A 569,022-nucleotide genomic window follows, 5' to 3' on the forward strand; every position below is an offset into this window, starting at 1 on the left:
AAATCAATTCTATCAGTTCCCTGTACTATGAAACTTAAGACACAGCAATAACCATTAATTACATGCTATTTATCAGGAAAGAAATTCAGCACTAAGATGTACCAATCCTGATAGAAAAACATGTAAAGAACAGAAATGAAAAAAGAAATGACAGGCTTCTTAGCTAGTGTTTTCAGATTATTTTTTTTATTACAACACATTACCAAAATAATATATTGGACTAGATTTAAAGTTACTTCTGCTAACATAAGTTCATTCTATATTTTTATAATGTAGATAGTATCCAAGATTGCTTTCAGTGGTAATATAAAGTCAAGTGTTTTGATGAAAATGAAAGTTTATTTATTTGTTGAGAAATAACTCACATGGGAATAGTTGCTTTGAGGACACTTCGAGTCCAGAATGCCTTAAAAGTGCCCTGGTACTTATCAGCACAGCCTTCAGTTCAAAAAATTCCACCACTGTAAAATAAAAACATACAACTGAATCACAAGCAGTTGAAATTCATTTTTTTTCCCATTATGGCAGTAAATAAAGGATGAGGAAATACCTTTAGTTTGCAATAATAACATTTCACATTAGGAAGACAGCACATAAATAAGCAGCACTTTCTAGGAAGCAGATTAAACATGCAACTTTAAAACAGTGTTCCAGTGGCTATAAATAAGTCCCGAAACACCTAATTTAGAAAGCATTTGACTAGAGGTGGAAGGGTCAATACACACACACAAAACTAGGACAGATCTTGCCCTCAAGTTCTCACTTGCAAATCCCTGTGAAAGCACTGGAAAGTTTGTGGAAATATCTGAAAGGCACATTTGGCCCAGTTTAAAAGCTCTATTAAAGTAGTATTTTAACACATTGTCCTAGTTAAGTCTTGTCTTTATGGTCCTTTTCACATTGCTTCACCAAGGGTTCAATTGTAGCTTACTCAGAAATCACAGAAATGAGGTTAGGCTAGTAGGAATATTTGACCTTTTGTTTAATTTCAAGGAAACTTTGACTCCCTGACCCTAACCGTAACCCTACCCCAATGCTGCGAAAAAGACTTATGCCAGAAGCTCATGGATCTAAGGTAAGTTTTGTGGTTCTGAATGCTCATAAAGAGGGAAGCATGAACAGATGTAAAATGTGTAATACTGATCCTTATCTTGGTGTCAGGGAGAAAATTCTATCAGTTCCCAGTACTGTGAAACTTCTCCCTGACACTAGACTGTATAGATAGCCAATAGTATCTGATGACATAAGCATTGTTATACATTTGTGTAATACTGATAAATGTCACTGTAGCTGTTTTCCTGTGGTACAAGGAGGAAGTCAGGTAACCTCTAACTTCCCGTGCTCTGTATCCTCAAAGCCTCTGTTTTGGCCTGGCACTGCCAAAGATGCACAGCAGTGTACCTGTCAATATTACTAGATCTGCTTTCTGGAAATGCAGAGGCAGAGTATCACTTTAGGGCATTTGGGAGTCAGGTAGCAAAGAAACTTGATTTCCTCAAAGAGGTGGATTTTGCTAAGCATCCACCGTTAGATTTCAGACCTATCTTCGCAGGGACTGTGGATACGGGTCCAGAGACATCTACTAAGAGAAGAGGGGCCAGGTGAGATATTCTCTGCTCAAAACCAAGCCTTGTCCTGAAAGAAAAATTTGGACCATGGACTCTGGAGCCAGATGGGGGTTCATATCCTTGCTCTTTCACTTACCAGCTCTGAGACCTCAGATACTTTGTTTAACCTCCTTGGGCTTCAGGTACTTCATCCCTACAAATGGACACAATAACAGGATTTTGTGATAATTTAGGAGTTCTGTCATCTTGAGCATTGTTTTTCTCAGCTTAGCTCTCATTATTTTATATTAAATATTATCACTTAGATTTCTCTTAGCCCAGTCCCCCCACCCCCCACTGAAAGGGGGTCCATTTGGGAGAAAGGATGTGTAGAAGTAGATGTTGTTTGATAAAAACAAAGAGCTACTTCAGTAAATACTCTGTGAGCTTCCCTGCCTCTGCTTTATCTTGATAACTAACATTATTTCATAAAAGGGAGAGAGAGGCCTTCTCCCCATTATGCACCACGACCAGTGGTATTGAGCTATTCACAGCAGAAGAGAAGGTGGGCCTGGGGTACTGGGCAATGGGGGTGGGGTGCTGGGGCTGCAGTAGAGAAATAAAACCAGATGCCGCGCTGTAACCGCTGTATCTGGGTCCTGAGCCCTGTTGAGACACTCCAGAGAGGTTATCTGAAACATGGTCAAGAATTAGGGGAAGGTCTTAATAAGTTGCCAGAAATGTATCAAATCACCAAACATTTCTCTGTTTGTCTCTTACCCACCAGACATTGTTGGCAATTGTAGACACAGAAATGAAGATGATGTTCCTGACTTCAGGTTCCCTTTTGGTTCTTCCATGGGTCCAGGCATTTTTTAGGTAACATGAAGAATTCAGAGGCAGTACAGGCTCACGGACTGTGACTGCACAGGGGACCCATGGTTTCGGAGCATCAGAAGAAAAGATGCAAGTAGGCATAGCCTGGAAGGGGTGAATTTCAGGTAGACGGTGCCACCCAGTACAAGAAAATGAACTTTTAATTTCACATTTACATTTGCACCTCTTAAGTATAATTCTCTAAAAATATTGATGGCATGAACAAAATGAAGTCCTGCTTTAAAATGGAACCTATCACTATGTATTGCTTAAGGATAGAACTACTACCATTTCAGATATGTCTTAATATTAATACTGACAAGAAACACATCTCTCGCAAGAAGCAGGATTGCATTCCCTGGTACGGGTAAGTATAAGGAAGTGGGACACGAACCAATTCCCAACGAAAGGCAAAGCTGAGGTGCGCTCTGAACCGACGCTGCACACGTGTCTGCCGGTCCCGGCCCCTCCCCCGAGCCCCGCCCCAGCGCGATCTTGCGGGGTCCTCCAACACTCGCGAGAGCCCTCTCGGCTTCCACGTTTGCCACGTTCCAAAGGACAGGGAATGCCTGGAAAGTCGCAAGCGTCTTGCGCTTACTGGCGGCTGCGTTGTGCCAGAACAGCCCCAAGTCTGCAGGGGGCGGGGAAGCGCAGCGGGAGTCCACCCCTTCATAGGTCCCTTGTGATAGGTTCCGCTCCCCATCACTCAGTCTTGCTGGGCGGGAGGGAGGCGGGGCTAGGCTGGGAAGGGGCGTGGCCTAAAGGGCCGGGGAGTCGCACTCTGGCCTCTGGAGGGAGTCGCTGGGTTCGGCGCTGTAGAGCGCCGGGCACGCGCAGCCCGCACGCGATCAAAAGTCTTCCAGTGCGCAGCGGGAGGTGCTGAGGCACAGGGGCTGCTATAGGAACCGCGCCGCGCACCCGCCACAGCGCCCGCCACCGTCAGCGGCCCCCGCAACCCCTGGTTCCCCACGCACTGTTCCAGAGGTGCGCGCGATGGCTCCGCGTAAGAATGCTAAGGGCGGCGGCGGCAACAGCAGCAGCAGCAACAGCAGCAGCGGCAGCAGCAATAGTGGCTCGAGCAGCAGCAGCGGCAGCAGCAGCAGCCCCGGGGCCCGGAGAGGTGAGAGGCGCCTGCGGCGGGGATGTGGGACTGGCTGTAGGGGTGCGGTCCGGGCTGCGGGCGTTGCGGTCCTCTCTCCAGGTTCCTCTGTGAGTCTCTTCCATCCTCTGTGTTCCTCCTCCTGTTGGCGCGGGCAGAGGCCGAGCTTGGTGGGCCTGCCGGGCAGACTGGAGGGGCCCAATGATCAGGGTCTGCGGCCTTGGGTTGGTGGTGCGGGGGAGCCCCTTCTTGACTGATCCCTGCTGATCCCTCACCTGCAGGGCGCAGCCGAGATGGCGGTTATTGATCGAGACTTTCTTGGCTTTCCATGGGACTGAAGATGGGAGTGAAAGAAACAATTTACCTTTGCCTTGCATATATTGGGGAGTTTGGAAATGAGCCAAAGTCAGAGAAAATAAATTCCTGCCAAATCAACCTCTTCTAAGAGCAACTCAAAGGATAATCTATGGGGGGTGTATGTGGGGGGAGTGATTTGATTATTCTTGGCAATTATTTTAAATATTTTTGCCTTAATGTAGCTTTCTTAACATGCCTTGTAGTTACTTTTAAACTATTATGGAATACCATAAAATACTGGGCGAGCTTCTCTACTTTTGCCATTGTGTGTGTGTGTGTGTGTGTGTTTAAATCTTACCGTTCTACACTATGTGCTTACCCACCAGTGAGAGAGTAGATGTTTTAAATCTGTTTCATCTCATATTTCAGTGGTTCTCAGTTTCAATTATACTTCCTTTAACTCCTCACATATTGAAACTGCAATACACATGTGTATTGGCTGTGAGCTGTAAACTTTTTGAAAATGATCTTTTGAAATGATTTAGAGTAGACTCTGTTTCCTGAGGTCTACATGTAACGTATTCATATTTATCAAGAAAATAAATCAGATAACCATATCCCTACTTCAAAGAGCTCTTTGTTTATAGCACTTATTACTATCTGAAATTATCATATTTATTTTCTTGTGTATTGTCTTCCTATTTTACTCCCTCCTCTTGTTTATTTCTATTCACAACTCCTAGAATGTTCCTGGCCCTTAATAGGTGCTCAATAAATATTTGATCAGTGAATGAATGAATACATTTAAATGGTACAATTAAAGTCATTGTGCACATTTACATTCTGAGAACTAGTATTTGTGTTGGCAATGGAAAAAGACAGTTTGACATTCAAAGCAATCATATCGACTTACCTTTGACATAAGAAAAACTTTGTATACTTTTGTCACTTGTCCTCCAGTGCCAGTCAGTGACTTGTAGGCCAAAGAGTAAATGAGCTGGCTCAGGCGGCTCTGGCTACTCTTTTCCAAGGTAATAAGAAATGAGAAGAGACATTGTGTATCTTATGCACCAGCAGAGAAAGCTGGTGAACAAGACTTGGACATTAATTGTTTTCAGAAGTTTTTCTGTAGCTATTTACAAAGGAAGCATATCTTTATTGCATTTTTAAAAAGTCATTTTCAGTCATGAGTCGAGAGGACTGATTGCACCCGAGGAGGTCACTTTACACAGCCTGTTACTGGTAAGAATTACTATTGGGAAATCTGTATGTGTTGTGTTTCCACTGCCACTGAACTGAACCAATAACTGAACCAGTTTTAACAGGCAGTTCATACATTTAGGAAATGTTGTGACCTAAATGAATGTATTCTGATTTTCATTTTCAGGCATCGTAGGGCGACCTCTGCCCATATTTGAAGACCTACCGCCTTTTAAGCATCTTACATATTGATTCCATAATTGTCACAAAACAGACATAGTAAATGAAGGAGAATTATTAAAAAGTACCAGTATTACATAAACACAATACAAATAAAAAAGCCTCAAAGCGTTTAAAGGTTGGGTATTGGAGTCTTGCATGTTACATAATGAGTAGTCTTTTTCTGCACGCATTATTTTTTTCAGTAAATATTGCGTTCTGGTCATGTGCCAGGTAGAAGGCCCTGGCGATGGGAATGAGGATTCTTTCAGTCGAAAAGTTACATAGCAGTGCTGACAGTGTGATTTGATTTATATTGTTCTTGTAGCATGGTATACCCAAAAGATAAAGCCAACTTCCCTTTCGTTGTTCTGTTTTTTGGGTCGCTGAAGTATAGACGTTTGATGCCCAAGCCTTTCCCATCTGCTGGAGAAATCATAGAAGCCAAAGACATATTAGCAGTGGGCCTCCTGTGAGGCCCATTTGGTTCTCCCTCTAATCTTAGAGATGAGGAGATTAATGTCCAGAGAAGTTGTCTAGTTCATTAAAAATTGTGATGTTCTTGAAAACCCAGCTAGTTAATGGGAGATCCAAGACTAGAACTCAGGCTTTCTATTGTTCATTTATTATACCACAATGCTTGCATTATAGATCGTCTAATTTGTAAAATTTTATGAGAGTCTTGGAGTTGAGGTAGATTATTTTTTAAGTTGCCTTCTGGGTCCCTCTATGGCACAGTCCAACTAGTTATTTAGGAAAAGTGTGCTTTTGTCATTTTATCAATTAAACTTCCTGGGGCTAAAATTATGTTTGAAACGTACATTTGAAAAGCGTAGTTTGAGAAGGGCAAGTGCTCAGATAGTGAGTTTTTTCTTTTTTAATGTTTTTGCACTGAGAGACTGAAGCTGATGATGACATTGGTCACATTTAACATTTTTATTGTGTAATTGTTGTCTGAAAGTATGGGGTAAAGAGGACCCAGTCTTTTGAAGCATGTGCTTTAGGGGAAAGGTGGGCATGTTGAGAAGCAGTATCTGGAAACTGAAACTCTGGGGATTTATGTAACACTTAGATTTTTAAAGCAAGTGTCTGCTTTTCATTTTGCTTAACTGAAATTGAAAACTACTAAAATGTCTAGTTTCCTATAAAGCTCAATTTTACCATTTGCAGTTTTATTCCTTAAAATATAAAAGAGACATGAGTAAACTGGACCTTTAACTTGCATATAAAAATTTGACTTGTATAGCCAATTGGGGCCAGAAGAAACCACCTTCAGATTTACTGATTTGAAAATCTCTGGTTAAGAAGGATCATGATGTCCTTTGTGCATATTTTGTAGTACACAGACACTGGTGTGTATAATGTTTTTGTTTATTTAGCTTTTCCCTTCTGATTATCATTCCATCTTTACCTGTAGCTTCTAATATGCTACAGGGATGTAGCATTTGTTATATTTTATCTAATAGTATCATGCTGCTCCACCACCCTTTACCAGTAGGTGTCACTGTAGAACACTATTTCCTCCAATCTGAAGCCTCAGATTATATAACACCAATTAGTTTTTTGAAATTTAATTAGTCCTGTACATACTCAGAACTGTCGATGGACAACTACTTCAAAACTCTTAGCCACTGCTCTCAAAGTCTTCAACAGCAGACTTTGAAATTTAATAGTAACAGTTTGTGCCTGGCAGCCTTGCTTATTTAGGCTTCTCTTTTGTAGAATTAAATGTTTTCATACACTACCTGCAAAATTTATGCATTTGCAGATTCATTTGTTGGATATTGATCATTTAGAAATGCTTTTGTTTTTTACTTTTAGTATCTCTTAGGCTACTAAGTAACTAACGAATATGATGCACTGCTGATTGCTTTCTGGCCTCCTTGAATGAACAGGCCTGGGCGAAATTCCATTTTCTTTCCCCACCTTCAGGGCCAGTTGCTTAATCCTCCGTTCGCCATTCTAGGGTGAAAAGATAGGAAGGCCACAATTATTCCACAACAAGAATGTGCACTATTTTGTGTTCAGTTGGAGCGGCACTCTGTCCACCCAGCTAGGTCCCATGAAACCAAGTACTAACCAAGGTTCCGAGCGAATTTGTGAACACATTTAAAAAAGACCAAACATATTAACCTGTACTGGGCTTAGGAAATAGAAGGAAAGAGCTATATTTTAACCTTGTTTTAAAAGTATGCATCTCTCAGAGATTACTAGAAAATGAGAGGTTTTCATTTTCTACTGATTACCAGTAGAGTAACTTTGATGGAGGCTTATGTGGGCTCTCCTCCTAGTTTTGAATTAGCATGGCATTTAAACCCACAGCTCTCTGGTCTCAGTAGAATAAACTTTTTTTATTTCTTGAGAAAGGCAGTGTAATTTGGGAGACAGTGTTGACCTGGATTCATATCCAAGAACCATGTGACAAGTCATTAAAACCTCTCTAATGTCAGTCTCCTTAAACAGAAGAATTATTCTCTCCTTTCCTTTCAGAGTTATGACAGCTCTAAAACCAATTTTATATGCTTCTCTGTCTTTAGATGTTTTCCTTAAGGTATTTTTAATCTAAGAGAGTACAAAAGTTTGAAGACTATAAGGATAATAGAGCTGAGCAGGCCATTCATTGCATGCTTGGAATTTTTAGATAATTGTAAAAAGAAAAAGTCATGTTTTATTATAGTATTCTGTAGCATCTGTGTTTTAAGTAAAATGGATGTTCTGGAGGTCATTTCTGATACTGTGGCTTTTGATACAACTTGAAACATTTCTGTTTCGTTCTGGGGGTGTGTAAGTATCCCATCAACCTTCAAGTTGCTGATTTATTCTCTAATCCCTTTGAGGTCTGTAACATTATTTTACTACAGCTCAGATACATTTTAGTCTTCTGATGGTCTTCCAGAACACTGATTTAATATCATGAAAATATGCAACTTAGTTTGTGTCTTGGATACTTCTACATCTTCTAAGTGGTTTGTCCTCATTCTGTACCACCGATTTTCAACCTTTTTCATCTCATAGCACACATAAGCTAATTACTAAAATTCTGTGGCACACCAAAAAAATATATTTTTCTGCCGATCTGACCAAACATAGGTATAATTTTGATTCATTCACACCAATGCCTATTGTTGTGTTGGCTGTTGCCTTTTTTTTTTTTTAATTTAACAATCTAAGGGAAAAGAGGTCAGTGCCTTTGACTAAATAGTGAGGTATTGAATGTTTTAAAAATTCTTGGAGCACACTAGTGTGCCACAGCACACAGGTTGAAAATCGCTGTTCTATATCAAGATGTAAAACACACAAACAAGCAAACCCATTTTTAAATTTGACTTCCCTTAACAAAAACCTGTATGTACATAGAACCTATCTACAGCATAGCCCTATCTCTGGGGAAAGCCTAGGCCACCTGTAGGGATACTTGGGGTTACCAGGGCTCCCTCATGTTTCAGTGCCTGCTGTCCAGAGTCTGCTTGGCACTGTGCACGTGCATGTCCTATCTGTCTGGGGGTACGCAAGTCTGGGGTTTGGTCCTACAGTTCGGGCTGTTTTTCTTAGACAGCTGGAGATGAGGTGGTTCATTTCTTCCTTCTCTTCTTCTCTGTGCACCTCTATAGATGGATATTCTGGAGCCCAGTGCTTTAACTTTTTTAACTTTCTCACTCTGCTGGTAGTACTGAGAGCCAGATGGTATTTTCTTGTGAGTCATTATTATTTTTTTTAAATTTTTATTTACTTTATTTTTCTGAAATGAGAGTGCTTTAGGCATTTGGTCTGCATTTGGTACTTGTTTTTAAGGGATGTATCTTTGTTGCCTTTAGCGGATATGGTTATCTTTTAATGGCAAACCACTGAAGTTAATTTAGTTCTGATCAGGTAATTTGCTGTAGGTAACCTGTTAGACTCAAAGGAAATTTTGAGCTCACATGGTGAATAAATCTTTTAAAAAATAGTTACATAAGATCTTTTGAGGGATCCGGGCTGTTCCTTGCCCCCACTGTGAGCCCCACAGGTGACCTGCCTGGCCATTCTGGCTGCAGCATGACTGTCGCCATCGATCACATACGCTCTCGTGCTGTTTCATAGTTAATGCATCAGACAGGGCCCGGGATAGTGGAGGGTGTGTCCAGTTGGAACAGAGTGGAAGCCCCTGTTGCTGGACTGGGAGAAATGCCAGCACTTCTCTTCCTCCTGTTTGCCTACAGATTTAACCCACGCTGTATGGAAACCAGCCAGCATCAGTGTTAATTTTAAAGTGAGAATATTGTTTGATAAAATAACTTTAGTCCATAACCAGTATTGTGTAACTGCCTTTTCTCATATTGTAAAGAAGTTTGGCAGCCTTTTCTGCCATCCATTTGCAGACTCACTGCTCTTTCTTGTTCTATTCTGTCTCCAGTTCTGTTTCTTGTTTATTATACTGCTAATATACATGATTTCTGCCCTTTCACCCCCTGTTTTAAATTTCAATTTCCCCTGGAATGGTATGATGGAAAGCCTTTTTGATCTTAGGTTCACATGTCAATTTTATTTAGGAGCAGTAAGATTTTTGTCTTACACAAAAATAAAAATCTGTGTTGTAAATGGGGTTTTTTTTTTGAAAGAATAACATTAATTTTACCTTCCCATATTTTGAATCAAATCAGTTTGAATAAGATATTTGTCACTGGGTTTTAGAAATTATTCCATGCCTTTTTGCAGTGAGTCACCTCTCTGACTTCTAGAATGCTAATATTTCTATGTGCTTCTCTTTAAAACTCTATTTAAAATAGTACATACTTAGGATCTAGAAATAGGCGTAAGAGTGGTACAATGAATACCCACCCATATCCACCATACAGGTGAAGAAATAAAATGTTCCAAATTCTTGGTTTCTTCTCTCCTGTGTTCTCTCTTCCCAGCCACTTATACATTTTTTATAATCATTCTCATGCCTTTCTTTCTAATATATTAGAAACACAAGTAATATTATATAATGTTATGCGGCACTTTATATATTTTCTACTTGTTCATGTAAAATCTACCATTAAAAGCAATACATGTGACAACTGCTTAGGAAACATCCCTGTGTATAGAAATACATGTATACTTGTTTAGCACATGTTGGCGGTTTTGTGAACTGGCCCACCCTTGGCATAGGAGTTTGACCCCACTTGTTTGAGTTCTACCGAAGTCCGGCTCTCCACTCCCATGCGGGGCGGGCAAAAAGTAGGTTTACAGTTGTAAGGGACAAAACACAGTTTATTCTTGAATTATTACGTATTAATTATTGCATTATTTATTTGTATTATGTAAATCTACTTCTGCCCACCCCTGTGTATGTAGTTCTTCTCTGCAGGAACGTGCCGTTTTGTGTGTAGCCAGCCTGTTGTGAAAGAACACGGGACTTCTTTCCCCCCCAGACTGCTGCCCTGAACGCGCGTACTGGTCCGCCTCCTGCGGTGGCTCTGGAGTGTGATTGAGGATTGGAGTCGTTGGCTCACAGCAAACACACATACTGAACTTTACTAGATACTACGAAGTTTTTAACCCCAAAGTGGTTGTGTCACTTTTCACTCCCGCCCACAATGACTGGAGCTCCCTTTGTGCTGCAACTAGGGGAGCTTTACTCTTTGCAAGTTTAGTAGGCGTGAAGTAGTACATGGTGGTTTAAACTTGAACTTTCCTGGTCCCCTTTGAACTTACTAGTGAGAATAGCCATTCACGGTTTCTTTCCTGTGGATTGCCTCTTCGTATATTTTGCTTATTTTTCTTTTTCTCTTTTGTATTTTTATTTTTTATTTGTAGACTTTCTTTCCGTATCCTTAGCCTTTTGAGTATTTTTGTGGCAAAGGGCTTTTCCTGTCTGATTGTTCACATTGTCATATTCTTTTTTTCTTTTTCTTTTTTTTTATCACATTGTCATATTCTGTGGTATATTTTGTTGAACAAAAACTGTTAGATTTTTCACGTACAAATATATTTTACACTCTCGTCCACAATGCTCAGTAAGTTGTGTTTCATCTGTACGAACATCTGGTGGTGTCAGTCGTCTTAGTTTTAGCCATTCTGCTGTAGGGTTTGTGGCTTCTCGTTATAGTTTAAAATTCTGTGACTGATGCCATGTACTTTTTCTCGTGCTTATTGGCCATATACATTATCTTCCTGTGTGAAAATGCTGTTTAGCTCTTTTATCCATCTTTGTTGGCTTTTTGTCTCTGTGTTATTTTTCTACACTTTTCATATGTCCTGGTTAGAAGTTCTTTGCAGATAAGTATTGCAAATATGTCTTCCAATCTATGACTAACCTTTTCATTTTCTTAATCGTATCTTTGGAAGTGCAAATATTTTTAATGTTGATGTTTATTTTGTGTTTTATATTTCTTTAGGGTTGGGGGAATTCCTTTGTATTTCTAGGTTGAGAATTTTGTCAGATGTTTTTTCTCCAATCAGAATGGTCATGTGGCTTTTCATCTTTATATTGTTAATATGGTAAATTGTATTAATTGATGCTTTGAATGTTAAATCACCTTGCAGTCCTAACATAAGCCTTACTTGGTCATGATGAATTATCTTTTTTATACAGTGCTTTATTTGATAATATTTTTATTTTAATATTTTATTTATTTGTAGAGACAGGGGAAAGGAGGGAGAGAGGGAAACATCAGTGTGTGGTTGCCTCTCGCACCCCTCTACTGGGGACCTAGCCTGCAACCCAGGTATGTGCCCTGACTGGGAATCAAACCAGCAACCCTTTGGTTCACAGGCCGGCACTTGGTTCACTGAGCCACACCAGCCAGGGCATATTCACTAATATTTTGTCAGCAGTTTTGCATCTGTGTTCATGAGGGATGTGGCTGCATAATTTTCTTTCTCTCTTCCTCCCCTTCTCCTCCTCCCTTTTTCCTTCTCCCTTCTTCCCTCGAGGCCCTTCCTTCCCCGTGATGATTAGTACTCAGCTTTCTGTGCATGTGTGTATTATAATTTATAATAACAGACGTCCTAAGTTAAACTCACTCCTATTTCTGGGAAAAATTCAGCCATGTGATATTACATAATTCTCAATATTATTGGATTAGTTTTGTTACTATATTCATAAGTAAAATTGACCTGTAATTTTCTTTGCTGGTTTTGTTATCAAGGTTCTATTAGCCACATAAATGAATTTAGGAAGACTTCCTCTTTATTTATTTATTTATTTTGCTGTAGCTTTATAAGATTAGTTATTTGGCATAACTCATTTGAGCCTTTTTGTCATTTGCCCCCGTTACAGAGGACACGGGGTCAGGAGGAGGGGAAACTGCTTCACAGTTTAAACATTTATATGACCATTTAAGTCTTCTCTGTCTTCTTGGGTCAGGTTGGCTAAGTTACATTTTTGTTTCTTCTTAGGCACATTACGTTTATTGAGGATGTAGTATTTGTTTCTGCCTTTGAATTTTCAAACTTGCTGCCAAAAGTTGTTTATGGTTTTAGCTGTAACTCTTGAAAACAGAATATAGCTATTACCTTGCAATACAGTAAAATTGTTTTAAAAATCACTAAGTATAGCTTCTTTACATCATAGCTAGCTTTTAGACACAAAAAAATGTTTTCAGAGTTTATTGAAACGATGTCTTTGTAAACTAGACTGGCTACCCTAACATCTGTGGGACTGTAAGCCCTCTAATACCAGTGATCAGGCTGGGTTGACTGGGTTGGGGGACCTCTTTCCTCCTCGTGTGGTTGTGACTAACACGGGGTGCATCGCTTTGTTCAGAGTGGAACTTACCCTCTTCATGAATACAGCACAGTTCTTGCTTTCTGGAACTTTCAGATTTATTCGATCATTTTGTGGGTTTCAGCTACATGGTCTATGTAGACGTGATCAGTAGATAAGTACCCTGGGGGCCGAGGGTGCCTGACACAGATTAGACACAGTTCTGATGGGCTCTGGCTCATGTGACAGGTGCTAGAAGGTTATGTGCCAGACATAGCCTAGTGTTTCACCTACGCTTTTGCTCTGTAAGATTGTAGAGCTAGGATGTTTTTAAGGTGAAATAATGTATAATGAAGTTGCAAAGCTGATAAGCAACTTGAAGTTATTTCATTTAATTTTTCCAGAGGTAAGACAGTATTCGTGTTAGTAAGTCCCAAGCCAAGTTTTAGACTTCTCTTGTGATCAGGAAGATGATTGCATAAGAATAGCGTGCGATTGAGTAAGACAGAGCACAGTTCACCAGCTTAAATGAGTACTGACTTGGAGTAAACATAAAAGTGTGTACATTCCAGACCTTTTCCCTCAGCGGGTCCTTCAGCAAAGCCTTGCAGTCTGTCTTTGTGTTCTCAGCTGATGTTTACCATGATTTCACCACCAGTGATTTACATCTTCAACTGCCTGAGCTCAGTGCCTTACTGCTTCCCATTCAGTTTTGACCGATGACATCTTCCCATTGGGAGAAGAAATCAGAGAACGTCCTTCAGGAGTTGCTCCTCTCTCGTGTGCTGGGTGGGGATTGGCCTGTGAGTTGAATGACGCTGGGAGATAACTGACTTGAGGCTGATTTCCCCCCTAGTGGGCAGACGGGGTCTAGGACCTAGAGTGGTGGCTAAAGCCAATGAAATTGAGAATCCTGAAGAGATACTGCTCTCATTTGGACGTGAAAAGTTCGCAACAGTCGAGCTGGTGAGGTGTATCTTTAATGGGTAGTTCGGTAAAGCCCCTCCTCTTTCTTTAGCCTGAAGAGGCCCCAGTAGGGTGGAGATGAGTCAGTACCACAGTGAGAATAGAAAGTGTTGGCATTCACAGCTGTTACGGACCTTTGGGTCTCCACCTACCTAAGAGAAAAACAAAGGCTAGGAAAGAAATCCTGAGCCTCTCCGGGTATTATTCTAAGTGAACATCACTTTGTCAGGGACTGTGAGCCCTACTCTCCTTCTCCCCAAGAACTCTTCTCCACCCCCTCACACCCCTTTCTTTAGTCTTTCTCACGTAATCTAAAACAAAACAAAAAACACAAAAAGCTCTTCCTACTCCGCCTACCCTACCCAGCAAAATATTACAAAATTAATATGAGCTCATTTTCTTTTCTCTTTTACTTCAGGTCTTTCTGGCCGGAGTCAACAGAGACTACCTCGACCCTAATTCCGCTGGGCTCTTGTTCTTCTACTTTCTCTGCTCCCTAAAGGATAGTCTTCCCAGGATTCTTTGCTTGGCCTTGCTTTGATCCCACGCTACACACTCTTCATAATTATTAACTATTGATGGCTCCCAATTCTAAAGTGCTCCTGAGCTACGGGACTTACGAATAACACTAATGACAGGAAAAACATGAACCACCGCTTATCGAGTGCTAACTATATGTCAGAGATTGTGTACATTTTTATATTTTTACATTTCATTCTCATAGTAATTATCTAAATTCTCTTTTCGTAGATGAAGAAATGGAAGTTTAATTTGTCAAAGCTCATGGATTTCGGGACATTCAGAAAAGAGTGTAGATCCCAGTTTCAACTGTAAAGGTACTTCAGTTGAGCATTTCAGAGTCTCGTCACTGGCCCTGTTTCACCCTCTGTCATACTATTTTTATAAAGTGGAAATTCGATCATGTCCACTTCCGTATCTGAATACCCAGGTACTCAAGATAGATTGTAAATCCATCAGCGTGCTGTAGGAGGCCCTTTACGATCTTCCTCCTTTTACCCTCGTTAGCCATTCCCTGCCCCCCTCTCTCTCTCTTCCCCACCTCTCTCCCTCTCTCTCTCTCTGTTTGTATTAATTGAGCCACATTAAATTACTTTCTGTGGTCTCCATATTTGCACGTGCTGTTTCTTTTTCAGAACAGCTTCTCACTTTCCTTTTCCCTGAGTGACTCCTGTGTATCCTTCAAGATTTAGCTGCTTCATCAGCTCTTTGCTCCTCTCCCTTCCTTATCTTCCTGTAAACTGTTTTGTTTTCTCCCCCACCCCCACTGTGGGCCCCTATATATAGCACCCTCTGCGTATTGCTATTTTAGCATCCTTATTCATTTACAGGTCCCATCGTGATATTAGACAACAAAATATCATCAGACTGAACTAGGGTTGGGACAGTTCCTCCTTATGTTTGATACAGTAAGCACCATGTTTTGTTTTCTTTTTGTCTCTAGTGCTTAAATGATTATCTGGACTTAGTAGGTACTCAGTAAATGTTGGAATGAACAAATATGGTTCAAAAGTCTTCCCTCTAGTAGACCAGAAGGGCAGTGAGGGTAGGCGCTATGGTTTTGTGTATTCCGGACTTTGCATGTAATAAGTACTCAAAAGGTACGTGTTGCATGTGGACTTTTTAGGTTTATATTATGAGCACAGATCAGAAAGTCTTATTGATGTGTATAAGTGTCCAAGCTAAAGAAGCAAACAGTAAAATTGTTAGGAATGTGTATACTTCGTTGGTGTAGAATTTTTAAGTAGATCGAGCCCTTTAATAGATACTGGTTAGGCACTGTGCTAGTAATTTCAACACGGTAGCTTTCGGAGGTACACCTATTCTGAAGCCATGAGAGGCATTCCTCATAATCTCATTCATAGTTCATTCTGCTTGGGAAGAACTTTGGGTGGAAACAGACATTTTATTCTGTATTTTGTGAAATTGGAAATACCCTGCTTGCTTTGCAAGATTTCAATTTTCCTCTTACTTTATTATTAAATAGGACTCACAAATAGGCTAAACTTGATTATGTGAGTACTGTAATACTACTAAAATATTCTTCCTTATTTTTGGTTTTGGCTTTTAAAATTCCTTTATAAGAATGGTGAGTATTTCCTTTTTGACTTAAGACCTAAGATTGACCAATTTTGATAGAAAAATAGAAAACTGTGAAGTGAACAGTGGTAACCTTTATGAAGAAGAGTTTGGAGCAGATTATACCTTAAATGCTGTAGCTTTAACATACAAGACTTTGATTCTTCCCAAATGATTATTTAAATCCGTATTGTCCTATATACCCTTTTATCCTAATAGAACCAAAGTGAAATTTGTTTTTCTCCCCCCCCCCTGCCCCCGACTGTAACGCAGGTGGCCTTCCTTGCTCATTGCTGTAGCAAAGGGTAGGGATTTTAAGAGTGTGGAATGAATGAATATTCAGGTGTATGTGAAAAACTGGGGAAGCCATTTAAAATTTACCACCTTGTGATTTTTATTACTAGCTTATAGAGCTGAACGCCTTTTGTTTTGCTGACCTGACTTGTATGTTGACTGGAAGTGTTCTATTTAGGGCAATACTTCTATCAGGATGGCACTGAAAATGTTTAACCCCAGATACGGGAGAGGGCCTGCCTGGTCAGCGCCTGTAAAGCATGCCTGCTGCCCGAACTTGAGCTTCTCTATCACTTGCATAAAGCTGTGCGACTCCAGCATTTTTAGGTATTCAGATCTTCTGGGTCATACTCCTAGTCTGCTTTAGAAGCTGACCAGGTTATTCCAGAACATAGTCAAGCCACCAGCATTTGAAATGGTGTCAAACGCGGGGCAGTGGTGTGCTTGGTGACTTTCATTCTGGGTGACCTCATCCAGGGGAAAGAGGGAGTGCAGTCACTGAGGCTGGTGCTGAGGAGAGGTTGTGGAGGGCGTTTAGAGCGAAACGAGGCAGTGAGGAGGGTTGGGGCCATCTCTGAACGTGTGGTGACAATAACCATTACTTTGGTTTTGAAGTGGGGTGGGATTGGGAGGAAAAGGACACAGACTTGGGGTGTGGGAGGGGGCAACCAAGTCTATGAAGCTGATGAAGTTCTATCAGTACCTCTGCTGTCCATTCCTGTCCCTCATCCAGAACCAGCTCAACCTCCACCCCTGTGTGGTTTGGTTTGTTTTTAAAATACTCCATGTATGTTAAGATTTGCTTTATAATTTTGGTGTTCCACCCCCCAGATATGTATGTTTTAGATTTTTATGGGAATACCATGTGCATGTCCAGTGAGGTTAATGAGGGCTTACTGTGTTCCAGGCCTAGTGCCCAACGGGGAGGGAATACAGCACTAACGTCTAGCACCAGCCTCTGGGGGCATTGGTGTTCCGTGGCCTGCAGAGCAGTAAGCGTTTGTGGAATGAGTGAGGTGTGTATGATCAAGGAGTAGGGAGGCAAAGATTAACTGAGGAGGAGCTGAGGTTTTCCAAGACTCAAAACTACAGCCCCAGTGAAAGTTTCTTAATCTTTGGGAAAGCAAGAAAGTTAGAAGAGGTGGCAAAGACACTGGAGGGACAAATGGCCCAGTTTTATTAAAGGAAAGAAAGGTAGACTCAGGGCAATTGTAAACCGATGTCTCATTACAATACTAGTCAAATTCTAGAATTAAAAATTATTTTTTCATACTTAGAGAAGACATTACAGGAATGTAAGGAATGCAAGTTTATTTAAAAAGCAAAAACTATGCATTTAGAGAAGCTTTCTAGACTAAGTGATCAGGATACAGCATCATTTTTCCTTACTTCAAGGTATTTAGAAACCATCTCTGAAAGTCCCCTGTGCTTAGGATGGTAAAATGTTGGTCACATGATCTGGTTTGAATCACTGTTAACTGCAGAACTCTGCCCACAGAGTGCTGATTTAATGACGTGAGGTCAGCTGCAAGAGAGGCCTGCCCAGTTGTGCTTATTAAATGTGTGGGTGGCACGAGGCTATGAGGGAAAAGTGGGGCCAGAGGGAAAGACCCATGGTGCACAAGAATGGCCTGGCTGGGAAGGTGGACTTGAACAGGGTTAGCACTTTGCAAAAGGAACTCACTGTTAAAGATAAGCTGCGAGAGGCTTGAAGTAGTAGATCTATTTTTTTTCAGAAGGCCTAGCATTTTGTTTGTTTGGTTTTTTAAGTGCTTGTAGTCTCAGAGGGAGTTGCCTGCATGATGTAGCTATTAGTGACCAGAGTGAGGGAGGTGGAAATCCCCCTGTGTTGGGTGGGCTGCATCTGAAATTGTGGTCTCAGTGTAGGGGCTGTGTGTTAGGGGGCAGTGAGGGAGGCTGCTCAGAGTGAGTGAGCTTTCAAATGAGGCCCGTGGGTTGAGGGTGTGTTAAGCATAATGTGAGGGAGTCGTGAAAACCTGGGGATAGCTGGTCTGGACTGAATAGTCCTCCTAGGAGACATTTCCTTCTCCAAGTGTTTGAATGGCTTCCCAGTGGTAGAGGAGTTAGGTTTATTTAAAAACTGAGGTGAAAATCAGGGCATTCCATGGAAAATGTCCACCAGGCAGATGGAAATATGAAGTCTGTACAGGAAGTATCCAGCCATGTACTATGAAAAATAGAGACATTTATTGAAGACAAAACAATATACAAGAAACACTGTACACAGGACAGTGATACCTCAGTCCCCTTCAAAGTAGGCACCTTGGGCCCTCACACAGTTCTCCCAATTGTCATCAGTTGCCCCATCGTATTTTCCTGAATCTCATCAATGGTCTGAAACTTCTTCCCTTTCAAAGGTGATTTTAGTTTGGGGAAAAGCCAGAAGATGCACGGCACAAAATCTGGGATGCAGGGGGGCTGAGTGACCTGAGTGATTTGATGTTTCTCCAAAAACTCTGCAACAGATGTGATGCATGAGTGGGCGTGTTGTCGTGATGAAGCTGCCAATCATCAGTCGCCCACAGCTGCAGCCTTCTGAATCATCTGAATAGTTTCCAGGGAGGGATGTTCAAGCTTAACACAAAATTTGATGCAGATTCATTGCTCTACTAACTCAGTCATTTCTAATGTGACGGCCACACAGTACACATGCTCACTCAATGGTGTCTGCCCCCTCCACTGACTAGTACAGTGAAGTCGTCATTGTTCACACTTGTGCATTCCAGTCCACTCTCCTTGGCTGCCAGGTTACATTGATGTTGCACGAATTGTTCTTGTTATATTAACAATGGCTGGACTTTTTCTGGACAGACCTTGTAGTGTGTGAAGCTGTGTGAAGGAGACATCGAGGGGAGACAGTTTTCCATTTGGATTTTAATAAGTTTGAGTCCAGGGGCTGAATTGGTGTTTTTCTTTTCATTACTGTTAGGTTTAGGACTTGTTTCTTCACTTCTATTTTTTTTAAGCCCATTGAATTTTATTTTTACTTTTACATTTTTCCAATTTTTTGCTTTGAGACTTTCAAACCTACATAAGAGTGAAAAGACTTGTCCATTGAGAGATTTGTGGGTACGGTTCACGTGGATTTACTCACTGTCAACAGTTTGCTGCATTCGCCCTCTTTTTGTGTGTATCCACCTGTCTCTCTCTCTGGAACTCTGCCGAAGTAAGTTGTCGTCATCATGACAGGTTAACTCACTCGACTACTTTTCCGTGTGTGTCGTAAGGACAAGGACGTCCTCCTACATGACCACGATAGAGTCCCCAACCCAGGAAATTTAACACTGGTACTACCCAAATGCACTCCGTATTCAGTTTCTTTGGTTGTCTCTAGAAGCATCCTTAATTCTTAAAGCTTTACATTTTTTATTTTATTTTTCTACTTACCTAGAAGACACTCATGAATTAAACTGGAAGCTTTTAATATTTTAGATTCTTGACCCTTACCCTCTAGAGTATCCAATTCTTTAAAGTGAGCCTGAAAATCTATTTTATCCAAACTTTTTAATTTGAAAAAAAATCAGACCCTCAATATAGTTATAAGGAAGATTATTTGATTCACCAGTTATTAATGTTTTGATACGTTTGCCTTCTATTTGTCTCTCTAGGCACACACACTTATTTTTTTTTATTTATTCATTTTGCTGCTGAATCACTTGAAAGTTAAATCATGATACTTTACCGTTGAATTCTTCAGGATGGTTTTCCTAAGAACAAGGATGTGCTCCAACATAACCACAACGTAATTACCATGCTCAGGAAATTTAACACTGCTAAACTAGTCTTACCTAATATTAAGTCCATGTTCAATTTTCCTAATTTATTCTAATAATGTCTTTTAAACTGATCTTCCAACCCACCGTTGCATTTTTGATGTCTCTCTTACAATAAGGATTTTTTTATTCAATTAGATTTCCCCTCACAAAGTCTCACAGGTAAACTATATACCTTTCCTCTAAAATATGTATGTTGCTTTTTGTGATTTTTCTAAAGATTTGATGAGGCAGATAGGGTGAAAATCATTGTAAAAAGGAGGGTTTTTTTTATTTCTCCTCATTACAACAGTCTAGTAATTTAAATTTGTGAGTCATGAAAAGTTGGACAGAAACATACATGTAAAAATACAAATGAACTACTTCTTGAAAGAAGTCGGGTTCAAGAGTTGGCAGGGCTCTTGTGTGGCAGAGGCAATATGTTCCATCCAGTTGAATTTGAGGGGAAAATAACTGGCTTAGAAATTTTTGTGAGTTCTCACAACTAATGAAAATATCCCTTAAAATGGTTTTTCCTTTTGGTTTTACTCTCTGTGACACCTGCACTAACACACTTAGTTGACATGCGGGCCTTGGATTTCATGATCTTCTTTTTCACTGCACAGTGTTGAGCCAGTAATGGGCTTCTGGTAGTGATTGTGCTTCAGAGATCAACGAGTGTGCAAGTGCTGAAGGAGATGTCACGTTTCAGAATGTGAGGCATGGAAACCCTGTTACGTTTAAGTAACATTTTCCAACCTGGTGATATATTTTAAAATATATGAAATTAATACATAAACATCATCAAAATTAAAAACGTGTACCCATCAAAAGATGCTTTAAGAAAATGAATAGGAAGGGCATTGTCTGGGAGAAAGTTTATAACAGGTGCATCTGTTAAAGAACAGGTGTCTAGGAAATACAAAGAACTGCAATTCAATTGAAGCAATAGAAATAGGTGCATGTGATGTGCAAAAAATTTGAATAGACAGTTCACAAAAGAATATTAAAAAATGATCAATAAACACTTGAACAAAAGTGCTCACATATTGGTCCTCAGAGGAATGTAAGTTAAACCACAGTGAGCTACAATTGCATACTCACCAGAGTGGCTAAAATTAAAAAGATTGACACCACCAAGTGTTGACAGGATTACAGAACAAAAGAACTCTCCGACATTCCTGGTGGGTATGTAAAACGGTAGAACCACTTTGGGAAAAAGATCTGGCAGTTTCTTGTAATATTAAAGATACATGTGCCCTACGACCTAGCAATTTCAACCCTAGGTATTTACCCAAGAGAAATGCAAGCACATATTTTTAATATGCCAGCAATACTCTTGTAGAAGAATATTTTGAGTAGCTTTATTTATAATAATCTAAAATGAGAAAGAGTCCAGCTTTTACTAACAGGAAAGTGAATACACTCTGATATGCTTGGTATATTCATACAATGGAATACTACACAGCAACAGGAAAGAACGAACTCCTACTATTCATAACTTACATGGCTTTCAGGAACAGAAAGCTGAGGGAGACAAGCCTCGCAAACAAGCACATATTGTGTGATGCCATTTTTAGGAAATTGCAAGAACAGGCAGAACTTACCTACAGTGAAATCAAATCAGAACCTTGGGGCAGCCTTAGGGATGTGGGTTGTATGCTGTATATGTTTGTGAAAACTCAGGGAATATATACCTTAAAATTAGAGAATTTCATTTCATGTAAATTGTAAATAAAAACCGATAAGGAAAAGTAAGGTGTAGTTTATGATATAGAAGCCGAAGTACTTAGGGGGAGTACACTAATGTCCACAATTTATTTTGAAATGTGTTATATATATATAATGGATTATTGGATGGAAGAGAGGAATGAATAGAAGGCCATAAGCATTATAATAAAATGTTAATGGTAGAATGTAAGTGATAGTATGCAGGTGTTCTCTGTAAAATTCTTTCAGCTTTGTTGTGTGTTCAGAAATTTTTATAATAAAAAGGTGCTTGTTCGAATCATATGAAATAGCCATTTTTTGTTGGCCCAAATGGTCAAATGCGGACAGTTCTTTATGGTTCGGCCTAATGTCTGCAGCCACATTTTGAAGCTGTTTTACTTAGCAGTCTATGTGCCAGGGTATTAATATGAAGCTTCATTTTCCTCTGGTCATTGTGCTTAGTTGGACTAGATGAACCTCTGGGTGGCAGAGACTCCTGACCGTCTCTGGTATGGATTCTTCACATCCTAGTCACCTTCCATTTCTACGAGTCTGTCTGGTTTAACTCTGATCTCATGGCCCTTGCAGAATGTCTTGTGCCCTGTTAGAAGCAAGGCAGGAAGGAGGGCCTGCGCAGGGAAGGGGTGGTTGTGCTCTCTCTGCATGGGCGCTTTGGGACAGTGTCCACCTTGCTTCTGCTAGACTCTAGCTTGTCTGGGGTGCTGGGGCAAGGGAGAGGTCAAGAGGGAAAGGCCACTGCCACCTCACAGGCCCGTCAGGGTCTCCTCTGCTGGTTGATAACTGTCCATGGTTGCCTGCAAATGACAGGCGCCCACAGGCTTCCTCTGTGAGTTCTCTGCAGGCCTGATAAGGACCACGCCTTCCAACCCTCCTGGGCATCTACTCCTGCGGAAGACCCTACTCTCTAGTTCCTGGGAGTCCCTTGCCTGGCAGTTAACCATTCTGAGTAAGATGCTGGCAAGATGGTACAAACCCAAGTGCTCTACTGCTGCCCACTCTGGTTCGTGGGAAGCTGACATCTCACCAGGAGTGCATGCCCCTTGGTAGTGGTCACCCATTCTCTGCAGCCATCCCTCCCCAGTTCTCTTAGCTGCTGCTCAGCAGCATGGCTGACCTCTAGCCTTCCGTTCCTGCAGAGATCGGGGTCCATAACAGCCTGCCCCCAAACCTCATCGTAAGTTATATTAGTCCAGTGGCCAAAGGCTCCAGACCAACAAGAGTCACTCCTATCAGGCAGGACATTCCAGGGACCTAGAGATCACCTCCAAGAAGATAAGGGCAAAAGCCACACCTCTCTTTGGGTAAAGTTAATTCTTCACTACACAGTTGGCAGTTGCAGCCATTCCTGCTTTTTACTTATTTCAGCTATTCAGCTTCATTATTATTCATTGATTTAGTAAAAGGTGGTTGTGTATTGTGTACATTAATGCCATTTACACAATACATCCAAAATGTATTGTGCAAATGGCATTAACTTGTTTAGTGGCCTGTAGCTCTGTAAGATGCATATGTTTTGTAATTTACGCTTGGATTTTCTGTATAATTTGTGCTAGCACTTTCATACCCCACTCCCTGCTCTGCCCCTCCCCATTTGCACTTACAGTGCATTGTGAAGGCTGCTTTCTTTTGCCTGAAAGTGGGAACTGATGGGGGTGGAAGGCGTGCATCTTTTGCTCTCTCAGTGGCTTAAGGTCCAGAATCCTTCAGGGGCACGGCTGCAAATCAGTCATGGTCCTACAGAAGGGCTTTGTGACCTCGCTTGTCGCAGTGGAGTCAGAGTTACAGGTAGGGCTAGGCTTTTTTGTTATGGATTTTGGATTTAAAAATAGAACATTTTTGTTTTAACAACTCACCACCTCAGAGTTTCTGGTTGGACCTTATAACTCACCTTATACTTTTGCCACTCCCAGTTCAGCGGGAGACTCTCTCATTTTGAACATCACATTGGTAACCGTTACCCACACAGATGCATGATTGGCTAGCCAAGAAATGGTTTTGCTTTTGAGACTGTTTTCCCTCTTTTGAATGCTCTATAGAGAGAAATCCTTAAGTTTAAAGAACTAACTCATTAGGTCTGGCGTGAGAAACTAGCTGTTGGAGGTAGCCGCCATTTGTATTGTTCAGCATTGTACCAGTGGAGCTTTGGTACGTGGCGGATTCACACGGTGGACCCGTGTTCTGGATCCAGCTGTTCTCGCCCGCAGTGAGTCAGTGGTGATTCAAACGTAGGTGCTGCTGCGGTGGTTCCTCAACTTGGGCTTCCAAAGAACGATAAAGTTTCCCAACAAATCCTGATATGGGTAAGTATGGCTCATATTACTTACACTGATGTAACTGGAAGTGACTTCCTCAATTTTATTTTACTAAATTCTGAAGTGCTTGGGGACCACTGGGTTTCATTCTTGATATTTTGTCTTGAGTATTTATTTGTAGGTGTTTTCCTGCTATGAATTAATTTTAGGATAATTAAGTTCATGAAGATGAGGCACCCTGAAGTGACCTGGCATTCGTTGGACTAAACTTTGCTCCCTTATTTCAGGGGCATTAGCAGGAAGAGGTTACTCCTATAATATCAAGGATTTGAGAGGGAATTTACTTATTTAGCAAATGTTAGTTGGGTTTCTACCAGATGCAAGGCAAGTGTGCAATAGTGAACAAGCAGACTCAGTCCCTGGCTTTATGAAACTTGCATTGTGGAGGTACAAAGAGATTACAAATGAATTATCAATGAAATAACACTATAAGGAAGTATTATGAAGAGCATGTTTTGATATGTTCTCACGGGAGTATGAGAAGCCTTCCTTAAAGAGGTAGGGTTTAAGCAGAGTGAGCAGGAGATAGCTGTGTGTTGGGGGCGGGGGTAGAGCAATGTGTTGACACCCCAGGAAGAGGGACCAGCCTGTGCAGAGATCCTGAGACAGGAAAGAGCATGGTGAATTTTTGGATTTGTGTGTGTGTGTGTGTGTGCATGTCTGGAATATACACAACTAGGGGAAGTGACACCAAATAAACGCCAGCATGGTAGGCTGGGGTCACATCAAGCAGAGTCTTATCGGCCACAGTGAAGATTTTTATTTTATCCTGAGAATAGTGTGAAGCTATTAAGAGATTTTTAAAAAACAGCACAGTAGTATAATCAGATATAAAAAATATTCTGGCTGCTATGTGGAGCGGTAAAGGTTATGTTAAGGTACTGTCGTACCCTGGAGAGAGGACGATAACTTGGGTTTGGATGATCACAATAGACTGGCAGAATCATAGCTGCTTCGAGGCAGGGTTTCCCCTTCTTCATATCGGGGCACACACGAGTGCTTGTTAAAAACACCGTACTGGGGCAAACACACAGGGATGTCCCAGGTGCTGAGGGGAGTTCACACGTTGGCATAGTGGTGACCCATTTGCAACAGCCTAGTGGAGAAACTCTGACCCGAGAGATGGGCATTTGAGTCCCAGGTTTTTGGCTTAAGCCGTTGTCTTGATGGAAGTGTTTCTGAGATTTAGAAACTGGGGAGACGAGGGGAAGGATCGTGGGTTAGTTTGCATATAAATAAGCTGAGTTTGAGCTTTCCTCCAGTCATTCACGTGGGGTTTTGAGGAGACAGGTATGTGGGTTTGGTGTTCAAAGGGCATAGGAATATAAGCCGTATAAGCTGTATAGGAGGCGCCTGAAGTCAGCCAGGGAGGTGGCATAGGACCAAGGCTTATGGAATTTCCATATTTCAAAATTAACTCAGGGAGAATGAGCCGGCATAGGAGACTGAAAATTAGACAGTCCTGAAAGGTGGACGACATGTGATGATTCCGAAGTAATGAAAGTCAAGGGGAGAGGATGTTTTAGAAGGAGGGAGAATTCTCCTGAGAGGGCAAGTAAGGCAAGGACTGAAATTTTCTGTTGGGTTTAATGGCATGGAAGGTATCGATGTGACATTCGAGCTGCTGCTACCCTGGAGCCCTGTGCAGAAGCCAGATTGCAACCTACAGGTTGTAAGGAGTGAGCGGGCAGTTAGAAAATAAAAGCAGGGACTTACCAGCGTTGTGGAGAATTTCGTCTGTGTTGGGAAGAAGAAAGACAAAGCATGGGGTTGAGGGAAGACTAGGAAGGCCAGTGGTCTAGGGGAGTGAAAAAGTGAAGAGTGTAAGGAAGCCAAGGAGGGAAGGTGGGTGGGTTAATTAGGAGGGAAGCAGAAAGTGAATGCAGGTGAGGTAGCCTTCTGTGCTTGGCAGTGCACAGTCAAGACACAGATGATGGTTTTGTTTCCTGTGCGGAGTAAGAGGCCATGGCATTTTTGGAGCGTGAGAAGATAGAGTATTTAGCAGCAAAGATTGCTGGTAGTCCCTGGGGGCAGGTCGCGGTCGTCTGCCTGTGTCCTGTGCCTGGTTGCCGAGTGTGCCCAGCTGTCCTTAGGTTCACTGACAGGGCGATCTTTGTGTTCCTCCAGGAGGCAGTTATGGCAGCGAAAAGATGAAGGAGCCAAAGAGCTAAAAGTTAGGGAGTGACCTCAGCAATGAACTGTGGACTCTTAGGCTGCGTTAGAGGTGCATGTAGAGAGGTAGTGTTCCCTAGATGCGCGTGGTGCAAGCCTGAGCTTTACTGGACGTCTGCAGGGCTACTTCTGTAATAGTGGCTATTTAATGTTATGTTTAGAATGGCAAAACTTGCTTCTTGGAGACTATATGTAGGTGAAAAGTTTGTAGTTTGTGTTTTAAAGAACTGTGGTTTTTGGTATCTCATAATATCCTACAGTCCTTATATTGACACAAAACAAGCTGAGCTTTTTTTGCCAAGTTGCAGAATCCATCAGGGTGATTGTGCCAGGGGAGAGTTACATAGATACTTCAGTCAGAATAAAGATGTGATTGGGAGGTTGAATTAGGTGGGGTTTGTAGCAAGATCCATGGCAAGAATATCCAAATGGGTGTTGGATATAGCGTGGAGGGGCACAAGGTTAGTGGGGCTGAAACATGAAGAAAAGAAGACCTGTCATCGTGGCCACACAGACATTGAAGTCACGTGGTTATGGGTGGACTTGAGGTGGAGAAGACTTTGCTGAGGGGCGGGGTCACTGGAGGTGGTAGTTGACAGTGATGAGGCACGGTTGGGGGTGGTATAATTGGATGGCACGGGCCTCAGGGAAACAGGTGGGGTTTTTTTTTTTTCTTTTTTAAGTGCTATGGAAAAGGTCTGGGAATTAGTAGAAGAACTCCTTTCTCCTCCTCTAGACCCTGAGAATTAGGGATGGCTGTGCAGTAGTGCAGTGATTCTCCTTATGTGTGGTCCCTAGACCAGCAGCATCCCATCACCGGGGAACTCATTAAAAATGCAGATTCTCGGCTCCTACTCCACACCTACAGAATCGGAAACTCTGGCGATGGGCCAAGCAGTCCGTGTTTTGACAAGCCGTCCAGGTGACTGATGTGCTCGAAAGCCTGAGAACCACTGCTGTCAGAGGGCTGAGGAGAGGGGACCAGTCAGTGCTGACCCGTGAGAAGTCTCATGGATTTTCTCCTGGTGGGTTTTGGAGGAAGGTAGAGCCCAGGACTCAGTGGACATAGGTCTTGGCTCTCCTGCTCCCTAGTGGAGTCAGGGTGGTAATAAGAGTCTCTGAGCGCATATTAGAAGTTTGGTCTTTGCTTGGACCTAGGAGTTGCTATTAGTCCCAACAATATAGGTAAGTAGTATTACTTTAACTGTCTTTGCTAGGGTTTTAAAAACATGATTTGCTCTATGGACATTGAAATATTTTTAAGCTTCATAAACATTTCCCACCATAAAAAAAGGACTTGCCATTATAAGAGGTAATTACTTAGAATTCAGAATATCTTTTCCCTTAAGAAATGTTGTGGTAGATTAAATGTTATTTCAGAGACACCCTAACCAGCCTGTGAAGGATGATAGGTATGCCACTGTTGTGGAACTGAGGGGCGATGACATCTTATCGAAATGACTGTAAAACTGTGGCAGAAGATGAAAGGAAAGGTTAACTGTAGGATGTGTGAATATGTGTGATAAAGGCTCGTTGGGGAGCAACAATCGCAGCTGTGTTGAGGAGACTCAGGGCTGAGGTGTCCCCAAATTTGGTAGCTGTGGTCTTGTCTCAGATCAGCATTTGGCCACAGACCTGTCATTTAGAATGCTGCTGGCCTTGCACAGGCCTGGGAAGGGGGAGGAGAAACGAGCCTCATGTGAAGGGCAGCGAATTGCAGGTGAGGAGAACGGTGCGCTCGTCCTGACTGAGTTAACGCAAATGTGTTGCGTGGATGACTTCAACAAATTTTGCATGCCTGGTTGGGCCATGACATGTTTTATAGGCCAGGAAATTGAGGCCCAAAAGTTTGATGACTTTCCCCAAATCGAAGTTAAGGGAGAAGCTAGGAACTGACTCTAGATCTTTTGAGTCTGAAATGAGTCACCTGCCATGTGAATGTAGTGTCTTGGTTTCCAGTGGGAACAAGGAAGGGTCTTTGTCACCCTCACTCAACTCTCTGAAAACAACAGAACTAAAGAAAGCTTTCGGAGTATTTGCCTAATGAATTTGTATGGTGGTGGGTCATCTTAAGCCCCTGTCAAAAAATGATTTATTTGCTTTCAACATTTTAGCAAGCACTAACTTTTAGTGGGAGATATCCTTGAGGAAAGGAACAGTGCGGGGGTGGGGTGGGGATAGCTGTTGGTTGGAGGACAACTAAGATTCTCGTCAGTTTTGCGTGGTTGGCCCTGGTGCCTGTTCACTCCGTCCCAGCTCCGGGCCATCAGGTACTGGTGCCATAGTTTGCTGACTCTTCAAAACATATAAAGGTTTAATTTGCACGTGAAACATTCAATCTTACTGAAAAAAATTAAAGACTCAAACAACTTTGGAAGGCTGCTGCCTTGCTCTGGATACTATTTGTGCTAAACTAATTTAGTATACGAACCAGAACTCTGATGAATTCTGTGAAATGCTAATCTTAAATCAGTGAATAAATAGTACTAAAATTGGGCTGGTTTTATTTCCCAGTAGAGAATATTTGGAGACTGGGGTTGGAAGAAAGTAGAACAAAACCTGAGTGCAGTTTCTGGTTCCTTCCCTGGGATGGTTTCCTAGATCACCTCCCTTACTGCTAAGGAGTGGTTCCTTCTTTCCCCATGCCCTCCCTCCCAGCCTTCCTGCCAATGTCTCTTCTTCCTTCACTTCCTCTCTGCTCTCTCTCCTTTCTTCGCTAGTGAAGTAATTTTTTATTGTTGCTTTACTTTGCTGTTGGAGGAATTAGTCTTGGGATGGTAATGCCTGTGAATTTTAGAGCATTAATTAATTTCTTACCATGTAGGGTTCTGTTTCATTGAAACAAATGGTCTTTCAGTGTGGGCATTTGATTAGGCCTTGAAGGGCCAAATCAACCTGTTTCTGGGCTCGGAGCCACATTTTACAGCAAGACTTGTTTCAGTTTTGAATGACTTAGTACTTAGGCTAAAGAACAATCTATTCTGTTTCATTATTTCTGGCATGCTTGATTTTTTTTAAATTTTTTTTAGGGTTTGGAGTAGGGAGATAGGACCAACTGAGAAAGGAATCCCGTAAGTGGGAGAAAGGCTGTTGGATTACAAGGAGTGCATTTCAGCCTGAGTGGTTAGCAGTATTTGGCCATGAGGAAGAAGCCTCTAAAAATAACTGGTGAGCAGAGGTGGTAGTCAGGTCCAATTTCAGTTCTAGAGGCCTTGCCCGTGGAGCGTGGTCTGCCTAGTGCTTTAGCAGGGAAGGGCATGCGGTGTGCCTGATCCTGCTGATGGAGCTTTGATTTTTGTCTTCCCTGTATATTACCCATGGATTGAAAAAAACCAAAATGGCTGAAGGTAAAGGTGTATGTTTATCGTTTGGGTTAAAAGTGGTTTGGGATCCCACTGACAGTTTTTCATTTTATTGTCAGTTGTATGCTGTTAAAATATTTTTGTGTAAGTGCTTTTGACTGCATCTTCTACATGTTATATTTGGAAGTCCTGGACTTTCCACAGTAATTTAATTTTTTATGGAATGTCTTTATCTGAATATGTTTTGGTGTCTTAACTTAAAATATCTTTTAGTATATTGTACTACCAGAGACCACATTTTACAAGCTTCAGAAAAATGTCAAAGTAGTTTATCTTGGTCTAAGGATTACAGTGAATTTTAAGCTTGTGTGTATTCACTCATGTAAAATTATAGGAAATTAAAGGAATGTATACATCCTGCCTTGTAATAATGAGCACATTTAGTTGGCTCAAGCAGTCTTAGCATAAATGGAAACTGACCTAATTTTTGTGAAGCAGAGGATAAATGCAAAGAAAAGACACTAGGGTTTTATTTTTTTTTTAATTAAATCATTAACCTTCGAATGTTCTTTAATGGTGTGTTGAATCTATGTTTATGTATGTTTGTTTTTGCTTTACGTTGTATGTTTTGTCTTTCCGTTTAGTTGAAAGAAAGTTGTGTTGGCTCATTTGTTGAAAATTTATTTAAGAAAATAAATAGACGTATTAAAACTGCTTCCAACTCTCAGCTGCCTAAGTGGCCACTGGTAGGATTCTATTATTAGTAGAGAGAATATGAGTATCTGTACCTTGAACACTGTTTTGGATAAATGGTTAGAATGGGTCTTTTGACTAGTGTGCCTCATGTAGCCATGAAGAAGAATAGAGCTGTATCTGACATTAGTTCTTTTAGAAAACATTTTCTCCTCCTCCGTGGATTACATAATCCATACTTATGACCCACTTTAACAGTTCTTGTCTCCCAAAGGGTGACATTTTGTAACATGGAAAAGAGATCAGTTTGATGAATTACTTGACAGTTTTAATTTTTTAAACGCTTTAAATGTGTTGAATTCATGAAAAATACGAAACTACCTGCATAATGCTAGCAAACTTATAAATGGTTGATTTGTAATTCAGTTAATAGTAAGAAGTCCAGAAAAGCAATTGACTGCTGTTCAGGTGCTGGGGTACCTCTTCTACTTGCACTTCCTCAACCGAACGAATAGAATCACCTGTTGTCCCTAACCCACTCTTCCTTTTGGAGAGAGACACGTTTCATTGCTTACCATGGTAATGTTCTGTGTTTGGTAGTACGTGAGAACATTTTCTGATTGGGAAGTCATGTACTTTTTTTGATGGGTCAACATGGAAAAAAATGAATCACATTGTTTCTGCCATATTCTTAACCCCCATTTACAAAAAAAAAAAAACCCACAAACTTTTTCACTAATCCCTGGGACTACGTGTTGAATATGGACCCAGCAAATGACATAAAGACCCTTAGATTTGTCCTGGTCTTAGAAAATAGGGACAGCTACTCGATGTTCTTCCAGAATACTGTTAGATCAAAGGCTGGTTTCATGGTTGCTTATGGAGTTCTAAACTGTCTTGAAGGGTTTATCTTACGATGCTTTTTTCAGTTTCATTGGGCAGAAACTGATCTGCCCTTTGGGACTAGGCACACTATATTTACAAAGTGGCATAGGAAGACTGTATTATTTGATGTCACTTAGAAAGTCCCTCTCAAAAAAATGTCTTAGAAATATTTCTTTCTATTATTTGCTGTTTTGTTTCTTTATGGAATTAATAATAACAGTAATAAGATTAATAATGATAGAGTAAAACCTCAATTATTTGACATTATAAAGGGGTGGATAAAATATTGCTAATAATTTCATATTCTAGCTAAACAACATTAACCCTTTTAAAGTGATAAATCTGTTTAATAAAAATGTATTGAATGAACATCTAAGATTTATTATATATTTCTTATATTTTGAAACAGTTTAAAATAATGTTTTAATGACAAAATCAATATGAAGGTCATTATTACCTTGTACCAAATATTATTTTAAGACTGTTCAGCATTTGCCTGCAGGCATCAATCATAAATGACCTCCTGCCACTGTCCCTTCAAGTTCCTGTGTCCACTCTTGCTGCGGTAGTCATGCCTTTTGTAGGCCTTCCCTCCGTCAGCAGCTTGTTGCATTAACTCATTTTTTAGTTTGTCTTTCAAATCTGCTCTTCAGTTTTGTGCTGTGAGCTAGGACACTGGGTTGAAGTTGTCAGAATCGTGTTTAAAACCAATGTAAACAGACTTTAGGGAAAGGCGTGTCCTTTACTGTATATGCCTTTCTCCTCCCTCCCCCTCCCAATGCCGTCTCTCTGTTTGGGTGCATGCATTTATATAATTAGTTTTAAAAACCTTTTTCCACCTCTTACTTATATTTGGTGTTACAGGTCAAACACTTTGGTGAGTATTTCTGAATTCACTTGGATAAATGATACTTTCCTTTTTAGAATCTCAGAAACTTTCCTCCATCATTTCTGCCTCGAGAAAGACGTAGAAGCCCTGCTGGGTAGTTCCGTTGGTTGAGCAGCGATTTTCAACATTTTTCATCTCGTGGCACACATAAACTAATTACCCAAATTCTGCAGCACACCAAAACATATATTCTATTTTTTGCCAATCTGACAAAAACCAAAGGTCTAATTTTGATTCGTTCACACCAGACAGCTTTGTTGTGTTGGCTGTTGTCATTTTTTAATTTGGTACCCTAAGGGAAAAGAGGTCAGTGCCCCTGACTAAATGGTCAGGTATTTCCATGTTTTAAAATTCTTGGCAGCACACGGGTGTGCCTGCTACAGCACACGGGTTGAAAATCACTGGGTTAGAGTGTCTTTCCAACAGGCCAGGAAAGGGATAGAAATGGAGAAAGAATTGAACTTTGAAATCAAATTATTATTTGTTTTAAAAGCTTACTTTATTAGTAAATAATCTCTTTTCTTCTTGAAGGTGCTTTTTAAAAAATTTTATTTATTAAATGTTTTATTAAAGTGTAGGGACATACAATAAATACTATATGAGTTTCAGGAGTATAATGTAGTTATTCAACATTTATATAGCTTGCAAAGTGACATAGCAGTAAATATTGTCACCGTACAAAGTTATTATACTATTCTATATTCTTTATGCTGCACATTACATCCCTGTGACATATTTATTTTATAACCGGAAGTGTGTACCTGTTATTTCCCTCCACCTTGTCCACCCATTCCCCCACCTCTGTGAATAACGTCATCTTGAGTGTACTTTGATGTAGGTATACATTTTGAAAACTTAATTATTGAATAAAAATTGTATAATGTATAACACATATGCTGAACAAATATGCTAAGTGAATGAATAAAAGGATGAACTATATCTTGCCTTATTATTTTCTAGTTACTTGGGAACGAGACGAGACACTGCTGTCAATTACAGAATGTCCGAGAGGAGATAGACAGGAACCCAGTTTTCTTGCAATGTTACATTCACTTTAAATAGAACATTTACATTTTCTCTTTTTTTAAAAAGAAAGATTTTATTTATTCATTTTTAGAGAGAGGGGAAGAGAAGAAGAAAGAGAGGGAGAGAAATATCAATGTGTGCTTGCCTCTCATGTGCCCCGTACTCTGGGGACCTGGCCTGCAACCCAGGCATGTGCCCCGACTGGGAATTCAACTGGTGACCCTTTGGTTCACAGGCTGGCGCCCAATCCAGTGAGCTACACCAGTCAAGAGAACATTAAAGTTTCTTAGAGGCAATAAGTAGTCAAGGGAGGAACATTGTTAGTCATTATTATTATAGTTTCATATTTGGGAGTAAATGAATGATTCGGAAGGCAATATTCTTATTATAGTAAGTATTCTATACCAATGGGTGTGTATACATATACCTATATGTTACATAAAAATAAGGTTTTCTTATACAGTGTTTAAAAAGTCTTTATGTATGTAGATATTCAATAAATTAAGTACAATCACTGTTACTGTATCTCTGGTGCTCCTCTGCCCCCACAGAAACTCCTCACTTTTTCCTTCTTTGAAAATTTAGTGGGTGCTTTATTTTATATTCTCTTATAATTTCTGTGCTTAAGACACATAAAAAAACTAAAAAAATCATCATTTTCCCTCACTGACATTGCAGAAATTTCCACCTGGTCTCTCCCCTTCTGTGGTGATGTTCAGGTAATGAAACGGTGAAGTGTGTTTTAAGTGGATTTAATATGCAGCTTCTGCCCAGCAAGTAGTTTTTGATGTATACATTATGTTTTTATATAACCAGCTTTTAGGAGACTTGTAATAGATTATATTAGAGAGAAATAGATGGCTGTATGTTTCCTGGTAAGTATACTTTTGTGAATTTACCATATCATTATTTATAAATCTGGCCCTTTTTGATAGGGGTGCTAATATTTAAAGAACATTAGAAAAGAAAATTGAGTTTTTCTTTAACAATGAAATTTGTCTTAGTCATAATTTTATATACTTAAGTATAGATCTATAGATAAAGATGTGTATGTTTGGGTGTGTCTACATGCACACACATACACTTACACTTTTCGATTGATTTAGTTTTTATGGCACCTTTCGAAAAGTTGATTTGTTGGTTGGTTTAAAAAATGTGTATATCTTTTAAACAAGGAGAATTTTAAGTTTATTCTTTCATCCAGAAGAATTGGCAGTGGAGCCACTGGAAAATTACTACCAGAGTTGGAACTGGATCAGGTGTCATTTCGAAAGCAGGTTGTAGATTAGAGCTCGTCCGGTTCGGGAAATTGTGTGTCTGGCCCACTCGTGTGCGGATCGAGGAACTCGGGTGGGTCCAGGGACGTCAGGGTTTATTCCTAGCTCTACCTGACTTGTGCTGGTGACTTTGGGCGAATCGTTTAATCTTTTCTCTGTAGCCAAACAGAGATGATTTTTCCTGTCCTTGTCCCCAGCGATTCTCCACCAGGCACTGCCCTTGTGGAGGACGGTTGGTGATGTTTGAGAGAGTCCTTGCCATAATCTTTGGGAGCTCTTGCCTTTGGGACCAGCAGACACTAGGGAAGCCAGCTGCTCTGCAGTGTAAGAAACAAAGAATTGTCCTGTATCAACCTCCAGAAATGCCCTCTAGAGAGAGAGACTCTGGCAGGACGGTCGTGAGGATCACAAGCAGCCAAGCACCGGAAGCGGCTGAAGGGATGGCACGTGAAAGTAGAAGGCGGTGCCCGGCTTTTCTACCTGCTCGATTAACTTCTCCTTTTCACACGGGGCAATTTAGGATGTGACATACCCTTCTGATTAAATGCTAATATTTGTATCATCCTTATTATATTCTTTGAAAAGAGAAACTTGAATATTATCATCTTCCCTTTTTTAAGGACAGTGTTCACCATTTCACATTACTGTCACTTGACTTTCATCATTTTTGTTTATTTTGGCTGCAAGATGAATAGTTCCCGAAGAATGTAAGGTATATTAAACATGTCACATGTGATAAATGTCACTTTGGGGGGGTCGGCAGTTTACAGAACTGTTTCCTCATTGACAACATGGAGACCAGTTGTGAATGAGCCTCTTCCTGTTTGCCCCCGGGCCAGGGGGTCCCCTGCAGGAGGAGGGCTGCCTTGTCGTCCTGTTTTACTTCTCTTCCTCGCCCATCACTAGTCCTCGAAGTTGTTCCTTTCCTGCTGCCGCCCCTCCTTGGCCAAGAATGTAGAGTGGTTTGGGGGAGATATTTTCTGTGATCGTTAACAGGGTTTTTAAGATTTTACAGAAGCTGAAACGGAACAGAGAAAAGGATTTGGCTACATTTCTCTATGATTCATTAAATTATCGATGAATGCTCTGAACTTCGAAGGAGGTAGTATTTAGGTAGTTCGGGCAAGGAGTGTAGAAGGCAGGAACATACATATTATATCAAACTTTATTTTTGAAAAGTTATTAGCCCATCAATAGTTTACTTTTTTCATTACCTAGAAGCTAGGGTTTTATGTATGTTGTATTGAGTCTAAGCAGAATCTTTCATTTTCTAAATTTTTATTTTGTGTAAAATGTTTGAGAATTGAAGTGATAACTAGTTTGAAATGACTTACCATTGCAAGTACTATCACATCACTGCAGCAATAATTCAGTGAAGAGAGGTGTTTGGTAAAGTACTTACACAGTGACACTGTGCCTCGTTTCTTTCTAAACAGACACAAAGCATGGAGGACACAAGAATGGGAAGAAAGGAGTACTTTCTGGAAGTTCATTTTTCACGTGGTTCATGGTCATCGCGTTGCTGGGAGTCTGGACCTCAGTAGCTGTCGTCTGGTTTGATCTTGTTGATTACGAGGAAGTTTTAGGTAAGAATTTGGATATCGTTTCTTACGTGAATTTATAAGAGCATAAGTGACATCCCCTAGTAATCTTAAAGATGTATCAGTATCTCTTTCGCACTGTTAATCTCTGCAGCCTTTCAGTGCTTCTCCAGAGTGGGGAAAGGGATGTTACCAGCATTACCTTGGAGACCGGCTTTTCGATTTCTTTGAACATTCTCCATAGTAAAAAAAAGGTTTGGGGGGTTATGTTGTACATATATCACACAGAAAAGTTTTATCAAATAGTACGTACTCTCACTGCAGGCAGTACTCCAGAATTTGTTTGTCATATTACAAATTTAGAAATTACTGGTATGAACCACTGAATTTTTTTGAGGATCCATTAATGGATCATAAACATACAATTCACAAGCCTTGGCCTTAGAGAGCCTTTCAAAGCAACCCTCCGTGTCTTCCATGGAACTGGTGTGTGTGTTGGGGGTGGGGGGGGTGTATGGGTGTGTGGGTGTGTGGGTGTGCGCGCGCTCAGTATGCTGTTGCGAGGAAGCTGCCCCGTTATTTCTGACAGCCAGCCTCCTTTCCTCTCCTTTTGCCTTTTCTCGCCTCATAACCACTGCAGTTGTTCATGATTATTTGCATTAATTCTTTGTCATTTTTGGAGTCATACTCTTTTTTTAATCTAACCAAGTCTTTTTAAAAAAATTTTGCATGAAATTCCCATAACAAAATTTAATATAGTGAATATTTGAACGTCAACAGTTCACTCGCCGATTTTTAATATATTCATAATTTTGTGCTACCATCATTGTTATATTATTCTGTAGTGTTTCTGTCGCCCCTTCCCTCCAAAACACCCAGTTCCCCACTCCTTTCCTCTCCCTGCAAACACGATAAATAAATAACCTAGGTCTGAGGATTTGCCTGTTCTGGGCATTTCTTATAAATGGAATCATACAGTATGGTCTCCTGTGTCTGCCTGTTGCACTTAGCATAATATTTTCACGACTTAACAATTACTCCATTTTATGGCTGAATAACATTTCACTATATGGAGATACTATTTTACTTTTCCATTCATCAGGGACGGACGTTAGGGTGGTTTCCACTTTCTGGCCATTGAGAATAAATGGCCTTCCTCTTTCATAGCTCAGGGAAAGATGTGGGCCCCGTCCCTGAGCGAAGTGCACACTTCTCCATGTGTACGCTGTTGCACAGAGAAACCTCTCCCTTCCATAGACGCGAGTGTCCTGCTTTACTTACTGGATTGTAGCCATCTTTCTGGGGTGGGGGAAAGGCAAAGAATAGCAAAGTACAGTTACGTGTAATCTGCCATTCATTGAAGTTTCTCATTTTTATTATTTTACGTATTTCTGGGTAAATTGATAGACTAACAGAGAAAGTATTTTAGCATAGAGACAAACCTCTGTGTAATATGTGATTTTGCCAACTTACGTGATGCTAGGGGAAGTCTGTTACAAAACAAGAGGTTTCAAATATTTGTACGTTTAAGCACAAGTAACAATTTTCGTGTTTTTACATGCATGCAGCCAAAGCAAAGGACTTCCGTTATAACTTATCAGAGGTACTTCAAGGTAGGCTATTGGAGATGCATTTTAAGTTCACTGGCGTTAGTCTCTAAAATCTTACCCTTATTCTGCTACTTCAGTTACCACCCGTGTCAGAGAATGTAAGTGGTAGGACCAGTTTCCCTTTTTAAGTCTGTCAGATATTGTATTTTTCCTGTTTCTAATGTTGTTGGGGCTCGGTGCTGCATATAGCCTCGACCTGAAGATTCGTGTGCTTTTCATTTTCTCTGCAAAGAAATAATAACTCTCCATTCTTATTCTTGTCATGTTTAGCGTGTGTGTTTTCTAAATCAGAGCTCTACACAGTACGTTTTCCTTAGTACAGCAAGGGCTCTGGGAGGGTAAAGGTAGGTCATGGCTACTCTACTCCAAACGTTCCGTTTGCTCTTATGCAATGTTTTAATATACTTTTTATTGAAGAAAAGGCAACATGCTGCCAACTGGCTTTTTAGTGCTAATGCTGTATTTGTGAATGTTGTTTAAAATACTGCTGTACATTTATTACATCTCTTCCCAGCCATTGTCCAGTGGTGAATTATCAATCATGTTGATTTTAGGATTTTTTAAGAAGAATTGAACATATTTGACTCATTTCAAATGCTAAATATAACATTGCTCCCAGATGATAAAGCTTCATTAAAGCCTTAAGATACAGATTTACTATTCTAGATGAGGAAAGGCTCTGGTAGTATTGTCTTCTCAGGTTATCTATTTAAGCCTTATTTTTTTTTCTTATTAGTGGATGGCATTGCCCACCTACTACTAAGGATACCTGTAAGCTTTCCGTTGTGATTTCAGGAAGCCAGTTTTACTTACTTTCTTTTCAGAAGTCTTTTTTTAAAGATTGATTCATGATGTTTCTGTTGTAAATCATTATAGTAAAATATAAAATTAATTGCTCTCTTAATTTTTAGTACTTGTACTTGATCCAAGTAAAATATAAAGTAAATAATTACATTATTTATACATTATTATATAAAATAATATAATACATTATTAATACATTATAAAGTAATACATTATTACATTATTAATACATTAGTAATGCATTATAATACATTATAAAGTAATGTATTGTTTTATTAATAACATTAATAAAGTTAATTAGTAACATTATTAATACATTATAAAGTAATACATTATTACTTCATACAAAATATAAAGTAAATAATATACAAAGTAAATAATATAATATATATATTTACTGTAAAATATACAGTAAATATAAAATTAATTGCTCTCTTAATTTTTAGTACTTGTACACGATCCAGTTATTTATATTTAGTCTTTATTTGAGGCTTCGTATTTATTCCTTTTGTTTTGAATATTGATGGTGGAACTTTCATACTTTAGGAACATTGTTCCACGTGATTGTTAGAATTGTATCAATATTATTTCTTATATATGTTGAAAAGTTTACCTAAATTTTTGTAGCAGTATAATTTTTTTTTAAATCTGAAATGACTCAGGGTGTTGTTAAATGTTTAAGGAAAATATTATCTCAGTTATATTTCTTAGATTTGTTAGGGGAACATTTCCTGAATGTCTAAGTGAATTGCCTATCATTTGTAGGTAAGATACTCATTTAGCACGCTTTTTCGGGATTCAAGAGCAAAGAATTGTGTTGATTGGTGACATTTATGGGGTAAGTGGTGATGCCTTATTAAGTTTGCTTTTCCTTTTGTCCCATCTCCATCTTTCCTCCCCTCCTGTAGGAAAACTAGGAGTCTATGATGCCGATGGTGACGGAGATTTTGATGTGGATGATGCCAAAGTTTTATTAGGCAAGTAGATGTTTTACTTTCTGTTAGTGTTGGTAAAATGCTGGAAACACAAGAGTATTTTTCCCCTGGTGATATCCATGTCAATTGTACACATTTTATGAGAGATGTTTTCCCACTTACATATTTTATTCTTGTTGATATGTTAAATGACTTAATTATTTTTCCATGGACTCACATCTCAGTTTACTTTTATAAGTGGATAGCATATAGCTTTTAGCATATCTTCTCAATAAGGATAATAACTTGATACCTTTTTCAGATTTAAAGCACTTTATATTCTGAACTTAACGTTTGAACATAGAGGTAATATATTAGTCTATTTTAAAATATGGTAATCACAGCATTCTTTAGCCTCATTTGACAATCCACTTCCATTTGAAAATGTAAATTTTTAAAAGGTTACATAAGTTTATTTTGAAATAAAAAAGTGATAGTAAACATCTTAAAATGTGCTGTGCATATTTTAAAGGTAACGTTAAAACTATGAACTCTTAGTTTTTGGTCAGGTTTATTTTGGAAGTCTCCAGCCCTTCTCTTTATCTGTCTTCATCATTGAGATGTGTCTTCTAATAAGTATGTGATATTCCCTCATTTGTTTTAAAATATTGTTTTACTAGAAAGGGGGGCACTGGTTTTAATATGCACATTTTCTGTAATCTGGCCTGGAGAGAGATGTGTTTCTGCTTATTAAACCACATCATTTCCTTTGCTTTAGTGTGTAGCATAGTTTGTATTAAAACTTTTGTACCAAAGTCTTTAGAAGAATAATGAATATGGTATGGATACACTACACTTAACTTAATAAAATAATGTCACAAGGAGATTCTTCCTCTACCCACAATTTTGTGTATACTTTATGGACATGAAAAAAATGGGGGGATATCACATCTGTAACCAGTGAAACTGTTTTCAGTAGATTTATCTTAACCTTCCTATAAAACATGAAGTTCTAAATACGAAAAAAGGGTTTAGTTGTGATTACATGTAATATAGCTTCTTAAATTTATGTTTTACTATTGCTCAGTGGGAATTACATTTACTACTTAACAGTGGTAGCTCACTCTCTATGAAATTTCTTTTTCTGTCTTAACCTTAATGAAATTTTTTATGCAATTCTATTATTACATAGCTAAATTTAAGTTTGTATAAATATAGTGAATCTTGGAGGACTATAATCCTCCCTAAGCAAACCAAATAAAATTATGTGGAATTTAATATCAGAATAATGCTAGTTTGCCTATAAATGGTTTATTACTTCATTTTATTACTTTACTTTAAAGGATGGATTCTGAATAGTGAAGCTTTTTAATTTTATAAATAACTTCATGTGGGCCAAAGTTCCTCATTTTTAGAAATATTACTTATATTTCTGTGTTATTGGCTTTAAATCAATTATTTGGTCTGTCAGATAGGAAATGTCAACTATTAAAATTAAATATTTTTTTAAAAAATAAAACACTAATTCATATAGCAAGCTTATATTAATAACTTGATTTTTAGTGTTACATTTAGATTTCAAGAGTTGGTTCCCTTTAAGGTTTTAGTCAATCATTCACAGGCTAACTAATTGTAACTTAGAACATTGCCATTTGCAGGTAGGTAGACACAGATGGCGTGGGCGAATCATAACTTGTTTTTTTATATAAGCAGTATATATTTGGAGGTGTCTTTAAATTTAGTGAATCTCAGTTCATTTTGACAATTTGACTACTCAGTGCACGAAGGCTCAGATAAACAGTTTCACCGTATCACAGTTTCACAGTTGGCGTGTGGCTTCAGTAAAGATGAAACACACAGGTGAGCTGTTCGGCTCCCTTACGTCCTATGCTATGGTGTTTGAATTCTCTGCATGAAATGCAGTCTTGAGCAGAATTGAATTTTATGACTGAAGTTCTTTCTTAGTTTATGAGGTTATTGTAGTTTAGTTGTGTCTCTATTACTGGCAGGTAATTGCAAATAAAGCCTGGTGAAATTCTTGGGGTGCAGACATTAACGGGCCCTGTATGTTCAGGGAGAGGTTATGGAGGAGCAAAGTCAGTGAGCATATACCCAAAAAGAAGCTCAACTTCCTGAGTGCATTCTCATTGGAGGGACAGCTCAAGGGTAAGGGTTTTAGACTTAAGGCAGAGGATGTCCAGAAAGTAGGAAGTTGGAGATTAGGGGAGAGCTTGGCATGGTAGGGGTGGTAATAGTTGAGATTGTTAAACTTTAATAGTTTTGACATTTCTTTTATAAGTATTTCTGCATTCTTAAATCTGCAAACATTTAAATCGTATCAATGTGAGGAAATGTACACATTCATGTTTGCATTTCTTTCACATTTTAAGGTTTGGTTTCTCTTGCGAAGTAGAAAGAAATAATGAAATGTGTATGAGTAAATCAAGATCAATAGCTATCATTCATTTTAGTATTTCCTTGTTTCTGGTCATGACCCTTAACATATACTTTGAAAATATTCTAAGGCTGGTCTAGTTTACATAGCTTCCTATTTCTGTGGCCAAATTTTCTAAAATAAAGTATCCTTGATTTTGGTTTGGATAATTGAAAAGTACATTGTTTGAAAATGTGTTCTCTGACAACTTGTTTACCAAATAAAACTGATAGCAAATTGATTCCAGGACTAAATGTTAAGAGTAACATATTCTTAGAGTAACACCACTACATGACTGACCTCTGCTCCGGGGCCAGTACCTAGCTGGTACCACACAGGTGTGGCTGCAGAATGAAAAGGACACCTTGGTAAACACTTATAGACTGGAAGGGATGCAGGAGGAGCTGGGGAGAGGGAAGGACTGGATGTTGCCCACTCAAAGGCACTCATACCCTGCTCTTTGGTTTGGGCCTGCTCTTAGAGGTTAAGGAATTGTATACCCAGAACTTTTTCAGTACTCTTGGCTTAACAATCACAGGGAAGTTGCATTATTGGATAAAATAGTTTTGTTTAAATACTTTTGCATATTTATTGGTCATACAGTTTAGCCTATCATAGTAAAGAGTGCTCAAGTTTTATATTTTCTATTTTTAACTTGGAAGTGCTTCTGTTGGAAAATTGGAAAGAAAAAATGTTTGTTGTAAATACACAGCTGCAGTGTTTTAAGGTGGGAGGAAGAAACACTGGAGTTTCCACAGAGACCTGCGTGGGAATACAGATCTCTGTTCATAGCAACTGTCGATGGTTGACTTCAGTAAAAAAACATCCTGGGTTTGTCAAAGATAATTTAAACACCGACTGCAATGGGGGGGCCTCCGCTTCCCCAAATAAATGAAACATGGCATGGTGTAGCTCGTCTGTGGGTTAAAGTGGGGGAAATTCACTAAAATGTTTAATATTTATATTCTTTATCTTACTGTTATTATCTCTTACCTGTCAATCTTCATTGCTGGTAGTTATGCTACATGGAGAAATTCTGTGTTGGCAAAGCCTGAAATACTAAACTAGGTGGTTATAATTTCACCTGTAACATCACAGATGTTGACATTTTTTTACAGCCAGAACCCTACACCCCTTTTCTCCTCTCCTCAAAATTAAAGGCCTTCCTCTCTAGAGATTGGCAGTATTGGTGACTTTGGAGTTGAGAGACCTTTCCTCTCCAATGCCAGTTCTTCACAGGCAAAGGAAATAACAAACAACAACAACAAAACCCAGATGATAAAAACAATATTACTGTGCTTTCTTTCCATCACGGGGGCCTGTTTTGGGACTAAGACTTACAAACAACAGGAATCTGGGGTCTTTGCAGTAGAAGCTCATTTCTCGGGCTAATGGGGACAAAACTTTGGAAAGTTCTTATTGCAAATGACTGGCTAAGGCCCCAATCACATTTCATATTGGTAGGCAGAGTGAATTATTATTGATAACTGACTTTTATTATTGGCCAACATTAAAAGGCTGTGTGTCAGTAGCCAGAAAATTATAGAGCTAACATATTGTTAAAGTATGAGTTAATTATCTGAGTTAGACACAATTTGAGTGCATTTAAACTCATCTGTGGGGGCCGTGAAGAGTAATCCAGTAATTTCAGAGTTCCTCAAGTTAACTCTAGGCCCTAAGGGGAAAAGCTGGAGGAAATGCACCTTTCTGTTTTCGAGAAACATGCATGGAGCTCTGTAAATGTTCAACTCGCTAGTACCTGCTGGGTAACTGAGCAGACCTGGTGGCTCAGAGGATCTGCCTCTTTACCCACACGCTGCTGTGATTCGGGCTTCCCGCTGACGGCGGTCAGTCCATGTTGGCTGGTGCGGTTTTGTGTTTTCAGCTCTACATTCTCTGATGAGAGAAACACAAACCTGGGCAGGGGCTGGGAGGAACGGTGAGGACTGGTTAAGTCGTGCCTTTCCTGTAGTTCATATGACTGCGAGTTGATTGTAAGGTGTGCATCTTAATCGATTCCCTTATTTTCCAAAATACCTTTTCTGTAAACCTCTGTGACCGCGATGCACATCCTTTTTGAGATCACTCTTCCTCTGCTGCTTTTTCCACCTAACTGCTCTCCTTGTTTTCTCTTTCTCTCTTCCTTTATTCTTATGTAGGCCTGACCAAAGATGGCAGTAATGAAAATATTGATTCTCTTGAGGAAGTCCTTAATATTTTAGCCGAGGAAAGTTCAGATTGGTTTTATGGTTTCCTCTCATTTCTCTATGATATAATGACTCCCTTTGAAATGCTAGAAGAAGAGGAAGAAGAAAGCGAAACCGCAGATGGTGTTGATGGTACGTCACAGAATGAAGGGGTTCAGGGAAAGACTTGTGTCATTTTGGATTTACATAACCAGTAACTTTGATTCAGGGACTGAAGTCACTGGCTGACGAAAACCCGAAGCAGTCTCCTTTTTCTTTCTTTCCTTTGCTCACCCAGGGCTTAACGCGCAGTGGGGCAGCCGTGATCAAACAATAGAAAGCAACCATGTGATCTTTTCCCGAAGTACAGCTCCTAGCTAGTCCCTTGCTCGGCTCCCCCACTTCTAGTGAAGAAAGTGGCGTTCCTCATTCCCGTAGTTGTCTACGAAGTGCATTACAATGATGTTCTTGGTGGTATAATTGGTTTCTGTATCATTCTGTTTCAACTTATGTATTCACTGAACTAAATCTAGAAACTTAATAGCGAATTGTTTTGTGATTAACCTTTGATGCTTGTCTTTCTAACACACTATTAAGATGACTATAATAGACTTGATTATCAGCATATTTCTAGCATGGTTCATAAATAAATGCTTCTCTTTTGCTCTTTAACATGACTGATGTGTAAAACAATCGTTCTTAAGACACCTGATTTTTAAAATTGTAATTTGTTTAACTGATTTGTCACATAGGTTAATGCCAACTTCAGTGTAAACTTCTGTATTAATGGTGCTTTTACTCCATGTTTTTGCCTTAGCGTAGTTAAGTTACTGTATTCAGAGAGTAGTGTGTCCGAATATTTCTGTCTATGGAGGCAAAATCATTTTTAATTTCATTTCCAAATATGCATCCAGAGAAGGTTATTTGTATATTTTTTAAAAAGGCATATTATACAAGAAGGAAAATGTGAATATGTATCTTAAATAATGTTGTACATATTAAAATTATTCATCCTAAGTAAGTCTTTTTCCATTTTTTTGTATTATCTTATTAACTAGCTATCAACTTTGGCTTAGGTATAATAGGAATTTTAGATTCATAAATTAAATTTATTAAAGTGGTAATGCTTTTGAGTGGAATGCTTTTTGCCATTAGAATGCCTTAAAGACATCTTTGAATCTCTTAACTTAAAGTTAGCTTGGTTGAATAATACTGAAAGCAATTGTATTAGCCATATATAACATGCGTTTTGTAAAATTAGAGTTTATCCATTTCCTCCCTCAAACAAAGCTCTTCACAGCTTGAAAGCAAAAAGATCTAAGACCTTTGGTCTCTTCTACTCTTTCAGGGAGTGGTGTTTCATGTTTTATTTTTATTTATTTATTTTTTAAAAACGAAGATTTAATCTGCCACGTTCTTACATTTACACTTTTGAGACATGTAACCATTACATTGTGTTTGTTTCATGTTTTTAAATCTCCGACATATTAAAACTTAACTTTGGTTCTTCCTAGAGCTTAAAATTTAAAAAAAGTTGGCATTTTAATGATTTTATTTAACTATAATAATTTCTGCTTTTCAAATGTTCATTTTTTTCATATTTAATAAAAGTTCTTTCAGTAGGTGGATTTTTCACCCATTTTCTCAGGTTAGTTTCTTTGTTAGTGATCATTCTTGTAGGCTGTCGAAATGATAGCCTGAGAGCAGGTCTCCAGTCAGAGTACGGGAAGCACACTGGCCGCCTCCTCCGCTCTCCACGTGCACATGGCAAGGAACACTGTCCCATGTGCTAGTCTTATTTTTTTTTTCTTAAAAAAAAGGCAATTTTTCGCAGTTACTTTTGGAAGTGAATACACCAGTCGTATGTTGACAGTGCTGTTCTAAAGCTTAAGTGGCCATTAAAGCTCTAGTTTGTCTTTCCTAATTATTCAGGGAATATCTTTCATTCTGTTAATGTTTCTGACAGTTGAAAGCTTTTGATTTTACAGTGTTAATATTCAGGAACAAATGGGTATCATTTGGTAATGTTCTTTCTGAAAGTTGATGTAGTTTTTGCCCAAACTTAATGCATCTTCTCTTTGAATTTAAGTACTATGAAATAGCAAAGTTCATTAGGTTTCAATTCAAAAGCATTCTTAGGCCACACAGTTAATGAAATTCACTTAGCTAAATGCCTGAGACGTATTTTTTAAGGCACTCTTACTTCTTAATGCTTCATTACTACTAACCTCTAGAAGATGTTTGATTAGATTATAAGAAGTAAATAATTAAATTTGTGTGTTTAAAGTGTTTGGAATCACTAATCTCTCAACAGGCTCTTTTTCTCGTGATACTAACACACATTTTATGTGCAGAAATTAATTATGCATTATTTTCGTAAGTGAAAAATAAGGGTGTAAGATCATAATTTGCCATTTATTCAGTACCCCCTTTAATCAGCCCTTTGGAAAAGACTCACAGGCAGGTGAATCCCAGGTAGCTCCTGAACCCCTGACTTCTGTGACTCCTTCAACTTGTGTGTACGGCTTGTTTTGGTGAGAGAAAATAGTTGTTTGCAAACTGGTATAGAGTATGTTGAAGCTGAACAAAATTACCTCACTTAAATTTTAGTTATTATATATGTTATAATTCTGAATGTTCTAAGGATTTATTGTGTTATGTTCTGTCTCATATTTTTCTAGCTTAAACTGAGAAATTTACTTTCAAAGGCAAAACTGTGTTCTGTACATTTGAATATTTACTTATAGTTATAGAATTTAGAGGTGCGCTGTAGTTCCTCTGCTTTCCATTCTGAACAACCACGGACTTTGAGGAGCATGCTCGGCGTGCAGATGCCGTATGTCTCCTCACAGCTGCCCTTCTTGCGTCTTCCCACGCTTGGCTGTTTGTCCAGCGGAAAGGCACTGAGTTTTCTGAAGTTCGGTGCAAAAACAAGGAATTGGCACTCTGGGGGTTTATTTTCTGCACATTAGCTGTTTTCAGCCGGATTTTTCCTGGGACCTCAGGGGTTGGGTGTAAGTCGGTTGGAAAAGCATCTTCTATGTGCTGATCTTACTTATTCCATTTCTGAGGCCTCGCTGCCATCTGGCTGCCCGTGAGACTCAGGCAGTGCCAGGGACCTGGTGGGGTGCTGGGGGAGCCAGCCTTTTCATCTTGTGCTCCGTCCTTTATTCTGGAAACTGCTGAAACCGGAAAAGTCAGCGTCTATGCTGCCTGTCACTGCCAGAACCAGTAAGTAGAGACAAGGATTGAATCTTTATGGGCGCTTTATTAAGCTGGCTGGTGATCTGAGAAGATGGCAGGTTATAAGGACTGTCTTACCTCTCATCACAAACTGACCTTTTATATAAGGAGAAGAAAAGTGTGGGTAAGGGGTTTGGAATTCACAGAAAAGGTTAATCAGGTAAAAGCTGCAGGCCTGCAGTTTTCCTAGCATCCTTTCTTTATCTGTGTCTAAGGTCCAATTGCTTGTGGGTCTCCTGGAGTCAGGGGGGTCATACTTCCAGTTCCTGGAACAATAGCTTTTCATATACATTAATTACTAAGCTTATTTAAAGCTAAAAAATTTTCAACTCTTGAGCTCCCCTATCACTACCTTCCTGTCTTATAGAGCTATATCCAAACATGTAAGAAAAACTTTTTTCCTGCTTGAATTCTGGTTTGTTTTTCTTCATAGTTAGCTAGACTGAGCAAAATGTTCCCTTGTCTATCCTGATGTTTATAACTTTGGAGAATTAGCAGGAGCAGATATAGGCATAGACAATTATTCTTAATTTGTCTATGATTGATACTCAGTGATCCTTCCTAGATAAGCTTCTGGTCTAGAAAACAAAGCAAGACATTTCTGTCATTTGGGCGATGGAGTTTTCTTTGATCACGGTATGTATTTGGAACACTTGAATGAAATTCATCATCACAAGTTGATTGATGAAACAGTACACCGAATTCTCTGCCTTGGTTGTTTGTTGAGATAACCACATGGTACAGAGGAATAGGTATTAAAGAGTTAGGAACCAGGTCCTAAGTCTCACTGAATCTCTCTTCAAAGCTGAGCCTAACAGACGATGGAGTCCTGGTGAGTGGGAACCTCAGGAGTCACCTATTGCGTACTGGGACACTGAGGCATTTCCTTTGTTTTTTAAGCCATCTTAAATTAGTGAAACAATTATTGGACGTATTTTTTGAAGATAAACGACATTTTGAACTTCATACAATAAACTAACTTATGTCAACAGAGGTCTTAGGTGACCTTCCCCAGATATTTCATTTGTAATTTGAATCTACATTTTATCTTTAGTCGAACTCTAGCTGTAATCTCACCCTAAATCTAGTCTTTCAGTTCTGTTATGTTCTAACCCTCCCTCCCCTATTTATCGTAGAAACCTGGAAGGGTTAGAGCTTCGTTTTCCCCCCACAGTGTCTGTGACAACATAGTTACGCTGTCTATTTAAAAATGTAAAGACTTGTAGTGTGTCCTGACGTGCATTGTACCAAAACTGGACATTCCTTGTAGAGCAACAGTCTGCCTAGTTCACAGAACCTCCTCTTCGGTGGCTGGCCCTCTTATTGCTATCTCTAGTCAATGTTGAAATAACTTATGATGTTTCACTGTGAAAGGCAATAAGATAAGAAACTGGGGCTCACAGGTCTCACCAGGGACTACGGGAGAGACTGAAATGTCCTAAGTATAAAGTGAAACCCAGCCTACCCATTCTGTGGCCAACTCTGAAAATCTGCAGTAACTACTTGGGCTTTTGTAATGGAGCCAGTCTTCTAAAATTATGTCTGTTGCATGAGGTGGGACCCCAGGTCCAAGCATTGGCTTAATGATTGGGCATTTTAATTTTACCCAGAGCATTTCATTTTGAAAATGTGGGGGAATATGTGGCCCTGAGGCAGTCGTCAAAATAACGTTATTACCTTTAGGCGACTCCCTCGTGTTCTAGAGAAAGCATATTAGACCAGGTGTTTTCAAATTTCTGTATGAGAATTCCCGAGTAGTCAACACAGCCATTAGCGATCGTCACTAAGAAACCGTCGGAATAAACACACAGACAAAAAGGAAGTAAGCAACACGGCGATTGTTTAGTTTTTGCTATTCTCTTTGACTCTAACCACATCCTAACGCTTCTTTGATGACTGCTTGCAATTGGAATGTATTCTGTCAATAAAATAACTTATCTAAATGGATTGCAGAATACCAAATATGCTTCCTTGTCAGTCTCTAATTGACATAATTTTCTCCATATTACTTGGAAACTATTTTTAAGGAGTTATTGCACTATCATGAATTTTATTCTTTGATGGAATTGTTCCCTTTTTTCCTTCCTGGAAAAAATAGGTGTGCACTGGATTTTTGACACTAAAGAGATTCCACATCAGCCATAGTTACAAACGCTAAGAAATTAATTCTGTCTACAATTAGGAATTCTATGAAAGCAAAGTCTTACATACATGCCTTGTGCTTTTCTCTGGGGCCCCTTCTCTGCTTCCCCAAACTTGTAATTTTTTCCCCTCTACATGCTGTCTTCCCTCACCCCTGCCCCACTCACCCCTCCTCCACCAATGGGCTTCACACTGTTGTTGGAAAAAGAACCATTCTAGGGGTCCCTGAATCGGACTTCTGTGAGGTGCTCCCTGCCGTGACAGTTGCTCTCTTCAGTAGGAATTCCCAACTGTTCAGCTCTTGCGTCTTCCTTCCTCTGTGGAGGTCATTTTGCTTTCTGCTTTTCTAAGGTAGTCACCCCTGGCTTGGGTTCCATTATTTTTCCTTCTTTACCCTGTATAACATTTAATTACTTTTATTTTTTGAATCATTGTTTCCCCCCTCACTGGTGTTTTTTTTCAGAGGTGGCGTCTTCTGGTTTCCAAAGCCAACGTTTTCCCTTGTGTCTGCACCTCCTTCTTCTGGCCTCAGCATTTTTCCTCTTTCTCATTAACTCAGTTTCTTTTGGCTCTAGGCAAACCTGTGTTTTCCTCTAGCCTTCAGTGCGTACAAACACCAATGTAATTCTTCAAAACCCTATTCCTTTCGTGCCCCCTGAGAATCTTAGGAAAATACACATATGATCGGTTTTCTTCTAAGAAGGTGAGAGCAGCCCTCGTCAGCACCCCGGGTTTTCGCTCACCTCTGTTTTCCCATCACTGTAACAAGCCTGCTGCCTTTTGTACTGTCATCTGGAGAACCCAATGGGACATGTAATGATTAACATAATTCAGTGGTGTCCTCATTCTAGACCTTTGTCCATGCCTTCCTTCCTAACACTGTTCCTTTACTTTTGAGAACTGCATTTTCTTTTCTCTCTTTTCTCCCCAACTTAGGGGCTTCTCTGTCAAGTTCCAGTTCTCCAGGTGCTGTGCTTTCTTTCATGTCTCTACCGTTTCCTTCAGAGACTGAATATGATCGTTGTCGCTTAAATCGTTAGCTCGGTGTTGGTCATGTCAAAAGTACTGAAAAATTACTGACTGTACTCTTTCAGTTTAGGAAATTAGTTGAAATTGGTACTTTGGAATTTTACATGTCAACACATTGCACGTTGTTCATTTGTTCCACTTTAAGGATTCATACCCAAACTGCAAAAGTTTTAAGTACTTCTTATTTTTCCTGTTTCAAGAATCTGATGCTGATCTGATATTTTAGCTTATTAATAAAAAGGTTAACGTTAGTCTTTTCACCAGTATAGCTCTTTTGATGATAGTGGGGGTAGAGGGTAGATTGTATGATTTTCAACGCTCTGCTTTTTAACAGAAAAATCCAGGGCTGCATTTCAAGAACCTGTAGGAGTCAGGAGACATTAGCATCACTAACAGTGCATTTTAGTGATGTATGCTGACTTAGTTTGCACTTTGAAGAATGCCCATATATTTAAAAGTTGGCATTGTAAATGGGAAAAATAATTGTCATCACACACTGGTTGTGATTGGGTATGTATATTAAGTAATTGACAGGTATAGGAAGCCACGTGGAACAGTTAAGTGAAATAAGTGAGTCATAGAAAGACAAGAACCATATGATTTCACCCAAATGTGGAATCTAAGGGACAAAATGGACTAACGAGCAACATAGGACAGACGTAGATAGAGAGCAGGATGACAGCTAAGGCGGGGAAGGTGAGAATGGGGGTTGAGCAAAAGGGAAAAAGGACTCATGGACATGGACAACAGTGTGGTGATTGCAGGGGTAGGGGGAGATATAAGGGGACTAAATGGTAATGGAAAAAAATACAATAAAAATTAAAAAGAATGCACTTATTAAAAAAGAAAATAAAAATATAGTCAGTGATAAGACATACTAATACTTTCTTTTCCCCCCAGAATGATAATGGGGATAGTTCAACCAAAATAAATTCCCATTCTCAAATAGACAATGTCATTTGATGGAAACTGGAAGTGGGAGTGTGATTGTGGTTTGGAGGAACAGAGGGAGTGATTGCTGCAGCTTCCAGCAGGAATAAGTGTAAAAGGGCTTGGGGGGACTTCTGTGACCTTTGCCCTAGAGTGACAGACTGTGCACGTTGCTGCCTCGCAGGAGATAAACTCTAATCCCCATACATACTCCCACCCTGAGGTGCCCAGGACAGCGATTTTCATCCAGTGTGCTGCAGGAATTTACTTGTGCTACGAGATGAAAAAGGTTGAAAATCGCTGGCCTAGGAGAAGGATTGTCAACTTGGAATGCCCCTTGGGGAAGTTTGCTGATACATGAGTATAACAAAGCAGTTTTGTGAGCAGGGGGACGGCAGCTGGCTGGGGTGCTAAGTACAACTTGTGTGGGGTAAGAGTGTACCGAGAGGCATGTGGTAGTGACATTTGCTAGAGGGTTCAAAGTAAACCCACTATCGTTACCTTCACTTGCAGAGAGAGGAAACAGAAAGCTCACAAAGTTTTTAGATGAAGGGTAAAAATCTTAATATATACCTACCCAACAGTGTATTTCTTACCTGTGCAATTTTTAAATAAAATTTGAAAGTATGTGGGAAAAAGCAGTGATTATGCAATAGTTAAATTCTGTTCAATGTGCCATCCTTTGGGGGGAGATGGTAATGATGATCGGGGAGGGAAGTGAAGTCCACAGGTCTTCAGTCTTGGCTCTTGTAATTGAACGTCTGAGTCAACAAGCCGAAGTCCTCTGACTGCCAGCCATCAGAGCACTGAGGGAAACACCGTTTCCTGTGGTAATTACACATTTCTAAAGCCACCAATTCTTCACTTCTAAGGCACCTTGTGAGGTTGCCTACTGATTTTGCCGTGTATAATGCACTCCCATGTGTAATGGGCACCCATGTTTTAGTACTAATTCCCATGTATGATTCGCATTATGCATGGGAAATAGTACTACCCATGTATAATGTGCAATCTTATATTTTTCCTGCAAAAATTTGCACAAAAAAATGCACATTTTACAGGGCAAGTACGGTAAATCATAGGCTGATTATAATGCACTTTTCTGTTCAGTGAAGGTATGGTTCTAAAATGATGTGATATATGTTGAAGGAGTGTATTTTTTAAAATAATGAATTTAACTTAATTTGTTTAACAGACACATCAATTTTAACTATTATATAGAGACTTATTTTTTAATTACCTTAATATTTCATTTATAACCTATTTTCATCTTGTAAATATCAACAGAAGGACCTGGTGGGGTAGCCAAGAGAAAAACTAAGGCCAAAGGTATTTTCTGTTTTTGAAATGAGCCTTGAGTAAATCAAGTTAATGCCTGAAAATGCATGACATTTTCCAGATATGTTATGTAGACGCAGCTACTAATGCTAAACATTATTGCTTTTTGGTTTTGGGTGCACCTTGGGTCATGAGTAGTTTTATAAAGATCTCATTAAAATTTTTTCTGCCTCAAGCCTATAATACTAATTTTCTTTTCATATCACCAAACTTTGTAAGTCTTTTTATTAAGAACATATATAGCCGTATCACAATATTGTTATATTATATATAAATTTACATATACAAATCCTACCCTCCAACTTAGAATCTTAGTTTGAATTTTTTAAATTACTGTTGGAAAAAAAGATGAATTCATCAGTAATTGATTTCATTTCTCCAAAAGCTCTGACGAAGCCTTCTTAGGGCACGATGAAAGCTAGCATGAGCAAACTTAACAGCTTCCAGTAAAATAAGAACTTAGATGTATAATCTCTAGTACAGTATTATGATGGTATCGAATTTGCCATATTTAATATTTGAATTGTTTAAAGTGATTATACCTGTGACCCATTCTGTGTAGGCTCACTGTTCCTTGTTACAGCCCATTTTATATCCTGGGTTTTCTTTTTCACATATAAATATGTATGTCCTCCACAGGGAGGGGCTTTGGGAAATGCATGGTGTTTAAAAAAAATTAATTTGTAGTATCCATTTGTGCTTAACTGCTTGCCATATTTGTAGTTTGTCTTTATGTTTTTGGTGAAACATTAACAAGAGAGGCTTTTACTATGTGAGTTGCAGGGTTTTGTGATTTGTAGTTTAATTTTAGATTAGGAAATTTTAATGTTTTAACTTTGTGTCTTACCTGAATCATATCTGGGAAGAAAACAGAATATTCACCAGTTCAGTCTTACATAAGTTATTTCTAAATAATGGCCAATAAAGTGCAATTTTGCTTGTCGATCTAGAGAGGCACATCAGACATTAAAGATTTAATATTTTAAAAACCATGTGCAGAATAAGACCTGACAGTGTGGCCCAGGCTTCCTGCTCTTTCAGTGTTGTTCTCTAGTTGCTCTGTGAATAGCACTGAAGTAGAACAAGGATTTGGGTGGTTTATTCTTTGTGAATGCTACTTTGCATTTTTACAAGATTTTAATAGGTTTTTTCAGGAAGAATTGAATAACATTTTGTGCTGTGTAGGTTTTGCATGATTTTGGTGTGCAAAAACATTTTCCATATTTTGATAAAGAAATATTTTGCTTCTCGTAATTTCCTAATGAGAGAGCAAGAAGGTGAAATTCACACCTTTAGCTAGCAGCGCTGTTAAACATTATATAAAGCAAGTTGAAAGCAGTGTCTTACATGAGATTTGGAATTGCCTGTATATTCCATTGAATTGCTTTCTTCCCTGTGAGCGTGGACAACATATATATGTTGGCTTGAGTGGTTCTACATAAAATAACAGGAAACATATTTAAAGGAATACTGATTTCATAATGTTGAATGTGAGCAGAAAAGAACTTCTACTTATTTTAGATACTATAGATAGTGAGTTTAAATTTTTATACTCAATGGATATTGTATTTTTCTTTTTTTCAAGGATTAAAAGCACAAATATTTTAAGGACGTAATTTTTTGTTAGAGGTAAAATTTTTTAAATTATCTTTGTGTAAATACTTGCAAGTTATGGGAAATTTGTTCTTATGTTGTTGGTGTTCCTTTAATTATGTTGTTACAGTTGTGAAATGTGAGTTGTTAAGTAAAGTGCTGACTTTATGGATGCACTCATTTGAATAATATTGCATGTTAATGTTGTTTTAAAACAAATTATACCATATTTTAAGCTGGAAAAATATGTTGCCAAGGTTCTAGAATTTCTTTTATAACCAATACTTAATAGAGGTTAGCATCTGTTTTTAATCAACTTGAAGTGGTATAATAAAGTCACTTTTTGAAGGATCATTTTATGTGTGGGGAGAGATTTAAAAACAGACAATGCTTTTGCACTAAACTTCTGTCCTATGAATTAAGAGGTTCTTTCAATAAACATTTTTTCCTTTGATTGGATAACTGGAATGTTAAAGAACTCACTAAAGAAGAGCTGAAGAAGGAAAAGGAGAAGCCTGAGTCAAGGAAGGAAAGTAAGAATGAAGAGAGAAAAAAGGGGAAGAAAGAAAAAGAGGATGACCGGAAGGATAAGAAAATTGCTGTTTCCGATTTATCCAGAAAAGAGTCCCCAAAGAGTAAAAAGGACAGAGAGAAGGAGAAAGTGGGACTAGATAAAGGTTCTAAAGCCAAGGAAAATAGGAAAAAATCAACAAATATAAAGGATATTTCTGGTAAAACGACATCCAGAGACAAAGAAGACAGAAAGGATGGCAGAAGCTCTACCAGACAGGCACATTTAGCAAAGGGAAGTAACCAGAAAAGAAAGAACTAAAGCTCTAGCATCGTGGTCCCAGGAAATGGTAATGGTCCTCATCGAGTTTTGCTGCTAAAGGGCGTAGGAAATGTAGCGTTGCTCTGGTTGGGGAAGATGTGCAAGTTAGCCATTGAATGTCTTTATTGGTGCTCAGCAGGTAAAGTCTCAAAGTTTCAGTACACTGTCTAATGCTTCTGAATTTAAAAGAGGAAGCTTAAAAGATATGTAATAAAAAGTGATGTAATAATGTTCTATTTTTATTAATTTATTGTTCATGTATCCAGGTAAATGTATATGTATAATATGCATTGTAATGAACTTACTAATATATTGAATACCTTTATTGGAGCTGAATAGGAATATTAAGATTTTAAATAGTATTTATATGCAGAGTGACATAACTTTCAAGTATGATAAACACTCAGGTAGGTAGGAAGTTACCATCTTTTTTCATTTGCCCTTGGTTTTCTTCCTGCCTTTTCCTTCCTGCTTCCCTCTTTCCCACCCCCTTCTTTTCTCTTTCCAGGTCACCTCCTCAAGTTTAGGTGACATCCCTGCATTCCTCCCTCCCCAGGCCCTCTGGCCACCCACACCCTTGTGTTTCAGGGGCTGCCCTTTCCTCAGGCTCTTCCCAGATTAATTCAGCTTTGCCTTCTCCTCCCATCTCTCCCATTGAATCGTTTCCCTTTACCTGCTTCTCCATCTCCCCAAGCCACCTCACTCCTTAGCCCTCCCCAGCTACCTCTCCCTTTTCCGCCAGTCCTGCCCCATCTCCTGCCACCCAATAAACACTGTGTGCCAGATACACGGTCCTGAGAATGCTGGATACAGTCATAAAGAAAAGAATTTCACTCTAAATGAAATAAATTTACAGTTTTATAACACTTTTGTGTATATCTTTACAGACTCAGAATAGTTATAGAAAGGCTTTAATTATTCAAAATTGTGTATGCTTTCATTTCATAGCACCTGTTTTGTCAGTTATTTTGGTGAAACGCCATTACAGTTTTTGTATTTGATTGTATCGTAACTGTTTACCATTTCTAAGGAATTGCAAATTTGAGATCTAACTAGAGGTCAGAAATTAGTTAAGAGAACATTTAATAAAAAGAAATTTCAGTTTGAATACATTTCTGTGAATGGTTTGTACTCCTCTCTGCATGAGTTCTTAAACCTCTAACTGTGACCGCTGGTAAGATTTAGTTACTGAATTAAGGGCACCCTGGGTTTAACAATTGAAAGTGCTGCCATGAAGATTTTATTTTTTAAAAAAATTTACTTTTTTTCTACGAAGAGCTTAAAAACAGGTGTTTTGACCTAATTAAAGATACTTCATGTCAGAAATGTATAAGCATTAAGTGCAGATGTTTCTAAAAGTATTGTACATCTGTTTTTATATGCCAGCAGCTTTTACTGCTTAAAACCAAACACAAACATTTAATTGACAAAAATTTCCACTGACATAATAGATTTACACATCAAGGGGGAAATCCTAGAGATTATTCCATTTAATATCTGTACCTAATTCAACCCCATTGTTCTATTTAAAAATTGAGGCTCAGAGAAATTGTATGTGGTAACTTGGGGTTTTGTGTGTTGATGAGAGAGGATTTTGTTGTTTTTATAGCTTACAGGAACACAGTAAACCAAAAGGGGGATGGTGTGGTTTATGTGTTTGGCAAATGCACGGGCACTGACGTCATGTTAATAGATGCTGAGTACAGGCCTCTAATCGGAGCTGTGTTTCTCCCCGGCTCTCCTCAAATCTTGGTCTGCTGATTTCTGCTTGACTTTGTTCTGTGTGAGGTGCTGCCTCATGAAGAAGGTGGCCTGCAGCGAGCCCCTGACACACCTTTATAGGTTAGCAGTCGTAGTGCAAAGGGGCAGTTTTCTGGCATGGCTGTGGAAGAAAAGTCCCTGGGAGAATTAGCCACTGGCCTGGTTGAGCCTGGTGACCATCTGTGACCATTGTCCCAACTGTATTGTCACAGCCACACACCATTGTCAGAGCAACACTGTGTAGTTGGGGTTGGGTTAGTTTTCCCAGGTTGGCTCCTAAGCACAAAGCTTTGGGTGGGGGTTGAGCGTGTCCCACCAAACCACGTGAGATGTTTCCTCCGGGAGAGGGAGCTTCTGGGAGAAGAAGGAGGCCCCGATTGAGACCTGGGCAAAAACGGAAGCAAAGCAGGTATTCAACGCACATAAATGTTAAAAGATTTAAAAGACATGTTCTGACACTAGACTGTGCTGCTACGATGGATTGATTTTCAAGTGTAGGTACTAAATTTTAAGTGTCAATTTCTCTATAGATGATGTTTCTCCTTGCAGAAGGGTAGAGAATTATAATTGCATTTACTGAGGGTATTATAATAATTTTTTTCTTGGTGTTTGAAGGACAGTGGCCATGGACAACAGTACATAAAGGCTAAATTCTAAGAAAATTAGTGAAGAAAAATTTTAGAGTAACCTCTAATCAACACAAACAATATAAACATTATCTATTGCTATTTAGTAAATGAAGCACTTGGAAATACTAGTTCTGTCGAGTTTTCCTTTGAATTGAGGAGCTCAAGAATTGAAGTGGAATGTCCCTACTAAAACACTTAAAAATATTTCAAGAGCTCCTGTGAACTTTTTTCTCTTCCCTTTTCTTCAGTAAATAAAGGTTTTCACCAAATTGTGTTGAAGTCAAGGCCACGCCTGAGCCGCAATGGCTGTAGGTACCTGACTGCACAACTAAAACTCTCACCGTGAGATAAGCTTTCAGTCACGCCCAGGGGGCTAAAGTGACGCTCGCGTTCTCCGTTCTGCTCACCCTTTAGTTCGGTGCATAGTTGTTTCTGTATTCTGCTGCTTCGTGTTGTTACCTTAGGGTAACTAAAACAGAAAGGCCGCCCTTTTAAAATAAGTCAGCCATAAACTGGGGAAAAAATGTTGTAATATGAAGTCATTGGGAGTCACAAGTCCTGAAAAGTGAAAATTAAATATACTAAGAATGTAAGCTTATCTTTTATATCACTAACATTTTTTTATTTAAATTACACTCTGAGATGACATTAAGAATTCTAAAAAGTGACATTACTGGTGTAATTTTTCTTACACTTTGTCTGATATTGTTTCTTTCTCGTGTGAGTAGCATAGTCCTGTAAAGACCAATTTTACAAAATAGTTGACAGCCTGTCAGTTTTTCCAAGAATCTTTTTTATTCTTTAATATTCAAATTACTGTTTTGAAGCACTTTAGCATCATTAATTTTTTCATTTGTTGTGATATGCAACCCCTGTGTTTCATTGGCTAATCATGGCTTCTTGTGTGAATTTTACTAAATTCTAACTTGACTGGTTGTAATCGTGTTCTTGAAATATTTTTTTACAGGACTCTCAGTTTTACTTTATAGGTGATTTGCACTGTGCAGACAGCGCTCTCAACATTTCACAGTGAGGGAGAAAGTGGTGAAGGAGCAACATAAATGAGTCTGCATGGATGCTTGAGCTAACCCAGGGAATTGATTCTGTGATTGGTTCAGAGAGAGAGATTTTATAGTGTTATGGCCACTCTGTAACTTCAGAGGTTCTCATGATCACTTGAATAATAGGACTCCTTCAGTTTCCACTAAACAAGAAAGGTATTAAACAAGTACCATTTTTAATTTTAAAGGTTTTAACTGTAATGTCATATTCCATGAAATGGGTCTGGTGACTTAGACCAGGGTCCCTAACCTCCAGTCTCAGACAGGTGCCATTCGAGGCCTGTTAGGAATCAGGCCGAACAGCAGGGGGCGAGCTTGAATATAATGTATGTAATGCTCCTGTGTCATCTGGAAACCATCCTACCTCCCCACAGCACCCTGTTCCATGGGAAAATTGTCTTCCACGAAACCGATCCCTGGTGCCAAAAAGGTTGGGGACCGCTGACTTAGACTCTGTGTCTGTTGGCTGTGGTTCTTTTCTCCTGTGTCCTCCAGTATTCCTTTTCCTATTAATGTCCATTGGTAACAATTGTCCAAATCGATTACTTGGATTATTTCACTATAAAATCGATTACTTGGCTTGTTACTTGCATCTTGGAAGTGCCGGTTTTCCTCTTGTGTGAACTGAAGATACCTTTCCCTCACGGTGGATGTTGGAACCGGCTAGTATCGCATGCAGAGCAGCTGACACATTGTCGGCGCTCACGTTTCCCTTTCCTTTGGTGGAATAATAGTAGTAATTCTGCTAAAGTGTTTCAGTCGGTCCTTAAAAATTTGGAAGGACTGGGCTGTGATTTCTACTCCTACTTTTGTCAACAGGTTGTGAGACAAATAAGTCCTTTATCCTTTGTAACTAGTACCTCTTTGTGAAATGGGTAGACTGGAACCTGGGTTGTTCTGCTGGGATAATTGAGAGGGGAAGTAACAGGGATTATAAATGCTGCATATGTGTAAAGCTGTACGAATGCTTTGGGATTTAAAGGGTACAGCTGCAACGTGAAGACACAGGATAGGAAATGTAAAGGCTAGAAAAGTTATGAAATAACTGTACTCCTAAGTTAAGAAATTTAATAACCAGCCTAATTATGAAAAACTTATTTATAAATTTGCTTTGTACTTGGACTACATTTTTCTGCAGAAGCAATTCTATGGGTTTTAGAGGTTTCCTACTCCAGTCCACAAAAACTCTGTAAATTTCTAATACCCAGGTCTGCAAGTCTCAGTGTTTCTATAGAGAAAGGCATTCATCATTCTTTCTCAAGGTATTAGGAACATACTTAGTTAACCTTGTAAGTTTATTTATTATTCATATTTCTTTTGATTACATGTGAATCCATGCAAATTAGCTTATGTGGACAAAAAAAATGAAACAAAAACCATTGATTGGCTTTCATAATTGTGAAGCCCAAGGAGTAGCTGTGGGGGTTGTTTTTTTTTTTCCTTTAGCTGTGCTGGATCTAGGTGCTCAAACATCTCTGGGCCCTCTGAGTGTTGGCTTCCTTGGCAGGCAGCCTGTCCCAGGTTGAGTTACATGTGCTGATATTCAGCTCTCAGCCTTACAGAGTGGGCGACGGTGTAACAAAGCTGTGATCGGCAAGGCCATGGTCATGTGAGCGCCCAGTCTTGAAACTGTGGGGCGAAGGAAAACCAGGTCCATAGCGGAAAATTAGTGTGTTCTTACCTGGAGAAGGGGGAGAGGTGCGGGCCAGGCAGTGCAATGGATATTTATGCCCTGTATTTCATCTAATGCCCTGTACTAATTGCAGGTGGTTTGTGGAGTTTTTCTCCTCCTCTTCTCCTCACCCCATGTCTATTACTGCCACTGGGCAAATACAAGGAGTTCAACGGGATGGGCCTCAATGGGTATTTCATAGTTAAAGCCATCCCAGCCCTTGGCCAGGAGTAGTTTTAGACAATTGAAGGAATATAAGGGAATATTGTCATGTGGTAAGTACTACCATTTAATTATCAAGTAAATCAGGTTTACTTTATTGTTAAGCTCTTTCCATTATTCTTTGGTTTTATTTTAAGAGAGAGTTTTTGTTCTTAGGAAACTAAAAGGGTGAGTATTATATAGCAGACTCACCTTTTGGGGGGCCATCTGAAAAAACCCTCAGTAACACTCTTCAGTCTCACGCCCTACCTCCTCCACTGGCCTAAGGATAAACCTCGTGAACTAGACGTTTATTACCAGTTTGGTTATCATTTTTTACACAGAAATCAATTTCTGCAAAAGCTACAATTTTGTAAGCCCTGCAGTGCAGAAAGCCATCTGTTTGTTCTCATTTTATACCTCATTTAATTTCACTTTATAAATGTATTATATGTACATTATAGGGGTCTGTCCGTCATTTATTTCTTCCTCACCTCAAACCTTCTCTTATATTGTAAAAGATTAGAGGAAGTCATATATTTTAAGTGTCCGTGTTATTTTTGATAATTATATAAAGTCATGCTGTGTCATCCCTATTTTCCATTCATTGATTCATTCAGTATTCTGAGCATCCGCAGCTGACCAGGGGCTGTGCCAGCCACTGGGGATACAGGGGTCCAAGTGGCGCTCATCCCTGCAGGGCGATGCTGTGAAATACATAGGGGCTTGAGGAAGAAACTAATGAAACAAGCTATTGCTAGTACAGCCGCCTATTCCCCTCTGCCTGGACTGTGCTGCTACCACTGTGTGGTGGGTCACCGGCTGCCTGCCTTGCAGGATCCAGCTGAGCCATTCCAACTGCACTCCTCGCACTTCCTCCGATCCTGTCTTAGGTGGTTGGACTGCGTGCCTGCCAGTTTTCATTCATGCGTGCCCACCACTTCGCTTCATTCCTGGGCTTAGCTTGCTACCAGACTGTGACTGATGTTCAGTCTCTATCACAGTAACTGGCAATAATAGGCATTTACTGTATGTTTATTGAATGATGAGTATATAAAATTATATTACAAAGCTGAAAAGTGTGTTTTATTTCAAAAAAAGAAAAACCCAGAATTTTCTTCAGTAGTTGTTTCAACCGCCTTGGCAGTCGCGGGTAGCTGTGCTGATGTTGCTGCGTGTATGTGCGCAGAGAGGGGGTAAGTTTGTTTCTTTAGGAGAAATACAGGAAAACTTAAATTGGTGAAAAAAATTATGTGTTTGCTGGGTTTAAGTTGCTTAGTTCTTAAAATCCTTCTAAGGAGATGGGGCTATTTTATCTGCTTTCCATTCCCGTGGGGACCAAAGTTGTGGCACTGGTGGTGTGCTGCAGGTGGGACTCGAGTGGCATTTGAAGGCAGCCCTCGTAGTCCGTGTGCCCGAGCTCCTTACACATCATCTTGTGTTGTAAAATGTGAACCTGAGTCCGCCCCATTCCAGTCTTCGGGGCGTCCTTTCATTGGTCTTAAAAGCAGCTTCTAAAAGAGCCTTTTTGAAGTGTTCGATTCGTTTGAGATTTATATCATCCTTCTTCTGAAATCTGTCCATCTTGAGTTGTGTGAAGATGCTTTGAATCTGGGATTCTTACTGTGTATCACGGGGCAGCTCTTAGTGCCTGGCTGGCTGCTGTCGGGAGACCTGCTGACTTCCGTACTTGCAGATGATGCAAGCCAGGAGCGGCGACAGGATTAGCACGGGCAATTGGTGTGCATTCCTTTCTGGTTTACTGATTTCTTAGGATATTTCTCCAGTTTCATGGACAGAGTAGGGTTATTCTTGGGGTGTATTGATTTAAACTCTTAGACTCCTTGTATTTAAAGCAGTAGCAGACCTGAGCATCTCCCCTTCACAAATAACAGCAGCTCGAGTAACCTGGGTAGGTAACGTCAACATTTTTACCAATCTGCACACCACCGATGAGTAAACCAAAGATTGACAAAGTTTAAAAATGTCTTAGCTTTTTCTAGGCTTAAGTATATGAAATCATATAAAGCATTACTATTATAATTCCCAGATTTTGTTGAGAAAGTATTTTGTATATAATTCTTACAAAAGCGAATCCTTCATTTTCACTCAGACTGAAGTCCTGCAAGATCCCTTTGTCCAGGGCCTTTCTGGTTCTCACGCCCCCACACCCTCAGCCCTCCCTCACTGCAGCTGCACAAGCCACCTGGGTCTCTGACTCCCAGGACCCTCCCCGATGAGGAATTTTGAACCCGCTGTTCCAAAGCCTTGCCTGGTGCACTCTTCCCCAGGGTAACTCAAGCAGTGACGTCCCTATTCAAATCTTACCAGTAATCTGTTCAAATCCTATCAATGAGTCCTTTCCTTATCAGTCTAGTGCCTCTCCCTAAGGGCCTGCAGCCTGCTCACTCTTTCTCACTGGGGCTTCCCATCCCAGGTACTCTTCCTGTCTTGGGTTTCATTGTATTGTTCCCTGTCTGTGGGAGGTAAGGGTTTTGTGTTTGTTTTCTGTGGAATAGTGCCTTGCCTTACTTAGCAGGTGCTAAATATTTATTGAGTGAATGAATGCAATATGCAAAATATAGTATTTTAAACTATGCCATATATATGGTGCAGGCACATATATATGCGTGCGATTCCTGGTGCAGGCACATGCTTGGGTTGCAGGTTTGGTCCTGGGTTGGGGCACATGCGAGAGGCAACCAATCAATGTTTCTCTCTCACATCAATGTTTCTTTCCCTATCATTTTCCCTCCATTCCCATGTCTCTAAAAAATGAATACAATATTTAAAATCATGTAGGGGCTGTGCGGTTGACTCACAATATTTGTTCAACTCTAGATAATTACTGTCAGGCAATTGTGGCCATCCTATTCCTCGCCAGTTTAGGAATAGAAGTGGGTTCTGGTTTTGCCGATTAAAACTGAAAGGGAAGACTGCTGGCGGCTTCTCGGAGAGATTTCCTCAAGCCTAAGAAAGAAGGAGAACATGCGGAAAGCAAGACATCCTTTGCTTCTGGACATTGTCTTGTGTAAAAGGACGCAGCCAGTGCTGAGCAAGCCAGTCTGCCTCGCACTTCTCCACCTGAGTAATAAAGCTCCTTCCTGCTCCAGCCCATGTGAGCTGGCGTTCTGTAGCATGCAGTCCTAGCAATATCAAAACTGATACATTCGTTTCATGATGTGCTGTTGAGAGTCTCAGTGCTCCACCCCTGCCATTTGTACCTCAATAAATCGAATTGGAAAAAACTTGTCTTCGATTGTGAATTGACTTCATATGTATTTAGTTTTCTTGTTTAATGTTTGCTTACTTTTTGCCTCAAATCTTATATGAGACATCATGGGTTTACCCCTGTTCTCTGAAGAGCTTTTTATTCATGGACTGACATGGACTTGGGTAGCAAAAAAAATAAATACAGGTAAATAAGTGAATCTGGAAACACTAGGGTGAATTCTTCCATATGGGCTGTTGAGGCAGTAAGATTTAGTCTAGAATGTGTGTGTGTTACATTTAAGGAAGTGAAGTGTGTAGGTTTAGGAAAGGAGATGTGTTAATACGATGCTCAGCTTTTTTGATGTTTATAAAAATGTTTGCTTTTTGGTGCTGATTTCACCTCTGCAAAACAGTATGATCAGGTATCAGTAAATTTAGTTCATCTGCCACTTTGGACAGAAAGGAAAACTGTTCTGTATTTTCTCTTGTTATATGCTTTCTTCTTCCTGTCATTTTTCACATTTTACAATTTCAATTTCAGAGGCAAATAACTCCCAATTGATTTAGAGAAAGCCTACTTGAGGGGCATTTTATGTCTCAATATTGATGTGCTAGTACTTTTCAAACATTTTCACCAAAAACATGTTTTTTCCAATGAAACTTTCCTCAAAACCATGAAGGGGGATTTATGGCTGTTCATATTTTTGGTGGGAAAATTTTATTGCTTATTGAACTTTTGGAGCACAATTTGAAAACCTACTATATGTGAGATTAGTGAGGAATCACCCTGTAATTTTTCATTCAAACTGAGCTACTTTTGAGGATAAAATGGTTACACCAAATGAATCTCTTTGGCAAATAGTGGTAGGGAAATCTGTACGAATCCCCATTCCCACCTTCACAGCCACTCTAGTGCTGCTGAAGAGCCTGGCCCTGCAGAGGGTTTCTGTAGCCCTGTGAGTAGTCACACCACTGGCCGGCCTCAGCCCTTCGGAAGGTGTTTACTGAGCACCTGCTATGTGCCAAGTGTTTTCCGAGGTGCCGAAAGCAATGATAAGTTACATGATTCCACAGATTCTTGAGGTTTATGCTCTTTACTCAGCAGAACTTGGCAAGGAGTACTTCCGTAGTTGTAACATTTGAAAGATATAAGAACGATGAAGTAGAAAACTGCCCGGGAGCTGCCAGCCCAGCATTTGGCATTTAAAATATGATGTATTTTAATAGGCCTTCATGTCCACCCACCCCCTCCCCAAGCCCTGAAAATGAACTGCAGTTAACATCTGTGGATATTTGTGTATCTTCCCTTTGGAGCCTATTTTATAGTGAGAGGTCACTTTAATTTTAGGGATAAAATACAGCTGTACGCTTTGGCGTTTGTTTTACTGGTGTTCCGTTTTTTTTATGTGAGTAGTGTTGAAAACAACCACAGGAAATAAAATGATGAGGTGTGGTCCTGTGTATCTCTGACAGTCTTTAGGATTTGGGAAGGAAAGTGAGACATGTTTTATGAGTGAGGGAATAATGAAGATGTAAAAAGAAAAGGGAATGATAAGGAAAAATACAAAGAATCAAAAAAGAAGAGTAAAAGACATTGAAATGAGAATTTTCTATACTACAATAGTATATGCACATTAAGAGGTTGTAAAGGTGTTTGCAATTAGAAAAATGCCTCTCGGTTCTGTCTTGGCCCTTCCACTCCAGGCTATGGACACGCACAACATACTCCCTTCAGTAACTGCTGTTGGTGCGTGGCCCCCCGCGGGCCAGCGAGGAGCCCAGGATTTGGTACACGGGATCCACAGACTCCTGAACCAGCCAGTTTAGCCTTCTGACTAGTTGTACTTGATGGAGGATATATTTTATTGTTCCACCTATAAAGTATCAAAAAACTAATTCAGTAGAACATATTTTTGACTCGTGTTGACTTTATAATCAGCTTTCAAGTTAAATTACCCTAAAGTTTTATTTTCCTTAAGACATAAAAAAAGAACCTTTTTAACCTGTATCTTTCAGCTCTTATGGAATAATACGATTGCTTGTGTTGCCTTTAGAAAATTATAAATAGTGATGTATGATTTGTTCTCACTTTTAACTATAATTTTCATGAAGAATGAATAATATATAAATCAAAACTAGTGTGCTCATAAATAACAGTAGAAATTCAAGTATATTTTAGTTGTCTTTGCTGAATTCAGAATTCAAGACTTAGAAATTCAAGACTTTAACCATTAATGAACACAGCTTGAACTCATACTGAGCTGCTTTTGGCAACTTCAGACATAACTGTGTTTTAGAGATTTGTGAACATTTAAACAACGGTATTGTTTACATGAAAGGTTAACTTAGGTAAAGAGAAGTTAAAGGCCCAGGTGAAGCTAAAGAACCAACTATTTTCCTACTTCAATTTTTAAACTTAACAGTGTTTTCATGTAGTATAAATTCTTATGAACTTTGAATTCCTTGCACTATTGATAAAGTGTTTAAAAATATTTGTCCTGGTCTAAGATGTCAAAAAAGACAAAAATATATAAGTTAACTTTGTGAATAAAAATGCAGGCCTTAAAGAAAGATCTCCTTCAAAGCCAACGGTGGGACCAGAAGAGCCTGAGACACACGCTTGGCGGAAGGAACAGGCTCCTGAGGGGTCAGGTAAGCTGCTCTGTAGTTACGGCTGGGTGCGGCGGACTGGCAGCTGTTCCACTTTCCAGGGCCATGTTGTACCCATAATTTGTTGGCATTACTTACAGAATTGTAAATCCTTTTGCTTCTCTTCTGGAATTTTATGGTAAACGTAATTCTTTTCTAGTAAAAATTTACACAGGACAATTTTAATTCTGAGATCAAGAATCAAAACCACAGTCCTGGCCAGGGTGGCTCCATTGGTTGGAGCATTGTCCTGTGAACTGAAAGGTCACGAGTTCAATTCCCGGTCAGGGCACAGGCCTAGGTAGGTAGGTTAGTCCCTGGTCAGGGTGGTGGAGAAGCAACCTATCAATGTTTCTGTCTCTCAACATCGATGTTTCTCTTCCTCTTCTTTTCCCTCCCTTCCTCTCTGCAAAACCAGTAAGCATGTCCTTGAGTGAGGATCCAAAAAAAAAAAGAAGAAGGCACACACAGATGGTAGCTAAGTGCCTGAGATCACACAATTAGGAACAACATAAACTGTGTTTCTTGACTCCAGTTCCAGGACTGCTGTACCTTATCACCTTGAAGGGGAAGTTAGGTTGTACTCAGTCTGTCATCATTTCTCAGGTTATTCAATAGAGTAGGTCGTCTGAGTTCCCAGTCTTTCTCCTTTCTACATCAGAAGGCTTCCCTGACCTCCAGGTATTTGTGAAGCCTGTGTTACATATTCATGAATTGGTTCCTAGATCAATTCAAGTATCTTTTTAGTCACCCAAGGGCCTGTGACCCATGGAATGACAACTCCTGAAATCCCTTAACAAGTTGACAAATGAATTTGAATCCATTACTATTACGTCCTATTTGTGCTGAGATATCTATTACAAAGTACTATTTAATTTCTGTACATTTTTTTTTTATTTAGATGTCAAATATCAGTATTTGGTTTTATTTCGCCATCTAGTGGAAATATTATGTATGACACCACATATTTACTAGCTAGCAACTTAACTTCTGGGTCCAATGGGTACTTTGGCTGATTTTATCATTTTGATGAATAATACTTGATTTTCCTTCCTTTCTTTTAAGACCAGTATGTTGATTTGATTTTTAAATGTGTTCAAGTCATAATCTGGGAGATACCTACTCTCTCCCTCCCATTCCGGTAGAACTGCTACAGCATACCATGGCAAGAGTGATTTTTTAAAGACATAATTTAAACGTGTTCAGATTTAGCATTTTAGATTTCACTTTGTGCTAAATAAGTTTATAATTAAAATTTTTTCAGAGCTAGTAGCTACTCTGTCATGTGCCATTCACTTTGACCCTTTTTAAATTTTTTTGTTAATATTAGTCTGTGCATATTACTGATAACTTTTGCTCCTAAATCTATGAGTTTATTATCACCTCATATCCTTTTGAACTTCTTAAATGTTAAGCCAAATATTAGTTTAAATGTTGCCTTTTTAACCTTTCTCTTACCTGACTTAGCTTCTCCGTCTTCTCTAGCTACCACTCGTTCCTTAAACATAGGTACACACCTCTCATTCAAACACAGTAAAATAATCCCCCCTTTTGATCCCTACAGTCTTCGCTCTCTGCTTTCCAGTCCCCCTCCTTGCTGTACTAGCCAGACTTCTGAAAGAAGAATCTGGGGTTGCTTTTTTGCTTTGTTTTCCAATCTTTCACTCACCTCAGTCTGGCCTCTGCCTGTCCTCCAGGGACAAGGAGGGGCATCACGGAATCAGTGGACAGATGACACAGCCTGCTGCACCCCCAAGTTCGGGTGCTGAAGCAGAGGCGTCTGGAGAGGCATGTGAGGGCTGGATGGTGGAGGTCTCGTATTCTGTTCCGGAGAGCTTGGATTTTCATAGCTACCAGCAAAGGAAGCCATGAAAAGGTTAAGCAAAGGAGCAGAGTGCCACCCGCCACTCCTCCTTACTCCACGATGTTCCCTGTGAAGGGCTGTAAAACTGGGGATGCAGTTAGAGCCCTGGGAGAGATGATGAGGGAAGCATAGAGATTGGCAGGCTCTTCTGTGATTATAAGAGACACTATATTTAAAAATGGTTTGTGAAATATAAACATCTATACAAAGAAGGCACTTTTTGTGTGCTTCAGAAATGGTGTTGTAGTGGGACTAGCAAAATAGAGTCAAACTTTTACCTATATGAAGTTCTAATAAACTTAACTGTTTTTGCCATTGAAAATTAGCTGATGTCACTGGAGCTGCTTCTATTTACTGAACATAGATGATATTTGTTAGTACGTTTATAGCAGTGTCAGTGAATCGCAGCTTCTGGTTTGTTGTATGATGTTGCAATATACTTGGTAATCCGGTAAGCACCACAATGCTGTGGGCTTCCCCAAAGCTGAAAGGACGGCCACTTACGATGTAAGGTCTACTCACAGTTCCTGGCAGTTTCTGGGAGTGGTCAGCCCCCGAGACCATCCCAGTCCTCACACCAGCGGGGGCCTGTCTCCTGTCTGGGAGACACACGCATTAATGCCTCCTGCGTTGACTGTGCACACTGATGGATACTGACCTTGCCGTACACATTTTGATCTGTATTTCCCAGCACTTTTCCTTCTGAAAGCTTTGCCCTTCCCGCTTTCTTTATCAGTGTGAATTTTGTTAATTACAAAATGAAATAATTTTGCTCTGAGTAAGGTATTTTTTAAAGAAAAATCTGAAACCAAATTAGACTTCCTATTTTAAAATCTTATGAAGTCTTTTAAAATTTATCTCTGCTGTCAAAGTAAAATCAATTTTAAATATCTGCCATATTTACCAACATAGGGGAGAAAGTGGTCAGCCAATATGAAAAGTGTGCGTAGTTGATTAGCCAGATGTATTTATTTGGCTGTGTGTACATGGACTCCATATTTCAGGTTCTACACTGATGTCTAGAGCTGTCCGACTTAGTTGTGTTTTGTAATTATTTTAGGGCCTCAGCATATCGAAGATGAAATACAAGATGATATTCATTCCCCTCTCCATGAAAGAGTATACACAGAACATGGTATGAATTCAAATCTGTTTTTAATGCATTACTAACATAATGAAATGATTAAATGACTTGGACATTATTTTAAAATTTAAATAATAGAGTGTTTTAAAGTTATTGAAAAATAGTTTTGGTATTTTTTCAATAATTTGATACCACTGAAGTTGCTTTACCCCACCTTACTGTTAATGAACTTCTTGCTTACATCTAATAAAGAAATGGTAGGAATACGTGAGATTAGACAACTGGAGACCAATGGCACGTCACGACCAGATGGCGAGAACAGGGAGGGAGGAAATAGGACACAACCAGCACGCTGTTAGGGGCTGTTGAGTGCGACCACTGACGGTCACATTTCCCTGCCCGCTTGGTGGGACGCAGCTTTGAATTAGGTGGGTCGTGTTACCAGAGAGGAAATAAACACCATCTACTTAGAGACTAGAAAACACTTCCCCAGCGCTTACATCTAAAAACTTTCTAATGTGAACTTCTGCACAGAGAATATGAAATCATACTCTAGAAACCAATGTTTTAGGATTTTGTAAGACTGGCTCTTGAGGCATCCCTCGATCAAAGCAGAGAGTATACCCCCAAAATGTAGCTCACAAAGAGATTTTGAAGAGGGCAGAACACGTGACATCCTGATAATTCCAACGATTTGTTGCGAGGTAAAGGTAGTCCAAAAAAAAATTGTTTCTTAACAACAAACAATTCTCCTCATTTAAATCGAGCTTTAGCAGGCCTAGTAAACTGTCCTTTTCAGTCAGACGTTGGGGGGTTAAGGGTGAAGCACCCCATCTGGCTCCCTCGGTGCTGACTGGGAGAGCAGCCTTTGCCGAGCGGAAGGTCTCTGCCATTGGCTGCCAGGACTCCGGGAGCCTGTGTCCTTTCCTTACTGGTTTCGCCTCAGCTAGGGAAGCGCACCTGCACGAGCATCTGCCTCTCCTGCTGCTTGCTTTAGACTAGGACGATGCAGGCAAAGTAAGTGATTTTGACAGTGGGGTAAGGGCTGAGATGATGAAACACAGGATGTCGCGTGGGGCTTGCTCACATTGTGAGGTTAGCTCAGCTTCCTGAGGAAACGATGTTTGGATTTAGAGCTGAACGTGGTGTATAGTGCTTCACCAGGCTCATGCGAGCAGGTATTTTAAGCAAAGCACGTACGTGAAGAAAGTCCACAGGCTAAAGCGGATCACAGAGTAGTTTAGAGTGGCTGGCACATGGGGGATGTAGGTGGAGAGCGACGAGGGGGAGGGTATTTTTGCTTGATTCTAAGACATTGGAACCACGAGAGGGGGTTGAGTGTTGTGCACTCTGTCCGCAGCAGGAAGAATGGGTGGGAGGGACGTCACAGGGGAGGTTGTACTGGTGGCCCAAAGGTGGGAAGGGAGAAAGTGGAAAGGCTCGGTAGACATTTAGGTGGGCAGATGTAGGAATTAAGACAGAAGAGGGGGAAATCAAGTCTAGCCCCTGTGTTTTGGACACAAACTTTCATCTTGGATCTGTTCTCCTCATGACAAGACTTTCTCCTTAGAAGGTCGCAGAGGCCGTGGCTTTAAATGTTACTTGTATCACTTTTGAATATACGTCTGAAGCCCTGATCTCTCATCTAAGCTCCTGGTTTATGCCGATGCATGCTTATCTCCATTTGCATGGTTTCTGCGTATCTTAGATTTAAATCGCACCTGAAGCTGAATTCCTGATTCCTCCCCATCTCACAGCTCTCCCCCTGCTCCCTCCTAATATATATTTGCTCTTATTTCAGTCTTACATTTTAGTTAGTGGTCCCCTTATCCACTCAGTTGCTTCGGCTAAAAACCTGGGAATCTTCCTTGATTTCTATCTGCTCTTCCCCCCTCACATGAGCAGGTCCTGGCAACTTTGCTTCCAGCATGTGTCTGGGCTCTGCAGCGTGTCAGCCATCACCGTCGCCTCTTGCCATGACCACTGTGGTGTATCCAGCTGGGTCCTTGTTTCCACCCGTGCTCCTCTGCGTTCGATGTGGCCTGGCCCACTGTGCTCCTCTGGGCCTGGTCTCTCTCCCCTCAGTCACTTTCTCTAGCCCAGCTGGCCTTCCCTTCCTGGTAGTTGCAAACCTATCCCTGCCCTGGGGCCTTTGCGCTTGTTACGTCTTGTGCTGGGGTGTGTGTGTGTGAAAGGGAGAGAGAGAGATCCAGTCTTCCTATCTTAGCAGACCAGATGTGGCCTCCCGGCCCACTGTCTCTGAAGTGGACGCTCTCCCCCATCACTCTGTTTCATGGTCGGGGTCGAGTCCTGCAGCTGCTGTCGATCAGCTGCGTGGCCTTAAAGGTCTCTCAAGTTCGTCCCTCTTCAAAGTGGGGTGTTGTGGCTGCAGGGGGCTCGGCAATGCCCTGAGTCCGGTGAGCCCCGAGGACGCTGTTCTTTGACATCAGACTGCCACTGACAGGGCGGTGGAGACTCAGGGATCGTGGACGAGGTTTGGCTGGGAGAGGTAAATCTGCCTATGGAAAAACCGTCAAATTATACCGGATAAAATGAGAGAAAGGGACAGGAGTATGGTAGCAGGATAGAGAGTCGTAAACTTACTGACAGGAGTGAGAATCGGTGACGATACCCTGCACAACAAAACCTGAAAGGAGGGGAAACAGCACAGCAGGCTCTGACGAGAAGACAGAACACACATAAATAGCATTGGCGTACATGGGCCTCCATGGTTCAGTTACTCCTGAGCATCACCCCTCAGAAAAGTAACAAAGGGAACCTTGCCATCTTGGGGTAGGTTCTGTAGCATTAGAAGTAGTAATATTGTTATTACTGTGATGAGCCTGGTGTTAGAAGTTATAGCAACAGTACAACAACAAAAATAACAATAACACCTAAATGCTTGGGGGCCAGGCATCATTCTAAGTGCTTTAATCCTTACAACAATGCTATGAGTGGGTGCTCTTAATTCCTTTTTATGAAAGGGAAATTTTAGGCACCAAGGAGTTGAGGAACTTGCTCAGGGTCACACAGCTGGTGTGGAAGAACCTACATCTGGGCCCATACATTCCAGGCCCCACACCCCTAACCACCGTACCACACTGCACAGCTAAGTCTGGTTCACTTGAGCTCTTTGGTGAGAGTGTTACATACAGGACATACTCTGCTTGGAGCCATGTCAGGGTACTCTGGGGAGAATTCTTTACACCACAGCGACAATCTACCGTGTTGCACTAGAATAACGCAGCATTTCCAACATCTACACAAAAGAACAATTCAGTATACGACAAAAATCTTAGAAAAAGACATGGGCATCTTTGTAAAACTTAAAGACTGTAACATAGGAACATTTAGAAACAAAGTATAATCCAGGAGACCCAATACAGATGATCTAGCATACGGTTTAGGCAGGTGGCTGCCCTTTGCAATACAATGTTAATACAGAGTTATTTAAGGTTGTTACATGGAATTTTATGTGAATTCTCAACGAAGGGTCACCGAGTAACCTTCTCTTTGATCTAATTGAAGAGGAAAATGCATTAACATTTATGAGTTCACTTATTCATTCAGTGTTTATTGAGCACTTCTTATGGTGGGCATGCCCCTAGGTACTGGGCATACGTAGTGACCAAAATATATGAGGTTCTTCACCTTATTGGGTTCATGGTCTAGTGAGAGAAGGCCTACCCACCCCAGCAGGTGGACCAGCACTTGGCCAGAGTGAGAACAGAGCTTCAGGGTGGGCACCAGCATGTGCAGCATCTATTGGCTGCTGTTGAGCCCCTGCAATACCCCTGTGTCTCTGTTCATTGTCATTTTCAAGGAGAAGACTTACAACAGGAGGATGGACTGGCAAGAGCACAGCAACCAGAAGATGACGATTTCCTTGTAGGAAGTGATACCGATGATAGATTTGAATCCCTGGAAACTGGAACATTTCAGGAAGGTAGAACATTTTTTTTTTTGCTTTCAGAATAAAATACAATAGGCAATTTGTAATTAAAATTATTTAAGTTTTTCTTAAACATCTTTAAAGCCAATATTTAATTTTTAAGTACAGTTTTTTTAAGTAATAACTAAAAATTTCATTTAAAATACCTTTCCCCTAAAATAAATAGATATCCCAATTTTGATTGAAAGCATTTTTAGGGAAACTGAGACTATATAAACTTCTTATAGAAAGTAAGTAAAATAAATACATTAGCCCATTACTTTATTGTTCTCTCCTTTCTAGAGAGCCGTGGGTTATAAAAAATTCAAACAACTGATGAAATATTTTGCTCGAGAACCTGTCACAGGCTCTTGTTCTGACATAAACTCTGTAACTACAGAGGATGGAACACAATTCTTAGCTTTTATACTAAGGATTGGCAAACTTTTTCTGTAAACAGCCAGAAGGTCCATAGTTTGGTCTTTGCAGACCACGTGGCCTCTGTCATAACCGTCCAGCTCTGCTGCCACAGTGCAGACGCGGCCCTGGATGATTCCCGAGTGGGTGTTTATGGCTGTGTTGCAGTAGAAGTTTATCTCAAAATCAGGAGGCAGGATTGATCTGGGCTACAGGCCATAGTTAGTTGACATTGATTCTATTTCAATATTTTATTTTATTTATTTATGTTTAGAGAGGGGAAAGGAGGGAGGAAGAGAGGGAGAGAGACATCCATTGCTTGCCTCTCGCACGCCCCCAACCATGGGCCTGGCTCTCCACCCAGGCACATGCCCTGACTGGGAATCAAACTGGTAGCCTTTTGGGTTTGCAGGAGGGCACTCAACCCACTGAGCCACACCAGTCAGAGCTATTTTTTTTTTTTTAATTTTTAAGTTAAATGTACTGTGGTGACATTCATTAATAAATTTATGGATTTCAAGTGTACAGTTCTATAATACATCATCTGTATATTGCATTCGCATCACCAGCCAAAGTCCAATCTTCTTCTGTCACCACATATATGAGCCCCTTTACCCTTTACTACCCCCCCATCTCCCATCCTTCTGGTACCCGCCATACTGTTGGCTGGGTCCCACATGAGTGAAATCATATGGTTCTTGACTTTTTCCGTCTGACTTATTTTGCTTAGTCTCAAGATCCTTCCGTGTTGTTACGGATGACGTATTTTATCTTTTCTTTCGGCTGAGTAGTATGTAGGTACCGAATCTTTTTTATGCAGTCATCTATCAGAGGCCACCGTGAACAAGGCTGCCGCAGACACGGGGGTCCTCTGGTCCTCTGTGTATCAGTCGAGTAGTCTATGTTGGATCATTTGCAGCAGACAGGTTATAGTTAACTGCTGACACAGAGAAAAGCTATTTCTTCGTGATAAAAGCTCTTTATATATTTTGTGCTCTCTCTGGTTTACTATGAGACTACCAGGATTATTAGAAGCCCTGTTAAATAAGCACTAATGCTTTCTCCTTGTGATCTCTCTCTTTTGTTAAAGTAGTCCTTTAAGACCTTGATGAGTTCTTAAAAGATTTTAAGCCACAAGTTTTGTACTCTGATTAATTTATGTCATTTTATTTAAATTATGCCTATATAAATGATACAATTTTATATTTAAAATGAATACTAATGACACATTCTTTTTAAGAGGCATGTTTCATTTTTAAAGAGTCATAAAACGAGCCTGTGCGGAAGCTGGGGACGGTTGATGGCACTGCCACAAATTGAGCATATCACACAACACGTCCCACCCTGCAGCCGTCAGTCCACGGTAGAGTTGCCCCAGGACCTGGGCAGCCACACAGTGCCACACACCACAGAGGATCTAGACCAGAGGTCCCTGGCAGGGCTCAAGGATTAGCTAAGTCTAAGCCAAGTTCAGAGAAATAAACAGAGCTATGAGAAACAGGCAGTAGGTCAACCCACAGTGCCCATAATGGTTAGAAGGTCCAGAATCATAGGGTCATGGGTCCAGAGAGGGAACTTCTTATGAACAAGTCCACTAAGATGACCAATAGCCCTGCAAATAGTTTCAATCCTGGGCACAATGAAGATCACCTAGAGAGCTTTTAAAAGAATACGTATGACCCACCCAAGACAAAGTGAGTGGGAATGTTTAGGGAGTGAAGCCCCAAAGTGGGTAACTATAAAGGTGTCGCAGATGATACTACAGTGTGGCCAGCCTTGGGTAGAAGTGTGGGGAGGCTGTTTATTTTTCATGTGTCTCACCTGACATCCTCCCCAGCTGCGTATTCCCGTCCGCAGGCAGGACACTTTTGTCCTGGAGAGTAGAACGCCACAGTGGAATCTGAGGTAGATTAGAAACAAGCCCCTTTTCTGGGTCCAGCCTTTGTCACCGTTACTCTGCCTCAATCACCTTCTCTCTAGCCCAGGCTGTGGTGTCCGTCAGCCTCGAGGGGGTGTCGAGTGGATCAAAGAGAATGTGTGACTCATTTCTAAATGTAGTTCTAGTGAATATACATATACAGTATGTATACATGCCACTTTATGAAATAGCAATATTGATTTAATGTTGTTTTTTTTCTAGAAACTAAAGATAGTTACCATGTAGAAGAGACAGGTGAGATTTCAATTTAATATTCTTTTTTGATTAGGATGGGCCTTTTGCTATAAAAGAGCATTGAGACAGAAAACATTGCCTATGATCCTTTATTAATAATACATTTTATTTAATGTGTCAGATATATAATATATACTTAATGATTATGTTTTTATGTAATATATCATAGTTATGTATATGTGCATATATATCTATATCTTTGTATAGTTTTTGTGATTTTGAAGTCTCCTTCCTGAGGATAAATTCCGAGTAGTGGGATTACTAGGTCAGAAGATACAGTAGAATTTCATGATCTGTAGTCTTACATTACGAAGTCAGTGAAAGGTCAGAATTATGTACTGTTCCATGCCATGTGTCCCCAGAAGGTATGGCTGCACCAAGGACAGACACATCATCTTTCAGGAGTGAGCCTGTGTTGTTGTCCAGTTCCTTCCAGTGTTGGAGCAGGTCCTCCTTTCTGTGCTGGAGGACCACGTGATACTGATGGCTGGCATTTAGCGCCCATACCATTTCAACAATGTGTATCTGCAAACACTAAACGTATACTGCAGCCTGGGAGTACCCGGGTAGGGAGTCCAAGTGAGGGGCTGGCACACGGGTGTGTTCTGGCTCAGGCTCCGTGGCAAGCTCTTGCTGCGCTGAGGGGAGGAGGGCTCCCTGCGCTGCTGTCTCTGTCTGTCTGTCTCTCTCTGTCTTTGGGGAATTTAATACAGGATGTTTTCTGTTCTTGTGTCAATCCATCCTATTTTGTTTTCTGAATATAGTTGAATTGGCATAAGCTCAGTAAGCATATAGCTTCACTATTTTGTGGTACGGACTGTCTGCTCATCTTTGCATTAGGCATTTAGCACAGGTAGTACGTGTTTGCTCCATGAGTGAAGGTGAGTTTGACCATCAGCAGGATTCAATTTTACATGTCCATCATTACTAGAAATTGTATTGTGCCTATTTCGAATATCAAATGTAATTCTTCTTCTTTCATATATATTTGTAGTTTTCTAATTATTTCCTAATTTATAGCTTCACAGGCCTATAATGAGGATATGGAAGATATGATGTATAAACAGGAAAATTCAGGTTTGTAATGTGTTTTTATTCGAGGCTATAGCCAAGACCATTTTATCCCTGGGTTAATGGTTGATTCTGATTCAATGGAGTGCTTTTATAATACTCAAAATCATTTGCGGTTACTCGGGTAGTTATGGAAATTTCAGGATATAGTTGAGTATTACATGGGGGAATAAGGAAAAAAGGAGCTGTGTTTCTCAGGCCCCATTGGGATGTCAGTCTGCAAAGACCAGACCGGAAAGGACACTTGGAAATAAATGAATGAAGCAGACGGATGGGGTGGAGTCCGACTGGGTGCAGATCCTGGTCTTGGTCCTTCCTGTCTTTTGACTAAGACAGCAAATTATGGAACTTTATTTATCTTAAATTTTATTAAGTAATAATGATAATATCTATCTTACACAGTTGTAAAGTTTAGGATTTATTTTGCAAATAATTTCAGAATGATGTCCAGTAATGTTTGGTTTTTCTTGGTTGACAAAGGGATATATTTTTTTCTTTTTTTTTTAGATTCCACTGAACCAATAATAGATGATGATGAAAGAATATACCATGATGCAGGTATTAGATGCATATTTTCACTAGATTTTAAACATTATTAAAGATTTACAGTTGTAATGCTTTGTTAACATGGTGATTTTTATTTTAAGGGAGACCAAGAAGTAATTTTAACACCTAATATAAAACTTTGTAGAAAAATTTTACTACTAAAAAAATATGAGGCTTTCATATCTCACCTCATCTACCACTGGCTCTGCAGAAAACAGAATATTAATTCCTAACTCTGCTTTTGCATATCTTGCTTTATGCCAGTTTGAGGAATTTGCATGAAGATAATTTTCCTACCCTTTCCTCTAGTTGTTTTTGGGCAGAGACATTATTCATTGACTGTGCAAACATTAATATTTAAAGAAATAGAATTCTGTATTTGAGATTGTGTTTTTTAGCTAAGTAATTACACACAATGACTCAACTAATACTTACTTTGATTTTACTCTTTTTTCTGCAGATGATGTCACATACCAAGACCATGACCAACAAGGTGTGGGATGCGTCTTAAACTTAAGCCACCTACTTGTTTTAAAATATTCTCACAGTTTGACTGTATTTTATACAGAAAAACATTTTAAGCTGCAAAACCATAACTTAAAACATCCAAATGAATTGTAGTTTTCAAGGACTTTACTGGTGGATATTGTTTACCTATTTCACTGGTTTGCCATTGTCTAAATAATTTCTTAAACTCATTGCAAGCTGCCTTAGGAAGCAGTTAAAAATTATTCGGGGAAACTTACCTCATTACTTTATAGTCATTGTGGTCCTTTGACTAAAATATATCCTGTGCTCGGAAAGCTATTTTAGTCAGACTTCAACCCCTCTAGCTGCTTCTGCAAACTAATCCCACTCTGCAGTGAGATGACTGGTCTGCTGGCGTGAGAAAGGTGCCGAAGAATTTCACTGCAGGCGTACAGGCCGTGCAGAGAAAATAGTTCTGGCAAATTTGTGCCATGAGTAGTGTCAGATTCCCATTTAGGCAATTGTAGCTCCTTTTGTTGCAGGAGCACTTCTTGTGATGTTTTATGAAGCTTTGTGGGACAGATGATATCTTTGCTACTTCCCAGATGAGAAAAATAAGGTTCAGAAAGTGTGAATAATATGCATAAGTTCATATGACTAAGTGTTCATAGAGCTAGTGGTGTATCCTTTCTATTCCAGTATCTTCAAGGATAACTGTAGAAGGAAAGGTTAGTCAGTATAACTCTGCATGTGAAGCAAGAAGGATGAAGAAATATATAGTTCTTGCGTCAAATATGGAGAACTTTTCTATGTGCTGGGTAGTTCTAGGGCATGGCATTCATACATGAATAATAAAGAGTCCCTACTTCCAGAAATTTGTAGGCTTACGATACTTGGTAAATCTTTTTTTTTAAAGGTTTTATTTATTTATTTTTAGAGAGAAGGGAAGGGAGGGAGAAAGAGAGGGAGAGAAACATCAATGTGTGGTTGCCTCTCACATGTCCCCCACTGGGGACCTGGCCCGAAACCCAGGCATGTGCCCTGGCTGGGAATCAAACTGGTGACCCTTTGGTTCGCAGCCTGCAGTTAATCCACTGAGCTACACTAGCCAGGGCAATACTTGGTAAGTCTTGATTGGAGAAAATTCAGAATGGCTTGTGTAGACCTGATAAACTACTTTATTAAGTGTGTGTATTTAAGATTTTAGACTCTATCAAAGATCACCCACCCACAGTGGCTGTGTCTATTAAAATGCAAATGATAACATTGGAAGAATCCTGGATTCTATCTTCAGGGACTAGTTTTTTTTTTTATGGGAAATGAAATAACTTGGCAACTATGATTACATTTATATTTTCTTTTCAATTTTGAATTTGAAGAAGAAAATAGGAATTTGGAAATTAAAAGTTGCATGCAGAGGTAGGATTTGAAATCCTTTTCTAATTTCTGCCAGTCATTTTAGTATTTTTCTGAATATGATGGAAAGAACTTGCTTGGAATGTAATTTACAGATTAGGTCTAGAGAACTTTAAAATTAAATGAAAAAAGTGTGAAATTACATAACATGCTCAAAAGATGTTCTAAAAATAAATGTATTTCCAAAGGCAGAATATCATAATAAATATAATTTAAAATGTTAACAAAGAATAATAAATATTACCTAAGTGATCAAGATTTGGTGAGATACTTTGGATTACCTTGCTATAGAACATGAACTTTTTCAAACAAAATAGATCTAATAGAGCACAGGATTATTCACTATGTGTTTAAAAAAAAAAAAACCTGTGTAGAATTCAGAAACCAAACAAGGGAAACCGAGTGAGACTGCAAGTAGGGTGGAAACAAAACTACTTTTAGTGGGAAACAGAATACATTCTCTATTAAATTCCCCCAACTCCAGAACCTGCAAAGCCAGCAGCTTACTAAAGCTATAAAGGGAACCAGCTTTTCACATTAAAATTACTGCAGAAAGCATCAAGCCTACATTAGATACACCTGAAAAGTGATGGTACAGTCTTACCAGCTAGTGGACTTATTATTGTACGCTTCATATGTATTAAGAACCTTATATCCAAAACATAGGACACAGGAACAGCGCTACTAAGGAACACGTGCATGGTTCCTATTCCCACGGACCTTATGTTTTACCAAGGGATAGAAATACACAAACAGTTTCAGTTTAGTGTTTAGTTGCAATGTGCTGAGGGCTGGTGAGAACGAGTACAGTGTGTAACAAGAGTACTCAGTAGAGACCCTGCCTAGTTTGTGGACCAGGGAACGCTTCGCTCCCCTGAAGTTGAGCTGCAGATGAGTACAGTTGACAAGGAAAGGGGAAAGGTGGCTCGAACATAGTAGGCAGGCTCTGAGGTGGAACGATGTGTGTGAAGTGCAGAGGATAACAAGAGAGACATGGGCTGAGGTTGAGAGACAGTCCTGGTCCAGACGATGCCCAGAGGTAGGTCAGAGATGTTTATTGTCACCGTAGGGTACTGTTTAAGGTACTGCAAAATCGGATCTGTGTTTTGTCAAGATTGGTCAGTCTGATGTGTAGTACATCGGGGAGAGACAAGAGTAGCTATGGGGTGACCATTTAGGATGGTTACTGCAGTTATCCAAAAATGATCTTGCCCTGAATCACATCTCTGCCCAATGAGGAGTCAAAGAAGGTGAGTTTCTAGAAAGAGATGCTCAGCAGTGTCCTGTGCTGCTGAGGACCGGCTCAAGGTGAGCACCAGAAACGTGCATTTGGTCCAGTACTATAGAGGCCTCACATGACCTTGGCAAGAACTGTTTTGAATGGACAGGAATTGGACAGAGATGAAAGTGGTTGAAACAAGGGTGGTTGGTGGTGAAAGTGAAGGGAAGTGGGCAAAGCTGAGAAATAGTGGAAGATAATGGTGATAGGACTTGATGTGTGGGTGTAGCTGTGGAGAGAGAACAGGGTGTCAAGAACCACTTCCGCTGTTCTGCGCTGTGCATTTGATGGATAATGGTGCTTTTTTCCTAAGTCAGGAGAGTGGAAATGAAGAACTGGAAGCCAGATGGGCCAGTCCATACATGTTGAGACATCCCAGGGGAGGTACCTAATAAGCCGATAGATGACGTTTCGATCTCAGAAGGAAGTCCAATTTGCGGCTGTGAGTTTGAGAATCATGAGCACGTATGTGGTCATTGAAGCCAAAGTCCGAGATCACTGAGGAGAGAGAAGAGAGTGGCTGGACTTTGATGAAAGCCAACATTTAATGCCTGCTAAGAAAAGGGTGAAATGATAGAGAAGATTGAGAAGGAGAAACGAAGGAATAAAAGGAGAATATGGTCACACTGAAGTCCAAGTGCAATAGTGTTTGAAAAGGAAGGGGCTGTAAGAGATCTAATATGGTGAGGGTGGAAAGAGCACTCTAGATTCAGTAAGGGGCCCTTCTATTCAGACACAGACTCGTAGACACAGAGGAGAGGGGGCTAGGGGGTGGGTGAAAAAGGTGAAGGGGAACAAGAGGTACAAACTTACGTTATAAGGCATGAGGATACAATGCACGACATAGAGAATATGGTCAATTGTGTGGTAATAACTTTGTATGGAGGCACATGGTTATTGGATTTAACATGGTGATCACTTTGTAAGGTTTATAAATGAAGAATCATTATGTGGTTCATCTGAAACTCATATAACATTGTATGTCAGATGTACTTTTAAAAAAATAATATGCTCGCTGGTCTTAGAGGAGCCTTTTTCGGATGCGGTCGGGCTGGAAGACAGATCAGAGTGGGTTGGCAAGAGGAAGTGAGGAGATGAGGCAGGAAATGTAAATGACTCTTTTTTTATTGTTGACACTATTACAGAAGTCCTCCATTTCCCCCCTTTTGCCCCCCTCCACCTAGTCCCCCTCCCCCTGCCTTCACCACATTGTTGTCTCTGTTCATGGGCTGTGCATACATGCACATGTGTTCTGTGGCAAATCTCTCCCAGTCCCCCACCCCCTCCCCTCTGAGATCTGTCAGTCTGTTCCATGTACCCATGCCTCCAGCTTTAAAGAAATTAGGCTAAAATGGAGGAAAGAAAGAAGGCCAGGAGAAGCAGGCTCAAGAAAGGGCTTTCTTTTTAAATTGGTAGAGACTTTAGCATGTTTAAGTACACGGCTCAGGATGGCAGAGTGAGCATATATTCACTGCTCCTTCCTCTTAAAGCCACCAAAAGGACAGAAAATTATATATTAAAAATTGTCCCTTTCTCCATCCACCCCAGCACTGAAAATGTCACAAAAATAGTAGGCGCTCATCCTGGCTAGTGTGGTTCAGTGAATTGAGTGCCAGCCTATGAAATGAAAAGTCACAGGTTCGATTCCCAGTCAGGGCACGTACCTGGGTTGCAGGCCAGGTTTCCAGTTGGGGGTGTGTGAGAGGCAACTGATCAATGTATCTCTCTCACATCAATGTTTCTCTCCCTTTTTCTCTCTCCCTTCCCCTCTCTAAAAAAAAGGGTGGGGGGGAGGTGCTCAATAAATTTTTTTACTAAATGGACAAAAAAAGAATAAATTGATAATCATGTTGGGAAAATAAGAAAGTTTGCTCTTAGTGTACAAGAAAATTTGAGGAATTTTGGAAAATGGAAGAAGTAGGGGTCAGGTTAACTGAGAAAGCTGTGACCCAACTGGGGATGAGGGAGGACTGCTGTAGAAACAAGAGCCTTCTCTGCAATAGTGCAGAGAATGTTGAGCCCTGCGCACGTAAATACGAGGGGCGGTGGGTGATGGGCGGCGGTTAGCGTCATGGATTAAGGTCATTCTAAGAGGCTGGTGCCAGGATTGTCTGCCCCAAGTGAGAGATCTGAGAATTATTCCCTAAACCAAGTAGAGAATCTGTGTAGTGAACACATGGGCCCAGAGTGCAAGCAGGTTAGGGTCTTGGGCAACTCAGAACCTTCACCGCAGACATGAAGAAAATAAGGAAACTCAGTGCCACCCAGGATTTGGGGAAGAACCTTAATTTTCCCCGTTTTACAGGAAGGAAGCATATGTAATTGCCCGTCTCCTACAGTTAAACAGTGGCTGACCGGGAATTTGAATCTGGGCTTATGTCGCTGGAGACCAGACCCTTCCCCACCCTGCCACTTCCCAGTGCCTGAGCCCCAGAGCTCAAGGATGAATTAGACATTGTCTCCGCTCTGGAACTGTCTGGCCAATGTTGTGTTAATTTGAGAGTTATGCAGCACTAAAAGCCTTTTTCTTCTGTGTATGTTTTAGTATATGAACCATCTGAAAGTGAAGGGATAGAAAGTTCAGGTAAGCTTTCCTCTGAGCAGGTGTTCCCTCCTGCAGGGAAGCCTCCTTGTATTTGTTAAAACTCGTGTAAGTCGTGGAACTAAGGTAGATGTAGTAAGAAACTAAGACATTTTCATTTCACCAAGAAAGTAATTGGATATTGTTCATATATTTATTCCCTACTTATATTGGAAGGTTGATGTCAACAGGGATAACATCAGCCTCTGTGACGTATTCTTTAAGATAGTTTGGGAATTAAAATTGATACGTGAGTATAAACCCTTGCAAGTCCCTCTGTAAGCAACCCTAGTCTAAAAGGAGCCAATTTTAGGTATCTGAGTGGATATAAGTCCATTCAGGGATCTAATGGATTTGAGTTAATATAAGTTGTGTTTGAGCTTTTTCTTCTTCTTCTTCTTTTTTAGATAATGCTGTAGAAGATTCAAACATAATTTTAGAAGGTAAGTTTTTATAGAAATATACTTTTCATGTTAAAAATATATTCATGTATTCAACAAGTATTTACTGAGCATTTAGTCTTAAATCTCTGTACAGTGCTTGGGGGTCAGGCCAGCGGTGGCTAAGCTGCAGTGAGGAGACCCCTTCAAATTGTAGGAGAAGTGGTTAGCCATGGGCAGAGATGGGTTGAAAGTTGGGTCCTCTATGTTTTTCAGGCGTTTTGATAGGCCAGTAGAGGACACAGCAGAGGCTGTCAGGGGGGTTCCTTCTGTTGGACAGTGGGGCTCCAGACGTGTGCCTTCAGCCCCACCCTCAGTTCCCGTGCTCCTGCAGCACCTGCGTGGACCGCGAGGGGGTGCTCGTTAGCGCTACCTGCCCGCCAGCCTTCTCTTTCCCAGTCTTCCCCTGCCTTGGCTGGTTGCACCAATATATACCTGGATCCCCAAATGAGAAATGTTGAGAGTCATCCCTGAGCCTTCCTCACCCTGTTTCTATAGCTGATCCCAAGTCCCGTTGACCAGGCTACCTCAGCACCTCTCAGATCTGTTCTTTTCTCTGTGACTCTGGTGATCTAAGTCAGCCTCCCATCATCTTCCAAGACAAGGGCAGTAACCTTCTGGCCAGTCTTCTTAACTCATACACTTCCCCTTTAAATCCATCCTTTGTGGTGTCATCAGAATAATGTCTTCAGAAATGCAGATCTTCCCGTATCAGTCCTGTGCGTAAACCCTTCTATTCTTCCCCGTCTGTTCCAGTAGGGCTACTTTCTGTTGCAGGTAACAGAAAACCAAATTTGAATTGGCTTGAGATGACAGGGAATAGATCAGTCAGGGCCTTGGAGGACCTCATAAGGAACCTGGATTATATTCTAAGTACAGTGAGGATCTGTGGGAACAATGAGATATGGTATCATGTGCTTTATATTTTGAATACAAAGTTCTAGTTAGAGAATGGATTGGATGGAGCAAGAATCAAAGCAGAGACCACCCTGTTGGGAAGTTTGGGGGTACTAATCTGGGGCAGTGATCTTTGTGCCCTGGAGTGAAATTACGGCAGTAGAGATGGAGGGGAGAGTGTTGAACTTGTGATCCACTTTCATATTAGAACTGATGGGACTTTCTGATGGTTGTGAAGTAACAGGGAATGAAGGCAGCCTTTGGTTTGGTTTGAATAACTGTCGAATTCTGGGACCATTTTCTGAGAAGAAAACTAGGATGTAGGAGGAACTAGTTTAGGGAAGAAAATCAAAGTCTCCATAGTCGATATTTTAAGTTTGGGAACTATGAGAGATCCCCAGATAGAAGTGCCAAGTAGGGAGTTGGATGTGCCCATCCGAACAAGATGGGGGAGATCTGAGAATGTTCGGGAGCCACCATCGTGAGGATGGTACTAACTTTATGGAAATGGTTCAGATCATTTTGGAAGCGAGTGCAGGGAGAGAGGACGAGCAATCCCAGGCTGAGCTCTAAGGAATCCCCACATTGTGAGGCTTGGTGGAGCATGAATAGCCATGAGGCCGGAGGAGCTCCAGTAGAGAAGAACATGGGAGAGCAGAAGGACCGAAATCGATTTGAGTAAATCAGTGGGAATGAACGCCGTACTGAAGTGGGTTTAAAACATCCTGGAGCAAAAACAAAGTATTGTGTATCAATGGGTAACTCTTTTGGGTTGTGCTGATATGATTATTTGTTATTTCCTTTACAAAATCCTCTTGTTAAACATCATTACCAAAATCAGTTTCTGATATGTGTGCTAAATGTATGTTTATTCAGGATAAACATAGGTGGGAATTGATCTTGCAGTGATAATGAGGCTTTCTTAGTGATGGAAATAGCAATGTGAGCGATACCTTTGATGCATGTGGTTTTTTCAAATGTATCTAAAATGACAAAAGTAAAAGAAATTCTGAGCAAAAAATACTGGTAAAGTTGATAAAGTGCTAATATGTCTCTAAATGATTAAGAATGAAATAAATAGGCAAACCAATTAACAAGCCTGTCACAACACAGAAAACTGGTAAACACAGGTGGTGCCACCCTAAAGGACGGAAATACACCACAATAATAATCCATGGCGATATGTGAGATTTTTTTTGGTTTTTTACTTTTGCGTAAACTATTTCCAATTCTTCTATTGCGAGCATATATCATGTAATTAGAAGCAAATTAATGCCAGAAAAAAATGATTAAAATAAATGCATGAATATTTTGAGTTTTAGAAAATGCTATTAGAAATTCCTCCTTTAAACCAAAGTCTTTACAAATCTTCAGGAGTAAAAGGAAAGCTGCCCTAATCTTATCTCGAGATTAAGGTAACGTCCAGTGGGTATTAGAGATAAAGATATTAATATATGATGTACGGTAGTTTTATAGAGCGAATTTAGATCAATATATCATTATACGGCTGGGTAGGGAGATTTATTTGTTTAATTCTATTTCAATTTAATTTCTTTGTGTTTCTATTCACATTAAAATTAGGGTTATGAATTTTAAAAATTTGATGAAGAAACAGGAAACTTTAGATGTGTTTTCTTCAACTTTCCTATCAATGCAAAATTGGTGAAAACCTAGGTTTTAGTTCATTTCTCTGTTGCCTGGCAGTGGGTTTTGAGGTTAGTCAGTTAGGCAGATAATTTTGTAAAGTCTGTTGTACAGAACCCGTGAAAAATGTACATTTTGCGAAGTTTGTGTCTGATTCTTCTCTGTTGTAGTGGTGTAAGAACTTAATGTTTTTACAATGACTGCAATTGAATTTTGGAAAAGTCTGTAAAAATACTCACTGTAACTTAAGCACCAGCCATCTGTATGTTAAAAACAGTCAGCAATATATAATGATTGTAACTTTACTATATGTTTCAGAAGTGCACGCACCCCCAGCAGAGGAGCAGCAGGAAATACCACCAGGTATGACCTTTTGTTAGATGTATCATTTTTTTCCTTTTATGTTGAATTTAAAATATGCTTGCTGTTGCTATTCATACTAGCTGAATGAAATAAGTCTATGAAAAGTCAAATTCATAGAGAGAAGCATTAATTACACCTAAATTTAAAAGGAAACTTTTCTGTAATTTGATCGGGTCAGCCAAAGTCCAAGGTAATGGAAAATATGTGTCAGAGTTTGAGCTAGAATTTGAGGGGTATTAATGATGAAAGTTCCATGTGATTGTTGCCATTTCACATGGCAGCAGTAGTTGTTGTTTTCTGGGGTTTATTTTTTCCTTGACTGACAGGCTACTTGGTGGATGAGATGAAATCAGAATTGCCTCAAGATAAAAGTTTAATAGTACATAAATTTGTGACATCACTGCTCTTCCTCTCCTTGCCCCACCTTCCTCGTGCCCTAGGGCTCTCCAGGTGCCTGAGACTTGTCTGGGCCCCAGCCCCCCAGTCTTTCCTTTCAGCCCCTGTTAACCCATTCCTCTCCTTTCCCCACATGCCCCTCTCTTCATCAGTGAAGAATGCGAAGAGCACTTCAACCAAGGACTGTGCTTCTTCCTAGTGCATTTTAGAGGTGACATTAACTGTACCTGCCATCAGAAAGGAGCATCTAAACCTCCTGTTCTCATAGTGGGAACAAATGTTTTATTAAGAGAGGATTTTCCAACACTTTTTTCCCGAAGTGTATTTCTTCTTGTTTCTGTGTTTTATTTCCATTTTTTGGCTTTTCGTGTCATTCATTCCTTTTTTACTCATGTTTCTCACATTATGCTTCATGTGAATTTTGTAGCAATGATATGCATTACTGATGATTTTGGTAGACATAATTGTGCCTGAAAAACTTTATTGAGTACTGAATTTCAAGGGAAAAAAAACTTGTAGTCAAAGAATATTTTTAGTTGTATCCAGCTCCTATTTTCTTATTGAATGATTGGGTATTTTAAGGTTTGATAGTTGTCATCCCATGTATTGAATTGGCCAAAAAGTTCATTTAGTTTTTTCCATAAAATAAAAAACACAGTTTTCATTTCACCAATCACTTTGTGAGTTTGGATATTCTGAGTTTGTCGGCTATCTCCCGTGTGGCATAACACTGGTTTTTCTCAGTGAATGTCTCAATTTGACCGCTGTCCCCTTCAACTGGTTTACTGACCGTGGAGCACCGTCCAGCGAGAATCTCCAGCACAGAACTTCCCAAACCACTTCTGACATGTTCGATCAGTCACAGCACCTCCTCCACACACTGCACAGATCGTTTTTGCATTTCAGTTGTGTTTTTACCTTTCTTGAAATTATAGAGCATAATGTGCCAAAAATGTTGCATATTTTCTTCCATCTTCAATATTAAAATGCCTACACAAAAATTCACCAATTTTGATGTTTTTCTAAATGCACACTGATATGACAACTATCACAATACCATCTAACAAAATTGTTCGGAATAAAATTAAACACAAGTGCTACTAGAGCCATTTTATGGAAAAAGCAAACGAACTTTCTGGCCAACCCAATACATTTATAATAATATGCACAGATACTTAAGAGAACTGAGTTCTTAGCATTGTAATATGAATGAGAAAGAAATCCATGGAGAAATTAATGCTTTACATGATGACTACTGGGCTTATATATATTTGGCGTTCAGGAACGATGCACAGAGCAAGGAAGGAGCATGTTTCGGTCCTCCTCTTGTGGTTCAGTCAGTACTGTTGAGTGGCGGGTCAGAGTGCCTTGTTCTGTCTTGAGGAGGCAGAGCAGATTACGGAATTTGCATTTTGATTACTACCAATTCCTTCGAAGAAAATTGGTTTATAAATATTCCTAAAATAATGAGTTTTCTAGAACATTGACTTTTTTCCAGTTACAGTTTATATTTTTTAAAATAGTGACCTAACTTTAGTGAAGATATAAAAGGTAATAGGTTTCTGACCAAAAAGTTCTGTGCTTTTATTTCTATGTTGTATAGACAGAATTTCCTTGGAACATATCTGTAAAATACCAAGTAGTTGGGGTACTGGACCAAAGTGGTTTTCAGATGAGATATTTAACTGCCAAAGCACATAAAAATGAAGATTTGATTAATATGCATGCTTTCTGACACATAATAAGCTGTCAGCAAATGGTGGCTATGGTTATTGTTTAGTAATTAATTAGCCTGATCTTTCAGGTGGATTAAGAGAAGCCAGATTCTGAAAGATGTGCTCAAGAAGTTGTAGCCTGTAATTTGATGTCATAAAATTTCGATTGACCCTCTGCACAGTGGTGGTTCGACCTTGCCGGAGAGAACGGAAGGCCAAGAGCCAGCAGTAGTTATTTTTAATGATTGCACTTGGTTTGCTTATTTCTGTTATCTCCTCAATCTGAACTTCGTATTAAATTTTTTATTATTCAATCTTAAAAAATAATGACGGTCATAAATCTGTGTTCATGCTCTCTTTGTAGAATAGGCTGACTGCTTTTGTAATAATGTTTAATTATGTATGTGATGGCAGAAACTTTGGGCACATTAATTGTAGGGCCTGTCACCTTGCTGGCTTTCAGTCTTCAAAGTTCTTATATTTAGTGAAACACTCAAATTGTGGATCTCTGAAAAATGTTGGATATTAGTTCCCTGTTTCCTGGCCACAGAATTTAATGGATCATTACTTTGCCTTCCCTGATCATTCTAAGAGTAGGTTACACAGTCTTTTTTTTTTTTAATTCTAGCAACTTTTTTAAAGATTTTATTTTGTTAAAGATTTTTTATTTATTTATTTTTATGGAGAGGGGAAGGGAAGGAGAAAGAGAAGAAGAGAAACATCAATGTGTGGTTGCCTCTCGTGTACTCTAAACTGGGGACTTGGCCCACAACCAAGGCATGTACTCTGACTGGGAATCGAACCAGCGACCCTTTGGTTCATGGGCCCATGCTCAATCCACTGAGCTACACCAGCCAGGGCAGTTACAAAGTCTTAATGATTCTTATTAACTTCATCATAATATATTTACTGGTGTGACAATGCATAGAGCAGGAACCGTCTGACTTACTGTGGTATCCAGCAACATACGAGCGGAGGATGAATGCTAACCTAACATTCATTAAGCATCATCTAGGAGCTCTTCTAAGCATATTACATAAATTACTCACTTAATACTTCCAGTAGCCCAAGAGGTAGGTGGACATGCTGTTATTCCCATTTTACAGATGAGGAAATTCATGCATAGCAAGGCAGAGTAACTTGCCTCCGGTCAGTGAGCTGACAAGTGGGAGAACTGAGGTGGATCTTTATATTCTAACTCGAGTTCACACTCTCAGCTGCTACGGTCTAGAGGATTTTAAGTAAATAAAAGTATAAGAGCTGATGAGTTTTTTTTAATTATATTTTATTGATTATACTATTGCAGTTGTCCTGATTTTTCTCCCTTAGTGTCCCTTCACCCCACATGCCCCACTCCCTCAGGCAATCCTATCACCATTGTTCAAGTCCATGGGTCATGTGTATAAGTTCTTTGGCTAATCTGTTTCCTATACTGTACTTTACATTCCCATGGCTATGCTTTAACTACCAATTTGTACTTCTTAATCCCCTCACCTCTTCACCCATTCCCCCACACCCTCCTCTCATTTGGTAACCTTCAAACCACTCTTCTGTATCCATGATTCTGTCTCTGTTCTTCTTGTTTCTTAGTTTGTTCTTTTAGGTTCAATTGTTGATAGATATGTATTTTTGCCACTTTATTCACAGATTTGATTTTCTTTTTCTTAAATGAGTCCCTTTAACATTTCACATAATAATAATTTAGAGATGATGAACTCCTTTAGTTTTTTCTTGTCTGGGAAGCTCTTTATCTGCCCTTCCTTTCTAAATAATAGTTTTGCTGGATAGAGTAATCTTGCCTGTAGGTCCCTGCTTTTCATGACTTTGAATACTTCTTGCCAGTCCTTTCTAACCTGCAAAGTTTCTTTTGAAAAATTAACTGACAGTCTTATGGGAACTCCCTTGTAGATAACTGCTTTTCTCTTGCTGCTTTTAAGATTCTCTCTTTATCTTTAACCTATAGTATTTTAATTATGATGTGTCTTAGAGTGGGCCTGTTTGCATCCATCTTGCTTGGGACTCTCTATGCTTCCTGGAAATGCATGTCTATTTCCTTCACCAAATTAGGGAAGTTTTCTCTCATTATTTTTTCAAATAGATTTCCAGTTCCTTGTTCTTTCTCTTCTTCTGGCACTCCTGTGATTTGAATGTTGGACTTCAATTGAAATTATACCTGAGGCTGCTTATACTATCATCATTTTTTTGGATTCTTTTATCTTGTTGTTGTTCTGATTGTTTTTTCCTTCCATATGTTCCAAATCATTGATTTGATTCTGGGCTTCATCCACTCTACTATTGTTTTCCTGTTAATTGTTCTTTATTTAAATTAGTGTATGCTTCGTTTCTGACTGGTTCTTTTTTTTATGCTCTGAGGTCCTCACCAAGTTCCTTGAGCATCCTTATAACCAGCGTTTTGAACTCTGCATCTAATAAATGGCTTATGTCCATTTTGTTTAGCTCTTTTTCTGGGGTTTTGATCTACTCTTTCATTTGGGCCATATTTCTTTGACTCCTCATTTTGGCAGCCTCCCTGTGTTTGTTTCTATGTATTAGGTAGAGCTGCTTTGACTCTGTGTCTTGGTAGTGTGGTCTAATGTAGTAGGTATCCTATAAAGTCGAGTGGCACAGCCTCCCCTATCTCCTAAGCTGGGTACTCGAGGTGTACGCTTGTGGTCTGAGTACATGCTCCTCCTGCAGTTGATCCTTGGTTGCTGTTGGCAGATCACTGGGAGGGATTTACCCAGGCCAGTCAGCTACAAGGATTGGCTGTGACCACTTACTACCAATCTCTGCCCTCCATGGATGATCAGCTGTGCAAGGACAGGGTGGTGGTGCTCTGACATGGTCTGTAGCAGTCCAGTGGGTGCACTGGCCCTAGGGTTTCCCAAATGGTGCAAAGTCAGCCCCGACCTGTGTTTTGCCTGGGGCCATCATGCGTGAGCTATAAAGCAATCTGAGATGGCTGCTACTTGTGTTGGGCTTGGAGATTCCCAAGTGAAGCCAAGCTGTGAATCTAGGCTGGCTGCTGCTAGTGCCAGGCCTTGGGCTCACTGAGGCCCACTGTTGCTTGTTTGAGGGGATTTATGAAGTTGTGCAACATGAGCCAAGACCAGTCATTCATATGGAAAAGCAGCTTGGGTGGGCCTGTAAGTTGGGTTGGACGGAGTCTCTGGAATCTCCAAGGCCAGGCAAACAGTTTTAGCCAATTGATGGAGTCTCAGACATGGCACTCACTTACCGGCTCTGAGTGGGGAGAGTTTAGAAAAGAGACAATGGCCTCTGCTCACCTTGATGCCAGACACCTCAGTTCCTCCTTGCATACCACTGGTGCCTTTCAAGCTGCTACCCCCGTGCTGGAGCTCAGAGGCAGTGAGTCTGAGTAGGTGAGTCCATGTGTGGGTTCTTTAATAGGAACTGCTTGGTGCTCCAGAAGTCTCTTCCACTGAATCCCCACTGGTTTTTGTAGCCAGAAGTTGTGGGGACTTATCCTCCTGGCACTGGAACCCTGGGCTGGGGGGCCTGTTGTGCTGCAGGGACTCCTTGCTCACAAAATATCCCTCCTGAATTTTTATCCACCATGCATAGTGTAAACCCAGCTCATTCCACATCTGCACTCCTCCTACTCGTCTGGATGGATGTGGTTTCTTCAATTCCGTAGTTGTGAGACTTCCATTCAACTCGATTTCTGATGGTTCTGAGTGATGGTTGTTCTATATTTTAGTTGTAATTTTGTTGTGGTTGTGTGAAGAGGTGAGCTATGTCTGCCTATGCCTCCATCTTAACTGAAAGTCCGAGCTGATGAGTTTTGAGGGTTATTTTGGTCTGATGTGCAACAAAACTAAAGGCGTGTTGTGGCATTTTTGTCTCTATATATTAGTATATGTTAGGACTCAGACATGTTGAAGATCAATTATGATTCACTGTAGAAAAGTAAGTTTGTCCAATAGTTTAAATTTTGCTATCTCTTGTTTATATTTGTAAATGTTTAAGTGCCTTGACGGCAAGGATGTAAAAGGTCAGTCCTAAGAATTAATCATTCTAATGTTAAAAATCAATTATTTGAAAAGCCAACTTTTAAAAATTGATTTTGAAATCCCTGCTACTTGTTGGATTTTCACCTTTCTCTTCAAACACATATTTTTACTTGAAATTATACAGCATATTTCTAGCAATATGACAGCTTGAACATATGTAACCCAAATTGAATGATTTATTAAGGAATCACTGGGGAAATGTATCAGAGTAAAGTTTCCTGCCAAATAATACTTCATGATCATTTGACTAACTGGTTACATCAAGACGTTTCTGTCATTCAATGCCAGGAAAAAAGGTTAATTTTATGTTTTGTGATTTTGATCATGTTATTCACAGTGGAGGTCTGTGAGCATCATTGTTTCCTGGTGGTTCTGCTGCTGCTGTCTCTCTGAAAAATGGAGATGACCAATCCATTTGTTACATTTGAAATTCGTCACCTGTCTAGTGCTCCAGCAGTGGCGAGGGTTTTGCTCCAGGGCATTGTTCCAGAACATTTACTCTCCTGTCAGCCACATCGTCTAACACTGACCAGTAAGGCCCATAACAAGCCTTAGGGTGGCAGCCAGAGTGGTTTTAGCTTGTATAAAAAGTGCCTAATGTGCATGTTATTGTTACTGAGTTGATCATTCATTAATTCAAGAAATACAAATGGAGCAACTGCTATGGTACAGGCCCTGCACTGGGCAGTAAAGATGCATGATCAACAGTATAGTCCATGCTTCATAGTGGTTCACAGTCCTGCAGACACGCAGCTGAGTAAAAACAACCAACCAGTCCTATGTCATTAACTTCTCGGAGTCGAACACAGTGCAGCGCACAGAGGGAGGGACACCCAACCCAGCATTTTGGGGTGAGGGGGTGAGGTAGCGCCTCCCATGTGCTGTGATAGAGCTGAGTTTTGAGGTGCTGATAGAAGTGATGGGCTGGGGGGGGGGATGGACAGGGAAAGAAGAACCTGCAGAACTAAGACCAGATGGTGTGCCACATAAGGTGAAGGAAGACACGGTGGAAAACCAGGCAGGCGTCACTGCTTGGAGGGTTTCACATATGATTAAAGCTTTGAAGATGGGTCTAAAAGTGACAGGAAGCTACTGAAAAATTGCAGGCAAAGGAGTCATGTGATCAAATCTAGATTTAGAAAGAGCTGTCCTGAAAGGAGACTAGTAAGGGGCAGGTGCATTGATCTAGAAACATGGTAGAAGCAATGGAGAGGGCGGTTGATTTCATAGAAGTCAGAGTTGGAAGTAATTTGACAGGATAGGGGGCTGATTGATGGGTAAGAGTGGAGGATGACTCCTGTGTTTCTGACTTGAATGGACGCACAGTGGAACCCCGATGGAGACAGAGAAGGCAGGAAGAAACGGTCATAGAGAGATGACTAGCCCGGTTTGGGGGATCTTGAGGGATGCAACTCGGTGAACCACTTGTGGGTGGACTCGCCTTTAAATATTTAGGAACATATTTTTGAGTTCAAAATTATACCTGAGCTTTTTATTTGCTTTTCTTTTTAGTCCTCGTTATACTTTGAACAATTTCCCATAGCCTCAAGGTATTTTTAAGTGCATGGGTTACAGAAATGCTTATTTTTCTCACAGTCTATCTAAGGGATATACTTTAAGAGAACCTAAAGTCAAACTCACTTTTAAAACTTTTCCCATTGTGTAATTTACACAGACAAGTGCACAAATGTTGATGAACTTCTCTGATAAACTTGTATATGTATAAACATCCTTGAGCCCAGTACTCAGGATGCTTCTAGCGCCCCAGAAGTCTCTCCGCCTTCCCCCCACTCAGTAACCCCCACCACAGGTAACTGCTGTTCTCACCTCTACCATTATAGATCGGTGTGCCTACTTTTGAATTTCATTCAATAGAGCCATAAGTAAACTCACACAACTATATATATACACATACTTTTTTTGTGACTAGTTTCTATCACTCAACATCCTCTCTTTGAGTTTCACCCACTTTGTTATGTAAAATAATTTTGGTTTTATTCATTGCTAAACACTATAAATATACTACATTTTTAAAAAATCGATTCTATGTTGATGGCTGTGGTGAATGTCTCCAGTTTTTGGCTATTTTGAAGAAAGCTGCTCTGAATATTCTTGTGCATATCTTTTGGTGGACATAACACTCATCTCATTGGCTATATAAAAGTCTACATATAATTCCTAGTTACTTCCCATTAGCACCAAATTGTTCTGCTCAGACCAAAATTTCTGGTTACACATAATATGCACATACACATACTATGTGGATAGATGGATGGGTGTTTGGATAGACGAGGAAGGAGGAATTACAACCCAGCTTCAAAAAGTGAATCAACAAGTGGCCGGGCCTTTGTGCATACAGCTCATTTTCTACTCTAATCACAACCTAAATTTAATGCTGTGGGAGTAAAACGATTCCAGTACTGAAGTCTGGAACGAGAAAGTATTTGTAAAAAGTTGGACAGGAATGAATTTTAGTGTATACTTTTTAAATTTTGTGTATACTTCTTTTTACCAACCATTTATATTGTCAATTATATTTAAAATTGACATAAAATTATTAAAGCAATATATTGAAACTGCAGCATACAGTATCCAGTTGCTCCTTGAAATTCCCTTCTGTATTTGTTTTTCAAATACCATACTAGATTTTTTTTTAACACAGTGGAATCATTGCTGGAAGAAAGAAATTAATGCTTGTATTTCTCAAAAGGTTGAAACTCTTAAATTCAGTTTTAATTCTCAGATGCTCTAAAGAGCCTTAGATTTTCATCAACAGCTTTGCAAGTTATCGGCGGAACTTCGCTAGATAGTTCATCATTCTGTTATCAAGTGGCCCCTTAAAAAAAAAACCCACAAAAGTAAAAAAAGCATTACTTCTGTTGGTGTGTCTTTAAAAGTCAAAAGCAAGTGAAGCAGTTTCACAGTCTGTGTCTAGCTGGTCCTTTAATTTAGCTCTCCCCTTATTTTTGCAGATACTTAAAGCTTCAGACAGACTGCCCCCACTACCCCAGGAGGACCAGCCTAACCAAACGCTCCAAAAGACGGCTGTGGTAGATCTTGTGAAGTAATTACTGAGCAGACCAAGATCTTTGGGAGTGAACACTACAGCTGTTCTGAGTGAATCGTAGTCCACTGGCATTTTAGTGTATTTTTTTATAAAAACAAAAGTTACATGTAATGTTACATTCCTGCATGTCCTTTCTTGGTAGCAGTAGTGACTCCATTATATTTCTTTTCTTGGTTTTTTTTTGTGACACATCTTTTAGTCTTACCGGTATTAATGTGTGTTTTGCAGGCAACATTTAATAATTATATTGATGATGTAGCAGCAGTTGTCTGGGCAGGGTTTTGATATATATTGTTGGGAATTAACACTAACTGTGCTGTACTGATGTGCAAACTGTGTTAAACGGGGTTTAAATCTGGTAGGGCTGCCTCGCCTTAGCACCCTGAAAAACACTAATAGAGGTCCTCAGTGGCTGTGAAGCTTTGAGTTGTATATATCTGCACTGGTATCCTTAAAACATAAAATCTACATTAGCTTCAAGTATTCAGGGTAAAACTCAGAAATTGATACTCTTATAGCTTTTAGCTCATTAGATAGGAAAAATTAATATTTCAGTGGAAGGTTTAAATTATCATGATTGATTTATTTTTCAAAATGAGGGGGAACATAAATTCCTTGTTAGGGCCTCGAGGAAAGGAATGACCTGTTCCATCGCGCCGAATTGCTTTTTGGCGCCTCGTATCGATCATATAATAGTGGTCCAGTCAAGACTTGCGGAAATTTTAGAAACTGTGTACAAATGCCTGGTCATAACTTAAAGGTTGTCCTGCTTTGGCTAATTAAATAATGCCCTCGCGGCACTAAGGACCGCGGTGCCCTCACTCAGGAAAGTCAGTACTTGCCTCCAGCTGGGCTCATTCAGCACCTGTGGGCAGCGCTCACAGAGCCCATGCCTGCTGCTTTTTCACAGTGCACGAGCCTTTTTCCTGCTACACTGAACTTCCTTCTATTTTTAATGTGGTTTATTTGTGACTCAGAGTTGCTGTGATGAAATATTCATCTGAGAAAAGAAGGTTGCTACAGTAGCCTTTTGAAAGGACCATGAGCTATGTAAAAAGCCATAGAAATGGGTTCATTTATGTGTCAGGGGATAGCTCTTGATTATGTTAACATTGTTTTTAAGATAAGGTGATTTTTTTTCTGCTTTTAGTGTTAAAATCAAGGAGATTTAATTTTTTTGTCATTACAGATCATAGTTATAATGTAGGACGTTATGCATGCTGACCCAATGTGTAACAAAACCCCATGTAATAAGTGAGTAAGAAAAGCAATAACTTTCTAAAGCTGTGACATGGGTAATACAGAGTTGCTGCTCACATTCTAATAAAGCTCTTAATTCATATTGTGAATTATATAGAACACTACTTTTTATAAAGCCATAATCTTTGAGGGGGGGACTTAGGAGTGACAAAACAGATAAATGATGAAAATAAATTCTACTGAATTTTTGTATGTAATCATCTCTAGAACTCTGGAATAGAAGATTCCTCATGCTGTGGTCAACTTCAAATACTTTTTAACTCTGACTTGAGGAGCCTTGTCATTACAAAGATGTGCCACGTGGGGCAACATCAGTGGATTTTCTAAAAACACTGCAAACGTCTTCTGTTGAGTGTTACCTGAATGCAATAAAGTGCAGAAGAATTCTCCTCTACATTGTCCTTATTCTGAAGTGTACTATTTTTATTTGCTACATAATAAAACCGGTTCATTTTATACTTACTCGTATTTTAGAATATTATGTCATTTTTGATGACTACAATCACAAAGGAGTACTTTCAACCTCTTTCTTAATTTATTTCTAATAGGTAACATTTATTTTGTTTAACATTTATTATTGTGCCACATTCCTAGGGACAGGGTTACAATGAAATAGTCCCTGTATTAGTAAGTCCCTGTATTTTTAATTTTTTGTTCAAGAGACTTGAAACTAAGGGTAAGCAGCCCTGGCTGGTGTAGCTCAGTGGATTGAGTGCTGGCCTGAAAACCAAAGGGTCACTGGTTTGATTCCCAGTCAGGGCACATGCCTAGGTTGCAGGCCAGGTCCCCAGTGGGGGGTGCATGAGAGGCAACCACACATTAATGTTTCTCTTGCTCTCTTTCTCTCTCCCTTTCCTTCTGTCTAAAAGTAAATAAAATCTTTAAAAAAAAAAAAGAAAGAAAGAAACTAAGGGTGAGCAGACTCACTTTCACTGACTACACTTACCTCTGCTAAGTGCTTCTTGTTAGGGAGTTGAGTTTTCCCAGCAGATGAGTGTTAGCTCTGCTTGCAGACAAGGAAACTGAGGGTCAGAGAGGCCAAAACACCTGCCAGCCTGAGGCCATTCAGGGTATTCTAGAGCGAACACGTGGGCACCAGGTAACGCTCACTGGGGGCTGTGCGGGCATTGCTGATACCACTGGAAAGAGAGCTCCTTGAGATTTTGGACACTTCTTCAATCCTGTATCCCTGATGGCTATGACAGTGCCTCCTATTAAATAATGTGCCTCCTAACTTAATGACAAGAGGTTATAGTTAATAAGATCAAGATCGGTTGATCAAGATCGGTTTTTTTGTTGTTATTGTTTTGTTTTTAATGTTCTGGGTACCCCCTTGTAGTACTGGCCCAAAAGTGTATAGCAGTCAAATTTATAAAACCCGCTCTTTGCCAAAGTCAAGACCTGCATTTCTCTAGTATTTATTTCTCTCTCAAGAAAGGTACAGAAGGGCACAGTGGGAAGATCATATGCTTTGAAGTGATGTAAACTGCTGACCTTGACACTCTACTTTCTCAGCCCCTGCTTCCTCCTTTGCACAGACAGGGAAATAAGACCTTTCCCCATAGGGGTCTGGGACAAGAGACATGTAAGACGTGCTTAGCACTAAGCCTGGCACACTGGCTTTCGAAGCTGGTTCCCATCCTCTCCCCTAAGGTCTCAAAGGAGAATGATGCTTGACCTGTAAAAATCTCTTCCTTACATCAGAAGCCTGCGTCATATTTACTTCTCACCTCCAAATCATGAAACATTTTACATGAATGAATGTGGGAAACTGGGGACCAAAAAATCGAGTGATCTGGGATTGCCTCCCTGCTCCCGGCCTGGACTGCACCCACACCTGTCTGCTGTCTCATGTGATTTTTATGCCTCCCAAACTACCCCATCATCACGGCAACACATACACACATACACATGTTCCTAGAAATACCCCCAAACCGGATAGGTACCTACTGGGACTATAATCGACTGGTCTGCCTTGACAGTTCACTAGATGCTATTCGGGATTAAACAATAAGCCGGATGAGAGGTTATAAATGCAGAGTTTGGTTAGAAACACATAGGCAGGTTATGGTGCTGCTGGCATCCCTGTGGGATGGATATCCGTTGGCGGGTCCAGGTTCTTGATGGGTTGCACTGTGCTTGGTAACCCCGCTTCTGGGAAAGTTACTACCTTTGATTAATTTAGTGAAAGGCTGGTGCCGATGGGCTGTCAGGCCAGCCTCGGCTCCTCAGCAGGTGAGCTACACCCAGCACACCTGGGCTCGGTGCAGGCCCCCAGGGGCTCCCCCGTTCTGTGCGAAGTGCTTACAGGAATGCGACCAGTGCCCTCAGTAGGGTCACGTGCCGCAGTGCTTTATAGCACACGGCGCCTGCTATAAAGTAGTCTTAGGCTTTAGGAGACAGAATACTGAGTAAGCTTGCACGAGGGCTTCTACCTACCCCAGGTAGCCTCTGTACTCACAGGGTGCTGAGAGGTGGTGGAGATAACCCACACCAACTCTCTTTTAACTAAGAAACAATGGCCCCAAACCTAGCTACTGCTTGGTGACTTTTATAATTAATTCAAAGGAGGCCTAATCTTAATATTTTATAACAAATTTCGTGTGTAAAGAATTCAGGACTTTTGGAAAATTGAAATGTTTGCCCGGAAGTATTTTTTTAAATGTTATCAATTTGAATTCATTTAAGTCTGGTCCCACATTTTGAGACGGTGAATGATGACTTCGTAGTACTCATTTTGCTTTGTCTTTACTTTTCAGAAACAGATAGGAAAACAGATGATCCCGAACAAAAAGAAAAAGGTGAGAATATCAAATAAACAACCTTTCAAATACATATCCGTAAACAACGCGATGACTTTATTTTATATCACTAGCTACAATAAATTGCCACTGGACTCATTCTTTCAGAGATTCCATCAGCAAACATTTATTGATATTCTACACAAACATTTAGAGCCAGGGCTCTGGAGAGAGACTGCCTGGCTTTGGATGCTAGTTTTGCTGTTCACGCTATATGCGTCCTTGAGAATTACATAACCTCTGTGCCTCAGTTTCCTCTTCTGTAATATACGAATGATAATAGTGTCAACTTCAGAAACCATAAGGCTACCATTTCCTAGTAGTAATTAAGTGAAAATACATGTAAAGTACTTAAAGCAGTGTCTAGCACAGACAAAGCGCTTAGAAAATGTTGTTATTTATTGTGTCCTATGTTGGCAACTGCGCTAGATATAACGGCCCGAAGATTACTAGCGCTCATTTTCTTTGTTCAAGGAACCCCAGACTGTTGGAAAGAAAGGCACAACCCCATATAGGAGGGGGTTTATTACAAAGGCATTCTAATAACTTCAATAACCCAGTACAATTTTAATTCAACTCCCATAAAGATTCCTAAACTTAGAATGAGGAGCTGTTTTTAAAGTTAAAAAGTTATATGGATGATCATGGAATAGTGGGTGTACTTTTCGTATGAATAGAATGATAAAATCCTCAGTACCTAAGCATTATTACAATTTCAGGAATGCCTTTAATTCGTGGTGACAAAGGCAGTGTCTACGTTGAAAAGATAAAGGACACGTAATGTAGACGATCAAACCCGCTCGTTGTGTAAATAACACTTTAGTGAGCATGTGGGGTTGCTGGCCTCCAGCCATAAATTCTTAGTCCTTAGGCTGGGAACTAGGCATCTAGCTCGTGGGTTTTATTATTTTCTGACTGGTTGTTTTCAATTTTTTATCAAAGTTGTGTAGAGATATAATTTTAAAAGTTATGACTTAAAAGCAGGAGTCGTGCACCCTGTACTCTCTGAGCATGAGTCCCGTTCCCAGCTTTCTTCAGCCATTTCTTCTAGTACTTCCCTGTGCGTGTCTAAGTAGCTCGTTTCTGCATTTTCTCCTCACCGTGGAAACTGTCGGTTGACTTCTGTGTATAGATGCTCTCCGTGCCGCCTTACCTTCCCTGTCCCCAATCTTCTGCTATATTTGTGCTGTACTCTGTTAGATAGTGATAAGCACTAGGAAACAAACAAGGCAGGGAGGGGGGTATCCGCAGCTTTGCTATTACCCATCACTGCTGCTATTCCGGACGCTTCCTTCACTTGGCCTGCTGGATACCACGCACTCCTGGCTTTTCTCTGACTCTGAACTCTGCTTTTTCTTATCTTCCCTGGTTGGATACTCCTTGACGACCGAACATCGGAGTGTCCCAGGACCCAGCCTAACCCAGCCCTCAGAGTGTCTATTTACACACCCTCTCAATGATCTCAACTAATCTCATGGCTTCACATATCTCAGTCTGTCAAAGGTTTCCACATTTACCTGCAGCTTGGGTCTCTTCCCCAAACTCCAGACTAGAATATCCAGCTGTCTACCTGACGCCCTCAATCGGACGTCTGATCACCATTTCAGACTTACTTGTAAAACTGAGCTCCTGACCCCCTTCAACCCACTCCTCCCACGAATCTTCTTTTTTGTGCCTCCCTGTCCTTCCATCAGCCAGTCCTGTCAGGTCTCTGCAGAACACACGCAGAATCCAGCTACTTCCACCACCTGCACCCTCTACCACTCAGGTTCCAGCCACCACCTTCTCTTGTCTGGCTTATTTCAGTTGCCTCCTAACTGGTCTTCCTGCTTCCACCTTGGTCTCTATAATCTTTCTCAGTACTGTAGCCTCAGTGACACTTTGAAAAGCTAAGTTGCAAGATGTGGCTCAGGTGCCGCCAGCATCTTCATGTCTTCTGAGAGTGAAAACAAAGTTCTCTGCACTGGTTTACAAGGCTGCACCCAGTCTGTCCTCTCCTCCTTTTCTACGGGTTCCTCCCCACCCTCATGTCCTCGGGCTTTCTCCTTTGCTGACTTGACTGCAGCTACACTGGCTTCCCTGGGGCACAAAGGCCTCGGGCCTTTGCACTGGCCATTCCTTCCAGCCAGCGGGTTTCGCCCCGACACCCGCCGGCTTGCTGCGTTAACCTTTGCTCACCTGTTGGCCTTCATCTCATTGCAGATCGCAGCCCCCTTACACTCTGGCCTGTTTCCTTGCCTTGTGTTCTCCATGGCAGCTACCACCATGTGATAGCATTTGATAGTTTAATTCTTTTGTGTTTATATTCTGAACTTTCCACTGGAATCAAGTTTCAGTGAAAACATTTTTGTCTGCTTTGCTCTCTGTTGTATCCTGTGCCCGGCGTACAGTAGACACTCAGTAAATATTTGTTGAATGAATGTCTATTATTTCTTAATTACTAAGAATGAATATGAACAGATATTAAAGGCTCTATAAAACCCGAACCATAGGCATAGAAACCAGACCCAGATAGCACTCCTAGCACGGAGATCTGTGAGAGACCCAAAACTTCAGCAGCGCTGGGATAAGACTCTGCCGTAGCATCTGTAAGGAAAACAGCAATTATATCATTGCTTCTGTGATTTAATGTGTCTAAGCTCAGCAGACACGTGAAATCGTCAGCTTATCTCGTTGGAACACAGAACTAACAAGGTGAAGAAACCCTGTATTTAAAAGCACTTTAACCCTCAGGGTTTGTTTGTTGTTTTTGGTTTTTGTCTACAACTGAGGATAATGATTCTTATGCCTCATAGGGTATACTTCATTGCAGAAGAGTAAAATGAGAATAATATCTGTAAATAATAAATGCAATCTGCTAGTATCATCAGTACCCTAACCTCAGTCTGCTATTATTATTATCCCAATATCTGGACTTGGGATTGCTTTTTATTAGTAATTAAATTGGTTGACTTGGCGACCTAACATAGATATGCCGATTTTAAAATTGTGTTAAAACAGAACTTTTAAAAGATCCACATATACTGTCATAGTCAATTATAAAAGCAAAAGACAATTTAAAGGTAAAAGACAGGTTTTGAAATTGAATAAATGTATCTTTACAAAAACCTCACTGAAATGACCCCCATCACTCAGTCACCTTGGACCAATAAACACCTTCTCACTTGGCCTCAGGCAGAGACCACGGACGCTGTAAACCTAGGCTGCGCTTGGGGGCTGCCTGTGCCCCTGTCGCACTCTAACCCCAGACTCCAGCCCAGCGCGTAACAAGGAAGCGGCAGCAAATGAACCCTCTTTGTCCCTTTCTTCTTGCCTTCCTGTCCTACATTGGTTAGGGAAATAAATACTTTTCAGGAAAATCTGGTTTTCTTTACAGCCCCTATTTTTACCCTTCTCCCCATTCTGTCTTCAGGAGTTGAGTAACATACCAGACTACAAATCCCCACATTCCTGTTACAGTTAAATTCAGTTACAGGTAATTTCTTAAAAGCACACATTTCATTGGTAAGTGGGAGAGTTTACTTCTTACCCACGTAAATAACCCAGGACCGGTTCAGTGGCTTGCCAGGAACGCAACTCCTCTGTTGCCGTTCTGCCACTCTTGGTTTCTAGCCTCGTATTCCAATAGGGTGGTTCAGACGCTGGTCATTATAGCCACATCCAGGTAATAGGAAGGCTTCTTAGAAGAACTATGTTTAACTGTCAGAATTTTGTTAAAGCTAAAATTCAGGTTCTGGTTCTGAAGAAGAAGGGAATATCAGATGTTACAAGGAAGCAGCTATCTGCAGTCTTAAGCCTGGTATATTTTATGCCTTGTTAAGAAAATACACTCTACCACCATATTTTAGGAGGATGGCTACGGTTCTATGCTAGAAAGTTTGGTAGGTCATCAGGATATATTTACTAAAAAACTATCAATTTCTCATTCAAAAAAATTGCTGACTTATTTATCCACTTAAATATTTGCAGGCCCACTGCATGCCTGGCACTAGGCCTGTGGACACAGCGGAGCTAAGACGGACAAGGTTCCTGCCTTCAGGGCGCTCACATTTCCCTAGGGAGTCCGGCAACCGCACAAACTGAGTTAGTGACCGTGCTCTGACAGAAACAAGGCGGAGGGTGCGAGGCAGAGGGGAGGTGGGGGGAGAAGGTCTCTGAGGAGGACAGTGATGCCATCAAGGAGGCTGTGAGAAAGCTCGGCTGAGAGCACTCTGAGCGGAGGAACGTGTGTGCACAGGCTCCCAGGTGGGCACCCGGAATAAGCCCAAGGGTGCGTGCAATGCAGTCAGAGAAGTCAAGGACCGCAGCAGGGGCTCTGGACGTTTCTCTCCATGCCGTGGTATGCCCTACCCAGCCCACTCAAGTGTCTGTGCAGATTGGGGCTTTGTCATTCGCACACTGGCTGGTTTGCACTGGGTGAACTTGTGGGCATCAGTCACTGCAGATGGCGAACAGGTGGGAACCCCGTCCTCGACGGCGGCTCTCAGCCAAATTGTGAGCCAGTGGCTGCTCCGTTTCATCCTGGGGGCCGTGCCTCCCTGCACCCTGCCCTGCGTACTCCGCACAGCTTTGTCCTCCAGGGGTTCTGATCTTAAAGGGAGTTTTCCAGTGCAGTGCAGCTGGGCTCCCTTGGCCATTTCTTCTTCTTCCTGGAAAGAGTGGAGGGAATGAGTGCAGAGAGGGAGGGATCGGATTGGTTCATCCCTCTCCGTCACAGTCCCTATCAGTACCAACCACAGAATCTGTGTAACTGAAGTATTTTATTGAGTGTGAAATGCAGGAATACGTGCTACTCCGAAAACCCTCTGAAAACCCTGAACTCTGTGAAAACCCTGATCGAGCAAAGTGTCAGCTTTGGGAAGTCCATTTATTTTTTTTACTCAAATTTAGTTGATGCTCTTAACTGATAGGGAAGAGAGAAGGGGAAATATTTCATCTTTGGAATATGTAGTGAAAAAAATTGAATGTGTTCTGTCAATTATACCTCAACTTAAAAAAATGGAATGTGTTTTAATAGTCAGATTTTAATTTCATAATGTAGAAATGGAGATTTTTAATGGTAGTTATAAATTTGTATCAGCATATATTAGTAGGTTGCCTGATTTTCTACTTGTTGTATCTTTCCTCAAGTATATTGAGGAAATACTGACGAGAGTGGGAAAGTTTGATTTTACTTAGATTGAATAATTATAGGATTCCCTTCTTTTAGAGAATTAGATTTAATTTATTTTGATAGAATCATGGGTTTGGGGTAGCGTTTATCCCAAAATAGACCCTCATTTGGTGATTTCAGATCCTCAAATCAAGTTAGATGATTTGTGTCTGTTTCAGATAAAATTGCTATATCAGTTTCCCCCACTGGATGTCATCTCCTCCCACAGATTCTCTGTCTCATGACCGTTAAACATGAGCGTGAACTACAAAGTAATGCAATTCAGAAGTGGCTCATTAGATGTTGCGATTAAACAATTATTTGTATTCGTTCATTTTCTCAGTAACAAGCCGGGGACCTACTTTGTGCCAGGCTCTGTTTTAGGCACCGGGACCCCGAGAGTAAACACAAAGCCCCAGTTCTTGTGGTACTTGTGTTTGCATGTGTGTCCGTGTGCTTAGATATATGAGTAGAACATAATAGTCAGAATATAAAGATGAGAATGTGAGAGGCAGTGATAACTGTGGGAGGGAATAGAAAACCAGGGAAAGCGTGCGGAGAATGACAGTGGGCAGCGACGTTGCTCTGCAGATGGGGAGGCCTCTTGGCCAGTGACGTTTGAAGATGCGAGGGAGCTGTGGGCCACCCGAGGGAGGAGAACTCCTTGGTGGAATGGGACGCTCGTAGTCCCTAAAGTGAGATGCTCTTTGCCTGTGTGAGGAGTGGCAAGAAGTGAGTGAAGGGTGAGGCGAGTGTGCGAGATCACAAGGGTTGCAAGGTTTGAATCACAAAGGCCTTTGAAGAAGGGCTTTAGATATTGAGTGAGACTGGAAGCCACTGGGAGATTCTGAGCTGAAGACTAATATAATCTGCCTTATGTTTTAAAAGGCTGGTTCTGGCTCTAGGGGTGCAAGATTGGAACCTAGTAGACCACTCAGGACGACTGCAGTGTTCTGGGGAGAGGCAATGGCAGCCCGGTGTAGGGTGTGGGAGAGGTAGTGAGGGGCGGTGCAATCTGCACACACTCACAGGCAAAGTCAGTAGGGCCGGCCAAAGGATAGGGTACGGGGTAGGAGAGAGAGGAGTCAAAATGGTTCTGTGCCACTTAAAAGGTGTGCTTTAACAAATTCATTGAATAGGAAAGTATGCAATATGTTACTGATTTCATGTATATCAAATGTCAGTTAGTAGTTGAGGATTTGTGAGCTTTAAAAAAATTCTGAGGAGCAACAGAGTACTCATGTCTGAGAAAAGGAAATGTGTTTTGGCCTGTGTGTGTGTGCGTGTGTGTGTGTGTGTTTTGGATCAGGGACTTTTCCTGAAATTTTCCTTTGATGTAGACTAATATTTAATATTCCATCATATTCATTACAAATGGGGATATGCTTAAACAGTATATTTTTGTGAATGTCTTCAGGAAGGCATTTAAAGACTTCCTGGTTAGTGTTTGTATCTGTGTCCTTCCGAAAGTAACAATCAGCCTTCACAAACACCAGATGGCACCAGAAAATAAGTAACACTTAACACTGTAAATTTTTTACAGAAATCACGTTTGTAATGCAGTTTAAAGAAAAGGCTGAGATGGCTCCGTTACAGCCAGTGAATAATCTTGGTGCAACTAGTTTCTCATGTGAATACTTCTCCGTTTTCTGTGAGCGTGAGGAAAACAGAGATAGAACCAACAAGAGCAATAATCAAGCCTAATGAAAATGTTTTTTTATTAGAAAAACATTTTTTCTATGATGTTTCTCCTGGAATTTTTACAACTGCGTATAACATATTTGAGCAAAAGTAGAGATGTTGCCTGAGAACTTGAACTTGACTCCTTAGTACAGCATCACGAGTGAAGCATCTCATGGTCTCATCCAGCTTCTGGCTTCCCTCAGTCCAAAGAGCTCTTCCTGGCCTCCCACTTCACGTTCTCCTGGGAAACTCCTGTCCCTCAGAACTGAGCTTAGAGCTGACCTCTGCCGGGAGCCCTGCGCTGACCGCGCCCCCGTCACTCGACCAGAAGGTGTGCTTCTCCTCTTTGCTCCCAAGACACCCTGTGCTTATAGATTTTTAGCACCTGTTTTGAGTTTTCCCTTAATTTTAGACAACAAACTTCTTAAGGGTGGGAACCACGACTCCTCCACCCCCTCCCGCAGTATAAGTCAAGGTTCTCCAGAGAAACAGAACCAATACGGTGTGTGTGTGTGTCTAGAAAGAGGGAAGTAGCAGGGGAGATGGGGAGACACAGAGACACAGAGAGACTTATTTTAAAGAATCGGCCCATGAGATTACAGAGGCTAGCAAATCCGAAATCTGCAGAGTAGGCGGGCATGCTGGAGACCCTGGGAAGGGTTGGTGTTGCAGCTGAGGCCAAAGGCGGTTTGGAGATGAAATTCCCTCTTCGTTATGGGAGCAGGGGTGGGTGTCCTTTTCTTTAGGCCTTTAACTGGTTGGTTGTAGCCCACCTACACACGGGAAAAACGTGCTTTATTCAAAGTCAATGGATTAAATGTTAATCTCATCTAAAAACACCTTCACAACAACATCCAGACATGTTTGACCAAATACCTGGGTGCTGTGGCCCAGCTAAGTTGTCACAAAAGTTGATAATCATCACATTCCTCCAGTGGCACTAAACCATAACGTAGCAGGAGCTGAATAAATAGTTGTAGTATGGAAAAATGGGATAACTCCCTTTTCCTTTACTTGTCTCTTCCCCTGATGATGGTTATACGAGATGTAATTGGTTGGCAGGTAGAGTTTACAAGCAGAAATAGCAAAGTATGAATGAACTTTAAGTGTCCCCAGTGTACTACATTTCAAGTTATTTTCACATACATCTTCATTTCACAAAAAAATCTTGTGCATCATGTATTTTTCAGCCATTATTTCTTCACATATTTTTTCTTCCTTCTCGCTACTGCTTCTGATACCCCAATTCCTTGTTGGACTGCGTGTTACTATTCACAGGTTCCTGCAACGTCATTCATTTTTTTTCATTTTCCTTTGGATTGCGTAATTTCTGTTGCTCTATCTTCAAGTTCAGTGATTTTTTTTGCCATTTTATACCTGCCATTGAGCCCATGTAGTAAAACTTTCATTCCAGGTACAGTTATTTTCAGCTGTAGATTTCCAGTTGCTTCTTTGTAGTATCTATTTTGCTGTTGAGGTTCAATATCTGTTCAATGCTTAGCATTGTTTTTCTCTAATTCTTTGTACTCATTTATAAGCCCTGATGGGAAGAGTTTTTCTAATAAACCCAGCATCTGGGCCCACTCGGAGGCCCACGATATTGACTCCTTTTTTACGGAGTGTGGGTCAGGATGTTCCTGTTATTGTCATGTCGAGTCATTTTTGGTCAAAAGCTGAATTGTATATAGAGTTTGTTGTAGCATCTCTGATGCTAGTTTTGCTTCGTTTCCGAGGATTCTTGTCTAGGAGACAGTTCACTTGTCTGAAACTGGAAAATGTGTTTCCTCTGCAGTGGGGAGTAGTCCTGCCTGTGCTCAGGTTGGCTGCCTTCTAACTGCTGGTTTTATTTGTTTGTTTTCCTTAGTTCTGGCTCTGTTGTCTACGTGGCTTGATGGTCTGCCATAGATCTGGGCAGGTTTCACACTCAGATTTTGGGGCTTGCTTCTGGGATTTCCCATCTAAATTTTTGGTTGCTTTGCCTGCCTCAGCCTCCGTCGTCTTCTACCTCAAGCCAGTATTGTCTGCTACCCAGACTGTGTATGTGTTGAGAAGAGAGCAAACTTGCAGAGTTCACTAAAGCAGTTCTGCTTTTCGAAGGTAGATCTCTATAGTAGTTAGCCTCCAGGAAGGCCCCAGGGATTCTTGCCTTCCAGCATCCATGCCTCTGTGTAGTACTGTCTCATTGCATAGGGCTGACCTGTGTCACTTATAGGACATTACAGAAATGACGGAATGTGATTTCAAGGTTAGGTCACCAAAGATGTTGCAGCCTCTATCTCGTCTGCCTTTGGGTTACACGCGCTATGGAGCCACCTGCCATGCCATGAGCGTGCACAGGCAGCACTGGGGCAGTTCTCTGTAGCAAGGAACTCGTGTAAGGTGACAAATGCTTATGGTTGTCGTGAGCTACTAAGTTGGGGGTAGTTTGTTTGGCAGGCACACACAATTGACTCTTGAACAACATGGGGGTTAGCGACGACAACCCCCCCCCCCCCCCCCGCACAGCTGAAAATCTACATTTAACTTTTAACTTCCCACTTAGTTGTCCTTTGGTGTCTTCAGGGCATTGGTGCCAAGATCCTCATGGAGACCAAAGCCCACGGATGCTCAAATTCCCTATATTAAATGGCATAGAACCATGCATACAGTCAGCCCTCTGCAGCCGCACATTCCCAATGGTGGATTAAAGACAGTACAGGAATTTGTTTTAAAACTCCATGTGTAAGTGGACCTGTGCAGGTCAGACCTGTGATGTTCAAGGGTCAACTGTATAAACCAGTCCATCCTCCCTGAGTCTCTGCCTGCTTTCTTACCAGGCTCCTGGGGCCTCCCTGTGAAGATAGAAAGTTATCAGTCAGCCAAGGATTCGGGCAGAATTTACTCTAAGATTTTGGGTCTCAGCCCTTCTGGGCTCTCCTGCTTCCAGGATTTCCCCTTTAAATTTCCCTTCGCTTCGTTGCTCTGAGTGCTGTCCTTTTCAGAGGGGAGGACACAGTTCTCACTGCCTGACTTGAGGTATTTGGGGAGCACTGCCAGATAAGAAAACCCCCACTCACCATTCTTTTTTTTAAGTCTACAGCTGAGGATTTTTTTTTCATTACTGATTTTAGAGAGAGAGAAACATTGATCAGTTGTCTCCCATTCGCACCCCAACCAGGGATCAAACCCTCAACCTAGGCACATGCCCTGACTGGAAATCGAACCTTCAATTTTTTGGTATATGGGACGATGCTCCAACCAATTGAGCCACCTGACCAGGCCAAAGTCACCAGTCTTATCCAGTGTAGAAACAAAATAGTCTCTCAAAAATAAACTCTTCTATTTATGTCTTTTTGGTTTTCAGTGCTTTCATTTATATTACTGATTTTAATCTCTTGGTTTTCATATTGCAAAAATATTTTCCCAATTCTTTATCTGTGAACTTCATGTCTAATGCCTTACAGATGCACGATTATTGGATAAGTGAGTCTATGAAGGAACACAGAGAGAACGGTGTTCTCTGGTTTGTTATAGAACTTTGGACAGGTCCAACAATACCTGCTTGCTTTCATGCACTTTTCTGCTATAAAATAATCAATGTGTACAAAGACATTGACCAACTTTGGTTCGGATGGCTTGGGAACTTGGGAACTGTGACAGTCCTTCTCTCCTGTGTTTATCTTGTTGAGATAACAAGTGTAACATCTGGCTGTGAAGACACCCGTCATCAAGCGTCAGTTACTTCATCTCGAGGATCATTTCCATTGATGCACATGAGTTCAGTCCAGTCATCACTGCCTTGAACTTAATTACTTTACAGTCAGCAAATGTAGGACCTCTTTCTTTTAGCTGCCCATTGGAGGTGCCTTGGTTCACTGTTCTTAGGCCAAGGGTGTCAAACTCATTTTCACCAGGGGCCACAGCAGCCTCGCGGTTGCCTTCAAAGGGCAGAATGTAATTTCATCTCCTTAACAGGTAAGGAGTAGTTACATTTATACAGTCCTAAAATTATTTCAGCCCTTTGAAGGCAACTGCAAGGCCGATGTGGCCCCAGGGGAAAATGAGTTTGACAGCCCTGTTTTAGGCAGCCCCTAAAACACTATCCATTCCTCATTACTAGCACCAATAGCCCACGTAGGTGTAGATGCAGCCCAGGCTGGTGGGTCAGTTCAGTCCACACACTTCAGCTTTGTAATTTCCCCATAGTGCAGAAGTGCAATGTAGCAATAACACACTTCAATCAACTCAGGGAAGAGCTTGGAGAAAAGTAGTCTCCCTCCCACCCATGCAGCTGTGAAAAGAGGTTATGAGATAACTGCTGTTAAAGATTTATTATAGTCATTACATTCAACAGCTACAGTCGTGTTCGTGGTTCCTAAAATACACCAGCAGTTATTGTCTGATTACTTCCACCGATAAGTTAATTATAGGAGAATTCCGACTCTTACACAAGTCTGATTTACAGAGAAGTTTAATTACGGCAATTTTCGTGATTTAAATAAGCTCAGCATATATTTATTACCAGTCTCAGCAAGTGTAGTAGAAGTTTTTAGCTGTGTTGAAATACACACTTTATTTTTTTTTTCATTTCGTGATCTTAACCATACTGTACTACAAGTAATAATTCGGGACACCTGTTTCCACTGGGGTGACTACCCAGTCAAACACACCACAGGACAATAATAGCAAATTCCTCGCTGTCATTAAAATCCCATTCTAATGCTTCCCGTTGAGCACTCAACATTTTACAAAGCTAATTTCTGTAATGATTGTGACAACATGAGCAGGGTGGTAAAATAGGTTTCTTTTTAGGGGGGAGCGATATAGTGTGTTTTAAAATTATTGTTAGAATCTAAATTATTTTTTTTAATTCATGGGGAATATGGCCCTGTCTTCTAATCAGAATAATCCACTCTACTGTGTGTTAACACATTATTTATATACTGAAACAATTTAAAGATTTATATATTAGCCACATATGCCCAAGATCACTTAGAATTAAGGTTTCAGAAAAAAGGCTGTAAAAAGATAGTACTGTCATAATTGAATATATTCATTTATTGAAACAAGACTTCAGACTGGAGAGCACATCAGTTTGAAAAACGCATTACTGAAAATTACCCCAGTTTGAGTACAGAGCTCTTCCCCACAGCATTTTTCATTTTTCTGATACGATGGTAGATTGTGGGAGCATTTACAGCAGTAATTCTTGCCACATTTTTATATGTTTTTCACCTAAAAATCAAGTGTATATTGACCATAGAAAGTATTAGTAATAGTGAAAATAAATCAAATCCTCTGTGTTTCAGTTTGGGCGTTTTTCTTACATTCTGCTCAGGAAGCCAGTCAACCACCTACCCTTGACTTCGTGGACTAGCAGCCGTGCTTTCCCCTTTGCTGGAGTGCTTCCTTCTCCCCTCACCCACTCAGGTCCCGCAGCTGGTACCGAGCCTGGTCAGCAGTGGCCGAGGACAGGCTGGGAGCAGCTGGAGCCGGAGGTGACACAGACACTCAGGGATGGGACAGGAAATGAGGCACAAGCAGGAGGTGGGGTCTGGGAGGCCAGACAGCAGGCAACAGGTAAATACATCTTGGAAGCAGGGAGAAGCCACTCTCACAAGGGTTCAGGAACAGCCCCAGGGGAAGCTGGGAGCAGGAGGACAGTTGCAGACAGAAGTGTTTCCACAGAGAGGAGTGGCACTGCCTTCACCAGAGGCACTGGCAGGCCCTGCCCCATCGCTGGCTCTGCCGTGATGACAATGCTTAGGAGCTGGTCCAGGTGACGGCAGCGAGCATGAGGTCAGTGCCGCGATATCAGCAACGCTCACGGTGCATCAGCAGCCTCAATTCTCTTATTTAACTTTACATTTTCCTTTCTGCCTGCCCTCTAGAACATATGAGGCTAATCTATGGATAATTAACCACTATCGAAGTCTGTGATGTACCCAAATACTGCTAGATTCCAGTTAGGCGCCAGAGTATCATGCGGCATTTTGCAACCCTGCCTCCACATCAGAATCACTCGTGGGGTATTTCAGAAACTGTCCCAGGTCCAACAATTCTGATTTTATAGCTAAGGGGCACAGTAACTCTAAGGTGCAGTCACTGTTGAGAAATGCAAGGTCAGGCGTGCTGCTTACCTGGTCAATCTGGTCTGTGTACCAGGATCGTCTTAACCAAAAATTCTTCACTGAGTCCACCTGGTTCAGATACCATTCCTTAATGATATTTGAATCCCATTTGAAGGGACTGTTTAACTTAATACAATATAAAAGATTATTTAAGAGGAGCTGAAGCTACAAGGTCTGCCCAGAAAAGTCCAGCCATGGTAAATATAAGGAGAATGGTTCGCGTGAGTTTGATGTAACCTCGAAGCCAAGCAGAGTGGACTGGAATGTACATGCCTGTACAGTGACGACTTCACTGTACTAGTCAGGGGGGTAGTACACGCCACTGAGTGAGCATGTGTGCTGTGTGGCTAGCACATTCAAAATGACTGAGCAAGTAGAATAAGGAATCTGCATCCAATTTTGCGTTAAGCTTAAATATTCCTCCATGGAAACTATTCAGATGATCAGGAGGCTGCAGCTATGGGCAACTGGTGATTGGCAGCTTCATCACACACCTGCTCATGCGTCTCATGCAGAATTTTTTGGCAATACGTCAAATCACCCAGGTGACTCAGCCCCACTATAGCCCAGATGTGGCTCCTGTGACATCTGGCTTTTCCCAAAACTAAAAATCACCTTTGAAAGGGAAGAGATTTCAGACTATTGATGAGATTTGGGAAAATATGATGGGGAGGCTGATGGCGATTGGGAGAACTATGTGAGGTCCCAAGGTGCCTACTTTGGAGGGGACTAAGGTGTTATTATCCTATGTACAATGTTTCTTGTATCTTCTTCCATAAATGTCTCTGCTTCTCATATTACATGGCTGGATACCTTCTGGACAGACCTCGTCATATACTATGGAAAGAACCCTTATAAGTTAATTAGACAGCTCTATTAAATACATGAGCCACAGATAGTCAGAAGAGCTAGCTGCACAGCAAATCTGATGACCACTGACCACCTCCTCATCTCAGTGGTATGATACTGAGCTGGGCTAGGGAGGGGCCCAGGTCTGAATCTGGCTGTGGACCCTTTCCTCTTTCATTGTGCATGTCTCTCATCTGCAGATTCTTCTCTGACTTCACACAGGTTCATTCCCTTGCTAAACCTTGCAAATTTTAATTAGGACAAAGAGGATAAGGGTCACGAATATTCAGTTGCCATCTATACATGCTCAAACTTCAGGTGTTGAAGAACATGACTTTTGTCAATGATATTTTCATAGGTCTAGCTTTTTCTGTTACCATTAGATATTATTACATTGATGCCAGCAAATGCAGGAAGCAAGGTCAGCCTCTTGCAGCCCTGCACACATCCTTCTGGGATGGACTGGCTGCCACTCTGCCACTGACTACGACAGATCCACTTTCGGGCTGACTACAACATAAGGAGATGGAGGTTATAAGCAAAAGGCTGTGGGAGCATGGAGGAGAGAGAACTCAGTGCTGAGGGAGATGCCCAGCAGGGACGGCATTAGAGCTTGGTCCTTAAACAGTGAACAAGGGTGGTACCCAGGGAATTCTCCTTGCGTCTACCTGTGAATTCCAAGGCTTTATTTTTAATGATGGGATAATGGGTTGATACTGAAGACTCCAAGATGAGTACTCCTAGGGTATCATGGGAATGCTCTCTACAAAACAGCTTAAATTGACTAGAGTCCTCTCAAAACTCTTGACACAACCACTCTTGGGGGAAATTGTTAGAATTTGTTGTTTTCTAATATCCAGTGAATTTTACACTTTCTCTCCTTTGATTCTTCAGTATAAAGATGGTATCTTCTATTTCTTCCTTTCCTGTTTCATGTAATAGATTTAATTGGAGCCTACTTCTAGGATTCTCTCTCTCTCTCTCTCTCTCTCTCTCTCTCTATATATATATATATATATATATATATATATAATATGTATGTATATCTATATATAATTTATATATACTTATAAATTATATAAATATATAAAAATTTATATGGAACCTTCAGGGCTGGTTAGCTACCAACTCTACCAACTGTGCTCAAGTTGTGCAAAACATACTTTAAACTTGAAATAAAGGTGAATGAAACCCGGGTATAGAGCACGATGCCTCTAATTGATGTCCTATACATAAAAGCCAAGATTTGATAAAGGTGTGTTTCAGTAATAACTGATTTTTATGCTTCATTGAAATTTGGCTTCTGTCTCCCAAGGATCGCTGACTTCGCTGTCCATTTATACAACCATATTAGCGGTGTTATGAGTAATGTCATTCCGCTAGTCATAGGGTGGAAGCAGCATTAATTGCAAATTACAGCTTCAACATAAAACCAATGAACTTGGGTGAGATTTTTATCTCTGTGCCTTGCCACTTTGATTCATACCACATCTTGCTTTTTAACCGCTGCTGTGAAGCCCACGTGCGTTTCTCGGCAGTGATTTTTCGTGGCATTTGCAGACATCGCGAGAGCCGAGCAGTAGAGGGCCCAGCAGGGCCTGCGTTGGTGTGCCATTAATTGCATGCCTCTGTGAGTGGTGAGGAAGGTGCCAGAGGCAGATTGTCTTCTGCCCCCTGGGAAGTTTGGTAATAGCTCGACAATGCATTTCCTGGAGTATTTCTTTGTGATTATAAAACAGGAGTGGGGGGACTTGTTAGAAAAAAAGTGAGGAATATTTTTAAATTGCTTTTTAAATGAATGGTATCAAACTTAATGCATTGGCACTTGCTCTTGGTCAGTCAGTTTAGAACAAGTTTTCTGCTTTGTTTTTAGATGAAAGTAAGTGGCTGAATGGAGTGTTTGGAGGTTGAGGCCCTAGTCACGTTTGGAGATAGGAGTATTGGTCAGTCTGGGTCTTGCCTTTAAAGTAGCTGCTTTTTTTCTTTCCATTCACAAACATTTTCCTCGTAGGCATTTAAATTCTTCTTACTTGATCAACACTTGAGAATTGTTGTGTGTAGTGAAAGTGTTACAGAACAGACAGGGGTGGTGGTGAACAATACACTATTACAGAAAGGATCCCCCCTTTCTCTCTCTGGGGTTCCCCCCCTGCGCACACACACATCTCCTAGATTCGCAATGCCCGCCACCAGAGGAAAAATGTCTCTCAATGCCAGAGACTGGTGAAAATGAAAGAAATTATTTATTTAAAAGTTGTACAGACTTAGAGTAATGACTTAATGTCTTCATTAAAATACTAAAGTCCTTTAGAATATCCATAGACGCACACAGTCCTTCCTTCTCCCCCTGCCCAGTCCAGGGTACCATATCTCAGGAAAAGAAGAAGTCCATGATGCAGGCTCCTGGCACCATCAGCTGTGTCACCGCCTTGGGGTCCCTACTCTGCCAAAGCCATGTGATCCTCTCCCTGGTATGCCTGCCATGCCTGGGCTTAAATTCCAGTGCCAGTCTTCCTCTGTAGCCCCATTTCCCACTCCTCCTACAATCAGTTACACCTGCCAGCATTCCCATATTCTTCCAGCTTTACTGGGCTGCCATAGTAAGTCTAGGCAGGTGTGGCCCCATGGGATGAGCCAGGTTTCTCCAAGCTCTCATGCAGGCGCTGTAACCAGGGGGAGTTACCTCCCAGTTACATCTTGGGTTGAAGTCACTCCCATCTCCCTGGCTCAAAGCATGGCCACAGCTATTCAACATATCCATGAAACCAGTTAAAGGTTATAGGTGTATGAAATGACGGTGCCAAAGGTTAGCTGCACAGCTGTTGCTGTAGAAAACAGCTCTGAATGGCCATGTGTCCCTTCCCCCAGCTCAGACTTGTAGGGGCGAGGACATCCTCTATATGTTTGTCTAATATTTCCTGGACACCTTGAGTTCTGGACCCCATTACAAATCCCTATTTGGGGTCCCCCTCTTGGCTGAACCCTGTTACAAAAGGGGTCCTTTACCAAGAGTTTTAGTGTCACCTCTGCCAAATCTTCTTTGCCATTTCATCTGGAGCATCTTATTTGCTACTTGATCTTGCATAAGTGTCTTAGCCTCCTGGTGTTTTGCTTTTATCATGTGTGACATGTGGAGATGGAGTTTTTGTGTCAGTCTGTCACTGTGTCATTCTATACAGATATGGGCAATAATAATCATTACTTTTCCTCCTATTATCATCTTGTGTAAAATGTATGCAAACCCCAAATCCTGATGCTGTTTAATACTATTAGTTGTATAAATTTCTTTTCTAAGAGGATGAATTTGATAAACTTAACCTAATGACTGCCCAATATATTTAATGTCCTAAGTGCAAGAAAATACTGATTCTCCAGGGATGTTCCCCTAGAAAGAGTTTGCATGTGAGAAATGAAGACCTATAAGCTGAATAAGGCGTGAGAGAACGGGAGAGCTGTTTGAGGAATACTAGTAGTGGCATCTCATTGAAGAGTAAGTTGTGCCTCACTTCTACCTTGGGTGTCAAAGCTTTATTAACACTGGGTTTGAAAACAGCTAACAAAAACATAGCTAAATGCTTAAGGGATTTATTATAAAACTCAACAGCGCCATTAATTTTCATGGATGCTTTAAATTGCTGGGGTAAAATAACATATTCAGCAAGGAAACAAGTTCCTGCTTCCTCCCATGAGTCTGTTTGATTGTGCTATTGGTATCTCATTCTTTAATTAAACTTGTCCAAAGATAGGATCAGCTAAAGTGTTTACTGTATAAATAGTTTTCATCCCCAGTGTGCAAGTTTGAAACCCTGGTAAAAAGAGTTTGCCATCTGTTAAAACCCAAAACATGTGGCATGCTGTTGCATAAAAATAAGCTGCACGTTATTCATGGAAAGAATCACAACATGTGTCATATCTTTTGGGCTGACGACAATCTGTGCCGTGGTAGAGTGTCACCACCTTCTCTCGAAGGGACAGTATGATCAGTAGTGCATTGTTAGAAGACATGGTCATCTAGAAACCTAATGAAAATACATGTGCTCTTATTCTAGTGAGAATAGATTTATCTGAATGTAAGTTTTACTGATGAAAAATGTCAGTCATTTTGATATTTTCAAATTTATTTCTAGCTATTTTATGTCTTTTTTTTCCCCCGTAAAAAGTTAGTCATTGCATTTAGCCAGGAATGTAGCCGTGTGCCTGCGCTGCCGTTCCCTCCGCCCTGGGGCAGCCTCTCCTCTGCCTCTTGCAGTCACTCCCTGCTTCCACTCTTTGCCTCTCCACGTGTGCCTGCTCACAACAGGACGAACTCCCCAAATCCCGGGGGATGGCCCTGGCCCGGCAGGCACCTCAGTTGACTGGAGCATTGTCCTGGGCACCAACAAGTTTCCAGGCCACATACCTAGGTTGCAGGTTTGGTCAGCGGTTGGGGCACATATGGGAGGCAACTGATCAATGTTTCTCTCACATTGATGTTTCTCTTCCTCTCTCTCTAAAAATTGATTTAAAAAAACATATCCTCAGGTGAGGATTAAAACAATTTTTTTTTAAAACACAGGTATGTACAGTCACTCATTAAAACCATCAGTTAAACCATGTTGCCTGTGGAACAAAGTCTAAATGTTCCAGAATATTCTTCAAGAAACCGCAAGCCTCTTAAGTAGACCTGACTCTTGCTACCTGACCCAGAATCCCATGAAACTGCACCTGACTTCTCCCCGATCCCCCTTTCATGTTTGCACCTCATACTTTCCTTTCCCTGGGTGATTTTTTGTGCCTCTGCCTCCTTCCACACTAGATCTGTGCTTCAAGACTCAGCTCAAACACCAGATTCTTCCTTAATTTTTACTTTCTTGTTCCAGTTAGAAGTAATGCCTTGCTTCTTGTGTTCACAAAGCTTTTTATAATTCTTTCTTTACCTGATAATGTTCAAGCTTCTATTCTAATCATTAATTCCCTCCTACCACCCCCCCACTACTTTCTAACATCTAACTTATTTGAGGATAAAGATTTGTCTCAGTCCCTTTGAGCTGCTATAGCCATAACCTGGGTGGCTATTTTTCACATTCTGAGGCTGGGGAGTCCAAAATCAAAGTGCCTGCAGATTTGGTATCTACTGAGGTATCTGGTTCATGGACGGGGACTTCTTACTCTGTCCTCACGTGGTAGAAAAGACTAGGAAGCTCTTGGGAATGAATCTCTTTTATAAAGCAGTAATTCTCTTCATGAGGACTCTGTCCTCATGACCTTATTATCTCCTAATGTAATCACCTTGGGAGTGAGGATTTCAACATATAAAATTTGAGGGAACGCAGACATTCAATCTACAGCAGGATTGTATTCTATTCATCTTTGTATCCCCTACACTAAGCAGCATGATACCCTGTGAGGCACTCCATAACTGCTTGTCAATGTTTTGAAAACTGATACACACATTCCTCTAGAGAACTGATGATAACCAAATTAACACAGTTGAGATGAACAGATCAGAGTAGATTGTCAGAATCTAGGTTGGATTTTTTTCTATAGAACTATGGGATAGTAGTTTCAGATGTCCTAAAATATTTTTAGCTTCTTCTATTCAATATTTCTTACTGGACAATTAATGTCTGACAAGATGCTTTGGGAAGTTCTCATTTATGTAAGGCAAAACCAACTGCAATCTTTGGACCTTGCTTGGATTCCATTTCAGAACAAGAACTCTAAAGAGATAAATTCATAAGGCGAGGAAATGTAACCACTGACTATCCAGTGAAAGTACCCAATTATGACATTCAGGAATTATTGTTAATTTCTTTTTAGATATGATGGTAGCATTGTGGTTATGTTTTTATTATAACAGCTGAACTGAAATATAGTTGACATATGATAAACTTTACCTAAAACCTACAATTTGATAAGTTTTGACATACGCACATGTGAAACCCACACCACAAGCAAAATGAGGACCATATGGAGTGACACCGGAAGTTTCCTTGTGCCCCTCTGACTCTCTACTGCCTGCTCACCCTGCAAGCCCCTCCTGTCTTCTAAGGGCCCTCCCGATCCATTAGTTTGCATTTCCTACAAGTTTATGTAAGTACCATCCTATAGTACGCACCCTTTTTTGTGTCTTCCTTTACTCAACAAGGACTTTGATATTCATCTGTGTTGTTGTAGGTGGTCATAGTTAAGTCCTTTACGTTAGTGAACAGTACCCATTTTATTGAATTGTCTTATTATTTTACTGATTGTTTTAGGGTTTATAGTATACATTCTTATCACATTCTACCTTTAAGTGATATTATACTACTTCACATATACTATATAGAACCTTACAATAATATATTACTACACTTCCTGTCCACATTGGCTGTTTTTGCATTTTACTGTTACTTTTTTCTTTGTTAAAACATATATTTTATTGATTATACTTTAAAGTTTTCCCATTTTCCCCCCTTTATCCCCCTCCACCCTGCACCCCTCCTCCCACCTGTATTCCCCCCACTTAGTTCATGTCCATGGGTCATACATATAAGTTCTTTGGTTTCTCCATTTCCCATACTATTCTTAACCTCCCCCTGTCTATTTTGTACCTACAATTTCTGTTTCTTATTCCCTGTACCTTTTCCCCCATGTCCTCCACCCCCTCCCCACTGATAACCCTCCATGTGATCTCCATTTCTGTGATTCTGTTCCTATTCTAGCTGTTTGCTTAGTTTGTTTTTGTTTTTGTTTTTTTAGGTTTGGTTGTTGATATTTGTGAGTTTGTTTTCATTTTACTGTTCATATATTTGATCTTTTTCTTAGATAAGTTCCTTTAACATTTCATATAATAAGGGCCTGTGAATGATAAACTCCTTTAACTTGACCTTATCTGGGGAGCACTTTATCTGCCCTTCCATTCTAAGTGATAGCTTTTCTGGGTAGAATAATCTTGGATGTAGGTCTTTGTCTTTCACACCTTCAAATACTTCTTTCCAGCCCCTTCTTGCCTGCAAGGTATTTCTTTTGAGAAATCAGCTGATAGTCTAGTGGGAACTCCTTTGTAGGTAACTGTCTCCTTTACTCTTGCTTCTTTTAAAATTCTCTCCTTATCTTTAATCTTGGGTAATGTAATTATGATGTGCCTTGGTGTGCACTTCCTTGGGTCCAACTTCTTTGGGGCTCTCTGAGCTTCCTGGACTTCCTGAAAGTCTCTTTCCTTTGCCATATTGGGGAAGTTCTCCTTCATTATTTTTTTCACATAAGTTTTCAATTTCTTGCTCTTCCTCTTCTCCTTCTGGCATCTCTATGATTCGGATGTTTGAACATTTAAAGTTGTCCCTGAGGTTCCTAAGTCCCTCCTCATTTTTTTGCATTCTTGTTTCTTCATTCTGTTCTGGTCCAATGTTTATTTCTTCCTTCTGGTCCAAACCATTGATTAGAGTCCTGGTTTCCTTCTTTTCATTGTTGGTTCCCTGTACATTTCTCTTTATTTCACTTTTCATATCCTTCACTTTTTCCTCTATTTTGTGACCATATTCATCCAATTCTGTGAGCTACCTGATTACCAGTGTTTTGAACTATGCATCTGATAGGTTGGCTATCTCTTCATCACTTAGTTGTACTTTTTCTGGAGGTTTGATATGTTCTTTCATTTGGGCCATTTTTTTTTTTTTTTGTCTTGGAAGGCCTGTTTGGTAGTAAGGGGTCTGTTAACAGACCCATCTTCATATTTGTCTGCAATGAAAAGCTAGTCATTTAAACATGTATTTTCTATTGGTTAAAATATCAGCAATAGTTTATCTGTTACTTCCATTCTGCCATTGCTCAAGTGCACTCAACTATTTCTCATTCCCCAAAGCGCCAGATCTTCACGGTTGGATTACATGTTGAGAGTTCGTGGTCATCTCATCACGTCTACCGTCACTCCTGCAAATTCTGCCACATCAGGTTTCCATTTATGACACAGGGAGAAACTTGGGGGTTTTCCTCATTGCCATGATCAAATTACATTTAAAATTTCCACTTGGGTTTGCTGAAATCTTAGATAATGTCTAAAAACACCATATAACTTGTTTTGAAAGATATAATCAACAAAATCAGCCAACATCAATGCTGACAGTTGCAATTAAACATAGATTCTTGTTGACGTCTGAACACTCACATTTTAAAAAATAAGGTATCATTAAGAACTAAGCTTACAGCTATCTAAATTATTGATTCCTATAGCGTGTACTAATCTTCAGATACATATGAGATGTTGCAGAGCAAAATTACCCCTCCCCCCATGGTTCTTATTAGATTGATGCTTACTATTTTGTTTCACGTTCCCCTGGTGATTCCTTTTTCTTTTAAATTTTATTCTTTTATTGTTAGAAGGAAAGGGAAGGGGAAAGAGAGGGAGAGAAACATCAATCCGTTGCCTCTTGCACACGCCTGCAATGGGGGACCTGGCCTGAAGCCCAGGCATGTGCCCTGACTGGAAATCAAACCAGCGCTCTTTCACTTTGCAGAATGATGCTCAGCCAACTGAGCCATGCCGATCAGGGCCCACTGGTGATCCTGATGTACAGCAGGCTTGGAAATTATTGTTTTATCTGACATTAGTGGGAAATCAGTATTTCCTAGAAACCTACTTAAACATGACTTTACCTTTAAACATTATTTAAAGGAAATTAACAGAATTTGGTAGATACTTTTCTAAAGTACTTTTTATGCGTCTTCATCCACCTTCTTAAGCTGTACGTTGTACATAGTTTAACTTTCCTTGGTGATCGGAGGCGGCAATGTCCATTTTCATGAGCGTTGGTTGTGCAGTGATACCTTTCCAGGCTGTTGGGGTGCACGGCACTGCTGACCTTACGCCGCTTGGCCCGCGTTGCAGTGCTGTTTGAGCGGGGTTCCTTTCCAGTGGGTTCTTCTCTCTTTGGTCTCTCAGCTTTCACTTCTTGCTGGTCAGTATATTTCTGATTGAAGCAACCCTCACTCCCTCTTTCTAATTTGTCACCTGTAATAAGTTAAGGGCTAGAGAACCAGAAGACCAAGCTCGGTAGAATTGTATCTAAAATAAACTTTGGGGAAGGTGGCTGTTCTCTCCTGGAACAGTGCACATGGAGATGAAACTCACAACGTTGAAGCAGCTGTTGGTAAGTAAGCCTGTGGGCTGAACCAGTTTGATTATGTATAGAAAACATATCACTTAGCATCTCTGAAATTTCTAATTTAACATATGTGGGCACATCTGTGAAAGGATTATTACTCTTGAAGGGGAGTGATGTATAATTTATTGAAATAAGCCTATGGGGACACAGTGGACTACATTTAATAAACTGGAATACTTGCTGGCTGCACTGAACGCTCCCAGCTGAATCCCCCGTTAGTTCCTTAGAGGGGGCAGATGAAAACAATTGCCCTTTATATAATGTGTACTGTGTTGTATTAGTTAGTGTCTCTCAACTGAAAAATATTTATGCTAACTGTTCAGATGAAGCTTTGAATATTGAACTCCTCCTGGTGTGTAGTTGATATTTAATTCTGAGGAGAGCAGAAACCCATTATTGCTTAACTGTAGGAGGCAAAGGCAGAGCACACAAATCCTTCTTCCCACCAATCTGCAGTCCCGGCTGGCAGGTAGGAGGATCTCCCCAGAGCTGCCCAGGTTTACCTCTTCTCTCACTACTACACTTGTACACGGTAGATAGCATTAGAGGAAGTAGCCTCAGGAGGGGTTCTTTTGGGATCAAACATTAATTTCCCCTTCTCACAGCGATAATACAGAGGCTCCTGCCAGCAGAACTCCCATGGCCGTCTGCTGATTGGGTTTCTCAGTAGCAAATGACATGACTCTTTCTCCGTACGCTAGCAGATTTATTTCAGACCCCAGCGTGAAGCATAGCAACAGAATACCTTTCACAATCCCCACTGTTAAGTGAAAGAGAAAAGAACTGAGGGCTTCTACCCGCGTCCCCTGCCTATGTCTCGGAGGAGCCCTGGAAAATGAGGGCTTGCCTTCCCTTCACCCAGCAGATAGAATTTCATCAGAAATCCTAGTACTGGGCTCTTGAAGTCCTGAGTGGTTTTGCACTATTGTGTCCTTCTTTTTTTTTTAATCATTTGTCTTATAGATTTCTGCACTGCTAGACGAATTTAGAGATTTTTTTCTAATATTGAAACCTATCATTGATTTTTAGAAGAAAAGCAAAATTAACTTCCAATTCTAATACCAGAAGATTAAAATATGTAGTGGGGTCTGTCTCGGGTAAACTCTTAAGTAGCGTGAATAGTATTGCAATAAAACGTTACATGATTATTTCAGCTTCAGGCTGCGTCTCAGAAATAGAGCACATTTTTCTTTCTTTTATTTTTTAATCCTCACCTGAGGACATTTTTTCATTGTTTTGAGAGAGAGAGAAGGAGGAACATCAATGCAACAGAAAAACATCGATTGATCGCCTTTCATAGGCTCCCCAACCAGGGATCGAACCTGCAACCTAGGTATGTGCCCTGACCAGGAATCAAACTCGTGACCTTTCAGGTCATGGGATGATGCTCCAACCACCTGAGCCACAATTGCCAGGGCAGAGCACATTGTTCTTCAGCATCATATTTTGGTTTTACTTTTTCTTCCCATAAATCTATTTGCTTTTTAGATTATTTTTCATCAAATTCCACTTTTGGGTACTGATAACAAAAAGCAGTCTTTCATATTTTATGTGGTTCTACTTGAAAACAGACAGCAGGGTTCGGGGAGCAAAGGAAGTATAGTGTTACTCTTTAGCTCCTTAGTCCTTTGTTGACTCTGGAAATACAAATTGGCAAGAGGTATAGTGGGGCAAAGTTGTTATTGCCCAAACTCTCAGCCAGGGAAATACTTGACTGTAAAGCAAATCTGATATCTTAAAAATAATAGTAATTCCTCAAATATTTGCTAATAAGGTGTGTCATTCCCATCTCCTATTTAATTAAAGAGCAGAGTTTTCAAGTAAGTAAAACTAAGGTATTATAGATTCAAATTTATATATTTTATGCTCCCTTGTGGCTGGTAGGTGGGGGTCGGACATTATCCCATTTCACAGACGTGAGATTCGGCAGGTCACCTGAGAGGGGCAGAACTGAGGCTCGTGCCCTGGCCCCCAGACTCCATACGCTCTGATCGCCCTGCCAAACCTGGTGTCTCCAGGCAATGGGTAAACACTGGGTTTCCTTCAAAATGAAGGAAAATTACTCTGGTCATTTAACTACCTTTACCTTTTCAGACAAGTAGTACAAAGTACAGCTCCTTCCTTTACAAAATAGAATACTTACACTAAAACTTAGTTCCACGCTGTCATCACTGTCAAAGCCCTTGGGGACACTCTGGGTTCTTAACTTCTGAGCCAGATGCCAGAGATGCTTCGCAGTGTTCGAAAGCACAGACATCGGAGTGAAGACAGCCCCAGGCTCCAGCCGCGGCTCCGACTGTCCACAGGTCTCGCAGTCTGAGTGAGGTACACACGTCTAGCGGAGTAAGTGACCAATAAACGTCGGCTGCGATTATCAGCAAGTAATTTGATGAGGCATTAAACAGTAATGCAGAGCATACTGGAGATGTAAGCTTCTTTGCAGGTAAGTAACAGGAAATGAAAATCAAGACCAGGGACCAATCTGTGAAAGGCAGTAAAGCTGATTCAAGGAAACACAACTGAGAAAGAGCTTAAGACACGTTATCTTCCTTGAATAAATATAGCATTTCAGGTGGGTTTTAAGTTGGTGGGAAATATTCTCATTCCCTCTCTCTCTCCCTCTCCCTCTCCCCTTCCTTCCTCTCCCCCACCCCCTCCCATCCTTTCACTCTAAAGGCAATGAAAAAACTGTCCTCAGGTGAAGATAAAAAAATAAAATAAAATAAAAACATTTACGTATATAACACCAAACTCTAGCATCCAGAAGGAGATGAATTGTAGCCTTTCACTTACAGGAAAAATAACCAGTGCTGAAAGTACAAGTTTCCATTTGTGGCTGAATTACAAAGTAAATATTCTTTCCTCTGCCTGGAGTGCCACCTGTACCTGGGTATACCCAAATTTTCAGTTGCCCCAGGAAGCTTTCTCTCCCCTCCCAAAAAGATCAGCACCACTTCTGGTCCACCTTTCATACACATCCCTCTGAAGGTCATTATCCATTTACATCTCTCTCCCAGGTAGACTGCAGCCTCCTTGAGGACGGTCCCACTGCATTCCCAGCACCCAGCACAGTTATTGGAACACGGTGGCCATTTAACAAATTGTTGAATGAATGAATGCATGAATGAATGAGTCAGTGAACAAGGTTGGGGTGCTCTCCATGGAGTATAGTCACCCACACACTGAAGAATGGTGATATTTTGGTGTAGTTCAAGAGTAGTAAAAAAAATGTTTTTTAAAGTAGGGTGCTTGGGGGCCTGAATGAATGACAAGGAAGAGGAGCAATCAGGAGTAGGACATTAAATAAGAAAAATATATAGACGCCACTGAGGGCCTAGTTAAGTTTGGAAGAGCAAGTTTTTTTTTTTTCTTTTTTCTTTTTTTTTGTGCAGCGTGGAGCCTCTTAAGCATGGTTGAGTTTGAATTACCTCCCAATCGGTATGTGGTAGGGGAAGGTGCTAAAAACCAGATTGAATTTTATTTTTTAAAGTATGATGTTGTTATGCCCAAATGCTTTTCATGCTGTTATAATGAGTCTTTACTGAGAATCATGTCGCTTGTCTCCTCATTTTTGTTAAGTCATTACTGAGGTATAATTTACACATAGGAAGGCCAAACTGCATGTGTGCCAGTGGGCGGGGGTGACTTCTGACGTGTGCATAGACACCCAGGAAGTTTATCCACCACAGTGCAGACACAGTACTTTGTGACCCCAAAATTCTCTCGTACCTCTCTGTGGTCCTTCCCCCATCCCCAGCCTCTGAGACCACTTATCCATTTCCCTACAGTTTTTCCTTTTCCAAAATGCTGTATAAAGGGAATCACATAGTCAGTAGCCTTTTGAATGTGGCCTCACCTAATGTAACACATGTGAGGTGTAGCCACGTTGCTGCAGGTGTTCGAATTCTAGCTTAGTATTTCATTTTACTGCTGTACCGCGCATCGTCCATCCATTCTCACCCATTGATGGACAGCTGGGTTTTTCCTACTCTGGGCTGTCAGGAGCAGCGCCGCAGTGAGTAGGCATGCGTGAGTCTTGGTGTGGACGCATGTTTTCGTTTCTCCCGGTAGGTAACTGGAAGCAGGATTGCTTGAATGGCATTCTAAGGAATTATGCTTTCGTTTGGTATGTCTGGGGTGGGGGGTGCGGGGGGGTGTCCATGGGTGTATTTTAAGCAGCAGGAATAAATGGACAGATTATTTCACAAAGGTCCTCGGGACAGTGTAGAGCATGGGACAGACTGGTTGGGGAATTGTTGCTTTTCCATCCATTCGCGGCAAACACTGCCGTTCCCATCACTCTTCAGTGGAGTTGGTCTAGGACACAGTAATGCAAAGACTCTGGTTTTATTGGTGGACCACTCCTCCCCACGCACCACGATGCGAAATTTGTCTTCTTCCATGGAATAAGTGGAAATGAAACGGCTCACCATTAATTTGTAGGTACTCTAAGGATGTATGATTAGTCCTTTTCTCGTGCCTTTAATTACTCTTTTATCTTCCTTCTTGTCCTTTTTATTTACTCTTAATGCTTCGATCATGGCATGGCAAGGGAAACAAAGGTTTCAAGTGCATCTGGCCACTTTTTTCTCCTTTTTTGTGGTTTTGGAAAAGGTTGAAGTACTTGTAATGGTAGTACTTTAAAAAGACAAAAGTTAATATAGCACAGACAGCTTCCTCCTAAACCATTTTTTAAAGTCCACATTCAACAAAATTAACAATCCATCCCAATACCTTCTGGGTGTACTTTGAAAGATTATTGACATGATTTAAATCTACTGAGAATTAGAAGCATAGCATTTCTTAGTTCGAAGAGACCTTGAGAGAACCAGCCCAAATCACTCATTTGTACAAGAGAAGCCTGAGGCCCAGAGAGCTGGGGAACCTGCAGTCGTCTGGGCGGCGGGACCGCGGGCCTCCCAGAACCGGAGGGAAGCGATCTGTGTTGTTTACCGTTGGGAAATTTGCCTCTGTCTACATGAAAATAGAAATAGTCATGGCAGGACAAAACTTGCGTGTTGAGAGAGCAGCAGCAGTTAGGATTGATTAAATAGGAACATACATGAAAAAATGGAGCAGAGTAATTTCTTCGTAACAGGTGCTGTGAGATCTTTAATATTTTGTCTGTTTTTGTGATGATATTGAAATATTTTGACACAAAGATCCAGTCTGGCTGTTTTGCAAGCATATTATTTTAGTGTTGACTATTTTGGATGCCCTGAGCTGCCAACAGTCTTTTTTGTCTTATAAATAAATCTCCCGTTAATTTTAACTGTATAACATGGGACATGTATTTGGGAAAACCGATGATGCTAGCCTTAAAAGCCTCTACTCAGATGCATGCCTGGGACCCGCTGGCATTTTGCTGACAGACACTTCGGCAGAACCAAAATGAGCAATTGAGAGACAAGGCCAGTGCTGAGATGATGAGATAACTCCCACTACTGCAAATCCACAGCTCAGTCAAAAGTCAATTCAATTTCCATGTCCTCAGCATGTATGCTAACATATAAGACACAGTTGGAAATGCTGGTTATCCACTATTTTTTCAGCCTCTGCTTTCGGCATTCATATGTTTTCAACAATAGAGGGCCTGAGGTTCAGGAATGGGAGAAGAGGAAGGTGGAATAAACAAAAGAGCACAGCAACTTTAGAAATTCACAAGTAATGAAATGAACGGAAGCTGATCAGGGTGTCAGTTTTATTACTGGTGAGAGCTGATTTAAAGGCTAGGGTGGGCCCGAGATGAGCAGGGATAATAGGTTTCTTCATTTTGAGCCCCAGAAAAATTGACGTGCCCACAGCCCACTCCAGGCAGCCGGGAACAGCTCTAGTTCTCCTGAGGGGGGTAGAGGGACCATCCCTGTAGGATGCTCAGTGCAAGGTGTTTGCTCCTGGGACAATGAAGAGCGGTGGGACTCAGCCACACAAGGTCGTCCCTTCCCCCAAATCAATAATTATGTAAGTCACACCACCTCCCTGTGGGGAGATGCTGGGGCTAAGAGTTTCCAGGAAACCTTCCTGGAAATAAGTATCCTCTTCCTCTTGGGTAAATGAAAGTGGGGAGCTGTCAAGGGGCTGACTCTTTTGGAACTTCAGTCTGTGGAGTTAAATTTTCTGTGTCTGGGAAGTAGAGAGTATAAAAGGAAGGAGACATATGTTAAAGCACAAACTTTGGAGACTGGCAGCCTGACACAGTAAATGCTAAAAAAAAAAAAAATAGTAATACATTCAATCTTCATTTAGATAATTCCACATACTCCTCCCATCTCTGATCTACTGAACTTGAGATATCTGTGCCAGAAATTATAGGCACTTGGATTTATGATTTTTGTAAAGGAGGAGAAAATTAACTAGTTAATTTGTTGCTCGGTTTGGAAATTAAGCAGTTAAACCCCTGTAGAGTGCTGGAGACTGACCCGGAAGAGCACAAGACCCCAGGGGGCAGCGGAGGGTGGGAGCCACAGAGGAGACCAGTAGGAAATGGAGAGGCCAGAGACTGAGGAGGAAACTAGGCTGGCGGGCCACACGGAAGTCAAGGAGGAGAGGGATCGTTTCAGGAAGGAGGGAGGAGTCAATGTGTCAGATGCTGCAGAAGACCCAGTTGGGTAGGATAGGAAATGAACCTGTAGAGAAGGCCATGACCATTATTACCCCTCAGGTATGGAGCACTTACTCTATGCTGGGCACTGTGCTATTTGCTCATGTACAATATCAACCTAATTCTCAAACTACTACCCGCATTTTATAGATTAGGGAAGTGAGAGCCACAAGACTTTAGTACAGGTTTGACTTAGGTCACATAGCTGGAATGTGACATAGGTGGGACTCAGATTCCTGCCATCTGACTCTTGTCTACTGAGCTCCCCTTTCTTCGGGAAGACTTGCTTTTGCTCACGCATGGGGGGAGCAGTGAGGGTTGCGAGGGAGGCAGGCATGAGGGGAGGCAAAAAGAGGTGAGCAAGTGGAAGAGGGTAGGCTGAGGTTTGTCTGACTTAGTTGGTTGGTGTGCTTTAAGACAGCAAGGCTGCAGCATGAACCAATGATGACAGGGGCTCAGAAGAGAGCTGGAGAGTGGAAACATTCAGAGGAGACATAGAAGACAGTAGGCAGGTGTGAGAGTGGAGGGGGGTAACCTAAGGAAGGAGAGCCCTCTCCTCCTTTGTAACAGGATAGAGCAGACGTGATTGAATTTGTAAGTTTAATATCAGAACATCAAGGAAGTTTTCTTCTGACTATTCTCATTTCCCTCTATCCCACTCCTCCCCGTTCTCCACCACCTGTCCCCTTCTCTTTCTGGAACATCCAGCTTCCCCATCAGATTTTTGTTTTTGTCACTCTCCTGTGACCTCAGACAGGATTATTTCCTCTGGGCTTCCAGGGAGCCCTCGATATCTATTCCATCAGGACCCACCCCCTCACCTGCTGGCTGTGACTTCATGCTAAGGAAGCATGAATAAATTCAGTTTGCTCTAAGGCATGGAGCCACTCTGCAGGAGCTCATGGTTTGGAAAGGGAGAAAAAGAAGTATACAAATGATTGTAATAAAAGTCACGTGCAAGAAGGAAGGGTGCTGTGAGCTTTATTTCGGGATGGGGTGGAGGGGGAAGAGAGAGAGAGACTACTTGCATGAGTGATAGGTTGAGAAACTGTAAGGAGTGTGGTGGTGAAGGACAGGCATATTTTCACCTGACAACCATAAGGAACAGGCCATTTAACATGGGGGAGGTAGCCTCAGAAATGGCACAGAGCTTATTTGGGGTACATAGGATGGTCCACTTGGGTTGAAGGGTACACTGTAGCCAGAGTGATGGGTCCATGATGCAGTGGAAGGGCTTGAGTGCTGGACCAAGAAACTCTGTTTACTTGACTCCATTGAGAGTAGCTTCCTCTTTTTACATTTACCTGATCAGAAACATTATAGACATATCCAAAAAGTGTTTTAAGTGGTCTTTTGGACTTAGCCAAAAAGTTTTTCATAAGAGTTTAGAAGTCATACCTACCATTTTCATTCCAGAAACTAGGTATACCAACATGCACACAGTCCACAAACACCACCTTTGGGCCCGTAAGGAAGAACCACGTGACTGACTCTGTGGTACTGGGGACGGGAAGCTGAACAGCAGTGAGCTTGCTCTTGCAGTTGTAGGATCGGGCCCAACACTAGGTTTCTCGCTACTTGTAAATCACTATTCTTAATAACTATTTTAAGACAAAAATAAAAAAATAAAAACCTCTTTTTTCTTTCAGTTAAGAAAAAGAAGCCTAAACTATTAAATAAATTTGATAAGACTATTAAAGCTGAACTTGATGCTGCAGAAAAACTCCGTAAAAGGGTAGGTTGATGTTTTTGTTCTGTGCAGAAACACGCAATGGTTTAGTTGTTACATAAGCTCAGGCATTACTCTTGATTTCTTAAAAAAAAAAAAAAAATGTAAAGAGCAACAACCTTTGAGTAGAGTGGGTTTTTTTTCCCCAGAGACATCAGCATACCATGTGAAATGAATCAATTGAAAAGAAAAATTTCAGCTGTAATGGCCAAAGAGAAATAGAGCTTACCTTCAGGGCAGCTGACTTGGGAGTCAGCCCACTTCCTTCACATTCTAGCACGCGGCTTTGGGCAAATCTAACATGTGTCTTTGTGCAAATCACTTGGCCATTCTGAGCCTTGGAAAAAATGAGAATAATAATAATCATGCTCCCTATTTTGTTTTTGCAAAAATCAAATGATTTTAGGGGAATCAACTACCATATAAGTGGAGGTTTTAGTTTTACAGCACCTCCTCCCAAAAGAAAAAAGTGGGTAAGTCCAGTACTCTTAGGGTAGTTACTGTTAGGTGAAATGGCATCAGGGTTACATTCTTCTCACTTGAGGTTAACCTCGGGCACCTCCAGTGTTCGGGGTGGCTTTTATATTTTGCTCTGTCCTCCATTTAGAATCTCACTTGCATTTGTTTCTAGATATTACAGTTTTGAAAACAATGAATTGACACTAGCTTGAAGTTGTTCTCCTAACTTGGTCGTATTCATCGAGTTACTGGGTCAAGTATTTATTATAATGTATTTAATGACATCTTCACTTAATCATCTTGTTCTTCAGGGAAATCTCTCTTTCTCTACTCTGTACTTGAATTTATACTCGGTGTAATGCTCTGTAATATGCTCTTTTTATCAGTAGACTTTGGCTGCAAAAACAGGGACCTTGGGACAGTAAGTAAATAAGCAACAATATAAAAAATAAAAACACCCAAGTTAGAAACTGATGTGGAACAAGAATGTGCTTCTCACACATTTGTTGGGGATGTGTGTGTGTACCAGCAAGCATGAAGCCTTCTGTATGGGCATAAGCCAGGGCCTTGCTTACCCTTGTTACCAGCCAATAAAAACGTAGTAGCTCCAAAGAATATCGCAGCAAAGTTGTTGTTCAGTAAATGAGCCCCATGGAATGAATGATTTCTCAATCCTTCTTGTTCAACTTTATAAAATGAAGCCATCTACTGTTTTTAGGACATTTGCATTTTTTAACAGAAGTGAAGCAGGAATCTTTTTTCTGTTTACCTTATTCGTCATTCTCCACTTCCTCTACACTAAATGTCATGTATGCAAATGGGGAATGTCTATTAATAAGTGACTTTTGGGATAACGAACAAAGAGCTTTACAGAAGGATTTTTATGTTGTTATAATGAATGATAAAGTAGGGCTCAGTTTCCAAGGGGCAAATGGGTCAGTGAATGTAAACAAGCTGGAACAATCAATGGGGTATTCTCTGGTGTTGGCTTATTTTGGAGAACTGATAACGCTTTCCTCAAGGAGCACCCTGTATCTATAACAGGGTACACGAAGGAGGAAGAGGTAGCCACATAGGCAATTCTTGCTTCTGAAACACCCGGAATCCAAATTACTGACTGAATCATCTGCATAATTAAGTCTTTCGGGGTTGTTTTGTAGCAAATGATTCCAGTGGCTGCACTTGGAAGAGTGGAGGCCCGGCCAAGGCAAGGCCCAGCAGAGGAGGGCCTGTCTCCACTCACGTCCTAGCTGTAAATCCTGTGCCATGTGGAAGTGTGAGGTCACTTTATTTTTCCTTCAAAAATGTGTAATCAGAACATATTTCAATAATCTGTTTTTAGAAAATAATGTTTATTGTTTAAAACTTCTCACCCCCAGAAAAAACATTTCACATTATTTGCTGAAATATTTGTTTATTTGTTGGGATCATTTATTATCATTATTATTGTATTACAAGTGAAATAAAAAAGGAGAGAGAGAAGAACATTTGAAGCCAGAGTAAGGCCAGCCCAAGGAAGTTCACACCACAGGCTGTAAACAGTGCTAGAAATGAAATAAACTGCAGGAAGAACAAGAGGAGTAGCATTACGCTGCAAGATGAATCGTCTTCATCAGAGTAGCCGTCCTGCACCAGGTCCCCCGAGGGGCATCCCGCTGCAGGTCTTTGCAAAGAGTTTGATGATGGGCTGACTGCACAGCCTCTTCCCTAGTGTCACACCCAGAGTCTACATCTGTATGTCTTCTTGTCCCTGCATTCCACCAGCCTCGTGCCAAAACAGTGGGCCCCAGTACCTGTCTCTCCAATAAACCGACTTGGTCTTAAGATAAAATATAAAGTGTGTTGAAGAACAGACGATTTTCAGGAAATTTGTACAAGCATTGTATCTTGCAATTGAGTTTTTAAATAAGATTTTTATAATAGTGTTAGGAGCTATATTCTCTAGTAAGAACCTAGGGAAGGGAAATTTTTTCAGACTTGAGAGCAAACACATTTGCTTTGACAAATAGTACCTTCTTAAGGAGGCCACATAGCCTCTGTCTTAATGGGATCCAAAGGATGCCTAGGACAGGGCCAAAATATTCTATTATTTTTATAACCTTGATGGCCAACTAAAGAAATGTCAAGCAGAAACAAAATACTTTAGCAAATTTGTTATGAATATTGTTATTCCTATATTTTAAATCTGGTGATGGTGCATTTAGCATGCATTTCACAAATAGAGCCTCAACATTTGCCTTTTAAGTTTCATAAGGCTAAAAATGGTCCCCTAAAAAATATCCATCTCCTAGTGTCTATTAAGAACCTGCAAATGGTACTGCATGTAGAGAAAGGGTCTTTGCAGATATGATTAAGTTAAGGATCTTGAAATGGCAAGACAGGTGCAGTTATCCAGTTGGGCCCTAAATGCAATCACATGTTTTCTTAATAAGAAAGAGGCAGAGGGAAATTTGATACGGACAGAACAGAAGACACACACAGAGAGGAGACAGCAAGTTGAAGACAAAAGTGGACACTGGGGAGATGCACCCACAAGTCAAGAGATGGTGTCAGGAGGCCAGGAACAGATTCTCCCCTGGAGCCTCTGGAGGAAGCATGGCCCTGCCCTCAGCCCGACTTCTGCCCAGTGGCACTGATTTGGACGTCTGTTCTCCAGACCTGTGAGAGAGTAACTTTCTGTGGTTTGAAGCCACCGGGTTTGTGCTAAGTTGTTACAGCAGCCATAACTTATACTGGGCAGTGGGGTGCTGCTGTAGCAAATACTTGAAAATGTGCAAGTGGCTTTGGAGTTGGGTAAGGAGTAGAGGCTGGAAGAATTTTGAGATGCACGGTAGCCAAAGTCTGGATTATCTCAAGCAGACTGTTGGTAGAAATATGGACGTGAAAGCTGCTTCTGGTGAGGGCTCAGAGGAAGTGAGGGGCACAGTAGACAAAGCTCCTATTCTCAGAGAGAATACATCTATCATTACAAACAAAATATATTAATCTGAGTCCAGATATAGACATTAAATGCACTCTGACAAGGGCCCAGAGGGAAATGAGGACCATGTTATTGAAAACTAGAGGAAAGGCAGTCCTTGTCCCATGGTGGCAGAAAACTTAGCTGAATTGTATCCTACAGTCATGTGGAAGCAAAACTTCTAAGAGATGAACTTGGATATTTAACTGAGGAGGTTTTTTCAAACAGTGTATTGAAGGTGTGGCCTAGTTTCTTTCTGTTGCTTATAATAAAATATGAAAGGAAACAGATAATTAAGGAAATAAACAACAGAACATGATAATTTGGGAATTTCTCAGTCTATCCATATTTCTAAAGATGATAAAATGAGGAAATGCACTGTTAGAAAAGCATACTTTGGAGAGAAAGTCAAAGGTGGAGCTGGACATCCTTTGCCTGAAGAAATTAGGTGTGTGACTCCTGGATCCCCTCAAGCATCTCAGCAGAAGCCAAGAATAGAGATGGGATTATCCTGGGAGGGTCTGTGACTCTCCTCTGATGGTGTGAATTCCTGACACATACGCAAGAGACCTACCAGGTTTTTGAGAATATTACACCAGCAGAAGCACTGCCACCTTAAACTGAAAAAGAAAGGACATACTGAAAAAAGGCTGACAGACTCCCAAAATTTGATACGGACAGAACAGAAGACACACACAGAGAGGCAAAAAACAAGCTAGTGACCCTAATCAACTGCAAACCCATGCTACCCTTTCAATAGAAAGGAAAGATAACTCCATAAGCAGAGCCTAGGACCAAGAGGCCAGAGATAAGGAAGCCAGGGCAGAGGACTCGGAGGGCAGAGCCCCAAGCCACAGACCTGGAAACCTTATGGAATTTGCCTTGCCATATTTTGAAATTGCTTGGAGTCAGTGATACCTTGATTTCTTCTATTTTCTCCCTTTTGGAATGCAAATGTCTACAAACGTTATCCCAAGCTAAAACACGTTATCTCATCACGTGTTTTAAAAGCAGACAAATTGTTTTCTAGTTTCACAGAGCCACAGATGGAGAAGAATTTTACCCCAGGATGGATTATAAGTAGAGTCTCACCCATCCCTGCTTTGGATGAATTAGGTGATGAGACTTGGAACTTTGGAGTTACTGAGATTTAGATGAGATTTCAAATCTGAGCTGCTAATGTAGTATTGGAGACTTTGGGGAATACTGGGATGGGTAATTCTGCTGTGAGACAGATGTGAATCACTGGGGTCCAGAGGGCAGAGTCTGGTAGGCTGAAAAATGGCATCCCCAAAAGATAATCATGTTCTAATCCCTGGACCTGTGCATATTAGCTTATTTGGTAAAAGGGCTTTGGCTTGTAATTAAGGATCTTATGAAGGAGCTATTTTCCTGGATTACCCTGGTAAGTCCTGTAATAGTCCGGTTTTCCAGAGAAACAGAACCAATAGGGCATATAATATTTGCAGACCAAGAAGTCTCACACCCTGCCATCTGCAAACCGGAGAACCAGGTTTGAGTTCGAAGAACTGAGAATCAGGACACCGATGCCATAGGTCTCAATCTGAGAATCAGGAGCGCCCGTGTCTAAGGATAGGAGATGGACGTGTCAACTCAAGCAAAGAGAGCCAATTCTCCTTTCTCTGCTTCTTTGTTCTATTCAGGACCTCTCCAGATTGGATGATGCCTACCCCAGTGATAAGAATGGTCTTCTTTATTTCCTCTGTTGATTCAAATGCTAATCTCTTCTTCAGAAATCCTCACAGACACACTTAGAAACAATGTTTTAGCAGCTACCTGGGCATCCCTTAGCCCAGTCTAGTTTGACACACAAAAACTTAATCATCATAGGCCCCCAATTCGTCCTTTCAATAAAGAGGCAGGTGGAAATTTGATACAGACAGAAGAGAAGAAACATACACAGGGGAGAAGGTTCTGTGAAAAAGGAGGAAGAGACTAGGATGATGTGGCCACGTGCCCAGGAATGCCAACAGCCCTCGGAAGCTGAAAGAGGCAAGCAACAGATTCTCCCCCAGAGCCTTCAGAGGAAGCGCAGCCCTGCTGAGACCTTGATTTCAGTCCAGTGGGACTGAGTTTGGACTCCTGTGCCACAGAATTGTGAGAGAACTAATTTCCGTTGCTGTAGGCTACCAAGTTTGTGGGAATTTGTTATAGCAGTCACAGGAAGCTAATACAGGGTAGTTAGAAGAAAGTCACATAGAAAAAGATATTTAATATAAATCCTGCATTCCTTAAAATTATTTACAGAAGAAACAAAAGTAATGGTTTTAAAAATGAACTCTTATCCAAAATATACAAAGAACTCTTAAAATTCCACAATAAGAAAACATGAGCTAAAGACCTTAACAGACACCTGACCAAAGAAGATATACAGATGACAAATAAGCGTAAGGCACTCCAAGTCACATGTTGTTGGGGAAATGCAAATTAAAACAGCGAGATGCCATGACACGCCTGTTCGGAGGGACAAAGTCTGATCACTGGCAGCCCCAAATGCCGGCAAGGGCGTGAATCACGAACTGTCGTTTATTGTTGTGGGAAGAGAGAATAGTGCAGCCTCTGTGGAAGAGGGTTGTGGTTTCTTACAAAACTAAATATACTCTTACACGATCTAGAAATGCTGTTCTTTGATAATTACCCAATGGAGTTGAAAATTTAATCACAAAAACCTGCACACGGATGTTTGTAGCAGCTTAATTCATAATTGCCAAAACTCGGAAGCAACCAAATGCCCTTTCATAGGTGAATGGCTAAATTAACTGTGTTATGACAGTCAAGTATTACTCGGCACTGAAAAAACAAAGAAAGTGATACTAAGCCATGAAAAGATATGAAGGAGCCTTAAATGCATATTATTAACCAAAAGATGCTAATCTGAAAAGGATTCCTACTGTACGATTCTAATTGTGTAACATTCTAGAAAAAGCAAAACTATGGGGACAGTAAAAAGGTCAGTAGTTTCCAAGGGTGACTGCTGGGACTTGCGGTGGGAGAGAAGGACGAATGGGCAAAGCATAGAAAAATTTTAGGGCCGTGAAACTAATCTGTGAGACAGTATAATGGTGGATACAGACAGGATGCATTTATCTGAACCTATAGAACGGACAACACCAAGTATGAACCCTAAGGGAAATCATGGGCTTTGGGCGATGATGAGGTATCAACGTAACCTCATTGATTGTAACAAACACACCACTCTGGTGCGGGACGTTGATTATGGGGGAGTCTCTGCTTGTGGTGGGCCAGGGGGTATATGTGAAATCTCTACACTTGCCTCTCAGTTTTGTTATGAGCCTAACACTGCTTTAAATGATTAATATCGCGAGAGGGACAGCATATTTTCAATAGTGACACAATTATTTCTGACACTAAATATAACTCAGAGATGTGTTCCTGGCTTGGTTTCTCTCTACACCCAAGTCCTCATTTACTGCGCATTGTCAACCTGCCTGTCTGTAAGGTAACAGACATACTAGGGGTGAGCCCCGGTATCTTGTGTTGGCCCACACCCCGCCCCACACAACACAGTACTAACAATAATAACAGCAACAACAACAGGTAACATTCGATGCTTTCTGTGTCTCTGCAGTATCTACAAGCTCTTCGTGTATGTTTGCAGATTTGGCCTTTATAGCAGCTCCACCAGGTAGTCCAGGGCCCTCATTATCCCCATTTTACAGATGAGGCACCTAAGGCAGAGTCATCAGTAAATTGTCATAGGTCACACACCTTCTAAGTGGTGGAGCCCAGCCTCTCACCAGTCAGCCTGGCTTCAGAGCCTGCACTCGGAACCGCGGCGCTGTGCATGTATTTTTTCACCAGCACCCCCCCCCCCCCCGCCCGCCATCGATGGCCTTCCTGAGAGGGTAAAGACACCCCTGCTTCCACGGTATCTAGGTGAAGGAGTGATTTTCTGGAACTGTAACATGGAGGTCGCCCGACTCCTCCCTGTTGAGTCAAGTCTTTTGGAACTAGGCATAAGGAACCGTTGGTAGGCTGCGCTTTGCTTCGCACAGCCACGCTGGGAGGTAAACTTCGTTGTACGAAAACTCACTCAATGAGGGGAAAACATGGAAATCGCAGTGAGCTTGCGTTTCCCCGTGGAATGAATGGATTTACCAATTTATAGGGAACTGAGGGTCTGGGGAAGTCGAACTCAGAAAATCTGTCTCTGACCCATGGCTGCAAATATCCTTGACCGGCTGCCATCCATTGGAAACCAGGTCACACGTCTGACCCTGTGGAATGGCGCTGATGGAGTGAGGAGGGGAGAGGGTTCCTCCGCCCTGTGCCAAGACCCTCCCCAGGTGTACCTGTTGCACGTCCTCCGCTCCTTTCCATGCAGTGGTGGTCAGAGACCTATCAGAGGTGCTCGGCCCATCTTCTCAAGAGCCCGTGTGAGCTCTGGGAGGGGTCACATGACACTGAGGCAGTGAGGCGCTCCAGGCAGCCGGAGGAGTCAAATCAGCCCTGACATCCAATGGGTAACAGGAGCCATGGCCACGTGGCCCTCGCATCTGCATGCTTATTCCCTGTCATTTTAAGGTGCTTCAGACTTCTCATCACAGGCCTCAAGACATCCCAGCAGTATTTTTCCCCAACTTGAAACCTAAATATGTTCTTTAAGAATGTGTGTAAGAATTATACACTTAGAGGGAAAATGCAGCTTCTTTAACAAAGACTCGTATTACATCATTTGTCAGGTGTCTGTCTTTTAAAAGATAAAGTATACTTACCTTCACTTCTAGATTTGTTTCCATAGTACAGTTAATTTTTTTAAATCTTAGATAAAACTCTCTTTAAACTCAGAATGGGATCTAGAAAATTTTGACAGAATTACTTGGTGAACATTTAATACTACCTTGAATATCATTATGCATTTAAATTTATTGTTTTATGAAATTACCTCTTCCTAACAGGGAAAAACTGAGGAAGCAAAGACTGTATTTGAAGAACTAATTCGTAAATACCCTCAGAGTCCACGGGCGAGATATGGGAAGGCACAGGTATTCTAGAATACTTCTACTTCGATAACTGTTTTTGATGTCCTCGTGTTCTGTGAAATTGGATTGCTCATTCCCACTATTTATTTGCATTTTCTTTTTTTTCTTTATCACTTTTATACAGCATCAATTCTCATGCGTATACATAAACTCAAGCAATAAATACTGTTTTAAATAAGACAATTAATTATGCCTATTGTGTAAAGCTGAATTTAGAAACCTTTTTCTTACCATCCCCCTCCTCCACCAAAATGGCATCTCTTTGGTTCTGAAAAGAAAATAAAGATTAATACTTCAGTCATTGATGTTCCATCATCGCCTCATCCCATTCCTTTTAGATGCACAATATAATCTTCACGTTAGGCCCCTGAGAGCTTTAAGAACCTCAGTTCGAGAGGTCACAAGTGACCTTAGGAAAGACTTTAAAACTATAAAGTGCAATGTTCTTGTGTTCCCTGTAGTTTCTTTCAGCGACTTCTTTCTCCCCAGCTACCTTCTCCCTAAGCCCCTCCCACTGTCTCCATTTCTGTCTGACTTTCTCCATCTTCCAGCCCCTCATTTCGTGAAGCTTGTCCACATCCATCTGTAGCTGCATAACCCTACTGTGTGCACATCCGGTTGTAGGCCCCGGGGCTGACATGAACACTCCAGAGGTCTCTGTCCTCTTAGAGCTTGTGTTCCGGTGGAAGGCATTTTAAAAGTTCCTCACTCCAAAATTATTTAGTGAAAACCCACAACATGCCAGGCCCTATTTAGGCACCGCAGATGGAGCTACCAACAAAACACGGAGTTTTCGTTACAATGGCAAAGATACTGCATAAGACAAATAAGTAAACTATGTTTTCCTCCTGGTGATAAGTGCTACGGAGAACCGACATAAAGCAGAGAGCAGCATAGCATGTGTGAGGGAGGTGACAGGCTCTGCTGAAGAGGTGACATTTGAGCAAAGCCTTGAAAGTCTTCACAAATAAATGTATGTTCAAAGGATATTACAGTGTTAAAATAAATATTAAACCCCCTTACTCAATAATACATGCCATAAAGAAAAGAAGGTAATGGAATAAAGAGCATACCCGTTAAGATTTGGGGCTGCAGGTAATGTGACAGAGCAGGTGGCACGTCAGAAAAGGTGGTCAGGCCCTTGTCAGTGTGGCTCAGTTGGTTAGGAGTGTTGTGCTGGACACCAAACGGTTACAAACTCGATTGCCAGTCAGGGCACATTCCTGGGTTTTGAGTTCAGTCCCTGGTCAGGGCGCATATGGGAGGCAACCAATCGGTGTTTCTCTCTCACATCAATGTTTCTGTCTCTGTTCCTCTCTCTGAAATCAATAAGCATTTTCGAAAAATTTTAAAAAAGAAAAGGTGATCAGAAAAGGCCTGTCTAGGGAGGTGACAAGTGGCTGAGACATGACAAGGTTGTGAAAGGAGCTGACCAAGCAGAAGGGGCAGCAGGAGCAAAGGCCGGAATGCAGGGAAGCGATCTGGCATAATAAGCTCCAGGACAGAAAGAAGGGCTGCTCAGGGACACAGGAGTAGAAGCGAGGCCAGGGCCTCGCAGGTGGCATGTGCTGTGCACTGGGAAGCCATTGGAGAGTTTGTGCCTGGGTGTGACTGTCTAGTTTGTTTTTTTCCCTACAGTGTGGCTTGTTTGCTGGATGGAGAATGGAATATGGAAGCAAAACCAGAAGCAAGAATGGGAGACTAATGGCACGTGCACTTGAGATGCCGTGGCTCAGACCATGGTCATGGCCATAGAGATGGGAACTGGGCAGAGGGCAGAACTGAAAGGACTTGATGAGGGATTGATTAGCTGTAAGGTCAGAGAAAGATAGAGAGGAGTCCAGGGTGACTCCTGAGTTTCTGGTTTGGCCAAGTGAGGAGAGGATAGTGCCAGTTTCTGACCAGGAAGATTGGAGGGGGACGGGTTTAGAAAGGTACAAAATTAAGGGTTTGATTTTGGTCCTGTTAAGTTTGAATGTCTGCCATGAGACATTCAAGTGGACATGTCAAGTAGAACATTGGATTTATGGAGTCTGGAACTCGGAGTGAATCCAGGGCAGATAAACAATTGTGTCAGGCAGGAAAGCTCCTGCACAGTGGCCTGAGATAGAGTCTCGGCCCCACTGGGAAACAATAGATGCAGAGCTACAAAAATACTCCAGACCGTGGGGAAGCTAACAAGATCCCTCTGGAGGGAGTCAGGGCAGTGACTTCCGTCTGTCAGTCACACAGGGCCTCACCCATTATAGGCAAACAAGTCTATTTGTCTCTGAACTAAAGGTGACGACCACTCAAGATCCAGATGCTCAAATTCTTCCTACCTCCCCATTAAAAATGTGCTAATTAAATTGTAATGAATTAATGTTGTGAAAAATGATTGCAAATTCCTGTTACAGGCCAGGTTTAGCACACAGCGGCTATATCAGTTTTGTAAGTTAATTTGGTCAGCAATCCTGCAAAATTGCTAAATTGTGTTGCTATTAAGCCAGAGAGGATGTGTTTCCAAAATACCATGCTTGCAGAAGTAAGTGACGCTCTTTGTCACAAGCACTGACAGTCGTCTGGTTAAGGAGAGCATATTAACTAGAGAGAGTGATTGATGCAAATCTTAATTAAGTTATGGCAGAAATGTTCCGTGCTTTAGAATTTTTCTTTACATGTGTGTGGTATTAATTATGGGTACCAAAATCCATATAAATGCACTCGCTTTTGCATATGGTGATTGCTGTATTTATATTCACCTGTAACAGGAGGAATTTGACATTGAGGCCTCAGGCATTAGCTTTTTATCTCTAAACTATTATACTAGAAGGTGTTACTAGTAGTTAAGTTATTGTGGCATAAAGTAAAATTTAGGGATGGTAAATTAAATTTTAATAGAATAATTTAAAGGAAATTTAAAATTCATAAGAGTTGTGAAAATGAAAATTCAACAGAAGGTAGATTTAATAAGAGGAATAAATGATGACTTTTTAATTCTTTGTTAGCAGATTAAATACTGGTAATTAGAATATACCAACACATTTTTTTAATTCAGCAATATTGAGTTAAATACAAATCATTATATCAATCATTTCTAAAGTAGCAGTCTTATTCTTTGGATTACTATGAAAATCAATTTCGACCAATTTCTCTGAACATCAGACACAAAATCTTATCTTATAAATTCAATTGATGTTATGATCTTAACATGAGCCATTAATGCCCCTGAGGCAGCAAATGGCACATCCTCAAGGACAGTTGGGTGGGTTGAGTCAAGGAAAGGCTTTGTGATGTTAACGTCCTGGAACCAATCTTCAGCTCCAATTATTTTATCTACAGATGCTGAACCGATAAAAATCAATCTGTATGATTTGATTTTCTAAGCAAAGCCTATCATGTTCATTCAGGAGATTTTAAAGAATTAGGTGCCATTTGAATACTGATATTTTCCCAAGTCTGGAAGTTGTTAACTGTTCATAGTTATTAAAATGAAGGACCTTGAGTGTGTGTGGGGGGGAAGGGAACAAGGCATATGGATTATATGATTTCTTTGCTCTTTTCAAACTGAGTTGAGATATTCCTCTCTCTGTAAAGATGGATTATCTGGGTAGGCATTTGTCCCTGCATTAACCTTGAAGAGACCCTCCAGTTCCAGGACCTACTGGTAGCTTGAGGCTACCGAACGGCAAGTATGAACTAGAACTAGGTGGTCTCCAAAGGCTCTGTTAGGTCTAGGCTCTGGCATTTTGTGAAGTCATGTATAAGCCATCATGTTTTGGAAGAGTTAATTAGCCAAACTCACAACAAACTGATGCCTTAAAAATAATTCTTTTTTAAAAGCCAGCATATGCATATATGGAAACCTATGCGGTCAGGATGACCAGTATGGGTCGTTCACACTGGACTTCCTCTCCTGGTAGATAGTGGTCTCCTGGTGGTCTCCTATTCTGGAGACCGTTTATAGCTTTGAACAGATAATTGTATTCCCTGAGGCTTTTTTCTATCAAGCAAGAGTGATACCCTTTTCTCATCTGGAGATTTTTTGTCCTGTCAATGTTTCCTTTTCAGAAATCTGTCTACTGCTCCCCATCTCCACTGCTTCGGTTCTAGCCCTTGTCTTCTCGGGAAACTTATTCTAATCAGTGCATATTAGCAAGTTACTTTTTTACATGTTATTTTCTGAAGAGCTTCCCATTGCTATTTTATCAATTTGTGCTGATTCTTAGGAAGAGATGAATCATTTTCTTACCACATCCTGAAATTGTGGAGTTACACTTTATTTTGCAGCATCTATACACTAACTACAACACACACTTTATTTTAACAAGGTAAACGTACTAAATGAGATATTCTGAGAAAAAAAATTTATATATGCTACTTTTAGCATTTAACTAAATATAGTCTTCAAATTTAGTCTACAAAATCTGATGAGCTTCTGATGATCATGTTATGCATTTTCCTCTCTCTTCCTCTCTAGTGTTTCACTCCCCATGCTCAATTTCCTGCTACGAATCTTGCTTAGTTCACTAAGAAAAAACAAGTATTCACAGAGAATTTCCGCGATTCCACTGCTGCACTAACAAGCTACCCACAATTGCTCCCGTGTGCTCTGCTTCCCCTCCTTTTAGCATGGATGACCTGTTCCGGTCCCCTATCCTATCCCCTCTCACCTGCTGAGGGAAATCATTCTAATTTTTACGCCCCACTCTGAACCACCAGGTTTTCCTTCTCTACTGAGTCTTTCACATGAATTTAGAAACATGCTATATTTCCATTGGGTTTTTTTAATGTTTTAAAAGATTTTATAAATTTTAGGGAGAGGGGAAATGAGGGAGAAAGAGAGGGAGGGAAACATCAATGTGTGGTTGCCTCTGGCGCACCCCCTGTGGGGGGGTTGGGAGGACCTGGCCCGCAACCAAGGCATGTGCCCTGACTGGGAATCGAGCCAGCGATCCTTTGGTTCATAGGCCTGCACTCAATCCACTGAGCTACACCAGCTAGGGCAATATTTCCTTTTTTTTTTTTTTTTAAGAAGAAGAAGAAGAAAAAGAACTCTCCCTTGTCCCCACATTGCCCTCTACTTACTGGCCCATTTCTGTTTCCGTTTACATCAGAGCTCATCGAAAGAACTGTCTGCACCTCCTTCCCTCCTGTTTCTCTTGAACCTACTTCATTCCGAGTCCCAAGTAGTCCCACGGTAATGGTCTTGCCAGGAACAACAGAGGCTACACACTGTCCACTTCAGCATCTTGTCCACCCCGACAGCCACTTCTACCAAAATTGCTCACTCCCTCTCAATGCTTTTGTCATCTGGCCTCCAGGACACCACTTTTTTTGTTGTTTTGTTCTCTTTTCTCCTCCCTCCTTCTCTGTCCTTTTTGCTCATCCTCTACTATCTTCTGATCTCTAGTGACCTCGAAACCTTGCAGTTCCTTAGAGTTCTGGTCTTGGACCTCTTCATTTCTCTGTCTATACTCAGAACTGCTTTGAGCTTCTTAGCTTTAAAAACCATCTCTGTCTTAGCAATTCTCCAATGTATTTCTCTTACTCTCCCCTCCCTCCTCAACCTCAGACTCATGTATGCTTCTTGCTGCCCAGTATCTCCACTTGGGTACCTACTAAGCATCGGGGTTTAATATGTGCAGAACTGAATTCCTGATTCCATATGCCTGCAGACCTGCTTCTGCTCTGTCTTCCCATTCTCAGGGAATGACAAGTACCTCTGGTAATTGCTCAAGCCCAAAATCTTCATTCATCCTAGGCTTCTCTCCTTTTCTCTCATGCCCTACATTCAGACCATCTGTTGGCTCTGACCTGCAAAATACATTTATAATCTAACCACTTCCTGCCACCTCCATTTCTACCACCCTAGTCAAAGCCCTCACCTCTTGTCTGGAACCCTGCTAGAGCATCCTAACTGGGCTCTCTGCTTCTCCCCCACTCACCCCAACTGTTCTCCATATTGCTGCCAGCATGACCCATGGCACGTACCTGAGATCACGTCGACATCCTGGTGTCTGTCCATCTCACATACAGTTAGTGTAGTAGAGCTGGAAATAGCTTACCAGGTTCTTCATTACCTGGCACCTTACCCGCATCATGTCCTCCCTGCTCCGCTCCACCGCCAGCCTTTTCTCTATTCCTCACTTCCACCTCATAGCCTTTGCTCTGGCTGTTTTCTCTGCCTGGGACATTCTTCCCTCCGTATCCTCATGCTCCGCTCCCTGACTTCCAGACCCTCCCTGGTCGTTCTGATTAAAGGAACATCTTCTCTACGACCCCACTTCCAACAGTGCTAAGCCTGCCCTTTTTTTTAATCCACAGCATTTATGACCATCAGACACATGATACTCTTACTTGTGTATTGTCTTTCTTTCCTCTCCAGAATGAAGTGAAATGGGCAAAGGGCTTTGTCTGCTTTGTTCAGTTTGTCTGCCACATGTGTAGAACAGAGTCTGGCTCTCAAAATTATTAGTTGTTGAATGAATGAATGAACACAGGAATAAGCTGATGGAAGAACAGGAATGGTGGACTGGAGTCCAGTCTATATAATGTTAATGTATAACATAATATAAATCACCATCAACCCCTAGCATAGGGGTTAAACTCATTTTCACTGGGGGCCACATCAGCCTTGCGGTTGCCTTCAAAGGGCCAAATGTAATTTTAGGACTGTATAAATGTAACTACTCCTTAACAGTTAAGCGAGAGCTCAGTGCTGCTGCTGGGTAGAAACAAGGTGCCGGGCTGGATAAAACAAGGTGGAGGGCCGGATTCGGCCTGCAGGCCTTGTGTTTGCCACCTGTGCCCTAGCATATATTAGTCTTGCTTTTATGATATTCTTTCTTATCTGTAGCTTAATAGCTAACCTTCCTCCATATTATCAAAATAGCATGTTGTATTGCTTTTCTTCGTATATTTTTTTAGTCTCTTGATAAAGAGAAAACTTTAATTTGTCTTGAATTATTTTTAAACCCTGTACAAAAGTAAACTTTTCACGAATATCTTGGGTGACTGCACATACAGCTTGTCCTGGGACATTTATTCAGTGTGGGACTCCCTCTAGTGTGAAGACGATTTGGCTGAGAAGAAAAGGAGCAATGACATGCTTCGCAGGGCCATCGAGACCTACCAAGAGGTGGCCAGCCTGCCTGACGTTCCCGCAGACCTGGTGAGGCTGAGTTTGAAGCGGCGGTCAGACAGACAACAGTTTCTAGGTAAGAGGGAGTAAGAAAAGTTAAATCAAGGCACGTGCCACGCTTCACCGTGAAGAGCCTGAAGGCTACGTGTACTCTTAGAAGGGTCTAGTTACATGGAAGGAAACCTGAGTTCTGTAACTAATTTCAGGTAATTTACCTGACTGTTTCTTAGACTAACATAGCAATCCTAACCTTGATAATCACAAAGATGCCGATGATATTTTTACCCCCTTCCCCTCCTCACCTCACCCCACCCATTTTAAAGCTGAGGTAAATGGGATGCTGAGGGGCTGGATAATTTGCCCAAGGAGTTATAGCTAATCAACTAATAGGTCTAGAATCAAAAACTTTTCCTATCATGCCAAATTCTTTTCTGTCTTAACTAGAACAACCTGATCCATGGAGGTTAAACTGATCAGTGGGGCGATATTTATAGAGGAATATTAAGAGGTCGAGGCCCTCTAAAATGTTACTTGTAAGGTTTGACCCCATACCAAGGAAAATAATAGGGAAGATTTTTAATGACTAAGTGCTTTGAAAAGAGCAGCATAAAGTATATCCTCTGAGTGACCCATGTTCCCAGAGCCAAAGGCAGTGCGACCAGCTGTAGCTCACCTCCATTATAACCAGGCTGTGATTCTGTCCCTCACGAGTTGTCTTCTGTAAACTGGGAAGGAAGAATAAGCCAGTGCTAAGGTGGGTGCGAGGCTGGCTGGGTAAGTTACATGAATGATTCATCCATGGCATTGGATAGGCTCATATAAGCAATATTCAAGGCCAACTGACCCTTTTATCAGTGTTGTGAGGAATGGAATTAAAGGTAGTATGTCGCTTTGGTAGGTGACCAAAATCTCTGCTAGGAGGTGGCCCAAGTGATGTTTGAAAAACAGAAGAAATGGTCAATTAAACTTAGAATCTTAAGGGTCAGTTCGGGGGAAGAAGAGCGTGCCCCACATACAGGATGGAAAAGGCGAGGCTGGGACTCAAGGGCAGGCACTTGTCTTGGGGGCCAAGTCAATACTACTGAGCTGTCCTCTTGCCTCACGCTCAGCTGGCTGTGCTTAGCACTAGTTACTGCTTCTGTCCTTCAGTTTTTGATATTTTGTTCATCATATGTATTTACATTAACTTAAAAAAAATTTAAATTTATTTTAAAGAGAGAGGAAGGGAGAGAGAGAGAAACATAGATCTGTTGGTCCACCCGTTTATGTATTCATTGGATGATTCTTGTATGTGCCCTGACTGGGGACCAAACTCGCAACCTTGGCCTATCAGCATGACTGAGCTAGCCAGCCAGGGAAATTTTTACATTAATTTTGATATTTAAAAAGAATACATAAAAATCACTCACCTCGATGGCTGAATTTTGGGCACCCTCTTGAACTTTGCACTGAGTGCCTCGCTTCCTTACTTACTCCCAGCCTGGGGGGGGAAGACTGCCTATGACCAAATCTAACCCTTTTCCACAGCAGTCTTTCACTTTAATCCTTTCCTCTGCGTGAGAATGGGGCAAGTTCAGGAGAGGAGGCCGTGGGAGGAGGGAACTGTTTGCAGAAGACGTCAGTGAAGGGGACACAGCGATGAAGCACGTGCACAGTGGGACAGGGTCCAAGATGCAGCGGGCGGGGTTGGGGGGCAGGGTGAGGTGGGGGCAGAGATGGGAGCAGGAGAGGTTTCCACGAGGAGCTTTGTAGTGGTTCACAGGGAAAGTTTAGAAGCAGAAAAAAAGTGTGAGATTACTCTGGGCAGATGGGAGAATGAAGGCTCCTTAGTCAGATTTGTCAGTAGAGGAATGAATAGCTGAACAAACCTGGCCCAGATTGGCCAGTAATGGGGAGCCAGCCGTGGGACAGATTGGTGATATTTTGTGCCCAATAATTTACCTGTTTGTGGGGCTATAGCTGTTGGTCCTAAAATGTTCTTGGTTAATATTCAGTTTGTGGACAAGAGAGCCCTTTAAGCAATTAATTTTGTCATGTATACTAATCTTATCCTGTACATTTTCTCATATTCAATTTGTCTTACCTACTTTGGTGACGAGTAGTGACAACTGACCCCAGAAATTTTAATTTTCCATCAGATAGCTTTAAAAATTAGTTGAAGGTAGTGTCTCCATGGCTCCTGCGAGCATAGTATCCCATCGTCCACCAGAGGGTCCCATAACACTGGATGATGTCTCCTTAGCTACGTGAAGAGGTTCTTACCGGGAGATGAGGGCACTCTTAGTGTAAACAGTGTCAGCAGGGTACTTCAGTGCCTCTTCAAGCTTCACACAGGGTTCTAGACCCCCGAAATCAGTTAGGTTTTTAATTTGTCGGTTCTCTAGTCATAATTTTTTTCTATTCATAATTTTAAAGCTAATCATAATAAGCCAAAAATATCTCAGTACCTCTTTTTTTTTTCCAAGGAATTGGTAACTGAAACTTTCTTAAGACTGAATTTAACATAAAAAAGTAAAAGTTAACAAATTTAGAAAATAAGACCGTCTTTAAAGTGTTTATAATCAGTGTTATATTTAGCGTCTGTTTATAGGAGTTATTGCCACCATCGCAACTGCACGATGAAATCCTAATGGGTGCTTAGCCAGCCGTGTATAGGGTGCGGTTCCAGCTGGTCTTCAGGTTCTGTTGAATAGTCTGTCTTGATTTAAGTCTCACTATAAAAGAGAGCGTAATCTGTTTTTATTTCCGTCATTTCTATTGGATTCTCTTTTTCTTCTCTTCCCACCAAATCAGGTCACATGAGAGGTTCTCTTGTTACACTGCAGAAATTAGTTCAATTATTTCCTGATGATACTTCCTTAAAGAATGACCTCGGAGTGGGGTATCTCTTGATAGGAGATAATGATAATGCCAAGAAGGTGTATGAAAAGGTGAGCAAGCAGCGATCTTCTATTAACTACATCAAATTATATTGAACATGAAGTTATAATGTTATTTGTATATTGCATTTCATGCACCCTATCTCTCTCTTTATATTAAATTAAATGGCATGTACTTCTGGACTTCTTAATATTGTTTTCATATCACTATTTTTCCCTTGATCCAAGATTTTAAATTTTAGTTGACACTTGGTACATCAAAACTTTCAACCTATAATCGCACTACTTTTAAAACTTAATCTTTTCTCAGTCCACAAACAGCCTTTCTAGAAGTGTTCTCTATGATAGGAAGAGAAAACTCAAGTTTTCCCTGAATATAAAACACAATCCTTTCCTTTTTCCACTGGAAGTCTCCTCTGCAGAGAGACAACAGAACTTGAGTCTTTCGGGCATAGGGAGTATGTGACTCACCTCTCCGAGGGCCCTGACTCTGATCTTCTGCTACAGTGCCTTTCAAAGGACTTCTGCCTTGCAGTGGACATTTTAATAAGTAACCTCCAGGTCACAAGTAACTATAAAATCTAGAAAACCACAACTTCTTCAAGCAATGAGGGAATTCATTTGGTGTGAAGTAAACAGGGTACCAAACAAACTCTGAAGCTTGAGAAAGTGAATGCCTCTGTAACAGAAAGATGAACGCATTTATTTGTCATTCTTTAATTTGGCCTTTACGTCTGTGCTTTTCCAGTTGGTACTCTTTACACCAAAATGCTGCTCCTCAGGGAGAGCCAGTATGATTCCTTCTGTTTTTGAAAATGCTGTCAAGTACAGTGTAGGGATTTCATACCCAGTCTAGGGACTGGTCTGCTTATTAAGGGATGCTTTCCTCCTTTTATTGCTATAGATGCTTCACTGAAAATCACTGAATTTTGGAGCAGTTGTCTCTTCACCCTTGTCATAATTTTTATCTTTTCTGAGGGAACAGAACCAAAACCTTTGCTTTTTATAGCATGTTGAATATCTACGCAAAGTGGATTCATCCTGCAGTGTGGAAAATCTGTGCCATCCACTAACATGCCTGTTCCAGATCACAGAACATGTCCACGTGGGGCACTGTATTTGCTAATGGCCAAAACCTAACACTGAGCGCCCTGTCTAGCAAAGTTTGGGTAAGGGACACATCATATATCTCAAAGATTCAGGATTGTATGAATATAAGAATTGTTTGACTCTATTTGATATTCCCATTAATCTTCAGAGGCCACACAGATTGAACTGTAGAATTAATTCCTCCCTCCTTCCCTTCCTTCTTTCCAAAAATCATGACCAAGGCTGACTGAGAGCACCAAGTACAGGTGAGGTTAGGGCAGGATTTGAAAACATACTAGTTTCTCTCACCCACTGTGGATTTGACCTTCCTCACCTTCTCAAAATCTTCCTTGAATATATTCACTCTTTTTACCTGTTACTAAATCTCAGATGCTGAAACATTTTTCTTCATCTTGAAAAATAAAGTTTCCCTGCTGTTGTTTATACATTTGAAATCATAATCCCATCTAAATAAGCACAACAGGATGCAGAGAGTCTAAAATACAGTCATGTAATACCATCGAGTGGGGTTCTCTTTAAAGAAGCATTAATAGACTGAAAATATTTGTGGGGTTTGCCTTCTATTTCCTCCTCTCGCTTCAGAGTTAATAAGCTGTGGCTAATGGATTCTCTTTCCTTAACCACAGTTTATCCTGACATGTTATGGCTCAGTCAAAGATCATTTCCAGAAAACTGATACTGTAATTTTATAGTTTTTCATGTTGATTTTTATCTTTGAGTAAATTTATAAAAATTATTGATCGTTCCCTTTCTGGATTTTTGCTGCACTTAGTTTCAACAAAGACCAACTTTAAAGTGGTTAGAGGTAGGTCGCTCACCTCCGCAGCTCTTGGAGTCACTCCCGCATTGGTTAGTAACCCTGCCAGTTACACAAGGTCAACTCCTCTTACTCCTCACACGCATCCATTCTGTCAGCCAACAGCTATGTATTGAAACCCATCTCATAGTTTGGCAAATGGTTGCTAAAGGTCCAAGCACAGTGTGTCCTCAGGGAGTCTACGATCCGGTGCCAACTCACTAATTTCTCTTAATTTTACCTCCTGAGTATCTTTCAGATCCCCTCCATTTTTAACTCAGGCACTCAGCAGCTATTGCCTACCAGGCAGATTTATCCTGTACAGGGCTGTGACCTCCAACCTTCAACACAAATCACAAATCCAACCATCTCATTCTCGGCTTTAACTCTTCAGTGGCTCCCATTGCCCACAGCTGTGGTCTCCAGGCTTTAACTCTTCAGTGGCTCCCATTGCCCACAGCTGTGGTCTCCAGGCTTTAACTCTTCAGTGGCTCCCATTGCCCACAGCTGTGGTCTCCAGTCATATTTGAATGTGTGACCTTCCAGTAAAAAGTGTTCAAGCAAATACCTCTGAAATGTATGTTCGTGTATAGATTACGTATACATGTGTGTGTGCTAATCATGTATGGTGGATGTTGTAGAAGGTACACACTCCAAAAGAAGTTTTAAGAGGAAATAATATTTCAGATTCTTTTTAAATTTCATTCAACTACCAAAAAATTGTTCATTCTCCCTGAAAAATACAATATTTTAGTAATATCAATTAATAAGCAATACTACTCATGATTACACGATCTTTTAAATTCTTTAAAAGTGGGTCATGCAAAGAGTTTGTGCTGGGACTAGAAAGGCCAGCTATGCCGGGTTTTTGGTTTTTCTCTGGCGCTCGCACGGGCACACGTAAGTGTAAAGAGAGAATGAACCTGTTATATTGTTAGTATTAACATCAATCTGGGTTTCTTAGAAGTCTTATGCAGACACTTGTCCTTTTCAGAGGTTTTGTTGATTACAGCTGGATAATACACCCTGCACACCCGTGATGCACCCACACGTGAGCTGCGACAAGCACAGCAGGCGATCAGAACGAAGCAAGCAGAGAGGGCAGCGCCTGGCTGCCTGATCGCTCCCCCTCCCCTTCCCTTCCCACCGCATGGGTACCCATGGGGTGGGGACTGTCTGCGCACACAGGGGAGGAGAGCCCTGGAGCCTGTTGCATGGTAGCTGCTGTATTTCAGAGACATGCAAACAGAAGCTTTTTCATTTTCTACTCCCCAGTGGGTCATCTTGCACCTGAAACTAAATAGGAGCCTTTGTGATTTGCCTCCTGCCCTCTTCAATCTCATTCCCTTCTGCTGTTCCTGGCCCACTGTCCCCTTTTACCCACTTTCTCCTCTGCCTTGAATGCCTCTGCCTGCTCTGTCTCCCCTGCTTCCTTTCCCTGGTGAACTCCCATTCACTCCTTAATACCTTTCAGACCTTGCCCTGTCACACCCACCCCAGAGCGAGCTCGGTGTCCCTCCTCTGTACTCCCTGCATGCCTCATTCCTATCCCTAGAGTTACACTTACCGCATCGCATTACCATTGTCTGCCTCCGGGTCCTTCTCCCTCCCTCGACTGAGAGCTCACTGAGAAAAGCGAGTATATCTTATTTATCTGTGTATGTCTGGATCCTGGAAGAGGTCTGTGTGTGCTAATCACTGAAGATGGTGGCTGTGTGTCTACAGGAGGCAGCAATGTCATCTGTGTAGCTGCAATAATTAATAACCCCTTCAGAGTTATGCGACCAGAAACACGATCAGCCTCAGTTCAGTTCCCTCCCAGAGGTATTGGTTGAGCCCCTCCCTGCTCAGCACCCAGCTTGGTAACAGGTGCTGTGGAAGGTGCAGAAGCAGCGGCGTTTGTGCTTTCAGGGATCTAGTGAGGGAAGAAACCCCACGTGCACCCATCCGTCAGTCAGCGCAGATTTCCTGACCACCTGCCACGTGCCAGGCACCATCCACACGCTGAGGATCAGCAGTGAGTGCAACAGGCACGATCCCTGCAGCACTTAATTCCTAGTGGGGAAAATAATAAGTCAAATGGAAATGAGTGCCATGAATAAAAAGGAATCACGATAAAGAAGTTAGAAAGTGACCGGTGATGAGGAGGGTGGTGTCTGTTTTACATCCGGTGCTTGGCTGTAGGCCTTACTGAGATGGTGACCTTCAATCAAGGGCTTCCTCAAGGTCAGGGAGTGAGACATTTGGATAGCTAGGAGAAGACTGGGGCCAAAGAGCACCGCAGGTGCAAAGGCCCTGAGACAAGCGTGCCTTTGGCTTGTATTGCAGCAGTAAGGAGTGCAGGGTGCCTCAGATTAGCTGGTGAGAGGCCAGAGAAGGAGAGAACTCCATCTTACTCTGAGAGAAGTGGAACCCCTTTGGGTTTTGAACAGAGTGGGGATGACATCTGACCTAGGATTAGTGAGTCCATTTAGGGCCCCATGTGGAGAATGGGTGACAGGAGAGCAGGGCTGGGAGTTCAGGGAGGGGAGAAATGACTGACTTGGACCAGGTTGGCAGCAGTGAAGGTGACAAGGGGTATGACTCTGAATGTATTTTAAAGGTAGCATTGGCCAGATTTGCCAGTGGATGGCCTGCGGGACGGGATACAAGCTGCAAGATGCGCAGGTGTCTGTGGTGCACTCTGCGGGCTCACAAAGGGCATGGGGACCCTCTCCTGCACACTCACCCCTCCTGTGCAAGGATTCCATCATGGCTGTACCCCTTTTCTATTAGACTCAAGGAAAAAGAGAAGCTGCAGGATATTCACTCAACCCAAACCTTCTTCATCTTTTGCTTTTGTTCTGTAAATCAGTTTGTCTAAGCAGTTTCACAAGTGGAATGTTATTGTTTTAATTTCTCACTGCTAATATTTAATTTAGAGGCATTTTGAATAATTTATCTGTAATCATAATAAATGCATATGAAAATAAAGCATGGTTTGTTTTAAATGTTTACTTGGGTTTTATCACAGCTTATTGGATTTGCTCACCACTTTATCCTCAGTCCTTAAAATGGTCCAGACCTTCAAGAAATTTATGTGGAACCAATGGATCATGATATATTACAAATGGAAATCTAAATTTCCTGTTAATTGAGGCAAAGTATGAAGCATGTATGTAAAGAAATGTGTAATCATTCAGAGTTGACTTTAAGATAGGAATTTTAAAGTAATTTTTCTTGATTACTGAAAAAATATTGAAGTCATAACAATCGACAGATGCTTTGCTGATTTGCATTGTTGAAGTAATGCTTTAACAGTCATTGCCTTTTTATATTTATTTCTCCACTCTTGAAGTACTAATGTGTAAATGTGAAAACATTGAGTCGAGAGGAAATGGGGCCATTTATGCCTAATATATTGCAATGAAATGAAACACAAGTGTTTCAAGCTGTAACATCATAATTCAAGTACAGCAAAGCTAATTGAAGTTTGTTTTGACAGTCGTTTGTAGAATTTGTAGTCAGTCACAATAGCGCTTTGTTTTCTTTGACTTCAGGTTCTGAATGTGACACCTAATGATGGCTTTGCGAAAGTACATTATGGCTTCATCCTGAAGGCACAGAACAAGATTGCAGAAAGCATTCCCTATTTGAAGGTAACTGTCCCTGCCCTGCTGTTTCTTCACCTTTCGATTGTTTTGAATCCCTTGGACACCTGGACTATGCCTTGTGGATTGGCTGGCACGCACCGCTGAGTCTTTTCATGGTGAAAATGTGCATCCTCTGGCCATGACATTCGTAGGCCGGTGTGGACCTCCACCGTGATTGGGAGTGACCGTGACGTTCGTAGGCCGGTGTGGACCTCCACTGTGATTGGGAGTGACCGTGACATTCGTAGGCCGGTGTGGACCTCCACCGTGACTGAGAGTGTCAAATGTAGAAATACCAACTGTATGAGAGGAGAGTCTTTGGAAAAGACTTTATGAAGAAATTCCTAAAACTGCAGTTGTTATTAGTTTTTATTGAAGCATCAAAGGTAGACCAAAATAATTAACATAATATTTGAAAATATGGGCAATGAATTAAATGTCCCTTTCACAATTGAATTATACACTAAAACCAGTTTGAATAGGGCTCATGAACCTATACAAAGTGAGGTAAAGAAGGCAGACTGACTGGGTGAAACCCTAAAAGCCTGATAGCTCAAAATATTCAGCTGGAAATATGCTGTCATTTTTCTCACATATCCAGCTGAATCCTTGTCTCCTAACTGGAATCACATTTGGTCTAGCGCAGGGCTGTCCAGCAGAACCTTTTGCACGGCAGGAGTGTTCTTGTACTCTCCCCTGGGGTAGCCACCAGCCACAGGTGCTGTTGAGCACCTGAAATGTGGCTTGTGTGACTGAAGAATTGAACTTTTATTTTTAATTCTAACTAATTTTAAGTTAAATAATAGTCAGTGGCTATCGCATTGGACCAGCAGCTGATGGAATGCCTGTGAACTGTTTTTTAAGTAGCAGTATATTAAACTTTTATGATCTCATTCCTTCATACCACTTAAACTGATGCCAAATAACAGCCCACTGCAAATAGCTTGCATGTTATATTTGGCCAACATAATTCTATTAAAAACAATTTTAACTGCTTGTCTCTGTTGAGAATCTGAACACTTTATGTAAACATGCAGATTTCTGGTTTCTCGTGAAGGGTCCTATGTGGCCCACACCCCCAGGAGTCCGGGATGGAGCGTTTGCAATGGTGTCCCCTGGAGGGGCGTGCACCCCACAGTCTGTCTGGGCTGTCACTGGGCCTCTGCACACTTTCCCATCCTGGGCCACCACCTTGTGGGCATGTGCGTCTCTCTGATTTAAAGTGCTCCCCTCGGGTTTGCTTTGACACAATGAGGGCCTAATAGGACTCTCCTACTTCGGAGACGGGGAGACGGAGGGCAGGGTGGTCAGTTAAGCAATGAGGATCTGTATTCGAGTGCCTGTCAGTCAGGAACCCGGACCGCCACCCTCCTCCCCTCCTGAGTGACGCTTTCCTCTTTCTTGCAGCTACTTTTCAACACTGTACCAGTAAGATTTCTTCCCAGGAAAATGAGCTTCTTGTGAAAAAGCCTCAAGGAGGCAGATTTACTGCTTGATATTTAAATATTTTTACCTTTGTCCTTCTTTTACTTTTTAAAATTTATTCTCTTCCTTTAATATTTTCTCTCTCTCTTTTTTACATAAATTTTAATTTAGTACTTATGTGGGAGATTGGGATAGATAGCAGCTAAGTGTTTTAAAACAGGATTTGTTTAATAACAATTACATTTTCAAAGGTTCCATTAGCTTTAATCATATCATATGTTTTATAAAATGTTTTATTAAAAGGTAAGAGCACATACATTTGGAGAGGGAAAAAATATTACTTGCAGTTGGGTCTCTATCACTTCAGACACATATGTGCAACTAAACGTTTCGATTCCGGTATTTTTAAAAAGAGCGACAGGTGTTCAGATTTGTAGAATAAAATAAATAAATGTGATAGATACCCACCCAGAGAAATTCTTTGAGATACTGAAATATAGTCACACTCACAGAGACAATTCACAAAGCATCATGATAATTTTATGATCAATTAATGATGAATATATTGTTAAATTTAACTGTTATTACCTCCTTCTTTATTATACTCACATTATAATATTGACCAGTATTCTAACTGCCAAATTTAATAGTAAGAGGAACTTGTCTGGTTCTTAGATTTCCGTATGGTCTATAACGAGTAAGTGAATCAGTGAATTAAACGCGGTATTCAATTCTTTCACAAATGCCAACACTGTCTTTTCTGCAGGAAGGAATAGAATCTGGGGACCCTGGCACTGATGATGGGCGATTCTACTTTCACCTGGGGGACGCCTTGCAGAGGGTCGGGAGCAAGGAGGTAATGTGTTCGTGAACTTTCTGATTTAAAAGAGGATAGAGCGGGGGCAAATTATTTCTAAGAGAAAGTTACAGTTGAAAAAATACTTTGAACATAAATTTTTGAAGGTGGTGACTTAAACTTTTTTGAAACAACCCAACAGCTCTTACTTAATCCCATATAGAATTTTTGGGATTTGGCTTTGACAGTTTCTGAAAGGAAGTATATGCGGAATCATAAGAGCAATCTCTAAATCAGTGTGTCTGTGTGTGTGTGTGTGTGTGTGTGATAGACATTACCTTCAACATATTTTTAAAGTATGAAATAAAGCGATATCTTTGAAACTGGTTAAATATTTTAACAGGTTACTTAGATTTATTTTTATTTTGGAGCTTAAAAGATAATTATTTTAGAGGGAAGTCTTTATTCAGCTGATTCCTAAGCACACTGAACCCCATGGTTAATTGTGTAAATTACCTCTGAAATATTTAGTATCAAGTTTAAGATGAACACCTGTAGCAATAATAATAACAGGTACTGACACAGAAAACGCAGTAGCTAAAACAAGTTACGTATTTCCTCTGTGGTTGTTACATTTTCCGAGTACAATGTCAGCTTCTTTAAACATGATATTTGATCATTAATCATGACATATATGGCAAATTCCCGAACAATCACGGTCAACCTGCCACGATTTACACGACATCGCTGGACAGCAAAGCTGCCACCATGGGACCCTGCACATGGCTCTAGGCCGGGCTCCGCTGAGCGTCAGGGATAAAAGGGTGAAGTGAGTCTCTGAATCTTTGTAACTCTTGTACTCCGTAGATGTAACCAAGCGATATCTGAGTATAACACAGAATCAGGCTTCTAAGATTAATAACATGGGACCATTTGGACAATCAAAGGGTCACTGCAGCAAGGGGTTTCGTGATGGGGTAATTGCCAGCTAGAGACACGAACCTCTCTGGGATAACAGAGGTTGAATAGCTGACACTTTTCTTTATACATTTCTATGTACCTGCACCTTTTCCGCTCTACCCTACCAGTCAGTCAATTGAAATAGAATGAGGTATGAGAGGGGAAGAGGAAAAAAGAGAGAGGAAATTGCTGATTAGTAATCATTTTTTGTGTTCCTTCGTTCTTTTAGATGTAGATGCCCGATCCCTCCTTTGAATGAGAGGGATAAGAAAGGTTTTGCTGCAGTATCTAACACTGGATAAACGTCCGTGTCTCATTTCCGTAAATGTAATTGTCACTAATTAATTTTTCTTTGAACATCTCAGGGTCCAGGACAAAGACAGATAAAAGAAATCTATGATTTCTTCTCACATCTTAGATGAAAACAGCCCTTACTTCAAGGGCAAAGAATTCAGCACCAAACAGTTGTTAAGGGCTCAGGGTTTGAACGTAGGAGACTATTGTTCTATTAGCTTGCTTACTTATTAATATGCACAGAACACACAGTTCTTGAATTTAAAAAGTGCACAAGGATTCGTCCGCACAGTAGAATAAAAACAAGCCTGTGGAAACCCCGTTAGCATATTCTTCGTGCTCGTGCTCGTATTGAATCTGTGAATTGACTGCTGTGCTCTGAGTTTGCATATCAAGAAGCAACCATCTTTCATGGGCTCAGTGCATGGAGCTTTGCTCCGGGCACCAAAAGAGAAGCAAACCCACAGCCTCTGTGTTGCAGAGGCTGACAATAAAATTGTTTTTGAAGAAGGTTTTTCTAAAGGCTTTCTAATGGACAGGAAGAGGGAGGAAGACAAACCCTGGTAGCCCTAGCAATTCAGCCTCAGCTATTCCCAATATTTCCATAACTCCCAGATCCACATGCTAGCCTTGTCTCCCCAAATCTAAATTTGTGTGCTTGCTGCTTGCTTAGTGTCACCACACAATGTCACAAAGACAGCTTGCTTTTCTTCCTCTAAACCATTCTTCCTCCCGGGTTCCTCCTCTCATTTGATGACATTAACAACTTCGCAGCTCTAGCACCTCCTCCTCGGAGAGGCTCCCATCTAGACAGGGCCAGGGTCCGAGAAGCCCACCTGTTGGAGTCCTTGGCACCCTTGTCACCATCCCTCTTGCTCAGTCCAGTGCTGTCGAGTGTTGCCTTCCACGTCAGTGCTGGCTGTGAGAACCTGGCTGTTGTTTCCTGCTTTTGTCTTAACCTTCTTCCAGGCCATCGTACGTTCAAACAGGTGCAAAATAAAAATATATTCCTCTTTCTAAGTGATGGCATTCACGGTCCTCCACAGGCCAGCTGCAGCCAACTGTTTGCACCACAAGTGTGCCTCCAGGCCCCACTGTGCACCGCGCTCCAGGCATAAGGGACTCTGGCTGAGGTGGGGCCTGAGTTGGAATCATTCGACACACTATTTCTGTGTGGTGTGTGTGTGGAACCATGCAGGGCAATAATCTGAAGTATAGAAAACGTGTTTAAGAAGGTGCTCCCAGGCACTCTATTTTAGGGTTCTTGATTAGCGGTGTAAAAGGGAAATAATAACGGAGATGTTTTCAGAGGATTCTAAGTTGATTATTGATTTCCTGGCAACTCTTATTGAAAAGTAGTTCAGATATTAAAGAAAGGTGGGGGCAACCTGGCTGAATTCTTTGGGTCCTCTGTGTAACTGAAGATGATTTTACCTTCATTGAAGATATCATTGAAGATGACTTTTATAAAGTTCCTCATATATTACTGTCATGGTGCACTTCTCTAAAAGTTAAATGGGAGAGGGGCACACAACTCAGGGCCCAGGAGGGCTGGCTTTGAGTGTCAGGAGAGAGCTTAGGGAGAGTTTAGATGTGACGTTGTCAGTGAAGCGAGGGGCCCAGGCATCTAGCGCAGCGACTGTTAAGGCCAGGACTGCAATTTAAGATTTCTAGCTCCTCAGCTGGAGCTTACAATAATTTTTTTTCACTATTCTAACAATATACTTAGTTAATAAAATGAATTGCTGATGATTCAGAAATTAATAGACCTTAAAAGTTTTGAAAAATCACCTGTTGTAATTAAAATCATTGTTCACTTTAACACTGAAAGATATAGGAAATAAAATCCTAAGTTTACATTGGACTAAATTAATGAAAATGGTCCAATGAATTCCAATAGTAAAATGTTATTTTTTTTTAAAGTCAGATAATTAGCTGTTTTAAGTTTCTGGTTTTTTAAGTTTCTCCTTTATGGCTACAATTTACATGTATTTCAAGGAAAGCATAAAAATGGTCAGCACGTACATTCTTCACTTGACCTATTATTGAGAAAGATAATTAAATACGAATATCACTTGTGATGGTTTTGGATTTCTTTAAAAATACAAAGATGTAAGGATTGTGGAACAAGTTGCCAGGTTATAGTCAGAGATTTTAGGCTTTTTAAACCTCAGTTTCAACATTTGTAAATTGGAGATGTTTGCAGTTATGGGAAAGACCAAATGCCGGTTATGTGTGAAAGCAAACACTAGACTGAAGTGAGTTACCGAAAACGTGAAGTGGTACTGCCGTCACGGTCGATTTTTCTAAAGAAGGAAATTTTGAAGTATGAATATTAAAAGATTTTTAAAAGTTACTATAGTTTACATTTAAAGTAATCTTATATCCGGAGTTTTATGAAGATACTCTTCTTAATATGCTTGGTATTAAATGGCTGTCCTTAATTGATCAAAGTGTGTATTTGAAATCGCTCTTCCAAAGTAACCATTAGATCAGACTCCCACTAACGGAGGGGGACTGCTGAGTGTCTCACTCGCATTGCCTTCTGTCCTGAGGACAGCGGAGCGTGCGCCCTGCGGGAAGCGTGGGGAGGGCCGCTGGGAGAGCATATGGCTGGGGCGTCATTGGAGGAGACATATGGAGCCGCTCCTCTGCAGCAGCTGTCCCCGAAAAGCCTGGTCTCGGAGGCAAGTCGTGTCACGTTACAGCCAGCCTGAAGCCACAAATGGTGCCCCTTATGGCAGGGGAGGAAAAGAAACAAAACCCTCCTCTGAAAAAAAATCTAATATGGTCTATCGCTCTATTAATGCCAACTGAGAATAATATTTCCTTTTGTGTACTTAATGGAATAGAGAGAGAGGATGTGCCCTCTGTTCCCGGGAGGTGGCTTCCTCAGTGAGGGTGCAGAAGAACCTCCTTGTGGAAAGGAGGCGCTCTCGATGGTACCGTTCCAAGTCAGTAAATGTGAATATCTTAGAAGACGTTATCGAAATCATTTCCCTTTCTTTTAAAGGTAACATAAAAATGGAATTGGAGAAATGGAAGCTAGAATACATATAGTCTCCTTTAGTGTCTATAATTATTTATTACTCAACAAATAATCCCAGACCCTGCTGGACACTCCGAGGGAGACGGAGAGCCTGCAGCGTGAATCCTTTATTAAGAGACTTCACAGCCTAAGACTGAAAATAAAATGCACACTTTCATGTGTGATAATAGGTCACAACCAGAAAGCCAATCAAATGACAGTACTCTCACAGTGTAACAGACTTGGGCCTGACTAGCAAGCTCTTTATTTAAATGTCACAAAGAAATACTTTATTTGTAGTGACTTGAATTTTAAAATGAATTAAAAAAACCTCATTGCAGTTCATTTTTCTGTTATGTCAGGCGTATACGTGGTACGAGCTCGGGCACAAGAGGGGACACTTCGCATCTGTTTGGCAGCGCTCACTCTACAATGTGAAGGGACTGAAAGCCCAGCCCTGGTGGACCCCCAGAGAGACGGGCTACACGGAGTTAGTGAAGGTGAGTGTGAACTTAGCCTTCATCCTCACCAAACCACTGTCTGTTTCCTCCTCAAAGTCAGGGAGGAGACAGATTTTATATCCAGTGACATTAGCCGGAAGTTTGGTTGAGATGATGACGAAAGGAATTTTTCTTAAAGAGCAGTTCTCACTTATTTTGGCTAAAGTACTCCTTCACACTCCTAGAAATTACTGCACACCCCTCGGGGTTTGTGTGGGTGTGCAGGGGTTTGTGTGGGTGTGCAGGTTATGTCTCTCAATAGAACTGTCAGAAATTGAAACTGAAGAAATGTAATAGTTATTCGTGAATTCTTTAAAGTTAAAATAAGTCCATTACATGTTAATATAAATAATTTATCAAAAAATAACTATATCTTCTAAACAAAAAAATGTAGCGAGAAGATTGGAATTGCTTTTGTATTTTTACAAATCCCTTTGACATCTGGCTGAACAGAAGACAGGGATTCTCACGTCTGCTTCACACACACAACCGTTAGGGCGCCGAAATCATCTCCTTGACACGTCAGATGGGCGTCAGTGGTCCGGCCGAGGATCCCACTGCCATCTGTACGTTACTCATGTAAGAAACAACATTCCGGTTTTTAAACAGCTGACACTACATCTTGAGTATGTGTTTTCCAGCACTGCCAAGCAGTTCTCCAGTTCTCAGTGGACACTGACTGCGTGTCCGACAACTTTAACTCAGTTCTGACGCCATCTCCCTGGAGATAACATCATGTTCCTCAGTCCCACAAGACAGCCCCCCTATTAGGTTGTCACCTGTGTTTCTGACCAACTGGCTGTAAATCAGAGGTTCCCACAAGCCCTTCATTGGACTCAATTAGCATGCTAGCATGGCTCACAGAACTCAGAAAGTGACTTAGGTTTACTAGTTTTTTTATGAAGGATGTTATGAAGGACACTGATGAACAGGCAGATGAAGAGGTACACAGGGCAGGTCTCAAAGGGTCTGCGTGCAGGAGCTTCTGTCCCCACGGAATGGGGCATGACTTCCTCTTGGTATTTGGATTCCTTCCCCCAATCCAGTAGCTCATCACATCTTGTCATTCAAGAGTGGTGGGTGGGTGGGCTTGAAAGTTCTAGCCCTCTAATCATTTGGTCTTTTTGGTGACCAGACCCATCCTGACACTACCTAGGGGCCCATCCTAAGTCACCTCATCAACATAAATTTAGGTGTGTTCCAGGAGCTTCTAATGAATGACAAAGAAACTCCTACCATTCAGGAAATTCCAAGGGTTACAGGAGCTCTGTGCCAGGAACCTTGGGAGGAAGACCAAATATACATGCTATTATTTTAACATAGCACCCCCCCAGTAGATGGGTCCCTTTTAACAAAAGGGTTATAACAGTTAATAGACATTGGTGCCTTTTGGAGTCCCATTCATTCATTAATGACTAGTCCATCATCATATCATATGAAAATATCTCTTAGGGCAAGGCCATTCAAGTTCGCAGGTCTCCGCAGATCTGGTGGGAGTGGTCTCAGCAATGGGTGGCTTCTCCCTTTCAGACATCTGGTACAGTTGGGCTAAGAGACAATATGTTCTCTTGTCCTGAGCCTCTTTTGAGGTGTGGACATATACTGGATTTCCCTCATTAAATAACCCGTTTGTCCATTCCCTTACCCTCAGCTGCTATTCCTGCTTCTCTTCATTTATACTGAAACTTTTCCACCTTTGGAAAGAACATTAGGTTTAGGACTGTGTTGATCTGGATTTCAGGCAGCAGTACTGGTCTAGCAAGTGCCTCCCCCTCTGTCCACCTCCATGCAGATAAGGTCAGGTGAGCCAAGGGCAGAACTAGTGGGCTATTCTGCCCCCAGGCAATAGAGCTGCATTCACTGCAATGAGGTGAGGAGGGAGAAAGAAGCATGAGGGACAGAGCTTGGCAATTTTGGAATCCGGGTGATGGATATACGGGGGTTACTTATACTGTTCTCTCAATCGTTAGATAAATGTTTTACATTTCTTCAAATTTTTGTTTTTTAAAGAATATCTTGAATAAAATATGCTATAAGTCTTATAAGATTTTACTGACTAATTTGGTCTACTTGGGAAAAAGAAAAGGTCCCATGTGGTCTCTGTGTACTTACACTGAATGTATCTTACCTGACCATGTTTATTCTGTGTTTCATGGTAAACGCACACCTTATAACCATCGTAAACAAATCGTAATCCAGTGTAGAGTAGGCTGCCATTGGTTAGCCTTTGGATGCTATATAAATCGGAAGCTATGGTGTGGTGGCAGTGGGTGCAGATGGATTTAAAGAGGTTCTCTACCCAAAGCGGAAATAGTGTAGGAAAAATATCTCCCTTGATAAATGCACCACATTCAACATTGTCAGTGATTCTTTTCTCTGTAAAACTCCATCCTGTCTCAAATTGTATCACACTGAGCCCTTCTGATTCTCTCTCCACCAGCTAATCTTTTTCTCTTGATCTCTTTGTAAGTACATTTCACCTCTGTAGCTTTTGGGAGACTTTCAAGTAACAGAAATGCAGCTTGAATCTGGCTGAAACCACAAGGACTTTGACTGACTCACGTTCAGGAAGCCTAGCAGCCGGGCAGACTACAGGGGCAGAGGCACCGGAGTGGGGGGCCGGGATTTTCCTGTCTTCGCACTCCCTCTTTGGTCAGCTTTGTCCTTGTGGGGGCTTTCTACAAAGTGACTGCCAGCAGAAACTAGAATGGGGGGTTGGAGAGAATTTGGGGTCTTCGTAACAATGTCCAGCCACCACACCAGCCCTAAATGCCTTCTAGAAACCTCTGAGCAGACCCGGTCCTATTGGTCATAACCATGTCACATGGGAACTCAGTTACCACAGGGTCTGAGAAACCAAGTAGCTGGCAACAGGCTGAGGCAACAGCATCCAGCAGGAGAAAGAATGCCCCTCTCCATCAAGCAGGGAACAAAAATCTTTCCTTCTGTCTGACTGAGCCAATTTAAGTCACATTTCCCCTTTGGATGAATTACTGGCAAGGGGCTATGAGATTTTCTTTAAAACGACAGATCAACCCAAGGAGCCAGGAAACAATCATATTCCTCTACTTTCAGTGCGTGATCTGCACGAGGGTGAGCATCTGAACTAAATCAGGGCTCTGTTAGGAAGGAGGAAGAGACAATGGATGCTTAGAAGGCAACCTGGTTGCTCAGTACCCTCTCTGACTGTGGACAGGCTCTCAGACCCAAACATTGTTCTCTGTTCTCCCTTTCTTGTGATTCATTTCTAAGAAATCTTTTCTGCCCTGGTTCAAATGCTGTTAAAATTTCTACCAAAGCTATGCTTCCCAAATAGGCTTCTCACTTTTTTTATTCTATCTCCAACTGAGTAGCAACATTAACATTCAATGTGCAAATTAACTCGCTGTCTAAGCCCCTGATATACTCCTTTCCATCTTTATGGTTTTGATCAGGGATTCGGCCTTACCCCGAATTCCAGGTTTATGACTCTGACCTCCTCTCTTACCACCGCACTGTACTGTCTTTAATTCAGCCAAAATCCCTCTTCCCACCAGAGGATACTTGCTTCCCCAGGATAGTTTCTTCTCCTTTACCCCTTCCCTTTTCCTTCTCTCCTGTCCCCTTCACATCTGACTCCTATTTAGCCCTCACACGGTAGAAAAGTTATTTCTTTCAGGAGGATAACTTAGAGGCCGTTCCTTACATGTGTCCAAAAGCGCCTTGTGCATCCTTTTTAAACACTAACACACTGTACCCCCACAGCCCCTTTAGTTCTCAGGAGCCCCACGAGGTCATGTGCGCTATGAGGGCGTCCGTCTAGCCTAGGACTAGTACAGGACTCTCTGACGCGTGCGGGGCGCTCACAAATGAGGTCTGTTGTATGCATTTCTATAAACTTCATTTTCTTGAGTTGTTTCATAGGTGTGTCAGAAATCCCAGGAATATAAAAATCTTATTACTTAGCCTTTCTTACATACAAGCAGTTGGCCCAGTTGGCATCCTTCCTGGCCTTCCCTGAATGTGGGGGGAATTCTCTCTTTGCTTATACTGCCCTTGGAGAGAAAGGACTGTAGAAGGAAGAGATCCCCTCTCCCTGCCATTTCAGGAGCAGGAGACAAGGGCATTCTCTTCTAGAAATTGCTGCTGCCTAATAGGGAAGATATGTACAATGTTCAGAGTTCCTGGTGGAAACTTCAAGCATATAATTGCTTATAAAATATTGGGGGATGGGGCAGGATTTTGGAATGGCAAAAAGAATATTTTATAAATCTTGTCCTTCATTCCCCACCAACAATGTACTAGTGTTCCCTTTTCTCTGCATCCTCTCCAACATTTGTTTGTTGATTTGTTTATGTTGGCCCCTCTGACTGGTGTGAGATGGTACCTCATTGCGGTTTTAATTTGCATCTCTCTGATGGCTAGTGATGCTGAGCATCTTTTCATATGTCTCTGGGCCCTCTGTATGTCTTCCTTGGAGAAGTGTCTGTTCAAATCCTTTGCCCATTTTTTAATTGGGTTGTTTGTCTTCCTGGAGTGGAGTTGTGTGAGTTCTTTATATATTCTGGAGATCAAACCCTTGTCCTAGGTATCATTGGCAAATATGTTTTCCCATACTGTTGGTTCTCTTTGTAATTTGGTGCTATTTTCTTTAGCCATGCAGAAACTTTTTATTTTGATGAGGTCCCATTTGTTTATTCTTTCCTTTATGTCCCTTGCTTTAGGGGACATGTGTGTGAGGATGTTGCTGCGTGGAATGTCTGAGATTTTCCTGTCAATGTTTTCCTCTAGGAATTTTAAGGTGTTATGACTTATATTTAAGTTTTTTATCTGCCTTGAATTTATTTTTGTGTATGGTGTAAGTTGGTGATCGAGTTTCATTTTTTTGCACGTAGTTGTCCAGATCTCCCAACACCATTTGTTGAAGAGGCTATTTTTGGTCCATTTTATGCTCCTGCCTCCTTTGTCAAATATTAATTGACCATAAAGACTTGGGTTTATTTCTGGGCTCTCTGTTCTGTTCCATTAGTCTATGTGCCTGTTTTTATGCCAGTACCAGGATGCAGACAAGTGTCTGCATCCTGGAAAACAGTATGGAATTTCCTAAGAAAACTAAAAATGGAACTGCCCTTTGACCCAGCAATTCTGCTGCTGGGATTATACCCTAAGAACCCTGAAACACCAATCCAAAAGAACTAATGCACCCCAATGTGTATAGCAGCACAATTTACAATAGCCAAGTACTGGAAGCAACCTAAGTGCCCATCAGCAAATGAGTAGATCAAAAAACTATGGTGCATCTACACAATGGAATTCTACACAGCAGAGAGAAAGAAGGAGCTTATACCCTTTGCAACAGCATGGATGGAACTGGAGAGCATTATGCTAAGGGAAATAAGCCAGACGTTGAGGGACAAATACCATATGATCTCACCTTTAACTGGAACCTAATGAACAAAAGAAAAAAGCAAACAAATATAACCAGAGACATTGAAGTTAAGAACAATCTAACAATAGCCAGAGGGGGGTGGGGAGGGCACAGTGGGGAGAGGGGATTACAGGAACTACTATAAAGGACACATGGACAAAACCAAGGGGGAGGGAGGAGGATTTGGCTGGGGTGGGGTGGAGGGATGGAGAGAAACTGCAGATAACTGTAATTGAATAACAATAAAAATTGTTTTTTAAATCTGAGCCTTCATAAAAGCAATCAAAATGCTGAGAAAAATGGTCAAAATCAACTTTTTCAGAACTCGTACATTATCTAAAGATGAATACCCACCTGAGAAACATTATTCAGGAGAGTCTGCTGAGCCTCAATGAGAACAGCAGGATTCGTCAGATAGTAACTTGACTTACTCCCATCCACTGCTCCCCAGCTCCAACGCAGCCGGCAGGCTGGCATCCTCAGAGCACTAGCTGTGAAGACCAGCCCTGCAGGCGCCCATCGGAGCAGACCAGGCAGCACCGCACTGAGTTCTGAGTCCCATATGCAGAGCCCTGTTGGCGTTCGATCTGTCTTGGGGCTGCTTGGAAAGCCCCACGCTCAGGACATTGTTGTTCTGTGACCTCACTCAGAAGGAAAGCTTTGCCCCAGTCTGTTAGATAAAATAGTCAGTGGTAGTTTTTGTTTGTTTTTAAAAATACCACAGCTGCCCAAGACGGCTGTACCAATTGGGGCTAACAAAAACCTGGAAAAAAAAACCTTTAATAGAGAAGGTGGTGAGATCTATAGAACACTCCCCTCGGCACAAGCGGAACACATGTCTTCTCAGGTGCGCATGAAACTTTCTTCAGGACATACCGTATGCTGGGCCAAGAAACAAGGCTCAAAACAACCTAAAAGTATTGAAATACTGTAAAATGAAGCTTGTTCTCTAACCACAGGGGAGTGAAATCATAAATCATTAACCAAAAGAAAGTTGAGAAATTCACAAAGGTGTGAAAATTGAACAACAGGATCTTAAGTAACCAGTGAGTCAAAAATGAAATTACAAGAGAAATTAGAAAGTACTTTGAGATGAATGGAACAAAAATACTTACACAGCAGAACTTACAGGATGCAGCTACAGTAGTTCTTAGAAATGTATACCTGTTAATGCCTACATTTTAAAAAAAGAGAATGATTATAAAACGATCTAATGGTTCACTTCAAGAAGATAACATAGTAGAGCAAAACAAACCCAAAGCAAGCAGAATAAAGATTACAGTGGCTATAAATGAAAGAGTTAATAGAAAAACAATGAAGAAAATCAATAAAACCAAAATTTGGTTCTTTAAAAATTATTTGACAAACTGTTAGCCATACTGACTAATAATAAAAAAAAAAAAGAGTGAAGACTCAAATTGCTAAAATCAGGAATGATAGAAGAGATAGCACTATGAAATTTACAAAACTTAAAAGATTATAAGGGAATAGTATGGACAACTACATGCTAGTAAATTAGATAACGTAGGTGAAATGGATGAACTATTAGAAAGCCACAAGCTACTGAAACTGACTCATAAAGGAATAGAAAATCTAACTACAGTTATAACAAATAAAGAGATTAAATGTTAGTTCGAAAGCTTCTCTAGAAAATACACCCAGGCTCAGATTTTTTTCATTGGTAAATGGTATCAAATATTAAATAACAATTAATGTCAGTTCTTCACAAACTTCCAAAAAATAAAAAAGGAGGGAAAATTTGCCAACTCATTTCATGAGCTGGTGTCATCTTAATACCAAAACCTGACAAAGATATAACAGAAAAAGAAAACTGTAGACCAATAGCTCTTAAAAATATGGACACAAAAATCTTCAACAAAATATGAGCATACTGAATCCAGCAACATATAAAATGGATTATATATCATGAGCTAGTAGGACTTTCTGGGGAATGCAAATGCAAATCAATATAATAAACCATATTATTAGGATTAAGAATTAAAAGTGCATGGTCATTTCATTAGACTGAAAAGGCATTTAACAAAATTCAAAGCTCTTTTGTGATTAAAAATATGTATACAACACTAGAAATTTAAAAACAGCATCTACAAAAACCTATAGATACCATCATACTTAATGATAAAAGATTAAAAGGAAGAAGTAAAATTATCTATATCTGCAGATGACATTATTTTGTATATAGAAAATCCTAAGGAATTCTCCAAAAAATCTATTAGAACTAATAATGAAGTTTGTCAAGGCTGCAGGATACAATCTAAGTGTATAAAAATCAATTGCTTTTCTTTACATTAGCAAACAAACACTCCCACAATGAAATTAAGAAAACAATTTCATTTGCAATAGCATCAAAAAATAATAAGATACTATATTATTTTGGTAGGACTGCCATAACAAAATACCACATGTACTAGGTAGCTTAAATAATAAAAATTTATTGTTACATAGCTCTGGAGGCTGGAAGTCCAAGATCAAGGTGCTGGCTGTGTGGTTCCTTTTGAGAACCCCTAGGGAATCTGCCCATCCCTCTTTCCTAGCTGCTGGTGGTTTTCTGGCAATTATTGGAGTTTGTGCCTTAGAGATCATTTTCACATGGCATTCTCCCTGTGTGTGTGTGTCTGTCTCCGAATTTTCCTTTTTTATAAGGATACTAGTCATATTGAATTAGGACCCACCCCAATGTCCTAATTGTAAATTGATTACTTCTGTAAACACCCTATCTCCAAATAAGGTCACATGCTCTGGTACTGGGGTGAGGACTTCAACACATAAATTGGGTGAGGGTACAATTTGGCCTATAACATATACTTAAGAATAAATTTTAGAAAGTGTTATTGGAGGAAACTTTAAAACATCTAAATAAATACAAACACTTACCATGTTTATGCATCAGAAAACTTAGTATTGTTAAGATAGCAATACTCTCCAAATTGACCTAAAGTTTCAAAACAATTTCTATTAAAATAACACGCAGCAGGTTTTTTGTTTGTTTTTTTAACAAAATTTGACAAACTGATCCTAAAATTTCCATGACACAAGGGACCCAAAACAGTCCAAACATTTTGAAAAAGAACCAAGTTGGAGGACTCACACTTTGCAATTTCAAAACTTATTGCAAAGCGACAGTAACAAGGCAGTATGAATAGGCATAGATCAGTGGAAAATAATAGAAAGTCCAGAAATAAGCCCCTACGTTTATGATCAATTAACTTTTGACGAAGGTGCTAAGAGGATGCAATGGGGAAAGAATTGTCTTTTCACAGATGGCGCTGGGACAGCTGAGTATCCACATGAAAAATAATGAAATTACCTCGTACTATAAAAATAAAAGAAGAACTCAAGAGGGAAGTAGACCTGAATGGAAGACATAAACTATAAAATGCTTACAAGAAAACATAGAAGTAACTCATCTTAACACAGAGTTAGGTAGTTTGTTTGTTTTTTAATATGTCCAAGGGACAAAAGACAAGAGAGATAAATTGAATTTCATCCAAACTTAAATTTTTGATCTTCAAGGGACCTGATCAATAAAGTAAAAATAAAACCCACAGAATGAGAGGTAATATTTGCAAGTCGTATATCTGACAGAAGACTTGTATCTAGAATATAAAAAGAACTCTGATAACTCAATTATGTAGAGACAAATAACCCAATTTAAAAATGGGAGAAGGATTGGAGTAGACATTTATTCAAAGAAGATATATGAAGGGCCAAGAAGCGCATAAAAAGATGCTCAACATCATTCATCATTAGGGGAATGCAAATCAGACCCAGTGCAGTACCACTTAATACCCACCGGGATGGCTGTAACAAAAAAGGTGAACATTAGTAAGTGTTGCCAAGTATGTCGAGCAATTGGAAGCCTCAACCATTGCTGGTGGGAATGTAAAGTGGTACAGCCACTTTGGGAAATAGTTTGACAGTTAAACATAGTTACCACATGGCCCAGCAATTCTACTTGTAGGTGTATATTCAAGAGAAATGAAAACTTATGTTCTTATAAAAACGGGTCCAGAAATGTTCATAGTAGAAATATTCATAAAAGCAAAAAAAGTGGGAAGAACCAGATGCCTATCTAAATGATGAATGAAGTGAATGAATAAAATGTGGTATGTCTACACCATGGCAATTCAGAAACTGAAGTGCTGAGACATGGTACACATGGGCGAGCCTTGAAAATATGCTCAGTAAAAGAAGCCATACCCAAAAGCCACGTGTTACATAACTCTGTTTGTATGAACTGTCCAGGTGAGGCAAGTTCATTGAGACAGAAGTAGATTGATGATCGCCAGGGACCAAGCAGATGGGGTGAGGAGGGGTGATCGCTAACGTGTAAGGAGTTACTTTTCATTGTGATGAAAATGTTCTAAAATTAAATGGTGTTGATGGTTGGACAATTCTGTGAGTGTACTAAAAACCAATGAAGTATAAAAGTTACTTGAGTAAATTTTATGGCTTGTAAAGTATATCTCAATAAATCTGTTAAAAATGGAAAACTGATATATAGAGGTATAGCTATATGGCTATAGATATATCATAGTTCAGGCATGTTAGAAATAACCAGGTTCCTGGAGATTGGTGAAGTTCTAATCATTAGTAAGGCGATATAGTGAAGCGTAGGCTCCACAGCCACGTGGCTGGGTGTCAGGTTTTGGTCCATCCCTTCCTGGCTGCGTCACATTGAGCAATGCGCCTTTGTGCTTCAATTTCATGATCCACAAAGTACCTATGGAGATAGTACTTGTTCCATGCTTGTTCATTTAATAAGTAGGAAGTGCTCAATAAATATTAGTTATTGTTATAATGACTTGTAGTTTTAATTTATTATTACCTCGTTTTAATAAGAAAGTATTTTCTAGTTTCTAAAAAATATTTTTGGAAACCCAATTGGGAAGTATTATATAGTATTCAAGTAACAAAACAGTTATTTATTACACACCTCCTGTTTGCAGTCCATGTGCTGAGAAGTTTTGTGTGTAATACTAATCTTTACAGGTCTGCAAGGTAGGCATTACTGTGCCCACTGATACATTAGTACAGTAAGGATTAGCGAAATTAATAAATATGCCCAAGGTCCCATAGTTAATGTGACAGGACTCGGATTCGAACCGTCGTCTCTGTGCCCTCAAAGTCCACACCCTCACTAGTATCCCACTATGTCCGCCCTCAGAATTACTGAGTTAATAACATCTGCCCTTATGTCTCAGGTTCTTCTCCTTCTTCAGAATTCTATTTCCATGGCTTGTTTGTTTCAGCCCTGCCTGTCATAAGCTCTGCTTTATTGAAAAAGAAAAGCAAGGCTTGGAAGTTAATCGCAGGGTTCTCAGCAGCATAGAATCTGACAGTGTGGGACACCGTGTGTTCAGAACTCAGTGCTTTGTGATTGTAAAGTTAGCTTTACTTTGCTAACTACCTTTACTTGCAGAAATGTTAATGTTGTATCTGCTTGTGCCTTTTTTTGAAAAGTCACTTTAAGGTGATCAACCACTGGTCAGTAATGACTATGACAAGAGAGGGCCTGCTGTGTTAGACACCCAGAGCCCATGACCATTTAGTTGACAAACACATGCACATGAAGATTTTCCTCCATTTTCAAATGACGTATTCGAATGTTATGAATCACATGGATCATCAGTCAGGCATTAACATCTTAAAGAGGAATTCTAAATATGGTAGCTGCAGTGTTTGGCCAAAATCCTTTTAGGATTATTACCCAGACTCTGCCTTTTATGTGACAATTAACTACCATGGATAGTACATTTTCATTTAAATTATCCTCATTGTGAGTTCCAGGGAGATGTAGAGTGCAATTTTCTTGAAGGCATGAGATAATGTTCAGTAAAATTCATCATCTGTGTTTTTCCCCTTTGTCGAATTGTCATCGTTCCCCCTTGTGTAGTTTGCAGTTTGGTGACTCTGCACTGGGGGTATTAAAAGGCTATGCAACTCAATGGAAAAAATTAAGAGAAAAATATTCGAGTTGGGTTTTCTCTTTTAGGCCTATTCTCATTAAAATTGAATAGGTTGTTGCCCAAATCACAAAGATCAAAGCCCTAAGCGCCTTCAGGGTATTTAACATAGAAATTGAGACAAAAAATGGATTAAAGTCTTTACTAGGATACAAATAGAAGAGAGAAATCTGTTCTAGAGAGAGAAAGGTCACCATACCTTAAGAATTTTGCTTTTCCTTTTTTGAGATTATTTTTTAATTTTTTTTTATTCTATTGTAGTTGTCCCATTTTTCCCCTTTGCCTTCCTCTGCCCAGCCCACCCCCAACTCCCACAGTCAATTCCCACACTGTTGTCCATGTCCGTGGATCATTCATAAATGTTCTTTGTCTAGACCCTTCCTCTTCTTTCCACCATTACTGCCCTCCCCCTTCCCCTCTAACAAAATAAACTAACAAACAAAATAGAACCACAGACACGAGATATCAGACAGACTGAAAGCGACCAGAGATTATTTTTTGATCCACTGAATTCCAAGGTGAAATTAGATGCAAACATGCATGCACAGAAAGTACTGTGGTAACATTGAAAATGCAACAGCAAAGAGCAATTAAAAAAACATTATTTAAAACATCCCTTTTGTATTTGTTTTTCCTGCTACGTCTTTTTTCCACTCGTCACTGGGTAAAAGGAAAACTCTTGCATCTTCTGAGTGTCTCAGAGCACCTGCTCTGATATAAACAAATCGTGTCAGAGATTAGTTTTCCTTTCCTCATATTTTAGTTTTATCACAGATGAGGGAGTGCCCAGTAATATCTTGCCAATGGTGTGACACAGTACTTGAGAATGATTGATTAGAATGATATGCTCTCTGTCATTTTCCTTCAGATTGGCTTTTATTAATTAAGAAATACATTGTGGCAGTTTCGCTGTGGCATGGCACATGCCAGGGGCCGCCACTAGTACCACCTGGCTGGCCTTGGGCAGGGAGGGGCTAAATTTCATTAGAAACTAGTGAAAATCTTCAGCTAGAAGATAGCTTGAGAGCCCATGGACCTTGGAGAAAGAACACATTACTTAGGCTCTATACAGATTCAGAGACTTCTGGCCAAGATGGAGGCTAAGGTAAACACACTTTGCCTCCAGGCACAACTACAGCAAAAATTACAGCTAAACTACAGAACAAACATTGCCCAGATTTGTCAGAAAATCAAACTGTATGGAAGTCCGACAACCAAGGATTAAAGAAGCCACATTCATCCAGATGGGTGCCTTTTGTACAGTAGGCCATGCTACTAAGACAGGCAGCCAAAGCAGCTCTATGGAATATATAGAAACAAACACAGGGAGGCTGCCAAATTGAGGAGACAAAGAAATATGGCCACAATGAAAGAACAGAACAAAACTCCAGGGAAAGAACTAAATGAAATGGAGATAAGGAACCTATCAGATGCAGAGATTCAAAACACTGGTTATCAGGATGCTCAAAGAAATCATTGGGTACTGCAAAAGCATAAAAAAGACCCAGGCAGAAAGGTTGCATTAAGTGAAATAAAGAAAAATCCACAGGGAACCAACAGTGGAGGGGATGAAGCTGAGATTCAAATCAACAATTTGGAACATAAGGAAGAAAAAAGCATTTCATCAGAATAGCAAGAAGAAAAAAGAACTCAAAAAAGCAAGAATAGAATAAGGACTCTTTGGGACATCTCCACACGCACCAACATCCAAATCATAGGGGTGCCAGAAGAAGAAGAAGTGGAAGAGCAAGAAATTGAAAACTTATTTGAAAAAATAATGAAAGAAAACTTTCCTAATTTGGTGAAGGAAATAAACATTCAAGCCCAGGAAGCACAGAGAGCCCCAAACAAGTTAGACCCAAAGAGGACCACACCAAGACACATCATAATTAAAATGCCAAAAGTTAAAATAAAAGAATCTTAAAAGCAGCAAGAGAAAAGCAGAGAGTTACCTACAAAGGAGTTCCCATAAGGCTGTCAGCTGATTTCTCCAAAGATATTTTGCAAGCTAGAAGAGACTGGCAAGAAGTATTCAAAGTGATGAAAAACAAGGACTTACAACCTAGATCACTCTATCCGGCAAAGCTATCATTTAGAATGGAAGGGCAAATAATGTTCTTCCCAGACAAGATAAAACTAAAGGAGTTCATCATCACCAAGCCATTATTACATGAATTATTAAAGGGACTTACATAAGAAAAAGAAGATCAAAACTATGGATCAACAACTATGGCAACAAATGCATAACTGTCGACAACTGAATCTAAAAATACTCTAAGCAAGCAAGCAGAACAGGAACAGAATCGTACACATGGAAATCTTCTGGAGGGTTATCAGTGGGGAGGGGGAAGGAGGAGAATGGGGGACAGGTACCAGGATAAAGAAGCATAATTGGTAGGTATAATATAGGGGGATGTTAAGAACAGTATAGGAAATGGAGTAGCCAAAGAACTTATATACATGACCCATAGACAGAAACTAAGAGAGGGAATTGCTGCAGGGAATGGGGGGTACCGGGCAGAGAGGAGCAAAGGGGGAAAAATTGGGGCAACTGTAATAGCAAAATCAATAAAATAAATTTAAAAAAAAATCCATTGTGTATGAATAACGACACCTGGACAAAAAATAAAAAAGAAGATACACATTAATAAATTAATAGTTCAACATTTCTGTGTGATTAAATATTTGAATGTTTTCTCTGAACTGCTTTTGAAATGAAATGGATTGAGAAAGAAGCAAAAATTAAGCGGTACAATAAGAGGATTAGCAATTTTATAGAAAAGTGGTAAATATAAGGAAGTGCTAGAAGCTGTTCTTTAAGGTTAGCATAATAGTTTAATCCTATATTTGCAAAGCAAACTGTAAATGGTTTGGATTCCAATGATATTGTCACTGAAAATGGCCAAAATAACCCAAGGAGTTGTGAGAACTGAGGGAATCTGATGGTTCTGTGATTTAAAGGTGAACGCTTTTAAAGGTGGTGTGTAATTAGAAGCAGATTGGTGTTGTTTTCAGCTCTGACAGCTTGGGCAAGTCATTTCACCCATGAAAGCCTCATTTTTTTTTTATCTCTAAGTATAAAATAATCACTACCGTTTTGCAATCCTTCAAGCTTTTGGTAAGGCTCAAAAGCAAAACAAAAATATAACAAAAACCCACCATCACATGTGTTCCTGCGTGTTTAAACATGAGCCCTTAATAAGACTCAATACTCTGTGAAGGTTAAATGACAGGGCCACATATGATGCCAGTTATTGCAGTAGCAAAAGGTAGAATATTTTGGTCTTTGAATTATTTCAAACTAAAAGGTGGTTTTCTTTCTCAATGTGAAGTTAATAAGTTTTTAGTATTTGTGAATGTGAAAAAAAAAGTGCCTAAAAATTAGCTTTATCCATGGCTCTCTTTGGGAACTCACAGTACAGGGTTTGATATTTTCGAATAATTGCAAACTGGACCGGTAGGTTGGTCCTGCGTTTGCAGTTCCCCATGTTTGATTGAGTAGGTCAGGATCTATGGCTTTCTATACATACACACAGACTGATGCCTTAACTGTACATGTGCACGTATACATTACAGATAATTTGCCTATGTGTTCATCAGTGATTTATTTCATGTATACCCAGAAAGTGTTGTCCTGACAGACTTTTAGCCCCTTGAGGTTAGGGACTTTGGGGGTCTTGCACAGAGCTCTGTAGCTCCCTGAGGATATAGCTGGCTGGGGCCCCTGAGTCTGGGCTGTGGTCTGAGGACTGTCGGTCCTTTGCTCTCTGAGCCGAGCAGCTCAGGCTGGATGTTTCTCCTGACCGCCTGGACTATCTTTTCTCCTTTCTGCTAGAAAAAGAAACCCCGTTCTCCAGACTCTTGTCTTGCCCCAGTGTTAGGTGCCTTATTATATTTTTCCTTCAGAAGGATGATGGGAGACTGAATAACAAATGGACAATGGCCAAACCATACATAAAAATAGAACCTTGACCCACAACCTGCACTGAACGGCTGGGGAAACCAACCCCTCATCTCCAGTAAATACCCCAGCAGCCAGCTTGCTGGGAGTCAGATTTGCAGGAAGCCACTTTGCTCTCTGGCGACGATCTGGGAAGCTAAGCAATAACTTATGTGTCCCTGAATTGGCCAGGACTTGATTAGTAACTGACAGCTTCCATAATTTTTTTTTAATTTTTTTTATTCTTGTTTTTTAATATATTTATTGATTATGCTATTACAGTTGTCTCATTCCCCCCCCCACTCCACTCCATCCTGCCCACCCCCCTCCCTCCCACATTCCCCCCCTATAGTTCATGTCCATAGGTCATACTTATAAGTTCTTTGGCTTCTACATTTCCTACACTATTTTTACCCTCCCCCTGTCTATTTTCCACCTATCATCTATGCTAGTTATTCTCTGTACCTTCCCCCCCTCTCCCCCTCCCATTCCCTTAATGACAACCCTCATGTTCTAGTTGTTTGCCTAGTTTGCTCTCGTTTTTGTTTTATGTGTGGTCGTTAATAACTATGAGTTTGCTGTCATAATTTTTGTTCCTGCTCCCAACATAGGACCAACCAGAGAAAGCCCAGTCTGCTTATTACATGAGATGCCGCTTCTGGTAAGCACACTCGCAGCTGCCCTTGCCTCCACCTCCGAACATGGGTGCTTCGGAAGCGTTTCTCTATAAAGCTTTTCTTTTTGTCTGCCAAAACACAGGTGATGGTGGCTGACTCCCTTGCTCTGGCAAGCTCTGAATAAATAGCCTTTGCTTTTCCATTTGGTTGCTCTTTGTTTATTTCCATAGTAAGATATGTCAGATGTTTTTCTTTACCAACTTAAAAAGCAGGAAATCTGATTAAAGTACATTAGGACCAGCAAGAGATTGCTCCTTTAATGCTACTAATCTCCTAAGAGATGTTACTAAAATTATTACAAAGAGAGTTTGCTGTGAGGGCCTTAGACTCACTATTGTATTTGCTCTGATCTCCTAACTTCAGCTCAGTACTCGGGGGACACCCCCCAACCCCAGGTATCCTTTCTAAGGCAGAGCATACTGCTACCCTGTCTTATCATCATAGTGTAAACTATAGGCATGTTTTGGCTAAGATTTAAGTAAGCCGATTTTATCTCTAAAAAAATCAGATATAATTCCTAAAATAATGAACTATAACAAGCACATTCTTAGACAAGTAAGTAAAATGTGGTATAGTTGTACTAAGGCGCCATTGTTATCAATTCCTTCCAACTTCAGTTTAATGCATAAACTTCATCTAGAATAGTCTTTGACCTCATGCATTTTCTTAATTTAGAGTGAGAACTTTCCAAGGTACATACACATCTCTGGGACTTTTGAAATGCCAATATCTGTGTTTTCTTAATGCCCTAACCCAATCTTGTGTATGTTGATCTGAGTTCTAAGATTAATATACCTGTCTTTTGTGCACATGTTAAAAAAGCATAGCTCTTTCTGCCTTTTTCCTCGACTATATGTTATTTTGTGCCTATAAAATTCTTCTTTCTTATTCCTGTGTTGATGTGAATTTATTTCTTACCCCCTTCCATCAGCTGCTTGCTTTCTTTGTGGGAGCTAGTTCTAAACTGAATCAGCATAAGTGTTAGAGGCTGAAAGTGTCCCCCCAAATTCATATGTGGAAGCCCTTGTCCCCCCAGTTCCTCAGAATGTAACTCTATTTGGAGAAAGGGCCTTGGAAGAGATGTTTAAGTTAAAACAAGGCTGTTCCCGTGGGCCCTAAAGCAGCCTGACTAGTGTCCTTGTAAGAAGAGGAAATTGGACACACAGAAGGGCGTGTGAGCACATAGTGAGACGATGGCCATCTGCGAGTCAAGGACAGAGGGTCAAAGGAAACCAGACCCGCCAACACCTTGATCTTGGACTTCCAGCCTCCAGAACCATGAGACCATAAATGTCTGTGGTTGGAGCCACCCAGTCTGTGGGATTTTGTTCTAGCAAACTCATACCATTCACTAGTGAATGACCTTAGCAACTCCCCTTACTTTGCAATCTGCAGTGCCTACTACCTGCCTCAGCAAAAATGTTTCTCTGAAAGGTCCTATTTTCCTACACAGGAGAATATATTTAAAACTCAGTTAGATGAATTTTGTTTGATTAGGACAAAATTAACATGATTGTATGTCACGCTTCAAGCATCATTATTGATTTTGTCCTCATCTGGGCACATCATGGAATTGGGTGTGTATCAGCCAAGTGGTGTGAGCAAAATGGATAGGCCAGGAGGTGAAAAGAAATTAGGTTGATAAATTAGTATATGGATTAGTGGAGTTGGATTTAAAATGTGAAATAAATAGAAGGCTGAGAATACATTTTCTCTCAACTGCCCACATCATATGAAACTTTTGAAGACATATTTGAAGGACTAGTAAAGGGTTTGCAGGCTAGTAAGATATTGTTTCTTTCTAAACTTTACTAGAAGGTTGGAGTATATATTACAAGGGCCTTCTAGTGAAAGAGAAAAGAAGATAAACAGTCAAAAATAATCAGCTGTCAGGAATGTATGGAAAATATGAGTGAAGGATTAAGCAGAACTGAACATGTTCATTTAATATCTTCCACATGAAACCTCACTTAAATGACAATAAAAGAATAAAAATGGTATAAACCTACAAATAAAATAAAACAGGATGCAGGCAATAACAAATGAGCAATGTCGACATGTTTTTTTGAAAAGTGAAAGAGAGAAGTATCTGACTTGTCAGATCCAAGAGAACTGAAACCAAAGTAACTGCAGAGGGGCCCCTGAAGAGTAGGGGTGTAAGGCCCGTGTTACTACAGCAACTGAAGGAAGTGAATGGCCTCAAAGAATACACCTGGCAACACAGCGGGTCCTCCAATAACATGGTTTCATGCAGCTGTAATGTTGATGAGGCAAAAAATAGGTTCCGAACTAGAGCCACTTCCGTGTGGGGTTTGCACGTTCTCCCCAGGCCTGTGTGGCCTTTCTCCAGGTCTTCCCGTTTCCTCCCACATCCAAAGATGTGCATGTGAGGTGAATGGGCTTGTCTCCATTGTCCCCGTGTGAGTGAGTGAGGGTGTCAGTGGCCCTACAGTGGAAGAGCCTCCTGTCCAGGGTGGGTCCCAGTTTGCGCCCTTAGCTGCCATGACAGGCTCCAGCCACTGCAACCCCGACTTGGAATCAGTGGGATGGAAAATCATTTCCTACTTGTTTTTGTTCATCTATCTTAAATATATGTATAGCCCATCTTTGTTTCAGTGTTTGTTATTAGAAGTGTTTGGGGTCTTTATTAAGAAGTGTGGTGATGTTTCTGTGACTACAAATATCCCTTAAGAACTTAACTCTTGTTATCATCAATTATTAGCCTAGGGTCCAATTGGTTTCCATATACATTGTTTCCTTTAAAGTCGCAGTTTCCAAGAACCACGGACAATGTTAATTGAGGACTTACTGTGCTGACAGTTTAGGGCACACAGTGAATGCAAGGGCTTGGTGATGCACCCAACAGTGAGGCCTGTCGGTCATGGGCCCAGCCCTTCACACAGAGCCTCCAATCACGGTCTCACTTTTATAGGATAGCAACCAAGGACCATCAACCATTGGACAGACCCTTCAACATGAGAAAAGATAAAGAACAAAACAAAAATAAGGCTGTAGTTTGGGGAGCAACAGAAAATGAGGGGAACAAAATGCAAATAATATCTCTTAAGATGCTGAGAGCAATAAGAGAAGCAAGTGTATCCATGAAAAAAAGAATAGGATATTATACAAAAAAAAAAAAATCCAGGCAGGGATCTCAGAAATTAAAAAAGTGATTTTGAGAAATAAAAACTGAATAGATCGAACAGCAGTATTGGAAGCTCAGTCAAGGTACTCTCTCAGAAGGAAAAACAAAAAGATGAAGATAGAAAATAGAAAATTTAGGAAAATTATAGGCTCGGTTTAACATGTCCAACATTCAAACAAAAAAAGTTCCAAAAAGAACATGGGGTGGGAGGAGGGATCGACAAGAAATTATTATAGAAATAATACTAGATGGTCTAGAATTGAAAAAGGTGAATTTCCGTATTGAAGGGACTGCTGAGTTCCCAACATTTACACTAAGCCATAAAACTTCAGGGAACCAGAAATAAAAATATCTTAAAATATTCATCATTATCATCATAGCTATACTTACATACAGCGCACTTACTTTTATTACATTTAGTCTCAGAGACTCTTAAGGGAAGTAGTAGCATCATACCCTGTTTATAGGCGAGGTACCTAAGGGAGTGAGTGGTTAAGGAACAGCTCTTAAGCTCCAGAATCAGATTTTAAATCCAGGCTGTCTGGCTCCAGATTTTACTACACCCCTAAACACTACACTATACTGACTTTTACAAAACCTCTAGAGAGACCAAAAAAGGGGGGGGGGGCGGGGGGAGCGTGACAAATGTATCAGATTTCCCAACTGCAACACTGAAGTTATAATGCAATGGAGCAATGCTTTCAAAATTCTAAAAAGAAATTATTTACTACCTAGAATTCTGTACATGGCCAGGCCTTCAATCAAGTGTATGAATAGCTTCAGAAATTTTTAGAAATCCAATTTTATCTGCGGTGCATTCTTTCTCAGAAACAACTAGAATTCAATAGCTAGGGAGCCCGACTCCAGCAGAGGCCAAGGACAGCTGTCCAGCAAGCGCAGGCAGCAACCTGTTCAGACGAAACAAGCAGATGGCTGCTGGAGGGCCCTCTGCAGAAAAGGAGAGAAAGAAAAGTAATAGCGTACGTGATGTTTTTGGCACAGGGGAGAACAGTACCGAGATTTTCTAGCACCCCTTCTGTGCCGAAAGGATGAAACAATGGTAAGTGCGTTAGAAAATTAAGGCAAAGAAAAGGGGGAAGGATTTAAATTTTTAAAAAAGTGCTGCATGTGAAACGAAGTGCAATATTACAACTCAAGTAGGAATGATGCCTCATTGTCTTGATATTATAAAACCTGAATGTGGATTTACCCGGATGCAAGAACGGTGTGTGACTTTGTATTGCACGAGGAAGACAGGGGAAAAGAAGACATGTTGCTAACTTCCTAAAGGACATAGCTGGGGTTGAACTCGGGGCTGGGGAAGAGCTGAGTAAGAGACTGCTGCTTCCATTATAAGACCTGTAGTAATATTTGACTTTTTAAAAATAGGTATTTTTTTGTGGTGGAGGGGAAGGACTTCTGGTGAGAACCAGAAAGCCTACGAGGAAAAAAAGTGTGTGTTTTAATCGAATGAAAATAGTTAAATAAGAATTAGTTTGGCTTATTTTACTTCTCTAAAGACTTTTGACAAGAAATCAGTTTTAGGAGAAGGCTTTAAAAATAGCCTCCAATATAATTTAATGGTGAAGAGAAACATGCACCATTCAAGTCGGATGAGCAGAATATTGGCAAAGTGAGGAGGGATCCCTGAACTGGAGGGAGGGTTTGGATGGAAGAGCTGGAGCGTATTGTGGGACTAATGAGGCTCGAGACTAGGAAATCCATCTGTAGATGCCCGGAGTGCCAGATACAGCTGAGGTTCAACTCAACACGCGAGTGCTGCTGCTGGCTTTATGAAGCCGTGTGGCACTGTGAAAACAATCCAAGCTCCGTTTTCTGAAGCCTGCATACTCACCAGAAGAAATGTGATTTAGGAGCTGGTGTTTTCTGGGCCACCAACTCAAATGCCAACCCTATCAGTTTCTCTTTGCCGTTTCATGAAATGGATGAATGTAGAGTCAAGGAAGTAATGGTTCATATGAGACTCTTAAAAATATAGCCGTTGCTGACCCTATGTGAGCCTTCAAGTTCCTGTTGGAATTTCCTAAATAATGGAATTATTTGTCACCTCAGAAAAGTGAATAATATTACAAGAGAGAAAATTCATAACCTCTTATTCTCTCTCTCGCTCTCTTGCACACACCCCCCCCACATATAATTAGGTTTGATGTTTAATCCCCTATAACTATGTGAATTTTATAACAATGTGGTTTCTTGGTTTGTGTTTAAAAGTGCCATTTCCAGGTCCCATCTCAGATTTCTCCCTAATGCCCGTGTTTCCAGAGTTGAAAATCATCCCTTCGTGCGGTGGTTTTCAGCCTTTTTCACCTCGTAGCACACATAAACTAATTACTAAATTCTGTAACATATAAAAAAATACATTTTTGCTGATCTGACAAAAAAAATAGGTATAGTTTCGATTTGTTCGCACCAGATCGCTGTTGTTGTGTTGGCTGTTGCCATTAGTTTGTTTGACAGTCTGAGAGAAAAGAGGTCAGTGCCCTGCCTGAACAGTCCGGCACTGGACCTGTAAGCACTCTCGTGGAGCACCAGTAGGGAATTGCTCTGCAAGTGCTGTCGAACTTTGGTAGAACAAATGTCTGCAGTGACCACGGAGGAGCTCATGACTGCTGTTATCTCCGTGTGTTCCTTACTTCTTCCCATTTAATCGGTGTGCTGTTTGGTTGGCTCAGCTGTCCCCAGCCGTCAGGAATGTGAGCTCTCTCAGGCATGCACAGCGCCCAGAGGAGAGCGCTGTGTTCTGCCAGGACCACTGGCACAAGGACCCGAGCCTAACCGGTGCCAGTGAGTCACCGCACCGCAGCCGTGGGAGCCATCAGTCACGCTCCTGCTCCAGAGGGGAGCAGGGGGCCCAGGGCACACCACAGCCTCCCCTCCCCCCTCCCACGGGTGCCTTAGGAGCAATCCGGGGGAGGGGCCGCAGAGCACTTTCTGGCCAGGAGACTGTGGGATGTTAGGCTCATTGGGCACTCCAGGGGTTATTCCATCATCCCCGAAGCGAAAAAGTTTCCACTAGATTAACAATATGGATCCTTCCAGTTGTAAAAGTCTATGACAAAGTATTGAACCGGAAAGAGAAAAGGATGAGAAAGAGAAAAGGCTATTTTATAATGAAAATAACCTAGAAATCTGTGCAGTGCTTGGTTAGTATTAAACACATTCGTGACCTTATAGCGTGGACATCAAACTCATTTTCACCGGGGGCCACAGCAGCCTCGCGGTTGCCTTCAAAGGGCCGAATGTAATTTCAGCTCCTTAACAGTTAAGGACTAGTTACAATTATACAGCCCTAAAATTATTTCAGCCCTTTGAAGGCAACTGCGAGGCTGCTGTGGCCCCCGGTGAAAATGAGTTTGACACCCCTGCCTTATAGCAAAGGTGTTTCAAGTTGGGGCCTGGGGAGACCCTTCTGCTGCAGTTCGCTCCTCTGAGTCTGGCTGCGGCCTTCGTGTGCTGTGTAACAACCCATAGAAAACACTTTTTAAAAATCATTACCGCTCATGGGAAGGGACTTCAGCAACCCTTCCCTGGGAGGAACAGAGAGGAGGGGACAGGGGACAGGAATGACAACATTTCACATGTAAAAAAAAGCTGCTTGCTCTTAAATAAAATTTTAACATTTTTACTCAGTGATGCAATTACTTTAACCTTTTCCCCGAGGGCTTTGTGCCCTATTTTAGTAACAAAAGATCATCTCCTCCTAAAGATGCCTCTAAAATTCACTTTCAAAAGAAGTGAAAGAAACTTCTCAAATACCGAGAGAGGGAGGGAAGGAAGAGCCTGCCTGTGAGGTGCCAATAGCCTCATTTGGAAAGTAATTATATGTGTTAGAGAGGTAATTCTCCGCTCATCTGTGTGACAGCTTAACAAGAGCCTAACAGATTTACCTGGCAACTTGAACAGATTACACTAGCTGCAGGCAGTGCTGCTGGGTTGTGTGTTTTACAGAAGATGTGAATGTCGGGGGCACCTTTTTTCCCTTCCCATGATCCCGGCATTCCCGAGAAAACCACCGTATTCTCTCCCTCTGAGGACCTGCCAAAGTGAGGGCTTTCGAGTACCTATTTATTGAAACTAAATCTTCGACTTGCTGTTTACGAATTGCTTGTTTGGGATGAAGGAGTGCTATGATTATTTTGGGACGGGTGACCAGCATAAAGCAGGGCCATGGCGGCAGCCGCCGTAGGTCGGACACAACTCGGTGGGGGGGTTTCACGGGAATAGAAGTAGAACATCAGTAACTTTGGTGCGACCACTATGGTAAACAGTATGGAGGTTTCTCAGAAATATTCAAAACAGAACTGCCGTATGCCCCCACAATCCCGCTTTTGGGTACATGCCCAAAGGAAATGAAAATAGGACATCGAAGAGCTATCTGCACCCCATGTTCACTGCGACATCATTCACAACAGCCAAGATGCGGGCACAACCTGAGTGTTCAGCAGCGGATGAACGGGTTAAGATATGTGACATATTTATGAGAAAGGAGAAAATACTGCCATTTGGAATAACAGATGAGTGGGCCTAGAGGGCCTTACACCAAGTGAAATAAGCCAGAGAAAAACAAACACCGCGTGGTATCACTTACATGCGAATCTTAAAAAAAAAAAAAAAGTCGAACTCATAGAAACAGAGTAGAAAAGTGGTTGCCAGGGAGTGGGGGTTGGGGGAAACAGGGACAGGATGTGAGAGGTACAAACCTTCAGCTAAATTCTGAAAATCGAATGTAAAACATGGTGACTGGAGTTGATAACACTGTATTGAATAATTGAAATTTGCTAAAAACAGTGTGTAAATATGGGAGGTGATGGGTGTATTAACCACATGGAGGGAATGCCTTTCACAGTGTACATCAAATCACCACAATATACACTTTAGATATTTTGCAATTTTATATGTCAATTATAGCTCAATAAAGCTGAAATTTCAAAAAGAAATAGACTCAAAGAAATGAGGGGAAAATAAGAAGAAAATCAATATCCAATCTTAAAATCTATCTCTTGCCCTAGAATATTTTAATGAAATTGTGTTTTCACACAATATAAGAAATGTTCCCTCAGGTTGGCCGAAGTTGAAACCGCATCTTCATACGGACCTCAGGGTGTCTGTCTTCCATGGAGCCCTCTGTATATGCTGTCTTCCTGGCACCTTAACTGATTTTCTGGGCGTGTACTTCCTTTTTTGCTGTTAATTTTATAATCTGTTAAATGCTCCAGTGGACACTTTTCTGATGTCTTTGAAATTTAGTTAATATTTCCCGTGTTGAATGGCATCAGTGTGAGGACCTGTGTTGAAAGGGGAAATTAAGTCCATGGTTCGTATTTCAGTCTGGAAGCTGGAGCGTCACGTGGCGCTTGTCGTAGTGCACTGATAATGTAGTATGCTCAACAAATCGGTACTCTCGCTAATTCGTGGTCTTTACAACAAAAACTAAAAAACCTTTAGGCAAATCGAAACCAAATTATGGAGGGGATGATTCTCTGAGGTTCCTAGGAATTATTGAAGTTTTTATGCTGCAAAAGCATTTAGTTCTGAAAAACATTTGTTTGGTTTTTTGCCTGTTTTTGCATCCTTGACAAGAAGTCTCAGAGGATGTTGAAATCAGCAGTCCAGATGAGAGCCAAGCTTCATTACTTGACAACTCAGACAAACGAAGAGCTGGGAGTCGCTATAAGATGTTCTACCTGGCATATTTCCAGTCCAGTAAAACCAGAATCTTCCCTCTAGTCCTTAGAAAGAAACTGGAAGTTGATCCGCGATGAAGGTGTTGCTGTGATGGATAAAACCAAAGGCCTCTTCCTGCCTGAAGATGAAAACCTGAGGGAGAAGGGAGACTGGAGCCAGTTCACCCTGTGGCAGCAAGGTGAGCTCCTGACTTCTAGATTGTTCTCCGCAGCTTGACATTTATCAGAAGTAGACCCTAGTCTGGTGACACTTCCCAGAGCTGGGGTTCCCCAATTTACAGGAAACTGCCCAGAAAAAATCGTGATTATCAAATTCCATTCATTGTTTTTCAAAACCACATGTGAACACTTATTCGTGTGTGTTCTTGTAAACAGATGTGTGCATGTGTGTGTATACTCACACATGTATTTGCATCAACATATGTAAGTGTTTTGATTTTCCTGATCTTTTCTGTTAAATACGTTACAAAGAGTAACTCTACTGTGTTGGCCTAACTGCAAAGTCTACCGTGTGCTCACTGGTGCCTTAGAACGGAGCTTCCCTGAGCCTCATTACTCCTGTGAAGTAGAGGTAATCCTGCGGGACCAAACGATAGCATCACGGGTAAGAGTTGTTAGAGACGAGAAGACACCAGAGTGACAGGACAATCGCTGGGACCGGGGCTCTTCAAGACTAGGTAGCAGCTCCTAGTCACCCTCACGTTCCCGGAGCAACAAAGGCTCATAGGGTTCCAATGTGTGTGTGTGTTCAGTGAATTAGTATATCAATCTACCTTTCGAATGAACAGCATTGAATCTTATCTTTAAATCTCTTTCCCCTTCTCTTCTTGAAAATTCAAGTCAGCCTGGGTTAACAATAGCTGTACGAAAGTAAATCCACTTTGAGGACTAAACAGCAGGCGTTGTACAGCTTTAGCACACAAAGTAAATTGAGAGGAGGATAAGCAGTTGGTTTATAGTAAAGGATAAATGAGCACAGTCATTTATCACAGTTATGCTTCCAGAAGTCTTTACACATAAGAGAAAGAACTACTTCAGTGATATTTTCAAGGAAACTTCCCTCAGAACAGAGAGCAGATGATTTCAGGTGATTCTGTCAGCGTTTTGCCAACAAGATTTTTTAAAATGGAGCAGTAAGGTCGAAATGTGAATAACGTGCTGGTTTTATCCACTGACATATCACTAAAGTGAGTCAATTGTATAGGCCTGAAGCATTGACCAGTTCGTCTAATGCCTCAGTTCCATGAACATTCTTGTGCTTCATGGAAGTTGTCGGGCTTTCTAGAACAATGCTTCAGAACAGCATGCATCCTGGCAGTACTTTCTGAAGCCAGTCTCTGCTAAAAACAGGTGCCTGGTACCGTTGAAACATGCAAAGCAGAGGGTATATAAAAACATTAAGCAAGAAAGAAAATAAATGATGAGACATTTCAGTTGGAGGCAACATTCTGACTGAGTTGATGTGTATTTTTTAAAAATTTTTAATTGTGGCACATAACCTAAAATTTACCATCTTAATCTTATACACTTGTAAGTGTATATTTGGTAGTACCAAAGATAGCCATATTGTGTGCAACCGGTCTTTGAAACTTTATCTTGCAAGACTGAAACTCCGTACTTACTAACAACTGCTCATTCTCCCTCCCCCCTCCCCGGCTCTTGGGGACCACAGTTCCACTGTCTGTTTCTATGAATTTGGCCACTTTAGGGACTTCATGTAAGTAGAATCATGCAGTATTGGTTGTTTTACTAATTTTCACATTTTGATTGTACCTATTCTCCATGAATAATTTTTTCCTTTCTCATTTTCTATAATTAACGTGTATCACTTTTGAAATAATAATTGAAAAGTCCGACTCAAAGCGTGGACTTAGTGGTAAGACAGCTCCACGTTTTTAAGTCTAGAAGGGCAATGGATTTAAAAGAATCATCAAAATTGATGCAGATACCAGCAATTAACAATCACTTTTTTAAAAGAGGGTCCTTCTCAGCATTCCATGAATTATTAAGAGTTATTTCTTGTAATATTTTTTGCTTTCATGGTATTGTTAAATCCTTTTTCCAGTTTAATGGAATTTGCATATTTTTGTTCTCAAGTTTGACAGAGTGATCTACTATGTTATTAAAAACCTCATAAAGTCCTCACTTTATCTAATTTCTGATTTTATATTTTTGTTCCCCCTGTTCCTTTTTAAGCTGCTTATTATTCTTCTTTTAAACTTTTCAATTGGAACACCTTAATAAATTTATTTCATTCTTTCTTTTTCATTAATAAAAGAAATAATTTTTATTATTTCTTTTAAAATTATAATAATTTTTCAGTCCACTTAAGACTGTGGACTGATATCTGGATACAGTGTGGATACATTCCAGAAGCTCTAATGTATGCTATTGTCACTTATGTTCTTTCAGAGAAAACAAAGACTGCGTTTCTATTTTGATTTCCATTTTCATCCAAAATAATTAGAAGTGTGTGTGTGCGTGTGTGTTGGAAGCATGTGTTTTTCACTGGGTTGCAATTAATTAAGTAGAAATTAATTTCTGGTTTTATTTTATCATGAAAGAATATAAGTCACATAGTTCCTCTTCTAAGAAGTTTTATTAAGACTCTTTGTGAGAGAAAAAAAAAAGGTTCTTTGTGGCCTTTTATTTGTGGTTCTGAGCTTCTGGGAGGAATCCAGTAATCACTTTCTGGAAACAAATTTATAGTTTAAAGGGTTTTGAAGGCAGTTAATATCACAGCTTGCACAGAAGCAGGGTGGAATTTTTGAAGGCAGGCGCCCTCTCAGGCCGCGGCTCGGAGGCACAAGGAAGAATCCTTGTGTGGCAGGCGGGGAAGGTGTGGGAGAGGAAGGGCAGTTGTTTCAGCCGCACTGAGGGCTCAGATCCAGACAAAGAAACAGATGAATATTCGACTCAGTTGTCTAGTCTGGTTAGAAAAGGGCTCTAGTGCTGGAGGCCGTGAAGCTGTGGCTGGAAGTTGTGTTTCCATCCAAGTGGTAAGTGCGCGTCACCGTAGATCTCCAAGTCGTATAGTCAGGACTGAAGTAGATTTGTTCCCATTTCTTTAAGTGATCACTTTTTAAGAGTTGGGAAAAAAAGGCAGGATCAATAATATAAATAAAGTTTTTTCCCATAGATACATTTTTAAATTGCTATGTGAATGTTATGGAACATCTGTTTTGATCAAATTTGTTAATCGTCACCCACAGTGAACACTCAGATACGCAGTTGGCAGACATGCTACCCGTGTGCACTCATTTTTCCTTCCAGAGTCTGTAGAAGATGGTGCTGACGGGTCCCAGTACCCTTTCTGCTTGAGCTCAAGTTGAACTTCTGAATCCTTCCCAGCGCAGTGTTCTAAGTAGCCACTATCAATTGATCGGAGTTGTCAGGCAAGATGAACCCGTTGTCATCCTGCCAGCGGAGCCTTGAACCAACGAAACATACAGCCCAAGGCCTTTAAAAATCCCAACTCCATGAATCTCTTATAAAACGTATTCACATATAAACGAAAAACTGATTTGATTCTTTCAGATCGGCATGGGCAGTTAGATCTCTTTCTAGGGCCACTTTCCCAAAGAGCCAAAGCTTATCACATGAAAGTTACTTTCAATTTGGGGAGAAATAATAAAACAACAGCAGCAAAACTACACTGAGTTCACCTGCTGGACAGTTTCCTCCTCAGCTGAGCAGTTTGCTGCACACAGCTGCCTTCCAACTCCTCGTGCTGTGAAATGTTAAATTGTGCTTTAAAGCACAGGCTTTGGCGACCGGCAGTCCCGGGCTGGAGGGCTCGCGGCACCCTTGTTTGCTGTGTGATGGCGTGTTCTAGCGTTTCTGAGCCTCAGCTTGCTCATTTGGAAAAAGGCAATGAAAATAGCGCCTCAAGGATGGGGTTGTTGTGAGGATCAATAGCTCTCATGAAAGGTATGACGCACAGTTATTCAAAAAGTAACAGTGATACTATTTGCATTATATAGTAATCATATGTTATATAGTAATAACAGTAGTGGAGAGGCAGTCTTAGGTCATAGTTAAAACGTGGACCCTGGGTCCAGCTGGGCTGGAATTTCTGCTCTGCCACTTACTGTGCGGTGGTCCCTCTTCCGCAGAATGCAACACTAACAGCGCCTCCCTCACCAGGCGGTGCGCACATCGAATGAATCATTGTAAGCATGGGGAGTGGTGCCCGGTGCCTGGTGAGCACCACGGAACTGTTGCTGCATTCCGCCCTCGTGATCTCACGTGAATAGTGAAAACAATCCATGGCAATCACAGATGCCAAGCTTCTGCTAAAGAGCTGTCCTCCCCACCCCCACAGAGAATCTGGTGACAGACTGGAAAAGATTTATGTGGCTAGAGGTGCTCTCTGATCCAGTCCTGACCTACTGGCAGTTCTAAAGACACATTCATTACGTTACCATTCATTACCTATCATTCAGGTGACACACCTGTTCTCCAAGTAACATGTGCTCAGCCTGCTCCATTGTGCCCATCGGAAGCCCAGCTACCTCTGGTTGCTCCATAAGCTACCAGGCTTCACTTAAGCGCTGCCTGAACAGCTCAGAACCCAGAACTGGGGAGTCTTGCCAGTCTGTCCCCAGATCCTACATGTGGGAAGGCAAGGAAAGCTAGGGCTTAAAAATGCTTCGTGATGACTTATAAGGGACTCTATTTATTCAAATTGGCATTTTTATTCAACTCATTGAGGGCACTCCATGAGTCACTAAAAAGAGCAACTAACAAGTTACTCCATTAAGAGGTGAAAATAGTACTTAGAAGAAGCTAATATAGATATAGAAACTGTTTTCTAAAGTGTAGAGGTTCGTTTGATTAAGGAGAATACCTTACATTGCATTTCTTATAATTCATTCTCAGTATATTGTTATCTGGAACACAACTAACATTCAATAAATGAAATTAAACTCAGCTTTAGACATAGTATTCCTTTGTAGGAATCTTAAATAGGGTTTTAAAATGTTTCTAACTTTTAAAAATTCTAATGTTTTATTCCTTCACGAGACCAAGAGAAACTGTGTGCATTCCTGAGCACATCTCCCCTAAGGAACAGCAATTTTTGTAGATGACGAAGAAATTTGCATAGTCTAGGATGCCTAGACTATGTCCCGAAATCTGTTTCTCACACAGTAACTCATAGAAAACATCATCTCTCAGAGACCTCCTCATGTCATCATTTAAATTCTATTCTTTATCCACATATAAAGGATGATCTGTACAATATAAAAATACATTAAACTCCAATTTAAAATATTATATCAGTAACTCTTTGCTATAGTTCTGGAAATGCAGTTTTAGGTTAGAAACATAAGCTATTTTTCTTTGGTAGCAAGTGTATTAGTTTACTGTGGCTACTGTAACAAACTACCACAAACTTGGTAGCTTAAAACAACGCAAATTTACTATCTTTAGCGTCCTGCAGGTCAGCAGTCTACAGTGAGTCTCACTGAGCTAGAATCAAAATGTCGTCAGGACCGCTTTCTTTCTGGAGCCTCCAGCTTGTGGAGTCTGCTCACAGTCCTTGGCTTGTAGTCCCGTCCCATCCTCAGAGTCAGCCATGGCCGGTCAAGTCTTTCTCACTCTGTGTCACTCAGATCCCGACTCTTCTGCCTCTCTCTTCCATGTTTAAGGACCCTGTGATTACACTGGGCCCTTTTAGTTCATTTAGGATAATCTTTATATTTCAAGGTTTGCTGATTAGAAATCTCAATGCCACCTGCAAACTTTATTTCCCCTTTCTGTGTAGCATAACATATGCAAAGGTCCCTGAGCTTACAGCGTGGACATCCCTGGGAGGGAGCCATTATTTGCCTGCCACAGTGGAGACAATAAGTATTCAACCCATGCCTTGCCCTCAGACAGCTGGAGTCAAACAGTCCACCAGGGAGTGGCGGATTCTAGTCTTAGTTCTGCAAGTCATTATCTGTGGGAGCAAAACATATTGTCCTCTTGTGTGTATGCGAGTGTCCCCAGTCCTACAGCGAGGGTAGCACTGTAGATCACATTAGTGAAACAGGACGAGTTAATGCTTTACTGTAGTTTGTTTCTAACAATGCTTTTATCACTTATTGTTCTAGGGAGAAAGAATGAGAATGCCTGTAAAGGAGCTCCTAAAACCTGTTCTTTACTAGATAAATTCCCAGAGACAACAGGATGCAGAAGAGGACAGGTACCCGGAGTGTTTTCAGGGCTGGGAAGAACACAATTGCTTACTAGCCAGAAGGGAATGCTGATGATTACAAAGAAGTGTTTATTTCCTTTGGCCCAGCTAGTGCCTCCTTTCCACTCTTTTAATGAAACAATTTAATGTGGTTGATGTCAGCGTTGAGGGTGAAAAATGTTCGGTGTGTATAGCTTTGTGGAAAATGGGAGTACTTATTTTTAGTTCCTTCACAAAGAAACAAGAGGAGAGTATTAATTTTGAGTCTTACAAAGGCTCTAATCCAAAATGACAGTAATTTCGTACTGTCACTTTAATTTAGCAATTCCCCCCACACCTTGATAAATGGAAGAACAGTGTGTTATATTTTCTGCACAGATCAAATATTCCGTCATGCATCCAGGAACTCACGTGTGGCCGCACACGGGGCCCACGAACTGCAGGCTCCGAATGCACCTGGGCTTGGTGATTCCCAAGGAAGGCTGCAAGATCAGATGTGCCAACGAGACCAAGTATGTTTGCTCCCACTCTCGTCTCTCTTATGCATCACCTCTGACAATGGATGCTCGTTACAACAAAGCTATGTTCATTTGGGTGGTTTCTCTTCCTTTGTAACTGATATAGACTGGGGTGGGTGTTATTAATCCAAACTCTTTGATCTTTGTTGCTTCTTTGTCCTTCCTATTGGTCTGGAGATACTCCCCCGTTCCAGGGCTGCCTTCCGCAATGATCTCTCCCCAGGGCATTCACACCTGGTAATGAGCTTTCTTGCTTCTCTTTCTAAATGAGCAGATTTGAGTCAGCTGACTTGTACTGAGCCCCACACATACCACGCATTGTGCATATTGCATTACCACTCGAGTTACTCAACAGCCCAAAGAGTCCCCCTTCCCGAAGAAAACGCCCCGGTGATATTGATGTTCTGTTCTAGAGGAGTCAGCATGGTGCCGTGGAAGAGGCTGGCTGCCTTGTTCAGATCCCAGCCCTGCCACGTAATTCTGTGTAACCTTGGCCCTTTACTTACTTACTTAATCCCCTCAAGCCTCAGCCATCTTGCTTATGAAACTGGCAATGGTACTATCTGCTTTGCAGGGCTGTTGTACGGATTAAATAAAAGAACACTGGCAAGGCATTTAGCCCAGATCCTAGCATGAGCAGGGATGTGAGTGTCAGGGCCACGTCCCCCCATGCCTTTTCCTATCCTAATCTTATTGCTCCCTTCACCTGGCATTCCCATCCAAAATAAACCTATTCCTATAATCCAGTTTAGTTTCACAAGAAGAAACCTCTCCTCTGACTGCTTCAAGTGTGCACAGTATATGTTCTCAGTAGTTCTGTTCTTTATCTTCCATTACTTTTTATTAATTAGTGTATATTAGCCTAATCTTTATAAGTGGGCAGTCAGCTCCTGGAGAGCAGAAACTAAGTTGTTGGGCTTCTTACGCATTTCTTGTGGTCCTGAACAGAGGACTGATGGGGGTTGCAGCTGGTGGCAGATACCTCCCTGCCTGGGCATGGCGAGGCAGCATGGAGTGCTGTGGAAGACTCAGAGAGGAACCAAATGGGGGCCTTCCCCTGCCGGGCGTGTCCAATGGGGAGATAACACAAGCTTGAATGTCACGAGTCATAAGAGAGGCACAGACAAAAATGCTACAGATGGGTCAATGGGCAGGTTGCTCATTTGCTGCTGATGTTTGGGAATCTTGGCAGTGGTGACTGTTAAAGAGAGGAAGGATTTGGATATTGAAAGCTTGGAGAAAGAGGCATTTCAGGCTGAAAGAATAGCATCAGTAAAGGCACAGAAGCCAAAAATTACAGGCCACACAGGAGGAACACTGAGTGGCTTCAGCAGTCAAGAGTATAGGATGCTGTTAGAAGGTAAACTGATGTACATTAAAATTTTCAAGAGTTTATTTGAGCAAACATCAATTCAAATCAGACAGCATCAAACCAGAGATGGTCAGGAGTACTCCACTAATAGACCCTAGGGAAACAGTTTTTACAGGGAAGACACTGAAACAAAGGAAAGAAATTATTTGACTGGTTATAACACTGTGGTTGCCTTATCTGGGAAAGCCTGGTTGGCTGTTCGTGACTGGTTGTTCTTAAATTGTACTTTCTCGGATTCAAGTGCCCTGGCTCGGGCTTAGGTTTTGCTTTGCTTCTATAGGCTGCCAGCATGCTGGAGCCCCCTCAGCCTAATGGGCTCCTTGTTTAAATTGTTTAACAGTACATATAGAAAAAGGTTGGAACGTGAAAGAATGGATTAGAAGCGAAATCCTGGTGGTCTCTGATACCAAATGAATGGGATCAGTCCTTAGTTAGGAAGTGAATCTGGAAGCCATGGGTGGGCTCTGTTATATGTGGGGGGATGGGAAGAACAGTTAACAGACTGTCATAGTGGCTCACAGGGAGAGCTAGAATTGGGGTGCTGGAAAGAAAGGGAAAGTAGAAAGCAGGTGCAGAAGACTTTATCAAGATTGACTAAAGTGAATCCAAGTGTTTGTGGTACAAGGGTGGAGGAGGCCCAAGATGACTTGGCAGTTTCCATTTCAGTCTGTGGGAGGGTGTTGATACTTTAGCCCATAGCGAGAACTTGGGAGGCACAAGCCAAGTTCAGGGGAATGGATAGTGAATTCAGTGTTCGTGTATATTTTATTTAAGTTGCTGATGGGAACCACTAGAAATATCCAGCAGTCGGCAGGATATAGAGGCCTAGAGCGCAGGAGAGAAGTCAAGTCTAGACATAAAGGTTTGAGACACAGACTTAGCCGGAAGTTCTAGAGGAAGCTTGAGAATTCATGAACGCATTTACATTTAGAAGACTGAAAGAGAAAGGGGCACCAAGAAGGAGGTGGGGCAGCAGAGGGCAGAGTTGGGAGGATGAGGAGGAGGAATCACAGATGGGCAGACAGAGAGGTTTCTTCCGAGGTGGAACGGACCTTGTGGAGCCTTTGGGAGCTCAGTGTGGGTCTGCACAGTCTCTCTGCCAAGGGGAACAGGACTTAGGGACATGGCAGGGGACCCAGGGAATACACAGAGGAAGTAGGGTGATGCTGGGGGAGACACAGATTGACAAGGCCAACTCCTTGGAGATCAGATATGAGCCATGGGCAGTGAGGATGGGAAAAGGCACCAGGTCTCATTCCCAAGTACCACCTTAAGGTCGTAAACTTGTTTGCTCTCTCTGCCTCTGTCTGTTCTTCCCTTCCTTCTGCCCTCTCTTTATTTGTTTATCTTAAAATCTGTCTGTAATGTCTACAGATGCTTGGGGGGAAATACTAGACAAAAATCCAATTAGGAACAGACAGGGACAAGATAATGTGTGGAATTGATCCTGGTCACAAGAGGCCTGAGGTGGAGAGAAGCCCGAGTTGAAGAATGGGTGTGGCACCCTAGCAGGGGAGCAGGAGAACAGAGCGGGAAGTCTCGACAAGAATTCAGAGAAGGTTCAAAATGCAGAAGTGACTCTGGGAGACCTGCCCAGCATCACAGCAAATACCGGTGGCCATGCCTGACAAAGGAAACAACCACCAGCCCCTCCCCTCACCTGCCAGAGGTAGGGAAGAATTTTAAGCCCAGTCTTGCAACTAACTTGGAGGGTGATTGTGAGTGAGAATATTAGCTTGGCAGCCCCTCAGTTTCCACTGTGCTAAAGTGCAACCCAGTAAGTACCTGCTGATAATAATTTGCAGATGTTGTATTTGGCACAGTGGTTATTAAAAAGTATTTGCCACCCACCTACCTGTGCAGGGCCAGGGAGGCAACTTTCTACAGGATGAAATGCTTCCTGTTCTCATGTCCTTGGAGAGCTGATGAGCATCAGTGCCTTTTGGCCTATTCATGATTGCCGCTCAACATCCTCCTCTGTTAGGGTAGACGGGGAGCCCCGGGGGGTCTCCCCCATTGTCCAGGATGGTGCAGGGGGAGGTTCCTGCACTGAGGGTGCCAATGGCTGGAGAGATGAATGGAGAGGGCCCCAGCAGCCAAAAGCTAGCAGGGTGATTGGATAGAGAAAGAAAGCCGTCCTCTTTCTACCCCTGTAAGAACCTCGGGTTTTAGCAGGGAAAGGAGATGGTCTGTGAGATGGGAGTCTGCCATTTACCAGGTTGGCACTTGAAGAAACCTCCTTTCCTTTTGCACCAGTACCTGTCTCTCGAGTTTGGTTTTTGCCACCACAAGCAGCCAAACCCACCTTCTTCAGTTTCACCCCCGTGTCTTTCTTGTTGCCCTTAGTCTATGTTGTGTTAGATTCTCATCCTTCATAATCCTTAATTCAAGTGTGGTTGGGTCAGGCTAAGTACTTGATTACAAAAATAGTGTTTTTCAAAAGAGAAATGTGTTAATTAAACTGGAGTACTGTGGAGTGCCTGTAGTGAAAATAGCTGGATAGCTGAAGAGTAGACAGTTTGTGAGCTCTGAGGACAGAAAGACTGTCATACAAAATCTGGAAGTTCCAGTTGTTATTGTATCAGTGTGGAAAGAGAAGCACATATATCAAGGAATCGGGCTTCCCTGTGCTGGGCGACAGGAAACCGTTTGTCAGAGCTTCTCAACTTCCAAGAGTAGGCAGGTTACTTGCGGCAATTCGTGCCTGGTCGGTCTCAGGTACTGATAACCACACTGCCATTTCTCCAGCACTGTGTGATTCCTGCTTGCGTACACATTTAATTATCCCATCACTGCAAAACTTAGCACCGTCTTTTTATCTGAAGATGAGCTCACGGGTATGCACCCTTTTGCCACTATAAGCAAAATGATCTTTTAAAATTAACAAATGCTTTCTGATTACAAAACTGATGCATGTTCCTTGTACATAATTTGTAAAATACAGAGAAGCACCATCATAAAGATAAACACTGATCTCAATACTTAATTAAGATCTTTAACTTTATTATAACTGGAAAGATCCTTTTTCCAAGTAAGTTCCCATTCACAGGTTCCATATGGGCACACCTGTTCTTTTGGTAGGGGGTGGTCCAACATTTAACCCACTATAATATCAGAACCAAGGTTTGGTCTCAGTCAGTCTGGCTTGAAAGTCTGTGCTCCAAGCTTCAACCCTATAGCCTCACTATACAGCAGGGGTGTCAAACTCATTTTCACCGGGGGCCACATCAGTCTCATGGTTGCCTGCAAAGGGCCAAATGCAACTTTAGGACTGTATAAATGTAACTACTCCTTAACAGTTAAGCAAGAGCTCGGCGCTGCCACCGGGTAGAAACAAGGTGCTGGGCTGGGTGAAACAAGGTGGAGGGCTGGATTTGGCCCGTGGGCCTTATATTTGCCACCTGTGCTATACAGAGAATCTGGGGCTTTTTGTATTTCATGGTTGTTGCTGTTGTTGTTTACAAAATTAGGATCATGCTGTATCTATACGATGATCACCGTGACCACCAGCTTTCATTTGCAGACAACAGGGTATCAGGTAGAGAAAGCAGCTGGGAGTCCCCGTTTTTAGGCCATTTGTGTCATTCCAGACAGCCCGGGCTTTGCGGTCTGTAAGATGAGCTTCTGAGCACTCTTGACCCAGACCTGAATGAACTCATCCAGCAGATAAACGTGCCACCTGCGGGTGGGAATTGTTGCTCTCACGCATCGGCCAAGTTGCACGAGCTCTGGATGATCCCAGAAAGGAATTCTTTCCTCCAAGTTTCCAGGAGGGCCTCCCGGACCTTCCACGACTGGGTCACGGGAAAAACGAGTGACCATGGAGTTCTCCGGGGAGACTAGGCATCATTGCCTGCAAACTGCCGGCCTGGAATGTTGGACAGGCCGGTATGGCGCCAGGGAAGCGTGCGTTGTCCTGAGTGTCAGCCACAGGCTGGAGAAACGAAGTGGCGGTTAGTCACTTCACTCCCCTCTATATTGCTGTAGAGATAATGGCCTCTTCCCATATACATCAAGTATTTTATAACATCTTTTTTATTAACCTCTCAATTTTCCTATTAGGAAGATTGTGTAGAAGGCATGCTAGAATATTAACAATAGAAGAGAGACTTAATTTTTTAAACCCACCATGAATCATTCCTACATACTTGTCTTGTTCCCATGAAGTGTCCGAGGAGATAATCACATTACAGGTGCTGTGAAATAACCAAATCATATGAACAACTATTTTAGCCCCTTTCACTTGTTTTCTAGTTTCCCTGAAGTCATAATTTGTTTCACAAAACATATCCATCTTCCATCTGTAAGTCCACCATTCAAGTTTGCTCGTCTGGGATTAGAGGACAAAAAATGGCACTTTTAGCTGGCTGTGTTTCTAGAAGGTTTGTTATTGAAGGTTAACATTTGTCCTCTTCTTCTTTCCTTTGAACAACTGGGTGAATTAAAACCACCAATCAAGTTTTAACCCCCGTTCTGGTTAGCATGGTACGTTTATGGCCACTTACAGGCTTAGGCACAGATCTACACCTCCACGGGGAGTGGCAGTTCCCACATTCACAATGAATTGCGTCCAAACGTTTGTTCATTGAACTGATTGTTGAGAGGCTGGGAAGGTGGAATCCATTTTCCGATGGCGACATTAAATGATGTGGAGGTCCCTGAGCCAGCCCCCGAAAGCTTTTAACCCATGATCTTTATTAACAGGGCTCTGGAAACAGTGACTATTTATAATACTGTTTCTATGGAGAAAATGCATCCTGAGGGTTTACTTCAGATTTCAACATTATGTATCTTCATAAAAGCAAATTAAGTGCATAGAAGTCACAAGACCTGGGTTTAAATCCTGACTTCACTTCTAACTAAGTGCAAGCTTAGACAAGTTGCACAACTCCTCGAAGCCTCTATTTCCTCATCTGTAGAATGAGAAGAACAAGAGTATATCTCTGTGCGGTTTTGGTATTAAACCGTGTTTATAAAGTCCTGTGGAGTACATGCACTCAGTATATTTGGGTCTTTATTGTCCTGCTGTCTGACTGCAGCAGACAAGGGACTTTTGTCCTGTACATTCCAGGGAGTGAGACCCCTCTCTCCTACAACACTGAAGGTGGTTCCTGTAACCTGGAGAGGGCACTCTGATGGGGATGAGGGGGGTGGGGGGTGCTTTAAGGAGGTGGGAAGCTGAGCATGGGCGAGGCCAGGGCTGGTGAAGGAATAGCACCAGTACAGATGGGGACTGTGATTTGATAGGCCTGAAGCTGGGTGGGAAGCTGGGGGAAGAGGGATGCAGGAGCACAGCTGAAAGCAATCCTCCATTTCTCCTTCTTCTTCCCATTCCCCACCCTGGAACCGGGTGAGGGGGAAGGGGGCAGTGCATCCCATCTCTGTGGCCTCATGAGGTTTTCTCCCCTTCCCTTTCTTTGTCCTCCTTTTCTGGCTTTTATAGCTCTGTTACAAAGCCCTCTGCTTCTGGGTGACTTGGGACCAAGAGAGGGAAGGCAAAAGCTACAGAGAGAGGCAGCAGGGGGTTGGACTGCAGGGCGACGCTGGATCCCAGGCCCGCTCGGAGAGGAGGCAGGTCCTGTGGCAGCCTGGCTGGAACGGGAGATGCCCTGGCAGTGCATATCTACGGAGCCTGATCAAAGAGTCTTTGTGAAGTTAGCCATCTTTTATTGAAATTAATATCTTGACATTAAACAAAATAGCAACTACTATACCCATTTCTCTGAGGGAAGCTTATTAAATATGTCCTGTGAAATGTAATATGAAGACTGAAATCCTAACCAACAGCTTGGCTCAGCTCAGAGAATTAAGAGAACTTCGTTACTGAAAGCAGCCTAAGGGGTCATCTTGTCCATCTCTGTCACTGCACAAATGGGGAAACTGAGGCCCCGGGGTGAAGTACTTTCTCACAGTCACGTGGCTAGTTAGCAGCAGTCAGAACAAAAACACAGGTTTCCTAGCTTCCAAGAAAATGCTTTGTCCAGAGAGACAGGTAGGTAGGTAGGTGGATAAATAGGAAGAAAGTGTGTGTGTGTGTTTCTGTATGTATTTACGGGGAGCAAGGAGCGAGAGAGGAGGAAGTGGTGATAACGCAGCCCCATACTTCAGTTCTACTATGCGCCAGAATTCCCACTGGAGTCAGACTGAGGAATTTCAAGAGCTCAGAATTAATAAGAGCTGTGTTATGTATCCTTATTGCTGAACTCTTTGACCCGTTTTTGTATTCCACTCAGCCTGTTTAAAAACCGCACAGGCCACCGCAGCATAGCATCTACAGGCACTTCCCTGGCACCGTGATCTGGAGCTAAAGGCTTGGGCTACAGTGAAGCAACTCGAGTGACTTTCTGCTTCTTTCCCAGATCACAGTATCCTAGCAGCCATCTCTCTCCTGGAAAATTAGAATCATGTCATTTGCCTACTTGCAAACCTTTTAGCAGGGATCACTGAGATGATAAGATCTATAAAGTTTTTAGGTGAAAGCCTCTATAAGCACCTAGTATCACTCCTTAGCATTATTAATATTGATGATAATTCTATGACAGACTTATACTTACTATGTGCTGCCACCATTATATCATTATCATGAACTCTAATTATAATACTTTGAGAAATTGAGGAGTTATTTTATATTGCTTTGTCTTGTGGCTGCATATTCTCATATCTTTTTGCAACCAGGAAGAGGTGGTCTTCTCATAAGGATAAGAAATTCTAGAAGTAAGCCCAGGCAGCTGTCCAGGAAGGACATGCAGTGCCCCACCTGACCCTGTTGTGCTGACCCCTCCAAGAAAGAGCGCGCACGCACCTTCGGGAAGACTCCTTTCAAAGGCTGCTCTGAACCTTTTCTCCAGGGCACTCTTCCCATATCAACATTTGAGAGTAACTTAATCGTGTTTGGTGGAGCTTTGCTCACAAAGCAAGTGGCCTCAAAAGTATTTCTTTGCCTTGCAATGAGAGTCCTTGGTTTTCCTCAGAAGAGATCCAGGGGCCTTTGACATCCTTACGTTCTGTCTCTTTCCCAGCAGCTGATGTGTGTCATTACCTCCAACTCATTTCGGTCTGCCCGCCACTCGGGCAGGGTTTCATTGTCCTTCCTCGCCCCTCGTTGGTTGATTAGGAGTACAGTTTAGTCACCTAGTTCTGGTGGACGATTGGAAGACAGCACTTTTAAGCGTGCAGAAGGAATCCACATTTAAGAAATCTATATTAAGTAATTGAGTGTCTGCTGTTTTGAGGACAATGTGCGAAAGAAAATGGAGGGGCGAATAGAAGTCTACGAGGACATACTTCCCCATGAGGTTTATGGCCCTGAAGGCATCCAACCTTTGGAATACCTCCCAGACTTCTTGTTTTAAAAAATCGTTTGAGCAATGGTTTATACTCATCTATATTTGACTTAAAATATCTGAAAGCCACAAACCAGTGGTAACTTAAGTTTCCCCTTTATGGGTACTGGTGTTTCATAAATGAACCAGTGTGTTCCAGCCTCAAAACTTTTTCTAAGTTTACAAGGAATTTAAGTTAATGAATGCAGTTTTCAAGATTTTTCTCCCATAAAGCATTCCTAAATCTTTGACTTTCTTGGACCTATCAGAATCTAGTGAAAAATGTCTTGTTGTGCAACCTAGAATTTTCTGTTTTGTTATTTTAATTACTGGCACTTCTAGTATTTTAAGTACGTTTCAGATTCTCTGCCATCCAAAAAAACAAGAAATACTGAGATTCACTTTGTGTAAATCACAAAGTATATTTCGGAGATTGTCTTCAATGTTTTTAATATCTCACCCCCTTAGAAGAGTTCGGTTTTCTCAAATGCAGGCTAATTCATAAAAATAACCAAGGTAATATTTGGTAGCATTATACCACTGCCCAACATTATCACCTCTATCTTTTGTCTTTTCCCTATTTTTCAATATTTTCTCTCCTCCTATGTTTTGTAATTGCTACCATTAATTGAGTATATATTATGTGCCCACCATACGCTAACCCTCACATCAACTATGCAGCTGAAGATAGAAAGACTCAAATATGCCAAGTAACTCATCCTGGGTCACGCAGTAGGTAATGGGAGGACCAAGAGGTGTAACTCTGCTTCTCCTCAAAATCCGTGACTTTCCATCATGCGGTGGTTTCGCTCCCCTTTCTCCCCCACCATACACTACCCTTTCCTTTCCCTTTTTTCTTACATAATTGTAGTAAAATACACATGACATAAAATTTATCATCTTAACCATGTTTAATGTACAGTTTTGTGGCATTAAGTATACTCATTTAGTGCTATCATCACCACCATCCATCAACGTAACTCTTTTCATCTTGCAAAACTGAAGCTCTGTACTGTCTGAACAAGAGCTCGACATCATTCTGCTTTCCGTCTGATGAGCTGACTACTGTAGCTACGTCATATGTGTGGAACACACAATGTTTGTCCTTCAGTGACTGGTTCGTTGCACTTGGCATAATACCCTTACAGTTCACTCCGTTGTAGCCTGGGTCAGACTTCTTTCTTAGGGCTGGGTAGTATCCCACTATCTGTGTACGAGCGTATCTCACTCGTCTGTCCACACATCCGTCACTGGACACTTGGGTGGCTCCACCTTTCACCGTGAATAATGGTGCCATGAACATCAGTGTCCTGCTCCCCTTGAGTAACTTCCCCCGCCTCGTCTTCTGCCTCATTGTAGCTTGTCCGTGACAGCCAATGATGTTACTCAGTCCCACTGATAAAACCTAGAAAATGACCGTCAAACTGTGTAAGCTGTGGATCATTTCACTTCTTTTTTTCTTGTCATTTTCTTCTTTTTTTTTTACCTCTGCCTTTCTTTTCTAGTTTGGTTTTGCACGGTAATGAAGAGATAGTTGGTCATTTATTTGAGTCTCTATATTTCTCCTGAGTCTGTACATAGGGATGGGCAAAATTAGGCTTACATTTGTGAATAATGCGAAACATGGTTTATTCTTGTATTATTTATTAGTTATTGTATTATTTCCATACGAACAACTGTAAACCTACTGTTGCCCATCCCGGTATTTCTGTCTTTTGTTACAGTTAGATGGAATTCCAACAGGACTCTTTGAACCTTCAGAGGAATTGGGTCAAAGAACCAAGGGACATGTGTTTTATTGAATGCAAGACATTAGGCGAGGGGTGTGTAAGGGCGCACGAGGGGTGTGTGAGGGCGCACGAGGGGTGCGTGTGTTGGAGGTGGGGGTGGGGGTGGGGTCAGCAGGAGTAGAGAATCGGTTCCCAACTTCAAGGAACTTTTAACTTGCGAGTGTTTGCTACTTTATTAGTGTAAATTTGGAACTCTTATTGTCAGATTCTTTATTTAATATGTCTGGGATGAATTTGCCTCCCACCACTCCCACCCCACCCTGTTGCCCTAGGACATTTGACAATGACTGGAGACATTTTGATCGTCAGGGTTGGTGAGGGAGTACTATTAGCACACAGTGGGCGGAACCCAGAGATGCTCACGGGGCATAGGACGGGCCCCCAGAACAAAGAAATATCTGGCCCCAAATGTCAATTCTGCCAAGGTCGAGATACCCTGCAGTACGTAATATTACTTAATTTAATGTTGATTAATCACCTAGTAATAAACATGAAAAGACACAGATCATTTTTCTAAGGAAAAATTCCTTATGAGAATGTAATAACTTCTAATCAAGCTAGCATTTTCCCTGCTATCATTTTAATTACTTGCTAATCCAGAATATAAAATTTTAACTTCTTCAGTGGAATTTTAATATCTAAAGAAAATTTTCTAGTAGAAATGTTTTATTTTACAAACATAACTTAGCATGTAATATATTGGCAATTGATACGTTTTTGGAAAAGAAGAGAACATTGGCATGGTTAATAAACTTTGACTGGATTTGAAAGGCACTGTGGAATTGCTCCCTGCACATTCTTCCCTTCACTGCTCTGTTTAGACTCCAGTACATTTAGATGTTAGCCCCTGTACAGATAACTTAGGACATAGTACTCTTGGCCCTAAAAGGATGTTTTGATGGAAAATACTCCATGGATAACCCAGTTGCTTCACAGATGTCATTAGAAATATGTACTATTTGCCTTTCCACAAAATGAACTTTTTAATAAAATGGAACTTTAACAAATGGAATGGCTTGAAAGGAGAATCATTTGGAGATGCACAGACACCCTGCCAGGTATCCAACGGGGCACAGAAAAGCTGGACAGCTGGTCACTGTGTGTGGGTCTGAACTCATCCCTGAACCACCAGGGAGGATTCCATGGTGTCATAGACCAGGATGCTGGCCTGGGCATGGGTCGATGGGGCATGGGTTGGAATGCTTGCCCAACTAAACAAGCCTCGCCTAGGGTTGGAACAAGAGCAAGTGTGTTCTTATCACCAGTCTCCTACACTTTATACACCTTCAGTGCTGAGAGATGAAATTGATGTTCATGGTAAGAATCCTGAAAGTCCTTCTTAATCGCCAAAAAAGAATAATCCTGGCTCGGCGGCGCAGTTATCTGGTCACATGGCAGAGATTGTCATGACCGTGCCTTCCTGCCAGAGACGGGAACTGATCCTCGAACATCAGAATCACAGGAATCCATGTTTTCTGTTCCAGATCGTGGGAGGAAGGCAAGGTGCTCATCTTTGACGACTCCTTCGAGCACGAGGTGTGGCAGGATGCCACGTCTCTCCGGCTGATTTTCATCGTGGATGTGTGGCACCCAGAGCTGACACCCCAGCAGAGACGCACCCTTCCTGCAATTTAGCATGCTGTGTGCGCTTGGGACACACTGGAGAGAGGCTGCCTCTCCGGCTGCATCTCCTTGGGTGTGGAGATAGAAGTTCGCTCACCAACGCCCTTAAATGTCCTTGTTTTGCAGCCTGAGAATCTCTAAACCTCCTTCTAGGGTTAGAAGACACTAAAGGGAATATTTGCCTTGTGGCAATCTACATAAGAAACACCCTGATGTATTTCGTCCCCTGAGAGCACCGATCTGGTGCCTGTATTTCAGGTGAATACCCGATAGCTTCTACCTTGCCAGCCAAAGATATTTTTTTCTATTTAGAATGGGCTAAATCAGTGTACAGTGAGAATACATGTAGAAACTGTGAATGGATTGCTTTAGCTTGTAATTTTTCTACGCAGTTATATTTTTCTAGGGTAGCTAAGTGATTTTTTGTCATCACATACCACTACTTTCTTGTTGACTTCAATGACAAGCTGTGTAAAATGCTTTACTTCTAGCTGTTTAATGGTAACTTGCCTGGTGAACTCAGACTTCCCTTTTTTAATTATTTTTAGACAAAGACACTCATGAAGTAAGCAGTTTTATTTTCCTAATACAAAGGAAAAAGCTGTAATTATGCCAATGTCTATGAACTGTACAGCTCCCCGCCCACCGAGTCTATTTGCTTGTTTATCTCCCCTGAGAGCCAGTGTCTTCATTTCTCTCCTCCCCGTGGGAACGGTGGTCACACTGTCAAAGTGTCACTTCTTGCTAAGAGGAAGCTTTCACACTGAAAGGGGACATGGGATCATTTTATATCGAGTTATAAAAATGCCATGTGTAAATGTTTTTAATGCCAAGTGTTAGGGCTTAACAAAAAAAAAGTAAAATTTCTCCAAGTAAGAAATTTTCTCTCAGGATCAGGTAGAGAGGTGGCTGCTAGGGCCCTGGCTGCGGGCCTGGTGGCAGTCCAGGAGACGGGGCTGGGGCCCAGAGTGCCCTTGCTGTTGTAGGTCCGTGTGGGTGAGGGTCCGTGACAGGATTCCCATCACATGTTTGCCAAAATGTGAAGCAAGGCAGTGGAAGACTGAGAATGCCAGGGTCTCTGTCCGGAGTGTGGAGATTGTTCTGCTCTCTGAAAGAGCCTAGGAGCCTTCCAGCTCCCTTGCTTGAAAAACTTCTGCCATTTAAACATCACGTTGAAATAGCAATTGTTATCCATAACTTAGCTTTAATGTTACCCACAGCATCAAAATAGCTGTTGAGAATGGTCTTGCCTACTCATTCCAAAGATGACCAAGTCATTCATTTGGTAGATTATTAATGCATTAAATTTGTTTTTAAAATCAAAGCTAACTAGGAATGTTAGCTATGAGAATGTAATAATTTCAATGCACTTAAGCCAATATGAAAAAAATGCTGGAAAAATGATACCTAGGTTACCAAGTATCATTTATAGATTAAAGAAAAAAAACACTTGTGATTTCCTTTCCATCCAAGGACAAAAGAGGATGCTTTCTTATCTCATTTAAAAAACAGTCCTTTAAAATTGAAATGGACTTTTTTGCTTGTCCTTAAAGCCCATTAGCTTCTAGAAGAGTTTGCAAAGTATTTTTTGTGTTCCCTTCTGTTTTGCCAATATTCAAAAAACTCACTCAAATAGATGAAGAAGTATGTGAGGAAAATAGCAAAATTAATTACCAAAGTCCAGAAGAAAAGGCAAACTCCTGAAAAACCAAAAGGTATTTTTGTCCTTCAGTATTTATTGAACAGAGGAAATGACTGACAAAGGACGATACAATCAGTGCTCGTGTGGTAACATTCATGTCACTTACACAGTTTGGTTCTTGTATGTATATTGCACACACAAAGAAATTCAAAGTATAAGTTGTCAATGTTGAACCATCATCTTACAGTCATGTAATGAGATCATGGAATAAAGTAAAAACTAGCTCTTCACTTAGTAATTATATTATGGTATTTAAAATCAGGTCACTACAGGATCCTAAATATTGCCAATTGAAAAGCCTGAATTGTCGTTACTGTTGCAAAGGGTTGGCAATAATTGCATTTTAGGTACTTGGATTCCACAACTCCCTTATAAACCAAGTAATAAAATGGATTTTCTAATTCACTTTAATTCTTCATCTTTCGTCCCTATGTCGTGGTATATAAGAAAAGTGTTTCAGTCACCACATCTGGTAGAATTATTTCAATATTAATTTGAAATGTCTGTACAAAATGAATTAGTTTCATTAATACTGTGATGCAACTGGCTCAGAAATATTTTTAATTCTATTGCAATTTTATTTCAAGGGAGAAATACAAAAATTACTCCTGTTAATTGTTATCTACCAGTAGAAAAAAAAATTTAAACACTAGGTCCATTGAGAAAGAGATGTAATAAATGGGTAAGAATAGTAATAATATCCATTGAGGGTGACTTATGGCCAGTTGAATCACCTCTTTCTTTTGAATTTTGAATTTTTTAGCTAATAAATTAATCCTCCCCAATCCTTAATATGTAAAATCCTATTTTACTGCCCATTATCAACTAAAATATTTTTATTTGGCATTGAGCACCAGCTGGTCATACTCAAGAATGGCCGAGCCGTGCACGTGGCCAGGAGAATAAGAGATATCTGAAAACACACAGCTGGTTTGGGGAAACATGGCACAATTAAGAATATCATGTCCTGTGATATCTTTTAATTTTCTCTAATTTCCTTTGAATGGACAGTTGGGGGCTCATTTCTAAGGAGAATAAACAAAGAAATACAATGATCTTTGGCATTTCATCCTGCATTCCTAGTCTTCTCTTATTTTCAGCACTTGCATATTTAGCTATCCTTAAGGGTCTTCCTCCAAGACTGAATACCTACCCGCTCAGCAACAGCCAGGCCCTTTCTCTCTGTGTTTGTTTATCTGGTTGTGGTGGGGGGAGGGGGGTTAAATGCTTTAGTAGCGCTTTTCTTAGCTGCAGTGACCCAAGTGAGGCAACGTGAGTGGATTGACCAATCACTGACATATTTCCAATGAGACCCCGCCCTCCCACCCCCGTGTCTGCAGGCACGCGTTGCCTGTGGAAGTCACATTGCTAAGATGAAATAGTCATTTCACATTTTGTGCCTTTTTTTAAAGTCTGCTCATGATAATCAGCTGGTAGCCTGACAAAAGATGTGATGTCAAAATCATTTTTGCAGGATATCAAAATAAGCAAACTCTGAAAATAGCCAGACCTCGGAAAACATGCTCTTAGGCTGAACAAGTTGATGCTGGTGATGAGGTCAAAGAAAATAATTCAATAAGAATGGAAATTACTGGAGATACTATTGTCTCAGGGCTTTTACACTACATTAAACTTGACAACTGTGTCTGCACAGTTTTATTCTGATGTATCTACTTGGAAATGCACTTAATCTTAAATTGCAGAAACTGAAGGTCTCTGTGCAATGCCTCAGAAAAGTCCTTGTTCGGATGCAGTGTGCATCGAATTTAGTTTTTCTCTTTTCGATTCATTTAATACCATAAATGTGGGGGAGAGAGGGATCTTGTTTACATAACTGCCTTGCTTCATCCTCCATTCAATACCCTTACTGAAAAAGAAAAACGTCTCTCAAGTCTTTGTTCAACTTTGGCTGCTCCAGCCAAGGGCTGGTGACAGTCCTTACTGGGTGGCAGGAGTGGAGAGCCTTGTGTCAAGCCGAATGCACATGTCCATGTGGGTCAGTTGCGCCTGTGCCTCCTGGGTGGCTGATACCACTGATGGTTGGCATTATGCGGGAACATGGAGTGACTCAGGGATCAGTCCAGAGCCAGAAGTGGCTGAGTGTTCTCATTCTCTCCCTTCTCCTCATGCTTCAGGGTCCCAGCTTCTACCACAGACTGAGATCTAATAATATGAGAAGGAAGGAAAAAGATATAATTACAAAAAATGCATGATGGCAACAATTTGGGCATTCAGATTTTATGTTTCCCTTATTAATCAAGACATTCAAAATAACTATTTAATCCCCCCCTTTTGTAGCTCTGTTTTCCTTGCTTTTGTGTCTTCCGTACCACATTTTTACGGGGAGGAGCATCTTGGCATTCTTCTTTGCAGAAAACTCAACTATTGGTAAAAAGAACATGTATTCTAGACGCTGCCCCAGCATCTAAACATTCTACGGATCTTAAGGTGTATACAGTGAAATGAATTTTGTTTGATTTTAATGTTTTTAAATACTTTTGAGAGCCTTTGTTTCTCAAAGTCATGGGAAACTGCCACGCATGATGAAACTGTCATGCTTTGGAGTCACATGGTAAATACAGACTCTACTCCTTACTGGCTGAGGGATTTTTTAACTCTGGACCTTTATTCTCTTACCTGTAAAACAGAACTGTGACCTACCTCCCACCGTTGATAAGGACTCCGCTAATCTACATAATGCATTTGACATGTAATTGTAGTTAAAATTTATGGAGGACACTATTATCACCATTATGGCAATTACAGTAGTGATCTTTAGTTTCTGTATGTCCTTTCATATTGGAGCATTAGCCATTTCTTTCCTGGATTTATAACATGGATTGAAACTTAAAATTATTTTCCAGCTTATAGAGAGAGAGTTATAAGAGCTACCCACAGAGTAAACATTCAGTAAATGTTCACATACTAAAAAGAAAATCAGTCAAAGCATTAAGAGAATGGTTGAGCTACATTGTTCAAACAAGCAAAATTTACAAATGTGTGCACTAAATGGTTCATTCCGTGGCCTGAGTTGCCCAAACCCTCCGCATTCCAAGGGTCTTAGGAGAGACTCTGCCTTCCTCCTCTAAACCCTTGGGGTGTCCTGCCTGGTAAGAGCGTCCTACTGTACCTGAGACTTTGGGCCATGACAAGGAGTATGCTCACAATACAATTTACACTGAATGCCCATTTTTGCATGCCTGGGCGTTGGGTCACACTGCTTCAGTTCGACCTCTTGTGATGGGAAGGAGCAGGAGGAAGAGCTGAAGACTGAGTAGCTAAGGTCAATCACACACACACTGTATGCCTGTGTGACTGACCTCCTCGACCCCAATAGAAGCCCGGGGCACAAGGCACAAGGCGAGGTTCCCTAGTTGGTGACACTTTGCACGTGTCACACATCATTGCCAAGAGAATTAACCTCTATTCACGTGACTCCACTGAAGGACAACTGGAAGCTTGGAACTGGTCCAGTGCACCTCGACTCCACCCAATGCACCTTTTTCTTCTAATGATTCTAATCAGTATTTTTCTTTTTTGCTGTAACAAACTTAAACTGTGAGTATAACAGCTTTTCTGGGTCCTGTGAGTCCTTCTGGAAAATTATCAAGCCTGAGGGTGGTCTTAAGGACCCCCAAACACAAGCTGTAATTACACTAGTGTATGCACCTGGCATTGTTGTAAGTTCCTTACATGAATTAATTTGTTTTCATAACCCTAAAGAATGGCACTATTGTCCCCATTTTATAGGTGGGGGGAAAAAAACAAGGAACAAAAACAAAGAAAACAAGTTGCATAGGAAAAGCAACAAAAATACAGAGTGGAGAACAGGACAGGTTTACCACGGTCACACTACTCCTGGGTACACCTAAGGCTGCAGAGCTGTTTATCTAAAATGTTTAGTGTTTCTTCCACCTCACTGTACAAATAATTCTCTGCCTAAGATTCTTATCTCCACTCGGGATATGTATGCGCTGTAGAAAGCATAAAATCAAGAACCCAAGAAGCAAATTAATACAGTTGTCTCAAAAGAGTGGGTTTCTACTCTAAATATCAATGCAGTCAAACAGTTCAACTGTAAGTGTGAAGACTACCCTTTGAAAAGGAAATGGATTCATGTTTCCCTGGGACAGGAAGAGGAAGTCCCAGGTAGCCCAGCTCTTTCACACATTTTCTGTGCGTTCTCTCTTTGCATGAGTTAAAGCCCTGATGTGCACGGGGGTGGGGAGGGTGCTAGCAGATTACATATGGAGCAGAAAAGCCAAAAATTCAGGAGACATGAGAACACACCCAAATTAGCGGGAAGAAAACCAGAGAAGCACCCTGCCTACTCAGGTCAATTCTCTCCAGCACCTCGGACAGCTGCCTCAGTGCTTTGCCCTACAGGTCCTGGTGAAAATAGGCGATATGGATGACCATTCCATTTTACAGACCTTATATGGCTTTTCTCTTCTTTCATGCTAGGTGGCTTTATTTTACAACATGACAAGTGAGTCACAGCCCCAGAGTTAAAAGGGACTTTTATGTAGAGTAACCCAATAGGAATTATTCAGTGAGGGGCCATTCAGCCTCTTGAATATACCCAACTTGAGAACCACACTCCCCCAGCACCTAAAGGGGCAACTCTGCTATAAGTTCTTCCTTACATTGAACTAAAACCTGTCCTTTTGCAACTTCTATATGCTGTTTCTGGTTCTGTCTGCTGGAGCCATCAGGTCCACATAACATACTAAGTATTCATTGCCCTCCAGCCCTCTCATCACCCTCGCCAAGGCTAAACAGATTCCTCTTGTGCCAAGGTTTCTAAAACTCCCCACTCCAGCACCCTCCTGCATCTCTTTATCAACTGGTTGCCCACAGGGTATCATCTCAAAACAAAGTAAAATTATTGCTTCCTTTTTCCCCCTTTTTGTATGCTTCTGTTGCAGCATAGAACATGCACCTAGAATTGCATTAGTCTTTCTGGCACTCATACAACACAGCTGAGAGAAAATTTAGATACATTCACACATGCTGCTGTTAAACCATTTCTCTCCCATCTTGAAGGTGCTTGTTTGAATATTAAATGTCATCTTTTTAAAAAGATTTTATTTATTTATTTTTAGAGAAAGGGGAAGGGAGGGAGAAAGAGAGGGAGAGAAACATCAATGTGTGGTTGCCTCTCACGTTTCCTGGCTGGGAATCGAACTGGCAACCCTTTAGTTCACAGGCTGGCACTCCATCCACTGAGCCACATCAGCCAGGGCAAATTTCATTTTTTTAAAATTGGCTCGTATTTGCACCCTATCTGCCTCCTTTTGAATCTTGAAATTTGTTATCTGTCCACATTATTATCTGTGATTTTAATGAATATTGGATTTGTTTCCAAACTTTCCCTGCTCCTATTTGGGGAGCCACTATGAAAAAAAAATCTCAAATACTAAATCTTCAAACAGTCATTTACACTCACTCATGATAGCAAATGTTTGTGAATGTTTCCTGCTATATGCCAGGGACTGTGAGCAAATGTTGAGAAACCTTCATTCTTTCGTGAAAATATTGCTTTAGTTACCCAGCCCTAGACCCATGAACAGATGCAGGATTACTCTGATAGTACCCAGAGGAGAGGGATTTGGAGTGGGGGGAGGCATTAGCTCTAGAAGGAAAGGAAGGGAGAGAAAAGCTATCATTCACACAAAGACATCATTCACAGTCTTTGTTTAGGTGGCTCTCGCCCTCACCTCCACCTGGGGTCAGATTGGACTATGTGATTTCTCTCAGTACCTGTACTGGAAGTAGCACAGAATGCAGGTGTTCTTATCTCAGCCAATAAACGGTGTGTCTTGCGTGAGTGGTGGGTCACAACTGAACAATGAGGAGCTGGGCATGCAGAACCAAACCTAAGTTTCTCGTCTACATTTTCCCTGATGGAGAAGATAACGTGGCCTCTGCTTTCCACGGGACATAACTCCATTTGCCTGATCACACAATGGTCATTCGATATGAGTAATACTATATTATGAAGGATTTGAAGTCCATTGGAAAAATATAAAGCAAATGTTCTTTTAAAAAGAAAAAATAGTACAAATAAGTGAAACCGAGAGAAACACCCAAGATTTTAAAACTCTTGCCCTCAGCCCATTTAGCTGAGTCAAAGTGATTGCTGGGAAGACTGCTCCACTGTGCACTGATAAAAATGTCTCCACCGCTTGTAAACAGTGTGCTCAGGAATTGTGCATTTAGTGTATTCACCCTGCAGGAGCCACCTGCCTCACCACTACCTGGTCCAGATCACTCCGGGTGGTAATCTCTCCATTCAGGGGCTTTGCCTTCTCATAAGAAGCTTAACACTTCAGCTAAAGTAAACATTTCAGTCTTTTCTCTTGGGTCCTCTTTCCAGCACTGAAAGCCAGCTTAACCCCAAGGGCAGGCAAGGGAGGGATTTGAACTATTTCAGCCATCATTATCTCAGTGGCGTAGCAAACTACCCTAACAAAGGCTGCATTCTAGCCTTGATAGCCACGTTTTTTTTTAACTTTTTATTGTTATTCAATTACAGTTGTGTGCCTTTTCTCCCCATTCCTCCACCCCACCCCAGCCAAACCCCCCTCCCTCCCCCACCTCCACCCTCCCCCTTGATTTTGTCCATGTGTCCTTTATAGTAGTTTTGTTTTCCTACTGTATTCTCTCTTTCTTCCTCCTTGTCCTCCCCGTCCCCACCCGCATTCCTCCCTCCTTGTTTTTCTCTCTCCCTTTCTACCTTCTCCCTTCCTCTTTTCCCCTCTAAAATTTGCAACTTTCCCCACTTCATATCATCAAAGACCTATAGCCATGGTTTAATCTTTACTGATTCCAAAGATAAGCAAATTCCAGGAAGAGTTCATTCACAAATTGAGCTACCAAGCATGAATCAGCTCAAAGCCTCATTGTAAAATTTGTAAGAGGGAATTGTGTGTACTGATGCACCATTGAACCTGACACTAACTGCAAGACTAACACTTCAAAATAAAGACTGATATTTTTAAAATTCAAAATAAGTGATGAGACTGTTCCACCTGAAAGCTAACCTTGTTACCTTATATCTTACAATTTTTAGAGTTCACAGATATTCTCACCTGATTAGTAAGTATGTAGCTTCCAGCGCAACATATTTATAGTTGTTTTCAAATGTTTGAAGCAACATGGGTTTCTTTCTATCATAATACCTTCAGTAATGTCCTTGATAAGGAGTCTTAAGGAATATTTTAAAGACATGTACAGATTCTTCTGTTCAGCTGCCATACTGCTCATAATCAAAAATCACCCTTATAGGCAATATGCTTATGCTCAACGGGAATGATCAATGTTTACTGAACACAATAAATAAATTAATTTATAAAAAAAAACCATAAGTCTAAGTATTTTTCTTGTAAAGCAGCAAACCTTTTCACTATCAAAGTGAAAAAAATGAAAAATAAACCTCCCTCTAATTTGACAACACAATATCCTACTATTTATTGAAATATAAAGAAAACATACAGGAAAAATAAGTATTCTGTTCCTTTTTCAGTGAACTATTTTTAAAGTGAGCCGAACGTTCAACTCAGTTCTTGCCTATATGTACCATAACTCAAATTTAAATGTATAATGTGTTTATATTGAACTCTGATGGGCTTTGGCATGGACTGCACTTCTTATCACAAGGAAGAAAATTCCAACAGAAAGCAAGTGCGCTTTTGGAAAAGATAAAACCAGGTTGCTTCTGTGAAATCGGGCTCACAGGTAAATAGGACAAGAGCAGCCCTGTCCAACACGGGGCCCTAGCACGTGTGACCACGGAAGACTTGCCATCAGGTCCGTCTGCACTGAGGTGGGAAATAAAGCTAATGTGTTCACTGGGTTTCAAAGGCAGTATGAGAAAAAGAATGCAAAGCATCTCATTAAGAGTTTTTAAAATTATACGTGGAAACTATAATTCTTGTATACGTTATTAAATTAATTTCACCTGTTTTTCTTTACTTTGGTGATGTGGCTACAGGACAACTTAAAACTACCTACATGGCTCACGTGGTGCTCCTATCGGCCCGCATTGGTCTGGAACCTTATTTATTCTATCAAGCTTGTCGCTGAACCAGAGTAATATATTAATCCTCACTTACAAATTCATGGTCATCTTACAGAGCCCCAGCAACACTCTTCACTGTTATTGCTAATTTTGATTGTTCTAAGCCTTTTCACGTATTGATTTTTAACCCTCACACTGGCCCAATAAGGACTCGTGTGACACAAGAGTGACACAGTGAGTGACACTTGTTGCCTGAATTCTAATGAGAAAGAAACTTCCTTAGTTGAGGCTGCTAATTCATTATCACTTAGATGGAGGTGAACATGTACATTTTTAATCTGTAAATGAGTAAGTAATAGGAGGAAACTTTAGGAAGAAATTTCAAATATCTGAAGAAACGTTCTTTCTAGACATAGACGACGGCTGACGTGAACTTCATATTACGAGTCCAGATCGTTGTGTTTGCTGTTCGTCACAAGGGCCCTCTGAGAGGTAAACTGGGGGGAGTGGGCTGGGCGAGGGCCTAAGTCTGAGGGCCTCTTCTTGTCACCGCCCATGTCCGCAGCTCGCGGTGGGACTCTGCAAATCGTCCCACTCAGTTTCTGACACCATGTTCTTCAACTGCAAAAGGGTGACCCTGGTGAGCTGATACGTTTACCCCCGAGATTTTCGGGACCGTACCAGACCAGGTTACCATCACCTTTGTTCTTGGAAACAGACTTCAGTTTTCAAAGTCCTGCAATTCAGACTTTAAGCTACTTGGCCCAAATAGTGTACCTCTCTACCTCAGCACTGGGTTTTACCTCCTTCTGAAAAAAAGCATAGAAATACCAAAAATGAGAAAAGATGGTGAGACATAGAATGCCTTCCTGATGTTAGCATGTGCCCAATATATTTAGTTTCACAGCCAAAAAGATTTACCTTTTAAAAGTATCTTTCACTTCCATAAATTTCTAAGTGTTGAATTCAAAGCTGCCAGGTGCTACTTAACGCTTTTTCTGTGTCATTGTTAAAGTGTTTTAGATTCTTTCAAGTATCCTATTGCTACAAATGGTCCCTTGTCAAGTCACAATTTCCCGCTGCAGTAAGTAGCTCCCCTCTGACATGTAGCCACCAAGGGTGTTCCGTGTGCACAAAAATTCCAACCAGCAATCAGTAGATCTTGTCGCAGCTGAAATCAGTTTAAGACTAGTTTGGAAAAAAAGATTTCAAGTTTATTTGGGTTTTTCTAGAATTGTTACCTCCCATCACCATGGCTGATTATAATCAGAATCATCATGATCATCCTCATCACCACCATCATCATCACTGAAAACAGTCGCCATTTACTAAGTACTTGCTGCCTGTCAGGTTCTGCACTAAGTATTTGGCCCTCATTGTCCTTGTTTAATCCTCACCAGACTCTCCTGAGGCTGGTAATGTTTTTTTTATAAAGATTTTATTTGTTTATTTTTAGACAGAAAAGAAGGGAAGGAGAAAGAGAGGGAGAGAAACACTGATGTATGGTTGCCTCCCACACACCCCCCAGTGGGGACCTGGCCCACAACCCAAGCATGTGCCCTGACTGGGAATCAAACTAGCAACCCTTTGGTTTTCAGGCCAGTGCTCAATCCATTGAGCCACGCCAGCCAGGGCTGAGGCTGGTGTTGTTAATTCCATTTTGCAGATCAGGAAACTGAGCCTTAGAGAAGTAAATTAATTTACATAAGTTTCCACAGCTAGTTGTGGAACTAGAATCTAAACCCAACAATGACTCTAGAATCCACGTTCTTAAACACTATGCTATTCTGTATAAGAAATATCTACAACTTGGTAAGACACCAAAGGATGGAATACACACACACACACACACACACACATCAGGAGTTGTTAATATTCAAGTTCTCAGAGAAGCATTTCTACTATTGTTATTGATGAATCCAATGGTTAACATAATCATGTATTATTTATTAAAACTTTAAGCATAGTGAACGAAATCAGAAGAGAAAAAGCAGAACTTCATTCAGAAAAAAAAATGTTCTAAGAATTACAGGTTATAAAATCATATGTTTACCTATAATGACCAGTAGGGTATTTAATAATGCTTCAAGATCCTTTCTTTTAAATGTATAGCCTTCACCCAAATTCCTGGGAACACCTCTGCAGAACTGTGGTCAGCCAACATGGCAAGTTGATTGGTGTGGAGAAAAGGAGCAGATTAGACCTAACTGAGAGCAGAGCTCATCCGCCAGGAGACAAAGCAGTCCAGGACCTTGAATGGGAGGAAGAAGGAATCAGGGAGGGAGCCAAAAAAGGCCATGGTGGAAACTGGCAGCTGCAACCGGGCATTTTGTTTAATTCATTTACACAGACGTTTATTGCTCTTTATGAAACTGTGTATCCCTATTATACTAATTGACAGCTTTGCATCTGTAAAATAGAGAATATTACCATATTCTCCACCAGGCTATGAGAGAGATAAGATATACTAAAGCACTTAGAGTTCTCTGAAGGAGAATTGACTGAATTTGAAAGGGTTTATCATTTTCCCAGCATCTCCTGACTATGAACATGAACAGCTGACACTCTGCCTTGCCTGGTAACAGAGACAGCCCATGTCTGCCCACTTGCAGAAAACCAAAGAAAAGACTGCACACTTGGAAAATACATACGGAGCAGGAGATTAATTGCATTACAAAAGGATTCTTGATTTTACTGAGCAATTTACCAAAAAATTCCTTTAAGTAGAGTGGTCCTAGTGAAACCAAAGTGTGAGCGAACTTAAGGTCCTAACTAGTGTACGTCGTGCGCAAATCCTTCGTCAGAGCTCAGGGCATCAGAGGGAGGTCGGCAGACCTCTCATGGCCCAATCTATACCTGAACTGACAACGACCCTTGGAGTCACTCCATAGCCTCCATGTGTGGAGGTCTGCAAAGTTCTGGGAAACGGAACGCAGTGCTGTTTACTTTGCTGTGGATTCAGGAGTTCCGATATGGTCAGAAGGAATGTGCAAAATCATACGTTTTTCGCTTGCAGGTATTTCTGGAGAACTTCCCCCCTTACCAATCAGAACTTAAAATAGGGACACAGCAAATGGCTGCAGGTGCTTGCACCTCCTGTTTTGAATGGAGTCACATGTCACTGGAGTTAGACTGGCACAAAGAGCTGTCAGCCAGTTTCAGAGCATCCTAATTGTGCCTAATTATTCTCCTCCCCTTGAAGCTGGTGCTGTGCAGCTTGAGCGGAGGGACCTTGGTAGAACTAGAATGTGACATTCTGAAGCAGGTGGAAAAGTACCAGAAGCTGCCAACAGCTGAGACAATGAAGATGACTCATTCCCGTGGAGTTAGGAAAGGAGGGCTAGTGTTCTTGACAAAAACTACCTTTCATGGGCCTATTTTTTGAGTCAAATGACAGTATGTTAGTGGATCTAAATTACATGTTAATGGATCTTCCTTGATGTTATTAGTTTAGCCTGAATATCAATTTTTTTCTGAGTGTCCATCTCTACTCAGATGGGGTTTAGGAACAGCCCATTGTAAGGACAGTGTGATGAGGAAGTTGCTTGTTACCTGAGTCTTAGAGACAGGGTTAGAATGGGGGCTGGTAGGACTGGGAACAGACTTCATCCATGACAGCTGAGCAAAGGCAAACACCCAAGAACGTTCTCTATAAACCGCTGTGTAAAGGAGGGAAGGAAGGGAAGGTGTGAAGGAAGGAGGAAGAAAGGGAGGGAGGTAGACACAAACAGTGTAAGAATAAATATGATGCACAAGAAAGAACGTCTGACCTGGAATAAGGAGAACCGGGTTTACATGTTGCCACCTGCTTTTTGTGGGTAGATCATTTAACCTCTGTGTACCTTAGCCACTTTATCTGTAACATGGGAATTATGATCTGTTTTACCTAATTTAAATCTATTTTAAATTATCTATTTTAAAATTGTTTTTAATTCTCAAAACCTGAAAAACTCAGTTTTTAAGAACCATCAGAACAAGTCTAGGAAACAACTGTTTCAGAGCTGGGGGAGGGGAGGGGCTGACAGTGACAATGAACAGGGAAGCAAATGGAAAGTTCTGGAAAGTAGGAAGTGCTAGGAAGCAAATGAATCAGGACAACATGACAGGAAGCAGATTCCTCCTGCTTTAGTGAGGGTGCACCTCCACTGAGATGAAGGATTACTATTATTCAATTTAGATCTTTGTTTTACTTTGGTTCCATTTAAAGATATAGCTGATTTTCAAGACACACACACACACACACACACAACTCCTTATTCCACAATAATGCATCCAGATCTGTATTTAGTGGGTAGAATCAACAAGATTGGGGGGGGGTTATGAATTCAGTTTTGAACACAGTTAACCTGAGGGCTAACGTAGGCAGCTGCATATATAGTTCTAAAGCTCAGAAGAGAATTCTGGAACTGTCATAAACTAGGAACTCAAATGCATAAAAAAATATGAGCCACAGGAGGGAGAGCTCCAGGGTGAGTGTTAGAAGTGATAGGAGGTGTCCGGGATGCGGGGTCCCTGAAGACAAGGGGATAGAGGGAGAGTTTCAGGAAGGATGAAGTGTCACCTCTTTGGACCTTCTCCCCAGTAACCACCTCCTCCAGAGTTCTAATCTTGGGGAATGGTAATATTCTCCATCCAACGACATGTGCCAGAGACCGCCAGTGACTCCTGAAACCTCTTTTCTTTATTCCTTACAACCACATGATCACGAGGTCTTGCTGATTTCAGTCACCACGTATTTTCAAGTCTGTCTTCTCCGCACCGTCACTCTCACCCCTCCAGGCCTTCCTGCGAGACAGTGTGAGCTTCTTAATAACGCATATATTCATGTGACTCCCCTGCCTAAAACCTTCCTATGAGTTTCCTTTGCAGATAGGATAAAATTCAGTATCTTTATCAGTATCTATGTGGTCCTGCACACCTTCCCAGCCATTAATCTCCTTGCTTTCTGCTCTGCTCTCCTACCTCTTGGTAAAACATGCAACTCCCTGGAACTGGTCCTGCCCCTCCGAATGCAGGGTGTTTGCTCCCACTTCTCTTTCTTTTACCTGGAAAATTCTTTTTCTCATCCTTCAGGCCTCAGCTTATGTGCAGCTTCCTCGGAAGAGCCCTTCCTGCCCATCACCTCCCAGACTAGATCAGGACCCCCAATATACACCCTCGTGACATGCCGTAATGTCCAAATCACTTGTCATGGTGATTGTGAAAGAGCTGCTGCACAGCAATGCATTTAAAGTCCATCTCTCTTAGTAAACTATGGACCAGCAAGCAGGAGCAGCATCCAGCCTGCAGACCACTCCAGCCTCCGCAGCTAGCGCTTGCACTCACCTCATTTAATCCTCACAGCACAAGAACGAGGCAGATCTATGGCTACTTCCCGTTAGAAAGAGAAAGCTACTCAGGTCATACCACAACTAATTTGCATCCAGACTCTGATTGCAGATCCTGGTCTCTTAAAAATACTCTCTATCCTATACCTTGGTGCCCAGTAGGAACTGAATACATATTGATTTGTTAAATAAATAAATGAATATAATTTTCAAATACATAAGTATTATAGATGTTAATTATTAATGGAAATTCAGAAATTGGAAGAAACAATAAGGTTAAGGAGTCAGTTATTGATAGCCCCAAAGACCATTTCAAAGTCTAGTCAAACTAATTACAAAGACCGTGTTACTGTCATTCCATTCTGGATGGTTGACAATGACCTCCTCATCACTCTACAGAGTACCCTGTTCCAACAGCAGTCACCGTCATACAGTTTCTTCCTTCCTGCCTTTCTTCCTATCTCCCTTCTCCTTCCTTTCTCTCCCCTTCTCTGCCTCCCCTCTTCCTTCTTCAGAAAATGTGCATTAAGTCTCTGCTATATACTAGGAACGATGTGAGGTACAGGATGTATATTGGTGAGTAAAACAGCATAGCCCCTGCCCTCAGAGAGTATGTAATCTATAGAAGGGTGATTTAATACATAAGTAGAACCCACAAATATACAATTATGAAATTAAAAAGGAAACAGAATTCAGTAGTAGAGAATAGCAGAGTGGGGAGGAAGGGGCTCAGCAGGATGGAGAGGGAGTGAATGGTGAAGCCACCATCTGATGAATAAGGAGTTGGCCACAAGTGAGGCCAAGAGCATCCCAGAGCAGCGAAGACACCTGGCACCGTGAGGGTGTGGGTGGAAGCCAGTGTGGCCAGGGCGTGCACTACAGTGGAGCAGCCTTCATCTGATGCAGCAGACCAGAGGGAAGTCTTTGGTGGGTGTTAGGCAAAGGAGAGGCATCATTACGATTTTTAAAGATTGCACACAAGACCATATGGATAACAGTTTAGATTAGATGGATGGAGAGAAAGGAGCATACTATCAAAGACCAATAGAGACTATGTGTTACCCAAGGCAAAAAGGGACAGGCTGAGACCAGGGAGGGGTGGTGAAGGGGAGGCCGGCTTGACAGACAAGAAGGAAGAGAGGCAAAGGGGTCTATGGCACTAACGCCTCTTTCTGCTCGGCTTCGCTTTCTGTGCCCTGTACCTACCCTGCCTGGCCACAGCCTGGGTGCAGGGCTCCAAAGAAACAAAAGTCCTGATGCTGGGCCTATGCATAAAATAAGGCAGAAAAGGGAAATGGCCAATGTAAATCTTACTTCTAGCCAGGAATTCAAGGCATCTCCCTTCAAGCCACAAAGCCTAATTATTCCCTGCTTCTCTGTTAGGAGGTTGAGAATTTTCATTGTTTGGAGAAGCTTCCATTGGGAAAGAAATCAAAATTCTACAAAATGGAAATCCTTAAGTACGACATTTGGGAAGAAAGTACTATTTATCAAGCTGTTCTACTTTAGTGCTCTACTTTCTCACCCTTCTGTCATTCAACTCTAATAGTGACCCCTGGGGTTATATCCATTTAATAATTGAGGAAACCCAGATTGGCAAAGTTGAGTGACTTGCCTAAGGTCACAGAACTAAAAAAATCAGCAGAAGAGAATGACGAGGACCCATGTTGAGTAAAACTGGAAAATTAAGGCAGAGAGAGGAAAAGTGTAACCAGTGTGTCAACGTCGCGAAGCATCAGCAGGCAGGCAGGGATTAGGACGTGGTGCCTGGCACCTCCAAAGCCTGTCCTGAAAAGCAGGGGAGCAAAGTGCAGCAGGGCCCCCGGGCCAATCACCACCGTGACAGGAACACGGGAGTTTCCAGTGAGATGCTGGAAACTCCACAGCGCTCCCTTACGGCCTTCACACAGAAACTCAAACACCACAGTGTGGACACAGTGAGCCCGAATGCTCTCTACCGCAAGGTTTGTCTAAGTCCAAAGAGAAACTGTAATTGTGCATACAGACAGCACCCCGGGTCTCAGAATGACACTGCAAAGAGATTTTTATCATATACCATGATCACTTAAGCTTGTAAGAGAGACTCACTGCTGGCTGGATGTTGGGCATACACAGCATCAGCTTTATTGGAATCCAGCAAAATGTTTGTTTACTAACAGCAACATGCTTGCGAGGAAGAAATGTTCTTTGTTTTTCTTGCCTGTACTCCGTCTCCCTTCCCAAGTACTTGCATCTGAACGTGGTGCTTGGGCAAACAAGAATCTCTTCTCAGAATGTGCACTGTGAGTAATCAAACTGTTTGAATATGAAACCGCACCCAGCCAGTTCACTCACGCGTGTTCATTTCCCGCTAATCCAACCCAACTTCCGCTTTGCCAGGCACTCAGAACACTTTATCTCAGAATTTGTCATGTCATTCTTGAAAAAGAAGAGAAAACATTTTTCTACTTCCATTCATTTTCTTATTGACCAAATTCATTGCACCGATGGCCTTTCCCTCTAACACCGTGTGGCTGTGTATGTAGGATGTGCTTGCAAGGAGAGGGCCCCTTCATGGCTGCCACAGAAGACAAAGCTGCATCTCAGTCAGATACACAAGCAACGATGAGGCTAAGCAGCTATTTTTTGATATTGTTATTTAAGAAATGTTAACAAATTCCTGTTAGGATCCGTGAAATACAACAGTATCCGATAATCTGCATAAAACACTGGGCATTTAGGACTTACCCAAGAGGTCTTTGCTTCTAGAAGCAATGACGTCTCAGTCTCTAGCTGCCTGAGTGGGAATAACACCCCAAAATAAAGAAGTTCCGATCTTTTTCACTAGAAATCTGTCACAAGACAATTAGAGACCAGCAGAGACTGTGGGTCTTTCATTAAGAAGTGAGCATTAGGTAATTTTATTGAATGTAATGTCCATATGGGACATCTGTTCCCAGGCCACACAGTAAAACAGGCCTTTTTTTGCTTAGAAGACAAGGGTCCTCCTGTTCCCACACTGTCCCTCTCATTCTTTTCTCATGGATTGTATTTCATGATGATGTATTGCTTCTGCCAGAAATGAGTAGTTATCCAGCAAATGCATACATTCGCCCCATAAAAAGAGGGCTACATGCAGAAAGATCACCAAGGTCATGGTCAATTCTATTGACAGCAAAAAATAGCTGAACTCACTTGAACTACCCAGGCAGGGACAGAGAGGGAGCAACATGGCCTAAAATGTCTTTCTGGCTCAGAAATCTGAAATTGATCCGGGCTTTTCCCTATGTTCTCCCCACCTCCCACCCCCAAAAATCAGATAGCTAACAATGCCTTTATAACACCTTCTCACCTCTCAGATACGAGGTCTGGGAGGGGTATTTAGGGAATACAAGGATGAAGGCATTTAGTCAAGAGGACCAAAAGAAACCCTATCATGGTACAGCTGGACAAGACCCCGAAGCATCGGCCCCCTCGCTCACTGACTCCCTAGGGTAGTGGGCGTGACCGACAAGGGTGGATCTGAAAGTCAGGGCCGTACTTTACTAGAGGCAGTAGAGATGCAGGATGGGTTTTTCAGGCCTTTTTCTCCCAAATAATTTTCTGGATCTCTGATAAGTGCTAAATGTTAAATGCTAAATAAGTGCTAAAACCAACAAAACTTGGGGACAAACACCTTTAAATATAAATACAAGAGTACACGAAAGTAGGTTTAGAGCTGTTCGCATGGGAAATAATACAAAATTAATAAATAACAGTACAAGAATGACCTGAGTTTCACTGCACTCGCAGAGGGAAGCCTGCTTCTGCCCGCCCCTGTGTGGAATGCAGGGAACAGAACCGGTGCTATGTCACGTCAGCTGGGCAAGTCCAGGGGTTCAGAGCCAAAATGGAATGCGTGTGCTCTTCTGCATGAGTGGTAGAATACTGACACTTTTACTGAGGTGTTTTACTGACACTGGTCTTTCGATTCCATGCAAGACAGGGACCTGTGATCTCAGCATGGAGGAGATGTGCACTAAATATTTGTTGAACGGATAAGGCCTGGGTGGGCAAAACCATTGATCCCTGTCAGGGATTCTGCACGTTAAACAGCTCTCTGTGTGTCTTCAAAGGCGCTCTGGGTCTGCTTTTCCTCGGAATGATTCCATTTGGCCCGGGTGGTGAGGCCGTATCACAGCTGGGTGTAGTGATAACTCCCTTCAGCTCACTTGCTGCACAAGGAAAGAAAAAATGTGCTTTTGTGCTGTTGTAATTTCCGGGCTTCTAGAAGGAGCCATGGCTCCACTATCATCGGGCTTGCAGTTTCTCTTTTAGTGCTTAGCTCTGAATGCTTATTTGGAAAATTAATAGAAGGAATAACTGGACTGCTGGAGATGATGAACAGGGGTTAGGACTATAGGTAATGTCCGCTCACAGGAAGTAGAAGCATTGTTCCAGAGGACAGACCCAGGTCACCGGGCTCAGAATAAGGAGGTACTTCCTAGAGCCATGCCACAGGGAACACGCAGCCGCATAAGGTGCCTTCCTGTGTCTGGACAATGCAAACTGCAGCTGGCCAACAGCCTGTGCTACAGAACTGACAACTGTATCAGGTGGGAAACAGAAGAAGTGACCTTTAAGGTCTCTTCCAATTCTGTTTTCAATTTTCCCATGTCCCTATAGATTCTGAGGGATCCAAAGATGCCGTGAATGGTGCTTCCTCTGTCCCTGTAATTTTCATGGTCACTGCAGATTCCGTCAGTGAGGCACCTGATGGCAGACACAGCCCACCAGCAGCGGTTGTCCCTCCTTGTCACTGTGGTACCAGTCATCTCACTGTCCATCCTGCTGATGCCTCAAATACCTGAGCAAAGGCTCAAAGATGTTGCAGCAAAGGCAGCAAGAGTAAGCAGGACACCTTGGTGGCCCCAGTAATGTTATGAGATGTGTATGCAACGTGACATCCCTCTCATGCCTCTGCACCTCCAAAACCCATGTCAGCTACGACTTCCTCCACGAGGACTTCTCGGAGATCTTGCTGGTTGAAATTAGTGAATCCTTCCTCAGAATGCCGAAAAGCTGCTTACACTGCCTTTAAAGCGCAATACCTGTCCCGTTCTGTAGTGTCCTGCAGTTATTTGTGTGCAGGTCTTATCTCCTCTCCTAGGATCCTATGGGCTCCATGGATCCGTGACAGCCTTGGGAAAGCCAGGGCAAATCAACTCCCTGTCTGAGTGCTAACACTTTGGCTGAAGCAATTGGATAAATGCACCAAGAATGGGTTTTGGAGATAGCATCTTTCATTAAACATTAACTATTACGTGGCAAGCATGCATAGCATACCTGCTGTGTGTTGGACACTAGGCTAGACTCTTGGGAAGAGGTTAAGATGAAATAAGAATTAGATAAAGATTTTACCCTCTCACCATAATAATGAAAGCCGTCACCTCCACTGACCCTCATCATCAACTCAGGGGTGAAACTTGGAGTCAGGATGTGTCTGGTCAAAGAGATGTAAGTCTGTGACTGGTCACTTGAAGAGTGGCAAATCCCTATTTTATACCACTTCACTTTGGAAGCTCAGACATATATAAGGGTATGATAGCCTTCTTTAAGACTCTAGAGATCAGGCAGGGACAGGTTGTGTGAGGTGTCATTGTCCCTGCCCATGACGGGCTGGGAGGGGTTTGGAACTAGAGCTGAGGCTAGACTGTGTGAGGAAAGGCGGGCAGTGTGCCTTATGTTACAGAGGACACGAACACGAGCATGGAGCCAGCCTGCGTTGGCCAGAATCCCGGCTGGGCCATTCACTCGCTGTGTGACCTTGGGTAGTTACCTAACCTCTCTGTGTCTGTTTCCTCATTTGTAAAATGGGAATAATGATACTGTCTTTCTCATGTAGTTGTGGTGAGGACTTAAAGACTTAATGATGCAGGTAAAGTGCCCAAAACAGTGTTAGTGGAGTGAGGGGAGTTGTTATGATTGTCCTTACTGAGCATCCCCCTGACTGAGAGTAAGTCAGGACCCAGGTCAGACAATTCCACTCATACCAGCAAGGTCAGTCCCTTCACTGTAGAGACACAAAACCAACCTCTCGGCCAATGAATGCATTTTCACAGGCTACCAGTCCCAGAAGAGAGAGACTTTCCAGGCATTTGAGTATAATATTCCCAACAGAGCAGGAAATGCAGAGATCCTCTTCCTGGAGATACTTTCTTGGTTTGGGACATCCACATAAGCCCACTTATCTGTAGGAGACCCCATCAGTGACACCCTCCTTCCCCAAACATCTGCAGAATTCTGCCCGTCTTCCACTGCTTCTACATCAGCTCTGACCCTCCGCTGCCCACGGAGCCCCTGCATCCGCCCTCTGACAGCTAGTCATCTCCATTTCCCTGCTGATTCCGTGAGCTTTATACAACTCAGACATTGGTATGTCATTTCTCTGCTTACTAACTATGACTGGTAGGGAAATCCAAATGAAAACAAAAATGACATAGAGTTGTCCCACCAAACGGATTATGATTAACCTAAACATTAGATAATATCAAGTACTTTTCAAGGGTTTGGGGAAGGAGAGTCTCACACACTCCTAGTGGGAGTGTCGATCAGTATGGTTGCTTTGGAGAACCTCGAGGCAGTGTGGACTAAAGTTAAAAATGCACACACCCGCTGCCCCAGCAACTTCCGGGCTCCAAGTCTACCCAGAGGTACTTTCCTGTGAGAATGAAGAGGCATGTCAAGGCCATTCAGTGAGCCTTGTGTGGAATAGAGAAAAAGATTTAAAGCCTAAATGCCCATCAGAAAGAAATGGCTAATCTCACTTATTCATGCTCTGAAGTGCTGTGCAGTACTGAAAGCATAAGCTAGGTCTAGATTTACTAACAGGAAAATGTTATATAATGAGAGGCGGTGGGAGGGAGTCTATCCACCCAAAATTTGTATGTTGAGGTCCTGACCCCCAGGACCTCAAACTGTCTATGTTGGGATACAAAATCTTTAAACAGGTAATTAAGGCCAAGTGAGGTGGGCTCTAATGCAATGTGATTGGTGTCCATACGAGAACAAGGACGAGCATGTAAAGACACAAGGAGAACAGGGTCACCTACAAGCCAAGGGGAGAGGCCTCAGAAGACACCAACCCTGCCAACACCTTGATCTTGGACTTCTGGCCTCCAGAACCATGAGAAAACAAATTTCCGTTGTTTAAGAAACCTAGTCTGTGGCACTGTGGCACTGCAGCCCTAGCCAGCGAAGACACTGTACTGTATAGAAAACCGAATGGAAGGGTCTGCCCCAGCCCGATAACAGCAGTTACCTATGGAGAGAGATTCGGATTAAGGATAGTAGTTGAAGGAGAATTTAGCCTTAAAAATAAGGTTTTACTTTTTATAGTAGGAAAGCACTCATATATTATTCGTATATCAACTTTTTAAAAACCCTCTTCCATGGCACAGTATACAATGTACTTCACCATCTGGATGCAACAATCTCTGGAAATTTAGACGTGTCCACCATCATCCCCCAACCCCTGCACACCTATCCGCCCCACTAGAACGTCCCATCTCTCTAATGCCTCTACACCTATGACTGTCTTCCTCTGCCTGGAAGGTCTTTCCCCCTTTTTTTAAACCTGGGCTGGTGATTTTCCTCCTTCAGAGCTCAGCTCAAATGTCACCACTTTATAAATAGGTTCCTGGAAGTCTTACTAGGCAGGTCTTCCCCAGGGCCACTTCTCCATTCTTTCGATGTCTTATTCTTATGTGTACTCCCAGTGTCTGATCAATGTCTACAGCCAACTAAATGCTCAATAAATGGTTCCAAATACACGGATGCAGGGACATTTGCTAGCAGGTTGCTTTTCCATCCGCTCTGTCTCAAAGGTCCAACATCTCAGTCTGTGTGTATTAATAACAGCCTCCTTAGACACTCAGGCTGTAATCACTGCATGAGTTAGGTCCTAGCCTTTCAAAGATTTGTTTTCATACAATGGAACAACAATATTTCTGTGGCATCCAAGCCCCATTTGCTTCCATTGCAGATGGAATCATAAGAATGTATTGCCATTTATTTTTTTTTAAGTTCTGTGCCCATGAAGGTTTTCAGTTACTGAACCCACAATAGGCCCAAATCAAAAATGCCTGTTGACCTCTGACAGGGAGCCTCTGATAAACCAGGCCTTACCTCTTCATCGGCTTGGGCGAGCACCCCCTCTCCAGGTTGGACGACGTGTGTTTCACATGCATCGCGTTGTAGGAAGTGTGAGTATAGTCATTTTCGTCGCTGTAGTCAGGACCGAGTAATGTCCGCGCCCAAGTTCCCATGTCATAGGGAGGAAGGGTTCCTCCAAATTCCGAGGGCAAAAATTCAGGGTGTATTAGCTGGTGAAGGCTATTTAAATTGTTCCCATGCAGGAAAATCTGGAAAGAAAAATAATTAGCCATTAAAAAATCCAAAACATATGACCGAGTGTTTAAGCTCATACACAAATGAGCAATGACAAATTGGATGTGCTGCTGTTGATTATGGTGTTTAAGGAGGCATTCAGTTTTGTGTCTATGGCTTCGGCTTTATGAAATGTTAATTTGTTGCTCAGAAAAGGGCCTGATTTAATAGTCCTTGAAAATGAAGTTCATGAACAAATTGGGTATTATTTGGCCATGGCCTGAAATTTACAGAGACAGTCATCCCTAATTATCCTTGCTGAGGGAAAGAGTAGTGAAGCAGACCATCCACGCCCCCACCATGCTTCTTTGCACCTCTGCATTGCTCTCTTCTCTCCCCTGGAGCATTCTCCGCCCTCTGTACCTCCTCAACGCTCCCCATTATTCCCAGGCCCACCACAAGCCGCAGCTTCTTCTTAAGTCTGGCCCAGCGACACCTGCCTACTCTGGTTCTCCAACTTCCTTCCCCCAATTAACTCCTTATTAGCTGATGACTTCTATTTTTCGGTGATTTGTTCATTTATGTCTTGCTGGACAAAAGGAAGAGAAAGATGCACAGAAAAAAAAAGATGGTGTTTTCTTACTCCTCTAATATGCTCCCAGCTCCCAGGGTCATGTGGGCACAAGGTGAAAGTTCTCAATTCTTAGTCAGTGAAATTGGCAACTGCGGCCTGGGAGTTTATCGTGGAATGTTACTGCGGCTATTTCCCGTTCATGTCCGGACTGAGGGCTCATCACCAAATGGGTCTGCAGCTTCTACACATGTAATGGGTGGTGATGGGCATTGGTCAAGCAGGGAAGAAAACGCCCCCAAATTATAAGTATTTCCATACAAATGCACAAAGTGGATAGATAAGCCACAGGGTGATAATTACCACTGCCTGAAATTTAGGAATTGACTCCTGAAAGTGTATTTAATGTACGCCTGTGTAATGACATTAGTTTCCACACTTCTCCATGTTGCAGGCTCAAGACACATAAGTATAGGACCATCACACATGTACACACCCCCCAGTTAATCATTATGAAATGTACGTGTGATTTTTAAAATATGTAAATACAGTATCATAACATACCATACAAGTACTATATTGTACCATATTAACAGTATACTATATTAGAGTATACTGCATTAGCATATGATAAACACGTATTACCTTGTTCTATTGTATTGGTTTTAACTTAAGATGTAATGGCATTATTTAAAGAAGAAAGGGACAAGAAGCTAAGTGCTAAAATTCTTCAGAAGAATGCTATAGCACTACAGAAAACTGTACATTTTCTGACATTGGATTGGGTATGACCAAATTTTAATAAGAGTTCTTTTGAAGAAATTCACATGTTCTGGCTTTTGAAAAACACCTCACAGGAGGAACTGCAGTATGTGAAATGTTGGACCTAAATACCAGCCTACTGTTAAGAGCAAACATTTGTACCCACCCACCCAACACCTCTGGTTCTTGAAGGACAAGGGGAGCTTTGGAAACTGGCCCTTTCCTGGGGTTTCCATGGGATGGAGAAGCTCAACGGGTAGGACATTGGATGTTCCACCTGTATAATTCTGTTCTGCACCCAGAGCTCCCGAAACTCCCTTCTATGGCACAGCACCAAATGTTGATTGCTTAGTGGGAGGAATTCTTACTGGCTCCTTCCTGAGTAGAAGATGAAGCCAGTGGGAAGCCTGAAGCTGTATTAGAAACAGTCTAGAGCACATCTCTGTCCTCAGCACTGTCCTGAGCCCCAGACAGATTGCAAAATGTCCCAGAATGTCTCTGCCTCTTGAGGCTGATTTGTTCTAATTCCCAATTCCACATTTGTTTAGTGACAGCAGAATGACCCCTCTTGTACCCTATTGCAGTGTTTCCTAAGGACCTGGAAGCATCTGCGTTCTAGGAGTTAGGAACCCTGAAAAGTGTGTGTGGGGGGGGGGGCGGTGCTGCGGAGTTCCCTCACATCATCATTCTCCCCATAATACTCGGAGTCCTTCCCTAGCATGGGGGCCTGGGTAGAGGGGCACATGCAAGATGCTGTAAGAATGCCCCTGGCCAGGTTCCCAAGAAAGTAGCTAATATCAGAAAGCTTGAAAGAAAAGGGAGCTAAATGGTAAAACGAAAGCACAGCCACTGTGTCTCTCCTACATGTGTGGCATTCTTCTACCTGTTTTCATGTGCCGTCACATTTAATTACCCCAGCAGCTCTGTAGTGTGGGCATTAGTATCCCCATTTCATAAATGAGGAAATAGATTCAGAGCAGTCAGTGAACGTTCAGTTTCTCAACTAATCAGAAAGCCATAAACAAGGCCAGCTTCCCCAATGTCATCAGCTGATACAATCAAGATTTTAAAAGCCTTCTTCATTATTATTTCTAATGAAGAATATTTCCCCAACCTCAAAGATGATATAGATTTGGCAGCTATGACCCAAGTGTCCCGGGGAAAAAATCAACTATAAATATTCTTCATCATGATATTACATTTGCAGGACAAAATGCTGGCTATTACAATATTCCAAGAACAGGAAGCTGTTTGACCTCATCGCTCCCACAATCATTGGCAGTAAAATGGGCATCTGGTGTTTGCATGCCTTCATAGTTTCCTTCGGTTTGTCGCTGGGACTCTGAAAATAACCCAGTTCTACTAAATTATTGATTGAATCCAGGCCATTTGCAAACTCCAGCTGAGGCTCAAACGCTCAGGGACTGTAGAAAAGCAGAAAAACCACAGAGAAAAATGAGGAGAGAAGGAGAGAGTGAGAGATTGAGGGGGAGGGCACCGTAACTACCCCCCTCATCCCACATTCCTAGCAGGCATTGGGCACTTCTTTTCCTTACCCGCTTCCTGGTCTTGTCCTTAAGAAATGGCTTGATGAGCGTGTACAAGGCATGAATGTACCAGGGCTGGTTGACAAAGTGGACTCCTCCGAAGCGGGCAGGAAAGCTGTCCTGGGTTGGAAAGAGAAGCACATGCCAGTTAACAGGAGCTCCGGACTGGGCTGGGCCAGCAAGGCTGCAGTCACCAGAACAACCTGTGTCTTCCCTCTGAAGCCCTAGCTGAGGGCGGGGAAAGACAGAAAACCCACCGATTCCTATCTGTTGAGGTTTTCTCTATTCTCCTTGCCCCCACCCCCACCCCGTTGGCTCCACGACTTAAAAATCCCGCACAGGTGCCAGGACAGTCTTTTCCAAGTCGCAATTATGTCACCGCGCATGTGGCAGGAGCGATTACAGCATGGATGGGAGGGGGTCAGGCTTCTCGGTGGCATTAGGGAACCCAGGCTTCAGCTCCCAGGAGCCCTAACCACAAGATCTCCCTTTTTAACCTTCCTCTGCTTGCCTGCTCCAACCCTCCCCACGGATTACCATGACAATGGCTGTACTTCCTAGGTGAGTGCGGGCTCTGTAGAAAGGGGTTGGAAAAGAATTTCAAAGGATCTCTGGAACCTACAGTTACCCATACTAGCACCTTCTCATAGGTAACAGAATTGGGACCTCACTTCATCCTGCAACCTACACAGTGGAACCCAGAGAAAAGATACTTGTTGATTGATGGGCTAGTTAATTCTCCTAATGGAGGTCCTCTTTTTCTGCAGATCAACACTTTTGTAAGTACCAAGAAATAAGAGCATATTGAAAATGGTTCCAATTTTGGAATCCAGATTAGGGCACAAATTTGAGAAGTTGCTCTCTGTGCTAATTAGATTCATGGAATAAGGGACCTTGCTCATCAAGTCTGAGCTAGTCCCACCATACCAAGTCCTGAGGTCCTGACGAGGGGCCTCCCCAGACAGCATCACGCTCATCTTGGTTAATAGAATTTTAAAAAGAAGGAACAGCTAATGCCATTTGAATTGCCAAGTAGGTTGGCAATCAATTTCATTGCAACAAATAATTTTGTAAACTGTCAGCAAGATGAGAGGAAAGCCGAAGGTCCTGGCTGTCTGAGCTCACAGGTCCACCATCTAGCTGCTTCCTGCAGGTGTCTGAAATGCCTCACTGGGGTCGTTTTTAGTAACGTGGAAAGGGGGTTATTAACTTGTTTTCGGAACCCTCTGAGTCTACAGGATCTTTCAGCATCTTTCACACCAAGACCTGGTTTTCAGTAAGAACTGTACTTAAGGGTTGAAACTTGAAAAACTTAAAAGGAATTTTGCCTCTATCTAGACATTTTACAGAGTACAAAGAAATTAAATATTTTGAAGTCCACACAAGACAATTTCAATAAAGGTCTTTGTTTTGGAGGGTATTTATTTATTTTTGTTTCTTTTATTTAAAAAAAAAAACCTAATGAAACCACCAAGTAAGGGTAAAGAAACCGTTTATACTAATTTGTACATTTGTCAGAATCTCTCACTATTTCAAATATGAATTGAGAAATACAAAAGTTCTTAATAAGGTAGTCTTTTCTCTTTTGGGGGCAATTTGGGATCTAAAAATTCTTTGGTTCAAAAAAAAAAAGCCATTCCTCAAAGTTTTTCCTTCATAGTAAGTGCTGAGCTTTCGTCTTATACAATTTGGTCCTTTGGAACTTGTGATACAGAGGTATGACTCATTATACCCCACACTACACATGGGTTCTGAGGAGCTGTGGAAGAGGAACAAGAAGAAAGGGTTTATCTACAATTCCTGGGTTTTACTGTCTTTTTTAATAGGTCCAGTAAGATTTTTATTTCTGCTAAGAGTCTATTGTATTATACATTTCTAGGTTAGTAAAGTGGAAGAAAACTCTGTAAGTAATACCTGAGAGGCAATAGACAAAAATCTCCAAGAAAATATTAACCTTTTAAAAATATCTAGAGGCCCTTGGTTTTAGTTTATGGAACATCAGTCATCAGAGACATCAGAACTGTCTGCTCTTGGTGTCGGAGGAGGTGAAAAGATAAAACACAGGCCTGAGAGCCTGTCAGTTCTCTCTAGGTTGCCCTTGGCTTCGAGTCCGCCAGCTCGAAGACCCACTGGGTTTTTAGTGATCTCCTTCAGGTCAACCAGCAGTCGCGTGCAGATAAATTCATGGAAAATCTTATTCCTTAGACTTCTAGGTTTGGGCCAGAGTAGAAACAGGATCACTTTCCTTCGAGTTTTATCTATAAAACCCAAATGAAAGGCCTTCTGTGCAATAAAGGCAATGTGCAAATATTCTGGGTATTCTCAAGTGAGTCTGACCATATTATTAATAATAATGATGCTTGTGTGTATATATGTGTGTGTTATGCACAGAGAAAGGTGAGGGAGGGAAAATGAGCAAACACAATCCCTATGCCCATCCTTGTTGGTCATGTAGCCCAGTCTCATTAGCAAGCTGCAGTAAAGGGGACATTGTCTGTCACACAATGTCTCTCAGGACCCCAAGAGGTTCCCGCACCCCCAGGGAGGTGCCTTTCTTAGGGGCTGGAGCAGACCTAGCTCCGGATGCTAAGCCTTGATTCAATGGCAGTACAACGCTTTGTTGTTCTGTGTTCTTAGCAACTAAAGAGTATGCACCGAAAACACAACCTCAGTTCCACGAAATAGTATTAATATTTGCATATTTCATGCATTTACCAATAAAAATATAGTATCATTTCAAATTATGAGCATTCAAAGTATAAAATATGTCTTTCCCCCTAGTTTAAATTACTTTTATTTATTTCCTTGGTACAAAAATAACCCACTCTAAAAAAAAGTAGATAAAAAATGTTATTTGAAAAAATCAGTATTTATACCAAGAACTTGGAAGACCTCAAACTGAATGAAACAACTAATGGAGATCTACGTCAAATGACAGAGATGTTAGAATTACTTGACAAAGATTTTAAATTAACAAGCAATTATAAACACACATGAAAAAAGTAGAAAAATCTCAGCAAAGAAACAGATACTCTTAGCAAAGAAATATAAAATATAAAGAAATGTGCAATACAATTTCAACCAAAAAGTACTATTAAAACAACAAAAAAGTTCAGCAGATGGGCTCAACAGTAGGGTGGAAAGGACAGAGGAAAAAGTCAGTGAACTGAAAGATACAATAGAAGTTATCCTATGTGAGCAAAGAGAAAATATGCCTGAAAACAACGAGCAGAGTCTTGGGGACCTGTTGGGCTTACAACAAAGATCCAACATTTGTGACATCAGGGGCCTGGGAAGAGAGGAGAAAGAGGGCATGACTGGAAGTTACCAAGAAATAATGTCTTTAAACTCCCAAAATATAGCAAGAGACTTAAACCTACAGTTTGGAACAGCTACATAAACACCAAAGAGTAAAACCTCGAGTAAACTGATGCCAAGACACATCATAACTATATAATTAAAAACTAAAGACAAAACATTGATGCAGCCAGAGGAGAAAAAATTATCTTGTAATGACCGTGGATTTCTCATCAGAAACCATGGAGGCTAGGTGGAAGTGGCACAATATTTTGTAGGTGCTGAAAAAAAGAACTATCAATCTAGATGCTATATCCAACAAAAATATCCTTTGGGAATGAGCAGTTGAAGAAATTCTCAGGTGAAGGGAAATCAAGCAAATCTATTGGCAGCAGACCTACCCTGAAAGAACGGCTTGAGGAGTTCTCTTCAACAGGAAGAAAATGATCAATAGAATCTTGGGTCATTGGGAAGGAAGGAAGAACACAGCAACCAAAAATATAGGTAAATGTGATAGGTTTTTCTTCTCAAGCTTTCTAATTGAAATAAAAGTCACGACACTGCCTGGTGTGGTTCCAAATGTATGTAAGGGGAATATTTCAGACAGTCATATGAACTGGGGAGAGAAAAGAAAGTAAAGGGAGATAAGGTTTTTAGACTTGAACTCCTAAAATTTTGATGTCAATAGATTGATTAGTTATAAATGTATAATGCAATACTTACAGCATTGCTAAAGAAGCTATACAAAGATTTATACTCGATAACACCACAGATAAATAAAAATAGAATACTAGGAAGTAGTATAAGTAACCTGGTGGAAGGTAGGACGGAGAAAATGGAACTACAAAACAGAGAGAACAAATACAAAAGAAAATGCAAAATGGCAGACTTGAGCCCTAACCGATTAATAACTATTTTAAATTGGTCTGAATAAACCCATTAAAAGACAGAGAATGATAGAGTGGGTTAGAAAACAGGATCCACTATACATGCTGTCTAAAAGAAACTCACTTCAGATATAACTATAGCAGCTGCAATATGTATGAAACAAAAACTGGTAGAAATAAAAGAAGAAATAGATTAACCCACAATTATTACTGGTGAGGTAAACATCCCTCTCTCGACAACAGATGGACTTATGAACAGAAATTTAGCCAGGAGATAAAGAACTCACCGGCACCATTCGTGAACATCATTTCATTGGTATGTATAAAACACTCCCCCCAGCACCGGAACACACTTTCTTTTTAATTACCTGTAAAACATGTATCAAGATAGAGCATATCTGGGCCATAAAACAAACCTCAGCAATTTTAAAAGAAGCAAAGTTGTACACAATATGTTCGCTGTTCATTATGGAATAAACTGGAAATCAATACTGCAAACATAATGGGAAAGTTTCCAAATGCTTGGAAACTACAGAACCCACCTTTCAATAATTCATGAATGGGTCAGAGAAGTCTTGAGGGAAATTTTCAAAATACATGGAATTGAATGAAAGTGAAACATCAAAATTTGGGGTACACAGTTAAAGCAGTGCTGACAGGGGTATTTACAGCCCTAAACACAAATATAAAAAGAGAGGAAAACTCTTGAATCAATAATTAAAGCTCCCACCTCAAGAATGTAGAAAGAGAAGAGCAAAATATATCAAATCAAGAAGAAAGAAAATAATAAAGAGCAGAAATCAACACAGTTAAAAATAGAAAAACAGTCAAGAAAATCAATGAAACAAACAGCTGATTCTTTTAAAAGGTCAGTAAACTTTTAACAAGACTTACAAAGAAGCAAAGAGATGTCACGAATTACCAAGATTTGGAAGAAAACAGCAGATATTGCTACAGACTTTCCAGACATCAACAATAATCAGGGAATACTTCAAACCATTCCACTCACCCACACACGTGTATTTTTGGCAACTGAGAAGAAAAGGATCAATTCCTCACAAAACACAAACTCACTCAATATGAAATACCTAATTTGAATAGCACTGAACTATTAAAAAGATTAAATTTGTAATTTATAAAGTAATTAAATATAAATCTCCAGGCTCAGATAATTTCACTAAACTTTTAAAGAGTTAACACAAATTCTACACAGTCTCTTCCAGAAAACAGAATAGAAGGGAACACTCCCAATGTATCTATGAAGCTAGTATTGCCCTCATACCAAAGCAAAACACAGTTCCAAAAATAAAATTGCAGAACAACAATATCCTTTATGAATATAGATGCAAAAATCCCTAACAAAATATTACCAAGTAGAATTCAGCACTGTTTTTTAATATATTTTATTGGTTATGCTGTTACACTTGTCCCATTCTTTTCTTCCCTTTATTCCTCTCCACCCTGTACCCCCCTCCCATCAGCATTCCCCTATCTTAGTTCATGTCCATGGGTTGAGCATTTAAATTCTTTGGCTTCTCCATTTCCCATACTATTCTTAACCTCCCCCTGTCTATTTTGTATCTACCATTTATGCTTCTTATTCCCTGTACCTTTTCCCCCTCTCTCCACCCGCCCCCTCTGCACTGATAACCCTCCATGTGATCTCCATTTCTGTGATTCTGTTACTGTTCTAGTTGTTTGCTTAGTTTGCTTATTATTTTTTTAGGTTCAGTTGTTGATAGTTGTGTCTGTTGTCATTTTACTGTTCATATATTTGATCATCTTCTTTTTCTTAGATAAGTCCCTTTAATGTTTCATATAATAAGGGCTTGGTAATAATGAACTCCTTTAACTTGACCTTATCTGGGAAGCATTTTATCTCCCTTCCATTCTAAATGATAGTTTTGCTGGATAGAGTAATCTTGGATGTAGGTCCTTGCCTTTCATGACCTCGAATATTTCCCTCCTGCCCCTTCTTGACTGCAAGGTTTCTTTTGAGATATCACCTCATGGTCTTATGGGAATGCCTTTGTAAGTAACTGTCTACTTTTCTCTTGCTGCTTTTAAGATTCTCTCCTTATCTTTAATCTTGGGTAATGTCATTATGATGTGCCTCGGTGTGTGCTTCTTTGGGTCCACTTCTTTGAGACTCTCTGAGCTTCGTGGACTTCCTGGAAGTCTATCTCCTTTGCCAGATTGGGGAAGTTTTCCTTCATTATTTTTTTCAAATAAGTTTTCAATTTCTTGCTCTTCCTCTTCTCCTTCTGGCACCCCTATGATTCAGATGGTGGAACATTTAAAGATGTCCTGGAGGTTCCTAAGCCTCTCCTCATTTTTTTCTGAATTCTTGTTCCTTCATTCTGTTCTGGTTGAATGTTTATTTCTTCGGTCTGCTCCAAACTGTTGATTTGGGTCTTGGTTTCACTCCCTTCACTCTTGGTTCCCTGTATATTTTCCTTTATTTCACTTTGCATTGTCTTCACTCTATTTTCCTACCATACTCAACAAATTGTAAGGACCCTGATTACCAGTGTTTTGAACTCTGCATCTGATAGGTTGGCTATCTCTTCATCACTTAGTTCTATTTTTGGAGCTTTGATCTGTTCTTTCATTTGGGCCATATTTTTATTTCTCAGCATGTCTGTTATGTAGTAAGGGGTAGAGCCTTAACTACTGGGGGGGCAACCCATGTCACTGTGTTGTGGCACTGTATGTGGGGGAGGGGTCCCAGAGGGAACAATGCCACTTGCTCAGCTCTCAGCTAGCTTTCATTCACTTCCTCCTCTACCCACAAGCAAATTGGGCCCTTCTGGTGCTGATTCCCTGGTGGGTGGGTTTGTGTACATTCTAGGACCCTATGGGTCTCTCCAATGAACTCTCCTATGAGGCTGAAAGTTTCTTCCACCAACTCAACCTCCACAAGTTTTTATAGTCAGAGGTTTTGAGGCTTTATTTCCCCATACTGGAACCCTGGGTTGTGTGGTCTGTTTCGCTACCACGTTTTTCCTCCCAGTTTATCCACATGCAAATGTGGGACCACCTGGTTTGGCAGCTACCACCTTGCCTGCTCAGGTCCTCTCCACCCCAGCTTCCCATCTCTGCCCCTCCTACCAGTCTGGATGAGTGTTTCTTCTTTAATCCTTGGTTGTCAGACTTCTATACAGTTCTGGTTATTTTTTGTTTTTAAATTTGTTGTTGTCCTTCTTTTGGTTGTGTGAGGAGGAAGGTATATCTATCTACTCCTCCATCTTGGCCGGAAGTCTTAGAATTCAGCACTTTGTTAAAATAATTATACAGAATGATCAAGTGGGGTTTATTTCAGGGATGCAAGACTAGCTGAATATTTTTAAATGAATTAAACTAATGTATTAACCACACTTTCTAGTTTCTGTATGTGAAGTGTTGGTATCCAGGGCCTTGCTGACTAGAAAGGGACTACACCTCCCAGAGTTAGCTAATTACTGGAGATATTCAGTAACTAGTCTTGGGAGCAGTCCTTTCATACGCAAGCTAACCAAGCTAGCACACAGATCCCCAGCTGCCTTATCTATTGGGCTCTTACACTCTGCCCCAATCACCCTTCTTAGGGCCAGGTACTAGCCAGCTAGAGACAGGCCCTATACCCAGAAGCCCACTGATAGTTAAACCAGTCAATCCTAGACTGGCTGAGCCTCCTTTCCCTGCCTGGCCCATTCCTTCCCATGAAAACCACAACGAAGCCTCTTGCCCCAGTTTTCTCTCCGTGTCTTCTGCCTCCTGACTAATCCTGGAGCTTACCTGTGTGCCCCCCTGCTGTGTGGTGTGCCATGTCTAGGGATCTGAGAACAGAACAAATTTCTTCTTTCATGACAGTCATTTCCATCTTTGTGTGTCTTACTGTACCTAGTTAAATTCCGTGTGCTTTTACAGCAGCAATCCATCATATTAACAGGCCAAAGAGGAAAAACCACATGAGCAGCAACTGATGCAGAAACAGTATTTGATAAAATTCAACAACCATTTCTGGTTTAAAAAGCTCTTGGAAAAATAAGTCTGCATTTGCAGATAATATGATCATCAACACAGAAAATCCCTAAGAGTTTATTAAAAAAAAAAAAAACTCCTATAACTAAAAAGTGACTTCATCAACATTGCAGGATAAAAAGAGAAACATACAAAGAATCTATTGTATTTCTATATACTGACAATAAGCATGAAGACATCAAAGTTAAAAACATATCACCATTTACAATTGCTTAAAAAATTAAATATTTAAGTATAAATCTAACAAGACATATCTAGCATTTGTATGCTGAAAACTACACAATGCCAATGAAAGAAATCAAAGATTTAAATAAATTGAGAGACATATTATATTGTGACTTGGAAGACAACATACTAAATATGTCAATTCTCTTCACATTGACAGATAGGTTTGATGCAGTACCTATCAAAAACTACATAAGATTATTTTGTAGACATTGCTAGGATTATCCTAAAATTTACATGAAAAGCATAGATCCTAGGATAATTAAAACAATTTTGAAAAGGAGAATCAAATGGAAGGAATCATTCTATCCAATTTTAAGCCTCAGCTATCACAGTCAAGACTGGGTGGTATTAGAGGGAAAGATGCATGGGTCAGTGAAGTGAAGTAGAGAACTCAGAAATAAGACAACACAGATATGCTCAAATGATTTTTGACTAAGGTGCAAAGCATTTCTGGGGAGGAAAAAAACGCTTTGCAATAAATAGTGCTGGAAAAATTGCTCATTCCCAGGTCAAAAAATGAAACTGACAAACTATATACCTCATGCAAAATTAACTCAAAATGGATCATGGACTTAAATGTAAAAAAGAGAACTATAAAAATTTTAGAAAAAATGTAGGAGACAACCTTTAGCATGCCATATGAAGCAAAGACATTTTAGACTTGATTCCAAAAGCATAATCTAGAAAATAAAAAATAATAAATTGATGTTGTCAAAATTTAAAACTTTTACTCTGTGAAGCACTTGAAAAGAGAAACTACAGACTGGGAGAAAATATAGCAGATTTTTTTGCAAGAGCCTAAAATTGGAAGTAACCTACATATCTTTTAATGAGTGAAGGGTTAAACAAATTGGTGCATTTATACCATGGAATACCACTCAACAATTAAAAGGAACAATCACCGACATACACAACAATCTGAATCTCTGGAGAATTTGGCCAAGTGAAAAAAATCAACCTTAAAAAGTTACTTATATGATTACATTTATCATATGATATTCTTGAAATGACAAAATTATAAAAGCAACCTATTAGTGGTTGCTAGGAGTTAAGGGTTGGGTAGGGGCTGATGGAAGTGGGCGTGGCTATAAAAGGTTATAGTGAGTGAGCCTTGTGATGAGAATGTTCTGTATCTGAGTGTATTAATATCAGTACCCCGATTGTGATATTCTGTAGTTTCCCAAGATGTTATCAATGTGGGAAACTAAGCAAAGGCTGTATGTAATCTCTCTATTGTTTCTCAAATTGCATGTGAATCTACAATCATCTTAAAATTTAAAAATAGAATTATTGTGACTATTTCAACACTCCCCAAAATGAAGTAGCCATTTTATTAAGTATAGTAGAAGCATTTCTAAGGATGATATTTTGTGCCTCCCATGGAATGTTAAACAAAAAACACCCAGGTAAATCGTAAGGCACAAGGTACCTTGCAGGGCCTCCTAAGCGGCTCTTCTCTGTTTTCTTTGGGAGTGCTGGACACCATTAAGTGACTCTTGCAGTCCATTAGAAATTGCTCCTTTAGTTAACGGGCACTTTGTTTGCACTTCATTGTCACACAGCACTATTTAAGCATCCCTCGGCTGCCTTTTCTTGTGTTTGATCTGGATTTAGGAGCAACACGATAGAGGCAAAACTATTTCCTCTTTCTTTGACAATCAGGTACAGATGTTACTAGTGGCAGTTGGCCGAGTTTCCTGCTGAATAATGTAGCGTTTCCTACGATGTGTGATGCCTGCCGGCTAACGCACTTCACAGCAGTTCAAAACACACCTGCCCTCAAAATTGCATTGCCCTGTGAAGCTGGAGGAGCTTGGCTCCCATTGGCTGCCCTCTCTCACTCTTTTCCTTTCTCACCTCTTCTGCTCTGCTGTGGAAGTCAGAACAGGACAACTCAAACTCACAAATGCTGCAAACTTCCCACATCTATTGAGATGCCTCTGAAAGCCAAATGCAAAGATGAAAATGGAGAGGATGAGCACCTGAGCTCCTTTTAGATGCTCTGCCTCTCTCTGGTTAGTAGCTCTGAGTGGCTTTCAGAGCCTACAGAAATCATCCATTTATTTGTGTGTCTGTAGGTATGCAGGTCCACAGGTGGCATAAAGACACAAGCATGAAGTTTGGTTTTATCTGTTCAGTTCATGCATGTCTTACTAAAGGCACCCATTTCCCACATCAAAGCAGACAGATAAACACATTTTGAGCAGCATAGATGGGCTTGGCGGATGCATGGGAGCCTTCTAAAAATGCTATATTTCATGGTGATGGGTATCTATCATCTTATGTGGTAGTCATTAGTGTGAAAGTCACATATCCAGCTATTCGTAAGGGAAAGGAGAGCTCACGCTATAGCCGTCACAGTCCAAATACTTCACGCCTATCAGTAGCAAGCATGAGAGAGCAGAGAATGTGTTTATTAGGAAGGCAGTTGGGCAAAAGCTCCAACTGATCATGGGCTATAGCTTTTCTTCAAATATATGCTCCTTAAAGGTATTGTTGACTTCCAAGAAGCTGCACCAACCCAACGATCTCTTGAGAATAGGAAGGGCTTGGGGTTTTTTTACGCAGGTTCAAATCAGGGCATGCTAGAAGACAAGGATGTATCCGCAGATCCCAGAACAATTATAACCGTTTGGCAATGCCCTTAGCCGTAGTAAGTGAGACTGGCCTTCTGTCACACTGGCCAGGGCCAGCAGAGGAGGCGCAAAACCCTTCTGGGCTGCAACTTAAACAGCATTCCGGATGATCTCGTTTATATTTAATTCTGTTGCGCAGATCAATGAGCAGTCTCTGAGCTCCTTTTAGAGTGAAACGCAGGAATACAGGACTGTATGAGATGAGCTCCTTGTCTTCAATCAGTGCCCTGTCCAATGACTATAAGAGAAACGACAATGCTTTGTTTGAGAAAAGGACACAGAATTTGAAGTTTAGGTGGTAGTTCCTTGGAGCAAAGTGAATAAACAATGTAGATAACCAGAGGTCAAGGTCAGGACAAGGCTGGATGTCTGCAAAGGCCAAAGAAAAAAGCCTTATGTAAAAGACCTAACACAAGATTTGGTGATGAATAAGTACATATGACTCTGTTTGAGAGTCCTAAGAGTTTATTTGCCACACTTAAGTGTATTATTCCTACACTTAGTCCTAAGTGTAGGAATCCCTACACTTAGCTCAGCACCACTATTTTCTAAGAATGAGCTTCAGGTGATCTCTATTTTTAAAGATAACAATAAAAGGCAACAGAAAACATGACTATAGATTTGACAAATATATTGATTACACTGGTTTCTGCCTTGTACCTGGTAGGACAGCCTTGAGTAACAGGAAAACCAAGGCAATCTCTCTCTCTCTCTCTCTCTCTCTCTCTCTTTTTCCCTCCCTACTTAATAGATCTCCAAATGGGAGACCTGCCTTCTTCCTTGGCTCTGGCAGTCTCATTGCTGGCCGGGTGAGATGACCAAGAAGGTGACCATCCTCAAGGAGGGGACTGCTGCTGGGCAGAGAGAAAGGGTGGCAGGCAGATTCATCCAACCAGGTCTCCGTCTGCAGAGCTGAGCCCAGGAATGGGAACTTAATTTGCCATAAAAATCAATTCCAGCTTCTCTAACCACAGTGACTTGAAAAAAAGGTTTATATTTGACTATCAAATAACAAACGCATGTCGTCAGTATACAATGCTTCATCTTCAATTTTCCCTCAGGGCCCCTAAGTGGTAAACAAATGATTGTTGCTCCTTAATCACAAGCCAATTCGTGGCAAATCTCAGAGTGCTGGAATCGCTGACTTGCACAGAAAATCAGTGCCAGAAGATGCACAATGCTTCATATGGCTCGACCTGCCTCTTAGTGCTTAAATTCACAAAGTCACAGTGTCTCCCAGAGAAAGAAGCATGTTGGAAGAACACAGAAGTCATTCACAGCGAACCTTTTGGCAAATGTGAAGCTTTTAACCACACAAATATTTTTTGGTCTGTAACTAAATTTGTAATAATCAATTGTAATAAATATAACAGATATAATATAGTTTCTAACAAACTGCAATCGGGAAAGGTACTTTACTAGCTAAGAATTGGCTACTTATTATCTACTAGGAACTTTTACATGTTATCTCATATAGCATCATGGCAATATCATGTAGGTAGTATGTATACATACATTATCTGTATTATCCCAATTTTACAGATAAGGAAACACAGCCTTTTTTAAAGTAGCTAAAAACATGGTCAAGTTCACATATCAAGTAAGAGACTAAATGAATTTGGAGCCAGACCTGCCAGTTCTGATAGTCAAGCTCTTATCTCCTCTCCTGTGTTATCACCCGGTGATAGGCTTATTTAAACTCTATGCATCGGCAAAATTTGGGCTGTCAACCATCTTCACGTGGGTTTTTAGGATGCGCGTGCTTACTGATTCAGATAAAATAATAAAGCATTTCATAAGAATAAATCTCAAATTCAAATTAAAGTGTCCTCATCTTGTTTTAGCTGCACATGCCTTCTATAAATTTCATAAGAGGACCATCATCACAGTTTGAAATTGTCATTTAAAGAGAGTTAAAGATGTTATTAGAATAGAATAAACAAGTATTCTTAAGAAGCATTCTGGAAGTTTTAAAGATGAACCTGAATATCTGCATATAATTTTCCACCTTATTGAGGAACATCGTTCTCTTGATAGCATGGATATGCATTTTAACTTGGCTCTATTCTGCAGGAGATTTGAGTCATCTGGAAATTTCCTTGTACTCTTAGCACATTTCATTTTCTAATCACTAAATATAACCCACTTCTGTACATCAAAAACTAGCCATGACCTATCTCCACAATGAACAGGCTTAGACAAAGTCACACGGTTTATTTGTGGCACTGCTCCTCCGCCCTTGTGCAGGAGTCGGTGGAACTCCCCAGCACTCTCCCCTTCTCCTCTCCCCAGGATCATGGCCAAACTAAGTTTCCAGTCCCCTTGTTTCGGGGGTTGGGGGGAGACAATGACTAAGTTGTGGAGAATGAGATGCCGGTGGAAGGTCCACCGACCAAACCTATGCAATTCCTACATCTTTTTCTCTCTTCTCCACATGGCTGGAAGTGAAGGATTCTGAAACCCCAGAGGATGGGGGAGCCCAACAATGGAACGAGTCCCAACCTGTTGGAGGAGAGCCACCTGTTGGAGGAGAGATCCATGGCCAGAAGAGCTGCCTGACTCAGCACAGAAGCACAGGATTTTGTGGGAGTGAGAAATCAATGCTCATTCTGTTAGTAAAACCAAGCACAGCATAGCTTTTCCTGTCCTTATGAGCTCGAACACTGACAATAAAGGGTAGGCGACATCTGGGCTGCGGAAATGACTCGGGAATTATCAACTTGTAGGTGATATTTAAATCTCTGCCCTTTGCGAGGTCTCCCAGGAAGTGAGTGAAGACAGAGCAGAGACACGAGAACCAGGACTGAGCCCTCAGCGCTGTCAGACTTAAGGGGAAGAAGTATGAGAAGAATACAGATGTCTGAAGGATGGGCAGTCAGGCATTTTTGCAATATCTCAGCATTTCCACAGCTAGCAGAGATCCTGAGCAGCTGAATGAGACGAGGGCTGCGAAATGTCCCTTGAACTTGGGCCAATGTGAAGGTCCCTGCTTTTAAGGAGCTTACCTTCTTATTGGAAGAGATAATAATCAAAGTTTAAAAAAAAAAAAAAAAAAACCAGGCTAGGTAAAAGATGCTACATTGGAAATAAGCCGGGAAGAAGGTTACGGAATGTTGAGGAAGGGGCTTGAATTTTAAAAGCTTGGTCAGGGAAGGCCTCTGAGAGAAGGTGACCTCCACAAAAAGACAGAAGGCGGTAGGGGAAGCCAGCCACGCGGCTGCCTGGGGCTAGTGTTCCAGCCACAGGAGCTCCCTCTATGTCTGAAGGGATAGACTAAACTACCAATTCCCAAGTAAGTACAGCAGAACACTCATTCTGGAGGGTCTCCCCATGCAAAAAGAGGATTCCAAGTTAAAACCGCATACTCGCAGTCCCTTGGGCAGCAAAGGGACACATGTCTCTATTTAATGATTGTCTTTAAAAAAGTCCAGTAGCAAAGAAACCAACTAAACTCTGTTTGCTCTATTGTTTCCCACATGGGTTGGGGGTTTTTTTTGTTTGTTTTTTTGTTTGGGGTTTTTTTGCACTTTTTATTGTTGTTCAAGTACATTTGTCTCCATTTTCCCGCCACCACTTTCCCCAGCCCCACCCACCCCCACCTCGCACCCTCAATCCTCCCCCTCTTTGGCTTTGTCCATGGGTCCTTCATACATGTCCCTTGTTTCCCACATGTTTTAAACCGTAGGACATTTTGGGGAGTTTATCTATTAACCAAGACCAATATTCTAAAAAATTGACAAGGGAAAATTTTGGACTCACTTGCCTGTCCGTCAGTCAGCAAGCAATACATTTCAGGTATCAGGCCTCTCAGACTTGAGTTGGCAGTGTGACAGTTTACATATGGTCAGATATGACTTTAAACAAATCTATTACGAAACATATAGTTACAGGGAGTCAGCATGTGATTTCAAGGGATTACTTTGTCCTTTTAAGAACTACATTTTAGTCATTTGGAAATCTGTTATTCGTATTTTATCCAGCTTGCCCTTGGTCTTTAGGTCTTTAGAAAGAGTGGCGCCCACTGATTTCCTGCTCCAGCCAGCAGGAACAGGGGACAGAGTCTCCTCCTGAGCAATCGGCCTATTTTTCCACTCCAGTTCTTTGTTCTCCTGTCTTGGGAAACAACAGCACCATCCATCAGAGCTTAAATGACACCTGCGTCTGAGGTTAGCACAGAGCATAATCTCTCCTTTAAGTGGGAACACGTTGAGCCCTGATTCGGTGTCCTCTTGAGAACAGGACACTGGCAGGAGACAAGCCCGTAGAGATGGCTGGCAGGTCACTGCCACCTGGGACCCAGGAGAGCCAGGCTGGACCTAAACAAAACCCTTATTGAGTCCAAGAGTCAGTTCACATACACGGGGAATGCGGCTTTTTACCACCTAAATATGGGCTTGCCGCTTTGGGGGTAGAAAAAAGAAAACACATGCCTTGTACGTGGAAGGCAAGTAACTGCCCTCGGGGGGAATTTTACTTTCCCTTCTTTCTTGAAAAACTGCCTCATACCCCACTTCTTGCTCCTCTGTCTCCGCGCAGCACGGGCCTCTGTTGCCCTGTAAACAATCCACTGTCCAGAGACAATCCTCGTAAATCAGGCCAAACTACTCCAAGGCTGCCGTGAAATTTAACATTTGATTTAAGCATCTCTGGAGATCTGATATATTCATATATTTATGTCTCATAAAGTCATCTGCCAAAGAGCTTTGACAGGCATGTGGACTTTACAACAGGCTTTCTGCACATGTCTGTGTACAGCGCTGGCCTGAGTGGTGAACGCACAGTCAGCTCCTCAACAGCTATTGACTGTGGGTTGCAAATAGCTGAGGGATGTTTTTATGAAAAGAGCCGCTTATCTCGGTAGCTTTTTAAAAAATGATAGAAATGATCCCAGAGAAAACAGCTCGCCAAAGAGGAGTTGTTCATTTTGAAATTTTGTTTGTGCTTTTAGCTCATCTGTGAGAATCTTTGGGAACTTAAGGGCCAAGTGAGAGAAGATTATTGCTAATGAGATTAGATATTTTCTATTAGAGAAAATTTACCACCAACGTGGTAATATGCCTTGGGGAAAGTGGTTTTCCTGGTTTTTTTATCAGCAACAGAAATTCTTGTAAGTGTTTTACATCAGCAAAAACACTATGGTTATTGAAAGCTACAGCATTAAGGTAGTCTATTCAGATTACAGCCTTTCAGAATGTGCTGATGTCTTCGGGAAAATGCTTTTAGATGTAATAGTTCCATAAACGCCCATAAACACATACACCTACAGGGTAACACCATCAGGGGGGATCTCAGTCAGCTCCAAGGGGAAGAGTGTGTTGTTTTGTGTCAGCACAATTAGAACCTGCCCTAGCCCCTGTCCTCCGTGCCATTCACACTAAAGAAGTGAGGAACCCACTCCGTGAGGGAGGAGACTCTCAAAAGGTATGTGACATTTCCAGGGATCTTATTCGGCATGTTACATTGTTATCTTGCTACCCTACTTCATTTTGTGTTCACATTTTATCCATTAGCTAGAGTTCTGTAACTGACTATTAACTCAGGATAAAAGTTATTTGGCCCTCTCTCTCCTCTTCCCTCCCCCCGTCTCTACACACACACCAGAGACTACACGTGCCATTGATATATATCTATTGTTTAGATTTTCCTCTTCCTTGTTTATGAATGAGGCCTCCCAAATTTAGGAGAAAATGCATTCACATTTACAAAATAAAATAATTCAAAAGCAGCCTTTTTAGTATACGAGTTAGCTGTGGCTTTGGGGGCATTAACTGAGGGGTGACAGCCAGTATCCACCCCCTTCCGGAACTGGCAAGTCCCTCATTAAAGAATTAGCCCTTTGCACAGAGCTTTAGCTCCTGATAAAATAAAGACACCGCTGTCAGGGTAACGCCCCAGTGATTTTTCTCTCATATTTCCTGGCAGCAGATTTGGAGCTGTGGCCTGTTTGAATTGGGCGGGGGTGGCTGGCAGTGGGAGAGGAGCGCTGGTAACTAGGTATCTGCCTTTGCAGGGCTAAGAAGGAGGCCTGCCATGCAAGACAGAAAAGCACGGACTGCAAGCTCTCACCAGTTCCGTCCCTCTAATGGTTCACCAAAAGGGACACACTTATGGGCACCTATGGGAATGCAGCATTGCGTTTCAGGAGCAGTGTGGGCAATGGACACTTTGTATCCATGCTACACAGGCTGCAACTTTGGTTACTTCATCTCTCTGGGCCTGGTTAGTTCCTAGTGAAATCCTGCAGGTGCTTGTGAGGCTTCAACGGATTGTCATGTGTAACCTCAGAGCCTGGCAACTGGAATACTCCCTGCACGTGCCTCTTTTAAGCCTTTACTCACATTTCCCCATCTCTGTGGAAGCTTGTCTGGGCCCACCCACGTGACCAGGCCATTTCTGTCTCCCATGCATATCCTTATTCCCCTCCTTCCTCCCCCTCCATTTGTCAGTGATCTCACGCAGATTGTGTGTCTCCTGGTCCATCACTACCCCTCCTCTGCTCTTGGGGGCAGGGCCGGCTCAGACCCTGCCCCCACCCCATCTCCCAGGCTCCCTTTCAGCCAGTGGGAGCTACTGAAAGGAAATCTGAGGTGAGTGGGGTGGGGAAGCACTTTCCCTCTGTGCTTCTATCTTGGGTGGTCCCTTCTCTGAGATTCTTGCTCCCTCAGCACAGGCCCACCTGGGTTTGGTCCCTGGATCCCAGTAACCCTTTGCCTCTCAGCCTCAGGTAGGTCTGGCTTCCTATTCTTTCTACGCTCTAGTTTACCTCGTCATTCCCCTTTGGCTACTCAGATTTTCCATCACCTGTGTGGTGTGGCCAATTCCTTGTAATAAGTGACTCCACTTTTTAATACCTACAACTGTTTCTGGTGGGACCCTGACTTATACACGGACGCTGTGTTACTAACAATGAAGTTCACCCTCTGGTTTGGAAACTCACACTATGGAATTTCAAAGCAATGGACCCTTAGTTTCCTCAGGAAACTGGACCTGCACTTTCACAGGCCAGGCTGGCTTAAGGAGCCTGAGGAACATAGCTCTGCACACGGGCACAGAGGACATGTGCGGTTGGTCCAGCTGGGGCTTTGTTTACCCCGCCATCCACTGAGGGGAGACTCCTGCAGGGATGACCAGCGAGACCCTTGATGGCCGGGGGCAGCCTGTCCCAGCAGGGCTGAGAGCTGAGAAGCCTTTCCCGAGACACGTGATCTATATTCTACATCGGGTGAGGGGTGGGGTGACCCACCGAGTTTAGGGTGAATGTTCATACTCAGCTTTTGTGCGCTTGCTGCTATTTGCATCACATCGTCCAGTGGCACGTTGGGGTAAGGAAGACCCTTTCCAGCCCCTGCAGGTTCTCCTGCTTCCTAATTTCGCTGCTAGCTACTGCCTTTTAAGGGACTTATCCGCAGGACATACATTGACTGAGAGCCTGCCGTGTGCCAGGCCCTGGGTAAAATTCCATTCTGCCCATGAGGAGTCACAGTCTAAGGAGGCAGACAGAAAGTGATGCCCCATTACACCATGGAGTAAAGGTACTGATAGGAAAGAGGGTACAGGTGAGTGTAGAGAAGCGGTTCTGCTTTCAAACACCTGGCACACAGTCAGGCACATAGTAGGTGCTCAAACACAAGGCCCACCCAGTAATAGCGGGTGCTGGGGCTGGAGACCAAGTACAGGAACCCAGTTGACAGGGGCCATAGACTCCACTGAACACTATCATCAGGTGCGAGTGAGTAGGAAAGGCCATTCAACCTGTAGCTTTCTACCTGACACCTGAACCAAGTCCATTGATTGTCGTGTATTCATGGCATGAGGACACACTCCCATGTGACGGGGCTGGGGTGGGACAGGGGCACACTGTTCTCTAGTCTGAGGGCACCCTCATTCTATTTAGGAAGATAAGACAAATAAAGGGTACAGTTAGCAAATAATGTAAGTCCATATACAGTGAAGCACAAAACCCTGAGCCGGAAGTGGCAATGTGGTGTGGGGATTGTCTGTCAGGTAAACTTGCCCTAATCAAAGAATCTATGCAACAGAAACAAATGTCCAAAAGGATGTTTGGACTGTACCGAAGTGGCACTATGACCCCCTGGCAGGAGAGGGTGGGTATCAGAATGATGGGCTGGTGGTTATGGGCTATACGCTGTGTGGATTCCCCTGAAATGGAGTAGAGCAGAGGTGGAATGTACAATGGGAGCAAAACAAACTTTTACTTACACACCTGATTGGAGTCAGGTTCTCACTCTTAATAAACTTGCCAAAGAGTATTCACAGCTCAATAGGGCCAAAGACACAAAATGGTATTCTAACAACCCACAAACAAAGTGGGTGTCGTATCTGATCCAACAGCAGTCAAGCACAGAAATGAAATCTACTTTGTGTGCCCTGAGCTCATCTCAAAAAAGAACCACATCCAACATGTAGAACTATCTACTCTCTCCCATCCTAATATCCCAGACACTATTCAGTAAATATTTGTAGAGCAAATGAAATAGAGAATCGCATGAGAGCAATAAACCGCCACGCCAAAAAGTCCACTGCCTGTTCCATTACACACACTATAAACTCAGCTTTTGAGGTGATTTTTCTAACTGAATGGTAGGTACACAGGGCTAGAGGGCAGGGTGCCGGTGAGTGACTGCTAATGGATACAGAGTTTCTATTTGGGGTGATACAAGTGTTCTGAGATTAGACAGTGCTGATGGTTCTGTAAATACAGCACAACCCACTGAATTGTGCACTTTTTAAAAAGGGGGGAATTCCCCCATGGCCATGTGGATACGTTGGTTGGAACATCACCCCATACACCCCAAAATCATGGCTTTAATTCCTGGTCAAGGCACATACCGAGGTTGTGGGTTCAATACCCAGTTGGGGTGCGAGGCAACAGATCAATATTTCTCTCTCTTTTTCTCTCTCTCTTGCACCCCCCACTGCCTAAAATCAATAAATATTTCCTGAGGTGAGAATTAAAAAATTAACAAATAAATAAAGGGGTAAATGATGTGGTATAGGAATTATATTTCAATAAAAGGGTTATTTTCATAAAAATCTTGATGAGACACATTACAACTCAAGGATCCAAACACAGCTTATTGTGTACAGTGTAATGGAGTAGTTTTATTCTTGAAAACAAGGGGAAATATATTACAAGCAAGGGGAAATATATTACAAGCCAATGAAAATCATGACCTTAAGTAGAGAAACCATCATTGTGTTGAAATATGAAAGCACTTTACACAGAAGACCTGCACACAATTCAGCACGAGCTCAGTAATTTAGAGCTGAAAATACTTTGTGCACCAGAAAATTGGTAGGTGGGCTATTGGTGCATTTGGTCATTTGTCCAACTAATGTTTATGCTGAAATCTGAGGTGCAGTATTTTCTAGAATCCTGAAATTCTAGGTCTCATCACTGGCTGAGTCACTGAGCACTAAAAAGTTCTGAAATTCTCTAAGACCAACGGAGTGCACCACACGCTGAGCTATACGGATTCATCTCCAACTACAGCAAGACTCTAAGACTCTCTCAGATAGAATTTGGGAGGAAAAGGTACATAGCTAGAGTAGAATTGGGTTCATCTGGACCACAAATCCTGATGCTTCTGTGAACAGAAAAGTGAGAGTTCTTGGATACGGGGACTTCCCTTTACCAGTGACGTCCCAGAACTACAATCAGTTCTCTGCCTCTCTGGCATCCACTCTAAGCTTCAACAGACTACAGCTGATAAGCAGTCAGTTCCTGGAACCCTGAACATTCCAGGATGGGTGGGTGCCACCAGGTTATCGGACACTTGAAATGCCTCCTTTCCAAACCGAGGTGTGCTGTCAGTATAAAACACCACATTTTGAAGACTTGGTACAAAAAAGTCTAAAACACCTCTTTAGTCTTTATAAACCCTTTATTACCTGTTCAAATGGCAATATTTTGGATATACTAGGTGAAATACAGATCCCCTCCCCAATGCAGCTATCCCTTCCCTTAGGATCAACAACAAAGGAACTCAGGCAGAGACGAAGAATGAAATCAAAAGGGGCAAAGATAGAGGCATGGTAAGACTCTGCTTACTCGATTTTTATAACTGCTGTCACAACTGGTGGCAAATAATGAGAATCAGGTCAGAGATGCTCATCCAGAAGCTGACTGAACCCTTCTGTCGTCCTGAAATTCTAACACCGTTATCTAACCATCACCAGATTGCGTAGCTGGGCACCTTCCACAGGCTGACCATCACCAGATTGCGTAGCTGGGCACCTTCCACAGGCTGTTGTAACCTCTGCCACTGAACACAGCACAGTTTGGTGAGTTGAATCAGATGTACAGGGAAGAGACGAACAGTTACTTTCAAACTACAGTGGAATAACACGGGTTCCACTGTGTAAGTCCACTTATACGTGAAATTTTTTCAATAAATACTATAAAGGTATTTTTTCTTCCTTATGATTTTCTTAACATTTTCTTTAGCTTACCTTATTGCAAAAATACAGTATATAATACTCATAACATAAAAAAATGCATTAGTTGACTTTATTTTATTGGGAGGGTTTCTGGTCAACAGCAGGCTGTACATTGTTACATTTTGGGATGTCCAAGGCTATATGCAGATTTTTGACTGCATGCAGGGGAGGGGGCCTTGCCCCTGGCTCCTGTGGTGTTCAAGGGTCAACTGTGTGATCTTACTACCCATGTGGTCAATGGGCCCCTGGCAAGGAGAAAGCGACGCGTGCATTGGCAATGCATGAAATTAGGTGCATAGTCCCCCAGATACATTCTATGGGTGTTGCCTTTACGTGAATAGTCCCACTTGAAAAAAACCCAAATCTTCCAGAGTAACTCATAGGTGCTTCTCGCTCTTGGCCGTCGATCACCTAACAAGACCCACTGTGTCTGGGTGGAGGCTTTGGGGACACAAAGATGAAGTACTCAGTTGCCTCCCTCAAGAGCGACCTGGTTTGGTGGGGAAAAGATACAAGAAAACAAATAACTAAAGTAACGTCATACATACTACAACTGTGAAATTCGATTACCAATGGATGTAGGGGAACACACACAGCTTTATAAATAATTAAAGGCAAGTCTACATACACTACTGTGTAGTTAACAAGCTTTTACTGCTGCATGACCATCAATAGTCTGTGAATTATAACTTATTTATGGAAGTTAGTTCAAGCTACCTTGCTGCCTATATGTTTGTGGTTGATTCTTTGCTGCTGGAGATGTAGAACAAACAAATTAAAAATTAGTCTCTTGTTTTCGTATTCTATGCCAAAGAGCAGCCATTTGTCAAGGAAAATTGTATGCTTTGCCCACAACTGCTGGTACATTGGAGGCTTTGCTCGGCAGGGAGTGTGAGACATTTGCGACGTCCAAGCCTTCACTGAGAGCTACTAGTGATGATAATAACGGCAGACAATTTTGGAAAACAAATGATTACAGCTGACAACTTGTAGGAAAAAACAGGAGCTAATTAATGAGCTTGCTAATTAGTCCTCTCCATTGTGATAGTTAAACAGGTATGTCATTCTGCATATAGTAGTGCCAGGTGGCTTTACACAGGGGTGTGTGTGTGTGTGTGTGCACGCACAACTAAGGAGAAGCAGCATAGACAAAGATGGCTTGTGCTCTGGAGCCTCACATATAATCTTATACAATACTGATAAGTGTTTCCAAGTCTCTGTAGATTACTCTTGATTTGTAAGCTGGACACCTTTCTTACACACAGAAAATGAGGGCTCTCATATTGGGAAATTAACCATGCCAACCGTGTGATTTTGCTCAAGTTACGTTTCTGTCTCAGTTCAGTCTACTCTTTCTCACCTGAGAGATACTTTGGCCAAACATGGTTTGCTATTAGTGGTAGAAGGGGAACATTTCTGGTTATTTTTGGGAAATGTAGCTGTATAGTCAGTAAAATTACTTGGAGTGCCTCTAGTAGCTATTAGGTAATTAATTCTATCAAGAAGCAAGAGGAAAAGGGGGCAGAGTTAAATTCTCCCTGCATAGCACTTTAAGGGAATCTAGACTAATCATTCTTAAAAGGAAAAATATCTATTAAATTTAATTACCGTATTTTTCAGACTATAAGACGCACTTCCCCCCCCAAATTGGAAGAAATACTGGGGTGCGTCTTATACTCCGAATGTAGCTTACCTGGCTTGCTGGGGCTAGGGGTGGGGAGTAGGCAGCAGTGGAGTGGGTTTTTTTTTTCCTATTTTCCTCCCCTAAAACCTAGGTACATCTTACGGTCTGGTACGTTTTATAGTCCGAAAAATACGGTATGCAAGAAAAATTACCATTGCCCATTGCATTGTCAGATATTAGGTATTGCTTGGGGATATGTGTTTTGGTGACTAACAAATAGACAGCCTGGTAAGATTAAAATAAAATTTTGTCATTGCCGGGGGCAGCTGGACAGAGGAAGTGACAGGGAACTGTTGTTATAGTTTTAAACTATTAAAATGAAAAGGAAGCAAGCACTAGCCGACATGTTTGGTGAAATGACATCTCTGAGCTGCCTCCTTGACTGATCTCCTGTCTCCCTCTCCCCCCCCCCCAATTTTATACAAGTCCTAGCTCCCACTTAGGGCTGAACTCAGCTTCCACCTCAATTGTTCGTACCAGTGTTTACTTGAAAACCTGGTCTGTTCCCAGGGGAAACTTAAACTAGGTGTGCGCATGACATCCACGTGAAGAATGGGCTGCAGCAGGGGCAAGAAGACACTGGAGGCAAAGAACCACCAAAGAGCCACTAATGCAGGCCTGGATTCAGCTGTGGCAGGAGCGGTGGTAATAAAAGGAAGAGGACAAGTTCAAAAATTAGTTAGAAGAGAGCACTGAAATGACTGTGTGGGGAGGGGGACAGGGTCAGAGGCAGCATGACACTGAAGATACCCTTCGGGTTTCCAGTGCTGTGCTATGGACTGAACCTTTGTTGAAGCCTAATCCCCAGTGGGATGGAACTCAGGTGTGGCCTTAGGAAGGTGACTAGGTCATGAGGGTGGAGCCCTCGTGAATGGGACTGGTGCCCTTATAAGAAGAGACACGAGAGAGAAGCTGCTCTCTTCCTCCAGTATGTGAGGACACAGCAAGAAGGGACATCTGCAAACCGGGAGGAAAGCTCTCTCCAGTCATCGAATTGCCGGCACCTTGGCCTTGGCCTTTCTAGCCTGCGAAACAGTAAGAAATAAATGTTTGTTGTCTAAAAAATATGTATATATTTCATGATACACTAAGAACCTGTATAAAATCTATGTGAGCAGTACACATATGTCATTTTGTATAATTTGGAGCATAAATATCTTCCCAATTATTCCATACAGATTTACAATTGCACCCTTATTTTTGACATATCTCTGGTCAGATTTAGGACACACTACCCATTGGCAGTCACTCCCCTATTGAAAAATATTTTAAGCACAATTATATAACATCCCACAGATCACACTTTGGATGATATTTATAATTAGGTGAGAAAGGCAAGCAGGTGTCCCTACAGGGACACATCCCTATAGAATATTTCTATGCTTGGCCTGCCCTAGAAAAGATGTAAAAGTCCTCACGAATTTGTCTTCAGAAAGCTAACCGAACGTGTTCTTTCTATGAATTAGATCATTTTTATATGGCCTGGCTTCAAGGATGTTTTAATTTTTAGTTAAAACATTTAGTGTTTTAATATTAAATTACACATCATTAGTAATCTCTGCTAAAGCTAAAGCAGTCAGACCCTTACTCATCTGAGTTAAAGGATTACACAAGCTGATAAAGAAATAAGTGCCCAGTCCAGATGCCACAGCAGGGGGTGGGGGTGAGGTGGGGGCAGCGGGAAGCCTGCCAGTGGGGAGGTGGCTTCATCTGATGATGGGGCCAGGGTGGGAGGAGACAGAACAGTTCAGGGCACGTTTGTTCACTGGAGAAAGGCTTTGGTTCTCACTTTCCCCTTAAGAAGAATCAGTGGGTACTGAGGGCAGCTGCAGGCAGTTCACTGCCTAAGAGAGCTCACTCCTGGTCACGATGTGTGGCCAGCTGTCTGGAGGGAGCATTCTTTCCTGGGAGGATGGCCATCTGGGACGGCACGAGGAGGACAGGCTGAGAAGTGGTTGCGGCTGCTTCTACCTCTGTCTTTTTCGACTTCTGCCCCCTGTTAATAAGCCTCTCTCCTTTCCTTAAATGCTTTTAAATGTTTCGACTAACTTGTGAGAGTAGACTGCAGAAGACTTGCGATAAGCAGGTTTCCTTTGCGTTTACTTAGTCTTCCAGAGCACAAACAGCTCATTGTTTTAAAGATGCTTTTCAGTTATGATGAAACCATCTTTCAGTAAAGATGGTTTTAAAGATGCTTTTCAGTTATGAAGATTTGCTATATGATTGTCCCTGGTTTTTTTTTACCATATTCCAGCTAACCCTCTTCAAAGTTATAGACGGCTCCTCACTGGAACTTCAGCAGTTTGAAAACTAGGTCCTGGGTATAAATTAGGCTCTAAAAAGAAAACAGTTCAACATCAGAGGCTAAGAGAGGGGAAAATCTTAGCTAAGGAGCATTTTTAGCCATACCAAAATACATCGATTTATTTTCTCTTCTTCATAGCACTGGATCTGATCTTTAGTCACATGTTCGTTTGTTCTGTTTTTTTTTCTCTTAGGTCTCCCAGTCCCCGACTCAGTGATCACATTTGCTTTGCGCTTTGCAAATTCAGCACCCAGGTCAAACTCTGGCTCACTGAAGAGGCTTAGCAGGTAATCTTTTTCATGGATGTTAAACAGAATGAATTTCTTGGTGACATAACTATGTATTTACAGCTCTTCAGCAATGACACCCAGCTGTGGCCTATTGAGGGGGTGGGTCCAGGTGTCCTTTCCAGGTATTTTCAATATTTCAAAGAGTTTATCTCACAACAGAATTTTCATCTCAAAACAAAACAGCTACCTCAAACAAGCAAATACCACCTTGCATTTGATGCTAGTTTTAGTTTCTATTTTTCTTAATACTCAGTTGCATACTTTTTTGAGTATTAAATATAAAATAAATAAATTATTGATAAACACAGTTCCTAAAATAATAACAATGTTTTTTAAAAAGTTTTTTAACCTATTTTGGGTGTTTACCAGGTGCCAGACCTTCTGCCATATGCTTTTGTGCATATATAAATTAAATATCGTAACAGTCTTATGAAGAGCAATATTATTAGTTTCATTTTCAGGATGAGAAAATTGAGGCTCAGAGGGGTTAATGAGTTTACCACAGGACCTATAACCGACATACTTCGGAGCAGGATTTGAATCCAGGCTGTCTAACTCCAGTGTTCCTGTGTCGAATAAATTAAAGGGAGGAAAGTTACTGAAAGATATTATGCTCATCAGACGTGAAGGTCTCAGTCGTGTATAAATCACAGGTGGGTTATTTACCTGTTATCTTATTGAGCCAGGCTTCACATGCATATTTAGCATGACTAATAAGCAAATAGCAAATGTAAAGGGGTTAGAAAATATTCTTAAAAACTCTAGAAGTCCATTTCAGGATGTTTGGACATTATATCTTTCACTGGTGGTTCAGAGATAGGCACTTCAGTTCCCATGCAGAGTTCAGAAGCATCTAGCATCAGGACATTATGCCAGAAAGGCTTGAGAGCTTATAGAGATACAAAGAAAGATGATGAATATAACTGAGGCATCCAGCGTGTGAGTCAGCTGCTTGCAGCAGCAGTATTCCCCGAGGAAGCTCTGAAGAATTATGTTAAACTGTATTAATGTAAGAGGGTAAAAGAGAAGCCTGATTTTTAATTCAGCTTTGGAGTTCCCTTGGCTGGTGGAACAATTACAGGTCCCTTGCCATCAGCCTTCAGCGTGTCAGCAGTTTTTGTCATTGCTTATTCAAGTGCATCCCCAGGTGTCCTAGAGAAAATTCCCTATTTCCCCTCATTACTTTCTACGTTATTTTCACTACAATATTGGCTAAAGAAATGGTCCTTATTTGTAGTCTTGTTTATAGCTTTGTTTGTTCCTTTTTAAATTCATGATCTATTCATTAATTCTATGTCTCTCCCACCGTATCCCATGTTTATTGGGATACGGTCCTGGGGACAAACAGGGACCAGATGGCCCTGGCTCTCTTTTCCCCCAGCCCCTGGGCCCTCATTCTGCCCCCACAGACACAGTCTCCACCAGGCCATGCGTGTGGGGCAACGCTGCCTTCTATGCAACAGTTACTGACTTCATTTGTGCTCAGTAAATTTACCTATTCCTTTGCCCAGCAGATCTCTTATGGGTGTTAGGGAGAACGCTGATTGATCTAACAAACCAAATGCCTAGAGTCTAAGCCTTGGAGAGTCTGACTACAGTGTACTAAGCTCTTTCACGTCTTCCTCAGAACAGCAGTATATTCAGTGGGGGTAAAGCCTAGTTGCAGAATAATATATATTATAAATAAATATATGCTTACAAACAGAATTCATGTTTATTTATGTTTGTATGAGCAAGGAGGAGGGGTGGAAGGACCTATACACTGGGTTGTGTGCACAGCCTGTATCAGAGGAAGGGAGTTGGTGGGGGGCGGGGGGCAGAGAAAATCACCTTTGCCTTTCTAGAGTTATGTTTTGTCAGCACCTGGTTCATTAGGTAAAATTAGCATGCCTTCTTTTGATAGTTTAAAATGTATCAAATAAAATTTTACACTTAAAAAACAAATAGAAAAAATAAACAATCCTATGAGGTTGGGACTATCAGTCCTTATTTTTATGGGTGAATAAACTGAATCTGGGAGGAACCAAGGTTGTCCTCGGGTCATGGGGACAGAAATGGGAAGAGCCAAGCTGCAACCTAAATCTTCTGTTTGGGAGGACAGCGTGACTTTGCCCACAGCACCTGCTTCTTTGCCATAGAACAAACACATCACAACTTGTCAAGCTTTGGGACAGGGTACAAAAGCAAAATAAAAGTCTCAGGTGCTGAGGGATAAGACATTTTGACTAAAAGGATTAATAGTAGACCAGTTGCCTGTGGACGTGATGTCTGACACCAGGCTGACTACACAAAATTCTCCAAGTTTTATTCAAGTCCTGAGACCCTCTAACAGTCCCCAACTATTGTCAAATGGCTCTCGGATCGGGTTTCCCAATCTCTGGCAGAAGGAAGAAGGTTAAGGGTGACTTAATTGTAGGTATGAACAACTGTGTGAGTTGTGAGAACTTAGTTAGGAAAGCTCGGGATGTTTTTTTACTTGCTTCTCTGTTTTGAGTATAGTTTTTAATATTTGATGCCAGTGAAAATTAATTTACATACTAAGAGATCCTCGGCTCTCCCATGGAAGAGTCTCGGAAAAGAGGAGAGATACTCTAGTGGTGACATCCCATGGTGATCAAAAAAGTAAGTGCACCTGCATTGAGTAGGCAGATAACCGGAAGAATTCTGTCACTTTGAGGCAGGCTTCACCCAAAACCAGAAAGTTCAACAGACACAGCCAAACTTAAACCAAGAATTTTACATCATTCAGTTTCTCCTTGGCATCATATTCAAAGAAACAAAAGTCTGGTAGAAAAAAATATACAATCTAAACAATTCAGATATATGGAATGTTTCTCAAAACATACAAGTGCATAGATAGGCTCACACACAATGGCTGAGAGGGAGAGCGGGGGACACTTTCTTAATGGACAGCAGCACTTTTTGATTTTATGTTTAAATGTTTCTCATTTTCCATCCCATCCATGTCCAACAGAAACTCCCAAACAAGGTTTCTTTCCTCTCTCCAGTCCCCAGTCTCCCTCCAACAGTCCCCCTGCCTGGCCCTTCAGCTGCTCTGGTCTCCACAGGCCAGCTGTGCCTCCAGATCTTTCCCTCCTTCCCCGGCCCTGTGTAACAACTCCTCACAAATAACTTTCTGCCCCACAGTCGGGGAACAGCTTCCACTTTGGTTGTTATTCTCTTACAATCAGCCCCATCCTGCCTGGACCAAATGTCCTCACCACCAACCTCAAACTCCCCTGAATTCTGACTGATTGAATTTCCCACCTCATAAGACTGAATTTCACCTCGCCATCCCGTGTATGGAACACCAGTCTGGTAGATCACAGTGAACAGTGAAGGAAAGGGGGACTGCTTCAACTGGACCTACATACATCACAGAATGTTTCCGGGACTGAGTTGCCCCTTTCTAGTCTTGCATTCCGAGGGGGAGCTGTGTCCATTGGTTACTTGTTTGTGCCCCACTCTTTTGATGGAGATTGATGCAGGGGTAAGAACGCAACCTAATATATTTTATATAAATATTTTATATTTTGCAAGATAGCAAAAATAAAAATCAAGACCTTGAACTCAACTAACAGATCACCTTGGGATAAACCAATGCAAATTTTAGTATTTTTTTCTACCTATTTTTTTATAATATTTATTCTATGCATTCGAGTACCCACCTCTCCATCTATCTATTTGCCTGTCATCATCATACATCTATATGTCCCAGTAAAGCTTTTTAGGAAACCAGTGTTAAAATTTAGAAGAAAATAAAGATAACGGACCAATATCACTACTTAAAATGAATTTATAACTCTCAAATTTTATATCTGGGGATAGCTCCAGAATAATAGTTACTAATCCTAGAAACTATGCCAAATAAGAAGATTGTTATTTCTTATTTTCTTCCGTTACAGACTCTTGTTATCCAAGGGCACATCGCCACCTCTGCAGGGTTGCCGGGGTTCCTCCTGGCTCTAGCACAAGTGTTGTTGGAGAAACTGCTCTCAGCCCACATGCCACACTGAAGCCGCCTCCTGTGTATGCTTTAGTGAGTGGTGCAGGGGATTCATGAAGCTCTGGTTTGTGTTGGTCAGGGTCTAGCTTCGCAGGTCTCCAAACTTTTTGATAGTGTACACTTAGGTCTTTGACTGCATGGGTGAAATCCATGAAGAGAGAAAAGACATTTTTCTTGCTGTAACTCAGTGCATCTTGTACACCACCTGGAGACTACTAGTCTGTCTCATACTTACATAAAACATGTGTTTCTTCGCTTTAGGAAGGAGGATAGGTGCTCCCTTATCGGAAATACTCGGCGTTTCTGGAGAGCAAAAGCCTGGAGCCCATACCGGCACCAGGGAAGACACTGTGAGAGCCGCTCATCCTCTCAGTTTCCTGAAATCCTGCTGCCATCCCTCCTCATCGTAGTTGCCCAGGGATTTTTGATGAGCAGAAGGGGGAAATCTATTGACTCACTGATTATTTTGGTGCCTTTGAATGAAGTCCTATACCTTGAGATGACTTAGCCATCGCCATTGGAAAGACAAGAATCGCCTAGCATCCATTATTTCTCGTTATAGATTTTACCCTTTTTTTTCCTAGAAAAAGTTGATGACACAAATGTATGATTGCCAAACAAAGAGGGAGGCTGAGAGTGGTGCAGCCCTAAATCCTGTGCTTCCAGAACGGGCGCCCCAGCTGCACACCTGGGCTACCGCTGGGGAGGCCACCCCTCTTTTCGCTCCTGCCTCAGGAAAGTGTTAATAGACAAAAATGAAAACTGTGAAAAATGGGCCTGATATGAGGTGACAAAGCCTGTGACTGCCTAGAAATGCAGAAGGAAATGCTTTGGGAGAAAAGGTCTTACAACAAAGAAGAGGCAAGGGCCCTGAGGATAATTAGGCCAAAAGCCTCGGGCCTTCTCCCAGAGCCGCAGTTGAGTCTCCTGTTCTCTCCGAGCCGAACTTCTGCCTCCCTCTGTGTCTTGCAGTGTGGGGTACAGAGAATAAGCTGAACCCTGTGAATCTGTAAAACGTGTTAATAAATTGCCTGAGAAGCAGGTGGCTGGTCCCGGCAGAGGTAGTTGTGTGCGGACAGCTGTGTTTGGTACCTCATCCCCTGGCCTGAGGGAAGAAGCTACTGCCCGAGAGGGCCGGCGAGGGTTCAGGTACTGCGCAGAGGGGCTCAGGTCAGTGCTGACTGTCAGCACCACGGTAACTGTGTTTCTCTTTCCCTTCCTCAGCAGGTTTCTCTTCCTCTCACAGCTTTTCTCAGTGGGTACGGGCCGGTCCCCGCAAGAACAGAGGTAAGAGCAGGCTCCTTGTACCAACCTGGAAGCCTTCGACCCCACCCCAGCCCCCGGAGGAGGCCATGTCTCCATCTCTTGGAAAACACCCCTGAGACCTGTCATCTTTGTTAAAGGTGTCTCATTCCGTGTCCCCACTTTGTGTCACAAAAATGTCTCTGTTCCAATTCAAGTAGAGAAAAAAGAAAAGAATGCAAAATAGGAAAAAACATTTTCCGATAATGTCAAATAAAGCTTGAGTGTCCTGTGTTTGTCCTTCATCTTTTATAACCTATTTATTGTTCAATAAACAGATCTCACTTCAGTCATGGAGCCTTGCCTGCCTAATGGCCTAAACTCCCGAGTTATACATTACTTTCTTAGGGCTTCATAGCATCTTTATTTCCATACTTTTCTTTGCTTCTATGTCCATCACTCTCAAAAGTTGTGATCTGCCTTGAGGCAGGGACCCAGATTTATTTCTTTTTCTTCTCCCTTCTCATTTTTATTTTATTTTATGTTATTATCTTTTTTTTTGATGGCCTAGCACAGTGCTCAGTGTGTATTGATGGATAGGCCCCTGGAGCTAATGTATTAATCAGTTGTTGGGAACCAGAAAGGAAGTTTCCCAAGAGTTCCGTGGCCAGAATGGCCGTTAGTTAATGTTGCTGGAATCACTAATACTTCCCTTCTAGCGTACACTTGTGATCCAGGAGACATTCTGTATAGAGCTATGACTAACCCAAAGCACTTCTATTGCAATACTAATGGAGTATATCCTTTGCATTTTGTGAATAGTACTGCAGCGTGTGATTTGCCCCATAGGATAAGTCTTTGACCAGGAGTTTCAAACAGAACCCAAATGAGGTGGAGGTACAGACCCCGGGCTGAGCGAAGCCCGGTCTGAGTGACACGCTGCTCCTCCAGACTCACCAGGCACTGAGTTCAAGGGCCTGGGCAAAGTGACAAACTGTTTGCCATGGCCTTAAAGGATCGTTCTCGCAGAGATTAAATTCAAATGTTAATTCCAAAAAGGCACAAAAGCTTCTAAATATCAATCAGAAAGGCAAAAAATTGAGGAGGAACATATAGATACTTGTTATCAGTGTGGAAAGTAATTAAAAGATAATAAAAACTGGCAATTTAGAGACGTCTATGGTGATCCCGACAGGTAGGTCCAGGGAATTCATACCACTTCTTAGCTCCTTTGTTGACATGCAGGACCCTCTACAAAGTAACTGAAACCCAGGTCTTCACTTTAGTTCTCACTGCCTGCCTTTAGGTGCAGCCCCATCTTAACCAAAGGGGCTCCCTGCTCTTCCTTGGGCACACGGCCCTCCCTGCCCTGCATTACACAACCTCCGGACTGCGATCGAGGAGAAGCAGGTGCTCCTTCTCTGGTTGTCGCCAAGGTGGATGCCGCCAGATAAGTGGCAGCCCAGTTACTTGGGCTTTGCACAAATAACTCGGACTCATGATAATACCACAGCACGCATCTCAGCCCCGTCCCAACAGTAATCTGTTCTTTTTTTAAATATATTTATTGATTATGCTATTACAATTGTCCCATTTCCCCCCCTTCACTCCCCTCCACCCTGCACACCCCTTCTCACCCACATTCCCCCCCTGTATTTCATGTCCATGGGTCCTACATATGAGTTCTTTGGCTTCTACATCTCCTATACTATTCTTACCCTCCCCCTGTCTATTTTCTACCTATCATTTATGCTACTTATTCTCTGTACCTTTCTCCCCCTCTCTCCCCCTCCCACTCCCCTGTTGACAACCCTCCATGTGATCTCCATTTCTGTGGTTCTGTTCCTGTTCTAGTTGTTTGCTTAGTTTGCTTTTGTTTTTTTAGATTACTGTATCCAGCAAAGCTATCATTTAGAATGGAAGGGCAGATAAAGTGCTTCTCAGATAAGGACAAGTTAAAGGAGTTCATCATCACCAAGCCCTTATTATATGAAATGTTAAAGGGATTTATCTAAGAAAAAGAAGATAAAAAATATGAGCAGTAAAAATGACACCAAACTCCTAGTTATTAACAACCACACCTAAAACAAAAACAAAAGTAATCCATTCTTATAACCAGTGTAGGTACCAATTCAGAGCTTCTGTTATAATTCAACTTTATTTCTGGGGTCTGAGTCAAATCCCTCTTCTCACGACGCCTAGTGGAGACCCCCTGCCACATGTGGTCAGTTGGCTTTACCAGATTTTCATGGTCATTTGTTTTTCATCTTTCTTTGACTTGGTCCTTTCTGCGTGGTTCAACTGCTTTCAGTGCATGTCTCGGAGTATTTCAATTACACATTTAACTTCTTAATTTGAAATAATTTAAACCATGTGTGTCCCTCTAATTATTGGCTTGTATTTCACATACCCCACCGAACAATCACTCTCTCTGAGGACGGAACGTTGTCTTTCGCATCGTTTTATCCCCAGGCCCCTCCACTCCGTGAGCGCACACCGAGTGTCAGTGAATGGACGCCTGCCAACAAGTGCGAGGCCTGGGTGATGCAGAGTGGCTGCCATTCAGGCAACCGAGAGCCTGTACGGCCAGCCCTTGCCTTCAGGGGGCTCAGAGCGTGCTCTTCATCCACCATTCCCTCCAGTGCCTTCCACGGGGCTACGCAAACATTGGTTGAAGTGCATGAAAACATGTGGCGTTCTTTTTCTTTGACAAAAATAGAAGCACTAACATAGCTGCACGTCCCAGCTGTGATTAGAGAAGGCTTCTTTTCATTCCTCCCTGAAAAGGGCTGTAATTCCATGGGAAGTGGCAAGATTTGGAAGAGAAAGGGAGAGTGGATACAAATGAGTGTGTGGGAGAGTCAGTGACAGTGGGGGAGAGTGCAAGGGCATGAGGGGTGAGACTGTGTGAGTGCAGGTGTGACTGAAGCAGTGCGAGTGTGAGAGGAGAATGTGTGAGCAATTGCATGGTGAGTGTGACTGCGAGAGTGGGTGTGTGGTGAGAAGTGTGACAGGAAGCATGAGTGTGTCGAGTGAGAGTGATGGGCACCAGTAGGTGGAGGTGGGGTTTCCCAAGGGAGGAAGATGAAATCCTGAAGAAATGGTGTGCAGTGGGACCCTGGCAGGAAGAAGACAGCGTTCCTAAGTGGGTTGTGGGCAGGTGTCAGGACAGGGAGGTGGCAGCTACCATGCATTGCTGGCTGTCAGAGCACCTCCGCCACCTCGCCCTCTGGCCCTGCCCTTCTTTCCTGGTTCACAGGGCACTCACCTGCCTCCCACTACACAGTGTGTTATGGTTGAGGACAAGGTGATCCTGGGAGGCGGGAAGGGGAGTCGGCAGTGTGGGTGCCTGGTGGTCCACGGTGGGCACCGGATCCCCATCCTCAGCCCCTACTGCCCCCACTAGGGCCAGCCCTGGGCACCGTGCATGGCTGATGATGGTCTGAAGTTGGGGGTTTGGGGGAGAGGAGAACTGAGTGGACCCACAGGGACTCAGGGTGAGGGGGTTGGCATAGGGCCACCACCCCTATGACCTGTGACCAGAGGTGTGACAGGCCCTTCCCTCTTTAGGTTACCCTCAGAGAAAATGCTGTGGCTCTGAAAAATGAGTAAAAGATCATTCCTCCCGGGACTGCTCCCTCAGCGGAGAATTTTTGAAACATCTTTCATGTTTAATCTGTCTGTATCTGTCTGTCCCTCTTTCTGTGTCTGTCTGTCTCTGTCGCTGTGTGTGTGTGTGTCTGTCTCCACTGCTCAGAAAGGGGAGGGTGCCAGAGCCGGAGGCTGTCCTTCACTCCCTCAGGCTTTCAGGGACCCCCCCTGTCACCGTATGGCACTGGGGGTGGGGCTGAGGGGAAGGGCTGCTTTGCAGACTGGGAGAAATTAAAGTCAAGCAAACCCTGAAGCCTGGAACACATCTCTCTCTCTTTTCTATTTTTCCTTCTCTCTCTATCTCTTTGTTTTATACCCCTCTTTATGTCTATTTGTCCTAAATGTACTCTTGGAGACATATGTTTCCATAAGCAATGTATGATCATTTAATGATCATCCGCTCCTCAGAACAACTCTAGGATCTGCATTCAATAGCGCAGAATACAGATATACAGCCCCCCACATCTGGAAGCTGTAAAAAGCACTGCATTTGACCACCTGACAAGGACGGGAAAAGCACGGAGGACGGAGCAGGAAACAGTTCTCAGTGCCTACAAATTCCCGTTTAACAGTGGAAACTGGTGGGGTGGAGAGTGGGCGAGTGGGCAGAGAGTAGAAGGAGAGCAAAGGAGGCCACTTTTATGGAGGTCATTGGCTTGTGACCCAAGAAATCATACAGTCACCCTTGGGAAATCATACAGTCTCCTTTTCTTTTCACCAATGGACTGAGTAGAATTATTCAAAGAAACTGGATCTATTGGATGTTAATACTTACTTTTAAGCGTCAGTAGTTAAAACAGTGCGGTATCTGAGTATAGATGGCATATGATGAACATGGCACATACAGAGAAAAATAAATATTTTCATAAATTGTGTTGGAGCAACCAGGCAGTCTTCTGGGGGAAAACAAAACAAAATAGAGCAAAACACTCACCGTGTACACAAGGATAAACTGCAAATAAATGAAAAATTTAAATGTAAAATAAAAAGAAACATAAAATTTTAGGAGACAATCCAAAACCATAAAAAAATGATACATGGTACAATAAAAAAATCTCTATCCAGTAAAAACAAAACAAAGCAAAAAATACATATTCTGCAAGTAAAATCAAAACCCATTAGAAAAAAACTATGAGAAATGTTTACAAATTGTATCACAAAGAGCTAATATAAAATGATATGACCGGCAACATAATAAAAAAATGGGGAAAGGATATGAACAGGAAATTAACAGCAAAGGAAATTCAAATTCCATTTAAAGATATGAAAAGATGTCCCACTTTAGTCATAACGGAGAAATGCAAATTAGGCTTTCACTGAGAAAACATTTTTTATTCTATCAGGCTGTCAAAATCCGAAAGTTCGTGGATTCATTCTGTTGGCAAGGCCTTGGGTAACAGGCATTTTCATAAATTACGGATGGTAGTGGATATTGTGGTGGATCCCCTATGGAGGGGTATTTCTGAATATGTACCGACATTACAAATGGGTAATTTTTAACTTATACAAAAATCCTACTTCTGGGGATTTATCTTGCAGATATAACTGCACATGTGCAAAATGATGAATTAGCAACTTGTTAGCTGTTGCATTGGTTGCAATAGCAAAAACTCAGAATTAGACCAAATATTCATTTATAAAGGACTGTGTTTAGCAAGCTGTGGTAGGTACACCCATATAGGGAATATTATGCACTATGTATTGGCAATAAGGGGGGGAAAGTATCTACGTGTAGTTATGGAAATATTTCCTTTCTATAACATGATATGCTGAAATCCTCCAGACATACTGTTTAAATGAAAAAGCAAAATAGACAACACTGTGTAGAGTATGGAATTGTTTAACAAAAAGGAAAAAATAATCATACATACTTATGTTTCTGTTACATAGAAAACAAAGATGCAAAGACTAATATAAAGTTACCCTGTGGAAATGAAGAATAGGAATGGAATAGAAACATGTTGTTGAATACCTCTTTATATTGTTTTGATTTATATGCTATGTGAATGGATTACCCAGTCAAACCTTTTATATATTACATGTTAGTAATATTGAAATATGTCTAATTTTAATAGCATCACCAAAAAAGCCCTCTTTAGGGGAACCAAAACAAAATTCAAAACTGCTTCTTACAAACTCCTCTCTCCCTCTTTCTTTCCTGTTTCCATTAGGGTTTTTAAGCCTGACATATTTCTTCCTTTGACTTGAAGAAGAAAATAAATACCTGTGCTGATGAGTGGCCTGAAGATTTGGGGTATTCTGTCAACAACACAGAGACCACCATTTCCCCATTAACTCTGGATATCTGTCTCCAAGAGGCCGGCTTTTCTTAATGCCCTGAGTGTTTTCCTCTGTAGATTGCTGTTCTCAACATGCTAACAACACCCGTGTAGGTCAACTGCTGTGATGTGTCAGCCCAAGAGTGGTTGAAGGTAAAGGCAATGTCTCTCATTGAGATAAATAGCACCAGGGTTCAAGATATTTGCTCCTTATGCCAGAGCTTATTTCTCTCAGTTATAAATGATAACTTAAATAACTTATTTCTTAATTTAATATTGCTTCCATGCAAAATGTAAAACTTTCTAAAAGTGACTATGCAGATAACATAAAATAAAGTCTGTAACCTGCCATTGGCATATGAAACCCTGCCAGTCCCTGGCCTAGTGAGTCGATCTCTAGGTGTAGAGAAGAGAGGTGGGTCAGGTTGTAACATTAGGTGGAATACACCTGGCGGAGGAGAGGAGGGGAGACGAGGGAAGAAGAAAGCTTCCACTTTCCAATCTGATTACTTTTAACTCTCTTCTAAAGGTCTCTGCACTTGCTGTTTCCTCAGCCTGGAAACTGCTGTCTGGGACTGAGTGTCTTCTCTCTCCATGGTCTGAGCTCAAATTTTATTTCTTGAGATGTACTTCTATTGCTTCCGGATTCCCAACTTACTCAATTATATCCTCTTATTTTATTTTCTTGATAGCACTAATCACTGTCTGAAATGGTCTTGTTCACTCATTTGCTTATTTATCATTTATTTTCCTCTCCTCCCTACAACCCAATAAACTACGCACTCCGGGAGAGCCGGGACCTGGTCCTGCCCCACTACACATGCTCAGGGCCCAGAACAGGGTGTGACCCACAATAAGATCTCGGTAAGTATATGCTGAATAAACAAATTAAAAATTAGAGTCTGTATCTGATTGGGTTTTTTGTGTAAAACCTAGCCAATGAAAAACTTTTAACAAATACTCATTCAGTGAATAAGTGAATTTAAGTAAATTCTCCTTAGACAAGGCATTGGCTTTTAAAATGCAAAGAAAAGACACTGTCTGGACCCTAAGTCATTCAGTCATCACATTTTTCTATCATCCTTAGGACAATTACTGGGATGTCTGAACTTCTGAATAAAAACCCAGCTTTCTTTTATAATTTTCTTCATTGTTAAGAAGACTCAATATGCATTAAAAGGCTTACTTAATTTAAAAAAACTTATTTAACTATCAGACAGCTTATTTATTATACTTGTAATTTCTTTCTTGAGAATCAATGGAATTTTCACTAAACAAAATCTATTTTTTTCCTCCAATAATTGGTTTAAAATTAATTATACAAAATTCTTTGTCATTAGCAATGCAATATTTCTATAGGTATTTTATTCTAATTTGCCGTTTTATATGTTAAGATAGATTTTAAATTGTATAAACAACTAGATTTATTGATGTGTTAGTCTAGTAAATCCTAACTACAAGGCTACATTTACAGTATTAATTGTCCTACAGACATAATTAGTTACATTTAAAAATATAAATAAAATCTGTGCATTTCAATGAAGCTGAAATCCCTGTTTAGAAAGAGCATTTTCCTTCTCAAACATATGTCCTTTTCTGATGAGGTGAAATTACAGACGGGGAGCCAGGTGTCAGAAAGAAGAATGAACGTCTACTGTATATCTAGATGCGTTCTAGATATGATGCTGGATGTTCTCCCTATGCTGGGGAACGACCGACCGAATGTTCTCTGCTAACCACTCAGGCTGTGAGGAACAACCCTTGTGGGAGAGAGTGTGTGATGTGGTCTGCACTGTGATATGGCACTGGGGAGCTGAATCCCTTCGAACTCGGTCCAAGATAAATCTTATTTTAAATTTATCACTAGAAACAATAAAGTTCAATATACTAGAAAATCCTTAAAACTAAAGAATTTTGTCTCCTGGCGAATTTATGATTAAGATGATTTTATCAAGAAAGAATTTTATGCCAAACTTCCTGGGGTTATGTCAATTAATCAGGACCTGTGTTACATTCCCTTCCATTCTGATGATTATCATTAACTATTTTTGCCTTGGAAGTCTATAATAAGGAACATATGCCTCAAAATCACATTTTGGATTCAAGGAGCGGGAGTGCAACTGATTACTGGTCTCTGTGCAGTGAATTAGGGGGAAAAGGGATTTTCTTAGGGCAGAGGAGGGAAAGTAATGGATATGCATTTGTTTTTATCACTATTTCTTTTCTTCTCTAAATTTAAGGATCTGTCGTGACAGGTATTGTTTTGGAAGAGAGTTTGGAATTTACACGCAAAGTGTATGAGTGGCTGATATATCTAAGTTGAGAAAAGAAGCAGAAATTACGGAGAGATTATTCTCTCCTTTTCGGACAAAACAGAACCATGATTACAATTTGGACTCTATCTTACCTATGAACAGGACATAGTTAGGGCTTGAATTCTGTGGAGGGTTTGCTTGATAAAATGGACTTCCATACATTGCAGAGGGAAGTGCACATTAGTGGGTCGTGCGTGAACGGCAGAGCTCTGCTGACAGGTCTCTGAAGGGATAAGTATCAAATGCCAAAGTTCTTATTATCTAAGTGAGCACTTTAGTTCTTTCATCCATATAAGGCATCCAACTAGCTGAGATAAATGCTCTCACTGCAAACCCACCAGCCATTTTCTTCTCTTTAATTAATTCATAAAACCTATCTTTTCTCTACCTTCAAGTTTCCAAATGTTCCTCCTCAGCAGCTTGAGGGGTATTGTGCTCTCTGTCACTTGGTAGTTGCTATTTTGAAAAATCCTGTTCTGTGCAATCTTTCTTGTGTGTTCTTGTAAAGTAGGCTAATTATAATGGAAGGTTCACCTATTCAATAAAGACGAGGATTCTTCTTTTAATTAAAAACCCCCATAGGCACAGAAATGAAAATGTGATCAGGAGGTGCGTGTGTCAAATATAATTTATTCTCCAAACAAATATTTATTAAAATCTCACTAATGAGTTATTGTGGCAGATAAAAATCAAAATGTAAGGTCTTTGCTCTCAAGGAATTTACAATCTAAGAAGGCTGAAAAAAAAAATGAACAGAATCTTAGAAGACTCCGGGAGGGTGCTGAGACAGAAGTATGAACACTGGCTGTGGAAGGCTTGGGAGGGAGCCTCGACCTGACCAATGGGCCAGGCAGGTTTCTCGGAAAGGAATCTAGTCTTCAAGGGGACCACAAATCTGGCCCCAGTTACCTGTCCATGTTTGTGCCCTGGCACTGCCAGTATGGCCACCTCACCCCAGGCATGGCCTCTGCTCACTCTCACAAACTTGCCACGCTCGTTGCTGTTCTAAGGATCTTGGTTAGATGTTCCCTAGGTCTGGGATTCTCATTACTCTATCTGCAGCCACTTTTTTTTCTCTTTTGTTCAATGAAACTTTCTTGATCATATCAGTTTTTTTTTCTACAGGCGGCATCTGTCATTTCCTCAGGAAACTTCATGTGGGTGCCCTTTGCACATGTTCCCGTAGAATCCTGTGCTAAACTTTGCTTTGGTACTTACATATCCAGCTGCTAATGTGATAGCCCCACCTGGAAGATTTCATACTTCTTTCTTTAATTTTTTTAAATTTATTGATTTTAGAGAGAGATTGGAAGAAATGGAGAGAGGAAAAAAACATCAATTTGTTGTTCTGCTTATTTGTGCATTCATTGGTTGTTTTCTCGTAGCATGTGCTCTGACTGGGGGTCGAACCCACTCCTTGGATTATCAGGATGATGTTCCAACCAAATGAGATACCAGGCTAGGATAAGATTTCACACATCTGATATGCAAAACTGAATTCCTAATTTCCCTGACCCTGTCACCAATTGCTTTTATCTAAAGTCTTTTCCTTCCTCCCAATCCTTTCCCATTCTCCTAGGTAGTAGCCCCTACGAAAAATCCTGATTTTGTCTTTGACTCCTCCCTGTTTCAAAAATCACATACCCAAAGCTGGCTCTAACTTTAAATACGTCCAGAATCTGGTATCTTCTCACTACCTGGATTGTTTCCACTTTGATCTGGGTCCCTAGAATAATCTCAAGCCAATGGTATCCTGACTGGTTTCTCTGTATCTGCTCTTGTACCTCAACTCTGTTGTTCACAAAGTGGCAGAGTAATCTGTTTAAAATGTAAATTTGATTGCATTACTCTTCTGCTCAAAGCCCTTCACTGTTCCCCATTCTACTAGGACGAACCTCCACCCACGGCCCAAAGGGCACCCCAACCTCTCTGACTTCATCTACCACCACTCCCTGTCACTTAACTCCAGAACTAGAGCTTTCTTGCTATTCTGTGAATATTCCTAGCATACCCTCACCTCAGGGTATTGGCTTAACCATTCCCTCCACACCTAGAACTTTCTTCCCTCAATAGCTCTATGGTCAACAAACTTACCTCCTTTTAGTTTTAGCTCCAATGTCGCCTTCTCAATAAAGCTAATCACAATAAGCCTACTTAATTTTGCCATTTCTTAATTACAGTCGACATACAAAATTGTACTAGTTTAAGATGTACGACAGTGATTAGACATTTATATAATATGTGAAGTGATCACCCTGATAAAGCTAGTACCCGTCTGCCACCACACATAGTTACAGCAATATTACCGACTATCTTCCCTATGCTGTACTTTACATCCCAATGACTACGTTCATAACTGGAAATTTGTACTTCTTAATTCCTTCACCTTTTTTACCCAGCTCCCCAAACCCTCTCCCATCTGGCAACCATCAGTTTTACAAAAACCCTACTTTAAATTACTACCCATTCGCATCCATGCCCCAGCAGTCTCAATCACCCTAACCTGTGTTTTCTTTTTTCTTTTCCATAGTACTCATTTCTTAACACACTATATAATTTATCTATTTGTTTATTGTTGCCTCTCTCCACTAGAATGTATGTTCTATCTTGGCTGAGATTCTGGTCTTTTTTATTCATTACTGCGATGTGAGCACCTCCAGGATACTATTTATGATGGTTTTTAATAGTATTTTCTGAATGAATAAATTATATGTTAACTTGCATTACTTCTTTAGTAGACTATAAATTCTTTGAGCACACAGATTCTGAATTATTCAACATTACATACCCACCTGGCATATTGCTACCACACGGTCGATAATTGTCGACTGAATGAGTCTTTCTTTCCACTGAACTGTTATTGTCTGCACTGCACATTTTGACATTTAATTATTGGCTGCCTTTGATGTCTCACTCAATCTCATGTGTGAGAATGGACAATTTGATGAAACTTGGTTTTCTTGTGATCACAGGCTGCAACTCTTACTTTTTTTGTGCATGAACATGTTTGATTACTTAATATATGTTCTACCATATTTTCTGAGTGGAATAGAATTCATAATAACAGGTGGGAGAGACTATTTGTGAGGGGTGGAAGAGGTGAGGGTTGACAGTACTTAGGAAGCATTATTCATGGAACATTAAAGCAACTGAGACAAGTCCTAGCTTTATTTCCAGAAATTGAGCCAAGTTCTAAGAAACCCTAGATTCCAATACCCTTTTCTTGCAAGGGTGTTGGAAAGGTTTTCTTGCAACACACTTAGTGGCCAGCTTCAGACAACTTCAGAGCAGAATCTAATAAGCTTCACAAGCAGCATATACAAAGAAAGATCTTGGCAGCACCAGACCCTGTTGAGGCGAATTCAGTTTTGTTTGGTCAGCACCTGCACAGGAGCTCATAAACTGCCATTGGAGTTGATCCTCACAGTCGGCTAGCCTGAGGATCTACCCCCCACACGAATGAGCCAATAGCTGTCAAGATTCAATTATAATAGGAGGGCCCACATAACATGCAGAAGGGACATTCCTGGAGCACTCAGCTCAGGTGATCAAGGAAAATGCACCACTGAATCCCACAAGACCTTTACTGCATAAGGCCACACTACCAAGACTGGGAGTCATAGCAACTCTACCTAATAGATAGAAACAAGCACAGCGAGGCAGTCACATTGGAGAGAAAAAGAAATGTGCCCTAAATGAAAAAACAGGTGAAATCTCCAGAAAAAGAGCTAAATGAAATGGAGGCAAGCAATTTATTACACAGTTTTAAAAAAATGTTTATAAGGATGCTAAAGGAACTTAGTGGGAACTACAACAGCATGAAAAAGGACATAGATACCATATCAGTTAGAAATGAAGAATACAATATCTCAAATGAAGAATATTTCATTTCACACTAGAAAAATAAACAGTAAGTTGAATGAAGCAGAGGATTGAATCAGTGATTTAGACAAGGTAGCAGAAAACACCCAATCAGAGCAGTAAAAAGAAAAAAAGGAACTTAAAGAAATGAGGATAGTTTAAGGGACTTTTGAGACAACATAAAGAATAACAACATTTGCATCATAGGGGTACCAGCAGGAAAAGAGAGAGGGCAGGGGGATGAGAACCTATTTGAAGAAATAATGACTGGAAACTTCCCTAACCTGATGAAGGAAAAAGACACACAGCACCAGGAAACACAGAGAATCCCAGACAAGACGAACACCATTCATTGCATATTTCTAGCATAGAAATATGTGCAATATGTTATGAGAATACAGAAGACGAGTACTTAGGCCAAATCTAATAGATTGACAACTTTTTTAAATCAGTGACATTTGAACTGTGTCATGAAGTACAATTAAGAGGTAAAAAGTAGGGGATGAAGCAGCAGGTAAAGCAGAGAGGCACGAGGTAACATCGTATGTTAGGAATGACAGGAGCTAAATATTTTGGATGTGGAGTTAGTGTAATGGTGCACAAGGAATTTCAGGATACAAGGCTGGAAAAATAAGCAGGGGAAGCTATAGGAGGGTCCTAAACACCAGGCTACACAACAGGAACTTGATCTGATAACAAATAGGGATCTACTGAAGAATTTTAAAAGAAGGTGGTAGTGACTGACTGAACAAATTAGGAATCGGAACTTCCTTAACTTGCTATACGGCATCTACAAAAACCCCACATCTAACCTCACACCTAATGGTGAAAGACTAAGTGCTTTTTCCTAAGATCAGGAGCAAGACAAGAATATGCCTGTTCTTATCACCACTATTCCATATTGTAATGGAGAGCTAGCTGGCACAACTAGGCAAGAAAAGAAAGAAAGATATGGAAGTTATCCAGATTGGAAAAGAAGTAAATTATCTCTTGTTTTTTGTTTGACATGATCTAGTGTATATAAAGTCTTATGAAATCCAGTTTTTGAAAAGATTAAAGCTAACAAATGAGTTCAGCAAGGTTGTGAAGTAAAAGATATATAATTGTATTTTAATACATAAGCAATGAAGAATCTGAAAATAAAATTAAGAAATTGATTTGAAAGTGCAAGGGACCTGGAATAGGAAAAATAAAAATCTTCAAGAAGAATGATGTTGGATGACTCACATTCTGCAACTTAAAACTTCTTACGAAGCTGCAATAATCAAGACAGTGTCGTGCTAGCAAAGGATAGCCATGTTGACCAATGGAATAAAATTGAAGGCCTAGGAATGAACTCTTACATTTATGGTCCAGGTCAATTGATTCCAACAAGGGAAGCAATACCATTCAATATGAAAAGAATGTTTTTTTCATCAAATAATTATGAGACGAATGGATATCTTCATGCAAAAGGTTACAGTTGGAATCCTGCCTTACACTATACACAAAAATTAACTCAAAATGGTCCTGGCCACTGTGGCTCAGTTGGTTGGAGCATCATCCTGTAGCCAGAAACTTGCAGGTTTGATCACCGGTGTCCAGGTGTGAACTCCCAGTCCAGGAGGTGACCAATCACGCTTCTCTCTCTTATCGATGTTTCTCTCTCTCTAAAAGCAATGAAAAAATGTCCTCAGGTGATGATAAAAAATCATAAAAATTAACTCAAAATGGATTATAGATCTAAACATAAAACTCTTTAAAACAACATAGGAGTAAATCTTCATGATGTCAGGTTAGGCAATGGCTTATTGGACCAGACACCAAAAACACAACAACAACAACAACAAAAGAAAACAGTAGAGAAAGTGGACTTCATCATCATTAAAAATTGTGCTTCAAATGATTCCAAAAATAAAGTGAAAAGATAATCTACAGAACGGGAGAAAATATTTGCAAATGCTCTCTCTAACAAGAGTAGTATTTAAAATAAGTATGTGTTGCTTGCAACTCAATAATAAAAAGACAACTAACAACTAAAAATTGGCAAAGGAGTTGAATGTACAATTCTCTAGGAGATATACAAATGGCCAATAAACACATGAAAAGATCCTCAATGTCATTATTCATTAAGGAAATACAAATTCCCAATGAGATACCACTTCACGCCAACAAATATGGCTATAATCAAAAAGAAAATAAGCAATAACTAGGTTTTGAAAGGATGTGGAGAGATTGGGTCCTTACAAATTGCTGCTGGGAATATAAAATGGTGCAGCCACTTTGGAAAACGAATTGGTAGTTTTTCAAAATGTTATATATAAAATGAAAATATATGACCACGAAAAAAATGTGTACATGAAGGTACATAGCAGGGTTATTTGTAATAATAAAAGTGGAAACAACCCAAATAGCCATCAAAGAATACAAAATTTTGTATAACTATGCAATGGAATATTATTCAGCAATAAAAAATATGAAGTACTGATTGATCCTCCACAACACATATAAGCCTTGAAAACATTATGCTAAGTAAAAGAAACTAATCACAGAGGACCACATATTCTATGATTCCATTTACATGAAATATCCAGAAATGACAAATCTATAGAGACAGAAAAAGGGCTAGTGTTTGCTTACAGCTTGGAAAGGAGTGAAGGGATCAATGAATGGGAATTGACTGGTAGTTAGTAGGAGATTTCTTTGAGGGATAATGAAATGTTCTAAAATTAGATTGTGGCAGCAGTTATATAACTGTGAATATGCTATAAATCACTAACTGTATACTTTCAATGGGTAAATTATATGGTATATAAATTATATCTCAATAAAAGGTAAAAAGGAGACATAGCAAAATGGGAACTGTGGGCTGGGGGATCATAGTTAATTTTAATTTTCTTCTTTATATTTTTGAAAAATTTTCAAAATGTTCCAGTAAATTTTTACTTCCTATTTTTATACTTACCATGAAAAATATTTATTCAAATTAAAACAAAAGAAAATGGTGTACATTATAAAACAGATTTAATTTTTAGAAAGACAGCATGGAACCTTGAGAATGAATCAAAGCAAACCTATAATAAAGCAGAAAGGATACTTAGAAAATTATCTGTCTCCTAGAAAAAAACTGGTGAGGTCCCAAAACAAAGTGGTGGCTTTGGGGATGAAGAGAAGAAGATACAAAATTGAAAAATATTAAGGAGATAAAATCCTTCAGAACCGGAAGCCAATTATATACATCAGAAAAAGAGTAGATACATGAATTCAGTCAATGTTTCTATTAAGGAGAGTGTGTAAGAGAGTGTGGAAACTTTCAATATCTTAGAAATAATTGACACATGTGAATGCACACACACACACAAAACTTCAAAACCAATGTTTATTTAATGAGACAACAGGGTTTATATGCAGGTCTAGAGTCACAAGTCTAACCTTGAAAACCTGCTTCTGATGTTTGCAATGAAGTTTCTAATTATGTCACTAACTAGTGTTATGATATCCATTACTCATTTTGATTCTTGATTTATTATTTGTATGGGAAGCTCTACAGCAGTGATTCTCAAAGAGGAGTTCCTGGATCAGCAGCATCAGCATCATTTGTGAACATGATTGAAATACAGATTCTCAGACCCTACCCCAGACCTGTGGAAACAGAAACTCTGAGTGAGGATGGGCTCAGCGATCTTTCTAATGTTTAAAAATTTCCTGTGGATTCTGACACATGCTGACGTTTTAGAACCACTGATCTATACCATCCACAAGTTCTCTTTTCAATGGAAAATTTAGTGTTGGGCAACACTTATAAATAAACTTAGATGAGAAGAGTAGGGCAAATTACAGTAGTTCATAAATATTGAATGTTAGGTTTATGCTTAGAGTTGATTATTTTCTATGTGTATCTATTATACCTGGAGTTTAACAGACTTATTATGTGTAGCTAACTTTCTTATGGAAGATGTTGTAATAAGAAACTCACTTTTTAAAGAATGTTAAGGAAAAACAAATAAGAACAATAAAGAAATGGAACTTTGTACTGCAGTACTCAACAATAACATTCTCTGACCCAAAAAAGTACTTTAGAATGTTCTCAGGTTTTAGGTCTATCAAGATGCCATTCCTTTTGTAGCTTCTGAGTCAGGTTCTCTCTTCTCTAGATCTCTGGCAGAACTCAGTTCGCCCTGCCGGCATCTTAAAATCCACTTGAAGTTGCCCTGTACTCTTGTTTTACCAAGAATATCTCAAAACCTCATTTAGTTAATGGAACAAATTGTTCATAATTTCTTTCAAATCCTTAATGAATCTATGGATTAAGGCATTAAGGATTACTCCTCTCAATTAATGACATTCCAGTTGAGCTTACATTAGCTTAATCTTTTAAGTTTCTTTACATTGCTAATACTCTCCATTAAACATCTTTCAATGACTAAATTCCATTTGGTTATTATTGAAGTAGGAGAAATCATCTTTATGAGTATATATTTTTTAATTCCTGAGCAGTGAAAGGTGTTTTCAAACTCTTCAGTACAGCTTTTTTAAAAAAATATTTTATTTGCTCATTTTTAGAGTGAGGGGAAAGGAGGGAGAAAGAAAGGAGAGAAACACTGATGTGAGAGAGAAACATGGATCAGCTGCCTCTTGTACACACCCAGACCAGGGACCGAACCTGTAACCAGGCGTGTGCCCTGAAGGGGAACCCAGTTGGTGAGCCACGCCTGTCAGGGCTTCAGTACAGCCTTTGTGCCCAACAACTGTCCTGTACCTGGCTGACCATCTCATTTTTCTCTTTCTTCCAGGTGGCCCCAAAGAAATACCAAGCTAATCTTAGTCCTATACTGGGGGCATGACCATCTGGTCCTTCTCTAATGGGTCCCCTGAGGGCAGGAGAGGCCCACTGTCCCCCCAACTCCTGCAGGGAGGCAGGAGTGTGGCAGGGCGGGGAATGCACAGCGTGAAGAGTACAGCCTTAAGGTACATTACGTAACAAAGGCAGGCCAGCAGCCCATGCCTTCCTGAAAGGAAGATCTCGGAAGCTGCAGGATTGTGTACAGGACTATGAGAAGTGTAGTGACTCGTGACGTAGCTGGGGGGAAGCTCATACGGTGCCTGCATTGCCTACAGAGGTGGGAAGGGGCTGATGCCCATCACTGGGAACTCTTGTCCTGACTGAAGAAGGCATCTGAAAGAGGGTCAAAGACACTGGGGAGCTGACAAAAATGGCACAAGGTGAGGTGGCTAAAGAGTTGTTATTTAAGTGAATCACATCTTCCCATCCTTTGCAAGTTCACATCACTCCACATATTTACCAAAACTGGCTTGAATTTCTTGCAGAAAGCATTCAATAAATAACTCTCTCACAACTCTCCTTAGTATTGTTTTCCACGCTGATTTATTCCCCTTCTAAAAGGCATTGCAGGACGCATTACCCAGTAACTGGCATTAGGACTAATCAAACTACACAGAGAAAAATTAAGTTAGGTCTCTTCCTCACATCTTTTCAAAGGTAAATTCTTATAGATAAAACTGTTACATTAAAAATATCCAAGTCTAGAAAAATATACTTGTGAATTTTATATAATATTAGTGGAAAAAGACTTTTTAAGCTCTAGTTTAACAGGCTTGATCCTATAAACCTTTAAAACTATTTTAAAGAAGAATAGCAAAAATAAACACTATTTATTGTAGATAAAAACTGTGAAAATGTTTGTGGCATGTAATGAAACTTTAATTTCCTTAAGTAATAAAAATCTTACAAATTAGTAATATAGTAAAGCAATATTCAAATATCTCAACTGAAAAATGGATGAAGTACATTAACAAGAAACAGCCAGAGAAGATAATACGAATGTCTAATAAACATATAAAAAATTTCCCACCTCACTAATAATCAAAGTAATCAGAGCAAACTAAAATAAATAGAGACGATGTGACGGAAGCACCATGGGAAAAGTGACAAATACACTAAGACTTACTTCTAAAGCTCGGTGTTGATTTTGGTTTGGAAGCAGTTCACATCACTGGTGAATAGCTAAAAATAACCCTTCTGTAGAGCATCTTCAAGATGCATTTCACCTCTAGAAATTAATCCTAAAGTAGTAATTCATGTGACCAAAAATTTAGCTAAAGTACATTCATGTCAGTATTTTACATAATATTGAAAAATTGAGAACCTAAACATTCAACAGTTGGGATTGGTTAATATATTATCACACAATTAAACAATGGAATATTATGCAATTATTATAAATGGTGTTGAGGTAAGATATTTAAAGAACTAGAATACTGTTTACTGTGTACTGTAAAGTGGAAAGAGAAGATACCCAGGTTCAAGATGTTTATTTCTGCCCTGCTGGTGTGGCTCAGTGGATTAAGCGCCTGCCTGCGAACCAAAAGGTCACTGGTTCGATTCCCAGTCAGGGCACATGCCTGGGTTGTGGGCCATATCCCTGATTGGGGACATGTGAGAGGCAAACCAATCGATGTATCTCTCACACATTGATGTTTCTGTCCCTCTCTTCCCATCTCCCTAAAAAATAAATAAATAAAAATATTAAAAAATATTTATTTCTGAGTAGGGTTGTATGTGATTTTTATTTTTAATATTTATTTATCCATATTACCAAAATTAATTTTTATATTGAACATGCACAATGAACCCCCAAGAACTGGGTCTTTGGCATGCAAGTTGAGTACAGTGTTAGTGGTTCCTACAGCTAGTGGGGCTTAGACCATCTACTGTTCTTCCATTTCAGGGATCCAAAAGACACACCTTTAGAGGGCTCTGTCTTGGCGATGTGGAAACTCTTTCCACAATTTAATAAAACTTCTCTATATTTCTCAAATAATTAATAATTTCTGGAATTCCTACGTTATACAAGTGACTAAGGATTTGTCTCTTGAGCTGTAAAATTTCCTGTCCTCTGAGGTCTGTCCAGAAGGTATCCGGCCTTGTGCTCTTAAAAACAGAAACATTTATTGAAGAAGATACAAGATACAAGGAACATTGGACATATAACAATGACACCTCAGGCCCCTTCAAAGCAGACAACCTAGCACCTCACACAGTTCTCCCAGTCTCCATCAGCCACCCCATCATATTTTCTGAATCTCATTGACAATCTGAAACCTCTTCCCTTTCAAAGGTGATTTCAGTTTTTGGAAAAGCCAGAAGTCACAGGGCGCCAAATCTGGGCTGTAGAGGGTGCTGAGTCATCTGGGTGATTTGATATTTTGCAAAAAAACTTCATGAGGTGTGATGAATGAGCAAACGCGTTGTCATGATGATGTGGCCAATCACCAGTTGCCCATAGCTGCAGCCTTCTGAATCATCCCATTAGTTTCCATGGAGGAATGGTCAAGCTTAACCCAAAATTTGTTGCAGATCCATTGCTCTCCTCACTTAGTTATTTTGAATGTGATGGCCACATAGTACACATGCTCACTAAATAGCATCTACCACCCCCACTGACCAGCACAGTGAAGTCATCATTGTTCATGTATGTGCATTCCAGTCCACTGTCCTTGGCTTCCAGGCTACACTGATGTCATGCAAACCATTCTTGTTATATGAGTATTAACAGTGGCTGGATTTTTTCCAGACAGACCTTGTATTAGAACTCTTTTAGATGAAAGCCTGTCTACTATTTTACATATTTTCATGGTACCTTCAAGAATGGTTATTGAATGTGACTAAGACTCTAACAGATAGCTCAGGATCTCAGCTGTGCACATCGAGCTTGCTCCCCAGTATGGTGATGCTCTCAGAGTACATTAATCTCTCTGTGAATTGGACTCAATCATGGTGCTTACTAGTTTCTATAGTAAAATGTTCTCTTATATTATTTCTTTCCTTTCTGACAGCTGTTACGTCTTGACATAATTTATATGTGAATGTGGGTTAACCCCTCAACCAACTTCTTGTTACAAACTTTTAATATGTGGTGAACTCAGAAACCACATGACCAAATCAAGAAGAATCATGTGTAAAATAAAAATAAGTGGGCTCAAAGGGAAATTTTGAGGGATTCTCTTAAGAAAAAAGTGTATAAGTTTAATGTAGTAATTTTGTAATACTTATTTAATGCTGTATATTCTATATTCTATGAGATACAATTGCAATATAATTAAATTCCACAAAGACAGTGTGCTACTGAATTTCCTAGCTTCAGTATATTACAAGAATAATTTTATTTAATAAAGTCCAAATGTAGACATTAATATTTTTAGAACTTTCATGAAAAATATATAAGCAGGTGTTACATCAAGTGTTATCATACTACAAAATAATAATTGACTCAGGAACACCTGTACACAGGGGGTAGGTCACTTTATTTTCTTTTCTGTAAATCAAACTGTGCTCTGGCAAAACTAGTCTATGGTGTGTAAGGTCAGGATAGCAGTTACCTTTGGGAGTCAGTTACTGGGAGGGGGAAGGAGAGACCTCTGGGTTACCTGTAGTGTGCTTTCTTTTGATCAGCATTTGGTTACTTAAATGCTTTATTTTCTGAAAATTCACTTGGCTGCACACATATGATTTGGATGGTTCTCTGAATGTGTATTACACTTCAATAAAAGTTTATTATGTTAAAATTAAGTCCTTCTAGTCTCGTGAGGATGGACGTGTAGGTGGACATGCTTCACCTGATGCAACCACAGAGAGAAAGACAACTATATCTCAAAACAAATAACCAGAACTGTCAGAAAATCGAGCTGTATGGAAGTCTGACAACCAAGGATTTAATGAAGCCACATTCATCCAGATGAGTAAGAGGGTCAGTCACCAAGATAGATGGAGAGGCATGGAGACATGGTGTGGTGCAAAGGGGTGATGGCAGGAGAACAGGTAGTCCCACACTCACATGTAGTGGATAAAAACCAGGGATGATACCTTTGGGAGCAAGCGATCCCAGCGCATAGGCCAGACTGCCCAGCCCACAGTTTCAGTGCTGGGAAGATAGATCCCCATTACTTCCAGCTGTAAAAACCAGTGAGAGTTGGGGAGACAGAAAAAACTGCCAGATTTTCAGGAAAGTCCATTTAAGGGTCCTGCACGGACTTAGAATGTAAGCAAACCCACCCACTCTGGAATTCACCACCAGGGCAACAGCTCGAAGGGCACCAGTTGCTTACGGGAAGTGAATGAAGTGACTGGGAATGGGGCAAGTGCCAGGCAAACCTCCAGAAACCAGGGAGTGGCATTATCCCCTCTCCGAAGCCTCCCCCCAACAAAGAGCCATAAAGCAGTGAAGTAGGTTGCCCCACCCCGGTGATTACCTAAGGCTCCACCCCACATGATTTACAGGTGTCTTTTCTAAGACAGAGAGTCAAAGCAGCTCTACCTAATACACAGGAACAAACACAAGGAAGCTGCTGAATTGAGGAGACAAAGCAACACGGCCCAAATGGAAGAACAGATCAAAACTCCAGAAAAATAACTAAACAAATCAGAGATAAATAACCTATCAGATGCAGAGTTCAAAACACTGATGATTAGGATGCTCAAAGAACTCATTGAGTATGGCAAAAACAAGGGAAGAAATGGAGGTTACACTAAATGAAATAAAGAAAAATCTATAGGGAACCAAGAGTGGAACAGATGAAGCCGCAAACCAAATCAATGATTTGGAACACAAGGAAGGAAAAAGCATTCAATCAGAAGAGCAGAAAGGAAAAAGAATTTTTAAAAACGAGGATAGGATTAGGAACCTCTAGGACAACTTCAAATATACCAACATCTGAATCACAGGGATGCCAGAAGGAGAAAGAGAAGAGCAAGAAATGGAAAATTTATTTCAAAAAATAATGAAAGAAAACTTTCTTAATTTGGCAAAGGAAATAGACATACAAGTCCAGGAAGCACAGAGAATCCCAAACAAGTTGGACCCAAAAAGAACCACACCAAAACACATCATAATTAAAATGCTACAGGTTAAAGATATAGAGATAATCTTAAAAGAAGCAGGAAAAAAGCAGAGAGTTACCTATGAAGGAATTCCCATAAGACTGTCAGCTGATTTCTCAAAAGAAACTTTGCAAGCTAAAAATGACTGGCAAGAAGCATTCAAAGTGATGAAAAGCAAGGACAAACACCCTATATAACTCTATATAGCACAGCTATCATTTAGAATGGAAAGGCAGATAAAGTGCTTTCAGACAAGAAAAATCTAAAGGAGTTCATTATCACCAAACCATTATTACATGAAATGTTAAAGGGACTTATTTAAGAAGAAGATGAACAGCAAAACTATTTACATTAAAGGGGCAAAAAACTCACAACTATCAACAACTGAATCTAAAAAAGACAAACTAAGAAAACAACCAGAATAGGAACAGAATCATGGGTATGGATATCATTTGGAGGATTGTCAGCTGGAAAGGTGCAGGGATTAAGAAGCACAATTTGTAGGTACAAAATAGCCAGGGGGATTCAAGAATAGTATAGGAAATGGAGAAGCCAAAGAACTTATATGCACAACCCATGGACATGAACTAAGGGGAAGACTGCTGGAGGGCAGTGGGGTACCGGGAAGTGGGGTATGAGAACAAATATGGGACAACTGCAAAGCGTACTCAATAAAACATTTAAAAAATTGATCCTTCTAATAAAAAATAAGAAACTGCATTTTGAAATTTTTGCTTTGTGCTAAAAGAGGTTAACATTTTTTATTGGTTTCTTAGCAACAAATGCTTCCTTTTGTGAAAAGGAGACTGTATTTTATCACCTATTTATTCTCACAAAGTTCACCTTCTCTCTTCGCATGACATAACAAAAAGTCTGGGGTCTTTAGTTGTCCTGCAAAGCAAGTAAAATCCCATTTAGAATCACTTCATTGATTGTTCTAACCTTTTTCATGTTTTCATTTTGAACCGATGATGCGTCATTCTGCTTTGCTTATTATAGAGCTGTTGGGAGGATCAAAGAAGACACGATGTGAAAGTCCTTAAAGAGCCAGACTAACACTAGGTGGTACCACCACCACCACCACCACCATCATCATCATGTTTGCTTGTTTTTAACCCAGATTAGGACATTTGACTCTTTGAGATGCTTGTCTCACCATATGGTTATTCTTATTTCTTATATCATGACCACTACACTGTCTCCTGAGAAGTTTACCAAGGAATACCCAGGTCAGCGATGGCCCATATGTGGCAGGCTTACTCATTAACCATCCACAGTGAAGGCAGACATCACGAGTCAATGCCCGAGCATGGAGTTTGCCTCAGAGTCCTTTTCAGCCCCGATGCTAACTGTTTAGATTTGATATGTAAGGGCTTGCCCGACCCTGGTGTAGACATTACAGCTTTTTCCATGAGGGAAAATATAAATTTGTAGCATTAGGTGATTTTTAAAAAGTTGTAAGGAATTATCTAGTCCACTGTTGTCAAGAGTGGCCCCTGAATCCGCACATTAGGATCACCTGGAAACATGTCAGAAATGTTACTTCTCACTTACCACCCACCTACCCACAACCTACTGAATCAGACACCAGAGGACGGGACTCCATACTCTGAGTTTTAACAAGACTTCCAGTTATTTTGGTGGGTGATAAAGTTTGAGAACCACTACTCTAGTCCAATTTCACTGGTTTTTGCTGATGAAAAACATTAGGTGTACAGGTTTTAAGCCATTTTCCCAAAGTTGTCCATGGAATTAATTGCCAAATGGAAACAAAATTCAACTTCCTAATTCCTGGTTGCTACACTGGATAACAAGTAGAAAATTGCAACAACAACAACAACAAAAACAAAAGCAAAACAAAACAAAACAAAATAAAGGAAACCTTCCCTCTATTTTTCTACTTAAGATTCTAAGTGAAAAATTTTGTCACTTCCCAGCATCTTTTGGGGGCCATGCATCCAACATTCTTAGTCTGTGTGGTTCAGGTATAGCACCTTGGATGGGCTCATACCCTGGTTTGGCTGCAGCGCCCTGCAGGTCCCTTACTTCTGCCAAGAATACAGACACCAGAAGTCATTCATATCTGGAACTACTGGAGTGTTCAATACCACCCTGGGAAAAGTGTGTCTGAAAATGCAGTCAATACAGAGGAAAAGGTGACAGAGTTGGACAGAGAGAGACTGAGTTCTATGGCATTGTTTCAATTCAACTCCAGCTCTTGATGAACCTGAAAGGTAGAGCAAATAGCTCTTAAATTTTCTATTGTATAAATGTCCCCACCCAGTTTGTGTTTTGCTTAAGCCAAATTTGAGTTGGTTTTCTATTCTATAAAACCAAAGAGCTGTGGCTAATGCTTTGGCAATATGTATTATTTTAATACCTATGGTTTGATCACTGGAGAATGTTGGTTGTTCAGGGAAAGGTTTTCCACACCATTTTTTTTTAAAGGAGGACCCTTGAAGAATGTTGAATACAGCTTAACTCTGTGGTAGTAGGTCACCTAGTACACTGACGGTACTGGAAACACACAGTGGTCCCTATTTCTGCAAATATGTAATGTATTCGGAACAGAGTCCCTGGCTAGCCAAGTCACACGTCATCTCACAATAATGAGAGGCAAAGATCTCCTCCTGGGTGCACTAAGAACTATTAACCTGAACCTAACCAATTCACAAGGTCAATCCTTTGTCAAGACTGATCTTCCACAGTGGTGTGACAGCCCTTAATATATTCCTCCATAGAAAATCTGACCTGATGGAAAAGTAAGATGAAATATTTCTACTACCATCTTGTTCTCACTCCTCCGGTTTCCTTTATCTTCCCAACCCCTGTGGTCTGTGGGACTTATTTCTTGATAATTTCCCTTTCTCTACCTCTTTCCTCAAAATAGAGGTCTCTAGATGCCATCCTCATTGCTTCAGTGAAACTGTTTCCCTTCTTGAAGCCCTACTTGCTTAGTTTCTGTCAGAAGACCAGCTTCTGATTCTTCTTATATCCCCCCTATTTAAACAACCTCACTTGCCTGGTATGGCTCAGTGGGTTGGGCATCGTCTTGCCCAGTGAAAGGTCCCTGGTTTGATCCCCGGTCAAGGTACCTGCCTGGGTTGCAGACCAGGTGCCCAGTTTGGGACTTGTTTGATCCCTGACCAGGGCACATGCCAGGCTGGGGGCATGTGAGAGGCAACCAATCTCCCTCATTGATGTTTCTCTCCCCCTTTTTCTCCCACCCTTTCCCAATCTCTAAAAATAAATAAAATCTTAAAAAAAATTTAATTAAATGACCCCAGCCTCCTCTTTTGTGGGCTTCTATTCATATAACTTGTTCACTTATGTTGCTCTTCACTTTGGTTCTTTTCACAGTCATTGTTCCTCAGCCCATAGTTTTTCTCTTTTCCTGTGACTTCAAATGCCACCATCTCAATAAATCCAGACTAGACCTCTCTCCTTGGCTCAGACTTAATATAAACAATGAAAATACCCCACAAAGTCTAAACTCACCATGTCCAACACTCACAATGTTCATTATCTCCCCACATCTGTGTGCTTCCCTCTGCACGATCCCATAGGTCAGCACCACTGCCCACCCATCAGCCCATCTGCCCACCTAAGCTTCATCCTTGACTCCTCCTCCTCCACCACTCCCCACTCCCAAGAGTCGGATCACCAAGCACTGCCTTATTTTACTATCTATGTAGTTATTAAACCTCTCTATCACTCCCAGTTTAGACTCATTATTTCTTACTTGAATTATTGCAATTGTCTTTTAATAGGCTTCTCTGTCTTTGAATATTCCCTCTTCATGCTCACTAAATTGATTCCATGAGAAATATAAATTCACATTGCCATTCTGCCTCAAAAAGTTCAGTGGCTTCCAACGTCTGCAGGAAAAGGCCACGTTCCTTACCATGGCATGGGGACACACCAGTTCCTTACTTGGCCCTGTGCACTTCAAGAACATGAAATTAATTCATCCTCTCCCCCTTATAGAGCTAGGTTTTGCCTCTGTGCTTTTGCCCATATTATCTTCTCTGCCTGGAATTTCTCCCACCCTGCCTGCACTTGGCTAGTCCACACTAATCTGCTAAGAATCAGGTGTGAACTCGATCAAGATGCCATTCCTAACAATTCTTGCCTGGATTGGGATTTTATTAACCTATTCCCTCTCTCCCTTTTGCATGTGCTACTTCATTCTCATCATTTGTTTGTGGGTCTGCCTCGGCTTTGAACTGTGACCTCCTGAAAGCAGGGACAGCATCTGTTTACTTTTGTGACCAACTCAAAGTAAAGACTTAGTGACTGTTTCCTGAATGGATGAATCAGAGCATAGGCTAGGTCTATAATTCATGAGTGTCCAGGAAAACCATTTATCAAAAGTATGCCAGAGATAGACCTACTTAATTGGAACTGTTTTAAATGGGCCGTACTGTCTGCCATCAAGATCACCAGAGTGTCATTAGCTCTAATTATCTTCCTGAGTTTAATTGATACTTAACAAGGTAGAGCATTAAAGGAGATATTTTATTCCTTTAATATTTCCGTAATAACATATTGCATGATTGCAAATTCAGAATTACAGCTTTGTGGCCTGAGAAGGTAAAAAGTAGTTTGTCTAGAGGGAAAGTGCTTTTCAAGCGTACCTGGAGTGTTTAGAAAACATAAATTAAGAACCTTCTTGGAAAAATACAATTATCTTTTTCTTTTAATCTGTTCCTATGTAATATTCTTTAACACATGAAAACCAAGAATCAATAAAAGACACTACAAATGTTACTGCTGAAAAGAGTCCTACGGGATGAAAAAGATAAGTTTTGACACTGTTAATCACCCAACTGCAAAGGTGTTGAGAGTAGACTGTCGGGTGATAATTAAAAAGATCACACCACATGAATAGAAAGGAAAAACACCTCAGTGCCACAACTTGGGCAGGTGAAACCAGTCTGATCCTAAGTCCCTAGCTAAGGTGAGTGAGGAAAGGGAGTGCCCTTGCTCAAGGCCAGTGAATAAGTGGGTGGGGTCTAATTTTCAGGGATCTAAACTTACAGAACAGGGGCACTGCAGAGCAATTTCATTTAAATCTGTGCGTCAGAGCCACAGGAGCCCCTGGGTAAGTGCTGGCCTTTACATCCTTTTGATGTAAACACCCTGTCATTCAGTGAGCACTGACTATGGCCTGGGCAATTTTCATGTACTATTTAATGTTCACTAGAAACCTACGGGGCAGTACTGTTATGACACCACGTTTAGCAGGTGACAAAACTGAAACCTAGAGAGTTAAATGAGTTGCTGGGGTCTTTAATTGGCAGATCCAGGACTGAATCACAAATATTCGGACTCCCCTGTCACCCACACCAAAGTGTGGTTGTGCCAGCAGCACCGGCAGCACCTGGAAACATTTTCAAAGGGTAAACTCATGGCCTCTGCCCCAGATCAACAGAATAAGAAATCCTGGGGGGTAGGTTGTAACAAGCTTTCCAGGGGAGTCTGATGTGCTTAAGGTTGAGATCCATCACGTTCTACTGTAATACCATCTGTTGGAGCAGGGGTGTCAAACTCATTTTCACCGGGGGCCACAGCAGCCTCGCGGTTGCCTTCAAAGGGCCGAATGTAATTTCAACTCCTTGACAGTTAAGGAGAGGTTACATTTATACAGCCCTAAAATTACATTCAGCCCTTTGAAGGCAACCGTGAGGCTGCTGTGGCCCCCGGTGAAAATGAGTTTGACACCCCTGTTTAGAGCTTTGCTTCTCCAACTTCATTGTGCATACAAATTAGTTGGAGAACTCCTTAAATGCATATTCTGATTCAGTAGGTCTGGGATAAGTCCTGAGATTCTGCAGTTCTAACCAGATCCTGGAATGTCAGTATCGCTGGTTGGTGACCTACTCTATGCCTAAAAACGTCCCAGAATGTAACTCTCAGGAAGCCAGTCTGGCTTTGTTCTCTGCTGTAATCCTATTTAGAAGTGAACCTGACCCACATTTTATGTTGAATGAATAAATACACCAGGAGTCAGTATGTCTCTCTGTCTGAGTTACGGACTGGTGATTTGGATGAATCTACTACTACCCTGACATGCATCTGCCCAACCCACCTTTTCAAATTTCTAATCACACTGCCCATTTATGCTCAGGAACTGTCATGGTGCCCACTGACTTGACAGACTTTTTACTGTTCTAATCTTTTGTGTGAACATGACACTTTAAATTCCCCTACGGCAAGTGAACATATCATATGTTTTGCGAAAAGGTTGAAAAAGTAGGATATAGGAAGGAGCTAGAGAAAATGGACAGGAACTAAATGGGTGTAATAAAAAGGAACACCCAGGACATGGATGATTCACAGTTGGCTGAGCCTCTGGGTATTGCTTAAACGACCCCTCTAACCCTTGGGTTAAGAGTTAGAAAAGCGATGGACTCTTTCCACTAACCTAGCTTAAAGCTCTTGGGAGAGTTTGAATCAAAGTCGATATAAATATTATAAAACCATATTTAACAACAACAAAAATGGTCATGCAATAAACCTTGAGTGAAACCTTAAGGAGCTGATAAAATGGCCAGAGTAAAACAACATGAGCATAGAAATGAGGGTGGGAGAGAAGATTGCTGCCTAGGTCTCCTCTGGTGAGTGAAAAATAAGTTTTCTACACCCTTAACAAATGTCTGGGTCCTAAAATGAATCAACTATATTATAAAAAGCTTATGGGGCACAAGACTATAGCTCTTCCTAAGTAAAATACTTCAGCACAGTAAGTTTTATAAGTACCTGTGTTGGCTGAACAGTGGTAAATGCTGTGTGTTGAGGGAATGGTTGGGCTGCAATGATGTACCCAAAATAATTCCAAAAATTGATTTTGGAAACATTACAAAACTCAAAAGCAAGACTTCATTGTGTGGCTCATTTTACTAGAATTCCCCAGCAGAATTGAGGCTAATGCCGTAGTGTAATAAATGGGTGGCATAAATGTTACTTTTGTTTTGATTAAAATTTAACAAGTTGTAATGAAGAGATACCAGAGCTCTTTTAGGCATTATTGACCACATTTAAGAGAGCAAACAGCGGAGTAAGAGAAAATGACTTCCAGCATTCTCAAAATTAGTTTTTAACTGTAATTCTTTGCACTAACAGTCATAGAATATTTATGTAACTGGGGCAACTTAATATTCTAAACAATGACATTTCCTTGGAGCATTGCTCTGAAAGGAGGAGTGCTGGTACTGGTATCTTTTGATAGAAAAATCTGATAATCCCTTAAAGAGTACTTTTCTGTGTGATTGCTATTATATCTCCTTAATTCAGTCAGTGAAGTGCATAACCAAAGTTCTATGAACATGTCATTTTTTGATGACTGCTGTCAAAGTCAGTATAATTGCCTTTTTAAAAATTAAGACTAGTTTTTGAGCAGCTTTAGGTTCAGAGCAAAATTGAGGGGAAGATGCAGAGGTTTTCCACAATGCCCTGCTGCCACATATGTATTGCTTTGTCCATTAGCAACACCTCCCAAATGTAGAGGGCTACATTTGTTACAACTGATGAACCTATATGGACACATCATAGTCACCCAAAGCCCCTACTTCACATTAAGGTTTACTCTTGATGTTGTACATTCAATGGGCTTAGACAAATGTGTGATGATACATATCCTCAGGTGTCATACATCCTCTGGGCTGTACCTATTCATCCCGCCCTGCCCCCATCCTCAATCCCTGGCAACCACTCATATTTTTATTGTCTCCACAGTTTTCCAAAATGTTATGTGATTGAAATTATACACAATGCAGCATTTTCAGATTGGCTTTTTTCACTTAGTAATTTACATTCAAGTTTCCTCTATGTCTTTTCATGGTTTGATAGCTCTTTTCTTCTTAGAGCTGAGTAATACTCCATTATCTGGATGAACCACAGTTTATCTATTAACCTACTGGAAGATACCTTGGTTGCTACCAAGTTTTGGTAATTATCAATAAGCCTGCTATAAATAGTCATGTGCACAAAAATTTTCAACTCCTCTAGATAAATATCAAGGAGCAAGATTGCTGAATCAGAGCTTCCCACCAAGATGGAGGCGTAGGTAGATGCACTGCACCTCCTCACACAATGAAAAGAAGGAAAACAATTTAAAAACAAAAAAACAACCAGAACTGACAGAAAATCGAACTGTATGGAAGTCCGACAACCAAGGAGTTGAAGACGACACATTCGTCTAGACTGGTAGGAGGGGCAGAGATGGGCGGAGAGGATTGGGGGGGTTGGGGAGCAAGGCGGTGGCTGGGGGACCCAGCGAGGTGGTGGATTGTGGAGCGGGTGGTCCCACATTCGCATGCAGATAAACTGGGAGGAAGAACTGGGGAGCAAAACAGACCATGCAACCCAGGGTTCCAACACAGGGAAATAAAGCCTCAAGCCACTGATTGAAAACACCTGTGGGTGTTGAGGCAGCAGTGGGAAAAACTCCCAGCCTCACAGGAGAGTTTGTTGGAGAGACCCACAGGTTCCTAGAACATACACAAACCACCCACCTGGGGATCATCACCAGAAGGACCCACTCTGCTTGTGGGTAGTGGGGAAAGTGACTGAAATTCAGCAGAGAGCGGAGCAAGTGGCATTGTTCCCTCTTGGACCCCTCCCCCACATATAGCATCACAGCACAGTGACTTGGGTTGCCCCGCCCTGGTGAATACCTAAGGCTCCGCCCCTTACTATATAACAGGCACAGAGGGATAAAAAAAAATGGCCCAAATGAAAGAACAGATCAAAGCTCCACAAAAAGTACAACTAAGTGACAAAGAGACAGCCAGCCTACAGATGCAGAGTTCAAAACACCGGTAATCAGGATGCTCACAGAATTGGTTGAGTATGGTCACAAAATAGAGGAAGAAATGAAGACTATGAAAAGTGAAATAAAGGAAAATGTACAGGGAACCAACAGTGATGGGAAGGAAACCGGAACTCACATCAATGGTGTGGTCTAGAAGGAAGAAAGAAACATCCAACCAGAAAAGAATGAAGAAACAAGAATTCAAAAAAACAAGGAGAGGCTTAGGAACCTCCAGGACATCTTTAAATGTTCCAACATCCAAATTATAGGGCTGCCAGAAGGAGAAGAGGAAGAGCAACAAATTGAAAACTTATTTGAAAAAAAATAATGAAGGAGAACTTCCAGAATATGGCCAAGGAAATAGACTTCCAGGAAGTCCAGGAGGTTCAGAGAGTCCCAAGAAGCTGGACCCAAGGAGGAACACACCAAGGCACATCGTAATTACATTACCCAAGATTAAAAATAAGGAGAGAATCTTAGACGCAGCAAGATAAAAGGAGACAGTTACCTACAAAGGAGTTCCCATAAGTCTGTCAGCTGATTTCTCAAAAGAGACCTTACAGCCAAGAAGTGACTGGCAAGAAGTATTCCAAGTCATGAAAGGCAAGGACCTACATCCAAGATTACTCTATCCAGCAAAGCTGTCATTTAGAATGGGAGGGCAGATAAAGTAATTCTCAGGTAAGGTCAAGTTAAAGGAATTAATCATCACTGAGCCCTTATTACATGAAATGTTAAAGGGATTTATCTAAGAAAAAGAAGATAAAAATATGAGCAGTAAAATGACATCAAACTCACAGTTATTAACAACCACACCTAAAACAAAAGCAAACTAAGCAAACAACTAGAACAGGAACAGAACCACAGAAATGGAGATCACATGGAGGGTTATCAACAAGGGAGTGGGATAGGGGGAGAGAGGGGGGAAAGGTACAGAGAATAAATAGCATAAATGATAGGTGGAAAATAGACAGGGGGAGGGTAAGAATAGTATAGGAAATGTAGAAGCCAAAGAACTCATATGTAGGACCCATGGACATGAAATAAAGGGGGGGAATGTGGGCAACAGGGGGTGTGCAGGGTGGAGGGGAGTGAAGGGGGGGAAATGGGACAACTGTAATAGCATAATCAATAAAATATATTTTAAAAGTTATAGCAATAGAAAAAAAACATCGCTGAATCATATGGTAAAATTATGTTTTCTAAGACACTGCTAAACTGTCTTCCAAAGTGGCTGTACCATTCTGCATCCCCACCAGCAACTAATGTGAGTTCCTGTTGCTCCACATGCTTGCCAGGATTTGGGATTGTCAGTGTTCCAGATTTTGGACATTAGGTATGTAGTAATATTTCATTATTCTGTTAGTTTGCATTTCCCTGATAACACATGATGGGAAGTATATTTTCATATGCTTATTTGCCATTCTTGGTGAGGTTCCCATTGAGGTAAAAATTTTAAATTGGAATATTTGTTTTCTTATTGTTGTGTTTTAAGATATATTTGTATATTTTGGATACTAGCCCTTTATCAGATATATCTTTTGCAAATATCTTCTCCCAGTCAGTGGCTTTTCTACTCGTTCTCTTGATGTTGCCTTTTGCAGACCAGAGATTTTTAATTGTAATGAAATCCAGCTTATCAATTTTTTTTCATGGATTCTGCCTTTGGTGTTTTATCTAAAAAGTTATTATCATACCAAAAGGTCACATAAGTTTTCTCCTATGTTATCTTCTAGAAGTTTTATAGTTTTGCATTTTATATTTAAGTCTGTAATCAATTTGGGGTTAATTTTTGTGAAGGGTATAAGTTCTGTGTCTAGATTCATCTTTTTGCATGTGGATTTCCAATTGTTTCAGCACCATTTGTTTAAAAAACTATCTTTGCTCCATTGTATTGCCTTTACTCCTTTATTAAAGCTCAGTTGAATACATATAATTGCCTTTTGAAGCATAGAAATATAACTGGTAGACCTCAATAGAAGACTGTCACCAATTTGGGGTAAATTGTCTATAGCCAAGAAAAAAAAGTTAAAAGTCCTGGTTCATTACATGACATCACAGGGTATTCCAAATATCTATTACTTATTGCACTAGATATTCCATGTGTAGTCAGACCTCCTTCAGAACTGAGGATGTATTACCTGTACACTACAGGTGCTACCAGGAGAAAATCCTCAGATAACAGTGCCCTCCGGGGACTCAAGCTGAAGACAGCCACTCGGCCCAACCACTTCCCAGGGCAGCCTGTATGCAATGACTGGACAATGTGGGAATGTAAAAGGCAGAATCCTTGGCCCCAATCGGACAATTCTGAAGGATCATCTCAGCTTCAGAATATCTGAGGCTTTCACTGGAAATGACTGAACCCCAGTTTAACTTCTCCTGCTCCAACCTTTCTTCCATAGCTTCTTTTCTACAAATGTTGACCCCAAGAGCACTCCTAATACATCTCCTGCATGTTGATCTCTATGTCAGAATCTGCTCCCTGGAGAACCCAACCCACAACATGAGTAATTGAATGCCTCATGGAATGACTGGCTTTTTGAAAACTAAGAATGGAGGTGACAGGGCTAAAACCGGGAGTTCTGGAACAAGCTTGTGATGCAGGGTGCAAGAATTACCCCAAATGACCCTAACTTCTCATTGTCTGAACAGTGGCCCCCACCCCCTCCTCCCTGCAGGAAGGATAATTAGTCATTGCAGGAAGGGCTGTCATGTCCCAGGGCCCCAAATTCTCTAGGGGTTGAGCAGCAGGTAATCCTAGACAACTCCAATAAACAGCTGAAATCCCAACCAGGTGAGCAAGCACAAAGGTGGTCTGATTATTTCTCCTGATAAGGCTACTTTCTTACATCTACCCTACAAAAAAAATGCAGGACAAAGGGAAAGCAGGTTTCCTTCACTGGAACATAGGCTATCCCTGCCCCCACAATCTCCCGCATGTCTAGCAGACACTCTGACCTCCTCAGGTCTCTCTGAGGATGCAGAGGAGGAAGGAAGAGCAGCGGCTTCTCCTCTCTCACTGACACTGACATTAGAGAGCTTTGTCTTTCTCTACCAGTCTATGTCTTCACTCATGCTGGTGGAGTTGTAGAATTTATCTTGAACCTTCATGGCTGACAAATGGAGACCTGAATGGGACCCTCCTTGCACAACAACAACAAACAGTGTGACTACAAAGGCATAAATTCTGCTTGGTACTAGTTATGACTTTTTAAATTAAATATTATATTGTTCTATTCCAGCTGTCCCAGTTTTTCCCCCATTGCTCTCCACTGCCCCACCCAAGCCTGACTCCCATAGTCGATCCCCACCCTGTTGCCCACGTCCATGGGTCATTCATACATGTTCCTTGAATAGTCTCTTCCCCTTCTTTCCATCCTTATCCCCTCCTCCTCCCCTCTGGTCATTGTCCAAAAAATCCTCACTCAAGAATATGTTTATTGATTTTAGAGAGAGAAGGAGGGTGAGGAAGAGAGAGAGAGAGAGAGAGAGATTGAGATTGACTGGTTATCTTCCGAGTGCGCCCTGACTGGGAATCGAACCTGCAACCTTTTGGTGTATGGGACGATGCTCCAACTAACTGAGCCACCTGGCCAGGGCCAATTGTGACTTTTTTGAAATGTCAAAAGGGGTTGATGGCTACACTAAGGATGGAAACTGTCCCTGCAATGAAGAAAAGTCACTGGGAGAGCCACTGGAGGGGTGACCATGGTGTCTGAATGTCCCTAAAGCACAAAAGAGGAGAGCCTTGTGTGAGAAGTCGTCAGTGACTGCTCACAGCTGACTACTCACTCTAGTGACCCTGAGGGCTTCTTTAAGTTTTCAAGACAGCAAGCTAAATGGTACAGGGAGTCACACCCCCAGTGGAGGAGCTGCACCCAGCTCAGCCTCCCCTGGCTTCCTTTTCCTGGTAGGAGGGACTGAACCTGTTAAAGTGTACCCAAGTCTTCGGAGTTGGGCAGACAGAGTCCACAGGAAAAAAGTTACATCCCCATCCAGGTAGCCTGACTCCAGGATGACCTGACAATTTCCCACAGTCAAGGTGAATTTAACTTGCTTTACAAAAGGGAAGAGGAACAAAGGGGCCAAGGCCATTGCTCTGTGCAATGATGAAAGGATATCCATTTTCTCCGCTCTGATCCTGGCCTCATACATCTCTCCTTCTTCCAGGAGAGGCTACTCCTTAATCAGAGCTATAGGACATTGCAAAGTTTATCCCAGATCCTGGTACCTGACAAGCGAAGGCTCAGATGGACCCACCTTCCCCCACAAAAAATCATCTAGTACTTCTTGTAAAAGTAGTTTATAAGTTTATGTATCACATGCATTAACTCGGTGAGACCTACATTAGCCTAGTGAATGTATCCAGAGACATATTATATAATACACACATTTTTAAGAAAGAAAAACTAGAACACAAGGTTGGCTAAAGGACATTTTCCTTCTTGATTTATGAAAAAATGTTATAAATACATAGAACTTGAATCCCAGCTAGTTATACATGTAATGAATTATCTCTTTTTTAAAGATAAAATTAAATAAAGCTTGTATTACCACTGAAAATCCTGGAAATATGGTCAGCATAATTATAGGGCATGACATAAACCTTGCAGCTTACTTTAAAATTCCCTTTGATAGAAGATTTAAGGAGAAACAGATCAAATGTTCAGAGGCTTAGATGAGAGGAATTTGGAGAAAGGGAATTAGAATTAAGAGAAAAATATTTATAGTAGAGAACATATGAATTTATGACTGAGGGTTTTAAGGTAAGGCAGGACGCTCCCTGTAGTCCAGAAATACAAAAGCAACTTTAAGAATGTGCCCCTGATACACTGCATGATGGAGCCACCCAGGACAAGTGGGCACTCATGCAATAGTGGGTAGTTGCTCTTCCTCTTCTGAAATGCCTGCTCCACTTCTTTTCTTATCTTAATCAAATTAGGCCCATTCAATAAACACATGTGTATCAGAGGCCCACTGGATGTTTATTTACTGGGGGCCAAATAGGAAGAAGCCCCAGCTTACGAAACAGACCCACTATTTATTCCTCACACTAGTGTTGGATGGGTGATTAAGACAGGATTTCTAGTCTTCCGCTTTTTAAAAATCATTACTGGTTTATTCATTTTATTTTCATTGGTTCAAATTTGCACATGTTCAGTATTCAACTGAAGACTTAGGTGCACAACATTTTATTCCCAGAAGTGAAACCGAAGCATCTAGAGAAACTGGAATAATTATTGAATATTTTTAATTGAATGTATTGGGATGACATTGGATAACAAAATCATACAGATTTCAAGTGTACGACTCAAAAAAACATTATCCGCACCGCATCATGTGACCATTGCCCAACGTAAAGTCTCTTTCTGTCCCCATTTATTCCCTTGTGCCCACCTCCACCTCCTCAAGCCCCCCTCTCCCTCCGGCTATCACCACACTTCTCTGGGTCCAAGTATTATCTAGTCTTGCATTTTGAGGCACGTAAGTAATGGCTGCTGTATCTGAAAATTAGCAAATAGTGTACCGTCTACGTAGCTGCATATAACGGCTGTTTGTTGGGATGGGGTGTCACCCCATTGAGTCAATCTTACCATAAAATTAAGAAGGGACGTGAGAAAAAAAAAGGACATGACTTTTATTTATGCTGATTCTGAATCTCCCTGAACTGTGCCTTTACTTTTGTACTATGATAATGTATCACCAAGAAGCTAAGCAGCATCACCTCTCTGAGTTTGTTACTTTTCACAGAATCATTGGTTCTTAAAAGCCAAAGGGAGCCCAGAAACTGACTACCCACACCTTCACACAGCACAGAAAATCCCTCCCCAAAGGCTTGACGACGTCCATACAACCAGGAAGTAGACTTTCATCAGCTTCCGTTGTTTGCACTGAAGCGATCTACATTAGTACAGACACTGGGGCACATTGCATTCCAGGAAGTGAGCATCCACAGGGGGCCTTCCTGGGGTACAAAGGTACTTTAGAAATCTTGGAAAGCTCCCATGCCACCTCTGTATCACACATTCTCATAAAGCAGATATTTTCCAGTTTTAATTTTCATGAACTCTCAGATGAATTAGACTAAATATCTCCAAGCTTTACTCATAATTGCTACAGTAGGTAATTTGTGCCTTTGGTAACAGTAATTTAGAGTTATTAATGAAAATGCAGGCTAATTAAAAAAAACACAAACATCTAAATTTAGGCTAAGGTGAAAACACAGATCATCATGGGTGAATTTTATCTGTTTTCTTTTTCTATTCTAAAAGACACATTACTTTGGTTGGGATAAGAAAAAAGTACATTGTCACACATAGTCTTAGACTGTATATTCATTGAACATACCTGCAACCCTTCAATGGCCAGTTTGAGAATGGAAGGTGTCAGTTTGGAGGCTTGTTTGAAGGAAAAATTACTCCAGTCTATAATTAAAAGGAACCCATTTATCTGAAGCTCCGGATCTTCAATGAGGACTTCCAGTGACAGCAGGATGGCACGGAGGATGTCAGTGAAGGAGTTCCTGCAGCCAGAGCAGAAAGGAGAGGCTGTGCATGAATATTAGCAGGTGATGGCACTTCGCTTGTGGAGTGCTGGTCTCCTCACTCTACCCGTGTCGGGAGCCCAGCCTGCAGAGTAGCATCAGTGTTTTGTACCCAAAGTGACTGAAAATGCATTTGCTAAACTTCACAGGAACAGTGTTCCAAGATTCACAGGATGGAAGCTTCCCTTTGATCTGACTGCACCAGAACCCCAAACTTTACGAAGTGTTTCTCTTTTGTTTCCATAGGCCTCTCTACTCTGCCTCCACCACAGCTCTGATTGCCTTTTATTGAAATACCTCTGTACTCCTCTTTCTCCCTCTCAGAGCTCTCATCTCTTTTAGGGCAGGGACTGGGCCATAATCACAGTTGTGTCCCAGTACCTAGCTACTCAATGAATCATTGCTGAACAAATGAGGTGAGACCTCAATCAGGGTGCTTGTTTCAATTAAACCTCTTACTGCTTTTGTTTGTTTAAAATCTCACTAAAAATGTTTAAAAGAAAAACCATACAATTGATGATATTTTTGAGTTTCAATTCATGGGGAGAGAAAAATAAATCATAAAGAATAGCTTATTTTCATTGAAGGTTTACAGAATGTGATTTGGGAAAGAAATTGCTTTGAGTCCATCAGTAACTATGACAACAGGCAGACCTGAATACAAACTAGAGTGTTGTATGTGTTCCTCCACATCATATATTCCCATTCACCAGCTGATTTTTATTCTAAATAATTTTCAGACTCAAAGAAATATGACGTATTCACTCTTCTACTCCCAACAAGTTATCAGAACTATATATTTAAGACCTTAGAGGATTCAGTGTCTTTTTTCATGGTACATAGGAAAATATAACCTTGGATGGCAAGTAATAGCAAAATCTGTTACTTCCTTTGGGCTATCATTAAAAAATCAGAAACCATGCCCTCTTGTGAAATCGGTGTGAAATGATCAGTCTTGAGCATTTAAATCTGATTCAAATTCTAACCAAGTCTAGTGATTCTAGATTTAAAATCAGGAAATCTGTGATAGAACAGTAAACCAGTGAAAGTTTACTGAATGCTTATTATAAACTCAGCATTGTGTTTCATACTTGAACTTATAAAATCATATGTTGTGTTTCTACTTTCAAAGAGCTCTTTAGTTGGGATGGGGTAGGAGATTAGCAAGATAAATTGAAAGGAATTGATACAATATGAGTACTCAGGGAAGAGTTTATGAAAGGATAAAGGCTTGAGATATGCTTGAGAGACAGGATTTTGATGCATTATTGGGAGAAGGAAGAACAATACATTTTAAGAATGATACAAGTGAAAAATAAAGGTATCAACTCATTCTGTTTCTGTACATTTCCTTTTACTAAACATTTCTTCATTATATCAAGCTGACATTTTTCTCCCTTAAATCCACCCTTTGAGTGTGATGCTGCTAAAAATTAAAAACAAAATAAAATAAACTTCAGGTCTTTCCATACCACACACTTTCAATTATCTGAACATGGGGGGGGCATAATACCCCATATAATCTCTAGATTTAAAATAGTCTTAATAACTTTAACCATTTCTCTGAGAAAATGGTTTTTAATACTCTTCTTATCATTATTGTTTTCTTTCAGATATATTTTAAGTTTTAGGAATGTTATATTCTTATTAATGTAGGATGAAGTTTTCGTTAGGGCTTTGTTTGGTTTTTGTTTTATGTTCATATCAGACATGATCTAAAAACCCAAGGTTTTTACTCAGAACCATCAGAAATCTAGCTGAATGGAAGTCCGACAACTATGGAATTAAATAAATCACATAAATCCAAACTGGTAGAAGGGGTGCAGATGTGGAACAGGCTGGTCCCACACCCATGTGTGGTGGATAAAATTTGGGGAGGGATATCTCAGGAGCAAGGGTTCCCAGCCCCACATCAGGTTTCCCAGACTAAGGTTCCAGTGCCAGGAAGATAAGTCCCCAAAACTTCTGGCCACAAGAACCAGCAGGGGTTGAGTCAGTGGAAGAAATTTCTGGAGCCCCAAGAAGTTCCTCTTAAAGAACTCACACATAGACCCACCTACTCAGACTCACTGTCTCTGAGCTCCAGCACTGGGGGTAGCAGCTTGAAAAGCATCAGTGGAATACAGGAAGGAACTGCATGAAGTGTCTGGCATCAAGGTGAACAGAGTCCATTGTTTCTTTCTCAACCCTTTCCCCTCAGAGCCACAGAGCCAGCCAGCTGGCACCATATCTGAGTCTCCATCAACCTGGCTAATACTGTTTGACCTGCCTTGGAGATCCCCAGAGACTCTGCCCCACTCAACTTACAGGCCCACCAAAGTTGCTTTTCCATATGAATGCTGGTCTTGGCTCATGCTGTACAACTTCCTAAATCCTCTCAAACAAGCAACTGCTGGCCTCAGTGAGCCCCAGTCCTGGTACTATCAGCAGCCATCCTAGATTCACAGTTTGCAATGCACAGGTAGCAGCCATCTCATATTTCTTTACAGCTCAGTCAGGGTGGCCCTGGGCAAAACACAGGCAGGAGCTGACCTTGGCCTGCACTACCCAAGGAACCCCAGGGCTAGTGCAACCAGTAGAGAGTTATAGACCATATCAGAATACCGCAACCCTGACCATGCACAGCTGATCCTCCGTGGAGGGCAGAGGTTGGTGGTAGGTGGCCACAGCCAATCCTTACCCCTGACTGGACTGGGTAAATCCCTCCCATTGATCTGCCAACAGCAACCAAGGCTCAACCGCAAGAGGAGGATGTACTCAGCCCACATGAAGGGTGCACCTGGAGTACCCACCTTGGGTGATGGGGGAGGCTGTGCCACTCAACCCTACAGGACACCTACTACATTAGGTCACACTACCAAGACACAGAGTCAAAGCAGCTTTACCTAATACGTAGAAATAAACACAGGGAGGCTGCCAAAATGAGGAGACAAAGAAACATGGCCCAAATGAAAGAACAGATCAAAACTCTAGAAAAAAGAGCTAAACAAAATGGAAATAAGCAATCTATCACATGAAAAGTTCAAAGTACAGGTTTTAAGGATGCTCAAGGAACTTAGTGAGGACCTCAGCAGCATAAACAAGACCCAGTCAGAAACAAAGGATACACTAATTGAAAGAAAGAACAATTTACAGTGAAACAGCAATAGAGTAGATGAAACCAAGAATCAAATCAATGATTTGGAACATATGGAAGGAAAAACAACCGATCAAAACAACAAGAAGAAAATAGAATCCCCCCCACCAAAAATGAGCATAGTACAAGCAGCCGCTGGGACAATTTCAAGAGGTCCAACATTTGCATCATAGGGGTACAAGAAGAGAAAGAAAAAGGTATTGGAAATCTATTTGAAAAATAATGAAAGAAAACTTCCCTAATTTGGTGAAGGAAATATAAATGCATTTCCAGGAAGCACAGAGAGTCCCAAGGAAGAGGGATGCAAAGAGGCCCATCCAAGACACATCATAACTAATATACTAAAGGTTAAAGATAAAGAGAGAATCTTAAAAGCAGCAAGAGAAAAGAAGTCAGTTACCTACAAAGGAGTTCCCATGAGACTATCAGCTGATTTCTCCCAAGAAACTTTGGAGGCTAGAAGGAATTGGCAAGAAATATTCAAAGTCATGAAAAGGGGGGACCTACAGCCAAGATTGCTCTACACAGCAAAGCTATCATTTAGAATGGAAGGGCAGATAAAGAGCTTCCCAGACAAGGAAAAACTAAAAGAGTTCATCATCACCAAAACATTATGATATGAAATGTTAAAGGGACTTATTTAAGAAAAAGAAGAAGATCAAAACTATGAACAATTAAGTGGCAAAAATACTAAAAATACATATCTATCTACAATTGAATCCAAAAAACAAACTAAGCAAACAAGAAGAACAGGGTCAGAATCATGGATACAGAGAATGTTTCAATGGCTGCCAGATGGGATGGTGGTGTGGGGGACTGGATGAAGAGGTGAGGGAATTGAGAAGTACAAATTGGTAGTTACAGAATAGCCATGGGGATGTAAAGTACTGTATAGGAAATGGAGTAGCCAAAGAATTTATACCCATGACCATGGACATGAACAATGGTGTGGGGATTGCCTGAGGGAGTGGGGAGTGCTGGGTAGAGGGGGACCAAGGGGGAAAAATCAGGACAACTTCAATAACATAATCAATAAAATATAATTTTAAAAAAGACCCAAATCTTTTTTAGAGATACAGATTTGTATTGGAAAGAAACATTGATTTAAGTAGGACATGAGACCAGATTATGAGTTGAGGCAATTCCGAATGGAAATATGGAAGTGCCTGATGGTAAACTAGAAATGACCATTAGAAAATTAGAGTGTCTGATCCCAGATAAGCTTTCTTAAGAAGGGCACACACATGGAAAAATTCATGACTGAAAGGCTGAACCTTAGGTAAAGTACTGAGGTTGAAGAAAGAAGAACTGAGGAAATGAAAGGTGAGAGGATCAAGACAGTACTGTGTTTAAAAGGGGGGAGTGTTTCCAGAGACAGGGATATGATAAATTGCATTACTGCACTACTGACTGTAATTCTTCACTAGTCTGAGCATCCACACACTAGCTCTGTGTTGACCTCATTGACAAAAGAGTGTATTTCCCACCCCATGGCCACGTAACTTGTTTTAACTGATGGCATGGGATAGAAATGGCAGTATGCCAATTTTGAGTCTAGCTCTTAAAGACCTCATACTAACTGTTCTTCTGTCTTCTGCCATTGCCATGGCAAAAACATACTACAGCTAGCATGAACTAAAGAGAAGCATAAGAAATACAGACCAGTGGCTCCCCAGCCAGCTAGCAGATCTGCATAAAAAGAAGAGCCTAGCATAGATAAACTCCAGCTGTCCCACAGATATGTGAGCTGTAATAAATTGTTGATTTTTTAAGCCACTGAATTTGGGGATAGTTTGTTACACAGCAACAACTATCTAATGCCAGAGGGTAGATAATCAAGTCAAATACAACAGAAAGATTTGGGAGAATAAGGAAGGAGAAGGGGCCATTGTATTTGATTACAAGTAAATCTTAGGAGAATTTTGAGACAGTCCTTTCAGTTGAATGGTAAAGATAAAAAACATTGATTACAAAGATTTTTAGCAAATTACTTAATCGTTATCTCTTTTTACTCCCATATAAATGAGAGATAGTACCTCTTCCCACCACATACCCACTTGGATACACTCCCAAGGAAAGACATTAAATTCTGCCTGGAAAGATGGAAATTATGCATTTTTCAAGACCGAAACCTTATTGCAGGATAAGCATTGGCAGTGAATGAAGTATTATATTCATGGGATGATCCCAGGAGAAAAGTGAAAGGACTTCATTATAGTTTCCAAATGTTCAAATGCCTTGTTTTTCCAGAGGAACTTGGTGGGCAGAAAAATGTTGAATGGAATGTGTCTGAAGTCATGAGGCTTTTACCCCTGTTGAGGAGCATGACCCCACCTCATACATTAACTGTGATCTTTACCTTAAATTCTGTACTTCTTGGCGATCTCATATGGACTTCCTCATCATTTTCCTCTTTCCTAATTTGACATCTTGGATTTGTGAAATCATCCCAGCTTTTTATATTTTAAAATACCTGCCAGACCAAATATTTAATGTAGTTACTCCACCCCCAAGCAGGTGGAGCGTAACTCCCCACTCCTTAAGTGGGGTTTGAGCACAGTGACTTCCTTCCAAAGAGACAGTATGGAAAAAGGTGAGAAAGATATAGTGGAGAAAACTAACCAACACTTCCTCAGCCAGGTGACTGAGGCCAACATCAGCAGGAGTAAATCATGATGATAGTAGTTACTCTCTATACAGGGATGAAAATGGTACTTTACCTCTTTGATCTTCCCCCCCAAAAAAACATAACCTCAGGTTAATCAAGAAGAAATACTAAACAAATGACAATTGAGGGACATTCTATAAAATATCTTATGAGTACTCCTCAAAATTGCCAAGTTTTGTCAATAAAAAACAAAGAAAGTCTAGGAAGCTGTCATAGCTGAGAGGAGCCTAAGGAGACATGAAGACCAATGTAATGTATCTTGAGTGACATCTTGGTGCAGAAAAGAGGTGTTAGGTAAAAACTAAAGAAATCTGAATCAAGTATGGACTTCAGTGGCAAATAATGTATCAAGATTGGCTCATTAACTGTAATAGATACTATATTAATGTAAGATGTTAATAATAGGGGAAACTGTATAGAAGGTACAGGGAAACGCTCTGTGCTATGTAAAATTGTACGAAATAAAAATTTATGCTTTAAAAAAGTGCTTATTAGAGTTTGTAATCTGCCGTGGTAAATTTCTAGGTAATCTGCCAAGGTAAGTTACCTTTTAATAAGGTTTCTGTGCAAATCAGATTGATCATAAACAATGCAGCAACCTCATGCAAATTGCGGAAATGAGAACAGAAAACAACATTGCCAGAATTTCTGCATTCTACCAACTCATTTAGATGTATACATTGTTGAACTCTAAAAACCTAGAGGGGGAAAATTATTTTTCTATATTGCCTGTAATCACAGTTCTAGCAGCGCATTTTAGCACTTGTATCAAAATAAACTGAGACAGATATTTACATTTCTGTAATCCTTTTCCATATTTGCTTAATATTTGCACATTCAGTTATGGATTATTTCAGTTTTGGATTAATAATTAAAAGCTCAAATGAGATAATGTATGTGAAAGCACTATATATATAAACTGTAAATTGCCAATGAAATATAAAAAACTATTACTAGAAAATAGAAAATTTCAACTTTTCTCTCAAAATGTTAATTTTGTATTAATCAGAGCTTATTAATAGTTTATGAGAGTTTCATAATTTTACTGTGAGAAATTAGAGATTATGACGTGATTTATTTTTAGGTTCTGCTGTTGTTTATGTAAGTTGAGCACCCAACATCACCTCCTGAGACTTTAAAATATAAGTCCCAGCATAATACAAATGAGATGCAAAATAATGGGAAAAAATAAGTGCTTTACCAATGAGAAGATAGTTATGTTTCCAGAAGTGACTTTTTTGTGCTTTTAATGTTTACTGAAGAGTCTAGCACCTAGACCCAAGAGCTAGACCACAGAAGAAAAGGGAAGCTAAATGTGGTCAGATGAAGACATATAGATATGATATGGTTGCCAGTGACACTGTTTCTTAGAAGAAGGAGTGGGAAGCCTGGTAGTCAATCCTGAAATCATAGTGCTTATTCTTACGCTAATTTTTCTGCCTACCATAGCAAGAAGTCTGTTAAAATTAGTCATTAAAGCTCTTTGGCTAGTTCTGTCTGAAAATCTTTTAACTTCACACTCAATATTTAGAAGTGTTTAAAATTTTTTCTTGAGAATTTAAGGTCCTCCTAAGACTACAGATTAGTTTACCAGATAGTTTACCACCAAATATCTATTCAGAAACATTACATCAGTGTATGCTTTTTTACCTCTTCATCCCATCTAAATCTTTGTGCAAAGTTAATTACTAAAATAACCACGGCATGACTTCCACAATTACCAAAGGTTTTGCCCCTCATTGGATAGTAGTGCTGAAGCCAAGGTGGAGAAGAGCATGGGCTCCACCTGCAACTCCTCTGATGCTTTCTGGCCTCTGCGCATGGGATGGACCCTCTTTGGTAAAATGACAAAAGGGCCTGAATTCAAGTGCTTGACCTCCAGGGTGTGCCATTCACCAAGCATACAACTATGGGTAGAACACTGAAGTTCATCAAGGGGTAATAATGTCCTGCTCCTCCATGTAGAGGGTTGTTGCAAGAGTTATGCAAAAATGATACGTGCAAAGGAGCTTTGTGTAGTGGAAAGCATATCCCAACTGGAGGCCATATTTGCACTTGCACGGATTATAGGTCTGCCCCTCTTGTTTGCACTTCTTCGTAGTGGTAATGGCAGCAGGACAATGGGAAGTGTGCAAAATTCAACTGTGTTCTGTCCACATAAATCTATTTTCTCCTCTTCTAAGGCTCAGGACCTTAAAAAATGGTCTGAAATGGGAATTCTGGTGATATGTTTTCCTAAATGAGTTCTAATAATTCCTATGTGATCAGGTTTTAGCTGGACAATCTCTTCATGTGTCATTGTGCAATAAGGCAAATGAACCCATATTTCCCATGAGGTAATCCAGGAAAAGTAAATATGTGTGTGTGTGTAAAATATTAGGTGCAAGGAAGATGCTAATAAAAATGTTTAGCTTTGCTGTAGTAGAATTAATATTTGCAAGAGCTTAATATTAAATTTCCTGCCCTGAATATTAGCTGGAAAGTCAAATTAGACAATTACTTTTCTCAGCAGGGATGATCACCACGAGAACAGAAGCTTGGGATTTAATTTTGCCTCACAAGGTTTGATAGGATCATAACCTCAAGAGAAGGAAGGAAGGAAGGAAGGAAAGAAGGAAGGAAGGAAGAAAGGAAGGAAGGAAGGAAGGAAGGAAGGAAGGAAGGAAGGAAGGAAGGGGGGAAAAAGGAAGAATAAAAAAAATAAGAAAAGAAAACCTAGATATCAGTTTTAAAATTTCTATTACTTTTATCCTATTCTGGTTTGTAAAGAAATGTTTGGATGTATGCTGGAAAAGGAGCAAGCTACAGCATATCATACTTTCTGAATTTTTGGTTCAGTTCACGTCACAAAACCTCAACTAAAATGGTGTACCTCGTATATTTTATAAAAGCAAGTACAGCCATTTCAAAAGTTTTCTGTCTCTACCCTGCATGACAACAATATATGGGAACAGTGTAGGGCAATCATCCTCAGTCCCTACCCACCTCCAGCTCAACCATATGCTTAATGAGAACAGGACACACATGGTAATTAATGCTCCTGAAAAATGTCCTGATTTTGAACTAGACTAGAGAGAATGGCAGGACAATGTTTTCCTACTCGAGTGAAGCATGAAGGTAAGAGGCTGTGTCTCTCTAGACCAATCCTGACAGGCCTGCCCATCTCAGGATATAGACACAAGAATGCAAAGTATTCATGTCCACCATTCAAAATGATACAGAAACTAAAGCTCTCACATTTTATTTTGCCTGGTTCTTTCTTGTTTGTACATCTGTGATGAACAAGAATATAATGTATGTATGTGTACACCTACAATAATTCATCATTTAGAGTTTCCATCATTCAGGTTTTTTCTTTTAAATGAAAAATGGTTTGAATAGATAAAACCAATATTTTATCATGTTTGGCCCAACTGCTTTTAAATTTTCTCAAGAATTGAAAATAATAAAATTAACATCAAATGCATCTATTGTCTCATTTACACAGTTAATGCAGTTTCTTGTCATTTAACGTCTTCTTTAAAACATTTTGAGATATTCAAAACTGGATAAGGGGTCAGGAAGCATTTGTTCAAAGATTCAGTGAAGTTCTACTTTATGGAAGACATATAAAATAAGAGGGTATTTTTTACCTTTCTGCTAGTATATGGAAACTGGTAGGAGACATTAAAATATGTGTATATGGAAGGCAATGAAACAAAGTCATTAAAAGCATGAGGTTTGGAGTTAACAGATTCTGTTTTATATTCTGTCTATTCTGTGCAAGTTTAGCAAGTTACTTTATCTCTCTCTGGTTTAATTTCCTCATTTGTAGAAGGAGAATCATAGCGACAGCCTCAGTGATAATGATAAAATGAGATAATGTACAATATACAAAGACACAGCAACAACTGGCTCAAACTAATGCACAGACAGGGCTGATGGTCATTGTAGTTTTTGTTGTTACATAACTGAACATGACAGCAGGTAGAAAATTATAGAGGTTGCAAAGTATTTGAGAATAACAAGAAGAAATCACTGTGGCTAGGGGATTTTGGAACATCTTCACTTGGGCTGTGAAGAATGTGAAGGTTTGGACATTGGACATAGAAAGAGCCACATAAACAGTACTTTCTGTGAGCGTAGAGACTACCGAATTGGGAGAAATGGCAAGTTTGCTTGTGCCGTGGGATGAGTGGAAAAGAATGTAGAAATAGGGTTAGAATTGTGATCCATCTTTATTCTGCTTTGCAGAACTCCTAGCTATTTATGCCGGGGAAGGAAGCAAAGGCACTTATGCTTTAGGAAGATTTGGACTGACAACAGGGATTATGTAAATTGGAATCCGGAGACTGCAGTGGCTGGTCCTTTTAGGAGTAGGTAATTGTGATGCATTAGGTTCAAGCTGAATGGAAACAATAGAGACATGAGAACTATGAGGGATAGTAAATATGGCTTAGTTACAGATTGGATTTGGCATGAAGAGAGGAAAGACAGTTGTACTGTTATGGATGAAAGGACCTCAGTTGGGTAGGAAATGAGTCAGAGACATTGTATCCAGTTCTCACACAGTAAAAATCAACACCCAAGACAGCAACACACAATATTAATATGTATATGATTTGACATTGGTCTGTCAAGAGGATGCCTGGAAGTGCATGGTGGTGTGGGGTCTACATTCCTGCCACTCAAATGACAAAATATCACCATAAGCAGATGCCATGTCTGCAGGAGAGAACAGTTCTTATTCTGTTCATAAGAGGGGGCCACTTTTCTCTCTAGGCTAAACTTTGAGCTTCATCAGGGCTGGGAGTACATATTTTTTGTCTTTGAATCCCTGGAAATTACTATACCTACACATAGCTGTTGCTCAACAAATGATTCTTAGTGAAGGAGCAAAGGAGGGCATGTTAAACCAACATATTGGAAGCTCTGAAACACTGAAAATAAACAAAACCCTCTCTGAGAGCACCGGTGGGTACATCTCCTTCCTCTTCAGGACATCTTAGGCTCATTGCTAAGGGAAGGGATGTCACATGTGCGTCCTTAAGCACTTTTTCTATCATGGTTTATATTTATGGAGTATATACTACTGAGCCTCATGTATCCAAGAGTTGGAAGGGAAACAAAGCCCTAAGAATTGACTTTAATTTAGGAGAGGGCCATGCCTGCATTCACATAAGGTTAGTGTGGGCATAAGTAAAGACAGTAAGAAAATGGTCATCTGAAACAGTTAATAATAAGTGCTTGATGAATGTTTTCAGTTAGGAAGCCTGGTATACCTCAATCTTCTTAGCCCATTAGAAAGAACTGGCTGTCAAACACCAATTTAAGATAGCTTAAAATACAAGTGAAGAGGTTTATTTCACCCAGCTCTCTGAATGGGGATTGGGCCAGGGTCTAAAGGGAACGACAGAAGAATAAAAACCCACCCCAATGGAAGTGAGCTGTGAGTATTTCATCCATTACTAAGCAACTATGGAAAATTAATTCCATGTTTGTCTCTTCTGGTAACTCCCTTGACTGAGGAGCTTCAGAAAAATAAAAACTAGAAAGAGTCTCAAGTAGGTAAAAAAGCACTTACCACTAAATATTAGGCATGTAGTTAGGACCAAATCAGCCTAACCAGGGTCACGAATGGCAACCTTCGCTGCTGAGGGTGAATTAATGTGGATGACCACACTACCCTTATTTCCCATGGAATACAATTGACACAGACCTTCACGGGGTTCATGGCAATGCACTCGTCAGTGCTTGCAATAGGATATTCTTTTTTAAAAGCATGTCTGGCTCTTACAACCATAAAATCACTTTCAGGATAAGAAGCTGGACAATCAGATTAGAGAGAAGGCATTTTAAGAAACTATACATCCCATGGTACTACATTGCTTTGAATGATTTTACCCTCCTGGGTTTTTTTCCTCTGGGTGATATGCTGCAATCAAGAGATTCCTTTCCGAAATCACAAATTCTGATAACAGTGTACAAGGCGACCTGAGTTAAACAGTGCCCTAGCAAAACAATTCTATAAATGTTGCATTTCATGTGACCAAAGTTGGAAGTATACAACATTTCAAAATTTTAAGTAATTCATAAAATTGCCTACCTCCGATGAGAACTCCAAACCTGTGTACTTGAAAAAGAGATCAATATATTCTGGCAGGATAAAAAGATCTTAAAACCAAGAGAAGTCCTGACGCTATAAAATTAGTTGCCTACAAACAGGAGTCTCAACCCTGACAAATATGAGTAATTCACATCAGAAGAGTTAATGAATTTAAAGAGTCTGCAATCTTACTGAAGTTTTCAAAGTTGGTTTATCCTTTCCCCTTTTAAAATTCTACCCCTCTTTGTTTATGTTGGCCATTCTGACTGGTGTGAGATGATACCTCATTGTGGTTTTAATTTGCATCTCTCTGATGGCTAGTGATGCTGAGCATCTTTTCATATGTCTCTGGGCCCTCTGTATGTCTTCCTTGGAGAAGTGTCTGTTCAAGTCCTTTGCCCATTTTTTAATTGGGTTGTTTGTCTTCCTGGAGTGGAGTCGAGTGAGTTCTTTATATATTTTGGAGATCAGGCCCTTGTCTGAGGTATCGTTGGCAAATATGTTTTCCCATATTGTTGGTACTCTTTGTAATTTGGTGCTGTTTTCTTTAGCCATGCAGAAGCTTTTTATTCTGATGAGGTCCCATTTGTTTATTCTTTCCTTTATGTCCCTTGCTTTAGGGGATGTGTCTGTGAGGATGTTGCTGCGTGGAATGTCTGAGATTTTCCTGCCAATGTTTTCCTCAAGGACTTTTATGGTGTTACGGCTTATATTTAAGTCTTTTATCCATCTTGAGTTTATTTTCGTGTATGGCGTAAGTTGGTGATCGAGTTTCATTTTTTTGCACGTAGCTGTCCAGATCTCCCAACACCATCTGTTGAAGAGGCTGTTTTTGCTCCATTTTATGGTCCTGCCTCCTTTGTCAAATATTAATTGATCGTATAGACTTGAGTTTATTTCTGGGCTCTCTATTCTGTTCCATTGGTCTATGTGCCTGTTTTTATGCCAGTACCAGGCTGTTTTGATTACAGTGGCCTTGTAATACAGTTTGATATCAGGTATTGTGATCCCTCCTGCTTTGTTTTTCTTTCTCAAAATTGCTGCAGCTATTCGAGGTCGTTTATGGTTCCATATGAATTTCTGCAATGTTTGTTCTATATCTGTGAAATATGTCATGGGTACTCTAATAGGGATTGCATTGAATCTATAAATTGCTTTGGGTAGTATGGCCATTTTGATAATGTTGATTCTTCCAATCCATGAACATGGTACATGCTTCCATTTGTTTGTATCTTCCTTAATTTCTTTCTTCAGTGTTGTGTAGTTTTCTGAGTACAGGTCTTTTACCTCCTTGGTTAGGTTTATTCCTAGGTACTTTATTTTTCTTGTTGCTATATCGAATGGGATTTTTTTCCTGATTTCTGTTTCTGCAGTTTCGTTGCTGGTGTACAGGAATGCCTTTGATTTCTGGGTATTGACTCTGTATCCAGCTGTTTTGCCAAATTCATTTATTAGGTCGAGTAGTTTTTGAGTGGAGTCTATAGGGTTTTCCATGTACACTATCATGTCGTCTGCAAACAGTGACAGTTTCATTTCCTCCTTTCCAATTTGGATGCCTTTTATTGCTTTTTCTTGTCTGATTGCTGTGGCTAGGACTTCCAATACTATGTTGAATAGGAGTGGTGAGAGAGGGCATCCTTGTCTAGTTCCTGATCTTAGTGGGAAAGCTCTAAGTTCAAATCCACAAACAAATGTTGGAGAGGATGTGGAGAAAAGGGAACCCTTGTGCACTGTTGGTGGGAATGCAGACTGGTGAGGCCACTGTGGAAAACAATATGGAATTTCCTCAGAAAACTAAAAATGGAACTGCCCTTTGACCCAGTAATTCCGCTGCTGGGATTATACCCTAAGAACACTGAAACACCAATCCAAAAGAATCTGTGCACCCCAATGTTCATAGCAGCACAATTTACAATAGCCAAGTACTGGAAGCAACCGAAGTGCCCATCAGCAAACGAGTGGATCCAAAAACTATGGTATATTTACACAATGGAATTCTACGCAGCAGAGAGAAAGAAGGAGCTTATACCCTTTGCAACAGCATGGATGAAACTGGAGAGCATTATGCTAAGTGAAATAAGCCAGGAAGTGAGGGACAAGTACCATATGATCTCACCTTTAACTGGAACATAAGCAATAGAAGAAAAAAGCAAACAAAATATAACCAGAGACATTGAAGTTAAGAACAATCTAACAATAGCCAGGGCGGGGGTGGGGGGTGGGGGCGGGGATAGTGGGAAGAGGGTATTACAGGAACTACTATAAAGGACACATGGACAAAACCAAGGGGGAGGGTGGAGAGGGGGGAGGGAGGTGGGTTCACCTGGGGTGGGGTAGAGGGATGGGGAGAAAAGGCATACAACTGTAATTGCATAACAATAAAAAAAAAAATTTAAAAAAAAAAAAAAAATTCTACCCCTCTTAATCTTAATCTACTAAAACATTAGCAGGCAATCAAATTCATGAAAGATTAAAAGGAGAGAGCCATAGGAAATCATTATATAATGGAAAAAAAGAAATATTCATAGGTATTATATTCAGGGTATTTTTTTTATTGTTGTTCAATTACAGTTGTCTGCATTTTCCCCCCACCGCTCCACCCCAGCCAAATCCCCCTCCCTCCCTTCCTTCCACTCTCCCCCTTGATTTTGTACATGTGTCCTTTATAGTAGTTCCCAAAAACTCTTCCCCCCTCTATCCCCTCCCACCTCGCCTCTTGTTGCTATCAGATTGTTTTTACTTTCAGTGTCTCTGGTTACATTTTGCTTGCTTTTTTCTTTTATTGATTATGTTCCAGTTAAGGGTGAGATCATATGGTATTTGTGCCTCATTGCCTGGCTTATTTCACTTACCCTAATGCTCTGTAGTTCCATATGTTCAGGGTATTTTAATAATCTGACGGAATTGCCAGGTAGGCATTCTTCTATATGGTAATCACTCTTCAACTATTTCTTCTTCCTTAAGACAACTCAAGGTTATTGGGTTCTTGTAGAGAAAAAGATACAAGGTTCTCACGACCTTCAAAGTGATCAGGCTCAGGGAGACCCTTCATAGTGTTTCTTAGTTTTGACACCAGTAAGGCAAGTCTAGTGGGAAGAATTTTTGGTCTTGATTGACTTCTATAATGCTTAGTGATGGTTCACAAATCACTATAATTACAAGCAGCTTGATCATCCTTCTGAAACCAGAATAAATATATTCCTGTGGCCCAGAGGGGAAAAGCCTGCTGCAAATCCCACCTACACTGTTTTCCAGAATAGAACATGTGCTTAACTTCAGCAGAAAAATCTTTTTTGGAGGTTTCCAAAAGACAGCTGGAGCCTAGTGTGCTGTGCTTATAATAGTTAAGTGGCAGGACCAGACATAATGCCAGAGTTCCTAGAATTCTCCTAGAAGAGGGCCCACATGCACACTCACTGGGTCCCAACCCAGCCCTGATCCGGCAGGTCATGGAAACTAAAGAGTGGCAATGCCCTCTCCCTGGACTCTCTTCATAAATCAGCAGTCTGGGAGCTTGAATGGAACCTCTGCCTGAGCTTTAGTCAGAACACAGTCTCCTTATTTTCACCCTGCCTAAATCTAGGAATCAGAAGCCAAATAAAAGGTAATACATTCATTAAAAAATGACACAGGCTTCACATAGCTCATTTAACAACAATAAGACTGGTTGACTTTTCCTAGCCAGGATCAATGTGCTTGGAGGGCTAACTTTGCCCTACAAGGTAACTTTACCTATGAGGCTCCCCGAGGAATTATTTTATGGAGGTGGTTAAAAACAACATTGCTTTCCTTTATTTAATTAATCAGAGATTATCACTTGGCAGTCCTCTGAGCAATTAGGGCCAGTGGTTATTATTTATTGCTTCCACTTAATAGGAGCTCCACTGCAGGAAATACTGTAAAACATCAACATACATCTATCTTTAACATCTATCCCAAGTATCCTACTCTGAATAGTAGAAAATGGATTACATATACATAGACATGTAATTTATACATTGTGAATACTCATACAAAGAGAAAATACAACTTATTAGGATTTGGGATTTTGCTGTAGAATGATTTCATTGCCCCAATTTATCCTAATAAAATCTCCAAGACTGTAAGGACTACTTAGAAAGATCAAGAGTTTAATTTCAAAGAGGAAAAGAGGGTAAAAATTAAATACTCAGGCTCTGGAAAGTTCTATCTCAAATTTTTCCTCATGCTTTAATCCTTGATTTCTACAAGCTGGTGAGCCATTACCAGTCCCTTTTTTATTAACCAAGGCAAAAGAGGGCTTTCCTCACGCAGAACATCCCCAGAGGAAAGAACTAGAACTTTCTCTTTTACCCAATGGGGAAGAGTACTTACACCTACATAGTTATTTGGACCCTGAGGCAATGTATAAATACCGCAAATATTGCTGACTGCTGAAAGCCCAAGTACTGAGGAAGTTTGGAGGGAGAGTGGATGAACATGGAGGCTGGTTCTTCCACAGTTGGTTTATAATTCATGTAGAATGGGACAACTGAGAGCTAGCAGGAATCTTTTTGATTACATGGTGATTCCCAACTGAAGGCAGGGTCCCTCCTCCCCATTTGGGGTACATCTGGTAATGCTGTATGGGAGGGGGGTCATTACTGGTTTTCACAATATTTGCAGATGGCTACCAGCATTTGCTGGACAGAGGTCAGTAAGGCTAAATATCCTGCAGTGTGCCTTGCAGCCCCAAGAATAAGATCCCAACCCAAATGCTATTAACTTCTTTATCTTAACTAATGGAATTCAGATTCAGACATGCTCAGTGACACCACAGGAGCGGTTAGTTGCACAACAGTAACAAGGTTCAAGACTCCTGGGTTCAGTGTGCCCGTCACATCTTTGAGACTTGCAGAACATGCAAAGGAAGAAATACTGACTCAGCGGGGTGGGGGGCTGAGCAATGTATGGAATCAAAAATATTTCTTGTTGCTCCTCTCCTGCATTTTCTTTCTTTGTGCCTAGACTTCTGTTTCCCTTTTCTTCACTGGGCTAACTCTTTCTCATTCTTTAAGTCTTGAATCGAATGTTGCCTTGTTAGGGAGAATTTCCTACCAAAATAAGTAACAGAATATTGACAAGGACTCTGGATTTGACCAAACTTAAATCAGGCTCCTCTGAGCCCTTTTCCAACAAGGCCCCATTCTTGGTCCACAACCTCAGTGTGCAGTTTAGCAAAGAATCCTGCTGAATCAGTTTATCAAATTCCTTTCCACCCCCTCCCCCATCCTTGACACCTAACCAAGTTGTTCCTGGTAATTTTCCATCCACTCCCTCACCCTGCCTATGAGCTATTGATTCATAGTTGTCCCTGTTGTATTAGGAGTTGAGTTCAAACTTTCTCCCCTATTATAATAGTCTTGATCCCTATTGCATGAGTCTTAAATAAAGTCTTCTTTACTATTCTTAATGAATCCCAGTGAATTATTTTTCTCATATAGTATTAATCAATATATTTTAAATGGGTGAATTCTTAACATGAGATGTCTAGATAGGTGTCCCCACATAGGGAAATTGGGCTGAAAGCAAGGAGAGAAGTCTGGTGGATGAAATAAAGGAACCCTTAATGGGGGTTGGGCAGACGGTAATGGAGACTGAGTTGTTTCTTGTATAATCTGACCCTGGAAGATTCTTCTCATGCTCCCAGGGATGGGTCCCCAGGAAGACTTCCATCCATTTGTGCTAATAAGCTCTCTTTGTAGCCAAGACAGCCAGCTGCATCACTCTATGGGACAAGAAAAGGTAAAACTCATTGAAGTTTGGAGAATATCCTTTGAGGTATTCAATTTACAAAGGAGACAATGTGGTATCTTGGGGTTACATGGATAAAAATGAAGGGCGAGGATGCTGCCAAGGAGAGCAGACTCTTCCAGTCATTATTGCACAGGGTGACAGGACGCCTTCATTTGCACTGATTTATGCTTCTTCATGGACACATTTGTCATCATTGAAGGACTGAAGGAATCTGTTAGAAAAATTAACTCTAGTATTCATCACTTACTATTTAAACAAGAAGTTGCACATTCTTCAAGAATCTGTGGAATAGCTTTTGTTTGTTATTCTACACCAGATACTATGAAATGATGACTCACGTATTCTTATTTTGCCCTAATGCAAAGTTGTCAAGAAAAAAAATGTCATTTTTCCCATCAGGCTAATCTTGAAACTTAATGAAATGTAAGTTTCTTGAGTTATGTGGCTCTGATTACTTGGACAGAGCCTTCTCAGAAAAGTGCGGAGCTTATTGGTTTGTAGGCCAAAATACAGTTTTGGCCCAGCTGAATTTGATTTGGGCTGATCTCTCTTAGTAGAAAGGAACCGAGCTGACATTTAATGATTGCTTAATATGAGCCAGGTATCAAATGACATGACGCCATGTGCAGGATCTCATTACCCTCACAGCTACCTGTAGAGTCGGCGTTGGTGCACACAAGTGCAGACATTGTGACTTGGAGAAGTCATTGATGGAAAGCCACATAGCAAAGTGAGGAGCAGAGATTAGAACCCAGGGGTCTAACGGCAGTCCACAGTCTGTTGTCAAGGAATCATGAGCAGGGTATGGGGTCTGAGTCCAGTACTCCCTACAAAAATAAACATGGGCATCCCCCAAATCATCATAAATCAGGTAAGGAGAAAAACATATTTGCAGCTGCCTGGAGAAATGCCTGATCTAGGAGCTTCTCTTTGCCCTGTGTCTAGGAGTAAAGAGGGTCCACCCAGGCCATACTTTTGGCATCTTCTAAGTTTGTCTCCCATCCCAGGTTTCTTCTTCTTTAGGTGTCTCCCACCCATAAACCTCCCACCTCTCCAGAGGCCCGGTCCTTCCCACTGTCTTCAGTGGAAATTGTAACAGACTTAGAAAGTTTACAGTCTGTGATTGACTGACCAATGCATGTGCTTTAAATACATGCACACAAAATGCTGTTCAAGCAGGTTTTTAAAGATTTTTGTCTCTAACTCTCAGACTCTTTCTATAGTTAAAGGGTTTCCAGGGTGGGAATAGATACAGGGACTTCCAAGATCACTTACAACCCAAATAAAACTCTGCAGAAGCCACCAATTAACACCAAGAACAGCTCAAAACTGGGATCTCTCATGTGAATCTCCCAATGCTTAAACATTGACAAACAGATCGGCCCCTACCATTTGTGGAGCCCGGAGTAAGAGTACAAATGGAAGCCCACATACCATATGTCAATATTGAAAGGTTAGAAATCAAGCCAACAAATTTCTTACTAAAATACACTCTAGTCCCTACTTTGACAAGTATACTTTTATGATGACCTGGAAGGCCAAGTCTTAATTTAGAATTCTTTTGAATTCCCTGGCCAACTGTGGTACTGCTGAGAAGGCCACACCCTGCACCTGAGTGCACCCGCCCCATGCCCTAATCCCCCTTGGCTCCATGTAACCTGGACGGGCCTTGCCTGCAAAGGAATGGACAGTCCAGTTCAGATGTCTAAGCTTCGGTCATGTTTCCTGCACACAGCATCCCCTTGGTTATGTCTCAGTCCTGGAGGTGCGTGTCTGTGCACACTTCGGAAAGTCAGATCTAGGACAAGGCCCACACAGATCTAGGAAGTGGGCCTGGGACCATTTGGGACTGTTCAGGGTGCTGAGTTCTGGAGCACAATCTAGAAAGAGAGTGAATGGGCTACCGTACATATAGGAACTTCTCCTTGGCCCTTGAAACCTACAGTCCTGGCCCTCCAGGGAAGAGGATGGCTGCAGTAAGGCCAGGGGAAGGTCCTGTAAGTGTGAGAACTAGAACAGGGAGCCACTGTGCCAAGGTCTAAGGTCAGTGCTCCTGCCAGATTCTTCAAAAATTTAAAGAATATTGAGTGGAGCATGCAAATATTTTTGGACAACCAGTTCATTGGTCTAGCAAAACACTGAGTTGGAAACAAAAAAAGTAGTACAGCCACTTTGAAAGACAGTTGAGTGGATTCTTAACAAAACTAAACATATTATATGATCCAGTAATTGTGCTCCTTGGTATTTGACCAAAGGAGTTGAAAACTATGTCAATATTAAAATCTTCACAAAGATGTTTATAGCAGCTTGGAAGCCACCAAGATGCCAATCAGTAGGTGAATGGATAAATACACTGCTGTACGTCACAATGGAATATCATTTAGTGCTAAAAAAGAAAGGAGCTATCAAGGCATGTGAAGATATGGAGGAATCAAGTGCACATTACTAAGTGAAAAAGGCAATCTAAATAGTATGATTCCAACTATATGATATTCTGCAAAAGGTAAAACTGTGGAAATAGTAAAAATATTAATGGTTTCTAGGTGTGGGTGGTAGGAAAAGGAATCAATGAGCAGAGCATAGAGGATTTTTAGGGCAGTGTGCGTTTTCAAAAATCTTTATGTGACTATGATGATGAATACATATCATTATACATTTGCCCAAAGTCATAAAATGCACAACACCAAGAGTGAACCCTAAGAAAAACTACGGACTCTGGGTGGTAACGATGTGTCCCTGTAGGTTCATCAATTGTAACAAATATACAGCTATGAGGGAGGGGGGAGGGTGTTGATAATGGGGGAAGTTATGCCTATGAAGAGACAGAGAATATATGGGAAATCTGTATCTTTCTTTCAATTTTGCTGTGAACCTGAAACTGCTCTAAAAAAATAAAAATAACAAAAAATAAAGATATACACTTTATTAAGGGCAACTGCAAAAGAAAAAGTCCTCATAAAGTCATCTATTTGTTAGGGTGAACAACTTAACATTCATGCTCTTGGTGTATCCTAGCCCCTTAGCTTTTGTTTTCTTCTGTGCTATTGTTTTTCCTGCAATGCTCTATTTGGCAGCCTCTCTCCTGGGTATACTTAGACCTTGACTTCGGAGATGGGGACTCAGTTCTCTGCTCCTGAAGCTGGGCTTTGTATTAAGGCCAAGCACAGCTGTTGGTCCAAATTTTGTAATCATGCTCAGCTTTATAGCTCAGAGGGGAAATGATGGCATCATGTCTGGAATTCTGATTGAATTCAGGACTTATCCTTGCATAAGACATACCAGTGGAACAGCTCAGTGGAAGGAGCAAATTGGCTAGACCTTGGGTTGACAGATCTTGGAAAGAATACCGAGGAGAGTCAAATATGACTAAATATTGATCAGGGAAAGGCTAAAGAGGCTCATACACAGTATATACAACTGCACAGTATGTACAATATAATTATGTATTGATTTGACTTGCTGGAAATGACTGGCTTAGAAAAGGAGGTAGGTGAGGGGCAAACAAAGAAGGTTTTTCAAATATTTGAAGAATACTTTCTCTCCCTCATTCCCTCTTTCTAGGAGCCAGAAGAAGAGGGAGAGTTTTAAAATTACTGTTTGAAAGATTGAGGTTGGAAGACAAATGTGCTGGCAGTGAGCATTGTTCATGATGTGAATGGATTACTAAGAGATTTTGAATCAACTTTTCTGGTGACCTTAAGATAGAATTTTAGAACTGTTCCAAAGCCTTCATCTTTATACATGAGAAAAAATGAGGCCCAGAGGACACAGGTAATAAATATCACAGCCAAGATTTGAACTTCGGTGTTTGAATAGCACAGTGGGAAGGAAGCTGAAAGATCATCCAGCTCCCAGAAGTTCAGCAGAATGTGTTTCCCATCAACTGTTTGTTAAGAAAATATCCATGCAAAAAGATAAACAAATAAGAAAAGGGAAATGAAAGAAAATATCCAGGTGAATAGGAAAGTTGAAAGATGACTACAACGATACGCTCATTTGATTCAACAATCATTAACATTTGCAAGGGTGCTTTATCTGTCATACAAGTATGTGTATATATGCATATGTGTACGCAGCGAAAAAATTGGGTTGGCAGAAAATTTGTTTAGTTTTTTTCCCATAAGATGGCTCTAGTAGCACTTAGTTGTCTTTAACTCCATTTGAAACAATTTTGTTAAATTGCATTATGACAGCTGTCATATGAGTGTGCATTTTTAAAAACCTTGTCAAAATTGGTGAATTTTTGTAGCTGTTTTAATATTAAAGATGGAAAAAATGCAACTTTTTAGCATATTATGTTTTATTATTTCAAGAAATGTAAAGACACATCTGCAATGCAAAAAAAAAAAAAAAAGACTTGTGCAGTATACAGAGAAGGTGCTGTGACTGATCAAACGTGTCAAAAGTGATTTGCGCAGTTTTGTGCTGGAGATTGCTTGCTGGACATTGTTCCAAGGTTGGGTAGACCAGCTGAAGTTGACAGCGATCAAATTGAGACATTAGTTGAGAACAATCACCGTTATACCACACAGAAGATAGCCAACATACTCAAAATACCCAAGTCACTAAAGTTATTGGTGAAAATGAAAAAATGTGTTTTTTATTATATGGAAAAAATGAAACAGACTTTTTTCCAACCCAATAAATTGAAGAAAGTTCTATCCATCATTTTTTTTTCATTATTTTCTTTCCACTTGTTCTGTAAAGTGTTCTACACCTATCGTTTTCTCTTTGCGTCCTTTAATTATTCCTCCTAAACTGGAGTGAAGTCCACAGGCTTGGTTAGAGTCAGGTTAAATAATTCTGAAGAGAACATTTTATATGATGATGTCAATAGGCTTGAATTCATTACCAAGTCTGACAAATTGAGGGCTTCTGCAAGAGCTCTTGTTGAGAAGAGTAGGAGGCTATCTCAACGCTTAGCAGAAATGTATGCCAGGAAGCGTTTGCTCTGAGTACTGCTAGACACGGAGACAATTTCATTTTTATAATGAAAAGGGAAGAATAGAAATTTTAAAAATTGAGGTAGTTGTAGAGACACATGTAGTTGTAGTCATTTGTGTGTGTGCATATGTGTGTATATAGTTCTATATGATGTCATCAGATGTACAGGTTGGTATACTCACCATCCCAGTCAAGACACTGAATGCACAAGGGTCCCACATGTTGCCATTTTATAATTCTCTCCTCCCATCCCTAAAGCTGGCAACCACTAATCTATTCTTCATTTCTAAAATGTCGTCATTTCAAAAAATATCATGTGAATGGAATATTATTTTATATAACCTTTTAGGATTCGCTTTCTTCATTCAGCCTAATTACCTGAAGATTCATCCAAGTTGTTACATATACAGTTTCTTTTTTTTATTGCTGAGTAGTATTCAATGGTATGGATGTACCACAGTTTGTTTAACCATCATCTGTTGCAAGATATCTGAGCTGATTCCAGTTAGGGGCCTTTACAAGCAAAGCTGCTGTGAGCATTTGTGTAAAGGCATTTATGTGAATATAAGTCTTCGTTTCTCTGACATAAATGCCCACTAGTGTAATTCCTGGGTTGTGTGGTAATTACATGTATACATTTTTTATCAAGAAATTGTCAAACTGTTTTCCTGAAATCCTATACTATTTTACATTCTCACTAACAATATTTGTGATTCCATTTTGCTGTGTCTTCACCAACATTTGATGTTGTCACTATTTTTATTTAGTTCTCTGCTGGGGACTGTAAGAATTTTATAGTTCTGCATTTAAATCTATGATCCATTTTGTTTTAATTTTTACACACGATGTGAAGTTTAATTTGAGGCTTTTCTCTTCTTCTTTTTAAACCTATGGATGTTCAGTTAACCTGCACCATTTGTTTAAAAGGCTATCCTTTCTCCATGAATTGTTCTTGTACCTTTGCCAAAAATCATTTGGCATATTCGTGTGGGTCTCTTTCTGAGTTCTGTCCTCTGTCCCATTGATCTATGTGTCTGTCCTTTCAGTAACACTGCACTGTAGCTGTAGAGTAAGACTTAATATTAGGTAGTGATTCCTCACACTCTATTATTGTTTGTTGAACTTATTTTAGCTCTTCTGTGTTCTGTGACTTTCCACATAAATTTTAGAGTAAGCTTCTGTACATCTACAGAAAAAAACTCTGGAATTTTGATAAGAAATGCATTAGGACTATGTACAAATTGAGGAGAATTAGCATCATGTTGAAACTTCTAACCTATGAACAGGGAATATTCTTCATCTGTTTATTTTTAGTTTATTTCATCACCATTTGTAGTTTTCAGGATACAGATCCTATACATGTTTTGTAAAATGTATATCTAAATATTTTATTTTCCTTGGAGCTATTGAGAATGGATTGTGCTTTTAATTTTGGTTTCCTTCTGTTCATTGTACATATATAGAAATACAATTAAATTTTATGTGTTATTTATTCCCTAAACTTGCTGAACTCATTAATTCTGGAGTGTTTTGGGTTCCTTGGCATTTTTAACCTAGAGCTTTAAGTAATCTGCAAATAGAGGCAGTTTTATTTCTCCCTTTCCAATCTGTATGCCTTTTATTCCTTTTTCTGACTTATAGTTTCCAACATTTTCAGTACTATATTAAATAAAAGTGGTGAGAGTGGATATCATCACCTTATTTCCAATCTTAGGAGGAAAGTATCTTTTCTTCTATCCTTAAGTATAATGTTAGCTATAGGTTTTCTACAGATCTTCTTTATCATTTTGAAGTAATTCCCTTCTATTCCTAACTTACTATTTTTTTCCTAATTATAAATAAATTTTGTCAAAGCTTTTTCTACATCAGTTTCTTCTTTAGCCTGTAGATATGGCATATTATATTGATGGAATTTTGAATATTGGACTAGTCTTGCATATTTGGAATAAATCCTGGTTGGTCATTGTGTACAGTCTTTCTATATTTTATGGAATTAGTTTGCTAACATTTTGTGATGATTTTTGAATCTAAATTCATGAAAGGTATTGGTCTGTAGTTTTCTTTTGCTCTGTTGTCTTCGTCTGGTTTTGCATCATGGTAACATTAGGCTCTTAGAACGCATTGGGAAATACCCTTTCTTCTCTGTCTTTAAAATAAGAGATAATGTAAACTAAGGGTAAATTTTTCTTTAAATTATTTGGTAAAATTCTCCAGTGGTTATCTGAAGCTCAAGGTGTCTTTCAGGAGATTTGCAACTATGAATTTAATTATTTTAATAGTTGTAGGGCTACTCAGATTATCTATTAATACTTCACATTAGTTGAGTTTTGTTACTTTGTGGGGTTTGAGGAATTGCTCCATTTTTTCTAAGTCATTAAATGTATGGGGATAAAGTTGTTTGTAGTATTCCTTTATTTTCTTTTTTATGGCTGTAGAATCTGTAGTGATAGCACCTATTTAATTCCTAATATTAGCGATTTGTGTCTTCTCTTTTATATTTTTCTCAGTCTATGTATATTTTCCCAGTCTTATCTATTTTATTGATATTTTTTGAGAACCAGCACTTTGTACTGATTTTTCTCTTTGTTTCCCTACTTTCGATTACATGGATTTCTGTTCTTTATTATTTCCTTCTTCTGGTTATATTGGATTTATTTATTTCTCTTTTTTAGTTTCATGAGATTGGAATTTAGTTTTTCAATTTGGGATCTTTCTTAGTTTCTAATATTAGCATCTCATGCTGTGAGTTAACACTTTCAGCACTGTTTTGTATGATTCCCATATATGTGGGTATATTGAATTTTTGTTTTCATTTACTTGTCATAATTTTTTAATTTCCTTTCAAATTTTCTTTGACTCATGCATTATGTTGAAGCATGTTGTTTCATTTCCGTACTTTTGAAGATTTTCCTGTTGTCTTTCTGTTACTGGTTTCTAGTTTGATTCCATTATGATCAGAGAACACACTCTGTATGATGTCATTTTTTAAAGTTTACGGTCTCAGAGTTGGTCTATTGTGGTGAATGTTTTATAGGTGCTTGCAGAAATAAGTGTGTGTTCTGCTGTGGTGGGGTAAAATGCTCTATAAATGTCAGATTCTGTTGGTTGATCATGTTGTTCAGATCTTCTATATCCTTGTTGACTTTCTGCCCAGTAGTTCTATCAGTTAAGTGGGAGTATTAAGTTCCCAACTAAAATTGAAGATTTATCTGTTTCTCCTTTTAGCTCTGTCAGTTTTTGCTTTATGCATTTTGAGACTCTTGTTTGATGGGCATGCATTTATTATCTTTATAACTTCCTGTTGATTTGATTCTTTTATCTTATGTAATGATAATAATGTTAGTAATATACTTTCTTCTAAAGCCTACCTCATCCTAATATAGCCATGTCTATTTTTTATCAGTCTTTGCATGGTTCATCTTTTGCTTTTCTTCAATCTACCAGTTATTGAATTTGAAGTGATTTGCTTATAAGCAAAATGTTGTTTAAATGTTTTAAAATACACTGCCAATCTCTGTCTTTTGATTGATGTATTTAGACCACTTATACTTAATGTAATTATTGATGTTACATTAATAATTGTAACACTTAATCATTATAATAATTGGAGAATTGATGATGCTTAAGTCTGTCATTTTGTTGTTTCCTTTTTAGTTCTTGTAAGTATCATTGTTCTTTTTTTTTCTTGCTTTCCTGTAGGTTACTTGAACATTTTTTAGGATTCTATCTCAATTCATTTACAGTATTTTTTGTATGGTTTTCATAGCAGTTGCTCTAAGTATTACAATATATACATGTGACTTATAATTACAATATCAACATTGTTCCATTTACAGTAAAGTATGCAAATCTCACTTTCATTTAATCCCTTTGTTTTTCTCACTTTTCACATCAGTCTTGAGTATCAGGTGGCATTAGAATTTGTGTTTCAATCATCAAATATAATTTATAAAACTCCTAATGAAAAGAGTAGTCTATTATATATACCCACATTTCTGTGCTTCCTGTTTTGTCTTCCTGATGAGCCACGATTCTTTATCTTTTTACTTTCTGTCCAGAGAAATTTCTATAGATAGTTTTAAGGATAGATATGCTAGAAACAAATTATTTTAGCTTTTTTGAAAAGAATTCTTCTCTTTCTTTTTCATCCCTAAAGGATAGTTTCACCAGATGTAAAATAGAGAGGTAACAATCTTTTCTTTCAACACCTGAAAGACGTGGTTCTTCCTTCTGCCTCTATGGTTTCAGGTGGAAAATCCACTATGGCTTGGATTGGTATTCCTCTCTGTTATGTGTCTCTGGCTGCTTTCAAGATTTTTTTCTTTGTCTTTAGTTTACAAATGTTTAATTATGATATGTCTTAATTTTATTTCATCCTGTTTGAAATTCATTCAGCTCTTTAGGTCTGTAGGTTTGTGTTTTTCACCTAATTTGGGAAGTTTTCAGCCACCACTTCTTCAAATACTCTCCAGCTCACTCTCTCTTCTCCCTCTGGAATTCTGGTTGTATGGATATATACCTCATGGCACTGTCCCACGGATCCCTGAGTCTCTGTTTAATTTTATTCAGTCCATTTTCTATCTGTTTAGATTGGGTAAATTCGGTTGACCTATCCTCAAGTTTATGGACTTTACTCATCTTCTTCACACTACTGTTGAGACTATGAAGCATGGTTTTTAAAGTAATATTATATTTTCCAGTTCCATAATTTCCATTTGTTTTTTATGACTTCTATTCCTTTGCTGATATTTTGTATTTTTTCATGATGAACGGCTCTCCTCATGTTGAAGAAAGTATCATTAGATCTCAGGCATAGGAATGAGCCTACCTTAGGTTGCCTTCTTTTGTGAGGTTGAGTATCAGGAAGCAGTGGGCCTGTGTCACTTTATTCCATGAATGGGCATGAAAGACACCCTGCACTGTACTCATCTCCAGTCCTGGAGTTTTAAACCGGTTTGTCTTCTTATTTCTCCTTTGGTTGTCTCTGGTGTTATTAGCAGGGATTTTAGTTGTGGTTAGCAGGGAGAAGCAAAGAGAAGCCCATTTATGCCATCTTTTCTGGAAGGGACTTTTCGGAAGACTGTTTTTTAAGGTTTTTATCATTAGTTTCCAGAATAGGGGGTTCTTAAGTTATAATTGTACTGTGCCATAGTGTGCATCTTTCTTTCTCTATATCCTGGAGATTTGATATGCATATCAAGGGATGCCACGATAAGAAAAAAACTTATGCCCTGATCTCAGAGCATCTTCAACTCTGAAGTCAGCTGCACAGCTACACCAGCTATTCCCAGATGAAGAATTTCCATTAAAGGGCTCAGCTGGACTTCTGGCTGCCCTTGTCTCCCCCTCACCCAGAAAGCTGGAGCCTCCAGGACTACATATTTGTCAGAACCCTGAGCTTAGGTAGTGTCTACGATAAAAAGTCTTACAAGGGCAGCATCTCCGTGGATTTTGCTCATCGCTATATCCTTGGAGCCTAGAGCAGTGCCCATCAGAGAGATGTCACTCAGGAAACATCTCTGTGAATAACACCTGGACTGTAGCTAAAGTAGCCTGAGAACACCCTTCAGCTCCCAACCTCCTTCTGAACCCAAAGTAGCTCATTTACAACCATTTTTGGGGAAAGGAGATGTTCAATATAAGGCAAAGGCCTCATGAAGAAGACCCTACTCAGTTTAAACCTTCCTGGGATGTTTCTGACTATATGGGATTCCTTGGAGGAGTCTAGACCTTAGCAGGTAGGCAGGAAAGACAAGATTCAGGGTATACCCCATAAAATGGCTTATTAGGATCAATTATGGTGCCAACCACATCTTCCTGGAACAGATGAGGACATGCATCCATCCATCACTAACACCCTCTTCCTCCTGTCCATACCAAATTTTTCTAGAAACTGCCGTGAACCCACTATGCCTACCAGGCAGGCAACACACCACTTCTATTCACCATCAGAGCCAGAGCTAGAAGTAAGGAAAGGACCAGATGCATTACTGTAGAAGAACAATGGCACCTGACACTGTATTCATGAGAGACAAGATAAAGCAAGTTCAACTTTGTTTCTCATGACTATATGCCCTGTACATGTATTACCTACATTTTCTTTTATTGTAATCTTGTAATTATATTTTTTCCATATTGACAATAATTCTTATGCCAATTACATATAAAACCACATATGTTTTTTTTTATTCTCAAAACAAAGATAAGGCTGACGTTTGCAATATTATGGATGCCTCAAGCAAGGCACCATGATCAATGCTTTGACAAGCTGATCTTTCACTCAGGAAGATCATAGCACACCACAGACAAAATTTTTTTTTTGCAAAACCTCAATTTAAGAGGAGGGGAAAATCATCACTTACCAGAGAAGTACATCTCTTGACTAAAAATGTTAAAGCAAATGTTGGAATCAAGAAAGAAAATAAAGTTGGCTCCTGCAACAAGGGAAAAGTGTCTTAGATCCTTTGGATCTTCATTCATTTATTTACAGGTTGCCCATGCTCTGTGGGCCCTGTGCTCCATGCTAGAACAGCTGAGGCAAAGGACAGCTGTATTCATTCCAGTCTGTACTGCAAGACAGCAGAATTGAGGGGTGAGCAGATTGCTCTGGGGTCACGGAGGAGGTGGAGGTTAGCCAGGAGAACTAGATTGCTCCATTCCCCAAGATGTCTAGTCCCAATGTGCTGAGCACCGTGCCTTAGCCTGTTCCTACTGAATTAAGGAGACATTATTCATGCTGTTCTCTTAACAGTTTGGGGGACGTGTGGGTACAGTGCTCAAACTCTGCTCTCCTTTCTCCTCAATGATGCAATTAGAAGGTCCCGTCATCCCTTCTGGCTGTGGAGAAGGCTTCTTGCTCCTATGCAGGGGGCACAGTGGAGCCAGGGTGGGACCTGGGTTAGAGGAGGAAGGAGCTGGCAAGAGGTCCCACTGGACCCTCCAAAGACAGAAAGGCTGTGGGACCCAGTTCATCATCTTGGAGCTAACCGAAAGATTTGGGGCAAACCACTCTCTAGAGTTTGCCATGCAAACACCTCTCAGAAATTTGGAGTATTTAGATATGGCTAGCTGAAGGTTGGGAATTCTATTGCTTTCCACTGGAAAGCCAACAAATTATCCCAACTTTTTTAATCTGCCACTTTTAAGATTCTGAATATTAAAAGCCCTCCAGGAAATGATAGTGAGTTCAACATCCATTCAAAGAGAAGAGTCAGTATTGCTTTTACTAAGGAGCGTTCACACCTAAGCCTTCTGAAAAGTCTCTTCAAAGATCTATTCCAATCTGCTAACACAACCTCGGCTTTTGCCTCCAGCCTTAAAAAGTGGAAAAATGCTGTCAGACTGTCTCTGGCATATATATAAAATACATGCACGCATGTGCACACACACACACACATATATGCCTTTTTGTCAGAAATAAAATTCTGAACCTCAGGGAAAAGTCCACCTTGGTGACATTGGAAACAAACCCACTTGGATTGCCATTCACAGAGAAGCAGCTCTGAAAGAGGTGTACCCAGAACAGCACCAGATGGTGAGTGTGAAAAAGACTGATAGATGCTAAAGGAAATGAACATGGATGTGAATTCCCAGCCTGGAAGCCAGGCCTCTGATTCGAGGCAGGCATATTCACAAATGCCCCAAAAGAGAATGGACAGCCAGCTGGGAATGCATTGTGTGTGTAGAAAATGGCCCATGGAAGATGATGAGTGTAGGGTGGCAGGCGAGAGGGCCGCTCCAGTCATTTGTGGTTTTAACACAGGTCTATTATCTTTAACAGCTTCAGGCTCCCATCCAATTTCAGTCCCGGCAAAATCTCAGACCTGGTTCCCTCTACACGGAATGATGGATTTAACAACACATGGAGTAGAATTCATCCTACTGTGATGACTAGGAATGACAAACCCTGAAGCAATCAAGAAGGTGAAAAGAAAGTACTTTCTATTTTTTACCTACTAGGCATAATTTATTCTTTTCAGTGCATTTTTAAAGTATACTTTTTTATCAATATTTTCAACAAAAGGCCATTATCTTCAGTGCTAATATCCTACCTGTGATGTTTACACTGTGGACAAAAAGAGGGCCACATGCTAAACCTGACAAGCTCAGGGTCCGCCTGCATGGAGACCTTACAAACTCAGAGACCAAAGTAACCATGCAGGATGATCTGAAGTTAAAGACAAATACCATATGACCTCATTTATAACTGGAATCTAATGAACAAAATAAACTAACAAGAAAAATAGAACCAGAGACATGGAAACATGGAACCAACTGATAGCTGCAGGAGGGGAGGAGGGGTGGGAGGATGGTGGAAGGAAGGGGAAGGGGAAGAAGGAAGGGTAAGTCAAAGAACCTGTGTGAATGACTCCTGGACGTGGACAACAGAGAGGGGATTGACTGTGAGTGAGAAGGAGTGGGCTTGATGCAGGAGGGCAAAAAGAAAAAAAATTGGGACAACTGTAATAGAATAAATAATTTTTTTAAATCTCCCTAACTAAAATCGAGTCATGGCAGGTAGTTGTGTCCCAGGCCAGTAGCTTCCTTGACAAAGGTCAGCCTTTACCTTAACTGAGCCTGTCTATTGTCTCTTTGTGTCTAGGGTAACGTACCTTTGTGATATAGGGCAATTTCCCTTTTTCCGACCCCTCAGGGCACAATCACTGCAGCAGAGCAGGAGACCACAGAACCCCTCCTGTTATTTTTATTGTGTTAATTGTTAACTTCCTATACTCACCAATGTAAAAGTAGTATGTGTCTGTTCATTTTGCTTTTCATCCAATCTCAGAGATTTTTCCCCCTTTGCTTTCTCCCCCCTCTCTAATCTATCCCCAATGCCTATTCCTTTTATTGTAATGTATAAAATAAGGTGCAAAACTGACATTCTCTGGAGCATTTTCTCAATCAGTTGAGATTTTGCTTCTCAGAAACTCACATCAGTTTAGCTCAAATAAACTCATAAAAATATTCTACAGGTTTAGATGTTTCATATGTCGACAACACTCAGCTGCCAGTATGGCCTATACAAAACAAACAAATGAAAAAGCAAAATCCAGGAATACAAATTGTCTTCTCATTCCCAAAATAGCCAACCTGAAAATAACTTACTCTACAGTTTTAAAATTGTTGAATCAGTTAAAAAAATTATTCAGAAAGAAAATTTCTGTTTGCTTTCAACAATACAATATGGAAATCCCCCCCAAACTAGAAATGTACCCAGCACTGCTAGAAATTAGAAGTGCTTTTTTTTTTTAACCTTCGTTTGGCTTGCCTGAGGTTTATGCTTCTGAATACCTGTTTGCTTATGGTACAGGACAAACTTCAGTTTGGTGAGCTACATTTCAATCATGTCCTGGGGCGCTGGGCTGCTCAGTTGATGCCCTGTGAGAGACAAGAGGCAAGGTGACCTTGCTGAGACATAGGACACAGGTCACAGCTGGAGCTGGGCCACTTCAGTGCCTCACTGTGATGGCTGATAAATGCCCATGGGAGGTCAGGTGTCAGCCTGATTCTTAATTGCTTGAATACAAAGATCTCTTGAATCCTAAGCAAAATTCCTACTGCCTTGGAGGCAAGGCTTAGGCCATCTGCCTTTCTGCTCTGTCCATTTGGTTGTGTTCAGTATGCAAAGTGCTCAGATTGCTAAGGGGGAAAGAGATTTGATGCACATTTTACCTGGGTCACCACAGTCCCCTCATTTCCACTGACAGAGCATGAGAGGAGGGTAGAAATGGCCTGTTACAGCAGCTCCTGCTGGCCACTCCGAGTCACAAGGAGCAGTAGGTGCTGTGTCCCCCACTTTTCAAGGACAGTCTTTAAGAGTCATGCTCCAGGGAGCCTCTCCACCACTCTCTCCTCCCCCATCTTCAAAGCATCCTCAGCCCTCTCAGAATAAACACACATACACAAACAAAACACTTCCGCTCTCCACCAACCCCTGGGAGAAGAGGGAAGGATGAGCTGGCTGTAAATTAGACCTTGCCTCCCTCTATGTTTTGACACTGAGTCTGAACACACCAGCAAGCAGGCAGGGTGTTCGCCAGGCAGAGGAAGCGTGAAATCAGAGCGGAGGTCCCCTTTTGAGTTTCCCACGCCTGGACCTCAGCTCCCACAGCAGTAACAAGAGGCATCAATTCACCTGCTCCTTGAAAAATCTGCTGCATGTGAAGTAATATGTTTCTTAAAATTAAAGTACAGTTGATTTACAGTATTATATGAGTTTTGAGTGTACAACATAATGTTTTGATATTTTTATACGTTATAATGTGATCACCATGATAAGTCTGGTAACCACCTGTCACTGAACAGAGTTATTGCACTATTAATGACCATGTTCCCTGTGTTATACATTGCATCTGGTCACTTACTCATTTTATAATGGGGAGTTTGCACCTCTTATTCCCCTTCACCTCTTTCCACCCATTCCCCATACATCTCCCCTCTGTTTCTGGGGTGTTGTTTTGTTTGTCTGACTGTACTGCTCACAGCCTTTTGTCATACTCAATCTTTTTATTTTTTTATTGACCACACATTTGAACCCAAGTTCTCACTCTGGGTTCATTATTTTTTTCATGATGAAAATATTTCACCTACAGAAATTTGCTCTAGAGAATCATTTTGATTATTGTTCCCATCTCCCCACCCGCTTCCTTTGGCAACCGTCAGCTTGTTCTTTGTATTTCTATTTTGTTTTGTTGTTAGATTCCACATACATGTGAAATCATACAGTATTTGCCTCTTTCTGACTTATTTCATACAGCATAATATCCTCTAGGTCCACCCATGTTGTTGCAAATGCCAATATTTCCTTCTTTTTATGGCTGAGTAATATTCCATTGTGTGTGTGTGTATCACATCTTCTTTATCTATTCATCTATCAGTGGACACCTAGTTACTTCCTGAAAGAGGAAAGACATTGTTTGGGAACAAGAAAGTTCTGTGCTAGGACACTGCAAACTTATTTAACTGGGTAATTTAGGAATTTATCTAACATTTCTGACTCACAATATCCTCTTCTGTAAAATGCATAGAATAACAGCATCCTTCTGGGTCCATTGAAGGAATTAAGATAAGTATGTCTATGATAAGTATTAGTGATTTGGAAAGTGTGGTCTTTGGACCAGCAGCATCAGCATCACCTGGGAATATATTAGAAATGCAAATTCTCAGACTCCCACCCAGGCCAGGAACTCTGCGGGGTGGGCCCCAGCAAGCCTTCCAGCTGATTCTGATGTATCTGCAAGTCTGAGAACCACTGGTCTACCGAAAGATCTATTACAGTATTTGGAATGGTAAATGCTTGGTGAAAAAAAAAAAATAGTCTTCTTTTTTTTCCATTTCCCCATTGAGAATTAAAGAAGTATAGAGTTTTTTTAAAAATTGCCCTAACCTGTAACATTCAATCGGATTGAAATATTTGCAGAAATAGGGGCATTGCAGAGAGGCAATGTGAAGTGAGAAAACATGGGCTGCGCTGGGCGCCGTGTGTCATGCTAAGTGCCTGACTTTTTCCTGAGGAAATACAGAAAGAACGAAAATCATTGAAATTGCTCTATCTTACTGTGCCAGGTCTCAAGGTCTTCTGCTGCAGGTTACTTGTCTGGGAGTGAGGAGATCTTTTTAAAAGTCAAGTTTGCCAGTAACCACTTGTTACATGGCAAATCAATTTCTTAGGCAAATAATCTTAGGGAAATCATTTTCTGCAATCTTTGCTTTCCTTATTGTCATCTTTAAAATAAAGGCTTTAGCCCTGGCTGGTGTGGCTCAGTTGGTTGGAGCATCACCCCATAAACCAAAAGGTCATGTGTTTGATTCCCGGTCAGGATACATGTCTAGGTTGAGGGTTCAATCCCTGGCCAGGACACAAACAAGAGGCAATCGATGGATGTTTCTTTCTCACATAGATGTTTTGCATCTTCACTCTCTCCTTCCCCCTCAAAATTCAGTAAGTTTGTCCTCAGGTGAGAATAAAAATATAAGGGATTTACAACAGATATTCTCTAGTTGTCTATACGAGATGGTAGAACAAATCAGCTCCCGATTCACCCAAACCAGGATCTGGATCCCATCCCTGCCACTTCTCAGCTATATGATCGCAGGGGAAGTGTGTAACCATTCTGGTCTTTGGTTCATTCCCTCATCTTGAAAAGAAAGACTACCACAGCCTACCTCACACGACCATTTTGCAGATCAATGGCTGTATGTAAAGACACTTACGCATGGGCCCAAATGACAGATCACGGCATCAAAACTGGTCAGATCAGACAGGGCCATCTGGAAGGCAGGACCCAGCAGCAGAACTCTACAAGGGGACAGGCGTTTGGGTTGTGTGTTTGCGATGTCAGGGAGCACTGAGGCAGCAGTTCATTTGCAGCAGACCATCTAGCATCTGTGTGAGTCAGGGGGAGAGGAACTGTCCAGGGCTGTGCAGGATGACAACCCCAACTGGAATCTGAGCTCCAAAAACAGAAGGGCAATTGTTGGGAAATGAGAACTAGGAGTATGCAGCAAACCTGGTGGGTTCCAGGGAAGACAAAGACCCAACCAGAAGGGGAAATTTTTGCATACATCAACCTCTGTGGCACGACATGCCTGAAATAAGAGCAGACTTGCTCGGGGCTGCCCCCAGAACATAGGTAGAGCCAAACCTGCTATAAAAAGAGTTCACTACCTTTGGGCTAGAAAAGAATGGAGTAGACAAGGAATACAAACCACCAGATCTGACCCCTTGGTTTGTTAGTCTTGTAGTGAATATGGACATCGGGATGGTGTGAAATAGAGTAGATGATCACCTTTGTTAGGTACCTACCAGAGTCGAGCATCACATGAAATCCCTAACTGATCTCACAGTCGGAGAAACAGGAGCTGCCCGAGCCATGTGACTTCTGTGCCGGAACACTGAACCACTGACAAAGGCCAATACAGACTTCACCTGGTGCTTCCCAATGTGCTCTTTCCTTTTTCCTGTATTACAGGTAGATCCATTTTTAACCCTTCCTCAGAGGATTGCATTTTGCATTACCTACCTTTCTCAACCTTTATGAATCTTCATGTTCATGAGCTTTTTAAATCTGCCTTCCTATTTCCCACCTTTTTCTAGACTACTCTATTGATTTTTAAGACATTTGGCTCCTTTACTTTCTCAATGTGCTGAATTATTATTAGTAGTATTAGTATTAATTTTTAACTCTCTAAAGTCTCCTCTTTCTGCCTTGCTCACTTCTTCCTTTACTCGCCTCTGTCCTCCCACAGAGATCAGTGTGACAGGTGAGAGCTACGCTCACCTCCACGACACTGGCCCGGGGAACTGGGCAGATCCATTGGTGGGGCCCTTCCTGTGGAAAAAGGCACAATGCCGAACTTGAAGCCAGTGCAACGCTTGGAGACTGGCAGTGCCTCTACACGTAGGATGTGTTGTGTTCTCCTACACTTCGCATTTGAGAAAAACACATCTGTTTCCCTCTTGTTAAAGTGCTATAGCATGTTAGAAGGTGCGAAGATAAATTCATAACAGAAAGAACTTTATCACTCATGGAGAAGAATATGAGTCTCCAATTGAAAATTCTCAAAGACGGATGTATGGTGAAACTTTACATATGGAAATTTGGAGTGATGTCATAGTTACCGCAGAGGGCATCTCTGGGCAACTTAGAACAGGAAAGAGAGTCCAGCAGGCATGCAGAAGCCCATATCACCTTCTCGTTTTCTTCTCTGAATTCTACTCAGAGAGATGGTGCCTCCTCTCTCCAATAGTGTCCATCTGTGCCTTGACCCTGACCTCCAACCCCAACCCTTCAAAAGAGACCCTCATGCACCATATTTGGTGGGCTTGTGGGTTAAGTTCTGACACATAAATAGGTTTCCCTCCCACAAACCATTCAGAAAGAAATGCCACGCCCAGGCAAGGCCTGACATCCTGCCTCTTGCTCGGCTCTCTGATGCCCTGCTCTGTGTTTAGAGTGCAAAAGAAGAAATGTTCTCTGGCTGCAGCCTGTGTCCCAGAAAGGGTAAAGTAAGAGTCTGACACCTTTTAGAATATGCAATTTGATGCTGAGAGACAACAAAAGCCTTAAATTGGAAAATAAACCCTAGATAAATCATATATATTACCTAGGTTTTTACCACATATTTACAAATAGACTCCTACTCTATTGGTAGGAGAAAATTGGTAGTAACAGCCCTAAGGACGAGAAAAGTCTCTCTTCAGCCAGAATAGACTATTTTTCCCTGATCCACTTGAGCATAAGCTTTTCTGCATAGTTTACCAGAAAAAGCACATTTGCCTTTGTGACCTCAGGGCTGATATTTCCTGTTTCAGAGCTAATGCTGTGTTCCTCTGGATGGATCCTGGTCATCCCTTCAGACTCAGCACAGCTGTTGCTGCCCGCCCCTCCCCCACACGAGGTGCCTCTCCTCTGCACTGCCATGGCAACCTGCATACTTCTTTATCACAGCACTTACTACAAGGTAGTGAAATACTTTACTTGGTTATTATCCTCATTAGCCGCTTAGTTTTTCAAGGATAGCCATCTTGCTGATTCATATTGACCATACTGAAATTACCTGATTCCCGTGATCCTAGAAAACAGCCAAGGTTAAGAAATCTCCTTTCCTTTGTGTTCCAGGAAACAGGGCTGACTGCAAAAACCACCCTTCCCAAATGACTTAGGTAAGACTCCTACAGACGACCCTCCTTTGTTCCCCTGTGACAAAGCCAGACATGGACCCTCCAACTTCCCATTCTTTATGACTTACTGAGGATTTATCGTTGCAAAATGCTTGTTAAGCACATTTGGTCAAGAATCTCTCCTTCCCCTTGACCCTGGATGGGGGTTCATCTTCACATGGTTTCAGGGTAAAACATTCTCTGATCTAAGGATCCTGACACCTTTCATCCTACTTCCCACACGCTGTTCTTTCTAGCCTTGTTTACTCCTCTGTATGAAAGAAGATTCATTTTGCCTACCCCTCAGACACTTGCAGAGCTCATGTTCAGAGTGTTCTTTCTATTCTAACAGTCCTCCTCTCCCTAATTCAATAGCTGAACTCAAGGGAACCAAGATATTTTCATAGCACACATCATCTGTGAGCAGGAGTTACTTCTGCAGAGCTATGCATCCCAGCTCCTCCTGTAACAGGCTCCTGTGGCTGCCTGCAACCAGGACAGGGAGACTGCATGGTGCAGACTGTGATCCAGGATTTTTTTTTCCTGACAAATTTGTTTAAAAAGAAAAAAAAAGCAAATCACTTAATATCTTTCCAGTAATGAGTGTTAGTCTTTTTTTTTTTACTGCCTTCAGCATTTGCAATTTGACATAAGTAACATAAGTAACTCAAACTTATGTAAATATTGAATTATTAAAAATTATTTATTTCCCTTGCAATAATCTTGAATAAAGTCTCTTTTTACTAAGTCTAAGATTTGTTTTTTCTTTGACAACATATTTACTCTTACAGAATAAGCACTTGGTAAGAATTTTAAGCTGTTGTTGCATTTGTTAGTTTTGAAGCTCAAGGTTTCTAATCCATAATTAATCCAAAGTTTCCTTGCACAAGCCTGTGGACACAAGTGCAACACCTACTCCTTGGTCAGTCCTCAGCGTCACAGTGTGCACACGGTAGCACAATCTTCCTTGGCAAAAAAAGGGACCTGAAAGGGGATGTGGGACCATATGAGCAGGCAATTCTGGAGTCCAGAGTTTCAAAAGCAAAGCCTAAAAGGGCAGAGTGACACAGGCTCCAGGTAGGCATGACCCAGTCCCCCTTGGCCTCTATGGATCCCTTCACATGGAGGGTGAGGATGCAGGAAAGCTAGACTCTAGAACTCATGGCCAAGGGCAAAGGACCCTTGGTGCCTGGGTTTAAGGACAGTAATGGATGCATAGAACATCCAGTAAATTCTTATAACAAGCAATTACTAACTTAAGGGATAGCAAAATGTCATATAAGGAAGGAAATGTCATCATAGTTTGTTACTGTTAAAAAACATTTAAAGTATAATCGGTTTTTAAATATAGTTCAGCTGTGAATACTATTTACATTGTTATAATACTATAAACATTAAATATTTATTTTGCCCCCAAATTAGGTCTTAACTATTTTGAGAATTTGGAGAAAAGGTAAATTTATGTGTAAGGTGGGATTAAGCTTTCATAATAGGGATTACTGAATAGTTATTAAAAGTAAAATAATCAACAATAGCTGTATATGCATGCCAATTGAAAATATGTAAATAAGTACCAGTAGGTACAGTTAAAATGTTTGAAATCATTTGTCTCTGAGCAAGGAGTTAAGAAAGATTGGAGAGACAGGCAGATGCTGCCTACTATTCAAAGGCTTTCATTATTTAACTTTTGAAACTGTTTACATTATTACCTTGATAAAATAAAAATTAAATTAAAAGAAAGGAAATCACTAGAGGAAAATACTTGGAAGAAAATGAATGAGAAAATGGAGAGAAAATAAAATTGTCACGAGAGAGACAAAAAATTTTAGAATAAAAGTAAAGACAAATAAGAAGGAAAAGAATGCACAAATCCAACTTGCAGACATAATCACGAACATTCTGTTTTAGACACGCCATTCTGCAAAGCTTTCATGGATTGTCATTTGTTATTTTTATTGCCTTAATTTATTCCTCACAACAAGCCTCTGAGTAAGTCTATGGATAACATTTGCCAAAAACACAGTGTAAATAGAGTGCAGGGTGAGGATGGAGGGGCATTAACAACAAATGACAAATCTTTGTTTCCAGGAGACTCACCTCCTGCTGAGACACAACCATCATAAGTGGGAAAACATGAAACACAAATTAGAGGCACACAGAAATCCATCTAAGGCAGATTAGAAATGAACACCCATGCTGGAGGTCTCCTGAGGTTTCAGGGAATTTGTAGTCTGAAGGAGGTTTTATGGACTAATGGATTGAATGGAGGGAGAAAAAATTCTTGGGTGGAGATAAGGGGAGGTGACATGAAAGAATAAGTTTGACCAGGATGAAATAGAAGGGGATAGCAGGCAAGTTGACAAGGCAACATGCCACCTTGACCCAGCTTTAACTTGACCTGTTAATTCCGCCCCTCCTGTGTGTCCAAGTCAACCCCCACCTTCCAATTCCAGTTCAATCTCCACCTAAGCCACAAAACATGCCCTTTTAGGAAGGACAACAATGATTTCTCTCTCCTCGTCACTGTTAGCTGGGGCTCCACACCCCCATTTTGGGCATTTTCAGGATTTTCTGCCATGTGTCCTAGATCCAGTTTCCCTAGGTTGGAAGGCAGCCCAGAAAGAACATTGCCTTTGACATTTAATTTGAGTCAGAATTCCTGCTGTCCCTACTCACTATAGTTATGGCATCAGGCAAGTTCACAAAACTCCTTGAGTCTGTTTCCTTACCTGCAAATTGGACATAATAATAGTCTAATTTGCAATGTTCCTAGAAGAATGGAGACTATGAATGTAAAGTTCTTGTCAAAGAGTAGGTGTGCAAGACATGGTAACTGCTATTAGAATTACTAAGGTTATTACTATATATGTAAATATTCTTTTTTCAATTAAACTACACGTATCTTGAAGAGAAGGACTTTTTTTCCATTCTCATGGTGGCAGACACATGATGATACTATTGAATCTGTTTAGATTGATCAAGACAGATATGGTACAGTGAATGCTTAGAGGAGGAGAATCCCACAATATTAATTTAAGTAGTTCTAAATGCTGATGGTTGGGGGGAATCCCATCCTGACACAGGAGCAAGGTCACCTAGGTATAGGCTCAGTGACCCTACTCTGTTGTGACACCCTTTTAAGTGATCAAGAGAAAATTGCCTTCAAAAGTATTTGAAGAATATTTATTTCCAATGTGTATGTAGTAATAAAACTGTACAGAAAAGTTGAAACTTGGAAGTCATTGTTAGAAGTGAAACTAGAGACTTAATTTGATTTAAATCAGCTTCCATATTGAGGGCCAACTAAATGTAATGTTCTAGGCTAGATAGCAGAAAGTAGATGATCTATGGTCCTTGAGTTTAAAAGAGCCTATTGAAGAGAGAAAATATTTACATTACAAATAATTCCAGAAGTGCTTGGAAAATTTCTGTTCACTGTTCTATCCATTAAGAAGTGGAAATGTAAAATAGGATTCTGGATCTTAAACTATCGGGCATTTTCAGGACAATAAGAGCATTGTGCTGCTATCTATACATATTTATACTCAACATTGACTATATTTTAAGTTGCTGGGAAGTAAAGTCACTAAGAGTATTGCAAGATGAAATTTATTGCAGTATATAGAAACAATGTTTTCCTTTCCATTTTTAGTTTTTAAAAAAGGAGGGGAAAGCATTAAGGAAGTACTTTCTTCCTTAAAACGCTCATTTGGAATTCTCTCATGCTCTCTGTATCTAATAGTCTCGTTTACACAGACATATATGAAGAGATGGATTCATGTGTGTGAAGTTTTCTTTGCCTCCAATATAAAGAGATCTACTTTGGCTCACTTTGAACAATATCCTGAATATTGTATTCATGAGAGTTGTCAAATCGAAAATCCTTTACCTGAACTGAACCATGTTTGTAGGGTTTTCAAGTATTAAAAGATAAAAATCAGCACTTTTTTTCTGGCTACATTTACTGTGTGGAATGAAATCCTCCTAAATCATAAGGACAAAATGCCTTTGAAAGTATCTGAATGCCAAGTCTATTTTAAATAGAACATAAGATTTGGAATTACTGATCTCAGTTCCTCTTTCACTTCAACAAAATATCTGTAAGACACTTGTTTATGTTAGATCTGCTTAGTGCTATAAGGAATACAAAAATGAACAGGAGGGCTTCTGGCCAAGATGGAGGCGTAGGTAGATACACTTTGCTTCCTTGCACAACCCAAAAGAAGGATAACAATCAATTTAAAAACAAAAAACAAGCCAGAACTGCCAGAAAATTGAACAGTATGGAAGCCCGACAACCAGGGAGTTAAAGAAACATTCATCCAGGCTGGTAGAAGAGGTGGAGATGGGAACCTGGGGCAGCGAGGATGCGTGGAAAGACAGAGGCTGGCAGACTGGGATGTCCCACATTCAAGTTCAGATAAGCCAGAAGGAACAATTGGGGAGGGAGACAGACCATGAAACCCAGGATTCCAGCGTGGGAAACTAAAGCCTCAAAACCTCTGGATGTAAAAATCTGTGGGAGTTGCGATAGTTGAAGAAACTCCCAGTCTCACAGGAGAGTCCATTGGAGGGGACCACAGGGTCCTAGAACATACACAAGCCCACCCACCTGGGAATCAGCACTTAAAAGGGCACAATCTGCTTGTGGGAAGTGAGAGAAGTGACTGAAAGTGGGTGAGAGCCAAACAAGCAGCATTGTTCGCTCTCTGACCCCTCCCCCACAGACAGCACCACAATGCAGAGAAGTGGGTTGCCCTGCCCTGTCAAATGCCAAAGGCTCCTCCCCTTACAATGTAACAGGTGCACCAAGACAAAGAAATATGGCCCAAATGAAAGAGCAGATCAAAACTCCAGAAAAAAACTAAGCAACGAGGAGATAGCCAACCTATCAGATGCAGAGTTCAAAACACTGGTAATCAGGATGCTCACAGATATAATTGAGTATGGTCACAAAATGGAGGAAGAAGGGAAGGCTATGCAAAGTGAAATAAGGCAAAATGTACAGGAACCAACGGTGAAGGGTAGGAAACTGGGACTCAAATCAATAATTTGGAGCAGAAGGAAGAAATAAACATTCAACCAGAAAAGAATGAAGAAACAAGAATTCAAAAAAATGAGGAGAGGCTTAGGAACCTCTGGGACAACTTTAAACATTCCAACTTCTGAATCATAGGGTTGCCAGAAGGAAAAGAAGAAGTGCAAGAAATTGAAGACTTATTTGAATAAAAAATGAAGAAAAACTTTCCAAATCTGGCAAAGGAACTAGACATGCAAGTCCAGGGAGCTCAAAGAGTCCTGAAGAAGTTGGACCCAAGGAGATACACACCAAGACACAACATAATTAAGTTATCCAAGATTAAAGATAAGGAGAGAATCTTAAAAGCAGCAAGAGGAAAGGAGACAGTTACCTACAAGGGAGTTCCCATAAGTCTATCAGCTGATTTCTCCAAAGAAACCTTACAAGCAAGAAGGGGCTGGAAAGAAATATTCAAAGTTATGAAAAGCAAGGACCTACAACCTAGATTACTCTATCAGAGAAAGATATCATTTAGAATGGAAGGGCAGATAGAATGCTTCCTAGATAAGGTCAGGTTAAAGGAGTTCATCCTGACCAAGACTTTATTATATTAAATGTTAAAGGGACTTATCTAAGAAAAAGATCAAAACTATGAATGGTAAAATGATGACAGACTTGCAACTATCAACAACTGAACCTAAAAAAGGAAACAGAAACAAACTAAGCAAACAACTAGAACATGAACAGAATCACAGAAATGGAGATCATATGGAGGGTAACCAGTGGGGAGGAGGTGGGGGGATGACAGTGGAAAAAGGTACAGTGAATAAGAAGCATAAATGGTAGGTACAAAATAGACAGGGGGAGGTTAAGAATAGTATAGGAAATGGAGAAGCCAAAGAACTTACATGTATGACCCATGCACATGAACTAAGGGAGGGAAAATGCTGGAGGGAGAGTGGGTGCAGGGCAGAGGGGGATAAAGGGGAGATAAAAAATGGGACAATAAAATAGCATAATCAATAAAATATACTTTAAAAAATTAACAAGAAAAAAAGAACAGGACCTGGCTTCTGTAGTTCATTGTTTAGTGGTAACAAATTCTTACCATTTTAGAAGACATCTCCCTTTGTAATGTGACCACGCTGCATCCCTCATCCAGAGAGTCTCTTTCTGTACCCCTTCAAACCAGGTTGGTCAGATGAGTTACTTTGACAATTAGAATATGAATAAGTAACATATGACTTCCAGAGTCCAGACTTCAAGAGACCTTGCAACTTTTTGTCCTTTGTCTCTTAGAACCCTGTGAACACCGTACTGAATAGAAGCCGATGACTACTTGGAGCCCTGGACAGTGTGGCTTGGTTGGTTGGAACATCATCCCATAATCTAAAGGTTGTGGGTTCAGTTCCCAGTCAGGGAACTTAACTGGGTTGCAGGTTCAATCCCCAGTCAGGATGCATGTAGGAAGCAACTGACTGATGTTTCTCTCTACCTTCTTCTCTCTCTAAAAATGGAAAAATGTCCTTGGGTGAGAATTAAAAAAAAGACTACTTGGAGATAAAGGTCTAGCTCTCCAGCTATTGAACTGAGCTGGAATACAGCTGACCCTACAGCTGAGTGCAGCCAATGAACCCAGGCAGAACCAGCAAAGCACCACTATTCTTATCTCTAGGGGGGTTTTTTGCCAGAAACATGACAAAAAAATCAAAATTTTTCATTTCTTAGTTTCAAAAGAAATCCCAAAGAGTATTGCATCCATGGAACTTTCAAGAGCTGATGTGAAGAGGGTCCCTCAGGTAAGAGGAATTGCATGGACATGCACAACACTATTACTTGGCAAGAAACAACAAGAGAGTGTGTAGGAAATACAGCAACATAGGAAATATTCCCTCACACAAAGAAGTACTCTAGTTAGAAAATTTAGAGTGTATATTACGTTCCAAGAAAATGAAATGTCAGGATCACAACCACTCCTAAGCATAACAAGAAGGAATTTTTCAGCATCTGAAAGGAGAAAAGAGGAAAACTATGAAAGCTTTTATAAAAATTCAGAAGAAAAAATTCAAGGCACCCAGAAAAAAATCCACAACAAAATTATTAGGTCGTTCTAAGACTACGCAGCAGGTCATGGTGCCAGAAAGCAAGCTAGCAAGCCACTTCAGAACCTGGAGGCCGAGCCTCTGAGCCTGCATGCACCCTGTCAAGCCCTTGCTCGTGTTGAAAACAACAAAAGCATGGCGTCTGTTCCGGCACGCAGAACTCAGCCATCAGGACCTCTTCCCAAATAAACATGGGAACATCTGTGTCAAGGCAGTGAAGCACATACCCAGATAAGTCCAGAATAGAGAATTCTTGGTAAAAGGACAGGTCTTGAGCAGAAAAATGAGTAAGATGCAAAGATGAATTTGAATGTTTGTTTTAAGTGGTTATGAAACTGACTACGAAAACGTAATTTTAAGTGAATTAAATGACTACTTTTAGTTCCAAGGTAATGGAAAGCAAATGATGACATCCATAACCACAGAGTTAAGAAGAAAATCTAGAATTAGAATGGTGGGATATAAAAAGAAACACTATTATGTTTCTTACCTTGTACAAGAGATGATTTTCAAAATTACTAATTTATTTTTTACTATGAGTTAATTTAGTATAGGTATAATATTGTCTTTGAAAAATCTATGTTAATAATTATTAAAATTAAAAACACAAAGCTTATCTCTTAAAGTATTGCCAGAAAGAGCAAATAAATACAAATGTATATGGCAAAAATGAACAGACAAAAAATGCATATAAGTAAATAGCAAAAATAAAAATCATTAAACACCATCTATAACCATTATGACTTATAAGAAACCCATCTAAAAGAAAATAACACAGAAAAGCTTAAAACGATTAAGGTGGTCAAATGCAGAGCAGATAACTCTAAAGGAACTATAGAGGCAGCATTTTAGTACCTGATATGTCAAAATAACTAAAAAGAAAAAGAGTATTATTTGTAGAGATAACATCTATAATCAATGCTAAAGATAAAATGAATAATATAGTACTTATAAAATGCAAGTCTATTGAGAGATTGATATTGGAAGCATTTGACACACTGCTATCAATTTAGGACAGAATCTCTGGGCAAAAATAAAGATATAAAAGTTGTTGATAAAAATAAAGAACATATCAGCATTTTGAAATACGTGATTATGTGCTTGAGATATAAGAAAATGAAAACCTTAAAGTGAATAAATATAAAGCAAATATACAAATATTTATATATTAGAAATTCTGTTTGAGATGGTAGAATAGGCTGGAGGCAGGAAACAGCAACCTTTCCCCAGTCAAATAGAAATGCAGGATAAATACAATTTCAAAATGTTCATTCATAGCTGAAGTCAAAAGTAAGAAAGGGAAAACTCCAGGACTCAAAAATGAAGCAAGACCATCAAAGAGATGAGGGATTGGAAGCTTTATAAAGCAACTGCACCAGATCTGTCTTTCAGGGGCTAGAGTTTTAATGTTTCTATGGCAATGAGATGGAAGCCAGGGCCTTGGGACTAAAACTAGAACTGTTTCCCCACATAAAGGGAGGAGCTGGAAAGTGGGGAGATCCTCATTGTAACAGGAATACAGAAAATTCTACCTGCCTGTCATTGAGCATGACATAGAATGGGGCTTTCATCTAAATCCATGGAGAGGGGGCAGGGTCTTTGCAGGCGGTATGATATTATATATGCTAAAGAATCCAGAAGACTGTTAGAACTAATAAATTCAGTAAATTTACACGATACTAAATCCATACACAAAAATACCAGTTTCATTTCTATATGCTAACATCAAACTATCAGAAAGAGAAATTAAGAAAACAATCCCATTTAAAATAGCACCAGAAAGATGAAAGTTTGGTATACTTTGAAAACTATAAAATACTGATGAAAGAAATTGAAGACACAAATAAATGAAAAGATATTCTGTGTTCATGGATTAGAGTAATTAATATTGTTAAAATGTTCGTACTACCCAAAGCAATATACAGATCCAGTGCAATCCCTATAAAGATCGCTATCAGTGCGTATTTGACAGAGTGATTTTGAAGATGGGTATGTTCAGAGAGAAGTTAAAGCACTCTTTCCTTCCTTGTCCTGCTTGAGAGCAGAGACATCGACTTTGGACTCTTAAGGAAAACCCCCTAGTAAAGCATCCATATTAAAATTTGGAGAATAACATGTAAAATAATAGAAATAAATAGCTTAAAAATCCAAAGTGTGTAAGTGAAGAAAAGCAGGAAAAAATAAAGCCGATGAGACCAACAGAAAGCATTGCTCAATGGGAGTATGGTAGTAACACATTGCACTGTGAGAAGGGGAGGTGGGTGCTCCTGTAGATTGATGGGAATAGAGACCAAAACAACCATCTGGAAAGCAATTGAACTATATGTACCAAGAGCCGTAAAAGTTTTCATTGCTCATTAATTCAACTTCTTGAATTTATCCTAAGCGGGGAAAAACAAAGATCTGGAGAAATATTTATATGCAGAGATGTTCATTAAACTATTATTTACACTGGCCAAAAATTTAAAATAGCCTAATGTTCAGAATTAATTGAGTTTTAAACTATTCAGCCATAATGTTGTGCTATGCATATTTAGTAAACTAATAAAGTGACCATGATAAATTTTAAGTGAAAAAACAGTATAATAAAAACACATTGACATTTATTGAGTACTAAGTATGGGTTGGTCATTTTCTTTTAGTTTTACTTGTGTTAACTGCATTAACTTTTTGTTTGTTTGTTTGTTTGTTTTATTGATTCCAGAGAGAAGGGAGGGGAGGAAGAGAGGGAGAGAAACATGGATGTGAGAGAGAAACATTGATCGGTTGCCTCCTGCATGCACCCCAGTCGGGGACTGAACCTGCAACCCAGGCACATGCCCTGATCAGGAATTTAACCTGAGACCTTCTGATTTATAGGACAACGCCCAATCAGCTGAGCCACACAGGCCCGGGCAACTCCTTTAATTCTCATTACAACTTTTTGAGGTTGATGCTATTATTCTCACATTATAGGTGAGGAAATTTAGGCACAAAGTGTTTTGAGTAACTTGCCCAAGCTTGTGTAGCTGATCAGTGGTGTTCTGATTCACAGCCAGGCAATCTGGCCACCGCGTTTGAGCTCTTTACCGCTGTAATAGTCTGTCTAGATTCATACAGCTATACACAGTGTAAGCCCAATCGTGTGTGTGCGCGCAAAATATACCTCAGTTCTCAATATAAAGAGTGGTTATAGTTAAATTAAAGGGTTATGAATGATTTTTAATGTCCTAACACTTTTTCCGTTTTCAACATTTTCTTCAGTGAGAATGCTTACTCATAGTCAAACAACCCTTCCTGTTTAGGACAGAGTAATTAATCCATTTGACAGCCAGTCTATAATATTACCCAGCAGGAGTCTGCCTCCCAGTACATCACAGAATCATACCTAAGGACTAACTAGTGAAAGTTTGATCTAATCTGTTGCTCCTTAAACCCCTTTGGGGTGTGAACCTCCCGAGAATCTGGTGGAAGCGGCATACATTCTCTGCAAAATGCACGTGTCTAAAATTTTAGGAGATTCACAAATTCCAAGTAGCAAACTATAGACCAAAAGTCTCTGTCCTCAGGTTAATAACAAACCATGTTAAGGTATCTCACTTAACCAGCAGCTTCAACTACCTAGACCACTGCAGAGAACAAGGAAGAAAGCTTCTACCATGTTTCTCTCCCCAACTAAGGCAACTTTCACCTGGTGATCCTTGCCAATGTCTCTGCTCCTGTCCCTTCCCCTGCATGACTAGATACTGAAGGGACCAAAGCAGTAGAAATTTAAATCTATTAATGTAAAAAATGTGGCCAAGGTAGTGAGGCAAGGGTCATATGGCAAATGAGAAGAGGGTGGTAGCCCAGGTGAGAGGACCAAAGAGAATGGGCCCTATGACAATGTTATTTGGATCTCCATTGTTTTAGAGTAGGCGTGAAGGGAAGACAAGAGATATAGTAGAAGATAAGCAAAAAAATAAGCTACTTTATTTTGTCCAATATAGCTCTGATGAGAGACAAAGTCTTATATTTAATAGTTAGAAAAGTTAAAAAATTAAAATGCAAAGCATGGTCACCACTTTGTTAAAAATAGTTTTTAGTCCAAGTACAAAAGAAGATACAGATTCCTTTCTATTAGGCTGAGGGAAGTATTATAGGGAATGGAGATACATAAGTCAGAGGCGCATGTAGTACATGAATCTAAGGTTGGAGAGACCCTAGGAGAAAAATTGCCCAGGTCATCAACTCTGCACAGTTTCAGATAGATGCTGCAGTGGAAGGTGCTTCGTGCTCTGCCGGCTGGTGCATTAAGCAGAATGGTATTTCTGGGCATTCAGTGAGATGTTAAAAAATGCATGCACTGCTACAGCTTATCTACTTTATTTCTTGGGATTCCCCAGAGATCCTCACCCAAAGCATATAATTCAACAAGCTCAGTTTCCTGGCTTTCTAATCCACAGAAAATTAGAAGAGAAGCTTTTAAAGCAGGCCCACTAACAGTAACAATTAACAGCAAAGAGGAGAAAGAAGTACTAAAAAAAATTAGAAAGTACATATATCATGGCAGTATGGGCCAGGTAGCAATGAGGACAGGGTCCATATGCCCCAAGAATCCTCATCATGATAGCTATTACAATAATTTATATTCATCATAGTCACCATTTGTCATGAAGAAAGTATGAACTTATGTTTAACAGAGTAGGGAGTACATAATGCATTCTAAAGGGTTTTTTTTTCCTTTTTAATCAAGTAGAATATAATAAAATTTAAAAATTGGCCCTTAAAAGGCAGCCCCCAGATGTAATGTCTCTGGCATGTGGTAGAAAGATATATGGTAAATGAGGTATTGCAATATTATTCTGGGAAATTTCACAGATCAAATATCAAACTGAAATACTCTACCTGTGGTGTGTGATATAATCAATATGCATGCTATAAAATTACATGATGAATTAACTCATCAGAAACTCATGAGAAAATGTGGGGCCACAGTCTACACAAGCCTGGAAGGATCAGGAGAATGAACACTGAGTAGATATAAGAAGCCATTCACTGAAGTTGAGGAAGAGAATCAGGATTCCATACCCAGAGCTCTGCACAGAAGGTAGCACCCTGAACAACAGAAGGCTTTATAACATGAAACCTATTCTTAACACAGGCTTATATGCACAATGACACACATAGAACATAAAACTGAGGAGGTGAGAGAAAACGATGATAGCCCTCTACTTCCAGCATTATTAGATAAGGAAATTGGCACCTGACCTCATCACACAGTGGATGGAGCTGCTATAAAACTCACAATGCTGATTCCAATTCTCTGCTCTGGTTCTCCCCCAGCATCTTAAAGGACACTCTCTGTCTTCATTTTATCATGCTGAGAATTACTAGGCAAGGGGTAGACAGAGCATCCTAGTCTCTTCCTCCCTAATTTTCAAGTTCAACTTCACACAATTCCAGGCCCCTCAACAAGAATATTGGCATTGGAAAGAGTCTAGAAAAAGCCTCTCTTGTCTGGGCTTTCGATTTTTCTGAACTTCTCCCCACAAGTCAGTCATTTAAGAGGATGCCACTGAGCCCTACTCTGTGTCCATGGATACCAAGGAGAAAAAGACATGACCTCTTGCCTTCCAGGAGCTTCTCTAAAACATGAAAAACATCTGCCACAAGGAAGATTGGTGTGCCAGACATTCAGGGAGGAAGAAAGCAGGAGCTCAGTGCTGCCCCAGCCATGGGCAAAGCTTCTTAGAGTGGATATGAACTTTGAAAGATGAGTGGGACTTAATTTGTCTTCAGGTATGAAGCCTAAACTCCATATGGCAAGCCGAGCCTTTCATTCCTGGCCTCAGCTTACACCTTCCCTCCACCCTACCTCATCTCTATCCATGTGAGCCATTATTCTCTGAGCAATGGAACCAAACGGGCTCTCCCATTGGGGCAAGGTCTTTCTCTCCCTGGTCATTGCATAGTGGGCTTTTTGTCTCAAACAGCCTCCCTCACATTTCCTCCCCTCCACTTGCTCAATCTAAGTTCTCCTGAAGTTAGAAAATGCCTCCAGGAAAGTTTCTCTGAGGCTCTAACTTTACAGATGGTTTAGATGCTTTTTTAAAAATATTTTTAAAAAAATTTATTGATTGATTTTTAGAGAGACAGGTGTGGGTGCAGGGTGGAGAGAGAGCGAGCGAGCAAGAGAAATGCCAATTTCCTGTTTCACCTATCTATGCATTCCTTGGTTGTTTTTTGCATGTGCCCTGACCGGGGTTAGAGGCCTCTTACCTGTGCTCCCACAGGGACCTTGCTCACCTCATTATGGGAATGTAGACTGAGTAGACTGAGTAGGAAGAACTATGTAAGCAAAGGTCAGGAAGACCTGGGATGAAGGGTGGGGAGAAGGGGGAAGAGGGAGAATCATTTTACTTAAGTGGAAGATGTTCTTTGGATAAGGAAACTGATGCCAATTCTTAAGGTTTTATATGGCAAAACGTATGACAAAGAGACTGATCCGACTTTATTAGGGAGACATTAAAGGTCCCCGAGCAGGGATTTTCCAATAAAATTCAAGGAGTTAGAGATCAGACGGCACAGTCCCCAACAGGAGACCCAAACATAACCAGGCCGCATGCAGAAGGAGAGAGAGGTGCTCAGGGCCAAACCGCCAGCCAGCCCTATGGTTCTGTCCTGACTAAATACCCTCTATTTATGATGCAGATAATAATGTGTCCTTCAAAAATTGTGAGGATTAAGCAACATGGCACAAGGAGATGCCCAGTGCCTGGTGGCATTACTAGTATCAACATTCTCTCATCCAGAAAGACACTCAATGTTATTTGTGGGAATGCTGTACTTGAAATTAAATCCAGAGACACTTCATGGGGAGTGCTGGGGATAGGGAAGAAATAGAGGCAAAGAGAAGATAAAAATGGTGAGAAACAGAACTAGAATGTACAAAGAAGAAAACAACACATCACTTTAAAACCCTCACAGCAAAATTTACCCTCTCTTTATTTCCCTGTCTGATGTTACGTTTTGCGGTATAGTAGCAATAACTTCCATAGCTTTATAGTAAACAGCTTCTGAACGTGATTTACAGCCTTAGCCAAGTGCAGGCATTTAATCACTCCCCGCAGCTGTTTAAGGTTCCGGAGAGCACCCTTAGGAGTGATTTCTAGGAACCATATTTAAAGGGCAGGAGAGCCGGTGGATGGTTACAGCAATGATGTTCTAGGCTCAGGGACTTGGGGGTCTGGGGAGCAGAAGTTTCCTTCTGTGCTCCACAGTATCTCCTCCTTATAAAGGGATCAAAGATGCTTCCCGGCTCACAGAGAACTCGGGAAAGCAGTCAATGGCCTAGAAAAGCTACAAATCATACAGGAAAAGGCCCCGTAGCTTGCAATGCACTCTTCCAAGAAGTCAGCTGCGCCCATGAGAAACTCTAACAGTGAACGCAGCATACATGTAATACCATGATTAAAAACTGCCCTTCTCCATGCCCCCTTTTACTGACCCTGGTCTTTCACGGAGTAGACACAGGTCATGTCCCCCCTGTTGCCCAAATTCAAGTGGTGTCATTGAGCAAGTGCAGCATTGGCTGCTGTATCTGGGCCATGCCCTGAGAAGGAGGAAGTTATTCTTAGACTGCTAACTTTCTAGCCATTAGAGGAAACTTTTTTATCTACAAGGTAATAAGGGCCATATCTTTTAAATTCCTGGGTTGTAAGTGTGAACTTGAGAGGAGCAGCTGGCCTGGAAAGATACGCCATCAATAACAGCTTGCTCTCCTGGTCCTACAGAACCCTCTCACCAGGAGCCCGCCCTGCCTTTGTAACAGTATTGCAAAGCTATGCGACATCTGGTATCTTCCTGAGTGCCACTCAGTTGGGCCGGGACACACATGCTGTGTTATCTCAAAGCAGAGGCCCCACTGCTCTCTCTTCCATTCCATCCATTTGGGAGACGGCTTCTAACACACAAGCTTCCAAGGACCTGAGCTCAATCAAAAGGGGATGTTAGCAGTGGCAGAAAGCTGCTGAGCCAGGACTAAGTGGCATTAGAGAGTGAGTGCTGAAGAATGTCTGATAAGGAGCTTTTGTGGAGGAAAAGGGGGGGGGTTAAAAGGACTATTTGAAGAGCTGTTTGGTTAACCCACATGACAAGCCCTCATCCAGTGGGGTGGGGGAGCAACATAAAATATTCTAACTTTGTTCCCTCATCCTCCATCACCAGCTTTTTAAGAGCACATGACAGAGTTATATTCTATTTTACATAAGATCTTTCAACTGAACGAGAAATCATATATTGGGCATCTTAGAATGGATGAGGTATAAGTGGGAAAACCACCTAAATTACGGAAGAAAAGAAATGATTGCTTGTGTGTCAGACTTCTTCCCTATCTCGGGTCAGTTAATCCTCCCAGCTCTACAAGGTACATATGATTATTACCAGATAAGGAGGACGCTGAGGGTGAGAGGAGGTATATAACTTGCCAAGGTCACAGAGCTAGTAAGCTGCACAGCTGGGGATCTGCTTGCCAGCTGAAGGTCCGCTTAGGAACACATTTTAATACAAAGAATGAGGAGGCAAAAATGACAGATTCCATCACTATCTGAAGTCAGGCTCACGTTAAGGCTACTTTTTATAATGTATTCTCAGCAACATCCAGATTCTTTTGGGGAGCTAGAAATTTTAACATGCAAAGTTGTTGTCACTATTATTATTGTCAAATCATTAGGGCAGAAGTGGGATAGGATTCTCAACATTTGAGTTGCCCAGTTTCTGTGACATTGGAGGATGTAGCTACATGATTTGCCTTTTGAACTAAGATCCTTTGCAAGTCTTTTGAGATGTAGAGTGAGTGGTGGAGGCTTGCTTACTGAAACCTCACTTAGAGCCCTCCTGAATATCTGACTTAGTGACCTCAAAATTGGGCAAATGAGTTCTAGTAATGAGCTGTGCAGCATGGCATTTTAACTGTGGAATTGGGTCCAAGATCCACTGCACTTTAGCCACTTACCAGCTGTGTGACCTTGGATCGGTTACTTAACTTCTCTGAACATCAATTTCATCATCTGCAAAATATGGACATTAATAGTGCCTATGTAAGGGCATTACTGTCTGCCATGTGGTAAGCGCCTGGTAAGCACTCAATGTTGTTTATTTCTGGGATTACAATAACTGCCCTTCTCTTCAGTTCATTTTTACTCATTCCTAAGCTCATAACAACTGCAAAACTGATCCAGAACAGTTCTGGGAATATTTCTGTAGGAACAGCAGACAGCTACACATTTCCTTAAACCTCTGTCAATAGGCCTTGGGATTTGGGGGGCAGGGGGGTTACCTCATGGCACTGGTGAGAAGCATAAAATCCACCTGCCTTGTCTCGTCTCCTTTTGCCTCACCAACATTCGAGCATTGATGCATTAGAAATCTGTCCCCTTTTGTATCACAAGTTCTTGTACCAAGGACAGTCAACCGAAGGAGGCACATACCCTTGCTACTTGTAAAAATCTCTTTTATGCTCTTGCCAAAGCCAAAGGTGAACCTCCATCAACTGGCTTGTTTATAGTTTGAAGAATATATCCTACCTAGAGCCTCACTGTTTTAATTAGAAGAAAGAACCTACTTCATACCATCTTCCATTGCCAGATCACACCACAAAGCTGTCAGGACACTTGCCACGTCAGCCCTTTGGAGGTTGACGCAGGTCAGCAATAACTGTTGACGTTTGAAGGAGCTGCTCTCTCCAGCACATCCATCAAATAAATTGCTGCAAAGCGTGAGGGGACAGGAAACAGCTGAAGGCCATCCCAGAAAAAAAATTCTCCCAAGAACAGATTCCAGGTTGTTTTCTACATTATAAAATAAACATGACAGTGTCCTTGCTTTCAGGATTGTGAAGGCAAGAAGGTCAAGCACCCTAGTGTCATTCATCTTCCAGTCCTTTCATGCCTAGAGGGATTGGGGAGGACCGGTGTGAGACGCTGTTCTGGAATGATGAGCTCAAATCAGGAACGTGGCCTTTCAGTATGTTTAGCAATTGCATGAAGGAATGGACAAGGCTTGGATCCGTCCCACTAAAGAATAAGTTTTGTCTATTGGTCAGTTCTCCACTCACTTTTTCCTTTGCTCATACTGAAGCTACCAGTCCCTCTCCACTTCCTTTTTTCCTACTCCTATTGGGACCAGACAGGCCTTTGACACTGAGCCCCCAGAATCATCTCAACTTGATGTGCACTAGCTTCTAATGCACATTCTTCACTGCCTGAGCCCCATTAGAATGGCTTTATTGTTTACATGGGGCCCCCCGGTGGCTCTTGGCTGAAAGAGGGAGCTGAAGGAAAGCCTGAGAAACCTAAAAGTTGGATGCTGGGACCACTTGGCTACCTAGCAACATACCAATGCTTCTGATTTTGATTGTAAGAGGCTTTAGAAACTCTGAGTTCAGTGTAGGAATGAGACTGTGTCTAGGGCTTTGTGGAAAAGCAGTCTTTACAGTCAGACAGGTAGGAAAGAATCCCACCTCTGTTATATATTACCTATACACAGCATAGATCCTTGTGGGACAATGGTAGGGACAATATATATAACCACTTGGCACTTAACAAAGGGTAGTTATTGACATTGGTGTTAGGACCTTTCTAGACACTCTCCACTGGATGTTCTTAAAGTATGTTCCAGCTCCCCTAAGGATTTTGGAAGTATGAAGGTGGTCTTTTAGGTTATCACAATGTCTGGTGGAGGGCATAAACACTCCATGATGCTCAATACAATCCTACACATTAATGATTGAGCATTTCCAAATGCCAACTGCACTCCTTTTGAGAATCCCTGCCCCTGAACTTCAGATCATCTCTACTGTCTCATTGTACTCATCCACCACCAAGAAATCTACTTACAGACTTTCAGAAGCTCCACAGATATGTTGAAATATGTAATCACTCATTGACTGAACAATTGGCTCCAGATGTCTTTGAGATGAGCTTGAAATTGGAAGCTTTCAACCCCAACCTATGTTTTTACATTGATGTGTTATATATTTCCCCAATTAGAAAGTATCTTCTCCTTCTTGAACCTCCTCTTCATCATTTGTCACTTAGTGATACTAAAACTCCCCAACAGGCCCTGGCTGCTGTGTTTCGGTTGATTGGAGCATTGTCCCATAAACTGAAAGGTGGCAGATTCAATTCCCAATTGGGGCACATGCCTAGGTTGTGGTTTCAGTCCCCAGTCTGGTCAGGGTGCATGCGAGAGGCATTCAATTGATGTTTCTCTACCTTTCTCTGTCTCTCCCTCCCTTCCTCTCTTCCTAAAAAGAGAAAAAAAAAAAATTGAAAGCATGTCCTCAGCAGAGGATTAAAAAAAAAAAAAAAAAAAGCTCCCTAGTGGTTATGAGAATTCAACCAGAAAATGTATATGGAATTGTCTGGAAACCATATATCTTATGCAGTTGTACGGTACTGTATATCTACTGTAATATAATTGACTAGGAGCAAACTTAGGGCTCTGTCTTCCCTCGAGAAATCTGATTGGCCTAAGCAGTGCTGTGTTTAGCTATACTGGAGCATGAAGCACAAGGAAAAATCAAAAATTCTTATCCTACCTGTTGGGAACTGCCCTGCCTGGTTTCAGAAGCTGTAACCCCCCACCCCGCACCACCCCGCCCCCATGGTTAAGGCTGAGTCAGAGACCTTGGGACTAGAAGCCACTAAGGAGACACTTATCTCCCTGGCAGGGGAGCCACCCCTGCCCACTTTACTTTACCCTGCTTGGCCCTGAGCCTGACCAGTTAGCCAATGATGGATAAGATTCCTCAAGGGAGGGATGACCTAAGACAGACATGGTCACAAAGAGACCCACAGGGAAGGACTTGGGGCTATAGAAAAAGGGGGTAATGGACCCTCGCCCCTCAGCTTTGACATAGTCTGAGTCCTCATTCCGTCTGCAATAAGTGTCCTAATCTCTTGGCTGCCTTACTTCCCATGCCTGACTTAAGCCTGAAACAATGACAGAGGGTGGTGTGGTCCTGTGCTGGAAAGGGCGGATTCCCCCTGGCATCAGGTCTAAGAAAGAATACATAAAATCCTGTGAAACCTGCTCTGCTAATACCCTTAATTTAAATGATAAGGGTCCAAGCCTGAAATGAGTTTGTTTTCCAAAGTCTTATAGCCCTTTAGCTAACTGACCCTGACTCAGAATAAGCCCTAAGAGTTCTTTGTTATCTATTGTTTGATCCTTACTGCCTGACAATGATTGATGAGCTTTACCTGTATTCCTATGCAAATTGAACCCAATAAAAGCCCATTAAGGAAAAGGCTCTTGGCCCTTCTCCTTTGAGAGATCAGCCACCTTTCCTCCTCAGGCAGATCCTGTCTTGGTAGATTTATTCTCATCCATGATGGCCGGCGGGGGGGGGGGGGGGGGGGGGGGGTTGGGGGGGGGCGCTGCAGGCAGAGCCTACCCACACCTACCTACTTAAAAATTTTGATATATTGTTCATAGGAAATTTTTTGCATTAATTTGATTTTAAATATTGTATGACAATATTGTTTACTTTGATTCCTGAGTATTTTGGTGGCCTCTTAAATTTTGCACCTTAGGCAAATACCTGGTTCCCTCACCCTTGTCCTGGCACCAGGTCTGAAGTCTTGATTCAGACTTTAATCTCCAATCCAGCTGGTTGTGCTTTAATCCAAACATTTTATCCCTTGTTACTATGGTGGGGAAAGACCTACTATTGGATTAATCGCCTCTTAGAGTAATGCCGTCTACTTGACTGTAGTAATCAAGTTGTTCATCAGCCCTCTTTTCTCTCTATTAAATAACCCTAACTTAGCTCTTCCTTAGAGTACCTCACCTTCCTTACAGAACTAACTTTTCAACTAATTTTTAACTTGGCTGTTGATTTCTGAACTTTTAATTGGGATAAACAAACAATATACTGACCAAAATTGTCCAGTGTGATTTTATATGTTGTGATTTGCAATGCATTATTAATTGTATTTTCCCCACTTAAGTAGTTGGAGACCAGCCGGTCTACACATAGCACTAATGGATGCTATTGTAGTCTATTGTTGGGGCTCTTATTATCTGAACCCCACATGCCTTTTTTATATCCTGAGAATATAAGAAGCACAATAGGTAGAAGCCCTAAGACCAGGTGATTTCTCAGAGCAACAACTGAGCTACCACAGAGAACTTTGGAACATGGTGGCTTGAAGTCTCAGCTGCATTTTTCACACTTTTCCAGGTAGAGAGAAGTTGGTTATGGCATCAAATCCTGCCACCCTTAGAAAGTACATCCAGTGACCCTGTATCATACATATTTGCCTGATTTGAGTATTTTTCTTAAGAAACACCTGACATTTGATGAACACCAATTAGTGCTAATTAACCTATGATCATCATCATCCCACTTTATAGGAGAGATACTGAGGGTAGTTAAGAATTTAAGCAACTTGCTCAGAATTGCATGGCTGGTTGGGAGACAGCTGAGATTTGAAGGTAGCCATCTGGCTTCAGAGTTAGTGAATTTAATCACTATTCAATTCTGCCTCTTGGATACCATCAAGTAGGGCAATTCTGGTTAATCCTTGCAACAGCTCCACGTGCCAGGTGTTATACCCATTTTCACTTGATGAAATTGAGACTCCAGAAAGGGAAATAACTTGACCAAAATTACCTCTTTTTTTAACTGAGTGAAATCTATGAACATGCTCAGTTTTCCCTTTCCGCGTGAAGAGTATTCCTGGGCAAAGCAAGCTATATGACCAAGTGCACATATGCAACTCAGAAAGAAAAAGATTTCATTTTTTGTCAGATCCTAAGGCACAAATTGTGCCTTCTTGCCAGTGCTGATACGGGTTTAGGTGAGAAAGATCAGCGGTCTCATTGAGGAATAGTTTCCCCTCAGGTCTCCATCACATTCCAAGCTGGTGAGTTAAAATGTAAACTCTGCTGACCCTGAAAGCTTCATTTATGAATAAATGTGTGGGTGCTGATTTAATCTAATTCATCTCAGTTCAGCCCCGCAGCCTCGGAACACATAGAAGTCAGACAGCTCTCTGCCATGGCCCCGTTTCTGGAGGCCAGCTTGGGATCTGTAACCCGAGCCCTCCTGCATCTCAGTTGGCACACCTCACCCAGGCAGACGGAGCCCTGCCTGTGCCTCTGGAGAATCCTGCTTCCCTGCCCCCACCATTCTGCACTTTTGTTCATGGTGTCTGGGTCTAGATGAATGAGATTTACATAGTTTTAATAAATATTAATAACCATTTTAATCTCAGTAAACCTTTTGAATGAGACATTCAAATCACTTCTCAATCATCGCAGGCTCCCAATGAGAGTGCAGACATTATTTGGCAAAGCTGTGCCAACTTCATCAGGCCTTTTGGGCCCCATTTAGGCTGGATCAGTGTATCAGGGAACACGTTTGGGAAGAAAACAAACACACACTCTGGACAGGCGTGCAGGCAGATCACTCCCATTTTCAAACATTGCAGTCCTGTCTATATTTTTAATATATGTACCACCTATGCCCTATTATTTTTGTAGTAGGATGTTTTATAATATTAATGATAATACTAGAAGCTAATATTCATTAAGTGTTTACCACGCTATGTTCCTAAATGCATCGTTTCATTCAATCTTTCTAATTACATTATTAGGTAGACATCATTATCACCCCCACCTCACAGATGACAAAGTGGAGCCTCAGAGAGGTTGCTTGTCCCAGGTCATATAACCAAAAAATCACGTGATGGTATATCTACATTCTAAATGAAGAACATTTGCTTTTAATAATCAATGGCTGTCAATGGCATAGCTTTATCATTCACCTTTTTGTTAAAGACAAAATATTTAGAACAAATAGTATTGTACAGTTAGAAAAATAATGACTTAGGAGACCTAGCCTTGGGAATGGGGATGGTGAGAGAAAAGAAAAGAAAGAAATTACTTCAAAATGCCTAGTGGACTAGGAGCCTGCAAAGTGAATTTTAAAATCCCTTTCTATTCATAGCATCAGGCGAAATGAGCTTCACATTCATGAGCCATTAGAGCTGGAAATCTCAGGAATTACCTAGTTCAAGCTTCTTATTTTACAGTTGAGGAAACTGAGGAACAAAGAAGCAAAGCAATTGACCCACGGTTATCAAAATCATAAACATTTAGATTATTCCTTCAGATATTGCTTCCTTTTACTGTTACTATTTGTTATTATTGTACTTCTTAAAATATTTTGAGATATATCCACAGGCCAAATGCTAACACAAAATAAGATATTTTGCTATGACTTATTTCTCTATGTGTAAGTCACTACAGACTGGCATTCTATGCATCATCTGTCCTAGCAGATGGAAATTCTAGAACACTTACAATTAAGCACAAATGAAGTCAGCATGATTATTCTCCAGAATCACCAAAAATTTCCTGCTCTCAAAACCAAATGATAATGTGCCATTCTCAAAAGGACAGCCGTTCCCTCTAGTTTAAGACTGACGTCCTGTATTGACAGTCTGTGTGTCTCAGTGGAATTCTCCCACGGTAGGTGGGAGTTAGCAGTTTTTGTGTTTGCACCGTTGCTGGACAGTGGGCTGCACCATGAGCTCTTTGCTGGCAGGACTTCGTGTTTTCATCACTGTCCTCAGTGCCTAATGCAAGCCCTGGGGCCAAGTCTCTACTCAATGCTTGTTGAGGTGACTGTAAAGACCTGGAGATCTTTCCCATCCGTAAAGTGTTGCAGTGAGAGGCTCATCCTTAATGCTTATAGAAGAACAGAGCAGAAACATGGAAAGGCAGGCCAGGCGCAGGTGCAGACCAAACTCTAGACTCATAGTGTAAAAATATTCAAATCCCTGTTCAGAGTGAGAATGCCTTCTCCTAACTAATTAACCAGAAAACAACCAGTAGTCACAAAGTTATCCTGTACGATCAACATATTTAAGAGGAGGGGTAGTGCCATGAGGCAGTGCGGGGGCACCCTAGAAATTCCCTTTAATTATATTGGGGGAGGGGTTCTCTTGTGTGTTTTTAAAGTTACTTTTATTATTATCTTTAACCTGAGTCTTCCCCAAGTAACAGAAAAATGTCAATGATGACACCTTTGTGAGAGCTCAAGCCACAGGTGAGGTTTTGGAGATTGATTCACGCATTCTTTCTCATTCGACATATATAGGATATTGTGCCATGTGCCAAGAGATAAAAACAAAAAAGAGAGTTTCCTTTCCTCAAGGAACTTGCAGTCTTGGGAGGAGGGGGAAAACAGCACACAAGTAAACATACACTTACAATAAAGGTGGGTTGAGACAACCCGCTCTCAAGTCAGACTACTGGAGTTCAAATCCCACTCCATATTTTACTATTTGTGAGGCACTGAGTGGGTAAAATAGGGATAATAATAACTTTGTTATACAAAGTTCTTGGTGGGTTAAACAATACATATAAAGGCTTAGTATGTGGCAAGTATGCAAGAACATTAGCTATGATAACAGTGATCCTTACAAGTCTATTGTAAATGCTTTAATGGCAATATGAACACAGTAAGTGCACTTAACTATAAAGGGTTGGGGTGGGAGAGATGAAGACTGTCTTCCTGAAAAACCATAAAGTTGGATATGAATCAGATTGTGTCCAGATGGTTGGAATTGAGACAAGAAGTGGCTGGTCTCTCTTTTAGGTGTCTGATGGGACAAGTCCAAAGGCTTGGAGGTATGTGTAAGCCTCAGCTATTCAAGATAAGGCTTAAACTTCCAGCCAGCTGGACCAGAGAACCAAAGAAGCGCAGAGGGTGAAGAGGAGATATAGCAGGTGAGTCATAAAGGGTCTTTCTTTACTTTGAAGAATTTTGATCAAGAGTGACAGAATGTGACAGAATTTTGTAAGGGTCACTCTGGCTACAGTGTAGACAAGAATGGCTCAGAAGACAATAGACTAGAAGCAAGAACACCAGTTAGAAAACTATTGCAGTAATGCAAGTGACCATTGATAAGAACCTAAACTAAGGCAACAGCAATGGGAGCAAAAGGAAGAGGTTTGAGAGGTTTTTCAGAGAAGGGTAGGACTTGACTATTAATTTGGATGTGAGAAGCAAAGGCAAGGAGCAGCCCAAGCTGACGCCCAGATTTCTGACTCAAGACACTGGAAGGATGGAAGAGCCAGTGCAGCAGGAGAGATGACACAGGTAGTTAGGGATGCGTTGAGTTCGTGGTTGTTTATAGGCTTGTCAGGAAGAAAGTTCTAGCACTCAGAAGAAACACATAATTTTAAAGTCATTGAGAAGATCCAAGAAATTATTTTATGTCTTCAAAACACTTGATTTAAAGCTGTCTCCTGAATTTATCTTTGTTGTGGTGGTTAAAGATGAGAACACTAAAGACAGAATATATGGTTCTTCTAGAAGATCAGCTTTCAATTTTATTAAAATAAATGACTCACTTGGATGAAGAGACTGATGACTTCTAAGGTGTCTTACAATTCTAAAACCATGATTCTGTTGTTCCAGAAAACAGCCATGAATCTGGAATTACCTTTAGATGATAGTGAACTTGTGGCCTTAAAACATCCTTTGTGGGTATGTGGAATATGTGTGTGTGTGTGTGTGTGTATTGTATATATGTATGTATATGTATATGTATATGTACATGTACATGTATGTGTATATTTTAACGAAAGCCCACTATCTCTAAAGCCATACCACCCCGAAGTGCAGCGGCTATGCTTATGAAAAAGAAAAACCAAATAAAGACACTATCTACATTTACCTACTCTGGTCCCAATTGGCTGCAAACAGCAGGAGAATCTTCCTGCCATAGTGGTCACGGTTTTCCAGCACTCCGGGGAACCCATCGATGAGAGCCCTCTTAATGCCAGGGTCATCGGCCTTGAAGTTTTTAAACATGTCCAAGTTTAGCTGGCGGTACTGGAAGTACTGGGCCAGGAGTCTAAAGGCATCTGCTTGGTGAAACTTCCTGGCTCGGAGAAATCTCAGGATGAAGGCATCATCTGTACGTAAAAATCCAATGTCGGGCCTGGTGATGATCATGTCCCTGACTTGCTGAATATCCTGATGTAAAACATCTGGGTTTTCATTCAGTTCCAGGCGAGCTTTCTCTATAGTCTCTGGACTGAGTCCAGCCTGTAAATGGGTCATCTTGGCCAAATCTCTTTTCCAAGTGTTTAATTTCTGATACTTGGGAAGAAAAGACACTGGTCCCATTCACGTGATGATCTGCTGAAACCCTGGCCCACTCAACAGTTGTTTTACTACAACGCTGCCACTGAAACAGACAAATCAAGGGTCTTCTTTCTGTTCCTGAAAAGCAGTACGACATCCAGGTCCTATGTGGTGGTAGCCCTCCAAAAGGGAAGCAAAACCGAGGCCATTGCTACTGCAAAACAAGAGAAACAAAACAGAGATGACACAAAGAAAGTCTGGGCAAATTAATTGGACCTGAGATTAGAAAAGCAGCAAATTATGCTTCAGGCCTGATTAGATTAAGTATCCAAAGAATAAAGAATAAATTATCTTTACAGGGGTATACTTAGCATAATTTTGTTGACAATTGAATGCATAGCATGCAAGTATTTTAAATATGTTTAGGAATTTTTCAGTTATATTGACTAGTTAACATAATAGTATATTTTCATTTTAAATATAAATGTTTAAACTCAGGCATCTCTTTGATCTAAGCTGGAAGTTTCAAAATTCAGAAAACATAAATAACCTTGGAGACTTGTGTTTTTCCCCAGCATCCTTAAGTCAACAATATCTGCAGCAAGAGGCAGTATATTGAGGACAAAATCCTGATATTAAGGGAAGGGAATGAAATAATAATGGAAAATAATGCAATGAACTATTTACAGAATTGGAAGAAACTTCAAAACCCATGCAGTTCAATAAACACCTAATGTTAAAATTCCCTCTCTAATGGCCTCACCCTACCCCTTCAAACAGTTTCTTCCTTCGGTGTCTCCCTCTCCCAATTCATCCTACACCCACTGCCATCTATCTGTGACTGCTCTTACCAACTGATGGCAAGGATGATCGAATAATTTATTAGACATTTAGACATGAGGGGGACATGAATAATAATAATGCTGGAACAACAGGCATAAACTGGGACAGTCCCAAGCAAAGCAGACAGATGGTCACCCTACTAGTGAATGACCTTGCTGTTGCTACATCCAATAGACAAATAAATCATCGTGCCTATTATGGGTGACCTCTATGAGTATTTGATACTGATGACTTCATCCTTTTCAAAACTCTCCCATCTTCCCACACTTTCTGTGACATCATAGACCTTGATTTTTCTCTTAGCTTTCTGTCCTTTCCTGCTCAGTCATCCCATTCCATGTTCACCACTTCAGTGTGCTGTTTCCCAGGCTCCTGCCCCAGCATTTGACTGTTCTACCTGGATAGCTTCAGTCCATGGCTCTCCCCTGATCTTCAGACTACATATCCAACTGCCTACTGAACACCTCCACTTAGATGCCCCAGACACCACAAACTCAGTGTGTTCAAAACTGAACTAATCGTACTTCTTCATTCTGAGTTTGCACCCCCCACCTCTGTCTGTTAGTGACTGACTTCATCTTCTGTAGTTTCCCACGCTAGAAACCTGGGACTCGGCTATTATTCCACCCTCCTCCTTACCACCCACTTCCAGACAATCACTTCTACAATATTTCTCAGACCTGCCCAATTTTTTTCCATCCATTTTCACAGCCTTTGTTTGACCACATTACCCCTCACCTGTTCAGCACTGCAAAATTCTCCCTGCAGTGCCCTTAATGCCAACCTTGCTTTTTTCCAGTCTATTCTCTGTGTTATAATTGAAATCTGCTCACATCTCTCCTTGATTGACATCAGTCAATAGCTACCAATTGTCCTAGGATAGAGTATAAAGCTATGTAACATGGTTTCTAAGACCCTTCATCATCTGGTCCCTATCCATCATCATCTGGCCATGCAGCACACTAAGGCACTGCAGTTTCTTCTCATTTATGTGGTCCTTGGCAAAGATGCTCTCTCTGCTTACACTGACCACTCATTAACTCCTCTTTGCCCTTCAGGAGTCATCTTGGAGATTATTTTCTCCAGGAAATCCTTATTTATCTGCAGAGGTCATGAGTAGCTCTAAAGCAGCTACCACACTTTATTGCCTTTTTCCTCGCTCTCTCTTTACTCTGAATTCCTTGCAGAGAAGAGGTGGGTCTCACTCATCTGTGTATCCTCAATACAGTGCCTGGCATAAAGAGATTTATCTTCATGACCAGATTGACTTTGCTGTGTTCACCTCCTATTCTCAGTGCCTAGAACAGTGCCTGTCACAAAGTAGGTGCTCAGTAAAAAAAAAAGAAAAACATGAGTATATATATATAAAATGATTGAATAAAGTGCTCAAAATTCCATTTCAGTGGGTAAATAAAGGGTTTCCCCTTCTGTATGGGTACATTTGGACCCAGTGAGGCCATTGCAGCTGACTTTTGATCTCTTCTCTCATTTACAAAGTATTTTTCCCCCTGGGAGAACTAAGCCTAGGCACATTGAACTTCAGATCATCACCCCTTGAAGCAGGCAAGGTGATGGTCAAATTTCCAAGCCACGGTACACTATGCTTAGAGCACAAGAAACAGTGCTAGCTCATCCCCTGCAGAAGATTTAAAGCTGCTGGGAGTAACTTACTTACCTTACAGTTCAGGGAGCTCAACAATGTTTTTGAGATAAATTACTATGGGTTCAAGGGGAGAGTTGAGGTTGCATTTTTCATGGCCTACTTCCACACATAGCTGTGCCTCCAATCTATAATATCTGAAATAAATTTGCTTCAATCTATATCTTTATTCTGTGCTCAGCATACAGTGGAAGCTTCTGGGGAGATTATCCAAGCCAGGGTCACTGGGTTTTATACTTAAGATGAAATAGGTATTTTTCATTAAAGGCAGATCCTTCATTTCAGAAGTCTGAATAGACTGCTACTTAAATAACAATTTCAACTGATAATATTTACAGCACTAAAAATGCAATGCTGTATAAGAATGTTTTCCAAGATATAGTGTTCTCAATTGGCTACACTCTTTTGTTCACATGAAGGATTTGGTTTGCATTTAACTTTTCTAAAGTGGTCGAAAAAGTGCAAAAAGATACATTATACTTGGTATCACATTAGTAGTTTTCTGTCCGGGTGGTATTAATAATAATAACCATAATTTATTATTTATTACAATTGTGTTTATCATGTCCCAGGCACCTACATACTCTTCTTTTACACAGTACATTATTTAATCTTTGGAACAACTGTATTAAATGAGTATAATATTGTCACCGTTGTTTAAATGAGGAATCTGAGGCATAGAGAGGTTAAGTGACTTTCCCAAGGTTACACAGCTACTAAGAAGCAGAAAGCGTGTTTAAGCCCAGGCAATCTTTCTCCAGTCCTATGCTTTTTACTACTATGCTTTTATGCCTTTTATGTGTAGCAGAGAAGTTCTAATATTTACTACTTAAGACCTTTCTGACCTTCAGAAAGACCTTCCCTCTTAGGGCCTCACTCTCCTTCCCTAAAACCCATTCCAAATTTACCACTTTAGAAAACTAACTATGCCTAAAGGGTTCAGGGACATTCCTAGGTAGCCATACCTTACAAATGTCCAGTTACCGTCACGTCTTCTTCATTGAAAAATAACTGAGACTATTTCAATCCCAGCTGTCTATGCCTTTTTCAGCTATCACAATTTTTCCTCTCCCATTATGTATTTTCCTTTGGCTAAAATGCCAGTCAAAGAACTGCCATTCTTTTGGAAGCGTTGGTACTATCAGAGTACCAAGCATGACCTGGGTGTTGAAATGTGCTTGATAACCAAAAACAGCACTTCAGGCAGATCTGTGTGAGCCTCAGAAACCACCTTTCCCATTGCTGGTTGGGTTCCCAGTGATTTTTGGTTTTTTCAAAGATTGTTCCAAATACATGGAGAATAACTTGCCACACCCCCTGAGGAGCCCAAGGTAGAAACTAAATTCCACTTCTAATCCATGTTTTTTCAATGAACTAAAAATTGTTAGCGGTATTTTTGTGTAAGGGAAAGGAAAAAAAGAGCCTGCATGTCATGATATTTGAAAGCATGGCATCTATAGATTCAAAATTCATGTTTTACCTCGTTTCCATTAGAAAAAAATCTATTTGTATATTTCCTCATTCAGAATTCAGTTGAGTGCACACTTACCCTTATAAACACACATTAATTTTATGAACCAAGGAGTCTATGTGAAAAAGTAATTTCAAAAATATATTAATTCATAACATCATCAAAATGGCCATACTACCCAAAGCAATTTATAGTTTCAATGCAATCCCTATTAAAGTACCTATGACATATTTCACAGATATAGAACAAACATTTCAGAAATTTATATGGAACCATAAATGACCCGAATAGCTGCAGCAATTTTGAGAAAGAAGAACAAAGCAGGAGGGATCACAATACCTGATATCAAACTGTGTTACAAGGCCACTGTAATCAAAACAGTCTGGGGATAGCATAAAAACAGGCACATAGATTAATGGAACAGAACAGAGAGCCCAGAAATAAACCCAAGTCTCTACGGTCAATTAATATTTGACAAAGGGGGAAGGAGCATAAAATGGAGTAAAAACAGCCTCTTCAACAAATGGTGTTGGGAGATCTGGACAGCTACATTAAAAAAAAAATGAAACTCGAACACCAACTTACACCATAAACAAAAATAAATTCAAGACAGATAAAAGACAAATGTAAGTTGTGACACCATAAAAGTCCTAGAGGAAAACATCAGTAGGAAAATCTCATACATTCCATGCAGCAACATCTTCACTGATATGTCCCCTAAAGCAAGGGACATAAAGCAAAGAATAAACAAATGGGACCTCATCAAATTAAAAAGCTTCTTCATGGCTAAAGAAAGCAGCATTAAGATGAAAAGAGAACCCAACTATATGGGAAAACATGTTTGCCAATGATACTTTGGACAAGGGTTTGATCTCCAAAATATATAAAGAACTCACACAACTCCACTCCAGGAAGACAAAAAACCCAATTAAAAAATAGGCAAAGGACTTGAACAGACACTTCTCCAAGGACATATAGAGAGGGCCCAGAGACATATAAAAATATGCTCAGTATCGCTAACCATCAGAGAGATGCAGAGTGAAACCACAATGAGATACCACCTCACACTGGTCAGAATGGCCATCATAAACAAATCAACAAACAAGTGTTGGAGAGGTTGTGGAGAAAAGGGAACCCTAGTGCACTGTTGGCAGGATTGCAGACTGGTACAGCCACTGTGGAAAACAGTATGGAATTTCCTCAGAAAACTAAAAATGGAACTGCCTTTTGGCCCAACAATTTCACTGCTGGGATTATACCCTAAGAGCCCTGAAATGCCAATCCAAAAGAACCTATGCACCCCAATGTTCATAGCAGCACAATTTACAATAGCCAAGTGCTAGAAGCAACCCAAGTGCCCATCAGCAAGTGAGTGGATCAAAAAACTATGGTACATTTACACAATGGAATTCTACATAGCATAGAGAAAGAAGGAACTCCTATCTTTTGCAATGGCATGGATGGAACTGGAGAGCATTATGCTAAGTGAAATAAGCCAGGTGGTAAGGGACAAATACCATATGATCTCACCTTTAACTGGAACATAATCAACACAAGAAAAAAGCAAACAAAATATAACCAGAGACGTTGAAATTAAGAACAATTTAACAATAGCCAGAGGGGAGAGGGGAGGAGACAGTGGGGAGAAGGGTTTTCAGGAACTACTATAAAGGACACATGGACAAAACCAAGGGGGAAGGTGGAAACAAGGGAGGGAGAAGGGATTGGCTGGGGTGGGGGTGAGTGGTGGGAAGAAAATGCAGACAACTGTAATTGAACAACAATAAAGTAATGTATGAAATAAAAAAAGAATTAAAAATGTATATTAATTCAAATAAAATCTATTTTGGTTATTTTGTAATCTATTATTCTTATTTATTTCATTATCCTCAAAGGCACACATTAAATATAGTGAGAAACAATCACAATAATAACCACATTTTGTTTATGATTATGCATGTATACATGTTAGTTCAAAGCATTTTTTATCATTACTTTTCATCTTCACAATGGTCCCACAACATGTAGAAGAAAGATAATTCCCTGGAAAATACTGAGGATTATATGCAATAATGTAAGTAAAAATGCTTTGGAAATAGAAATCTCCATTTTACATTTACTGTAATATTCTTATTGATATCACTAATTTGTTGCCTCCAGGTAAATAAAAAGATACTGAGGCCCAGAACAGCTAAGCACTTGGCTTAAAGTTGGATAATGAGCTAGTATTAAAGTTGGAAGAAGACACAAACAAACAAGTATCCATGGACTACTTGGTATATTTATTAGATGAAAGGATATATTTGAGATTTAGGTAGGTTAAGTATAACTGAAAGAACAAAGATTTCTACCTAAGCCTACCTGACCCGAAGCCCGCGTTCTGTCCATGGCCCTGTGCTGCCTCTCGGAAGAGGTGCTTACCTACCCCATCCTGGAAACCAGCTCCCTCACACTCACTCAGGCACATGGCAGGCATCTGCCCACACCCTACCCGTCCTAGGGAAGATTATTTAAGGGATGCTGTAAAATTTGCCAAATTGGGGGAGGAAAGAGTAATTGTTGTCATGACCAGAAAGATAAAACCAATAAAACCTAAATATTGTTTGAAGTATGGGAATATCAATAACTAATTAACAATACTTCACATATGTGTTGCTTCTGGGTGTTCTTGGTAATAAAGAACAATCTGAAGGGCAAAGAACAATCCAGAACAATCTTAAGGGCAAAGAACAATTTTAAGGGCATTTAAATGAACACACATACAAAATGAAAAATGTTATGTTTTTGCGGGCTTCTCTTACAAAATAAAGATGAAAAATTCATCTCGGGGATAAAACTTTCCACATGAAAGTCTAATCAACTATCTTATCCATCAGTAACTCTGAAAGTTATGTTTTCAAATTTCAAATATATATTGAATTAGGTTGACCCTTACGGCTCTTCACCTTTCTAAAATCTCACTAACATTTTTTTCAACTGAATACACAATATAAAAAGGAATTTGCATACTGAACAAAATAAAAATAGATGCTGATAACACATCTAGACCAAACCTGAAAATCAGTGAACAAAAATCTTTTTTTTAAGTACAACTATATTTGAAATCTTTCCTGAAAACTGACACACTCCCTTACTGCCAAGAGGAGCCTACACGTAAATCTTAGGGGTTGGTTAATTCAACATTCTTTGGTGCTGACCATAGAGGAGTGATTTTTTCCAAATGATGAGTTTGAGTTTGACCATTAGGGCTTGTACGACTTCCCTGCATAAGTGCTGTGGCCCCCCCAATCCACTGACTTGCTATCAATTATTAGCCAACTTATAGATATGAACTCTCTGTACGGGACACGGAGAATAGTCTGGATATATAAAGGGGAAATCATTAATCATCTGAAGGATAGATGTCCAACCTGCAGCCTGCGGGCCACATGTGGCTCAGGATGGCTATGAATGTGGCCCAACACAAAATCGTAAATTTACTTAAAACATGACATGTTTTGTGATTACGTGTTGCAATGTATTTAATGTATGGCCCAAGACAATCCTTCTTCCAGGGTGGCCCAGAGATGCGAAAAGGTTGAACATTCCCTGAAACCAGAATTTAGCCTCTGGCTCACAGTCAGGTTTCACCACCTTTAGCTCAGTCCTAGCCCAGGGCTTACCTTTGCTGTATAAGCATCCATTGTATAGACTCCCTGGGTGCTCTTCAAAATAGCAACTAAACCCAGTCATCTGCTCGTATTTGTTCTTGCTCTTAACAGATATTAAAAGTAAATTGGAATGAGTTTCATCAGAGTAGAGACGCTGAGAACTTCTACCCAAAATAGATACCAGATCAGAATTAGCATAAGCTGGGACTCAGATGAAATAGACCTAATTGACAGAGGAGTTCTAGTGTCCTGAATTATAGAACAATGTATAAAACTTTTATTCTTTTAGTTTGTTTTGGTACAGATAATGCAAAGAGTTGAAGGCAAAGACCACTTGTAAGGATGGTGTGGGTTTGTCTGCCAATGTATTAGGTAAAATAGTTAAAGGAGTATTTAGACTGGAATTTTTTTATACCATTAAACTATCTTCATAAGAAGTCATTGGCAGTCAATGCCACAGTTTTAAAAAACTGATTAGTTGTACTTCCTAGGAGTAGCAATGGGAGGAAAAGAAAGGAAAACACTTGGAAGAGGGTATTTCTCTAAGAAGAGACTCTTTTGGAGGAAGAGGATCTGTAGAACTGAAAGGAAAGAGGGGATTAAGATGGCCACTAAGTCCCCTCATCCCCTTTTCCATTCAGTGTTTTTCGCAACACATCTATGGGACCCTTCTTTTGGATGTGATTTGAGCAGATGACAGCAGCAGGTATTCGAGTTAAGAAAACTGCCTGGTGAAAGAGAGACACAGCAGGATATGTGTGTGTAAGATAGAGTGAAGTTTGTATAACTTTCTCCCCAACGAGGGCTGTGATTTCTAAGGTCTTATTGCCTCAGAACCTGGAGTGGCTTTCATTTTGCTTTAGTGTGAGGGCCATTATTTAATAAGACATAAAGTGGGCATGTTAAAAAAAAAAAGAGAAAAAGAAAACTGTTCTTTGTCTTTGCTTCTGAAAGTGTGGTCTGTGGATAAGCAGTATCAGAAGCACCTCAGAGGTTGCTAGGAATACATACTGTCAGGACCTACCCAGACCTGCGGAACAGGCAGCAAAATCCCCAAGCAATTTGTATGTACATTAATGCTTGGGAAGCAGTGCTCTACAGGGTTTATAATGAGTCAAAGGGATTGAGAAGGTAGGTTAATCGCCCCTCATACTGTCTGTGGGGAGCAGTGCTACATTGTCCAAGAAGCAAGTAAAAGCACTCCCAATATGTTCATTCCTTTCGGAGTCTCAGCATTCACATTCATAATAGCTTCTCAGATCACCCCATTAATTGCTTACACATGCTTGCAGGCTCTATATTTCTACCAACAGTGTGAGAAAAGGAAGTGTGGAGGAAGCAAGAGAAGCTGAGAGAGGAGGAGGAAGGAGGGAAGGAGGAAAAGAAAAAGGACAGAAAGAAAAATCTCACGTTTTGTTTATTGTATTTGATTTTGACCGCACATCAGACTAGAGGCCTTTTATTAATAGAGCCTGTGATCTGAACCCCGAAATGCCATTCCCAGGCACACAACTTCCCTTCTACTGTCTCCAAAACTCCAAATTTACTATAGTAAATTCAGTGTTCAAACAATGAATGCTGAATTTACTATGTCTTGACACCTAGAAAAGTATGGAACTTTCCATAAGACATTAGAGAATAACAAAGCTGAATTGAAGTGGTGTTGTTTTAAGGAGAAGAGATAGAGAAAGAGTTCTGCACGATATCTAAGAGTTGGAGATTTGGCTAAAAGGGTCCAGGAAACAAGGGTAATCATCTCAAACACAATGAGGAAATTTCTGATGCTCAGAAGGCAGGAAGAAGATATCATAGAAAATTAGCCTCACATAGAAAACTTTCTCAGATACTTCCTGTCACGTGATCATAGGGCCATGAAGAGGGATTGCATAGGGTCACCTGGCCAGAGAAGTTACGAGAGAGAAAGGGCTATGGGAGGCAGCAGAGGTAGTGAAGAATAATGAACTTATTACCTGAATAAATGAAATTTCTTTATTGAGAAGAGAGTGACCAATTTATTTCCACATCCATGAAGAATCAAACCAAAGACAAATTTCCTTTAAGTAAAAAAAACTTGGATTGGAAATTAGGCACAGTTTTCTCTAGAGGGATATAACATGTTCTATTGACATTAGGGGTTGTAGATGTCCAGTAATTTACATTGTGGATCTTCTGAAACAAATTTATCCCAGTGAAATCTGGATAAAATGAACCATAATTAACACAATCAAAATTTGGGGGAAGGGTGCAATGGGGGAAAAGATCTTGCTTGGCAATGTTGAGGGCTATTCCTGGACTGATTGCGTGGGGCCAAACCTGTTTTGTATACCCGTTCTACCTTCTCTTTCTGAGTCACGGTGAAATAGGAAAGCAGAGGCAATCCAAGTCAGCCTGAATTAATTTCCTAAGGATGGCTCTGCTAGGAGGCTGTGTGTAAAATCATGAATAGACTTCTTAGGGTTAATAAGGTGTCCCTTTATAAAGCCTCCAGAAATAAGCAGATACCACCAGTTCTGAAGAATTATGATTCCCCCTTTAGGGAAATGAAGGACCATCCAGCTTTATACTCCACTATTCTCAAAGGACATGTCCCTCTGTGAGCATGTCTACAAATGTATGTGATGCCACTCTGCTGAAAAATGCTTCCTGTTCCCCTTTAAATTCATTTTAAAAAGGAGGAAGTTCTGTTATTGAAAACATGAGAGAAGTAAATAGCCCTTAATGGAAAAAAATAAAAGAGGAAGTCAGGATAGCAGCACTCTATAAAAAAAATAAGCTCAGCATAATATTTCACTCAAAGAAAGGCATTGCTTCTAAGACACATGCCTGTAAATCTTACCAAAGCAGCATTGTTTTGAAATTTCCCCAGACTCCAGAAATTGTATTAAGCACAGGAAGGAAGAAGGACTGGAAATGCTGGATTCCTGGCCTGAGTTTCTGCTTAGAATGAGCTAGAACTGACTTTTAAAAATTGCCTGGACTGAACCATTCTTTGCATACAGATAAGGGAGTTTTAAGAATCTTGTTGGTTGGGGACTTGAGAAGTCTTGTTTACTGTGGATATTACCAGTCTAAGCACAGTATATAGATCACCAAATTTTCTTCTTCTCTAAAATCCATTTCACCATTTATTTTCACTAGTGTTCTTGGTTTGAGTTTAAAATTGAGTGAACAGTAGAGGTAGGTAGAATTATGCCAATTTTTCATAGTAAACAAGTAACTTTTGGCATTCAAGAAGCGTTTTTGGTGTGAATTTTCCCCCAGAACTTCTTCCAGAAGATACTTGTTTGTGACTATTCTTTATTTTTGGCAATGCCTTTAATGATGAGCAAGCTGGTTTAGACAAAACTTGTTTTATTGCCTCTTTTTAAAGAGGCAGAATAAATGGATAGGGGTAATTTTTAAATGAGCGTCTTCTGTGCTCTGGTTTAAACTTGCGTGCTACATGCAACCTGACATTATTTCTACATGAACATTTGATCCATCTCATTTTTAATTAAGATTGTGATTTTATTAAAAATTATTTGCCAAACAAAGCTCCAATACTTTTCTGTTCCAATACTTTTCAAGTTGTAATTTATTACATGGTCACCCACCAAAAGATTTTTGTGTATGACAGGCTCATCCACTTTTCTGATGTTTGTTAGCTTTTAATAAACAGATGATCCTCGCTAAATTAAAGAGGTGCTATAACTTGGGTTCGAACCCAAGATGTCAAATATCTCAAGATATTTGAAAGGTGTTCCAACTTCCCTTCAGCTGAGATAGATAATGATAACACTCTAAAAGCGAGCCTGGTAGAACAGTTACAGAAAAGGTCTTTTCAATTTTTGCACTCTATTACCCTTTACTATTATAGAAAAATGCTCTTATTGCCTGATGACTGAGAGAGCACGCAAAATCTTGCCTTCCAAATCCAAGTCAGTCCTTGACTAGAGATGAACAAAGCCAGGCCATCTGCTCTGAATATCCACACTACTTTGGCCATTTGGGAAAGGGGTCTATCTTCCCTGCTTCAAAGAGAGGTTTAAGATTGGAAATTCGAAAAGAAATAAGTAGAAAGGAAGAGACATTTGAGCAAATAGCACTTTCCAATGACGGCTGCATTTGTTAGGTTATTATCATCACCATCATTTTTAATTTTCACCCTGGCCACAATGTTAACGTTTGGGGTTTACATTTTACAAAACATTTCAGTTAAAAAAAAACAAAAAAACTTAATTTCAGAGTTTCTGCAATAAACGCCTAAGAAGGAAAAGGGGAGTGTGGGTGAGTATGAGTCATCAGTCACCCCCACCCTGCTTCCTGGCGATTCTCCATTGGAAAACCAGAACCACGGATGGAGTTTACATATCTGTGTTACTGGAATAATCCTAGCCCCAGGCCATGTTAATTTCCTGAACTAAACAGTCCCTCATCTGCTGAAAAGCAGCTGGCTAACTGCTGGTGTCTGGCAAGTGCCCCATCTGTCCCCCTGCCTCGGGTCTCTCTCCTGTCTTCACTTTTCCTTTCTCTCAAGCCGGTGTCTCTCTTTGTTTTCAGAGGTGTCATCCACCTGAACTTTCCTTCCCTTGACTGAAAACTTGGGCTCTTTTCTTCTACCCTGAGGACCTCGGGCTTTGTCTAAGTGAGGAGACACAGTTGTGTTGACGGTAGTTACGGCGCTGGTGATGGTGGCGATCATGACGGCGATGGTGGAGATGGGGGTGCTGATGGTGTAAGAGAGCGCAGGCTGAGCGGGCGCGGGGAGCGGGAGGATGGACCCCGGAGGCGGTAGAGAGCAGGGTGCGGGGCGGGGAGGGGATTTAGATGGAGTGCCGGGGGATTGCAGATGGGAGCTGTCCACGCACCAAAGTGCTGAAACGCCGCAGCCATGGCATCGCAAGAGCGGGAGGAACCGCGGGGATGCGCTACAAATACGGAAGGGAGAAAAAAGGCAACAAATACCTTCACACGGCCGCCCAGCCTTGCTTTGGGAATGTGTTTCTGCAGGTGTCCTCGTTGCTGAGCTGAGTAGGTGAGATCCCCTATTCTGGCTGGTTCGGGCTCAGATTTCTCTAGAAAGCTGTGAATGAGAGCCCCAGCTCCACGGGGCTGTGATTTGGGTAGGAGGCGTGTGCGCCAGAGACTCTGTCCTTCTATACTGAGCCTGGCTTTCCCCTGGGTCCTAAATGCCTCCGTACCATTTTTCTCCCCAGGTCTGTCAAGACAGGACTAATAAATATTATAATGTTGCAATAGCTGGGACAAAAAAGTACCGGCACCATCACGCATCACCCCCTAGCCCTAGAAACAGAATATTTTAATCAGATTAATGCAACCTCCAAAACAGATCAGGTGTGTGTGGTCGTGTGTGTGTGTGTGTGTGTGTGTGTGTAAATATAACAGATGAGAAGGTAAGTATCACAGACCAATTGGGAAAATAATAAATTATTTTATTATCAAATGTGGCAAGAAAGTGAATGATTCGGAAAAGACTCAGATTAATGCCCCCTCCCACGAAAATCAATCCTACATAGAATAGAGATAAATATAAAAGTTAAATTATTTTTGAAAACTAGGAAAACATAAGAAATATTTTAATGATCTTTGGGTAGAAATGGAATTTTTAAGCACAAGAGGAATAGAAGCAATCACAAAGAAAAGAGTTTAGTAGTTTGAGTGCATAGAAAATCCCTTTGGAGGTAAAAATATCATAAAAGCATAAATATAAACACTACTGGGAAAAATTGCAACAAATTTATGTTTCACACATAAAATATCACATATACCAAAAGGAAAACACTAATGGCTTAAGAGAAAAAAAAGAGAAAGAGAAAATAACAAAAAAATTCACTAGAGAAAGGTAGATGAATAAGAAACATTTTTAAGAATCAACCTTGTAAAAGAAAAAATACAATAAACATATGAAAAAAATCAACCTCATCACTAAACAAGGATATGTCATTTAAAATGGCACTGACATGAAGTTTTGTCTGAAGTTTTACATCTAGTTGTTTTCTCATATTGTGTGATAATAGTGAGAAAGTGCAACCTCTCTGTACATCTACTTCACAACATACATCAAGCGTCATAAAATGACCATACATTTAGATCCAATAATTTCATTTTGTGCAACCTATGTGGAAGATAGAGTCAGCTATGCAGGTAAATATTTGTGTACATAAATTTAACTCATGAACATGGAAACTGTCAAAAAACATAAAAGCATTAAAATTTCTTCCTAAGCTTCTCAAGCACCTAGAAGTGTGCCTGGAACATCACAGGCATTAAATACATGTTTGTTGAACAGAAGAATAAATGAGTGACATAATCCTCCCACACACAAATGTATTTTAAAGTTTTTTATGAAGCTATAAATTTCAGATACAGCAGTTATTCAAAAAAGCATGGCACACCAAAATAATCTAAGGATGCTGTGGAATTTTGATCAGATATAAACTGAATTAAGGGTCTGTCTTCAAAGGCACAGTTAATCATGGACATGACTTGCAACGTGGCATCAAATGTGAACTTTTTGAAACAACAAAAATTCTCCAATTAATTTCCACTCTAATACTCCTCATTTATTCTTGATCCTGATATCTTTAAAAACTTTGTAGATTTTCTTTTCTCCTGATATGTTAGTTATTCTCTCTTCCTCCTTTTCTCTCTTCTATAAGCATTAACAAACACCAAGACTTAAGTGTTTCATAAGCTGATGATTTAAAAATCCTTTTTTAGATTTAAAATAAACTTGGATATCTCTTACCAGCTGATGTTCCCTTTCAGTTTTTATTCACCATTAATTGGGACTTTTGAATGACATCAGTGATAACATAGCCAAGTTTTATGTGTATCTTCTAGACTGAGGTGAAAAAATCATATATCTATACTCACATATACAAGGTATTATCTATGTACATATAACTAAGTGTGTATATGTGTATGTGTAGATCTATACTCCCCTTCCTGAGAACTCTTTGTACAGGAAAACTATCTCTGCCTGTATGAGGCTGAGACGTAAACCCAGAATGCTCTTGCTTGATCAGTGCGATAGGTCCCACCTCGTATAATTACAAAAGCCACTGGCAGCCAGAATGCAGTCTATATTCTGAAAGTTTTTAAAGTTATGTGCTTGCACTGATCAGAGTGAAAAAAATAGTTTAAAATAAGTCACTTTTATTGATGATTAGAACAGATAAACTCGATATGCTAAAAGATTTACTTCTCCCCGAAGTGCCAGTGAAGGTGTACCATTTCACTGAACATTCATGAGCATTAGCACTGTGTTGTCTGTGATAACACTTACCTTTGTGCCCACATAAAATTCCTGTGTAACAACAATGGCCCTGTACTGAGTGTGTGGCTTCACCGTGTTGAATCTGTCCTTGTGTTTCCTGGACCTAGATTGTCTTTGCTTAAAGCTTTGCACTGCTAACTGTAAACCAGGGATGTCTGGATGGTTTTCTTTTCTTAATCACTCTGATTGACATTGTGCTGATATTCGGCACAATCTTCTCAACCTCCATCTCAGCTCCTCACACTACAACCTCCTATGGATTTGTTTGCAGAGTTTCTCTGTGTGTCCCTTTGTGTCTAAGCAGCCAGTGCCGAGGGTGGCCTGCTCACAAGCATCTCGCATGCCGTCTGACCCTGTGTCTGACATTCCCGGGTCAGCTGATCATTTCTGTGTTGCTTTAAAGAGTCCTGTTAATGTTAGATTTGCTGTGGTCTAGATTTGGATGAGGACAGCGTGCTTTCTGTGGGTTGGCCCATAACAAATGAAGGCTCTATCCTTGTGGGGTGCACTGGAGTCCGAGAGTTCAGCTAGAATGGAATATTATCCAGAGAAATATTGACGTTTATGAGAGCGATGATAGGATAATATCACAATGGTAAAATGGTGCTCTTCTAACTTTGATGTTTAAGTACTGAAAAATGGAGAGGAGTAAGGTCAGATTGCAAAATTGAGAGTATTTTAGTTAGACATAATGATGTTTTGTTCTCCCCATAGTTTTGTGATATACCTCTTAATATATTATAAGAGATTTTCACTGACATTTCTATTAGCTAATGTGCAGGCCAATTTTGAAGTTTTAGAGTTTCTATGAGTCAGGATCAGCTAGGTAATGCCAAAGAACGAATCCACTCTGCAGTGCCAGTGGCTTCCCAAAACAATGTTTTCTTTTTGTTTACACTGATTTGGGGGTTGGGGAGAAAGTCAGACTTGGTTCCACCTGGTCACCCAGGAGTCACAGCAGGGAACAATTATGCCTGGAGAACGTGGGTCTGCTTCTCTGCTTCAGCCTGGAAGTAAAGCCTGTCACTTTTGCTCACATCCCATTGGTGAGAACGAGTCACATGGCCCTCCCTATATGCGAGGGAACCAGGGAATGCGGGCAAGCAGAAAGACATTTGATGAGCAGTCGGTGCTTCCGCAACAGTCAACTCTGGTGGTAACTAAAAATATCTTAGTTCTCTTCTCAACACATAAAGAACATCAACCCATCTCCAAAGATTCCTTTAGTCACTACATCCAGTTCCAGGTTTCAGATATTTAGGTTTTATGCTGCTATCTTTTCTCTACTGCATGTCCATATGTAATCCTCTTGTTCTGGAGATGTATAGACAAAAATACAAATTATTTGCAACCCCTGCCCCCAACATACCCAATATACAATAGTAGAAGAGAGACAGGTAACCACAAAACACTCCCCTTCCGAAAGGGCAGGATGTGAAGATACAGACGTGGCAGCCACTGAGCCCAGCAATTCTGAAATGACACTAGACGGATGTGGTGAACTCCTCCACTGCTAGTAAGAGGATTTTTTTTTTTTTTTTTTTTGGTTAGGGCCTCACTCTGGTCTCTGGGAAAAACTTGCTGTCCCTTTGTTCTCCACAACCCCTGGCACCACAATCTAAAAAGTTCTTGTTTGTTTGTTTTTTCCCCATTATACTCCTTGGCCACCTCCAAAATGTAAATTGTAGAATATGCTCTTAGTTGAGATTAAGTTTTCTACTTTAGTTTCAATTTCTGTTTTACTTGGGTCACAGCAAACATCCAATTCATGAGCAATATGCACTCAAGAAACCACACAACTCTATGGTAAACATTTATAAATTCTAGCTTTTATTTCCTCAAAAGGCTAGATGGGTAAGCAAACTTTTTTAAAAGTGGGAGAGTGGTGTACAATTTGAATCTCTCAATCTGTCAGACTTTCTCTGTCTTGACCACTACCAGACGTCTTCAGCTTGTTGTCATTTCAAGATTTTTCTGGAAAGATTCAGGGAGCCAAAGTCACCATTGCTACCTCATTAATGTGGCCGGTCAGGTGTTCTTCCAGCTGGGAGTGGATGGTATCAATATACCTCACTTTCTATTCATTCAAATTCGCAACATTCAGAGCTGCATCATTAAGCTGGAATGATACTAAATTGCCACATTCTAATATGCCCTGGGTAACATAGCCACATGCTTAGCAAAGTAACCCATTTCCTTTGGAGTGACATAAAAAAGTTTAAGGTCAAATTAAGTTCACATCTAGTCAAATTCCCTGCAAGGCAGGTGCAGACAACACTTTAAAATATACATACCTCACCCTCCTTAGTGGTTAAGCGGTTTTTCAGTTTACTCCTTTTTCAGAGGAGATTGGGGCCCACAGGTTATTTCAGTTGTCTCCCGCTCACAGGATTTTATACTCCAAATACATAGACTCCTTGGAAGTGTAATTCTCGGAAGGCTTTAGAGGTGCATTGTCTGTCTGACTTAATCAATTTCATGTTCCAGTAGCCACATTATACTACTTTGGAGACAGACCTTTGATCTACTGTTTGCTTTTTTTTTTATCCCCAAACTTCTCTCGCTATATTTTAGCCTCTCTGGAATACTAAGTGGTAACACCACATCCTTTATCTCGTCTTTTCCTTCAGAAATTCTAAACCATTGAGACGGTTTAAGTAACCATGAAGGTCACATCCTTAACCTGAATCTTGCCAAAAATATTTGTCTTTAATGGACTTTTCCTCAAATGTTTCTTAATTTTATCTTTTTCTTTGGGAGCAAAAATTAATTGGCTATTCAAACAGAACAAGTTCTTGGATTTCTGAGTCTCCATTTTCTTTTATTTCTACTTATAAAATCATTCATCTCTTTCTTTTTTCTTTACTATTTTGCAAAATGCATTAAATAATAATCTAGGCATACTACTAATACTTTGTTTTTCACACACTTCCCCACAGAGATGTGAATTCTTTAAGTACGATCTCATTCCTAAGTTATGGCAGGGAATGGTTTTATCAAACATTGTACCACTGCATAACATGGAATTGTAATCTTTCCTACCTTCTAACCATACTAGTCTCCTAACCATATGTTAAGCCATTAACCAACCATTAAATCAGCACTCTACAATTTATTTTTTAACACAGCACTTCACTTTCAGGGGATAATAGTCTATGCTTCAATAATAAATAAACCCAAAGATCTCAGGTACTCAACACAACAAAGTTTATTTCTCTTGCTGGAGGTTCAGTGCTAGGTGCCAGGGAGATAAGGTGCAGGAGAGATGGAAGGGTTCCATTCCACAAAGTCAGACTCAGGGAAGTGCCATCATTTGGGAAGCCATGTGACAGGAATGGACACATAAGAACTCATACTTCTTTCTGCCACGTAGAAGTGACAGATATCATTTCTACATGTATCACGTGTAGCCATAGCCCATTGATGAGAATAAGTCATTTGGTCCTCCTTGACTGCATGGAGCGGGGAACAGTGGGGGGAGCATTTGATGTGCAGTAGAATTCAATAAGAAAATGCAAACTTAAGCTCATGCCCTCACTTGAGAGACTAAAAACAAAGAATTAACAACACATCATTATTTCTGATACTCATCCCAGAGAATCATTTTGCAGGATCAAACAGTGGGAGGTGTTCAAGGTTGGAAATTCTTGACAGAAATAAAAGAGGAAAGTAATTCATCCTGTAGTGGATTTCTACTGTTTCACACAAAAAAAGCATAACCACTGCTATCAGAATGATTACTTCTGTGACTTAAAAGCAAAAGAACTCAGTAAACAGCATCAGTGTGAGGCTGAAAAAAGAGCATGGGATTTGGAGATGGAAGACTTTGGTTCAAGTCACTGCTTCTTACTGGCTGTGAGATCTCAGGGGAAGCACTATAGTAAACGCATGTTCTCTGTCTGAACACTACTCCTGTAGAGCAAGTACTCTTCTCCCATTATTTAATATTCTTCTCCAGACCATGTCTTGGGAGGGCACTTGACTCTTTGGTAATTATTGCTGCAGTAGCCACGGTGGATAAAGGAAGTAGGAGGAAGTGAAGCTCATGAGCGTTTGGTGGCATATGAAAAGAGAGTCATCTGGGTCCCTTTACTCAGCAAGGTTCTGTCCCAAGGTTTCGGTTCCTACAACTCTTCCTTCAACTGTCTGAGCCACACAAACTAGCCCATTAAGCAAATTTGAATTGGGTTTCCATCTTTGCTATATTATCTACTATATTTCTATTTAACTTTTCTGACTTCTCCAAAATAGTTGGAGATCTTACTACTCAGCCCATAATTTCCCTTTGAGGAAAGTCTACCTCTCAGAACATAGGCCCTCTTAGTGAATACCCAATTTTGGGAGAAATTAAAATGAGAAATAATGTTTCAGTGGCACCGCCCATAAGAAGATTTGCCTGCCAGATTACTTGGGGGAAACACAACTTTTCCTGTATGTTTCCCCTTGTTCAGGGAAAAAATAAGCAGTTGAGTATTAGAAAATATACACCTCAATTCCTACTAAACCTCTCCAAAATGTATCTTTTAGAGATGGGTTATTCATTATGTAATAGCGACGTTGTGTTAGTGTCTTTCAGATTGCAGAAAGATAGGTACACACTTTATTTACTTGATCAAGTGGGGGCTTATAACGGTACACAACTAATAATAAAAATAATGGAAAAAAGGCGTTAAGTTTTTACTATGCAAAAGAAATAGAGTGAAAATTTATAAGCAATATGTCATTGAATCTTTATCGCAATCCCATGAAAGAGGTATTTTTATTGTTTGTATTTTACCCAAGCTGAGTCATAGAGAGATTAAGTATGTGTCTGGATTATTTGGGCAGCTGGGAGAATAACTCATGTCTGTTCTCAAGTTCAGTGCTCTTGACCACTAGTCTAGTATACATTATGCATCCCACAAAAATTGGGCAATCTGGCCTCTTGGAGAGCTAAAAGGTTTCACAACTCAATGTTGCTGTTGTGGTCTTTTAAGCAGGTTCTATCTTGGCTTTTCCCTCCACTTCCTCTGCTTCTACCAGCTGTTTCATACTCCTTCTCTCTACCTTGCGACTTCTGGTATTCATGCTTGTGTCTGCTGCCACCTCACCTGTGTCTTTGTCTACTCTACTGACTGAGATGTTCTGTGTGTGTTGCGTTCACACTTCTGTAGAACCACAATCTGATTGGCTCATTTAGTCATTACCAAATAAGTAGTGTCCTCTCAGGTAAAATTCTTTCACAGGCTGATAGGATGATAGGTTGTCAGTTGCCTTTTTCCTCAGGAGCAACCCTGTTCTAAATGGTTGTGGCAAAGTGTTGCTAGAGAAACATAACTGTAATGGACCACCAATACACTTTTCCCAAAATGGAATACGAGAAGTGTTTAGAACTTCATGGCTCGTTGCTCACATGTTGCTGTATGTTCATAAACATCTTTGCAGGTTTTAGTGACTAAAGTAGGCAAGCCAGCAACTTGGCAAGTTTTCTAAGGATTGGGAGCAGGATCAATATATTTTTGAGGGAAGAATGTCAAAGCATCTGGAATCAGGAGGACAGGTGGAGATTACAGGGGATCAATGACTGTTTGAAGAGACAGGAGGAAGCAAGAGGACCTTGGCTATCCAGTGGATGAAACAGAAAGGGCTAAAATGGTAAATGAAAGGACACGCCTTGTATTACTGGTGAAGTTAATAACAAATACCACAGGCTGAATGGCTTAGACAACAGAAATTTATGTTCCCACAGTTCTGGAGGCTGGAAATTTGAGATCAAGGTGTCCACAAGGTGAGTTTCTAGTAAGGTCTCCCTCCTTGACTATAGATGACTACCCCTCACTGTGTCTTCACATGGCCTTCTGTCTGTCTGCCCACACCACCACCCCCCGCCCCCGTGTCTTCTCCTTTTCTTATAAGGATGCCAATCCTACTAGATGAAGGCCCCACCCTTATGATGTCATTGAACCTTATTTATCTCCTTAAAGGTCTATCTCCACATACAGTCACATTGGGGGTTAGACCATCAACATATGGATTTGGGGGTGACACAGTTCAATTTGTTACACCCCAAAGTGTTTTCCTTGCCCTTTGGGTCATGAACAGCCCTGTACTCATCCTTTTCATTCTTATACAGTTCAACAATTAATGTTGCATTTCAGCTTACCTCATTCTTGGACTGAAGGAAGAACCACATTTCCTTGGTGCTTTCTAGAAATTTTTGTAACAATGTTGATTCTGCTCAAGAAGAGGAAATTGTGCAGAACAACTGTACAAATCCAAGTCTCTAGGTATCATTTTCAGAGCCTTTATCATTGTATCCAAGATCATAAAGCACATGCCTTTCTCTAGTGAGGTATAAGGTCATTTAAGGACTATGAAATGCACATGTGCACATTAATCAGTAAATAACTGCTTATGAGGGCGAAAGCATTTTAAAGTGTATGGTAAAAATACTTTAAAGTTTCTTTTTTGAGCTCTTACATTTGCAAAAAGGGGCTTCATTGCCACCAATAAAGACCTCAAGAAATTCATATCGAGTTTCTTTTAAAATAAAAATACTTTTTAAAGTACTTTTCTTTAAAAATATGTGATATTTGTTAATACAGAGATTTAATAATCTTATTACGCTCATTTTTTCTTTTTTAATAGAAGACATTTTAAAATAAAACTTATCATAAAATAGCTCTGCAATGCCAAATGTCAACAGCATGATTTCAAAAACTGGATTTGGCCAAAATTGGGCACTATTTTGAATTCCGAAAGAAAAATTCTGTCTGATACAAGGGATAAACTTTAGCAAGTGTAAATTTAATTAGGTTCATTACTTATCTAACATATTTAAAGTGCTCAGTTAATTTCAAACTTATTCTTTTGCCCCGTGCTTTGAATAAAATGATCAAAAATGGGTACAGAACATATTTAAGCATGCTGAGTTTTTACCCTATTTAAAAATAGGCTATTTAAAATTAATTCTTGTCTTCTACTCATGTAATTTTGTGCTTCCGTGACAAATACGATCATGCTAGATGAGGCCCCATTTCTTCTAATGAAAAGCCATCAGTTTTAAAGTTATTAGTATTATTTTTAAAATTCACATTAACCTTACCAAAAATCTTGAGACCCTAAACCTAGGTAAACTATCTACTTGGTCTTATAGTTAATGTGTTTAGCATATGTTATATACATATATTTTATAAATAATCAACTAATCAGGCATCCAACTTACACGTATATCTTATTGGACTGATAATTCATATATATATTCCTGTGATTCAGTTAAAGTATCACAAAAATATAGTTCAACCCCCCTAAAAGCTTTTAGTGGGTATCATAATAAGGGATCAGAGGAGAGTTATGGTTTGGGAAATTAGTGCTACAAATGGGCTGTAAATGGATTCTAGGTGCTGTGAGTCCTTCTTTCTGCAAAGCTGGATGCATGTGGAATTATTCTTCCGGATGTTTTCAGCAAATAAAAGAATTTGGTCCCTGAATCTACAACTTTTGAGTCCTTCCTCTGGGAGACTGTTAGGAAAAAAAGAGAACTGATCCTTGCAAATGGGAATAGGAAAGAGGTAAAGCAAAAGGTAGAGAGGCCCAGAGTTTTTGCGTGAAGACTTGGGAAAGATGAGGAAGCTAAGGTGCCTTTGAGGCAAGAGTTGCCATTGCCCAAAAGGACGTGGGAACTGGGATACAGAAGAGAAGCTGACTCTGAGCGATGACCTTGGCGTAAAGTCATTGCAGACCGAGCTGGGATGTCAGAAGGAGGGAGACTTGGGTTAGGAAATACACTTAATGCTTTCTCAAGCCTCACGTTTTTTCCATCTCAGATGTAACCTACTTGACCTGCATCACAAATTCTAAATACCTAGAGTCACCTATGTCACAAAACAATTACTTAACTATTTCTCCCAAATCTTGACAGCAGAAAGTCCCCTCTTCCCCTGCAATGTCCAAGAATCCCAGAGGCTAACCCCATCCAAAGGGGAGGTGCAGGAGTCCGCATTCAAGACAGCTAGAGTGCAATTTGATTGGTCCATTCCAGCCAATGTTTCTCCCAGCTGTATGCTATCCCTGGGATCCTGTCCTACACAGGTGGTGCCAGTCCTGGCAGTGAAGATGCCTGACTCATTGCTGCAGTCTGTGTCCCAAGCCTTGCCCGAAGGTCCCAAGAGCGTAAGATTAGGAAGGTGACAACTATGCTCAGGGGCCAGGGGAAAGCCACCCTTAGTGATTCAAAGATGATTTCCTCTTCTGAGGGAGATTTACTAAGTCTTTACGAGGGGCCTGGTCCTAGACTTGGGAGGGTTGAAGAGGGGAAGTTGACTTTACTGATTTCAAGGCTCCTGTTTCAAATGAAGAAGAGTGGAAAATGAGAGGGAATTTTAATCTGCGATGACATCTAGCAACATATACAATGTGTTATTAACATTACTGGAGAATTTAGGAAGTTGTATCCAAAACCTCTAAGTTATAAACTGAAAGAAATTTTGAACATTTGCTTTGAAGACAGAACATAGGAAAAAATGCTCACAAAAAAGAAACAAATGTATAAAGACCTTTCTCAAATTGGAGAAGAGGTTGAGCCTACGTATTTTCTAGCCATCCAAGACTAGTAAATAGAAACTGGTGTTACAGGACCTGTGACTGCTATTTAAAGAAGTGTACAATGACAGAGTGTTTTCTTCACTTCCTGGGTTGTCTTTACTGCTTTGCTTAGGGGATGTGAAAAGTTTCATGAGAGAAGACACCGTCTGCTTTTGTCCACCACTATTACTATCAATATTTGTTGAGTGAATGAGCTTATCCGAGACCTTAATTATTCCCTCTAATTCTGTTTTCCCCATAAGACCTTGGTTTCTCCCAAATGGAGTTGTGGAGAGCAAATGAAACAATATACGTTCAGCACTTAACAGGTAATAACATTTATGGGAGATAAAAGTAGTAGGTGAGTAAAAGGAGAGGCCTTCCCACCCCCACCCAAGATCATTCCCTTCTACATTCACCCTTGGCTTTGTCCTGTATCATGAAGGGACTCATCAACTCATTCCACACAACAGAGCTCATCCAAACTCACTCCAAACCAAGAGCACAGACATGTTTAGGAATCCTCACAGGTATTTGGAAGAGGCTCACACAAGCCCCACACACGTTTGGGGGCTATTTAGACAAGGGAGGTGGGCGAGATTAGGAAGATATACCCATCCTGGGTACTTGGGACATGGGAAGGTGGTACAGACTCTGGGTGAGCATGCCCCTGGGTCCCATGAGCCCCTCCTCCAATGGGGATAGTATGCACATGGCCAGGAAAAAAGCTCCCACCACTACCCATCTCTAAGGGCAGGGCTGGTACTTAGAAAATGTTTGGTACATAGTAAGTGCTATGTCAGAAGAGGGTGAGGAGGTACCCCTGAGCCAGCCAGACCTGACTCCAATCAAATTGACTGCATCAACATACATAAAATACAAAGATATGGATAAAGAGGAGTTTAGTGTGTTATACAATGGGATAAAAAAAAAAAAGGAGAACTGAAAGCCAAATCTATACAGCCACAACTTCCCCAGTCATCAGTGAAGGAACAAGACACCAGAGTAAGAAAAGAACTTGACATGGGACTGAGAAAATATCAGAGACCAATGGTAGTCACCCTTCTCTCTGATCTACTGGATCATTGGACTGAAGTCAGCTTCCCTTCCCTTGATGACACCACCTTCTATATAAATGGTCCTCCCTGGTTCTTCCAACTCATTGTGTCTCTTTTCTGTGTTTTTATATATTAAATAAATTTTGGTTATTTTTTTAAAAAAGCATAACCTTATTATTTTCAGTGGTTTTATTTATTCATTTTTTTCTCCCAATAATATCACATAGACTATGACAAGTACTAGGAATACAAAACTTATTAAGACATAATCCTTTATCCTTGAGGTGAACAGAGTCAAATAAGGGAGCTCAATTTCTGAGCAAATAATTATAGTACAATCAGATAAATGCTGAATACAGGTATAAAAAATGCTGTGGAGCACAGAGGAGGCTTAAAAACTAACAGTCTAATTTAATTAAGATCTGAAAACAAAGAAGAGAATATTGCCAGAATTACAACTTTCCTGGCACATAAATGCAAGGGTTTCTTGAGCAATCTCTCTAACTCATGCAGATACCCTGCTGGGGCTGTTTGAGATCACCCAGTGGAAGAGAAAAAAGGAATAAACAAAGAGGAAAGAGATGTATGAGACATCTATTGATCACATGGTGACTAAGCAATAGGAAGGGAATAAACTGAAAATAGGATGTAAGTAATGGTGTATATTGATGGCACTGTTTGGACCAAGAATAATGGGAAAGTGTATTTTTAATTGGCAGTCAGGACTTTGCCCTTCATTCTGTGGGTACCTTCCCTAATTGTGAATGGCTTTTTCCAAATATCTGAGAAAACCCCAAGAATTATTGTTCTCTTAATGAATGGTTAACTCTGAGTCAGAAAGTGCAGAGAAGCCAGAATTCTCCCAACTAATCCTTCCTTGCTTCCTTTTTATGCTTCTGGAAAGCAGTTGTGGTCCCTGATTATGCCATTATAGTGATTTATATCATGAAATATTACTGCTTCTTCTGGAAATCCAGAAGATCTTTTTGAAATGAAGTCGTGTTGACTTACAGAAATCTTGCATGAGTCACATGATGGCTACAAGAAAATTTCTGAATATGCCATGGGTTTTTACTTTTGTATATCAATTCCATGGTTGGTTTTTCTGAGGGATCAATGGCATTTTAAAGGCAAGCACCTTCTAGAGGTTTACTTGGAAATTGTGACTTTAAGCTTACAAAAAGGAATGCCATAATTTGATCACTTTTTACTGGCTGCACCTTTCATTGTGCAAAACAAACAGGAAACCCAACATGTATGTATGGGGGTTGAACACAAGACTCAAAAACCCAGATTTCATAAGTACCATATGATTTCACTTACATGCAGAATCTAAAGAACAAAATAAACAAACAGAACAGAAACAGACTCACAGATACAGAGAACAGACTGACAGCTGTCAGAAGGGAGGAGGTTCGGGCGGGGCCTGGGTGCAAAAGGTGAAGGGATGGAGAAGTACAAACTGGTAGGTACAGAGGAGTCAGAGCCCCATGTTGAAGATGGGGAACATGGTCAGAAGCGTCATGGTGGCCGTGCATGGGCCCAGGAGGGTGCTGGAGGCATTGGGGGACCATTCTGTAGAGTCCATGGTCTTCTGGCCACTGTGCTATGCCTCTGAGAGTGTTACAGAGTGCTGTTGAATGTAAACTGTAATTGAAAAGAAAAAGACACAAATTAAAGGCAAAAAATAAATAAATACTAGAGATTCTCAGCGGGTGGGGCAGGGGGAGCCCAGTTTTCTTCCTTGACTTGATCAGATTACTCGAGCTCTTAAATTAAGCTTCCTTTTTATAACTCCTTCTTCTACAATACTTTTGTGACTTCATAAAAGTATAGAATGTTGTGTTAATGACCTAGGTTTGTAGTTGGTTCTGACTTGGGTCTCTCAGAGAAATACAACCACCCACAAAGTGGAAAGGACTCTAGATGGAGAATCAGGATACTTGTGAGGGGAAAAGCTTACAAAACACATTGCTCATCAGTTACCTTGAACCAATCATTTACCTCTGAGTTTTCTCATTTCCTTACAGTGAAAACTGGGTCAGAGAATGAGCTGCATTTAGGTGCCATGTATGTGATGGAAATGCGTGAATGGGCTTAGCGGTCAGGCTGTGACAGTGGTGGACGGCATGATGAGTAGAGGTCTGACTGCCTTTCCTAAAGGCATTCCAAACCAAAGTCAAAGAAATAAAAACAATCTGTAGGCACAATCAAACCTGGAGCTCTGTTTGCAATATCTGGGTTAGATAGTATTTCTGTCCCTTCCCAGTCCTCATCATTTTGTAGTCCTTGTTTCTTTGGCTTGAGGTCAAAACTCTGGGCATCTTAGCTATTCCCTGCTGGCAAATTGGGCATCTTTGAAAACCTCATTAATTCTTTGCACCACCAGAGAGTCCTTCCATAAATTACTTAATCAGTTGCATTCTTTATATATTACTCAATGATTGCAGTGTTTAAAGCTGACAACCCTATTTGTACTTGGAGAAATGAACATAGTCTGTAATATGAATTATGAAGGTAAAAGAGACTAGAAATGTTAATCAATTTAAGAAAGTAGCACCAAATTTTAAGGAAATTCATCTGGAGAAAAAAGATATATCTTAAGGCAGTTTTAAGTCACCCAACTTTAAAATAACCAGTGATTATGTAATTCTTTGCCATTATGTATCTTCAAAATGGAGATAAATTCTTGGGACCAGAAAATCAGTGGTAGTGTGATGAAAGAGGGAAGTAGCAATTTCCCTGCTTCTATGAAAACATCTCAAAGTAGCTACATGTTAAAAGACACCCAGGTGCAAATAGTAATGAGCTCACTAATCTGAATTTGGTTAAGACAGAGGAGGAAAAGAAAGCAACAAGAGAAAAGTTTAACGGAATTAAGCATGTCCTTGATCAAGTGATTCACTGGGGTAGAGAAATGGCATTATCAATAACTGTCAAGAAGATTAAACTCAGGGAAATAGAGCTAATTTCAGCTGGAATCAGTGAGTACATCTAGCAGCCATTCAGGGAAAATAAAGTCAAAAGGCTTAATCTGATCTAAGCAAATGGTAACAAAATAGAATAGATTTCTTAAAGTAGCACTGACAGAATGGCTCTCATACCCTTTTTAAATTACTTATTGGTGCTTAGCACAACCCTGGGCACAATGAAAATACTCAATAAATTAACTGTTGATTGTCTGACATCCTGTGAAACATTGAAAATAATCTGAATGCTGTTTTTAGGAATTTTTATCCATTAGTCATTTCTAATTCTTACAAGTTCAAAATGACTCTCCTGTCACCAAACAGCTGGCATCAGGACTTTTACATTGTGCTGTGTAACTACCAGGCCCATGAATGGCAGTTTCCGGCCATGATTAATCTATCAATAATGAATTAATTAATAGCCTTGTTCGTGCCCCGCCCTAAGATAGACTCCCTAATAGCAGCGAGCAAACTTTCTTAAATAAATTAACTCAAAATGGCAATACAGTTACAATAAAATGAAGCATATTTTACGGGTCTTGAAATATAATTCTACTAACTTGGAAAGCTCATATTTGTTATATATATAAAAAGGCAATAAACTCAAATTAGCTATGTACCTCAGTCATGATTATCATTTAACATATTTGCAATAAAGATGGATGTTTGGATTAGTCACAAAAAGAGGAAAATCTAAGCCGGTGCAGAAAGTTGCTTGTTTGTTTAATCACGACTGTTTAAACAGTATAGAGAAAATATAAGAGTTTCTATTTTTCCAGGGTGAAGATAATTTTTCCTATAACATTGTAGTCAGCTATATACTCCATACTAAAGGATAAGAGACTAGGCAGGGGTGATCACCCCTAAAAAGAAGAAGAAAAAGTTTTAAAAACATGGCTGTGTGTATGGGTGTGTGGTGGGGGAGTGTTTATGATATGTTTTATTGTTTTGTTTCTACTGGTTTTAATTTTTAAGTACAGTCAGGAGTACAACACAAATTTAGACACAAGTTTATAAGGTGTTAAATATCTGCTTGAAAAATAGGATATTTCATTTGTAATAATACCTTTTGATTACACAGATATTTAGCCTCCTACAGGTACAAAGACACAGCCTCACACTAATCTCATCTTTATTCACATTCCACACCAGGTGGTGTGAAGGATCGGGTGGGGAACAAGGGAACTAAGATCTCAGGAAGACCAAGGCATGCAATTTTTCTTCAAGTGAATAAGAATGAAAGGAGTTGATGGTCGAATGACAATTCTTTTTTAAAAATATTTTATTATTGTTCTATTATAATTGTCCCATTTTTCCCCTATTGCTCTCCAATCCTACCCACCCCCACCCTACAGCTCTGCTCCCACAGTCAATCCCCACCCTGTTGTCCATGTCTGTGGGTCATTCATATATGTTCCTTGGCCATTCCCATTCTTTTCTTTGTCACAAAGAAATATGCCATTTCTTTGTCACTGTCTGTCTGTTTCTTGTTTCCATGCCTCTGGTTCTATTTTGCTCATTTGTTTGTTTTGTTCATTAGGTTCCTCTTACAGGTGAGATCATATGGTATTTCTCTTTCATCGCCTGACTTATTTCACTTAGCATAAAATTCTCTAGTTCCATCCATGCTATCCCCAAAAGTAGGAGTTCCTTCTCTCTTTCTACAGTGCAGTATTCCATTGTGTAAATGTACCATAGTTTTTTGATCCACTCATATACTGATGGGCACTTACGTTGCTTCCAGCACTTGGCTATTATAAATTGTGCTGTTTTGAACATTGGGGTGCATAAATTCTTTTGAATTGGTGTTTCAGGGTTCTTAGGATATAATCCCAGCAGTGGAATCACTGGATCAAAAGGGAGTTCTGTTTTTAGTTTTTGAGGAAATTCCATACTGTTTTCCACAGTGTCTGTACCAGTCTGAATTGCCACCAACAGTGCACTAGGGTTCCCTTTTCTCCACATCCTCACCAGCACTTGTTGTTTGTTGATTCATTAACAATGGAAATTCTGACCAGTGTGAGGTGCTATGTCATTGTGGTTTTAATTTACATCTCTCTGATGGCTAAGTGATGTTGAGCATCCTTTCATATGCCTATGGGCCCTCTGCATGTCCTCCTTGGAGAAGTGTCTGTTCAGGTCCCTTGCCCATTTTTAAATTGGATTGTTTGTCTTCCTGTTATTGGGTCATATGGGTTCTTTATATATTTTGAAGATCAAACCCTTGTCCAAGGTATAGTTGGCAAACACATTTTCCCATACAGTTGAGTTCCTTTATGATTTGATGATGTCTTCTTTAGCTGTGCAGAAGCTTTTTAATTTGCTGTAGTCCCATTTGTTTATTTTTTCCTTTATTTCCCTTGCCCTAGGAGATATAGAAGCAAAAATATTGCTGCGTGGGATATCCAAAATCTTACTGCTTATGTTTTCCTCTAGGACTTGTACGGTGCCATGGCTTATATTTAACTCTTTTATACATCTTGAGTTTATTCTGGTGTATGGGGTAAATCGGTGGTCTGATTCCTTTTTTTTTGCATGTACCTGTCCAGATCTCCCAATACCCTTTATTTAAGAGGCTATTTTTACTCCATTTTATGCTTTTGCCCCCTTTATCAAACATTAATCGACCATAGAGACATGGGTTTATTTCTGGGCTCTCTATTCTGTTCCATTGATCTATGTGTCCATTCTTATGCCAGTACCAGGCTGTTTTGATTACAGTGGACTGTAATGTAGTTTAATCTCAGGTATAGTGATTCCTCCAACTTTGTTCTTCTTTCTCAAGATTGCATAGGCTATTTTGGGGTCATTTTTGGTTCCATATAAATTTTTAAAATATTTGTTCTAGATCTGTAAAATATGCCATTGGTATTTTAATAGGGACTGTGTTGAATCTACAGATTGCTTTGGGTAGTATGGATGTTGTAATGATGTTAATTCTTCCGACCCATGAACACAGTATATGCTTCCATTTATTTGTGTCTTCCTTAATTTCTTTCTTCAGCATTCTGTAGTTCTGGTTCTGAGTACAGGTGTTTTACCTCCTTTTAAGTTTATTCCTAGGTACTTCATTTTTTCTTGTTGCTATAGTAAGTGGGATTTTTTTTTCTAGTTTCTGGTTCTGATATTTCATTGTTGGTGTACAAAAATGCCGTCATTTCTAAATATTGACTTGGTATCCCTCTATTTTGTCGAATTCATTTATTAGGTAGAGTAGTTTTGTGGTGGAGCCTATAGGGCTTTCTGTGTACACTATCATGAATGACAATTCCATCTTCACCATCGGCCACCCACTCTCAGCCTGAAAGTCTTTTCTCTCCTAAGGTTCTATATCTGTGGCCAGAAGTCAGCACACAGTGGAACTGACTATGTGCTTCACCATCGCGGTTTTCTGCAATGAGCACTGGGATTCACTCTTGATAGAGTTGCCACACTAGAGCTACAATACTTTGACTAGAATTCCAAATAGCAATGTATTTTTATTCCATAGCAAATATCCACTAGTCTCTTCTCATGTACTAGGCACCTTTTAGACACTGGGGACTGGCAGATTTTTTTAACTGGATTTATTAAAGAGATACTTTATTCAAAAGGATTCTTGCCAGGGGGAGAAGGAATTACTGCAATAAGAAGAGTGCTATGACCATACAATCTGTAAACACATCAAGGGTGAGGCAATAAGGGTTTTCTCTTGCGGGAAAGAGTGAAAAAGGCTAGAAGGAATCAGGCACGTGAGATTGGGATGGAGTGGCCTGATCAGATTATACATCAGAGAATGTTTTACTCTGTGGCTAATGTGTTCTCGCCAGTCTGCTGGCTCAGGCTGGGGGTGTGCTGGAGTTGAGTGGCCTGAGGGAAGGAAAGAGCATTAGCCAAAGTTTAGTAATGAAGCACTTTGTTCAAATTGATCAGTGGAGACAAACAGTTCAGCTAATAATTTATGAGGCAAAGCATGGGAAATTATAGCATCTGTGTCTGTCAATAGTACAGGAGAAGAAGGTAGGATATCCATGAGTCTTATTTAAGTCATTTGGGGATGATGGTTCTGTGAAGGTAGGACATTTCTGAGAATACAAAGGATGGGGGATTTCTTAGCCTTCACTATTTTCTAGGATAACAAGAATCAGGTCAAGTTCGACATTGTCAGGGCATAGCAACAAAATAAGCAAATTGGATCCCCACACTCAAGGACTTAACATATCATGGGAAATGATGAACAGGAAGCCTTAGATCTGCCAACATGGTCATTTCAGATCCTGTTATGCCTGTAAATAAAAAAGAAGGCTATAACGTCGGTGGGCAGTGACTGGTACAGGAGGCTTCCCCTGACTGTGAAGACTGCGAAGGTCTATGGGGAAGGGGCCATTTGAGCTGAGAATTCAGTGATGCGAAAGAACAATCATGGCAAGCTAGACCAACCTGACTGAAGCAGAGAGAGGCAATGAGACTGGAAAAGAATACATGTCCGGAGCAGGTAGGGTTTGCAGGTAAGGAGTCTAGATTCTGGCTGCTCTGTAGAGGATGGACATTTAGCAGAGGGAAAGGGAAGACAGAAGGCGAGTTAGGAAGGGCCCAGAAATTCAACTGAGATAGAACAATGGTCTGGCCTGAGGTTGTGGTACTGGCATGATGAAACGTAGTTACACTCAGGATGTGCTTTAGAAGTAGAGCTGACAATACTTGCTAATGCAATTTAGGTGATGCATGAGCAAATAGTAATGATAACAAATCCTTACAAAGAAACTATAGTGTGCTAGGCACTGTTCTGAGTGCCTTATACATATTAAGACATTTAATCTTCATTTAAAAAATCTGAAAAGATAGGTACAATATTGTCTCCATTTTAAAGATAAGGACACTGAGGCTTGGGAAGACTTACTTTTACAAAGTTGCAGAGCTTATAAGCAGAGCTGGGATTTGAACCCTTGTGGATTCCAGTGCAGAGTCCAGCATGCACGGTTCCAGTGACTTTGATATGAGCCACTGGGTGAGGGTTCTGCCTGTAGTTGAGGTAAAATAAGTCTCAGTGGAAAATGGATTTAAGGGCAGATTAGTGCTCTGTAGAGGCCATGTTAATTTTCTACTGCCAACCAAGTGAGGCACTGAAAATTGAAAATTTAATTGGAAAAGTGTTTGGAACTCAGGGAACATTTCAATTTGTAGCAGTAACGTTCAGCATCTTCAGCATATAGATGGTATTTAACAACATGGGACTGAATGAGTCACTTGGAGATAGAGAAAAGAGAAAGACCAAACCTGTACCCTGGGCATAGCTGTGGTTTAGCAGCGAGACTGCAGGCCTTCATCCTCTCTTCTAAGTTTTCTTGATTTCAGCACGAGGGTATGTGTTCTGATACTTCCTTCCATACTATTGCAGCTTGAAGAGAAACTAGAAAGTATGCTGAAAGTGAATTGGCAATTATTTGGGGCAGACTATCGCTTTGTATACAGAAAATCCCACACTCAATTGCTATGCATATTACTGCCTTCTCAACCTAGGACACTGCTTTGGTACCATGTAGGATACTTACTAGTACTAGAGCCCTAGACCACAATGCAATTTACTCAGTGTTTTCATATCTACCATCTATTTGACCTTCATACCCGCCCCATGAGGAAAAGAGGATACTGACAATGAGAACCCTATACTGATGAGGATCTACTGCTTAGACAGACTAAATGACTCGCTTAAGCCTATGTTGTTAAGTAGCAGAGCTGGGCCTCGAGCCCACATCCTGCACTGCCAGACACTACGCCCTTTCTGCAACACCACACGTGCTCAGCACACCCAGTGTGCTTCTTTACAACATTTGCAACTCCCATTCATTTTGTCAAAACAGAAAGGGAGAGATGCAAACACTTAATTTTATCTCTCCTACTAGCCAAATGTCTTGGGGTCGATAATGTTGAATCCCAAGACATCCTGGATTATAGATGAGAGCCCTTGAAAGGAGTCATCAGGAACTGGGCAGACGTCCACTTGCAAACGGAGATCTGCCCAGTGGGGCTTTATTACTTTGTTGTACATGAATTCTTAAAGCACGAAGCACACCCCTTTTTCAGATGTCAATACAAAAGTACTTTAAACGGTCAACTAAAAATAGTCTATGGATTTTTTACCACAATTGTACATTTGCAATACTAAAAATAATTGAGAGTTGATATTCAACCAAAGGCATGTGGGTAGAAGACAGCAATGTGTGAAGCCCTATTCTGTGGGTGCAGGGGCAATGACCAGGGAGTTTTAGCAGAAATCTTTAACAAACTATGGTAAATACGCATTGGCTTCCAGGACCTTGTGCCAGTCCCAAGGGCTATTTTATCAGGGACTTTCCTGGGTCATTTTTTTTTACCTGTCAAACCTCCCAGGGAGATCCCTGTCTCTTGCTCCTCCTCTTTCAAATGCCAGCTGATTCAATCACTAAAATGTGCATTCATCTCCCTGCCTTGGGACAGTGCTGCCCAGCAAGTTTAACTAAATTGCCAATAAGACCATATTAAGTCACTGGCAACTCCACCTCCTCTCTTTTTAGCAGGAGCACATGCATGACAGGCTCCCAGAGCAAACAATGCTCTTTGCTGCTGTAGCTCCGAACCTTCTGGCAGACAGGAATCATGAAAGGGCAAGTCAACCAGGAGGATGAAATCACTCTAATGCCTGCCGCTTTGTTACCCAACGCTGCCTGCAGCCTGGGAGGTGGGAAGTTGTGTGTCAAAGGCAAACTTGCCTTAATGAGGTATGGGCTTTAGTCAGCAGGAGAAGGGTGTGTCTTGTCTCTGTTTCCAGGCACTGAAGTCGAAGACAAGTTCAGCAGATGTGCTTTCGTTAAAGTGGTGCTATTCTCCAATCTCAGAACAAGGAACAAAATCCTTCTAAATGCTCACCAGATACACCGAGGGAACTTCACATTTGATGGGTGGTTCTGTTATCTTTGACAGTCAAGCAACATCCTACAACATGCTTTAAAAACACAAGACAGCAAGAACAACTGCCAAAAGGGGAAGAGAGAAAAGAAGCAGTGACTCAACACAAGATGAGAGCATGTTTGCCTGAAAATGTGAATTGTGGCATCCTCACGTTCCAAGATTTCCTGTCTGTCTGGATTTGTAGAGTGGGCAAGTATGCCTTACAATCTGGACCCAAACACTATCCTTCCTTCTCTTTTAGTTCTGAAATTACCTTTATTATTCAAGAGATGGTTAACCTGTGTGGGGTTTAAAAATAGTGTTGCTGAGTCAACTTCACCTCTTCACATCGGCACACTCAGAACATACAATAATATTTGTAAGGCCCAGCAAGGAAAGTGGGTGAGGCTGGGCTGGTGGAAGGTCATCCCTCCCGATGGGTTCCTGGCCACCTCTGGGAAGCAGCACGAAAGCACACACCAGGAAGAAGTACTGGCTTCTATCAGGGAGCTCAAGCCACAGGTGCTTGATTCTTTTATGACAGGTAAAGACATAAGACTCACTTTTACAATATTATCAGAACACCTCTTTAAAAATGTAGATTCTGGGATCCAATACTTCCACCTCTGATCTATTGAGTCCAGATTTCACAGACTCAGGGAAGCCTGGGAATTTGAATTTAAACAAGCATTTCATTTCATTTTTCTGCATGTTAGACTTGCAGACTTCTGTGTTCTGTGTCTCCATTCTCCCCACCCTTATTACTCACACAGCATTCTTACCTTCCCTCTCCTTTATCCACACTTCCTGGGTAGGAGTGCTTCCTCTTGAGAGCTGCATTATCAAGTTAGGATAATAGAAAACAGAGGAGAGAGAAAAGGCTCAGCATAATTAAACACAGGACTTGGGCACTGAGAGGCTGTCATATGGTTGGGCAGGGCCAGAAAGGACCACGCTTCCTCATGCCTCCTTTTACAGGCAAGAGCTGAGGGCCCTGAAGATCTCAGGACCCTGTCACAGCCCCTGCTGTTAATTAACAGCTTCACCAAATGTTTAGAGAAAGAAGTGATGGGACCCTGGCATGGAGAGGTGAGGAGGAGGAAGATAGAGAGGTAAAAATACTTCTTCCCATTCAGCTGGTATGTGGGAAGAAGAGAAAGACAGGACCGATAACCCTGGCTTGGTGCTTCAGTTGGTTGAAGCATCATCCCATGCACCAAAAGGTAGCGAGTTCAGTCCCCAGGAGGGACATGTACCAGAGACAACCAGGCAATTTCTCTCTCTCTCTCTCTCTCTCTCTCTCTCTCCTTTTCTTTCTCTTTAAAATCAATAAACATATCCTCAGGTGACTATGAAAAAAAAAGACAGACGATTGCTGGTAATCTCAAAGAAAAAGCAAAAAAAAAAAAGGTTTTGTTCTTTCATTTGGATTATGTATCACCTAATAGTTGCTGTATCATCTAATAGTTGGATTTATTTAGAGACAAATGGGCTTTGAGGATACTGTGGGCCCTTTGAGATATTATACTTATGGGCGCCACTGTCAATTTTAGTGAGCAACCTCAGGCACTTTCCCATCAGTATCCTTCTTTATAAATGAAAGTGATTGGGCTCACTGGCATCCAAATAAGTAAAATCTAGCACATAAAAGCTATCAAGGAAACTGAGAAGAGACTGGAATAGAGAATGATAAAGACAGGTGACTGCCACCTTACTTTAGATGGGTGAGGGGATAGGAAAAATTTGACATTTGGATCGAGAGCAGGAGGAGGAGAAATAAGAAATGGAGGATCATGTACTCCAGGCTAGGCGACATTTGTGTGCAGGGAGCGATCAGGCAGCCCTGGCGACACTGCTGCAGCTGGGCCTTGGGCACCAGCTAAGGGGGAATACAAGCTGGTGCTGCAAACCCCCAACCCCCCAACAAGCTTGGGGCTGCTCCTGGGACAGCTGGGGCCACACGTTGCTATACCAATAGCTGCTACAAGCCATCAATCCCCATGAGCTGTGGCTGGTGCTGAGTGCTCTAGGGAGGCCCTGAGAGTCTGTTCCCAATGCAAAGTGACTGCAAATGCACAGGTGATGCCTCGTGAGCCATGCTATTGAAATCTTTTTCCACGTGATGGATATGAGCAACACATTGCCTGTATCATCTCATTCTTTCACCGCATCCATGGGTTTGCCCTGACGCCTTGGCTGCAGCTACTGTCACGTTCAAGCAAACTCCACCCAGGACTGTACATGAAAACTGCCTTGGGACAATTTTCCAGGACAGAAAGAAATCATGATAGAGATTCCTATCTGTAGAGCATTATCTTAGCATTTAAGGATTACCTAATTTGCTGTGTTTTGGGAACTTCTGTTATACCAAGGTCAGGAACTCCTCTAATGTTGCGGTTTATAGTACAAGTGTGTAGACCTTGCTGCTATTATCATCATAAAATTGTCCCCCAAGAAATGGTGTGACTTCTCGTGGCAGTCCTCACCCAAATGGAAGGCCCACCTAGGAAAGACAGCTTGACTTTCCAACTACCTAAGTAATAGTTACTGTGTTTCATATATAGGATTGAAAATGAGGTGTTTACCTTCAGTGCACTCTGAAGTTGTTTAAACAGAGATGATATATTAATCCACTTCGTGAGCGATTTTTTAACCATACACTTTGGTTAGAACACTGAACTAGTCTGGCTGTAGAATTCTTGCCTACACCTGGCTGAGGAATCACCAATATGTAGATTTTGAATCTTCAATATGTAGATTTTTCACACATTGAAACTTTTTAAGTGCTTGACACCTAGCTCCTGGGCCCCAGAGTTAGGGAACATGTACCACCCTCCTCCTCTGTGTTTACACTGTACAGGGGCGGGCATAAATTTGCACTGTGGCATTCTTTTGAGTTAATAAATCTATTGTAATAATCATAATCTGCGTATCTTTTTCCATACGAACAACTGTAAACCTACTTTTGCCCCCCACCCCTGCCCTTATCTTTGTAATGGGTAAAATGAAACCAAAGTTAGGCATTGCTTTTTCTCAAAACATTCTGTTGTGTGGAATAAGCTCTTAGGGGAACAACAAGGTTAATTACATAATAATTTCACTAGACAAGTAAATAGAAGTTCTAATCTAAGTAATGCAGAAATTCACTTATACCTCCTTTTTGTGACATCAGCTCAGTGGCGATTTTGAATTAGCTTTCGAAGGATGTTGTCTGTGTTTTAGGTGGAAGCCATTCAGAGGCTCCAGGCAAGGAGAACAATAAATAGCAGTTGTGGTGCTGTCAAGGGATTATGCCTGGGTCACAGGGGTGAGAATTGATTCTGCTGGCCTTGGGTTTTGTGAGATGCTCTGTCGCCTGGTCCCACCCCTCCCCTGTGCCACCTTTATTATGTACTTGGCTCAAGTCCCATTCAGAGAGGTCCTCCTGATAGCTATTTGCTCAATTATATGAAGCAACATTTTCTTCTCTCCTTCCAAGGTTCATGGCACTGCTTTGAACTTTCTAGAAAGTAGAAAGTAAGTAATTTTTTAAAGATACAAAATAATCAATTTTTTGGAAAACTGAGTGGTCTGCTTTCTTGTTGAAGGCTATCTCTTGACCATTTGAATATCAAGATTTTTTTTTCATTCAGTTGATTAAAAATCTGCAAAACTACTTCTCTTTTTTAGCTGAATTGACATATAATTAACAAATAAAATTGTAAGATATTTAACGTATGCAACGTGATGATTCAATATACATGTATGTATACATTGTGAAAGTAATCCTCCCGTGAGTTAATTAACACAACCATCACCTCGCATATTTACCCTGTACTATTTATTTACTTACTTATTTATTTATTTATTTTGGTGAGAACATTAAGTTGTACTCTTTTAGCAATTTCTATTATACAGGGTTCAGCAAAAGTAGGTTTACCATTGTTCATATGAAAAGTAATATAAGGATAAATAATAATACAAGAATAAACTTTGTGTTTTGCACACTCACAACTGTAAACCTACTTTTGGCCTACCTTGTACAGTTCAGTTATCAACTGCAGTCACATTATACATTAGAGACTCAGACTTCATTTACCTTGTAACCGAAGTTTGTACCCTTAACCAACCACTTCCTGTTTCTGCCACCCCCACCTCCAGCAGCCACTTTTCTACTGTTTCCATGTTTTGCTTTTTTTGTTCTATATATAAGTGATGCCATGTCCTCTTTGTCTTTCTCTGTCTGTCTTATATCAGTTAGTATAGTGCCCTCTAGTTTCATCCATGATGTCACAGTAGCAAGAATTCCTTCTTTTTTAAGGCTGAATAATATTCCACTATATATATAATCACATTTTCTTTATCCATTCATCTGTCAACTGACAATTAGGTTGTTTCCATCCCTTGGTTATTGTGAGTAATGCTACAGTGAACGCAGGAGTGCAGATATCCCTTTGAGATAATGGTTTCATTTTCTTGAGATATATACCTAGAGGCAGGAAGGCTAGATCACACGGTAGTTCTATTTATAACACCTTGAGGAATCGCCGTACTGTTTTCCATAGTGGCCGCACCAATTTACATTCCCACCAACAGTGTACAAGGGTTCCCTTTACTCCACATCCTTACCAGCAAATCTACTCCCTGTTTGTTACTAAGCTCACTATAAATGAAGGCTTTTGCATTCAAATGAGATTTGTCCCCACCTAAAGAAAAAAGGCAAGAATGTTTGCAACACTGAACTGTGGCCAGTGAGAGCAGAGCACAGTGGCTGGATTGGCTGGACCTGCCCCGTTAGTAAATTCCGCCCCTGGCTTTTCCTCATGCCCTTATTTCTTTTTGTCTTGCCTTTTCTCTTGTTCCTGGTTTTCTCAGTAAAATTCATCATCACCATCATCACCATTGTCACCACTAACCATAAATGCATACTAAATACAATAGCAATGCATAGCAAATCCCCTCTGGTAGAGAAACAGGACACATGAACAAAATACGCATAGTAATTCAGGGTAGCAAGAGCCAATGATTAGCACATAGACATATTTATGTTCTAAATTCCAGATTTAAATTAACATAGCCATTTATAAGTACAACATAGAAAACTAGTCTATTTTTATTAGGTTCTGCTTTCCTGTTTTCCCAGTTTTCTTCTCTTACTCGATCACTTTTCTCTAAGTCTCTCAACCATCATCCCTTTAACTTGCTGAAAAATAACTCCGGAAGCACTCCCGGGACATGGGTACAAATCTTACTGCTTTTGCAACCTGTGCCCTGCGCTGGTGCATACAGAATCCACTCACTTCAACTTTGTGAGCTGACAGGAGCATTTCCACAGTTAATTTCATTAGAGGACAGAGAATTGAATGCATCCAAAATCATTTACGCAGCCTCTTCAAATATGCTCGGATCACATATGATGTAAGTGTTTGTGGTCTGGAGGTAAAACATGTTTAAAACTTATGAAATCTTAACAGTCAAGATTTTAAATGTGTGGCTTTGTTAAACATAGATCAAATTTATAGGCGCTGAAGGCCTGCCCACCATCAATTTAATGGGTGACAGAACAGCTAAGATGTTTTATCAATATCTGTTTACTGCAAAGGAAAAATCTATCTACTCAATTAGCACAGGGACAGCATTAAAGTGATGCTGCTAATGTATTTGTTGGAGTTATCCCCACAATCCATGTTTTATTTAAATCATGGCCGTTGTAATTGACTTTAGCTCATTTTAAAAAATGCATGGTTATGATGAATCAAAGCCATTTTAGGTGTTATTTCAGGGAAAAAAAAAACTAATTTTGAACATCAGAGAAATTTTTTCATTTGCACCAGAAACAGTGCCTCAAACCCATACAGTATAAGACCTAAAGCTCTTAAAAACTTATATTTCCAATTAGAAAATCAATAACAATAACATATAAGTAGTTAAGTAGCTCTTGACTCTGAAACTTGCCTTCTTTAATTCACTTAGAGGTTCTGTACTACATGAGAAGGCTCTAGTAATTTATTTTGTTGAAGTTTTCTTAAGTTGCCCCTCCACTAAAAGCACCTCACAGACTTAATGAGCAAAATGCATAAAACCCACAATCAATAACAATGGTCAGAATAGCATTGCTTGTGCTGGTAGTTTACTATTTGATCCCCATGTAGAGTAGGTTAGGGTTAAAAGTAATATTTTAAAATATTGTATGGCTCTGCCTGGCTCAGTTGGTTGGGAATCATCCTGCAAAACAGCAGTTCACTGGTTTCAGACAGCGTCATGGCACATGCCTGTGTTGTGGGTTGGGGCCCTGGTCAGGGCACATACAAGAAGCAACCTACCAATGTTTTTCTCCCCCACTTCCCCTCTTCTCTAAAATAAATAAATACATCTTAGAAAAAATAAAATATTGTATGATTCCACTTACATAAGGTACCTAGAGTAGTCAAATTCATAGAGACAGAAAGCAGAATGGTGGTTTCCAGGGGCTGGGGATGGGGCTAAGTGGGACGGTACTGTTTACGGGTACGGCGTTTCCGTTTGGGATAATGGAAAAGTTGTGCAGATGATTGCGATGGTTGCACAACAATGGAAATGTGCTTAATGCCACAGACTTGTGCACTCAAAAATGGTTAACATGGTAAATTGTATGTTATGTACTTTTTACCACAGTCAAAATTAAAACAAAAATATTAGTTTAGCTACCTTGATCTCCAAGCAATAACAGGTCATTAGTATGAAAGGAAGTTGAGTCAGGTATTCATTAAGCCAAAGAGGGTACTTAGATTTTAAAAGCATACATATTCCCCTTGTCCAATAGGGTCTACTTATTATAGCAAGGTCAACTCTCGGGATTTTTTTAAAATTATAAATATTTTAGTAGCTAATCTTTCAGTTATTTTTGACAGTAAAAAAAATATAGAGGTTCATTTGACCTCTCCTTCTGCCCTATTGGAAAAGATATACCTTGAAACCAAACACCAAACCATTCTATGCCTAAGGGAAGAAAGGCAGAGATCTACTTGCAGAATGGAAGTGATTATAAGAAGTTCAGTGAAATTATACTGTACCTTCATTTGTCTGTTTTCTCTTTCTTTCACTCTTTCATGCATACAAACAGGAATTTGACTTCTGTGGGAACTGAGCTTTTGTCTATAGCGTTCCCTATATACCCTCAGTCCCTTGCATGGTTTTTAGAACATATGAGCTTGTTAATAAATGTTTGTTGAATGAATAAATAAGTGGAACTTGATGAGCAGCCTGGTAATATGAAGGCACCAGAGGTATACCAACAGGTCATATTTCTAATATTTGCTTAGGCACCACTATTAATTTAGGTGAGTAATTGTAAATTGAGGAGCATCTAGATAGTATCACAATCCCTATAGAAGGGTTAGCAGCAGATCAACACAGCTGTAGAGAGAATTAGTAAATGGGAATAAGGGCAAAAGAAAATAAATACTCAGAAGATGGCATGGAGAGAAAAGAATCGAAAATAAAGAAGAAAAGGTTAGAAACGAGATACACTAAAAAAGTCTAACCTAATTGTATTCTCAAAAGAAAAAGAGAGTAGAAAAGAGCCAGAAGGGATATTTGAAACTAATAATTTTTCAAAACTAATTCACCAAACAAAAAACATCAAGCCACAGATGGAAAAAAAACCCCAAAACCTATTAATATGAAGCAGATAATTACAAAGAGAACCAACTTAGGCTCATCATGATAAAACTACAGGACACCAAAGACCAATGAAAGTCTTAAAAGCAACCAGATAGGGAAAGGGGAACATTGTTTACTTTCAAATGAGCTGACAGCTGACTTTTCAATAAAAAGAATGGAAGCCAGAAGATAATAAAATGGTAATTTTAAAGTGGCAAAGAAAAAGTAACTGCCAAACTAGAGAAAGTATATACCAAAAACAGGAGCAAAGTAAAGACATTTTCATAGACAAACAAAACAGAAAGCAACACATATATAATATATTCATACAGATAAGTGAAAAACTATGCGAAGCTAGATTTTGCCCTAGTATATCGGTAATTACAGTAAAATAAAGACTGTTATAAAATAAAGAGGATTATCAGACCTTATTATAAAAAGACACATGTACATACTCCATATAACAAGCAGATATAATATATAAGGATACTTTAAAGTTGAAAGTAAAAGAATGAATAAAACACACCATACAAATACTCAACCATAAAGGAAGCCAGTATACCTGTATTAATACATGGGAAAATAGTTGTTAAAGATGAGCACTGGTGCAGCTTCTTAGGTGTGACCACAGACCTTTGCTTCCCGTGGGCCCTCCCTGCAATGTCTCAGCTTCCCACAGGATCCTGTGAAACCACCGCCCACTGGAGTGGTCTGTCAGAAGGTCCTAGAGTTTGTCAAAGTTGGAGAGAGAGTTCACTTTACCTCTCTAGACCTCAATATCCTCAGCTTTTACATTACTAATTGAGGAAGTTTGAAAAAAATGCCCCCGAGTCCATTTCGGTGTCTAGCTCGGTTACTTCGAGATCGTCGGAATACAGCAGAACTCATTTTCTCCATGGACCTCCTTTCCCTTCCATTTCCTCTCTTTCAGGCGTTTCCAACAACTTCCTTAAAACTGACTTTACTGCTCTGGCCAAGGCCTTGCTGCCTAGGCCAGTCTGCTCAAAACAGGCAGCATCCTATGATTTAATTTTAATTCACTAGAATTCTCTTAGGTTTGGGAACAAAGCCTGGGTTAATTAAAAAATACTCTCTTTTGCCTTACTGATCAGTGTCCCATGGATATATTTCTTTTAGGGACTTCATGTGAAGAATTGATTAACTGAAGGTAGGATTTAAGTGTTTCTCGGTCCTCTGGCCAAACTGCTCATGATACCATATTAATAACACTCACAGATACTTTGTCCATTAATTGGTTGCACTCCCTCCCTTAATTGGCCTCCATGCCATCATCCTCAGCATTAGAGAGAGCAGGGTGTTGAGGAGGCAGGTGTTGGCTCCACTGACCTCTCACATTCTGAGCGAGGACTCATCCATTTGAGCTAATGCCCCTGTACTAGCTGTGTGACCTTGGGGAAGTAACTTAGCCTCTCTTGGCCACCACCTCCTCATTTGTAAAATGAGGTCAGTGAACTGGATGATCTTTACAGTCATTTTCATCTAAAAAGCTGTAATTTTTCTTGTTTTTGTCAATGAAGCCCAGCTGGACCTAGGCCCTGGGGAGCTATTAAAGAACAGAGCAGTTGTTGAGCGCTGCGAGGACAGATGGGAAAAAAGAAAAGGCTGTCCACCAAGGAACAATGCCACTGGTACATTTGTAAAATTTTACTCTCAGCTCCAGAGCTCTATTTTCAGTCAGATTTCTGGGTCCCAGGGGGATGTCTGAGCAGCAGCAGACGACGTGAGATGTCAGCATGCCCCGGCATCGGCTGAATTCGGAAGGCGGCCGTCCATCTCTGGGCCTGCTGCCTCTGCACACAAACCCACCGGTCCTCACTCTCGACCCCATGGTGCACGAGCTGAACACATTCATCTCTGATTCCCTGATGTCACCACGTCCACTCGAGCCACTGTGTGAACATTCATCACGTACCTTTTACAGCTCTTATTCACCCTTCCTCCAGCTTGAGAAGTGTCCTGCCTGTCTCTCATGCCCTTGGCGAATGTCCTGTTCTCTCTCTACCCTTGGCCCTGGCAGTACCTTGCCTCAGTTCACCTTCAGGTCTGCATAGCCAAGATGAATGGAGGGAAGCTTGCTGCAGGCGCCTAGGGAGTTATGGCACAGCCCACTCATCACTGACATGTTTTGCTTTCTCACCAACCATGGAAAGCAGTCCAGGAGCCTCACAGAGTAACCTGACATCAATATCAAATCTCAACAGATGGGACCACGGCCTCCGATTTCATCAGTCAGAAATCTGACTGCTTGGTGGTGCCAGGCCCATCTGACCAGGTGCCAGATGACACATTGCTTTTGCTGCCACAGCTTCTATCTTGGAGATGAGGACTGTTAACAAAGAAGGAGAGTCTCAGAAGATCTTGGCCCCAATGATCTCTATCCCCAGCAACCAGAATTGGCTTGTACATTCTGTTTTAACTTCAGGACACAGGATGTGCCAGGGAACAAGGCATTCATATATCAACTTTCAAGTCAAATCAGCTGATATTTATGGATTTCGATGTCCTTTCAAACAAGGGCGCCCTTTCTTAATGTTGCTGGTGAATGTCAGCCCGGGAGACGACTTGTGCACACACAAAAAACTGTTCTTTCCCCATGCTCTCTACTTCCTAGAAAATCTTGCCCTCTGAATTCCCAACTGCTTTTTTAAAATTGAAAGATGTGCTCGGCTGAATTTGAATGTGACAACACAAAAACTATAAAATGCATTCACTCGAATTTCCTGCTCTGGAGGTTTAATCATAATCATTGATAACAGCACAGAACTAGGTGGCTGCATCTGTGATTAGAAATCCTTGCCTCCTGATACCGTTAGAAAGAGGGGGTGGGGAGCAGAAGGCATTTCTATGCAGCTCAGATGGGCTTCTGTTGGAATTCTCTGTCTGGTTTGCAGGCCATGGGCACTTTCTCTGCTCACTTTGGGGACAGCCACAGATCCTCTGGCTCCTGGAACATTTTTGTTTTCTGCTCACATGCTTGGCTTTTGACCTCTGAAGCCTTTACTCCACGATCTAAACAGTCATTGCATGTAGCACAGGCAAGTCCCTGAGATGCTCTTTCCACACATTCTCGTAGTTATTCCCTATACCCGGCTCCCTGAACTTTCTATCTCAGTGGCTACCAGGCTCACCTATGCAATTAACCCAGTCATGTCAATGAGTGACATCCATCTCACTCTGTTTAAGGTGATAATCATGACCCTGAAAGGGCCTAGAATTGTATGTCCCTGGCAGATAAGACAGCCCACTCCTCAGAGACCTAGGGTGGAAGATAACCAGAGCAGCCGTTCTGTCGACTCAGATTTTTTTTAAAAAGACCTAACTGTGGAAACTAGCAAAGTTGCATCGTTTATACTGAGGTCTGTGAGCTGCGAGCATCTCCATTTGCCTGCTGGAACCCATGTCTGCTCATCTGCTAAAGACTTACTCGGTACCACAAGGGTTAACAGTTAACATGAACGCCAGAGACCAGGGACTGACCCCTAGTCTGTCCTTTCTGTGTGATTTGGAGCACGTTATGGATACTTCTAAACTTCAGCTTTCTCATCTGGAAAAAAAAAATGAAGATAATCAAGGTACTGAATCCCATCGGGTGGTTGTGTGGGTTGAATGGCATACACAGTGACAGATCTCAGTACATCCCCATCTCGTTGGGTCTCCGTGGCTCATGGTGACGGGATAGACGCGCCTAGTCATCCCCAACCTGAGAACACAAGCTTGGGTACAGGCGGTGTACCCCAAAGTCCTCGCACAAACTCTGGCATATAAAAACCACCTGCAAAAGCAAACTATGATTATCCATGGGAAATATATTGAGGATACGATTTCCCATTTGATTTTTACCGATCTCTCTTCGTGAAGATAATGTCTGTAACACTGAGATTTCAGACACTGACCCACTCTTCTGGGGAAGAGTGAGTGACTCTTCTCTCCACTGTGGGGGAGAGGACAGCTGATAGTTAGCAGTACGACTTGCCATTGATACTAACGAATTCTTTCTAAAATGCCAGGGACCCCTTTCAATCACGTTGAGGGGGGAAGCACGTTCTTCCTCCTGTCTGGCAGCTGAATGACAGCAAAGCTCAAATGTACTTTGGGCCCTTGCCGGTCTGGATTCAGATGAAAGGCACGCACGAGCTCTACAGATACAGATGGGCCCAGCAGGGATAATTCACCTCTTCTTTTGGACTAATTATCTGTGGTTACTTATGCAGAGACACGGGGATCAATCCTGTGCCAAGCTGACATTCCAGCAGGAAGAGCAAGACAAGAAACAACAAGCCTTAGTCAGACAGGCTCTGTTCCTGCACCAGGATGCCCACACTGTCCAGCCAACCCAAGGACAAGGTGCAGCCACCTTCTTTCCCCACCCGCTAGTCTGAAGAGACTTCTGTCCCATATGCCCTGATGCCGGTGCCCTGTGGTGAGATCTTGGACCGAGGCCACCCACGGGAGCTGGCATAGGTATAGGGTGCTGAGTGGGCCTTTTTCTGTTGCCTCAGCTAAGTGGCTCAGACACAAAACTAAAGTAAAGGGGTATCACCTGCCCCCATTCTCAAGGAAGTTCTATATAACTGAGGCCTAGACACTCCCTCCATTGCGTGCTAAGGAGCCACACACCAACTGTACTATCCATCTAAACTTCTACCCCAGCCCCGCTCCTTACCCCTTCCCAAGTAAGGTTTCAAGAGAAGAAAAGAGTAACAGTCACCCCCTAGGGCAATTCTTATGACTCCAATCATTTTTTCTCTCTCTTTGTGGAGATTCCCTTTAAAAAGGAAAGGAAAGAAAGTCTCCAGGAAAATCGAACCAAAATATGAGTGTGCAGAGAGAAGGAGCGAGCACCTCAGTGTATGGGTGGATATCAGCCATGTGTAGCCCTGGGCAGCAGACGGCCCCACCAACCAGCCACAGCGTGGGGTGAGAGGCAGCCCTGGGTGTGGGGGGATGGGCATGTCTCCTCCAGGGTGAATGGACACGGGGGAGGCAGCAGGCAGTTCCCCAGCCAAGAGCACAGGCTGCCAGGGACGGAGACCTTAGCGATGGGTGGCTGGGGTCCCCAGCTAGGAGAGGCAGCACAGCAGGCAGGCTTAGAAGGGGCATGGTTCTGGGAGAAGGGGGAGAAATAGGCACTAAGCCAGAAATGAGTTCGAAGATTTAAACTAGACTAAAATGACCTGGATTTTTAAATAACTACAAATTATGAAAAGCTATGGGTTCTTCCTGAGACTTCATTAAGGAATGAGAAATTGAGTTGATAGAAAACAGCTGACAGCAATGATGGGGAGAAAAATACATCCATTCCGTGTTTTTACGCCGCCAGATTTTATGCATGTGCATCGCAGCACAGAACTAGGTGACTGCATGGTAACTATCGTAAATGGTAACTATCTAGCAATCCTGCGTCCGCCATAAGGCAAATAGATTCAGAATATTTCAACCCTCTGTTGAAATACAAAATGACAAAGTCTTGCTTAACTTGTCTGATAAATAAACTAATATCTCTTATTTCTTAATTTTTTTCATTTATTACAAAGAAAGAAGAATGTGCAAAATCCCTCTTAAGTGATTTCCCTATAAAGTTTCAAACCTTCAGATGTTTACATGTCTGCTAAAGAGTTCATCATTTGATTAATAAGTAATGTTTTTTGGAAGATACTAGAACAATTACTATCTTCTTCAAACGTGCTAGAAAATAACCATAGCATTTTACCCCCTGTTAAAGCTTTATATGATTATATAATTTTATATATTATTTTACTTTCTAAACATTTTAAGAAACCAAAACTAAACATGAAGAAAATCCTAAACATTAAGCAAACAGCCAAAGAGATGATCCAATGTGATTTGTTTTACTGAAAACTATTAATATATAATAGAATAAATGCTCTTACCTTTCACTCAAGAGGCCCCACTTACCCTAGGGGGAGATACACAGATATTGCCGGATAGTTACCATGGTAACGGCTATGTTTTTGACGTTGTGTCAAAAAGTCCAGGGCAAAGAATATTGAAAGGTTGATATTGAGATTGTGAGGAGGATTTCACTAAGAAAGTTTCTAGGTTTATGAATATTTCTATATTAAAGAGACTTTGGGTTACATGGTGGCGGCCTCCAGAAATGAACCCGCCACCTATAGATCTGGCCAGCGCTCATTTAGTAGAATTTCTGTTCTGCTAAATCCAGGCGAAACTCTCAAATGCAGGAACTAGTCCGGGAAAATGTGGAGATTAAAAGTAAGACTTAATTTTGACCCTGGGTTCTTATTCTAAAAGGTCCACAAGCTTTCCATACCCACAAAGGTCCCGACTGTGGCTGACCCAATAATAAACAGACCTCTTCCACATAGAAACTGGAGGTCCCCAAAGCACATTATACTTTTAAATTATCCTAAAACATTTTTCGGGGCTCCTTCTTGGGCTGATCCTTTGACCCCAACGATATGTAAGCTTCCAATGTTACAGCAGCAAAATATAGGCTCAGACAGCAGTGTGGCCACCTCCCCTCCACCCACCCCTGCACACACCCCTCCAGCACTGTGTACCCCTGGCCAGGTTTCAAGGAAGTGATCCCTCCCACATTTCTGACCATGAGCCCCAACTGATCTAAGCCACTAGGTGAATTTCCAAATTGCTTTGTTATACTAAAAAGATGAAACTCTCCACGTGCCTGGGGCTGAGGGAGGAGGGGTTGGATTCACTTTTGAGCAGTGGGTCTCGACCTTGACAACACATCAGAATCACCTGGCGATCTTTACGAACATCCTGACACCTAACCCTTACTCTCGAGGGATTCTAATTTCATTGCTCTGGGGGAGGCCTGGACATCAGTATTTGTAAAACTCCTCATGTGATTCTAATGTGCGTCCAGTAACAAAAATCCCTACTTTGTAAAGTAAGAGATGTTCCCCAATATTGAGGCTCTGTGTATGTGCACATGTATGTATGTACACATGTATGCATGTGTGTTGGGGGAAGAGACTGAGTTGGGGGGGGAGGTGACCTGTTGGAAGAAAATGGGGGGGAGCTGTTAGTTGAACTGAAGTTTCTGTCCCTTTTAGTGGAAACAAGGGACCCAGTGCAGGAACTGGCCCAGCTGACCCTGAGGCAAGTTAGTAAGAAGCTAGAAAAAGGCCTTGATTGCTGGGGGTTGAGGGTATAAAGGGACTAAATGGTAATGGAAAAAAATACAATAAAGATTGAATTTAAGAAAAACAGAAAACTCCTTGGCAAGTGGAATGGGGAAACTGAGACAGACAGCTGAACACACTGGTCGAGCAATTTACAGCCAGATAATGAACCCAAGGTCTTATCTTCACTAAGGAGGACCCTTAGCAGCAAATAGTTTACACATTCCAGACCCCCCTGGGTCTGGTCCCTCCTCAGTGACATTCTCTGAAGGTGAAACTGACCAGAGAATGACGCCGGTCCTCTGTGCAGTCATTTCAATACATCAGTATATTAAAGAACTCACTGAGGAAGATAAAGAGCCTTCTGCCAAGACAGAGAAAAGCCCTCAAAACAAAGGATGGGCGTGCCATCCTTGGAGCCCTCTGTACCCTTCTCCTGGGCACGGGCTTTTTTTGTTTTAAATTCTGGGAGCCCCCATGGGACTTGCAGCCAGGGGAACAGCGGGCAGCAAAGCCCCGGAACCTGTCTCCAAGGCCCCTTTTCTCTGACTTTTCAGTAAGCCAATGGCAGCTCCGCCTAGGCTCTCTCCTGTTGCTGCTTCTATCCCAAGCCCTTTCTTGTTTCGCTGTCCCCAGCTTTAACAAGCATACTCTCAAAATCACCTGGCCTTGTGTTGTGAAATCTTTCCTGCATGAAGTCAAGAACCCACACACCACCGCCGGCCTGAGGCAGATCCACTCCAGCACGGTTCCTTGCCTGGTAACTACCCTGGAGATCTAAATGGCTTTTAGGGATGGTAGCTTTTCTGGATCCTGCATCTCCAAGTAAAGAACATTGTCCAGTTTTGCATACTAAGCCAAGGGGCTAATCCTGTTCAACTCAAATAAGAAGCCTGCGTAGATAGACAGGCAAAAGGGAAAGGTAAGCACAAACCAGCAAATTATAAAGTACACGATTAAAGCTAAGTTAAATCAAAGAGATACTGTTTGTCTTTACAATACACTCTGGACTTGAATAATTGTAGCTAATAGTCATACGATATTCAGAAGCTCTCCTTAGTGCTTTTATCTATTATCTGATGGATTCCTCTCAATGACCTTTAAGGAAGATGCAACTTTTATCATGATCACTTTATAGATGAGATTATTGACGCTCAGAGAGGTTAGTCTCAAGGTAACAACGCCAGGGAGCCGAAGAGCTGGGATCTAGATCTGGACAGGCTGTGACCAGCCACTGTGCTAGATGCTGCCCTTCTGTTCGTAATAACCCTCGGCACGCCTAGCTCAGCCGACAAAGAAAAGCGGCCACAGGCTCTGCGGGGTCTCTGTCAGGGGTTAGCAAACAGTCTGGAAGACAAGAACCTCATCTGTCACTGCCCCTCCCCTACTACTTTCATTCCTGTGTCTGGCTTCTCTTCTCTTTTGCCCTACCTCCCCTCTCTCCACTCCTGAGGCTCCTCACCACAGTGTGGATTCTTGTTGAGAGAGAGCTTCTTGGGTCTTAGAGACACATGGCCTTTTGAGATGGTTCAGCGTTTTCCTCCTAGCCAATGTAAATAAACATCAGATAATGTGCGTGGCGTGACAAGCATGCCCCATAGCTCAGTCATTCACTGAATCCAGGGCCTCGCTTCCAGGCCCAGAACTCTCCCACCAGCCAATGAGACACAGCAACATGAGGGCTTTTCTTTCACACGCAGAGTGTCACAACCCCACTGTTTGACCTTGGGCAAGTTACTTTGCATCTCTGAGCCTCTGTTTCCTACCTAGAAAGTGGGGCTCACAGTGGATTCAATAATTAGAGATATTCTGGGAATAAATGAGGACTCCTGTGGCAGGTTCAGTGCTAGGTAAATGCACCATAGGGGTCAATGTTGCCATTTTGAATAGAAAAAACACTCAATTTTTAAAAAAAAAGAAAAGAAAAAATACTCAATAAATATTTTTGAGTAAATTGATGAGTCAGTGAGACAATCCAATCCACTTAGGTCTTAGCTTTAACTCAGTCATGGAAACTCAGACAACCTGGAAATAGAGGTTTCTCAGAAAAGACACCTTTCTTTGCAACTTAACACAGAATCCCATGGACTTTATTTTCTAAGGGTGCCAGTTTTTTATCTTCCTACTAGTTCTGGTATTATATTTTGTGTATTTTCTATCTTTTTTTTAAAGATTTTATTTATTTATTTTTAGAGAGAGAGGAACGGAGAGAGAAAGAGAGGGAGAGAAACATCCATGTGTGAGAGTGACCTCGATCAGTTGCCCCTCGCACATGCCCCACTGGGGACCTGGCCCACAACCTGAGCATGTGCCCTGACTGGGAATCAAACCAGTGACCTTCTGGTTTATGGGACAATGCCCAACCCACTGAGCCACATCAGTCAGGGCTGTATTTTCTTTCTACACAGGAAACACCTCCCCTTCCCACAGGATTTCTCTGACTTGCTTCTTACTGCTCCGTTATTGTACTTCTTGTCTTAGCACCAGGTTGGTCAACCGGCTCGGTTTGCCCAGGGTTTCACAGTCTTAGCACCGAAGGCCCTGTGTCTAGGTAGGCCCCTCACGTCACCCTACTTGGCACACAGACATGTCTGAACAACAAAAACTTAACATTTGGGTACCGGCCCTTGCAATATAAAATGTGTCACAATGGCATTCCTTTGCAACTGACCTTTGCCATAGAACAAGATAAGCCTTTCTCACGGTGTCTTCTTTTGGCTATGATCACAGTGGCAGAAAGGTAAATATGAGAATGAATGTGTCTTTTTATGAAAAATAAATACTAATATTTTTGGCAGAAGCCAAAACTGGAATTAATATAAAAAGTATGACTCACGTCCCCTCAAGATATTTCCTTTTAAGTTGGATTATTTAAACAGGAGGGAATGTGACAAAATGCTTACATGAGACAAATAACAGCGAGTTCTCATGAAAATGTAAGGGTGTGGTTTCAGCTCAGAGTACATCAAAGGTTTGCTGGGAATGTGACTATGCAGCATCCCAGAATCAGATTTTACAGCTGTGGGACTGAAAAAACACTGTAAAAACCTCTCCCATGGGAAGGAAATAGCACTTCTCACCTAATCCTTGAAAGGCTAGTTCCTCATGTCCAAGTGGACTCCATTCTTAATGAAAATTAATTCAGTGTAGTACTGCTTGTCTGTGGAAGAATCTTGTTCTCTAAGGCAATCTGCCTTGGTGTTCATTTATTAGAACATGTGTCTCCACCTCAGGACACACGTAGATGTCACTGGCCTACTGATGACACTTAGTTTTGTCGTGAGCCTTTCAACTATTATCAGAGCTTATCTATTAGAACCAGTCATTGATAAATTATTGAACTGCTTTGGAAAAGCTAAACGTAATACTGAAGCTGAGCAAGAAAAGAAATTGTGTTTTCAGAATGTGGCAGGTGTTCTTATTATAATTCTAAAACCCCAGCTCATCAGAAAGGAATTCTCATTCATTTTAATTACTCTCCAAAGGGAAACCGTCATTACGTCAACTTACGCCACCTTGAGAACTCCGTGCCTTCTGATGTCTTCAGCCCACAGACATGAATTATCATTTGCTGACAGCAAACCAATTATCACTGACAGGAATCAGTTATCTTTCCCCAACATTCACCCCTGCCTTGACCCTCCCCCCTCCCCCAGCCTCAGAGTGATATGAAAGGTTCACTCTGCAGGGTGGCTGCCATGATTGCCAGGGAAAATCTTTTTTGGATTTTGTTCTAAAAAAGTCAACATGAGGAAGATTGTGAGGTTATTCTTCACTATAAACTCTATAGATTATAAGGACGAACTTAGTTCTGCCACAGCTTTTGTTAAAAGAATACATCACATCAAGATACAAAAGTGAAGACACTGATATTTCTTCATCTGCTCTTTCTGATCAGGTTTTTAAAAAGTCAGCTACATGTAAAAATAAAGGGCTGGAAGTGAAAAATCTCTCCCAGTTTTAAGGGCCAGGGCTCAAGTTGGAAAACTTCATGGGTCTTAAAAGTCTGAAAATTTGTTTCTATTTAAAAAAAAAAAAAACATTTTGAATCACTTAAATGTCCCAAGCCCAGAGTGTGGTCACTCTTCAAAAACACAACTTCTATCAGCACCTTTTAACAATAACCTGTGGGCTGATTTTCCTTTTAAAATTAGTATTTATTATTGACTAACTGATTTAGCTATCTTGAAAGAAAGCCAGGAGTGTTAAAAATTGTTTGACCAGCTTTTGCTTTTTCATTTCTGAAACATATTAACTTGACTTCGGGAAGCATCTCTGCTCCATGTGCAACATTTCTAAAGCTGGACCAAACCTAGCGATCGTGTTCCTCGTAGTCAAGGTTGGTTGTTATCATGCATGTATCTCAAATTGAAAGTCCAAAATTACTTTCTTCTTCTCCTTATACAGCTAACATGGAATGTCTTGAGCAATAAGCAAAGATGACTTTTTTGAGATAACATTAGAAACTCAATGGTTACACCATCTTTCATGATATAATTGGAAATAGTGGACGTAACTTTTCCCCGTGCACCCCATTTAGCAATTGTTACCCAGGAGGAAACACTACCAGGAGAGGCAAATGCATCCTGCCGATTAATGACAGCCCGGGGGTTGCCAGTGGACTGACCTCATGCCCAAATTCCGTTAATGCCAACCGATCATTTCGCCCTGGGGTGTGCGGTCCAGTTGGGCTCCGACCACCGTAGCTTGTGCAAATAGCCTGAAATAAACACACCGACTTAGGGAATCCATTCGCCTCCTGCCATTTGAATTCTGCATTCTGCACACACAAAAAGCGTTTTGCTTCTGGTTCAAGTATCATGCTAGTTGTTCATCCCCTGTAAAGCCAGCAAAGGAAACTGTGATATAAATTTAGAAAAATCCCTTCAGAGCTGGAACTGCCTCACCAGGATTTGAGAATCCAGTGGAAAATCTTGCTTTCACCTCCTGCCAAATTCAGAGCATTGCAGCAAAACAAGACTGGATTGTGATGATTTCACTTAACAAAGACCCAGTTCCCAGGATTTGATAAGTGCTGCTCCCTCATAGTTCATAACCATAGGGCATGAAGAAGTTCTTTGCTCTTTTTTTTTAATTTCTCTTTTCAAACTATAACATTACTTTGGTCAAACACAAACATGGCATGCATTTCTATTTGTCCAAAGCTGTGGATGAGGACTCATGGTGCCTTTACAAAGGGTTAGAAAGCAAGCGTCCTGCAGTCATAAGCGAAGAACCAGCCTTGCCCTCACTCCACCAGTGAGCCCCCCTGAACATTAACCATGTTGCCATGAGTTGCTCTGTTACTGGGTCCTCTCTCCCGCCCCCAGAGGCTGTGAGCTCCTGAGTTCAGCTGCTGTCTCCCGTTGTCTTTATATCATCTAGTGCCTTGCCCACAGCCTGGTACATAATAGATGCTTAATTAAAGTGTGTTGAACTAAGGTATGAGGCTAATGTATTCAACAATGCTCTAAAAGATAAGCTAAATGGTGACTTGAGACTTATCTTTGGTCCAATACACAGTAGTCACAGCATTTACACTTTGGAAGAGGAAAAGTTCTAGCATTTCTTGCAGGCTACTTCCCCTCCCCCTTGGTGTTCCTCTTCTCCCCTCCGCCAGTCTGTTAGGAAATGAAAGATAAGACAAGCAGCACGCAGGCCCCTTCTTTTGGCCCCTCCCATGCGCTTGTTATGATTCATGGGGCAAAAATATCTCAGTGAACTGGAAATAGCTGAAACCCCAACTCTCCGATTTGTAAATATGAGAGAACTTCTGTAAATTAAAATCAAATCCACCTATAGTTATGAGATGCTATTTATTTCCAACTATTGTGATGCTTGGAAAAGGGCAGGACAATAGTAGAAAAGTCTCAGAAAAGATAATAGAATTTTAGAGGAGCTGATATTTCAAGAAATTTTGATGAACATGAAGAGTATTCTAGAGAAGAGAAGGGGGAACAAACTAGAGCTGGCCAAGGCAGGAGCAGACTTTCTGAATGATGGATAACTAAGGAAGGTTAAAAGTGCTTACATCTGTGCTTTTGTTGTGAATGAAAATATATTTGGAATAACCCAGAGGTGGAATGCATGTATCTTTTAAAGACGGTTGTACTGACATGATAGAAGAGTGCCAGTAAGGAGTTTCCTAAATATCACCCAGTAACTGTGTCCACCAGCTCGCCGGAATCCACGCCAGGGCCTCTCCCAGGGGCACAGGCTGAACTCAGCTGTCCCGCCTCAGTTGCGCAGGAGTTGAGGGGCCGCGTCCCAGGGGAGACAGAACACTGTGGGTTCCACCCCTTATTATATCTAAAACAATTCTCGAACTTCCTTGGGTAAAATACTACTTCTAAACTACCATTTTGCAATGTTTTGAAGGTAATAAAATCAGTCTGGTTTCCCCATCGTCATGCTCACAAATCAGCCCCTTCAAATGCACTGATGTTAAAGTTCCTGTGATCCAGAGCCCAGCCTCCTAAGCAGCATCTTTGTCTTTGTGGGGAAGCTGTGAGATAGATGCCAGCCAGGCCTGCTAAGCTTCTCCCTCCAGATGGGCTGAAGTAGAGCAGCCAAGCAGATATGTTTAGAGAGCAGATTATGGCATTCCGGCACATATTTTTGGCAAGCAAGGCAAAGGTTCTCTTTGGAGATGTTCCATGCTGCTCTTAAGGATCTAGCTTCTCAATCATAATCTCAATCACCCAGTTGCTGTTACATATTTCCTAACAATTTTAAAGGGTAAGGAGCCTGTGCTCACATTTAGTTTATTACCTTATAAGAGAGACCTCTATACAATCTGGTTAGAGATACTCTTCAATAAGAGGACAGCTGTAAAAAGGAAGAAACTCTTACTTTTTCTGACAGCATAGATGGACCTGGAGATTATGATGCTAAGTGAAATAAGCCAGTCAGAGTAAGACAAATATCATATGATCTCACTCATATATAGAATCTAATGAACAAAATAAACTGATGAACAAAATAGAAACAGAGGCATAGATACATGGAACAGACTGACAGCTGTCAGAAGGGAAGTTGAAAAGATTAGCCAAAAAAATATATATGCATAACCCATGGACACAGACAATAGTGTGGTGAAGGCCAGGGGAGGGTGGAGGGGGGCTGGGTGGAGGTGGGCAAAGAGGGGAAGAATGGGGGACATCTGTAATTGTGTCAACAATTTTAAAAAGGGTTAAAAAAAGAGGAATCTAAATTCAGGATGACAGTAAAAGAATTTCAAGCCCTGGGATAGGCAGGCCTGAAACAGAGAACATGAAGGTCACAGGGAAATTCTCTATGTTTTTCAAACCCTACTGTGTTCATCTGACCTGCTCCTCGTAAGATGACTCGCTAACAAACTAATGAGTGTCCACTGCCAAGTTGCTGTGTTCACATACCTGGAAAGGACCTCAAAAGTGAAGTGAACGAGGAGTGCAATGACTTGGGGGCAGCAGAAGGTTGAGAGATTTGTGAACCCAAAGTCAACATCCGGGGAGAAAACAGCTCTCACATTCTCCTACCCATTAGCACAGCCATGGGATTATTCTAAAGGCATGTAAAAATTGTAAAAGTTGGAGGAGAGCAGAGCTCCCCCATTGTCCAGTGAATTCCACCGTTTTTAACAGCGGCCTGGGAACTTTTAACTATATGATTAGGAAGACCCTTAGAAACACACACACACTTTGAATTTCAGTGCCCTACCTACGAGTTCAAACATCACTGAACACAGAGGGGGAAATACGATGTTTTAAAACTTCCTGTAGCTAGCAGGATCCTGTTTGAAGATAAATAAAAATTCAAGTGAAAACTATTTATTTTTCCTCATAATCACAGTAAAAAGCCAAAAAAAACATTGACTAAGCTTTACTTTCAATCATTAAAAAACAAGCTAGCTATGAGGCTGGCTCAATATAATAGAAGCTTTAATTCAAAAGCTGTCAAGTTCAAATACACAGTGTGACTTTGGTACAATTACCTCTTCAGCTGTTTTTATTTCTGTCCCCGCTGATCTATGTGGCAACGCAGTCTTGCCAAGGCAAAAGTTTTGATGCTACTATTTTTATACAGCTGACTGAAAGTGACTTTGAGGACATTTAATGCCACCTCCACCAAAAACTACTAAACTTTAATTTTTTTAACTAAGTCCTTTGAATACCTGACATCCTTTTCCTGTAGCCAAAACTTAACTCACTTCTCTGTCCCGTCTCTGACCACAAAGCTTCAGGAGGTGAGGTGCTGAGAATGGGATGGGACTATCTGTTGTGCACATTTCTTAGGGGAAAAAACACTTGTAAAAGCTGAGTATTTATCTTACACAATGTGAGACATGTTCAAAGTATTTCCGGTGTGAAAATGGCCCTGTAGGCCCAGAAACACTGACCTCATTGTACTTTAATTACCTCTTTAAAAACCCTGTGTCCAAATATCGCTACATTCTGAGGTAGTAGGAGTTAGGACTCAACATTTGTGTTTGGAGGGACACTATTCAGCCTGTAACAATGGATGGCCTTCAAGACTGGTTCACCAATGTTTCTGTGGCTCAGGACACCCATGCTCGTTGCAAGGCGAGCCCACCAAGCAGAGGTGCAGCTGCGTGGTCTCTTTGGGGCTGGAAACATTCGCTCTTGGTCCATGGGATTGGCATTGTGAGCTCAGAAATGACAGTCCCCCCAGGGATGCAGTTTTCCTTCAGCACATTGGCCGAGAGATTAGATCTAAGCTTCCTGAGTTACACTTTTATTTCAATCCTGCCTCTCTCAACTGCATCTCATTTAGATTTGGGGTGTTCCCTAACTCTTGTCACACATTTCTTCCCCCCTTATTCTCTTCCATAAATGACCAAAATCATCCAGTGTGTTCGATTAGCTTTAACTCACAGAAGGCAACCATATTTCAAAATTCTAAAAAAAAAAGATTCTTTATTATATACTTTAGTCACCCCTAAGTCTTTGACTAAAGGAACATTGAAATTAAGAACAAACTGACAGTAACCAGAGGGGATGGGAGGAAATAATGGGGGGAAAAGGGAGGAGGGTTTTCAGGAACATGTGTAAAGGACACATGGACAAAACCAAAGGGGGGTGGGATCAGGGGTGGGAGGTGGGGATGGCTGGGGTTGGGGGGAGTGGTGGGAGGAAAATGCAGACAACTGTACTTGAACAATAATAAAACAAATTAAAATTAAAAAATAAAGAGACAGGAATTAGAATATTGCCATAAAGACTTCTCATAAAGATGGTGTTAACATTACAAGCCTTTCTTTTTGTTTTTAAACACATCGATAATCTCAGACACACCCCCCAAACAAGAACACACACACTCACACATGCACACTTACTTTGAATAGCTTGAGTATATTTAAAAACAAACGAAACAACATGTAGACCACCAATGGCTTCCAGCCTGCCTGGGTCAGGGTGCCCACTGGTGTGAGGGCTGAATCTGCAACACCCACCGCATTGCTGTGGAGTTGAAGTCACCGGTGCAGAGCTGCTTCTGGGCAGGTGATCTACGGGGAACCGTTCCAAGTGTGGGAAATGTGGCCCAGCCCCCACTCGGAAACGCCAGTGGGGAGCAAGGTTGGCGGGCAGGACCCACGTCCATGGATAGGTTTTCCGGTGGGGAATCAGGCCCTCATTGTACCTAGGCCGCTTTAAGACTTGCTCTTGCTAAAACTCCCTCACCCTGAATTGAGGCAGCAAACATTTACTGCATATCTTTAAAGTAACTTCCTAAAATCTATGCTGAACCTTCCAAGGACCAGTGTAACCAGCCTAACTACTTTTCCCTTTACATTTGCAAATATCCTTCCTCTTTTAAGTAATTAGCAACACCCTCTCCTTTGTTTTCTGTAACTGCCTAAAGCGAACTTGTGCATAGTAAATGAGGGTCGTCCTCAATGTAATGTGCCCAGAAAAGCAATAAATGTGCCCAGAAAAGCAATAAAAGCCTGTCAAGGCAAGGGTCGGGGCACTCCCCCCTGCTGTCCCTTTTCCTCCACTGGACTCCGTAGTCCATGTGTATTGTCTATTGCCACCAGAGAGAGAGAAAAGACAGGAAAAGCTTTGAAAATAACCTACTTATGATCCACCTGCAAACTACCCCTTCAAATCACATGAGAAGAATGAAACGGAGAAATAGCTAACACTCCGCAATCAGGAATGATTTTTTCCCAGCCCAGGAGAAAGTGTAGAGCAGCCCTGTCGTTCTCCAGTTTGATGCACATCCCAGCTGCCAGGGGACCTTGTTAAAAGTACAGATCCCAGGGCTCTGAGGGCGCTGGAACAGGCACAGGGGTGCCACTGAAAATCTTGTAGTTTAAGTATTTTTTGAATATTGCATGGGACACAGTTCCACTAAAAATAAGTATTTATTGTTTATCTAAAATTCAAATTTAACTGCTCAACCTTTTTTTTCTTTTTGGTTTTTTTTTATTGTGTTTGTTTTTTTTGTTGTTGTTAAGTCTGGAAAGCAACTCTGCTCCCAACAGAATGGAACAATTACTAGAAATGCCTGACACGGCTGAAATGACTTTAACATAAGCATGCTGAAGGGCCTGAAAGAGATGAAGGAAGAAATAGCATCCACTTAATCAAACCACAAAAATATAAAATTAAATTGGCAGATTAGCCAAGTACTGCCTGAAAATAATAATACATACTGACTTGAACATTAACTTTTAAACATGTAACAAGCTGGATAAAACCTTGACGGGACACAGTTAAAGTTAGAAGGGATGTGGCATTAAACAATTTGCCCAGGGTGCTTTACAAAGAGGTGCGAAGATAAAAAGCATGAATGAGGATTTAAGAAACATAGAAGAGAGACCCAAATGCTGCCTTGTGCACCTAATCGGAGCTCTAAGCAGAGACTGGAGTGAGGGGCAGAGGAGCTGAATGAGAAGGGTAATAACTGGGAGCTGTGCACCACTGAATAGGGACAGAAGGCTTCAGAGGAACACATACCACGTGGATAAATAAAAACAAAGAAACAAATCCACAAGTAGGATCCATATACTAAAATGCAGGATGCCAAGAATAAAGATAAAAAGCCTTTAAAGCCACAAGAAAGGAAGTCAGGCAGGCTACAGAGGGAACAGGAGTGACGGTGCGGGTCACTGGGACAAGACAACGCGTAAAGAGCAGAGTACACTGTTCAAACACGGGGTTTGCCGCTCACGCACCCACTTCGACAGAACTGCGGAAACTCTCCCCGGTCCAGGCCACACCCCTTATCGATGGAATCAGTCTCTGGAGACGAGACCAGGGGCCTCCATGACCCCAAATGGGTGTGGGCCAGGGTGGGGGTGGGGTATCATTACAACACTTTCTCTAACTCTAGTACAATGAAACCAAAGATGTGAAAAGATGTGAAACATGAAGAATAGCGTGAGATATTACAGAACATCTTTACAACTTTGGGGTGGGAAGAATTTATTTTAAATATATATATATAGTTGTAAGATAGTTTTTGTTTGTATTTGCTCTAACTAAATATAGCAGTCTAGAGATAAAAGTTATTAAGGCAGTAGATGGGAGGATAGTAATAGAGCTAAGTTTACCTAGAAGTTTTTTTAAAACTCTTTTGACAACAAAGGATGATATTAATAACAGTAAAACACAGCCCCTCACTCTGGAAATAACTACTACTAGCATTTTCCTATGTATTCTAGCTGTATGGTTGGGAGTCCTTTCAGCAGAGTGAGAGGGAGCACAGGCCTCAGAGGGCTTCTTCAGGTCAAAGGACGTACTTTCGCCCCTTTTGTGGATGTTGCCACACCCCGTAGTCATCAGACTCGGCGTCACGATAGCAAACGTGTGCTCAGTACTCTCAGTGTCCAATGCTATATTTAACCCTTTTTATGCAATTTCATTTAATGTGCAAGTCAACCCTATGAGGAAGGTACAATCAGGATCTCTGTTTTAGAGTTGAGGAAGGAAACGGAGCCTTAGGAGGATAAAAGTTACAAGCTGAATGGTGTCCCACCCCCCCAATTCATATGTTGAAAACTTAATTCTCGGTACCTCAGAATGTGACTGTATTTGGATGTAGAAACTTTACACTTGATCTTAGCCAAAAGGCCGAGAAGCGATGGATGTAGAAACTTTAAAGAGGTAATTAAGGTAAAATGAGGTCATGTGGGTGGGCTCTAATCCAATCTGACCGGTGTCCTTACAGGAAGAGAAAGTTGGGACACGGGATGCAAGTGCACACAGGAAAGACCATGAGAAGACACAGGGAGAGAGGTCGCAGAAGAAACCAACCCTGCTGACGCCTTGACCTTGGACTTCCATCCTCCAGAACTGTGAGAAAATGAATTTATGTTGTTTGTACCATCCTATCTGCATTACTTGTTTAAACAGCCTTAGCAGACAATACAGTAAGTAACTTGCTCAATGTGTAATGAGCTCCTACCTCCCTAATGGGAGGGGAATTGTCACTACCCCTCCCCCAATACACATCCTTATGGGCAACCCCGGAGTAAGAACCCCTCCTAACCTCAGAGACACTAAGGCAATTTACACTTCCAAGGGAAGGGCCCTGTGTAGCTCTAATCTCCTTTCTTCCCACATACAGGAAGCTGGATGAGATGGTTTCACTACACTGTATGCCGCCCAGAGTTCTGGAAAAGCAAACCAGTCTTTTCTAGGGATTAGCAGCAATCAAAGATCAGATTTTTCTCAAAAAGAAAGTTATAGCAGATCTGGCAGCTGGGAGCCAAGCAAATGAACACCTTTCAGGGTCATTAGAAACCTCCATTGATCCTCGATGATGCCCAGGGTGTTGACACTTAACCGAGCAGTGAGAGCGAGGAAGCCAGTGGCAAGGGCAGGGCCTCCTTTTCGTTGGTCCAGAGGCACCTGGGAAGGGAGGAGATGCAGCCCACTCCCAAATACAACTGCCCCCTGGGGAGGGGAGGGTGTGGGGCGACCAAAATGCAGTTGACCCTAAACAACATGGGTTTCAATGGCACTGATTCACTTATACTCAATATTGTAAATGTATTTTTTCTTCCTTATCAAATCCTTAATCATATTTTTTCTTGAGCTTATTTTATTGTATGAATACAGTATATAACACATATAACATGAAAATATGTTTTAATAGATTGTTGATGTTATCAGTAAGGTTTCCTGTCAACAGTAAGCTATTAGTAATTAAGTTTTGAGGGTGTCAAAAGATATACATGGATTTTTGACTGCACAGGTGGTCGGCACCCTTGTGTTGTCCAGAAACTGTACAGATTTAGGATGAGCTACAAAAAAGCAGTAACCTAATTTTGGGGTTTTCTGCTCTTTAATAATTCTCCTAAGCAGGTGTTTCAAAGCTTTACCTCTCATAACCCTGGACCTCCACAGAGGATGGCCTGGGTCACCCAGAACCCGGGACCAGCAGCTTCGAGCTTCAACAAGCCTCTGCTCCCCTGCAAGTCTCCCCTCCTGCCGCCCTCCAGTCCCATCGCTAAGGACTCTCTCCTGTTACCTGTCAACTCAGCCCGGCATCTCCTGTGTTCCCCTGGACTTGGCTTTGTTCCTGATGCCCGTCTGCCACCATGTGTAGCTCTGTCCTTTTTGCATTTCCATAGCTTACCCTCCGGTTTAGCCACCATGGCCTGTGGTGCTCTTATTCCTGCAACCTCCACATGGTGAGGCTTCCTGCTTCCAGCTTTCCAAGTCATTCTTACAATTTATGCAGAAATATTTTCCCGAAACATTTATTATTATGTTTACTCCCCTACTTAAGACTCTTCCATGAATCTTCTGTGCCACCAGGACCTAACTCAAATGAGGTAGAGTAGCAGACAACGCAGGTGCCTGCTCAGCGCCCAGACTCATCTCCCTCCATCATTCACTTGGCTCCGGAGTCCAGCTTCACTTCCCTTCCTGAAGTTTCCAAAGCTGGTCATGCTTTCTCCTGACTTGGAGTTAGTCCCTGCTGCTCTCTGTCTTTGAAATGTCCTCCCAACTTACTAACTACTTCCTCTCTTCCAATCCCTACTCTTCTACCCGAAGGCTGTTTGGACATTTCCTCCCCTATAAAGCTCTCCTTGCCTCCCTCCCTCCCTGGACTCAGCAGCCCTTGATTCCGGTCAGGGCCTGTCGAGGGATTCCCCCACGCACCCTGTGCCCACCCAAGGTCAGCATTATACAGACAGGGTCTGTGAGGCTGTCTCTGCCAGTAGCATTATTAGCATTCTATTGTCACAAAGTCATCCAGTACACTCACCCTCAATTTGTAACTGTTTAGTGGCTCAAAATAACCCAAATATATTCCCTGACCGTTCTGGAGGTCAGAAGTCTGAATAGGTTCCACTAGGACAAAGTCAAGGTGTCAGCAGGGCCACACTCCATCCAGAAGCTCTAGGGGAGAATCTCTTTCCTCTCTGTCAGCTTCTAGCGGCCGACTCATGCCTTAGCTTGTGGCCCCTTCCTCTTCCAAAGCAGCAGCACAGCATCTTCAAATCTCTCGCTGACTCTGCCTCATACCCCTTTCTCCGACTCTGACCCTCCTGACTCCCTCTTACAAGGACCCTTGTGATTCTATTGGGCCCACTCATGTAATCCAGAAAAACCTCCCCATGGCAAGATTCTCAGTTTAATTAATCTGCAAAATCCCTTTGCCATCTATGAGCAACATACAGATCCAGGGCTTAGGATCTGGACACCCTTGGCGGGGGGGGGGGGGGGGGGGGGGCATTATTCTGCTGCCACACCCCCCTCAGAGTCAGAAGCAGATCTTATTGTAACTATAGCCCAGCACTGCAGTAAGCTCCAAATATTAAATAAATTAATGAAAGGGAGCATTTGAATACTCACTCTCTGGTGTATCTTTGCCTCCTGCCCACAAATGTGTTCAAATCTACCTCATTCTGAGGAGGGAGGAGGACGATAAGAAGAAACCGGAGGATGTAGGGGAAAAGGGAGGATGAGGAAAAGAAAGGCTATTTACTTGATTCTCTCTAGAGACTATCCTTTCACGGAATCTTTTGAAAAATCATCCCAACCTTCATTCCTCAGTCCACTGCATCTGACTCGCTCCTTATTTTTCACCAACTCCCTTGACTAAAACTGCTTAGCAGCCACCTCCCCGTGATGTCCACGTTGGCTACATTTGGGCCTCTCTGCTCTACTCAACATGGTTGGTCACTATTCCCTAGGCTTTTCTGACTTCACTCCTTCCTTGTTCTCATTACTTTCTCATGGTACCTTCAAAAAATTCTTTTTTGGTAGTAAATCTTCTTACTAAAATGTGAATTTTCCTTCAGGTTCTCTCTTTAGCCCACTGGTTCTCTCACACTACTGACCTCCCCGGATGATGGCATCATTTTTCCTATTATATGAACTCCTCAATCTATGCATCCAGTCCCAATCCCTTTACCTTTGATATAACCTAATCTGGATGTGGTAACCCATCATCTTTGCTGTACTCTATTGGTTAGAAGTGAGTCACAAGCCACCCCATATACATACCCTTGAAAGGATGAAGAGGGCTGTACAAGGGCATGAGAGTCATTGGGAGCCCTCTTCGAATTCTGTCTATCACACCGATCATCATATTTATCTATCCAATTGCCTCCTAAATTTCAGTATCTGAAACATCACAGGTATTGACAAATTGAGTCCAAATATAGAGCAATAGTCTTTGCCTCAAAACTTGCCCTTTCTCCTCTTTTCCAAAGCTCAGCTAACATTAACTTAGTCACTCAAGTCAAAGAATGTGGCAGTCATCTTGATTCCTCATTTCTTCTCATCAGTCACATTCAGTCAACACCAAGTTCACTTCTTCCATCTGTACTGTGTCTGCCTTAATCAGGCAATGGTCTTTTTTACTTGGACAACTACAATGGTCTTTAAGTCTTTAAGCTGGTCCCCATGCTTATTGTCTTGCCTACTCAAATTCACACTACAATGTTCTATCACCGCTGAAGTTATCCTCTTTTGCAGCTTTTGTGAAGCACTAGAGAAATGTGACAAGGAGCGTTTTCTATAAGGATGGAATAAAACTTGCAAAGCTTTATACAGCCAGGCTGGGCAGTCAAAACAGCAACCTCCAAAGCAAGAGAACAAGCTCAACCAGCCTCACAACTGGGTACCGAACTTTGAGGCCAACCTTGGATACTGACTGTCCTACCCATCTGCCCTTCATTCTATTCATCGTGCATCTCCCTTAGACTCACCAGGTTGAAAACATAGTCAGTGCCTGTGGCTCACGGATGTTGTTATTTTTGCAGTGTTTATCAAAATAATCACAAAATTTAGGAGAATACAAATTCATGCACTGCCCTATCAGCTTGATAATCTTTCAGGAATCACTCAGCCTCTTCCATCCTATTTTTAATGGAATTATATACCTCCTGCAGCTGTCCCTTAGAAAAGCTAAGAGGATTTGTGAAGAAATTTCTTCAATCCCATTAGAAAAAATGGTGTGCAGTCAATTCACTAAATTATTTTTCGTATCTAGTAGATATGTTTTGATAACTTCTACGTTTTGTTGAGTTTCATATTTGAACACTACAAAATACCTTAGTGACCAAAATGCAAACTTCACCTCAGCTTTGCATTTTCTTTAGGTTAATTTCTTTTTTTTTGCACAGACTTCTCTTTTATTAATATTAATATTTTTATTTTTAATTACTTTATTGTTGTTCAATTACAGTTGTCTGCATTTTACCTCCACTACTCCCCCCCATCACAGCCAATCCCTCCTCCCTCCTTTGGTTCCACCATCCCCCTTGGCTTTGTCCATGTGTCCCCCATAGTAGTTCCTGAAAACCCCCTCTCCCCTCCTCTCTGGCTATTATCAGATTGTTCTTAATTTCAATGACTCTGGTTATATTTTGTTTGCTTTTTTCTTTTGTTGATTATGTTCCAGTTAAAGGTGAGATCATATGGTATTTGTCCCTCACTACCTGGCTTATTTCTCATAACATAATGCTCTCCAGTTCCATCCATGTTGTAGCAAAGGTTAGGAGCTCTTTCTTTCTCTCTGCTATGTAGAATTCCATTGTGTAGATGTACCATAGTTTTTTGATCCACTCATTTACTGATGGGCACTTAGGTAGTTCCAGTACTTGGCTATTGTAAATTGTGCTTCTATGAACATTGGGGTGCATAGGTTCTTTTGGATTGGTGTTTCAGGGCTCTTAGGGTAAAATCCCAGCAGTGGAATTGCTGGATCAAAAGGCAGTTCCATTTTTAGTTTTCTGAGGAAATTCCATACTGTTTTCCACAGTGGCTGCACTAGTCTCCATTCCCAACTTTAGCTTAATTTCTTAAACTCTTACAGCTGTTTCCAAGAAAAGGATTGTACTGTTGTTCTGATTTATTTCATATTTTGTCAGAATCCTTTCTTCAGAATTAATGAGCTGGATACCTTGTTCCGAAGAATGTGAAAGAGACAGTCTTTAAAGAATTCTGCCACATAGTTGAATCTAAATCAGCACGTGTGTCCAGGAAAAAAATCTATCATTTTGTGAAAGCAATAAATATTCCCCTGTGGGCAAATGTATTGGTGATGGAACACAGACAAAAATTACTTTTCTATCTGTATGCAATAAAACATTTTAAGGCATTTCTATTGTTTGATTTCTCATTTCCAGTTCTGTTGAAAGACCAAGACCAGTAGATGAAAGGTTGTGGGGATGGATCTGAGTTTCCTGAAGAGCTACAGCCTATGGTATCTGAGCCCACTGTTCTCCCCTTCCTTTTATTTACCTGCAATAACCAGGGTGTGTCTGCTCAGATGACTGGCTTAGCCCTCTTAGCAATCATTCAGGAATCTTTCCAAAGACCTCCAGTGGCAGAAAGCTGGTACTTCAAGACCAGGTTGACAGACAGCATAGGAAGTGATTTCTCACCTTTCATCTGACCTTCCAATGAATAGAGTTTGAGCTGAGAATCGTAATTGAGCAATATATAATGAATCTTTTATCTCAAATGGTCTGTGCTGCCGAAAATGATGTCAAATTATGAGCCAATTGCTATATAGTCACTCCCTGTCCCCCAAAATCCAATATACAGATGAGAAACTGAGGCTAAGAGTGGATAGCTGAATTACCTGAGCTCACACATCTTGTCAGTGATGGAGCCAGGTTTGAGCCAGGTCTATCTTTTTCAGTAGTCTTCACACCTGAGTGTGCATCAGACTCACTGAAGGGCTTTTAAAAACACAGGTGCCTGACCTAGTCCCATAGTCCAAGTGGCCCTACAGTCTGTATGTTAATAACCTCTCCCAGTGACTGTGCTGTGCCTGCAACTTGAGATGCCAGCCTCAGTAGACATGTGTGCGATCGATGGCTTTAGTGGGGATATTACTTTCCCAGTCTGCCTTAATTTTTGATGGGACATATTAGGGATTAAACAAAGATAGCCAGCCAAGAAAACAACCTGTAGGCAATGGTATTTAACAGTATCCTCAAGACACTGCTAATCCAAGATCTGGTACACGGTAGATGTTTAATAAAGTTTGCTGAATGCAATGGAAGTAAATTAGAAAAATGTCAGCCTGGTAATTCATCAATTTAATTATTTATATGCTCAACAGGTATTTATTTCATTGAGTACTTATGTGCTACATAGAGTCCATATCTTTTTGAACTTACAAACTAATGAGAGAAACAGTTAGTCAAATAACAACACCAAAAATGTAAAATTACATCTAAAAAATAAGCAAAATTGTGATAAGTAAAGATCAATGAGTTTAAAGAATGTAAGCAAACAAGGGGGGGAGTAGTGGAAGGAAAATGGAGACCACTGTATTTGAACAAAAATAAAAAAAGAACTTAAGCAAACAAAACAAAGATAAAAGAAATATTTAATATTAAAAGCATTTTCCCCTCACACCTATGAGGATAACTAGTGTGTGTGTGTGTGTGTGTGTGTGTGTTTTAAACAAGGACCTAATGAAGGTATGGAATTACAATAGGATGTTTATATGTCTTTCATCTCTTTAGTCTGAAATGATCTTACTATCCCATTCTTTTTCTCTGATAAGATCAAAGCCAGTTGTTTTAGGAGATGACTTACATCCTGAATTTAACTGATTATTTCCTAGTGATGTCATTCAACCTATCTCTGTGAGTTTAGTAATAGGACTATTTAAAAAAAAAAAACAGAAAAATCACAAGTATTAGTAAGGATGTGCAGAAACTGAACATTTGTGCCCTTCTAATTAGAACATAAAATGATGCAGTCACTGTGAAAAACAACATGTGGCATTTTCTCAAAAAATTAAACACGGAATCACCCCATGATCCAGCGCTTCCACTTCTGGGTACATATCCCAAAGAAGTGAAAGCAGGGACTCAAACAGATTCTTGTACACCCATGTCACAGCAGAACAAATCACAATAGCCAAAAGGTGGAAGCCACCCACCTTTACCCATCAATAAAATGAACGGATAAATAAGTGATAAATAAATATATATATATAATGAAATATCATTCAGCCTTAAAAAAGAAAGAATTTTGACACATTATACAACATAGATAAACCTTGAAGATGTTACAATAAGTGAAGTATCCCAGTCACAAAGGGACAAATATTATAGGACTCCATTATATGAGGTGCCTAGAGTCACCCACTCCACAGAGACAGAAGGTAGAATAAAGGTTACAGTCACCTGGGGCCGGGTAAAGAGGACAATGGAGTGTTATTGTTTAACAGGCACAGAGATTCGCCTGGAGATGATGAAAAGTTCTGAATTTAGAGGGCGTGACAGTTGCACAGCAGTGTGGATGTAGTTAATGCCGCCCAACTGTACACCTAAAAATAGCTAAAAGGGTAAAATTTATGTTACATATATTTAACCACAATTAAAATTTTTAATATTTTAAAAAGAATTCTTATTAGGCTTAAGTAATTCCCTTGTGTTGTATGAATTCATAAAACTTGGCAGATTTTCCCGTTCTTTTAACCAACTGAACAATTCTATCCACCTCCAACGTTTCTTTTTTAAGCAATTACTCTTTATGGAAAGTTCAACTGTTTTCCTTGGCTTGGGTGACTGATTCTGAAACAGATAACATCCTCAAATTTCGGTTTACAAATTTGACATCCATAAACTACTCCCATTTTGCTTTTGTTTGGTTTGGTTTTGAACTTCTTGGTGGCAAAGAGCTCTTGAAGAAAACAAAGGAAATTTGCTAAGTGCTGTAGGTGATCTGTGAGTGGGATAACTTGACCTTCGTGAATGCTTAATGAAGCTGGAGTCCCACCTGCCGTGGGAGTTGCTTTAATAGAACACCAGCTATACAGAGCCATATGTGGCATGACACATTTGTTTTGTTATATAAAATTGATTCTTTTACTTTTTAATGAAGCAACAATACAATTAATGTTTAGGGAGCCTCATTATATTCTTCCCACACTTAACATTTTCCTGCAGAAACAGTCAAATTCTGTAGACATGCTAAAAGCTCTTGCTCATTAAGTACATTTTTAATAGTCGAAATAATTTACATTTATAACCCCTGAAAATTCGACTTCGTCTATTTTGCCAGCAGAAGACAATCACAAGTCTATTAGTTTTCTTCTTGAAAACCCAACAATTTTGGCTTTAGTGGAAAGGCAATCCCTTATCCTTGTTTAGTTTGCTTTTTAAAATCAGGCCTTGCTCCGAAACATAGGCACCATTGGGTTTAGTTAGCAAAAACTGCCAAAATAACCACGCTTGTCTTTCCTCAGTATCCCTGAGTAAGTTTGTCAGGGATGCTTGTCCTCCTCCATGCAAAGCTCTTTCACCCATGACCTGGTTGTGCTGAGCACACCCAGAAGAAGCGTGACACTGTAAAAAGAGTACCAGCTTTGCATCTGGGAAACCAGCATTGAAATCCCAGCCCAACTAGCAGTGAAATCTTGAGAAATTGCTTAACCATCCTTGGACTCAGTTTTCTTCTTTGACAAATGGGCCAGTATCTCCCACCTGGCAGAATAATTGTGAGGATTGAAAAAGATATGGAAACACCAAGAGCATAGCAGTTGCTCAGTAAATATTAGTTGAATCTTTCTGTAGAGCTGATTGAGGCCATCATTAGACCGATCAATTTGCATTCATGATAAACTGTGCTGTGTGCCTAACTTTGTGTGAGGGATTAAACTTCCAATCAAGGGGAGCTAACCATCTATTATGAGAAAGAAATAAAAATAATATCCAAGGATGTTAAGAAAATGAGATGTAAGATAATCCATGCTGAGCTGAGACAGGCTCTGAATGCCGAAGCAGCTCACTGTGGCTCATCCTACATGCAGGGCTTCTTGGAGGAAGAGGGAAGAGAGGTGGCACCGGCCTTCTAGGATGACTGGGGTTTGGACTGTCAGAGAAAAGAATATAAGGCACTGAGTGTAATAACTAAAACGCCAAACCCTTAAAAACAGGATCTCTTTGGCCTGTCACAGAATTGGCCATAAACATAACTTTTCTCATTATGACCAAATTCGCCTTTTATTTGAGCTAGAAACAAAGATTTGAACATGCTCTGCCTCTTCTACCAACCATAGATGTCCTACAAAAGATACAATAATCCTGAGCTCTCCTCTTTGTTCTTTAGATTTTCTTTTCTTTTGTCTTTTGTTTTGTTTTTTTATGAAGAGGATAATGGATTCAGAGTCACACTTGGGTTTAAGTCCTGACATTGTCCTTCCTCTAGGGCTTTGGGATGTGCACTTACCCTTCCTCACAGTAATTTTCCTCGCTGGCCATTACACAGGACCTGGTGACACAGGAGCTGCTGTCACAAATCAGGCTGGGGCTCCTGAGCTTCCCATCTCTCAGACTAGCTGACCCACCATCATGGCCTCTTTTCTTAATGCAATAGGCCCCTGACCTTTAGATGACCAGGGAAATATGGTCCCGCTACAAATGCTCAGGATAAGGTTAGACTTAGCAAAATTATTGGATAGATTTATCTTATTCTTCTGGAGTTTTTCTTCTTCTTTATGAGGTTCAGAAATAAATAATTGAAAAGAAAGTCAAAGAAAAGATTGCAGTTTAGTAAATTTCACCATGATTGGTTATAGCTAATAATTTCTTGAAAACATTTTCTAACTCCAAAACCTTATTGCCAGTATATGTTGCTGAATGTTAAATTATAATTCCCACCAAGAAATACATATATAATTCCAAATATCAGACCTACTGTGGTCAATAAGGATGAAAACAAAAATCTTCCAATCCACGAGTAGTTAAATAAATGAAATAATAAGTTCTATTTTGTCTCTTGAATCAACAATCCCAACAAAGAATGATTGTAGCACTGATGTAATGGTGGGTTCCGTAATATCTTGTACAAGATTAATGAAACGCAAATCAGTATACCTTTCTGAAGGACAATGAGGCAACATTTTCACTAATGTGCCAACCTTTGCACTCAGCAATCCCATTTCATGAAACCTGTTCAAAGTAAATAATTTGAAAATGACACAAAAATGGATGTGCTAGGATATTCATAGCAGAGTTTTTAGAGTAATAAAAATTTTTAACAAATTAAATATTTAAAAATAGAAAATAGAGTAAATATGTAGATAACATCTCTGTGTGGAATGATGCACCATCTAGTCATTAAAAATGATGTTATTTGTGCACCTATTTTTTGTCATAAAATTTTGTGGAATATATTAAAATTGCAATGATAACGTTATTAACTCCTGAGTATTTACATCGTTTCTCATTTACTACTCATTCCCATTTATAAAGAGAAGGTTGTCCTTGCCTGCTCAGGCCCTCCCTCCTCAGCCCGCAGCGAAGTGCTCTAGACTTGCCCCGCAAGCCAAAGCAGACTTTGGCGAAGGGTAAGTTAAGAAGGGGGCCAGACCACAGAGGCAGAGCGTGAGGGGGAGGGCTTATCTGAGAAAACAAGTCGCTCTACATTAAAAGGTAGAAAGAGGGATGGGCAGAGCAGCTTTGGGAATGAAGGAGACAGTGGGAATTTAGCATGGGAGGTTTCTTCAGCAGCTCTGGGTGCAATACATACATACATACTTACATACATACATACACACATACATACATACTTACTTACATACATACATACATACATACATAAGAGGAAGGGGCTCTCAAGAGCATAACTGTGGGTTGTGTGTTAGATTCTCCTTGATGCCCATCAAGAAACACAAGGACAGAATGGAACGGCACTTTGGGTTCATGGATTCTGTGTCTTTAAAGCAACTCTAAAAAAATGACATGGACTACTTGGATTTATTGAAATATGGAAATATGGAAATATAAAAGTATTACATTATTTGAGAGAGTCTAGAAAGCAGCTTGCAAAGACGTACACTACTTTTATACAGTGGTACTTATGTTTTTGCATAAGCAACATTTTAAAAGGACATAAAGTTAAAATTATATACAGTCATAATATCTGAGCAGTGGAATTTCGGTACTTTCCTGTTTATTTGAATTTTCTACGTTTTTACAATGAACATATTATTTTTTTCAACCCAAAGGACGAGGAAATATACAACACAATCCAGCCTAGAAGCCTGGGCACAAACGTTCAGGGCTGCACTCTGTTCAGGGTTATCTTTCAGTCTCCCCTCAATATCTGCGTAAAGAAAGTTCTTACGGCCTCTTCCCGCACGTGTGTCCCAGCCCAGGTTCGATTCCCATGTGTGAGGCCACCACACTTGAGCATGGACTTGGAACTCAAGGCAGCTCCATCTGCGCTGGTCTCTGGGCAGTCACTTGCCTACAAGCTGGTTTTGCAGAAAAACTAGCTTAGTTACAGGCTACCCACTGAACCAGGTGCTAAGGCCACCTGCATAAATCTCCACACAAAAGCTAAATGCGAGCCTGAAATCAATGAAGAATGGTGAGAAGACTAGTGCACTGATTTGCAACCAGTGTGCCACGAGAATTGTTTTTAAATGCAACACCTGACTGTTTAGTCAGGGATACTGAACTCTTTTCTCCTAGACTGTGAAATTAAAAAAATAAATGATGACAGCTAAGACAACAATAGCCGTCGGGAGTGAATGAATCAAAATTATTCCTAATTTTTGTCAGATCAGCAAGAAATATATTTTTTGAAGTGCCACAGAATTTTAGCAATTAATTTATGTGTGCCATGAGGTAAAAAAGGGTGAAAATCGCCAGACTAGCGGACCAAAAATATTATTCACAGTAAGAAGAGCTACTCAAGACACAACAATTTGCAGTGGTCTGAGGGGAGAGCAAAAGATAAGGCACTAGAAAACCACTTTGGGATCTTTAACTCAAACTAAAAAAAAAAATGAAATTCCCAAATATGTAGTATCATAGGTATATATATCATTTATGTATAATTTTATGTTTATACATGCATAGTGCTATCTGAGGGGAAATCAATAAAATGTGAGTTAATATCTTTCCCTGAGTTAATCTGAGCTTTTTACACAATCATTTTGCCATCCTCACCGACTAGCAAGAAATGTTTATGAATATATTTACAGGAAAATATTTACATAATTGAGTGAAAGCAGGGTCTAATGTGTTTTATAACTCCTGACCTGGAAAGGTAAAGCTCAGGGGGAATAATGATGGTTATTATTTCCATTACAGACTTCTGAAATGGCAAAACTAGCTTTTTCAGCTCTCATGCTAGGTGTGTGCTTCTAATAGCTATCGTTTTGCCTGCCAAGTGCACCGTTCCAATGTTATCTGTGAGTGCCAGCCTTACCCACTCGCAGTCAGCCCCGCTCATCAAGAGTCCATCTCGGCCCCCACTTGCAGAGCTGAACATTTACTAACTAAGCCACTGTAATAGTAAAGCCCGAGCATGAATTAAGTGACAAAGTCCAGAGTTGGCAGGAGATCCCAGACACGCAGGCTCTCTGCTCCACAAGATGACCCAGGGGTCCAGGTTGTTTTCACCTTGCTATTTCCTCACAGCATGACATACAACTAGTATCATCCTAAATGCGTAGGAAAGAACTTAGTGCATTACATATAATGAATGCCTTAATTCATTATCTGTTCTTTCCTGGAACCCCCAATTGAGAGAGGCTTCTGTAATACTGTCTGCATGGATGAAGCAGACGTAACCAGCACTGTGTCTGCATTTCAGCCTGTGGAAAAGGGACCGAGCAAGCAGAAAGCAAGTGATGGTTGAAAGCACAGGTGGCAAACACAAGGCCCGTGGGCCAAATCCGGCCCTCCACCTTGTTTTATCCAAGCAACACTGAGTTCCTTGTCCCTAGTTAAGGAGTAGTTACATTTATACAGTCCTAAAATTACATCCGGCCCTTTGAAGGCAACCGCAAGGCTGATGTAGCCCCCGGTGAAAATGAGTTTGACACCGCTGGTTTAAAGTGAAGCAGAAGTTGCACATGTCACTTCCACTCACATTGCATTGTTGAAGGATTTGGCCACACTTATCTTCAACGGAGACTGAAAAACAGGTTCTCTAGCTAGGTGGTCATGGGCCCAGATAAAACTGATAATAATAGTATTTCTGTAAGAACAAAGAGGCAAAATATATTGGGTAATGAATAGCAGTGTCTGCTTCAGGCACGATCACCTAAGTAGCAATCGACAAACACATTCACTCCTGTGCTCACACACACGCACTTGAAGGAGCAAATATTTATTAAGCAAATACCATGCGCCAGCACTATATTAGACCCTAGGGTCTAATGCGAAGGAGTTACACTTGAGTTGAGACAGTACCTGCTCTCCCGGAGCTGAACACCAGTAGCGAGCAGGTAAAACACGGAAAAACAAATAAACCTGCTGACATGCTTCAAGCCCCCAGGTCAAACTGTCCCTATGCTGCCCCAGGGTTTTGAAAATACATGAGCAAATCCATTCCTTTTCATACATTCAGTTTCAGCTGAGCTTACATCTTTTGCAACAAAATGTGTCCTGACCAGAGAACAAACTCTCTGTAGGCTGATACAAAACTGTGACGAGGTTTTTGTTACCATTGATAATACAAATCCCAACCAGCGTTTATTGGAAGTTTATTATGAGTTAGGCACAGTACAAAGAACCTTTCAAACATCTTTTTTAATCTGTATCACCACACCCTATCACCCACATAGCATGATTCACAATCCCCACTTCTTTATGTAACTTGTTACCTGGTTGGCATTTAATAAAAGATGAATTCTACAATGACAGAGACCTCGTCCACATCCCTACGGTCTAATATAGGGCCGGCACACAGTATTTGCTTAATAAATATTTGCTGAGTGAATGAATGAATTCACAACTCTAACATCTATGCTCTTAGACTCTGTGTCTGGGAGTGGGCTTCTTTGGGTTCGTCTTGATTGGGACCCTCTTTGTTTCCTGAACTTGTGTGACTTTCGTTCACCAAGGCAGAGAAGTTTTCTGTCATTTTTTCAAACAGGTTTTCTACCCCTTGCACTTTTTCTTCTCCTTCTGTAATCCCTATAATGTGATTATTGTTATGTTTCATGTTGTCCTGCAGCTCCCTTAAACTATCTTTGTTCTTTTGGAGTCTTTTTTCATTTTGTTGCACTGACTGGGTGTTTTGTTCTACATTGTCTTCCAACTTGCTGATTCCGTCCTTTGCTTTTCATTCCCTCTAGTGCATTCCTCATTTTGGGTATTGTGTTCTTCATTTCTTCCTGGTTCTTATTCATAGCTTCTATGTCATTTTTCATGCTGATGTAGTTACCACTAATTCCCTTGTAGTTTTCACTGAGTGTCTTTAACACCCTTATAATCATTACTTTGAACACTATGTCTGATATAGTACTTGCCTCAGTTTCATTTAGCACTCTTTCTGGGGATTCCTCCTTTCCTTTTGATTGGGGGTTGTTTCTTTGTCTCCCCATTTTAGGTGCCATTTTTTGTTTGTTTCTGCATATTAGATTGATCTGCTTTGACTCCCTGTCTTCATGGGATGGCTTTCTGTGGTAGGAGACCTGCGGGACTCAGGGGTGCAGTCTCTGGAACTCCTGAGCTGGATGCTCTAGGGAGGCCCTTTAGCAGTTTATGTGGACTTCTTGTTGTAATTGGGTATTGGTTGCTGTTGATCCTTTCAGTGGTGGGTTTGCCACTCTGGTTGGCTAACTGAGATTCACAACTTCCACCACGTTTTGTATGCTGTTGTACAAGAGCTACCAGAACAAAACAACCCAGCAAAAATAACCCAACATCAGCAAAAATACTCCCAACCACTGCCATGATATCAACAACAAATGAGCTAAGATTAATAAAGGTGGAAAGAGAATAAGAATATTACATGAAAGGAGAAAAGAATATGAAGTGACTAACACAAAGAAAAATGATTTTGAGAGAGCAGGGGCAGGAGAAATAGTAAGAGTAGGGAATAGAAACAAGGTGAAGAAAAGGAGAAAATAAAATTTACAACATAAATAAAATAGGGAGGCGATAGGGCAAACTGGAGTGAGAAAAGGGAAGAGTACAATATGAGGTTTGAAAAAAAATAGTGAAAAAATAGAAACCAAATTGTAGAAAAACAACCTCCCCAAGTGATATCCATGACAAGGAGCAAAGATTAATAAAGGTGGAAAGAGAATAATAATATTATAAGAAATAAAAATCAATGAAAGAAAAAGATTGTGAGATGTATAATGAAAGAAAAATGATTTTGAGAGAATAGAAGGAGGAGAAATAAAAAGCGTAACTGTTAGAAACCAGACTCAAAAGGGAGAAAGTAAAATTTAAAATGAAAATAAGACAGGGTAGGGGAGAGGGAGAATGGAGTAGGACAGGGGAACAGTAAAGAATGAGAATTAAAATAAAAAAGAGGGAAAAGCTATAGAAAAAACTGAAGAACTGCAACAACAACCCTGTATCAGTGACAACCAAGCAAGTATCAATAACGGTGGAATGACAAAAAGGATAAAAAGGGGGAAAGATTGTAAGATGACTAATAGGAAGAAAGAGTGTCTTGAGAGAATGGAGGGAGGAGAAAGTAAGAACGAGGAATAGAAACAAGGTGTAGAAAGGGAAAAAATAAAATTTAAAACAAAAATAAGAAAGAAAAGGATGAGGGCAAATGAAGAGAAGGAAAGATTAAAATATAAGATTTGAATTAAAACTAAACTAAAAGTTAAAAAATAATTTAAAAAATAAATACATATAAATAAAATAAAATAAAAAATAGTGAAATCATAGGAACAAAATCAAAGACAAAGAAACAATGTTAAAAACGTGCGGGAGGAAAATAGGACAGGTAATGAAAAAACACCAGGTGGAATTTGTCTCAGCAGAGTCTAGCGTTTGTTGGCCTACTGTCTCCTTCAGGATCCGTCCCTGATGTCGGCAGGTGTCCCAGTCACGGGTTAAGCAGGCTGTTCCAGGCTACCAGTGATCCACAGTGTGTGGCTGTCTCCTTCAGGCTTAGCTGGTCCCCGCTGTTCTGCCCTGCTGGCTTTTTATCAGCACAGGCCCAGGGGTGGTTCATCGGAAGTCCAACAGCACCCCATGTACCACCTCCACCTGCCTCCAGAGGAGGCCTTTGGTGCAATCAGGTGGGTGGGATCCCCGGATCACCTCCTGCCCCCCAGGAGGTGCCGTTCAGTCTTCAGGGAATATGGTGGGTGTGTTTCCCCACTCCTGCACCACATGCTTTGGTCTGTCCCAGATTATTTCCAATAATGTATAGTTTCTGATGAATTAGCTGTCTGTTTCACGTGTGGGACCAATCTGTGAAAAAGGGTCAGCTTTTTCCTGCTCTGCGCCGATGGCAGCTCTGGGTGAGAGCCAAGGCCGAGCGGGGCCCTGAATGCTTCTTGCTGTGCCAATTTCTAATCTCTTTGCTCTGCTATTGTCAGTGGAATAGGACCCGAGGAAGAGCCAGCATAGTGTCTGATAAAAGTCCATAAAGAGCTCGTTTGGAGATACGCACCGGGCTGGGGGTTTTGAAGCTAGCCTCACTGTCCGGCGGAGTTTGCAATCCTGCAGGTGGGGGATGGGCAAACTTCCCTTTCCCAGAGGTTTGTACTCCAGTTTCAATGGCTCTGCCTTCTTGCAAAGAATCTCTGGTGCTCAGCTCCTGCCTGTCCAGTTCCCAGCTCATTGCTCTCGCAGGGGGCTCAGACCAAAATCCTCCATTCTGCACGCAGCCCCCTGCTCACCAGCTGCACCGGGCAGAGCCCCACAATCCCTTTGCCGTGTAGCCTTCCACTCTTCCTGGCCAGCTGGGTTCAGCGGTCATGAACTGTGCTTTGAATTTGGCCTCTTCCCTAGCAGGGCATCTCTGTGCACATGTGGGTTCCCTGCTCAGCCACACCTGCATTCTCCTCTTTAAATAAGTCCCTATGTGGCACCCACTCTGCAGTTCTAAGCCACTGCCTGGCCTCTCCGTGCACTCCACTTCCCCAAAAGGCAAAAAGTTTTTCTCCATAGGTCTGGCATCAGCCTACAGGTGCCTCCAACAGTCTTAGGAGCTAGAACTTCTCTCTTGTGCTCTCCTGGTTGGCACTGAAGCTGTGGATGTGCCGGTCGAAGTGTGTGTGCAGCCTGAGCCTCCCAGACTCCGTATATCCTCCCAAGTCTCTCCGGATTAGGGTTGGGGGTTCCTTGTGCAGGACCAGGGTCCCATTCCCTGAGAGGTGGGAGGGACTAAGCTGCGTTTTCTCTCCTCTGATCTCTCCTCTGCAGCAGGCACTTCGCGCCATGTACCTCCCTTCAACTTACAAAATTCCCTACCGAACGGTGCACAGCCTCCTCTGTGCTCCTTGGCTTCAAAAGTTCCTATCAGCCAAGATTCTGTTCATTGTTCAGGTCACTTGTCAGAAGAAGAGCTGAAAATCCACGGTGGGGTCACAAGCAAGTGGGCTCAGCTTCCATCTACTTGGCCGCAATCTTCTTCCCCCTCGAATGTTTTAATTATGTACAAATAAAGTGATTTGACTGAAATTAGTGATTTTCCACTTGGACTATTTAACATTGTAGCTGTTCAAGTTTACAAGTCTCACCAATTGATTATCACTCCTACCTCATGCATTTTCCAGTCATTAACTTATTCACATTTAAAATCTTCACTTTTTTTTAACTTTAAAAAAATTCAAGAGTGGGCTGGTCAAGTTGGAGACATAGGTAAAGATGGCTGACCTCCTCTCACAACCACAGCAAAAATTCCAACTAGACTCCAAAACAGATGTCATCCACAATCACCAGAAATTCAAGCTGTGTGGAAGTCTGCCAACCAAGGAATTACGGAAGTGACATTCATCCAGACGCTCAGGAGGGGTGGAGACAAGGAGACACGTGGAGAGGTACAGAGACAGGGAGACACAGAATGGGTGGTCCCACACCCACACGTGGTGGATAAAAATCAGGAGGGATACCTCAGGGGTGAGGGAACCGAGACCCACATCAGACCATCCAGCCCAGGGTTCCAGTGCCAGGGACTTTTATTCCTGGCATTGGGAGTTGGTCCCCACAACTTCTGCCTAAAACCCAGTAGGGAGTTGGGGCGGGAAACTGAGAGATTCTCAGGAGTCTCCGGTTAAAGAGCCTGCAATGGACTTAGAACTTATGCAGACTCACTTGCCTCTGGGGTCCAGAACAGCTCCAACAGCTGGATGGGCACCAGTGGCATACGGGGAGAAATTGCAGTGTCTGGCATCAGGGTAAGTGCTGGAGGACAGCTTCCTACTGACAAAACTCCAGAAGCCAGGCAGTGGCATTGTCCCCTTTCTGAGTTCTTTCCAACACAGAGCCACAGAGCAGTAACACCGTATCAGAGACTCCTTCTACCTGGTTCACAGGGGAAGCCCCATGCAGGTGGTTACCTAAGGCTCCACCCCATCCAACTTGTTTGTGTGCTTTTCTACAATAGGCCACCTTACTAAGACAGAGATTTAAAACGACTCTTATTAATACATAGAAACAACACAGGGAGGCTGTCAAAACGGTGAGACAGAGATATATGGCCCAAATGAAAGAACAGAACAAAACTCCAGAAAAAGAACTCAACAAAATGGAGATAAGCGATGTAACAGATTCAAAACACTGGTTATTAGGATGCTCAAGGAATTCACTGGGTACTTCAACAACATAGAAAAGACCCAAACAAATATGAAAGTTACACTAAGTGAAATTAAGAAAAATTTATAAGAAACAAACAGTGGAATAAATGAGCCAAGAATCAGATCAATGATTTGGAACATAAGCAAGAAAAGAAACAATTCAGTGAGAAAAGCAAGGAAAAAAGAATCCAAAAAAACCCCAAGGTTAGGCTAAGGAGTCTCTGGGACAACTTCAAACATATCAGCATTCAAATCATAGGGGTGCCAGAAGGAGAAGACAAAGAACAAGAAATTGAAACCTTATTTGAAAAAATAATGAAAGAAACTCTTCCCTAATTTGGTGAAGGAACTACACATATAAGTCCAGGAAGTACAGATGACTGTGTCTTGTTTGGGCCAAACAAGTTAGACCCAAAGAAGACCACACCAAGACATATCATAATTAAAATGTTAAAGGTTAAAGATAAAGAGAAAATCTTAAAAGCAACAAGAGAAAAGGAAAGAGTTACCTACAAAGGAGTTCCCATAAGACTGTCAGCTGTTTTCTCAAAAGAAACCTTACAGGCTAAAAGGGACTGGCAAAAAATCCTCAAAGTGATGAAAAGCAAGTTTCTGCAACCTAGATTATTCTATCCAGCAAAGCTATCATGTACAATTGAAGGGCAGATAAAATGCCTCTCAGACAAGGTAAAGCTAGAGGAGATCATCATCACTAAGCAATTATTATATGAAATGTTAAGGGACTTTTTTAAGAAAAAGAAGATGATCAAAACAATGAGCATTAAAATGGCAATAAATTCACAACTATCAACAATTGAATCTAAAAAACAAACTAAGTAAACAAGCAGAACAGGAACAGAACAATAGATATGGAGATCATTTGGAGGTTTATCCATTGGGAGGGGGAGGAGGAGAATGGGAGTAAAGGTGCAGGGATTGAGAAGTACAAATTGGTAGGTACAGAATAGACAGGGGGGTGTTAGGAACAGTATAAGAAATGGAGAAGTCAAAGAACTTACATGCACAACGCACAGACATGAACTAAGGAGGGATTGCCGGAGGGAATGGGGGTACCAGGTAGAGGGGTCAAGGAGGAAAAGTACGGACAACTGTAATAGTATAATCAATGAAATGTATTTTAAAAATAAATAAATCCAGTGGGGAATAGATGCATACTCAAGACAAAATTCAAGTAGCATTTAGTTCTGCCAATGAATTTTGAACAGACACTTTTCGTCTGACACTTCTAAACTTTCAGAAACTCATACTGCATGGATCTAATGATAAACGAATGACTCTTTCATTACAGAGAAGCCATTTATAATAATCCTGAACTTTAATTAAAGTATAATTGAGAAAAAATACCGTATTCCTTGTGAATAAGCCTATTATTTAAAAACCAGGGATACAGACAAAGTAAACACTGGCTGTGTGCTCTTGATAGTAAGTACTCACTACAATATGTTAAGTGAGAAAAAAATATATGTCTATAAAAATAAATACTTTAGCCCTGACCGGTGTGGCTTAGTTGGTTTAGCATTGTCCAACAAAGCAAAAGGTCACTGGTTCAATTCCTGGTCAGGGCACATGCCTGGGTTGCAGGGTGGGCCCCCAGGCAGTGCACATACTAGAGGCAACCAGTGGATGTTTCTCTCACACGTCAATGTTTCTCTTGCTCTTTCTCTCCTACCTTTCCCTTCTCTCTAAAAATAAATTTTAAAAAATCTTTTTTAAAAAATAAAATAAAAACATTTCAGCGATTAAAATAACCTGTAAAAGTAGAAGTCAAATGCAAATCTGCTGAATCTGTAGTAATGTCACCTTTTTAATGTCTGACACTGTGAATTTGGGTTTCCCCCTTTTTTAATTTTACCAGGGGTTTGTCAGTTTTATTAATCTAAAAAACAGCCTTTTCATTTGGTTGATTCTTTCTGTTTGTTTACATTTCATTAATGTTTGTTCTTCTTCTTCTTGCTCCTTCTACTTACTTTAATAAGTTTATTTGGCTCTTCTTTGGTAAACAACTCAATGACATTTCGGCCCTTCTTTCTAATGTGTCCTTAACACTACGCATTTGCATCGAAGTTCTGCTCTAGCTGCATCTCACACATTTTTAAATGTAATATTTTATTTATCATTCAGCTCAAAACACTTCCTGACTTTCATTATGATTTATGCTTTTACCTATGGGATAATTAAAGTGTATTTTGAAGTTTCAAAATACATGGAAATTTTATAGTTTCATTTTGTCATTGATTTTTAGCTTAATAGCGTTGTAGTCAAAGAACATACTCAATTTGATTTCAATACTTGAAATTTGCTAATTTTTTATACCACACTATTTGGGTATTTTAAATGTTTCGTATAATTTTTGTGAGAATATAAATATATATAGTTGTGTTGTTTAAATCATCTATAACTATACTAATTTTTTCTGCTTTTTCTATCAATTTTTGAAGAAGTGTGTTAAAATCTCATATTATGGTATTGATTCAGGGGCTCTATGAATAGGTGCATACAAAATTTAAAATTGCTAAATTTTTTTAAAGATTTTATTTATATATTTTATTTATTTATTAGAGAGAGGGAACAAGAAGGAGAAAGAGAGGGTGGAAACATCAATTGGTTGCCTCTCATCTGAGCTCCTACCAGGGACCAAACCCACAACCCAGGCATAGGCTCTGACCAGGAATTGAGCCCACGACCTTTCGCTTTGTGGTACAACACCCAGCCAACTAAGCCACACAGGTCAGGACTAAAATTCCTAAATTTTCACTTTGAATTAACCATTGTGTCATATGAAATATTCCTACTTATCTCTAATAATGTCCCTTACTTAATGTTTAATTTCTGTGATATTAATGTAACTACACCAGCTTCCTTGTGGTTAGTATTTGCCTGATATATGTACCTTCCAGCTTTCGGCTTACAGTCTTTATCCTCAACTTTTAGATTTGGATCTTTTAAATACCATATAGTTATTTTTTTTTCAAACCTGGCAATCTTTGTGTTTTAACAAGAATATTTAGTTATTTACATTTAATGGAATTCTTGGTGTATTTGGCATAAGGCTACCATTTTATTCTATGTTTTCCATTTGTTACACTTGCTCTGACTTTTTCTCTTTGTCCTTGTCTTCATGTAGATTGAATACTCATTCCGATTGAATTCCTTCTGCCTCCACTAATTTGGAATGAATACATTCTCTTTTTATTTATTTACTATTTATCTGTGCCATACAACATGCAAATGTAACTTTTTCAAATTCTAAAAGTAATTAATACTATTCCTCTTTTTTAAGAAAATACAGGAACTTCAAAATCCTGGCTCTTTGGTAAAACTTTCAAGCCTGTCAGTTTCAGTTGCTAAATCAGTTTGTTGTGGAGATGGACTGAGTTCGGTCTATATATATCACAACGTGTGGCAGAGAATAGTTGCCTTTCTCCTTTTCTGATTACATACAATAATTCAACCTGAAGACTTCTTCCTGGGGGAAGGTGAGCACGTTTGGTGAGATCAAATGTTGGGGGAGGGGGGCCTCAGGTGGAGGTCTGCACAATCAGCAAAGCAGTAAGGAAATTAGTTTTCTGGGACCAGATCTTCCGTTACTCTGAGCCGGGGGTCATCTGGCATGCTACCGTGGATAGTCATTTTGCTCATTCTTCTCTGCCCGTGTGTCTTTTATAGCCCAGTTCGAACGTCCACCTCTGGGTCAGAATGCTTATTAAGTGAATGAACGGATGAAACTTTATCAGTTTTCTGGGGGAAAAATATTTCAATGTTTTGGAGACTATTTGTAAACACTGATCACTACGTAATTATTCTCAGTTTTATACTTTAAAAAACGTATACTTTTTAAGTTCTTCTTCATGTCTCAGTTAAATCCCTTCTGAAACTCCAGAGACATTTGAAGCATGTTTGGGGTTTTACATTTTTAAAAGGCCAGTTGCCAGAATCTCAAGCTTTCTTTTAAGGCATCTGCTGTGACTACCTTCAATTAGTTTTCCTTTTCTTCTCTCCCTTCCTCCCTCCCTTCCTTCCTTCCTTCCTTCCTACCTTCTTTCTCTTCTTCCTTTCTCCTCTTTTTCTCTCTCTCTTTCTCAGAGTTACAGTTCCCAATCTCCAGTGTTCTGGTGCATACCTCCCACACAGCAAAGCCCCAGGGTGGTGCCTATGAGGAAAGCTAGTGTAAGGGATTGATTCCAAGAGGGCAATTTGTCTGCCATTTTCTTCCCTTCTCCTCCCTGCAACATCGCCTGCCCTCCCCCTTGCATCTTCAGATGCTTGTCCTCACTTGTCTTTTCTCCCCAGTGTTTACAGTTCTTTCAAATATGCAGAGAAAGAACAGAAACATCACCTTCTCTTGAGAGGAGTTTGCATTCGCATCACATTTTCATTTCATTATGTGTCCGTGCAGATCGCAGAGATATGACATCAACTCATTCAGCTGAACATTTAATCTCACTGAAGGTAGATGCCAGCTGCAGACAGTGCCTTTAACCCGTTTGCCCTTCCTTGGTTCTCGTCTTCAATTCCAAGCACATTTATGGTAATGAGTTAGAATAGCCATGCATTCTAACCCTTTCTCTGACCCTTTTTCCCACAGGCCACGCAGTGTTGGTGCCAGATGTCAGAGAGACATAAATCCCATTACAGAGATTTCCAGCGGAAGGCCCGGAAGCATCCTCCTCGGCTCCTGTTAGCCCTGCAAAACAGCCTCACCTACACTGTTCTTATCTCCATGGCTGTTCACAGGACCAAGTTAGGGCATCATACTTCTAGTGGCTACCAGGGATGAAACAAGGTCTGGAATCATGTCGGTAATGCTAACAACGAACACTTGTATGGCCTTTAAACCCTGTAAAGGGCTTTTGTGTTGGCCTACAGAATCATCACAGTCCTCCAGAAGCCAGGTGCCGGCATCATTAGTCCCGTTTTACAGATAAAGAAACTGAGACCGGGAAAGATGTTACAAACAGCTGAATAAGACCCTGCCAGTAAATAACTGAGCCACGTAGCCAAACCCAGGACTTCTGACTCCAGGGCCCGTGCTCTGAGCATTTATATCAGACTATTAGATAAAAATAGTCTTCACTATAACCTGCATGGGGAGCGCTTGCACAGTAAGTACAAATCTAAAATACATGAATGTGCTTGGTTCTAATGTGTAGAATTTCCAGTAATTTATTGCCAGAAAATACTTAGAAATGTACATAAAATTTATTCATAGGAATTTCAGTATAATGTGGAAATGTCATGAAATTACAAGCTAGCTAACGTTTAAAAGTAGGGGATAATGTAAAAATATTAGACTACATTCATGAGACGTGATACCATTTTGCCATTAAGACTGTATTCTCCAATGGCATTTAAACATAACTGCTGTATAAATTTAAATAAAAATTAAAACACGTTAGGCACCTCTACAGAGTATGATTCCAATTTTATTTGGAAAACATATGTCTAGGAAAAAGACTGAAAATATATGTGTATATATTTATAGATACCTACACATAGATGTACATGTAGACATTTAAACACATATACTCATTCATGAAAATACTATAGATAATATTTATTCTCTTTAGTGTTCTCTGGAAATGTCTCTAAATTTTTCAAATTATATATAATGAATGTACATTGATTCTAATTATCAGGGAAAAAACAATAAAATGGTTTTTCAAATGTTTATCAAATAACTCCATATTTTCTAACAATCTCTTTACTCCTCTCACAGTCTATTTATTCAAATGGCCACAATCACTTGCGTAAGTGGCTACTTTATGCCACCTGGTCCTGTGGCCCCTCCCTTTTCTCTCTCACCCAGGTGTGTTCCTCAGTGTTCTGGTTTCCGTTTCACCTGCCCTCCAGCTGGCAGCATTTTCTCTCCTGGCAGCTGACCCCCAGTAGAAACACAGCCCAGTGACCCGCAGGTTTGGCTGAGGCCCTGCACCCACTTCTCTGGTAGAGCCTCCCCTCAGCCCCCTTGCACCCCACACAATTGAATGACAGTTGTTTCTGTGCCTTTTTGGAGTCACCGGCTGTGTCTTCAGTGCCTGACCCAGGCAGTGCTGCGTGGGACGCCCAGAGACTGGGGCTCGACCTCACCCGGCTATGCCTCAGCCTCAGCCTCACCGCAGAGGAAGAAGGCCCTCACACAGAATGAAGCCAGTTTTTTTCTGACACAGCTCCTCTGGCAAGGGAAACAAAACAAAAAAATAAATAAACAAATGGGACTACATCAAACTAAAAAGTGTCCACTAGTAGATGAGTGGATAAAACAGCTATGGTACATTTACACACTGGAATACTACTCAGCTGTAAAAAAATAATAATAAAGAAAAGGAAATTTTACTCTTTGCAACAACATGGATAGACCTGGAGAACATTATGCTAAGTGAAATAAGCCAGTCAGAGAAAGACACGTGCCATGTGATTTCACCCATATGTAGAATCTAATGAACAAAATTAATAAGCAAAACAGAGACAGACTCACAGATAGAGAACAGCTCTATCTATGACAGCTCTGGGGAGCAGGGGGCATGGAGGGAGTGAGCAAAAAAGAAAAAGATAATAAAGCCCTCTGACGAAAGCTCACGCTCTCCTCTCCTCGGCCTCCGTTCTCGTCCCTTTATGGGTGTTGTCTTCCCAACGAAACTGTAACTTCTGAGGCCAGGTAGAATTTTACATTTATAAATATAAATGGACACTAAACCATTGAGGAATTAATATTCATGGTTTCAACTATTCTCAAGCAACCCCTAAAATCCATGATGCACAGCAATTTCTAATGGTCAGAAAATCATTTTGAACCCCAATAAGAGGGCTGGTTGTGGAAGAAATCACCTAGCTAGAGTCCAGTGCATTTTTCACTTTACATACTATAGTTTTATCCTTAGAAGTTGAATTTGGGCCTTTTGTTTTGTTTTTCATGTCTCTCTACTTAACTTTTTAACATGGAATAGTTATAACTTTTTTTAGTGGCTTTCTATGCCAATTCCAACATCTGTGTCACTTTGGATCAGTTTCAACTGATTTAACCTCAATACACATTGTATTTTCCTATTTCTGTGCATGCATGGAAATTTTTTTATTTGATGCTAGACATTGTGAGTTTTAACATGTCGAGTGATAGATATTTTTGTTTTTCTCTAAACATTATTGAACTTCATTCTAGGATGAAATTAAGTTGCTTGGAAACCATTTGGTTATTTCGGGTCTTGGTTTTAATATTTGTCCCACAGGACCGGAGCAGTGTTCACTCTCAGGTTAACGGTTCCCATGACAGAGGCGAGAACATGCTATGTGGCCTACTCGATGACCTATGAGTCTTGAGGTTTTCCAGTTGGGCTGGCAGAAATAGACACTATTTTGGATTGTATGTAAGCGTCAGACACTATTACTTTTGTTCTCTTCAGGTGGTTCTTTCCCCAGACTCAGGTGGTTTCCTCCCAGCAGGTGCTGATCAGCACTCATCTGAATGCTTGAGGGGACGCTCTATACAAATGCAAAGTATCCTCTCTGTACCACACTCTCTCCTTCTGTACTCTTACCTGCAAACTTGAACTTCTCATTCTTGGCTCAGCCTGAGCTCCCCTCCCCTCCCTGACTGGAGACTCTCAGGGGACTACTAAGCTGGGACCTCATAGGGCTCACCTGCTTGTTTCACCTCTCTCAGGGATCATTGTCCTTTGCTGTCTGATGTCTTCGTGTCTTGGTCTGCTTGGGCTGCTTTAACAAAATACCATAGACTGGGTGGCTGTAACAACCGGTATTTATTTTCTCACAGTTCTGGAGGCAGGAAGTGTGAGATCAGAGTGCCAGGATGATCAGATTCTACCGAGAACTCTCTTCCTCTTGCAGATGGCCACCTTCTTACTGTCTTCACGTGGCCTTTCCTCTGCATGGTTATGAAGAGAGAGTTCTCTTCCTCTTCCTCTTCTTCTGATAAGGCCTCCTGTCCTATTGGATTAGGACCCTACCCGCATGACCTCGTTATTACCTTCCAAATGCCCCATTCCCAAGTGCAGTCACGCTGGGGCGGGGCAGTGGGGCAGCAGGGCTTCCGCACACTGAATTTAGGAGAAACACAATTCAGTCAGAGCGTTCGATATCTTGCAAACTGCTATTCCGTGTACTGTGCCCAGTTTCTTGTTGTTTTTGGTGGGAGTGTCATCTAGTTTCTGTAACTCTTTTTCTGGAAATAAAAATCATGATCTCTTTTCAAAACTGGAAATTTCATAATCTCACTTGATAGTAGCTATACCTCTTAGTATTAAATTATTAACAAAATACTCCATGGCAAAAGCTACTGTAAATGCAGCTTATTTATCTTTAAAATAATCAATATGCGTTTTATTTATCTTAATAATATTTATATCCATCGAAAAAAGTGGCACCTATATTTAAGAATCATATTATTTATTTATCTGCAGACAAAATTTAGTGTGCTATACAGATTTTAAAAACTCTTATAAATATGGTACTAACATTCAGATTATAGATTCTAGGAGCCAAGACCAAAAAGTATTCCACATGGATCTCCATGAATTTCTAAAATACATTTTAATGTATTTTAAGAAGATAAAGAGTGATTGGTTCAGTCAGAACAAATCCTTTCAATCTAATCTCATTTTCTTAGTTTCAGGTTATTAGATTGGTATTCCAGAGGAGTGTTTAAATAGACCTCTGAATTTTACCAAGGCTACCGATACTCTATCTACTTTAACCATTTGCGTGTATGAGGACACAGAACTGTTAGCCAGATAATAAAGGACGAACTGAAAAGATGCCAATCAGTTATCATCCTAGGCAGAACACACGACATGAGCATACTTGGCACCTGAGGCAGAATTTTCCCAGCTTGTCACAAAATCTGTTTCCTCCTCTTACTGGGCACAAAGCTAGAATATGTTTCCCAGCCTCCACTGCAGTGCCAGCCAATGGAATATGAGCAAGAGTGGTTTGTGCCACGTTCAGGCCTGGCTCAAAGGAGAGTGCCCTGGAAAATCCCCCATGCTCTTAGTTGTTCCCTCAGCTGATGCAGACAAGTGTGGGTATCTTAGAAGATGCATGCCGAAGTTGGTATCTGCCTTCTTATGGAACAGGCACCAGGTGAAAGGTGCAAGGTCCTTGGAGGAGGCTGCTCTCACTAATGAGTAGCACTGTGTTGTGTTTTACATGAGCAAGGGATACATTTTTATTGTGTTTGAGCCATCCATATTTTCCAGGTTATTTGTTGCAGGAATTGAAGATAGTTTATGCAATGAAGCCCTCGAAACTTGGTGCTTTGCGTTTTTATAAATTATTTGGATCAAAATAAAATAAAACCTCACAATGAGTATATTCATTTTTAAAACTCCTTAATTTTTCTATTTTTATTACTATTGTATGACTTGTTCTGTTTTTAAAGTAATACATGCTCATTATGTATTTTTTATTGTTATTCAATTACAGTTGTGTGCCTTTTCTCCCCATCCCTCCACCCCACCCCATCCACACCCCCTCCCTCCACCACCCTCATTATGTATTTTGCAAAATTCGCTGATCTTTGCAAATGAGAGAAAAGTGAAAAAGAGGTAACAGCCGTTTTCTATAATAAAACACACAAAGTTAACTACAGTTAACTCCACCAAATGTCTGGAAGTCACTTCAAACTCAACTTAACACTAAACTCAGGATCTTTCTCTAAAACAAGGTGTTTTAATTTTTTTAACATTTCTTACTTCACTTAGTAACACCACTATCCCTCCACATGCATGAGCCAAAAACCAGAGTCATTCTTAATACTCACCTCAGTGAGTGCCCTTGGTGTAACCAGCAAGATTAAGCTAATATAGACAAAAGCTACAGTGATTGATGGAATCTAGCAATAGATTGACATGTTGGCATGATGAATGAAATGCAAGAATCCTGTTCCAAGACCCCTGAGCACCTGGAGGAGCTGGGGTGCTAGTGGACTGGGCAGAGGAAAACGCAATCAGCAAGACTTTAAATGCGAAGGGGGCTTTTCTTCTCCGAGTATTTGCTTTTGCCATTCTCTACAGTCTTCCTAATGAACCCAACCCCAGGTCTGGCTTTAAATTTACCCTTTGCATAAAGCTTTGCTTGCCTTCACCCCATGGCAATGTGGCTCTAGTTCAAAGTAATTTTTCCCTTACAAAAGTATTTTACATCCGTACCTTTCATGTGGTGCTTGTTTTGGGCCATACACTAGTGCTTATTTTTTTTTAATGTGGATATACATAGTTGCCCTAGCTCGAATCAAAGGTATAGCTCTCTAGAGATGAGGATGGTGGCTTTATTCCTCTGTGCATTCAGAGTTTGGTACAGGCCCTGCTCCCCTAGCATGCTTAGTTTAAAAAGAAGAAAGAACAAATGCCTGCTGACTTATTTCATCGTTGTGTTGCCCTGTGTTCGAGTGTTAACCAAGCTACTTGAGGAGTAAGGATGCACAGAGGGTATCTTTGCGAGCTGTCCCATCTCCTTATTGAACAGAAGGCAAATGACCAGATTCCCAAAGCAGACAATTGACATTCTGACCACCGCCTAGAGCATGTCTAGAAGACCAAGATTTCCAGGATGATATTTCAGTGACATCAGAAAGAGATGAATAACCCCAGCTGTGATTATTTGTCATTTGCTAATTTAAAAAAAATCCATTTAAGTTGGCGCTCTTCCACCACACTTTTTACACTGATTAATTTCTCTCCAGCCTTGACCCGCTGATCTCTTCAACATTTAAATTCACTATTTATTTCAATAATAATTCATTTACTTGATTTTTGTATTGACCACAAGACCTGGAAAATGTTTTTCAGATCTCTTGCTGATCTGCTGAATGGTGATCATACTGTGTGTAACAGAGCCTGGCATTCCAAACCAGTGAAACCCGGCCGACCACGGGCTGCGAAACTCGCCCTTGGCCCGACACCTGCGGGCTACACGCGGACTTCTTTTTCATTTTTCAAAACTACTAAGATCTAATAGAGTCATATCTTTTGCTCAAGAAGCTTTTCCTGAAAATAAATTTGCAAAGAAGGGAATTAATCGAGATGTTGACCATTTCCAATTTTCTCTATCCCTTCTCAATACTATTGTATTTCTGGTATTCCACAAAGTGTTTGCTGATGGCAATTTGAGATGGGTTCTGGTGTACATGTTTATTTACCTGGGCAGAAACTACTATATGCTTGAAAAAGAAAAATGATTGCTTAACATTTTGGGCACTGTATTGTTTTAGAAAATTGCTATGGTGCTTTTAATAATAATTACAGTTACTTTTGGGCCACTGGCTGTTATCAAGTATTGCACTATACAATTCTGCCATGTGGTCCTCACACCAGTTCTGAGATGGGAATCATTACTCTCCATTGCCCATGAGGTTGCCAAGGCAGCAGGCTTGTTAAGATCATCCAGGGTTGCTCAATAAATGGGGGTGCTGGGGTTCAAAGCTGGGTCAGGCTGATAGCAAAGCTGAGCTCTTACAGGCTATATTGCTTTAATTCTGACAGCATATTTAAAGAGCTTGTTACAGTGACTTGTAATACCTATTAGTTACAATTTTCATTGTTCTTATCTTTGTTATTGGTTTAGGATGACAGTGTTGAGCATCTAAATATAAAGCCATTAACACGTACTGGGTTATCAGTAATAGCAGAGAAAGAGAGACAGACAGAGGGAACAAGGGAGAGAAAGTGAGAGAGACACACAGCTGATGTTGTGGAAAGAGAGAGGCTTCTGAAATCTCGCCAATGTGACATGCATTCCTGGCTCCCCAACAGCATGTGTGCGCCGCCACACAGATGGAACCAGCCGTCATATCAGGAAGAGGGTGTGATTAATAGTTTATTTTAGGGGTAATGATGCATATCTTGATTGTGGGGACCACTTTACAGGTGTATATATGTGTCCAAATTTACCAATTGTACTGTTGACGTGTGTGCAGTTGATTATATGTGGAATTACATTCAATAAAGCTATCAAAATAATAATGTCAATAGTGCCTACGTCTTTAGGATTAACGTTAATACAGAGGCCTGCAAGGAGCAAATTCTCAGTAAACATAGTTCTTGCTATATTGTCTGAAGATTTATATAGAGTTTGCCACCTTCAAAGCTATTTCTTAATCCTTTATATTAAAAGGTATTTGCAACATAAGACAAAGCAAAGAACAATCCCTCCATAGAGTGTTTTTTATTAGCAGGCAGACAAGGAATAAATCCCTTAAACCATGTAAACCTCATTCTTCTTCTAAGGTGGGACAGGAATCTACCTCAGTGTGGATGGAGGGAGCAAATGAGATTATGCGTGTCAGCATCTGCTTATCAACAAATCCTCAGTGCGAGAAGCCAGGGTTCCTGACAGGGTTCCTGACACTGCCCCAGTTCCGGGGACACACTCGTGGGACAGGAAGACAAAGTTCTTACCCTCGTGGGGCTCTCATGCTGCTAAAGAAAAAATTATTCTGACACTTGTCCAAACAGTAGGGAAGACTTTATTTAAGACTATTGCGATCTATGTTAAGACTTTAGAGACATTGTAAATTCTTGTAGTCAATATGCATTTTTAAATATTCAAGGTTAAAATCCAGCTGCATCCAGAATCTTTCAAACACGGCCCTCCCAGCCTCACCTGAAAGCCCAGTCTGTGCTGGGCTTCTGCATGTGGTCTCCAGTTCCTTCCACGGGGTAGTAGGGCAGGCCAGAGGAGAAATGGAAACCAGTGAGCAGTGAGATTAAAAAGTCCAGCCTCGGGAAGTGTCCGTCACCTGGAGTGTCAGCGAGGAGCCTACATCGGGGTGGAAAGGAACTCTAAGGAACTCTGAAGGGCTCCCACCAACGGCTGGAGAACCATCAGGAAAATCAAGCTGACCCTGACCACTCTGAACTCCTGTCCCCAGTATAGGCAACGATTTGATTTCCTCTTGCTCCTGCCCCTCTGTTCGGGGCAGCTCACTATTCTTTCCGTCACTCATGTGACAAAACCCCAAGGGGAGTCCCATTAGCCATTCTCTCTCATCCTGGCAATCAGTTAAAAGCATGAGGCCTTGGCTTTTTCTAATTCATTTAGGTCCTTGCCTTGACTTACAAGCTATTTAACTCATGATAAATGATCTGGGTGCCTGGAAAGGGGCTGCCCCTCTGGAAGGACTAGATAGCTGAGGAGGTTGAGGAAACAAAAGCGCTTGCCTCTGATTCAAGTCCAATTTGGTTAATGCAACAAAAGGCTATTTTCTAAAAGCTACTCACCAGCAGGGAAGGAGCAAATTTCTCCCACACCCTGCAGTCTTTGCAAAATTTGTTCTTTTGGCCTTGTGATGAACTGAATGTTTGTGCATCTCCAGGATTTAAATGTTGAGGCACTAACCCCAAGTGAAGTGGTATTTGGAGATGAGGCCTTTATTTGGTAGGCCTCGAATCTGACAGAATTAGCGCCCTTATAAGAAGAGGGAGAGACACCAGATCCTGCTCACGCTCTCTCTCTCTGTCTCTCTCTCTCCTTTCCTCCCTCCAGGTACACAGAATGAATACCATGTGAGGACATGGTGAAAAGGTAGCTGTCTACAAGCCAGGAGCAGAGGCCTCACCAGAAACCAAAGTCACCTACACCTTGATCTTAGACTTCTAGCTTCCAGAACCAGGAGAAATAAATGCCTGTTGCCAGTCACCCGCTATATGGTATTTTGTTAGCGCAGCCTGAGCTAAGATAGGCACAATTCACTACAGCAAGCATCCTTTTCCAACGTCATCTCCTTTCTCTCTAATACCTTTCAAAGGAGATACTGTAGTACCAAGTGGTGGTGGCCATCTCTGCAGCAGGCTCAACAGAGAGGCTCAACAGATTACCTACTTATCTCTGGAGGTAAGTAGGGTTGTGAGTGTGCGTGCTGTTTTGTCAAACTGCAGAAACTCCTTCAGGGGAGACACACCTTCGTCCGTACTTATAAGTAACCAAAACCACGGAGAGGTTCCACGCAGGTCCTCTAGGGGAGAGACCCTGGCGGCCTTTTTGAACATACAACACCCAACCCACAACCCACAACGGACATTTAGTTCTCGTCTAGTTGATGTGAGGTTTGTCCAAAAATCTGTATTCCCTGCTTCTGACAACATCTGTGAGGTCCCGCTCAGCCCGCAGTCCCTGGATCCCAACCAGTAATACTCCTTTACCTTCCAGGCACCTGTACCACATGTGTCTGTGGGGGTTCAGAATAAGTCACCCCAAGATGTGCCTCTGTGGTAGCAGATTGAGCTGGGGGCAACTTTAGCAGCAGGCTCAGGATAGACTTCGGCCCCCCTCCCTTAACTGCCTGGGGGAGTTTGAATTAGAGGCCTTGCCCATAAGCGACGATCAGCTATACCCTGTTTGAATGACCCCCATGTGGCAAGGAGAACTTATTTTTAATCCTCACACGAGGACATGTTTTCTCATTGCTTTTAGAGAGAGGAGAAGGGAGGGGGAAACGTCTATGTGAGAGAGAAGCATCGATCATTGCCCCCCATACACACCCAAACTAGGGATCAGCACCAGACTGGGGATTGAAAACGCGACCCTTGGTTACGGGGACCACTCTCCAACCAACCGAGCCATACCGGCCACGGCAGGGCAAACTTTTATTTACTAAGCATCTTCTCTTCATACCATCCTGCAATGGCCCTTTAAAGCCCCCAAGGCTCATTACATCACCCCTAAGCTTAGAAAGTCTTTTATATGTCCCACCCAAGTACTAACCAGGCGGAACCCAGCATGTGTTTCATACCTCAGTCCCCCTTTCTGTCTCTGAATCTCTCCTGCATGTGGGTCTCTGAACCTCTCATGTATGTGCGGTTTCTATACATATGTGTTAAATTTGGTTATTTTCTTTTGCCGATCTGTTTCGTGTCTTCTTGGTTTTTAGAGCAGACAGAATAACCTTCAGGGTAGAGGAAATTCCGCCCCTCCCCTACCTGTCCTGCGATGCACTACAGGTACCATTTACCTCCATCGTCCTACCGAGCGCTGTAATGGATATGAGCATGGTGAGCTCCGCATGGTGAGGCCGGCACAGCAACTGCCTGCTGTTTTTCACGTTCTCTTTCCTTCCTCCACAGCTGAGCTTCCCAAGACATGATGACTAGAAACAGCCAACATGTGCTGAGCGTTCACTCCGTGCCATGCACTGTGCTGAGAACTTTACATGTAGCGCCGCCCTGGGTTCTCACGACCGCTGTGTGAAGGAGGTTTCGTGTTACCTTCTAGATAAAGGAACAGAGACTCGGGAGATTCGACCACCTGCTCCTGGCCACGGGGCTAATTAAACCTGAATTTGAGCAAAGGGCTGTCAAGCCCCAGTGTCTGTTCCTAACTGGGATGCTCCCTAATCCATGGCACACTCCTTTCTTGCTTTGGGTTTATTTGTGTAGTTTTGTTTTTTGGCAAATCAAGCTACATGTTAAAACAAGACACCCTTTCCCCCCACAAAAAATGATATAGCTCCCTCATTCACCAGCTACAATTTTCAAGGCCGGCATGATGACATGCTTGTTTCTGATTTTTGAATTGGAATGTTTGTCAGAGCAAAGATATTACCTCCATTTAATTCGATTGTGTTGTTGAATAGAGCCACTTCCGTTTTAGCTTCATTCAGAACAGACAAAAGTCAATTTCTGCCTGCCTGCAACGTAAAATGACATGCTCCACCAGGGGAAAAAAAGATCTCAGGTTTCCTGTTAATACTGTTGTTGTGAATTGCAGACAACGTCAAGGGGAAGACAGACCAGCGTACACAAAGAAGCGACTAAAATCAGGGATGCTGCTGTGCCTCTTGAAATTGCTGTTTTGGGTTTTCTTTTTTGCTTTCTTTCTTTCTTTTTTGGGGGGGTGGAGAATAAAAAAATGCATATCTGATTTATAGATTTTTTTTCCTCCAGCTCTCTGCATATTCACTCTTAAAAACCTAGAGGTCTAGCTTAAAATGCTTGTAAAATACCTTGAAAAAAGCTAGTTATTTTTCCACATCTAAACTCCATCTAATGGTACTGGTGCAATTTTGCATGAAAATGCTCCCGGGCTCCGGTTTCAGGACTAGCCCGCAGCCCTCGTTCCTCCCTTCCCTTGGTACCCTTGAGACGACCTGAAACCCAGGACAAGCCCCGGAACCATCCCGCCGCAGGAAAAGATGCAAAGCCAACGCGAGGCACGAGTCCAGCGCACAGTCTGCCTCCTTCACAAACCCTGAACGTGAGCGCCGAACCTCCTCCCCCGCCCCTCCCCTGCCGCGGGCACCTTCTCGGGGCTGACTCGGAGCCCTGAGAGCGGACTGCATCAGGGGCTCTTCTAGCGGCTCCCCCGCTGGGCCACAAACCTGCTCTCAGGTTTACTTTCATTCTCATCCTTGGAGGGTTTTATTTTCACTGCTACCTTGCCAGCTGTGGAAAACACAAAGCACGACAAGCACTTCTGATGCTCTTCAGCGCCCTTGACCCTGGAGGAATGCCTCGCAGGCAGCCACCCTCTGGGAGAGGCATTTCGTCATCTAACCTGCAAACAGTTTCTAAAAGCTTCCGAGGGCGGCCATTTGGCACAGCCTGGGCGACCGCTTTCCTGAGAACATTGAGATTTCACATTTTAACTGCGGCCTCTTGATTCGGCATCAGAAGTCCACACTTGAACATTTGATATGGCATTTCTGAAATGCAGGTCTGTCCATTTCAAGTGCTTCTTTGGGGTGACTACAGGATTAAATTTGTTGTTGCCTGTTTTGAAAATTTGTTTACGCTATGCATAGAGAAAATACTTTGGTGGTTAATACTAATTATTCTTAGTTTTAATGTTCACCATTTTCTGATATAATAGATAATCTTAGCTCCACACCAGCAGGTAGAAGAAGAAACAAAAATGGAATGACAGTGGGGGTATTTCCTGACGTGTGGTCCTCCCAGGACCAGCCCCCAGGGCAGAGGGGGGATCGGATTTTTGGATGGGCCCCTGAACCGTCTATCCTTCTCTTCAAGCTCTTCAACTCATTGCTTCCACACGAATAAACTAGGCCCCTGGAGATCTCAGATCGGAAAATCAGCAAGGAAAGGGCCTTATATGCCCACGGACCACCCTTTTTGAGAGAAAACACAAGAATTGGAAACCTCCCCTTTCAGGAAATATTTGCGGCCCACGTGTTATAAGCTAGGCACTGTGAGAGGTCGCATGAAGGGTGGGTCCCTGGGGCACTGGGGTCTGAACAGCCCTCCAGCTTTGGAACCTGCCTTTCTAATTCACCAGAGCTGTTCCACTGTTGTCTCCGAAACCCAGGTCTTTCTTCTCTTCACTTTCTACATGTAGGTACAGGAGCTTGTGTTTCTCTAACCACTGGTAGCCAATGCATTAGTCAGGAATTTTTTGTTTTCATTGCAAGGAACAGAAATCTGATTTGCTCAGATACAGTCTGGCAATGTATTGTCTCCCTCACCAAGAAGTTACTAGTTCCTGACTCATCCAGCACTGCCGTGACGTGACCCAGCTCCTGCTGGATCCATTTCTCATTTCTGCCATCCTTTGTGGGTCATTAGCCTCCTTCCCCCCGCGGCAGATGGCTTTTCACTCATGGCGGGGAAAGAAGGATAGCGTTCAGTGGCCAGATTCTCCACCTCCCAGCGCATCAACCTCCATAAAGCGTGGACTCATCACATTCGGAGTCTACATGCCAACTCTGGGAACCAGCCCCAACTAGCTCTGTCTGAGGTACACCTTTGCAGCTCTGAGCAGTGAGGGGAGAGAGGCAGAATGCTGTGGTTGGGACTTCTGCTGGAACCACAGGGAGAGAAAAGGTGGTCACGATATTCCAAAGGGCAGATGTTTCCTGAACAAGCACAGCACAGCAAGCCACAGTCGTACTGAGAAAGCGTTAGGGGGGAAGCCTTGCAGGGCTGGGCGTTTGTGAAGAGAGACAGAGCAGGCACCCAGGCACCCTCCCTGAATGGGAGCCGGCTGTGTTGGGGGACTGAGGATAAGATCAAAGTGTGGTTTCCCATGCAACCCATAGAAATTCCGGGGTACAGAATGAGACAAAGGCAGGTCTCCCTGGCATCTAGCCTCAGGAGACCAGACTTAAAGGCATGTGGAAAGAAACAGCAAGGCCACCAAGGGCCTCTCGAACATCTGGTCAACCACATGAAGTACTAGCACCATGACCCTGACTTTCTGTGTGCTTTTCTTTGGCAAGTTCGGTGCTTTGTCTGCTAAGCCAGAAAGGATGTGTTTGGGGGCCTTGAGAAAAGAAAAACTGAGCCATGGGAGGCTAAGCCATGTTTTTCAAGGGTTCGCATTGTGCTGACAGAGTACTTCCGGCCTTACGCTCAGTCAAGTTCATCTACTCATAGGATAGACACACACATAGAGTCAGGTGCTGGGGTGGGAGGGGCATTTACCAGAGAACGTGTTTAGAGAGAACAAAAGGGTCTTGACCTTTATTAGGTGCCTTTTATCTAGGAATCAAGAAATACTTTTGAAATATTTAATTAGGTCTAACATTGACAACATGTTTGTAAGGAAGGTATTATTATACACCTTCCTCTAATGAGAAAACTGAAACAAACCATTAAAGTGACTTTCCCAAGGCTACTTAGAAGTGAGATTTTTAGCAGCATGACAGTCACAGACTCGGCACAATCACATTCACAACCCTTCCCCTCACTGGCAGCTGCACCACTTTCTTAACAACCAGAGGCCAAACCCACGTGCTTGAGCTGATAGGGCTTGGTCAGTGTCACAGAATGCTGAATTCCTAAAAAGGAGGAGAAATTTTAAGCACAAAATATATTTTTAGTTTAATTTCAAAGTCAAAATAACTTTTAGATGTCATTAGACCCCTTGTTCATTCTAGTCCTGGCCTACAAGCTTCTCTTTGAATATCCAGTCACAGGAGCCGTCTCCAGAGAGAAATGACTCCAACCTGACAACTACAATTGCTGGCACCTTCCTCTTCCCAGTAAATTAAAGTCAGTCTCCTGGAACTCAATTCACTACTTCCACTTTTGCTCATTCTCATCCATTCATGTTTTTTCTTTCTTTCTTTCTTTCTTTCTTTCTTTCTTTCTTTCTTTCTTTCTTTCTTTCTTTCTTTCTTTCTTTCTTTCTTTCTTTCTTCTTTCTTTCTTTCTTTCTTTCTTTCTTTCTTTCTTTCTTTCTTTCTTTCTTTCTTTCTTTCTCTCTCTCTCTCTCCCTCCCTCCCTCCCTCCCTCCCTCCCTCCCTTCCTTCCTTCCTTCCTTCCTTCCTTCCTTCCTTCCTTCCTTCCAGTTATTATTTATTTATTTATTTAGATTTTATTTATTTATTTTTAGAGAGAGGGGAGGGGATGGAGAGAAACATCAATGTGTGGGTTACCTCTCATGTGCCCCCTACTGGTGACCTGGCCGACAACCCCGGCATGTGCTCTGAGAATGAAACGGGTGACCCTTTGGTTTGCAGGCCGGCACTCAATCCATTGAGCTACACCAGCCAGGCCAGCTATAATTTATTAAGTTCTTATTATATATTGCTACTTATTGGCTTGGGCACCTGAGACACAGCATTGAACAAGAAAAACAGGCCTTTTCCCCATGGAGATTATGTTTTAGTGGGTAAGACAGAAAAAATAAGAAAGCAAATGAACAAAAACTTCCTAGTGCTAAGCACCATAGAGGAAATTAAACAGGATGAGAGATACGGACACCTGGGAGGACGGGCTGCTTTCTAGAAGGGGTTGTAACAAGCGCCTCTGAGCATCTGAGGTGACCTGTGACCTGCAGCCCGAATATTTCTGAAGTCACACAGCATCTTTCCAGTGCTTTTTCCACAGCATTTTCCCTTATTTGGAACCAGGTATTGCGACACCCGTGCACACGTGCACAGGCACAGGCGCACAAATGTCTTCTTTCCTCTCGGCCAAACATCTGTATTCCTCAGTCATTCGAAATACACATTGTTTGTCAGTGTCACTGTTTAACTATAGTGTTGGGGACTGCACAGCTCGCTCGAGATTTGGTCTGACCGGTACAGGAAGGAAGGATGGGAACATAGCCCGCTCCCTTGTTCTGGAAAACACACTTCTATTAACTGGACATTTGGACTTCTAAAAACTGAGGTGCCAAAATTGCAACAGCCTTAAAAACGGGTATCTCGTTAGTTCTTCCATTATTAAGCTCTTGGCAAACTAAACATAGTAAGTTTACCGCACATGCTTTTGCTAAACTTCATCACTACTATCCTATAATTTTTTTGGAGGTGAGGAGGGGTAGTCAAAAGTAGGACCTGGGTCTTACCTTTTTCTATTAAAACGATCTTGCCACCTGCTTAATGTTTTCTTTTTATTTTTTTACGGCAGTTATTACCACTTAGGATGACTGTCCATCGACATGTCACTCACAGATTTCATAAGCGTGCCACCATTCCAAGTTTGAGTCATGATAAATCACCTCCTAGGTGAACCAGTGTGGGCGTTCAAGCAGTTACCAACCCATCGAACAATACTAAGAGCCGGTCCACATAAAAGAGAAATATGCAGGACGTCCGCTGAAATCCAACTGTGCCACATATATTTACCACAACCCAATGACAAAAAAAAGATCAGTGTGACGTGACGTTCTTAATAAACCAGTGCTGAACCCTAGCAATCACTTCTCCTGACCTGGAGCACTCGAAACTTCCCTCTTGAAACTATGGTTTAAATATGTGTTTTAAATCCTGCCTAACCTATATGTAGGCTCAACAGGTTAGGAAACATCATTCTGTTCTCTCTCTGCTGAAAAATTTCACCTTTCCTATGTGTCCCCTGGATCATGCTCCAGAGTCCCCAGAGTGTCAGACTGGGTTACTGCAGTTGAATATATATATTATATATATATATATTATATATATAATATATATTTATAATATATTATATATATATATATTTCTCCTAAGATATAATTCATTTGCGCCAAAGACTTAAAAGCCTATAAACTATACTAAGCACCTTTACAATCATTGATCTAATGTTACGTCCCTTTAATAGAAGTCAGTCCTACCATTTCCTATCAGATTCTCATCCCTGAAAAAAAAGGTAGAAAAGGGGAATTGAGTACTTTTCATTTTCTGCTTTTTATGTGTTTCTGTTGTTGTTGTTATACATACTTTTTTATTTGAAGATACAGAGAAGTTTCCAGGAGGTAAAGCAGAAAGTGGTAGAAAGGGAGCCCATATAAGAAATAAATGAGATTTGGCACCTATCTTTTTAGGTTACTTTGAAAATCAAATTTCTAAATTCATATGTGCCTTATCTGACAACCGGGCTCAGAAACGCCTCTCTGGTTCAGATCACATTCTCTTTCACACCCCAGGATCTTACAATCACTCAGTCTTCCTTTTGTCGATCTGAGCTAATTCCACAGCAGCAATGCCACTGCTGTTTCTAACTTTCTAGAAATAGAACTGTCACCACAACAAGTGAAAATGTATCAGCTGCTCTGTTTTCTTTGGATGAGGCTTCAAGCTGAAATCTGGATATGGAAAGCTCTCGCTCCTGGTTACCTCTTCTTCTACGCCAGTGCTTGAGCTGTACTGGGTGACCCCAAACGGACACACACTGCCCCTTCTGTTTCTGTCAGCCCCCTGCTGAGCAGCTGCCTATCTTGAAAAGGGGACATTCCCAAAAGAAGAAGGTCCCATTTTAGCCACTGCTTTGCAAGGGGTTCTGCTGATCTGCCGATCAATCTGGCCACCAGGCAAGCACCTCACGTATGGGCTGAGCCTACCTGACTAGAGATGGGGCCCAGTAACAACACATAAAGGTGATTTTAACTCGGGACTTTCTGAAGACTCCCAGACAATGTTGATGATAAGAACTGACTTCAAAGCGGGCCATGAAGTACAAACCGTGTACAATTCACAGTGCAAACGTGCAGACTGACACAGCAAACTACAAGTCAAGTCCACGACATCGTTGGGGAGGCTCGGCCAGCCGCGGTCCTGAGAGCACCCCAGATTCAAGGATGCTCACCTCAGCTGTCCTGCTCCTTCCTCATTGGATTCTGCACCAGAACTGATGTTTTATCTGCTATAGCCATGGCCCTTCAAGAACAGTCTTTCTCCCTGGAATACTCATGGATTCTTTCACTCCACCCGGCTCTGCGGTTTCCTCAGGGCCTTTCACAAATCCATGGCTCTGTCGGGAGTGTGCATTTCCTCCACCAAGGATGTTCGCAGAACGGGTGTGGACAAATTGCACGGAGTCCTCTCACGTCTCCAGAGAAATTCTCCCTCATTACTCAGAGTCCCCCGTCTGAGGCTGTTTCCTGCCTCCCACTATCACTTCAGTATCCCCCCCCACACTTTCCTATGGCAACTAAAACTTAACGCAGAACAACATCAGTTCACATCAGATTTCCAGAGAGACATTTTTTAAGAAATGTATTTCTTTCTCTTTTTTTTGAGATGTATTTCACACACAAAACTTAGTTAATAAAAAACCTGAAGGACCTTGCACGGTTTTTTCAATATAGCAGCATGTTACGAGAAACTAAGATCATAGAACTGATACAGATGGCGATGGTGGCCTGCACACATAAAGTGCCAAGCAGAGCATTGCTGAAACTCCTCAGGAGACACTAACAAAGCAACTTTTGAATTGCACAATGGTAGGAGTAGGTCTGAGGAAACATGCTGAGGGAGAAGCACCCTAGACTTAATGCGCTTTCACTCACCCAGAGCAAGATGTAACTTTTCGGTACCTCTGTTTCCTTATCGGTAGGTGGGAATTTATAATACCCACTTGGCAGGATTATTGTGAGGAAGAGGTGTGCCTGGCTACATTGCGTACCGCGTAAGGAAAAGGTAACATCACCTGCCGGCATCCACCCACCACAGTTGTCGCCAGCAGTCGTGGGCACTTGTGTGCCTTGCCAGGGGAGACAGGGTTAGTAGCTGAGAAGCCTGGAGATAGCACAGGTGGCAGGAAGCTGGAGGGACAGGGAGAACACAGTCTGGTGCCTCAGGACTGGCCTGGTCCCTGGTCAGCGAGCAGAGTGCACCTCCTCACCTGGCTCAAGCATCCTCGAGGGGACAAGTTTACATTGTGAGGTGTACATGATACAGTGGATCTTTGTATTTATGATACTTCAATAGCAACCTTTTATTATTTCAGAAAACCAACTGCATGCCAATCCCAATGGATGGATTCTTTTATTACCTTTTATAAAAAATTGACATAAGGCTTCTGGTTTGTCTTGATGATTGTGGTGGGTTTTTTTCCTTGTTTCTTTCTGGTTGCGGATTTCAAATTAATTCAAATCTAAAGATCATGATCACATGCAAATGTTGAGAATTAATATTATCTGAATAGCTGAAGAGAAAAAAAATCATCTCATCTAGTTAGGGTAATTCAAACAAAGAATGCCATTAATTTGGGTCCTTTAGTAAAATGTTAAAGCTCTCCATCTTAATTTGCTCAGGTAGATAAGCCCATTGTCTTCAGTTTAATAAAAAGGGTATCGTTCAAAATGCCTAAGAGAAGTGAAAAATGGACTCACTTGTTCCGGGAAAGCATCGCTAGAACAACCAGAAAGCAGCAGTTCTCTTGGCATAGAAGATGAGTATCTGTTTCCCCCTTTTCACCTCTAATCACTGTTTCACTCTCCAAAATCAATGTTGACAAATGTGAGAGGCCTGCTTCCCTGGCTTCCACAGTTCCCCCGAAGGCCAGGACCCAACTCAAAGAACAAGCTAGAAAGAGGAACAGGGATGGATTTCTGAGCAGTGTAGACAATCTCACTATCATATACTTTATCTGTGACAGAAGCACCTTTCCTTCCCCGGATTTCCGGGGCATGAGTCTCAGTCAGGCAGAAAGACTCACGTGACGCCCAGTCACCTGTGGCCAGTAGATGTTCTGGCTGTTGGGAGAGTTACCTCGAGGGTTACACAAGGGTCTTAGGAAAACAGCGAGGCCTGACCAGGACAAGATTCAAGGGAAGAGGCCACCTGCAATCTGGAGTATTCCAGACAGCAGGGTCATGGCCAGTGGGAGCTCAGCTCAGAATAAGGGTGGGCTTTCTAAATCCCTCAGGCGGTGGGCTGGGCTCACTCTGGGGTTAGCAGACACTGGGCACCCACCCGTCCTGTACTGTGGAGGGAGGCAGGTGTTAGATGGATCACACATATCCAAAATTATCGCACAGAGCATGGAAGGAGATGAGCAAAGCCTCATCCACTCCAGATATTCTGTACAGAGGTCACTAATTAAAAGAAATGAGGAAGTGAAGTATTCTTTGTGACTTGGGCTTCACCAGAGTGCTTTGTGAGAACAGAGAAAGGGAGAAGGGAGGAAAGGAGGGAGGGGGAACGTGAGTCACTGGCCAATAGATACATAGATATATATGTTGAAGTGTTAGAAAATTGGCCAGTATTCAACACATAGGTAACTATAGAGATAAAATAGAGAAAATACAAATTTACATATACCATCTTCTGAATGCTGTGGGTTTTTTCAGTGAGTTTATATACAAGCGAGGTTATAGGGTAACACTCCACTTACCTCACTGTTTACGCTCTTCCCAGGGAGGTTATCTGACTGCAGGCAGAGGAAAAAGAGAAAGCAGAAGCGTAAAGGGAAGCTGATCTTTCATCCTGATGTAGCCTTTCATAGACATTGTTTTACTTTGTATGCATTAGTGTCCAGGAAGAGACAGCTATTATTATTTCTCCCATTTTACATTTGAGAAAATGGGAGTTCAGAGGAGCTCAAATAAGTGAAAAAGCCAGTTTGGTCCTTTTCCCTGCCCCTGGTCTCTTCCTAACAAGGAGAGAGGAGCCTGGCCCGCCCATGCCCCACCTCTCGTGACTCGCTGCTAGCACATTTTCAAATAGCAGGAATATTTTCAATATATGTTAATTCAAATGAAATACATATTCCAAAATAGGCTTGGGTCCTTGGGCTAGTTACAAACGTTTCCTGTGCCTGTACCAGGTAGAAATTTAATTCAACCCGCGAAGTACGTCACCCCTGACGGGCATAAGCAACTCTTCACTTCAAATCCAAATCATTTACCAGTAAGCATTTTATGGTCTTAATGATTATCAAGTAAGAGACATGAGTGCGGGGCAAATGGGGGTTTGAGGGTAATCATTCAGGGGAAAGAATCAATATTACCTGTAAATAAATAAAGCACACTGGTGAACAGCGAAGATTTCATGTTTGTGGCAGAAAGGAACCTTTGCCCAAGGACATAATTATTATTTAATCTGGCTGGAGGAAGAGGACCTCACAGGATTTCACCAGTTCCTCCAACTGGGCTCCCTCTTTTCTTGGTCTGCTATGAATGTGCTCTTTTAAAATGATTTCGTTTTGACAGCTTGTGCAACACGGTGGAGACCTTCTCAGTTCGTTTTCTGCAAGAACTCTGCTGAGGGCCAGCTCACTTTCTGGAACAATTGACTTGGCTTGTACAGTGTGGAAACAGAAAATAGAGACAAAACAGGTCCCTCCCTTCTGGTCAAATAGGAAAAGATTCAGGGCCAATTGCAGCCTGAGGGTGTGCCCAGGAATCTGCTCCTGTGCATCTGAGACAAAGAGAGAAGGCGGTGAATGGAGATGATGAAGGACAAAAGGCTAAACACTTCTCCCCGCTGATCAAAAGATCAATATGGAAGGAGACACCTGTGGCCGAGAGGAAGCGCAAGCCAGCCTGCCTCCCCAACCTTTCTGCCTTCTCAGCTTCCTTCAGCAGGCCCTGCCTTGCCACCGTCTACCTGATCGCAGCCTCCCTGGAAACGCGCCTGCATTCTTCACATCCCTCATTAATGCCGCTGCCTCCCTTCACTCTAGCACGGGCCAGGGGTCCTCAGCCCCTCGTCCCTATGGGCTTCAGCCTTCACCTCTCAAGTGCCCCCTCCTGCTGCTGGTTGCGCCCCCACTATGGTGCTCAGTGCTCCTGGAAGGGGAGGGAAGGGAAATGCAAGGGCAAACGCTCACAGGGCTCCTGCACTTGGAAAAATAAAAACAACTTTAAGCTAGAAGAATGTGTCATCAACTGACAAAATGCTAAGTGACAACTCATTTTCATTCTGTGGACGGGGCAGAATTGTTTAATATTTCATTCCTAACACCTGCTCATTTTCGGGCAGCCCACACAGGGCACAAAGGCTCCCCGGGGAATTGCTTAAAAGGTTAGAGCCTGGAACACGCGTGGGTCCTGCGGTTCAGCTTCCTTGAGTAGGCGCCTGGGCACTCAATCCTTGACGTCTCAATGCTGCCCTCTGCTGGATGACAGCGCCACTGGCAACGCCTGAGAAATGAGACCCAAGTTTCCAACGTGCTGGTTAAACGCAGGCAACTAGACTAGAGAGGCGACAACTAAGGAATGCATCTTGGTAAAAAGGGGCTTAAAAGAAATTAACTGCCTTTGAGGGCGTCCATACCTCACTAGATGGATGCTCAGTGGTACTTCCTGCAACGCAGCCACTTCTACCAATTCTCAAGCTGTCACTGCACAGATGAGGAGAAGCCACTGTCACTGAGGACTTTCCTCCCTGAAGGAGATTTGTGGAACAAAGATCACATGGGAGGGGGGCATGTTCCTACCAGGAAAGAGAGAAACAACACCTGATAGCTGAGAGGCCAAACAGAGCACAGACGAGATTTCCAGATTCACGATCAGTAGCAAACTGCACTTCGACCCACAGGTGTGACCCCCAGCTCTTCCTAACTGGACTCAGCCCCTCAGCCCTAGCCCGGCTGCTCTCCTGCCTTCTCAGAGCACCCTCCCCCCATGCAGTGCCCCCAGCTTGACTCTTCTCCCCCTCTCCCCTCCAATCCAATCCCTCCGGCTTCAGACTGGTCTGCCTGCCTCTAGTCCTCCCCTTCCCAAGGCCATCCTCCACCACCAGATCTACATCAAATGACTCAATTAACACAAAGTTCTTCAATCAATGCCTTGCACAGAGTAAGCACTCAATAAATTTCAGACAGAAATTTAGTTAAATTTGATTAGCCACCCCCGTGCCTAGTAAACATTTTCAGGGGCTCCCCTTACCTTGGATTAAATGAGTGGGTTTCCACAGACACAGACACCAGTGTGGTGGTTACCAGAGGGAAGGGGGTGGGGAGGCAGTAAAGGGTAAAGGGGATCAAATACGTGGTGACAGAAGGTTTGACTTTGGGTGGTGGGCACACAAGATACAGATGATGTATCATAGACTTGTACGCTTGAAACCTATACAGCTTTAGTAACTGATGTCACTCCCAATAAATTAAATAAATAAATTAGTATTTATTTATTTACCTCCAGACGTTTTCTCAACCAGTAATTTAACTTCCTGGGATTCTCCCACGCATACCCTATGTTATCTCCGTCATTGGTAATGCTAGTCCCTTTGCCTAATAGGCCCACCCCTGGCGGCTTCACCTATTCATTGATCTGTGAGGAGTCAGCCTTCTTGAAAGCATCATCACCTTCAGGAAGTCTTCCCGACTGGCATACTCAACCAATCTTGTTGACACTGGGCTCCTTCCTCTTCTGCATTTGCCCAATACTCAGTACTTTAGTATAACTTTCTCAAAGTTTCTTAAATGTCTGCTTAAGTGTGTGTGTCTGCTCTCCAAGTCTGAGCTTCTTGCATTCCAGGACTGTAGGATTCATCTTCCAATCCTCTGTAACTAGTGCCATACCTGGCTGGTACATGCAGATTGCATGAGTGAGGCTGAAGGCAGGAAGGAATGCATAAATGAGAGGAGGTCCCAGAAACACTTACCTTCCCTGACCATCTCCTTGTACCTGCCCACCAGGGAGTCTTGTGACTTAATCTGCCCCTTCAGGGGCTGGGAGGGCAAAGCATTACCACCTGGGAGGCTTCAGCCAGGCAAGTTCACCAGGGGCATCCATTTCTTTAATGAGATGATGATGGCAATGTCAAGTCTAGGTACCTTTGAAAAGGGAAGCTATTTTTGCAAGAGGAGAGGAGAGAGTAATCCTGGAGACTTGGGAACTTGGCAGAGGACAGATCTGGCAGGAATACAGGAGTTCAGATCAGGAGAGCTATATTAGGACACTAGGGACATGGGGGAAGAAGGGACTGTCGGAGCTTAAATACAGGGGCTTAGAGAACAGGAACATCACTGAGTACATCGTAAGTGCCAAGTGCTTCGCATTTGCCTTCTGAGCCCCGTGAGCACAATATAAGATAGGCATTACTGTCCCCATTTTCTACTGGGAAACTGAGGCTCAGATGGACTCAGTTCCGCACCTGAGGTCACACAGCAACCCAGTGACAGCCCCGAGATTCAAACAAAGGCTCTGTGACTTCTAAGCCCGTATTTCTCCACTACATTAAAATTTGCTCTGTTTTGAGAAAAAAGGCAAAGGCACCTGGAGTAGGCAGGTACTAACCTCCCTCCCATCTCTGAGAAAAAAATAGTCTCTAGACCTTCATAAAGATTGTCCTCCTCCCCATCTTAATGGACAGTACTTATGGGCTTCTCGGTCTTTGAAACATGCCCCGTACAATGCCAGGGGTCTCCTATAATCCAAACCCCTTTACAGCTCCTGGCCTGGACCAGCCCTAGACAGGATGGGGATCGATAACTGGAGAGTCATTTCCCATCCGACATGAAAGACATCTACTTTTATACACTGCATTTTCTGTGGAAAGGTGGGCTGTTGCCTCATTTATCACATTCTGTCCCAGAGCGTCACACTTCATTAAGCATCAGTAGGATTACATAGCAGTGACTAAGGAGATCAAATCAACTAGTGCAAGCTCTAAAAAAAGAAATCTGCATTCACAAATTCCTGCACTTTGGTGTTTCAGGAAAACCCAGATCTGGGTCTCAACGTGCATCACAAAGTCACGGGGTTGCCATGAAGCTGAGAACCAGGCATTGAGAGTTCGGAACTGGAGTGCGCCATTTCAGCGGGAAAATCGAATGTCCAGTTTCCCTTGACATCAAGATCCATTGAATCCCCCATGCATTCCTTGAGACCCTCCAGTGACACTTGGCCGCAGTCACAAAGAACCGTGTAGGAACAGTGGTTCTGAACTTCAGCATACGTCACACTCACTTGAATGGTCACGAAAACCCAGACTGCTGGAGTTTCTGATTCGGCAGTAATGGAGAAAGCCAAGAATGTTTATTTCTAACCAGCTCCCAAGTGAGGCAGATGCTGTCGGTCTGGGGTTCATATTTTGAGCTCTCATAGCCCAGGGGAGTCAGCTCTGTCTGAGTATCCTGAGGGCTTCTTCTTTTAATGCAGGGAAGACACTAAGGCATGTACATCTTTATTAGAGTTAGAGTTACTTCTCTTTTGAGAAATGCATTAGTACACTGTCCTTAAGCCCCCACCTACTGATTCTGACTTGCAAAAATACTCCAAAGGCCTCTAGATGGGTTTGGGCTCATTTGGTCTAAGTGACAGAAAGCCTGGCTCCAACCTACTTAAGCAAAATAAAAACAAATATATTGATTCCAAAAATGAGAAGTCCTGATCTGGCTTAAAGTTCGAATGTCACCAGGACCAATTTTTCTTGCTTAACTTCTCCTTTTTCTTGTTCCCTCCTGTCTCTCTTGCTCCTGTGTATAGTCTCCATCATCCAAATCCTCTTCATTTGGGTTGAAATACTGAGCTATGGGCCTGGTAGATTCTTCCAGTGAAGTCTCTCCCTGGGACTCCAGCTTGAATCTCATTGCCTCTCACTGACACAAAGAAAATGAAATGCTTGCCCCAGAGTCAGCTACTGTGGACAGACTGCAGAAAGCAATAAGAGGATTATGTCACAATCACATGCTCCTCTCTAGATACCAGACAAATCACAGGGGCTAGACAGGGACAGGAGCATGGACACTATGGACAATGGGCTCCCCGAGCCATCAGGGAACCACTCCCACTCCCGATGGCCAAATCTATAGGCTCCTTTTTGTCCACATCTCTCCTGATGTCACTGTAGCATTGGTGTCCCTTCCTCTTGGAGCCCTCTCCTCCTCTTCCTTTCCCTCTTCCAATTTCAGTCTCCTTTTCAGAAACCTCTGCTTTTGCCCCTTAAATCCAGGTGTCCATCGAGGATTTTTCCTTTGGCCTCTTCTACTTCATGCCTTTTCCATGACTGATGCCATCCACATTTTTGCTTTTAAATACCAATGTCAGTCAACTGATTCCCAAATATGTAGCCCTGTCTGTGGAAGGCAGAATGATGATCCCCTCAGAGATGCCTCCATCCTAATGTCCAGAACCCGCAACTATGTGTGAGTTGCATGGCAAGGGAGAATTAAGGTTTCAAATAATCAGCTAGCCTTGAAATAGTGAGTCTCCTGGATTGTGGGTTCATGTCCTTGTAAGTGAGATGGGCCGGCGGAAGAGTGAGGGTCAGAGTGATGTGATGCGACCACGACCGCCATGGTTGCTGGCTCGAAGACAAAGAAGGGGCCACGAGCCAAGGAGTTTGCGCAGCTGCCAGACGTGGGAAAAGGCGTGATAATGGACACTGCCCTAGATCCCACAGAAAGGTCCTGATAAAACCCTGATTTTAACCCTCTGAGGCCCATTTTGGAATTCTTACCTCCAGAACTGCAAGCTCATAAATCTGTGCCATTTTCAGCCACTGTATTAGTGGGGACTTGTTACAACAGCAATAGGAAACTAACACAGAGTTTAGTCTATCGATTCGCAAGTATTCGATCTCCATCCTGGGCCATTTACACGGCAGACGTGTTTTCAAGCCAGCATATATGGCAAAAATGGCTTCCAGCAAAACAGAATTCCCTTGCAAATCTTTTAAAATATACAGAGATTTTTCTGCACAAGCCTGCACAGTATACATATGTATGTACAAATGTGTGCACAAATGGATACGCACTGAGCTTGGCTGGTGCTTAGCGGTATGTCATTAACACAGTATATGCTTAGGCGCTAGAACAGGGATCAGCACACGTTATTTGTAAAAGGCAAGATAGTACATATTTTATTCTTTGGAAGCAAAACAGTCTCTGTGTTAACGCTGCTGTCTTATTGACGAAGCAGCCGTAGGTGGCTCAGAAACCAATGGGCGTCACTATGTTCCTGCAAAACTGGATTTATAAACACTGAAATTTGAATTTCATACAATTTTTATGTCACGAAATACTCCTTTAAAAATTTTTAACCATTTAAAAACTAGTGATGACCTCCATCTGGCTCTCAGGCCAGAGCTCGCCAACCCCTGCCCTAGAGTCCCAATTAATAAAGCCAGATGCTGGACTGAGAGGCCCTGGCCCCTGGGTGCCGCAGAGAAAGTAGAAGGTTGGGGTGTCCCACCTCATGCTCTACCGGGCATAGACTTGCTGAGCAGAAAGACATGAATACACTTTCAACTAGTCTTTCCTTTCTCCGTGTCTCTGTATCTCTGTGTCTCCCTGCCGACTGTGAGTCTGCATACATTAAGTATGTTAATGACGTGTGGCTCCACTGTATACCCAGCCGCCTGCTGAACATCTCCCCATGAACACCTCATAAACACCTCAAACGCACTGTGTCTAAAACTAAGCTCAACTGAACTCATTATCTCTGCCTTTTCCTCCCCATATTCCCCATACCCAACCACTTCAAAAAAAAACATTTGTTTCTACCCAACCCTTCTGGTTAGCACCATGATTCACCCGGTTACCCAATTCAGAACTCCAGAACCATCGCTCTCCCTTTTTCTCCCTCGGACTCTACAGCCGACCACAAGATCCTGTTGTGTTCGCCTATTGAATGTATCACAGAAGTGCCCTTGAACTACCCGGTGGCAGTGGGGCAGTGATGAAAGCCTTAATCCCCACCTTCATCCCTAAGAATCCCCATCAAAACAGCCTCCTAAAACTGACCCTACGAATTCCAATCTTGCCCCTCCCCAGTCCTGCCAACGCGTTTCGGCACAGTCACTTCCCCTGGCAGGGACACACAGCTCTCACTACATGACACCTTGGCCTGAAGCCTTTCAAGGTGTTGTTTCATGTGCAAAATGACATCCAGGCTCCTGAGCATAGCAGGAAAGGTCCCCTGTGACCTAGCCCTGGCTGATCATCCATGTCCTGTTGCTACTGTCTCACCCTTATAACCAGTCCTGAGAAGCTGCCTGCAACCTCCAGAAACGAGCCTGTGCCGTCTACGCTGTCATGCCTTCCTACACTCCATGCCTGCTTCCTGCACTCGCATGCCCTCTGTCCACCCGACTGATTTACACACACTCTTCAAGCCCCAGCACTCATGGCTCCTGGGGACTTCCTCTGGCCGGGCCTCCTGTACCCTGCTGTGCAGAACTGCTGATCCCTCCTTTGTGCCACCTCCCTATCTTTTGACATCTGCTTCTAATGGCATGTATTTAATTCCACTGAAATTGTTTGCTTTCCTGCCCGCCTGCCCTTCAGGCTAAGAGCTCCTTGAGGGCAATACCTCTTGGAGTTCCCAGATGGAAGCATAGCCCCTGGCCCTTGGTTGATGGCTCAGACGCTTGTAAACACCCCAACCTTGGCCTGACACAACTCTGCTGTGCTGCAACAGAAGTAGGCTGGTTCTTGCAAGGCTCAGGTGTTGGCAGTTATTATTCCTCCCATTCAGGATCTCACTGCTTTGCCTGAACAGGCCAGTGCCGCTCAGGCCTTTATGTCAGGAGGCCCTGTAGCATGAGAAGCACCCCCCCATCCCCCACCCCAAAGGCTTCATCTCACGCCTGGCTAAACAACAGCAGCAGGATCATGCATCAGCCCTGTTAGGTGAAACCAAACGCCCCGTGTCACCTTGTGCTAATGACACGCTGCATGCATTCTAAGCCACCCCTTCTGTATCATTTTACTTATGGGAGCCAGGCATCATGTCCCAGCAGGGACACTGGAGCTCCCTGTCACTCAGCAGCTAAGCCAGCTCCATACGCCACTCTCAGGGCATCTGAGCCTTTATGCTGGCTGAGCAGCCTCTGGCCCCAGGACAGCCCCAAATCAGTCATGGAACTCTCATTACTAAGTATCCCAGGGGACAGTTTGTTCCCTGAAAAAAACAGACAAATTGTCCTAAGCTATGCGGCATGGAAGGGCAGGTGCCACAAGATGCTGATGTCTGTGCTGGAAGAAAGGGCACAGACAAGGGTTCTTGTGTGAAATTGAGGCAACTGCTTCTGGGAGACAAGTTTTGCCAGTACCGAAAGCCCGCCCCATAAGCCGGCCTCAGCACCCCTCCCAGTCCCAGGGCTGTGCTGTGCCAGCTCCCAGGAACTCCTTCCAGTGTCAGGCCTGAGCAGAACAATTCCTGAGTCTGTTCCGCTCCCTCTCCCCAACACGGCCCCAACCCCAGGCCATTTGCTTCACCACCAGCAGCTCCTCCTGGCTGAGCTGCCCAATTCCTTCCCAAAGAGACCTGAGACAAGAAGCCTGGGCCCTTTTAGAGCTGGTTTCTCACATTTTGGTTTCACCAGTTACAAAGAACACATTAAATCCACCCACAAGTGAAAGTCAAAGAACCACAAGGTTGTGCGGATGAATGCCTGTTGACAGCTCTAGCTCACGGTGTCTTAGCACAGGGCGTGGGCAGCCTGTGGGGAGTGTAAGTCTTTTTTCCTGTGAGTGTCCAATACAGCAGGTCATTTGGCATTCATGACCTCCACCTGTGAAACGCCAGCAGCACCCCCCACCCAGTCTCTGCCACGATCAGATTACCCCTCACACACCCAAATGCCCCCTGGGGTTTTAGGGGAAGAGCCCCTAGTTAAGAACGACCTTCAGGAAATCCCCTAGCTGCAAAGTGCATGCCATTTCCAGAAACATCTGGCCACACTCGCTCACTTTTCTCCAGGCTGCAGACAAGTCTGGACCATTGTGAGAAATCGATTCCCAGAGCTGGGGCTGTCACTTTGGTTCTCTTCCCCATTCACTTCCCTGATTACGGTCTTTAATAAGGAAAAAAAAACAAAAACAAAAACAAAAACCTGCTTTTTAAGTAACACTCCCTTAAATCTTGCTCTGCGAGTAAAAAAAACAATTTGTGCAGGCCCAGAGATAAGGAAGCTCTCTGCCTTAAGTAAAGGCCCTCTGATAACTAGCATTTCTTCTCTGCCAGTAACAGGCCTGGCTACTTGAGCTGTAACCAAAAGCAACTTCCCCTGGTTCCCTGATTTCCCCCACCCTCCAGCCAAAGCCCCTCCCTCCTATTCCTTTCAGTAGTCACACCGTCTTCTACTCAGTCAGGACATATTCCCAGCCCAACACTGCCCCCAACCCAAAGCAATTCGTGCAATTACATGTAGCCTTTGGGAACTTCTCAGGTACGTTCACAAATTTTCACTCGCACAGCAGCTGCTGTAATCCAGGCCTGCATCACCTGACACCTGGACTCTTGAAGCCTTCCCCCTCAGCTGGTGTCCCTACCAGTCATCTCTTCCTGTCTTGAATCTTTCTTCCCATTGCAGGAACTTCCTAAAATGTGAACATGCCCATGTCCAAAGTCCTGTGTATCAAATTGTATATACAATTGTGATAATAACCCCACTCCGGGTTGCAGATGGGAACCACCCCAGGGCATGACACTGGACCATCGGAGGGGATGCCAGGGTGGTGAGTGCCATGGTGGGGGCCCTGGCCCGGGCTCAGGCACATGGCCCTGCACAGAACTCTCCCTGGGCGAGCAGGTGGGCACACCCAGACCTAACCCAGAAGTAGAAAAGAACCCAAGACATCTAGGTCTAAAATGGGGCTTGGACCAAAATTCCTTCTAACCTCATAAATGTGAAATTGTTAAGATTTGAAGCATATGGAATTTTAGAAACGCCTTAGGCTCTGCCTTGGCATTGGTTTTGTAGAGAAGAGAAGAGGCCAAAGGTGAACACTGAGTGCCCCGTGGCAACTGCCCTCCAGCCTCTGAGAGAGTTCCAACGCTCCTTTCGTCCGCTTCGGGGGGCCCTGAGGTCCCCACAGCACGTCCGTTTCAAACCCTTGACCTGGAGCCTCCTAATGCTCTTGAGAAGTTCTCTCCCTCTGCCTTCTGCCATCCAACCAGGCGGTTACTGGAAATGTGTAACTGCCTTTTGACTAAATAATATGTACAAATAAAACAAAACAAAGCAAAACAAATGCTATACTAATTATATTTTAGAAACATATTTCCTCACCCAAGATGCCAAGTTATAATTCATTCTGCTGGCTTCTATTCTATTTGGCTTAAGAGCTCTTTTGATTGATGACAGATATGTGAAGTGATTCATTACATATTCATTCATTCATTCTGTTACTCTTTATTAACGGTGGATAGGATGCTTGGCATGAATTGGGCCAATTTGATGTGCACAAAGACTCCCTATTGTACATGAAATGTCTCTGAATATATTGACCTACAGTGGGACTTCACAATGTATATGGGCTTTTTAACTCTTCAAATCAATTTGAATCAGAATTACTTTTTTTAAAAAAAAAAGAATGGTTTAGATTCAAATCCAGAGAATATAGTAATATTGCCTTAGAGAGGTATTGTGCTTTTATAGTATGTCTGCAAACTGTTTGACACACCTGGCCCAGATCGGCATGCCTCAGTTGGTTGGGTGTCATCCGCAAAGCAAAAGGTCGCTGGTTCAATTCCCCACCAGGTACATACCTGGGCTGTGGGTTCAGTCCCCTGTCAGGGTGCGTTCAAGAGACAACCAATGAATGCTTCTCTCTCACATCGATGTTTCTCTCCCTTCTTTTCCCTCTCCCTCCCCCTCTCTCTAAAAATAAATAAATAAAATATTTTTAAAAAATAAAATGAAGGTGGTAGTCTGTATCCCCCTCCCCTTGAACCTGGTTCAGCCTTAAGGACTGACTGACAGTCAGGCAGAAATGAACTGTGTCATAAAAGCAACGTGGTTTCTACCTGCTTCTCTGGAACATTCACACTGAAGCATTAAGGCTCCATGTAGCAAGAGGCTGCTGTTCTGCGAGGAACCCCAAGCTGGCTCACCTGGAAAGACCCATGAGAGGCCCTGAGACTGTATGAGATGCCTGTGGAATCCCGGGCTGTCCGGCTACTTAAGTCCATGGTTTCAACTCCAGCTACTGCCTGATGGGAACCATTTGGAGACCCCACGGCAGGGCAATCTAGCCGGGCCTTCCTGAGTTCCTGACCCTCAGAAACAGTGACCATTGCTGTTAGACTCCATTAAGTTGGGCCATGGCTTGTGACACAGCAATAGAAAACCAATCCGGGGGGGAAGGCGAGGTTTCTAATATGAATCGCTGTTGCTGTCAGTAGGAATGGTCTGGAAAGTATGGGGGGGACCCAATAAAACCCCAGAATTTACTTATAAAAATTGTGTTTATTCTTACATGATTAAATTTCAGTCACCTTCAGAGTACTCTCCACTTCATGCAATATACCTATCAAGACGTTTTTGCAGAATTCAAAGCAGTTTTTGAATCTGTTGATTTTGAAGCCTTTTAGTGTTTCTGCCATTTTTTGTTTCACCTTTTCCACAGCAGCAAAACGTTTCCCTTTGAGGACTTTTTTCATCTGAGGAAACAAAAAAAAGTCACTCCGGGCCAGATGGGGTGAATAGGGGGATGGGGCACAAGGGTCATGTGATTTTTAGCCAAAAACTGCTGAACACTCAGCATGGTGTAGGCAGGTGTGCTCATAAGTCACCCATCATGAAATGGGTAAATGTGTTGAAAGAGTCTTCAAAAAAAATTTGCTGAAGCTGAATGCAGCCTCTCACAACAATGCCAGCTGGCACACTAATACAGATGGGTTCCTAGGACACTCACCTACTTGGGGAAGCAGGTAGTACAAGGGGCCCATCCTCCAGAAGATGATTCTGCATTGTTGTTTTTTTGTCCACCCCCCCTTTGTATTTTCTATGAACTTCAACAATACTTATTGAAATAACTTGTTTCAATTAACCTCTCTTCTTATATTTGGCCCATTATTTCTCTGGGTAGTTAATATTTTGTGTGACCTTAAGTAATATTGTGCTTCTGTATTCATGTTTGACTCTTAAGATTTTTCATAAACAGTTGAGACTCTAGCTTGCTTACATTTTAAGAAGCGATAGTTAAAGGAAGAAGCAGTAGCTATATATTTTTGATGTGTAAACGTCAAAATTCCTGCAGCGACAAAGACACAAAGAACCAGAAGCATTTTTTCCTCCACTTAATAGCTATGTAGCGGGTGCCCGAATCAATGTCCTCTAATCCCTATACGGCTTAAATAGCCAGACTTTATTCATCCACAGGGAGAGTTTCCACTGCGTCTCTTTTTTTCTAGGACAGGTAACGCGACGAATCACCATTAAATTGTCTGGTTAACAGTCACCACAAGTTACTATCTATGCAGTTCCATTTAGCTGCAAACAACTCCATCTCTCTCCGTGGCATGTCTCTAGCCTGCCTTGCAACAAATGCATCTGCCGAAGGTTAGCATTCTAATGAAACCTGATGGGCTTCAGACATGGATCTTCTTTGTGTAGAATAGGACTTGCCGAACATTATCCAGGAAAAGGCTGGGCAGTATCTAATGCAATAAAAAAGAAATCAGTCACCAAAGCATCAAGAATCCTAATAGAAAAACTATGAGAGAGGGAGGGGAGCAATGGAATTACTCTGTCTTAGGAGCAAGGAAACTACAGGACTGTGAGTCAATCATCAGTTCCTACAACATACTGGCACCAGGTCAACTCTTGTGATGGTAAGAAAATGGCTCACCTAAGTGGCTTGGTCTAAGAGGTATCAGTTCAGCAACATGATCCCAGGGGGCTGGGCTGAGAACAAAAAGGAGAGTTCAGACGGCACAGAAAGCAGAAGCATATCTGTGTGTCAGTGAAGCTGTAGGAAGTGAAGCCTGACCGAAGCGCTGCAACAGGTAAAAAAGCACCAGGAAGGAGGCGAAAGGGCACAGGTGAGGCTGTGCTCAGCAGCTTCTCCAGCACCAGTCCTGCCTCTTTCTCCTCTGGGTCCTGGATTTCATGCCATGTTGCTTCACTTCTCACATCAGGGCATCTTATTGCAGGAGGCAGAGACAATTAACAAGAAAGGCCAGTTGTTAGAAAAAAGAATACGGAGTAAGGAAGCCTACGCCTGGAGAAAAACAAATTTCAGAAAAAACACAGATGAAACTCACAGACACAGACAGACAACAGCATGGTGGCTACCAGAGGGAACGGGATGGGAAAGTAGTAAAGGGTCAGGGGGGCCAAGTATATCGTGTACCACAGAAATGTGCCCTTGAAACCTGTGACCCTATTAACCAATGACACCGTAACAAATTTAATTAAAAATTTCTTTAAATACATGAAGACAAAAATATAAATAAATAAACAAAACAGATCCAATTCGTGGCCAGCTCTGACTGTGGAAGACTTTGGGAGTAATGGATTTGAAAGCATTTGAAAGATGATGAAGAGTAAAGCCTGACCCATGCGTCTGTAGAGCCAGTTAGCCTGATGCCTCGGTGCCTAAGGGACTCCCTACAATCAGTGAGGTCACAGTACTTCGCTCGAACCTGATGTGCCTGTGCACAAATCTGTCACCAAGACTAGGAAACAGCTGTCGATTTAGGCGATTAGAGGGTAAGAACTCAAGAAGTAGATACTTGCTTACGCTGACACCAAAAATCTTGTTTAAAAAATTAATAAAATCAGTCAACTGAAAATGCCAGGCAGCTAGTTAGTGAGATTTCAAAATGACCATTTTCCCCACTACTGCTACTTTCCAGTTCTTCTGTGAACATTTAAAACCCACCCAGTAAGCATTATTTTCAGCCCTGCTGGTGAGTCTGAAGAACAGGTATTGCCCACCTTATCCTCCGGTTGGAATGGTCCTCTCCAATAGCAACAGTTGCTTTCTTTTACAAAGAATGCTAGAGCTAATTTATTTTACGTGGTTATAGAACAGACTGCCTATCTTAAAAACGATGAGGGGAAGGGAAGGGCCACTTGTTTGATAATGAATATCCAATTGAAATGTGGGATGAAAGGAAAGCCTTTAAGTCCTAAAGTGTAGTGTATCTCAATGATCAACCAATTCAGCTCAAAATACTCAGTGTGCCATCAGATCTATATACAACATTCCAAAAGAGATCATCAGGCTTATTCCAGGCAAAAAGTAATGCATAATATAAAAATCATTTTATATTTTCTCTACTTCATACTTTTTAATCCTAAAAACATATAAAAACATCTGAGGTTTACTTCTAAGCTGAATCAATGTATTTTTAAAATATTTTATTTATTTATTTTTAGAGAGAGCGCAAGGGAGGGAGAAAGAGAGGGAGAGAAACACTGATGTGAGAGAGAAATATCGATTGGTTGCCGCTTGCATGCTCCCCAACTGGGTAACCCAACCCAAGCATATGCCCTGACTGCGAATCAAACCAGCGACTTTTAGCTTTGCAGGTCCATTCCTAACCAACTGAGCCACACCAGTCAGGGCTGAGTGTACACATATTTTAACAGAGAGATGATGCTGTTGCTGAAGTTATTGTTTTCCCAATGCACTTAGCAATTCTCTATTTTGTTTGTTTTTTTTCTTGCCCCATTCCCATGGTCCTATATGGTGGTGAAGTCACCATGCTCACTTCAAGCCCACCAGCAGTCCCACTCTCCACCTGCAGGAGGTGCAAAAGATCCAAGCCAATGGTGGAGCCGCAGCCCCAGGACCCAGTGATTGGTCCAGGGGGTACATGTGACCTACTATCCCATTTCTGACACCCAGGAGGAAAGACGGCCTTTTCCCTTTTTGGATCATGAATGGTAGGAATGTCAGTGGAAGACTTTTCAGCAATTAGGGCAAGGTTGTGTGAAGCAGGAAGAGATTAAATCCAACATGCAAATAAAAGACACAGAAATAAGCTAAGCTAAAAATTGAGAGGAAGAGTGAGAAAGTGATGACAATATTATTTGAACCCTTAGACTTGACCATGCAAAAAAGTGAACATTTCCCTAGACCTTATATTAAATGAGTTGGGGTATCTGATTCTTGTCATACAAAAAACTCTGGTTAATACCACTTACATGATTATTTTAAGATTTATTTAATACTATCAGTTCCACTGACTACAAAACTGATATAATTTATGATTCCATTTTTATGAAACAATAAAGTATATAATAATTCTACTTATACAATTGCAAACATGTTGACCACTCACCGTGTGTCAGGCAGTGTACAAGCATGTGAAGAGAAAGAGAGGAGTCAGATTGTGCTGTGTTGCCAACCATCCCACAGGAAATACCTCCACGTAGTTGACAGTGGGTCTCTAAGGGTAGCTTCAAGAGCTTAGGGACTGACAGGTGGTTTTCATTTCTTTGTGTACTTACCATTTATTTATAAATCTTGCACAATAAACTATATTACTTGTGGAATCAAGAAAAAAAAAACACGTCCTTGAAAAAGAGTGTACACCATTTATCAACCCAACGAGGCTATTTCTCATTAATTGTTGCTTTAATATTAATTAAGAGCATTTATATAACGTTGTAGAAAATCAAACTAAAATATATTATCTGTCATGGTATTTCATTTTGTGTGTCTCGTAGCTGTGTCTTCCTATTAATCTCACCAGGGTATTTGCATATCTCTTTTTTAAATTCCCTCACAGAAAACCTTCCTGTGTGCTAAGCAGGAAACTCTCCTGACCCTGGAATAAAACAATGGAGTTCTTGAGATCAGAAAATCCCTTTGGACTGAATTTAAACAATAGCTGAAAATGTGCTGCCCGCCTGTTTATTTTAACCCTCTCAAGAACGAGAGTCCCTTTGCCTCTATCATGTGATCCACAGTTCTTTTCATCTTACAGGGGGGTAAAAATCACCAATATCTTTTTAAGTCAGTTTGAACTAAGTGGGAAAAAGAAATATCATCAGAAAGAGACAAACCAAAAAGAGGAACTAAATTTTAGTCATTTTTTTTCAGTTTTAGTTTTGAGTAACCCGTTATGAGTAAAACCTGACCCTTAGCTGGGACCTCCTGCCATATCCTGTTCTCGCTCCCAGCCCTCACCCCATCCCCAGACACGGTCACAGCTGCCACCATCAGGGACATGGACAAATACTGAATGTTTGTGAGCAAAGAAAAGAAAAGGGGAAACGATGAGGCATGGGAGTTAAAAGACAGGAGTCTGTGGTTGTATTGCCTCAGGTAGAATCTTGAAGTTGTCATTTTGAGTGTGTAACCTTGGGCGAGTTGCTCAATCTGTCCACCCCAATTTCCTCCTCCATTTAAAGATAGTAATAGTAACTATCAAAGAGGTAGGTTGAAAAGAGATGAAATGTTCCTGAGGTGCCCAGCCCAGTGCCTCCCACGCAAGTGCTAGGTGATCATTTGCAATTATTAGCAGCCAAGGACTTTCACAAACACTATTCACCCTCTTCTCTCATTGTTCCCTGACGTTCCCACCTCCTCTTGCTCCCCCCGGAACAGATCACTACCTCCCCCTAACCCCCACCATCACTTGGTGCAAAAGGCACTTCCAAGACTTCAGGGCATGTATGGCATTTACACGTACATCTCTCCACTGCAGCATAATCCACGAGGCTTCAGAAGAGCAAGGCTGTGTTTTTGTCTTTGTGTGTCCAACACCCAATGTCTAGTGGGAATTCCATAACTTTTTAATGAATGAATAGATGAACGCCTGGCCCTCTGACAAATGAAGGATTTCAGACTCAGCAGTCATAAGCAGCTTCCAAAAGATGGCGAGCTGTAAGTGTCAGAGTCTGGCGCTCTCATTAAAGGGTCTGGATGAACAACAGTGATATGTCACAGCTTAATGCTGGAGAAAATAGACAAGCTTAACTAGAAAGGGGACAAGATAAAGGAGCTGTTAAAAATAATGGGTTTTGATCAAACATATGATAATAGCATACTCTATTTATAAGAAATGAAGGCCTTGTCTAGACATGCACAAACCAGTTTTAAAACAGACACCCTGTCCAGCCCAGTCACACCAGTGATTACTTTGGAGACGACCCATTCCATTCCGGGGAACAACTAGTAACTAATCACGGAGGTTCACATGAAGTACGTTGCATAGCTTTTTAAGATCTCCTAAATCCTGTCCCTTGGTTATGTATTTGTTGCTTTAATTAGAAGCATTGTTTTAAAACTTGCTCAGTGATTTTGAAATTTGGAGGGTCGTTCCTTTGCGAAGGTTTAAATGTGAAAGTGATTGCCACAGAGGAACACTGATCCTGCTCACCTGAACAATATGGATATTTTTCAGTGACTTTTCATCCATCGATCCTCATTCATTTCTTTTTTCTTTTTTTTAGATAAGTTTCTGCTTGGAAAGTTAAGAGTCTTTTCATCCCTGTGCCTTTCTTGTGCAAGAACAAAACATTTTTAAACTTCTTTAAGACGCAGTCAAAAGTCCGTTCTTTTTCCTTTGTATGTGTTTGGTGCTAAAGGAAAGGAGAAGCCATCGCCTCTTCCCGGTTACTCTTGCTCCAACTCTATTTTTGTCTGGTTCGATGATCAGGCTGTTACTTCCCGGCAAATGCTGAACTGTAGGGTAAACACACCATATGATGTCTGAGTGGAAGCCAGCACCAACCTGGCTGCCCTGGGTGAGAGAGCTGTGGTCACTTATACCCCACCAGGCCATTCCTCACGGCATTTAATCCATGAACACGGATTGACCTAAAATTGATAAAACTATGAGAGAATGACCCAAACTAGCATGGCATATTCTGCCCCAATGTTCTGGAGCAAAGTTTCCTGCTAACTAATAATGAAGAAGAGAAGAAATATGAGGTCTGTCCAGAAAGTATCCAGCCATGTCCTGTGAAAAATAGAAATGTTTATTAAAGAAGTACAAGATACAAGAAACATTGTACATGGGACAATGATGCCTCAGTTCCCCTCACAGTAGGCACCTTGGGACCTCACACAGTTCTTCCAGTTTCTTTTCCACTGTTCAAAACACTCTGCAAAATCCTTTGTTGGAATCGCCATCAGCTACCCTATCGTATTTTCCTGAATCTCATTGATGGTCTGAAATCTCTTCCCTTTCAAAAGTGATTTCAGTTTTTGAAAAAGCCAGAAGCCTCAGGGTGCCAAATCTGGGCTGTTGGGGGGCTGAGTCACTTGGGTGATTTGATGTTTCACCCAAAAACTCTGCACGAGGTGTGATGCATGAGTGGGCACATTGTTGTGATGAAGCTGCCAATCACCAGTTGCCCATAGCTGCAGTCTTCTGAATCATCCAAATAGTTTCCATGGAGGAATGTTGAATGTTGAAATTTGATGCATGTTCTTTGCTCTACTCACTCAGTCATTTTGAATGCGATGGCCACACACTACACTCAATGGCGTCTACTGCCCCCACTGACTAGTACAGTGAAGTCGTCATTGTTCACACATGTGCCTTCCAGTCCACTCTCCTTGGCTGCCAGGTTACATTGATGTTGCACAAACTATTCTCATTATATCAACAATGGCTGGAGTTTTTCTGGACACACCTGTAGTTCCTGTTATTTTTGAAATCATTGGGAAATAAATTTAATATTTTTTTCTCTCCAAACATTCTTGGTTTCAAAATGGAAATTTGGGCAACAATTTGAAATCTATTTAATCCATGTACTTTTTAGCTTGATAGCATAAAATATATTCTATGTAACTTTTTGGTCATAAAAAAATCACAGTAATTTTTACTCCAAGTTAGTAAAGCAGGTGACCTAACAATAGTACAAAGTTACAGACTGAGTTTACTTCTGAATGTTTTGTTCTCTAGAAAGGGAGATGCAAACTACAAAACTTCTTAAAGCACTAGATATCCCTTTTTTATTAGTTTATGAAAAGAAGACAAAAATGTACAAACTGAAGAAATATTCAATAGTTACACTGAACACAGAAAATCACATTTTCTGTGCTTAGAGTCATCCTAGAGTGAAGCATCCTTTCTCAGCAAATGAGCAGGAGCCAGGAAAGAGCTGTAGCTAGACCGAAACAGGAGGTATGTTTCAAACTCTGGTGCTAACATTTCATCCCTTTCATGGCCTTCTGAAAATTCAGAAGACCAACTTTCCTCTTTTATGTGATCTTTCATTTCTTGGTTTGCTGGTTTGTTTTTGTTTGTTTGTTTGTTTTTAATCTAGGCCAATGGCTTTCACATATTGTAGCAAATGGGTGAATAGGATTCAATGAGAAGTAAGGAGAGGCAAAAGCCAATTTCCAAAGACTTGCCTCAAGGTTGCCAAAAAATATATATATATATCTGATAGAATTCCTAAGAACCCAACTGCTGGCCTGAGTTCCTGAGACCCTCTGAATTTTGCAGCAATTGTGAGGGTCCTACCCTGGTAATTCTGCTGTCATGGGAGAGGTTTGCAGAAGCTCGGGACAAAACCCCACCAACATCTTTACCAGAGTCAGTCTTTCTCCTTATTTTGCTCTGTACTAACAGGCAGAAGCAGCTTCAGAGGAACCAAATCAGCTCATTTCAGCTGGGTCATTTTTGTAAGTCACGCCTACCAGCAACAGACTGAAAGGAATACCACTATTGATGAAGAACGTGGCCTGAGACTCTTCAGAGAAGAGATTTCCACCAAGTTCAGTGTTATTTTTTTTTCCTTATGGGAACTTTAATGCCTGAATTAGTTCTGACTCTTTATCTTCCACTGGGTTGTCATACTATTGTATTTTAGTGTCCTTATTTTACTGGCATTCTTTTCTTACGGAAGGCAACCCTTCCCACTATGAAGACTTTGCACATATCCGTGCATCTTTGTCGTTCTCTAGGACGGTGATTTTCAACTATTGTGCTGCAAGACTTTTTAAAACATGCAATACCTAAGTATTTAGTTAGGGTCACTGACCTCTTTTCCCTTACATTGTCCAATAAAAATAGGACAACAGCCAATACAACAGGCATCAGATATGAATGAGTCAAAATTACCCCAAATGTTTTTGTCGGGTCAGCCAAAAATATATGTTTTAGTGTGCTGCAGAATTTTAGTAGTCAGTTTACATGTGCCATGAGATGAAAAAGGTTGAAAATCGCTGCTCTGGGACTTTCAAGAATTTCAGTGTTGTGCTACTTTAAACAAGTGTAGCCTTAGGATGGACATCGATTGCATTCATGTCTGCGTGTGGGTGGGCATGTGGTTGCTACAATCAGCCCTGCTGTTTGTGTGTGTAGTTTGCTTTGACAGCAAAGAGCACACTTGAAATGTTCAGCATCTCTCTCTGATTCACAGTATCTCTTCGTTCCATTCAGGTTTTGATTCCTCTGCAAAAACCTGATGGGCTCAGACACAATTACAAAGTCCAGAATATACTTTTATTTTCCAGAATGGGTCTGTACCTGTGAGTGCCACAAGATTCTTCAAGAATCTTGTTTCAGCCCTGGCTGGTGTGGCTCAGTGGATTGGGCACTGGCCTGAGAACCAAAGGGTCGCCAGTTGGATTCCCAGTCAGGGCACGTGCCTGGGTTGGGGGCCAGGTCAGGTCCCGAGTAGGGGGCTTGAGAGAGGCTGCCACACATTGATGTTTCTCTCCCTCTCTACCTCCCTCCTTTCCCCTCAGTCTAAAATAAATAAAGAAAATCTTTTTAAAAAATCACATTTCAGCGATTCTTGCTGGAACATGTTCCAACACACACACACAGTCAATCTAATAGCTGAAATAACAAAAGCTGCCCTTTTTCTAATCCTTACTGTATGCCAGACATTGTACAAAATGTTTTGCACATAGTATCTCATTTAGGTTTACAGTGATGGTGAAAAAATAGCTATTATCAGCCCCATTTAACTGATAGTTTAGAGTAATTCATCCAAAGTCATACAGGGGTAAACACCAGAGCTGCATTCGGAGCCCAGGGCTCTGCCCTGCTACGCCGTGGCGGCTGCCTCCACACCTGTGCGCTTGGAAACATTCTACAGTCACCTGAGTAACTCACCAAGTCCAGCACCTTCAGTGCTTGAAAAATGACAACCCGGAAAACTGCACTTTGTTTTTAAGAGCATGAAGAGATGTTTTGTATCTTCCAGTGCTGTCTTATACTAACGTGGAAACACTGGAAGCTTTTTGATTTTATTTTTGTTTTTGTTTGTACATATTGAGTTGCATGTTCTGTTCAGTGACTTGAGAATTTTACTCATTTTTTTTAATGTTTGTAAGATATTTCCTATACCAAGAATTCTCATGGCCATTCTAGAACTCTTGGTAAATACATGTTTCATGTGCCATCTTTTGTTTAATCTCAGAATGATGTGTTAGGTGGTACTTTAAATATCTTGCTCAAGAAATTTATTTAGCATTAGCTTGTTATAAACATTAAGTTTATCAATACAAAAAAACTATTTGATCATTGATTTTTATTCCTTTAGAACCATTAACTGCAAGAACATCTCATTTAGCAACCTGCTCTTTCCCTGCCTTTCAATTAAAGCAACTACCTGAGAGCGTTTGTGTACAAGGCCCTGGTAGCTAAAAATTGAGAGGGCTCTCTGGGCAACTTGCATAAATGATGCTTTACTGAATTCATATCAAGCTCCTTCTGCTATTTAATTTTATTTCTCTGGGTGGGGTTGGTCCTACCAAAGGACTGTATACTGGATTATAAAGCAAGTGAGTATTTTGTGTGGATAAAGCAGGGGTGGGCAAACTGTTTTGCTAGTTAGCCACCTGTTTTGGTATGGCCTGCAAACTGAGAATGGCTTTAGATTTTTAAATGATTGAAAAGAAACACAAGAAGAATAGTATTTCATGGCATGTGAAAGTTACATCAAATTCAAGTTTCATTTTTCATAAATAAAGTTTTACTGGAGCACAGCCGTAGCCATTCATTTATGTATTCAAAACCCAAGGACAGAGCCGAGTCATTCCAACAAGCCCACAAAGTCTAAAATATTTACTACCTGGCTCTTTACAGAAAAAGTTGGCTCCTGGTGCAAAGAATAAATACATTTGTTCAACAAAAAATGTTAGATACCAGAGGCCTCCGGTGCTTTGGTTGGCTTCTTTTTTTTTTTTCTTACTTGACAGCATGTGAACTGTGCAGTTTGGGATAGCTTAGCTTTCTGTATGGATAAAAATGAAAAGTTTTAGCACATTAAACCATTACACAAATTATAAAATAAATAAACTTGGAGTCTGGAAAGGGATTTCAGAATTGCCTATTGTCGAAGTGCCACGTGCTTTCTTGTCTTCTGAAACCGAATTCGCGGGACATGCCGCAGCCTTCTCCCCTGACTGCGGAATGTCACCCTTCACCCTGCAAGCACGGCCTGTGGTGGGCGGAGCCGAGGCACTGCTGCCCGGTGTCTGAAGAAGGGGTGTCACCTCCAGGTGATGACATGCTACATGACTGCTGGCCCTGCAACTTGTTTCCTTGAAAAACTTGCTGAGGCCAACTTGTTGTTTTGGTCCTTTGCCTCTTTTGCACAGAGTGAATGATGGGTGGCTGGGTGAACTCCTGGGTAATGCAACAAGAAGCTGCCTTCCCGCGGACTGAGTGAGCGAGGTCAAGTCTGAGTTAGGCCTCTTCCACGTGGCTTTGCCTCCCACCACCCACCTCATAAATGATTTTCTTCACTTTTGCTCTCAGTTAAGTTTGACTCGTCTGCACCACTCAAAACAATGTTTGTTTAATCTGGACATTCCCAAGGGTTCAGCAGCCTGTGGATATAAACAAGTCACTCTTACAACATTAACCCAAATTTCCTGTTCTTGTTCTGCTCCTCACAAAGCTCTCTGTCCCACAACCCCCCTGCAGTGTAATTCTAGGGGTCCCCAGGAAATGTCCCCATGTGCTCAGGGGCCACACTGTCAGCCCACCAAGGGGCACCTGGCTCATTCTGCTTCTCATATGAGCAGAGAGCTTGCCTCCTGGGTGGTATCAACTGTTGGGGCCACCTTCTCTCCACGCCCACCCACCTCCAACCCATGGCCCCTGCGCTCCTACAGCTGCTCATTCTCCAGGTGCTGAGCAGGGTAGCAGGCCATGCAGAAATATCTTCCCAAACGGCACTGCTCTCGGTAGCCAGGCATGCCAAACTTCCTGCTGGTGGCCAGAGCCTCCCAAAGATTCCCACAGAAACAGCTTATTCAGCCTTCGTTTCTTTGAAGACTGCAACGTCTATCCCCATTCTACAGATTAAAAAAGGAAACGCAGAGAGGTTAGCCCGGTGTTACCTACTGCTGACACCAGGACCCAACCGCAGGTCACACTGGTTCTGTTCCTTTTCCAACCTGGGGGTCAACAGAGTTCTGGTCTTCATACCTCTCACACCTTTGAGACCTTCTCTTACTTATCTCTGCTCCAAATCTTTTGAAAACATGAGGCAGCAAGTATCTTATTTCTAATCTCTTACGGAAACACGTATGTAGTATTGGCTTACAAGGCTTTAATTGGCTAATATTTTAAATCTTTAAAGAACGAGTAATCTCTCTGCTTATTGGAATTCTTCCAAAGTTTACAAAAAGTGGGAAGCTTTGCAATAATTTCATCAACATAGTAGAGCCCTGGTATAAAATCTTACAAAGAAAATACTGAAAAAGAGAGAAAAATAATAGGCCACTTCTCACCTACAATAGAAATGCATGAAGTTCTACATTGTAACCAGATTTAATCAATGTGTATTGATGAGACTAATAGACTATGCTCAAGTAGGGTTTATTCTAAGAATTCAGGAACAATCAGAGAAAAAAATATGAGCCTGTGTGTGTGTAGCATCAAGAACTTTTTACACTAAAATAATAATGCTGGTCACACTAGGTGATGGGTTTGTGGATTTGTTTATTTCTTCTTTTTGCTTTTCTGCAAAGTCATTTGAAATACAATGAGAAGATCTTATTGATAATATCAAAATACCACAAATTACCTAGGTGACATTTAAAATGAAATCTGCATTACTAATTTGAAAGAACTTTACTAGAATTGAGTTTACTAAAAGAGTATTCTACTAATTGGAGATGCTTTATGTCAATAATTAATGCCAAGTCTCTGCAAAATAATCTATAAATTTAATACAACTTCAAACAAAATTTCAAGGAAATATTTTGAAACCTATAAAAGTGATTTTAAAATGTATTTGGTAGAATGAATATATAACTGCCAATAGTTAAAAAAGCAAATCAGAAAAGCAGGCTAATGAGGGAAGGCTCCATCTTCCCTATCCTAAAACATGTTTTAAAGCCACAGTAATTAAAACAGTGCACCAGAGCAAAGAAGTAGGCAGAAAGATTTATAGTACAGAAGACTGGAAATCAACCCACGTATAAACAAATAGATTCAATGGTAGCATTGCAGTCAATGTGGAAATGATCGATCAATAGAGATAGAACAAGTTACTAACTAAAAGAAGTTCCGATTGAATTAAAGGTTAAATGTAAAAGATGAAACCACAAATGGATGCTGTTTGCTGTTTCTTTCTCATTTCCAATTCTTTTGTGCTGAATCTGAAGGATAATACACATCCAGCATACCCACCTTGATTGAAAGTCAACTGCAAGAAGATAACAAAGAAAATGCTGAATCATCGTCCTTCACTTGGGGAAATCATAGTGCCTTTTGGAGAAAGAGCACCTCGCTCTGGTGGTGAACCATTTTTACATAGGGAATTTTAATAATCTGACAAAGTATGATATTATTATTTAATGCTTGTGAATTTTTAATTTTTTGCACAGCAAACATTGTATTTAATATCTGAATACATTCTCTTAAGTATCATGACTTTTTTAAGAAAAGAATTCAATTTATTTTTACATCTTTACAGCTTTTTACAGGAAGGAGGAAAAAATCCATATCATTAATAGCTGTCTTAGATTGGTTTTCAAACTAAGATAGGTCTTGAGACAGGGAGTCTTGTGAAATGATTGAGGAATCAGCCTCAGAGTGGGAGGAGAAGCAGCAGAGAGCAGGGGAGAGAAAGGCTCAGGATGTGGTCTCGGCTGGAATCTGGCTCCTCCTGGCCCCCCAGGTCAGCTGTGCAGCACACAGCACACAGCACACAGCACAGAGATGGGATCCCTCTGGGAGGAAAGGGGCCTGCCTTCTGTGACTCCTGTCAGTCAGTCAAAGTCACAGGTTACCCACTTTGGAGGGAGGAGGAAGGAACCTCAATTTTCCACATGAGGTGCCCTCATTCCTGTGCACCTCCCTGCACACATATGCACACACCTTTCAGCCAAGGCCCCAACAGATAGGGCAGGTGGAGGCCATTAGCAGCCAACACGCACAACAGCCGGGAGTGGGTACATAGGCCCAGTGAGCGGATGAGGTAGGGTTAGTGTTGCCTCAAATTAAATCTGAATTTCAGATGAACAAAGAATAAGTTTTAATATAAGTATGCCCCATACAGTATTTGTCCTGAAATATTTTCATTGATATACCTATATTTATATTTTATATACAGTTTATTATAGTTTGTTATATTCATGCATTATATTATAACTAAGAAATATTGATGTTTCATCTGAAATTCCACCTCAGTTGGGCATCTGCAGTTTTAGTTGCTTACTTTGGCGGCCCTCACTGAACGCTCAACACATCCACTCAAACAGCTCACAAGAGCCAGGCTCTTTTATGGAAATTACTGCACTTAGACTCTGAACAACTCTCTAAATGCAGCAGAATTTTCCTTATATTGTAATGAGGAAAGTGGGAGATCACAGAGAAACAACTGGAAGAAGCAGAACGTGGACCCAACATGACCTGCAGCCAGAGTGCCCCAGGCCTCCACCAGCCATCCTGACTGGGACCCCTGGACTCACTGTCCGCGCCACACCAGGTCCTCAGCCAAGGCTTAGCCAAGGGGCAGAAACCCCAAGTACTAGAAAATGACTTACATGAATTCTAAAAAAGATGGAAAACTCTCTGCTCACCCCTTCCCCTCCAACCAGGCACCAAGCAGAGTAAAATGCTCTCTGAGCTTGTGGGATGGGCTCTTTCTCACTTCAGGCAATGGGGCCTAGAACCAAGAGAGATTAGCAAACTGAAATACTAAGGCCGAACTGGCAACGCCTTTGGCTCCTGACTCTGCAGGGCTTCCTTCCTCTAAATAAGAATGAGCCTTGTAAAACAGTGAGCCCCAGACTCAAGGCTAAGTTTGTAATGACAGATGGACAAGGCCACATCCCTGGAAGGGTTGTAACTGGAAAGGAACAACAGAGTCAAAGGAAAATACCAACCCCCGTATTAGGATTCATATCTAGACTGGTTGGGTCTTAGAAGATTTCTTGGAAGTTCTAATCGTCTTACATAGGCTTACGCATGCAAGAATAATAATATATGTTCTTTTCATTTTTTCTTATAAATGTCATTAGGAATGCGTCCTCCTTTCTTATAAATGTCGTTATCTCAGTCTGTATATATAAACACACAAACATACACACACACACACAGATAGAGACATAAACAAAAAGACAGAACAAGAGATTGAAATACCTATGGAGCCACCTAGAGCTTTGGATACCCCAATCACAAATGAACCAAGGCATCAGTCAACAAAAATGCAATGAATGGCAAAGAAAGGTACCGATCAAGGGTCCCTCCTTTTAACATAAAGGGAAAATTTGCAGCTAATATTGCAGCTTTTTGTTGCACTGAATATACAACCCAAAAGAGCATAAACTCTTGTCTGTTTTGCTCCCTGGAGCAGTGCCTGGTATAGAGTAAGCATTCAGCAAACATTTGTTGAACAAATTAAATTCAGCTTATAAATAACCAGAGTACATATAAACAAGACAGTTCACAATTTCACCCAATCCAAAGGAAAAGGCAGTAACTTGAACTCTGAAAACTGCAAAGAATAGGGGAATATTTCCAAAGCAGCTCAAATGACACTTCAGTTCAATTCAGCCAACAACATTGCTGGGCCTAATAATGCTGAGCTAAGCAGTAGGAGACACAGACGAAGAGACAGCAACAGTCCTGTTCACAGAGAACCATCTACCAGCTCTGGTCAGCCCCCATAGACCAAGAATACCATTAAATTGGGTTCCACAGAGAAGAGGGCATCTGCTGACCTGAATTCTGCCTGGTCTTTAGATAGATCACGTCTCATTCTAATTTGCAGATCAGCCTTTATGAGTTCAAATCGTCCTCCTAGTTTTTATCTGTACTGCTTTCCACATCAGGGTAACAGGGACATAGCTTATCAAAGTGTCCAAAATCCATTAGGACTATCACACGGGGGAATGAGGGAGGGAGGCATTTGGCCCACTTCCATGCATCCTCCTAAGATGGCCTTCTCAAAAATTCAGGACTGTGAAGCTCTGAGCCCTTGGCCAGGCATGCTATCACAGGGAACTGTGGAGTTGTGCTCACGGCTTCCTCATTCACTCCCTCACTCACTCATCTATTCATTCCAGCCAGCACTGAGTACCTGGCCCCCTACTCCCCTCTAGGGAAGCCTGGTCTTCTCTTTTCGAGTAATGGAAAGAGGTAATGGAAAGTCCCTTAAGGCAGAGTCAGGCTGATTCTTATCTATAAACTGCTGTACCTGGGAGTTAACCAAGGAAGATTTCAATAGTTGTGTCTCCTTTGTGTGCAGGGGAAGAAAATCAGGCATCTCCACATGGCTAAGTGCCTCTGCACAGCTGGTCCAAGCCGCCTGCACCTGGGCTGCTTGTCAGCTTGCCCAGGGCTCCAATGCCCCAGCATCATCCACCACCTGCGAGGAGGTGCCAGCAGCTCCTGTGGTATGTGGTGCAGGCCTGGCCTCTGGGCTCCTGTCCCTAATCGCTAATCCTCCCACCCTATTGATTGCCTGCCCCAAGCCCAGCCTTTATCTGAAAGCCTGTTCCCAGGATCGTTTTTTTGGTTCAGGCTTCCACAACCTGCTTTAGTCTTCATTCTAAGTGCTTTTAAAATATCAAGCTTTCTTTCCTGGATGCCATCTCTTCAACCCTTTTGAATATCTTGTATTTGACAGCTAGCCACCCACCTACTGCCAATGTGCTTGTGTGCTGTTCTGTTCTTTGTTTTTAGAGAGTTTCATTTACGGCCTTTCCCTACCACCTTTGAAATCAGACACTGGCTTCATACTTAAAATGTAGTTCAGTTTAACAAACCTTAAGCAAGCGCCTGCAGAGAATCCTCACTCCGCTAGAGAGCTGGTCAGAGGGATTCCAGGAGGAAGGTGTGACAGGGTAGACAGGCAGACAAATAATGGTCGCGTGATAGGAAAAATAGGAACACACAAGTGCTGAGATGAAACAGCAGAGGAAAGCAAAAAAAGTCCCTGTTGGGAGAATTACTGTGACTTCCAGAAGAAGGACCCTGAGGGCAAACGGAGAGCTGGGGGTCCGGGGCTGGGAAGGGTGAAGGGTAGAAAGAGCTAAAACCAGAAGGATTGGGCTCAGAGGGTCCTCTGGGTCCAGTTGGGGTGTGATGGGTCATGTGGTCCAGGACAACACATTTGTACTTAGTCCTACAGCTGCCGATTCCTGCTTTTTGGGAGCATGAGATCCCTTCATAAAGTTTTAAAAAATGTTCACAGACCTTCTACATGAAAATAGTTGTATTTTAAAAATCCTATGATTAAGAAAATATATATATAAATGTAATAATGCATGCCTTGAAATTAATAATTTATGTACATATTACAATCTCTGTAAGCATGCGCAAGGCCTTACTCAGAGCGCCGATGGTGTTTGGTGTGTAGACGGGTTTCAGTGACCCTGGCCAGGCCTTGCCACCATGGGCTCATCCTCCACCCCTCTGTTCTCAGATACCCAGAGCCTGGGAGGTGGGAACCATTCCAATTTCCCTCATTGGAGTTTTAAGTAAGGCAATAATCAGATACAGTCTCTGTTGTAAGAGGTTCTCTCCGGGAGAATAAAAAAACACATTGAATGAAAAAGAGCCTGGGGTCAGAGAAATCAGTTGGGAAGCTATTAAATTGCAACGATAGAAGCTTTATGCAAAGTCGGTGCTTTGTGTGTGTGTGTGAGGGCAATCTACGCACAATAGCTCTGTAGGTACATCTAAATGATTCAAGTTTACTTTCCAATTCCTTTTGTTCTTCTTTCTTCTTAAAAGTACCAATAAAACTACTTTAAGAAAGTCTATACTTTAAACATATCTCTATTATAAGTAGTCTTTTCAAATAAAAGAAACTTAAAATTATCATCCAATCCTTGATTTTCCTTCAAATATTCATACACTTTTGATTTGACCCCCCAAAAAACTTCTGTATTGTACAGCATAACCCAAGTTTTCAAATGATGATTTAAATGTGCTTCATTGTTCTTAAAAATTACTAGAGCTAATAACATCAAGACATAACAATATATCTATTTTGTAACTTGGATGAAATGTTTCCTACTCTATCCAAATCACAGCTGTCAGAATTAAGGACTACATGAAATTCTCTTGGATTTCCCACTACCTCTGGCCACTGCAAGAAAGACATATATGTTGTCTATATATCTTTAAAGCACATCGATTTAAATCTGTTGAAACTGTTTAACCTCTCTTTTGTTACACACTTGTTTAACCAAACTTGTCCAAACAGTCAATCCTGACTGACTTTTTGGGTTTATGGACTGATTTCTTCCCTTCTGTTGCCTGGAGCTTTAAATCTGCATTATCTATAATAAGTTTCTAGAAACTTTGCAAAGCTGAATTTGCTCTTCAAAGAGCAATGGGCTAGATTTGCTTACTTTCATGCCTGCTGAAATCCAAGTGTGCTGTAGATTGTTAATCACTTTCATGTGATGGTTAATCACATGACACATGCAAAGTGAAAACCAGATAAAAGTATCAGATTTTATGATATATGTCATCTATTGTATTGTATTGTATTGTATTTGAATACCAAAAAACCAAATGATTTTGCAGTTGGTATTCCCTTATGTTTCTAGAGGCGGAGTCCAAATGAGGGACGATAGCATGGGATCTATTCTCCACTCCTAAATCCCCACCCATTAGCGAGAGAAAAGACCCCTAACATTTGCACTCTTCTAAGCCAGCCCTTGCCTAAAGTTCCCCCCTTCCTGAAATTCAACTCAACTGTTCAGCACATGTCGACTCTGCAGTAATAAATTGGCACCGGCCTAATTCTTATGATGATTAATGAAGCTCCTTAGATGCAGCCTATTATTTCATCCAAAGTTAAAACAGTGATTCATCATTAATCACTCTAAGAAATGGGCTCAATGATTTATAATTCTAAGCCAGCCCATTTCCTTAAGGGTCCCATTTGCCTCTTACTATTCCAGAGGTGGCCCAGTTCACAGCCTTGAGCTGACTGCATCCTGACATGTGCATTCCCTGATTAGTTCTCTTCAAAAAGTCACGTCCCCCAAGAATATGCACTTCGAACTCCGAAGTCTCTGAAAAAGCATACTTCTTTTGGGTACCAGTCTTTTTTCTGATCCAACTGCCCATAGATCATTCAAATTAAAACAAGCATCCTCACCCAGAGACTGGACAAGTTAATCACAAGTCAGTGACCCTCATAACTACTTTTGGTACTCAGCAAAGAACAAAGTTTGCAGTATGGCCATTTAGATTGAAATGCATTCCCCTTGGTTACCTCTTCATGGCCATCCCTCACCTACAACCAGATTATCACCACTGGCCAAGGAAGAGCAGCAACACAAATGATGCTGCACCTTCTAGTCCTGGCCCAAATTCACCAACAAGGACAAAATCACCACTCTCTACAGGGAACCCTACATTAAGTCATTTGCCAGATTGGGGCTATTTTCTCTAAAGCAGCCCATCCTGCCTACGGATTTGGTGTTCTACTTTACTTAAAGGAAATGGAAGCCTTCACTAAGCTACGGCATCTTAGCCAACTCTTAGTTTTTTTCTGTTTTTTTTTCTTTCTCTTCCTCCTCCAGCTACCCTCTTCCTCTCTGTCTCCCTCCTCTTGCTTCTCTTTTTCCCCCTCCCACTTTCTCCCTTTCTCATTTTCCCCATTTGGCCCTGGTAGTAAATCCCAGATGATAACCCAGCCCAGTGATGGCATGGAGATTGTCACTATGATGCCTAATATTTTCTCAAAAAACTATAATTTCTAGCCTAGTCAATTAGGCAAGAAAATTAAGTAAAAGGCACCCAGATTAGAAAAGAGGAAGTAAAACTATCTCATTTTGCAGATGGCATGACCTGGTTGGTATATTCAGAGTCCTGAAGAATTCAATGGAAAAAAAAAACTATTAGAACTAATAAATAAGTTCAGGAAAGTTGCAGGATACAAGAAAAACATACAAAAATCAAATGTATTTCTATATAGTGTCAATGATAGAAATACAAAAGAAATTGAGAAAACAACTTCATTTACAATAGCATCAACAAAAACAAAATATTTAAACATAAATGTAACAAAATAAGTGTAAAACTGTGAAAATTACAAAACATTGTTGACAGAAGTTAATAAAAAACTAAATAAATGAAAATACATTTCATGTTCATGAATTGAAAGACTATTGTTAAAATGGCATACTCCCCAAACTGATCTACCGATTTGATCCAACCCCTATCAAAATTCAAGCTGACTTCTTTGTAGAAATTGACAAAAATGGTATAAAAATTTTTGATCCCGCAATGGGATTACATTTTTGCATATAATACATCTCACAAAGGATTTACATTGAATACATATAAACAATGATTACAACTCAATAATAAAAGAGCAACCCAGTTTTTTAAAGTAAGGCAAAGAATCAAAACAGCCATTTTTCCAAAGATATGGAAATGGCCAATGATCATATTAAAAAATGATTAACATTTTTAGCCATCAGGGAAATGGAAATGAAATCATCAATGAGACGCTACTTTACACCCTTTAGGATGACTAGAATAAAAAAGTGTTAGTGAGGACCTATAGAAATTAGAGCTCTCATGCTCCACTGGTGGGATGTAAAATGGTGTAGCCAGTTTGGAAAACAATCCGGCAGTTCCTCGTACATTTAAACGTATGGTCCTGTGACCGTATGATCCAGCCATTCCTATCCTTAGGTATGTACTGAAGAGAAATGAAAACATAGGTGCACACAAATATTAGTGGGCAAATGTTCATAGAAGCATTATTCATAATAATCGGAAATAAAAACAACCCACATATCTACCAACTGATGAATGAATAAATACAGGGCAGGACAAAAGTAGGTCTACAATTGTTTGTATGGAAAATAACACAATAAGTAATACACAATAATACAAGAATAAGCTCTGTGTTTTGTGTATTCACAGCTGTACACCCACTTTTGCCCCACCCTGTAAAATGTGGCATATCCACATAATGTAATATGGTTCCACAATAAAGACAAACAAAGTGCAAGTACATGCTGCATCGCCAATGAACCTGGAAAACACTGTGTAAGTAAAAGAATCAATCCAAAAGGACCATTTATCTACATTAAACGTCCACAATAAGCAACTCCAGAGAGACAAGAAATAAATTAGAAATCCCTAGGGCGGAAGGAAGAGCCTACGGGAGACTGGGGAGAGACGGCTAAGGAAAACGAGGTTTCCTTTTGGGGCGATAAAAGTGTTCTGAAATTGATTGTGGTAGGGAATGCACGACTCTGTGAAGTACTAAAGCCATTGACTATACCCTTACGTGGGTGAGTTGCGTATTATATGAATTATACCTCAAGTGTTTTTGAAAAAAAGAAAAGAAACAATTTTTTAAAAGAAATCACGACTTAAAAATTGCGCTTTTTAAAAATTTTTGTGGAGAAGGCAAAGAAACATCTCCAGAGTCTCAGGAAGTTGTAGGACACTGTTCGAAGTTCTGGTGTGACGACCAGTCCTGGATTTAACAGTAATGCAGGCCAGGCACTTGCTTTATTTGTATGACTTTTGCCTGTGCCATAGAAGAGCGATTAATGTAGCAGTGATTAAGTGCTTGAAGGGCCAGTGCCTCACAGTGCATTGTCAGTCCTGATTATTGCCATTGGCAGTGGCTGTCACAGTCATCGGCACATTATCTTCCCAATGAAAATATCCAGAAGTCCATCCTCGCAGTTAAATTCTGTTATCCTAAGGAAACCTTTCAGAGGAGATCCTTTGGTCTGGTACAAAGTAATTCATCCTCGGTATCCAAGCACATGCAGTGGGGTTCACTGGGATGAACAACATGGAGAGTAAAGAAGGAGCTGGCAGAGCAAGTCCCCCATGGTTCAGGCTACTCTTTGCTCGCCCTTCCCATTGTGCTGAGCAAAACTGGAGACTCACTGGTAATTAGTATCATTGAATTCACAAAACAGTGTGTTTTTTCAATAACTATATTTATTAGCTCTTTAAAAATGTCCTTTTACCCATGGTGACAGAGTTGCTGATGTCCCTCAATATCCACTTTCCTTTTCTCCCTCCGGAAGTTGTGCGTATGTCTGTCTCATCAACACTACACTATCCCACCGTCCCTGTCACTGTGTGCCCATGTGACTAAGTTTTGGAAAGGAAAGAGGAGCAGGAGTGTTATGAGCAATTTGCAAAATCTCCCCTTAAAAAAGAGGGGTGCACTTTTTTTCCCACCCTCCTTGCTTCCTGCTGGCCCAGGTGTGCACATGTGGCCTCACCTCCAGCACCTAATTAAACCCTGAGGTAGCCTTGGCAACAAGAGCTTTACAAGGTGGTGTGACAAGACAACAGAACCTGGGCTGGAAAATCTGCTTCCAGACTTCTATGGGAGAGAGAAAGAAACCTGTTTCACGTTTAAGCTGCTTGTGTTTGGAGCCCTCAGCCACTGGCAACTAATTCCAATCCTAATTGTGAGACTTGCCTACTCGAGTCGGATGCTCCCAATTGTGTAAAATCAAAGCCCCACGTTTCTAAGCTGGAAGCAAGGTCTGAAAATAGAGCCTGGTGCAAAAGAGTCAGGTGATGGCTCTGGCTAGTGTGGCTCATCTGGTCGGAGTAACATCCCGTAAACCGAAGCGTTGTGAGTTCGATTTTCCAGCAGGGCACGTGCCTGGGTTGAGGGTTTGGTCCCTGGTCGGGGCTCACGCGAGAGGAAACCACTCAGTGTTTCTCTCTCACATCAATGTTTCTCTCCTTCTCTCTTTCCTTCCTTTTTTCTCTTTCTATAATCAATAAACATGGCCACGGGTGGGGATTAAAAAAGAAAAGTCGGGTGACGGCCGGGCATGTTGGCCATCATAAAGGGGAGGTGCACTGCTAGCATCCTAGTCATTGAGCATGAACAGCCGTACTCCGTCTGTCTATGTTTGTGGCCCATTTCTCTTCTGTGTCGGCCCTGCCTTCCAGCCAAATGACGGGTGTTGAATCTACCCAATATTCTCCACGTAGCCTTCCCCTTCATTCTATTTCTTCTTCCGAGATTCCCTCCTGTACCTCTCACCTAAATAACACAGATTCTCATTTCAGGCCCCACTCAGTTTCCATCTCCCCTAATTCTGGCATTTTTAACTTACCATCCTCTTTTCTCCGGATTTCTATTGTGTTTATTGCCTGAGTTCTCAAATGGCACTAACTAGACATCCCATTATATCGCTATTTGTCCATTAAAGTATCTCCTGTTTTCTCAAACAGATTATAATTTGCCTCAGGACCAGAATCATTTGTAGTGTGTCTTTTCATCCCCAGTAGCCCAGAACAGCAGCCTGCACATAGTGGGAACTCAGTCACTGCTTGTTGCTGCTGGAAATGATGCTGCCGGTCCTCATAACAAACTAGGAGCAAGTGGATGACCCTTGAAAGTTTAGCCCCATCAATCTCCCAGCAAACTCTTTCTCATTCTTCAGACCCATCCTCCACGTGGTCTTCAAGAGATGCCTCTTGGAAGATTTTTCTAAGTCATTCAAGCTAATTTGCCCTGATTAGACCTTGTACATATCTCTGTGTACTCGTGACTTTACATAATGATAATGTGGGTTCGTTTATCTTTGCTCCTTGATTGCAAACTCCTGAAAATCTAGTATTACGTCGTAATCATCTTAGAACTGCTTGCACCAGCCAACAACTGGCATTTAGTAGATACTCAAACGTTTGTTGGATAAATAAATAAATAATAAATAAAGACAATGGCCCAAGAAGGCTTATGACTTTCCACTGAATTTGTTCCCCTGCCTTTTGCGCCGGTCTCCAGAGCCCTTTGACCCCAGGTTCCAGGCTTCCAGTGGCTCTGTGCACATTAACTGTCCCCTTTGACATGCACCCAGATCGCACAGCAGCCCCCTCCTCTAGCTCCAGTAAAACAACAGTGAAGTCCATGTGAAACCAGCCTTCATTCATGTGAAGCCAAGGAGAAAAGGTTGTTTGTCAAACTTAAAAGACAGATGTTAGTACTTCTCAGTTTCAAACTGAATCCTAACCCTTGTGAAATTCAAGTTTCATTTCTGCTTGGTCAAATGGAATTTCCTGATTCTATGTAAGAAAAGTTGAAGGGTCTCGATCAGATTTTGAGGACTTTGTGATTCTATTAAGGGGTTACTCAATTTTATATATGTGAGTAACATACCTATCTCTTTTCCCTTTAATAGCATTGACTTTACATTTCCAGAAGAAAAAATGGGCTTTGCTTTTTGGCAAGATGTGCCATTTGTTGCTTCACATCGACATTCAGAGGACAGGTAGAGACAATGCTTGATCCAACTGCTACTGGCTTTCACTCCTGGGAGGGGGGGAGGTTCGGAGAGGCAGACTGGGGGAGGAACATGAGCAGGCCCTGTTCTCTACCCAGCGCTGACTCACGCTACCCTGGAGGAGTTCCTGCAATCCTCTGCGCCTCTCAGTCCCTGTCTGGAAAAATGGGCTAATCACCTTGCCTCCAATATGCCTCCTAGGAGTGTTGCAAGGATTAATGAGTTAATAATGCTTGAAGAGCACTTTGAGCTTTGGATGAAAGATATAAAAGAACAAGGGGTGGTGGTTATTATGCATAATTAAAAGCTCTAGCAGAAACGTTGGTCTGAGTGAACCCCCAATGCCATGATAGCCAGAACCCAGACACAGCACAGAACCAGTATTCAAATATGTGTTATTTCCCCTAAAAGAGAATTTCAGTCTGATTGTGTGATTGCATGAAACAAACCTGTTTCATGCACAGAGCCATCATAATCAGTGTGGGTAAATATGCAGTCCGCTTATGGCCCTGAGGTGCTGGGCAATGCCCTGACCTGGGCTGACATATACCACACAGGTGATTCTCACCTACCACACTGTGAGCCCTTGTAAGATAGACCTTTTTGAAGAACTTATAGGGACATCAGGAGGATCTACTGTCCCCAGATCTTCCTCCCATATGGTCATAAAGTTCCATTAATAGAATACAAAACTTTTCTCAAGTTATGGAAAAGACTTAACACACAAACACTGCCCAAATGGTAAAGCAGGGTACCTGGCCTGTGAATTAATTCCGCCTCAACCTAATGATAGCAGATCCTGCCCTCTGGCCCACGCAAGTTCCAATAGAGAAGACCAAACAAATGACTTTGAGTTCAACAGTGAAGATGAGGTCTCCAAAATGGGAGGGGCTGGGTGCCCAAAGGAGAGACCCGGATCCCAGAGACAATCACGGTCTCCTTCACATCTTCACATGTAGCACAGTCTGCAAAATAGAGAGTTCTGTCTTCTTCCTCCAGAAAGGAGCCTACATTTGCATCATGCTATATTAATGCTCAAGCAACGTGTACTAGAAACCTCCGGGAGTGAAACCGTGACCTGGGCTGTTCTTGCTAGTTTCCAAGAACAAAAAGGCATAGTACTGCGAGAGCTCATCAGACATCACCACACACCACTTCTCTCTCATGCCCACATAAACTTTATTTTTGCATTTTTTAAGAAAGAAAGAAACATCAACCTGTTTTTCCACTTATTTATGCATATATTAATTGTTTCTTGTATGTGCCCTGACCAGGGATCGAACCTGCAGCCTTGGTGTATCAGGACGATGATCTAACCAACTGAGCTACCCGACCAGGGCCGCGTAAATTTTTAATAGCAACTGTGGAGCACTCCAACTGTTGATGTCTGAGTCGGAACGAACAGAAAGTAGGTTTTGCAGAATGGAGGTTAGGATCTACATTGCTGCCACGCAGGTCTGCCCCAGACACTAAGAACAATACAGTTCTAGTGGAGAAGACTGGTGATAAAGGGTCACATCTAGAGAAGCAGGTGGCTGAAGGTGCAGGAAGCAAATCTGTGAAACCAGGTTTTTCATCCTAAAGGGCAAAACCCTGGAAGCTGTGATGACTTCTCCATGTATGTGAAGACTGCTGTATGAGAGAGGAAATCTGCTTTTTCTGTGTCATTCCAAAACACAGAGCCAGGCCCAGTGCCCAGCACTTGAACACGTTTCAATTCAATAGAAGGACACACTTTCTAATAGCACTAATACAAGATTAAGTTAGCTGGCCACTGGCCACCTCCTCAACTCAGACAGAGGCCAGTAAGCATGATTGAAGTCTTATTAAGGGACATTTTACAGTGAAAACCATTATTGAGTCACATGCTGATATTAAAGGGGGAAAAAACTAAAGAAAAGTGTGAAGTGTTTGCATTGTAAGTTCAGACACTGTCTAACTCACTCTCTTTCATTATGTTATTTATTATAAATGTGTCTTAGAGGATCTGAAGATTCATTATAAAGAATATCTTTTCAACAGAATATGGAGTTTCACTGTGTATTCTAAAACAAAATCAAGAAATTCAAATAAATACAGATTCTGACCTCTGAATGGTAAGAAGTGGGTAGTAGAAAACCAGTGAGTATGAGATGGAAAAGAAGGGTGAGAATGGGCAGTTTTGGCTGTGCACACCCCCACTCTTTCCTGTAGGTGGCAGCATTTATTTATAACTGTCCCATCCACATTCAATGGCGGTTGGAGGGGGACTGGGTTGAGTGAGTTTGTGTTCAACTGCCTCAATTTTCAGAGCATCTAATATACTTAGTTAAAATTTTAATATCACTAGTTTTCTGCCTTTGCTAGGGAAAAAAGAAAAAAGAAATACATAGAAGTCAGTTCTGCCTGACCAGAGGGGAAATGGCCTGTTGATAACATACAAGGTCATGGCTCAGTCAGACTTGCCACCGGGATCATATATTTTTACCTCGACCACATATTGAATGTTTTATTTTCCCTCTGCTGAAATCTACATGAATGCAACAAAAACGTTTGTTTGCCATTCTTTTGTCATTCTCAAGTAGATTTTAGAAAAAAGCCAATAAAGTAGCACCTAAAGCTAACCCACCAAAAATTCAGAAAGGCTGTGAACTGTGTCTACCATTGAAACCAGGAAACTGAGCTCATGTTGCTTTTTATAAACTAGAAAAACTAGAAAAAATATCTGAGTAATGGAATAAATTTCTTAAAGTATTAAAAAACAAGATGTGCCTTGAAATACCAAACATTCACTCCCTATGCCTGGCATCTCTGTGTTAATTTATCAGTGCAAGACCCCGTAGCAGGCCAGAGAACAGAGTGAGAGCCAGCCTCTAATCGCCATTACATTCAGCCTTTTGGACAACGCAAAATACAGAGTTGTGTAAGATCCTCTCAAGCAAGCGTTTCCAACCAGTAGATCAGGATCAACCAGCAGGCCATCTAGCTCCCCCGGGGAATGGCCAAGTTGGGGCTGTCCCCCAGCTCCACCCACTTGCCCGTTTCTATCCCAAGCTCCCAGTTGGGAAAAAGATACCGCAAAGTTCTGGCCTGCTGCTCCCAGGCCTCCCATGGGCAGACTGTCTCACCCCACCCCTCCCGAGCCCAGGGTCGCAATCCTTTGGGAAAATTAAGTGCCCCACCTCTGGGAGAGGCTGCCCACCCCTGCTCTGGGGTCAGAAAACCCCATGCTTTGGGGAATTTCCAAAACTTATTGTTTGTTTGATTTCCTGAAACCTGCTTTCTGCCCCAACTAACCAAAATCTGTTTTGCATAGTTGTGTTTTTCCTTTTAATTAAAGAAAAATAGAGTAAGTTTTGTTTTGAAAAATTCACAGCTCACCTAGATATAACTGAACACCAGGGTAACATGAAGTCAAGTTTGGGAGTGATCTTTTTTCAAATTCTGGTAAATATGCTATAAATAGGAAAAGTGATAAAAAAAAACATATCCAGTATTTAAAAACATGAGTTTTCAGAATATTAACTAATGCTTGCATAGGTTAGTTAAAACATAATATTAAAAAATTATGAGTTTTACATTGAAAATAGGGGTTCTGTAGTCAGGTTCCCCCCGTGTATAGCCTAGAGAAAGTTATTATATTCCTTTACTGGGGCGGCCATAACAAAATACCACAGGATGGGTGGCATAAACAACAGAAACTGTTTTCTCACAGTTCTGGAAGCTAGAAGTCAAGATCAAGGTGTCAGCAGGGTTGGTCTCTTCTGAGGCCTCTCTCCTTTGCTTCTGCATGGCTGTCTTGTCCCTGTGTTTTCACGTGGTCTTTTCTCTGTCCGTGTCCTACTCGCTTCTTATAAAGAAACAATGAATTAGGATCCACCCTAATGACTCCATTTCAATATAACCACTTCTTTAAGACACTATCTCCAAACTCAGTGATATTGCCCAAACTCTTGGGCCTCAGTTGACTCATATTTAAAACAGAGAAGAAAATAGTAACAGTGTCTGCGTTTTCCTGAGGAGAAAGTGATACGTGAAGTGATATTGTGAAGCATTAAGCACTGCATAGAGCCACGGTCTCTAACACCAACATCAAAAAGAGGGCCATAGGTACACGTGCCCAGCATCAGTGGCCTGCGCCGCTGAGGCAGAGACACCGTGGTGGAAGGGAGGAGCAGGAAAAAGGAGATGAAAACAAGATTTCCACACTCCCCTCTCCCACTTCTGGCACACAGAGCTCAGACGGAAGACTGCTGGAGCCACAGGACATGACAGCAGAGGAGGGTCTATTTACAGACTGGCTTACTTATTTATTCGGTTTTATCCTCATCCAAGGACATTTTTTCATTTCATTTGCTTTGAGGGAGAGATGAAGGAAGAGAACGATGCATCGATTGGTTGCCTGGCACACACGCCTGGACCAGGAATTGAACCTGCAAACTTACTTTCCGTTACAGGCAAGCTCCAACCAACTGAACCACAATGGCCAGGGCTACAGTCTGGCTTCTAAGATCGAAACCAAGCTTGGGTTCAGAATGAAGGCAAGAAAAGAGAGATGTATTTCCCTGGCCTCAGACAAGCGCCCAGCCAGGCCCAGTGAGCCCAAGGCTCCTGTCTTGGTAACAGAGCTGGGGGTCAAGCAGAGAAGGAGCAATGGCCAAATGACCAAGATCCCTAGTGCTCCCAAGCACATGGTTGGGGAAGAAGTTTTACGTTCAGACAGCTCCTGGCAGAAACAAAGGCTGGCCTGTCTGTCCTTGCTTCCCCAGGGAAAGCAGCATGGCCATTAACCCCGTCACTCCAGTAGTTGTGACACCTGATGCTGGGACTGTGGCGAGCTGCTGAAACAGCATTGCTAAAGTCACCTAAGAAAGCTGAACCATGGAGGATAAACGCAGTGATTTCTTGCTGAGGGGAAGGGGACCCCCAAGACAAAGCAACCAAGCCCGTGTGCTCCAGAAAAAATAAAAAGGTAAATGAAGATCAGCTTAGTGCCTCGCTGTTTTCTCCTTCACCAAGCCTCCCTAGTGCTTGCTTTTAATTTATGGCAGGCAGTACTAAAGAGACTGCCTATAGATTTAACACTGGCTTTTCCTTCATGCAGCAATCCCGTGAATCCCATTTGCTGTAAATTTCTGCAGTGACATAAAAATGACCTTTCTTTATTAGTGAGCACATATAACGAACTGTCTTTTTTCCAGCACTTGGGAATGACTTGAATAAGCCACACGGTTTTTGGACAAGCCCCTCCCCAACTCAAACTCACCTCATCTGATCTGTGTCCAGGAAGAATGACACAGCTATGGAGGTGGCATTACAAACCATCTCACTATCCATTGTTCTAGAAAGTGCTAATGGAGAAGGGCTCGTGGTTTTTCCCACACAACCAGCTCAAACTATCATCTGATACAAGGAGGGGTTTTGTGACTCAACATGCCAACTGCAGTGGGGTTAGTCTTTTTTCCGTTACTTTGTAAAGTAGCCTGTGGTGGTCATGTATATAGTAAGGTATAAATCAAAGAAATACGTATTCTCTAGCACCCAATGAAAGGGTTTTGAGATGAAGCAAGGCAAGGAGAGGAGAGGAATCAGATGTTTTTGAAGTAGACATTTACCCAGTGCAACCCTTCCATTTTGCAGTGAGAAGCCACAGTACTTTTTTCTCAGGGATGCGTCTTGTCCATGATGCTCCATTGTTGTCATCATTTCCGCTGAGGCCCGGCTCCCACTGCATCTCCCTGCCTACCAGCCCAGCAGCACCACCTGTGGAGGACAAATCATGGCCTCCCAAAGATCTTCATGTCCCACTTCCGCAAAACTGGGACTCCGTGCACGACACATGGCAAAGGAGAATCAAGTTGACAGATGGAATTAAGGTCGTTAACCAGCTGACCTCAAAATGAGGAGATTACCCTGGATTACCCAGGCGGGCCAGTGTAGTCACAGCTGCGAACGAGGTGGCAGAAGAGCCCGTGTCATACTGAGACGATGTGGCTTCACCAGCCATTGCTGGCTTTAAAGATGGAGGAAGGGAGCCAGCGACCACAGAATGTGGTTGCTGTGACTAAGGAAGGAAGCAGCATCTGCTGTTGCTGATTCATAGGTCTCCCCCCTGTTCTTGATCGGCTCTCAGCTCTCTCATCACATGTGTAACCCGCACGTCTGGTTTCCTGGCTGGACTGTGACCAACACAGATTCCATAAAAACAGGCTGGTGTTTAATCAAACAAGCACAAATGCTAAGAGAAAAAAAAATGGCACCTAATAAGATAGTTATCTCTACCACATAGACACCACAGTATCTAAATATAACTTTAAAATGTCTCCGTTGGAAAAATCTTTTCCAATTAAAGAATCTGCATCCATCCATTAAATGTAAAGGAGTTAAATGTCGTATGTTTGGCAAAGAAGAAAGTAAATATGGGAATGAAAAACTTAGTCTAAAGAATTGTCTCTCGAAAATTGAAAGCGCACCCATTTTAGTTTAGTGTCCTGCCAGATCTGCCCAGACCTGTTCTGGATAACCAGTGCCATCCAACGCATGCCACACAAGTTTTAACCACAGCATTTTTCCCTATCAGGACTTCATAGGAATATTGATAATGTGATCTTCCTGCCATTTGGGCAAAGGTAATATTATGCATCACTGTTAGTTACTTTCGTAAGAGGCCTCAGGTTTTCTGAAGAGAGGGGTTCTTTTTTTTATTTAAAAATATTTATTTTTTTTAAATTACTTTATTGTTTTTTAAACAGAGTCAGTTTAGATAGTTAGTAAAAACTGAAGCGTTGTCCCTCCAGGTAGTACCTGCTAAATTATATAGCACTTTGGTTTATAAATGCTTATGTAACTCAGCTTCTTTTTGGAAGTTTGTTTCAGGACATTCATTAGGTTGCTTGAAAAAAAGAAAAGTCACCAATTTTAATGAAAGAGTCCACCTAGGGGGGAAAAGTCTCCTTCTTCATTCCTCGTCACACAAGCTCTTAAGGTACATGAGCATCTCAGGGCCCACGCTCCCTGGCTCAACAGATAGTGTAATAGTTTCCTATTGTTATAACAAGTTCCCACAAACTTAACGCCTTACTTAAAGCAACACAAATTTATTCTTACAGTTCTGAAGGTCAGGAGAGCAAAATGAGTCTTACGGGTCTAAAATCCAGGTGTCAGCAGAACTGGTTATTTTTGGAGGCCTCATGGGAGAATTTGTTCCTTCTGCCTTTAACCTTCTAGAGGCTGCTGACATTCCTTGGCTCATAGCCACATCGCTCCAGTCTCTGCTTCACGTGGCCTTTTCCTCTGTCTCTGACTCCTCCTATGTCCCTCTTATAGGGACCCTGCGATTGCATCAGGCCCACTAGAATAATCCCAGATAATCTCCCATGCCAAGATCCTAACTTAATTATGTCTGAAAGTCCCTTTTGCCATACAAGGTCACACTCACAGGTTCTGGAGATTAGGATATATTTGGAATATATATTAGAATATATTTAGGAGGTCATTATTTAGCCTTCCACAGTCCACCCTCTGGGCCCCAAAGATTCACCTGCACCTCACATATAAATGACATTCACCCCATCCCAAGATCTCCAAAGATCTTAAGCCATTTCCATCTAAAGTCCCAAATCTCACTCATATCTCATCAGCTTAGAAGTCCCAAATCTCATCTAAACCATTCAGATCAGGTATAGGTGAGTCTCTGTGTATAATCCATCCAGCAGCAAAATTGTTTCTGTCTGTGGAGTCATGAAATTAGAAAACAAGAATATCTTCCACAAAAATAATGGTGAGACATGCATAGGGTAAGAGTTATAGACCTTGCCACTGAAAAAATGAAACCAAGAGGACTCTCCGGTCCCAACCAATGTCCAAACACAACCTGGCAAACTCTATTGCATTCTAGGACCTAGAAATGATTCGCTGTGGCTCCTGACCTCCTGACCCACAGCTCCATTCGAGAAGTCATCATTTTGCTTGAATGGTATCACACATTTGCAGCTGGGGACTTTGGTCAGCCTGTCTTCTACCTGTGGAACTTTGGGAGTTCACCAGTCTTCTCTTCTTTTGTGTTTTCTCTGTCCCTTTCGGTCCAAGCCAGGAGTATTTTTACTATCAAGAGTATTCTCAAAACCTGACAGGCTATTACTCATCCCGCCACAGGTAGCATGGGCAGAATAATGAATGAAAGGAAGTGAACGTGACTTCTGGATCTCGGTTATAAAGCAGTCTGTACACAGAAGGTCATCATTCAAAGTTCTAAGCTGTGGGTTTCAGGCATGTCGGGTCTTTAAATCTCAAGTTACACATGAGAACAAGATGTTATCTGAAAAGACCTTCCAACCATATCATGTATATATACACATATATATGGGAAAAAGGAAAGTCCATGCTGTCCAGAGATAGCTGATGACTATCAGAGAATAACCAGTATGGGGCGGGGGGGGGGAGGGGTATGCTCCAATTGCAGCCGAAGTTGTTGGTGAGAACTTCTTCATAGGAAGCCAAACTAGCATCAGGATAGTAAGCAAAGCCATAGAACCTGCTTCCTGAGAGATTCCTAATAGCTTCTTTTGAAAGAAACGGTTTTAAGAACTCATTTCCTGAGTTGGAGTCCCCATCACTGTCAAGTTGGACATTGTAAAGGTAGGGATCAAGCCATCCTTTTTACTTTCCATCCGCTGGCCCAGGAACAGGCAAAAATGATCCAGGGAGAGACTCAAGCTTGTGTGAAGCCAGCAGAGCACACACAGGTCTGGTCTGGCGTTCATGGCAGAGTGGCTGCAGCGTGCAGTGGTCACATACGTCCTGGGACCTACAGTGCCATGTTCTGGCTAACACCAAAATCAGACTGTCTTCCTCCCATAAGAATTTTTCAGAAATTTTGATAACCCTTTGTTAGACAGGGTACAAATTAGAAACAAACAGAGTGAGTCATCTCTCCTGCCTTTTCCTCTCTGATTTCTGCAATTCCAATTTAGTTACAGAACGGTTTTACCTTATAATGAAAAATAGGACCATTAGCAATCATGAAAATGTGAATTTGAGCCACACTGAGATATCATGTTAAACCCACTAGATTGGCAAAAATTTATTGGAAAGTCTGACCATACCAAGTATTGATCAGAGGGGAAAGGAAAAGATTGTAAGTTAATTCAACTACTTTGGAAAACAATTTGGAAAAATTAAAAAGTGATACCATACAACTCAGCAATCCCACTCCTAGGTATATACCCTAAGTGAACCCTTTCACATGGACCCTTTTAAACATGTTTAAGAACAGCAAACAGGCCATTAAGTTTCTACTGACAGGAAAATTGATCATCACCTTGCTATATATTCACACAGAGAATTACTGTACAGCAGTGGATATGGAGAAATTATGGGTGCATGCTTCAACATGGATGAATCTTAGTAGCTTAATATTGAGTGAAATTAGTAACTCAGAGAAATACATGCAATGGGGGACCCCAAGAAAACAGAATTTATTTGTAAAAAATTGTTTATTTTTACATGTTTGAACTTCAGTCACCTTCAAAGTACTCTCCATTTGATACAACACCCCTAATTGAGATGTTTTTCCACTGTTCAAAACAGTTTTTGAACTCATCGATTTTGATGCTTTTTAGTGCTTCTGCCATTTTTTGTTTCACCTCTTCCACATTGGCAAAACATTTTCCTTTGAGGACTTTTTTCATCTGAGGAAACAAAAAAATGTCACTTTGGGTGAGATCAGGTAAATACAGAGTGTGGGGTCCAGGGGTCATGCCATTTTTGGTCAAAAATTGCTGAACATTCAGCAGGGTGTGGCCAGGTGTGCTTGAAAATCACCCATCACGAAATGAGCAAACAAATTGAAACAGACTTCAAAAAAATTCACTGAAGCCAAATGCAACCTCTCCCAACAACACCAGTTGGTACACTGATACAGATGGGTTCCCAGAATACTCACCTAGTGAGGGAAGCCTGTACTACAAAAGGCCCACCCTCCAGGAGATAATTCTGGGTTTTTTGGCTCCTTCCTTGTACACATAGTTTGATACCATTTGATAAAGTTTAAATCAAGAAACAAATTACAGAATGTTAACAAGTGTAATACAGTTATAATGAAAAGAAAGATAAACTTTCAGCTGGTATTGATCAACCGAAAGCAAAGGATAGTAAGGGGAGGGCTGCAGGGATGTCAAGGGTTTTAGGCATGTCTATTTCTTCAGTCAAATGGTGAGTTCATGAGGATTCATTTTATTATTAAGATTAATAATTTTTATATATTACATATCTTTAAGTATAACCAGGAGTTGAGATAAAATTTTTAAATTTTCCCACTGTCCTTTTAAAATTAGGCTACGGGGGAGCCCCCTCCTGTCCCACCACTGGATAAAAATGCGAACGGGCCTCATGACTTTGCTAGTCATTCCTACGTAATAGAAATTCCTACAGTCATCTCACATGACTCAAATCAGAAATCTGAGTGTCTTCAATCTTCCTTCAGTGTTGAGATCTGTTTCTCACTTCCTCCAACTAGGAGGAAGGCACACTCCTTGAGGTCAGCTTCTCCTCTCTACACTCACCTCTACTGACACCCCCACAGCTTCTACCAAATTCTCCTCTGAGTTAGAACATGAGAAGGGAGGTGGGGAAAGGGAACAGAATGTTTTAATTTGACCACTGAGATCATAAGCTGCCTTTGAGCAATCTGGGCATGGCAAATTCTAGAGCAGGCTCCTTCGTGGGTCGTCTTGGGGATTGCTGCAAGAACCCAGCTGTGACACCCATGTGGTAGGCCATGCACTTTACTCTTTCAGCTAATGCCTCCATTGGCCTCTTTTCTCAGTAGCCCACTGCACACAGATGTTTTGTTGGCATGCCATTGCTCCTCCAGGACCCAGGGAGGTTCCAAACAGGCTCTCTGTCACCTGTAAAGTCCACATCTCCTTTGCAGAGAACACTCATGTGCCCTTGGACCCCAACAAATGGAGTGCAGGTCCGCCCCATGGTCCTTTGATCCTCCCCAGAGCAGCTCTCTGGCCCAGTTGTTTTCCTCTGGATTTCTGGGACTGGAAAGTGGAGGCCTGTAAGTACATGGAAGTTTCTTAGATACCCTATACCCACCATCCCTCTACCCCTCCTCTAGGAGACAGCTAGGATGAAGAAATCACAGAATAGCTTTCACCAAGGAAATCAAATTCAAAACCTCCTGCAAATGTCTAATCTCTCTTTTAAATGCATGATTTGGGCGAGGAACCCAACAGTTATATAACTGTTTCTTGGTTATTTCACTTAAAAAGTTACACCTTAGCCCTGGCTAGAGTGGCTCAGTGGATTGAGTGCTGGCCTGCAAACCAAAGGGCTGCCGATTCGATTCCCAGTCGGGGCACATGCCTGGGTTGCAGGTCAGGTCCCCAGGTGGGGGCATGGGAGAGGCAACCAACACATTGATGTTTCTCTCCCTCTCTCCCTCTCTTCCCCTCTGTCTGAAAATAAATAATTAAAATCTTTTTCAAAAAAAGTTATACCTTCGGTGCCTGTTTCTCAACTCACTTTGGTATTTGTTATTTTTATATATTCATGCCTTAGGCAAATATTCTAATTTAGTATCTTTTGACCAGTGTTACCAATATTTCACTTCTCACGGTGGGAAGGAACAACCTCGCGATAGATACAAAACCCACCTGCCTTTGTTTGCTTTTCGCTCTCAGACCTGGTTTCACTGGGGCCAGCGCCTTGAGCGCATGGCTGGTTCTGTCCTTTTCAGTCCTCTGCCTTGTGCTCTTCTCCCGACTAGCATCATACCAGCACAGCAACTATGATGAACACACGATAACTTTAAACTTCATTTCCGAAATGGGCATATGCGACCTACTTCATTATGGTAAGCATTAGATTCATAGGGAAGTGAAAGCACCACACAAATACGATTCGTTTGCACCGTATGGTTACAGCACTCCCTAGGCAACCTCAGAGGTTATATTCTCTGCCAGAATCATGGAAGGCAGGGTCAAGTTCTCTTAGAAAATACAGACTTGGAGGGAAAATGCAGTATAATTAAAAGGATACAAGAATTAAAAGTTCTAAAGGGTATTTGTCACTAAAAAAATTAATAGGTATTATTTTTTTAAAGATTTTATTTATTTATTTTTAGAGAAAGGGGAAGGGAAAGAGAGAGAGAAAGAAACATCAGTGTGTGGTTGCCTCTCACACACCCCCTACTGGGGACCTGGCCTGCAACCCAGGCATGCGCCCTGACTGGGAATCGAACCAGACACCCTTTGGTTCACAGCCTGTGCTCAATCCGCTGAGTTACACCAGTGAGGGCAGATATTATATTTTAATAATATCTTAAAACATTAACTTGAAAAATGCAAACTTTTCTTGAATAATCTTCTTTAGCTGTTCAAGAAATATTGTTTTTGATTATGACCTAGGGTACAGTTACCAGATAAAATACAGAACACCCAGTTAAATTTGAATTTCAGATCAATAATGAATATTCTTTTAGTATAAGTATGTCCCTTGCAATATTTGGGACATACTTGTGCAAAAAATTATTCATTGTTTACCTGAAAGTCAAATGTAACTGGGTATTTTGTATTTTTATATGCTAAATCTGGCAACTTTAGCTTAGGGAGGAAGTTTCTTTCACAATTTTTATGTTATGCAAATTATCTCCTTCATGTGCTCAAGTCGGCCTTCGCTAGCTTGAAATGTCGTGCATTTTATTCTTACATTTGCCTTTGTTTCATTTTCAAAAACTTCAGTAAACCATACAATCTCCTGGACTTTTCACAAATACTATGCCGTCAGGTTTTTTTCTCCTTATATCTAGTCTTCTACCTATAGACTGAGACAATGTTATTTGTTTGTTCAATAAATAGAGAGCACTGGGGAGGCAGTGATGAGTGGGCGGATACGTGGTTCCTACCCTCATGAAAGTTAGGGTCTAGGGAAGGAAACAAATAGTCACCAATGAGCACTACCCCACCGACCTGCTGCCATGATTTTTGAGAGGGGAAAAACAATAATTATTGTTGTACTATTTCATTAAAGACCTCTAACTAAGCCACACATATTTATTAAAAGGCTGTGGATTTTTAAATTATATTACACAGAAACAAAAAAACTGTGTCTTGTTAGAACCACAGTTGGCAAAACTACAGCTGACAAGAGACTGCTTTCCTCCACCTAGCTGCATCATTTTTCTTATTTTCCAGGGTCTGAATCACATCATTCTTCAATCCCTCTTGACCCTTTGTTCATATGGGGGTTCTGATGGACTTTTCCATTCCATTAATTTCCTTTCCTGGCACTTACTAACATACCTATTTTTCACTATTATATGAAAGCAAGATACCTATAATTTTCTTCTCTAAGCTATCTTATAACCTGTTTTCATTTCCATCCTGATAAATTGAGACCTTCTAAAATACTTTAATGCCTCACCTATAGCACCAGCCTCTGGCCCCTACTCCAATAATTAGGTTTGTGGAGGTAGTTTCATATCTGTAGATCATTATTAGTATTTCTCTGTAGTTCACCTTTTATTTCCAGAAACTTTCATGAGCTCTCACATTTCATATCCAAGACAATGTTTGATTCTTCACTTACATTTAAATTTTACACATGTAGCGGTCAAGATGGAGGTGTAGGTAAACATGCCTTGCCTCTGCATACAACTATAGCAAAAAATACAACTAGACTACAAAACAAATTTCACCCAGAACTGTCAGAAAATTGAGCTGTGTGGAAGTCCAATAACCAAAGATTTAAAGAAGCCACATTCATCCAAATGGGTAGGAGGAGTGGAGACATGGAGAGGCACTGAGAGGCTTGGAGACTCTGAGTGGAGCAGAGAGGCATGGAGACGGGAATGGGCAGGCACACATCCACATGTGGTGGATAAAAAATGGGAGGGATACCTCAGGAGCGAGGGATGGCAGCCCCAGACCAAACCACCCAGCGCAGGATCACAGCACCAGGAAGATAAGTCTCTATAACTTCTGGCTGTAAAAACCAGTGGGGCTTGGGGTGGCAGAAGAAACTGTGTTCTCTTAAAGAGCCCACAATGGACTTTGGACTCACAAAGACCCACCCCCTCTGGGATTCAGCACCAGAGCAACAGCTGGGAGGGCACCAGTGGCATATGGAGAGAAAGTGAAGTGCGAGTGGGGAGACAGCTTCCTTCTGGGCAAAACTCCAGAGGCCAGGCAGCAGCATTGCCCTCCCTGCCAACCCTCCCCCACACAGAGCAATGGAGAGGTGACATGGGTAGCCCTGCCCTGGAGATTACTTAAGGCTCTGTCCCACACAACTTAATAGGTATGCTAAGACAGGGAGTCAGAGCAGCTCTACCTAATACACAGAAACAAACACAGGGAGGCTGCCAAGAATGAGGAGACAAAGAAATATGGCCCAAATGAAAGAACAGAAAACTCCAGAAAAAGAACTAAGTGAAATGGAGATAAGCAATCTATCAGATGCAGAGTTCAAAACACTCATTATCAGGAAGATCCAGGAACTCATTGGATACTTCAACAGCATAAAAAACACCCAGGCAGAAATGAAGGTGGCATTGAGTGAAATAAAGAAAAATATACAGGGAACCAACAGTGGAGGGGATGAACCTGAGAATCAAATCAACGTTTTGGAACTCAAAAAAGGAAAAAACATTCAATCAGAACATGAAGAAGAAAAAAGAATTTTAAAAAGGGGGATTGGGGATAAGCTTAGGAATCTTTGGGACATCTTTAAATGTACCAATATCTGTATCATAGGGATGCCAGAAGGAGATGAAAAAGAGCAAGAAATTTAAAACTTATTTGAAAAAATAATGAAAGAAAACTTCCATAATTTGGTGAAGCAAATAGACAAACGAGTCCAGGAAGCACAGAGAGTCCCAAACAAGTTGGATGCAAAGAGAACCAAGAGACATCATAATTAAAATGCCAAAAGTTAAAGAAAAAGAGACAATCTTAAAAGCAGCAAGAGAAAAGCAGAGAGTCCCCTACAAAGGAGTTCCTATAAGACTCTTAGCTGATTTCTCAAAAGAAACTTTATAGGCTAGAAGGACTGGCAAGTATTCAAAGTAATGAAAAACAAGGCCCTACAATCTAGATTACTCTATCCAGAAAAGCTATCATTTAGAATGGAAGGGCAGATAAAGTGCTTCCCAGACAAGGTAAAACTGAAGGAGTTCATCATCACCAAACCATTATTATATGAAATGCTAAAGGGAATTACCATATTTTGCAGTATGTAACACACACTATTTTGCATAAATCTTTGAGGGAAAAATAAGGATGCACATTATACATAGGTAGTACTAATTCTATCTCTCTATAAATGTTTTTAATTCTTTTATTTATGCTTATGTGTTAAAAGTGTAACTCTAGCCCTGGCTGGTGTGGTTCAGTGGATTGAATGTTGGCCTGTAAACCAAAGGGCCGCTGGTTCAATTTCCCAGTCAGGGTACATGCCTGGGTTGCAGGCCAGGTCCCCAGTTGGGAGTATGCGAAAGGCAACCACACACTGATGTTTCTCTTCCTCTTTCTCCCTCCCTTCTTCTCTCTCTAAAAGTAAAAAAATAAAATCTTTTAAAAATAAAATTTAAAAAAGTGTAACTCCAGAAATCAATAACAATATCCACACACAAAATGATATCCTTTACAATACAAAATTAAGTGTCAAATATAAAAAACATAAATAATCAAATTGAAAAATTAAGATGAAAGATTTTTTCCTGAAAGTTTGGGCCAAAAATGTGGGTGCACATTATACATGGTAAAATATGGGCATATAAGTAAAAGAAGAAGACCAAAACAATGAACATAAAAATGGCAATAAATTCACAACTACCAATAATTGAATCCAAATAACAAACTAAGTAAACAAGCAGAACAGGAACAGAATCATAGATATGAAGATCATTTGAGGGGTTATCAGTTGGGAGAGGGAAGGGAGAAAATGGGAAGAAAGGTTCAGGGATTAAGAAGCACAAATTGGTAGGTACAAAGTAGACAGGGGGGTGATAAGGACCGTATAGCTAGTGGAGAAGCCAAAGAACTTATATGCATGACCTGTGGACATGAACTAAGGGGGAATTGCTGGAGGGAATGGGGGTACTGGGTGGAGGGGGTCAAAGGGGAAAAAGTGGGACAACTGTAAGAGCATAATCAATAAAATATGCTTTATAAAATTTTACATGTGTAAATATAGTTCACCAGTCTCCCCATTTCTCATTTTCCCGACTTGTTTTCTCAATCTGGGCTCTGTTGACATTTTGAGCAAGACAATTCTTTGTTGGGAGCAGGAGATGGCTGTTCTGTTCATTGTAGGATGTTTAGCAACATCTCTGGCCTCCACACCTGGATACCAGCAGCAGAACTCTTACCTGCCCCAGACACGATAACCAAAAATGTTTCCAGAGATTGCCAAATTCCAGGGAAGAGGGAGAGGGGAACAAAAATCTTCCCTATTTGAGAACTGCAACCCACCTCAAAGCCTGTATTTTTTTTCACTTGATGTTGGTTTTCTTCACGTGGAGTCTATTATAGGGTGAGCAGTTGGCCCAGTTTGCATGAGACTGAGGAGTTTCCCAGGAGATGGAAATTTGAGTGCTAAGGTGGACAAAGTTCTGGACAGACCTAGACAAATTAGTCATTCTACTGGGTGATACAGTCTTAAATTCTTGCAAATCCACTAATGTCTTTCTTTCATTTTGCCAGATAAATATTGTCTTGGTTAGGTATTGAATTCTTGGTCTCAGTTCTATCTGCTCAGTAGCTTATCCGTGTTATTGCTTCATTTTCTAGCATAAAGTGGGGGCAGAAAAGAAAATCTCAGTGTCATCTGATTGTGTTCCCTTTCTTAGTAACTTGTTTTTCCTAGTTGGAAACTTGTCAGATTTTCTCTTCATCCTTATAGAGCAAGAATTTTACCAGAATGTACAAAATATACAACTTTATTTTTTCTCCCATCAGGCTTGCCTAGAATTCATTTAATTTTCTCAAACTTCAGATTCATGTTTCTTCAGCTCAGGGAAATTTTCTACTAGTATGTGTTTAATTATTTTCTCCCCTCCATCTCTATTTATTTCTTTTTCTTTTTTTCAATAATTCTTTTAGTCCATACGTCAGGTCTCCTAGGTCTATGTACTTTGAATCTTTAATCTTTGTCTTGACTAATTCTAACTCAATAATTTTGCTCTGTGTTTTAAGACATTTCTTCTACTCTTTGCTTTCAACAATGACTATTTTCTCCCTCAATTTTCCTACCAGTTCTTTAATGTTAAATATCACTATGGGGTTTTCATCTCAGAAACTCTTTTTGGCGCTGTTCTTGAATCTCCCTTTGGTTCCTATGTTTGTTCAAGTTGGTGCTTATTCAACAGGAGGCCAACATTTCAAGACCACCAGTGTACCTTGGGGGGCAGGGAGACTGTGTCACATGTTCTTACCTAATCCAGCCACTCCTTCCCTGCTGTTTATTTTACCTTCATTTACTCCTTTTCTGACGGCCTTCCTTTCTTTACATAGATTCAAGTTTCTGACCTGTATCATTTTCCTTCTTTCTAAAAAACCTCTTTTAACATTTCGTGTAAAGTGTGTCTACTGATGACAAGTTCCCTCAATTTTTGATTAAGAAAGTCTTTGTTTCTCCTTCACTTCAGAAGGCTACCTCATTGGCCACACACAACTCTAAGTCAATAGGTTTTTTTCTTTCAACCCCTTAAATATTTCACTCCACTCTCACTTGCATGGCTTCTGAGCAGGAGATGGATGTAATTCTTGTCCCTGCTCCTCTATAGGTAAGGATTTCCTTTTCCCCTACCCCTGGGCTTCTTTGAAGACTTTTTTCTGTCTTTGATTTTCCGTAATTTGAATATATGTTTAGGTGTTGTTTGGGGATATTTTTCTGCTTAACGTTCTCTGAGCTTCGTGGCTCTGTGGTTTGGTGTTTCTCATTAAATTGAGGGAATTCTGTCATTATTGCTTCAAATATTTCTTCTGTTCCTCTCTCTTTCTTCTTTTTCCAGTATTCCTATCATGTGTATATAACAACTTTTGTAATTGTCTCATAGCGCTTGCATATCCTGTTCTGACTTTATCATTCTCTTTTCTTTCTACATTTTCTTGAAGTTTCTGCTGACATTCCTTCAAGTTCATCGATTCTGTCCTCAGCCACATCCAGTCTGTTCATGAACTCTCAAGGGCACTCTTTATTTTTGTTAAAGTGTTTTGTGATTGTTACACTCCTTTTTGGTTCTTAGAGTTTTCATCGCTCTTACATCATTCATCTGTTCTTGCATGTTCTCCACACTTCTTAAGTTAGAGCCCTGAGTCTATTCACCACAGTGGTTTTAAATCGTCAGTTTGATAATTCCAACATTTCTGACATGTCTGAGCCTGGTTCTGACGGTTGCTCCGTCTCTTCAAACTGTGCTTTTTGTCTTTTAGTGTGCTTTGTAATTTTTGGTGGAGAGCCGGGTATGATGTACTGGGTAAAAGAGACCCAGTACTGGTCCCCATAAAGGTTTCTGCTCCGGGGCCTCTGCCCCAGGAAACTACGATTCTCTGTACTTCCCTGTCCATCTCTCCAATTTGTGAGGAAGTTGTTTGCCCTGTGACCTCAATTCTCTGGTGGACCTAATATGAGTTGTTGATTTGCAGTTTGTTAAGCCTTTTTTTTGGCTTGCTTGAGGATAGGAGTGATTTCTTCTAAGCTTTTTACTTGCCAGACTGGAAACCAAAACTCCTCACTTCTGTTTACATCAATAACAACATTCCCATCTCTGCAGACTAAAGTACATTTTTTTTTCTTTTTGCCCCACCAGGGCTCTTTCCATGAACTCCAGGCTCTTGGCAAGCCACAGGGGGAGAAATCCTGTACCAACCCTCTCCAACAGAATGGCCAGAGGTGGGGATGGCCTCTCACCCTCTAGCCCGGCATGTTAGCTGGCCTCAGCAGGCTCGGGAGAGGGGTGTGCGTTGGGAGGAAGCCCAGTCACACTCAAGTTGCCATATTCCCAGAACTCTCTTTACTCCACCTGTACCTAGTTAGTTGCCAAATCAAAAGTAGATTCTGCCTCTTCCCTTTATTTTCCTGCTGCCACCAGCTTGGCCCAGGTCCCCACTCCTTCTGCTCTCTCTTCCTCACAGGGCATTCTACCAGCTTCCTCTCTGCAGGTCTCTTCCCAAACCAGCTCAGTTCAGGCCTCACTGTCAGGGAAGCACAACTTGGATCGTTTCACTGCCTCCTCAGAAACTGTCAGAGTCTGCCCAGTGCTTTCTGGAGGAAACACAACATGCCCCGTCCTGACATTTAGGACCAATCTACACTTCTAATCCTAACTGTCATTGATCCCCTGCAAACAGCCTGCTCCCGGCCAAATTTAAACTGTAGACATTTTCCCAACACCTGGCATTTCTTATTCCGTGCCCTTGCCTTATCATTTCCACTCTTGCCACCTAAAATCCTTTTTCAGTTTGCCAAATTCTTACCCGTTCTTCAAACATCATCTCCTGCATAAATCCTACCCTCATCCTCACAACCAAGAACTCTTCTCACTCTCACTCTCCTTCCTGAGACCCCAGGCCACTTTTGCTTTCGGTCTTTAACACCTCTTCTAGCAGAGTGTCACTGTGCTTTAGGCACTTGTCTTTTCTAGTTCCCTGGGGACAGAGTCTGTGCCACACTGATCTCCATATCCTCCCATGACATCCAGCACAATACTTTGCAAACAGTAGTTGTTCAACAAATATATCTTTAATTGAAACCATTTGCTATTTTAAAAAGCAGTCCATGGTTTTCTGCACATTCATTATGGTTTTGATGTATGAAATAAAACAGTTTATAGTATATCCTTGACATTCACAAGAGAAAGAAGGACCAGGGACCTTGAGGACTCCCAAACACTGGAATTCAGAAATGTTCATATATGCTCTTAATTCCTCCCTCGGTGTGTTTCTGTCAGTAACTATGGATTTCCCAACTCCCCCCTTGTTAGCCACACTGTCTGTCTGTACTTAATTTTTTTCTCTTACTTAATGAAGGACGAGTTTCCCCAAAGGAACAAAGTTTTAATCACTTCATGAACGTTACACACATGCGTTGTGAGTACACAGCCGGGCGGGGCATTTGTGCACAAAGCTCTGTGTAACACGTGCCCTTTGGTTGTTTATTTCCCAAAATGACAAATTACTATAAATTATGGAACTAACCCATTTTTATTCGTTGTATTTGTAACAAATAGTGACCACAGCTGTTAAATTCTTATTCCGAAGAAATTATTAAGAAGAATATTCCAGTTACCTGCTACTGGCCATAGATAGAAATTAGTGCCAGCAGTAACTCTGAGCTTGCAACGTTGCTCCCCGGCCTCCAACCACTTTTCACTTCACCTCATTGCAACCACACAGCTGCAGTGATAACCAGCGTCGACATTCTTAGCCACCAGCGTAAGGCAAACTTTTTCTATTGACATTGTATTGGGGTAAAAGACACCTAACATAAAATTTGCCAGTACTGATAGTGCCTTCAAATGTTGTACATCCATTCACCACTATCTAGTCCCAGATCCGTTGACTTTTTTTCGTTTCCTAATGGCTTTATGTTAAAATAAATTAGGACTAAAATAAACAAATAAATACTATTTTCTACAATGTAAGCAGCTATTAACTTTGCAGAACTGGATATTTTAAATACTTTAGACTCACTAGCTCTTGTCCAAATAAATAGCCCAAAGGAGAGAATCATGGCTTGTTCTCTCCATTGGTCTGTGTTGGAGCGCTTTGCAAGTAATGTGTAATTGAGATTCCTTTGCCTTGGGAGGACCAGGCAGGACGTGGTTTCTAGCTCCTGGCAGTAGGCTCCTGGAACTGTAACAAACCTGAATGAGGCACGAGAGACCCAAGACCTTGGCACATTTTCACCTAAGCCAAGTCACACCATTAAACCTCAGTTAGGAAATATCAATAACTTCCGAAAAGTGGATTGCAGTTTAGCGTATTACCAGCTGTCAGCACCTCAGGAACTAAATTGAATGGTCAGGGAATTGAGATATGAAAAGTAAAGAAAGAAATCACATTAAAGGGTCTGTTTTAATATCACTTGTGGCATGTGCTCCCCCCTTCCCGCCAGCGCCCCTCCCCAACAAATGAGCAAAACATAAATAGTAAATAAAGCCAGAGATTTGGTTTTGCTTTTACAGAAATAGCAACAGAGAGATTATAAAATTCCAGAAGTATAAAAGCTGATGTCTCAAAGACCACTGCTCTTTCTACTTATAGTTTAAAATAGAGACCAGATGTTTTGAGTTTTTCCAAATAACTTCTCTCGAAGAAATAATGCTTTGGTCTTGGCATGTTTTTTATCTTAGGTAAATTATTCCTACCTTTTTTTTTCCCTCAACCTTCACACATGTTGTTTTCAGAAAATTCTAAAAGTAAATATCCCCTAACTGGGCTAATTTGATTTTGTGGCTATCCATTTTAGCATTTAATACCTATCATAAATAAGGGGCTGGTTTTAAAAAAATGGAATTTAATGAGAAAAAATACATTTCTATAACTCTTTCAATGCACTGATATCTGATTCTTTGGAAAATTATTTGAGAAAATTCGCACAATAAGGTTAGCTAGCAAACTGGGTGGCCTGATATACATGAAAGTGCCCGATCGAGACACTTCCCCACGGCTGATCCCTCTCCCCTTGAGGCACTGACAAGGTTGACACACAAACAGTGGAAGCAGCCCGGTGTCCTAGTCCAAACCATACAGTTTAGTGAATAAAATTACAGTGCAATCACTTGAGCCTCATCGCGTCACACACGCGGGCCTTTCGGCTGGGTAGTGTCTCGGTCACACAGACAAGTGAATATACTCACACCGCAGAACGCAAAGTAAATAAACCTCTCTCCTTCCCACAGCCTGTGCCACGCAGCTCCTCTTGTCAGTCGCCTCTGGAGATCCTTAGCCAGGGAGCCGCATCAGGCTGACAGGCTGTCCACGGGTGTGGTCCTGGGGACACCCTCCGCAGAGCCTGGACTGGCTCTGTGTAAAACTTCAGATCGGCACTCCACTCAGCTCCTTCCTCCCCCCAGCATGCTTGTCAAAACAATAGGACAGCACAGCAGGGGCGGTCTGATCCCAAGTCAGGGCAGCTCAGTCTAGCTCAAGAACACAAAAGCTACCCAAGGAGCTGGAGCCCCCTTCCTGTCCACTGCATGGCAACGGGGCAGCTTACATGCCACCAAGCGTCCACAGACTCCCAGGCCCCACAGCCACCCTTGTCACATGGCTCCACATGGTCTTGGGCCCACCGAGGCCAGCTCTGCGCTGTGCCAGCTGCGGGGAGGGCAGGGTGGACAGGCACTGTGCTCATCTAGAGCAGAGCGCGGCCTCTTACCCTCCTCCCCTTCAGCACCAAAGTCAAACCCTGGCCCATGGGCAAAGCCTTCGGAGTGTTTAGTTTTAGAGGGCTAGTTGAGTTTTAGAGGCTCAAGAATAGTTGAATGCCTTTATTTCTGAGAAAAGTATATTATTTGGTGTCTAAGCTAAGACCTGACCCAAACCTAGTAACATATTTGGTAAATATTTCACAAACCGAATATAAAGTGTAAAACAGAAATCTCAGTCTCAGAACAAAACATCAGAGGACGCCTTGGGGAAACACAGTGTGTCTGCAACAGGCTCATAAGCCAGAGACTTACAGCGGGGAAAGGATAATGTGGGAAATAGGCTATGGCCAAAAGATGGAATACGGGCCTACATTTTGGGGTCAGGACTCTGGCCTTCTTCCAGTGGGACATATTAAAAGCAGCATCAGAGGTGGGACAGCAGGAGCTGCCGGAATGACTCATTCTCCTGACATCGCCACACAAACAGTTGGCAAGCTGCCCTGCTCCACCCTTCGGCATGATCTCACCAAAACATGTAAGCATCTGGTACACTCATCATCTTCTCCAGGGCGCGAATGAATGCTTAGGATGTAGATAATTCAGCAGGAATATATGTGTGTGTTATCATGCAGATAAGACAATTATTTCATAAGAGAAATAGAACCCGGATCATATTTGCCTGACTTCCGATGCTGCCAGCACCGCAGAAAAACACTCCCAGATATGTTCGATAGTCAGGAAATGGGAGCACAGAAGGAGAGCGAGATTACAGCCACTAACGCGTGCTGTGCTCTTAGCCCTTTCTTGTGGATATCTGATTTCATGGGGAAAAGGCAAACGAGAAACAAAGACGTCCCCACCCAGCGTGCACACACTTTCCATACCAGTGTGTAACTGAGAATTAGAACATCGTCATATAAATAAGGCAAAAGCATATAAACAGACCAGATGTTACAGATGCTATAAAATGGTCAATAGAGAGACATGAGGGGGCTGGCGAGGGAGAGAGGGAGAACAACTACATGAAAGAAATATGGAAAACTGACTTTTCATCATAACTCTCTTGTGAGTCAGATCAGGGTACCCCACATGATTTATTCCATGATGGCTACACAGATAGAGAGACACAGATGAACACAATGATTTTCTACTTTAGATTTTAAACTCAGTAAGGGCCAGACTGACTCTGCATTTCTTTAATTCCATAGACTCAAATCTTGATTTTTAAAAAATTAATATTAATTTTTTCTGATCTAATTGGGCAAGGATTAGAAGATATGTGTGAGAAATTGGAAGGAAGTTAACTAGGATGTGAGAACAAGTTCATCTGAGCTTGAACTGACTGAGCTGTATAAAGAGGGAGGTGGGTTAGCCACCATAATACAAACCATTGAGTCCACCATGTTCCCAGTGGTCATCGGGCAGCACTATTGGCCCAATACAGCCTTGATGCTTTCTAAGAAGGGGGGTATGTGAAGAGGGGTGCAGGGACTTTTGAGGGAAACCAGTATCCAAGCAATCACTTGGATTTATTGGCAATCGTAAATTAGGTGTTTATAACTCAGAAAATACCTTCGCTTGCATCATGCTTAGAGTAGTTTCAATCATAGTTTAAGGTTAGGGAGATGTGACCAATGTAAAAGGTATTTCCTTTCATCTGGATTCATTTCATGCATTTAAAGAATGTAACAGCCTTATTAGTTCAGCTCTGATCTCCCCCTTTCAACCTGTATCATTGTCAACATTGGAGGGTGCCTATGCATTTTTATCCAAATAAACTTAGAGGTACCTAACTGATCTGTCATAATTCTTTCAAACTTTTGGTCCTGTTTGGATCAACTCATTGCGCTTCCAGCTTGGAGAAATGAACGGCCCCCAGAGAACGATCTCCACGCACCTCTTTGATTTGTCAGTGACTGCTACATGAAAACAGCCATCTGCCACTGTCTGGCTTCAAACCATCAATCCATCCCAAGCTCCTTGAGAAGTCCGTGGTGTCTTCCATTTCTTACTACTGTTTGAGAGTCTTTCCCCATAAGGAGAGCCATCGATTGTGTGTTACCTTCAGAAGAGGTGGAATTAAAAGATTACAGCATAATCATAGAAACCATGCCTGCCCACTTGAATAAGAGAAAAAGGAAACAGAAAAGGATTTTTAAAGGGAGGAAAAATGGTTTTCTATTTCAAGAACATGCCCAAATTTAAAAAATGGGCAAAGGACCTGCCTGAATAGACACTTCTCCAAAGAGGACATACAGATGGTTAATAGACAAATGAAAAAATGATCATCATTATTCAGCTGAGGAATGCATATTAAAACCACAATGAGATATCACCTCACACCTGTCAGAATGGCTATCATCAATAAATCAACAAAGAAGTGTTAGCGAGGATGTGGAGAAAAGGGAACCCTCATGCACTGTTTGTGGGCATGCAGACTGGTGCAACTACTATGGAAAGCATTATGGAGTTACCTCAAAAAAGTAAAAATGGAACTGCTTTATGACCTAGCAATTCTGCTCCAGGACTATATTCAAAGAAATCTAAAACACTAATTTGAAAGAAGATATGCATCCCTATGTTCATTGCAGCATTATTTACAATAGTCAAGATCTATAAACAGCCCAAGTGCCCATCAATATGTGTGTGGATAAAAAAGCTGTGGTACATTCGCACAATGGAATACTTCTTGGCTGTAAAAAAGAGGGAAATCTTACCTTTTGCAACAGCATAGATAGCCCTGGAAATTATTATGCTAAATGAAGTAAGCCAGACAGAGAAAGGCAAATACTATGTGATCTCACTTAGATGCGGAATCTAATGAACAAAATAAACTGACAAACAAAACAGAAATAGACTCATAGATACACAAAACAGACTGCCCGCTGTCAGAGAGGAGGGGATGAGGGGGTTGGGTGAAAAAGGTGAAGAAGTTAAGCAAAATAAAATAAAATAAAATCCTCCTAGCCAGACAACAGGAAGGTGATTACCAGAGGGAAAGGGGGCGGGGGAGCCAAAAGAGGGTAAAAGGGGGATCAATGATGATATAAAGAGACTTGGCTTGGGCTGGTGAACACACCACGCAATATACAGATGATGTGTTATGGAATCGTAGCACTAAAACGTGTATCATTTTACTCAGCAATCTCACCCCAATAAAGTCAATTTAAAAAAGGAGTGTGCCCACACCCCAGAGTCTAGAAGATCAAATAGCCCTTCAGGAGCCCTCTCTGTTCAGCCAAGTCCGGAGTGATTTTTCCCTTTTTTAAACTCCTCTGGTGTTCATTCATTTTGAAACTCCCCTGGTGTTTGTTAAATGCCTACTAAGTGACAGGTACTTTAAAAGCACATTTGTTTCTACAAACAGCCCAGCAAGATAGTTATTATTACCCACCCCACCCCACCCGACCCCCACCATTATTTTGAAAATGGAAAAGTAGGGACAAAAGCTAAGTAAGTTTAGTAATGATCCTGCTGCTAACAAACAGAAGAGTCAGGTTCAAGCCCAGGTCAGAATCAGACCAAAGATCTCACTCTTCCTATAGGAAAAAAGCAGACAAGCTGAGCTTTCTGTCTCACAGGTTTCATGGTCTAATGGAAGAGATAGAATTTATATGTTTATTTTATTTTTAATTATACTTTTTAATAACAAGGCCCATATTAAACTATTGGCTTGTGAAGGGCAAACTCCGTGCCAAATAATGTCTGTCTTCATCGAGATATACAGCTGTTCAGCACCGTGCAAGCACTCAGTAAGGGAGTGATGAGCAGATCTGGGAGTGGGGCAGGGCTGAGTGAACACATAAACAGATTCCACCAAGGGCCATTGCCCACTTCTGAAGAGGTGAGTCGAAACTGTGAGTTTCTTAGTTTCCTCACAAACATATCATCTGATAAACGTGTTTAAAATATTGTCATGGTTTTAGAAGCTATTAGAAAAAGCCAATGAAAGGAAATCTGAAAGCCTATGACTTATATACTTAGAACTACTAACATTTTACACCACTGAATGTGGTAATCTTCACAAACATAGAAGTTATGATAAGTGTAAGCAATGTAAATATTTTGTCTAATATTCAAGAGAGCATGGAATTTTTTTTTCTGAAGAAATTTAGAAGTGGAGGATATATATCTGATTCTTCCTGGACTTGAGAACCACCTAACTAGCAAATGAAATAAAATTTACAAAAGTTCTGTTAAAAGACTTTTACTTCAGAGGTGAAACTCCACAATACATAACTTCTCTCATTCTTGATCATAAATATAATAAATATAAAAATCAGATGAAAGCAACTCAGCCCAGAGGAGGTATTAACAACCACACATAATATAGTATCAATAAATGATAGCTGATTATCAAAAATACATAGACTTGAAAGACGGAAGTCCTTCACTTTACAATCACTTCACTTATAATTCATTATTCCTTTTCACTGAACTTGATTTTCCTAGAGATTTGATCTAAGGATAATAGCCAAGCAGTTCTATTTGGAAGATACTTTGTTTGCTAGCTTTATTGCATAAGCATCATAATCAAAAAATCCCTTTGATGTTACATATGGAAAGCAATGAATGGACCCACTCGCTATGTTTAAATCTCTATTCTAAACTTTAATACTCTAAATCAAGTTTTTGTTAATTTAATTTGTCACATTTTGAATGCATCTTCTGGGTTTACCTCTTTTTAAAAATGTAGTTAGGTAACCTGACTACATTAAGTATGGTTTGTTTTATATGTATGTTTATCATAAGAGCATTAACATACCAAATATCCAACTAGGATGGGTCATTAAAATGTATAATCGATACAAATTAAAACACAATTATTAAAACATCTCGAACCAAGAGAAACAGCAGAGACACATGAGAAAGTACCTGAGGAACATTTGAGTGTTGTGCATTAGAAAGCCGGGTCCGGCTCCTCCCGTGGATGAGAGCCGGATTGCACGAAGGGCCAAGATCTCCAAAGAAGAAAGTCACGAAAGAGGAAGGTGAGCATGGGAGCCTAATGCGACTATTTCCAACGGGATGTTGAAGGCAAGGGGCAAAGCTGAGGAAACCAAAGGACGAGCCAGGGGGGTAGGAGGTGAGTTGAGGGGGTGCACTCCATGAAACAGGCAGTGAGAGGCATCGGTTAATCCGGGCTTTGGAATTTTGGAGACTAGAGAAGAGGTCGTGCCATTACTGGGATCGGAGTAAGTCAGCCCAACACCTGTCCACAGCTCAGACACCTCCCATGACACACTTACACATCTTCATACGGGCTGTCTTTCAACAGGCTGAAAAGGATACAATATTGGTATGATGTTTTTTCTGAGAAGTTAACACACACACACACAACATAGAAACCACACCCTCTAAATGGGTTTTCTTTCTCAAAGATGTGTCAGTATACCTTAAAGATCGACTTTCAAAATAAAATTTTACGTATGTAAAATTTTACATATGTAATACACACATAAAATATATAAATAATAATGTATTTTCCTATATACTAGAATAATGTACATATATACATATATGGAGGACGATGTCTTATTGAGTAACACTCTACTGGCAGAATAAAACTCAAGAAGTGATGCAAAAATATATGAGTACTCAAAGGGCAGGTGAACTTTAGTGTGTGATATGGTGGTGTGGTAAGTAATACCCCCCAAAGTTACCCATGTTCTAATCCCTGGAATCTGTAAATGTTCTCTTATATGCCCAAAGGGACTCTGCAGATGTGATTAAATTAAGGATCTTGAAATGGGGAGATTATCCTGGATTATCTACTAGACCCTAAATGTAATCACAAGCATTATTATCAGAAGGATGCAGAGGCAGATTTGATTCAGAAGAGGGAGAATGGCAAGTAAGGGGTGTGACAATGGAAGCAAGAGGGTGGCAGTGATGGGAGGAAGGGGACGGGCCAAGGAATTCCCGTGGCCTCCAGAAGATAGAAAACTCCGAGAAACAGATTCTCCCTTTGAGCCTCCAGAAGGAGCCAGTCCTGAGGACACCATGACTTTAGCCCAATAAAACCGTGTTTAGACTTCTGGCTTCCAGACCTATAAGAACAAAAATTGGTGTTGTTTCAAGTCACCAAGGTCGTGACGATTTGTTGGAGCAGCTACAGAAACCTAACACAGAAGTGCTATGGAAAAATATCCTCATTTACAGCACAATGTGAGATTGCATGTTTTCCTCTAGGAAAAAGGGTAGCCTCTTTGATGGGCATGCCCTAAGTGTAAGCCTTTCTCTTTTTACTTACCTCCACTGAACAGAGCCGGCTTGCAGAACCTGAGGAACACTGGTATGGTCACAGGTCAGCAGGGGGATGTTGACCTTGTAGGTAAGGGGAGGAAAAGGAAGGTTTGAAAGAGGTTGGATGAAGGTGGATGAGAAAGAAGGGAAGACTGGTTTTGCTGCCCTGGAGAGATCAAAGAAGAAAGGCCCCAGCAACAGGCTGCTTTTTGTTTGGGACTCAGAAGAGTTCCTTCAGGCCTCTAAGCTTGAGGAGCATATTGCAAGGTCAGCAAGTGTTGGGGTAGAGGATAGGGAAATAACCAGAGATTCTCAAAGACTTGAGAAAATGTGCTGCTTCATCTTAAAATGTCATCGAAATTTTTAAATCTCATCAAAATGCTTGTCCTCAGGAAGAGTATTGACAATAAAACAAAAAAGAATAACTTGAAGAAAATCGCAATAAAATTCTCCTTGAGGTAATGCCTACAGCCCAGTAAGCAGACTTCTACAACGATGGCCTAAGTTCTAGAAGGGCTTAGAGGGTGACAATGAAACATAAGAAGAATGACACAATATGAGGAATGCACGCGGAAGGTGCCAGGGGACAGAGTCACTGAGAAAACTTGGGGAACTAAGAGAGTAAGTGGTAGGTGTGCAGTGTTTAAAACTTCGAGGACACAGGCATTCAAGGGGCAGGCAGAACCACAGATGTCAAAGAGAAAAGAAAAGAGCCATTTGAATTTTGTGAGAAAAATCAAGGGAGAATGATAGGAAGGCTGAAGGCAAGCAGGATCGATGCTGTCAAAGCAGGAAAGACTGAACAAATGACTGTAGCAATGAGGTCAAAGTGAACCAAATTTTCATGGGGTGCTGGGAACAGAGCCAGGGAGTGGAGGAGTGACAAGTGAACCAGCCAGACGAAGTGCAAGGGCAGACAAGGTGCGTGAGAAGCAGAGGAGAGACCACACCTGGTGACTGAATCAAGATGCCTCATAAAGGTGCCTTGTCTGTTGAAAGATGCCCCTGAGAAATGTGTTACTGGTAATAAATAGACAAGTATGCAAACGATTTACTCTCCTAGGGAAGGCAGGGAGGGAAGGAAGAAGTAAGGAGGCTTTAATATCACTCTTAATTAACTTACATTCTGATGTGATTTCTGGAAATAATGGGAAATAGGAGAGTTGCAGCTCGTGCACTGGGAATTGCCCGTGACCCTGCATTTTAAAAGAATCCTCTGCTTGCACCGTAAAAGAGGGCAAATGGAAATGCAAGACAGGTTAGGAGGCCGCTACAGTAATGCAGGAAAGTCATGAGAATGGAACCTATTCATAGGCTGCAGGAGCATCTTAGAAATGGAACTAAGCAATAAGAGAGACTGGGGCGGGGCGGGGAGTGAATGGAGTTGCACAGGACAAAAAGAGGCAGACTCTGGGAGAGGCTTGCCCTAGCTGGAAGGAGGGCACTTTAGATTTCCCAGCTGGAGCACAGACAGACAGGAGTGTAAGTAAATTGCAGGTAGAGGGTGGGAAGCTACCAGAAAGCACACGGATGACCTCAATTTTCTCAATGACTCATGAGGCAAAGTTGTCTGCTGAGAGTGAGGGGGCAGGAATTGCAAATAGGTCTTCAGAGGCCTGCTGAGGTCTATAAATAGTCTTCTAACTAATTAGCACGGAGGAGTGAGAGTTTTAGTCTATCTGAACGCACTAGACGCCTGCCGGCAACCTCCCGTTGGGTACCAGCACCCAGCCCTCTGCCCACTGCTGTGTGTGGTTAGCCCTACAAAGACCTATGATATAGGCACAGCTAATAGGCCTAACTTACAGAGTTTTGCAGCCACTGAAGTCTTCGCCACATTTAAATAGTATTAAGGCTTTGAAGAAGCTATTTATTCCAAAGTGGTAGCTTCTTAAACAATGGTTTAGATTATAGTTGTGAATTTTTTATTTGCATTTTCAAAACATATGGCTGGTAATTATGTTATATATGATATATACATTCAATATGTGTATATATACTCACATACATTTAGATATACATATATATATAATTATAGCAACCATTCATTCAGTATATCTTTGTTGAGCACATTCAATGAGCCAAGAACTATGCTAGACGCTGGAGAGACAATAACAAGTGAGAACAGGTAAGTGGAGTGAACAGTCAGATGGTTAACACAGGAGACATTCAAATTAATGTAAAATTATACATGATTAGTGTGTAAAGAGCAGTACATAGTGCAATGAGGGGACATAATCTACACAGATCAGGGGTTAAGGGACAACTGATTCCATTCTACCTTAGGCCACAGAGCAACATGTCCACGTCCTTGTCCCTAATGACATTACAATTCCTTTGGAGGTCGTGAATCATTTTCCACCCCTCTGTTTATGGCACTCGGCATAGGACCCCACACGAGGCAGTGCTCAGCATGTGTGTGGTTGCTAGACTGATGCCATGAGATGTTCATCAGCAGTATCGGTGACCTTTCTTTTACCAGAAAACTAGAAATGGGCACCATGGAAATAATGGAACACCCCCATCGTCTTGCCAGTTTGTCGGGAACAACACACTCGGAAGCTACTGCAAGGGCTCTCTCATCGCCAAATGTAGAGCGTCATTGCCATTTTTCCTTTAAAAGAGCACAAATCACAGTGTTTTTTGCACTAATGTACTTTGAGGACCTGCATACTTGTTTCCTCTTGTTTTCAGGGCAACTTCCTTTGGCCCGCACAGGTTATCAAGGGAAATGAGGAGTAATTATGATAGGGGTGCAGAATTTCTTTTGGGGATGGTGAAACATTTCTGGAAACGGATAATGGAAATGGTTGCACAACATCATGAATGTACTTAACGTGCTGAATTATACAGTTAAAATGGTTTAAATGGTAAATTTTATGTTGTGTATATTTTACACCATAAACCTCCTCCCCCCAGCCCCAGCCAGTGTGGCTCAGTTGGTAGGGCATCATCCCACAACCTAAAAGGTTGCCAGTTCGAAGTCGGTAGGGCACAGACCTGAGCTGCAAGTTTGGTCCCTGGTTGGGGTGCGTGCAGAAGGATGACAATTGATGTTCCTCTCTCACATTAATGTTTCTCTCCCCTCTCTCTGTTTCTTCCTCCCTCTGCCTCAATGTAAAATCAAAAATAAAAATAAAATTTTAAAAAATCTCCCCAAAATTAAGGCTTAGAAATTCTTTAAATAGAAAACAATACTGATTATGAATGAGTGTCACCTTTTTCTTAAAGCCCTTCAGTGGTTCCCCATTTTTTCCTGACCAAATCCCTCTCTGTATAACCAGGCCTTTCGTGGGTCAGGTCCTGCTTGTCTCCTCCTACGTCCATCTTTCTTGAACCCTGTATTCCCACCAGACTAACAGCTTGAAGTCTCCCATTACGCATCACTTGCAGATGTCTTGGTGTTTTACAGGCACAGGGTTCAATCTCTGGGATGCTGCCAACTGGATGGCAGATGGGGGCTGCACTGCAGCTTAGCATTCTCTAGAGAAGTTTCACCTACACCCATCTCAAATTTCCCCAACCCTCATGAGGGAAATGACTGCGCTCTCTCTCCTTCACTTTCCCCTGCGTAAATCATTATCATGGAAATACAACATGAAATGCACTGGTTTATTTATAGGTCTATCTTTTTGTCCTATATCATAGGGGGGCAGGGGCAAAGCCTTTGTCTTATTTACGTTGCTTGATCTAAGATCAAACAGTGTCCTGACTGGTGTGGCTCAGTGGATTGAGCACCCGCCTGCAAACCAAAGGGTTGCGGGTTGGATTCCCAGTCAGGGCACATGCCTGGGTTGCTGGCTGGGTCCCCAGTAGGGGGTGTGCAATAGACAACCACACACTGACGTTTCTCTCCCTCTCTTTTTCCCTCCCTTCCCTTCTCTCTAAAAATAAATAAATAAACAAATAAACTCTTTTAAAGAAAAAGATCAAACTGTGTGACCTTGGACAAGATATTTAACCTCTTTTCGGTTTGTTTCATCTTGCATACAATGGGAATGATTATATTTTCTATGTCATAGAGTGTGCATGGATATGAGGAATACATGAAATAGTGTGTGTGAAGTACTTAAGGTCTGGTACACAATCAACAATAAAGTGTTTGAAGAAATAAAATACACAACTAGGACCAGTTGTTCATTGGTTAAAAGGTTAAACACTGAATAAAGGTCAAGAGTTGACTAGAAGATGAATAATCTAATCCCAGATGTTTATTCAGAAAGGCATATGAAGAAGTTGAGGGACTGGAATAATGTAGAGAGCTTCTTTGGGAGTGTGTACCATACTGTCGTCAGAATAACTCCAAGGACTTCCCAAGCTTCAAGTCCCTGCCATAAACAATTCCACTCTCTCCAGACCCAGCTCAATCAAGCTACAGAGTTTCTTATAACAAAATATCATAGTCATCTTAGGAAACAAAAATAAAACCTCAATGAAACCAAAAGAAAGGCTCACTCTAACAGTCTTCAACACTAGACCAGTGGAGGATCATCACACTTTAAAAACTATAAGGTGGCCCTGCTGTAGACATGGAGAAACTTCTGAGTACGTGTTCAGTACTGACTCAACCACACCAAACTTTTGGCGAATTACCCTCACCCCTGGAATTTATATCAGTAAGTAACCCTTTCTCCAAGTCAGCCTGGCTTAGGGTGTAAATTCTTATTTTACATGAGCAGATGGCGGCTATTTTCAAGGCACGTAGCTGGCTTGTGCAGTGGAGACAAAACACGATGGGACACATACAGATCATTTCCTATAAGGCAAAACTCACTGCAGGGAGCACTGCCAGAGTCCCCTGCCACTGTGCCCGTGCAGTCCCATTAAAGCTGACTCCACACTCAGTCAGTCCCAGGGTGGAGCTTGGGACCCAGGCCGAAGCCATCAGCATGTCTCACTTCCTACTCCTCTGACAGTCACGGATCCTATGTGACCTGGTCAGAGCCAAGGAAATGCAATGACATTTTCACTGCATCTTCTAAGAAAGAGACTCTCACTCATAAGCTAAAACATAAGAAAATGAATGGGTTAGCAGAGACCTTTCTGGGACCCATAAAAGTCTAAGCTAAAGTCAACATAATAGAAGGCAGAACAAAGAAATAAAGATTCAAAAATAAGCAGGTGCTACTGATACGCTAGAGCTCTGAATAAGGTTCTGTCTGAAGCAGCCATCTCCTCCTCAGCTTCTGAGGCAATAAACTCCCTTTTTGACTGAGCCAGTTTGGGTTGGGTTTTCTGTAACTGCAACTAAATAATCCCAACTGGCTTTCATCAAAGCCAGTCTTCCCCCACGGGAGCTCCACACACTCTGATTCCGTAAAAAAGATAACTGGTTTCTCTAGTTGGGCATGAATCAGGGTATATTCAAGAGGGTAAGTGTCTGGGTAAGAAAATCTCTCCTTTGGGGATGCCTGTGGTTCACATTTCTGTGTGGGCTAGGAAACTCCTATAAATTTCACCTGTTGACACATTTCCTTTGCAAGCATTTTGCTAATTCAGGGGGAGGAGCCGGAAACGGAGGTGGAGAAGGGAAGGCATGAGGCAAAATATGAATGATTGTGCAGGAAGCAATATAGCTGATGGCCTTTTAGCAAAAGGCTGGCATGTGGGCACATGCGGTGTGAATTCATGGTGGAGGAACTAATCAGGCAACGTTATCTGATCTGGAACAACAAGAAAAAGAAACAGTCTCTTTCCTTTCCCCTGGTTTCATGTGTCTGAAAGCCCTTACCAAGGTGTCAGGCTGGCATTGGAAGCATCTAGTTAGAAACCTTGACTTTGGATTGTGCTAAAGTGAGGACCTGGGATCTGGGTTATTTTCCAGGGACCAACTGTCATTTCAGTTTCAGAATGAAGTTGGACTTTTGTTCTATAAACACAGGGCACAGTCTGGATTGGAAAAAAAAAAAAAAGTCAAGCATGCTGATGCTTGAATATACAGAAGCATGGAGTTTCACAAGTTCTTCTGAGTAATAGAGGCTGGCTTAAGCCTGGGGCTAAGGAGGCTGTGGGAGCAAACCAGAGTCGGCGAGGATATTTTTCCCATGGAAATGAACAGCCCAAAGCAATACTGTGAATAATCTGAGTCCAAGCAGCTCTCATGGAAGGCAGCAGAACTTGCAGCAAAGGGCTTAGACTTACTTGGGTAGCAGGGCTGGTTTCAAAGCTTGCTTCCATCCTTGTGTGACTCCGTAGCCTCAAACAAGTTAGTTACCATTTCTGTATCTTTCCTCATCTGTAAACATCAGTTAGGTTCTTGGGAGAAGCAGGTTAGTTGAATTACATCCAGAGTCCATTGACTACATGAAGAAATCAAATAAATGACAACTGCACAATTTCACATAACCTGGGGAGACCTGTGCTGAACACAGGACTGCAGGTGCCTAGACCTGGAGACCTTCTTCTCATTTGGCAGGAAGAGGGACCGAAGTTCTGTTTCATCTTACTGTGATTTTCTGTAGAATATCAAGAGAAAAAGACACCTATTTGAAGACAAACCTCTGCATTTTTCTAGGTTTTTCTAAGCTCAGTAAAATTTTGTTTCTAAACTGCTGAACAACTAACTCTGTGACTCCAAACTGGCTAGATATAAACCTATATCAAAAGATTTCCTTTTTTTTTTTCTTTTTGGAGCATCAGTTTCTTAAGACCAACACTCGGTTTTATTCCTCTTTTTAGGCCAGATCCATAACACAGTGCCTCATGGGTTGCTCATAAAGTGTTTACACTCTTATCTGGGAAAGTGCATTCTTCCTCAGGCCAATCAACCTACACCTCTGTTGGAAAGTGCTCAGGGAAGGAAGGAAGGAAGGAAGGAGGGAAGGAAGGAAGGAAGGAAGGAAGGAAGGAAGGAAGGAAGGAAGAGTAGCTCTCTCAGTATATTAGTTAGGGTAAGGGCTATGCTGCTATGAGCTAAAAAAGTGACTTCAAAATTCAGTGACTTAGACGAGTTTATTTCTCTACCATGCAGCAGTCCAATGATAAATGACCCAGCTGTACAAGGTCATTCTGAAATCCCCAGGCCCTGTCCTCACTGGCATGATCAAAGCCAAATCATTGGCTTGAGGACATAAAAGAGAGCCCGGAGAAGTACACACTCTATTCTAAAGGCTGAACCCAGGAGTAGCAGCATGCTTCGCTCCTACTCCCATTCTATGAGTAAGCACTGCGGCATGGCCACACCCAGCAGCACGAGAAGCTGCCGAACGTGTGCATATTTATTGTGAAGAGGATTAAAGACAAGCCATGTAACATTTGCAAGACACATGTCTAATAACAGACTTGCATCCTGAACATATGAAAAATTCTCAGGACTCAACAATTAGAAAACCAAGAACTCAAGAACAATGAACAAAAGATTTGAACAAACAGTAAAGAATATAGACAGATGGCAAATAAGCACATGAAAACATGTTCAACTTCATCAGTGATTAGTCATCAGGGACATGCAAGGTACCACAACACATCTATTAAAGTGGCTAAAATTACGAACATGAACCATATTAATTATCAGGAGAGACATAGAGGAATTAGAACTCTCATACACTGCTAGTGTGGGAATCTAAAATGCCATAACCAATCAGTTTCCTAAAAAGGTAAATGTACGCTACGGTATGACCCGTTCTTCTTCTCCCCAGATACTTACCCGCCAAAAAGGGAAGCATAGATTCATACACAGATTTATCCATCGATATTCACTGCAGCTTTATTCATAATATCCTGAATATGGAAACAATCAAAGCTCATCAAGAGTTGAATGGATAAGCAAGTTGTATAATATCCATCTGTTGAAATACTACTCACCAATTAAAAAAAGAACTCTTGAAATATACAAACAGCATGGATAAATCTAAAATAATTACACTGAATGAAAGAAGCCAGACCAAAACAGAGTACATACTGTATGATTGCATTTGTATGAAATTCTAGAAAATGCAAACTGATCTATTGTAACAGAAAGCTGGTCAGTGAAGAGGGGATAAGGCAGAGAGGGACCGAGATGGGGGGAATTACAAAGGGATACGAGGGAACTTTTTGGAGTGATAGATATTCTCTGTCTTGAGTGTGGTGATGCCTCCGTGGGTATACACATGTCAAAATTAGTAACTCGTACACTTTCAGAATGTACAGCATTTGTATGTCAGTTCTAAATCAATTAAAATATGTGTGCCCTTTTGCGGTGGTCAATCAGACGTATCCTCCATACATAGTTTCTTTTTGTTACTTTGTTATCAAGTTCTGGGAGACCCTGGACCAGAGGAAGGGAGACTATGGAAGAAAAATTCCTGCTGAGGAATAAGATTTAAGACCTACAGCTCCAGTGCCAGTTTCTGGCTCAGTGCTTCTCAAGCACCAGCCGCGCTTCCACCCCTGGTCTTGATTCTTTGCAGTGAACACATCCAATCCTGCCCAATCCCAGTAAAATCCCCATCCACTACCAAGCCACAGCGCCAGTGACTGCACACCAGCCTGTGTGCTGCCTGCCAGACCGGCCCTGCCGGCACTGTGCCCCTCTCCATTCAGCTCAGTGGACAAGTTTCCAGCTAGGTGGATGATTACCTGGCCCCCGGGTCATTTCATTGTCCCTGACATTTTCAGCAGAGAGAGAAAAGCTACTGTATCTGCATCCCATTGAAACTTACTTAAAACATTTCCCCAGAATTTTAGTTAGCATCACGGGGACTTTTTCTCTCAACACAGCTTGAAAAGAAATTCTCAAGCCTAAACCCTTGGCTTCCACCATGCCCCTTCCCAACAGTACTACGCATTCATTTCAGTGACACCCGGAATCTCCCTAGGTGAAAGGCTGAAAGATATGAAGGCATCACAAAAGAATCCTGGAAGGCCTGGGCAGGATTACTCTCAGAATTTTATCCATCCACTTCAAGCAATTTCTGCTGTTGATCTGTAGGATTACTCCTGAAACGGCCGGGGCTTTCGCTGGTTTTCCCCAGAATGTGTCCTTGACGGCACACAGTTGCGCGGTATTGCTGATGCAAAGTTTTCTTTTTCCTCCGACTGGCTCAAAGTGGGATACCAGAACTAAATAAGAAATAAGCCTATATAAGAATAAGAAGATTTAAGGATTATAATTGATTCTCATAAACTTGGTTCAGAAGAGCAGGGGAAGTAAGTTTCGTCTTTCTCCAGCATGTCCTCAGCATGGCCTGAGAAACTGCACCACCCACCGGTGAGACCTATCTTGGAGAGCGTGTGTGTGTGTGTGCGTGAGTGTGTGTGGGTGTGGGTGTGTGTGAAGTATGCTAGGGTCAGCAGAGCTTGATCAATGGAAACTGCTAACTGGAGTCCTTAGCTGCTGAGGAGTCAAGGAAACACCTGGGAAGAGATGGAGCATGGAGACTGGCGGTGGTTAGCTAGGTTGCATTACATTAGAACTACGGCATTGGGGCTGTTCTGTTGACTGCAGGCCTTACCTCTTGGGTGCTTGGGGCAGAATTAGCACAAATAAACCGTAGAAAAGCCTTTTCTCCTGCCCAAATTCTTAGTAGGCAGTCATGTGGGGGTAATCGTGCCTTTGTCTGGTTCCTGCTCCTTCCTGGCCCTCAGACCCTCAGATTTCTGCCTGAATGGAAAGAACTCCTGCTGCTTTTGCATCTTCGGGAAGTGAAGTCTGCGGGCGGGGAAAGGGGCAGCTCCACTCACAGAGGCCCCACCGTCCCACCGTCCTGACAAGGGCCCCAGCGGTTACACCCCCCCCACCCCCCCCACCCCCCCACCCCCCCACCCCCCCACCCCCCCCACCCCCCCCCGCAAGGAGAGAGGCGGGGAGGAGGCTGGTAGCGATTGGCCACCTGGCTGATGTCAGGCACTGTGCTGGGTGATTTCCCCTTCAGTGTCTAACTCCACCCTTACAGTGACCCAAGAGGAAGGAATCATTGACCCCATTTTCACAGAATAAGAGAATAATTTAACCTCAGGAAGGTTTAATAATTGCCAAAACTTCACAGCTACTTTGTGATGGGCTGGAGATTCGTTTCCTTATCTGTGAAGGTGGGCGTTGGCTCATCAAGGGGGATTAGGGGTCCACACAAGGTTCAGTGTCCTGAATTGTGAAAGTCAGGTACTCAGCCATAAATGATATCCAGATCAGAGAGAGAGATCTGTTCCTGCCTCCAGCCACTTGAATATTTTGGTGGTGTGGAGCCTCTCATTTTCAGATGATTTATAAGAAAACAGAGTCAATTCAATTTCTTTTGCTATAGAAACTGTCCTTTTTTGTTTTATTTTTTGAGATGTTACTGTAGACAAAGATTGCAAGATATTTGATTCCAGTCTAGAAGCCAATGAGATGAAAATAGAGAACCAAAACTGATGTGCACATAAAGGAAATTAATTTAGTAACAGCACTCACTCTGTCTCTTTAAGCCTGCCCCAACAGGTAACCCCAAATACTTTCGGAGTGAGAGCCTGCCCATTGCCGGAGTCAAAAGCCTCTTGCCTATGGTCACAGAAGGCAAACACAAACACATGTTTACCCAGACACTGGCACACAGCTAACCCACGTTCCCAAGCCTCCCCTGCAGGGAGGTGTGGCCGTGGTCTGGCATCAGTCCTGCTCTGGTCAGTGAAAAATGAGCAGAATGGATGCGCACCAATCCCAGTTCTGGATCGTAAAACCACCGGCAGCCCTCCACGTGCTCTTCTCTTTCCTGCTGGCTCCTCTCGTGGGACTGCCTTGGGAGCCACACGTGGAACCTCATGGAGTCCGAAGATGGAAGGAGCCCAAGGTCCAGGGCCCAGGCCCTTGAATGACGTCACAGAGGAGAGCTGCCCAACCAGAAGTATCAGCCTTAGACTGTTACATGATCAAGACATGAACTTAATATGTAAAGCTGCTACTTTGGAGGCTCTGGGATTTTTGTCCCTTGGATTTGTGGCCCACCTACAGAAAGTGTGAGAAGAATTTGGAGAACATTTTCTTTATATGATTGAGAAAGCAGAATGCAACTGTGGCACCAAGAATATACCACATTGAAGGATAAAGTCATAAAATAAAACATGCCTTTTTAGAGCAATTGTGGGAAAAGACCAAAGTAAATTAGTGAAAAAGAGCGAATGGTAGGGTTTTATGTAGTTTTATTGCAGTAAATAAAAAATAAGCTAAAAAACCACTGCCTGCCGGAAATCCTCCAAGATGTGCTTTGTGAATACAGAAGATTGATCTGAACTTAGGATCAGTCGTTTGGGTGCAATGGGACATTTTAAAGTGCTGGAGGGTGCTTAATACAGTTTTGTTCTTCAACACTCTAAATTCACCCTTCCTGCAGATGTGTTTAGTCTAGTAACATGCACTGTCTATAATTATCTGAGCAACAAGTAAATTTCACTTCCGTTTCTGTTACATGCTACGAATTCCAAGGTGTGGCACTACATTTCATGAGGCTTCTTGAATTGGTACCCTTTATATTGCACGATGGAAGTAAAGTATATGACTGGAAGGAAGTCCCAACCATAGTTAGATGAAGAAAGGGTTGCTGTGAAAGGGGAATCTTCTCCAAGAGCACACGTAATCCTGAAATAGACAAGCAATGACCTAACAGTTTGAAATGGAAGGGATTTATACCAAGACTTATGGTGCATAGATGTTACAGGGTTCTCTGAAGTCGTAACTGGTTTACGCGTCTAGGTAACCAGGGATTATCTCTGAACATAATTTACCTTTGTTATAATGCAGATTGAGAAGATCAAAGTTGTTTCCAGGGCCGACTCATGCATCTATCTGCCAGGTAGGAGAGGGATGAGAGAGGCTGAACAACCTATCTGCACAGGACCCAGAAGCCTGAGAACAGATTGCTTTCCCTTTCAACACACTGAGAAGACACCCAAAGGTGGCATGCTGGATCTTTAGAGCTGAAATCCAGCATGAGTGGATCTGTGCTCTGCTCCAGGACTCTTTAAGATGCTACAATTTGTGTGTGGCTGGCCCTTTAAAGACAATGCCGGCCAGAGAAACCTCATCCAAAAGAATTAGTCAGTTTGTTTTAGCAACTGCTTCCTGTGCCCTGGTCTCCCATTACTTCATCTGCATTCCACAGATGCTGACTCTGTCCCCCTCTAAACCCCCGTGTGGGTTTCATAATCTCCTAGGGAACTAACTCCCAGTACCAAGCCCTGGTGGCCCCACAGAATACCACCTCTTGGGTCATGAGTGGAACCTGATGCCCTCCAGTTTCTCTGGTTGCAACCCTACCTGCCCCAGATTTCGGGTCTGCGTCAGAGGCTGCTACAGGAGGAGGTAGGGAAGTGACCCTGTTTGGTGCAGCCCAGGACAGCCTCCTGCATGCAATTCCAAGCAGCTAAGAATAGTCCCGAATCCAGCGGTTGTTTGGTAAGGTTTCATTTAGAGGGCTGCACTGTGAGGACTGCCAGTGCCTTTGTTCAGTGGCTCAGAGCTCTTCCTTACACTTTCTCCCACTGCTGAGCTGCAGTCTTCAGAGAAATCCCCTTGGATGCATTAAGCACTTCGGATACAAGAGAAAGACTTGTTTAAAATGGAGTTTATTAGCTGGGAAATAAAATTTAGTCCAAGGGAGCATCAGGCTTTGGGTAGAGCAGGATCCATAGGTGGGGCAAAGATTCTCTCTCCCTCCTAGAAAGAGTGAGTCCAATGACAGACAGGATGTCTGCTAGAGGCTACAACTTGCACCCCAGCACTTACAACTCCAGGGGAAGGAGCCAGTCTACCATGACAGCTCCAGGACAAAATGTCCCGAGAAAAGTCTGATTGGCCCAATCTGGGCCTTGTGCTCCTCTCTGAACCAATCACTGTGATTGACCAGACCCAGCCCAGAGCCTTCCCATGCTGGTAAGGCCACGGGCCTTCACATCATATTGAAAGGGTTTTCTCTGCAGAAAATTGAGCTCAACAGTAGTTTCCACTTTGTTATGACCGACTGTCATTTTTAGGCCTTATCTTTGCTGACATGGATTACCACTCCTTCTCCTTCAAACACTCCGTCTACCTCTGGGCATACCCCATTCTCCTGGTTTTCCTCTTAACCGGTCCTTTCTTTCCCAGTCCCTTTGTCTGGCCTCCCTCATCTCCTTAACCTCCTCATGGTGCAGACTCAAAGCTCAGGCCTTGACCTCTCTCTCTATTGTCTCTATTGTCTACATTCCATTGGTAATCTCATTCTGTCTTGTGACCTTAAATGCTATCTGTTTGCTCTGGACACCAAGTTTGTATCTGACTACCATCCAATCATGAGCTCAAGAGTCCTCCTCCACTTGGGTAACCAACCGGCATCTCAAATAAACACATCCAGCCCAGAGCTTCTGATCGTCCCCCACCCCAAAGGCTCCTCTAAGACCCTCTCCTTGCATTTGATAAACAGCTCGTTCATGCAGTTGCTCAGGCCAAAAACCTCAAAAACTTGTTTATCTCCACTTTTTTCCTAATATGTCCCATCCAAGTGCTCAGCAAATAATGTCATTCTACCTTTAAATTTAGACTCTATTTCTCACTCCTCCACCATTGTCAAGCTGCACCCGAGTCATATCATGTCTCACCAGCATAATCACAATTGCCTCCTAACTGTTCCTCTCCAATTTGGTGTTCTCTAATCCCAGCCATCAGAGTGAACCTGTGAACATGATAAGATAATGAATTCCTCTGGTCAACACCCTGTAGTGACCCTCAACTCACTGAGAGTAAAACTCTTACATAGTCTGCAAAACCCTATACCACCTCTCCACCACCATCCCTCCCCATTTTCTCTCTGATGGGATCTACTGCCCTACCTCCCTCCTCCCGCTCCAGTCACAGGAGCTTCCTTACTGTTCCTCTCACTCACCAAACACAGTGATGCCTCAGGGCCTTTGCACTTGTTATTGCCTCTGCCCAAGAGTCCTCTTTCCCCAGACATCTGCATGGCTTCATGTCTCCTATCCATCAGATTTTTAATCAACTCTCTCTTCTCTGTCAGTGTTTATCCGCCCACTTTATCAAAAATTGCAAACTCCTTCCTGTCTTCCTTTATTGCTTTATTTTTCTCCGTAGTAGTGGTTACACTCTAACACACTTATTCTTTTTGTTTTCAATATTTTTTACTTACTCATTTAATTGAATTTTCTACATACTTATTTTAGTTCTCATCTCTTTTCTCAGCTCTATAGTCCATAGGAGGAGGTGGTTTTGTCTGTGTTCAGTGCTGGTATGATAGGCCCTCAATGATTTGATGAATGAACAAGATGGAATGACTCTCTCAGTCCCCCAAGCTGGCTCCCACTGGGGCAAGGTGGCCTTCTATCTCCCTTCCTGTCTCGCCCTGACTCCCCCTCACCAACAATCTCTGTGCAGGGACTGGGAGACCGTACAGAGTCACCACCCAGGCTGGGACAAGATGGCAGCATCTGTGCAGGAGATGTGAGGCCAGAGCCCAGAGGGCGGGCCGGAGGGCTGGAGAGCAGGAAAGCCATGGGTGGGCTGACATTCCAGGGATGGGACAGCACTCAGTGTGTGGTGACAGGACAGGGCCAGGTGGTGGAGGCTGCATGGCCTCAGTCTTGTGGTGGGCAGGCACAGGGCAGATGCCAGGTCCAAGCAGGGCAAACGAGGAGACGGAACCCATGAGACACACTGAGGTCAAAATGGACAGGAGCCCAAACACAACACCCACGGAGTTCAACCACAGAGGCAGGCAATCTGTCCTCCTCTCCAGGATGGAGCTCTTTGAAGAGGCCAGGCTCTCCCTGCAGGCCAGCATTTTCCCTTGCCTTCCAGCTCAGCACTTTAGCCCTTTCATTTGGCATGCAGGACCCCAAAGACTGGTTCCGGGAACCCCAGGAGGGTGGCCTCCACTGACCTGGCCCACACCCTGGAGAATTCAACAGCAACGTCTCCCCCAATGCAGCCAGGCCACCAGCACGGAGGAGACCCCACCTTCCCAACCCTTCTACGCCTAAGCAATTTTTTTAGCATTAGAGAATTTAAAGGTGTCTTAGAGCCTGCCAGGTGCAATGTCCTCATTTTATCAGTCAGAAACCCCAGCCCCAAGGGGCGAGTTAACTACCAAGGGCAATACAGGGAAGACAGCTGAGCAGCTGAGCAGGTCAAGGATCCCCCAACCCAGAGGCCAGGCCTGGTGGCTTTGTCTGGGAATCAGAAGCTCTCTAATGTTCTAGAAATTTGCCACATAGAGGGGGAAATAATGAAGCTGCGCTGCGGATGAGCCTGTTTATTCTGCCCTCTTGCTCTTCTCTGTGCTCCCCATTTCATGAGGGGATCACATGAGGTCACTCCAAAGCCTGATGAAAATCTCGGCCCTCGCCGAGCTGCTCACTCTCTCTAAGCTCATTATCTGACTGCCTCCTGCTTTCCCAGGGGTTGCAGGGAGGAGGAAAGGTAATTAAGTGTTTTGCTTAAATGGCCTTTTCAGTTGACAGAAATAGCTGCCCAGGGATGCGGTGGACTCTCCTTCCTGATCCCCTCCCAGCAACTGCCGGGCTGCAGGCCGCAGGCAGGCGCCAAGGGCGTGAGAGAGAAGCAATGACAGTGTAAAGGCCAAAGGGACCGGAGGCTGCTGCCCTCCGGAGATAATCCCTGGAGTGGATCATCTGCAGGCAGGCCGTGCAGGAGAATGAAACCGCATTGAGCACAGCTTTGTATGCTCAGGTAGGCCTTGCCCCTTCTGTGCATGGAAAGCATCTCATTTGTGGGCATGGGTGCCATTGGGTGCTGGGTGTGATCAGGCCAACAAGGGCCAGTGTTTCTCTCCTGCCTCACGTGGCCCTCTGTTAGAGCATCATGCCTTGGCCAAGTCCAACCAGGGGTGACGTCACCCAAAGCCAGTGATGGCAGTCATTATGACAGCATGAATCAATAGCAAAGGGTCTGTAATTATTGTTACGTTTTTGCTGGTATCATCGTTGATTCTCTGAATTGTATACCTCTCTTGATATAATCATGTGTTCGTGTAACCTATCCATATGCAAAATTTCATTGCAGGTTGTTAAAAATTAGGGAGATATGCCTGTTGGAATGTTTATTAGCTATGTTTATTACCATTTTCTTTCAAATTGAACCTCAAATTATAGTGAAAGTGACCTTACTATCATGCAGTGGGATTTAGCCCAAATCAAGTCAATCAAGTGCTTCAGAATTCATCATTGGAATGAACATATGAAGACAAAATCTCTCCTCTTCTGTATATTGAGTTCTGATGACTTCAGCTGCCTGCCAAGAAGGAGGGAAAGGAGAGAAATTAACGTACACAAGGAAACTCAGTGGGAAAATATGACTTTGCCAGATTTGTGTTTATTGCTCCAGTGATTCCTAATCTTACCCATGCCCAGTTCTCCCCTCCTAAGCAGCCGTTGACAAGGTCGAGCCTATGAAATGGCAGTGGGAGCACTCGGCTGTTTCTGGGCTGAGTAATGGGTGGGTCTGTGACACCATCCTTTCCTGCGGTGTTTGCGTGAAAATTCAGCAAGCTATATTTCTGTTTGTTTTTCTGTGCCTGCATTATACTTCCATTAAAAAATAAAATAAAATAAGAGGTAGTCCTGAGTATATTTTGCCCTCTGTGTTCTAAAAATTCTGCCATTTGGTAGCTCCATTCACCAGGGTTTCTATTTTGATTCATGGGATAATGAAGAGAATACCTTCTCCCCATGCCCAAGGGCCAAAGGAGGGAGAATATCAGAGCCCCAATGAGAGGTTCAGGTGTTTTTGATTTATTGAGGGAGAGTGCCTTCCAGGGAAAAGTGTTGAGGGAGGGAAGCATGGAGGCAGAGGAAGTTGCTGAGCAAGGCTGTTGTGTCAAGTGAAGTTCAGCCTTGGCCTGATCCACGGGGCGAGGCGGAGGGAGCTCCAGGTCATAAACAGGACTGCCAAATTATCTTTGCCCCCTTCCCAACCTTGATGCAAAAGATCCAGTTCTGTCTTTTATACCATCTATCAGTCAGTTAATTGGCTATGTGCCCCCCAACCTGGACAGCACAGCAAGTTTACTTGAAAAGGCTATTCCCATTAGCAGAGGGAAATGTTTTGGAAAAGCAGCCACTTCTGGGAGCCAGTATACCTAAAATTGTGTGGATGGAAAGCACGAAGCCCCCAAGTCAGTCAGGAGGATGGAAATGATGGTGAATAAAGCCACATCCGTTTCCTGGGGCCATGCTTTTACCTCTTATGGACACAGCACATATAATAGCACTTGGTGAAAAGTCTGCTACTTCCTGAAGTGCAGCCCCATCCACATGGGTGTCACGTTCCAGCTGGTCGCTCAGCCGCTTTGTTAAAAGGCTTTTCCACTGTTTTGTCAAGTTGGCGACTTCCAAATGGTGTGGTATCGGTGATAGAGTAGAATCGGTGATACCATGACTATGGGATCCCACTGCCACATTTCCTTAGCTATGAAGTGAATCTTTGATCTAAGGAGATGTTTTGTGTGATCCCATGTCAGTGAACCAGGCACTCTGAGCTTTTGGATAGTGCTCCACATCCAGAATACGTATCGATCCCAGTGAGCATGCTCTATTCAGGATGAGAGGGGACCTATGTAATAGACTTGCCACGAGTGCATTTCTGGTTGCTCCAGGAGCTCAGCTTTATTGAGCTAATAGGACTGACTCTCAGTGGCAACAATAGTTAAATCGGCCTTGGGCCCATGCATAGCCTCCCTCTCTGTCTTCATTATTGCTCCATTCATGAGCCCACTACTCATATCCTAGGGAAGCCAAGGGCAGAGGCTGATACTCACTGGCCAAGCAATCCTGTCTGTTTGGTTTTTTAGTACTTCTGCTACCATGGCTCTTGGTATGTGTTTATATGCAATACAAAAATCTTCACATTTGATGACTAATCCCACAGGTTCTATACCTCTTAAAAACCAATTGAGTCATTTGTCACTTCCCCAGAGCCCACATATATTCTTACCTTGAGCCACTTCTTTTTCTACACAGAGTGACTGACCAGATGCAGTAGTGGCACGAAGCTCTGTCCAGTGAAGGAGTCCCTCACCAGTGTCTTTCAGGGCTGCAAGGGAGGCTGTGTGTAGCAACAATCCATTTTCAGCCGTGTTGGTACACCTAGCTAATCTATCTGTGAGTCAAGCTCAGGTTTTCTCCTCCGTCCCGGTCATAGGCAATCCCCTTTATGGCAACAGATGTGAGCTGAGGGAAGGACATCAGTGCAGAGGAGTAAGTGACACAGAGGTCTGGGCCATCAGCTTGTCTGTGTCCTCTGGACCTTCTCAAGCCCAATCCTACATGTACCATTTTGATTCTTGCTGGGTCTGTTGGCCCTTGTGGGTCTGAAGGAACCCAGCTCATGATAGGCAGTTTGGCATGTGCTCAATTGCTATTTATTCCATGTTTAGAGGGTCTAGCTCTACTACAGCCCAATAACTTGGCAAGAGATATTTTTTCAAATGGCGTATAGTTCTCTGCCACAGATAGCACGGCCTTGCTCCAGAAGCCCAGAAGTCTATGCTGGAATTCTGCTTTGGGAGCTTACTAGAGCCTCTACTCAGCATCCCGTTCTACTAAGACTCCTCTAGGACCTAGAGTCTGCTGGATCAGATCGTCCAAACAGAAGGACTGCTTTTACTGCAAGGACTGCTCTTGTTCTGAGGCTAATGCAGAACTAGCAGCCTTCCATGCCACTTCATAGATAACTCAGAGACATGTTCTCAAATACAGAATGTACGGCCTTCAAAACTCTAAAATATCTAGCAATTGTTGTGTTTCTTTCTTAGTAGCAGTGGGTGCAAGTTACCCACTTGTTGCTTTCTCTGATCCTTACTGAGAGCAACGTACTTGTTCCTTATTTTGGAGGGCCTAGCTTGGCATACCCCAAACCACTGGACACCTACACCTTTCACTGGCAGGTCCCTGAATCTTTGGAGTTTATCTCCCATTCTCTATAGCATTTATCTTACTAAGGCATCCAGGGCACTTGCCATAGTGATCAATTTTCTTCAGAATGTCCAGCCCACCCAGACCCTTTCAGACTATATTATGATAGAGTGTGGGAGAATCGACTCATCCCTCAGACTAGGTTGTGACTGCATACCGTTGCCCATCCTATATGAATGCTAACTGCTTTTGTGCTTCCTTCCTAATGGAAAAATGCATTGACTAGATTGGTAGCTGCACACCCCCTACCCGAGGCTGCGATGATCTGCACTCCCGACAGAGGAGCTATATTTGAAGCCACTACCTGGTTATGCTTGCGGTAGTTCACTGTCTTATGCCGTGATCCGTCTGGTTTCGCAAAGATCAGACAGGCGATTATAATGAAAACCACTACTTTTATATTGTTTAAGTCATTTAGAGTTGAACTCATCTCTGTCATTCTTTCCAGGATGCAGTACTGCCTTTGATTTACTACTCTGGTGGGAAGGGGCTTCCACTTGGCTATTTCTACTACAATAGCTCTTACTCCACAGGTCAGGAGACCAATATGAGTCTTCTGCCAAACTAAGTATGTTTTTATTAAATGTATATTCAGAAATTTAGGAAGTGACCAAGTGTTCATTTGTAGAACCATCAGGCCCATCATGAGAAGGACCAAGGCCGTGACTCCCATATAACCCTCCCACAACAGGGAAGTGATGATGGTGCTTTGAGTCTCCAGGAATCCACACAAAGTCAGACCTATAACCTTCAGCATTGGTACAAGCTGCAAAAAGCATTTGTGTAATCTATTTCTGAGGGGAAGGTTACCCACGTATACAGCTCTGGGTTCCTTTAGGGAAGAACTGGAAAATCACTACTGCTTACACCTTCCTTAGTCGCAGAACCCATTCTTACTGGGACTCAGCCTTCCATCGGTGGGTGTCTGAGACCTGGCTCAGATTTCAAACTTGGGCAATGGATCATGAGTTTCAACTGAAACTTCAGCTGAAGTTTTCTCTGCTGAAAACTTCCGTTCTCTTTATTCTTGCTTTCATAATGCCATATCGACCAACGGATGGATAACCTATGATGAATGCTGGATGTTGGAGGTGTAAGAGTGAAAAGCTACAGCCCCTGACCTCCTGGAACTTTCTTCTTCCACCTTCTCTTGATCACCTTCTCTTGACACCACAAGACAATATATCTATATATCTATATCTATCTCTCTACACGTATAGGTATATATAAATGGAGATAGAGAATATCGTAGATTCTTAGCAGCTAACATATTTGAAAGTAAGAATGACAACAATAATAATGGTTACTATCAAAGAATTATCATGTGTTCTAAGTATTTTACCTATATTAGTTGATTTAAAGCTCACAACTCTGTGAGAGAGGTTTCTTCCCTTTGTGAATAGGAAAACTCATGCTTACAGAGGTAGCCAAGGCTCGGCCTGTCTCCCTAAAGCTATTTATGACCAAATGAGCATGAGGGAGATTAAAAGCAAAAGAAGGGGGAGGGATTTAGGCTGATTGGGGTTTTATCCAGTAGAAGCTAAATTTCCAGAACTCAATTCACAAACAGAGAGTACCAAGTAAACAATTTTTTTCTCTTATGATTCAAGCCAAACTGGAAATGACAGGGAGTTCAAAACTCAAGAAACTAAGTCACCAAATCAACCATTATCCATTAGAAACAGCTGCCACATGCTGAGTCCTGAAGGAGAAAACCACCATTTTGTACTGAAGGAGCCCACAGCCTGTTGAGATGAACTTGCACGCTCTGAACAGGCAATGAACCTCGGAAGTCTCGATGGGCTGGTTACACAATGTTCCTCAAATTGCAGGTATCAACCCAAGAGCGAATCATGATGACATTTTAACATTTTAGTAGGATTTAACTAGCATTTTAATAAATGAAGGAGAACATAATTAAAGAGAATATTATTGAATAGAGAAATATAGACTGAATCTCTGGTAGGAAGAATAATTGTTTTGTGACATTTTGTCACTTCAGATGAAGTAAAATATATTTCTGAGGGTTCTGGTCAAAAGAATTGAAAAAGGCTGCATAGAACGTACAGAAAAATGCCTTCACAATCAAACAAAACAAGCCAAAATCAATCCAAGGGGCAAAAAAGGGCATTGCATCAGCATGATCTGAAGAAAATGTGCATGACTGAAACAGAAATGCTTCCTTGGCTACCTGTGACTGATAGAATTAAAACTGTTCCTATAGCCTAAGGGGTTATGGTAATGAAAACTAACATAGGTAACAACAATGAAAAGAGCTTAACACTTCTAGACTTTTTGTGACTGTGTCCCTCTCTCAGGGTCATCCAGGAGACACAGGTGTTTGTGAGTGTCCAGAGTCACCTCCCAACCCAACAGGGCCTCCTTCCACCAGCACTGACACATGCTGAGGACAGAGCTTTGGTACATGGGCCTGACTTCGGAGAGCTACTCATTAGCCACGAGGGAGGGTGGGGGTGGCTGGCATGAGCTTGAGATACTTGCCAATGCTGCTTAAAGGAAGCCTTGTCAAGTCTGCAAATGTCATTTTTCATTCCCTCCTGACACTATTTTGGTTTCTTGCTTTGTTAGCCACCTAGAAATCCAGAGCACCTTCCTTAGCAATTCACTTCGCAACATAAAGCCTCCTGACTTGGGAATTAGTCCACTGTGGGTCAACGTATAAAATGGAAAGCAGGAAATGCATAGGTTTTCAAAGCACTTTTTGCTCAGGAAAGGCTCTCGATGAGTCATGCTTCATATTGCAACAGACCTTTCCTTCCAAGAGAATTCTGAGAGCCTCCCCTTACTTATCACTGCCTCCCATATGGAAGCAACAGCAAGAATCCCTGTTGTGGGCTCCCCAGGGGCCCCAAGCTCTAAAACAGGGATGGGCTGTGTGCAGCCTGAAGAAGAAGGATATTCATGCTTCTATTCACCCCTAAGATGCAGTTCCAAAGTCACAAAGCATATCTATCACAGGCAGCTTTATGCTTGATTCATAAACCAAAACTCTGAGTTGCTGGAATGTCAGGAACTCAAGCCTCACTGAGCAATCAGACACAGTCAGAACTGACTCACAAAGGGGGCATTTGAAAAAGTTCTAGTCAGAATTTGCCTGTGCTGTGTCCTTGCTCAGAAGTCTTTTCCCTCCCACTCTGCACTGGCCTGGCTTCTTCTCATCCTCAGGCCTTAGCACAAATGTCACCTTGTCAGAAAGCCCCTCCCTGACCACCCTGACTGAGCCAGGTCACCCAATCAATGCTCTCTCAGTGCATCCTGCTCTTCTCCTTCACAGCACTGATCACGATGAATAATTACACGCTGACTGGTATGTTTGCTTGCTTTCTACCTGCCCCTGCAGGTGACTAGAAGCTCCGGGATAGCCTGTGCGTTCTCTCTGCACACCCAGCACACTGCCCCCGGCACTGGCACCCAGAGGACAGTGGACTTTGTTGAAGGAGTAAATGAGTTTTATAGAAATCAAAATTTTGTTATCTGTTTCTTACCATTAAGCAGTGTGTTTGTATTAAATTTTGAACAGATAATCATTATTATCAAAACATTAAGTGTTTATGACCACCCATGTTTATAGCAGCGTTATTCACGATAGCCCAAAAGTGGAAGCAACCCAAGGGTCTGTAGACAGATAAATGGATAATCGAATTGTGGTCTATACGTACAATGGAATACTGTTTTGCTCAGCTTTAAAAAGGACATGCTGGAACATGATACAACACGGAGGAGCCTTGAAGACATGAAGTAAAACAAGCCCATCACAAAAGGACAAATACTGTGATTCCACTTCATATGAGCCCCTAGAGTGGCCAAGTTCATAGAGACGGAAAGTAAAACGGTGACTACCAAGGGAATAGGGATTTAGAGTTACGAAGTACAAAGGTGTGGTGTGAGAAGACAGAAAGGTGTGAAGACCGTGGTGGTGACGATTGTACAACGACGTACACGTACCTAAGGCCACTGCACTTACACACAGGAATGGTTAAGGTGGTAAATTTTATGCTAGGTACACTTTACCATAATTTTTAAAAATAAAATTAAAAATACTGTGTTTATTAGTACAGCAATGCATGCTTTTGCTGTTCTGGCAATATCGGGTATATTTCATATAAATGTTAACAAATACTGAAAACATTGGTTGCCATAGTGAACCAAAGTTTTGTGTTCTGGCTCTGATTCCAGTGGAGCTTCCCTCCCTCCCCTTCTCTAGTCGGAAAGCCCTGTGTGCAGCCCTGTCAGACGAGGGGTGGCTGTTCAGAAGCACTCGGAGAACAGATGGCTGGACGTACAATGAGGTGCATGGGTGTACAGACTGGTTGGTGACATAGGTAAAAGAATCTTCATAAAAAAGATTCAGAAGTGTATGATGGACACTAGACTTTATATCCTAGATTTTGGTAGTTAGGACAACTTAGGTCCTCAAATCTCTTCATTCCCTCTTCTAGTGAAAGATATTTAGGTGATTAATATTTTTAAATAATCAAATTTGAGGAGATTCTTAAATAAGAAACACAGAATTTTCAATTCTATCACATTACTTCTTTCTGAAAGAAGTATTTTATTCCCAAAGATTCAAAAAACATTGATGAGTAAGTTATTATTACCCACATTTTACAGGAAATTGGGGCTGAGAGAGATCATTGCTTAAGAGCACACAGCTGGGAAGGGACAGAGCAGGTGTAAAGCCACATCCCATACTGTTAACCAGTAGGTTCTACCAGCACTTTCTATTAAAGAAAGAAAAAGACGAGGGGAGGGGGAAAGTGAAGAAAAGGAAGAGAAAGAAAAGAGCCCTCTAGTTCAGCATCTTAAACTTAAGGAGCTATAATATTCAATTGCTTGGTCCACTTTAATGCTCACATTTTAATACAAACAACTCAGAGTGGGCCTTTATGGGTTCCCCCAGTCTTGCCAAATGAAGCCCCCTCTGTTTCCCAGGTGGCTGCCCCTCTGCAGCTGCCCTGGGAGCCAGGCCAGAGGTCTCACGACACAAACAGCTTCCCTCATTCTTCCTGTGACAGAGGATAGCTTCCCTTAATGCTCCACAGTTTCCGGAAGGCTGCATTGTTCTCGAATCCCTGTTTTGGAGTTCCGAAAGACTTCATTTCCTCTAACTAGACTTTCCCCTTCCCCAGAGGTGGGGGAACAAAGTCAACCCTTCCATTCTCCTTTGCTCTAAGTCACCATGTCTTAAGGACCCTTACAAAATATATGCTTCAAGTGGCAGCCTCACTAACAGCCTCAATATAGAAGCTTTGACACTACAGGGGCATAAGCTCCAGTGGAGCGGGTTGTGGGGGAGGCAGCAGGGCCAGGGCAGGCACGAGGAGGGAGCAGGGAGAGAGCTGGACCCAGGAGAGCCCATGGCACCTGCATCTAGGCAGTACCAAGGCACTCACAAAAAATCATCAGGAGTGTCCAACAGTGTCATTGAATTAGAATTTATCCTACCAAATGTGTCTTTTATAACTGGTGTCAAATTAAACCTGTTTATTACATAAAGATTCTATTTCTAAACAGTAGTTTTAAAAGGAAAAGAAAAGGAATTGAGGAGGGTGTGTGTATTTACCGGCACTCTACTCACTATGAGAAGTAATTTGTCTTTGTTGCTGGGCTGTCTGCCTGGTCTTTATTCTTTAAACAAGTCTGAGGAAGGTTTCCTGTGCCTACGAGAAATGGTATTTGTGTTCCTCTGGGCAGACACCTGCAGCTCTGTGCTCGTATTTGGATTACACTAAACAGACCTTCCTTTCTCCCCTCTCTGAATTCTGGCCGTTCTCTAACAATGCAGACCAGCTCTCGGGAATGGTGAGACAGGTCAGGCACCCGGGGGCCGCTGTCGGCCCCCAAGAGCCTGTGCCCGGCCCTCAAGCACCTCCTCTTCAGGATCAGATTCAAAGTGCTGGCAATCTCCCTCCTGGCCTGCGAGACAGAGAAATCTTAAAATTACTCTTTGGTGCCTTGCCCTTACTTTATCAGTCCATTTTGTAAAGAATAAAGCAAGAAACACAGAACAATGAAAGGAAATGATGGAGACACTATGGTTTTTGAGCTCTCAGGAACAGTGCAGCTTTGGTGAAAGAGGAATGTCATACTCTGCCCTCCCACACTCTCCCCACAATTGTATTGAGGTCAGGGTACAAAACCGAAAGCTGCAGATCTCCTAAAAAAAGAGAAAAAAAGCAAAAGGCTTGACTGATGTGGCTCAGTTGATTGGGCGTGACCCTGCGAAGAGAAAGGTTTCCAGTTCAATTCCTGTTCAGGGCACATGGCTGGGCTGCCAATCAATATTTCTCTCCCTCTCTTTCTCCCTTCCCTCCCCTCTCTCTAAAAGTAAATGAAATCTTTAAGGAAAAGGAAAAAGACCAAGAATTTCAGGATATTTATTTTTGCTTGGTACAATTTGCATCTCTATTTTCAACTTTAAAAATAAACAAATTTCCAGATATTGAAAAAGTCAGAAAAGAGAAAGATAAACTAATATTTTTAATATACATTTTCACAAAAAGGTATCTGCGCTTCCATGTTTACTGCAGTGTTATTTGCACAGCCAAGACACGGAAACAACATCAGCGTCCAACAGATAAATGGATAAAGAAATCGTGGTGCATGTATACAATGGAATATTACTCAGCCATAAGAAAGGACAAAATACTGCCATACACGACAACATAGTGAAACTTGAGGGCTTTGTGCTAAGTGAAATAAGTTAGATGGAGAAAGACAAATATTGTATGATCTCATTTATGTGTGGAATCTGAAAATAAAAAACATTTTGCCCTCATTAGTATGGCTCAGTGGATTAAGTGCCAGCCTGTGAACCAAAAGGTTACCAGTCCGATTCCCAGTCAGGGCACATGCCTGGGTGGTGAGCCAGTTGTCCAGTAGGGGGCATGCAAGAGGCAACCACACATTGGTCTTTTTCTCCCTCTGTTTCTCCCTCCTTTCCCCTCTCTCTAAAAATAAATAAATAAAATCTTTTTTTAAATGTAAACATTTTTAAAAAGCTCACAGGCATGGATAATAGATTAGTAGTTGCCAAAACCAGAGGCAGGAGGTGGGGAGTGGGAAAATGGGTGGAGGAGTCAAAAGGAACAAACTCCTAGTTATAAAACAAATGAGTCGTGGGGATAAAGGGTACAGCGTGATGACCACAGTTAATAATACTGCATATTTGAAAGCTGGCTAGCGGAGTAGATCTGAAAAGTTCTCATAAGCAAGAAAAATTCGGTAACTCTGCGTGGTAACAGACGTTAACTAGAGTTGTTGTGGCGACCCTGTCACAGCATATATAAATATCAAACCATTATGTTGGGCCCCTGAAACTCATATAATGTTGTGTCAATTTTGTGTGCTTCAATGAAAAAGAAATAAAATATTGTTCAGCTCTGAAAAAAATATATACGTTTTCAAATAATACGCTTGATGTTTTTCTTCTGCTACAACAATCTGCCATCTAGAGCACCTGGAAATTTGGGGGAAGTTGTGTATTTATTGTACACTTAGCTGATGCCTGAATTTTGGGACCTCTTGTATTCGTCTTTTCTCAAGTCCTCTGCTTCTTTTTTGCAACCCCTGTAATGGTTTTCCATCAAGAACCACTAACACAACTTCCCAAGAGAACAATTGCAAATAAAATATAGTTACACTTAAAGTTTTACACAAAATTACACCTGCCTGGCCATCGTGTTGAAGTGGAAGCTGCTTTAATGACAGAAGAGGCGGCGATCTTTAGAGAACTGGTAAAACTTCTAACCAGTGGCTCAGGTGCCCCAGGCATGGGAAGCTCATTTCTGGTGTCTCAGCTCTGGGAAACTGTTGGTTTCTGAGGCCTTGAGCTTTGGGCCCAAACCTGGTGGGTCTTCCCTTGAACGTGGGGCTGATGCATAAAACCTGGAGGAGCTGACACAGCCACTGGAGCAGGGACAGGACTGCTTCTCTACAGTATGGACCTAGCTCGAGTCTCTGACACAGTGGTTATTTGCAGGGTGTTACTCTTCATTCCTGAGTTCAAACTTCACTCTGTCCTGCTTATCCATATAAAGGTCATTTGACTATGACTTGTTCATCGGTCAAGGTCAATCCATTCCCAAGTTATAGCAGACAACATGACTGTCACCAGCCTGAGGGAGCTGGAGGCAGAAGTGACCACAGCTGAGTGGTCTCAGCTGAGCTTTTCTGCCAGAAAGCCCTCATGCTGTTCTAGAGTAGAGTTGGGCTACCGGCAGCTCCCCAGAAGTTTCACAGGCGCCTGGAGTCAGGGCGAGGGAGGAAGAGCGGCCCACACTCACCCCTGCCCGAGGTTCTCCTCCTCACCCAGCAACAGATCCAGTGAGGGATGCCCCTTCTGGCAACCCTCTCTGCATTTTGTGCTCTCACAGGCCCCTCCCACAGGCCCCGTCTCACCCTGCCCTCTCTGAGGTGTGTCCTCCAGGTCCGCACATAGAGAAGAAAGGACAGGGGCCCTTTCTTTTGCACAGAGAGACACACAGCAATAGAATACCCGTGTGTGGTGCTGGATAATTGTTCCTATCCTTCTTTTCCCACCCTCTGCCTCAGAACTTTGCAGTGCCCCCCACTGCAGAAAGGCACACCGCTCCCCCACTCTCCCCACATACACACCTGGCTCAGCCATGTGACATGCTTTGGACAACGGCATGAGAACAGACACATGCAAGCAAAGGTTTTGTGACTGGCTCCCTCTCTTGCATGTCTGCCATCACCACGAGAATGAGCCTGCTCTCCCAGGAGAACAATAAAAGACACCAGGGCCAGGACCACTTCCAGCTGGAGCTCAGGCCCTCAGACTTGTTAAGAACTAAGAAAGGGCTGTCCTAAGCTCTTGAGTTTGAGGAAGCTGCTAGATGGTATTTTGAGGCAATTCCCACCTGGGTGGCTTTGGCACTGCACGGCAATGTTATTTAAGCACAGGAGAGGCTTTGGAGCCCGAGGTCACCGGAAGAAGAAACACATAGCCTTTCACCTATTCTAGGCCCTTCCTCTGTGGTCTCCCCTCCCCAAATCTCACATGCCAGCCCCTTAAATGGAGGAGGCACTCACACACAGAGAGAAGCTGGATTCCTTCGTTCCTGTTTTTCCTGTGAGCCTAGAAGCCTGCAACATGTCCCTCTACCCCTCAAGACCTAATTGGTCATTGACATCTGCTGGTGGCCATCAGCCGTTCGGCCGGCACCTCGACTGCTGGGCTGCATCATACACATCACCCACGGAGGGTGATAGGAGGCTGCTTCAGGAGGAGGCTCTGACACACAGGGGTCACCAGGGCCAGTGTGGCAGGACTCTAGGGACACGGCAGCTCCTTACCAAGTTGGCTCCTTCCCTCTCTTCCTTACAGCATTCGGAGAAAGGACAGCATTCAGTGCTCAAGTGATGAGGACCAGCCAGGTAGTAATGCTGACTCTGCTCCCCTGCGTGTTCCATCACCACTGGTGTCCCTCTGTGCGCTCAGGGCGGGAGCAGGTCTCAACAATAGCATAGTTTCGTCATCCCTGATGCTCGCTACGTGCACGTCCTAGGCCCAGGCTCTGCTTTTTGGGTCGGCTATTTCTGGCAGGGTTCCACAACCTAGTCCACACCCCCCAATCTGTTTAACACACATTATCTCTGGACCTATGAGAAGATCAAGGGTCTTTGTGTGAAAACCAAAGCCTTCCACCACTCCATTACCCCCGTGTTTTATCTGATTTCGTTCCCTTGAGTCCTTCTATCCAAATCCACAAGACTCTCAGTCCTCTAGCTTCTCCATCATAAAAATCTTAACTTTGCATTTTTCCCCTCATTTTCTCCTTTCATTTAGAGCACATGCCAGTTACTGTTTTGCTTTGTTTCCTTTTAAGATTTTGTTTATTTTTAGAGAGAGGGGAAGGGAGGGAGGAAGAGAGGGAGAGAAACATTGACCAGTTGTGCAACACCCCCAGCCGGGGGCATGTGCTCTGACTGGGAATGGAATCGGTGACCTTTTGGTTTGCAGACGACACCCAACCCACTGAGCCACACCAGTTAGTGCCAATTAGTGTTTTTCTTGCTTCGACTGCATTCTGCTGCTCCTGAAACCCCACCTGTTCTGCAAAGTATTTCATCAGGGAAAGGCACTAATCACCCTGTCCCCATTCTGTAATGAATTATTTATGCCACTCTTGCTACTAGATTTCAAGTTCTTCCGTGGCCAGGAGCTCTGCAATCGGTCTGGTTTATTTCCTCTGCTGTGTAGTTCTGTGTTCCCTTACTACTCCAAACAGAGAGTAATGAGAGAGCAACAATGTGAAACCCAGAGGAATAAAATGCACAGAGAAAAATTGGGACATTGTGAATTATTCTGGTGCTTTCCACTTTGAAAGTGCCACAGCAGTTGCCCTTCGAGCATTTTGCTCTGAACAAGCCCCTGACATAGAGCTGGAGAGAGCTGGAGGCACGGGAATCCACAAGGTGGGTGGTCCCTATGTGGGCAAGGGTCCACTCCCTGGGAAGGCGGCACCAGGAGCCATGCTAAGGGCCCAGCAAAGGCCAAGTATGGTGTGGGCTTCCTTTGACCAGGCCCCACTACGGCAGCAGGTCAAGGAAGGCCAAGTGAGGGTGCTTATCTGTCTCCCTTCCTGTGACTCCCCTGCCCCAACCCACTGTCCCCAACCCCTGTGTCTTCAGCCTGACGGTTGGCTGACCTTGAGTCCCACCTTGACATTCCACCCAGTTCTGTTCTCTTTGTAGAACCTTTCTTCCCCTCTTCTCAGGAAAATTCCCATCTATAGACTAATAACTACAATTGACTTGAGTTGCTCAGAACTGTATAGACTTGGAGCTAACATAGTCTGGAGCTTAAGTAAACGACTCATTTCACCTTTGCAGCAGCCCCGCGGTAAAGTGGGTGCTGTCGTCACCTTCCTTTTACAAATGAGGAAACTGAACCCTAAGAGTTCACAACTTGCCCAAAGTTACAAACCCAGCTGAGATCTGGACGCAGGTAGTCTGACTCCCAAACCCACATGTTCCCACTGCTCTGCACCCTCCTTCAAGTGTTTAGTCAGTGCGGCCCAGGACAGTTGTAGGGAGGCCTTCCCTCCCAGGAAACTGTCATGAACTCAAATATGACTCATAGGAGGTGTGCAATCGTCCCAGCTGAGCCAAGTGAGAACCAGAACCACCCTACCTTCAGCCTGTCTTTGCACCCTATGTTAGTTAAGGGAATGAATAAGCACCAATACTTCTCCCCCAGATAACAGTCCAACACAAGGGCTCCCTGTCGGCGGCCTGCTTTCATCTCATGGCTTCACCATCTCCTGGCAGATAGGGGGAAACAAAGCGGTAAAAGCTATCTGAGTCTTGAAAACCTCAGCCCAGAAGTGACACGTCTCACTTCCATTCCTGCTCCAGTGGCTGCGCTCTTTGCCCCACCCCCTCGTCCTGTCCTCACAGCTGACCCAGTTTCCCGTGAGACTGTAGGGGCTGCTCGGCAAAGCAGACACACACAGGAGACCACACCCTCACTGGGGCCGGGTGGGACCTTGCAGTTGCCTGACAGCCTGGCATTAAGAGTCAAACAGTGATGACAAATAAACTTGAGTTTAAGTCCCAACCTACTTCCAAATATGCTAGGTAACCTTGAGCAAGTTATTCAACTTGTGTCTCAAAGTGTCATGTCAAGATACTCATAAAACTCCCTGGCTGGTGTGGCTCAGTTGGTTGGAGCATACTCCTGCAAGCCAGAAGGTCATGGGTTCGATCCTCAGTCAGCACACATGCCGAGGTTGCAGGGTCTGTCCTTGGTCAGGGCACGTATCACGTATGAGAGGCAACCGATGGACAGTTCTCTCTCACCTTGATGTCCCTCTCCCTTTCTTTCTCCCTCCCTTCCCCTCTAAAATCAATAAGCATGTCCCCAGGCGAGGATTTTTTTAAAAAAAGATATACATAAAGCATTAAACATGTGGCATATGTTAAGTACTTAATGAAACATTAGCTATTATGTTCCTTGTAGCCACATAGTCAGACAGCCTAGGCCAGAGTAAAGTCCCAGACCCTGTGACATTTGCTCCTGGCCACTGGGACTGTGTCTGCATGGCCCTCATTAGAATGAGGAGAAGAGGAGGCACCCTGTGTCTTCCTCACCCTCCTCTGAGGTGACACATCTAAGGAGGATGTGAAGCACAAACAGACGGGGAAGAGAAGGGCCACGGCTGGGGAGGTGCAGGAGTGAGGGAAGGAGGGGCGGCAAGCAGAGAGAGGCTGTGTGAAACCAGAGACAGGCAGAGCCTGTGGGGGTTGGCTGGCAGTCTGAGGGAGGTGAGGGAGGAGCCGGAGTGAAGGGGGACAGGAAAGGCATAGGAGGCGTGCCCTAGACTTCTCCCAGTCCACCTGCGTCCACTGCTCAGTGGATATGATGTGACTTTGGAAACTGTCCTGTCCAAAGTGATGGGGTAATGGTTCACCCGAGTACCCATCTCAAGACGCAGTAAATTATACATCACTTGTTGTGGATTAAACTGTGCCCCTTCCCCCGCAAAAGATATGTCGCTGTCCTAACCCCTGGCACCTGTGAAGGTGACCTAATGTGAAAACGGGGTATTTCCAGATGTAAGTTACGATGTGGTCCCACTGGAGTGGGGAGGGGGGGGTCCTTAATCCAGTATGACTGGTGCTCTTATAAGAAGAGACACAGGGACAGGCCCACACAGAGGGGGAAACTGCCATGTGAAGACAGAGGGATGACGGTCACATGGCATCAGAAGCAGAGATTGGAATGCTGCCATTGTAATCCCAGAAACACCCAGCATGGACAGCCACCACCAGAAGTGAAGTGTCAAGGAAGGAGCAGAGACTCCCTCTGAGACCCCAAGAAGGACCCAGCCTTGACAACAGCTGGATTCTGGGCTTCTGGTCTCCAGCGTTGTGAGAGGGTGGGTTTCTGTTATTTTAAACCACCTACTCTGTGGGGGTTTGTTATAGCAGCCCTGGAAACTGATGCAACATTCATGCATTTAACAAATATCATTGAGTATCGATTAGCCGCCAGAGACTGTGAACAAAACAAACCCGGTTCTTGCCTTCACAAAGGTTATAGTCTGGTGGATGAAAGAGACATTAATCCGATAGTGAACCACCAAGTCCCAGGTGCCATCTCTCCTTTTCCCCAGTGTGAGGACACACTTGGGGTCTTCATCTCTCTTTTCCCGAGATCCTAGCATGGGCTTGAGACATAAAAGCTTAATTAAAGGAGACCACATGAAGCTGGGCCACCTTGAGATCAAGCTCCCTGTAGTGTCATATGCAAAGCAGCCACTGCCTCTAAAAGCTGTGACCTATGATGGAAGTCCCTAGTCAGGACTGGGGAGGTGGCGATGGGGGTTTACATCCCAAAGCACACAGCCAGACTCCTACAAATCCTCAGCAGTTCCCAATCCCTTTCCCTCTCACCTGACTCTCTCTAGAGGTTGTCTCAACTCCTGGTCTTTTCTCATGTAAAGAAATGTGACCTCTTTGGCTTCTCACAAAGGGTTCTGCGTAGGTACTGAGAGAAGAAAGGAAAAGTTATTTGATATTTATACTCTATTTTTTGTTCTTCTCTTGAACTCATGAATTATCAAATGAATGACCAAACCTGCCAGCTCCCAGCAGCCTCAGGTCCTTGCCTTTTGCAATGCAGGAATAATTCTGAATTAGTTAAGCCAACCTGGAAAGTCCAGAACTCTCACACTATGCAGGAGCCCTCCTCCTAGGGCAGGAAATTAGCTCGTTCCATAAAGTATCTCTGATTCCTCAGATATCCTCTGAAGTCATGGTTTCTCCACACGCCTCTGGAATGGCAGGCACCTGGGCACTTTCTTTCATTGGGCCCCAGCTCAGTGCCTGGAGGCCAGAAAGAACCCTGGGCTGGGGATTTACAGGTGTGTTTTAGGGAAAGTCCCTCCACTTCTCTCAGTCCCCGAATGAGCCTATGCAAAACGAGGAGATTCTACTAGATCCCCAGGAAGCCCACAGCAAGCTCAGAACTCAGACAGCAGGCAGGAAGGGCGCGAAAGATCAACCAAAACACTCGCTGGAAAAGATATACGCACCCACATTTTCAGTACAGCGTTAATGTACAATAGCCAAGAGAGGGAGGCGACCTGGGCGCCCATCAGTAGGTGAATGGATAAAGAATATACAGTTCATATAGACACAATGGAATGTGACTCAGCATAAAAAAAGAATAAAATGTTACCATTTGCAGCAACACAGATGGGTCAAGAGGGCATTATGCTGAGTGAAATCAGTCAGACAGGGAAGGACAGATACTGTGTGATTTCACTTATTTGTGGAACTCCAAATAACAAAACAAATGAATATATTAAAAAAAGCAGAAACAGACTCATAGATACAGAAAATTATCTGATGATTGTCAGAGGAGAGGGGGGTGTAGCAGATGAATGAAAAAATAAAAAGATCGACCAAATCAAACCAAACATCAGAGCCTCAGTTGGCTAATCTTTGCAAGGCCTTTGTTAACCAGGGCCTAGTGACTTGCTTCAGCTCATCAGCTTTTCTTTGGTGACACCTTGCTTAGGAGACTGTGGTGCAACCAGCACCCTAGAACAGCAAGTGACCTGGACACCACTGTCAGCGCATCTGGCCCAGCGGGGGAGGGCTGGTCAGTAGAGAACTCTCAAGCTCAGCCACGACGGAAACTCCCACTGAAAGGCCAGGGAGCCTCTGGAATTGGGCTTGACGTGCCCTGACACATCAGTGGTGCCCAGGGGTTTGCTCCTCCCGATGCTTTAATGCCTGGAATTCTAAACGTCTTGTTATTTTTCGGGCAGTCATAGTAATTATCCCACTCGTAATGAATTCATTTGGTATGAATTTCAATGTATGTGTACAATACCTTCATAAGAATTACTGAATGACTCAGCATTAATTAATCTATCTTTAAAGTAGAATATTAACAATCAATTCACATTACTCGGATCCTTAAGCCACTGGCAGGGTGTTTATTACAATTATTATTATTTATGAACTGTGCAAGGTATTTTCGAACATGTGCGTGCGCGGTTTCTCTCTACACCTTCTCCCCTATCTATATATATCACTGCTGCTTGGCCAAATAGATTTGTCTAATCAATACTTCAGTGTCCTTATCGTGAAAGATGTCACCTTGTGTTTGCAGCTGTTAGCCCATCATTACACGTAAAGATTTCTGAGCTGCTTCGGTAGCAGTGAAATGTATCATATTTTTATACCACATTCATCTCAAGGGCCATCCAGACAGGAAAAACATCAGGCTCTTTTCTATTAAACCATGAAAATATTCTCTTGATTGCTTAACACACCTTATCGCAGAGTGGTCGATTCATTCATAAACAAAATCATATTTTTAAATGTGAACATTAGAATCAGATTACCCTGAGCAAAATGATATTTTGTCATGGGACCTCATAGGAGTGTTTTTAGTGTATCACCTTAAATATCCTGATGCCAAGTGAAAAATGAAAAACAGTGCAGATATTTGTCATGTTCCAAACAGACCCTTGATATTGTAAACACACAGCACATCAGTTCTCTGTGGCACATGGGACTAGGGAGAGACAAAACACACCAAGCTAGAGAGATATTCAGAAAAAAAAAACACAAAATGGTAAATCATTGCATTGCTGACAGTTTCTAAATTTGAACTTAAAGCTCTCAACAGCAAAAGAGTTATCTCTCCAAGGGGCAAACTATGAACTTAATTTATGTGGGGGCGTGAGTTATGGACCCAAAGCAAAGCTGACATACATACATAATTTTGAGTGAACTCATTTCATTCATTTTATTAATTTCACTCCAATTTTTGTATTTAATTACCAAATCTCAAGAGCCAATGCTTAATGTCTACCGAATTGGTTTTTGTTCAATGGTCTGAGTGTGTGTGTGCGTGAAACATGACCTAACACGGGGCAGAGGATAGTGTATTGTAAAGTACAGGACCCACACTAAGCGCATTTCTGTTGCTTTCATCCGGAAGGCAGCGCGAGTCTCCTTGAGACAAGGCTTGTCACACTCTCGGGGATGACAGTGTGATGTAAATGATCTAGCATGCTCATTTCCTTCACACGCTCTCTGCCCCACCGGAACAGGCAGGAGATGATGGTAATCTTAGAGAAGCCCGGCGCGATTTGTTTATTACGGAAGGCTTATTTAACGCTGTCACCATGACCTGCATCCATTAGTAACCTCACGGGTTCTTAAAGGGACACTAGTAACAATACCTGACTTTTAAAAAATGCTACTGAGCTTCAGTAAAAGTCTACGTAAAAAGTGCTTCTTTGCCCCACTTCTCCACAGCCTTCCCATCCCTTTTGAGATCCATTTTTAGTTTTTTCGACACACACACACACACAAAATCTCAGGACTTCTTCAGTAAGCCAATGTTACATAGTAAGATACATTAAAGAAAAAAATGAAAATGCTCTCCCGTCTTTTTCAGTGAGATTGAATTCTCAGGATTTGACCTGGCTTTGAAATGTTGATTCATTGACATGGAAAGAAAAACCCAAGTCACCTGAAACTTGCATTTGTTTCCTCAAATCCATCGCACATAACAGAGCAGTGGCTGCACTTTTTCTGGTGCCCAGCTGCCCAGTGAGTTCGGCTTCTGGGAGGCCACTACAAACACCATGTGGGGTAAACTCAGCGCCCGTGGCATCCAGCAAGGAATCCAGCATCTGCCCAAGTGCTCCCTGGGAAAACAGCTGCCTGGCTGAGAGATCAATCGGGTGTGGGGGCTGAAAAATATATATTTGCCTCCCACCTTCTAAATTCTTCTAGCCGGACTACTAATCACATTACCAGAGACAGACTAACAGGAGAAAGTGTCCGAAGTTCATTCCGATGTACATGCCAGGGGTGTCACAGAGAATGGACCCGAAACCCATCGGGCAGTTGAGGCTTATATGCCATTCTGGAGCTAAGAAGGAGAAGGTGCAGGGGTGTGGGGTTTAGAAAGGGAAACGGGCCATTCACAGGCAGCTGAGCAGGAGCTGACGTGAGGCACACAAATTCCCGCTCGGGTACCCCGAACCGCTGGGACACAGGATGGAGTCTAGCCAGCAGGCGCCTGCTTGGGTCCTCCCTATGTACCACACTTAGTTCAAATTGGGCTAAGGTGGACGTCCTTCAGGTGAATGTGCTGAGATTTCCACCCTCAAGCAGGCCTTTTCATATGAATTACCTGAGGCAGGAAAGGGAGAGGGTCAAAGATTCTTTCTGAGTCTTTTGCTTCTTAATAACCAGCTTAAAAATCAATATCCTAAAAGGCACATCTTAGGGAGGCAAAACTTGGGTCCTATTCCCAGGTGAGTACTTAAAGAGCATTTACTCATGAGGCTCACACCCCAGCGCGTGGGCAACAAGCTCTCACTGAGCTGTCTTCCGCCTGGATGGCACAGGCCTGTACCTCAGTCCTGGAGATTAAGTTTGCAGGGCCACAGAGTTTCACTGCTCAAAAATCACGTGAAGCGGTGGCAGAAGAGATGCACGAAGCACTACGTTTTTTGAAGCCTGTAGTTTGTCCGCACAAAGGTGGCCAGATACTTGAGCTAATTAGAAGGCAGACGCAGCCATTGTTAACCACCATTTGACCATAGCGAAATTGCTCCACAGACTTCAGTGCTGCGCCATGGTCTACCCGGGATTCAGCAATGAACTTAGGAGGGGCCAGGCTAGAGACTTGCAGGTGCCCCATTTAGAGCACTATAAAGCACCCCTCCCACTCAAGAAGCACACCCATTTCCCAGCCAAGAAAGATGAGCCTTGGGCTCTTCAAAATAATGCAAGTCATTTTGGAATACCAAACATACAGATAGCTGAATTACTTTTCCCACCTTCTGTATGAGTTTGCTAGTTCTGCTGTAACAAGGTAGCAGGAAAGGGGCAGCTGACACAGCAGAATTTACTGTCTCACAGTTCTGCAGACCGGAAGTCTGTGATCAAGGTGTCCACGAAGTTGGCTCCTTCTGACAGAAGGCCTCCCTCCTTGGCGTGTGGATGGCCATCTTCTCCCTGCGTCCTCACAGGGTCTTCCCTCGCTGCGTGTCTGGGTCCTAAGGGCCTCTTGTTACAAGGACGCCAGTCCGATTAGATCAGGGCCCACTCTGATGACCTCATTTAACTTAATTACCTCAGTAAAGACCCCCATCCCCAAGCAAGGCCAAATTCTGAGGCCCTGGGGGTTAGGACTTCAAAACTGTATTTGAGGGAAAGATTCAGTCAGAAAACCCCCATTAAGTATTTTTGTGTCAGCACTACCTTTTAGTTACTT

General features: G+C 41.5%; 2 protein-coding genes and 2 long non-coding RNA genes across 16 annotated transcripts; 1 reads left to right on the plus strand and 3 right to left on the minus strand.

Moving 5' to 3' along the window:
• Positions 1 to 287: 287 nt before the first annotated feature.
• On the minus strand, positions 288 to 2,879 carry LOC123477884 (uncharacterized). Its single transcript, XR_006652904.2, has 4 exons — positions 2,818 to 2,879; positions 2,332 to 2,528; positions 1,705 to 1,761; positions 288 to 461 (listed from the first exon to the last, which is right to left on the minus strand). It is a non-coding gene; the product is annotated as an uncharacterized lncRNA (long non-coding RNA).
• A 308-nt stretch (positions 2,880 to 3,187) lies between these two features.
• ASPH (aspartate beta-hydroxylase) lies at positions 3,188 to 207,561 on the plus strand. 13 transcript variants are annotated; one of them, XM_045204916.3, is made up of 26 exons: positions 3,192 to 3,543; positions 35,764 to 35,913; positions 37,437 to 37,481; positions 39,191 to 39,259; positions 66,020 to 66,112; positions 69,034 to 69,108; positions 72,881 to 73,003; positions 75,546 to 75,578; positions 76,599 to 76,655; positions 77,157 to 77,207; positions 77,656 to 77,688; positions 82,904 to 82,942; positions 83,347 to 83,382; positions 86,239 to 86,283; positions 99,515 to 99,556; positions 130,723 to 130,808; positions 139,161 to 139,247; positions 146,293 to 146,443; positions 149,161 to 149,297; positions 154,692 to 154,790; positions 156,976 to 157,065; positions 161,650 to 161,787; positions 186,692 to 186,827; positions 192,747 to 192,838; positions 193,208 to 193,341; positions 205,316 to 207,561. In XM_045204916.3, the coding sequence occupies exons 1-26, from the start codon at positions 3,417 to 3,419 to the stop codon at positions 205,464 to 205,466; spliced, it is 2,319 nt and encodes a 772-aa protein (XP_045060851.2). In that variant the 5' UTR covers positions 3,192 to 3,416; the 3' UTR covers positions 205,467 to 207,561. The 13 variants fall into 13 exon arrangements, with proteins under 13 accessions (XP_053785558.1, XP_053785559.1, XP_053785555.1 ...); XM_045204920.2 differs by lacking the exon at positions 3,192 to 3,543 and adding an exon at positions 29,450 to 29,602; XM_053929580.1 differs by lacking the exon at positions 75,546 to 75,578 and having other exon boundaries at positions 3,191 to 3,543.
• A 388-nt stretch (positions 207,562 to 207,949) lies between these two features.
• CLVS1 (clavesin 1) lies at positions 207,950 to 375,358 on the minus strand. Its single transcript, XM_045204923.3, is given in 7 exon segments — positions 207,950 to 209,319; positions 228,652 to 228,887; positions 231,742 to 231,852; positions 299,941 to 300,115; positions 362,249 to 362,692; positions 362,694 to 362,872; positions 375,230 to 375,358. Coding segments are annotated over 6 exon segments (1,179 nt in total). The 5' UTR covers positions 362,819 to 362,872; positions 375,230 to 375,358; the 3' UTR covers positions 207,950 to 209,231.
• A 172,126-nt stretch (positions 375,359 to 547,484) lies between these two features.
• On the minus strand, positions 547,485 to 559,518 carry LOC139441102 (uncharacterized). Its single transcript, XR_011651513.1, has 3 exons — positions 559,356 to 559,518; positions 549,739 to 549,849; positions 547,485 to 548,037 (listed from the first exon to the last, which is right to left on the minus strand). It is a non-coding gene; the product is annotated as an uncharacterized lncRNA (long non-coding RNA).
• Positions 559,519 to 569,022: the final 9,504 nt, after the last annotated feature.

Source organism: Desmodus rotundus, chromosome 8 (assembly GCF_022682495.2).
Source record: "Desmodus rotundus isolate HL8 chromosome 8, HLdesRot8A.1, whole genome shotgun sequence".
Taxonomy (NCBI): Eukaryota; Metazoa; Chordata; class Mammalia; order Chiroptera; family Phyllostomidae; genus Desmodus; species Desmodus rotundus.

Bases quoted from the DNA above. Each gene is read 5' to 3' on its own strand.
- ASPH (XM_045204916.3), top strand. From the start codon at position 3,417: ATGGCTCCGCGTAAGAATGCTAAGGGCGGCGGCGGCAACAGCAGCAGC. The intron at 3,544-35,763 runs GTGAGAGGCGCC...CTTTCTAAACAG, and splicing joins CAGCCCCGGGGCCCGGAGAG to ACACAAAGCATGGAGGACAC. The intron at 82,943-83,346 runs GTAAGCTTTCCT...CTTCTTTTTTAG, and splicing joins TGAAGGGATAGAAAGTTCAG to ATAATGCTGTAGAAGATTCA.